The sequence below is a fragment of the Mastigoproctus giganteus genome, chromosome 6 (assembly GCF_048544385.1).
Source record: "Mastigoproctus giganteus isolate SK-2022 chromosome 6, ASM4854438v1, whole genome shotgun sequence".
NCBI classification, from domain to species: Eukaryota; Metazoa; Arthropoda; class Arachnida; order Uropygi; family Thelyphonidae; genus Mastigoproctus; species Mastigoproctus giganteus.
In genome coordinates this window covers 122,298,673-122,797,146 of record NC_143580.1, presented here as the reverse complement: position 1 = coordinate 122,797,146, position 498,474 = coordinate 122,298,673, and the positions used below count along the sequence as shown (strand labels likewise).

Sequence of the window (498,474 nt, the reverse complement as noted above, 5' to 3'; positions counted from 1 at the left end):
ATGTCCACGTAAAGGAATTTCAAACTATCCACAAAATTTAATGCAGTCTATTTTAGATAATACCTCACGATTCTTGATAACTTTTCTGTTATGTTTGCAGATCGAAAGTCTGTAGGCCTCACTAAACTGTTCTTTAATAATTACGCTTCCTAGAAGCGATAGTGAAATCACATTATCAATATATTCCTTCGAACGCTCATGTTTTAGAGTTTTTTCTTTCATTCTGTTTATGTTTGTAAAGACACTTTTTGTCCACGTTAAGTCACCTCCGAACAGTAAACATGGAAAACAAAACAATGCATTTTTAAATTCACAACCACAAAGCCAACTCTTCCTTTGGTACCATTCAGTTTTAAAACTGCGAATATATTTCTTATTATTACTTACTCCCCGCTGAGAAATTTGAATTTTTGTTGTGGGGCGGCCTTCTTTTTTAATCGCATTTTTTTCTTGGAGAGATTCTTGTGATAAACTAAGTTGCTGAAGTTTATTCACGAATCAAATTTCGCAAAATCGTGTGTCGTAGAAATAATGTTTTACTTACAGATCATCTCATAATATAACTTCAACTTACCAAGTTCAAGCTCAATTCGCAATTAAGCTGTAATCACATAATTACACTGTTGAATGTTGAGTATTGACTTAACACTGATATTATTTAGTTACTTAGCGATAATTCGGGCGAATAACAAAAAGACACCGACATTGTGGCTACACACCCATCATGGTCAACGATGAAATCTGAACTGCGCACTTTACAGTGACTTCGATTTGTTTTATCTATAAAAAATGTATATCGGCACATGCCAATATGCAGGTTGCCAATGGCAACCAACTACCAGATATTCACTGGAATTCAAAATGTGTCACTGCGCGGCGCACAGTGAGGACTACGGTTAATTAAACTTCAAGTTTGGAAACGATTTCGTGTTTTTATTCGTTTATTATTGAAATGATTACTGGAAATAGAAGATGCGCATATTATATGCGGGTCCTGTTAATAAAAATATTCATTGCCTTGCATTGTTCTTCACAAATTTTCATATAACTCCATTCACTGTATATTTAGATTTAAATAGCTGGGGGTGCTATGGACGAGCCTCCCCTGGTTATATATTTGATTTACTTTTATTTTTATATCAAAATATATTATGTATAATTAATTTCACGTCTATTGTGAAAGCATTTGCTTTTTATAGGGTGGTTATAAGTCCTTTCCCATCTTTAAAAACTAATAACTCGAAAACGTGTAAGTCGTATCAAAACTCTATAAGTCGTATCAAAAAACAATTTTTTTTTCTTTTTGCATTTTTGAAACCGTGAAAAATTAGTTTCGAATTTTGGCCACCAGGGAGGCTAAGGAATTTATTCACTGCAATAGACAAATTAGATTTTGCGTTCTTATAAAAAGGAATGACTCTGAGAGGAGGCCCTGTGCTGGGAGTGTGGAAGTGAGGCATTTTCCACAGGGGCGGTTTAAAATAAGTGCCGCACCGTTAAAATAAAATATGTTTTACATTTAACATTCAATATCAAATTTCTACTTTAGGAAAAATATGAGACATTCAGAGCAATGTTTTTGACAGTTTGCTCTTTGCAGTTGACATCGTGCTTAGTGGCGGATCGCGAGAGAGAGAGTAAAGGAGAAACTAGAGATATGGGTAACAGTTCTAGAGCGGTAAGGTATAAAAGTCAATAGGAACAAGATAGAATACGTGGAGTGTTTTGGCAACCGAGACGGCTCTTTCAGCATTGGCAACTTACAGTTTTTAATAGGGTTAATAATTACAATTACCTTGGGTCAGTGCTAGACACAAATGGCAGCTGTGAACAGGACGTCCGAAGTCGAATAAAATCTGGATGAGCCAAGTGGCGGGAAATGTCTGGTGTTTTGAAGACAAGGAGATGCCAACTAAACTGAAATCAAAAATTTACAAACAGGTGGTAAGGCCATATATGTTATATGGCTCGGAGTCAGGAGAAAAGCTGAACGAGCTTTAATATCAGCAGAAATGAGAATGCTAAGGTGGAGTTTGGGAATAACCCTGAGAGATAGAAGGGGGAATGAAAGTGTGAGACAGGAGATGAAATTTGCACCCATCAACTTGGAGATTAGGGAGAACAGACTTAGATAGTGGGGGCAGGTCCAGTGCCGCGAGTTTACCCACATTACCAAGCATGTGCTTAGCTGCCAAGTTCTAAGTCGAATTAGAAGAGGCAGGCCAAAGATGACAATAGAGAGCAGAGTGCGGCAAGGTATGCAGGAACTAGGGCACTCCAGCAGTCTCTGCCAACCGTACTAACCGGAAGCGTTCCATCCATGTCGCTGACCCCTAACCAGGACAAACGGCGCTGATAAAGTAGAGTAAAGTAAGTATCAAATTTCTACTTTATCTCTACCCTAAAATTTTCTCTCTACCCATTTTACAATTGAAAATTTTGAAATACGTCTAAATTTAGGAATTATTAAGAAGCGCTTTCTTTTAATGGTTCTGCAGAGTGCAGACACTTTTCTGTGTGGGGCGCTGGTAAATTTACTAGGGCTTTTTTAAGTCATTAGTAATTTTCTCCGGGTTAACCCCGCAAACCGAAATGTTAGATTCGCTACTGTGGTATATGCATGCTGTTTAGATACGACATGAATTTGACGCCGTTACAAGGTTTTGCCTCAGGCGCCATAAATGCTAACATCGTTCCAATCTAGGAGTGAAGAATTCAAATGTTTTGCTCGTCATGGTCTTATTCTTTGTCGTCAAGATAAAACTCTGTTGCCCTATTTAAAAGTGAGAAAGTACTTTACGAACACCCTGCACTGTTTTTGATGGATATAGTTGGTAGGTGCACTTTTATATATAGTGTATAATGTAGGGGCTTCCTTTTCTTCTTTTTTAGTATGTTAACGTGTGCTAACTACAACAATAAAAAGGTATCCTCATTATGAGGCACTCACAAATAAATAATAAGTGAAGGGTACCCTCCATACCGTAGCCAAAAAGGATCCATACTATTGTTATTTTCATATCCGTTAAGTTTAATAAAAAAAATTTCTCTATTTTTAATTCATATATAGGGTCATCGAAAAAGGTGTCCGTGATTTCCCTTTTAATTGTCTTCGGAAATATTTGATCGTTTGCTGTGATCGCAACAGCGAGCAGTGTGGTAACTCACTACGTTTTATTTGACACCTCAATAATGACCTTGGGTGCGCCGTAAGTGTGCGCAGAATGACTCCTACGCGCACCGCCTCAATCAGTGTCAGGGAGATGGGCGTGCAACAGAAAGCGCAGTGTGTGTTGTCGTGCGCTGAATTTAAATCTGTCATAACAGTGCAATGTCACAACACACACTGCGCTTTCTGTTGCATGGCCATCTTAGGGCATAAACACACTATTATCACGTCACGTGAATCTCGTCATGTCCCTGTCACAGAGTAGAATTCTGTGGTCCCTGTAAACTGCGAAGTCAGTCGGAGAAGAAACGTCACTGTAACGTACGGTGTCCACATTAAAAATTTGATCTCGAGGTACTCACGCTTATGTTTGAGGTATTCATTCCTCGTTTAGGGGTACTCGCATTATATCTTAAAAGAAAACCAAACAATTTTCAATAACAACCATTTTATTTCTATATTTTGTTGAATTTTACAAGTTCGTGGAATGCAAAATTATTCAAATTTTAATAAAACTAACCGAAGCATAGCCTGTGCTTTAATTCGTTTCCTTTAGAGTTATAAACACTAAAGGAAACTTTTTATAAATATTAACATCAAATGTTTTTCATAATTGTTTATAATACATATTCAATACACCTGATTTATTTTATCGAAAAGAAAATATTCACCTTGCAATACTTTTCTTTTGAGCGAATTTTCTTTAACAGTTTTTCATTTTTTTAGTGCATTTGTGTAAGCATTTGAGGAAAAGCAAAAACAAAATATTTTTTTCGTACGCACTTAAAATTTTTATCCAACCATCTGTGGTATTTTTGAGGTCTTTTGTCGCGATATTTCTACGGAATGATTTCAACAGAACATATTCTTCATACAGCAAACCGATATTGATATAGGAAATTTTAAATAAAAAAAAAACGTTTGTTGCCTGAGCCTTAAAAGAAAACCAACGAAATAAAAAAAAGAAGTCAAATAGAAGCATAATATAAATATTCTGTAATCCCCTTTGTAAATAGGATAAAATGTTGTTTTCTGAGTCTTTAAGGAAAGATTACGTTGCAGTTATATTTCCTTACTTAAATAAAGTGTAAGAACTATAAAGTATTTAAGGGCAAAAGCCCCATGCTACGAGGTAGAATGACTAACGTGTAGGTTAGTGCAAATGCATCATTTTAACATAGCTATATACCAAAATAGTTAAATTAATTAATTAAATTGGCATCGTTTTGGTTATATCTCATATTGTGAATGCCTTCACAACGAGTTGCCATGGTATTATACTACTTCGAATAAATAACACTTCACCAGTGGAGAAGACTATTGTTATTTATTCTCAGCCACCATCATCTGCCACCACCCAGACGGCACCGTTTTGAAATATGGGATGGGATAAAGTTCTCGGTTATCCTCATACTATCCCTATTAGACTTAGAAAAGAGATAAATATGTAGGAAGGTGATAGTAGGAGAGATAGAGGGAGAAAATGCCGTAGAAGGAAGAAAGGGACAGTTGCTCCTTCAACTCACACTCAAAGTTCATATAATCCTCGAATAGACAACGCTTCCCCAGTACAGAAGACTGTTGTTACCTATTCGAGGAAACCCAGCTCCTTCGACTCATAGACAAAGCTCATATATTCCTCGAATAGGCAACGCTTCCCCAGTAGAGAAGATTGTTGCTACTTATTCCAGGAAACTCAGTGGCCATCAGGGCCCCCCAGACGGTACCGTTTCCAAGCTTGTTGGCTTCTCTTTGGTGGGTGGGCAGGTACCCTGGTATTGCAATAGTGACAACCTAGTTATGAAGTATAACTTCACAATATGAGAGATGCCTGATAGTGTGTAGTGATATAGACTATAAAGTATTTAAGGGCAAAGGTCACTACACACTATCAGGCATCTCTCATATTGTGAAGTTATCACACTACACACTATCAGGCATCTCTCATTTAGTGCAAATGCATTATTTTAACATAGCTAAATAATAATAGTCTTCTCCACTGATGAAGTGTTATTTATTCGAGGTAGTACAATACCATGGCAACTCGTTGTGAAGGCATTCACAATATGAGATATAACTAAAACGATGCCAATTTAATTAATTAATTTAACTACTTTGGTAGATAGCTATGTTAAAATGATGCATTTGCACTAACCTACATGTTAATGTGTAAAAACCCCTACTTAAAAAAAAAAAAAAAACCAACTTGAAAAGATAACTGTGTAAAAACAGAACACAAACTCCAATGAAATTTTAACTTTTAATGAACATTTCAAAAACTACAACTCCAAACGGGAATGAACCCAGAGTAACATTTCCAGTTCTATTGACATTTCAAAAGTTACACTAACAGCAGGACTAAAAGACCAGAATTATCGTTCAGTGAAATGAAAAGATTGGAGGGTAGTGAGTTGCATAGGAGGTTCTAAGTTCCCATTAATGCCTGTAAAATGTTATAAACATTAACTATGGTTCGTTCTGATTCAATTTGCATCTTGCCACGAAGTCTGTTATTATATTATGTGGAATGAGATTTCGGGCTAAATGTTCGTATGCTTCTTTGAAGGTGACACCACTGCTATAACCACCGAAGTAACTGAGTTCTTTCAGACTTTTGTGCATAGAATGTAGTTTGTCCATTATGGATTGATGCATTAAACGGAAACTTTTCGTAAGAATATCGATGAACTCATCATAGACTGACATTCGGCTAAATCTAATTGAAAATCTCCATCGAGCGCTGTTTCACCCATAATCAGAGTAGCACAGCCTCCCTCAGTTTGAACCTTCAAGTTGTGGGGGGTGGAATTATTAACTTGATGATATATATATTTTATATTTATTTTAATTATTATTTTGTTTTTATTTGTTCCCTTATAAGAGTTGTTGTCCACCTTATTTTAATTTCCCCACTTACACATCTGACTTTACTTTACAGGAGAATTCCAGATTTAAGGGAACTTCTCAATAATTTATAATTCCCTTCGGACAGGCTGAGTGTTCAAGAATGACAAACAACACACACATTAATATATAACATAACATTTTATTTACACTTATATACACAATATAAAAATTAACAACTCTCAAGCACATATTATTATTACTCAAATTTGCCTATGTATTATCAGTTATATATGGCAATTAAATACATTGGTTTTACACTAGAAAGGTTATTTCTTTATACACAACAAACTTAATATCTTTACAAAAACTGCTATAGCTTCTTCTTCACACATGAACAATAATTACTTAAGAGGATTAGGTACACCCTTTCTCCACTTTAAATCAAATTCTTACCTTATGTATTGATTTAGGAATTTCACTCTTAACTTCCGTTTTAATTAGTACCCCATTTTTGTCTTGGGGAATATAATTTCACAACTTTCTCTAATCAAGACAGATAGTACATTTGACATCAATTTCTGGACTAATGCTGGTCCCAAGTGTTAGCTACATTCATAAGGCTATTTCTTTCTCTGTATTCTCTACCCTTCCCTTCCAAAATATATTATACCTATATGTTAGACAATAACTAATAACAAATATCAAATTTCTCTCCTTTGCCTTTCTACATATGTCTAATTATACATTAATCAAAACCCAAAACTATCATCTGACTTATCTCTATATTTATGTATATATTTATATCTTTGTATATCCTTCCCTTAACATCTTTCTAAACATTATACTAATCTGATATTAGAGTTCCAACAGTCCTTTATTTGTGAGGGAGAATACTATATAACTAGTCACTTACTTAATTTTACGAATCGGATTTCTCCGTTTTGGGGCCTTCAGCTCCTTGTCTGGGAATGGCATCATCGTTTACCAACTGCATTCATCTCAGAACTTCAAGTTTCTCCATGGGCTGTAGTCTACGTCTGGATAGGGCATCATTGTATCTTTTAGGAATTTATGGGCTCGTCTTCGATACCGCTACTTAACCTTCGGTTCAGCTATTCTGGCGGACTAGGAATTACAACTTTATCTTCTCAGCTCACTTGTCTGCGCCTTGCCTTTATCACTGCCTTCAGGTGATCGACTAGGGTTATTTTTCTCCTTACTCTACTTATTTTCACCTGGCCACTTTCACTACCTTCCTATTACGGACAGGTTTATTTCTCCATACACTTCAGTCGTTTGCATACGGGCTACTACCCTTGCCTTTAGACGACGGACAGGCTTATTCTCCTTACACTTCATTCATCTGCATACGGGCCACTACCCTTGCCTTCCGACGACGGACTGACTTATTTGCATACGGGCCACTACCCTTGCCTTCCTATAACGGAGAGACTTATTTGCATACGGGCCACTACCCTTGCCTTCCTATAACGGACAGACTTATTTGCATACGGTCCACTACCCTTGCCTTCCTATAACGGACTAGACTTATTTGCATACGGGCCACTACCCTTGCCTTCCGATGACGGACTGACTCGACTGTTCTCTTCTATTATGAAACTCCACTAACTTTTCCTTAACTTACTGACTGCACTAAACTTATCTAACCCTTCACTACTCCATCTTAACTTTGTCAGATCTTTCCCAGCTGGCTGACAGGATAGGACAGGACTTATCTAACCCTACACAACTTATTACTCATTTTCCCACTAACATTGTCAAAAACTCAACTCTGTCTTTCCTAACTCATTTCCACACACCCCCACATACTCAACTCGGGGTTCTCACTGTTTCTAACTCATCTTCATAACCGCCCACATAAAGCTCAACTGAGGGATCTGAGTTTAACTCACATTTTCATAACCACCCACATAAAGCTCAACTGGGGGAACTGTGTTTAACTCATCATAACCACCCACATAAAGCTCAACTGAGGGATCTCTGTGTCTGTTTCCCCCTGCTCACTCACTTTTTGTTACTCTGAATTCAGCAACGCCCCTCATAATTCCTGCCCGCCTTTTTTCTGAGTTTACCCAATCATCTCATTTTGTCAACTTTCATCATTTCCTATTCGTCCTTTAAAATTTCTCAAGCTGTATATTCAGAGCTCATTTTAATAAATTTCCAAATTTTTCCCAGGCAATCGGCTGCTTTGAAGTTCGCCGTCACCTTCGCCCCCCCCTCGTTAACTTAGCAGATTTATTTTACATGATCTAACAACCATGCCATCGCCAACAGTCAGACGCCAATGTGATTGCTGACCGGCGCAATTTTACCCGTATTTACTACCAGACCGATTTCTGGGTGTCACCGGACAAAGGGATGTCCGACAATGTTCAGTCTACAGCCCTTTGTTCTTTCAGAGCCATAGTTATTCGCACCTGCACGCCAGTAGTCGCTGCCACCATTCCCGTTGTTATTGTTTGTTCTTTGCCATGGTGGGAACTGAAATGTACCCCTAATTGCTAATAGCTTACCGCTCCCTTCTCTAATTCAACCTTGTCTAATTTTTAATTCCTTGTGAGTGACCTAGAATAATATTAGTGACTGGTAATGTTTACTGTCCTATTTTGCTATTTCCTAAGCTTTATTTTAAATAAATCTCACTCATTTCTAAAATATTAAACGTGTAAGATTTTACATCTTATAAAGTCGTTGTCAAGTCTCGCAGTTTCGGTAGAGATTTGCACTTCTTGTCATTTCTTCTTCAGCTGGTCCAATAACAGTGCATCATATAGTTATAATGAAACAATTCAATCTCTGCAATCTGTGTGATCACCCGTTACCTATGAATTAGAAAAGTGCAATATTAGTAGACTTTTATTATTATCCCAAGGTAAGATGAACCATTAACGCTATTCAAAAACATGCGAACTGCCCAGACATATTTTTAGCGATTTCTTAGCTAACCAACCAACTTATGTGAGAAATTAGCCTGAAAGAATTAATTTTCAGAGAAACCAAATCATAGTTCCAGGGATTTAATCATACATTCCATGTCTGGGTAAGACCGATTAAAAGCATTCAAATCTATTTTCAAAGAAGAAACTCCTTTCTGTATTAATACCCAGGGGCTCACATCTGGTGAGTATGGGCTTGGCACACCCAGGGTCTTGAGCTGGATATCATCATTCTTCCCTTTCTTGGTGATTCCCTTCTCTCTCTCTCTCTCTCCCTCTCTCTCTCCCTCTCTCTCTCTCTCTCTCTCTCTCTCTCTCAGGGTAATTCAGAATTTTTTTTTTGGCTGGTGCAGCATAAGCCTCAGGCTTCCTTGTACCATATGGCTAATAATAATAATAATAATACTGACCAAGGGAAAGAATTTGCTTATGCTCCTCTTTGAACTTTATACTTTTCTCTTAATATTAATTTTTACTCAACGAGATCTGAAAAGAAAGTTGCTCTAGTAGAATGCTTCATTCGTTAGCCGAAAGAAAAGATTTTTAAGTGGATTTCTTATTCTTAAAGTCGGAAATATATTTTATATATTTCCGACTTTAAGTATACAGGGTGTTTCAGTTAAACGTTTCAGAACTTCTAAGAGGGGTAGGGTACATCCTGACAACTCGAAATCATATAGCAATGTGGGGTCGGAAATGCTTTCCTGAAGCGGTATTGTACACAGAAGTCGTCGTGCGACGTCGTGCAGCACAGATTCGATTTTCGGTCAATGTACGGGCCGGTATTATGGGAGATCACCTCATCGGACCTTATCTGTTACCGTGTCGTCTAACCGGACCTATCTACTTGATCTTTCTGCAGCAAGTATTGCCACAACTTTTGAGAGATGAACAGATTTCTGCATCGACGCAACAGACAATGTGGTTCCAACACGATGGAGCCCCTGCCCATTATAGCGGAGATGTTCGTAACTACCTGGATGTCACATTTGGTCAACAGTGGATCGGACGTGGTGGTCCCGTGCGTTGGCCTGTTCGGTCACCCGACCTATCATGTCTTGATTTTTATTTCTGGGGTCATATGAAATCGCTAGTTTATGACACCCCTGTTGACAATGCTGAGCAGCTGGTTGCAAGAATCGCAGTAGCTGCCGAAGAAATTCGAAATTCGCCTGGAGTATTCCAGAATTTTCGGATGTCCATGCGTCGGAGATGTGAGGCGTGCATTGTAGCCCGTGGAAGAAACTTCGAACACTTACTTTAATCCATGTACCTTTTGCTTCTTTTCATGTATTATGAAAACGATTTCTCACTTACGGTCTCTTTTCTTTATGGTGCTTCTGTGTACAACACCGCTTCAGGAAAGCATTTCCGACCCCACATTGCTATATGATTTCGAGTTGTCAGGATGTACCCTACCCCTCTTAGAAGTTCTGAAACGTTTAACTGAAACACCCTGTATATTACATATTTGCCCATTTTCATCTATACGTATAACAGATCTTTGGATCTGCTTTTTTTTTTTTTTTTTCTTATCAAACGCACAAAATAAAACTCAACAAGTTCTGCTTAAAGTTGCACTTAAAAAAAATAAATATATATAGTTACTCACATGTCCACCAATTCATGCCATAACCGCCTATTAAATTATAGGAATTGAACATAACTGCACCCGAGCGCTCGATGGCTATAAATACAATTTTCCCTGCAATGGAATATCTGACCCCTTAATACATCTAATGATGTCCACATTATTTATATTTATTTTTAACCGAGCTGAAAACAAATCTGCATTTTTTGTGCCCTTTAGCAAACTCTATTTCTCCATAAATACATTCCTTGAATAAAGCGTCGACATCAGATGGTTCTGGAGGTAAGAGGGGGGGGGAATGGTTCTCTAAGAAGATGTCCATCTCTCTTATTTTTGGTGGCAACAATCGCAAGCCGTTCGGAGGAACAAGATGTAGTATACTCTCGGTCTCTTCTCAACACTAGCAATAGCGACTCCTTTGAACAAAAACAGCTTCTCCATTCAGTACCTCTATTGAATGTGAATGACGACAGCAGGAGGCGTATAGGCACTTCTTAGAAAAAAATCAAACTATCGACAAAAAAAAAAGCATCAAGTTCAACATATGGAAAGAACGAGTCCTTTTTAATCAAAACATTTTTGAAGATAAATGTCAGACTAAACAGATGTAGACGACATCGTTACACCCACCGATAACTATACACACTAATTCGTTCTTACGAATCTAGAGCAACACCAGAAAACCAGTCACCCAAACTTGTGAATTATTAATGTCTCCTGTTAATTTGTTCATTTACTTTTACTGACTGAGGATAACGTCCCCATTAATTAAATCAATTGTGTTGTCCATAAACTTGCTGTTAAATTTAGCCCTCCATTTGGTCTTCATAGTCTGACTCTGCCTAAAACTTAGATTTTTATATGTTTCCCTAATTACTTCCTCTTAAACTAGGCATGGATGTCATCTGACAACTAGGAGCCTGCTTACACTTCTTGGGGTCCGAGACGCTAATCTCTTGCAGGGCCCCTTTAAAGATACCGGTGTCCAAAAAAAAAAAAAAAAAACAACTTAATTTATAAAGAAACTCTTAATTTTAGGCCACACGAATAATTAAATTTATCTGCGGTGCGCTGTGCGTGTTAGGTCCGTTAATTGCGTCTGTTTTATGGCCGATTTGTCTGTTTTGCTGGAAGAAAAAAACCCAAGTTTCTGGGGGGATGTTCGAAACCTTACTATCTACGCTTGAGACCGACTAACTCAACTACGAAGTGAAAAAAGTCCATTAAAGTTCCTCGCGTCATTTACGGGATTCGAACCCGAGCCTTTTCCACCCGATGTGGGGAGAATTGTGACGCTACCACTGTGCTACCCGTACAGACTCCATATATAAATATAATCAGAAAAAAACAATTATTTTTACCGATCTGTTTAAACACATACGTTGTCGTTAAACAGATCAGCGAATCGACTTCTATCACCGTGTTTCTGGCTTTCATGACCAGCGTCCGTTGCCGTGTTTCTGGCTTTCATGACCAGCGTCCGTTGCCCATTCACATCACAAGTAGCTCCTCATTTAACATCACGATTCTGGGTGAACAGAATAAAATTTGACCCCACTGGAATCGAAATCGGGCCGCCTGCACCGAAGGTATGAGCGTCAGCACTGAGCTACGGGGAAGTCCAACAACAATAAAGTTTATTACACAAATAAGTATGACAAATTAGTGTAATTACTAATTTTGCCTTACAAATTTATTTGAGATTACAGAGGCCTTGCGAGGGCTCCCTTCTATGGTGAAGCCCGAGGCTACCTTTTCATGCGCCTGTTCATAAGTACGGCCCTGCTGACAACTTCCTTTAAGAGTGATAAACGCCCCAAACATCTGGGATTTCTGTCAGTGGCATAATCCTCTGCCATCCTTGAGGTCAGATCCCACACTAATCCTCAAATACAACCAGTTGAAACTGTGTAGTCGGTTCCTACCTGCCCAGGCACTCCACAAAATTCAGGCGCTGCTCCGTCTTGGAGTCAACCTACAGAAAATGGCTACCGACTGCAAATACCACATGCTCCTCGAGTGGATTGCAACTGTTGAACTGGGATAAATCCCTCCAAACTGTGTTACGACGTTCAGCTCCTCTTTATATTTTCCTATAATTATAATTTCATTTTTACATGTTTTATTTTGTGTAACTCAATTTCCCATCTAACTGTAATTTTTACCAATTTACATGTTTAATTAATCACATATATAATGTAAAACTCCTGGCCATGTCGCCGTGATGAGAATTATTGTTCCTAGTACATGTACCATACTTAGCAGCAATAAAGAAGTTTATTTTTTCCTCTTCCCAGGAATTTAAGCCTGCAAGTGGTCTTTTATTATTGTCTAACGTCGATCTGTATTAGTAATTAACAAGTTCGGTAAAAAATCTTTCCTCACCATTTGCAATAACTTTGCGCAATAGCTCATGTTCACATTTTCTCAAGAAATGGCCATAATTAACCTTTCATTTATACAGGCGAGACTGGCTTAGTAAAAATTTCTAAGTGACATTGGGTGGAGGATGTAGGCTACAAGAAATACATGAAAATTGAATAATAAGACGCAGTCTCGTGAAAAAAAACAAAAAAAAACAAAAAAGACAGTCGTATGATTTTATGAGACAGTAGAGCGCTTTTCACAGAAGTACAAGACCAATCGTAGACCAATCTGTATTAGTGATTATAAGATTGGGTAAAAAACTTTACTCATCATTCAGCAATAAATGTGCATTATTGAATAAAATAGCCCAATTTTACCATATATAAAGAAATAACCAGAATTAAAATTTAATCTATTCACATAAGTACAAGATCAATTACATCGTAGCTATGAGAACTAACTGAGTGAATACGACAGATTACTGTTAAAACTTGGCTAAGTAAAAATTTTTAAGTGACAGTGGGTAAAGGAGGTTGGGGCTACAAGGAAGAGATAGTCCACGAGACCGAACCTATTGGTAACTCTCTAGGAGGCTTCAGGACCGGCTAGTATATAATCTTGCTACTTGTACTCTGCCAGATAGTTACTGGAGGGAATCTGAATAATGAGTATGCGACGGCTTTGTCGAGGCCACGTTATGTCAAGGAGGGTAATTTCTTGCCATGTGTACCCCATATCCAAGAATTTCATTATTTCGTACAACGTGCCCCCACTTTTTCTTTGTGAAAAACTAAGACAAATTTCTTTTCTTTTCTGAAATAGAATAAACTAACAGAACGAACTTATTGTGAAATTAATAGAACAAAGTTATCTGAGAAATTATCTGAACCTCCCGAACACTTGCAAATTAATTTCACAGATATATGTGGTCTTAGTTCCAATCTGAATTATGTTCATGTTCACTTACATTCTGCCAACCCCTATGTACTCTTTCTGACTGAATCCTAATTATCATTTAATTCAACCACTGCCTATCTCCATTGTCTAAATTATTTGCTGCATGATTCTTTTCACCTCAAAGGCGGTATTCGTGGGTAGGTCCACACTGATGGCCCCTGACTTAGTAATTTGGAATCTCCTCTTTTCGACCTTTTTTGGCTAAAAATCGCTTTTCCGCACCCTGTCAATTTCACCTGTTGCCTCTATCATTCTCCCAACTCCACTAAATACTTGAAATTCTTTGAAACATGACTTTCTCCAGTCCAACTTCCCTAACAGTGAGAAATTTTCCTTGGTGATTTAGCATTAGTAGAGGCATTTGATGCAAGAAAGCAAGCTTATGCAGCATCAGCCACAAAAATAAAAAAATAAAACATAACCACTTCCACTTCACCCCTTTGTTCTTTCGAAATACCTGTCCAGATGAGCCTTAAACTTATTTAGGCTCTCAACTTCCACGACAAGGGATGGAAGTCTGTTCCACCAACCAACCACCTGCTGGCTAAAGGCAAATTCCCGCACATCTATTTTATGTCAATTTATGCCCTCTCAGGTGATTATTCTGAGCAAGAGGAAGAATCCCATCAGCATTGAGCATGCTCAAACCATTCAAGGCTTTATACACCTCTATCAGATCACCTCGCCGGTGCCTAGTCTCCAGACACTGTAATTTGCAAAACATAAGCCTTTCTTCTTAAGAGCACCCCTTTGTTCCATTCACTATTCGTGTTGCCCTTCTCTGTACTCGTTCCAGCATCTCTACCTCCTTCTTGAAATGAGGCCTCTAGACCTGTATACAGTACTCTAGGTGCGGTCTGACCATTGCCTTATACAAGGGAATAATCACCTCCTTATCCCTTCTAGAAAAATTCATATATATCATTGACAATACACCGTGAGCTACTCTTGCAGCCCGTCTGCACTGCTCAGAGAACTTCGTATCTACCTGCACAACCACCCCCAGGTCCCTTTCATTCTCTACCACTGTCAGTGTAGTACCACAGAGTTGATACGTTGCTCTGGGGTTGCTGTTTCCCATATGTAGTACTTTACATTTGTCAATGTTAAACTTCATTTGCCACCTCTCAGCCCATCTGCTCAACCTTTCCAGATCCTGTTGCAGCAGCATAGTGCCAGTAGTGTCCTTGACAACCCTGCCAACCTTCGTATCGTCTGCAAACTTGGACATTAAGCTTGATATACCATCATCAATATCATTTATAAATACAGAGAACAATAAAGGACCCAATACTGAACCCTGAGGGACTCCACTAATAACATTAGTCCACGATGAGCGGTGTCTATTGATACCCCTCTCTGTCTTCTCCCCCTCAACCACCTCTTTATCTATAGCAGCAATTTGCATCCAATGCCACACTGCTCAAATTCGTGCAGCAGTCTTCCATGTACAACAGTATCAAAAGCCTTTCTAAGATCCAAGTATATAATATCAAAGTTATTCCCTGCATCCAGTTCTTTTGTGACTGCATCATAGTATCCAATCAAATTGGTCAGGCAAGACTTCACCTTAACAAAACCATGCTGTGTCCGAGCTATAACTGAAGTCTTGTATAGATGAACCTACAATGCTTCTTTAACCAGTGCCTCCATTAATTTTCCGGGAACAGAAGTTAAACTCACAGGTCTATAATTACTTGTGTCAGCCTTTGATCCTCCTTTGTGAATTGGGGTCACATTTGCACATCTCCAGTCCATGGGTACCTCCCCTGAGTCCAAGGAAGCTCTCATAATTATGGCTAAGGGTTTACTTACTTCCTTTGCTGCCTCCTTTAATATAACTGGATAGATCCCATCCACCCCAGGTGCCTTTGTTGTGTTTATCTTCAACAATTTCTCCTACACTTTACTCTCAGTTATTACAAGATTCTCTAGCTTACTGCCAGAGTTGAATACACCTCTGGCATTTCCCTCGCTGAATAACTCCTCATGTGTGAATGTCGATGCAAAATATTCATTTAGTTTGTTAGCTAACCGAGCAGGATCATCAACAGTTGACCCATCGATATCAAGTGGACCAATCTGATTCATCCCCTTCCTTCTAGAGTTTACATAAGTAAAGAACTCTTTGCTGTTTTTCTTTGCATCCCTTGCCAAGGATTTCTCGTAATCTGCCTTCGCCTGCCTAACCTCCTTTGTAACTTGGTTACAGATCAACTTGTATCTGTCATAGGCTTCTGTGTCACATGTTAATTTGTATGTATCCCATGCATTTTTCTTCTTTGCCATATGTCTCATTAGTTCATCTGACATCCATTTAGGCCTAAATCTTGAACAATATTTCTAGTTTGTATATAAAGCCTAGTAGCTTGCAAGATAAGTTCTTTGAATGCTTCCCATTTTGAATTTGCTGTTGGTAACATCATGAGTTGGTCCCACTATATAGAATTTAAATACTGTCTCAGTCCATCGTAGTCGCCTTTACGAAAGCAATAACCCTTCCCTTTACCCCTGATGGTAGTTACCTCTTTGAGTAAATCCGACTTCAGCACACTGTGATCACTACCACCTAGTAGTTCCTTTATCTGCAGATTCTTAATGCATGAAGAATCACTACTGATAATCAGATAAAGAGTATTACTCCCTCTAGTTGCCTCCCAAACATGCTGATGTAGAAAAAAATCATCCAATAAATCCACAAAAGCCTTGCTAGTGTGTCAGTGACCAACTCACAAATTCCAGTCAATATCTGAGAAATTAAAATTACCCATTATAAAACTCTCTGATTTACTGGCCCACTCTATTTCCCTGTAAAGTTTCTTATTATACTCATCAGAGTCATTAGGCCTATAGCACACTCCTACTCTCAATTTTGATCTCCCAATGCTAATGTCACACCAAAATACACTGCACTGTCCAGCGATGTCGACAGGCTTCACTTCCTTGGATTTTATGTGTTTCTTAACTAATAGCATAACCCCTCCTCCCTTCCTTTTCCTGTCTATCCTTTCTGTAGACGTTGTACTCCCCAAATTCCAGTACTGCATTCCTTATATCTGTGCGACACCACGTCTCTGATACCCAACAATATTCGCCTTTGATGCTTGGAGCAATACCTCAAAATCATCAAATTTATTTACCAAACTCCTAGCGTTGGTATACACGCAAGTATACATGCACCTGTTCTTTTTCTTAGCTACCCTAACACAACCCATATGTTTACTTGTACCGCAATGACTCCCAGCAGTCCCTGAAATATCCTGCATCTTGTTTTCCAGGCTTCTGCTCCTTCCAATAGAAGAAGTGGAAGAATCACTTCCACCTCTGCCAGTGGCTACTGTTAATCTATTAATCCTTGTATCCCCCCAATCTAGCAGTTTTCCGACGCACCTAACACTGCTTCGATAGCATCAGCAAATATTCTTGCACCCTTTCTATTTAAGTGTATCCCATCCCTGTAGAAGCAGTCCCTTCTGTTAACAAGTACAGACCAGGCTGAAAAAAATTCTACCCCTTGAGCCTTGCACAATCTTTCCAGGGCCGAATTGATCACAACGCTCTCGTCATATACTCCCTCCTATCGTGTCTGGGCAGAATTGCAGACAATTTCAAATTCGACCCTAATTCACTGCTTTTTTTAACAGTGACCTGTACTTGTTAAATAATTCCGCCGGTCTCCTACTCTTAATATCATTAGTGCCAACGTGAACAACTATATCACCCTTTGTACCCTTAAAAGATGATATCTGCTCTACAACGTCATCAACCTTTGCCCCTGGCAGACATTTTAATGTTCACAAATTCAGCTGTCTCCGTTTTCTAGCCACACGGACCCAACCAGTCAAGACGTTTTTTTTTTTTTTTTTTTTTTATGAAAACCCCAAACACGAAAGGTATCAAAACCTATAGTACTTAGTACCGTGCATGGGTTGAAGGAGAAGTGTGTGTGTGGGGGGGGGGGGGTGTGCCGGAAACTTTGCTCTAGAGACTAAACATGGGTCTTATCGCTTCAAGCCTCCAATAAGCAAAGTGGTGGTATTTCACCGGTTGATGAAAGTGAAGCTTTTGCAAATACTAAGGACATCGCACAGATTGTTCATTCACCAACCAGAATGCAAGACAATCCAAACTACGCGGCCAACACGCTTGATCTTTTTCTCACAAACGACCCCTCGAAGTAAACGGTGGAGGTGTGTGGTCCTCTATGCACCCCAAATCACAACTTGCTGATGGTCACTTCCCCAGTGGAGCCTTCTTCTCGTGGCCATTCTCAACCCCGAGTTGTTTGGCATTCCAAGAATCCAAAATAGGATGATCTAGAAGATTGCTTTTCTCCTCTCCTTTGTCAGATTACTATTTCAAATCTTCTGATATCAACATTTGCTCAGGTCTCAGGTCGTGTTAGTGAAATTATTCTTGAAGGGATGAAATCCTTTATTCTACAGTCTATTTTAATTTCTCGATCTTTATTCAAACATTGGTTTTCCAGTAAATGTTCTAAGTCTGTTCAAGATAAGAATGTTGCATATCACAATTGCCTTGTATCCAAATCTTCAGGTTCATTTTCTGACTACACAAAGCTCGCAACAATTGTGAAGCAGTTAGTAATCAGTCCAAACTAGATTTCGAACAGGCTAAGAGTAGAAAATTTGCTCCTTGTTCAATTGTTAGTCGAGCATTCTAATCTCTTACCAAAGCTTTTGGCCGCAAGTTTTTCCCGCCTCTACTCACATCTCTGTGAAAACCAAATGGTTCTGTTACCCCTTCAGCCAAAGACAAAGCTGACCTGAAAGCATGCTACTTTTCTTCTAACTCATGTATTGATGATGTTGGTAAATTACCTCTTACCATTCACAATACAGTACACTCCACAATGCCTTCTCTGGTCTTCTGTCAAAAGAATGTCAGAAAGACTTTGAACGTTTTTTATGCTAAGAAAACTTTCGGGCCTGATGGTATTTCTCCACTTGTTCTCAAAACCTGGACTCCTGCGGGTACTCGAAATCTGTTTTGCCTTTTTTCACTTTCTTGTTCCAAAGGTTTTTCCCTTCTGCTTGGAAATTTGCTCACATCCAGCCAGTTTCTAAAAAGGGCGACAAATCCCTCCCATGGAATTATCGTCCCAGTGCCCTTCTTTCTACTCTTTCTAAAGCAATGGAAAAATGAGTTAACCATAAACTCTTAAACTATCTAGAAAGGTCCATCTGTTCAATGATCACAATTATGGATTTGGTCAGTGTTGATCGAATGGTGATATTCTGGTTTATGTTACTCATTTGTCGACAAAATCAATGGAAAATTTTGGTGAAACTTAAGCAGCAACTCTTGATATTTCAAAGGCATTTAGTGTTTGCCATAAAGGTGTTCTAAATAAGCTTCCATCTTATGGTTTGCCAGCTGTTTTTTGTAACAGGGTATCCAGTTTTCTCTCTGAACAATTACTGCATGTAATGGTAGACTGCTCCCTGTCTTCTAACTTCTCGACTAATGCTGATCTTCCCGAAGGTTCGGTTCTTTCGCTCCCTATTTTCCTCTTGTATATTAATGATCTTTTTATATTAACTAAAAATCCTATTCATAGTTTTGCTAATGAAAGCACATTACATTCCATTCCACCTTCCAGTTTGAGAAAGCTTGCCCTGCACAAACAGTGTCAATTCTCCTATACCCACTACCAATTGCTTAAATGCTGATTTCGAATGAGGCAAAGATAACTTAATTGATTTAAATCCTTCTAAAACTGAGTTCTGTCTTATATTTTGCAAAAAAAAAGGATTCTTCTGTTCCTATGCTTGTCTTCGATGATACCCTGATTTCTAGGCAAGATCATATATCTCTCCTGGGAATTACCCTGACTTCTAATCTCTCTTGGCATAAGCATCTTACAAATATTGCTTCCTCTCCATCTAAAAAACTGGGATTTCTCTTTCGCTCTTGTTGTTATTTTTTCTTTACGGCTGTTCACTTTGTACAAATCGCAAATCCGCCCTACCATGAAATATTGTTCTCAAATATTTCTTGGTGCCCCCAAACCTCTTGCAGGCTTCTAGATTCTATTCAAAACAGGACAGTTAGTTAAATTAATGATTCATCTCTAACAGAATCTCTCCACTTTCTGTCTCATAGACGGTCTGTTTTTGCCGCATTATTTTTCTACCGATACTTTCACGGGTACTGTTCTTCTGAATTGGCTTCTATAAATCGCTCTCTCGCTTCCAAACTAATCCGAATACGTCACGCAACTAGTCAACATCCTTTTACTGTCCAACTTCAAACTCACAGGTTCATTTATTCATTCAACTTCCGTTTTCTGGAACAATCTCCCGTATGGATTTCCTGAAAATTACAATCTACAAAAATTCAAGTCTAATGTCAACAAGTATCTTCTATCATTTTTTCAGCCTTCAACCCATGCACAGTACGTACTGTACTAAGTACTATAATTTCTAATACGCCTCGTGCTTGGGATTTTCATGAAAAAAAAAAAAAAAAAAAAAAAAAAGCCCACTGTGTCATAGCGCATGATGTCGCCACTAGGAGTTCTGCTTTATTTGGTGTGCTGTATTGTATCTGAATTTGTCGTATGGTATGGTGTTAAAATATATCATACGAAATATTGTTAATTTTTTATATATCATGATTCACGAGTATTCAGATACAGATAAGAAAACATTCGGATGCTGTGAGAGTGAACGTCATTTATTGTTTAGCTCAGAAAGTGATATTGAATTTTGATTTCTGTCGTCTTGTTTCAGAGATGATGAGAAATGACATTAACTAACATGCTTCGGTGCTATGGTTAGCTAATAGTTGGAAGTCGAGAAACAGTTATCGTTTCTGCTTTTGTTTGAAGCTGATTTTTAGATCGGTGCTAACGGCAGTATATAACTAAAATCGAAACCTACGAACCAAATCTTTGCCAAATTAGGATGGCAGTCTTCAATAAACAAACAACCTTTGTACCTAAAGCAGGTAAATTCACTGTGTGCCATTTAACTTTCGTCATTAGCATTAGTAGAGGCATATGATACAAGAAAGAAAGCTTGTAAATCATCAGGCAAGAAAAAAAAAAAAAACCATTTCACCCATATTCTACAATGGTCTTTCCTCAATTTGAATTTATGTCCCCTCAGGTGTGTAATCTGAGCAAGAGGAAGAACCCCCATTATTATTGAGCTTGCTCAAACCATTCAAGGCCTTATACACTTCAACCAGATCACCTTGCTGGTGCCTAGTCTCCAGATGCTGCAATTTGCAGAACTTAATCAGCATTAGCATTCATAAAGGCATATGTAGCAAGAAAGCAAACTTATACAGCATCAGCTAAATTGGGGGGGAAAAAAAAACTTCTCATTTCATCCATCCATTTGTTCCAAATGTTTGTCTAGTTCTGCCTTGTATCTATTTAAGCTATCAACTTCTAGAAGGCTTTCTTGGTAAGGGGGACCCTTTGTTCCACTCACCAATCTCGTTGCCCTTCTCTGCACTCGTTGCAACAGCTCTGCATCCTTCCTACAATGAGGCCTTTAGACCTGTATGCGGTACTCAAGGTGTGACCTGACCATTTGCTTATACAAGAGGATAATCACCTCCTTATCCTTGCTAGCAAAATTCCTATGTATCATTCTCAAGACCCCACAAGCTGCTCTTGCAGCCTCTCTGCAGTACTCAGAAAACTTCATATCTGACTGCACAATTACCCCAAGGTCTTTTTCATTCTCCACTACCCTGAGTGTAGGTAGTACTACACAGTTGGGAAATTACCATGAGGTTACTGTTACCCATATGTAGTATTTTGCATTTGTCAATGTTAAACTTCAGTTTCCACCTCAGCTCACCTACCCAACTTTTCTAGATCCTTTAGCAGTAGTGTACTATCATTAATGTCATCCACAACCTTGCCAACCTTCGTATCGTCTACTGACTTGGACTTTAAGCCTGATATACTTTCATCAATATCATTGATAAATATAGAAAACAACAATGGTCCCAACAATGAGCCCCGGGTCTCCACTAATAACATTAGTCCACAAAGAGCAGTTTCCATTGATTACCACTCTCTGTCTTCTCCCACTCAACCATCCTTTTATCCATTGTAGCAACTTGCTCTTAATGCCATACTGCTCCAATTTGTACAGTAGTGTTCCATGTCGAGACTACTGTACAAAATCCAAGTATATGATATCAAAATTATTTTTTGCCTCCAGTTCCTCTGTGATCACATCATAGTATCCAATGAAATTGGTCAGACAAGACTTCCCCTTAAACTCATGCTGTCTGAACTATAACTGCAGTCTTGACTAGATGATCCTGCAATGCTTCTTTAACCAGTGACTCCATTATTTTTCCCGGAACAGAAGTTAAACCAACAGGTCTGTAATTACTCGTGTCACCCTTTGATCCACTTTGTGAATTGGAGTTACATTTTTACATCTCCAGCCCATGGGGACCTTCCCTTGGCCAAAGGATGCTCTCATAATTATGGCTAAGGGTTTGCTTACTTCCTTTGCTATCTCCTTTAATATAACTGGATAGATCCCATCAACCCCAGGTGACTTTCCTCTGTTTAACTTCAACAATTTCTCCTCCACTGCTCTCAGTTTTTACAAAATCATTAAGCTCCCTTTTAGAGTTTAATAAGCTTTTGTTCTCTACTTCCCTACAGAATTCCTCATGTTTGAATGTAGATGCAAAATACTTATTCAGTTTGTCAGCTACCTGAGCAGGATCATCGACAGTTGATGATCCTGCTCAGGTATCGATATTATTATTATTATTATTAACCATATGGTACAAGGAAGCCTGAGGCTTATGCTGCACCAGCCAAAAAAAATTCACAAGTTACCTGAGAGAGAGAGAAAGAAAACAAGAAGTAGAAGGGAATCAACAAGAAACAGAAGAATGATGATATCCAGCTCAAGACCCTGAGTGTGCCAAGCCCATACTCATCAGATGTTGAGCCCCTGGATTCAAGTTGACCAATCTGATTCATCCCCTTCCTTCTAGAGTTTACATAAGTAAAGAAGTCTTTGCAAATTTTCATTAATGAAACCCAGTTTTTTGTTGGAAGGAATGGCTAGATACTAAACTATGAACTTATCATAGGGTGAAAAACTCAGGCAGCTAATAATATTATTATTAGCCATATGGTACAAGGAAGCCTGAGGCTTATGCTGCACGAGCCAAAAAAATTTTTCTGAGTTACCCTGGGAGAGAGAGAGAGAGAGAGAAGTAGAAGAAAATCACCAAGAAAGAGAAGAATGATGATATCCAGCTCAGAACCCTGGGGGTGTGCCAAGCCTATACTCACCAGATGTGAGCCCCTGGGGTTAATAGGAATAGAAATTATGAGGCAATTATTGAATTGAAAATGAGTAACCCCCCTCCCCCCTAAGTACCTAATGGAAGGGAGCAGGAGGGCAAGGGTTGTATTAACTTCACAAAAATGTTCCAGAAACATTTTGTGGGTGTGTGTCTGGAATAATCTTAGCAGGTAATAACCCCCCCCACACACTAAACTTCAAATCTGGATCTGACTCGGAGAAAAGTCTTTGGCTTTCCTGCTGATTCCAAATGTATTTTCCCCGACTGTATCATTCCCCCCCAGCTACTAAAAATCTAAATTCCTCATCTGTGATTGAAAGTGTAATTCAATAAATCTGTTTCAGTATGAGTGCATTTCTGTAAATCAGTGCGTTTATGAATGACAGTATTAACAAATGCTATGTAATATATTTAAAACATGGGAAGTGCATGTCTAATTCTGTTGTTCCTTTCCCTGTCACAATTATAATGAGGGATTGCATTATATTCATCTCACAGTCACTTTTATAACTGTTAGGTGTTTTAGTGTTAGGTTCAGTGAATAGTTCATAATAGAAAATTTCTAAGAAATGCACTGCTGAGAATGATAATGCTGACTTCTCTGATTGTTGTCAGTATATATTGTTCAATCTGATTGAAACTATTCATATTCAGTTACAGTAAACTCCCAATATACTCCAGCTTATAGCACTATCTCACCTTTAATGCCCTTTTCTTCGGCCTAATGATCAATTGTGTGAAGTACCATGCTTATTTCTAAGATCCCAAGAAGGAATACAGTTGAATATACCCCCCCCCTCCCCTTGATTATTGGCTTTGTGGAAGGGGTGAAATCATGTAGTTTATTTAAAATAAACACTGTATGAATAATGATTTCTAGAGTTCAGTCTTTTTGATCTGTATCTGAGCAGTTTCTTCAGTATAAGTGCATTTCTGTAAATCATTTAGTACATTTATGAATAATAGTATTAATAAATGCTATGTAATGTATTGAAAACATGGGAAGTGCATTGATATTATCCTGTCATAGTTATAATGAGGGACTATTATTTTCACTGCACTGACATGCAAGAAAAAAAAAGAAAACCTTCCCATTTCACCTATCCATTCCCTCCAATAGTTTGTTTAGTTCTTCCTTGAATTTGTTCAAACTAACCACTTCCACAACAACAGATGAGAGCTTGTTCCAGTAATCATTCACCCATTTATTGAAGGCAGACTTTGTCACAACTATTCTGCACCTATCCTTGAATTTTGCCCCCTCAATGTGAAAAGTCTGAGCAAGAGGAAGATTCCCATCAACGTTGAGTTTGCTCAATCTATTCAAAGCCTTAAACACCTCATTCAGATCACCTTGCATGTGCCTAGTCTCCAGATGCTGCAGTTTGCAAAACTGAAGCCGCCTTGGTTACCCTTTTGTTCCCCTCACCAATGTTGTTGCCCTTCTCTGTACCTGTTCCAGCAACTTACATCCTACCTGAAATGGTGCACTATGGCCACAGATGCCGATACACCTAATAAATCCCCAAACAAGCAAACAAACAAATCCTTCCTGAAATGTGAGGCCTCCAGACCTTAATCAAGACGTGGCCATTGACCATTCCGTTTTACAATGGGATAATCATCTCATTATCATGCTAGCAAAATTCCTGTATATATTTGAAAAAATCTCATGGGCTGCCCTGGTAGCCTTTCTGTACCATGCAGAAAACTTCATATCAGACTTCACAATTATCGCCAAGTCCTTTTCATATTCCACTAACTTGAGTGTAGTACCTCACATTTGTTATCTTACTCTAGGATTACTACTACCCATATGTACCTTGCATTTGTCAATGTTAAACTTCAGTTGCCATTTCTCAGCCCATCTGTCTAATTTTTCTAGATCTTGTTGCTCCAGCGTACCTTCATTAGGGTCATTAATCATCCTACCAACCTCTATATCATCTGCAAACTTAGATATTAAGCTGTATACATTCATCAATATCATTAATAAATACTGAAAACAACTATGGGCCTAGCACTGAGCCTTGTTGAACTCCACTAATAACATCAGTCCACGAAGGGCAGTGTCCAATTATAGCCACTCTGTCTTCTTCCATTCAACCATCCCTTTATCCATAGCAATAACTTGTGCTTAATGCCACAGCTCCAATTTGTACAGCAGTGTTTTATGTGCAACAGTATCAAAAGCTTTGCTGAAATACAAGTATATGATATTAAAATTATTTTTTCCTTCCCATTTTTTTTCAATCAAATAATTTGATGCAAAAAAATTTGCCACTCCATCATAGTATCCATTCAGAGTGGTCAGACAAGATCTACCCTTAACAAATCTACATTGTGACTGAAGTATAACTGCACTGGTGTCTAGATGGTTCTATATCACTTCTTTAACCAGTGACTCCATTACTTTCCCTGAACAGATCTGTAGTTACTTATGTCACCCTTTGATCTTCACCTTTGTGAATTGAAGATACATTTATGTATCTGCTGTTTTTGGAGACCTCCCTTGAATCTAAAAATGCCCTCATAATTATGGATATGGGTTTTCTTACCTCCTTTGCTGCCTCCCTTAATATAATCAGATAGAGCCTATCTACCCCAGTTTCTTTTCTTATGTTTAACTTCTACAATTTCTCTTTCACTTTCTTCAGTTATTACCAAATAATTTAGCTCTCTGTTAAAGTTTGATAAATTTCTAGCATCAACTTTCCTGAAGAATTCCTCATGTGTGAATTTATGTAAAATACTCATTTAGTTTGTCAGTAACCCGAGCAAGGTCATCAACAATTAAACCATTGATTTCATGTGGCCCAATGTGATTCAGCCTCTTCCTTCTACTGGTAATATAAGCATAGAAGTCTTTGCTAGAGACTTCTCATAATCTACTTTAGCTTGCCTAACCTCCTCTGTGACTTGATTACAGACTAATTTATATCTACCATAGGCATGTTTCACCCAATAATTCACTTACATCCCTTGCATTTTTCTTTTCTGTGACAAGTCTCATTTGTTCATCTGGCATCCATTTAGGGCTAAGCCTTGAACAGTATTACTTAGTTGGTATGAAAAGCCTAGTAGCTTTTTTGACTATTTCCCTGAGTGTTTCCCATTTAAAATTTGCTGTTGGTAACCTCATCAGTTGGTCTCATTATATCGAATTTAAAAAGTGTCTGGGACTGGTGTAGTCACCCTTATGAAAGCAAAGCTCTTTACTCTTGACAGCAGTTATGTCTAATTAAATTCCACATCTGTACACTTTAAGCATTGCCACCCAGCATTGCTTTACCCAGTACACTTTAAGCATTGCCACCCAGCATTGCTTTACCCAGTACACTTTAAGCATTGCCACCCTGCAAGTAAAAAACCCAGTGGGTTTTTTACTTGCAGATTGTTAAGGCAAGTAAAAAACCCACTGCTGAATCACTGCTAATAATTAGATCAAGATTATTACTCTCTCGTTGCTCCTCTTTGCTTCTGTAGAAAACACTCATCCAATGCGTTGCTAGTGTGTGAACGACCCACAAATTACAGTCAATATCTGGAAAGTTAAAATCCCCATTATAAGACATTCTGATTTCCTGGCTCACTCTATTTTCCTGTATAGTTGTTTGGTGTATACTCATCACAATCATTAGGCCTATAGCACACTCCTACTCTCATTTTTGTTTTCCTAGTACTTATGTCATGCCAGACTGAGTAATACACCAAATCATGCACTGGCCATCCATGTCAACTAGATGCATTGCCTTAGATTTAATATGCTTCATAACTAAGAGCATAAAACCTCCCCTACCTACCTGTCCTGTCTATCCTTTCTGTATACATTATACTCTCCCAATTCAAATTCTGCATCCCTTATGTCTGAGTTGCACCATGTCTCCAGTGGCCCTACAATGTCTGCATTTGATGACTTAATCAGTACTTCAGATTAATCAAATATATTTATAGTGCTCCTAGCACTAGTGTATTTGCAAGTATATATGCACCTGTTCTTATCTTAGTTATTGTAATACATCTTGTTTAGTTACTTGTTCCATGATGACCCACAGCAGGGCTCAAAATCTCTGACACCTTATTTTCCAAGCTGCTGAATGTTCCAAAAGAAACAGTGCAAAAATCACTTTCACATCTGCCTGTGTCCACAATTAATTATTTATTAGTCTGTGTATCCTCCCAAGCTAGCAGTTTTCCAACATGCCTATCACTGCCTCAATAACATCAACAAATATCTTGCTTCCCTTCTATTCAAGTGTATCCTATCCCTGTAAAAAACAGTTGCTCCTGTTAACAAGCACAGACCTTGCTGTGAAAAACTGTACCTTAGGAGCCTTGTGCATTCTCTCCGGGGCTAAATTGATACCCCTTTGTGAATTGGGGATACATTTCACATATCAAGTGCATAGGAACCTCCCATGAACCTAAGGATACACTCATAATTATAGTTTCATCATCATCATCAGCCATTTTCAATCCACTGCAAGATGAAGGCTTCTCCAGCAACTTTCCAGTTCCTTCTGTTTTGTGCAATGGCCATCCATTTACTACCCACAAACTCATGAATTTCATCTATCCATCTCTGCTGTTGTCTTCCAGGTTTTCTTCTAGCTCCTCTTGGGTACCATTCTGTTATTTTCTTAGTCCATCTGTCATCATGTCTTCGAGCTATGTTTCCTGCCCAAGACCATTTTAGTTCTTTAGTTTTGATAAGAATGTCCTTTACTTGAGTCTTCTGCCTAATCCATGTGTTTCTTTTCTTATCAAACAGTCTGATTCCAAATATAATTCGTTCCATTATTCGCTGTGTAGTTCTCAGCTTTCTTTCATTCTTTTGGTGAGTGCCCAAGTTTCACTTCCATAAATAATGGTGGGGAGTGTATATTGGTTCATTATTTTACGTGGGGCGCCTCCATAGTCAGGTGGGCAGGAGCAGCAGTGCATAGCACACGCTTCTTGATTAGACCGGGGTTCGAGCCCGTGACCACCAAATATGGAGGATGCAGAAAGGTCAGGGAATGACCACCGCATATCCCAAGAGCAATATGGCCTTGGTTACTAATGCTCCTAAAAACCAAATAACAAGAACAACAACATTATTTTACGTTTCAGACAAACTGGGATATTGCTCTTCAGTATGTGACTATATTTCCTGAATGCTATCAGTCCAAAATTTATTCTTCTCTTGACTTCCAGCCATTTATCATTATTACAGCTAATAACTTGTCCCAGATAAGTATATGACTTTACCTTTTCAATTACTGTTCCTTCAATCATTATGTCCCTTTCTGTGGCATACTTGTTCATCATTACTTTTGTTTCAGCCATATTCATCTTTAGTCCAAAATCCTTACTAACTGTGCATAACTGATTAAGATTTTCCTCTAATTCTTTGTGATTGTGGCTTATGACCACAATGTCATCTGAAAATCGTAAATTGTTTAGGTACTCTCCATTCATATTGACTCCTTTCTGCAACCAGTCTAATCTTCTGAAAGCTTCCTCGTGGGCAGCAGTAAACAACTTTGGAGATATTGTATCTCCTTGTTGAACTCCTTTCTCAATTTTAAATTTGCTACTATCTTTGTCTAGTCTAATCAAGGAGGTAGCATTCTCATATATTTTCTTCAAAATCATAATATATAGGGTATCTATGTATTTAGATACCCTATATACTATGTATTTAGATACCCGAAACATTGCCTTATGCTGTATGGAGTCAAATGCCTTTTCATAATCCACAAATGCCAGGCATAATGGTGTTTTATATTCATTTTCTTTCTCTGTTAGTTGTGATATTACATGAAGGTGATCCATAGTTGAGAATCCTGTCCTAAAGACAGCTTGCTCTTTCGGTTGATTCTCATGAAGTATTCTTTCTAATCTGTTAGTAATGACTCTTGTGAACAACTTTTAGATGTGGGATAACAAGCTAATTGGTCTATAATTTCTGATTTATCTCCTTTCTTATGCAGCAAAACTATGATTGCATTATTCCACTGCTTAGGCATCACACCTTTTCTAATGCATTTTGTGAAGAGCCTTGCCAGTTTTTGTGTTATGTCTCTTCCTCCTAATTTTAACAACTCTACAGTAACTTCATCTTCCCCCGGAGCTTTCTGATTCTTCATTTTCTTCAACGCATGTTCTACCTCATCAGGAAGAATATCGGGTATGTCGTATGTGTTGCTAATTTGCGATCCATCTTCCCCACTGCTGGCATCATTCCCTCGCTCCTTGTATAATTCTGCTATTTGAATTATGCCTTCTCTGCTATTTATAAGTACACCATCGCTATTCTTCAGTTTCGGTATCATTTGTCTTTCTGTATTACTGCTCATTGCTGTTGATTTAAGTCCTTTGTTTTCCCTTAATGCTTGTTCTACTTTTCTTGTGTTAAATCTTCTTATGTCCTCTCTGAGCCTCTTTCTAATGGCTTTGCATAACTCAGTATACTCAATTTTCTCCTTGTCAGTGTTTATCTTGCCCTTCATTTGTTGCCTTTGGTTCATCATAACAAGTGTTTCTTGACTAATTTTTACTTCTTTGGATTTCTTTTTCCCTATTGGTTTCTTGGGTTTTATCACTTTCAGAAAGTTGTAATATTCCTTGTTGATATTTTGGTCCTGAACAGTCTGCAGAAGCTCAAACCTGTTCTAAGTTCCAGTACATACTGCTTTTTCTCCTCTTCTGTTATCTCAAAGACCTTTGTATTATTTACTCGAGTCAGTTTTTTCCTTTCCTTTCCTACATCTATATCAAGTGTACATTTTACCATTCTGTGATCACTTCCAACATTTACCTTATTCAGGACGGTAACATCATTCACGATATATCTTCTGTTAGTGAGGATGAAGTCGATTTCTTTAGTTGTTAATCCACTTGGACTCTTCCATGTCCACTTTCTGTTCACCCTCTTCTTGAAAAAAGTGTTCATTACTGACAATCCTTGAGATTCTGCAAATTCCACAAGTCTTTCATTTCTTTCACCAATTCCAAAATTTCCTATAGTTCCCCTTTCTGCGCTGTTTTGTCTTTTCTTGTGCTATCCTCTCTCTTGCTATCTCCCTTAATATAATTGAATAGATCCCACCCATCCCAGGTGTCTTTTTTATGTTTAATTTCAACAGTTTCTCTTTCACTTTCCTCTCAGTTATTCCAAAATTATTTAGCTCCCTGTTTGAGTTTGATAAACTTCTGGCATCCACTTCCTTAAAGAATTCCTAATCTGAATGTAGATGCAAAATACTTATTCAGTTTGTCAGCAAGTAACCTGACAGGATCATGATCATCAACAGTTGAATCATCGATATCAAGTGGACAGATGTGATTCATCCCCCCCTTCCTTCTAGTGTTTGCATAAGTAAAGAAGTCTTTGCTGCTTTTCTTTGTCTTTGTCATAGATCTTGTAATCTCCCTTATCTTGGCTGACTTACTTTGAGATTTGATCAAGTTTAGTTGTTATCCACTGTAGGTGTTGTTTTTATCACTTGATAATTTACATACATCCCATGCATTTTTTTTCTCTGCTATGAGTCTCATTAGTTCATCTGACGTCCATTTAGGTCTAACCTTTGAACTATATCTCTTAGTTAATATAAAAAGTTTTGTGGCTGCTATAGTCACTTCCCTTTTGTTTTGATTACTTCTGTTATCCTTGTTCACCTGGTTTATGACCTTGCCCACTGCTGCTGCTGTTAATTCCTATGTTGAAATATTAAATTTCATTACCTGTGCTAGTTTATTTTTTCTAATTCTATTCTTGTACAGGCTCTTTGGATATTATTAATGCTTTTATTTACTGAAATTTTCATATTTATACTCATTTTTTGCTGCGATTTGTTTAAAAGTATATAGCAATGTTTATAAGTCATCAGTACTACTTGCTTCTGTTTGTGCAAGAAGTACTGTGACATTGCATAATATATTGTTTTTCATTTTTTGTTTCCTATTTTAACACCATTCATTGATAAATTCACCGATAAATTTAGTTAGTTGGTAATTTTGCCCATACTGGTATTATGAGGGTTGGGTGCAATGAATTACTTTTCCTAATTGTTACTTCTTTAAATGATATGTTTTCAGGTTTAATTAGTGTTTTATTTTGTATATAATTTTTTTTTAGTGTGATTAGAATAATTAAGAAAAATGTATAAAAATATGTTTATATCAAATATGTATTTTAATCAGGAATACACATGTGCAGTTCTTAATTTTTATGCATTTATAATTTCATACACCTTAAAATGGAAGTGACTCTTATTTTCATGTTTTTCTTCTTTTTTCAGCGGAATTAATAAAAATTTTATTTTGTTGAAAATAGGTGTATAAAACATATTTAAAAATTTTTGAATTTTTATTTTTAACGAAAAATGTTTTTGAAATATTGCACTCTAGTATGGTCAAGTATTGGTATATACTCTGTGCAGAATTCAAAAAATAACCAAAAAACTTTTTCAGAAAAAAAAAAAAAGTAAGGTCTGTCAGACCCCGTACCACCACCATTGTTATAATTGGTGATGTCTCTGCTGCCAGGTTAAGAAATGTACTGAAAAGTTACAAGATACAGTCATTGGTGCCAAACATAGTGGAAGATCATCTGCATCTCTATTTACAGAAAATGTTCAGGCAGTTGAAAAGACATATAGAGGTCATCAAAAAAATTCATAAGGAAACTGGAAAGAAATATCATGCTGTGTAGAGTATTTAAAAAAAAGAATTAAAGTGCAGTGTGTCTGGAATGTCAGGTGGAATGTGATGGAAGGTTGGATGGAAAGTTCATTAAAAGAGCCAGAGTTATCCAAAAGTGCTGCCATGGTATGGTACAACTTCTTTAAAATGAATTTAATGAAGGGACCATTCATTAAATTATGCTTCAGTTATGCTTAGCTTGCTATAATGGTGGAGGATACATTGAACTGACACATATTAAATGGCATTAAATTACATACAAGATATGGATTGATTGCTGACTATGTTGTATACTAGTTGGATATCACAACTTGAAAAAAAAATAGGGAGGGACTCTTTTATAGCAACTCATTTAAGACATATTAACCTATGTAGGTTAATAGCAACTAATTTAAGACATATTAACCTATGTAGGTTAATAGCAACTAATTTAAGACATTAACCTATGTAGGTTAATAGCAACTTATTTAAGACATATTAACCTATGTAGGTTAATAGCAACTTATTTAAGACATATTAACCTATGTAGGTTAATAGCAACTAATTTAAGACAATCTATATAGATTCCAGTTATGTGTTTAAAGAAGAAGACCTGATGTGGCTGAGTGGTCAGGAGCGAGAGTGCAGTAGCATACACTTTTTTTAAGTGGACTGTGGTTGAAGCCCATGACTGCTAAATATAATTAATGATTTATTCATGATTGCGAATTCCTATGACCTGGTGGTCTTGCTGAAGAATAAACAATTTTTTTAAAAGTCAATTTCATAATTTTTTTACAAATTGCTGGTTAATATTTAAGATATTCGCAAGTAAGTAAAATAGAATTGCTCTACATTCTCACGTACAACTGCTATAATTCAACTTTTCATTTTCCAAAAATAACCTCTGAAACTATTGGGCAACTTACACTAGTTACAAAACTTAGACTTTAAATTGATATATACTTAATGAGATATTATATACTATATATTCCAGCATATAAGTTTTCAGATTCAAAAAAATCATCTAAAATTTTAAGGTTGAATCTTTCCTTGATCCAATCTTTTTGTGAAATGAACACAACCCCTGCCAGGAATTTTCTTTTCCAGCATACTCTTTCTTCAGAAAATAATCATCTCTTTTAAACAACAGTACCCTTGATTAAAAGTAAACATTTGAGATTGCAAATTTCTTATAGCAAATATGCTTTTATATTGTGACATTGTTTACAGAACTTTTATATTAACATCAGTTACAAAACTTTTATATTAGGGTTTTGTTAACATTTTTTTATACTCGGGCATTGTTGACCCCAAATTGTTTTCCAGTCAAGTACATTAGACAGTCAAGGAATGGGTTAGTTAGATAATCAACACCTCTTATCAGTGCTGGATTTAGTTTTCCAGAAGTCGATTAACAGGGGAGTTGCTAGGGAAAATGGCACCCAGGTGCCAATCGCAATTTGGCAACCATCTTTAAAATTTTCTTCATATGTGTATGTAAGTTTCAGGCGACCCCGAATGTTTCCGTCCGGGTTCAATGCACCTCTTGCACCCTCGGGATGAGCCGCCCTTGTCAATTAGAACTCACAGGTTGGCTGCTCACACTTGATTTGTTGGATGACTGCTTTCTACACCAACATGTTAGAGAGACCACAAGGGAGAGTGCTATTTTTTATTTGTTTATCAGCACTGATTCATCATGTGTTAAGGATCTTCAAGTAAAGGAACCTTTTGGCAGTGATCATTGCACATTAGCATTAGTAGTGGCATATGATGCAAGAAAGTAAGCTTATACAGCATCAGCCAAAAAAAAAAAAAAAAAAAAACACATTCCCAATTCACCTATCCATTCACTCCAAATGTTTGTCTAGTTCTGCCTTGAATTTATTTAAGCTATCAACTTCCAGAAACAGATGGAAGTTTGTTCCAGCAATCAACCACCTGCGGGATAAAGGCAAATTTCCACACATCTATTGTACAACTGTCTTTCCTCAATTTGAATTTATGCCCTCTCAGTTCTGTAATCTGAACAAGAGGAAGAATCCCATCAGCATTAAGCTTGCTCAAACCATTCGAGGCCTTATACACCTTAATCAGATCACTTCGCAGGTTCCTAGTCTCCAGACACTGCAATTTGCAGAACTTAAGTCTTTCTTCGTAAGAGCAAATCTTTGTTCCATTTACCATTCTCATTGCCATTCCCTGTACTCATTCCAGCAGTTCTACAATCTACCTAAAATGAGACCTCCAGGATTGTATACAGTACTCAAGGTGTAGCCTGACCATTGCCTTATACAAGGGGGGTAATCACCTCCTTAACCTTGCTAGAAAAATTCTTGTAAATCATTGACAAGACACAATGAGCTACTCTTGCAGACTGTCTGCACTGCTCAGAAATTTTCATATCTGACTTCAGATATGAAGTGACTTTAGATCCGAAGTGAAGAATGAAAAAGACCTCAGGACTTTTTCATTAGCCTACCCATATGCAGTACTTTGCATTTATCAGTGTTAAACTTCAGTTGCCATCTCTCAGCCCATCTGCCAACTTTTCTAGATCCTGTTGCAGTAGCATATTGTCATTACCAACCCTGCCAACCTTTGTATCGTCTCCAAAGTTGACATTAAGCCCGATATAACTTCATCAATATCATTGATAAATATACAAAACAACAATGGGCCCAACACCTAAACCTTGAGGACTCCACTAATAACATTAGTCCATGAAGAGCAGTGTCCATTGATTACCACTCTGTCTTCTTCCATGCAAATATCCTTTTATCCATTGCAGCAACTTGCCCTTAATGCTATACTGCTCCAATTTGTACAGTATCAAAAGCTTTCCTGAAATCCAAGTATGTGATATCAAAATTATTTTTTTGCATCCAGTTTCTTTGTGACCACATCATCGTATCCAATCAAATTGGTCAGACAAGACTTCTCCTTAGCAAACCCATGCCGTGTCTGAATTATTACTGTAGTCTTATCTAGATGATCCTGCAATGCTTCTTTAACCAGTGTCTCCATTAATTTCCCTGCAACAGAAGTTAGACTAACAGGTCTGTAATTACTCGTGTTGCCATTTGATCCTCCTTTGTGAATTGGGGGTCACATTTGCTCATTTCCAGTCCAAAGGGGATCTCTGAGTCCACAGAAGCTCTCATAATTATGGCTAAGGATTTGCTTGCTTCCTTTGCTGCCTCCTTTACAGTCCCGGACTTACACTTCACAGGGGCCTGAGGCGCTAAGCTCTTGCGCGGGCCCCCTTTAAAGATACCAGAGGCCAAAAAAAAAAAAAAAAAACATGTATATATAAATATGATCAGAAAAAAATCCAATTATTTTTACTGATTCATTTAAACACAAACGTTGCAATACTGCGAAATATAAAGTAGAGTACTCTGGGTCGCAACAGCCAGTGAGGGTATGATGACCAGCCACATGGCTTTAGCGGGTCATCACATGGTCAGCGAATCGACTTCCATCACCGTGTTTTGTGACCAGCATTCACTGCCCTTTTACAAGTAGCTCCTTATTTCACTTCACCATGCCTGATGAACACCATAAATTTGGGCCCCCAACGGAATAAAACCTAGGTCACCTCCACTGTCAAAACTGAGATACAGGAAACCCAACAACAATAAAGTATGATACACAGATAAGTACGACAAATCAGTGTAATTACTAATTTTATTACGAAAACAATATCAAAAATTGTGTTACAAAAATATAAAAACATTCACATCTTGTTTGTCATCAGTAAATAATAGCGGGTACATTATAAACTAGCAATGCAATAGCTAATTTATGAGTTCATTCAATTTATTTGCATAAATATTTTTTCCTTGGCTTTAGCTTTGGAAAAATATCTATTAAATCATCATAATTAATGCTATTTACTAGTTCAGATTCAATAAATAACAATGACAAATTTCTCATTTTATCTTGAATTAAACTATTCCTCAAATGATTTTTTACTCGTTTGAAAACAGAAAATGACCGTTGTCCACTTGCATTACTAACCGGCATTGTTAAAAATATTTTTAATATTGTTTTTATGTTGGGCAATGTAGATCCTAATCCATTATTAAAGATATTATACATTTCATTCATATTAATTTTTCCTTTAATAAACAGTAAAAATTGGATAACTTCATCTTTAAACTTTTCTGAGTCAATGTCATTTTTATATATACTTATTAAATTATTGATATTAGCGTTGAATTCAGTTTCGTCTAAATCAAGATTTATAAATATTTTAAAAGTACCTAAAATATTGGTGTATACTTATGTTTGTTTGTTTATTTCAGCAGTTTCACAAACAACATTGAATGTATTGATAATAAACATTTCTTTCCCGTCTAAAATTACTTCATTATCTCTCATTTCGTCGCACATAGTTTTTCTTTTTTTAATTTGATTTTTCTTATCTTTGTACTGTCATTCGCCAGTTAATAATTTTCCTTCTCTTTCAGTATATTAAAATTGTTTCAAATATGTAAAATACAGACAACACGGTTTGAGAATTGTGAGAATTTTGTGACATGTATCTTATAATAAACACTAATTGATCAATGTGGCTAATGTCAGGGGTTAAATTAAGAATAATGGAATAATCACCTTTTCAATTTTTTCTGCCATCAATTCTATAAATTAATCATATATTTTATGTGAAGGGTAATTAGTTTTGCTGGGTCCACAATTAGCATACATCTCTATGTGATTTATTAATAAAATTATCAGATTTACTCAAATTTTCTAGGCAATTTAAGTAATTACCATTACGTTTCCATATAAATGAGGCCTCCTTAGCCTAGTGGTCAGGAATGGGAGTGCAGTAGCACATGCTCCTTGAGTAGACCTGGGTTCAAGCAGTCAATCTGCCAACCCGCACTGGACCAGTGTGGCAGATTACGGTTCATTTCCCTCAACATGAATTGTTGAGGAGGCTTCCATCCTGCAGTGGGTTGATAATGGCTGCAGTTTACCTTTTTTTTTTTTTTCCCCTATAAATTTTGTCGTTACTACCCCTAAATCCTAAACCAGGTTTACTCAAAAGCTGAACAGTAGCAGTAATTCTTTTTAAAATATCTTGCCAATAATTTTCTTCAGACCTGAATTTGTTTCATTAGTTCCGTGTCAGTATGACCCAGAATTGAACGTCTCTTAAAAATAAACGCACATAGCATTAATGTGATCTGATAAAAAAGACCGTTCACCACCTGCATTTATTACAGGCACTGTGAGAAATATTTTCAGAATTGTTTTAACATTTGGAAATGTCAATCTAAGTCCATCATTAATAATATTGTACATATGCTCAATATTTGAAACATTTTCTTCTTTGGTATAGTTGCTGCTGTTATGATTAATGCCTTTTAAATATTAATATATCATTGTTTTAATTACTGCTTCATTTAATTTGTTGTTTATTGGCAATTTCAGATTTTTGATTCAAATAAGATTATAGTAACATAGCTTAAGAGTAATATTAGCATTAGCATTAGTAGAGGCATTTGATGCAAGAAAGCAAGCTTATGCAGCATCAGCCAAAAAAAAAAAAACAAACAAACAAATAAATAAATAAATAAAAAAATAACCACTTCCACTTCACCCCTCTGTTCGTTCGAAATACCTGTCCAGCCGAGCCTTAAACTTATTTAGTCTATCAACTTCTACGACAAGGGATGGAAGTCTATTCCAGCAACCAACCACCCGCTGGCTAAAGGCAAATTTCCTCACGTCTATCCTACATTTGTCTTTCCTCAATTTGAATTTATGCCCTCTCAGGTGATTATTCTGAGCAAGAGGAAGAATCCCATCAGCATTGAGCATGCTCAAACCATTCAAGGCTTTATACACCTCTATCAGATCACCTCGCCGGTGCCTAGTCTCCAGACACTGTAATTTGCAAAACATAAGCCTTTCTTCTTAAGAGCACCCCTTTGTTCCATTCACTATTCGTGTTGCCCTTCTCTGTACTCATTCCAGCATCTCTACCTCCTTGAAATGAGGCCTCTAGACCTGTATACAGTACTGTAGGTGCGGTCTGACCATTGCCTTATACAAGGGAATAATCACCTCCTTATCCCTTCTAGAAAAATTTCTATATATCATTGACAACACCGTGAGCTACTCTTGCAGCCCGTCTGCACTGCTCAGAGAACTTCGTATCTGCCTGCACAACCACCCCCAGGTCCCTTTCATTCTCTACCACTGTCAGTGTAGTACCACAGAGTTGATACGTTGCTCTGGGGTTGCTGTTTCCCATATGTAGTACTTTACATTTGTCAATGTTAAACTTCATTTGCCACCTCTCAGCCCATCTGCTCAACCTTTCCAGATCCTGTTGCAGCAGCATAGTGTCAGTAGTGTCCTTGACAACCCTGCCAACCTTCGTATCGTCTGCAAACTTGGACATTAAGCTTGATATACCATCATCAATATCATTTATAAATACAGAGAACAATAAAGGACCCAATACTGAACCCTGAGGGACTCCACTAATAACATTAGTCCACGATGAGCAGTTTCCATTGATTACCACTCTCTGTCTGATATAACATAATGATATTGATTCAATATAAAAAATTAACACCTATGAATCAATTCATATTTTAAGAGCGAGAAAAACAAAAAGCTTTCAATAAGGGAAACTTATGCCACAGTCACAATAGATAACGAAACATTACACAGATATGATATTTAAATTTTCTGTTACAACAGAATCAAAATTTATTAAATACCATTACTTTCAGAGAGATAGATACATACCTATATTTACTTCAGTGTGGGTGCACTCCTACATATCACACTTCAACTTGGCACATCAACAATCAAACTAAATGTTACAATTTTCAGGTCTCAGCTTATATAGATTCTCGAATCCATGGGTGGTCCAATTAAAATAGTTTCTGTAGAACAAATAAAATTTCCATATAACATATGGATTTTTAGAGACCCGGGTATGCATTGTTCGCACCTCTGGCCTTTAGGTAATAGAGCTGCTGCTATAGAAAAGGATTAATGTTCCACAATTTAGTGGTGTTTGTAACACATTTACAACTGCCTTTGGCGCCTCTGTAGCCAGGTGGGCAGGAGCAGCAGTGCGTAGCACACGCATCTTGATTAGACCGGGGTTCGAGCCCGTGACAACCAAATATGGAGGATGCGGAAAGGTCAGGGAATGACCACCGCATATCCCCAGAGCAATATGGCCTTAGTTGCTAATGCTCCTAAAAAAAAAAACCAAATAACAATAAATAACAACAACTGCCTTTCCCACATACTGTTCAGAGAAGGCGTGCTAGTTAACTGCTTTCTTGTGTTCATAGCCAGTGGGAAAGATTAAGGCATATTGCGGACATAGATAATATGCAGGGGTCAACCTGTTCTACTGTTACACCCTATTAGAGAATTAGGAAAGAGTGATTTTCTCTTTATTCTGGAAATTAATCTGTTCTTTTGGAGAAATGAGTCACCACACTTTCAGTAAATTTCACCTGTCTCTGTTTAAAATGTAAACATGGTAGGTACAAGTGGGCCCCAGTTTAGTTCAGAGGGTTAAAAAAAGAAATCCCTTAAAAAATTTGAGATTACAGAGGCCTCACAAGGACTCCCTCTATTGTGAGGCCTGACGTTAATGCCTCATTTGCCTATTTATAAGTACGGCCCTGCTCCTTTAATAAAACTGGATAGATCTCATACAGCCCCGGTGCCTTTCTTATATTTAACTTCAACAAAATCTCCTCCACTTTACTCTCAGTTGTTACAAAACCATTTAGATCCCTGCCAGAGTTTGATAAACTTCTGGCATTCCCCACCCTGAATAACTGCTCATGTGTGAATGTAGATGCAAAATACTCATTGTCTGTCAGCTACCTAAGTAAGATCATCGACAGTCGAACCATCAATATTTAATTGACCAATCTGATTCATCCTCTTCCTTCTAGAGTTTATGTAAGTAAAGAAATCTTTGCTGGTTTTCTTTTTATCTTTTGCCAAAGATTTCTTTAATCTGCCTTTACCTGCCTAACCTCTTGTGACTTAATTATAGACCACCTTATATCTACCATAGGCTTCTGTGTGTAACCTGATAATTTATATGCATTCCATGCATTTTTCTTCTCTGCCAAGAGTCTCATTAATTCATCTGACATTCATTTAGGCCTAAACCTTGAACTATACTTCTTAGTTGGTATGAAAAGCCTAGTAACTTCCAAGATTAATTCTTTGAATGCATCCCATTTAGAATTTGCTGTTGGTGACATCATCAATGGGACTCGCTGTATAGAATTAAAAAACTGTCTCAGACCACTGTAGTCACCTTTACGAAAGCAAAAACCCTTCCCTTTACCCCTGATGTTAGTTATATCTTTGAGTAAATCCCACATCACACTGTGATCACTGCCACCTAGTGGTTCCTTTAGCTGCAGATTCTTAATGCATGAAGAATCATTGCTCGTAATCAGATCAAGAGTATTACTCTCACTGGTTGCCTCTCAGACATGCTGCTGTAGAAAACAATCATCCAGTAAATCCACAAAGCTTTGCTAGTGTGCGAGTGACCAGCTCACAAGTTCCAGTCAATATCTGGGAAGTTGTTTAAGTGTTGTGCCTGTTTAAGTGTATCCCATCCCTGTAGAAGCAGTCTCTCCTGTTATCAGGCACAGACCACATTGAAAAAAATTCTACACCACGAGCCCTGCACAATTTCTCCAGGGCTGAATTGATTAAAAAGGCTCTCATCGTATACAGGTACTCCCTGACTTAAGTAAGGGTTGTGTTTGCCGAGTGGTCAGGAGCGGGGGTGCAGTAACACACGCTCTTTGAGTAGACCGGGGTTCAAGCCCCTGACTGCTGAATACGATCGATCTGCCAACCCGCACTGGACCAGCGTGGCAGATTATGGTCCATTTCCCTCAGCATGAATTGTTGAGGAGGCTTCCATCCTGCAGTGGGTTGATAATGGCTGCAATTTACCTTTTTTTTTTTCCATGGAACTCTGCGTAAGTCGAATTTTACGTAAGTTGGAATTCCCCTAAATGCTTATGCATCACTTTCAACTATGCTTGATAAATTTAATTGAATGAAGAAAAAAAGAAATGTTCAACGAACATGTGAATAGAATTATTTATTCAATTTTTTTTATCTCATACATAGGAAAAAGTTGCAAAAATTTCAAAATTATAAAATTACAAACAGAGAGAGGAGACGGGCATAACGTCAGCAAGTTTTACCTTTCGACATTGCCAGAATCAACATCTCCAACTGATAAGTACGCCACTGCAAGGTTGAGGGCCATGGAAATTTAGAAGGTTTTTTCCCAACACATCACAAAATTTCTCTGCTGCTGCAGAATCAGCACTGGCTACTTCACTGCATACTTTTGTGGAAACCAGTGCAATGATTGAACCTATTAAACCACCCTTTGCTTGCCACGAACTTGACTTGGGCTCGCCATACTTATCCTTAATGTCTTCATAAATACTTGTTGCTTTTGCTTGAATGGCCAGTAGATTCAGGGGCACTCGCTTCTGAATCTGATTTTCCATTCATGTTATTAATAGCTTTTCCAATTTCTGTATAGCACCAGAACACTGTTGATCTTAAATGTGTTGCTCCTTTAACATGTTCTTTTATATGTGCACTGTCCTTTGAAATAGCATTCACTGTTGAAGCAGCAAGACTTAATTTCCATGCAATAGATGAGAAACTTTGCCCTTCCTTTATACTTCTTAATCAGCTTATGAGCCATTAAACACACACACACACACCCTCTCTCTCTCTCTCTCTCTCTCTCTCTCTCTTAATCATTTTCATCTTCATTTCTAAATCAATTCTGTGTGGTTTCCTAGCACTGCCACCACTTGCACTTTCCATTGGTTGCTTTCCCTTCATCATTATAATAAGTAAATAGGAATGAAGAGAAGATTCTGAAAATTTATTTATGTTTCTTATATGATTGAAGATTTCAGTGAAGGGGAACACATTTCACCATAATAACCTAAAAACCCACACAATTCTAGTTATCGGGATCATTGCAAATGCAATATTTGCAATGATCAATATTTATAATTAGATGCACTAGCAGAAAAGCCCAATAAACTTGAAAGTGCAAATTGTTTTTATTGTTTTATGATTGTGAACTCCAGAAATGTTCTTTAGAAAAATATCAAAAGCCATTCAAAATTGATTCTTTTAACAGAACATATGATAATGATGAAAGGATAACACTCCATTATAAAAATGACCTTTTAGAGAGATAAATAGCTTACTTATATTGCGAAAATTTCAACTTCGAAGGTTTTGGAACGAATTACCAAAAAAACAATGTGTTATTGTGTTCACATTGCGGTGATGTTTTCGCAATACCTCCATTTTTTCCTGCGGGATGCAAAATATGTTTCCACGATTTTTTTAAGTTTGCACCGCCGGCAAAAACTTACGTAAAGTCGAATTTACAGAAATTGAGTATTACGTAAGTCAGGGAGTGCCTGTACTCCCTCCTGTCATGTCTTGGCAGAATTGCAGACACTTTCAAATTCAACCCTAACTCGTAGCTTTTTTTTCAACATTGACCTGACTTGTTAAGTAATTCCACAGTTCTCCTACTCTTAATGTCATTAGTGCCAATATGTACAACAATATCACCTTTTGTGCCCTTAAAAGGTGATATCTGCTGTATAACATCATAAACTTTCGCCCCTGGCAGACATACCCTGGTCCTGTTCCACCTATCCTTTTTGCACAATATATTCCCTTTTCACTGACAATAGAGCCGCCGACAACAACTGGTTCCTGTGGGACCAGTGCATTCTGCCTTGGGGAGGTTGATGGGCTTCCCAATTTAAATCCTTCGAGGGCATCACCCTGTTCTTCAAGCTCTCATAAAGGCCCATAACAAAAATTTGAGTTGGCACCTAACTTCCTCACACTTGTTTCATCGAGCACATGCAAAGACATCCTCCTTGGCAATATCATTGCCAAGGAGGATTGCTACTCTCACTGTAACTTTGGCAAATATGACTTATAATATTACAAACTACAGTAGACTTTCAGAATAACGGCCCCTTCGGCGATTCAAGATGTCGTTGTTTCAATTTTTCTGTTATCTAGAAAGTTTTATTTTTAATATATTTAATGGATAAGTAATGAGGCTAAATAAGAAATAGATGAAGAATCCAATTTTGTTAACTGCACATAAAGAATAGAAACATGTTGACAATCCAATGTTATATTCTGCCATTAATTCACTCCTGCTTACGCCCAGTTATATTTTCTTTATTAGGTGGAAAAGGCTTGGATTCAAATCCCATCGACGACCCTTTTATGGGGTTTTTTCACTCCGTTGCTGAGTTAGTTGGTTTCAGGTGTAGATAGCAAGATTTTTTCCTCCAGCAAAACAGGCAAATTGACCAGAGAACATATTCATACAGACACAATACATATGGGTATACAAATTAACTTTCTGGGTGACCCTGATGTAATAGTTTGGATTATATCAAGTTTGTCACTAAGCCCTAATGTTTTTCTTCTTTCCTTCTCTGTATGAGGTTTATTAACTTTAAGAGCTATAGTGTGAGGGGTTTTTAATTTAAAATAAATGTAAAACAGCAGTATAATCTGTGATATCAGTACAGAATTCACTTTCAAAATGGCGAACGTAAACATGTACATAATCACGTGACTTGCCGTTTTCTTTTTCGGCACTGCAAGACATCTGTGCTGTATGTAAACATCTGATTTCAATGTGTTGTTAGCTGGAATGTGCTGTTATTTTAACAGTCTACTGTAGTTTGTTAATCCCGACTGGTGTTTCAGTAACCATCTTGGAATATTGTTCAAAATTAAACCTCTGCAAAAATCTAATCATGATGATATACTTCCCGAGTTAACACATTTTTCTGTTCGCAGTATTAAATGGGATAGATTTGATTCTTCAATTCAAAAAAGACTTATCTGTAAATGCTATTGGTCATCTTGGAACAATTGGATGCTCAAGAAACTGTTACTTATGTTCAGAAATCGATATTGAAACCTTTGCTGTCTATCAACTAAAAAGAAAAAAAAAATTACCACAAAAATATGTGTATGGTGGCACAGACAATTCATAAACTTGAGAAAAGTATATCAAGCCAGGCATCGAAATCAATCTCATAGAAACTGGTCTCCAGCAGAAGTTGAGATTCGCGGAATACTGAAGACTAAAAACAAATTTTAATAAAGTTGTTCCAACCACCAAAAGGGAGTCCTGGCTAAACCTTGTAAATATTACAGGTAACTCTGATTCATGGGGATTATTGTATATACTTTCCAAAAATAAAATACATGTTCCTGATATTTTTAACACAGTAGTAAATAATAACACCAAAACTAAAAACTGGCCTAACACTATTAATACCATCCTAGATGGGCTTCCTTCCCGACGACTCTACCCTAGATGATGATCTTTATGCTCGAATTAGATTAGAAAATTCTGCATATAGTCCCAAGGGAACACCCCCCCCCCATTCTTACTGGAAGAATTACAAACAGCCATTAAAAGATCAATGTTTCTAAGTGTCCTGGAAGTGACCTTATTGAAAATATTTTCATCATCAGAGTTCTAGAAAGATTTCATAAAATTATTTTGCTAATGTTTAACAACTATCTCTTGGAGGAAATTTTCCCACTACCTTGGAAAATAGCTTTGCTGCATATAATCGCAAACCTGAAAAAACTGTTTTGTGATTTTCCCATGTTGGCAAGTAATGCCAACATGGAAAAATTGCTTAAACAATTAATAGCTCTCAGAATCCACAAACTATTTTACAACAAACAGCTATTATCAAATAAATAGTATAGATTTTCTCCAGGATTGGTTGTTTGGATTTTAATGGCACATCAGCTTTTCTCAAGGATATTTGTGTTAAGGTGCCTTAGTGGACTTAATACAACATATCAACTCTTCAACAGCCAAATATGAACAGCCAATTTCACCAACTCTGAGGGTGTGTTCGATTCCCTTTGATGGGAGAGCTCTCCTGAATGACTTAGAACAACTCCCAACTTTTCTCTTTAGTTCGTAACTATTTCTAGGACAGGCAAGTTTTAATAAAATCCAAACATCAATGTTGTTGTTATAGACTAGAGCTGTGTACAGAGAGTGCCCCAGGGTTCCATTCTGTGGCCTCTGATATAGAATCTGGTTTTAAACAGCTGGCTAATTAGCAATTTATCAAACACACATGTATTGTGTATGCAGACAATGTTACTATTATTATACAGGATCTTACAATTTGGACTAAACTGAATAAGTTAAATATTAATCCACTTAAAGTGCTGAAAGGTAAATTAGATCACAACAGACTCCACAGATAAAAATTAATAATTTACAACTTCCTTTAATAGCAGAAATGAAATACTTGGGTTTAATATTGGTTGAAAAATTAAATTTCAATGCCCATCTTTTTCATTTGGCGACTAAAGTTGAAAAATTTGTCCAGAGCTCTCATGCATATTACTCGACAAGACTGGGACCTCTCAAGGGAAACTCTAAGTCTATATTACTCTGCAGCATTCACCCCTATTGTAACTTTCAGCACTGGCACCTGGTTTCACAGGTTACAGAATAAAAAATTTCAAAATAAAGTAATTTCTGTGCAAAGAAGCATACTACTTGTCATGGTGTATATCTTCCATACAATCTCGTCAGCTTCTCTTCGAGTTATAGCAGGATCTATTCCACTAGATCTTCATGTAGCTTAGAGAGGGTTGTTGTTATAGACTGAAAAAAGGAATTCCAACATAGAATCAATTTTAACAATAATAATATCACAGGTGAGAAGAAAAACATCTGGAATGAACTTGTTAGCATATGGGAAACATGATGGAGCACATTGTGGACTGGGCAGTTTACTTACTTAATGGATAAAAGAAGAAGAAAATGGTTCTATATTCATGCAGACATTGTATCTTATCACCGGTCATGGATCTAAACGATAAATTATATAAATTACTTGTGCAAGTATTCCCTTAATTAATTTTAATGGAATACTTGTGAATTCCCTTAAAAAAATTGTTAGAAACTTTCACCCTAGCTTGGAATATTGTGGGAAACAAAGAAATTTACTCTAGCTTCCAGAACGTTGCTTCTCTTGCTTTTGAAAGATGCCGATCTATTGGACAAACACCAACTGCTTCCATCTGATTTTTTTTAAACTACATTGTATGTATTATATTCTGAGCATAAATATGTGTTATATACTGATGATGCAACCTTATTAGTTTAGTTTTAGTTTACCAAAATTTGTATTGAATGACTTAGGATTATTCGTCCACATGATTATAATGGACTGAGATGTTTTTTAAAATTCTTTTAATTGAGACCAACTGATGTAAAAAAAAAAAAAAATTCAAGTGCCAATTTCAATTGGCATTTGCAATTTTTAATAACATTGCCTCTCTGAACAGTTCCCAGTGGGAAGTGTTTAGAGAGATAATAATCTTAGAGATCACTGAGCATTTTATACCAATTAAAAGATATTGTTCAAGATTTAGACCAAAATGGATGTTGACGAACTGATAAACTTAGTAGAACACTAAAAAAAATGCATGGAATGATTATGAATTATTATTATTGTTATTATAGTGGCAAATGATGCAAGAAAGCAAGCTTATATAGCATCAGCAAAAAAAAAAAAAAGGTCAACACTTCCCATTTCACCTGTCCGTTTGCTGTAACAGGTTGGCATCAATCTATTAGAGCAAATGGACAGGTGAAATAAACCTATCATTTTATCCTTTCTTCTTTTTCAATTGTCAGGTGACAGCTGGACAAAGATCTCTCTCTCTCTCTCTCATTTTTCTCCATATATGTCTTGCTGCTGCAGTTCCCATCCATTATACTTAAGTTTTCTGGATTTAATCTCCATCATACTCTTTCCCCCTCTTCATTTACCATCCATCAGTCTCCAGTCCATGAATTTTCTGTTCCATCTTTTATCACTGCACCTTGCAGTGTTACCACTTTAAGCACAGCACTTAATATAACTAATAGAACAAATACAACACATTTAACACTACAACAAATAGAGCACTATATAACTAATAGAACAAACTTACCTGTGAAAAGATCTAAACCTCCCAAACACTTCCTTGTTCATTTCCCAAATATACTTGGTTCCAATTTCAATCTCAATAATGTCTGTTTTTGCTTAGTCTGCCAAGCTCCACCCAACACTTTGACCAAATTCCATCCCAATTATTGGTTGATTCAACCACTGTTCATCTCACTTGTCTCAATTATTCACTGTATGACTCCTTTTGCTTCAAAGGTGTTGCTTGTGCATATATCCACTCTGATATTCCTTGTCTCTGACAGAATATCAGAGTAGAATTTGGAATCTCCTCTTTTTTCAATCTTCTCCAACTTAAAATCTGTCTAACTCATTCTTTCAAATATTCATATTTTGCCTCTATCATTCTCCCAACTCCACTAATCACTTGGAACTCTTTAGCATTAGCAAAGGCACATGATGCAAGAAAGCAAGCTTATATAGCATCAGCCAAAAAAAAAAAAAAAAACACCCTTATTTCAGCCATCCACTTGCTCCAAATGTTTGTCAAGTTCTGCCTTGAATCTGTTTAATCTATCAACTTCTACAACGACAGATGGAAGTTTGTTCCAGCAATCAACCACCCGCTGGCTAAAGGCAAGCTTCCACACATCTATCCTACAACCGTCTTTCCTCAATTTGAATTTATGCCCTCTCAGGCAATTATTCTGAGCAAGAGGAAGAATCCCATCCGCATTGAGCATGCTCAAACCATTCAAGGCTTTATACACCTCAATCAGATCACCTCGCAGGTGCCTAGTCTCCAGACACTGTAATTTACAAAACTTAAGCCTTTCTTCATAAGAGCAACCTTTTATTCCATTCACTAATCTTGTTGCCCCTCTCTATACTCGTTCCAATAGCTCTACATTTTTCTTAAAATGAGGCCTCCAGACCTGTATACAGTACTCAAGGTGTGGCCTGACCATTGCCTTATACAAGGGGATAATCACCTCCTTATCCCTGCTAGAAAAATTCCTGCATATCATTGACAAGACACCATGAGCTACTTTTGCAGACTGTCTGCACTGTTCAGAAAACTTCATATCTGCCTGCATAATTACCCCCAGGTCCTTTTCATTCTCTACCACTGTCAGTGTGGTACCGCAGAGTTGATACGTTACTCTGGGATTACTGCTTCCCATATGTAGTACTGTTGCAGCAGTGAACTGTCATTAGTGTCATTAACAACCCTGCCAACCTTTGTATCATCTGCAAACTTGGACATTAAGCCTGATATACCATCATCAATAACATTTATAAATACAGAAAACAACAATGGACCCAACACTGAACCCTGAGGGACTCCACTAATAACATTAGTCCACGAAGAGCAGTGTCCCTTGATTACCACTCTCTGTCTTCTCCCACTCAACCATCCCTTTATCCATAGTAGCAATTTGCCTCCAATGCCACACTGCTCCTAACCCTTGAGAATTTGATTGGTGACAAGGCCAATATTTCTGAATTTTTCCGCTTTCTCAAGCAAACTGGAATATTTAATCTTTTCTGATTAAGGACTTTTCAGATGGTACAATACTTTCTCATTTCCTTTTTGTTATAAATGAATAGGCACATTATAGCCAAAGTCGCTTATGCACCATGAAACCCTCAGAAACAACAACAATAACAGCCACACTGCTCCAATTTCTGCAGCAGTCTTCCATGTGCAATAGTATCAAAGGCTTTTCTAAAATCCAAATATATGATATCAAAGTTATTCTTTGCATCCAGTTCCTTTGTGATTACATCATAGTATTCATTAAAATTAGTCAGACAAAACTTCCCCTTAACAAACCCATGCTGTGTCCGAGCTGTAACTGAAGTCTTGTCTAGATGATCCTGCAGTGCTTCTTTAACCAGTGCCTCCATTAATTTTCCTGGAACAGAATTAACAAGTCTGTAATTACCTGTGTCTCCCTTTGATCCTCCTTTGTGGATTGGGGTCACATTTACACATCTTCAGTCCATGGGTACATCCCCTGAGTCCAGGGAAGCTGTCATAATTATGGCTAAGGGTTTGCTTTGATTTCCTTACTTGGACTAGAGAATATCATTCTCCAGTCCAACTTGCTTAACAGTGATGCAAGTTTCCTTGGTGATTTTAATGTTCACCACTCCAGCTGGCTTCTGTTTTCTAGTCACACAGATATCCAGCTGGTCGAGATTTTGAGGATTTTGCAATTACTATTTATCTCACAGATTGTTCATTTACTTACCAGAATACCAGACAATCCTAACCATACAGCCAACACTCTTGCTCTTTTTTTTTACAAACAATCCTTCCAAGTGAACAGGCAAGTTAAGTGGTCCTGTAGACACCTTGGATCACAACTTGCTGATGGTCTTATCTGCAATGAGCCTTCTCTCATGGCCATTCACAGCCTTGTGTTGTTTGGCATTGCAAGAATGCAAAATGAGATGATCTGAGAGATTTCTATTCTTCTTTTCCTATTTAAGAGATTAATCCTAGGTTGGATTAATGTTTTAAATCTTCTGATGTCAATGTTTGCTTAGATCGTGTCAGTGAAATTATTCTTGTAGAGATGAAATCCTTTATTACACACTCATACTCCACATTACAATCTTATTCTTTATCAAAACCTTGGTTTTCCAAGCATAACTTTTATTTGTGTGGTGTATTTTTTCTGTAGAAGTGTGTACTCCTGGGCTGATTTGTATGTTGTGCAGGCAGAAAGACCAGAATAACTCACACAGGGAGCCCTACTCCCTCTGTCTGAAATCAGCTAATTACATCTTCAATTGAAGAGGACTTCAGAAATTCGTGCAGTCATTTACAGGAATTGAATCCAGTCTTTTCTAAATAAGTGACAAGTGGCTTCACTACTTGTCACTCATTTAGAAAAGATCACCGATAGTCACTTGCTACACATGTATTGTTTCTATTTCTTGATTTGGCATTTTAACAATTCTTATATATATGTGTATTGATCATTATCTTTGTCTTCATCATCATCATAATGAACTTGATCCAGCTTAGGTCTTTTAAGACCTAAAGCTGGATCAAGTTAAGATCCAGCTTGCTTGTAAATGCTAATTTTGGGATTCGGTTTAGGTTCATTCTTTCTATGTGACTGATCCATTTTTTCTGATACCCTTTTATGCCATTTGCTATATTGTCTACTTTTAATTTCTCATGAATATCTGAATTTATTTGATGGTCTAGCCTTGTGAAGCCTAATAATGGTTTTAAATATCTCATGTCTCATCTTTCTTGTTTATTACCCAAGTTTCACAGCTGTAGAAGAGGGCCGATTTTGAGGTGATGTGCAATCGTAATTTTGTTTCAGTTGTCATTTTTTTTTTTCTGAAGTTGCGTTTAATCGTTCTATTCATTTTATTATATTTTTGTAGTTTAGTGTGGATGTCTTACCCTTCATTTGATATTAAATTTCCCAAATAGGTGAAATTGGATATTTGTTCTATTATTTTTTCATTGTTAACAATTTTGACTCTTTGTTTGTTTTTTCCACATAATCCCACTGATTTTGTTTTTGAGGTGGAGACCTTCATCTCAAGTGGTGCCTCCGTAGCCAGGTGGGCAGGAGCAGCAGTGCGTAGCACACGCTTCTTGATTAGACCGGGGTTCGAGCCCGTGACCACCAAATACGGAGGATGCGGAAAGGTCAGGGAATGACCACCACATATCCCCAGAGCAGTATGGCCTTAGTTGCTAATGCTCCTAAAAACCAAATAACAACAACAACAACCTTCATCTCATACTTTTTGCCTATTTTATTCAGTTCATTAACTGCTATCTGTAGTTCATCTTCTGATTTTGCAATTATAACTTGATTATCAGCATCTAATATAGTTTAGATTTTATTCTTGTTGTTCAACTGTATTCCATTGTAAACTGTTTGTTTCCATTCTTTAATTATTTTATTGATGTAAATATTAAATAAATTTGGTGAATTTGTTTAATTCTTCTCTGCATAAATAAATTATGCAGAGAAGAATTATGCACATCCTTGTTTGACTCCTTTACTGGTGTTAATTTGGTTTGGTAGATGGCAATTAAAATATTTTATGCAAACTTTGGAGTTGTTATATAGGCTTTGTATCACTTTCCAGAGTTGGGTTGGGATATTTTCTTAAAGTAAAATCTGCTAAAGTTTATCCTGGTTTACACTGTCATATGCTTTTTCATAATCAGTAAGCAGCAGAAATGTTGATAGGTTAAATTCTCTTCTTTTCTCCAAAATTGTAATGAAAAAGAAAATGACATCTATTGTATTTTTTCCTTTTCTGAACCCATATTGTTCTTCTTCTAAAAATTGTTCACTATATTTATTAAGTTTATTTTTTAGTATATTTTTAATATAGCTTTGATGCAGTTCATAGCAGTGTTATCCCTCTGTACTTGTTACGGTTATTTCTTGGAGCCTTTTTTGTGTAAATTGATTACTATTCCTGTTTCCCAATCTTTGGGACTTTGGGGTGATGTGACAGAATTAAAGAAAAATAGCCTAGGAGAGATAAACAAGAGAGTAGGTCACAGGATTCAAGAAGTGATGTGCTGGGACCTTCTCCTAGTTTGGGCAGAACTCAAAATGAGATATTGTGCTCCAGTGTGGTAGGTGAACAAATCACAGACCTCAAGAGCATGTGGTGAAGAGGATGATACAGCTCAACACAGACTATGAAAGAAATTAGCATTAGTAGAGGCATATGATGCAAGAAAGCAAGCTTATATAACCCCAGGGGGGGGGGGGGGCTCACATCTGGTGAGTATGGGCTTAGTAAACCCAGGGCCCCGAGCTTGATATCATCATTCTTCTCTTTCTTGGTGATTCCTTTCTACTTCTCTCTCTCTCTCTCAGGGTAACTCGGGAATTTTTTTTTGGCTGGTGCAGATAAGCCTCAGGCTTCCTTGCACCATATGGTCAATAATAATAATATAACATCAGCCAGCCAAAAAAATCTCTTCCCATTTCACCCATCCATTCACTCCAAATGTTTGTCTTGTTCTGCCTTGAACTTATTTAATTTAGATGACTTGGTGAATTTAGGCAACTAATGTCTTTGGGTAGAGGAATCTTTATTAGATGTGGAGAAGTCAAATAATATGTTTTTTAGGAAAATAGAAAGTGTTGAATGTGATATGCTCGGTTCAGAGAATAGGTATGCTGATATGGAGAATTATGCAGAGAAGACACTCATTTCTGAATCACTGAGCCTGTTTCCACTTTGTCTTATTTTGATGTTGTTATAGAGCCAGTTAAATATTCCAGTGTGCATAACGAATAATGTAAACACTTTGCGTGGATCAGGTTTGGAAATTGAAAAGGTTCTTGTCTCAGGAATTAAGGCTAGCCTGCAGGATCTCAAAATTAAATCACTTTGTGAGCCTTGGTATGGTGGCTCAAGTGATAAAGATGTGCAGATGCTACAATTTGATGATTCAATTGGAATTCTGGACTGGTGATAAAAATAACTTTGGATCAAAAGCATAGACATAATTATCTGTAGACATAATTATCAGGCTCAATGTGGGGAAAGAAGTCAGTAATGGGTGAAACTTATGTACATAATCTTTTGACCTAGGTATTCAACAGAATGACATTGTGTGTGATTCATGGGTTAAGTTTTCGAGAGTTAATATTGAAATAATTGTGTTAACTTCATGGAGGATTAGACCAGTGTTAGAGATGTGAGAAAGGTTGTTCATTGGCTGGTATAGCTTTAACTTTAAGAATGGTGACTCTTGTTATAAGTGTTATCTAGTGATTTTTTGTTATAAGTGTTTATGGTTACACTGCAGACTGATGTTGGAGTAAAGAAGTCACTTGTAGGCACTATGCAGTGTCAAATGGGGTCACTTGCATGCATATTGTAGTGTTAACAAGAAAGAACAGTTTGTGAAAGCTGTTTAGCTAACAGTTATGATTATTCTCATTCTTTATAATCTAAAATGTGTCCCAGCTACTTGAGAACCCTGAACAGATGAGAGAATGAACTGAGGGATCAGCATAAAATGAGCATCTTGCCGGAAAATACCAGGATTTGTGAAGGCTGAGAAACATGACTATGAGTTGAGGTTTAGCTGTGAACATAAGGACTTCATATATGCTGGAAAGTGGATGACTCTTGGAAGTTTAATTAGGTATGTATATTATGTATTTTCTCAAGGAATTGGATTTGTATTTGCTCAGGAACTGGATGTGGTTAGAATAAGACTTTGGTCTTGCTTTGAATTCTTTCAAATTAAATTTATTTTTATTTATTTTCTATGAATTTTATTTTCTATGAACGGAGAGTACTTCAGTTGTAGGCAGACATATATGGTACTCTATTCATTAATCTTGGGAGGATATTTACCTGTGTTAGCACAGCACATGAATAATTATGAATTGAATACAGTTGTCATTAGTTTAGAAAGAACTTACTTATATTCATATGCCATGGATTTTGGATATTCAAGGATTGAACCATGTGTATCTTAATGATTGTGTTTAAGGAATGGATTTGGGGAATTCAAAAATTGCCCAATGTATATAGAAACATTATGTGACTTCTGATGGATGTTACATGCTCTGTAAGGATAGTAGCAGAATTGAGATACTATCCTTACAGGACATGTAAGGATAGTAGCAGAATTGAGATACTACATCATTGAACTGTGATTATGGGGTGGATTGTGATCAATACTGGAACTTCTCAACTATGGGCTTGGTTGACTGTGTATCCTTACTATTCTTAGAATATTTTTTTCTCTGGATTGTTACTTTAGACTTCCTTGCAGTTGTCTTTAGTTTAAAATCTGAATTTGTTTGGTTTTAACTAAAACAGGACTAAGATTGAATTAGTAGCAATGAAAGAAGCCTATAAAATAGCTAAGGAACTTAGTTTTTTTTTTTTTTTTTTTGTTGATCCCATTGATTTCAGACATAAGATGCGATCTTTTATCAGTTCTGAGCATTGGGAATGATGATAGTAGATGGCCTGCCTACCTGGGACAAGGCTGGAAACCAGCAAGTTATATATTCTGCTTCTCACAAGGCTAAGAAACCAATCACTCAATATTGGCAATATAATCCCCAACATCACACTGTGTGAACATACTCACCACAGCTCAGACCTGTTTTGCTGGATACAGTACCTCCATATATATATATATATATATATATATGCATGGCAGTGTTGTCATAGCCTGGTTCAGGACTGTCTTCACATAAAAAATAACAAAAAAATATATACCACACACACACACACACACACACACACACACACACACACACACACACACACACACACACACACACACTCTCTTCTTTATTTCTTCTTTGTTCCTTGTTTTTTTCCTTAAAGATAAGCTTCAGAATAGCATTATTCCAAATTAAATTGTGGGAATTTTTCTGAATTTAGACATTTTGTATAAAGATTAAGATTAGCTAGTTGAGCAACGACTGTCTTCTCAGTTTTAGAAGTTAGACCAGATTCCTTTTTCACCTGTAGCCTTTTCATGTTTCATTCATCTTAGAGAAATTTAGTTTCTTTAAAGACTGCACCTTGACCTTCCTCTTCCAACCGTTTCTTATCTCTTTGTCCTTTATTCAGCTCTGTGTAAAATTCTTGAATTCCTAATTCCTTTATTATCTGGGATCCTTGTATTTTGTTTTTGACTAATCTGGTTGCTCTTCTCTGCACCCATTCTGACAGATCCACATCCTTCCTAAAGATACGCATACTTCCAGACCTGCATACAGTATCAAGATGTGGCCTAACAGTGTTTGAAAATTTTTTCTACAAAACATTTGTCAAAAAAATTTTTCAAACACTGATTGTGTTGACATTAATTGCTAGCTACATAATTGCCCATGAGATTGCTGAGAAGAGTGAAGCTTTCACAGAGGGGGAATTTTTTAAAGCTTACCATGACTCAGATTGATGATATCAGTGAAGATATTCAGAAACAACTACATAAACTTTCAACTAATTTTGTTGTATGTTCACTTGCACTTGACATAAGTATGGGTATCAGTGACACAGCCGAACTTCTTATATTTATTCATGGTGTTACAAAAAATTTTGCAATTTTTGAAGAGTTACTGTCTCTTGAAAGTATAAAAGACAGAACTAGAGGACTTGAGATTTTAATGCGGTGTGCCTGCATTGGATTTTAATAATATAAATTTGAATAATTTCATTGGGATCACAACGGATGGAGCCTCAAGCGTGGTAGGAGAAAAATCTGGTTGGTGAGCCTCTTAAATGGAAAAGCTGGTGGTCACACCGGGATAAGTTTAATTCATTACCACTGTATAATTCACCAAGAAGCTCTTATTGGTCTTGTATTGAAGATGAACCACATCACGAATGTGGTTGTGAAGTCTCAATTTTATCAGAAATAGAGGCTTGGGAATCATTGCCAATTTAAGACTTTCCTGGAAGATTCTGAAGCAGAATTTGGAGATGTAATATATTTTTAAACTCTTAGATGGTTAAGTAAAGGTAGCACATTAAAATGATTTATCAACTTAAGGAAAGTTGAATGGTTGAATCAAAAGGACAAAACTGTTGATGAGTTATGTGACATCAACTGGTTATGTGATCTAGCATTCTTGGTTGACATCACTGGGGCTCTCATTGAGTTAAATGTGACACTTTAGGACAATAATAAGTTTGTTTCTAATTTTTTTGTTTGTGTGATGACTTCAAACTGAAAAATAAGGTTACTTAAAAAAAACAACTATTAGTTTGCTGTTTATTCTATTTTTCAGCATATAAGATTCTTTCAAATGAATCAGCTGAGGTTTTAAATATTCTGCAGTCAGAAAAGTACAAGATCATGAAAAAGATCTAATTATTTTTCAAGATCCATTTTCATATGATCTGGAGAATGCCACTGTAAATATTCAATTGGAATTGATTAATCTACAAGAGAGCACTGAGCAAAGACATCTTATCATGATAACAGTTTGCTGGATTTTTATAAAGAACTGTCACCAGAAAAATATCTAGAAATTCTAAAACATGGACATTTAATATTTAGAAGTACTTATATCTGTGAAAAAAACTTTCTCTACTATGAACATAACAAGGCTAAATTAAGGGCCAAATTAATGGATAGTAATCTCACATGTGTTTTACTTATCCACACAACATCTTTAGAACACAAGTGGATGAAAATAATCTAAAAAAAAAATCAATTCCATAAATCACATGCTACAAAACATTAAACTTAAATTTTATACTTTTTTCTTGTGACACTACAATTCATAAATACTTTGCATTATTTCAGTAATTTAAATTTATAATCAATATTACATTTAATTGTTTTTCATTTTATTATTATTAGCCATATGATGCAAGGAAGCCTGAGGCTTTTGCTGTACCAACCAAAAAAAATTTTGAATTACCCTGAGAGAGAGAAAGAGAGGAGGGGGAAGAACAAGAGTCAGAAGAAGGGAATCACCAAGAAAGAGAAAAATGATGCTATCCAGCTCAGGACCCTGGGTATGCTAAGCCCATACTCACCAGATGTGAGCCCCAGGGATTTTGCTTTACAATTAACGTAAAATTTTGTGTTGCTTGATTTAAAAAACACTTCAAGGTTTCATGTGAAAATTTGCCAATTCTATGTACATTTTTTGCCAATTATATAAGAATTTATTGAGAAGCATTGTTTTACAATATTTGTATTGTACAATGTATATATCACAGCATTAACTCAATATATGGCCCATTTGCAATTTCTATTGTTGTATTTTCATCAATATTGGCCGGCTGACAAAAAAAGTTTGAGATTCGCTGGCATAAGGCAATGGTTTGACCATATCTTGAGTACTACATGCAGGTCTGGTAGCCTGATTTTAGGAAGGACAGAAGTGCACAGAAGAGCAACAAGATTGATGACTGGAGCAAAAGGGTGCTGCTAACAGGAAAGGCTTCATTTAAATTGCAGTGTCTGAAGACTAGAAACCTGTGACAAGATCTGATTGAGGTATTTAGGGCCTCGAATAGATTGAGTAAGCTTATTGCTGATGGAATCATTCCTCTTGCTCAGACTACACAAGGAGTCATAAATTCAAATTGAGGAAGGATGATTGCAGGTTGGATGTGTGGATATTTGTCTTCGGCTTTAGGTTTTGTTTGCCATTACAAGAATGCAAAATGGAATGAGCTATGAGTACCTCACATTTTTCAGTGTTAAACTTCATTAGCCATTTCTCACACCACTGCCTAATTTTTCTAGATCTTGTTGCAAAGTACCAGTGCTTGAATAGTATAATGGTTCAAAGATGGAACATGAGGACATTCACGATGACCCAAGAACCCCCCCCCCCCCGAAATGAGGACAGGTTTCAAAATTTCAGGAAATTGTGGCAAGAGATCATTGTTTGACCCTCAAAATGATGGCTGATAAGTTGGATATGAATAAGGAGATGATTTGTCAAATTGTGTATGAAGATTTAGGGGAAAGGAAGGTTATTCAAAATTTGTGCCTCACAGATGAGCAGAAGCAGTGGAGGTGATCATCCAAAAAGTTCATCCAGATTTGTCAAGAAAATCCTACTTTCCTCAACTGTGTTGTCACTGGAGATGAGTATTGGGTGTTTCAGTACGACCCAGAGACAAAGTTTCAGAGCATGGAGTGGACTTCAAAATTTTCAAGGCCCAAAAAGTTTTGTTTACAGAAGTTCAGGATCAAGACTATGCTGATCATGTTTTTCAATAAACACTATGTGATTCACAAGTAATTTGTACCTGAAGGGGTGAGAAGGGTCAATGCTGCATTCTGCACACATGTGCTTCAAAGACTATTGAAGCACGTTTTCTTGGGGGAGGCTGCGATTTTGAGAGAAAGGAAACTAGTTCTTATTGCACAAAAATGTCCCCACCCATTCCACACTTGTTGTGAAGACATTTCTGATGAAATGTGGCATTGTACAAATCAGTCTTCCACCCTACACTCCCAATCTAGCACCAGTGGACTCCTTCCTCTTTCCCAAGGTGAAAATTGCCATCAAAGGAAAGAGATTTCAGGATGTGGAAGTAAAGAAAAATGTAACCATTGAACTAAATATCATTTCTTTGGATGCCTTTGCTGACTCTTTTCAGAAACTTTTAGAACGGTATAATCAGTGCATCCAGTCAGGATGATTGGATGCACTTGAATCAAAATAAAACCATTGTTGACCTCCTTCATTTTGTGTTCTTTTTATTACATCACAAATTTTATTGCCACATCTTGTATACTAATTAATACTAATTGCCTAAACATAAAACTAAGCAAGTATACCCTGTATCTTTTAATTGAAATCTCCTGTTTATAAACTGTAATTCAAAATATGATAATGATTAGTATGAAATGGTAAGAAACATTTTAGAGAAAAATTTTCATTACTTGGTTTTGGTATGAAATCTTTTAGCAGGAAACTGGGTAGGAAATAGTTTAACTGTAAAACTTATAATTTTTTTTTTTTTATTCTCTAAGATTTTCAGACAAATGGTTTTAAACATGGCAAGTTTTTCACCACCCCTCTATGAAACTTCTAAGAAAACCCCATTAACTCAACAGAAGAAAAGTAGCCAACTAGAAATGACAGATTTGCCAGCAACTGGAAATGTTCACTGTTCATCAGTTTCTAATTTGCCAGTGGGAATGTCTGTTAGCAATTCTGACACTTATGTTCCTGGTATGCAATTTGACCTTAGACCTGCATTTGACAGGTATGTATGAATATAAAGATTATTTCTTGTTATTATTGTAGGAAAACATTGAAATATGTTAGTGAAATTTTCTAAATGAAATTAGTATTATAAATATGCATACCAGGCAGTATATACTGACTACTAGAGCTCTAGCCAGTGCCTTTCATTGCATCTTCTATTACAGTATAGTGGGTTCCTCACTTCTCACTCATTTGAAGTGGTCTGGGTTTGAATTCCATTTGAGACTGGAAGAATTGTAAAAGCCTCTTCAATCAAGGCTGTAATTCAGCTAACTTCAAGGGAGGGAGTATTTTTATTTCCTGAAAGATATTTTTTGGATTTTTAATCCTCAAAACATGTGGATTGGCCCATGACCATACTTGTACAGATATTATCTACATTAAAGATTGCATTATTATCTAAGTAGTGGATCCACAAAATTCTGCAAAACAACTAATCTACCAACCTGTCATTGCACAGAGGCTGAACCATACACCTTGTAGCAGTGGCAGAAGATTACAAACATAATACACAAGAAAGATCACGTCTGATGCCATATAAAGCACAGTATGTCTAGAGTAGTTGATCCTCCAAAAATCCACAAAGCAGTTAATCACCCACAGAGCTGAACTAGTGGCCCTTGTAGCAGTAGCAAAGGATTATGTATAGTATTGAATTTCACAATAGAGTTCATACGTTTGGTGGAAATGTATGCTTGGGTGTAATGTATGCCCAAGGAATTGTTTCATATAGATTGCATTGTGCCTGTGATGAATTTTGGTGATGTGTAAATGTGTTTCTTGGAAACCTTGCATATCCCATGGTTATTGTACACAGGGCAGGAGCAGCAGTGCGTGGCACACGCTTCTTGATTAGACCAGGGTTTGAGCCTGTGACCAACAAATATGGAGGATGCGGAAAGGTCAGGGAATGACCACTACATATCCCCAGAGCAATATGGCCTTAGTTACTTATGCTCCTAAAAACCAAATAACAAACAATACATAGGACTAGAATACTGATGTCTACCCTGACATTCTGGACCAATATACCAAATTTGTATTTTTGAATTTTGTGGATAGGAGGTCTCCACCTGTATCAGCATGACAGTTCTGTCTGTCATACGGTTCACTCAGTAGTACAATGCTTTAAAACTGTTTTTATATAGTTGATTGAATGTGTTTTCTCAGTCTTGTCCTAAAGATTTGCCAAATTATATCCTAAGTTGCTACTATGCCACATATCTTTCACAAATCAAATCAAATCAGTTGGATTGTGTGTAAAATTAAAAACTAATGGTACTATTCCACATAAAGTTTAATTAATTTTTGCACAAAATTATACTTTAGATTTAGTTTTCATGTAAAATTCTAATGCTTTGTTTTATTAGATCACATAATCACAAAAATTTTCAAGTGGAAAACTGGAACAGTTCCATGCTGACTAAAAATTAACCATGTGTATTGTAAATATAATAGGACCAGGCAGGTATTGCATCTTTTAACATTTTGTTTGCACTTTCAATTCAGTTCTTCATAAACTGGTAGAGGAGGCAGGGTATGCATCATTCACCTGTTTCAGAATTCTTCAACATAAAGTGATTTGAATTAGGCATTGATATTATTACATAGTTACAATTACACTGTAGTATATGAACAAATTCATAGTAGACAGTACTTCATACTGTTCTCTATAGTATCAAGAAATTTAATATAAATTTGGTACTTCACAGGTTGGGAAACTATGACATCTTGTTCGGGGACATCTTAGGTAGAAAGTTATATTACTCATGTACAAACTTGCACATTCCAAATGGATATATAATGTTATGTGAATCAGTTTTCTATATATATTTCTCAAAATTTTAGGAAGATTTGGTATAGTTAAAAATCTCGGAACAAAAGAAAAACCTTAAAGTAATCTGATAAAATGCAGAAGACAAGAATTTACTCATACTTTTTACAAGTATAAAGTAAAATCATATAGAAATATGCTTTTCAAAATGTAGGAGCTGAAGACATTAAAAAAAAGAAAAAAAGATTTAAATTGAGAACATTTATCTGCAATAAGGCCTCTGAGGTTGGGATTATTCATACTACCAATTTTAAACACACACACCAACCGTTTATGACTGGTTGAATAATGAAATAAAATAAAATAAAATAATAGAAAAGACTGTAAAATAATATTTACAAAATAATATTTTAACTTATTTAACTTTTGTTATAGTTTAGTTTTTTGTAAATAATTAAAAGTTTTTTGTAAATATTATTTTACAGTCTTTTCTATTATTTTATTTTATTTTATTTCATTATTCAACCAGTCATAAACGGTTGGTGTGTGTGTTGAGAACATTTGGATGCTTTCTATCATTGAGATAGAAAAAGACACGAAATATCAAGTATGGAAAGGCAGAAAATATAGATAAAGTTAGACATGAAATGCTGAAAAGTGAAGAGAAAATAGTATGATGAAAGTTATATCATATTTTACAGAGGTTGTATTCCAAAGGACATGTTACGTAAGTCAAGCATTAATTTCCAGTATATAATAAAAGGGAAATAAAGCTGAACATAGAAATTTCACTTCTCAGTATACCAGGTAAAATTTTAAAATGTTAAAATATATATGTCTTAAAGCGTGGGGAAAAACAGGAAGGTTTATGCCAAACAGGGAATGCTGGGGTCAAGTATTTGCACTGAGAAAAACTATAGAAAAGTTTGGGAATATAACAAGAACATGTATTTATGGATTTGTTGATTTCATTTCTTAGTGTATCAGGTAAAATTTATGTCATAGAGCAGATTGTTTGGGGTATTGTTTAGTGTAACTTTTGGGAGAATAGTCAGGTTTTAGGCCAAACAGGGAATGTCAGGAATGAATATTACACTGACACAACTTATAGAAAGGTCATGAGAACATAACAAGAACCTCTATTTGCAATTTGTTTTGTTATTCTTGGAAAAGCATAAGACAGAGGGACTAGAAATCTACTCTTTCAAATATTAGAATATCAAAGATAATCTTTTAAGGAGAATAAAATGTCTAAATATCTATTTATTTATTGTAGCATTGCTCTAAATTTTATGGTTAGCAAAAGCATTATGATGTTACCAACAGCAAATTCTAAATGGAAAGGTATACAGGGAAGTAATCAAAAAAGCTACTAGGCTTTTCATACCAACAAAGAAATACTGTTCTATGCTTAGACCTAAATGGATGTCAGATGAACTACTAAGACACATGGCAGAGAAGAAAAATGCATGGATTGCATATAAATTATCAGGTGATACAGAAGCCTATGGTAATAAATTAGTCTGTAATCAAGTCACAGGAAGTTAGGCAAGCTAAGAAGGAAGTTAAGAAGTCTATGGCAAAGAATGCAAAGAAAAATAGCAAAGACTTCTATGCTTATATTAACAGTAGAAGGGTGGAATCACATTGGGCCACTTGATGTTTATGAGTTAACTGTTGATGACCCTGCTCAGGTTGCAAACAAATTGAATAGGTGTTTTGCATCTTCATTCACACATGAGGAATTCTTTAGGGTAGGGGATGCCAGAAGTGTATCAAACTCTAACAAACTTTAATTTAATGACCTTAATTTTAATAAATTTTAAAATATGTATAGCTATGTTTAGAGTAGACCCACTATAGTTTTGCAGCTCTAACCTTAGCTCTACACATTGTGATATCAGTTGCTGTAAGGCTAGCGAGTTTTTTTTTATGAAAACACTAAATACGAAAGGAATTAGTACTTAGTGCCATGCGTGAGTTGAAAATTGAGAAGATGAAAGAAGATACTTGTTGACATCAGACTTGAATTTCTGTAGATTGCAATTTTCAGGAAATACAAGTGAAGAGAGCTTGTTCCACAAAACAGAATTTGAAGGAATAAATGAAGAAGAAGAAAAGTTGGTTCTGTGAGTTTAAAGTTGGACAGTAAAAGGATGCTGACTAGTTGTGGAATATGTTGGGTCTGGTTTGGTAGAGATAGGGTGAATTAAAGAAGCCATTTCAGAGGAACAGTGCCCTTTGAAGTATCTATAGAAAAGGTATGCAACAGAAACAGAACTTGTTTGAGACAGAGAGTGGAGACTCTTTGTAAGAGGTGGGTCATTAATTAACTTAACTGCCCTCTTTTGAATGGAGTCTAGAAGCCTAAGCATGGTTATGGGGACACTACCCCCAGATGTGGGAACAATATTCCATGGTAGAGCAGATTTGAGATTTGTACAGCATGAATAGTTGTTTAGAAGGAAAGTAATGCAGAGAGTGAAAGAGAAAACCCCAGTTTTTTAGATGCAGAGGAAACAATATTTGTGATGTGCTTATGCCAAGAGAGATTAGAAGTCAGGGTAATCCCTAATAGAGATATGTGATCTTGTCTAGAAATCTGAGTGTTGTCAAATATAAGCATAGGAGCAGAGGAATCCCTTTTTGTGAGATATAAGACAGGACTGAGTTTTAGAAGGATTGAAATTAACTAAGTTATCTTGTCACACTGGAGACTTACCTGGAGATCAGCATTTAAGGAAATGGTAGTGGATCCAGATGCCTCCTAGAGAGTAACCAGGGTTTGGTCTGACGGACTATCTAGCTACCAGCCTACGAGCTGTACCATTGAAATGTAAGGAAGATTGGATCCCACCTTGATGCCCATCATAAGCTCAAAATATATCAATAATACTTCATGATGAAAGAGATGGGTGGGGTTTTTCTGGAGTTTGCTCTGGAGACTAAACATGGGTGTCACCACTTCAAGCCTCCAATAAGCAAAGTGGTGGTATTGCACTGGTTGATAAGAGTCATCTACCACCTAGTATTGCCTGGTAACACAGAGGGTGGCATTCATCCGTGTAGTGTGGACACTACACCTCAACCTCTGCTTATGTTGGTTCATACCTGGGTGGTCACTTTCAGTATACTAGGTACCATAATTTAGCACTTGCACTTTGGGTTACACCCAATGTTACTAACAGACCCACTGTCTTGAAGTTGCAAGCAGAGATTTGGTTGTCACAAAATGACTGGACTTCACTGAAAATGGTCCACTTGACTCAATGTCACCTAAATATCTGTTGTTCCCTCAGTGTTTTAGACTCTCTGGTAGCAAGCCCTGCTTTTCATACCCAAGAGATTATCTGTGAGAGCCTCAAGAATAGTGTGAGGTTCGAATCTGTTGTAAAGAAAGAATACATCCTCTGAAAGCTCTGGAATATTATTTATAGGTTATTTTATTTTAATTTCCTTTAACCAGTATGTTTTGATAGTGTTATATGTAAGTTTATGTTAATAATTGGGGGGTGTTGTTTGACCTTTAGTAGTATAGTTTTATTTTCTGTGTGGGCAGTTTACAAGGATTTAGGAGAAAGTTCTTTCTATTGCAGAAGACCCAATTGTATTTAACATGTTGACTGCCACCCAAGTCTGAGAGACACTGTTCAATGTGCCATAATATTTTGATTGTTGGAAAAAAATCAATATTCCAGCATCTGCAGCATTCTGAAAAATTGTATGTAAGGGTTAAAAATTAAAAGTTTGGAATTCATTGCTAAAAGTGAACACTTAACCTGCTGAGCTGTAAATCAGAACAAATCTTAAAATTTTAAAAGTACATAAACTGACACAAAGAACAAATCAAACTCTGCCAAGCAATAATATTCCAGAGCTTTTAAAGGATGTTCTCTTTCTTTACAACAACAGATCCCAACCTCACACTATCATTGAGGCTGTCACAGACATTCTCTCAGTATTGAAAGAAACAAAATATAAATAGAAGCCAAGCATTACTACAAAGCATTCAGTCAATGTTCCAATACTGAGTATTTGTTAATTTCATGTGCCTTTAAGTTTATGGCCCTTTTGTTGGTTGACTGCTTAAGAGTACTGCTCATATGTGTTACGGCACAGCACTTGGGTGCATCTTGAATTCAGATATCCATTTTAGCACATCACTCTTAGTGCCATTTTATGCTTGTGTGTGTAAAGGCATCAAATGTGTTAAGACACATCAGATTTTGAAGTTGTGATATTTAGGCTTAAGTATTGAATGATACATTCAGTAATAAGCATTATCAAATGATTTCGATAATAAGTTAGTCATAATTGATTATTTTAATATTCGAATGATTTCCATATTCCATAATTTTGATTATTAAAATAAACGATTATGAAAAAAAAAAAAAAAAAAAAAAGAAATGATAGCGAGCAAAATCAAACAAATTCTCTCTCTCTCTCTCTCTCTCTCTCTCTCTATATATATATATATATATATATATATATATATATATTTTTTTTTTTTTTTATTTTTTTTTTGTATTAGATTGAATTAAGTAAGTAAGTATAAATGGATGGGAAAGTTACAAGTTTCACTGATCTACTACTCTTCTTTTTCTACTTTACTCACCCTTATAGTTATTGGCACCTTGTGTAACTTTCACATCCATTTATACTTACTTAATTTAATTTAATATTAATATACTCTTGCATCCTTTAATGCTGCTTTGTGCTTTTAGGTGCATCTGTCATTCCTAATTTATTAATCTTGCTTTCACCGAAACCAATTCATTTCATCTATTGTTTACCTCTTTTCTGTGACTCTTTAAACTTTTCTTTTATATATATATATATATATATATAGAGAGAGAGAGAGAGAGAGAGAGAGAGCATCCATTTTGATAGGAGGAATATGACCAGGGTATATCTGCCAGGGGCAAAAGTTGACCTAGGGCAGATATCATCTTTTAAGGGCACAAAAGTTGATATTGTAGTACACGTTGGCATGAATGACCTTAAGATTAAGAGATCTGCAGATTTACTTAATAAGTACAGATCAGTGCAATGATTTGTACTTATTATGACCTGTTAGCAATGCAGACAGGCTGCCAGAGAAGGTAATAGAGTTTTGTCAATGATATATAGGAATTTTGTTAGCAGGGAAAAGGAAATGATTGTCCCTCTCTATAAGGCAATGGTCAGGCCATGCCTTGAGTACTGCTTACAGGTCTGGAAGCCTCATTTTAGGAAGGATGTAGATTTGCTTGAGCATGTACAGAGAAGGGCAACAAGATTGGTGAGGAGAATGAAGGGATCCTCTTACCAAGAGAGGCTTAAATTCTGCAAATTGCAGTGGCTGGAGACTAGGCACCTGCACACGGTGGTCTGATTGAGGTGTATAAGGCCTTGAATGGGTTGAGCACACTGAATTCTGATGGGATCTTTCCACTTGTTCAGATTACGAACCTAAGGGGGCATAAATTCAAATTAAGAAAAGACAGATGTAGAATAGATGTGTGGAAATTTGCCTTTAGCTAGCGGGTGGTTAATTGCTGGACCAAACTTCCATCTGTCGTTGTGGAAGTTGATAGGTTAAATAAATTTGAGGAGCAACTGGACAGGCATTTGGAGGGAATGGTGTGATTTTTTTTTTTTTTTTTTGGCTGATGCTGCATAAGCTCATACACTTGCTTTCTTGCATCATGTGCCACTACTACTACTGCTACTATTTTAACTTTCCAAATATTGACTGGAACTTGTGGTTTGTTCACTTGCACGCTAGCAAGACTTTTGTGGATTTATTGGAGGATTGCTATCTACAGCAGCATGTTCGAGGGGCAACCAGAGGGAGTTATACTCTTGATGTGATTATCAGCAGTGATTATTCATTATTAATAATTTGCATATAAAGGGCCCACTAGGTGACAGTGATCACCGTGTACTGATGTGGGATTTACTTAAAGATATAACTACCATTGAGTGTAAAGGGAAGGGTTGTTGTTTTCGTAAAGGTGACTACAGTAGTCTCAGACTGTTTTTAAATTCTGTACAGTGGTATCAACTGATGATGTTACCAATGGTGAATTTTAAATTAAAAGCCTTCAGGGACTTAATCTTTGAGGCTACTAATCTTTTCATACCAACTAAGAAATACTGTTCAAGGTTCAGGCCTAAATGGATGTCAGATGAATTAATGAGGCTTGTAGCAGAAAAGAAAAATGCATGGGATGCATATAAATTATCAGGCAACACAGAAGCCTATGGCTAGTCTCTAATCTAGTCACAAAGGAGGTTAGGTAGGCGAAGGCAGATTATGAGAAGTCTTTGGCAAAGGACGCAAAGAAAAACAGCAAAAAGTTCTTTACTTATGTAAACTCTAGAAGGAAGGAGATGAATCAGATAGGTCCACTTAACATAGCTAGTTCGGCTATTGATGATCGTGCTCAAGCAGCTGATAAACTGAATGAGTATTTTGCATCTACACTCACACACAAGGAGTTATTCAAGGAGGGGAATGTCAAAAGTTTATCAAACTCTAACAGGGAGATAAGTGATTTTGTAATAACTGAGAGCAATGTGGAGGAAAAATCGTTGAAGTTAAACATAAAATAGGCACCTGGGGGCAGATGGAATCTATCCAGTTATAATGAAGGAGGCAGCAAGGGTAGCAAGTAAACCCTTAGCCATAATTATGAGAGCATCCTTAGAGTCAGGGGAGGTCCCCATGGACTGGAGATGTGCAAATGTATCCCCAATTCACAAGTGAGTTCAAAGGTTGCCAGAAATAATTATAGACCTCTTAGTTTAACCTGTGTTCCGGAGAAAATAATGGAATCTCTGGTTAAAGAGGTAATATAGGATCACCTAGACAAGACAGCAATAATAGTTCAGACACAGCATGGATTTGTTAAGGGAAAGTCTTGTCTGACGAATTTGATTGGATACTACAATGTGGTCACAAAGGAACTGGATGCAAAAAATAATTTTGATATCGCATACTTGGATTTCAGGAAAGTTTTTGATACTGTTGCACATGGAAGACTGCTGTGCAAATTGGAGCGGTATGGCATTAAGGGCAAGTTACTGCAATGGATAAAGGAATGGTTGAGTGGGAGATGGCAGAGAGTGGTAATAAATGGACACTGCTCTGCGTGGATTAATGTTATTAGTGGAGTCCGCAGTGTTCGGTGTTGGGCCCATTGTTGTTTGGTGTATTTATCAATGATATTGATGAAGGTATATCAGGCCTAATGCCCAAGTTTGCAGATGATACAAAGGTTGGAAGGGTTGTTAATGGCAGTAAAGACAGTATGCTACTGCAACAGGATCTGGAAAAGTTAGGCAGATGGGCTGAGAAGTGGCAACTGAAGTTTAAATTTGACAATGCAAAGTACTCCATATGGATAACTGTAACCCAATAGAAACATACCTACAGGTATGGAGGCCTCATTTTAGGAAAGATGTAGAGTTGCTTGTATGAGTACAGAGAAGGGCAACAAGTTTGGCGAGAGGAACAAAGGGGTGCACTTACAAAGAAAGGCTTGAGTTCTGCAAATTGCAGCAGCTGGAGAGTAGGCACCTGCGAGGTGATCTGATTGAGGTGTATAAGGCCTTGAATGGGTTGAGCAAGCTGAATGCTGAGGGGATACTTCCGCTTGCTCAAATTAAGAACCTGAGGGGGCATAGATTCAAATTAAGGAAAGACAGTTTTAGAATAGATTTCCAGAAGTTTGCCTTTAGCCAGCGGGTAGTTTTGGTGGTACAGACTTCCATCTGTTGTTGTGGAAGTTGATAGCTTAAATAAATATAAGGCTGAACTAGACAAACATTTGGAGTGACCGGATGGGTTAAATGATAATGTTTTTTTTTTTTTTTTTTTGGCTGATGCTGTATAAGCTTGCTTTCTTGCATCATGTGCCTCAACTAATGCTAATGCTTATGTATAAATAAAAATAATATGATGTATTGATAAAACTGAACGTGTAAAAAAGAACGAAAAAGTTATTAATTCATTTAATTGGATTATTAAATTGGATTATTGAAATATAGACATGTATTTGATCAGTGTTTTGAGTAGGGTTGCTGCCCTTTCAAGTGTAATTACAATGGAATAAATTGAAATGCGTGAAAGGTAAAAGCAGATTACATGAAATTAAATGAAATTAAGATTAACTTTAAAATAAAAATGTTACCTAATGATTTAAGTCCTATTACTTTACTTACATCTTCAAAGGGTCGGCAGCCAAAACCATAGGAGCCACAGCAGTAGGCAAGGTCTCTGTTTCTGTTATGATATTTACGTACGAAACGTATACATCATAGTCGACCCGACAGAGACCAAAGAGGAAGGAATAAACAGAATATAATTCAAAAATAAATAAAAGTAAAATGCTGAAATAAAACTGATAAATTCTGTCAAAGAAAAAAGAGCAAAAGTATGAAATAAGGCAAAATGCCCAGTTTGAAACAGTTGAAAGAATAAAGTCAGGTTTTTTTGACAAATTACTGTAAGATCAGACCAGAGATGATGAAATTAGCAGTGTGTAGCGAATGTAGGGCTGTATGGGAGACCGAAGAAATGAACTGATAGTTCTATGTATATTTATATCGGTTGAAGTAACCTGAAGTGTGGTGGTGGTGGTGGGGAAGGTATGAAATTGTCAAAGTGAACCGCCGTGTGATGTGGAAGTAAGCAATTAAACAAATGAGCAGATGTGTCAGCAAAGGGAGAATAAATTACTATCAAAGTAGTGTTTAAAACACACTCAACTTTTGCTTAAGATGAAAAAAGAAGTGATAGTGGAAGGATAGCATCTCGATATTGCTTTCGTCCAGCCTAATCGTGCATGAAAAATAAATTGTAGTGTTAAAGGACAGAAGAAAGCAATTGGAATAAGGGGAATATAGTTGTGCTCGGACTGTCCAGGGTTGTGAAACCCATACTAAATTGTCCCCTGGATGGAGGACTGGACATATGCCTCATGTGTTTAAGATTTTCAATAACAATACTGACTTAAACACGAGGCATTTGTCCAGTCCTCCTTCCAGGGGCCAACTTTGGTATGGGTTTTGCAACCCCTGACAGCCCGAGCACAACTATATTCCCCTTATTCCACTTACTTTCTTCTGTCCTTTAACACTACAATTTATTTTTCATGTGCGATTAGGCTGGCCGAAAGCAATATGAAGATGCTATCCTTCTGTTATTGCTTCTTTTTTAGTCTTAAGCAAAGTGGAGTGTCTTTTCAACTACTACTTTGATAGTCATTTATGCTCCCTTTGCTTGCACATTTGCCTCATTTGTTTAATTGCTTACTTCCCCATCACATGGGCACAGTTCACTTTGACCATTTCACCTTCCCCCCACCACACTTGGGGTTACTTCAATCGATAATAAATATACATAGAACTATCGGCTCATTTTTTTGGTCTCCCATACAGCCCTACGTTTGCTACTCTGCTAATTTCACCATCTCTGGTCTCATCTTACAGGAAATGGTAAAAAAACACATGAATTTATTCTTTCATTTTAAGTTTACTTTGTTTAAATTTCAAATTAGCATTAGCATTAGTAGAGGCATTTGATGCAAGAAAGCAAGCTTATGCAGCATCAGCCAAAAAAAAAATAAAGTAAAATAAATAAATAAAAAATAACCACTTCCACTTCACCCCTCTGTTCGTTCGAAATACCTGTCCAGCTGAGCCTTAAACTTATTTGGGCTATCAACTTCCACGACAAGGGATGGAAGTCTGTTCCAACTACCAACCACCCGCTGGCTAAAGGCAAATTTCCGCACATCTGTGCTACATTTGTCTTTCCTCAATTTGAACTTATGCCCTCTTGTACACCTCTATCAGATCACCTCGCTGGTGCCTAGTCTCCAGACACTGTAATTCGCAAAACTTAAGCCTTTCTTCGTAAGAGCACCCCTTTGTTCCATTCACTAATCTTGTTGCTCTTCTCTGTACTCGTTCCAGCAGCTCTACATCCTTCTTGAAATGAGGCCTCCAGGCCTGTATACAGTATTCTAGGTGTGGCCTGACTGTTGCCTTATACAAGGGAATAATCACCTCCTTATCCCTGCTAGAAAAATTCCTATATATCATTGACAATACACCATGAGCTACTCTTGCAGCCGTCTGCACTGCTCAGAGAACTTCATATCTGCCTGCACAACCACCCCCAGGTCCCTTTCATTCTCTACCACTGTCAGTGTAGTACCACAGAGTTGATACGTTGCTCTGGGGTTGCTGTTTCCCATATGTAGTACTTTACATTTGTCAATGTTAAACTTCATTTGCCACCTCTCAGCCCATCTGCTCAACCTTTCCAGATCCTGTTGCAGCAGCATAGTGTCAGTAGTGTCCTTGACAACCCTGCCAACCTTCGTATCGTCTACAAACTTGGACATTAAGCTTGATATACCATCATCAATATCATTTATAAATACAGAGAATAATAAAGGACCCAATACTGAACCCTGAGGGACTCCACTAATAACATTAGTCCACGAAGAGCAGTGTCCCTTGATTACCACTCTCTGTCTTCTCCCACTCAACCATCCCTTTATCCATAGTAGCAATTTGCCTCCAATGCCACACTGCTCCTAACCCTTGAGAATTTGATTGGTGACAAGGCCAATATTTCTGAATTTTTCCGCTTTCTCAAGCAAACTGGAATATTTAATCTTTTCTGATTAAGGACTTTTCAGATGGTACAATACTTTCTCATTTCCTTTTTGTTATAAATGAATAGGCACATTATAGCCAAAGTCGCTTATGCACCATGAAACCCTCAGAAACAACAACAATAACAGCCACACTGCTCCAATTTCTGCAGCAATCTTCCATGTGCAATAGTATCAAAGGCTTTTCTAAGATCCAAATATATGATATCAAAGTTATTCTTTGCATCCAGTTCCTTTGTGATTACATCATAGTATTCATTAAAATTAGTCAGACAAAACTTCCCCTTAACAAACCCATGCTGTGTCCGAGCTGTAACTGAAGTCTTGTCTAGATGATCCTGCAGTGCTTCTTTAACCAGTGCCTCCATTAATTTTCCTGGAACAGAATTAACAGGTCTATAATTACTTGTGTCAGCCTTTGATCCTCCCTTGTGAATTGGGGTCACATTTGCACATCTCCAGTCCATGGGTACCTCCCCCGAGTCCAAGGAAGCTCTCATAATTATGGCTAACGGATTGCTTACTTCCTTTGCTGCCTCCTTTAATATAACTGGATAGTTCCCATCCACCCCAGGTGCCTTTCTTGTGTTTATCTTCAACAATTTCTCCTCCACTTTACTCTCAGTTATTACAAGATTCTCTAGCTTACTGCTAGAGATGAATACACCTCTGGCATTCCCCTCGCTGAATAACTCCTCATGTGTGAATGTCGATGCAAAATATTCATTTAGTTTGTTAGCTACCTGAGCAAGGTCATCAACAGTTGACCCATCGATATCAAGTGGACCAATCTGATTCATCCCCTTCCTTCTAGAGTTTACATAAGTAAAGAACTCTTTGCTGTTTTTCTTCGCATCCCTTGCCAAGGATCTCTCGTAATCTGCCTTCGCCTGCCTAACCTCCTTTGTAACTTGGTTACAGATCAACTTGTATCTATCATAGGCTTCTGTGTCACGTGTTAATTTGTATGTATCCCATGCATTTTTCTTCTCTGCCATATGCCTCATTAGTTCATCTGACATCCATTTAGGCCTAAACCTTGAACAATATTTCTTAGTTGGTATGTAAAGCCTAGTAGCTTGCAAGATAAGTTCTTTGAATGCTTCCCATTTTGAATTTGCTGTTGGTAACATCATCAGTTGATCCCACTGTATAGAATTTAAATACTGTCTCAGTCCATCGTAGTCACCTTTACGAAAGCAATACCCCTTCCCTTTACCCCTAATGGTAGTTACCTCTTTGTGTAGCTCCCACTTCAGAACACTGTGATCACTACCACCTAGTGGTTCATTTATCTGCAGATTCTTAATGCATGAAGAATCACTACTGATAATCAAATCAAGAGTATTACTCCCTCTAGTTGCCTCCCGAACATGATGATGTAGAAAACAATCATCCAATAAATCCACAAAAGCCTTGCTAGTGTGTGAGTGACCAACCCCCAAATTCCAGTCAATATCTGGGAAATTAAAATCCCCCATTATAAGACTCTCTGATTTACTGGCCCACTCTATTTCTCTGTACAGTTTCTTATTATACTCATCAGAGTCATTAGGTCTATAGCACACTGCTACTCTCAATTTTGATCTCCCAATGCTTATATCTGTGTGACACCACGTCTCTGAAATCCCAACAATATCTGCCTTTGATGTTTTCAGCAATAACTCAAATTCATCAAATTTATTTATTAAACTCCTAGCATTGGTGTACACGCAAGTATACATGCACCTGCTCTTCCTCTTAGCCACCCTAACACAACCCATGTGTTTACTTGTACCCCCATGATTCCCAGCAGTCTCTGTAATATCCTGCATCTTATTTTCCAGGCTGCTGCTCATTCTAATAGAAGCAGTGCAAGAATCACTTTCTCCTCTGCCAGTGGCTACTGTTAATCTATTAGTCCTTGTATCCCCCCCCCAATCTAGCAGTTTTCCGACCCACCTAACACTGCCGCGATATCATCAGCGAACATTCTTGCACCCTTTCTATTTAATTTAAATTTCTATTTAAAATTGGTCATTTTGCCTTTTTTCATACTTTCACTCTTTTTTCCTTTGACAGAATTTATCAGTTTTATTTTAGCATTTTACTTTTATTTATTTATTTATTTTTGAATTATATTCTTTTTATTCCATTGTAATTACACTTGATAGGTCAGCAACCCTACTCAATATACTGATCAAATACATTTGTCTATATATATATATATATATATATATATATATATACTGTGTATATATTAAATGCAGTTTAAAGTCAGAGTTACAGTTGATGAAAAAAAAAAATGAACCAGAACATGCAAAGCAGCAGTAAAGGATGCAAAAGTATATAAGCAAAGATAAGTCTGATAAAGTTTGCATAGATGCAGGTGAGAATTGTAAAGCCAATTTGGAGGTGAAGGAATCTGTAAAGTAAAATTATTAATATCAAATGATTAAACAGAATAAAATAAAATCAATTAAAATTAAAGGTGGTAGAGCTGTTATCAGATAAGAGTGGACGAATTTAGTTATAAGTTGAATATAGGGAAGGCAAAAATGCAACGTCTGATGTCAGCAGAAGTAAAAATTGATACATGGTTACGTAATTCTCTCATGAATATGAGGGGACTAGACCCAACCATATATCAGGAACTGCATTTCTGTACTTGCCCCTAACAGTAGAAGAAATATGAAATAAAGCCAAAAAGAAAAAGTAAAGGTAGTCCCAACGCAGTCAATGATATAAAAATTATTAAAGTAAAAAAATAAAGATAGGGCTAAAATATATAATTAAGTGTTTTCAGAGTGGGAAAGAGGTTTTGAAATAAATGTAGATTTTTGATTAAATTTGGAAAAATATTTTAGATTAGAAGAATTAAAATAATTTAGTGTTGGAATTTTGTGGGGATTAGAAGAATTTAAATAAATAGTAACAATCACATGATATAGGGAGAGGTAGTAGTAGCAGTAGTGGCATGTGTGATGCAAGAAAGCAAGTGTATGAGCTTATGCAGCATCAGCCAAAAAAAAAAAAAAAAATCACACCATTCCCTCCAAATGCTTGTCCAGTTCCTCCTTAAATTTATTTAACCTGTCAACTTCCACAACGACAAATGGAAGTTTGTTCCAGCAATTAACCACCCGCTGGCTAAAGGCAAATTTCCGCACATCTATTCTACAACTGTCTTCTCTTAATTTGAATTTATGCCCCCTTAGGTTCGTAATCTGAACAAGTGGAAGGATCCCATCAGAATTCAGCGTGCTCAACCCATTCAAGGCCTTATATACCTCAATCAGATCACCGCACAGGTGCCTAGTCTCCAGCCACTGCAATTTGCAGAACTTAAGAATCTCTTAGTAAGAGGATCCCTTCATTCCCCTCACCAATCTTGTTGCCCTTCTCTGTACACGCTCAAATAAATCTACATCCTTCTGAGGCCTCCAGACCTGTACGCAGTACTCAAGGCGTGGCCTGACCATTGCCTTATACAGAGGGACAATCACCTCCTTCTCCCTGCTAGCAAAATTCCTATATATCATTGACAAAACCCCATGACCTGCCCTGGCAGCCTGTCTGCATTGCTCAGAAAACTTCATATCTGACTGCACAATTACTCCCAGGTCTTTTTCATTTTCTACCACCTTAAGTGTAGTACCACACGGTTGGTACGTTTCTCTGGGGTTACTTCTACCCATATGCAGTACTTTGCATTTGTCAAGGTTAAACTTCAGTTGCCACTTCTTAGCCCATCTGCCCAAATTATCTAGATCCTGTTGCAGTAGCACACTGCCATTACTGTCATTAACAACCCTGCCAACCTTTGTATCATCTGCAAACTTCAACATTAAGCGTGATATACCTTCATCAATATCATTGATAAATATACAAAACAATAGTGGACCTAACACCGAACCCTGTGGGACTTCACTAATAACATTAGTCCACGAAGAGCAGCACCCATTGATTACCACCCTCTGTCTTCTCCCACTTAACCATCCTTTTATCTATTGTAGCAACTTACCCTTAATACCATTCTGCTCCAATTTGTACAATAGTCTTCCATGCGCAACAGTGTCAAAAGCTTTCCTGAAATCCAAATATATGATATCAAAATTATTTTTTGCATCCAGTTCCTTTGTAACCACATCATAATATCCTATCAAATTTGTCAGACAAGGCTTTCCCTTAACAAACCCATGCTGTGTCTGAATTATTGCTGCAGTCTTGTCTAGATGATCCTGCAATGCATCTTTAACCAGTGACTCCATTATTTTACCCTGAACAGAAGTTAAACTAACTGGTCTGTAATTACTCATGTCACCCTTCGATCCCCCTTTGTGAATTGGGGATACATTTGCACATCTCCAGTCCTTGGGGACCTCCACTGAATCCAGGGATGTTCTCATAATTATGGCTAAGGGTTTGCTTAGTTGCTTTGCCGCCTCCTTTAATATAACTGGATAGATCCCATCCACCCCAGGTGCTTTTCTTATGTTTAACTTCAACAATTTCTCCTCCACTTTGCTTTCAGTTATTAAATTAAGGTTGGGGAATGGATAAAGGCGAAAATAGCGATAGAATGAGGATAGTTGGAATGTTCATATCATCCTCGTATTGCACTAATAGCTTTACAAACAGGAAGAAAGCAAGAAATAGAAAGTAGAAAGGTAAAAAAGTATTGAAAAAGTGGCTAAGGTAAAGAAAGCCAACACGAGAACGACGAGAAACGTCGGATAACTTACGCGGAAAATTAGTTTCTCTACACCGGACTCTAGCACTGCTCGCTCGGTAAACAGACAGTAGGTGTTTTCGGACTGGAGCCAAAATCGAGAAGGATATATTGATTACAGGTAGGCGTGGCAAACGATGAAATGATTGGTGGTGGGCGTGACAGACGACAAGCTACTGTGTAGTCATTGGTTGGCATTATAATGTTTATTTATGAGTAAAGAACAGTGCATAATAGTTTTGTGATGAACAGTAAATAGGTAATAGTAGGGATGAATCTTTTAAAGATGGAAGAAATTTGTAAGGAAAATAAAACGTTGGTTGATTTTTTGATGAAAACTAAATTAATAAAAGTTTTGTTCTGTTAATTTTTATGTTATTTATTATGTTTTTTTCTCATTATTAAAAGCACATTTTTGGAGTTCATGAGTGTTTTTACTATACTGTTGTTTAGGCTTGGTTACGAAAAAAGGAAAATGTTTCTTTATTTTTCATTATCTTTCGTAACCTGACCTTAAAAATAAAAGTACAGTAATAAAAAAAATTTATTTTTTGTTAATAAACAATTTATGCGCTAGTCCACCCATGATTCTAAAGAAAAAAGGTTAGGTTATCCCTTCCACTTCGGGAGGGGTTCAAGCTCCAATGGGATTCAAGTGGAGGTAACCTGACCTTTTTTCACCATTAGAGCATATTATTGAACAAGAAAACAAAAATACAGTCATAAAAAAATTAATTTTTTTATGAATGTATTTCTAAATATAACTGTTATTCTAAAGAAAAGAGGTTAGGTTACCCCCTCCACTTTGGGAGGGGGGTCAAGCTCCAATGGGATTCAAGTGGAGGTAACCTGACCTTTTTTCACCATTAGAGCATATTATTGAACAAGAAAATAAAAATACAGTCATAAAAAAAATAATTTTTTTATGACTGTATTTATAAATATAATTCTATTTATAAATAGAATCAGTTATATTTAGAAATATAACTGATTCTAAAGAAAAGAGGTTAGGTTACCCCCCTCCACTTTGGGAGGGGGTCAAGCTCCCATGGGATTCAAGTGGAGGTAACCTGACCTTTTTTCACCATTATGGAAAGCATTCATTAGGGCAAGTTACCATTAGTGCTTCTGAGTGCTACTAGAGTGCCGTATCGGGAAACTAATTTTCTGCATGAGTTATCTGATGTTTCTCTTTGTTCTCTTGTTGGCTTTCTTTACCTTTGCTAATGAAGTTTTTAAAAATTACTGAGCTAGCTGGGGTTGTAAAGCCCAACCTTTTAGTAAGGGCTCTTGCTTTAGCATTAGTAGAAGCATACGATGCAAGAAAGCAAGCTTATGCAGCATTAGCCAACCACCCCTCCCATTTCACCCCTCCATTCATTCAAAATGCCCATCCAGCTCTGCCTTAAATTTATTTATTTAGGCTATCAACTTCCACAACAAAAGATGGAAGTCTGTTCCATTAATCAACTACATGCTGGCTAAAGGCAAATTTCCGCACATCTATTCTACAACTGTCTTTTCTCAATTTGAATCTGAGCCCCCTCAGGTTCTTAATCTTAGCAAGAGGAAGAATCCCATCAGCATTCAGCTTGTTCAAGCCATTCAAAGCCTTATACACCTCAATCAAGCAGTCTTCCATGTGCAACAGTATCAAAAGCTTTCCTGAAATCCAAGTATATGATATCAAAAATATTTTTGGCATTCAATTCCTTTGTGACCTCATCATAGTATCCAATTAAATTGGTCAGAAAAGACCTCCCTTTAACAAACCCATTAACTATTACTGCAGTCTTGTCTAGATGATCCTGCAATGCTTCTTTAACCAGTGATTCCATTATTTTCCCCGGAACACAATTTAAACTAACAGGTCTATAGTTACTTGTGTCACCTTTTGAACCCCTTTTCTGAATTGGTGATACATTTGCACACCTCTTGTCCGTGGGGACCTCCCCTGAGTCCAAGGAAGCTCTCATAATTATGGCTAAGGGTTTGCTTACCTCCTTTGCTGCCTCCTTTAATATAACTGATTAGATCCCATCCACCCCAGGTGCCTTCCGTATGTTTAACTTCAACAATTTCTCCTCCACTTTGCTCTCAGTTATTACAAAATCACTTAGCTCCCTGTTAGAGTTTGATAAATGTCTGGCACTCCCCTCATTAATTAACTCAACCTCCTGTGTGAATATAGATTTAAAATACTCATTCAGGTTATCAGCTACCTGAGAATGTTCATTAACCGTCAACTGAGCTATGTTAAGTTGTCCAATATGATTCAACCCTTTCCTTCTAGAGTTTACATAAGTAAAGAACGCTTTGCTGTTTTTCTTTGCATCCTTTGCCAAGGATTTCTCGTAATCTGCCTTCACCTGCCTAACCTCCTTTGTGACTTGATTACAGACTAGTTTATATCTGCCATAAGCTTCTGCGTCACCTGGTACTTTATATGCATCCCATACATCCCATACATTTTTATTCTCTGCCACGCTTTGTAAGAGTTAGTATAAAAAGATGAGTACCAAATGCTTGTACTGCAGGGAAAAACCTGACAAAAAATATGAAAGTCAAAACAGGCTTAGAGACGAACCAAAATCAAAAGTATAATATGAAAGGGAATGATACCTGGAGTTTTCAAGAATTACGTAGTGGAAGGAAGACAGTGGGAAAATAAAGCACACATATTACATAGAGTAGATGAATGTATCTAAATTAAAGCTATATAAGTGACTTAGCTACAGGATAAAGCAATTTATAGCAGCATAATGGACTTGATAGAGAGGTCACTGTAGAAGTCACCATCAGAAGTTCGGGCTTCCGATTTGTTCGGATTTTTGAACTTATCAAAAATACTGTTCTGGAGACCAAAAAAAAAAAAAAAAAGGTTTAGTAAATTTAGAAATAAAAACTAATTTGTACTCACGTATTTTCATTCACAGGTACGAATGGAACTTTTCAGCAATAATAACACATATGCATAGGCCTTTGACAAAAATAATTACTTATTTTTTGCTGCACAATTTTTGAACTTGTTTCTTTGCTGCCAGATCTCATCTCTCACTCTTTTCAGCAAGAGTAGTTGAGTTGGATAGCATTCAGTTTATTGATGATTTGTTGATTCAGCATTCTGAATGTTTGTTGATTTTCATGTGTCATTTAATTTTTGTTAATTGGTAAGGTAATAAAAGTGTAAATTTGTGCTTTTATATTTTTTATTTTCATTTTTATAGGCTGTGGATAGTACTCCTCCAATTTTCGCTAATTAGAATTACCGTTTAATAGAATCAAAGTTCAATTCATGCAACCGTGATCAAAATGATCACTTACTGTAATTATTTTATGGCACCAGCATAAAAAAAATAAATAAATTGAAACTTTTCTGCTCATCACATGAATTTCTTTTCAAACTCTTGTGATTATTTCAAACTTATTTGTAATGGTCTAAATATTAGCATATTATGGTAGAGTTTGGAAAATTAAAGGTAAACAGGGTGACAACCAACTCAGATTTTATGAAATCAATGAAATAAGTGATTGATGCTGTATGAGCTTGCTTTCTTAAATCATTTGCTACTACTAATACTGATACTATGTGTTAAAGTTGCCCCACCTCTTAGGCAGAAATAACAAGATGACAATATATGAAAGTATTATTTTTATTTTTCAACATACCAGCAAAGTTAGAGTTGAATGTGAAAGTGTCTGCAATTCTGCCCAGACATGATAGGAAGGAGTATATGATGAGGGCCTTGTCGATCAATTCAGCCATGGAGAGATTGTGCAAGGCTCAAGGGGTAGAATTTTTTTCAGCCCGGTCTGTGCTTGTTGACAGGAGAGATTGCTTCTACAGGAATGGGGTACACTTAAATAGAAAGGGTGCAAGAATATTTGCTGATACTATCGAGGCAGTGCTAGGGGGGTCGGAAATCTGCTAGCTTGGCGGGTATATACACAGACTAAAAAGTTAACAGTGGCCACAGGCAGAGGCAAAAGTGATTCTTGCGCTCCTATTAGAATGAGCAGCAGCCTGGAAAGCAAGGTAATGGAGATTTCCAGGATTCCTGGGAGTCATAGTGGAACAACAAAATACATGGGCTATGTTAGGGTAACTAACAGTAGGAACAGGTGCATGTATACTTGCACGTACACCAATGCTAGGAGCATAGTTAATAAAGTTGATGAGCTTGAAGTGCTAGTCAAGACGTCAAAGGCAGATATTGTTGGGATATCAGAGATGTGGTGTCGCACAGATATAAGCAGTGCACAATTGGAATTTGGGGAGTATAATGTGTACAGAAAGGATAGACAGGAAAGGAAGGGAATATGCAGAGGTGATATGCTGTTAGTTAAGAAACACATAAAATCTAAGGAAGTGCATCCAACTGATGTTGGCAGACAATTATTATTATTAGCTATGTGGTGCAAGGAAGCCTGAGGCTTATACTACACCAGCCAAAAAAAAAATTATTGTTCTACCCTGAGAGAGAGAGAGAAAGAGAGAGAGAGAGAGAGAGAAAAGGGAATCACCAAGAAAGAGAAAAATGATGATATCCAGCTCAGGACTCTGGGTGTGCCATGGCCATACTCACCAGATGTGAGCCCCTGGGGTGAAATGCAATGTTGAGTCTGTTTAGTAAGCACTGGGAAAGGAAAAATGAGAGTAGATATGTGATATAGGCCTAACGAATCTGATGAGTTATATCAGATGTCTTATAACGAGTGACCAACCCACAAGTTCCAGTCAATATCTGGAAAGGTATTGACTGGAACTTGTGGATTGGTCACTCGCACTCTAGCAAGATATTTTTGGATTTATTGATTTATTGGATGACTTTTTTCTACAGCAGCATGTTCGAGGGGCAACCAGAGGGAGTAATACTCTTGATTTGATTATCAGCAGTGATTATTCATGCATTAAAAATTTGCAGATAAAGTAAACACTGGGTGACAGTGATCACAATGTACTGATATGGGAATTACTTAAAGATGAAACTACCATCACGTCTAAGGGAAAGGGATTTTTGCTTTCGTAAAGGTGACTACAGGGGTCTCAGACAGTTTTTAAATTCTGTACAGTGGGATTAATTGATGTTACCAACATTGAATTCTAAATGGGAAGCCTTCAGGGACTTAATATTGGAGGCTAGTTGGATTTTCATTCCAACTAAGAAATACTGTTCAAGCCTAAATGGATGTCAAATGAATTAATGGGGCTCGTGGCAGAGAAGAAAAATGTATGGGATGCATATAAATTATCAGGTGACGCAGAAGCCTATGGCAGATATAAGCTTGTGTGTAATCAAGTCACAAAGGAGGTTAGACAGACGAAGGCAGATTACGAGAAATATTTGGCAAAGAATGCAAAGAAAAAGAGCAAAGAGTCTTTACTTATGTAAACTCTAGAAGGAAAAGGATGAATCAGATTGGACCACTTAACATAGTTGGGTTGACTATTGGTGATCCTGCTCAGGTAGCTGATAAACTGAATGAGTATTTTGCATTTACATTCACACATGAGGAGTTATTCAGGGAGGGGAATGCCAGAAGTTTATCAAACTCTAACAGGGAGCTAAGTGATTTTGTAATAACCGAGAGCAAAGTGGAGGAGAAATTGTTGAAGTTAAACATAAGGAAGGCACCTGGGGTGGACTGGATCTATCCAGTTATATTAAAGGAGGCAGCAAAGAAGTTAAGCAAACCGTTAGCCATAATTATGAGAGCTTCCTTGGACTCAGGGAGGTCCCCATTGACTGGAGGTGTGCGTATATGACCAATTCACAGGAGGTTCAAAAGATGGCACAAGTGACTATAGACCTGTTAGTTTAACTTTTGTTCCAGGGAAAATGATGGAGTCACTGGTTAAAGAAGCATTGCAGGGTCATCTAGATAAGACTGTAGTAATAGTTAAGACACAGCATGGGTTTGTTAAAGTTTGTTTGATTGGATACTCTGATGTGGTTACAAAGGAACTGAATGTCGAAAATAATTTTGATACCATATACAGTAAACCCCCGTGAATAGCGGGGGTTATGTTCCTGAGAAATGCCGCATATACCGAAAACGTGAATACCAAGTTATGGCTCCCATAGTAATAAAGGGATTCCGTTCCAAAGTACGAAATATATAAGAAAAACTAGTCTGAAATTTTGTCTATGTATGTATTTTACGTACCTTCATAATATGACTATGTACATAGACAGTACATAGTGAAATGTTGGCGCCTTGTAGCCAGGTGGAAAGGAGCAGCAGTGCGTAACACATGCTTCTTGATTAGACCAGGGTTCGAGCCCGTGACCACCAAATACTGAGGATGCGGAAAGGTCAGGGAATGACTACCGCATATTCCCAGAACAATATGGCCTTAGTTGCTAATGCTCCTAAAAACCAAATAACAACATAGTGAAATGCAAGCATATGGCATCGAAATGAAAATGAGAAATAATTTAATATTAAATGTAATATTTATTAGAAATTTCAAACAAATGTTTCAAACCAGCGCCTTTGCTAGCTAAAAAACTTATCCCGCCAGTGCTATCACCAGTTTCGCTAAAGTGTTGATAAAGGAGTTTGCCTTTTCACGAATGATGAGTGAACTTAACGGAATTTTATTTTTAGTTCGGCCTTCTATCCACAGATCTAAAGCCTTTTCCGTTTTTTATAATTTAACATCACGAGTTACAGAGCAAATGTTTGAAGCAATTAGCGCGTTTTCACGGACAGTACGGCGGATTTTTTCTTCCGATTTTTTGATTAATCGTACTGTTGTCTCATCGATTTTATAATGTTTTGCCACTGAGGAGGCACTTTCACCATTAGAAATTTTGTCTAATAATTCAGTTTTATTCGCTAATGTCATCACCTTCTTTGATCTTTTCACATTTCCCTTGTTATTCGTAGCCATATTTTTGTACGTGTTAGAAAGAACTTGTCCACAATAAAGTCACTTTCTTCCGTTAACACACTCAAAAAAAGTCTGTTTTACACTGCAAAACGGTAGATTTATCACTTTTGTAAGCATATCAATTTATAAATTGATAAATTCATTCAATTTATAAGCATATAAATTAAAAGCAAACAACGAAACCTTCCATGACAAGCGCATAACACATACTGAACAAGGATTAGCCAGAAACATCCACGCTCGCGATTTTGTCACCTCTCTCCCCCGACCCACTGAGCCCTGTTTTGACCGTGAAAGATAATTTTAGCCACGCCTATGTTTTTTTATGGCGGAAAATGTTCAAGGCGCTTTAAAATTCACAATTTTTTAGGTTTCATTTTATATTAAATCAGCAACCGCGAATACAGATACCGCGAATAGCGGGGGTTTACTGTACTTGGATTTTAGGAAAGCTTTTGATACTGTTGCACATGGAAGACTGCTGTACAAATTGGGAGGTATGGTATTAAGGTTAAGTTGCTACAATGGATAAAGGGATGGTTGAATGGTAGACGACAGAGAGTGGTTATTAATGGACACTGCTCTTCGTGGACAAATGTTATTAGTGGAGTTCCCCAGGGTTCGGTGCTTGGCCCATTGTTACTCCAACTGGTATGTTACTCCAACTGGATCTAGATAATGGGCTAACGGGCTGAGAACTGGCAACTGAAGTTTAACATTGACAAATTGGCAATGAAAAAAGTATTATTATGAGGGACTCTAATTTTATGTATATTCATCAGAAACATGCAGGTACATAATACATATTTCAAAAGAACTCAAAACCAATTATTTAAATATTAGGGATAAAGTAAATTCATCAGCCTCACATTTTGTAATTTCATTTATTAAAATTAATATGGGTAGTATATGGGTAGCAGTAAATGAAGAGAAATGTACCAACTGTATGGCACTGCACTCAGGGAAGTGGAAAGTGAAAAAGACCAGGGGTAATTGTGCAGTGAAATATGAAGTTTGCTGAGCAGTGCAGACAGGCTGCCAGGGCAGGTCATGGAGTCTTGTCAATGATATATAGGAATTTTGCCAGCTGGGACAGGGAGGTGATTATCCCATTGTACAAGGCAATGGTCAGGTCACACCTAGAGTACTGTATACAGGTCTGGAGGCCTCATGTCAGGAAGGATGTAGAGTTGCTAGAACGAGTATAAAGAAGGGCAACAAAAGTAGTGAGGTTAACAAAGGGTTCCCTTACCAAGAAAGGCTTAAGTTTTGCAAATTGCAGTGCCTGGAGAGTAGGCATCTGTGAAGTGATCTGATTGAGGTGTATAAGGCCTTGAATGGGTTTAGCAAGCTGAATGCTGATGGGATTGTTCCTATTGCTCAGATTAAGAACTTGACAGGGCATAGATTCAAATTGAGGGAAGACAGTTGTAGAATAGATGTGGGAAATTTGCCTTTAGCCAGTGGGGTGGTTGATTGGTGGAACAGACTTCCATCATTTGTTGTGGAAGTTGATAGCCTAAATAAATTTGAGGCTTTGCTGGACAGGAAATTGAATCGAATGGAGGGGTGAAATGGGACCGTTTTTTTTTTTTTTTTTGGCTGATGCTGCATAAGTTTGCTGGCTTGCATCGTATGCCTCTTCTAATACTAATGTTCTAAGGCTTTAATTTCTGCTAAACAAAATTCTTGTTTTCTATCCAAACAAGCCTTCACAGTATTCATCACAGCAGAATCAAATACTCCATTCCCTCCATGCTTTGTTTTCTTAACTCAAGGTCAAAGTGATAGAGCTATGTTTCATCCATTGATATGTATCTGTCACAAAAGTCGTGAGGCCTGCATGCGAGGCTGGTCGGTTGTCAGCACTCAAGATGTCCTTTTTGCTGCTTCACATTTATTCCTGCCCAGAATATCAATCAATATGGCCTGTACTATACCATATGAAACCCACTGATGTCTGCAACATGCAGAATGGTGATACACGGTCCTGTAGTACAATGTCGTGGACTCGGACATTTTTTGGAATGGTACCCAGATTTTGGAATTCCTTTGGCATGTTACATAAGCACTGGGAAAGGAAAAATGAGAGTAGGTGTGTGTTATAGGCCTAATGAATCTGATGAGTATAATGAGGAATTGTGCAGAGAAATAGAGTGGGCCAGTAAATCAGAGTGTCTTATAATGGTGGATTTTAATTTCACGTATATTGACTGGAATTTGTGGGTTGGTCACTAACACACTAGCAAGGCTTTTGTGGATTTATTGGATGAATGTTTTCTACAGCAGCATGTTCGGGAGGCAACTAGAGGGAGTAATACTCTTGATCTGATTTTTTTTTTTTTTTTCGTAAACCCCAAACACGAGAGGTATTAGAACCTATAATACTTAGTACCGTGCTTGGGTTGGAGGTTGAGAAGATGAAAGGAGATATTTGTTGACATTGGATTTAAACTTCTGTAGACTGTAATTTTCAGGAAATACGTATGAAGGAAGGTTGTTCCAGAAAACGGCAGTTGAATGAATAAACGAGGAAGATAAAAAGTTGGTTCTGTGAGTTTGGAATTGGACAGTAAATGGATGTTGGCTGGTGGCGGCACGTGTCCGGACTGTTTTGAAAGAGAGAGAGCGGGAATTATAGAAGCCAATTCAGAAGAATAGTGCCCATGGAAATATCTGTACAAGAGGCATGCAGCAGAGACAGCGAGTGGAGAGACTGTTAGAGATGAATCATTAATTAATCTAACTGCCCTCTTCGGAACGGAATCAAGAAGCCTGAGAGAGGTTTTGGGAGCACCACCCCAGATGTGGGAACAATATTCCATGGTAGGGCAGATTTGCGATTTGTACAGAGTGAACAGCTGTTTGGAAGAAAAGTAATTTCAAGAGTGAAAGAGAAAACCAAGTTTTTTAGATGCAATATTTGTAATGTGCTTGTGCCAAGAGATATTAGAAGTCATCCCCAAAAGAGATATATCATTTTGCCTATAAATCGGAGTGTCACCAAAGATAAGCATAGGAGCAGAAGAATCCTTTTTGCAAGATATAAGACAAGAGTGAGTTTTAGAAGGATTGAAATCAACTAAGTTGTCTTTGCCCCACTGGAGAATTAACTGGAGATCGGCATTTAAGGAATTGGTAGCAGATTTTCGAGAAGTTGAAGCTGATTGAGCAGGGCAAGGTTTCTCAAAGTGGAAAGTGGAATGCAATGTGCTATCATCGGCAAAACTATGGATTGGATTTCCAGTCGATGGAAGAAGGTCATTAATATACAAGAGGAAAAGAGTGGGGGAAAGAACTGAAACTTGGGGGACACCGGCATTAGTGGAGAAGTTAGATGACAGAGAGCCATCTACCATCACCCTCAGTGAGCGATCAGAGAGAAAACTGGATAACCAATTACAAAAAACAGTTGGCAAACCCTAAGATGGAAGCTTGTTTAGAAGACCTTTATGCCAAACACAATAAAAAGCCTTAGTGATGTCAAGAGCAACTGCTTATGTTTCACTGAACTTTTCCATTGAATTAGTCCATAAATGGGTAAATAGTCCATAACCCAGATTATCACCAGTGGATCGACACTGACGGAATCCATACTGGCGATCGTTGATCAGACGGAAGGTTTCAAGGTAGTTTAAAAGTTTTGATTTTTTCCATAGTTTGATTTCTCCATTACTTTAGAAAGAGTAGAAGTAAATGCAATGGGACGATAATTGGATGGGAGGGATTTGTCACCCTTTTTAGGAACTGGCTGGATATGAGCAAATTTCCAAGCAGAAGGGAAAAACCTTTGGAATAAGAAAGTGAAAAAAGGCGGCAAAGAACAGGAGTAAGTTCAGGAGCACAGATTTTGAGAACAAGTGGAGAAATACCATCGGGACCTGGAGCTTTCTTGGCATCAAGATTCGTCAAAATCCTTCTGACATCCCTTTGACGGAAGACCACAGGAGGCATTGAATGGAAGGTGTTGGGAATGGTGGGAGGTGTTTTACGAAGATCATTAATACAGGAGTTGGAGGGAAAATGGGATGCTAGCAAGTCAGCTTTATCCTTGGCTGAAGTGACAACAGAACTATCTAGTTTGTACAGAGGTGGGAGCTTTTGTTATGTTGTTATTTAGGAGCATTAGCAACTAAGGCCATATTGCTCTGGGGATATACGTTGGTCATTCCCTGACCTTTACGCATCCTCCATATTTGGTGGTCACGTGCTCGAACCCCGCTTTAATCAAGAAGCGTGTGCTACGCACTGCCGCTCCTGCCCACCTGGCTATGGAGGCATCAGAGGTGGGAGCAGAGATGGGCAAAAGTTGCGGCCATAGCTTTGGCAAGAGACCAGAATGCTTGTCTGCCATTAGTGCAAAAAGCAAGTTTTTTACTCTTAGCCTGTTCAAACTCTAGTTTGGACTGATTAATAACTGCTTTACAATTGTTGCGAGCTTTGGTGTAGGCAGAAAATGAAACTGGAGAATTAGAAACAAGCCAATTACGATATGCAACATTCTTCTCTTGAACAGCCTTAGCACATTTATTGGAAAACCAAGGTTTAGATAAGGGACGAGATGTTAAAGTGGAGTGTGGGATAAAGGATTCCATTCCTGCAACCATAATTTCACTGACACGATCTGAACAGACGTTGACATCAGAAGTTTTGAAACAGTGATATGACCAAGGAAAAGAAGAAAAGAAATCTCACATGTCATCCCATTTTGCATTCTTGTAATGCCAAACAATTATGAGGTTGGGAAAAGCCATGAGATAAAGGCTTCATTGGAAAAGAGACAGTCACCTAGTTGTGATCTGAGGTGCCTAAAGGACCTCTCACTTCGACCGTTTACTTAGAAGGGTTGTTTGTGAGAAAAAGATCAAGCGTGTTGGCTGTATGGTTAGGATTGTCCGGTATTCTTGTAGATAAATGAACAATCTGTGCATGCAAAAGCCTCAGCATCTTGACCAGCTGGGTCAGTGTGACTAGAAAATGGAAACCAGCTGGAGCTTTGAACATTAAAATCACCAAGGAAAATTACCTCACAGTTAGTAAAGTTGGACTGGAGAAAGTCAAGTTGCAAAGAGAGAAAGTCAAGTTGCAAAGAGAGGAAGTCAGAGAGCTCCAAGTGATTAGCATTAGCATTAGTAGAGGCATTTGATGCAAGAAAGCAAGCTTATGCAGCATCAGCCAAAAAAAAAAAAAACCACTTCCACTTCACCCCTCTGTTCGTTCAAAAAGGCAAATTTCCGCACGTCTAAAGGCAAATTTCCGCACGTCTATCCTACATCTGTCTTTCCTCAATTTGAATTTATGCCCTCTCAGGTGATTTTTCTGAGCTAGAGGAAGAATCCCATCAGCATTGAGCATGCTTAAACCATTCAAGGCTTTATACACCTCTATCAGATCACCTCGCTGGTGCCTAGTCTCCAGACACTGTAATTTGCAAAACTTAAGCCTTTCTTCGTAACAGCACCCCTTTGTTCCATTCACTAATCTTGTTGCCCTTCTCTGTACTCGTTCCAGCAGCTCTACATCCTTCTTGAAATGAGGCCTCCAGACCTGTATACAGTACTCTAGGTGTGGCCTGACCATCGCCTTATACAATGGAATAATCACCTCCTTATCCCTGCTGGAAAAATTCCTGTATATCATTGACAATACTCCATGAGCTACTCTTGCAGCCCGTCTGCACTGCTCAGAGAACTTCATATCTACCTGCACAACCACCCCCAAGTCCCTTTCATTCTCTACCACTGTCAGTGTTGTACCACAGAGTTGATACGTTGCTTTGGGGTTGCTGTTTCCCATGTGTAGTACTTTACATTTGTCAATGTTAAACTTCATTTGCCACCTCTCAGCCCATCTGCTCAACCTTTCCAGATCCTGTTGCAGCAGCAGCATAGTGTCAGTAGTGTCCTTGACAACCCTGCCAACCTTTGTATCGTCTGCAAACTTGGACATTAAGCCCGATATACCATCATCAATATCATTTATAAATACAGAAAACAATAATGGACCCAACACTGAGCCCTGAGGGATTCCACTAATAACATCAGTCCACGATGAGCAGTGTCCATTGATTACCACTCTCTGTCTTCTCCCCCTCAACCACCCCTTTATCCATAGCAGCAATTTGCCTCCAATGTCACACTGCTCCAATTTGTGTAGCAGTCTTCCATGTGCAACAGTATCAAAAGCCTTTCTAAGATCCAAGTATATAATATCAAAGTTATTCCCTGCATCCAGTTCTTTTGTGACTGCATCATAGTATCCAATCAAGTTGGTCAGGCAAGACTTCCCCTTAACAAAACCATGCTGTGTCTGAGCTATAACTGAAGTCTTGTCTAAATGATCCTGCAGTGCTTCTTTAACCAGTGCCTCCATTAATTTTCCTGGAACAGAAGTTAAGCTCACAGGTCTATAATTACTTGTGTCAGCCTTTGATCCTCCTTTGTGAATTGGGGTCACATTTGCACATTTCCAGTCTATGGGTACCTCCCCTGAGTCCAAGGAAGCTCTCATAATTATGGCTAAGGGTTTGCTTACTTCCTTTGCTGCCTCCTTTAATATAACTGGATAGATCCCATCCACCCCGGGTGCCTTTCTTGTGTTTATCTTCAACAGTTTCTCCTCCACTTTACTCCCAGTTATTTCAAGATTCTGTAGCTTACTGCTAGAGTTGAATACACCTCTGGCATTCCCCTCGCTGAATAACTCCTCATGTGTGAATGTCGATGCAAAATATTCATTTAGTTTGTTAGCTACCTGAGCAGGATCATCAACACTTGACCCATCAATATCAAGTGGACCAATCTGATTCATCCCCTTCCTTCTAGAGTTTACATAAGTAAAGAACTCTTTGCTGTTTTTCTTTGCATCCCTTGCCAAGGATTTCTCGTAATCTGCCTTCGCCTGCCTAACCTCCTTTGTAACTTGGTTACAGATCAACTTGTATCTATCATAGGCTTCTGTGTCATGTGTTAATTTGTATGTATCCCATGCATTTTTCTTCTCTGCCATATGCCTCATTAGTTCATCTGACATCCATTTTGGCCTAAACCTTGAACAATATTTCTTAGTTGGTATGTAAAGCCTAGTAGCTTCCAAGATAAGTTCTTTGAATGCTTCCCATTTTGAATTTGCTGTTGGTAACATCATCAGTTGGTCCCACTGTATAGAATTTAAATACTGTCTCAGTCCATCGTAGTCGCCTTTACGGAAGCAATAACCCTTCCCTTTACCCCTAATGGTAGTTACCTCTTTGAGTAAATCCCACTTCAGCACACTGTGATCACTGCCACCTAGTGGTTCATTTATCTGCAGATTCTTAATGCATGAAGAATCACTGCTGATAATCAAATCAAGAGTATTACTCCCTCTAGTTGCCTCCCGAACATGCTGATGTAGAAAACAATCATCCAATAAATCCACAAAAGCCCTGCTAGTGTGTGAGTAACCAGCCCCCAAAATCCAGTCAATATCTGGGAAATTAAAATCTCCCATTATAAGACACTCTGATTTACTGGCCCACTCTATTTCCCTGTACAGTTCCTTATTATACTCATCAGAGTCATTAGGCCTATAGCACACTCCTACTCTCAATTTTGATCTCCCAATGTTTATGTCACACCAAACTGACTCCACACTGCACTGTCCAGCGATGTCGACTGGCTTCACTTCCTTGGTTTTTATGTGTTTCTTAACTAATAGCATAACACCTCCCCCCTTCCTATCCTGTCTATCCTTTCTGTAGACGTTGTACTCCCCAAATTGCAGTTCCGCATCCCTTATATCTGTGTGACACCACGTCTCTGATATCCCAACAATATCTGCCTTCGATGTTTTGAGCAATACCTCAAATTCATCAAATTTATTTACTAAACTCCTAGCATTGGTGTACACGCAAGTATACCTGCACCTGTTTCTATTCTTAGCTACCCTAACACAACCCATGTGTTTACTTGTGCCGCAATGGCTCCCAGCAGTCTCTGAAATACCATGCATCTTGTTTTTCAGGCTTCTGCTCATTCTAATAGAAGCAGTGCAAGAATCTCTTTCACCTCTGCCAGTGGCTACTGTCAATCTATTGGTCTTTGTCTCCCCCCAAGCTAGCAGTTTTCCGACCCACCTAACACTGCCTCGATAGCATCAGCAAATATTCTTGCACCCTTTCTATTTAAGTGTATCCCATTAGTGGATTAGTGGAGTTGGGAGAATGGTAGAGACAACAGATGAATTTGACACAATGAGGTAGAGAGATTTTAAGCCAGAGAAGATCAAAAAGAGGAAATTCCAAATTACCAAGTCTCTGGCAGGGAATATTGGAACGGACATATGCACAAGTATCACCTTTGAGGTGAAAGGAATCGTACAGCGAATAATTTGGACAGCTGAGATGAGCAGTAGTTGAATCAACTGATAACTGAGATTCTTTCAGAAAAAGTACATGGGGTTTGGCAGACTGCAAATGGAAATGGACATCGTTGAGATTAGAATTCAGACCACGTATATTTGTGAAATGAATTAGGAAGAAGGAAGAATTTAGAAAGAATCTGCAGATAAAGGAACCACTAGGTGGCAGTGAACACAGTGTGCTGAAGTGGGATTTACTCAAAGAGGTAACTACCATCAAGGACAAAGAGAAGGGTTTTTGCTTTCGTAAAGGTCACTACGGTGGTCTCAGACAGTATTTAAATTCTATACGGTGGAACCAACTGATGATGTTACCAACAGCAAATTCAAAATGGGAAGCATTCAAAGAATTAATCTTGGAAGCTACTGGCTTTTCATACCAACAAAGAAATATTGTTCAAGATTTAGGCCTAAATGGATGTCAGATGAACTAATTAGACATGTGACAGAGAAGAAAAATTCATGGAATACATATAAATTAACATGTGACACAGAAGCCTATGATAGATATAAGCTGGTCTGTAACCAAGTTACAAAGGATGTTAGGCAGGCAAAGGTAGATTACGAGAAATCTTTGGCAAAGGATGCAAAGAAAAACAGCAAAGAGTTCTTTACTTATGTAAACTCTAGAAGGAAAGGGATGAATCAGATTGGTCCACTTGATATCTATGGTTCAACTGTTGATTATCCTGCTCAGGTAGCTAAAAAACTAAATGAATATTTTGCATCGCCATTCACACGTGAGGAGTTATTCAGGGAGGAGAATGCTAGAGGTGTATTCACCTCTGGCAGTAAGCTAGATAATCTTGTAAAAACTGAGAGTAAAGTGGAGGAGAAATTGTTGAAGATAAGCACAAGAAAGGCACCTGGGGTGGATGGAATATATCCAGTTATATTAAAGGAGGCGGCAAAGGAAGTAAGCAAATCCTTAGCCATAATTATGAGAGCTTCCTTGGACTCAGGGGCGGTACCCATGGACTGGAGATGTGCAAATGTGACCCCAATCCACAAAGGAAGATCAAAGGGAGACATAGGTAATTACACACCTGTTAGTTTAACTTCTGTTCCAGGGAAAGTAATGGAGGCACTGGTTAAAGAAGCATTGCAGGATCATCTAGACAAGACTTCAGTTATAGCTTGGACACAGCATGGGTTTGTTAGAGGGAAGTCTTGTCTGACTAATTTGATTGGATACTATGATGTATTCACAAAGGGACTGGATGCAAAGAATAACTTTGATATCATATATTTGGATCTTAGAAAGGCTTTTGATACTATTGCATATGGAAGACTGCTGCACAAATTGGAGCAGTGTTGCACTGCAGGCAAATAGCTGCTATGGATAAAGGGAATACAGAGAGCGGTAATCAATGGACACTGCTCTTCATGGACTAATGTTATTAGTGGAGTCCCTCAGGGTTTAGTGTTGGGTCCATTGTTGTTGTCTGTATTTATAAATGATATTGCTGATGGTATATCAGGCTTAATGTCCAAGTTTGCAGATGATACGAAGGTTGTTAATGACACTAATGACAATACGCTGCTGCAACGGGATCTAGAAAAGTTAAGCAGATGGGGTGAGAGGTGACAAATGAAGTTTAAAATTGAGAAATGTAAAGTACTACATATGGGAAGCAGTAATCCCAGAGTAACATATCAACTCTGTGGTACCACACTGACAGTGGTATAGAATGAAAAGGACCTGGGGGTAATTGTGCAGGCAGATATGAAGTTTTCCTAGCAGTGCAAACGGTCTGCAAGAGTAACTCATGGTGTCTTGTCAATGATATACAGGAATTTTTCTAGCAGGGATAAGGAGGTGATTATCCGCTTGTATAAGGCAATGGTCAGGCCACATTTCGAGTACTGTATACAGGTCTGGAGGCCTCATTTTAAGAAGGGTGTAGAGCTGTTGGAACGAGTACAGAGAAGGGCAACAAGTTAGTGAATGGAATAAAGGGTTGCTCTTATGAAGAAAGGCTTAAGTTTTGCAAATTACAGGGTCTGGAGACTAGGCACTTGCGAAGTGATCTGATTGTGGTGTATAAAACCTCGAATGGTTTGAGTTGAGGAAATATGGTTGTAGGATAGATGTGCGGAAGTTTTACTTTAGCCAGCGGGTGGTTGATTGGCGGAATAAACTTCCATCTGTCGTTGTAGAAGTTGATGGCTTAAATAGATTCAAGGCAGAACTTGACAAACCTTGAATGGTTTGAGTTGAGGAAATACGGTGTAGGATAGATGTGCGAAAGTTTTACTTTAGCCAGCGGGTGGTTGATTGGCGGAATAAACTTCCATCTGTCGTAGAAGTTGATAGCTTAAATAGATTCATGGCAGAACTTGACAAACATTTGGAGTGGGTGGATGGGTGAAATAAGGGTTGTTTTTTTGTTTTTTTTTTTGGCTGATGCTATATAAGCTTGCTTTCTTACATCATGTTCCTTTGTTAATGCTAATGTTCATCTTCACATGATTTCCTGCTATATGTCTTCGTACCCCTTTTAACTATCTCATGATGGATAAGAGTCACCTCTGCTTCATTAGGCGCCTCCGTAGCCAGGTGGGAAGGAGCAGCAGTGCGTAGCACACACTTCTTGATTAGACCGGGGTTCGAGCCCGTCACCACCAAATACGGAGGATACGGAAAGGTCAGGGAATGACCACCGCATATTACCGGAGCAATATGTCCTTAGTTGCTAATGCTCCTAAAAACCAAACAACAACAACAACAACTGCTTCATTATATGGTATATTTAAAAGGTGTGTGCCCACCAAGTCTTTATGAATATCAGTTGGGGACCAGTTGTTTTTCACAAAATATTTTATAATAGCCATAACCTCAGTTTTCTTCATTTTTTAAAGAAAGTACTCCTTCAGTCAGTTGCTCACGTGCAATGAAAAAAGTATTATTATGAGTGACTTTAATTTCATGTATATGCATCAGAAACATGCAGGTACATAATATATATTTCAAAAGAACTTGAAACCAATTATTTCAATATTAGGGGTATAGTAAATTCATCACCCTCACATTTTGTAATTTGATTTATTAAAATTAATAAAAACCTTAAACTGATGCTAGAAATGATGATAAAAGTGTGTGTGATTTATGATAAATATGCAAAATGTTTACTTGTATTTTACCTCTACAGCAAGTTATATAAATAAAAGTCAATATTTAAATGGAATTTGGGTTATTAATACTCTACTCTATTTCAAAAAGTGCTTTGGCAAAAATGATTTGTCAAATTTTTCTTATTTTTAGGTCAGCATGGAAGACTTGCTATGTATTTAGGGAAGGAAGGAAAAGTGTGAAGATGACATTTCAGGGCAAAGTATATAACTTTTTGGAAAGACCTACAGGATGGAAATGTTTCATTTATCACTTTACAGTGTCAGTGTATAATTTTCTTTTTTTTTATTTTTAACTTAGCTTGTTTTTTGATAACATTAATTTATTATTTTCTTTATGATTCAATATAAATGCTGAATTAAAAATATGTGTTCTCTTATAACATGTGTTTAGGAATCTGAGTTGGTATACTTTATGTGGTGGAATTTTATGCCATATTCACAGTAAAGTTTAAGACCAAGTTTCCCAGATCACAGCCAGCTGCTTTAATCTTCTTTGTTGTTTTATTTTGGTTATACTTCTCTTTTCTACAAGCCAGATGCCTGATTATTCACTAACTTCACTAACTAGGATGTTAGAGTGACAACAAGAGGGGTTAATGAGGGCCGCATTAACACTACGGCCAAATCAGCCATGGCCGGGAGCCTCACCTGAAGAGAGAGACCTAATTTTCCGTGTAAATATTTTCTAAAGTAGTTATAAAAATTTCTAATAATAATGATAGTTTTTACGGATGATGGAAAAATATGTATCAATGTTTGGATGAATAAAACTAAAAACAAGTTTTAAAAATCTATGTAGTATTTATATTTATGTGTGTAATGTATATATTAAAGGGGCCTCACATTTAAGTATGGCTGGGGCCTATTTCATCCTTAATCCGCCTCTGGGATTAATACTCTTGACTGATTATCAGCAGTGATTATTCGTGCATTAAGAATCTGAAAATAAAAGAACTACATTGTATTGTTTTGGAATTTACTTAAATATTTAACTACCACCAAGGGTAAAGGGAGGGGTTTTTGCTTTTGTAAAGGTGACTACAGTGGTTTCAGACAGTTTTTAAATTCTACACAGTGGGACCAACTGGTGATGTTACCATTAGCAAATTCTAAATTGGAAGCATTAAAGGAATTAATCATAGCAGCTATTAGGCTCTTCATACCAGCTAAGAAATACTCTTCAAGGTATAGGACTAAATGGATGTCAGATGAACTGATGAAACACATTGCAGAGAAGGAAAGTGATGCATATAAATTATCGGATGACACAGAAGCCTATTGTATACACTGTAATGAAGTCATGAGGAGATCAGGCAAGCAAAGACAGGTTACAAGAAATCTTTGGTGAAGGATGCAAAGAAAAACAGCAAAGACTTCTTTACTTATCTAAACACTAGAAGGAAGTCATGAATCAAATTGGTCCACTATTTGATTGATAGTTTGATGATCTTGCTCAAGTTGCTGACAAACTGAATGAGTATTTTACATCTACATTCACTATTAGACCGGGGTTCGAGCCCGTGACCACCAAATACGGAGGATGCAGAAAAGTCAGGGAATGACCACCGCATATCCCCGGAGCAATATGGCCTTAGTTGCTAATGCTCCTAAAAAACCAAATAACAACAATAACATCTACATTCACTCATGAGGAATTCTTTAGGGAAGGGGATGTGAGAAATTTATCAAGCTCTAACATGATTTGGTAATAACTGAGAGGAGCTGAATGATTTTGTAATAACTGAGAGGAAAATGGAAGGAAATTGTTGAAGTGAACATAAGCAAAGAATTCTTTGCTACTTTTTTTGCACTCTTAGTCAAAAATTTCTCATAATTTGCCTTAGCTTGCTTTGACCTCCTTAGTGATGCAAAATACTTGCTGTAGTATTCCATGTTCCCTGCTAATTTATAATTATCCATGGATTTTTCTTCTATCCACTAGTCTCATTAGTTTATCTGACATCCATTTAAGTCTAAACTGTGAACAATATCTTTTAGTTGGTATAAAAAACTTGGTAGCTTCTCTGAACTTATTGAACAAACAATAAACAGAAAAGTTGAGTTTTTTTTTTTTGTTTTTTGCATTTCACATTTTGCATCAAGTTTATTTTAATAACTTGATGTGAACACTTGAAAAAACATTGTACTGCCTTTCTCACACTAAAATCTTTTTCAAGGTTATTTAGGTTTTGATGCTTTGTGGCACTGTAGTAGGTTTTCCACCTGTCACTCCTGTTTGGAGAGTTTTGGAATTGAGTTATCAGCTTGCTATTGACCAACGTAGTAAACATGCCAAGAAACCCTTGATAAACCAACTCAATTTTTGGCTAATTTGTACTTATAAAGAGTTATTTTTTAGTGCTTTCTGAGAAACTGGTATAGTTCCTATATGCATTTCAAACTATGGTGATATATAGAAATTTACTTTTCCTTGTGTTTTATTAATTTGCTTTCTTGATATGATTTATAGTTTCTTCTGTTCACTCATTCAGACCTAGTTACATCTTTCAGATTACACAACATGGGCTATTAATTAGGTACTTTTGTAGCTAATTAAGTAATACAGTTTTGTGAAAGAATAGTCATAATTTTAAATTTGATAATTTCTTTGCATTTAAATGGCACTTTGAGCAGCCTTATCAGTAAATACTTTTCATTCTTTTTGTAATACTATTTTGAAAACTAAAAAAACAAAAAAAGGTTGTTTGCCCCAGCTTCATATTTTATTTTATATATACAGGGAGGTTTTTTGAGGACTGTACTCAGATACAATGATACATGGCATGTAGCTGGCCAGTAGTGAATCAGTAGCATGATACAGGAATGGCAAACTGAAATCTTTTGACATGTGATAGTTTCATGAGCACATTATCTTCTCTTAACTGCAAATTGGAAATAAAAATTTTATTAACTTTATTTTCATGGAGTAAACAGATAACACAGTTTCATTAAGAAGAATTAGGTTAGGAAAAGTAAGAAACAAGGGCTCATAAGCAACATCAGTAGTGGCAGTATGTGGACTGTGTTAGGAGCAAGCTTTTTCAGAAATTTGGAATTCCAGATCCTTACTTTGATGTAGGATATTTCAGCTTTATTTTTGTTTCATATTAATATGTATCACCAAAAATGTATTATCATATTTACTATCAAATTTTTCATTATCACATTCAATATCACATTATTCCTTATCACATTCAGTATCAAATTATATTGTTATTGAATTATCAAAAATTGCAAAAAATGTTTCACATTGCTATTTTTCTCCTTAAAATTCTGGAATGAGTTTGAGTGTAGCATTTTTTTGATTTATAATTTTCACTCAGTGAATTTTTTCCCCCTTGCATATCTCAGCAAAGGTTAACTTCACTTTACCTAAAATGGGAGACTTCCACTTGTCAGTTGCAATTAGTGAAAGCTAACATCAGCTACATCACATGACCAGGCATGCCAAATCTAATGGCAAACATTTGTGGCAGTTAATCCATCGGCAAAGTTTCTGCTGGTGAAAAGGTCACTTTCAATAGTTCATGCCCTTGTTTCTTACTTTCCATAACCTATTTTAATGAACCTGTTGTCTAGTTAGGTTAGGAAAATGGATATAAGGTTATAAAATTGTATTTGTAATTTGGAGTTAAAATAAGATAGTATGCTTGTGTGAAATCAACTGGCATTGAGTATAGTTCATTATGTATGCATTTTGCTATTGGTGGAGCTGACAATGAAAAAATGATGCTAGTGATGTTGCTGCATGTTATTGTATCTCAGTGTTATCCTAAATAAATCTCTCTCTGTCTTAACTTCTAGGTATGGGTGGGATTCCTAAATAAATCTCTCTCTGTCTTAACTTCTAGGTATGGGGGGGATTCCTTGTTAGCATTTGGCATTAGCAAAGGCACATGATGCAAGAAAGCAAGCTTATATGGTATCAGTCAAAAAAAAAAAAACCCCTTATTTCACCCATCCACTCACTCCAAAAGTTTGTCAAGTTCTGCCTTGAATCTATATAAGCTATCAACTTCTACAACAACAGATGGAAGTTTGTTCCAGCAATCAACCACCCGCTGGCTAAAGGCAAACTTCCACACATCTATCCTACAACCGTCTTTCCTCAATTTGAATTTATGCCCTCTCAGGCAATTATTCTGAGCAAGAGGAAGAATCCCATCCGCATTGAGCATGCTCAAACCATTCAAGGCTTTATACACCTCAATCAGATCACCTCGCAGGTGCCTAGTCTCCAGACACTGTAATTTACAAAACTTAAGCCTTTCTTCATAAGAACAACCCTTTATTCCATTCACTAATCTTGTTGCCCTTCTCTGTACTCGTTCCAACAGCTCTACATCCTTCTTAAAATGAGGCCTCCAGACCTGTATACAGTACTCAAGATGTGGCCTGACCATTGCCTTATACAAGCGGATAATCACCTCCTTATCCTTGCTAGAAAAATTCCTGTATATCATTGACAAGACACCATGAGCTACTCTTGCAGACCGTTTGCACCGCTCAAAAAACTTCATATCTGCCTGCACAATTACCCCCAGGTCCTTTTCATTCTCTACCATTGTCAGTGTGGTACCACAGATTTGATACGTTACTCTGTGATTACTGCTTCCCATATGTAGTACTTTACATATGTCAATGTTAAATGTAATTACCTTCATTTGCCACCTCTCAGCCCATCTGCTCAACTTTTTTAGATCGTGTTCAGTAGTGTACTGTCATTAGTGTCATTAACAACCCTGCCAACCTTCGTATCATCTGCAAACTTGAACATTAAGCCTGATATACCATCAGCAATATCATTTATAAATACAGAAAACAACAATGGACCCAACACTGAACCCTGAGGGACTCCATAATAACATTAGTCCACGAAGAGCAGTGTCCATTGATTACCACTCTCAGTCTTCTCTCACTCAACCATCCCTTTATCCATAGCAGCTATTTGCCTCCAATGCCACACTGCTCCAATTTGTCCAGCAGTCTTCCATGTGCAACAGTATTAAAGGCTTTTCTAAGATCCAAATATATGATATCAAAGTTATTCTTTGCATCCAGTTCCTTTGTGACTACATCATAGTATCCAATCAAATTAGTCAGACAAGACTTCCCCTTAACAAACCCATGCTGTGTCCAAGCTATAACTGAAGTCTTGTCTAGATGATCCTGGCTTCTTTATGCTTCTTTAATGGCTTCTAAATGCTTCTTTAACCAGTGCTTCCATTAATTTCCCTGGAACAGAAGTTAAACTAACAGGTCTGTAATTACCTGTCTCCCCCTTTGATCCTCCTTTGTGGATTGGGGTCACATTTGTACATATCAGTCCAGGGAAGCTCTCATAATTATGGATAAGGGTTTGTTACTTCCTTTGCCACCTCCTTTAATATAACTGGATAGATTCCATCCACCCCAGGTGCCTTTCTTGTGTTTATCTTCAACAATTTCTCCTCCACTTTACTGTCAGTTATTACAAGATTATCTAGCTTACTGCCAGAGTTGAATACACCTCTGGCATTCCCCTCTGTGAATAACTCCTCATGTGTGAATGTCGATGCAAAATATTCATTTAGTTTGTTAACTACCCGAGCAGGATCATCAACAGTTGAACCATCGATATCAAGTGGACCAATCTGATTCATCTCCTTCCTTCTAGAGTTTACATAAGTAAAGAACTCTTTGCTGTTTTTCTTTGCATCCTTTGCCAAAGATTTCTCATAATCTGCCTAACCTCCTTTGTAACTTGGTAACTTGGTTACAAAGGAGGTTAGGCAGGCGAACAAGGATAAAGGCCACTTAAAGTGGGAACCAAAATTTCTTTAAAAAAGACAGAATGAAAATGCGTTCTAATTGGTGCCTTAACACAATAAATGGTACTGAAAATAATGCTAAAATGTTTATGAAGTACATGCTGTTTTTAACAAGATTTTAGTATGTTACCTAAAAAAGTATTTGAATATGAATGCAGATGGATGGTGTAACACCATTAGGTGGAGGAAGAGGCAGGGTTACTAGGGGCTACTCATTCTAGAAGAACCTGTTTGAAGAATGAATAGAGTGTTGTTTATTTTCTTTGTCATAATTTTTCAGATAAAATTGTATAATACAAGGCATTTTTAACTTCGTGTTTAACCTTGGCAGCATGAGAGGATCATTATTACAAAAATACTTGATGCCTCAACTTTTCTGAACACTTCTCACAATCTCAATTGTTTTTCTCTGGGGAATTCTATTACATCATCATCCCTGTCAGTTTTCTATCATCTTCAATGGTTAACTGGTTTAACTCTGCCAGATCTTAATTTGTTAATAACATTACATGTAATTCAAGCAGTTCTCTGACATTGTTATTTTCACGGAATCCTAAATCTTTTGCAAGATCTGCAGTTTTAGTTTGTATCTGATTACCATTGAATAATTCTACATTGGTTGTGTCAGCTTTGGCAGTTGCTTTTCTTAAGGGGAATTGTGAATAATATCCCTCAAAACACTTATAACTCCCTGTTTCATGGGTTTCATTATGGATGTCATATGTGGTTGTAAAAAGAACTATCTTAACATTAGATTACAAGCTAGCAGAGTCAAGAACATGAGTAGTGGCACTGTCTAAAATAGGAAGAATCTTGAAATCCACATTTAAATCTTCACAATATTTCTTTACTTAGGTAAAGAAAAAAAAAAAAAATCAATAAACTAGTTACAAAAGATTTATTTCACATCCATGCTCTACACTTGATTTCCCTATTACTAGTAGCAAAGCTTTAGGTGTGTTGAAAAACAAAATTAATGGTTTCTCGTAATTGTGGGAACTTAGATAATGAATACTTGGATAAAAATGATCCCCCATTTAACCCCTATTTAAATGTTCATAAGTTCTCTGACTCCACAACACTTGGTGCAGTTTGTTCCAGTAGCTGATTATCCTTTGACAAAAGGAAAATTTTCTTACATCAAGTCTAAAAATTCTTTCCCTGTTTTTAATTTTTCCCCTGGTTTGCATAATTAAGTTTGGCCAGCCTTTTAAGGCCTTAAACGCTTCAATCAGATCCTAACAGATGCCCAATTTCCAAAAATTGTGTAGCTTGCAGAATTGCTGTCTCTTCTTGTAAGAACTTTCCTTTGGCATCCATAACTAGTCTTTTACCATCCTTTTAGCATTAGTAGAGGCCTATGATGCAAGGAAGCAAGCTTATATAGCATCAGCCAAAAAAAAAAAAAACCTTCCCATTTCATCCATCCATTCACTACAAATGTTTGTCTTCTGCATTGAACTTAACTTGTTGACCTCCACTACAACAGATGGAAATTTGTTTCTATACACCTCAATTAGATCAATTCTGCATAGTCTCCAGATGTTACAGTTTGCAGAACTTAAGTTGGTAACAGCTTGCTATTGATCCTTTATTCCACTCACCAATCTCATTGCCCTTCTCTGTGAGGCTTCCAAACCTGTATGCAGTAGTCAAGGTGTGACCTGACCATTGCGTTATACACAGGGACAATCACCCCCTTATTCCTGCTAGCAAAATTCCTATTTATCATTGACAAGACACCGTGAGATACTCTTGCAGCCGGTCTGCACTGCTCAGAAAACTTTATATCTGACTGCACATTTACCCCAGGTCTTTTTCATTCTCCGCTATCCTGAGTGTATAACCAGTTGGTATGTTACTTTGGGGTTACTGCCACCCATATGCAGTACTTTACATTTCTTAATGTTAAATTTCAGTTTCCACCTCTCAGCCCATCTGCTTAACTTTTCCAGATCCTGTTGCAGTAGTGTACTATCATTACTGTCATTAACAACCCTGCCAACCTTCGTATTGTCTGCAAACTTAGACATTAACCCTGATATACCTTTATCAATATCATTGATAAATACAGAAAACAACAATGAGCCCAACACTGAACCCTGGGGGAACTCCACTAATAATTTTAGTCCACGAAGAGCAGTGTTCATTGATTACCACTCTCTGTCTTCTTCCACTCACACACCCTTTTATCCATTGTAACAACTTGCTCTTAATGCTATACTGCTCCAATTTGTAGAGTAGTCTTCCACGTGCAACAGTATCAAAAACCTTCCTAAAATCCAAGTACAGACACTCCCCGACTTACATAAGGGTTCCGTTCCACGGAATTCTATGTGTTGGAATTTTACGTAAGTCAGAATTTCTCTAAATGCTCATGCAGCACTCGCAAATTTGATTGAAGCAAAAAAGAAATGTTTAACGAACATGTAAATAGAATTATTTATTCAATTTTTTTTATTTCATGCGCAGGAAAAATTTCAAAAGTGTACAAATTTACAAAAATTTCAAAATTATAAAATTACAAAAAGAGAGAGAAGACAGGCATAATGTCAGCAGGTTTTATCTTTCAAGCATCGTTGCGAGAATTAACTCTCTAGCTGATAAGCATGCTGCTGCGGAAGTCGAGGGCTGTGGAGATTTAGAAGAGGTTTTTTCCAAAACATCACAAAATTTCTCTGCAGCTGCAGAATCGGCACTGGCGACTTCACTGCATACTTTAATGTTTTGGAAACTAGTGCGATGCTTGAACCTATTAAATGACCCGTTGCTTGCCACGAACTTGGCTTGTAGTTCACTGTACCTATCCTTAATATCTTCATAAATACTTCTTGCTTTTGATTGAATAGCCATTAGACTCAGGGGCACTTGCTTCTGAATCTGATTTTCCATCCATATTATTAATAGCTTTTCCATTTTCAATATAGCGCCTGAATGCTGTTTTGTGATCACTGTTGATCTTAAATGCGTTGATCCTTTAACATGTTTTTTTATACAGGGTGGCCACTGAAAGACTGAATGATATAAAACAAAAATAACTTTTACAAACACATGTTTTTTTAATTTTTTATTATTTTATTTGGAAATATAATTAATGGATTTTTTTTAGTATTATGTGTGAAAAACAACATCCCTCAAATGACCACCATTTTCCTGCTCACAAATACAGGCTCTTTCCACAGCATTTTCCATGACCGTACGCAAGGTTTCAGGTCGTAAATGTTGGATTTTGGATTTCGAATAGTCTCCTTAAGTTCTTGAATTGTTCAAGGTTTACTTACGTAAACCCATTCTTTCAAGTAGTCCCACAAAAAGAAGTCTGGAGCCGTCAAATCAGATGAACGCGGAGGCGAAACAAATTCAGCATTTTTTTAAAATTATTTGTTCACCGAAAATTTCTCACAGGAGGTCCATCGTCGCCCTGGCAGTGTGTGCAGTAGCTCCATCCTGTTGGAACCATACTTCCTGATTATCTTCGACTGCTGGGCGTAAAAAAATTTCAAGCATTGTCCTATACAGGGGCCCCGTTGATTCTTTCTGGCTGACCTTCCTCATTTTCAAAGAAATAGAGGCTGATTACTCTTTCAGCCATAACACCGCACTAAACAGTGCATTTTTGGGATGCAATTGATGTTGATGTAATTCCCTGGGATTCTCAGTACCCCAAATTCTGCAGTTTTTCTTTGTTGATGTACCTGTTTAAATGAAAATGGGCCTCATCACTCATTATCAAGTTGTTCAAAAAGTTGTTGTTTCTGGCTAGGTGTTGAAATCGAATGGCATACTGCAGGCGCTGCTGAGTATCTTGGGGTAAGAAAGCTCGGACCATTTGGATCTTGTATGGAAACAATTTTAAATCCAGTTTCAGAATCTTCTGAAGCGATGTTCTGGCGATGCCTAGTTGAGCAGAGCGACGACGGGTAGAGGCAGATAGATCCTCAAGGATACTCTGCCGTACAGCTTCCACCGCTGCATCAATGCATACAGTAAGCTTAGGACCTCTTCCCGGAAGATCGCCGACTGATCCAGTTCTTTCAAACTGGGCGATTAGGTTCCGAATCATGTTATCGCTAGGAGATACTCTTACTTTAAAATGTTGCTGGTATTTTCTGAGTTTCAATAATTGATCTTTCACTGGAATAGAAAAACCCAATGAGTTTTACTCGTTGCTGGACATCATACATAGCCATTTTAATCTCCAAGGGATCCTCTATAACCTGTAAAAAAAGAAAATACAAAAGATTGAAAATTAACAAGTTATGACTTTTTCAAACCCTTCAGTCTTTCAGTGGCCACACTGTATAAGCACTGTCCCTTAAAGTAGTATTCACTGTTGGAGCAGCGAGACCTAATTCCGTGCAATAGATGACAAACTTTGTCCTGCTTCGCACTTCTTAATTAATCATCTTCATTTCTAAATCAGTTTTGTTTAGTTTCCTAGCGCTGCCAGCATTTTCACTTTTTGTTGGTCTCTTTCCCTTCACCATTGTAATAAGTAAATAGGAATGAAGAGAAGATTCTGAAAATTTATTTATGTTTTTATATGATTGAATATTTAAAAGTGAAGGGGAACTAATTTTCCATATTACTGTAATGAAAAAACCCACAGAATTCCAGTTATTGGTATTATCGCAAATGCAATAAGATTGAGTTTACTACCTGTTTATAATAGATTGTGCTAACAGAAAAGTCCAATAAACTGAAAAGTGCAAAATGTTTTTATTGTTTTATGGTAGTGACCTCCAGATATGTGTTTTAAAAAATATCACAAAGGCATTCAAAATTGATTCTTATAATGGAACGTATGATAACGATTAAAGTGTAGTGCACTTTCAATTATGAAAATGACCTTGTAAATCAATTATAAAAATGATATGTTAACTCAATTTTTTTAAAGTTTTCACCAGCCGGAAAAAACTTACGTAAAGTCAATTTCCGTTAGTCGAGTATTACGTAAGTTGGGGAGTGGCTGTATATGATATCAAAATTATTTTTTTCCATCCAGTTCCTTTGTGACCACATCATAGTATCCAATCAAATTTGTCAGACAAGACATTACCTTAACAAACCTATGCTGTGTCTGAACTATAACTGCAGTTTTTTCTAGATGTATCCTGCATTGCTTCTCTAACCAGTGACTCCATTATTTTCCCAATTCACAAAAGGCAATCAAAGGGTGAAACTAACTTGTCACCCTTTGATTGCCTTTTGTGAATTGGGGACACATTTGCACATCTCGAGTCCACGGGGGACTGGAGATGTGCAAATGTGTCTCCATGGACTGGAGATGTGCAAATGCCTCCCATGAGTCCAAGCAAACTTTCATAATTATGGCTAAGGGTTTGCTTACTTCCTTTGCTGCTTCCTTTAATATAACTGGATAGATCCCATCCACCCCCAGGTGCCTTTCTTATGTTCAATTTCCACAATTTCTCCACCACTTTGCTCTCAGTTATTACAAAATCATTTGGCACACCCTGCCAGCGTTTGATAAGCTTCTGGCCTCCACTTCCCTACAGACATTCCTCATGTGTGAATGTAGATGAAAATACTCATTCAGTTTGTCAGCTACCTCAGCAGATTCACCAACAATCGAACCATTGATGTCAGGTGGACCAATCTGATTCATCTCCTTCCTTCTAGAGTTTACATAAGTAAAGAAGTCTTTACTGTTTTTCTTTGTGTCCTTTGTCAAAGATTTTATACCCTTTCATGCAAGTCTGCTGTTGTGAAGTTCTAGACATTCATAAAATATTTGAGTTGTAGTCTGATCATTGATTTGTACAGTGAGTTAATTCTCTGAATGTGCTAGAAAAATTCCCATATGTTGATAGACATTCATTGCCATTGACAGAACCTCATATACTCTCCAAACAACCTCACTATGCTTGCTGAGAGAAATTCATATCGGCCTTGTGAATCATAGATGGTTTCAATATCAGTATATTGAGTGTGTTACCCTATTCCCTGTCAAGTTGATAATTTAACTCAATATTACTGTGACTTAACTATAGAACGTTGTATTTATTAGCAGCAAAGCTTGATTGTCATATTGTAGACCAGGTGCATAATTTGTGACTCATTGTAGCAATTTTTCCTGATTCTTGTTATAAAAACCCTGCTCGTCTTAATATCTTCAGCAAATTTTGACATGATACTTGTAATTCCATTACAAGTATCATGTCAAATGATCTTTATTAATGATCTTAATTTTCATTAAGATCATTAATGAAAATTATAAACAACAATGGGTCATAGCACAGAACTCCAAGGAACCCCATTCATAATAGTGTTCCTAGTATTAGCATTAGTAGAGGCATATGATGCAAGAAAGCAAGCTTATGCAGCATCAGCAAAAAAAAAAAAAAAAAAAACCACATCGATTTCACCCCTCCGTTCATTCGAAATACCTGTCCAGCTGAGCCTTAAATTTATTTTGGCTATTTATTTAACCTCCACAACAAGCGATGGAAGTCTGTTCCACCAACCAACTACCCGCTGGCTAAAGGCAAATTTCCGCACGTCTATCCTACATCTGGCTTTCCTCAATCTGAATTTATGCCCTCTCAGGTGTTTATTCTGAGCAAGAGGAAGAATCCCATCGGCATTGAGCATGCTAAAACCATTCAAGGCTTTATACACCTCTATCAGATCACCTTGCCGGTGCCTAGTCTCCAGACACTGTAATTTGGAAAACTTAAACCTTTCTTCATAAGAGCAACCCTTTGTTCTATTCACTAATCTTGTTGCCCTTCTCTTCTCTTGTTGCCCTCCTTTTGGAGTGTATCAAACCACCGAGTGGTTATATATAATCATTCTAACTTCTGCCAGTTAACCGATCCTTTACCTACTATAGTAAACTATCCCCAATACCATACTTCTTCAACCTGGCCCAAAACATTAAGGACTATGTTAGAAGCCATGCTAAAAGCCAAGTAAATTATATTACAGTTATTCCATGCATCCAGTTCCTCTGTGACTACTTCATAATAGCTTACCAAGTTAGTCAGATGAGATCTTTTAATGGAACTATTCATGACTTTTATAATATTATTACTATTGAGGTGGGCTTGCGCCACATCTTTAACCCCTTCACAAGTTAGTGTTCTGAACGTGTGTCAGTTTTGGATAGTGAATTCCTTTGCGGAATTTAAGTTTGTTAAAATGAAAAAACTGCATAAACACTTTTAAATGTTCTTATTTTTACATGATTGCCCAACACTAGATTGAAATTATTGTCAAAAATCAAATCTGGGGATATAAAAAAAAAAAAAAAAAAAATTTACTTTTATTTGATTCAGTGACATCATTTACATATGTTTATATATCATTTGATTCAATTTCGTGAACTTTTGGATCTGAATTATAGACAATGTAATCAATTTTGCCTTTTGTAAGCCCAGAATTAGACAAACAAGGCTAACAGGGGTTGATCATTTCTTATGATTTTCAAATCTATTTTCATGTTACCTTTTATTATAAACTGTGTCTATAATTGTGGCAATACAAATACAAGATGGCAACACCTGTTGGACGATTTCAAAACAAGTTACACACACATGAAAAATGTATATATAATGCAACCTTGATATACATACCATGTTATACAGTGGTCTCAGATGCCACATGAGTGTGATATTGTGTCCCCATGTGTCAAGGATCGGTAATCTGCAGCTCTAACTTTTAGCCTACATGTACTACAAGCGACGTATTTCTTTGAGCAAATATTTTCGAACATGAACTATATTAAAAATAAATCAAGAGACCATCTGAAGAATGCAAGTTTCCCAGATGAAAATTATGGCATACTTGCCTGATTTTGAGAGACTCACTCAAGAAGTTCAGCAGCAAAAGTCACATTAATTCGTACCTAATTGGATGTTTTGTTTTTTCAGTATTAATAAGTAATATTTCAAAAAATATATTTTTATAATAAAACACCTTCCCGCTCTATTCCTTTTCTTAAAAAACTCCCCCCTACCCCTTCATTCCAGCTTGAACTGAGGTGCGGCTCTTCGGATTCTTTTTTTTTTTTTTTAATTAGATCAAAAATGGCTCTTCACTCAAAAAAGGTTACTGACTCCTGCCATATGTATTATAAAAAATGCAGTTTATGGCAAAACACAGATTTCACATTTCACAATAGATACTGGCAGAAGCTAACTTTATAAACTCACAGAGGGGAACCAGTTATTGTATTCTGTACAATTAAATTTTATGAGCAACAGGATTTATCAGTTGTTTATAAAACTGAACATCTGCAGTAATTATATGTTGTTTATAAATTAAACAAGAGGTAATTACTGTGGATATTCAGTTTTCCTTATCTTACTTCGTGGAGATGCAATAAAAAATACATCAATGAAATGATAACTGCACAATGGGAAACTCATATAAGTAACATTTCAGATAAGTACACATTTTACTCTGTGATGTGTAATCAGCTACCATATTTGTCATTTGAAACATTAAATTATAAATGTTTGTAAACAACAGCACACCATCCTTTTCAGTGCTAGAATGGCTACAACTGCTAAAGGCATAAATGCAAGTATGAATGAATTGATGAACAACTTGCAGATTTTTATAGTTTGCTACTGGCTGAAGTTAACATTCTCCATAATTATGCTATAGTACTCTAAAATTCACTTGCATTATTTATAGCTCAAAAAAGTATATCCTTAAAAAAAAATATCCCATAGTCTGCTCCAGAGTGTAACCCAGCTGCATTGTGCCATTTTCTCTGGAAAATGATTTCCAAGGTGTTGGTTTTCTCCTATGATTTCCAAGAATGCATTAATTACTTACTTCAAGGGGTGAATACCTGTTAGAAAAAAAACCAGCTTTTTTTTTTTTTTTTTTTTCTGTAATGGCATGGGAAAGTATCCTTCTTTCTTTTAAAGTTAGATTAAAAGTTACATTGTGATTGTTGATAAAATTTTACACAACTCTGGTTTCCTGAGTTTTAAAGTGGATTTCAGAAGGCACCACCCACCATTCAACTCTGCTTAGCATTAATCTACTTGTACACATGTTTATACCATACAATTTGTTTGTTGAAAGAAACTTATGACAGTTATGTATTTCTATTTAGACTATACTATTGAATGTTGGTAAATTTTATTCTAATTAAGCTTTATTACTTTGGCATCAGATGGAAATCAGAAGGGAGATTATTTATTTTGTTTATTCTATATTTCTGTTTTGCTTTGTGTATTTTCAGCAATGTTGTATAGAAGTGGATATATATATTTACAATAAAACCCTCACTAATTCAGACAGCTTTCTTTTTTTATGAATTTGTTTTTTTTTTTGTGCAGAATGGAGATCTTTCCTAAAGAAGAATTAAATGATACAGTTCTAAACGTTCTTTCAGAATGGTTTTAATTATATACAGTCATTTTGTAAATGAAGTAACATTATTTGAAAAGGAAAAATTAAATACAGATGAAAGCATTAAGGCATGAAGAACAAAATGGCAACACAATATAAGACCTTTATTCAACTGAAATTTTTGAATTTTTTCAAAATATGACTCTACAGTTCAGGAGGGACCATGTAGAACTTATTAAATTTATAGTTATTTAAGGCATTATCAAAATTTATTGTTTAAAAAATCATGTTGTTTGTCTTCTGTGAACTCTTTGTATTCTGCTTTGTTTTGGAAAGAAAAATCATTTTCATAAAATTTTAATTTTCTTTTCATCATATTTGTGTCTTAAAACCATGTAAATGAATATTTGTTAACTGGATTTAGCTAAATTTGCTTGTTTTTATTAAATAATACTTTAAAATATTTATATATAATAATATTCTGTATATCAGGGGTGGCCAACTTAATTTGTGATGCGATCTACTCTTTCTTCAAAAAGGGGCCGCAATCTACCATCTCAAGAATTTCATTGCACGTGGTTAAAAATATTAATCAACACATATTGAAAAATGTTTATAAATTTTAAAATTAAATACAATTCAGAATTCTTATTTTAAATTCATGCATATTTAAAATTTTAATTTATGCAAAGTTTGTGTCTTTATGTCATCTGCCAAGCTGTCAAAATCAGGGATATACTGTGATAAGGCCAACCATAAAGAATCTTCTGTATGCGAGTCCGTAAGAGTAGAGCGATTTTTCGTCTTTGTTTGTTTCAAATAGGAAAAGGCCGACTTTTCTCGGCAAGCATATTTCCAAAGGTCTTCTTCTGATGATCTGGCTTTTAAGAAGATATCGTTTCGCAATGTAATAATTTCATTTTCAAGTAATATTTTCTCCATGAGAAAAATCTCAGCGATTTCTTTTGCAATTTGTTTCATATCTAAGTTGACATTAAATGGATAAGAAATATATTGAATGATGTCTTCAATTGTTTCAAAATCATCCACAACTTTCTCAATTTCAGAAACATATTTCTCACTATTAAATTCAAAAACAGGATATTTTTGCAAATGATCTTGCATATTTGTAAAATGATCGGATTTTTTTTTTTTTTTTCTTTGATATCCTTAGCCATTGCCAAAAATTGATATTTATATGCAGAAATACTACTAATCAGTGCGTTAAAGTGCCTTTCTAAATTTCCTTTTTTTGGTTATAGCCATGGAAGTATTGCAAATCAAACAACAACGTTTTTGTTTTATCATTAAAAAAAATATTCTAGTTCCACTCGATGAAAATGATACGTTTTTGCTCTTTTTTGTAGTATTAATTTTAAATCAAAGGTTATTAAATTAATGTATAAGTTCTGTCCAGTTGTTAATATTAAGTAAGCTAAAGGGAAATCAGGCGAAAGCCAGCTGTAATCAGCCTTTCTGCTGTAGTCAACTTTCTCTTCCCGAGCATCTTGTGAGATGCACGATGACTCTTCCTATGATTAAAGCTGGCCCCTTTCAAAATCAGCCATGTGGTAGGCAATGGCATACCACCACCTTATCTGATGCCACAGAAACCGCAACAAAAACAACTCCAAAAACTGCTGTTAACCAGATCCTGGATGCCACTATGTGCCCTGCAAAATTAAATTTAAGAAAGACGAGGGTAAAAATCGCCACATGGAATGTAAAAAGTTTAAAAGAAGGCAAGATGGATATGGTCATCAATGAAATGGATAGGTATAAAATTTACATTTTAGGAGCAGCCGGAGTCATGTGGACAGGACAAGGAATGTTCCACCAAACTTGTAGTAGTAGTGGCATGTGATGCAAGAAAGCAAATGTATGAGCTTATGCAGCATCAGCCAACAAAAAAAAAAAAAATCACACCATTCTCTCCAAATGCCTGTCCACTTCCTCCTTAAATTTATTCAACCTATCAACTTCCACAATGACAGATGGAAGTTTGTTCCAGCAATTAACCACCCGCTGACTAAAGGCAAATTTCCGCACATCTATTCTACATCTGTCTTTTCTTAATTTGAATTTATGCCCCCTTAGGTTTGTAATCTGAACAAGTGGAAGGATCCCATCAGAATTCAGCGTGCTCAACCCATTCAAGGCCTTATATACCTTAATCAGATCAATGCGCAGGTGCCTAGTCTCCAGCCACTGCAATTTGCAGAACTTAAGCCTCTCTTGGTAAGAGGATCCCTTCATTCCCCTCACCAATCTTGTTGCCCTTCTCTGTACACGCTCAAGTAAATCTACATCCTTCCTGAAATGAGGCCTCCAGACCTGTACACAGTACTCAAGGCGTGGCCTGACCATTGCCTTATACAGAGGAATAATCACCTCCTTTTCCCTGCTAGCAAAATTCCTATATATCATTGACAAAACCCGATGACCTGCCCTGGCAGCCTGTCTGCATTGCTCAGAAAACTTCATATCTGCCTGCACAATTACTCCCAGGTCTTTTTCATTTTCTACCACCTTAAGTGTAGTACCACACAGTTGGTACGTTTCTCTGGGGTTACTTCTACCCATATACAGTACTTTGCATTTGTCAAGGTTAAACTTCAGTTGCCACTTCTTAGCCCATCTGCCCAAATTATCTAGATCGTGTTACAGTAGCACACTGCCATTACTGTCATTAACAACCCTGCCAACCTTTGTATCATCTGCAAACTTCGACATCAAGCCTGATATACCTTCATCAATATCATTGATAAATATACAAAACAACAGTGGACCTAACACCGAACGCTGTGGGACACTAATAACACTAATAACATTAGTCCGAGAAGAGCAGCACCCATTGATTACCACCCTCTGTCTTCTCCCACTTAACCATCCTTTTATCCATTGTAGCAACTTACCCTTAATACCATTCTGCTCCAATTTGTACAATAGTCTTCCATGCGCAACAGTGTCAAAAGCTTTCCTGAAATCCAAATATATGATATCAAAATTATATTTTGCATCCAGTTCCTTTGTAACCACATCATAATATCCTATCAGATTTGTCAGACAAGACTTTCCCTTAACAAACCCATGCTGTGTCTGAATTATTGCTGCAGTCTTGTCTAGATGATCCTGCAATGCATCTTTAACCAGTGACTCCATTATTTTACCCGGAACAGAAGTTAAACTAACTGGTCTGTAATTACTTGTGTCACCCTTCGATTCCCCTTTGTGAATTGGGGATACATTTGCACATCTCCAGTCCGTGGGAACCTCCCCTGAGTCCAAGGATGCTCTCATAATTATGGCTAAGGGTTTGCTTAGTTGCTTTGCCACCTCCTTTAATATAACTGGATAGATCCCATCCACCCCAGGTGCTTTTCTTACATTTAATTTCAACAATTTCTCTTCCACTTTGCTCTCAGTTATTACAAAATCATTAAGTACCTTGCTACAATTTGATAACCTTCTGTCATTTTCAAACCTTAATAATTCCTCACGTGTGAATGTAGATGCAAAATACTCATTCAGTTTGTTTGCTATCTGAGCAGGATCATCAACAGTCGAACCATCTATGTGAAGTGGACCAATCAGATTCATCCCCTTCCTTTTAGAGTTTATATAAGTAAAGAAATCCTTGCTGTTTTTCTTAGCATCTTTTGCCAAGGATTTCTCGTAATCTGCCTTTGCCTGCCGAACCTCCTTTTTCACCTGATTACAGATTAACTTATATCTACTATAGGCTTCTGAGTCGCTTGATAATTTATATGCATCCCATGCATTTTTCTTCTCTCTTACGAGTCTCATTAGTTCATTTGACAACCATTTAGGCCTAAACCTTGAACAATATTTCTTAATAGGTATGAAACTTTTAGTAGCGTCCACGATTAATTCCTTGAATGCTTCCCACTTAGAATTTACTGTTGGTAACATCGTCAGTTGCTCAAGTTGTTGCTCTTCTCTGTACATGCTCAAGCAACTCTACATCCTTTCTAAAATTAGACCTCCAGACTTGTAGGCAGTACTCAAGACGTGGCTTGACCATTGCCTTATACAAAGGGATAATCACCTCCTTTTCCTAACAGCAAAATCCCTGTATATCATTGACAATACCCTTTGACCTGATTGGGAAGCCTGTCTTGCATTGCTCAGAAAACTTCATATCTGACTGCACAATTACTCCCAGGTCTGTTTCATTTTCTACCACCCTAATTGTAGTACCACACAGTTGTACATTTCTCTGGGGTTACATCTACATGTATGCAGTATTTTGCATTTGTCAATGTTAAACTTCAGTTGCCACTTCTCAGCCCATCTGTCCAACTTTTCTATATCCTGTTGCAGTAGCACACTGCTATTACTGTCATTAACAACCCTTCCAACCTTTATATCATCTGCATACTTGGACATTAAGCGTGATATACCTTCATCAATCTCATTGATAAATATACAAAACAACTGCGGGCCCAACACTGGTGCGAATCCACTAATAACATTAGTCCACAAAGAGCAGCTTCCATTGATTACCACTCTCTGTCGTTTCCCACTCAATCACCCTTTTATCCATTCTAGCAACTTCCCCTTAATATCATACTTCTCCAATTTCTAGGGAAGTCCTCCTTGTGCAACGGCATGAAATGCTTTCCTGAAATTCAATCACTGATGATGATTATTATTACTATTATTACCACCACCACACTGGCTCTTGACGATGAAGAATATCAGTGTTATTCTGATGTTCCTCTATATATTTGGATATATATATATATACTCTTATTGAATCTTTGCTTTCTTGTCAGAAGCATGATCCTTTCTTAAATTACTGATTAAAAGTTTGTTATGCCTGCACTGCTTAAAACCTTATACAGCTGAACTCAGTTATATTTAAGTGCCATGTGTCTAGGTAGTTTTATTAATTGTAGCCATTATTCCTAATACTGAATGTAAAAACATGCATATATAATATAATAAATGTGTTGATGCAATAATTAAAAGTGAATAAATAAATATTATTTATTTTTAAGATATGAGAACAGCATAAAAAATACATATAAATAAAAAAAAAATAAAGCAGATAAAAAAAAAATTACTTACAGATGTATAATTAATCGCCCCTACCCTTTTTTACAAAGATAATTTATACATGTGGTCTCTTTCATGGATTTCAATTTGAGATGATCTTTTAGGTTTCCTTTTATTAAAAGTACATTAAGATCACCATTGAAAGTGTTAGTGCATGAAGAATACCATTGAAAGTGTTAGTGCATTAAAACACATTGTGAAAGTGTTAGTGCATTAAAACACATTGGAAGTGGCAGTGCTTTCAAAAAAATTCAGTTAAAGTTGCTGAGGCATCCTGAGCTTGAGTTTATGTTGGTATGGAGTTTTTAGCTATTGTGTCTTCAATAAATTCAGTGTTTTTTTCATTGTTGCCTTTTTTTTTTTTTTTTTTGTTTTAGTAGAATCTTTGCTATATCACTCTCTGTAGGAATTCCAGAGGTTATCAAATCATCATCCACATAACGAAATTGTCAATTTTGTTTCAGCCATTGTGATAAAGGCAATAGATCACCTTCATTAACATTCTGGTTACTAACAAAATTCTCCCAATGATAAACCAGATTTCTGGAAACAGTTAATCACCAGTGTAGGCATAATGTTATCCCTACATCTTTCATCAAATGAATCGAGTCCAGTACAGAAATACTGTTGTGTAATTATTTTTTTCTTTAGTCGGGTCATTTCAATCACTTCAGTCAGTTGGAAAACCAAGAATCACCTGAAATAGCCCTTGAAGCTTTTAATAATGCCCATGTCCATTGGCTGCAGAACAGAGGTTACATTTGGAGACAAAAACAAGTTTTAGTCATCTACCAGAAGTAAAATTTTTCTATTTTTTTATTTTTCACTTGTTCCAATTGCTTATGTATTGTTGAAAATATTGAAAGCCATCATGCTTTCTTATTGGTTGCATATTTAACAGGAAGTTTCTTTACACCTTTGCAAGAGCATGATTTTTAATCTTCCAATATGTCACTTCCATCTATTGTTATATGTGTTATTTTTATACCCTCATTTTTTTGTAGATTTTTCTGTCTGTACTTTTAAAATGGGGCCATGATGAGGAGATCACCATTCTCTATGCCTTATAAACAATTCCAACAATGTTCAATCAACATAACTCATGTCACATTTCACGTTTTCTTGTGCAGATAAAATCGCTGCTTTGTTTTTCTATTACGTTGAAAACACAGATAATGATATTAATTTTTTTGCACATTTCAGCTTTTTTTTTTTTTTTTGTGACATCCTAACTTCAGTGATCTCAACTTTTTTTGTGAATGGTTTTTGTGAAAAGACACTTTCTTTTATTTAAGGACATGCTACTTTGTGATGGGTAAAATCTCCACAGGTTTTGTCACAAAGTATGTACTGTTTTGCGAACAGTGCCACCTATTTTTGGTGAATTTGATATATAGATGCCACTAAATGCAGGCGCCTCCGTAGCCAGGTGGGAAGGAGCAGCAGTGCGTAGCACACGCTTCTTGATTAGACCGGGGTTAGAGCCCGTCACTACCAAATACGGAGGATGCGGAAAGGTCAGGGAATGACCACCGCATATCCCGCAGCAATATGGCCTTAGTTGCTAATGCTCCAAATAACTAACTAACTAACCACTAAATGCTGTGGCAAGCTTGATTCACACAAAGCACTCATTGGATTCACAGTCGAAAAGGATGATGTCACATGCTATTAATAAAAATTTAAACTGAATTGCAGCTGACAAATATAACTGGTTCTTGTAGACAAATGTTTACTTTTATGAGGTTTCCATGTGCAGTTAACTTCATTGAAGTACTTTTTATTGCATCTCTGAACAAGGGAGGTGGAAGAAACTGAACATCTAAAGTAATTGCTCTCAGTCCAAATTGTCCATTGTCCAAATTGTTGGAATGTATTGCAAAAAAAAAAAAAAGAACAGTAGCTCTATACATTGGAAATAAGTAGACCAAGTTTTCTCAATATATCTTTGAGGCATTTCATCTAGACACATTTTTGTATATAAATGCTAGTAAACTTAACTTAGAGATAGCATTTTCTCACTACAGTTTACTTTGTTATAACCAGATTTGACTGTATTTATTAGGCGCCTCCATAGCCAGGTGGGAAGGAGCAGTAATGCGTAGCGCACACTTTCTTGATTAGACCAGGGTTCAAGCCCGTCACCACCAAATACGGATGGAAAGGTCAGGGAATGACCACCGCATATTCCCGGAGCAATATGGCCTTAGTTGCTAATGCTCGTAAAAACCAAATAACAACAACTGTATTTATTAGGTTATTGAAATTTATATTTACTTATATGATAGTTATTATTAATCCTTAATGAAATTCCTTTTATCCTCTCATTATATAAAACTATCATTGTAGTAAGACAAATGAATTATTTCTTATATAAAACTCTGATACGAGTTTTTTTGCATTTGTTAAAAGTTTATTTTTTTTTATCTGCAGTTTTTTGGTGGTGCTCATCTGCCTTATTTTTAGCGTCTTATCAACAATTGATCAGTATACTAATTTTGCCATAGAAACTCTGTTTTGGATGGTAAGTAAAGAAAAATATTTAAGACTTCCTTTCTTTGAGGAATTTAAATGTTTATCTTAAATTGTGCTTAGAATGGGTGCAGTAATTTTCAGTTGAATTATCTTTAACCATGTTGCACTGAGTTGGCTTTTAGCATTAGCATTAGTAGAGGCATTTGATGCAAGAAAGCAAGCTTATGCAGCATCAGCCAAAAAAAAAAAAAAAAAAAACCCACTTCCACTTCACCCCTCTGTTCGTTCAAAATACCTGTCCAGCTGAGCCTTAAACTTATTTAGGCTATCAACCTCCACCACAAGGGATGGAAGTCTGTTCCACCAACCAACCACCCGCTGGCTAAAGGCAAATTTCCGCAGTCTATCCTATATCTGTCTTTCCTCAATTTGAATTTATGCCCTCTCAGGTGATTTTTCTGAGCTAGAGGAAGAATCCCATCAGCATTGAGCATGCTTAAACCATTCAAGGCTTTATACACCTCTATCAGATCACCTCGCTGGTGCCTAGTCTCCAGACACTGTAATTTGCAAAACTTAAGCCTTTCTTCGTAAGAGCACCCCTTTGTTCCATTCACTAATCTTGTTGCCCTTCTCTGTACTCGTTCCAGCAGCTCTACATCCTTCTTGAAATGAGGCCTCCAGACCTGTATACAGTACTCTAGGTGTGGCCTGACCATTGCCTTATACAATGGAATAATCACCTCCTTATCCCTGCTGGAAAAATTCCTGTATATCATTGACAATACTCCATGAGCTACTCTTGCAGCCCGTCTGCACTGCTCAGAGAACTTCATATCTGCCTGCACAACCACCCCCAAGTCCCTTTCATTCTCTACCACTGTCAGTGTAGTACCACAGAGTTGATACGTTGCTCTGGGGTTGCTGTTATCCATGTGTAGTACTTTACATTTGTCAATGTTAAACTTCATTTGCCACCTCTCAGCCCATCTGCTCAATTCCATTTCCTTTGTTTTAGCAACTCTTACCTAATACCTCATGGGGCAACCTTTGCCTGTACACATCTTGGCATGAACTCCACAAGATGTTGCAGGATGTCCTTGGTGGTGCTAACCACATATTGCACAATATGTCCAGTAATGCCCAAACATTGTCAGGTGGATGATTCTAGCATTGAATCACCTTTTCCAGTGATCCCAAACATTGAGGGAATATGCAGTTTTATTTGGGTTAAGATCGGGTGAGTTGGGTTTGTCATTGGAAGAGAGAGAATTTATTTTCCTGAAACTAGTTAATAACCTGCCAGGCCTTGCTGGCATGGAGTGTTGTCTTGTTGATAGTTGCAGGAGTTGTCTAGATATACTGTCATCATGAAGGGCGTGTACTTTGTCACCGATGGTCGAAAGGTAGGTGTTGTCATCGAGCCATTGGTTAAAAGTGATAAGAGGACCCAGGTCATTTCACAAAAACAGTCCCCAAACCTTAAAACTACCTCTGCCAGCCTACCAAACACTAACATTGTATCCGGATGCTATGCCCTCATGTTGCTTTCTCCAAATGCAGTTAGCATTAGTAGAGGCATACGATGCAAGAAAGCAAGCTTATGCGGCATCAACCAAAAAAAAAAAAAAAAAAACCTCTCCCATTTCACCCCTCCGTTTGTTCCAAATACCTGTCCAGCTCAGCCTTAAATTTATTTAGGCTATCAACTTCCACAACAAAGGATGGAAGTATGTTCCACAAACCAGCTACCCACTGACTAAAGGGAAACTTCTGCACATCTATCCTACATCTTTCTTTCTTCAATTTGAATTTATGCCCTCTCAGGTGATTATTCTGAGCAAGAGGAAGAATCCCATCAGCATTGAGCATGCTCAAACCATTCAAGGCTTTATACACCTCAATCAGATCATCTCGCAGGCGCATAGTCTCCAGACACTGCAATTTGCAAAACTTAAGCCTTTCATCATAAGAGCAAGCCTTTGTTCCATTCACTAATCTTGTTGCCCTTCTCTGTACTTGTTCCAACAGCTCTATATCCTTCTTACAATGAGGCCTCCAGACCTGTATACAGTACTCAAGATGTGGCCTGACCATTGCCTTATACAAGAGGATAATCACCTCCTTATCCCTGCTAGAAAAACTCCTGTATGTCATTGACAAGACACTACGAGCTACTCTTGTACACTGTCTATACTGCTCAGAAAACTTCATATCTACCTGCACAATTACCCCCAGGTCCTTTTCGTTCTCTACCGCTGTCAGAGTAGTACCACAGAGTTGATACGTCACTCTGGGGTTATTGCTTCCCATATGTAGTACTTTATTGTCAATGTTAAACTTCATTTGCCACCTCTCAGCCCATCTGCTCAACTTTTCTAGATCCTGTTGCAGCAGCGTACTGTCATTAATGTCCTTAATAACCCTGCCAACCTTCATATCGTCTGCAAACTTGGACATTAAGCTTGATACACCATCATCAATATCATTTATAAATACAGAAAACAACAATGGACCCAACACTGAACCCTGAGGGACTTCACTAATAACATTAGTGCATGAAGAGCAGTGTCCATTGATTACCACTCTGTCTTCTCCCACTCAACCATCCCTTTATCCATAGCAGCAATTTGCCTCCAGTGCCACACTGCTCCAATTTGTTCAGCAGTCTTCCATGTGCAACAGTATCAAAAGCCTTTCTAAGATCTAAATATGTGATATCAAAGTTATTCCCTGCATTCAGTTCCTTTGTGACCACATCATAGTACCCAATCAAATTGGTCAGGCAAGACTGTCCCTTAACAAAACCATGCTGTGTCAGAGCTATAACTGAAGTCTTGTCTAGATGATACTACAGTGGTTCTTTAACCAGTGCCTTTTTTAAGTTTCCTGGAACAGAAGTTAAACTAACAGGTCTATAATTACTTGAGTCGTCCTTTGATCCTCCTTTGTGAATTGGGGTCACATTTGCACATCTCCAGTCCATGGGTACCGCCCTTGAGTCCAAGGAAGCTCTCATGATTATGGCTAAGGGTTTGCTTACTCCCTTTGCTGCCTCCTTTAATATAACTGGACAAATCCCATCCACCCCAGGCGCCTCCGTAGCCAGGTGGGAAGGAGCAGCAGTGCGTTGCACACGCTTCTTGATTAGACCGGGGTTTGAGCCTGTCACCACCAAATACGGAAGATGCGGAAAGGTCAGGGAATGACCACCGCATATCCCGGAGCAATATGGCCTTAGTTGCTAATGCTCCTAAAAACCAAATAACAAACAAACAACCCATCCACCCCGGGTGCCTTTTTTATGTTTATCTTCAACAATTTCTCCTCCGCTTTCCTCTCAGTTATTACAAAATCATCTAGCTCACTGCCAGAATTTAACTCACCTCTGGCATTCCCCTCCCTGAATAGCTCCTCATGGGTGAATGTAGATGCAAAATACTCATTTAGTTTGTTAGCCACCTGAGCAGGATCATCAAAAGTTGAATCATCAACTGCTGATTTGGACCAATCTGATTCATCCCTTTCCTTCTAGATTTACATAGATAAAGAACTCTTTGTTTTTCTTTGCATCCTTTGCCAAAAATTTCTCATCTGCCTTTGTCTGCCTAATCTCCTTTGTGACTTGGTTACAGACCAGCTTATATCTATCATAGGCTTCCATGTCACCCATTAATTTATATGTATCCCATGCATTTTTCTTCTCTGCCATATGTCTCATTAGTTCATCTGACGTCCGTTTAGGCCTAAACCTTGAACAATATTTCTTAGTTGGTATGTAAAGCCTAGTAGCTTCCAAGATAAATTCTTTGAATGCTTCCCATTTTGAATTTGCAGTTGGTAACATCATCAGATGGTCCCACATATAGAATTTAAATACTGTCTCAGACCACCGTAGTTGCCTTTATGAAAGCAAAAACCCTTCCCTTTACCTCTGATGGTAGTTACCTCTTTGAGTAAATCCCACTACAGCACACTGTGATCACTGCCACCTAGTAGTTACTTTATCTGCAGATTCTTAATGCATGAAGAATCACTACTGATAATCAGATCAGTAGAGTATTACTCCCTCTAGTTGCCTCCCGAACATGCTGATGTAGAAAATAATCATCCAATAAATCCACAAAAGTCTTGCTAGTGTGTGAGTGACCAACCCATAAATTCCAGTCAATATCTGGGAAATTTAATTCCCCCATTATAAGACTCTCTGATTATTGGCCCACTCTATGTCCCTGTACAGTTACTTATTATACTCATCAGATTCATTAGGCCTATAACACACTCCTACTCTCAATTTTGATCTCCCAATGCTTATGTCACACCAAACTGACTCGACACTGCACTGTCCAGCGATGTCGACTGGCTTCACTTCCTTGGATTTTGTGTTTCTTAACTAATAGCATAACCCCTTCTCCCTTCCTATCCTGTATATCCTTCCTGTACACATTGTACTCCCCAAATTCCAGTTCTGCATTCCTTATATCTGTGTGACACCATGTTTCTGATATCCCAACAATATCTGCCTGTGATGTTTTGAGCAATACCTGAAATTCATCAAATTTATTTACCAAACTTGAGTGGAATGTGTAAACCTGTCGCCTTGTCTGATTCATCAGACCAGCCGACAAGTTTACACATGTCAGCGGTCCAGTGTTGATGCTGTATATGTCCATGGCAGGTGCAGTTTCTTGTGTTCGTAGTGAGTATGGGTACCTCTACCAATTGACAGTATTGAACTGCCATAGCTTATATAAGCTAATGTTCAGTTCATAGTCCGTGTAGATATTGGTCTTGCTATTCGTATGTTGTACTGGTTGGTTAGTTGGGCCACTGCTGCATCACTGCTGTTTTATAAGACAAGGCACTCACAGTGCTCATCACAGGTGTTGACCACATGTAACCATTATCTGGTTGTTCAACCATTGTTAAGTCAGTCATGGTAGACTTGTGACACCACAGAATAAGAGCACTGAACCATGCTGACTGTTGTCAAGACACTGGCACCTGCATATCTTGCCCCCACAATCAATCTACATTTAAAGCTGACCCATTCTTCCTTGTAGATACTCAAAATCTGGTTGGCACATGGGAAAACTCATGTGCACATGTCAACTGTCCTATCAGTTGTTCCCAACTTTGAGCCTTCACCAGCATCACAGACCAGTCCGTTCCTACACACGAAGCGTGTTGCTAATGCAAAACCAACTCAGTGTATGTAAGTATATATATATATATAATTTTAAAGGATCCACTTGCTTCCTTTCAAGTGCTATATTATTGTTTGCCATCTTTAACGAAAGTGTATTCATTCATTCATTTTTTTTTTTTTCAGGTTTTATTTAATATCTAAATTCATCACCATTTTGCATTTATGCAATAAATGTGAAATGGTTCTGTAGTCCACATCTGGTCCTGTAAACAGCATTAGTTTGCTTTGGCTAGTTGGTTGTTTTTGAGGATTTATTTCATCCATGGCATGCTTATTTGTGTGGTTTATATGGTTATTATCATATATCATGTTTGTACAAGTGTGCATGTGAAATAACTCATGGAAAGAGTTTTCTGAGCTCCCCCCCATCTGACATCGGCTAATAACAGCTTTAGTAGATGCCTTTATGAATTCTTTTAGTCTACATTGAGATTTGAACCATTGGTTTAACAGGGAATCGGAGAAAGTTTTTGTAATTTTCTTGTAATAAATGTTGAATTAAAGCCTCTACTACAGAATTGTTTCAGAAGTTTTAAATGTTCCATATTCACTCTTAAACTGAAGGCATTCATTTCTAAATGAGTTTTAGTTATCTACATATCTTTAGTTTCTAAGTTATAAAGGGTAAGTTTTAAACTGATTTTCATTTTGCAGGAAACTGTGCTGGTTGTATTTTTTGGAGTAGAATATTCTGTCCGTCTCTGGTCAGCAGGATGTCGTAGCAAGTATATGGGTTTTTGGGGCAGGCTCAGGTTTGCAAGAAAACCTATATCTATAATCGGTATGTATTGATATTCTTAATGGTGTTTTTTGAAAATTAAGCTTGTCAGATGCAGTGGATTCAATTTATCATTATCAGGTTATTGTTATGATGCTTAATTTTAAACCATCATAACAGTGTAACCTGAATTGAGAGTGGTGTATATTTCCCCTTAAGTAAAAATTGCATTTCACTTAAATGGAAAGTCTCTCTCTCTCTCTCCATGTGTGCACTCACAGAAGGTAAATTTAATATAATCTTACTGACAAAATAATTTTATATTATATTAAAGAAAATGTTTGAACTGTATAGCCTTCCTTGTTGCATAATAAAAAAAATGTGCTGGGAAAGAGTAGGCTCTTTTTCTTTTCTTTTTTCAACTTTTTCTTGTATTGTATCACTATTTATTCCTACAGTAGATGTTATGGAGAGCTCTTGAGTTCAAAACTCTCCTTAACTTATCACGAGAACCAGTTTTTGATCATTGCAGCTGTTCACTCTTTACTGATTTTATCATCCTATATTAGAGACTATACCTAAACATGTTAATAATGTGGTTTTCAGCTCTAAACATTTTCATTTTTACTATTTAGAAAACTATTTTATATCTATAAGGAAACTAATCCTTATGGATCAGCATGTCGGTGACTCTGTTGTCAGGAAATGAGTAATATGCTGTGCAAAAAAGGATAGGTAGAATAGGACTAGGTTATGTCTGCCATGAGCAAAAGTAGATCAGGTTTACAGCAGATAACTTTAAAGGGCACAAAAGGTGATATTGTTGTGCATGTGAGCACTCATAATATTAAGAGTAAATCTGAGGATTTAATTAACAAGTATGGGGCAATTTTGGGAAAAAGTTGCAAATTAGGATTACATTTGAAAGTGTCTGCAATCATGCCCAGACATGATCGGAGAGAGTACATGTTGAGAGCCTTTCTCAATCAGGGATGTTTGGGCAAGGCTCATGGGGTAGAATTTTTAACAGTATGGTCTGTGCTTGTTAACAGAGAGACTGTTTTTACAGGGATGTTAAACTTAAATAGAAGGGGAGCAAAAATATTCACTGATGTTATCAAGGCAGTGCTAGGTGGGTAAGAAAACTAGTAGCTTGGTGGCTACATAGACTAATACATTAATTAGAGCTGCAGGGAAGAGGTGAAAGTGATTCTTGCATTGTTTCTTTTGGAACATGCAGCAACCTGGAAAGTAAGGTGTCAGGGATTTTGAGCCCTGCTGTAGGTCATCATGGAACAAGTAAATACTTGGGCTGTGTTAGGGTAACTAAGAGTGAGAACATGTGCATGTACACTTGCAAGTACATTAATGTTAGGAGCATTTTAGTGTACTTGCAAGTAAATAAATTTGGCAAATTTTAAGTACTGATTAAGTCATCAAATGCAGACATTATGGGGATATCAGAGACGTGGTGTCACTAAGACATAAGGGATGCAGAATTTAAAATTGGGGAATACAAGCAGTTCCCGCTTGGCGAGTTTTTGCTTTACAAGTTCCAGGGTTTAAGAGTTATTTTTTTTTAAGTATCAACAAAATCAAAAATATGAACATTAATTGCAATAAATAAATGCTAAACATTCATAAATACAGCATTTAAAACCATGCATGTAGCTATACAATACAATACTACTGTGTACTGTAGTTAATCCTTTTAGCTGTTAATTTATGCTTTCTACAGCATCAGCTGTATTGCTTAAATGCCAGAGGTGCAAACAATGTGTATAGAGGTCTCTCGAAATCAGTTCGTTGTACGGAAATTTTCTTCGTTATACGGAAACTATTTTCAATGTAATGACCAAAGGGAAACCAAAAAAAATTCTCTACATAGAAAAATTCGCTAATGAAAGTTTGTTAAAGAGAGGTCAGACTGTATATATATATATATATATATATATATATATATATATATATATATATATATATATATGACGCAGAAGACAACGATTGGCAGAGTTGTTAATGATCAGTGCAAGCAGTGCTCCTTCAGGATGACTTGGAGTTCAGAGAAGTGGCAACTGTGTTTTAATGTTGCTAAATGCAAGGTCTTGCACTTGGTGAATAGCAACCCACAAATAAATTATACACTTAGTGGGATTGAATTAAAAATAGTGGAGGAGGAAAGGGATCTGGGAGTTACAATACAAGCAGATATGAAGTTTTCTGAACAATGTAAACAGGCAGCCAAGAAAGCCCGTAGTGTCCTATCAATGATTTATCGAACACTATCCTGTAGTGTTCGATATCCAGTAGTGGGGGTCATAATCCCACTGTTTAAGGCAATTGTAAGACCACATTTGGAATACTGTGTTCATGTATGAAGACCTCATCTGAAAAAGACATCGAGCTTCATGAAAGGGTCCAAAAAACAGGAATCTCAAATGGTGAGGTTGGCAGAAGGATGACTGTATGAGGAAAGGCTAATTATGTGGGCCACAGGGCTTGGCAACCAGGCACCTCAGAGGATGACCTAATTAAGTTTATAAGGCTCTGAGAGGGATTAATAAAATGAATGAAGATGGAATTCTCACTGTTCTAAACAATTCCAGAACTAGGTGTTGTAAATTCAAATTACAGGGCTTGAGGTTTAGATTAGATTGTAGGAAGTTTTCTTTTAGCCAGCGAGTCATTGATAGCTGGAACAACTTGCCCCTCACAGGGGGGGGAAGCTATCTGCCTCGCAATTGAGGCTGATAGTTTGAATAAATTCACAGGTCTACTGGATACTTATCTGTGTGAGGAGGGAAGCATGTAATTTGTCTTTTCTTCTCTACTTGGGTTTTTTTTTTTTTTTTTGCCAGTGCAGGAAACGCCTGTGGCTTCCTTGCACTATATGGCGAATACTATTACCATTACTATATATAATATATTTTTTTGGCATAATAACTGCTATGAGGTGTAGCATGATTTCATGTAATTTCGGGTATTTTCATATAATTATCCTGCAATAACCACAAAACTTCTTTAGTAAAACTGTCTGTATTTAGGAAGCTAGAGAAAGTTTTAGTTGCTAGCCTTTTTGTGCTGCACTTGAGAGGTACAGCATAAGTACTACCAGGTTAATATCATTCAGGATAATACACTATAGGCATATTTATTAATTTTCAGAGAACATTTGACTGTGTATGGTGGCCAATAGCAGTTGGGAGGCTATTTATTCCTAAGGCTATTTACTACTGTACACAAAGCTAAAGCTAATATGTTTTTATGTAAAGATTTATATAAAATATATAAAGCTAATAATACACCAGTAGGTGGATCATCATAAGAACAATATTTCATGAATTAAATATAGCAGGTCATGAAAGGCAATCCTGAGGGGCCCATTTTGTTGAATGTAGTATTAAATGAATTGCTTAACAAAGAAAGAACCCAGCATCTGGTGTACAAGCAATCTTCATTTGAACCATTGCACAGTGAACCATCACAACAACCAATATGGACATCTGATTATGTCTGATTCATTATATATGAATGTGAGGGCAGAAAGGAGGAAGTTTTGGGTGGAACTTACTGATCAATGGCAATGAAGATGGGATACTAGCACAGTAGAAAGATGTCACCAAGAAGTGTATAAGGATACTTTCCCAAGGAAAACCAGGCAATGGTATTGCCTGGTTTTCCTCCAGTTTATTTATCACCTACTTTAGGTTGCCAGATATTGCAATTTTCCAGAATTTATCCTGGTTTTCAATGTTTCATCCAGTGTCCGAAATTTATGGGATATATATATATATATATGTCATGAAAGTTTCTTTTTGGGATGCATAAATATCACAGTTTTCCTATATTTTAAACATACCATCTCCATTTGCAGGAATTCATTTTCACTCCCAAACTAGAACTAATAAATATGACTTGATAAAAAGCATCCACATTTCTAGCTGGAAAAGGAACTTCAGCATTAGCATTAGCATTAGTAGAGGCATTTGATGCAAGAAAGCAAGCTTATGCAGCATCAGCCAAAAAAAAAAAAAAAAAAAAAAAAACCCACTTCCACTTCACCCCTCTGTTCGTTCAAAATACCTGTCCAGCTGAGCCTTAAACTTATTTAGGCTATCAACCTCCACCACAAGGGATGGGAGTCTGTTCCACCAACCAACCACCAGCTGGCTAAAGGCAAATTTCCCGCACGTCTATCCTACATCTGTCTTTCCTCAATTTGAATTTATGCCCTCTCAGGTGATTTTTCTGAGCTAGAGGAAGAATCCCATCAGCATTGAGCATGCTTAAACCATTCAGGGCTTTATACACCTCTATCAGATCACCTCGCTGGTGCCTAGTCTCCAGACACTGTAATTTGCAAAACTTAAGCCTTTCTTCGTAAGAGCACCCCTTTGTTCCATTCACTAATCTTGTTGCCCTTCTCTGTACTCGTTCCAGCAGCTCTACATCCTTCTTGAAATGAGGCCTCCAGACCTGTATACAGTACTCTAGGTGTGGCCTGACCATTGCCTTATACAATGGAATAATCACCTCCTTATCCCTGCTGGAAAAATTCCTGTATATCATTGACAATACTCCATGAGCTACTCTTGCAGCCCGTCTGCACTGCTCAGAGAACTTCATATCTGCCTGCACAACCACCCCCAAGTCCCTTTCATTCTCTACCACTGTCAGTGTAGTACCACAGAGTTGATACGTTGCTCTGGGGTTGCTGTTTCCCATGTGTAGTACTTTACATTTGTCAATGTTAAACTTCATTTGCCACCTCTCAGCCCATCTGCTCAACCTTTCCAGATCCTGTTGCAGCAGCATAGTGTCAGTAGTGTCCTTGACAACCCTGCCAACCTTTGTATCATCTGCAAACTTGGACATTAAGCTTGATATACCATCATCAATATCATTTATGAATACAGAAAACAATAATGGACCCAACACTGAGCCCTGAGGGACTCCACTAATAACATTAGTCCACGATGAGCAGTGTCCATTGATTACCACTCTCTGTCTTCTCCCGCTCAACCACCCCTTTATCCATAGCAGCAATTTGCCTCCAATGTCACACTGCTCCAATTTGTGTAGCAGTCTTCCATGTGCAACAGTATCAAAAGCCTTTCTAAGATCCAAGTATATAATATCAAAGTTATTCCCTGCATCCAGTTCTTTTGTGACTGCATCATAGTATCCAATCAAGTTGGTCAGGCAAGACTTCCCCTTAACAAAACCATGCTGTGTCTGAGCTATAACTGAAGTCTTGTCTAAATGATACTGCAGTGCTTCTTTAACCAGTGCCTCCATTAATTTTCCTGGAACAGAAGTTAAGCTCACAGGTCTATAATTAATTGTGTCAGCCTTTGATCCTCCTTTGTGAATTGGGGTCACATTTGCACATTTCCAGTCTATGGGTACCTCCCCTGAGTCCAAGGAAGCTCTCAGAATTATAGCTAAGGGTTTGCTTACTTCCTTTGCTGCCTCCTTTAATATAACTGGATAGATCCCATCCACCCCGGGTGCCTTTCTTGTGTTTATCTTCAACAGTTTCTGCTCCACTTTACTCCCAGTTATTTCAAGATTCTGTAGCTTACTGCTAGAGTTGAATACACCTCTGGCTTTCCCCTCGCTAAATAACTCCTCATGTGTGAATGTCGATGCAAAATATTCATTTAGTTTGTTAGCTACCTGAGCAGGATCATCAACAGTTGACCCATCGATATCAAGTGGACCAATCTGATTCATCCCCTTCCTTCTAGAATTTACATAAGTAAAGAACTCTTTGCTGTTTTTCTTTGCATCCCTTGCCAAAGATTTCTTGTAATCTGCCTTCGCCTGCCTAACCTCCTTTGTAACTTGGTTGCATATCAACTTATATCTATCATAGGCTTCTGTGTCATGTGTTAATTTGTAAGTATCTCATGCATTTTTCTTCTCTGCCATATGCCTCATTAGTTCATCTGACATCCATTTTGGCCTAAACCTTGAACAATATTTCTTAGTTGGTATGTACAGCCTAGTAGCTTCCAAGATAAGTTCTTTGAATGCTTCCCATTTTGAATTTGCTGTTGGTAACATCATCAGTTGGTCCCACTGTATAGAATTTAAATACTGTCTCAGTCCATCGTAGTCACCTTTACGGAAGCAATAACCCTTCCCTTTACCCCTAATGGTAGTTACCTCTTTGAGTAAATCCCACTTCAGCACACTGTGATCACTGCCACCTAGTGGTTCATTTATCTGCAGATTCTTAATGCATGAAGAATCACTGCTGATAATCAAATCAAGAGTATTACTCCCTCTAGTTGCCTCCCGAACATGCTGATGTAGAAAACAATCATCCAATAAATCCAATAGGCTTATAGTACACTCCTCTACATCCAATAGACCTATAGCACACTCCTACTCTCAATTTTGATCTCCCAATGCTTATGTCACACCAAACTGACTGAACACTGCACTGTCCAGCGATGTCGACTGGCTTCACTTCCTTGGTTTTTATGTGTTTCTTAACTAATAGCATAACCCCTCCCCCTTCCTATCCTGTCTATCCTTTCTGTAGACTGTACTCCCCAAATTGCAGTTCTGCATCCCTTATATCTGTGTGACACCACGTCTCTGATATCCCAACAATATCTGCCTTTGATGTTTTGAGTAATACCTCAAATTCATCAAATTTATTTACTAAACTCCTAGCATTGGTGTACACGCAAGTATACCTGCACCTGTTTCTATTCTTAGCTACCCTAACACAACCCATGTGTTTACTTGTACCGCAATGGCTCCCAGCAGTCTCTGAAATACCATGCATCTTGTTTTTCAGGTTTCTGCTCATTCTAATAGAAGCAGTGCAAGAATCTCTTTCTCCTCTGCCAGTGACTACTGTCAATCTTTTGGTCTTTGTCTCCCCCCACGCTAGCAGTTTTCCCACCCACCTTTTATGCAAGTTCACTGAGATTTGATTTTAAGAATATAAGTGTGAAAGCTGGACACACCTTTCCTTTCTTCTGTTCAAAATTATTATAATTAAACATACATCTAAGCTCTGCCACACCATTATTGAGTTCTCAAAGTCTATTTGAAAAATCTAAATCATTCATAATTCATTGCTTGCTAACTGTTAATCAATGAGTAAAAAAAAATTTTCTACCTTCCTAAATATAGTCAGGTTTTTACTGCAATAGTTTAAATAGGTTCTGAAATTATTGTTTTGATTTTTGTAATGAAATTTCATGAGTGAACCTGCATTGAGCCCTGCCATGATCTTTGTATATATTTGACTTTTCTTGAAGAGTGGCATGGTACCAGACAAGCACTAATACTGTGTTTGTTTATAGTTTTGAGTTACTTGTTTTCCTCTTCCACTAGTTCAATAAACAACTTTATCAGCTAACTATGCTTAATTGTTTCTGAAAGATATATAATTGTTTTCACACATTTACACAAAATCTGATTTTAGTAAGATGAAAATTATGCAAGGAAGTGAACTTTTTTGGCATCAGCCAAAAATAAATAAACTGATAATAATAATGTAAATTAAAATAAGCAGAATAATTATACTATTCATGTTCCCCCAAAATAATTGTCCATCTTTGCTTTAAACTTAGCCAGGCTCATTGGCTCCATCACATTCTGAGGGAATTTATTCAGATGTTTAGCAACTTGTTGTCTGTAGGTGAATTCATAAGATCCACTCTTCTTTCATTCCCTGAGATTTTATATTTGTATCCCATTTATCTCACTCGTGAGGGAGAACAGACCTTCCTCATTCATTTTATTCAATCCTTCAGTGCCTTATATACTTCATTTAGATTTCCCCTTAGATGTATTGTAATTAAACTTTGCACACCTCCTATGCCATTCTTCTTATGTTCATCTCTTCCCACTTATCTTCAATCTGGCCAGCATTTGTGTCTTCTTTGTGGTCTCTAGGCCTGAATAAAATGTTCCAAATGCAGTCTAACCATTGCATTTTAAAGGGAGATAATGATGTTCTCCTTACTATCAAAGGCTCTATAAATCATAGACAGGACACAGTGCCTTCTTAGCTGCTTGTTTGCACTGCATGGAAAATATCAGATTAGATTGAATCATAACACTTAAGTTTTTTTTTTTGTTTTGAATCATTTTAACTCCTCATCTTCTAGCTTATGTGATTCCAGGATTTCTGGTTCCCAGATACGTAACCTTACATTTAGAAACATTAACTTTAGGTGCCGTTTTTTGGATCATATATGCAACCAATCTAAGTCTTTTTGAAGCAACATTGTCTGACTTGGAATGTTAATCACCTTTTCTACCTTCAAATCAATAGCAAACCTTGGCAGCTTAACTTGTATACTCTCATCAATATCACTGAAAATTAGAAGTGGAGGACCCAGTGCCAATCCCCAAGGGATCCCACTTGTTAAGCTGGTACACCTTGAAGACTGGCCATTTATGATAACCCTTTTTCTCTTATCTTTTAGTTAGCCCGCAATCCAGCCTAACATCTTACTAGTAACTCCAAATTCTTCTAGTTTATATACCAGCCTTCCATGACGAAGATTATCAAAAGCTTTACTGAAGTTTAGATATATAATGTCAAAATTGTTACATTCATCCAACTGCTTAATGACTACATCATAGTTACCAGATGAGACAAGCATGATCTCCCCTTAATGAAAATCCAAGCTGGGATCTATTGAAGATATTATTCTTGTCAAGATAGTCCTGAATGGCATCCTTAACCATAGTTCATGATTGTCCTTACACAGAAGTTAAACTCATTGGCTTGTAGCTGCCATTCCTCTCTAGCACCACTTTTGTGGATTAGGATGATATCAGTACTTCTCCAGTCCAAGGGAATCTTCTCCAAGTCCAGTGATGTTCTCATTAATATTCCCAATGGTTTGATACACCTTGTGCAGCTTTTTTAATTACAACTGAATATATAATTTCCCTGGAGCCTCTCCCTCCTTCAATTTCAGTATCTTTTCTACAAATTCTTCTTCGAGATCACTATATCACTTATTTTATAAAAGTCTGGAATGTTAATATTCTCCAGACTTTTTAGCTTGCTTTTGACTATAAATATCAATGAGAAGTAGCTGTTCAACTCATCTGCCATTGCTGCTGGGCTTTCCGTGGACCTTCCACAGAAACTAGTTAAGGGACTTATTGGATTTACTCTGTTCTTTCTCATATTCACATATGAGAAGAACTTCTTATCCCATTCTTAACTCTCGTTTGATAGTGCTTTATCGAAATCAGCTTTTGCCCATCTTATCTTGTCACTGGCTTTGTTACACATTCCCTTATATGCTTAACAAATTGGAATCATATGACTATAATTGTTCCATGCTTGTTTCTTTTGCTCATTCAAACTCTTAACCTCACCTGGCATCTCACATTGATAGAATTCAACCACTGTTATGAGCATAATTGTGGTTTCAATGAAAAATCCCTTGAACATTTCCCACAGTTGTTTATTTGGAGCTGACACCATACAGTAGTTCCTCCAGTTAATCAAGCCAAAGAAATATCTCATTCCATTATAGGTCCCCCCACTCTTGAAATTGAATCTCTGGCCTTTACCTTTGCCTGGATACAAGACATTTTATGTTTGATGGCCACTACCTGCTATTGGTTCTGCCCACTGTAAAGTTTTCGATATAGTAGGTTCATTAGTGAGTACTAGGTCTGGGATATTAGAGCCCTGTGTGCATTCCAGTCATGCTAGGATGAGTAGCAGTCATCCAGTTTGTTCAAAAACCTGTTAATATATAGTGTATTTTTAGTCTATATATTCCATTCCATTCTATAAGAGGTAGGTTGAATTTGCCCATAATGAGACAGTTTTACTTGCTAGCCCATTCAAATTGCCTAAAGTATTTTGTTTGTTATACTTTCTCAGAATCATTTGGCCTATAGCATACCCCTACTATCATCTTTCCTTTATTACTGGTTGTTTCACACCAATGACTTAACATCTGTGTTATGTGTATCTGATTCAGGGAAGATACTTGTTACCTTCAGGCAGTTTTTGATCAGAAGCATTGCTCCTCAACCCCCTGTTATCTTAGTATTAGTAGATGGAAGGAAGCAAGTTTATACAGCATCAGATGTTTTATTTTATGTGAAAATATCCTTGGCTTGGACAGGGTTAAAGGGTTTTAGGAATGAAAAGAATCCAAATACATTTAACATTTTAAAGGGTTTTTTTTTTTTTTTTTTTTTTGACAGTTTCATCAATTTGAGGTTGCAATACATGTTCAATAAGTAATTTATTTACAATGGGTTTGTAATAGCTAAAATATGATATGTACACTTGAGATTGTAAAGAGTGGAGATTGGAGTTTGATATTAACAGAGGTTTTTGTAGTAGAAACGGACATGAGCTGATTTATTATAGCTGTTGTTGCATTCATACCATTTCCCATAGGTTCTTTAGGAGCATTATTAAGCCACAAAAGAATGTTATCATGTGGACTGCCACAATGTTGAAATTCGATCCATTTAAAATAGTTGATGACATAATATTGTCAAAATGGACTGAAATGCTTAGTCTGAAGTAAAGTTAAAATACAATCCACAAGTTTATTAAAATGAATTACACACATTACAGTATCTTCATTAATTAATGTCGCTTTTTCCATAAAATGAAGAGTTTCTGCTTGCTTGTCAGGGATATCCTAACCATCATGTTTTAATTTGTATAAAATTTTTAGCAATTTAGGCCAACCGATTTCATTTGCACTCAAAGTTAAGAAGAACGCAGGTTTACTCAATTGTCTGATCATCGCAAACAGGCAGTTTGCGATGTGTCCAGTAATAAGTTGAATTAGGAATCGATTTCAAAAAACTAAATTCGTTTCAATGCAGTTATTGACGTATTCTCGAGATTGGATTTGTTTTTAAATGAGTTTAGTGTATTTTCCGACGTATTTAAAAGCAACTGTTAACGAATCTCGAGTTCTTAGTCTTATTAATTTCATGGGCATATAAAGATGATAAGTTATCACTCCACTCCGATCTGAATGACTAAGTTCACTTGATGCCATTATAAATGGTGTAGCTTTCAAATTATCTGTAAACTCTTGAGATTGACCAAGGTAAATGCTAGGAAAGGACAATTCTTTGGCATGTTCATCAAAAAGTAAACTTTTTGGAACATTTTGTTCACCAGGAGCTATATGTAAATATTTGTAATCACTCCATAAAAGAATTTGTCGTTGAGCCACTAAACTTACTTCAATAGGTACAGCTTCACTCATTTCATCACATGTAGGAGCATCATCATGTTCCATGTCTTTATCAAAGAATGCTTCATCCATCTCGATATCATACAGATGATATAAAGGAGTTGTAAATAGATACTTTAACCAAATCCTTCTATCTCATTTATGAACGAAGCCCATTAAATAACTCAATTTGTGAATTTTCTTACTTTTAATGCGAACGTTAAGGCAATAATTGTCATCTACTCCAAGGAAAATGATTTACCATCAAATTAACATTTACAGGAACATTTATTATTTGGCTCAAAATTCTGTATTGATCAAAACCATGTCTTAGTCCAGTGCTACTCAAATTGCGGGCACCGGTTCACAACGAACTGGAAATTGGTCGCAGACGTTAACGGTCCCTGACAATTTGTCCGTTACCGGTACGCGAGATTTGTATTTTACAAAAGTACCGGTCCATGATGGATTGTAAATAAAAGAAACTGGTCCTTAACTACAAATAGTTTGAGAAGCACTGTCTTAGTCTTCTAATTTGCATGAATGGTATACAAGGAGAAATGAGCCAGTCAGTTACTAAATCCAATCGAGGCAGATGAGGTGGAATAGCAGGATAAATGAAACCGTTGCTCTTTGAAAATGTTGGAATGGAATCATTTTGAGAGATGCTCAACAAGTGTTACGAGCCTTCATATTCATTACATCTACAGTTGGAAATTCTTACATCTCTTGGAATCTTACTTATGATTCCAACACATCCCAGCTTATACAGTAACTTCTCATGAGGAACTGAATCAAACACTTTCTAAAATCCAAATAAACAATGACAAAATTATTTCCTACATCCAGGTCACAAGTAGCTGGGTCAAAGTAGCAAAACAGCAAAATAGTTAAACATGATTTTCCTTTAACAAAACCATGTTATATATCCTTCAGAATTACATTTCTATCTAAATGTTCCTGTATTGCACTCTTTGTCATTGCTGCCATGATTTTCCCAACCACTGAAGTCAGACTGACCAGTCTGTAGTTACCCACTTTATTCTGAGAAATACTTTTATGTACATTGGTTCAGTTCACCCTCACTGCCTTTTTCAAGATTACTGGGTATGTGCCATCAACTCTTTAGGCTCAAAAGTTTTTCAAGTAAACAGTCATCTGTAATTTCAGCATTAGTAATTTCATGCTGTGCTGCCTCACTCACACAGTCTCCTGACTGTGAAGGGTCTTTTGTCTGTAAAGAACGATGCAAAGTGTCTGTTTAGTTCATCAGCTGCATTAACTGGGTTATCTAAATCTTTTCCACACCCATTACTCAATTATCATATCATATTTTTTTAAATCTTTAATTTATGGGTTGTTAGTAATTAATATAAGGATTGGTAAAGCATGGGTAACTTGGAATTGTGTGTGGTTCATTCACCTCAAGGAAGGAACTTTCTGGCCACATTAATGTACGTACAGCAAATGACACTGTGGCATTGCTGAAAGAAATATACTAAATATTTTCACATTGCATTTTGCACATAAACATACAAATTTCTGACTAGCAACACTTGTGAAGATTCATGTAATTTATGAATTTATTGAGATTTTTATTAAATTTATTAAATTTCCTTTAAGTATCATCATTTATCACTATTTTCATATAAGTATTCAGATGAAATAAGTTTTCTTGGTCTGTCAGAGATCATTGGCAATCTCTTTGGTGTACCACAGATACTTTATTTATGGAATGAAGATTTTTGAAATAATACAGGACAGTAAGTAAAATATAGTATTCTAATAGTTCTCAGTAAAATGTTAATGTGTGTAAAATTGTGCAAACTTTTACTCTACATTAACACTCAATGGAAAGTATGGTATTTACCATTGCTATTTTTATTCTAATAATGATAAAATATGGCAACTGATTGCAAGATTGTGATACCTAAAGTAATTGGAAATGTAAGTTGTTTGAAATTAGAAACGTGCATAAAAATTAGAAATCTTAAAATGAAGTTTCACTATATTGTATTAATGTATTTTAATTAAATTGAAGTTCTAATTATTCATATATCCTTTTATTAGATCTCATTGTTGTTGTTGCTTCAGTTGTGGTGCTTGCAGTTGGATCAAATGGTCAAGTCTTTGCTACATCAGCAATTAGGTAATTTTGATCTGTTATTAGAATGACTTTTTAACCCATTAGTAAGTTTTTGTGTGCCTTTGACCATTTTTGGCCATTTTCCACACAAAAATCATTCTACAAACAGTAACAAACAACTTACACAGAGCCACTTACTTGTGCTTGATGTGAGCCAAAAACTCATGTTAGTGACTGTGTATGTATAACCACAAAACTAACTACAAATTGCACTATGAATACCCAGCATTCTTCTGAAAATGGCTACAGTGGAACTTTAAAAAGAGCAGTAATAAAAAACAGAACATTATATTTTGTGTTATGAATATAAAAAGCCTGCATTGTAAGTAACAGTTTTTCAATAGGAATGCAAACATATATGACTATGCCACTGCAGTGTCGACATTTTCTCTTCATTTCACCCTTCTTGTGACATTGCAATGTGCAATTCGTTATGGAAAAGCAAGCAGCAGATATCTTTTTGATGGACTTCTCTGCCAAAATGAGATTGTAAAGGAAAGAAGTTAACTTCTCCACCAGATAGCTTTAAACAAATGGTTATTAACATTAGTAGAGGCATACGATGCAAGAAAGCAAGCTTATGCAGCATCAGCCAGGGGAAAAAAAAAAAAAAACCCCTCCCATTTCACCCTTCCGGGCACAACATATCACACTGCACAGACACGACCCACACACTTTCAAGTCTCTGGCTTGACAGTGTACTGTCCTCGATACAGCGAAACACACGCGGAGATGGGAGAAATCCCAGGTGCCGTCTGACACGAACATACCTTATACCTTCACCCCTCCATTCATTCCAAATGCCTGTCCAGCTCAACCTTAAATTTATTTAGACTATTAGCTTCCATAACAGAAGATGTAACCAATCAACTACCTGCTGGCTAAAGGCAAATTTCCTCACATCTATTCTACAACTACCTTTTCTCAATTTGAAACTGTGCCCCCCCTTCAGGTTCTTAGTCTGAGCAAGAGGAAGAATCCCATCAGCATTCAGCTTGCTCACCCCATTCAAGGCCTTATACACCTCAGTTAGATCATCTCGCCGGTGCCTACTCTCCAGGCGCTGCAATTTGCAGAACTTCAGCCTTTCTTGGTAAGAGCACCCCCCATTGTTCCCCTCACCAATCTTATTGCCCTTTTTTGAACTCGTTCTAGCAACGCTACATCCTTCCTAAAATGAGGCCTCCAGACCTGTACACAGTACTCTAGGTGTGGCCTGACCATTGCCTTGTGATGCGATCTACCACCTTAATTTGTGATGCGATCTACGTTTTTTTCTTCAAAATGTGCCGCAATCTACCATCTCAAGAATTTAAATCAACACATATTGAAAAATGTTGTTTATAAATTTAAAATTAAATACAATTCAGAATTCTTATTTAAATTTTTAATTTATGTGAAATTTGTGTCTTCATGTCATATGCCAAGCTTTCGAAATTGGGGATATACTGTGATAAGGATAACCGTAAAGAATCTTCTGTATGCAAGTCCGTAAGAGTACAGTGATTCTTTGTTTGTTTCAAACACGAAAAGGCCTATTCTCATAGATATGTGGAACAAAACAGCAATTTAAAAGTTCACTGCATTTTTTTACATTTGGGTAATTTTCTCGGCAAACATATTTCTAAAAGTCTTTTTCTGATGATCTTGCTTTTAGGAATATATCGTTTCGCAATGTAATAATTTCATTTTCAAGTAATATTTTCTCCATGTGAAAAATCTCAGCAGATTTTTTTCTGCAATTTATTTCGTATCTAAGTCGATATTAAATTGATAAGAAATATATTGAACAATGTCTTCAGTTGTTTCAAAATCATCCACAACTTTCTCAATTTCAGAAACATTTTTATCACTATTAAATTCAAAAACAGGATTTTTTGCAAATGAACTTGCATATTTGCAAAATGATAGAATTTTTTTCTTTGATATCCTTAGCCATTGCCAAAAATTGATATTTATACAGTCAGTCCTCGTATAACGTGTTTACACTACACGAATTCGATCATACACGATTTATAAATAGGTGAATGATATCGTATATAACATGAACCGAATTCGCTTGTGCATCATTCACCTTTGTGTTTACAAGAAGTGGCAGTCGAATGCGGAATCACCCCAACTGAACGCAACACGATAGCAATGAAGAGAAGATTCTGAGAATGTATTTATATTTTTTATATCAGTGAAGCGGATACACATTTCACCATAATAACGTAAAAACCCACACAACTGCAGCTATCGGTATTATCGCAAATGCAATTAGATCGAGTTTACTACCAGTTTATAACAGATTCCACTAGCAAAAACGTAACCGGAAATTGTTTTTATTGTTTTATGGTAGTAACCCCCAGAAATGTGCTTTAGTAAAATGTGAGCTAGTGAGATGTTAATAGTGTGTGTCTGCCTTTATGGCAGAGACACACTATTAACACCTCACTATTGTGTTGACTAGACACACTGTTGTGTTGTTTCAGTTGCTACACATACACAGCTTTGTTTATGTGTATCAAGCATGCCTCCTCATTTTGTAATTGTGCTTTATTTCCTAAAAATGAGTAAAATACTTAAAAGGTGTGAAAAGGAAGCATCCTGATGAAGGCACTACAGGTTCAGAGAGAAAAAGGAAAGCAATATTGATAGACAGAGGTGGACTGAGTCAAAAATTCTTACCCGGGAAAATTTGTAGCGGCCTCATACTAGCGTTTATAACCAAAATCACACTTCTGGCCTCTGGCCCACCGGGGTTTCCCCAGTAACGCTTATGACCAGTCCACATCTGTTAGAGAAAAAATATGAAATTGTGAAACACTTTGAGTGAAATGAAAGAACATGTGATATTGCATGTGCTACAGGCCTAAATGACACAACGCCGAGAATTAGAAAGAATGCAGAGAAAATAAAAACAACTTTCATAGCAGGAACAACTCAAAGTGTAACAAAATCCATTAGATCAAGACAAGAATTGGAAGAGGTGGAATGGCTGTCATCTGTTTGGTTAGAAAATCAAAGAAAGAACAAGTTTGCTTACAATAGAACCAAAAACCTTAGCAATATTTTATTACGATTATTTATTGTTTGGTAATGATTTGGTTACAAATGTGTGTGTTCAATCTTGGTGGTCGGCACCTAACTCTATTTTTCCTATAGGGCCTGTTATTTATATTGCATGATTTTGCATTGCACGAGGGTTTCTAGGAACACAACTATTGTGCTATACGAGGACTGACTGTATGCAGAAATATTACTAATCGTACCATCCACATTTTTATTTTTTCCTTGTAATTCCAAATTCCGATCACTTAATTTACTGGTAAAATCTGCCAAAAAAAGCCAGACTATACAACCACTCTGTAGCTGGTAGCTACTGATAATCAGCTCCCCTTTGATCAACAAATTTTTTAATTTCATTCAGCAAATTTCGAAATCTCTGTAGAAACTTACTCCAACTCAGCCACCTCACATCTGTGTGTAATATCATATCTGGTTAATTTTCATCTAGTTGCATTTTGAAGTCTCCTTTTGAAGAGATTGTCCTCTGATGGTATTCACGATTTCGAAAGCGATGCCCATAACACTTTTAGTATTTAATCTTTTGCTGGCTAACACTTGTTGGTGGATGATACAGTGGTAACTCAAAAAATCTGAGAATTCATCATCCTTTTGGCACAATGTGATGAATCCGTTAAGATGTTCTGTCATTGCTCTGGCTCCATCTGTTGTTATTGATACAAGCTTAAATAGTGGTAAATAAAATTTTTGAATGCGTTAAATATATCAAGAAAGACCTCTAGTTCTTTCTTTTAACGAAACCATAACCAGCATTTCTCTTCTAGTGGCAGAATCATTGAATAAAAATTACGAATTTTATAAGAATAAAATTTATTCGTATAAAACCATACGAATAAAAACGAGCAATTGAGCTGTATCACTTTTGTCTGTAGATTCATCCAGTTGTAAAGAAAAGGACACACAATTAGCAATATGAGCACACACTTGTTCGCTCATATTTTTACTCATTTTTTCGATGCCGTCGCATCACAGTATTTTGAGATAATTACAGATCTTGAGGAGCACTTTTAATTTCATTTTTGTTCTTAAAATTTTCAAAAGGAGAATCTGTTATTTCTAAAAATGCGTCTTTGATAAATTGACCATCAGAAAATGGTTTGCATTTTTTGCGAGAAGATGAATCACTTTAAATGATGCTACAGTTACTGCTTTATATTGTAAATTAGGTGTCATGAAGAAATTTTGTTGCGCGAATAATCTGGATTTAATTTATTTTTTCTGAGGTCACTATTAGATGAAAAATCCGATTGGTATTTACCATGGAGTGCGTTGAAGTACCTTTCTAAATTTCTTTTTTTGGGTCTAGCCACGGAAGCATTGCAAATCAAACAACAACATTTTTCTTTTATCATTACAAAAAAATATTCTACTTCCCACTATTGATGAAAATGATAAGTTTTTCTCTTTTTTGTAGTATTCATTTTAAATCAAAGGGTATTAAATTAACAGTATAAGTACTGTCCAGTTATTAATATTAAGTAAGCTAAATAAGAATTCGACACATACACTATGCTCTCCACACCATAACTGCGTGAGTTTTAGCTAGACAGGTCAAGCTGCTCACGGCAACAAGAGTAGTCACATGGTTTAATGGATTTGTAATAAGCGTATGCAGTGGGGCGTATAATAATAATATTTAGGTTTGGACTAATCTATTTTTTATATATGTTTAAAATTCTTCATGATCGACTGAAATTAAAGCAGCAATCAACTTGTTGGCCACCCCTGCTATATATCATTGACAAGACTCCATGACCTGCCCTGGCAGCAGTACTTTCTACAGACTCCAGGTCATGGAGTCTGTAGAAAGTAGTCAACCCATCTATGCACTGCTCAGTAAACTTCATATTTGACTGCACAATTACCCCAGGTCTTTTTCACTTTGCACTTCCCTGAGTGTAGTACCACACAGTTGGTACATTTCTCTTCGGTTATTGCTATCCATATGCAGTACTTTACATTTCTCAATTTTAAAAAACTTTAGTTGCCACTTGTCAGCCCATTTTCCCAACTTATCTAAATCCAGTTCAAATAGCATACTCTCTTTACTATCATTAACAACCCTGCCAACCTTGTATCATCTGCAAACTTGGACATTAAATCTGATATACCTTCATCAATATCATTGATAAATATACAAAACAACACCGAACCCTGGGGAACTTCACTAATGCAATGTCTTCAGCAATGTCTTTGTCCACAAAGACATTGCTTTTTGTGGACAAATGTCCACAAAGAGCAATGTCTATTGATTATCACTCTCTGTCATCTCCCACTCAACCATCCCTTTATCCATTATAGCAACTTACCCTTAATGCCATACCTCTACAATTTGTATAGCAGTCTTCCATGTGCAACAGTATCAAAAGCTTTTTTGAAATCCAAGTATATGATATCAAAATTATTTTTGGCATCCAGTTCCTTCATGACCACATCATAAAAGGTAAAGTGCAGCCAATATCAACCCACTGCAGGATGGAAGCCTCCTCAACAATTCATGCTGAGGGAAATGGACCATAATCTGCCACGCTGGTCCAGTGCGGGTTGGCAGATCGACCGTATTCAGCAGTCAGGGGCTTGAACCCTGGTCTACTCAAAGAGCGTGTGCGACTGCACTCCTGCTCCTGATCACTCGGCTACGGAGGCCTCCTCGTAGTATCCAATAAAATTGGTCAGACAAGACCTCCCTTTAACAAAACCATGTTGTGTCTTAACTATTACTGCAGTCTTGTCTAGATGATCCTGCAACTTCTTTAACCAGTGATTCCATTATTTTCCCCGGAACACAAGTTAAACTAACAGGTCTGTAGTTACTTGTGTCACCTTTTGAACCCCCCTTTGTGAATTGGTGATATACTTGCACACCTCCAGTTCATGGGGACCTCCCCTGAGTCCAAGGAAGCTCTCATAATTATGGCTAAGGGTTTGCTTATTTACTTTGCTGCCTCCTTTAAGATAACTAGATCCTTTAATCTACCTCCTTTAATATAACTAGATAGATCCTGTCCACCCCAGGTGCCTTCCTTATGTTTAACTTTAACAATTTCTCCTGCACTTTGCTCTCAGTTATGACAAAATCACTTAGCTTCCTGTTAGCATTTGATAAACTTCTGGCACTCCCCTCATTGAATAACTCCTCGTGTGTGAATGTAGATGCAAAATACTCATTCAGTTTATCACTACCTGAGCATGATCATCAGTAGTCAACCCATCTATGTTAAGTGGTTCAATATGATTCATTCCTTTCCTTTTAGAGTTTACATAAGTAAAACAACTCTTTGCTGTTTTTCTTTGCATCCTTTTCCAAAGATTTCTCGTAATCTGCCTTCGCCTGCCTAACCTCCTTTGTGACTCTTCTTCTCTGCCACGAGCCTCATTAATTCATCTGACATCCATTTAGGTCTAACCATTGAACATTATTTCTTAGTTGGAATGAAAAGCCTAGTACCCTCCAAAATTAAGTCCCTGAAGGTCTCCCATTTAGAAATCAACGTTGGTAACATCATCAGTTGATCCCACTGTACAGAATTTAAAAACTGTCTGAGACCTCTGTAGTCACCTTTACGAAAGCAAAAGCCCTTCCCTTTAGCCTTAATGGTAGTTACATCTTTAAGTAATTCCCACATCAGTACATTGATCACTGTCCACCAGTGGTTCCATTATCTACAAATTATTAATGCATGAATAATCACTGCTGATAATCAGATGAAGAGTATTACTCCCTCTGGTTGCATCTCGAACATATTGCTGTAGAAAACAGTCATCCAATAAATCCACAAAAGTCTTGCTAGTGTGCAAGTGACCAATCCACAAGTTCCAGTCAATATCTGGAAAGTTAAAATCCCCCATTATAAGACATTCTGATTTACTGGCCCTCTCTATTTTTTTACACAATTGCTCATTATACTCATCATAATTCATTAGGCCTATAACACACACCTACTCTCATTTTTCCTTTCTCAGTGCTTATTTCACACCAAACAGACTCAACACTGCATTGTCCACCAACATTAATTGGATGCACTTCCTTAGATTTTATGTGTTTCTTAACTAACGGCCTAACCCCTCCTTCCTTCCTGTACACATTGTACTCCCCAAATTCCAATTCTGCACTGCTTATATCTGTGTGACACCACATCTCTGATATCCCAACAATATCTGCCTTTGACTTCTTGACTAGCACTTCAAGCTCATCAAATTTATTAACTATACTCCTAGCATTGGTGTACAGTACATGCAAGTATACATGCACCTGTTCCTACTGTTAGTTACCCTAACACAGCCCATGTATTTCCTGGTTCCACTATGACTCCCAGGAGTCCTGGAAATCTCCATTACCTTGCTTTCCAGGATGCTGCTCATTCTAATAGGAGCACAAGAATCACTTTTGCTTCTGCCTGCAGCTGCTGTTAACCTTTGTCTGTGTATCCCTCCCGAAGCTAGCAGTTTTCCGACCCACCTAACACTGCCTCAATAGCATCAGCAAATATTTTTGCACCCTTTCTATTTAAGTGTACCCCATCCCTGTAGAAGCAGTCTCTCCTGTCAACAAGCACAGACCGGGCTGAAAAAATTCTACCCCTTGAGTCTTGCACAATCTCTCCATGGCCGAATTGATCGACAAGGCTCTCATCATATACTTCCTTCTATTGTGTCTGAGCAGAATTGCAGACACTTTCACATTCAACCCTAACTCACATCTTTTTTTCAACATTGACCTGTACTTGTTGAGTAAATCTGCAGATCTCTCACTCTTAATGTCATTAGTTTCAACATAACATCACCTTTTGTGCCCTTAAGAATATCTGCTCTACAACGTCATGAACTTTTGCCCCCGGCAGACATACCCTGGTCCTGTTCCACCTATTCTTCTTGCATAGTATATTCCCCATCTCCCTGACAATAGAGTCACCAACAATAACTAGTTCCTTTGGGACTAGTGCATTCTGCCTTGGAGATTGCCTTTGATTTGCCTGATGCACAGGAGTGAGCTCTGTCGTTGTGCTGTGCAGCTGAGAGCTTGATGGGCCCTCATATTAATTTCTTCGAGACATTTACCCTACACCTCAAGCTCTCATAGAGACGCCCATCAGAGCATTATAGAGGAAAAAAAGAAATAAAGGAATCAGTTTTTCAGAAATTTTTGTGGATGAGTACTAATATAGGTAGACGATAATTTAAAAAAAAAAAACCAAAAAAAAAAAAACCCCAGAGCATATGAACTGCCATATCGGCTGTTTAAGCTCTGTTTGATCTGTGGAGGAATATCTTCACTCAGTTCTGGCAATAAAGAATTTTCTTTACCTCTGTAGTTGTCACGATGAACCTGCTCTTTTTCCTCCTCTCCATTGTCATGTTCAATTGTACATGCACAACTGCTACAGTTCTTCAGCAGAGAGCTCTCTTTAATGAGACTTAGCTTGGTCTTCAACATCCTTATCATTCACTTCAAATCCCATAGATTTACAAAGAGAAAGAATTGCTTGATCAGTAATTGCCTGATCTTCGAAGCCCGCAAAGTTTTGCTGGATCGCTGGTCAAAGAGGTTTCCAGGTAGCAAATTGACACTTCTTGCCTTGCTGCGATAATGTTTCTTACAGCCTCCAGGATGTTCAATTTTGCCTTCCAAAATTCTTTCAGTGTCATACCATATTGTTTGATGTTGCTTCATGGCATTTCCTAAACATCTTTTTCTGAAGTCTTTTTAAGTTGGCTATCACTTGTTAATCAATGAGCTGAATCAAAGAAATGTTATTGGCTGGTAGGAATATCTCTTAGATTAAATCAGATTTGCATTTCAAAGAAGCATCATGTTCCAGATTGTGTTGTGTATTATCCAAAAGCAGCAGAGCCTTAATTGCCAGCTTGTTAGTGATCAGGTACTTCTTCACAACAGGACCAGCCGACCGGGCTAGCCAGGTGGGTAAAGTGCCTGCCTGGCAACCCAAAGGTCGCGGGTTCGATTCCCCCCTCGGGCTTGGATCAAAGTACTGCAAAAACCTTGGGAGGTGCACTATGGCCACAGAAGCCGATGCGCCAACAACTACCAAACCAAAAAAAAAAAAAAAAAAAAAAAACAACAGGACCAAAAATTTCAATTACTCATTCAATAAATAACTGCCTTTATTTTGGACTTCCAGTAGATCCCCACTTCACCTTTGATAAACTTTTCTTGTTGTTCTTGACTACCCTGGATTGTTAGAGTGATACATAGTCACTGGTGGTTTAAAGGTCACCAGAAGCATTAGCAACAAGGTTAATCTGTCTTTGGCTTATTCCCTAGTAATGCAGCTTCATCCTTAGTTATATATGTCCTTTTTGGTATCTTCTTCAAAAGAAGCCAGTGTCATCCACTTGCTGAGGAAGATAGCCTTCTTCTTCCATCAACGTACAAAACTCATCTTTAAATTTGCCTGCAGCCTCTTTATCTGCCTGCCTAGCGACACTTTTAACTTCAGATCTCTTTATGAATTCTTAAACCCTCACTTGTTCTCAGCTCTTCAAAATGGAAATCAGATGATTGAGAAGAGTTGTAAAAGTCTTTAGCCCTGTCACAAATAAATTGGGAACTCACAGATTTTCTTTTTTTTTTCCCCTCGATTTTTTGATTTTTTTTTTTTCATGAATCCATAGCATTAATAGTTTTCTACATTTAATTCCCTTCCTTATAAATATCCATCACTTTTGCTGTTTTAAATGCATATTTTCATTTAATGATTGTCAAAATTGTGAATTGTGTGGCCATGTTCTTGCTTACAAGTGCACTTATTTTAATGCTGTTTTCTGTTTTAGTAGTAGTAGTGGCATGTGATGCAAGAAAGCAAGTGTATGAGCTTATGCAACATCAGCCAAAAAAAAAAAAAAAAAAATCACACCATTCCCTCAAAATGCCTGTCCAGTTCCTCCTTAAATTTATTTAACCTGTCAACTTCCACAACGACAGATGGAAGTTTGTTCCAGCAATTAACCACCCGCTGGCTAAAGGCAAATTTCCGCACATCGATTCTACATCTGTCTTTTCTTAATTTGAATTTGTGCCCCCTTAGGTTCGTAATCTGAACAAGTGGAAGGATCCCATCAGAATTCAGTTTGTCCAACCCATTCAAGGCCTTATATACCTCAGTCAGATCACCGCGCAGGTGCCTAGTCTCCAGCCACTACAATTTGCAGAACTTAAGCCTCTCTTGGTAAGAGGAACCCTTCATTCCCCTCACCAATCTTGTTGCCCTTCTCTACACGCTCAAGTGGCATCCAGACCTGTACGCAGAACTCAAGGCGTGGCCTGACCATTGGCTTATACAGAGGGACAATCACCTCCTTCTCCCTGCTAGCAAAATTCCTATATATCATTGACAAAATCCCATGACCTGCCCTGGCAGCCTGTCTGCATTGCTCAGAAAACTTCATATCTGACTGCACAATTACTCCCAGGTCTTTTTCATTTTCTACCACCTTAAGTGTAGTACCACACAGTTGGTACGTTTCTCTGGAGTTACTTCTACCCATATGCAGTACTTTGCATTTGTCAAGGTTAAACTTCAGTTGCCACTTCTTAGCCCATCTGCCCAAATTATCTAGATCCTGTTGCAGTAGCACACTGCCATTACTGTCATTAACAACTCTGCCAACCTTTGTATCATCTGCAAACTTCAACATTAAGCCTGATATACCTTCATCAATATCATTGATAAATATACAAAACAACAGTGGACCTAACACCGAACCCTGTGGGACTCCACTAATAACATTAGTCCATGAAGAGCAGTATCCATTGATTACCACCCTCGGTCTTCTCCCACTTAACCATCCTTTTATCCATTGTAGCAACTTATCCTTAATACCATTCTGCTCCAATTTGTACAATAGTCTTCCATGCGCAACAGTGTCAAAAGCTTTCCTGAAATCCAAATATACGATATCAAAATTATTTTTTGCATCCAGTTCCTTTGTAACCACATCATAATATCCTATCAAATTTGTCAGAGAAGACTTTCCCTTAACAAACCCATGCTGTGTCTGAATTATTGCGACAGTCTTGTCTAGATGATCCTGCAATGCATCTTTAACCAGTGACTCCATTATTTTACCAGGAACAAAAGTTAAACTAACTGGTCTGTAATTACTTGTGTCACCCTTTGATCCCCTTTGTGAATTGGGAAACATTTGCACATCTCCAGTCCGTGGGGACTTCCCCTGAATCCAAGGATGCTCTCATAATTATGGCTAAGGGTTTGCTTAGTTGCTTTGCTGCCTCCTTTAATATAACTGGATAGATCCCATCCACCCCAAGTGCTTTTCTTTTGTTTAATTTCAACAATTTCTCCTCCACTTTGCTTTCAGTTATTACAAAATCATTAAGTATCCTGCTACAATTTGATAACCTTCTGCCACTTTCAAACCTTAATAATTCCTCAAGTGTGAATGTAGATGCAAAATACTCATTCAGTTTGTTTGCTATCTGAGCAGGATCATCAACAGTCGAACCATCGATGTCAAGTGGACCAATCAGATTCATCCCCTTCCTTTTAGAGTTTATATAAGTAAAGAAATTCTTGCTGTTTTTCTGAGCATCTTTTCCCAAGGATTTCTCGTAATCTGCCTTCGCCTGCCTAACCTCCTTTGTGACCTGATTACAAACTAGCTTATATCTGCCATAGGCTTCTGAGTCGCTTGATAATTTATATGCATCCCATGCATTTTTATTCTCTGTTACAAGTCTCTTAGTTCATTAGATAACCATTTAGGCCTAAACCTTGAACAATATTTCTTAATAGGTATGAAACTTTTAGTAGCATCCACGATTAATTCCTTGAATGCTTCCCACTTAGAATTTACTGTTGGTAACATTGTCAGTTGATCCCACTGTACAGAATTTAAAAACTGTCGGAGACCACTGTATTCACCTTTATGGAAACAGAAACCGTTTCCTTTACTCCTGATGGTAATTAAATCTTTAAAAAAGTAAATCCCACATCAGTACACTGTGATCACTGCCACCTAGTGGTTCCTTTATCTGCAAATTCTTAATACACGAATGATCACTGCTGATAACCAGATCAAGAGTATTACTTTCTCTGGTTGCCTCTCGGACATGCTGCTGCAGAAAGTGTTTTGAAATAATTTCTCTCTTTCTTCTTTTGCACAGAAATCGATTTCCTTCGCCCCTCTCCATTTTTTTATAAACTCACTCTCTGGGGCAATGACTGTTGATTTAATTCAGTAAAATCAACAGTCATTGCCCTGCAAATTAATGAAAATCAGAGAGAGAGAGAGAGAGAGAGATGTTAATCAACAAAAATCACAGAGCTAGACTCTAAGCACCGATAAATGCAACTATATGACTTGAGAAAATTTTTGTGTATTCGCTACATTCTGTAATGCAGCTGAAAATGCTGCACATGGGTCCCAGCTTGCTAGGAACTCATTTTCATGAAGGTTTCCATGTTTCTGGAATATAAATTATGCTTTAACATTTAGGAACCATAAGTGCAGGAAATATTCAAAGGACCACAGCATAAAAATAATTCAATAAATTATTTTTCAGAGAAAAATGTACCTCCTAACCCTTTTGAATGAGAGATCGCATTGTCTTATCTTACTGAAAAAAAATCTAAATCAGGATAGTACTGTAATTAAGTCAAATAGTACTGTAATTAAAAATAAACGATTCTTTCATATATGTAGTTTTGTGTATGGTTTTTAAATATTTTCATTTGCAAATAATATAAATTAATTCTCTTTGTTAATTTTGTCAATAAAAAAGTCACAGATTGGAAATGTTCTTTTATGTATAGTGACTTTTCTGTATATAATTTGATTTCATAATTATATACTACTACCAAAGACAAGATTTTTAATAGTTAAGAATTAAATAGTTACTTTGTTATTAAAATTCTTATTTTAAAGATATTATCTCTTTTGAAATTGTTATACAGTTGTGAATCTGTATGTCCAGAAACTGGGCTTATAGATTCATGCCCAATTTCTGGGCATATATGAGGGTATTTTGATTTTTATTTATTTCAGAGGAATTCGGTTCCTGCAGATTTTAAGAATGCTCCACGTAGATAGGCAGGGTGGTACATGGCGTCTTCTGGGTTCTGTTGTTTTTGTACACAGACAGGTAACATGTTTTCCCAATTACTATTGTATTAATTTAAGATAAAAAGAAAAAAATTTGAAAAAAAAAAAAAAAAAAAGAAAGAAAGAAATTGCTGAATGCAATTTTGGAAAGTTGCCACTGACTTCATCTTCAAAGGATAATTTTTTGTTCTTTTTTTGGATTATTTTTTAACTCTCATTTTCTTACATGATGCAAACAAATTTTGTTATAGAAAAATGCTGTCCTGATTCGACAAATCAAAGACAGACATGTGATAACTTCTTGTACAAATAAGACTTCATTTTCACTACTACTGAATATGGTTTATTTTTTTTTTATTATTATTTTTTTATGAACACCCCAAACATTATTATATTAGAATGTATAGTAGCACTTAGTAGTACCATATGTAGGTTGAAAGTTGAGAAGATGAAAGAAGATATTTATTTATATTAAACTTGAATTTCTGTAGATTGTAATTTTTAGCAAATATGTGTGAAGGGAGATTGTTCCAGAAAATGAAAATTGAAGGAATAAATTAAGAAGAAAAGTTGGTTCTGTGAGTTTGAAGTTGGGCAGTAAATGGACTTTGACTGGTTGTGGCATGCATTCAGATTGGTTTGGAAGAGAAAGCAGGAATTATAGAAGCCAATTCAGAAGAACAGTGTACATGGAAGTATCATTGAAAAACAGTGCTTCAGAAACAGAACTTCTATGAGACAGAGAGTGGGGAGGTTTTGTTAGAGATGGAACATTAATTAACATAATTGCCCTCTTTTGAATGGAGTCGAGAAGCCTGACAAAGGATTTGGGGGCACTGCACCAGATATTGGAACAATATTCCATGGTAGGGCAGATTTTGTAATTGTACAGAATGAGTAGTGTTTGGAAGCAAAGAAATGCTGAGAGCAAAAGAGAAAACCCAATTTTTTAGATGCAGAGGTTGAAATATTTATGATATGTTTATGCCAAGAGAGATTAGAAGTGAATAAAGCAACTGAATAAACAACACCGTAAAGGCAGAGATACACTATTAACACCTCACATTTTACTAAATCACATTTCTAGGGGTTACGGCGCCTCCGTAGCCAGGTGGGAAGGAGCAGCAGTGTGCAGCACACACTTCTTGATTAGACCGGGGTTTGAGCCCGTCACCACCAAATACGGAGGATGCGGAAAGGTCAGGGACTGACCACCGCATATCCCGGAGCAATATGGCCTTAGTTGCTAATGCTCCTAAAAACCAAACAAAAAAAAAAAAAAAAAAATTTCTAGGGGTTACTACCATAAAACAATAAAAACAATTTCTGCTAGTGGAATCTGTTATAAACTGGCAGTAAACTCGATCTAATTGCATTTGTGATTATACCGATAGCTGGAATTGTGTTGGTTTTTACGTTATTATGGTGAAATGTGTTTCCCGCTTCACACATAAATACATTTTCAGAATCTTCTCTTCATTCCTCTCATGTTGCGTTCAGTTGGGGTGATTCCGCGTTCGACTGCCATTTCTTGTAAACACAAAGGTGAATCATGCATAAGCGAATTCGGTTCGTGTTATATAAGATATCGTTCCCTATTTATAAATCGTGTATAATCGAATTCGTGTAGTGTAAACACGTGTTATACGAGGACTGACTGTATTTACTTTTGATTCTAAAATTTCTAAAATTTCCTAACTATTTTTAATTACTATATTTGGTTTAGATTTAAATTATTTAGCATATATTGATCACTACAGAAACAGAGAACTTCTTGTCGTTTTTTGCCTTCAGTTTGGGTGGTTGGCCCCAGTTGAAGTCATCTGGATTGTGGGTGAAAAGCAATAATAATTTTTTTTTTTCTTTTAAATCCTTAGCATTTTCCTAAATCCATGAATGGTATTGTTTGATTGATTTACCTTTTCTATTATTTTCTATTATTATCCTCAATATTTTATATACGTATATATATATATATATATACACACGTATTTATATACATATGTATACAACAGAAACGGGTAGGTATGAGACATTACATCAGATGGGCTGTCAATCCACTCAAAGCCCCCAAAGTAGTAAGGGATTGATGGCCACATGATGGCAGTCAATCCCCTACTTCTATTTGATTGGATACTATGATGCAGTCACAAAAGAACTGGATGCAGGGTATAACTTTGATATTATATATTTGGATCCTAGAAAGGCTTTTGATACTGTTGCACATGGAAGACTGCTGCACAAATTGGAGCAGTGTGGCATTGGAGGCAAATTGCTGCTATGGATAAAGGGATGGTTGAGTGGGAGAAGACAGAGAGTGGTAATCAATGGACACTGCTCATCGTGGACTAATGTTATTAGTGGAGTCCCTCAGGATTCAGTGTTGGGTCCATTATTGTTTTCTGTATTTATAAATGATATCGATGATGGTATATCAAGCTTAATGTCCAAGTTTGCAGAAGATACAAAGGTTGGCACGGTTGTTAAGGACACTACTAACGCTATGCTGCTGCAACAGGATCTGGAAGGGTTGAGCAGATGGACTGAGAGGTGGCAAATGAAGTTTAACATTGACAAATGTAAAGTACTACATATGGGAAACAGCAACCCCAATACAAACGTATCAACTTTGTGGTACTACACTGACAGTGGTAGAGAATGAAAAGGACCTGGGGGTTATTGTGCAGGCAGATATGAAGTTCTCTGAGCAGTGCAGATGGGTTGCAAGAGTAGCTCATTGTGTCTTGTCAATGATATACAGGAATTTTTCTAGCAGGGATAAGGAGGTGATTATTCCCTTGTATAAGGCAATGGTCAGGCCACACCTAGAATACTGTATACAGGTCTGGAGGCCTCATTTCAAGAATGATGTAGAGCTGCTGGAACGAGTACAGAGAAGGACAACAAGATTAGTGAATGGAACAAAGGGTTGCTCTTACAAAGAAAGGCTTAAGTTTTGCAAATTACAGTGTCTGGAGACTAGGCACCGGCGAAGTGATCTTGAGAGAGGTGTATAAAGCCTTGAATGGTTTAAGCATGCTCAATGCCGATAGGATTCTTCCTCTTGCTCAGAATAATCACCTGAGAGGGCATAAATTCAGATTGAGGAAAGACAGATGTAGGATAGATGTGCGGAAATTTGCCTTTAGCCAGTGGGTAGTTGGTTGGTGGAACAGACTTCCATCCCTTGTTGTGGAAGTTGATAGCCTAAATAAATTTAAGGCTCAGCTGGCCAGGTATTTCGAATAAAAGGAGGGGTGAAATGGAAGTGTGTTGTGCTTTTTTTTTTTTTTTTTTTGGCTGATGCTGCATAAGCTTGCTTTCTTGCATCATATGCCTCTACTAATGCTAATAATGCTAAAGTAATTCCTAATAGGGATAGGTGATCTTGTCTAGAAATCTGAGTGTCATTGAAGATAAGCATAGGAGCAGAGGAATTCTTTTCGCAAGATATGGCAGGGCTGAGTTTTAGAAAGATTGAAGTTAGCTAAATTATCTTTTCCACGTTGAATCAATATTTAAGGAATTAGTAGTGGATATTTGAGATGTTAAAGCTGTTTCTGCAAGGAAAAGTTTCTCAAACTAGAATGTGGAATGCACTATGCTATAATCGGCAAAACTATGGACAGATTTTCAGCCAATGGAAGAAGGTCATTAATATACAAGATAAAAAGAGTAGGAGAAAGAACTGAACCTTAGGGGACACTAACATTAGTGGTAAAGGTAGAAGGCAGAGAAGAAACTGGATACCCAATTACAGATAAAGAGTTTGCAATCCATAAAATGGAAGCTTATTTAGAAGACCTCTATAAAAAAAACATGACCCAAAGCCACAATGTCAAGAGTAACTTCTTGAGTTTCACCAAACTGTTCCATTCAATTTGTCCAATATGTATGGATAACATAAGCCACTGTATATCGGCCAACTATCATACTAGGCTGAATTCACCAGTTCTCGTCTCCACTGTATATCACCAGTGAATTGCCTTTAGCCAGTGGGTAGTTGGTTGGTGGAACAGACTTCCATCCCTTGTTGTGGAAGTTGATAGCCTAAATAAATTTAAGGCTCAGCTGGCATTGGAATCCTTACTGGTGCTCATTGTCAAACAAAAGGTTTCAGTATAGTTTAGAATTTAGTGATTAATATTTCTCCATTATTATTGAAAGGTAAGTGCAATGGCATGATAGTTGAATCAGAGAGAGATTTGTTAACCTTTTTAGGAACTGACTGGATGTGAGTGACTTTCCAAGCTGTAGGAAAAACACCAGTGTAATAAGAAATTGTAGAAAGATGACACAGAGTGGGAATGAGATTAGGAGCACAGGTTTTGAGAACAAGTGGAGATATACAATCAGTATCCATATCTTTCTTGGCATTAAGCTTATTCAAAATTATTCTGACATCCTTTTGATGGAAGATCACAGGAGGTATTGACCGCAGTGTACTAGGAGGTGTTTACCAAGATCATTAATACAAGAGTTAGAAGAAAAGTAGGACGCTAGTAGTTGGCTTTATTTTTAGCTGAGGTGGCATTAGAACCGTCAGGTTTATCAGAGGTGGGAGTAGAGATGGTCAAAAGTTGCAAACACTAACTTTTACTTTTTAAGGTACTTAAGTAGTAAAGTAATAATTTTGATGTCATATACTTGGATCTTAGGAAGGCTTTTGATACTGTTGCACATGAAAGACTGCTGTAAAAATTGGAGCAGTGTGGCATTAATGGCAAGTTACTGCTATGGATAAAGGGATGGTTGAGTGGGAGAAGACTAATGGTGATAATCAATGTACTCTGCTCTTTGTGGACTAATGTAATTAGTGGAATCTCCCATGGTTCAATGTTGGGTCCATTGTTGTTTTCGGTATTTATTAATAATTGTATTGATTAATTATACTGATGAAGGTAAATTAAGCTTAATGTCTAAGTTTGCAGATGATATAGCGGTTGGCAGGGTTATTAATGACACTAATGACAGTATGCTGCTGTAACATTATCTAGAAAAGTTGAGCAGATAGGCCTAGAGGTAGCAACTGAAGTTTAACATTGACAAATGTAAAGTACTGCATATGGATAGCAGTAACCACTAAGTAATGTATCAACTGTGTGGTACTACACTCAGGGTAGTAGAGAATGGAAAGGAACTGAGGTAATTGTGCAGTCAGATATGAAGTTTTCTGAGCAGTGCAGATGGTCTGCAAGAGTAGCTCATGGTGTCTTGTCAGTGAAAGACATGAATTTTTCTAGCAGGGATAAGGAGGTGATTATCCCCTTGTATAAGGCAATGGTCAGGCAACACCTTGAGTACTGTATACACATCTGGAGGCCTCATTTTAGGAAGGATGTATAGCTGCTGGAATGTGTACAGAGAAGGGCAACAAGATTAGTGAATGGAACAAAGGGTTGTTCTTACGAAGAAAGGCTTTAGTTTCACAAATTTCAGTGTCTGGAGACCTGTGAGGTCATCTGATTGAGGTGTATAAGGCCTTGAATGGTTTGAGCAAGCTCTGTTGATGGGATTCTTCCTCTTGCCCAGATTAATTGCCTGAGAAGGCATAAATTCAAATTGAAGAAAGACAGCTGTAGAATAGATGTGCAGAAATTTGCCTTTAGCCAGTGGGCAGTTGAATGCTGGAACAAACTTTCATCTGTCATATTAGAAGTTAGCGGCTTAAATAAATTCAAGGCAGAACTATACAAACATTTGGAGCAAATGGATGGGTGAAATGGGGAGGTGTTTTTTTTTTTTTTTTGGATGATGCTGTATAAGCTTTACTTTCCTTTCTTACATCATATGCCTATACTAATAGTAATGTTAATGACGTTATCATACCCCTTGACGTGGGCACCTGTACGTGGTGAGGGGACCTCCCAGTGATGCTGCTGGACTTCCAGACTAGCATCACTGGGATCCAATGCCCACAGCCCAGGTTCCAGGCTTACATCAATGGAATCCGGCGTGTTTGCCGTGCGCTGCGACCCATGGAAATTCGGAAAGGGGGATCCTGGTGGTTGAGGGGCCCAGCTTCAATACACCACTTTGGCCCCTGCTTCGACAAGACGGGTGGTCCTGGAAGGCCCGGCTAGTAGGCTCGTCTGCGAGGGTCAACCGTGTCAATGCCACGCCCCTACCCTCATGGTCCGAGGGACAGGATTCAGGCTGGCGTCGGTGCGGGTATAGTGTCTGGGTAGCCCTGGCGTTCCACTCCTGAGCACATTTATTGCATGCCGGGTAGTGGGCGTCCCTTTGGGCTCCGTGGTGGGTGGGGAGCCCGGGCACTGAACAATTTAAAAAACTCCATGAATCCTGATAAACTTATTTCTTCAGGGGCCCCAACCTGGTCCCTATCTGAAAATATAGACACTGACAGCACTATTGCTTCAAAGAGGCAGCGGACTGAACTACCATCAGGGCCTATCCCGCGGTTTTTAATCATGCACTCCACCAATGAAAAACCGATTGGTAAAATGTCACCTTTCTTTATACAGAAAGGGTTAGATGGGTTAGCTGGTTCACCCAAATCAGTTAAGAGGCTCTGTTCTGGGGATCTCTTGATTGAAACTAAAAATGACAGGCAATCTGAACATCTACTCTGAGTAACATCAATCTGAGGAATCCCTGTAACCGTGACACCACACAGAACACTAAATTCATCGAGAGGTGTAATTTCAGAGTGGGACCTTCTTGACGTTACCGAGGAGGAAATCTGCTCGGAATTGAAGTCCCAGGGAGTTATTGCCATCAAAAGAATTAGTGCGCGTAGGGATGGGAAACTGGTTAAAACCAGAAACATTATCCTGACATTCAATTCACCTGAATCTCCTGATGAGATTAAAGCTGGATACATAAACTGCCCCGTGCGTCCATATGTTCCGAACCCTTTACGGTGTTTCAAATGCCAGAAATATGGACACTCGCAAATGGCCTGCCGTGGTTCCCTTGCATGCGCTCGATGTGGTGCAAAGGACCACGAAATAACTGGATGTTCAGCTACAAAAGCTGCATGTATTAACTGCAATGGAGAACACCCTGCATATTCAAGAGCTTGCCAGCGGTGGAAGGAAGAAAAGGAAATACAACGACTAAAGGTAGAACTTAACATCTCTTACCAAGAGGCCAGGAAAGCAGTTAAACCAGTAAGTAGCGGCAAAGCAACATACGCCGAAAAGGTATCCAATAAATGCTCGATTGGCACCCAAACGGATATGACTGTGCCACCAAAAGAGTCATTCACGCCCATCGCCCGCTATCTATTAAGTTCAGTAAAACCAGCACAGAAATCTCAGTCAGCTGCCACTCCAATATCGGTACCTCCCAGTGCTCAAGCACTATCAAAAGCGAGCACTAAAGTAACAGTACAAAAAAATCAAGAGCCCATGCCAGGACAAGAAAAAATGGATGTCGAAACCAAGGAGGTACATGACGATTCAGTCTTGGAACTCTTTACGGAGGAAGAGATAGACACAGGACAGCGCCCTTTCTTCCCCAAAAAAGACAAATCCAAGACTGATAAAAGTAAGCCCTCAGCACCTCGGAAGCCGCCTGATGGACCCACCAAGCCAAAATAATGGCTAAAATCCTACAGTGGAACTGTCGTGGATTCCGACGAAACATTAATGACATCAAGGCACTTCTGCAAGAGTACAAGCCATCGTGCTTTTGTGTACAGGAAACCTATTTAAAGGTGAATAATGACCCCACCATACGTAACATTACGATCATTCGTAAAGACAGAATTGGGGACAGTCCTGCTCATGGAGGAGTTGCAATCCTCGTGTGCAACCAGATTCCCTTTCAGCCTTTGCAACTTACAACCAACGTAGAGGCTGTAGCAATTCGCCTTAAAGTGGGGTTCTTATTAACTGTTTGCTCTCATTATTTACCACCTGGTATTGACATCCTCCAGGAAGACCTTGATGATCTCGTCATGCAATTGCCTCCCCCTTTATTATTTCTTGGGGACTTTAATGGACATAACACTCTGTGGGGTAGTACTAACATTAACGGAAGGGGACGAGTCATAGAGCGTATGCTCACTGACAATGACCTCTCCCTTCTCAGTGTGGGAACACACACTTTCTTCCACATGCCTACCCGTACTTTTTCTGCCATTGATCTTTCTATCTGCTCCCCTTCCCTCCTTCCTTCAGCTATATGGGAGGTGGAAGAAAACCCATATGGAAGTGATCACTTCCCCGTGATAACCACCTTAACTAGTGGTAGACCGTGTCAGCCATTTAGTTTACCGCGGTGGAAGATTGATCAGGCTGACTGGAATGCCTTTCGACATCTGGCAAATCTTGACATCGCTACAGTCAGTCGGGAACATATCAATGATGCAGTCGCATACGTTACAGAAAGTATTGTCCAATCAGCTACATTTGCAATCCCAAAAACATCCAGCCAGTTTCCTCAATTTCCTAAACCTTGGTGGAATTCAGAGTGCACAACAGAAAAAAAAGGCACAAAACAAAGCCTGGGGGATATTTCGTCGATATCCCATGACCGATAATCTAATATCATTTAAACGTGCACGTGCAAAAGCACGTTATATCCAATGTCAGAGCCAACGGAAATCTTGGATCCGTTTTACATCATCCATAACCCAGACTGCCAGCTCAAAAGTAGTCTGGGACAAGATCCGGAAAATGAAGGGAAAATACCCACCGTGCCCTTCGGTGATTCTCGAGCACAATGGATGTCTAATTGCAGACCGAACTGCAGTTGTAAACACTCTAGGGGAAACATTTGCCAAAATATCTGCGATAACGTCATTCCCTCCAGAGTTTTTGGTCTTGAAAAAGAAATGTGAGAAACAGCCATTAAACTTCTCTTCAAAAGGGCTTGAACCATATAACAAGCCCTTTACACAGGAAGAGTTAAATGCAGCACTCTTTCTTACGCATGCAAGTGCTGTCGGGCCCGATGACATCCACTACGAAATGATAAAACATCTGCCACCACATTCTAAAAATCACCTATTAATTTTTCTTAATAAAATTTTTCTTAATAAACAATTTCCGGATTCCTGGTGGAAAGCAATCGTTCTTGCTTTCCCAAAACCAGGAAAGGATCCTAGATATCCAAATAACTATCGCCCTATTGCTCTGACAAGCTGTTTGTGCAAGGTCCTGGAAAGAATGGTTAATGCCTGCCTTGTGTGGTATTTGGAATCAAATGATCTGCTTTCCAGGACACAATGCGGCTTCCGAAGAGACAGAACCACTTTGGATCATTTAATCCGACTTGAAACATACATTCGTGACTCTTTTATTAAATCCGAGCATCTGGTAGCAGTTTTCTTTGATATTGAAAAAGCGTACGACACAGCCTGGCGATTTGGAATATTAAAAGACCTCTACAACTTTGGTCTTAGGGGTAACCTTCCTCTTTTTATCAAAAACTTCCTTTCGAATCGTCATTTTCAAGTGCGCTTAGGATCCACTCTCGAGAGAGAGTTCTGTCAGGAAGAGGGAGTCCCAAAAGGGTCCGTTCTAAGTGTCACGCTTTTTGCAATCAAAATAAACTCTATCACGGAACAACTTCCGCCCACGATAAACAATGCCCTCTATGTTGACGACTTTACTATATTTTGTCATTCATGCAATATGAGGGTCATTGAAAGGCAACTGCAGAAAGCCATTGATCACCTTACATCTTAGTCATTGGCTAATGGGTTCAGATTTTCATCACAGAAGACCGTTTGTGTACACTTCTGTCGCAAATGTAATCTTCATCCTGAACCAGATTTAAGGCTTGGACAAAATAACATCCCAGTCGTAGCAGAAGTCAAATTCCTTGGACTTATTTTCGACAAAAAGTTGACATTTCTTCAACATATTCGTCAGCTCAGGACAAGGTGTGTTAAAGGGCTTAACATCCTTCGTGCCCTTTCGTCAACTTCATGGGGCGCAGATCGCTCTACCCTTCTTCGTCTCTACCGAGCCCTTGTCCGTTCTAAACTCGATTATGGGTCCCAGGTATATGGATCTGTTAGAGAGAGTGTACTTCAGTGGTTAGATCAAGTTCACCATCAGGCCATTCGGACAGCCACAGGAGCATTTCGCACATCTCCAGTCCAAAGCCTCTACGTTGAAGCAAATGAACCATCCCTATCTTTTCGACGTAAGCAGTTGTCTTTACATTACGCCTTTAAATTGAAAGCCCTGCCTGATCATCCCACGTGGGCATCAGTTTTTGAGCCACGTTGGGAAAATCTCTATAACACCCGTTGGACTGCCAACAGACCTTTTGGTATTCGGATTCAAGGGCTATTAAATGAACTAAACATGACGGTAGACAACGTTGCCCAGTCACCAAGGCAACTCCTTCCACCCTGGTATGCGCATTTGCCAAAGTGTGACTTCTCCCTCAAGATCAGGGAGAAGGCTAATACACCGGTAGCCGTCTATCAACAACTCTTCACATCACATAGAGAGCAGTACTCTGACTTTCTGCCAGTCTATACAGATGGCTCAAAGTCAGAATCTTATGTGGGATCTGCTGTCATATTTCCTCAAAAGATGTTATCATTCAAGATCCTGCAAGAAGCTAGCATTTATACTGCAGAGTTGCATGCAATTGAAATAGCCCTTGAGTTCATTATAAATAGTGATTACCAAAGGTATATGATTTACTGTGATTCATTGAGCGTGTTACAGGCTCTTGTATCGATGAGGTATAACTCTCATCCGGTCCTATCCCGGATCCAGCAGATGCTCTGTTCTGCCTTTGAAACAGAATTTGACATTCGCTTCTGCTGGATCCCAAGCCACATTGGGATTCGGGGAAATGAATTAGCTGATACTGCTGCCAAATCAGCCATTTCCTTGGATAGTCATTGCCTGTCAGTCCCCTATACAGACTACAGGCAAATAATACGGTCTAAATTATATTCCCAATGGCAAGACTCTTGGCACGGACAGACCGCGAATAAACTACACCACATTAAGCCTGTAATCATGCAATGCAGTCCAGTCTACGCAGGGTCCAAAGAGAGGAAGTTGTTCTTGCTCGGCTCCGCATAGGTCATAGCCATCTAACACACTCCTTTTTGCTGAGGGCGGATGGCCCACCTATGTGTGAGACTTGTAACATTATTAATAAATTTTAAATAAATAAATTTTCTGTTTATACTCCGGGACGACCAAACGGTCAGAGGAGTTCACAAGATATACGGAATACAAGAAACAGCACCGTATTCAGCAGTCACGGGCTTGAACCCCGGTCACTCAAGGCACGTGTACTTATGCACCCGCGCGCCTGACCACTAGGCTACGGCGGCCTTTTTAACTGTTTCTCACGTTTTTATTGAATGTCCTGTTTTTAGACAATCTTTTTCTAGAACTTTTAATAATCTGGCTGAACCCTTTACACTCGGTCAGATTTTAGGTGACAGAGACATGTCTGACGTTTTTAATTTTTTACACTCGATTAATTTATACACAAAGATTTAAGTTTATATTTTTTACCTTTTTGACACGGTAGCCTGTTCTAAGGCTGACCAATATTTTTGTGTTAGTTTTATTTTTGATTTGGCGCATTATGGCCACAGCTGCCAATGCGCCATTAAAAACCAAACAAACAGACGTTATCATAAAGCTAAGTCTACATGGCTTGATATTAAATTCAATTGCAAAATGATCTCCTCAAATGTGACTGGTATTTCTTTAAATGTAATGAGAGCATACATTACTGAGATATAATTCAGTTAGCAATTGTGGGGAAAAGGACATTTAGCAATTTTAAAGCAAAAGAGTCTCTTGAAATTATTATTCTTTTTTCTTGAAATCATTCAAAACAATGACCAGAGGGAAGAATATATTTAATACTTCTAACCTGGCAGTGGCATGTCTTCAGTCATAACAGAAATGGTTATATTGGGACCCATCATGCCCAAATTTATTTTTCTATTTCTGTATCAAGTTTTTGGTTTTTAAAATTCTGCTTCAGACATATCAAAGCTGGACCTTTTACTAATGGATTGCAAAACTTATTAAATGATTTTTTAATGAAAAATAAATTTTTTTTGCTCTTGTTATTTTCAGTGAACCAAAACTTTTATTAATTCTGTTGATAAAAAAATTGTGTTAAAAATATAAAAAAATAGACATGAAACTATTAGTTACTTTCATACGAAGATGTTTTATATGAAAACATCTTTGATGAAAATCAGAACCGTTTTAAAGTTGAACAGCTAGAACCGAAATCATGAATGCTGTAATGTCTTATTCTTGTGCCCACTACTTACTCTAGTGAAATGTCGTTAGCGACATTAACGTCATACTTCTGTTCGAAATATTTAGTATGAGTGAGTGATGTAATGTTTTATGCACTCACCCGCTACTACCGAATCAACGTTTGGAAGAGGTTAGCGAGATCCAATCCAATAGCCTAATTACCCATTTGATTGCAGCTATTTATTGAATAGTATGATTGCAACTTAGAGGGGAACAGGCATTCTGTGTGTTATCAGACACTCAGTCTAAAACACTGATGGATCCAATATCTTTCTATTTCAGAAGATTTAGGAGAAGTCCGGTTGGCCTGCCTCCCTAAAATCCATTCATGCACACCTCGATGGTAAGCCGTTACATCACTTGGGTAGCTGGAGGGTTTGGTCTTTTCCTCTTCACGCTGACAAGGCATCTTGAAGAGAACCACTCTACATGTTTGTTGCTGGAAATGGTCCTCAGTCCCCAGCAGCTTTCACTCCCCCACTTACGGCAGCTAGAGGATCAGAGTGGAAGCAGAGGGTGCTAAGAATCTCTGGGTACGACCAGGCTGCCATGCACGGAAACTGAACTTGGCCTGTTACAACGTAAGATCGTTCATCAGTGAAGACAGGATATTAGAGCTGGAAAAGGAATTAGAAAATGTGAATTGGAATATCATCGGTTTGGCTGAAAGAAGAAGAAGAAATGAATCACTTATAAGTTTATCAAGTGGAAATCTGCTGTACACCAATGGAAACAGTGAAAGGAGTGAAGGTGGAGTTGGCTTTCTGGTCCATAAAGATATAAAAAACATTTTGGATTTCAAAAATACATCACCAAGGGTGTCAAGACTACTACTCAGGATTTCTAAGAGGTATAAGCTAAAGGTTATAATTACATGATTTATGCACCAACATCGAGCCATTATGATGAAGAGGTCGATGAAATGTACACCGAAATTGAGTCTTCTAGATGAACATGAAACTCACTACACTATGATTATGGGGGACTTCAATGGTAAGGTTGGAAAGAGACAAAACAGCGCAGAAAGGGGAACTATAGGAAATTTTGGAATTGGTGAAAGGAATGAAAGAGGTGAAAGACTTGTGGAATTTGCAGAATATCGAGCAATATCAGTAATGAACACTTTTTTCAAGAAAAGGGTGAACAGAAAGTGGACATGGAAGAGCCCAAATACATTAACAACTATTGAAATCGACTTCATCCTCACTAACAGAATATATATCGTGAATGACATTACTGTCCTGAACAAGGTAAATATTGAAAGTGATTACAGAATGGTAAGATGCACACTTTATACAGAAAAGAAAGGAAAAACTAACTCAAGTAAATAATTCAAAAGTCTTTGAGATAACAGAAGAGGAGAAAAAGCAGTATGTACTGGAACCTAAGAACAAGTTTGAGTTTCTGCAGACTGCTCAGTACCAAGATATCAATGAGGAATATTACAACTTTCTGAAAGTGATAAAGCCCAAGAAACGTATAAGTAAAAAGAAATCCAAAGAAGAAAAAATTAGTCATGATGTACCCAAGACGACAAATGAAGAGCAAGAAAAACACTGACAAGGTGAAAATTGAGTATACTGAGTTATGCAAAGCCATTAGAAAGAGTCTCAGAGAGGACATAAGAAAATTTAACACATGAAAAGTAGAACAAGCATTAAGGGAAAACAAAGGATTTAAATCAGCAGCCATGAGCAGTAAACAGAAACACAAATGATACTGAAACTGAAGAATAGCGATGGTGTACTTATAAATTGCGGAGAAGGCCTAATTCAAATAGCAGAAGACTACTATAGAGAATTATACAAGGAGCGAGGGAATGATGCCAGCAGTGGGGAAGATGGATCGTAAATTAGTAACACATGATATCCTTCCTGATGAGGTAGAACATGCAATGAAGAAAATGATTAATCAGAAAGCTCCGGGGGAAGATGAAGTTACTGTAGAATTGATAAAATTTGGAAGAAGAGACATGACACAAAAACTGGCAAGATTCTTCACAAAATGCATTAGAAAAGGTGTGATGCCTAAGGAGTGGAATAATGCAATCATAGTTTTGCAGCATAAGAAAGGAGATAAATCAGAAATTGGAAATTATAGACCAATTAGCTTGTTATCCCACATCTACAAGTTGTTCACAAGAGTCATTACTAAGAGATTAGAAAGAATACTTGATGAGAATCAACCCGAAAGAGCAAGCTGGCTTTAGGACAGGATTCTCAACTATGGATCACCTTCACATAATGTCACAGCTAATGGAGAAAGCAAATGAATATAAAACAACATTATGCCTGGCATTTGTGGATTATGAAAAGGCATTTGATTCCATACAGCATATAAGGCAATGTTTTGGGCACTGGAAAGACAAGGCATAGATACCCCATATATTATGATTTTGAAAAAAATATATGAGAATGCTACCTCATTTATTAGACTAGACAAAATACAGTAGCAAATTTAAAATTGAGAAAGGAGTTCGACAAGGAGACAATATAGTAGTAGTAGTAGTGGCATGTGATGCAAGAAAGCAAGTGTATGAGCTTATGCAACATCAGCCAAAAAAAAAAAAAAAAAAATCACACCATTCCCTCCAAATGCCTGTCCAGTTCCTCCTTAAATTTATTTAACCTGTCAACTTCCACAATGACAGATGGAAGTTTGTTCCAGCAATTAACCACCTGCTGGCTAAAGGCAAATTTCCGCACATCTATTCTACATCTGTCTTTTCTTAATTTGAATTTACGCCCCCTTAGGTTCGTAATCTGAACAAGTGGAAGAATCCCATCAGAATTCAGTTTGTCCAACCCATTCAAGGCCTTATATACCTCAGTCAGATCACCACACAGGTGACTAGTCTCCAGCCACTGTAATTTGCAGAACTTAAGCCTCACTTGGTAAGAGGATCCCTTCATTCCCCTCACCAATCTTGTTGCCCTTCTCTGTACACGTTCAAGCAAATCTACATCCTGCTTAAAATGAGGCCTCCAGACTTGTACGCAGTATTCAACCAGTACGCAGTAGGCAACGTGGCCTGACCATTGCCTTATACAGAGGGACAATCACCTCCTTTTCCCTGTTAGAAAAATTCCTATATATCATTGACAAAATCCCATGACCTGCCCTGGCAGCCTGTCTGCATTGCTCAGAAAACTTCATATCTGACTGCACAATTATTCCCAGGTCTTTATCATTTTCTACCACCTTAAGTGTAGCACCACACAGTTGGTACGTTTCTCTGGGGTTACTTCTACCCATATGCAGTACTTTGCATTTGTTAAGGTTAAACTTCAGTTGCCTCTTCTTAGCCCATCTGCCCAAATTATCTAGATCCTGTTGCAGTAGCACACTGCCATTACTGCATTAACAACCCTGCCAACCTTTGTATCATCTGCAAACTTCAACACTAAGCCTGATATACTTTCATCAATATCATTGATAAATATACAAAACAACAGAGGACCCAACACCGAACCCCGTGGGACTCCACTAATAACATTAGTCCACGAAGAACAGCACCCATTAATTACCACCCTCTGTCTTCTCTCACTCAACCATCCTTTTATCCATTGTAGCAACTTACCCTTAATACCATTCTGCTCCAATTTGTACAGTAGTCTTCCATGTGCAACAGTGTCAAAAGCTTTCCAGAAATCCAAATATATGATATCAAAATTATTTTTTGCATCCAGTTCCTTTGTAACCACATCATAATATCCTATCAAATTTGTCAGACAAGACCTTTCCTTAACAAACCCATGCTGTGTCTGAATTATTGCTGCAGTCTTGTCTAGATGATCCTGCAGTGCATCTTTAACCAGTGACTCCATTATTTTACCAGGAACAGAAGTTAAACTAACTGGTCTATAATTACTTGTGTCACCCTTCGATCCCCCTTTGTGAATTGGGGATACATTTGCACATCTCCCGTCCGTGGGGACCTCCCCTGAGTCCAAGGATGCTCTCATAATTATGGCTAAAGGTTTGCTTAGTTGCTTTGCTGCCTCCTTTAAAATAACTGTAACTGGATAGAGCCCATCCACCCCAGGTGCCTTTCTTATGTTTAACTTCAACAATTTCTCCTCCACTTTGCTCTCAGTTATTACAAAATCATTAATCACCCTGCTACAATTTGATAACCTTCTGGCATTTTCAAACCTTAATAACTCCTCATGTGTGAATGTAGATGCAAAATACTCATTCAGTTTGTTTGCTATCTGAGCAGGATCATCAACAGTCGCACCATCGATATCAAGTGGACCAATCAGATTCATCTCCTTCCTTTTAGAGTTTATATAATTAAAGAAATCCTTGCAGTTTTTCCTTAGCATCTTTTGCCAAAGATTTCTCGTAATCAGCCTTCGCCTGCCTAACCTCCTTTGTGACCTGATTGCAGACTAGCTTGTATCTGCCCTAGGCTTCTGAGTCGCTTGATAATTTATATGCATCCCATGCATTTTTCTTCTCTGTCACGAGTCTCATTAGTTCATTTGATAACCATTTAGGCCTAAACCTTGAACAATATTTCTTAATAGGTATGAAACTTTTAGTAGCATCCACGATTAATTTCTTGAATGCTTCCCACTCCAAAGTTGTGTACTGCTGCCCTTGAGGAAGCTTTCAGAAGATTAGACTGGTTGCAGAAATGAGGGAATATGAATGCAGAGTACCTAAACCATTTATGATTTGCAGATGACATTGTGGTCATAAGCCACAATCACAAAGAATTAGAGGAAAATCTAATCAGTTATGCACAGTTAGTAAGGATTTTGGACTAAATATGAATATGGCTAAAACAAAAGTAATGATGAACAAATATGCCACAGAAAGGGATATAAATATTGAAGGATCAGTAATTGAAAAGCTGGAGTCATATACTTATTTGGGACAAGTCATTAGCTGTAATAATGATAAATGGCTGGAACTCAAGAGAAGAATAAATTTTGGATGGATCTCATTCAGGAAATATAGTCACATGCTGAGGGGCAATATCACAATTTGTCTGAAATGTAAAATTATTAACCAGTGTATACTCCCGACCATGACTTATGGAAGTGAAACTTGGGCACTCACCAAAAGAATGGAAGAGAAGCTGAGAACTACACAGCGAATAATGGAACAAATTATATTGGGAATCAGACTGTTAGATAAGAAGAGAAACACGTGGATTAGGCAGAAAACTCAAGTAAAGGACATTCTTATCAAAACTAAAGAACTAAAATGGTCTTGAGCAGGAAACATAGCTTGAAGACATGATGACAGATGGACTAAGAAAATAACAGAATGGTACCCAAGAGGAGCTAGAAGAAAACCTGGAAGACAACTACAGAACTGGACAGATGAAATTCATAAGTTTGCGGGTAGTAAATGGATGGCCATTGCACAAAACAGAAAGAACTGGAAAGTTGCTGGAGAGGCCTTCATCCTGCAGTGGATTGAAAATGGCTGATGATGTTTGCAACAATACAAGTATTTGTATTGGTGCAATCTGCATTTTTGTTACATTCCATTGATAGGTGCCAATATAGATGTTTTCACATCAATAATATTCTGATTAGTGAAAAGAACTGAATGCCACATTGCTATAGCCTTCATGTTCAGTGATGCCAAAGTAAAATGCAGAGCATTGTTGAGAGTATCGAGCAGGCCAACCTAACAAAATAAAAATGCAGATAGCAATGAGTGTGCGAGAACAACAGAGACTATTGAGATTTCGTAAAAAACAAACAGAAAATCAAGCGTTGATTTAGCAGTGCCTTCAGCCACCAGTGCTGCTCCATCTAACAATGATGTACCCAAAGTGAGTTTTAATTATGTACAATAGATCATTTCTCCAATTGCGGAGCGGATGAGTTTAAATGATTATTCTCCTTTTCTTTACACTGACTACTATTGACGTAAGAACATACATCGAGAGTTTGAAAGGATATTTATGTGAAAAATTATTTCTGTTCTGTATGTTACATTTGTGATTGTCTATGGTTCAAAAATGATACAAAAAAAAAAAAATTGCTAAAGATACACCATTGATAGGCACTGCATTTCCTAATATCAACATCGACGGTATCCTTGGGTGTAATAGCTGCAGAGGATCACTTAAGAACAACACCATTCCAGCACTGTTTAAGTTGAATGGCTTTGTCTACCTGGAAATTCCATCTCATTTACCAAAGTTGGATTTAATGACAGAGAGGCTTATTTTTCCTTGCTTACCATTCATGCAAATAAGGCACCTGAGACACACATAGACAATATGGCATTCTGGGCCAAGTGATCAATGTGTGTGTGTTTCAGTAAACATCGTGGTCCATTATATAGATAATGTTACTAAACTGACCCACGATCAAGTTCAATCCAGTTAACAGCTCCATTGAGAACAATTTTGCCTTCCTAAGGACAATTCCAAACTCGACCTACTACTGGGCTCACTGTAAGCACAATCTATTCGCTATGATTTGACAGCTCAGTAAACCTACAATGTTCTTGAGTCTGAGTGCCAATGAAATTGATTGGCTATGTTTGCTTCAGCTATTGTACAAGTTACAAAATAAGGACGCAATATTAGTGAGGACGATGCTAGCACCATTAACTTCATGTAGAAGGCAACGCTAGTGAATGAAGATGCTGTAACTTGTGTGATATAATTCAAAAAGATTGTGGATGTAATTATGACATATTATAGTTGAAATGGTATAGCCCGTTTGGTCAATTTTACGTGGTCAACTTTTTCAAGCGCATAGAGTTTCAACATCACAGTAGTCCACGTGCACACATTTTGCTGTGGCTAAATAATGCTCCCAAAGATCCTTTCGGCAAGAACAAAGAAGATGGCATTGCAATGGTTGACAAGTTAGTGTCAGTCTCTGCTAGCGAGGCTTCGGGGAGCATCAAGCTTCAAACTGACAAATGTAATTCACATTTTACAAGAAAATAATGCCAGATAAATGACAGATGTGTCGATTTGAAGCACCATTCATGCCTTGTCACATGAATGGTTGCTTCAAATCAACAAAATCGTGTCGAAACATGATTTTGTGACATGGAAATGTCGAGTCACAAAATCATCATTTCCATGCGAAATTGTGATTTCCAGTTTGTTGATCAAATTGTCAAACCGGAAATGAAAGAAAATGACATCATTTCTGCCATTGACACCTCTCTTGGCCCCTTGGAATTCACTATTTTGTTACAATTTTGTAGTACGCCATCTTAGTGTCACAAAATTGTAATTTCTGGTTTGTCTTCAAATGACGTCATTTCTGTGTTGCAAAATCATGACAAATTGGTTTTACTTCAGTCCAAAGTTTAGTAGGCCCTGCCAAAGGTGTTTTCACATCAGAAATTCTTTAGAGGTGCGAAATTTCAAAATTATGTATGTGCACATATTTCTGCTTTTTTTTTTTTCTTTTTTTTAACGAAAACCCCAAACATGAGAGGTATTAGAACCTTTGGTACTTAGTACTGTGCATGGGTTGAAGATTTGAAGACAGAAGATACTTGTTGACATTGGACTTTGAACTTCTGTAGATTATAATTTTCAAGAAACACATGTGAAGATAGGTTATTCCAGAAAACAGAAGTTGAAAGGATAAATGAGAAGAAGAAAAGTTGGTTTTATGAGTTCGAAGTTGGATAGTAAATAGATGTTGACTGGTTGCGGCATGTGTTCAATTGGTTTATAAGAGAGAGGGGTGGAATTATAGATGCTAATCTATAATTCCCCCTACCAATGTCTATGGAAGTATTGGTAGAAAGGGCATGCTGCAGAGTCAGAGCATCTATCAGACAGAGTGGTGGAGAGACTTTGTAAGAGGTAAGTTATTAATTAACCTAACTGCTCTCTTTTGAATAAAAGCATGAGAGAGAGGTTTTGGGTGCACTATCCCAGATGTGGGAACAATATTCCACAATAGACAGATCTGAGATTTGCACAGAGTGAAAAGTTTTTTAAAGAAAAGTTAAATACTAAGAGAAGAAAAGAGAAAAACCCAGTTTTTAAGATGCAGAGGAAGCAATATTGATGATGTTTTTATGCCAAGTGAGATTAGAAGTAAGGGTAATCCCAAATAGTAATGTGTGATTTTGTCTAGAGATGCAAGTGTCATTGAAGATAAGCACAGGAACAGCAGATTCCTTTTGGTGAGATATGGCAGGACTGAGTCTTAGAAAGATTGAAGTTAACTGTAATGTTTGCCCCATTAGAAAATTACCTGGATATCAGCATTTAAAGAATTGGTAGTGGATATTTGAAGAGTTAAAGGCAAGGTTTCAAAAACTGGAATGTGGATCGCAACATACTATCATCTGCAAAACTATGGATAAGATTTCTAGCAGTGGAAGGGGGGTCATCAATATACAAGAGAAAGAGGGTGGGAGAAAGAACTAAACTTTGGGGAAGATTAGCATTAGTAGAAGACGGAGCCATCTGCCATCACCTGCATATAAGTAGTCATGCATATATATTGTGCGTAGCACACCCTTCTTGATTAGACCTGGGTTCAAGCCCGTAACCACCAAATACAAAGGATGCGGAGAGGTCAGGGAATGACCACCGCATATTCCCAGAGCAATATGGCCTTAGTTGCTAATGCTCCTAAAAACCAAATAACAAACAAATAACAAAGCATATATATTATATTAATCTAAAATTAGTAAATTAATAAGAGGAGTTTACCTCAATATAGTACGTGGAACACTTCCGTATGATACCCTCCAGAAATTTCTGGAGGGTATCATACGGAAGTGTTCCACGTACTATATTGAGGTAAACTCCTCTTATTAATTTACTAATATTATTATCAACGTAGAACATATTGAGTATTACAGCTCTGATTCATACTATCTAATTAATCTAAAATATATATATATATATATTTATATATAATTACGAATAATAAAAATAAAAATAAAAAATAAATAGAGAAGCTGTATGGTATGTGTGGCGGAAGAAAATTAAGATTTAGATGGATTAGAATTGCGATAATATGAATTATGGATCAGGGACACTGCAAGCGCAAAGGTACCCTACAACCATAATGTATACATAAAATTATTTTTATGTGTAGAATATAGTAAGTATAGATATAAGTATTGAATTTAACTAATGCTATTAATGAAAATACGGTGTACCCTGGGAGCGATATATGTGTTGCACAAAGGGTGGAAGAAAGGAAAAGAAAATAAGTGTAACGATATAAAATGAAAAGAACCAAAAAGCAAATTTTGAAAAAACAACGACCAAGGTAGAAATAGCATTGCAGTATCTTTCATAATTTTTGTGTCTTCTTCAGAGGTCATCCACCAAAATTATGAAAAGGACAGCAATACTCTTATTTCTGTTTCTGACATGTTCTGTATGTCAAAGAACACGTGTAAGAAACCACGTGGTAAAATCTAAAAAGAATTTTGAATACAAATTTTGAATAAATAATTAAAATCAAGTTATGCAAAACTATTATGTGTTACTAAAGTATTACATACAGAACATGGATGACCTTACAGAAGTAAGTAGACCTCTATGAAAGTGAAATAGGCGAAGACAAAGGAAAGGAGTGACCGAATGACAAGGACTTACCGCTACTGGTGGTGTTGACAGAAAAGACTGTGCTGGAGGCTAACCCGTACTTTAGTAACACATAATAGTTTCTTAAACGTGTTCTTTGACATACAGAACATGTCAGAAACAGAAGTAAGAGTATTGCTGTCCTTTTCATAATTTTGGTGGATGACCTCTGAAGAAGACACAAAAATTATGAAAGATACTGCAATGCTATTTCTACCTTGGTCGTTGTTTTTTCAAAATTTGCTTTTTGGTTCTTTTCATTTTATATCGTTACACTTATTTTCTTTTCCTTTCTTCCACCCTTTGTTCAACACATATATCGCTCCCAGGGTACACCGTATTTTCATTAATAGCATTAGTTAAATTCGATACTTATATGTATACTTACTATATTCTACACATAAAAATAATTTTATATATTTATATGTGTGTGTGTGTGTGTGTGTGTGTGCGTGCGCGCGCGCGCACACACACATATAAGGATGGAAGTTATAAATTAAATATTAGGGAAAATGAAAGAAAATGTTATACTTAAAATGTTGAGGATAGTAAAATAATGAAAAATAATAATGATTTAATGACAAATCATAGGAAATATTGCTATATTACGGCATAAGAAATGTAGGAATTAAGGAGTACTACTCCCACCTATCCTGTACGTTGAACCAAAGAAACGGCAAAAGCCGTGACATAGTACATGACTCTGAGAAGGATGAAGGGACTGCCGACCGGGCTAGCCGGGTGGGTAAAGTGCCTGCTTGGCAACCCAAAGGTCGCAGGTTCGAATCCCGCCTCGGGCTTGGATCAAAGTACTGCAAAAACCTTGGGAGGTGCATTATGGCCACAGAAGCCGATGCGCCAACAACTACCCAAAAAAAAAAAAAAAAAAAAAAAAATGAAGGGGCTGCAAGGGCTATAAAAACTAGGAATGAGCAAAATAAATTTATATATAAAGTAAAGTAAAAAAAAATACATAGTACTTTCCTTACCCTTGAGTAATCTAATAGTTTGGAAATGGAATAATAAGAAATAGAAAGTCAAAATAAATATAGGTTTAGAAAGGAAGTACAAATAGATTCAATTTTTAATTGGATAAACTAGGTTCATCCCTTTAGTAGGGTTTTGAATGAAGGGGGGGTTAAGTCAAGCAATAGGCACATATATGTAAGGTGGTGGAAGAGGTGAGGTGGGTTCTAGAAATTTCTTAAAAATACATAAAAATAAAATAAAAAATACAAATTAATAAAAATAATATAAAGATAAAAAATACAAATTAATAAAAATAATATAAAGATAAAAAATGACTAAAATCATCAAGGCAATATACCATTATAATTCTAAACCCACGTTACTCAGTATAACACTAAAGATATAACTACTGATATACTGAATATGACACGGTCAGGTTGCCATGTCATCCCTATGGTTTGACCAGTAGCATTTTAGTTATCTGTTTATTCTTGATAGAATTTGTGCACAAATGCATCATGTATAAAGCAATTATTATTATTTAAGGCCAAATTTGGAAAATGAAATTAAGATATAGGCTATGAGTGTGATATAGTTCATCTACACTATTATCCCATTGTATTAAAGAAAAAAGATGATGTTCGCACATCATCCACATATTTAAAACAGTAGCATTTCAGTTATTTGCATATTATTGGCAGAATTTGTAAGCAGATATAGGTATAAAACAGTTGTTGTTAAGTTCAAATCTGGAAAATGAATTAAAATATAGCGTGAATGAGATATAGTGGCAACTGTGCTATATGTTACCCATGTATTAATAGAGTAGAAAAAGATGGCATGAGAAATTTATTAGTGCAATGAAAAGTATTTTCATTCCAATGCATCACACCCTAAAAAAATACGCAACTTGTGAAATGTTTGCAGACATTTCTGGAACAGGACATGATACAGCCAAGATGGAATTCTTTGTGTGTGTGTTAGGTGCAGGGAGTATGAAGAAATTAGGTGTCAACTCAGCATTCTGATGGGCATTTATGAGAGTGTGAAGAGTAGGGTAGATGTCCTCGAAGGATTTATTAAAATATATTATAATTTTAATATTTTTAATATTAATATTTTAATATATTAAAATATTAAATCTAAGGCAGTGCATCCAATGACTTGGGTGACTGATACAATGTTCAGTCAGTTTGGTGTAATATAAGCACTGGGAAAACTAAATTAAGAGTAGGAGTGTGTTATAGGTCTAATGACTGTAATGACTATACCAAACAGCTATACAGGGAAATAGAGTGGGCCAATAGACCAGAATGTCACGTAATGGAGGATTTTAACTTTCCAGATGTTGACTGGAATTTGTGGGTTGGTCACTCACACACTAGTAAGACATTTGTGGATTTCTTAGATAACTGTTTTCTACAGCAGCATGTTAGAGAGGTAACAAGAGGAAGCAATATTCTTGATCTCGTTATCAGCAGTGATTCTTCATGCATTAAGAATCTGCGGATTAAAGACCTATTGGATGGTGAAAGGTAAAGGGGAAGGCTTTTGCTTTCTTAAGGTGACTACAGAGGTCTTAGACAGATTTTAAATTGTGTGCAGTGGGACCAATTGATGATGTTACCATCAGCAATTTCTAAATGGGAAGTATTCCGGGAAGTAATCAAAGAAGCTACTAGGCTTTTCATACCAACAAAGAAATACTTTTCAAGGATTAGACCCAAATAGATGTCAGATGAACTGTTGAGACATGTGGCAGAGAAGAAAAGTGTATGGGATGCATATAAATTATTAAGTGATACAGAAGTCTGTGGTAGATAAAAACTACTCTGTAATGAAGTGGCACAGGAGGCTAGGCAAGCGAAGGCAGATTATGAGAAGTCTATGGCAAAGAATGCAAAGAAAAATAGCAATGACATCTATGCTTATATTAATTGTAGAAGGAAGGGGTTGAATCACATTGGGCCACTTGATGTTTATGGGTTGACTGACGAGGACCCTGCTCAGGTTGTGGACAAATTGAGCAGGTATTTTGCATCTCTGTTCTCAGATGAGAAATTCTTTAGTGAAGGGGATGCCAGAAGTTTATCAAACTCAAATTAGGAGCTAAATGACTTTGTGATAACTGAAAGTAATGTGTGGGGGAGAAATTGTTGAGTATGGACATATAAAAGTCACTTGAGACAGATAGAATCTATCCAATTATATTAAGGGAGGCAGCAAAGGAGCTAAGCAAACCCATAGCAGTAATTATGAGAGCATCCTTGGATTCAGTAGAGGTCCCCCTATGAACTGAAGATGTGCAAATATAACCCCAATTCATAAAGGGGGATAAAAAGGTGACATGAGTAATTACAGACCTGTTAGCTTAACATGTGTTCCCGGAAAAATAATGCAATCACTGCTTAAAGAAGTAATGCAAGATCATTTGGACAGGCATGCAATTATACTGCAATTACAGGGTGGATTTGTTAAGGAGTGGTCTTGTCTAACCAATATGATAAGTTACTATGACATAGTAACCAAAAAACTGGATGCAAGAAATAATTTTGAGATCATCATAGATTTGGATTTCAGGAATTCTTTTGATACTGTTGCACATAAAAGACTGCTGTACTACCTGATGTAATGTTGCATTAAAGGCAAGTTACTGCCATGTATAAAGAGATAGTTAAGTGGAAGAAGATAGAGAGTGGTTATCAGTGGTCACTGTTCTTCATGAACTTTATTAGCAGAATTGCTCAGGGTTCAGTGCTGGGTCCATTGTTGTTTTCAATATTTATCAATGATATTGATGAAGGTATATCAGGCTGAATGTCTAAGTTTGCTGACGATATAAAGGCTGGCAGGGCAGGCTGAAATAGCAGTTGAAGTTTAACATTCCAATGTTCCGACAAATGCAAGATACTGCACATGGGTAACACTAACCCCAGAGTATCTTATCAACTGTGTGGGCATTGGAAAATGAAAAAGACCTGGGAGTAACTGTACAGTCAGATATGAGTTCTCTGAACAGTTCAGACATGCTGCCTGGAGAACTCATGAGGTTTTTGTCAATGATATGCAGAAACAGAAACTTTGGTAGCAGGGATAAGGACATGATTATCCCTTTGTATAAAGCCATGGTTAAGTCTCAACTTGAGTACTGTATGCAGGTCTGGAGGCCTTTTCTGGAGAAGGAATCAAACCGGGTATGAAGTTATCCACGAGCTGGACAAGATTTTGCAGCTTCAGCAAATGCTAAGTTTTTATTTATATTTAGCTGTTGTATTGACTTAATTGTAAATTTAAATTATTTTCTAAAATTAGTTTTATAGTCCTAGTCAAGCTCCTTGGTTTATTTTGAATTTAGATAGCAATTTTGAAAGTTAATACTTAAGTGTCCATGGATTTTACCGTCCGTACCTTCCAGCCATTGTTATACGATAGGGAATAGTGTAACATATCCCGAACTTGATAGCGTAAAGTTTAACGTAAAACTAGATAGCGAAATACGTAGCACTGTATTAGAAATCTGTTAGCTTAGTTTAGTATTATCACTTAATCAATTAAAAATTTATTAATCTTATTGAATTTCACTGTTAATTAAATTGTACTTAACCGGAATCATGACCAGACTAGAGCAACAAAGCAATGAGTACAAAGTAACTGTAGTGCTGTGACTCGGGGTGGGGAGAAAGTGATTCTCCATCACATCACAGTCTAAAAAAATGTGCAAAATGTGAAATGTTTGCCGACCTGTCTAGAACAGGACATGATCTAGCCAAGCAGGATGTCTGTGTGTGTGCTAGGTGCAAGAGACTGAAGAAATTAGGTGCCAACTCAGCATTATGATGGGCGTCTATGAGAGTATGAGGTGTAGGGTCGATGCCCTCGAAGAAATTAATATGAGGGGCCCATCAAGCTCTCAACGCCAGAGCTCACTCCTATGCATCAAGTAACACAGCAGCAATCTCCAAGGCAGAATGTGCTGGTCCCTCAGGAGCTAGTTATTGTCAGTGTAAGAGCATAAAAGATGATATTGTTGTACACGTTGGCACTAATGACCTTAAGAGTAAGAGATCTGCAGATTTACTTAACAAGTACAGGTCAGTGTTAAAAAAAGCCGCAAGTTAGGGTTAAATTTGAAAATGTATGCAATTCTGCCCAGACACGAAAAAGGGAGTATACGAGAGCCTTCTCAATCAATTCAGCCCTGGAGAGATTGTGCAAGGCTTAGTGGGTAGAATTTTTTTAAGTGTGGTCTGTGCTTGCTAACAGGAGAGACTGCTTCTACAAGAATGGGATACACTTAAATAGAAAGGGTACAAGAATATTTGGTGATGCAATCGAGGCAGTGTTAGGTGGGTCGGAAAACTGCTAGATTTGGGGGGGGAGGGATTCACAGAGTAAAAAATTAACGGTAGCCGTAGGCAGAGGCAAAACAGCCTGCAGCTACCATCCACTGCTTCTGTTGTAATGAGCAGCAGCCTAGAGAGCAAGTTGCTGGGGACTTCAAGAACTGCTGGGAGTTATCATGAAACAAGTAAATGCATGGGGTATGTTGGGGTAAATAAGAATAAGAACAGGTACATGTACATCAGTGCTAGGAGAATAATAAATAAATTTGATCAATTTGAGGTGCTGGTGAAGACATCAAAAGGCAGACATTGTTGGGATATCAGAGACATGGTGTCACACAGATATAAGCAGTGCAGAATTGGAATTTGGGGAGTACAATATATACAGAAAGGATATACAGGGTAGGAAGGGAAGGGAAGAGGGGTTATGCTGTTAGTTAAGAAACACACAGAATCTAAGTAAGTGCATCCAGTTGATATGGGTGGACAGTGCAATGTGAGTCAGTTTGGAGTGACATAACCACCGGTAAAGGGAAAATGAGAGTAGGGGTGTGTTATAGGCCTAATGACTCTGATGAGCACAATGAACAGTTGTACAGAGAAATAGAGTGGGCCAATACAGTAATACCCCGACTTACGCAAACTTGGAGTTACACGGTTCTTGATTTTTTCGTTTGGAAACACTGCCGCCCACTATCTTCAAGGTCGTTTTTCATATGCTATCGATATACAGTGCGACGGCGGAGAGTGAGAGCGAAAGATGAACAAAATTCAACTTTGCTGCCGCATGAGCTGCACACATATACAAGAATTTGCATTCCAACTGTCATATTTATAAGTGTGCGTTCAAATTCGTGCTCAACTTTTGTCAGAAATTACATCGTTTTCACGAATAAAAAAAACTTTCCAGGCTTTAAGGTTTCCAAAGATCGATTGACAATGTTGGTCGGCGGGAATGCAGCTGGTGACTGCAAGTTAAAACCTCTCTTAATTTATCGCTCCGAAAACCCAAGAGTTTAAAAAAATATATCTAAAATTAGCTTACCAGTGATTTGGAAGTCAAATCGTAAAGCTTGGGTGATAGCTTCCGTTTTTGAGGACTGGTTTGGTCACCACTTCATACCTGAAGTCGAACGTTATTGCAAGTCTAAACAGATTCCATTTAAATTGATCCTTCTTATTAACAATGCACCCGGTCACCCTCCTGCCACCCTAATTAATTTCGACCGACTGGTGAAAGTTGTGTTTTTGCCTCCAAACACAACCAGCTTGCTTCAACCGATGGATCAGGGAGTCATCAAAACATTCAAGGCCTACTACATGAGGCGTTCGTTTGCACGTCTGAATGAAGCTATGAGACAAAATAGTGAGATATCTGTTAAAGACTTTTGGAAACAATTCAATGTTTTAGATACCGTAAGAATCATTGAAGAATCTTGGGATGAAATTCACAAAAAAAATTGAATGGTGTCTGGAAGAAACATTGTCCGTTTTTTTTTTTCAAAAACGAGACGAAAACAACAGCAGAAACTGATCATGTCGCTCATATGATAGAAGTTGTTAATCTTTCCAGCCGACCGGGCTAGCCAGGTGGGTAGAGTGCCTGCCTGGCAACCCAAAGGTCGCGGGTTCGATTCCCGCCTCGGGCTTGGATCAAAGTACTGCAAAAACCTTGGGAGGTGCACTATGGCCACAGAAGCCGATGCGCCAACAACTACCAAACAAAAAAAAAAAAAAAAAAAAAAAAAAAATTGTTAATCTTTCCAGGCAATTAGATTTGGAAGTCAATGGTGATGATGTCAATGAGCTGTTGGATTCACAATAGTGAATCCAACTGCAATTGTATAACCAACTGTATAAATAACTGCAATTTTATTAAATATTTTTCTTTTAAACAATGAATGAGCTCATAGAAATGCGTGAGCAAAACGTCACTGAATTATCCAACACTTCAGACCCAGTTCCACCAGAAAAGCACATAACAATTGCAAGCTTGACAGAAGGTCTCAGCTCAATTGAAAAGGGCTTAAACATTTTAGAAAACATAGACTCCAACGAAGAACACGTTATAGCTACAAAGCAAGGAATAAAAAATTATTAGCTTGCTACGAAGAAATTCTGCGTGAAAAAAAGAAGGCGCTGTGTCGTCAGACGAATTTGTTAGATTTTATGAAGCCATCGATATCGAAATAACTTTTTTACGTAACTCATTTATTTTTTTAATACATAATTTGTATTAATATGTATAAATAACTGCAATTTTATTAAATATTTTTCTTTTAAACTAGTGTTTTTGTTAGTCCTTGGTTCCAATTAAACAAAATTTATATGTATTTATATGCAAAGTTGTACCCCGACTTACGCGAATTCGACTTAAGCGATTTTCGTCAGACCCACCTATCGCGTAACTTCGGGGTATTACTGTAAATCATAGGCGCCTCTGTAGCCAGGTGGGAAGGAGCAGCAGTGCGTAGCACACGCTTCATGATTAGACCGGGGTTCGAGCCCGTCACCACCAAATACGGAGGATACGGAAAGGTCAGGGAATGACCACCGCATATTCCTGGAGCAATATGGCTTTAGTTGCTAATGCTCCTAAAAAAAAAAAAACTAAATCAGAATGTCTTGTAATGTGGGAGATCTTAACTTTCCAGATATTGAATGGAACTTGTGGATTGGTCACTCACACGCTAGCAAGATTTTTGCAGATTTATTGGATGACTGTTTTCTACAGCAACATGTTGAAATGACAACCAGAGTGAGTAATACTCTTGATCTGATAATCAGCAGTGATTATTCATGGATTAAGGATTTGCAGATAAAGGAACTACTATGTGACAAGTGATCACATTGTATTGATGTGGGATTTTCTTAAAGATGTAACTACCATCAAGGATAAAGGGAAGGGTTTTTGTTTTCGTATATGTGACTACAGTGGTCTCGCACAGTTTTTAAATTCTATATAGTGGGATCAACTGATATTGTTTAAAACAGCGAATTCTAAATGAGAAGCCTTCAACGAATTACGCTTGGAAGCTACTAGGCTTTTCATACCAACTAAGAAATACTGTTGAAGATTTAGACCTAAATGGATGTCAAATGAACTAATAAGGCTCGTGACAGAGAAGAAAAATGTGTGTGATGCATATAAATTATCAAGTGACACAGAAGACTATGGCAGATATAAGCTAGTGTGTAATCAAGTCACAAAGGAGGTTAGGCAAGTGAAGGCTGATTATGAGAAATCCTTGGCAAAGGAATGCAAAGAAAAACAACAGTCTTCTTTACTTATTTACTTCTTTACTTAAACTCTAGAAGAAAGGGGATGAATCAGATTGGTCCACTTGATGTTGGTGATTTGACTGTTGATGATCCTGCTCAGATAGCTGACAAACTCAGTGAGTATTTTGCATCTACATTCACACATGAGGAATTCTGTAAGTAAGAGGAGGACAGAAATTTACTAAACTCTAACAAGGAGCTAAATGATTTTGTAATAATGGAGAGCAAAGTGGAGGAGAAATTGTTGATGTTAAACATAAAAAAGGCACCTGGGGTGGATGGAATCTATCAAGTTATATTGAATGAGGTATCAAGGGAAGTAAGCAAACCCTTAGCCATAATTATGAGAGCATCCTTAGGGTCAGGGGATGTCCCCATGGACTGGAGATGTGCAAATGTATCCCGAATTCACAAAGGGGGTTCAAAGGGTGACACAAATAATTACAGACATGTTAGTTTAACTTCTGTTCTGGGGAAAATAATGGAGTCACTGGTTAAAGAAGCATTGTTGGATCATCTAGACAAGACTACAGTAATAATTCAGACAGAGCATGAGTATGTTAAGGGGAAGTCTTGTTTGACCAATTTGATTGGATACTACGATGTGGTCACAAAGGAACTGGATGCAAAAAATAATTTTAATATCATATACAGTACTTGGATTTCAGAAAAGCTTGTGATACTGTTGCACATGGAAGATTGCTTTACGAATTGAAGCAGTATGGCATTAAGGGCAAGTTGCTGCAATAGATAAAGGGATGGCTGAATGGGAGATGGCAGAGAGTGTGAATAAATGGACACTGCTCTATGTGGACTAATATTATTAATGGAGCACCCAGGGTTCAGTGCTTGTCCCATTTTTGTTTTGTGTATTTATCAATGATATTAATGAAGGAATATCAGGCTTAATGTGAAAGTTTGCAGATGATACAAAGGTTGGCAGGGTTTTTCATCACAGTAAAGACAGTATGTCACTGCAATAGGATCTAGAAAAGTTCGGCAAATGAGCTGAGAAGAGTGGCAACTAAAGTTTAATGTTGACAAATGCAAAGTACTGCATATGGATAGCAGTAACCCAAGAGAAACATACCAATTGTGTGGTACTACACTCAGGGAGGTGGAGAATTAAAAAGACCTGAGGGTAATTGTGCAGTCAGGTATGAAGTTCTCTGAGCAGTGCACATGGGCTGCCAGAGCAGGTCATGGAGTTTTCTCAATGATATATAGGTATTTTGCTAGATGCTATAAGGAGGTGATTATCCCCTTGTATAATGTAATGGTCAGGCCACACCTTGGGTACTGCGTACAGATCTGGAGGCCTCATTTTACGAAGGATCTAGATTTGCTAGAACGAGTACAGAGAAGGACAACAAAGTTGGTGAGAGCAACAAAGGGGTGCTCTTACCAAGAGAGGCTAGTTGCAGCATCTGGAGACTAGGCAACTGCGAGGTGATCTGATTAAGGTGTATAAGGCCTTGAATGGTTTGAGCAGGCTGAATGTTGATGGGATAGTTCTGCTTACTCAGATTAAGAACCTGCACATCTATTCTAGAACTGTCTTTCTTCAAATTGAAGAAAGACAGTTCTAGAATAGATGTGCAGAAGTTTGCCTTTAGCCAGCGGGTATTTGATTGCTGGAACAGACCTCTATCTGTTGTTGTGGAAGTTGAGCTCAAATAAATTCAAGGAAGAACTTGATAAACTTTTAGAATGAATGGATGGGTAAAATAGATTTAAAAAAATTAAAAAAAAAAAAAAAAAAAAATTTTTTTTTTTTTTGCCTGATGCTATATAATATTGCTTTCTTGCATCATATGCCTCAACTAATGCTAAATAGTGGCGCCTCCGTAGCCAGGTGGGCAGGAGCAGCAGTGCTTAGGACACACTTCTTGATTAGACCGGGGTTTGAGCCCGTGAGCCACCAAATACGGAGGATGCCAAAAGGTCAGGGAATGACCACCGCATATCCCCGGAGCAATATGGCCTTAGTTTCTAATGCTCCTAAAAAAAACCAAATAACAAAATAACAGCTAATGCTAAAAGCGTACTCTTTCTTAGAAAGGCTTCAGTTCTGCAAATTTGATTTAAGCAATTGGTGTGTGATAGTCTTTTTTAATGCCATTTTGCAGGAATGTAATATTAAATTTATAGATGTCATCCTTCATACAGATATCAGATGCCTCAGTATAAGGTAAATTTTAGCTTGATTTATAAATCTGATACTAGAATCTAAAGAGTTCCTAAAATAAAGAAATCAACATATTAAAGAAGTTTATGATTACAGTTGGATATTAGACTGCTTTTCTGGCTGACTTGACTGGAAAACTGAATGAATTTTATCTGGATCTCCAAAGAAGAGAAAAGAATATAGCTAAAATGATGATAAGTTTAATCAATCCTTTGAAGTTAAAGCTGTGGAAAAAAACCTAAAATTGAACAACTTCAGCATTTTCCTCACATTAAGGAACACGGTGAAAATGATAATAATGCTACTTGCTTTAGTGATACTACAAATTCTTCTAAACAAATTCAACAAAAGATTTATTTAATTTTCAGATATTGAACGAGAAGTTTGTTGCAGGGTCCATTTTAAAAATTATTAGTCATTAAAGATCTCAAACTATAGATAATAACTCTAGAGAATAAAGCAAGTTTAAATCCCAGGCAAAAGAAAGTGAATTTTGAATTTGAGATCTTTTTGGTATGAGAATTTGGGTAATTTAATTAAAAACCTCATTAAATTCCCCAGTAAATTCTCTAACCAGAGTTCTCTGTGAATCTCTCTTCTTGTCAGTGGAAATTATTAAATCAAAACACAAGATTAATGGACAGCAGTTTTTCATTATCAAAATAAAACACTTTCAGGTTTAAGTATTTTTTCTTTTCTCAGAATTTTATTTATAAAAATATTCAATTTTATGTATTTTTATCATTGTGTCTGGCTCCTCTTTCCAGAATGTGCCGCATGCCCGATGAAGATAAAAGTTTAAGAACAATTTTTCTATTATGACACAATCAATTATACTTTTGTTATCGTTAGGCTCCTTTTATGTAAACTTGTAGCTGGCTATCTTTATGCTGAAATACTGTAGTTAAGCTTTCACATTCTAATAGACTTTTACCATTATTAATAATGGTAAAAGTCTATTGATTTTTGATTGATCTTCTGATTTTTGAATTTCTGATTTTTGAATTTGATTGATCTTCTGATTTTTGATTGATCTTATTGATCTTCTGATTTTTAAAATCAGAAGCCATGTAGATATAATTTTTATTTCCTACCCTGCTATTTAAATCTATAACCCTTATATTTTGTCTTTTTTATTCCATGCACAGATAAATTTCATCACTCAATTTTCCATCTTAAACTCTGTCTGTTTTCCTTTTGGATAGTGCTTCTCAGCCAATTAAGCTTCTTGTGAAGTAGTTATGAAAGTTATTTCTACATCTTTCTTGCTGAATCGTTCTTGCACAGTAAATTAATTTATAATTATTGTTAGTAGAAGCTTCTCCTGTAGTCATCCTCTTGGCTTCAATGATACTTAATGAATATACTAATTCCATTCTTTGCTGTTTATGTTGATGTTGCCTATCTTAATGGTTGTTATTGCTTATCAGATATGTTCAGTCAGTTGTGTTGTGGATGAGAACTGTAGAGGACACTTCTCATCCTCAACACACTAAAATTGAACCTTATCTTTGAAAGGTCTTGCTTTTCAGTTCGTAATAGAGATTGAGTGGTTTATGGGAATAATAGAAACAGCCAAATCTTAGCCGTTGAAGTTCTCCAGTGTGATTTGATTGTATAAAGGTTTATCATACTCTAGTAAATATTAATTGGGTAGTGTTACCGTGCATCTGTTCTACGTGTCAATTCAACCATAACAACATCTCTTTGAGTCTTTCTCTTCTACAGCAATGAATGCCTGCCAACATTGTTCCTTCTAGATATGGAATTATGTCATTTAATCACATAATAGCTTCTTTCAATGGTTGTCTTGGATAATCTAATCTGCCAATTTGCACTACAGTGCTATTGTGGAAGGAATATTGGTTCTGAGTTGTGTTGATTGGTTCCTTGTTTGTATCACATTATAATTTTAGCATTTTGTTTTTAAATTAGAAATTATAGTTTATTAATGGGATTTATTAAGTTTATTATTGTAGTTTATTAATGGGATAAATTTTCAAAATTTGCCCCTTTTTATTTTATTATATCTTAACTTTCGATCTTTCTGTCCTACAAATTTTGCAAGGTTAAAAGTTGGATGAAACAGTGCAGAAAAATACACAAGACTGTAATGAGTCCAATTATAGAGTCTTATGAATAGGGATCACCCATTCTCTTTATCTTATCTATCTCTCCATCCAGTAGAAAACTTCTAAATACAGGTAACCCTTGTATAACATGGTAATTTGGTTCCTACAAAATCTCACGAAACCGTGTTATACAGGACTAAGAACCAGTATAAAAAGGGATTATGTTCCAACAGCTAGCAAAAATACGGCTTTTTTTTTTTTTTTTTTTTTTATTTCTATCAGAGATTTAATTTTCATAGAAGTAATAACTTAATATTTTAACTTCATTTTTATAATAGTAGTAACTTAAATAGTAATAACTGAACCCTACCTAACAAACTGTGATACTTATATGTGATTCTTAAATATACGTTCATTTAATTTTCTTCCTCCTAGCATTAGCAAGGGCACATGATGCAAGAAAGCAAGCTTATATAGCATCAGCCAAAAAAGCCCTTATTTCACCCATCCCCTCACTCCAAATGTTTGTCAAGTTCTGCCTTGAATCTATTTAAGCTATCAACTTCTACGACAGATGGAAGTTTATTCCATTTGTCGTAGAAGTTGGAACAACCAATAGCCCTACATCCTTCTTAAAATGAGGCCACCAGACCAGTATACAGTACTCAAGGTGTGGCTTGACCATTGCTTTATACAAGGGGATAATCACCGCCTTATTCCTGCTAGAAAAATTCCTGTATATCATTGACAAGACACCATGAACTACTCTTGTAGACCATCTGCACTGCTCAGAAAACTTCATATCTGCCTGCACAATTACCCCCAGGTCCTTTGGTCCTTTTCATTCTCTACCATTGTCAGTGTGCTATCACACAGTTGATACGTTACTTTGGGATTACTGCTTCCCATATGTAGTACTTTACATTTGTCACTGTTAAACTTCATTTGCCACCTCTCAGCCCATCTGCTCAACTTTTCTAAATCCTGTTGCAGCAGCGTACTGTCATTAGTGTCATTAACAACCCTGCCAACCTTCGTATCGTCTGCAAACTTGGACATTAAGTCTGATATACCATCATCAATATCATTTATAAATACAGAAAACAACAATGGACCCAACACTGAACCCTGAGAGACTCCACTAATAACATTAGTCCACGAAGAGCAGTGTCCATTGATTACCACTCTCTGTCTTCTCCCACTCAACCATCTCTTTATCCATAGCAGCAATTTGCCTCCAATGCCACACTGCTCCAATTTGTGCAGCAGTCTTCCATGTGCAACAGTATCAAAGGCCTTTCTAAGATCTAAATATACGATATCAAAGTTATTCTTTGAATCCAGTTCCTTTGTGACTACATCATAGTATCCAATCAAATTAGTCAGACAAGACATCGGCGCCTCCGTAGCCAGGTGGGAAGGAGCAGCAGTGCGTACCACACGCTTCTTGATTAGATCGGGGTTCGAGCCTGTCACCACCAAATATGGAGGATGCGGAAAGGTCGGGGAATGACCAACCCATATCCCGGAGCAATATGGCCTTAGTTGCTAATGTTCCTAAAAACCAAAACAACAGACAAGACATCACCTTAACAAACCCATGCTGTGACCGAGCTATAACTGAAGTCTTGTGTAGATGATCCTACAATGCTGCTTTAACCAGTGCCTCCATTAATTTTCCTGGAACAGAAGTTAAACTCAGAGGTCTATAAATACTTGTGTCAGCCTTTGATCCTCCTTTGTGGATTGGGGTCACATTTGCACATCTCCAGTCCATGGGTACCTCCCCTGAGTCCAGCGAAGCTCTCATAATTATGGCTAAGGGTTTGCTTACTTCCTTTGCCACCTCCTTTAATATAACTGGATAGATTCCATCCACCCCAGGTGCCTTTCTTATGTTTATCTTCAACAATTTTTCCACCACTTTGCTCTCAGTTATTCCAAGATTATCTAGCTTACTGCCAGAGTTGAATACACCTCTGGCATTCCTCTCCCTGAATAACTCCCCATGTGTGAATGTAGATGCAAAATATTCATTTAGTTTGTTAGCTACCTGAGCAGGATTATCAACAGTTGAACCATCAATATCAAGTGGACCAATCTGATTCATCCCTTTCCTTCTAGAGTTTACGTAAGTAAAGAACTCTTTGTTTTTCTTTGCATCCTTTCCCAAAGATTTCTCGTAATCTGCCTTCGCCTGCCTAACCTCCTTTGTAACTTGGTTACAGACCAGCTTATATCTATCATAGGCTTCTGTGACACATGTTAATTTATACTTATCCCATGCATTTTTCTTTTCTGTCACATGTCTAATTAGTTCATCTGACATCCATTTAGGCCTAAATCTTGAAAACATTTCTTTGTTGGTATGAAAAGCCTAGTAGCTTCCAAGATTAATTCTTTGAATGCTTTCCATTTTGAATTTGCTGTTGGTAACATCATCAGTTGGTCCCACCGTATAGAATTTAAATACCGTCTCAGACCACCGTAGTCACCTTTACGAAAGCAAAAACTCTTCTCTTTACCCTTGATGGTAGTTACCTCTTTGAGTAAATCCCACTTCAGCACACTGTGATCACTGCCACCTAGTGGTTCCTTTATCTGCAGATTCTTGAACCATGAAGAATCACTACTGATAATCAGATCAAGAGTATTACTCCCTCTAGTTGCTTCCCGAACATGCTGCTGTAGAAAACAATCATCCAATAAATCCACAAAAGCCTTGCTAGTGTGTGAGTGACCAACCCAAAAATTCCAGTCAATCTCTGGGAAATTAAAGTCCACCATTATAAGACACACTGATTTACTGGCCCACTCTATTTCCCTGCACAATTGCTTATTATACTCATCAGACTCATTTGGCCTATAACACACACCTACTCTCATTTTTTCTTTCCCAGTGCTTATGTCACACACACCAAACAGACTCAAAATTGTTTTGTCCACCAACATCAGTTGGATGCACTACCTTAGATTTTATGCATTTCTTAACTAACAGCATAACCCCTCCTCCCTTTCTGTCCTGTTTATCCTTTCTGTACACATTGTACTCCCCCAATTCCAGTTCTGCACTGCTTATGTCTGTGACACCATGTCTCTGATATCCCAACAATATCTGCCTTTGATGTCTTGACTAGCACTTCAAGCTCATCGAATTTATTAACTATACTCCTAGCATTGGTGTACATGCAAGTATACATGCACCTGTTTCTACTCTTAATTACCCTAACACAGCCCGTGTATTTACTTATTCCACTATGACTCCCAGCAGTCCTGGAAATCCGTATTGCTTTGCTTTCCAGGCTGCCTTTTACTCTGCCAGCGACTACTGTTAATCTGTTATTCCGTGTATCCCCTCAAGCTAGCAGATTTCTAACCCAGCTAACTCTGCTTCGACATCATCAGCAAATATTCTTGCACCCTTTCTATTTAAGTGTATCCTATCCCTGCAGAAGCAGTCTCTCCTCCTAACAAGCACAGACCAGGCTGAGAAAAATTCAACCTCTTGAGCCTTGCACAATCTCTCCATGGCCGAATTGATCGACAAGGCTCTCATCATATACTCCTTCCTATCATGTCTGGGCAGAATTGCAGACACTTTCAAATTCAACCCTAACTCATGGCTTTTTTTTCAGCATTGACTTGTACTTGTTAAGTAATTCTGCCGGTCTCCTACTCTTAATAGCATTAGTGCCAACATGTACAACAATATCACCCTTTGTGCCCCAAAAAGATGATATCTACTCTTCATTGCTGCTAAGCACAATCTCTTCTGCAGCATCTAGATTTTGTGTACCTTGTGCTCTCTTAAAAAGTCATGAACCGCACTATTTTTTATGGTCTCAAACAAGCACAAGTTCAATAGCACAGAACCTAACCCAAGAATCAATGAAATACAGTGGACCCCCCGCACTTTAAATAATACGTAAAAATCGGAAGAATATTTTCCAGTTATCAAAATAAAAAAAAATTTACGCTTACATACATAGCTTAATATATACTGTAATATGTACATACTAATTGATATTTCTGTTCACTGACTTTTTTTTGGTTATAAAATTTAAGACAGTAAAAATGATAAACAATTAAAAAAAAAGAACATGGCACACACAAGTTCAACAAACATGATACAGTGTAATGAGTTTATGTTTTTTATATGATTGAACATTTCACCATAATAATGTGAAAACCCATAGAATTCCAGCTATCAGTGCAATCGCGCATTAGCATTAGTAGAGGCATATGTTGCAAGAAAGCAAGCTTATGCAGCATCAGCCAAAAAAAAAAAACCACTCCTATTTCACCCCTCCGTTCATTCCGAATACTTGTCCAGCTCAGCCTTAAATTTATTTAGGCTATTAACTTCCACAACAAAGGGTGGAAGTCTGTTCCACCAACCAACTACCTGCTGGCCAAAGGCAAACTTCCACATATCTATCCTACATCTGTCTTTCCTCAATTTGAATTTATGCCCTCTCAGGTGATTATTCTGAGCAAGAGGAAGAATCCTATCAGCATTGAGCATGCTCAAACCATTCAAGGCTTTATACACCTCAATCAGATTACCTCGCAGGTGCCTAGTCTCCAGACACTGTAATTTGCAAAATTTAAGCCTTTTTTCGTAAGAGCAACCCTTTGTTCCATTAACTAATCTTGTTGCCTTTCTCTGTACTCATTCCAGCAGCTCTACATCCTTCTTAAAATGAGGCCTCCAGACCTGTATACGGTACTCAAGGTGTGGCCTGGCCATTGCCTTATACAAAGTGATAATCACCTCCTTATCTCTGCTAGAAAAATTCCTGTTTATCATTGACAAGACATTATGAGCTACTCTTGCAGACCATCTGCACTGCTCAGAAAACTTCATATCTTCCTGCACAATTACCCCCAGGTCCTTTTCGTTCTCTACCACTGTCAGTGTAGTTCCACAGAGTTGAAAAGTCACTCTGGAGTTACTGCTTCCCATATGTAGTACTTTACATTTACAAAATACTACATTTACTTTACATTTACTTTACAAATGCAAGAAAATCGAGTTTACTATCCGTTTATAATTGATTACACTAACAGAAAAGCCCAGTAAACTGGAAAGTGCAAATTGTTTTTATTTTTTTATGGTAGTGACCTCTAGAAATGTGCTTTAGAAAAATATCACGAAGGTGATAACAACTAGCGAGTCAACAGCAGGGATTCACAAAAAGGAATGGAAACATTTAAAATTACATCTAACATAGCAGGGTTTTTCCAGCACAAACGCTCAAAAATACCATGTTATGCGAGATATCCAGCAATTCTCTAACTGTGTTAGAGCGAAACCTTGTTGTAGAAGTACAGTGTTGTGCGAGGATTGCCACAATTTATCAATCGTGTTAGAGCGAAACCATGTTGTAGAAGTACCGTGTTATACGGAGGTTGCTTGTATTGCTAAAAAATCTCTCACAATTAGAAAACCAAAAGCAGTAATAGGTACAGGGAGATTAAGTTCTACCTCCCAAAGTCAGAGTTTGTAATATTTACTTGATTTCTTAATGCTTCTTATTCTTAATTCTTTTTTTTTTTTTTTTTTTTCTAACAGGAATTGATAACAACCTTGTATATTGGCTTTCTTGGACTTATATTTTCATCATATTTCATGTACCTTGCTGAAAAAGATGAAGGTGGAGTTACTGCAAAGTCAGATTTTACTAGCTATGCAGATGCCTTGTGGTGGGGTGTGGTAAGGTGTACATTTAAGAAAACTCTGAGATCTCTAAATTGCAATGATTTTTTTATTTTTTGTTTGCTACTACTTTTTATTTTTAGTTGCTGTAATATGTGTTGTTTTATTCACTATTCAGTTGTTTTTTGTTTATTTTGTTATTGCCTTTCTGTTATTTTGTTCCACAGTATTCTATCATATTGATTATTTTATAGACATCAGTGACATGAGTCTTTGGCATCAGTCACCATGTTGCATCTTGACTCCTCTTAGTTTTCAGCAACATCATCAGCAACAGTTCCTATTTTAACTCCTGTAAGTGGAGAAATTTTTATGCATGCATTTTTTTGGCAATTTTGCTTATTATGTTAAATGTCCAGTGGTATATTTTCATTTTACATGTATTTATTTGTGTATGTGCGTGTGAGATCATTTATATTTATAGATTTTACATTTAGTATATATTTATTAAGCCTTGCTAATATGCTTACAGAAGTACCTTTTATGACTGGTGGGAATTATGAATTTGCTTTATTGTAGTCATTAATTCTTTTGATTGTGCTATGCAACTTAATTGAAATAGAATGTGTAGAGAAGTTTATATTTACAAAACAAAGACAAATTCAGACCTTAAATAGAAAAATATTCATCTTATGATTAGAAAATAAACATGCTGGGGTGGATAGATATATAAACTAAGAGTTCAGGAAAATATCTTTAGAACAGTTGGTGATATGGTTATAACTGGAATTAGATACAGTCATACCATAAAAGACATACCATAGATATCAATTGGGCCAATCTGATTCATTCCCTTTCCTTATAGAGATTACCCAAGTAAAGAAGTGTTTGTTGTTTTTTTTTTTTTCATCCTTTGGCAAAGATTTCTTGTAATCCGCCTTCACTTGCCTAACCTCCTTTGTGACATGATTACAGACAATTTTATATCTACCATAGGCTTCTGTGTCGCCTGATAATTTGTATGCATCCCATGCATTTTTCTTCTCTGCCACGAGTCTCTTTCAGTTCATCTGACATCCATTTAGGCCTAAATATTGAACAGTATTTCTTAGTTGGTATGAAAAGCCTAACAGCCTCCTTTGGCGCCTCTGTAGCCAGGTGGGCAGGAGCAGCAGTGCGTAGCACACGCTTCTTGATTAGACCGGGGTTTGAGCCCGTGACCACCAAATACGGAGGATGCGGAAAGGTCAGGAAATGACCACCACATATTCCCGGAGCAATATGGCCTTAGTTGCTAATGCTCCTAAAAACTAAATAACAACAACTAACAGCCTCCAAGATTAAGTCCCTGGAGGCTTCTTTCCATTTAGCATTCTCCATTGGTAACATCAGCAGTTGATTCCACTATATAGAATTTAAAAACTGTGTGAGACCACTGTAGTCCCCTTTATGAAAGCAAAAACCCTTCCCTTAACCCTTATCACCTCTTTAACCACTGGTTAAAGAGGTGATAGAGGATCACTTACACAAGACAGCAGTAACAGTTCAGACACACCATGGGTTTGTAAAGTGGAAGTCTTGTCTGACCAATTTGATTGGCTACTACAATGTGGTCACAAAGGAACTGGATGTAAAAAATAATTTTGATATCATATACTTGGTTTTCAGGAAAGCTTTTGATACTGTTGTACGTGGAAGAGTGCTGTACAAATTGGAGTGGTATAGCATTAAGGGCAAGTTACTGCAATGGATAAAGGGATGGTTGAGTGGGAGACAGCTGAGAGTGGGAATAAATGGACACTGCTCTATGTGGACTAATGTTATTAGCGGAGTCCCTCAAAGTTCTGTGCTGGGCCCATTGTTGTTTTGTGTGTTTATCAGTAATATCGATGAAGGTATATCAGGCTTAATGTCCAAGTTTTCAGATGATACAAAGGTTGGCAGGGTTGTTAATGTCAGTAAAGAGTGTATGCTGCTGCAACATGATCTAGAAAAGTTAGGCAGATGGGCTGAGAAGTGGCAACTGAAGTTTAACATTGATAAAAGCAAAGTACTCCATATGGGTAGCAGTAACCCAAGATAAATGTACCAACTGTGTGGTACTACACACTCAGGGAGGTGGAGAATGAAAACGATCTTGGGGGCTTATTGTGCATTCAGATATGAAGTTCTGTGAGCAGTGCAGACAGGCTGCACTGCTGATCATGGGGTTTTGTCAATGTTAAAATAAGGAATTTTGCTAGCAGAGACAAGGACCTGATTATCCCTTTGTATAAGGCAATGGTCAGGGCACACCTTGAGTACTGTATACAGATCTGCAGGCCTCATTTTAGGAAGGATGTATAGTTGTTAGAATGAGTACATAGAAAGGCAACAAGATTGGTGAGAGGAACAAATGGGTGTGGTTTCGAAGAAAGGCTTAAGTTCTGCAAGTTGCAGCATTTGGACTCTAATCACCTGCGAGGTGAACTGATCAGGTGTATAAAGCTTTGATTGGTTTGAGCAGGCTCAATGTTAACAGGATGCTTCTGCTTGCTCTGATTAAGAACCTGAGAGGGCATAGATTTAAATTCAGGAAAAAAAATAGTTGTTGAATAGATATGCGAAAGTTTGCCTTTAGCCTGCGGGAAGCTGCTTGCTGGAACAGACTTCCATCTATTGTTGTAGAAGTTGATAGTTTAAATAAATTTAAGGCTGAACTAGACAAACATTTCGAGTAACCGCATGGGTGAAATGGGAAGGTTTTTTTTTTTTTTTTTTGGCTGATACTGTATATGATTGCTTTCTTCCATCATATGCCTCAACTAATGCTAATGCAAACAAAGAAATATAGATATTTTAGAAATCAGCTGTGGACCCCTTGCTCATAAAAAAATGAGTTTTATTAGCCTAGTTCAGTAATGCTTTCAAGTATTCATCTATAGAGGTTGAGTGTAAACAGGAAATTGAATCACTTAAGAACAGATTCTCCAACTGCAGTTACAATGAAATGGCTCATACGCAATGCTTTAAATACTTCTGAAAGAAATAGTAAAGAAAAAAGAAATGAGAGGTGATGAAAAAAGAATGGATAGGCCTCCCGTATGTTGAAACATACCAACAACCTTTAAAAAAAAAATTTAAAAGATTGAGTAAACAGCCTTTGGCAGCTCCAAGAAACTATGATCATACCTTAAAAATTCAACAAACAATAATAAAACAATAGATTTTAAACAACAAACAAATATAGGTTATGCAATTCCAGACTGCAATTATGTATATGTATAGGCAGCATGAGAATATTATTACATATGAGAATCCAAAAGCAGTTTAAGAGTAACTTCAAACAATAAAGGAAAAAAAAAAAAAAACTAGACAGAAAAAATTTGTCTGAGTTTGTAGCTCATTACTTAGATACAGGACATTACCTGTACTTGGAAAAAAACCTTAATATTAGACAAACAAGACAAAATTTAAGTTAGAAACCAGTGAGATTCTAACAGTAAGATCAATGAACAAGTCAATAAGCATTCAATAATAATTTCTGTGGAGTGGAATTTAAAACAAATATCCTATAAGTTCAAATTTAATAACAAAACATAACACCCCCTCACCCCATCCAGGACCTCTGCTGAAAGGGACAGGTAGTCATGCACACAGATTTCCAAGTGGCAACTTTCATATCCTTCCTTCCAAAAAAATCTCTAAGCTGTTCAAATCACTAAATTTTCAAAATCCCAAACTATTAGTGAAATACTGAGGGGCAGGAATTTTCTATCTATCCACCCTTCTCTTCTTTTTGCTTATTTAAACACTCTCAACCCATGTGCTTTTGAAATACTGCAATGGAATGTGCCGGGGCTATAAATATGGCCTTCAACACGTGTTCGCTTCCCCCTTTGAAGATGGCATCAACGAAAAGTACCCATCAAACTTCGTTATTCTCCATGCATGGATTTAGAGTCAAAGTTTTCTTTCATTCCTTTGTCCTGTTACAAGGTTCATCTATCTTTAGGCAAATCTTTCAGTACTATTTCCAACTATTCTAATTCCACCCAACCTGGAGGGTTATTTCTGAAAAAATCTCAGCTAAGAGAATTCCTGACTTAAAATTTCTAAAATATCTATAATATTTCAAAAATATAATATTCTATAATTTTTCTTAATATCCAGTATATTCTATTTTTATTTGATTTTTAAATTTTACGAATATTAGCGGGTCTCGATTACACAAGTTGTTTGTCCAACATGTCTAGTATCAAGTTTCAAGACAATAAGATTCCCATAATGTTTTCTATATAATGTCACTACAATATATGATAGCAATTACATATAGTTTTGTTGATTAAAACTAATTAATAAAGAGCATTCTTCATCAGCCATTATCAATCCACTATAGGATGCAGGCCTCTCCAACAACTTTCCAGTTCTTTCTGTTTTGTGCAATGGCCATCCATTTACTACCCACAAACTCATGAATTTCATCTATCCATCTCCGTCGTTGTCTTCCAGGTTTTATTCTAGCTCCTCTTGGGTACCATTCTGTTATTCTCTTAGTCCATCTGTCATCATATCTTCGAGCTATGTGTTCTGCCCAAGACCATTTTAGTTCTTTAGTTTTGATAAGAATGTCCTTTACTTGAGTTTGCTGCCTAATCTATGTGTTTCTCTTCTTATCTAACAGTCTGATTCCCAATATAATTCATTCCATTCTTCACTGTGTCGTTATCAGATTCTCTTCCATTCTTTTGGTGAGTGCCCAAGTTTCACTTCCATGAGTCATGCTGGGTAGTATACATTGGTTCATTTTTTTATGTTTTAGACAAATTCAGATATTGCTCCTCAGTATGTGACTATATTTCCTGAATGCTATCCATCCAAAATTTATTCTTCTCTTGAGTTCCAGCCATTTATCATTATTACAGCTAATGATTTGTCCCAGATAAGTATATGATTCCGCTTTTTCAATTACTGCTCCTTCAATCATTATATTTCTTTCTATGGCATACTTGTTCATCATTACCTTTGTTTTAGCCATATTCATCTTTAGTCCAAAATCCTTACTAACTCTGCATAACTGATTAAGATTTTCGTCTAATTCTTTGGGATTGTGGCTTATGACCACAATGTCATCTGCAAATCGTAAATGGTTTAGGTACTCTCCATTCATATTGACTCCTTTCTGCAACCAGTCTAATCTTCTGAAAGCTTCCTCATGGGCAGCAGTAAACAACTTTGGAGATATTGTGTCTCCTTGTTGAACTCCTTTCTCAATTTTAAATTTGCTACTGTCTTTGTCTAGTCTAATCAAGGAGGTAGCATTCTCATATATTTTCTTCAAAATCATAATATGTGGGGTATCTATGCCTAGTCTTTCCAGTGCCCAAAACATTGCCTTATGCTGTATGGAGTCAAATGCCTTTTCATAATCCACAAATGCCAGGCATAATGGTGTTTTATGTTCATTTGCTTTCTCCATTAGCTGTGACATTATGTGAAGGTGATCCATAGTTGAGAATCCTGTCCCAAAGCCAGCTTGCTCTTTCGGTTGATTTAAATCAAGTATTCTTTCTAATCTGTTAGTAATGACCCTTGTGAACATTTTGTAGATGTGGGATAACAAGCTAATTGGTCTATAATTTCCAATTTCTGATTTTTCTCCTTTCCTATGCAGCAAAACTATGATTGCATTATTCCACTCCTTAGGCATCACACCTTTTCTAATACATTTTTGAAGAGTCTTGCCAGTTTTTGTGCCATGTCTTTTCCTCCCAATTTTAACAACTCTACAGTAACTTCATCTTCCCCCGGGGCTTTCTGATTCTTCATTTTCTTCAACTCAAGTTCTACCTCATCAGGAAGGATATTGGGTATTTTGTATTTGTTATTAATTTGCGATCCATCTTCCCCACTGCTGGCATCATTCTCTCTCTCCTTGTATGATTCTCTATAGTAGTCTTCTGATATTTGAATTAGGCCTTCTCTGCTATTTATAAGTACACCATTGCTATTCTTCAGTTTCAGTATTATTGCTCATGGCTGCTGATTGAAGTTCTTTGTTTTCCCTCAGTGCTTGTTCTACTTTTCTTGTGTTAAATCTTCTTATGTCCTCTTTCTAATGCATAACGCAGTATAATCAGTTTTCTCCTTGTCAGTGTTTACCTTGCTCTTCATTTGTTGCTTTCGGTTCATCATGACAAGTGTTTCTTAACTGATTTTTTCTTCTTTGGTTTTCTTTTTACCTATAAGTTTCTTGGGCTTTATCAGTTTCAGAAAGTTGTAATATTCATTGTCGATATCTTGGTCCTGAGCTGTCTGCAGAAGTTCAAACTTGTTCTTAAGTTCCAGTACATACTTCTTTTTCTCCTCTTCTGTTATCTCAAAGACCTTCGTATTATTTACTCAAGACAGTTTTTTCCTTTCTCTTCTTACATCTATATCAAGTGTGTATCTTACCATTCTGTGATCACTTCCAACATTTACCTTGTTCAGGATGGTAACATTATTCACGATATATATTCTGTTAGTGAGGATGAAGACAATTTCATTAGTTGTTAATCCATTTGGGCTCTTCCATGTCCACTTTCTGTTCACCCTTTTCTTGAAAAAATGTTCATTACTGACAATCCTCGAGATTCTGCAAATTCCACAAGCGTTTCATTTCTTTCAACAATTCAGAAATTTCCTATTGTTCCCCTTTCTGCGCTGTTTTGCCTCTTTCCAACCTTAGCATTGAAGTCCTCCATAATGATAGTGTAGTGGGTTTTCTGCTCATCTAGAAAACTCAATTTCGGTGTACATTTCTTCAACCTCTTCATCATCATGGCTCAGTTTTGGTGCATAAATCATTATAACCTTTAGCTTGTACCTCTTAGAAATCCTGAGTAGTAGTCTTGACACCCTTGGTGATGTACTTTTGAATTCCAAAATGTTGTTTTTTATATCTTTATGGACCAGAAAGCCAACTCCACCTTGGTTCTTTCTACTGTTTCCATTGGTGTACAGCAGATTTCCAATTGACAAACTTATAAGTGAGCGCCTCCGTAGCCTGGTGGGCAGCAGCAGTGTGTAGCACACGCTTCTTGATTAGACCGGGGTTCGAGCCCACAGGTATTCCAATGATATTCCAATATCATTGGAATAACCGATGATATTCCAATTCACATATTCTAATGCCTTTTCCAGCTCTAATATCCTGTCTTCATTGATGAGTGTTACATTACAGCATTAAGCTTCATTAATGTTCAAAACTTTCTGCCTTTTATTGTAAATTTTTCGGCTTTTTCAGCCACAAACAAGAACTGTTGAGATGTGTCCAAATTTTACTTTGACCCATATCATAAGACAAACTTGTGTCTATTTGCTGCAGTTGTGATATGCTTTTGAAAAGTGAGGATACTGTTCGTATGGATTGGCCTGCCCGTTCAACTGATCTAAATCCCATCAAACACATATGGAATGCTCTGGGGAGATGCCCAGAAGCACATCCACACATACACCAGAAAATGTTCACCAGCTGAAGATGGCGCTGACAGAGGAATGGACGATGTTACCGCAAGAACTTAACAACATTGTTCTAAGTATGGACTGGTGGTGCAAAGCCTGCATTGGCATTAGGGGTGGCCATATCTCCTACTGAGGACCACCTCTTCCCTTTGTTCCATCTTTGGCAGTGATGCAGCTGTATCATTGCAGCCAGTGCTATGTTGCCATTTTTGAATAAAGGCCCTTTGTACCGTTTTGTTTCCGTTGTTGTGTCGGTGTTGTTGCACTGCTTTGAATAAGTAATACTTCACCAGTGGAGAAGACTAACGTTACTTATTTTCAATGGATACCACCACCCAGACGGCACCATTTTGAAGCTGATTGGCTTGTCATCGGTGGGTGGGCAGGTACCAACCATTTTGAAGGTATTCACAATGTGAGATACAATTAAAATGATGCCAATTATCGACTTTGACAGTTCATTATGAAAAAAACATGGTGAAAAAGCATTAGCTCATTCAATAGTGAATCTTAAGCATAGTCCCATGCTTCATGCAAAATAATTATGTATTAGTGAAACTCATTTTCACCCTATCACATTTCCTCAAGTTCACTCATTTTATTGACAATATTACTGTTGACTTAGTTAAGATTAACTGCATTTGCACCTTAAGGTTAGTAAACTATATATATATTCTTTTATAGTTTGTTACCCCAACTCACCCTTTCAAATTATCTAAGCTTGTTTCCTATTTGTTTGAAGCATCACTACCCTTGGCATGTCCTGCTAATATTGGCTTTTTCAGCCACAAACAAGAACTGTTGAGATGTGTCCAATTGTTACTTTGACCCATATCATAAGACAAACTTGTGTCTATTTGCTGATGCTATTGAGGCAGTGTTAGGTGGGTCGGAAAACTGCTACCTTGGGGGGATACAAGGACTAATAGATTAACAGTAGCCACTGGCAGAGGTGAAAGTGATTCTTGCACTGCTTCTATTGGAATGAGCAGCAGCCTGTAAAACAAGATGCAGGGTATTTCAGAGACTGCTGGGAGTCATTGTGGTACAAGTAAACACATGGATTGTGTTAGGGTGACTAAGAATAGGAACAAGTGCATGTATACTTGCATGTACACCAATGTTAGGAGTTTGGTAAATAAATTTGATGAATTTGAGATATTGCTCAAAACATCAAAGGCAGATATTGTTGGGATATCAGAGATGTAGTGTCACAGAGATATATGGAATGCAGAACTGGAATTTGGGGAGTAAGGATAGGAAGGGAGGAGGGGTTATGCTATTAGTTAAGAAACACATAAAATCCAAGGAAGTGAAACCAGTTGACATCACTGGATAGTACAGTGTTGAGTCAGTTTGGTGTGATATAAGCATTGGGAGATCAAAATTGAGAGTTGGAGTGTGTTATAGGCCTAATGACTCTGATGAGTATAATAAGAAACTCTACAGGGAAATAGAGTGGGCCAGTAAATCAGAGAGTCTTATAATGGAGGATTTTAATTTCCCAGATATTGACTGGAATTTGTGGGTTGGTCACTCACACACTAGCAAGGCTTTTGTGGATTTATTGGATGATTTTTTTCTACATCAGCATGTTCGGGAGGCAACTAGAGGGAGTAATACTCTTTATCTGATTATCAGTAGTGATTCATCATGCATTAAGAATCTGCAGATAAAGGAACTACTAGGTGGCAGTGATCACTGTGCTGAAGTCGGATTTACTCAAAGAGGTAACTACCATCAGGGGTAAAGGGAAGGATTTTTGCTTTCGTAAAGGTGACTATGGTGGTCTGAGACACTATTTAAATTCTATACGGTGGGACCAACTGATGATGTTACCAACCGCAAATTCAAAATGGAAAGCATTCGAGGAATTAATCTTGGAAGCTACTAGGCTTTAAATACCAACTAAGAAATATTGTTAGATATTTCTTAGTTGGTATTTAAAGATGTCAGATGAACAAATGAGACATATAGCAGAGAAGAAAATTGAATGGGATACATATAAATTAATGGGTGACATGGAAGCCTATGATAGATATAGGTTGATCTATAACCAAGTTACAAAGGAGATTAGTCAGGCAAAGGCAGATTATGAGAAATCCTTGGCAAAGGATGCAAAGAAAAACAACAAAGTGTTCTTTACCTATGTGAACTTTAGAAGGAAAGGGATGAATCCGATTGGTCCACTGGATATTGATGATTTAACTGTTGATGTTCCTGCTCAGGTGGCTAACAAACTAAATGAGTATTTTGCATCTACATTCACCCATGAGGAGCTATTCAGGGAGGGGAATGCCAGAGGTGAGTTAAAATCTGGCAGAGAACTAGATGATTTTGTAATAACTGAGAGGAAAGTGGAGGAGAAATTGTTGAAGATAAACATAAGAAAGGCACTTGGGGTGGTTGGGATCTATCCGGTTGTATTAAAGGAGGCAGCAAAAGAAGTAAGCAAACCCTTAGCCATAACTATGAGAGCTTCCTTGTACTCAGGGGAGGTACCCATGGACTGGAGATGTGCAAATGTGACCCCAATTCACAAAGGAGGATCAAAGGCTGACACAAGTAATTATAGACCTGTGAGTTTAACTTCTTTTCCAGAAAAATTAATGGAGGCACTGGTTAAAGAAGCACTGCAGGATCATCTAGACAAGACTTCAGTTATAGCTCGGACACAGCATGGTTTTGTTAAGGGAACGTCTTGCTGACCAATTTGATTGGATATTATGATGTGGTCACAAAGGAACTGGGGGCTCATCTGCTGACGAGGCTAGTGGGAGTCAGACGTGTTCAAAGCCGCTGTGGATTTTCTTATTTATTGATTTGAGGAATTAATCTTGGAAGCTAATAGGCAAATTATTGTTTTTCTAAAAACTTTTGATTTAAATTTAGTAGTATAGCATTATTTTGTGATTTTCTGATTAATCTGGTGTATTTATTCTTTACTTGGCCATGTAATTACATAAAAATATCAGTAAGGGTATCAAATCCACGTGTTGCAGGGTATCAAATCCATGTTTATTGACTAATTGTTACATCAAATTATTTTCTATAAGTAGCTAATAGACCTAGTCAGGATCTTTAGTTTATTCTGAATTGAGACAGCGAGATTTGGAAGTTAATTAATACTTAAGTGTCCGTAGATTTACCGTTCGTAACTTGCCGCCATTGTTATACTACACAACGTTATATCTCGAGGACTAACTAGATAGCTTAAGCTTAGCTTAGTATAGTACAGTATATAATATAATATTGTCAATTAATGAGTAAAATCTATTAATTTTGTTAAACTTCGTTATCAATTAAATTGTACTTTTAACTAAATACATATAACGACTTAGATTACAAACGTAACATAATTAATGGCACCTCTGTAGCCAGGTGGGAAGGAGCAGCAGTGCATAACACATGCATCTTGATTAGACCGGGGTTCAAGCCCATCACCACCAAATACGGAGGATGCGGAAAGGTCAGGGAATGACTACCGCATATCCCGGAGCAATATGGCTTTAGTTGCTAATGCTCCTAAAAACCAAATAACAACATAATTAATTAATACATAACTTGATATGGAAGTTATATAAACGGAACTCGTAGATAATACTTGATACTGAAAAATATATATAGCGTTATAACTGTGTTGGGATACAAGTTTAGGGTTATAATTTTGTACCGAAATTGAAATTTTATTGAAATTAAATCGAAATCATGACTCAGACCAGAGCAGCAAAGCAAAAGGCTCAAGCTAATGGGAGTGTTGTGACTCAGAGGAGAACTGAGGGGAGCAGTTGCCCTCTGAATCACAGCCTCTTAAAATGCACTGCTTGCATGATGTTTATGGAGCAATCGAGTACGGGACATGATATTCCCATGGGGGAAATCTTTGGTGTGCGCGATGCAAGGAGTGTATTGAAATCAGGCGACAACTCAGCGTTGTTATGGGCCTATATGAGAGCTTGAAGGACAGGGTGGATGCCCTCGAAGGATCTAAATTGAGGGGCCTGTCAAGCGCTCAGCTGCCCACATCAACGCCAGAGCTTGCACTTGGTCGTCACACAACACAGCGGCAACCCCCTAAGGCAGAATGCACTGCTCCCACAGGAACTAGTAGTTGTTAGTGACTCTGTTGTCAGGGAAATGGGGAACATGCTTTGTAAAAAGGATAAGGGGAACAGGACCAGGGTATGTCTGTCAGGGGCAAAGGTTGATGAAGTTATAGAGCAGATATCATCTTTTAAAGGCACAAAAGGTGATATAGTTGTACACGTTGGCACAAATGATATTAAGAGTAGGAGACCAGCAGAATTACTTAACAAGTACATGTCACTGTTGAAAAAAAGCCGTGAATTAGGGTTAAATTTGAAAGTGTCTGCAATTCTGCCCGGACACGATAGGAGGGAGTACATGATGAGAGCCTTGTCGATCAATTCGGCCCTGGAAAGATTGTGCAAGACTCAAGGGGTAGAATTTTTTTCAGCCTGGTCTGTACTTGTTAACAGAAGAGACTGCTTTTACAGGGATGGGATACACTTAAATAGAAAGGGTGCAAAAATATTTGTTGATGCTCTCGAGGCAGTGTTAGGTGGGTCGGAAAACTGCTAGCTTGGGGGGATACAAGGACTAATAGATTAACAGTAGCCACTGGCAGAGGTGAAAGTGATTCTTGTACTGCTTCTATTGGAATGAGCAGAAGCCTGGAAAACAAGATGCAGGATAGTTCAGAGACTGCTGGGAGTCATTGTGGTACAAGTAAACACATGGGTTGTGTTAGGGTAGCCAAGAATAGGAACAGGTGCATGTATACTTGCTTGTACACCAATGCTAAGAGTTTGGTAAATAAATTTGATGAATTTGAGGTATTGCTCAAAACATCATAGGCAGATATTGTTGGGATATCAGAGAAGTGGCATCACACAGATATAAGGAATGCAGAATTGGAATTTGGGGAGTACAATGTGTACAGAAAGGATAGACAGGATAGGAAGGGAGCAGGGGTTATGTTATTAGTTAAGAAACACATAAAATCCAAGGAAGTGAAGCCAGTCGACATTCCTGGACAGTGCAGCGATGTTGACTGGCTTCACTCGACATAGCTGGACAGTGCAGTGTCGAGTTATTTTGGAGTGACATAAGCATTGGGAGGTCAAAATTGAGAGTAGGAGTGTGCTATAGGCCTAATGACTCTGATGAGTATAATAAGAAACTGTACAGGAAAATAGAGTGGGCCAGCAAATCAGAGAGTCTTATAATGGGGGATTTTAATTTCCCAGATATTGACTGGAATTTGTGGGTTGGTCACTCACACACTAGCAAAGCTTTTGGGGATTTATTGGATGATTGTTTCTACATCAGCATGTAGAATTATTGGATGATTGTTTCTACATCAGCATGTTCGGGAGGCAACTAGAGGGAGTAATACTCTTAATTTGATTATCAGTAGTGATTCTTCATGCATTAAGAATCCGCAGATAAAGTAACCACTAGGTGGTTATGATCACAGTGTGCTGAAGTGGGATTTACTCAAAGAGGTAACTACCATCAGGGGTAAAGGGAAGGTTTTTTTCTTTCGTAAAGGCAACTACGGTGGTCTGAGACAGTATTTAAATTCTGTACAGTGGGACCAACTGATGATGTTACCAACAGGAAATTCAAAATGGGAAGCATTGAAAGAACTTAACTTGGAAGCTACTAGGCTTTACATACCAACTAAGAAATATTGTTCAAGGTTTAGGCATAAATGGATGTCAGATGAACTAATGAGACATAAGGCAGAGAAGAAAAATGCATGGGATACATATAAATTAACATGTGACACAGAAGCCCATGATAGATATAAGTTGATCTGTAACCAACTTACAAAGGAGGTTAGGCAGGCAAAGGCAGATTATGAGAAATCATTGGCAAATGATGCAAAGAAAAACAGCAAAGAGTTCTTTACTTATGTAAACTCTAGAAGGAAGGGGATGAATCCGATTGGTCCACTTGATATCGATGGTTCAACTGTTGATGTTCTTGCTCAGGTAGCTAACAAACTAAATGAATATTTTGCATCAATATTCACACTTGAGGAGTTATTCAGCAAGGGGAATGCTAGAGGTGTATTCAACTCTGGCAGTAAGCTAAATAATCTTGTAATAACTGAGAGTAAAATGGAGGAGAAATTGTTGAAGATAAACACTAGAAAGGCACCTGGGGTGGATGGGATCTATCCAGTTCTTTTAAAGGAGGCAGCAAAGGAAGTAAGCAAACCCTTAGCCATAATTATGAGAGCTTTCTTGGACTCAGGGGAGGTACCCATAGACTGGAGATGTGCAATGGCGACCGCAATTCACAAAGGAGGATCAAAGGCTGATACAAGGAATTATAGACCTCTGAGTTTAATTTCTGTTCCAGGAAAATTAATGGAGGCACTGGTTAAAGAAGCACTGCAGGATCATCTAGACAAGACTTCAGTTATAGCTCGGACACAGCATGGTTTTGTTAAGGGAATGTCTTGGCTGACCAATTTGATTGGATACTATGATGCAGTCACACAAAGAACTGGATGCAGGGAATAACTTCGATATTATATATTTGGATCTTAGAAAGGCTTTTGATACTGTTGCACATGGAAGACTGCTGCACAAATTGAAGCAGTGTGGCATTGGAGGGAAATTGCTGCTATGGATAAAAGGGTGGTTGAGGGGGAGAAGACAGATAGTGGTAATCAATGGACACTGCTCATTGTGGATAATGTTATTAGTGGAGTCCCTCCGGGTTCAGTGTTGGGTCCATTATTGTTTTCTGTATTTATAAATAATATTGATGATGGTATATCACGCTTAATGTCCAAGTTTGCAGATGATACAAAGGTTGGCATTGTTTTTAAGGACACTACTAATGCTATGCTGCTGCAACAGGATCTGGAAAGGTTGAGCAGATGGGCTGAGAGGTGGCAAATGAAGTTTAACATTCACAAATGTAAAGTACTGCATATGGGAAACAGCAACCCCAATACAAACGTATCAACTTTGTGGTACTACACTGACAGTGGTAGAAAATGAAAAGGACCTGAGGGTAATTGTTCAAGCAGATATGAAGTTCTCTGAGCAGTGCAGATGGGCTGCAAGAATAGCTCATGGTGTCTTGTCAATGATATACAGGAATTTTTCTAGCAGGGATAAGGAGGTGATTATTCTCTTGTATAAGGCAATGGTCAGGCCATACCTTGAGTACTGTACACAGGTTTGGAGGCTTCATTTCAAGAAGGATGTAGAGCTGCTGGAACGAGTACAGAGAAGGGCAACAAGATTAGTGAATGGAACAAAGGGTTGCTCTTAAGAATAAAGGCTTAAGTTTTTCAAATTTCAGTGTCTGGAGACTAGGCAACTGCGAGGTAATCTGATTGAGGTGTATAAAGCCTTGAATGGTTTGAGCATGCTAAGTGCTGATGGGATTCTTCCTCTTGCTCAGAATAATCACCTGAGAGGGCATAAATTCAAATTGAGGAAAGACAGATGTAGGATAGATGTGCAGAAATTTGCCTTTAGCCAGCAGGTAGTTGGTTGGTGGAACAGACTTCCATCCCTTGTTGTGGAAGTTGATAGCCTAAATAAATTTAAGGCTCAGCTGGACATGTATATTGAATGAACGGAGGGGTGAAGTGGAAGTGGTTTTTTTTTTTTTTTTTTTGGCTGATGCTGCATGAGCTTGCTTTCTTACATCATATGCCTCTACTAATGCTAATGCAGGGAATAAATTTGATATCATATATTTCGATCTTAGAAAGGCTTTTGATACTGTTGCACATGGAAGACTGCTGAACAAATTGGAGCAGTGTGGTATTGGAGGGAAATTGCTGCTGTGGATAAAGGGATGGTTGAGTGGGAGAAGACAGTGAATGGTAATCAATGGACACTGCTCATCGTGGACTAATGTTATTAGTGGAGTCCCTCAGAGTTCAGTGTTGGGTCAATTGTTGTTTTCTGTTTTTATAAATGATATCGATGATGGTATCTCAAGCTTAATGTCCAAGTTTGCAGACAATACGAAGGTTGGCAGGGTTGTTAAGGGCACTAATGACAGTATGCTGCTGCAACAGGATCTAGAAAAGTTGAGCAGATGGGCTGAGAGGTGGCAAATGGAGTTTAACATTAACAAATGTAAAGTAGTACATATGGGAAGCAGTAACCCCAAAGTGATGTATCAACTCTGTGGTACTACACTGATAGTGGTAGAAAACAAAAAGGACCTGGGGGTAATTGTGCAGGCAGATATGAAGTTTTCTGAGCAGTGCAGACAGTCTGCAAGAGTAGCTCATAGTGTCTTCTGGATGATATACAGGAATTTTTCTAGCAGGGAATGTGATTATAGGGAGGTGATTATCATGTTGTATAAAGCAATGGTCAGGCCACACCTAGAGTACAGTATACAGGTTGGAGGCATCATTTTAAGAAGGGTGTCGAGCTCTTGGAACAAGTACAGAGGAGGGCAACAAGATTAATGAATGGAACAAAGGGTTGCTCTTACGAAGGAAGACTTTAATTTTGCAAATTACAGTGTCTGGAGACTAGGCACCTGCGAGGTGATCTGATTGAGGTGTATAAAGTCTTGAATGGTTTGAGCATGCTCAATGCTGATGGGATTCTTCCTCTTGCTCAGAATAATCACCTGAGAGGGCATAAATTCAAATTGAGGAAACACAGATGTAGGATAGATGTGCGGAAGTTTGCCTTTAGCCAGCGGGTGGTTGGTTGGTGGAACAGAATTCTATCCTTTGTTGTGGAAGTTGATAGCCTAAATAAATTTAAGGCTGAGCTGGACAGGTATTTGGAATGAATGGAGGTGTGAAATGGTAGCCGTTTTTTTTTTTTTTTTTTTTTTTTTTGGGTGATGCTGCATAAACCTGCTTTCTTGCGTCATATGCCTCTACTAATGCTAATGCTATATTATTTGACTCCTTTCTACATCTCTTTATTTTTGCAAAAAATTAGTAAAACTACATTAAAATTGGATTTTTTTTTTTTTTTTTTAATTCTGTGAATTTCTTCCTGTTTTTATTATAAATCTGCCATAAGAAACACCTGAGAATAGTTTGCTATAATTGTTCATTTAGCAATAAAAAAAAAAAAAAAAAAGATTTTATTCTGCCAGTTTTGCATTTCCAATGTAACATATAGATGGCCACAATTCTTACAGTACATGTTTTGCTGATATGAGACAGAACACTGCCCACCCCTGCCAATAAGTTAATGAAGACTGCCTTCCTCATCAGTCACAGTTATAAAACAACAGTGAGAGATGAGTATAAAGACAGTACCTGAACATCAAAATAGCTTGATGGATGGTGAACTGATCAGTAGTACATCACAATTCAGAAATTGTTGTGCAAAAAAAGGATGCAAAAAAAAAAAGAATGAGCAGAAGCCCTAATATAGCATTAGCATTAGTACTGTTGTGCAGTTGAGTGATTTGTGTGCCAATACAATCCAATGAAGTGTCACAAGTTCTTATTTCATACATGCATAGCAGAAGCTGGATGACTTAATGAACAAATTTCATATATTATGGACTCGTTTTTACAGCCAGTTTCCTTACTGCCATCAAAAGTGCCTGTTCCCAAACAGTCATAAATGGTCAGTTTCCAGGTTTGTTTTTTGAAAGATTTATATTAAATATTATTTTTAAGTTTAACTTAAAATCAAATATGGAGAACCAATTCATCATCCAATAGTGCTATTCAGAGAACAGAGTTTTTGAACCAAATTGAAATAAATCAATTTTGTGTGTGTGTTGGGGGGGGGGGTTACCTGAAGTGTTTACTGCTTTTTGATATCATCGAAGATAATATCGAAATAACATAATATAATAACATCTGGTGGGTTCTCATAGTTTTCACTGTGAGAGCCCACCAGATGTTATTATAAACAAAGAATGAATGTAGAATGGTCCTAGTGGTCCTTGGTTAGCAAACCAAAAAGTGCAAAGGAAGCTTGAAATATAACGGATTATCATTCTTTGCATTTTAACAATTCCTAATTGTATAATGCTCGGTTTGAAAAAACATTTGGCCAGGTTTTAAAAAATTGTATTCAGGTCTTCTCTTTTTGGAAATACCCTTGACAGCCAAGCCTAAACAGCTGTAACATTAATATAAACAAAACTTTGATGAAGAGGGCAATGTTTTCAACAGCATTTTCCTTGAAACAACTATAATCAGCTGGTAGTGTTCAACAGACAATCTAAACAGAAATCCACTTGCAGGAAAATTCTTGATAAGTTAATGTTTGAAAGTATAACTTACTGACAAACAGTTCTATCACTGTATTTCAATATAATGTTATTTGAAATTTAATTTCTAGAGCAATGAAGACTTAAAAAACTTCCTGTTTTTCTCCTTTCCCCCCCCCCAAAATACCCATTTTTTCTCTTATTTTGGCCAAAATCCATTTTCCTCCTGCTTACAGTTATCATTCGTGTTGTCCACTAGTTTTTCAAGAGTCAAAAGTTGGTAGCTACTATGTAAAATACATCACAGTAATTTTTTTTCCTTTCCTCATCAAATGGAGAAAAATGATAAATAATATATGAACAATAACATTAAATTTTCTGAGGCATCTGTGTAATTAGTTCTTTTTGCATCTGTGCTTTTTTTTAGTGTATTTTGAATTTATGTACTATTAGCAGCTGCCTGCCTATTTTACCAATTAGTGTGTATTCCTGTTTATTTTTATTACTAATGTGACATTGGTGTTGTAAAATAGGGAAGAGAAGATACTGGCCATACTGAAGATGAACAAAATGATGAGGAATGTGAAGAAAGCCAGAAATAAGATCACTTTACGACCAATGGATACCTCTGCACTACACTCTAGAATTGAATTTTATTATTTCAATTATAGAGATAATTCCAAAAATCCCTTGAAAGATTGATAGTAGTGGCACTGCAGTTTTGACCCTTGACACTGCCCACAGACTTCTTATGATCATTCTATTAATTCAAATCTTGTTGCTGTCTGAATTATTTGTTTGAATATTGGCTTTAGTTTCTACCCTCTCAACATAGCAGCATTTGAAAATTTGGCATGTACTTGTGTTCATCTTCCATCTTCAAAGGACTCTTTGGTCCCTCCAGTGATGTCTGCCAGCCAAAGATTGGGTTCACATCACATTGGAGATGATACTGTTTTTCGTGGGTTGAACTATATTGCTAATATCTTTTAAACCATCATTCTTCTCTTTCTTGGTGATTCCCTTCTACTTCTCTCTCTCAGGGTAATTCAGAAATTTTGTTTTGGCTGGTGCAGCATAAGCCTCAGGCTTCCTTGCACCACTTCTATTAAAATGAGCAGAAGCCTGGAAAACAAGATGCATGGTATTTCAGAGACTGCTGGGAGCCATTGCGGTACAAGTAAACACATGGGTTGTGTTAGGGTAGCTAAGAATAGAAACAGGTGCAGGTATACTTGCGTGTACACCAATGCTAGGAGTTTAGTAAATAAATTTGATGAATTTGAGGTATTGCTCAAAACATCAAAGGCAGATATTGTTGGGATATCAGAGACGTGGTGTCACACAGATATAAGGGATGCAGAACTGCAATTTGGGGAGTACAACGTCTACAGAAAGGATAGGAAGGGGGAGGGGTTATGCTATTAGTTAAGAAACACATAAAAACCAAGGAAGTGAAGCCAGTCGACATCGCCGGACAGTGCAGTATTGAGTCAGTTTGGTGTGACATAAGCATTGGGAGATCAAAATTGAGAGTAGGAGTGTGCTATAGGCCTAATGACTCTGATGAGTATAATAAGGAACTGTACAGGGAAATAGAGTGGGCCAGTAAATCAGAGAGTCTTATAATGGGAGATTTTAATTTCCCAGATATTGACTGGAATTTGGGGGCTGGTTACTCACACACTAGCAGGGCTTTTGTGGATTTATTGGATGATTGTTTTCTACATCAGCATGTTCGGGAGGCAACTAGAGGGAGTAATACTCTTGATTTGATTATCAGCAGTGATTCTTCATGCATTAAGAATCTGCAGATAAAGGAACCACTAGGTGGCAGTGATCACAGTGTGCTGAAGTGGGATTTACTCAAAGAGGTAACTACCATTAGGGGTAAAGGGAAGGGTTATTGCTTCCATAAAGGCGACTACGATGGACTGAGACAGTATTTAAATTCAATACAGTGGGACCAACTGATGATGTTACCAACAGCAAATTCAAAATGGGAAGCATTCAAAGAACTTATCTTGGAAGCTACTAGGCTTTACATACCAACTAAGAAATATTGTTCAAGGTTTAGGCCAAAATGGATGTCAGATGAACTAATGAGGCATATGGCAGAGAAGAAAAATGCATGGGATACTTACAAATTAACACATGACACAGAAGCCTATGATAGATACAAGTTGATATGCAACCAAGTTACAAAGGAGGTTAGGCAGGCAAAGGCAGATTACGAGAAATCCTTGGCAAGGGATGCAAAGAAAAACAGCAAAGAGTTCTTTACTTATGGGGGATGAATCAGATTGGTCCACTTGATATTGATGGGTCAACTGTTGATGATCCTGCTCAGGTAGCTAACAAACTAAATGAATATTTTGCATCGACATTCACACATGAGGAGTTATTCAGCAAGGGGAATGCCAGAGGTGTATTCAACTCTAGCAGTAAGCTACAGAATCTTGAAATAACTGGGAGTAAAGTGGAGGAGAAACTGTTGAAGATAAACACAAGAAAGGCACCCGGGGTGAATGGGATCTATCCAGTTATATTAAAGGAGAGCAAAGGAAGTAAGCAAACCCTTAGCCATAATTATGAGAGCTTCCTTGGACTCAGGGGAGGTACCCATAGACGGGAAATGTGCAAATGTGACCCCAATTCACAAAGGAGGATCAAAGGCTGACACAAGTAATTATAGACCTGTGAGCTTAACTTCTGTTCCCGGAAAATTAATGGAGGCACTGGTTGAAGAAGCACTGCAGGATCATTTAGACAAGACTTCAGTTATAGCTCAGACACAGCATGGTTTTGTTAAGGGGAAGTCTTGCCTGACCAACTTGATTGGATATTATGATGCAGTCACAAAAGAACTGGATGCAGGGAATAACTTTGATATTATATACTTGGATCTTAGAAAGGCTTTTGATACTGTTGCACATGGAAGACTGCTACACAAATTGGAGCAGTGTGACATTGGAGGCAAATTGCTGCTATGGATAAAGGGATGGTTGAGGGGGAGAAGACAGAGAGTGGTAATCAATGGACACTGCTCATCGTGGACTAATGTTATTAGTGGAGTCCCTCAGGGCTCAGTGTTGGGTCCATTATTGTTTTCTGTATTTATAAATGATATTGATGATGGTATATCAAGCTTAATGTCCAAGTTTGCTGATGATACAAAGGTTGGCAGGGTTGTCAAGGACACTACTGACACTATGCTGCTGCTGCAACAGGATCTGGAAAGGTTGAGCAGATCGGCTGAGAGGTGGCAAATGAAGTTTAACATTGACAAATGTAAAGTACTACACATGGGAAACAGCAACCCCAGAGCAACGTATCAACTCTGTGGTACAACACTGACAGTGGTAGAGAATGAAAAGGGACTTGGGGTTGGTTGTGTGCAGGCAGATATGAAGTTCTCTGAGCAGTGCAGACGGGCTGCAAGAGTAGCTCATGGAGTATTGTCAATGATATACAGGAATTTTTCCAGCAGGGATAAGGAGGTGATTATTCCATTGTATAAGGCAATGGTCAGGCCACACCTAGAGTACTGTATACAGGTGTGGAGGCCTCATTTCAAGAAGGATGTAGAGCTGCTGGAACGAGTACAGAGAAGGGCAACAAGATTAGTGAATGGAACAAAGGGGTGCTCTTACGAAGAAAGGCTTAAGTTTTGCAAATTACAGTGTCTGGAGACTAGGCACCAGCGAGGTGATCTGATAGAGGTGTATAAAGCCTTGAATGGTTTAAGCATGCTCAATGCTGATGGGATTCTTCCTCTAGCTCAGAAAAATCACCTGAGAGGGTATAAATTCAAATTGAGGAAAGACAGATGTAGGATAGATGTGAGGAAATTTGCCTTTAGCCAGCTGGTGGTTGGTTGGTGGAACAGACTTCCATCCCTTGTGGTGGAGGTTGATAGCCTAAATAAGTTTAAGGCTCAGCTGGACAGGTATTTGGAACGAACAGAGGGGTGAAGTGGAAGTGGGTTTTTTTTTTTTTTTTTTGTTCGGCTGATGCTGCATAAGCTTGCTTTCTTGCATGAAATGCCTCTACTAATGCTAATGCTAATATGGCTAATGATAATAATAAACAGATGGCATCACAAAAGGCTAAGCTTTTCATTTGAAATCTGAGACAGCATTGTAACAGTTGCTTAAAGGGCTAACTACTGGACTCTGCAATTGTGGAACATTTGCAATCAAACCTTGATTCAAAATGTATGCTGACTTTTGAAAAATGTATTGAGTCTAAGTGAACAGCCAAGAAATGTAGAAAAGCAAATCTTCTAATTAAACATATAGAAAATATTATGTATTGGGCAACATGTTGAGCTATGTAGGCAAACACCCCTTTAATACTGATGTGTTTGTCTTGCACATCTTAATAGTAAAAGTTGCAGTTATATTTCAATTAAGGCATTGAAATAATTCAAAATCACATGCATCTTTAAATTAAATTTGCACCTTTAAGGATGCTGTGGCCCCTCCGAGGACTAGAGCCAAAAATAAACCATACAGTTTTCAAATTATTTCATCACCTTCATTGAAATATAATCTTTATTATTATTTAAAAAAAAAATCCAGTATTTTTAAATAATTTTTTATCTTTATTATTTCAAAATACAAATTCAAAAATAAAGAACTTAAACAATACATAGTACTGACATTTAAAGTATTTTGATTTTATGTAAAGTATCTTCAATTTAAGGTGAACTGAAAATTAACTACATATTTCATAAATACATTTTAACTTTAGAAAATATAAAAAATTTGAAATCTGGATATTTTTCATATTCAGATAATTGTTTTATATTCAAAGGATAGTATAATTATCAAAAACACTCTTATTCCTCAGATAACAGTCACTACAATTGGCTATGGAGATACTGTGCCTAAAACGTGGATGGGAAAAATTGTAGCATCCTGTTTTTCAGTATTTGCCATATCTTTTTTTGCATTGCCTGCAGTAAGTATCTTTTCATGTTTTAATTATTTATTGCATGTATTTAAATATAAAAATTCTTAAAAATAACATATGTATGAGTGTGCATATTTATATATACAGTGGATTCCGGTTATTTGGGTTAATTGGAGCAGCCGTTTATTTGGGGAAAATCTTAAAAAACAATACCCAATCGAGAAAATAGCCAGGGTTTACTTCACTTATTTGGGACAACATGCCGTTTAATCAGGGCAGGAAACCACAGCACTGGAGATTACCTTACAATTGTCTTCGACCATAGCACGTGGTTCTGTCGGATTTCTGGAGGTCACAACCATAAAACAATAAAAACAATTAGCAGTCACCTGTTTATTGGGCTTTTCTGTTAGTGCAATCTATCATAAACAGATAGTAAACTCGATCTTATTGAATTTGCGATAATACTGGCAGCTGGAATTCTGTGGGTTATTACGATGAAATGTGTTTACACTTCCATGGAATCTTCATTCATATAAAAAAATTAATTTTCAGAATCTTCTCTTCATTCCTATTTTTAAAGCTTTGTAACTTGTTACTCCATTCTCACTTGCATGTATTGTGTTACTTGCAATTTGTATGTGCCGAGTTCTTTGTTATTGATTGCTTATCTTTTTACTGTTTTAAATTTTAATCCCTACCCACAAATGTCAGTGAACAGAAATATCAACTAGTTAGTATGTACATATTACAGTACGTATTAATTATTCCGATTTTCACGTATCATTTAATTTTTTAATTGATAAGATAATAAAGGGTAAATTTGTGCTTAATATATCTTTACTTTTATAGCCTGTGGATAATATTCCTCCTATTTTCGCTAATTAGAATCGCTATTTAATAGAATTAAAATTCAATTCACAAACGTGATCACAATGACTAGCGCTTACTACACATCGTATAGTGAACGGTACTTTACTATGGTGACTCCATCATAACATGATTTGATTGTACAGTGAACCAATTGTAAAGTGGGGGTCCATTGTATTTTTAACTTTTTTTATGTGAAACTTCGGATAAATGGGGCAGCCGCTTAATCGGGCCAAAATGTACTAGTCCTGATGTGTCCCAAATAATGGGAATTGACTGTATATGTACATACCACAGAAAAGACTTATCTTGACATAAACAAGTATATGTGATTTACAAAAACTCTCATTGCTAAGTTGCCCAAGTACCACTATTCTTTTAAGCAACTAAACAATGAGCGGTTGCATTAATCACATGTGTATTTAATAATACTCTTTTACCAATTGTATTACCTGCTAAATACAGCTGGCAGGCTACAAACAATCCAAGGTTCACTAGTTATATTTACTGCAGTCTGAAATGATATTTGTGCACTCTGCTATTCTGACATGTGCTGAGAAAATAAAATAGTAGGAATTTTGCAACACTGGAACTTCTACTGGCACCGACAAAGCCAGTACTATGACATTGATACCTGATGGATACGTGACCAACTAGACTGTGGCCATTGCGACTACTTTGCTTCCACTGCCCATACTACCACATTTCATTAGACAATACATCCACTCTATTCTCTCTCAATTATCCTAACATTACATTTGCTTGATTACTACATGGATTGCAGCTGGTGCCAAATGATTTGACTTTCACAGATAAATCACCGTGAAAGGCCATAAAGAGAAAAGAACAAATTAAGTAGGTAAGTATAAATTAATTTTATAATATTAAATGCATTTTTTTTAACTGTTATGTTTTAGTTAACTGAAATAATGAATACAGTTTCCCCTCCTTTTCGTAAGAACATCAAAGCCAAATCAGAATATTTGAGGGGGAGGGATTAGTGTCACAAATGAGTTTTGACTAAATGAAGCATCAGCTGTAAGACAAATCAGTTCAATGACAGTAGACTCCTCATAGGAGCTGAATGCTGATTGCTTTGGGAGCGTGCAACTCAATTCTCATAATTTTATCTGAGAGGACAGAAAGTGCTTTTGCATAAGATATAATTAGAGGTGAAATATTCAGAAGACTGTTCCAAATTAGGACTGAGATATAAGACAAATGCAGACAAATACAATCTTTTGTTTAAAATGTTTTTAAAATCAATTTCTAAATCTTTCTCAAGTTGAGGATTGATATCAGTAAGGTTGTTTTTTCCATCAATAAATTAGATTAAATTAGTATTTGGTAATGATAGATTTGTGTGCGTGTGTGCGCGTGCGTGCGCACTGTAAAACAGAATCTATAACTCTTTTTTTTTTTTTTCTTTCTTTTTTTTTTCTTTTTTCTTTTTTTTTTTCTTTCTTTTTTTTTTTCTTTTTTCTTTTTTTTTTTCTTGTAATAATAGCACTAGACAAATTCTTAAAGTTATTCAAATTCATAAAGTGCACTCCATAAGGTGGAGTGCCATCCTGCTGATGTAGTATATTAGTTATCTTTCAATATGTATTTAATTATTAATTCCTGCTAAAAAAAGACTCACTAATAATGAGAATATGAAAAATATTAGTGTTTTTAACTGCTAGCATCACAACTTTTTTATGCAGTTATAATTGTTTCATAAAAGGCAAGTTTACTGCTGGCTTAGTATACACTATAATATATTGGTGCCCCCTCTACAAATATTGTATACTGTGCCAGAAGTCTTCCCCCATGGATGCATATTGGCTCAGACATACCAGTATAAATTTCATAAATCCATAACCTATACTGGTTTCTAATATGGCCAAAACAGCCTTCTTTCAGAAGAAATGGAGGTAAATTCCAGTTGATACCTTTCAGAAGTTGGTAGAATGCATACCCATTAGTGTTAACTGTCATACTAGACAAAAATAGTCCTATTGTGAATGTTAGGTGTTACAGACTTTCAGTGTGTAATTTGGATACCACATCAGTATCCTTCCTGTGCATGCAGTTGCAACACATCTCAATCACCTTGAATCCACTGTAGTAAATACTATTAGGAATTTTTCTAGCAGGGATAAGGAGGTGATTACTCCCTTGTATAAGGCAATGGTCAGGCCACACCTAGAGTACTGTATACAGGTCTGGAGGCCTCATTTCAAGAAGGATGTAGAGCTGCTGGAACGAGTACAGAGAAGGGCAACAAGATTAGTGAATGGAACAAAGGGGTGCTCTTACAAAAAAGGCTTAAGTTTTGCAAATTACAGTGTATGGAGACTAGGCACCAGCGAGGTGATCTGATAGAGATGTAGAAAGCCTTGAATGGTTTGAGCATGCTCAATGCTGATGGGATTCTTCCTCTTGCTCAGAATAATCACCTGAGAGGGCATAAATTCAAATTGAGGAAAGACAGATGTAGGATAGATGTGCGGAAGTTTGCCTTTAGCCAGCGGGTGGTTGGTTGGTGGAACAGACTTCCACCCCTTGTCGTGGAAGTTGATAGCCTGAATAAGTTTAAAGCTCAGCTGGACAGGTATTTCGAACGAACAGAGGGGTGAAATGGAAGTGGGTTTTTTTTTTTTTTTTTGGCTGATGCTGCATAAGCTTGCTTTCTTGCATCAAATGCCTCTACTAATGCTAATGCTATTCAAAGGTGAACGACTGCAGGTGATACATTAATGGGGGCAAAAAAAAAGGTCTGGATGGCCTGACAAACTCTCAACAAACCATAAACTGGCAGTTTTGTGTGTCATTTGTGGAAACACAGATGACATATGAGGAGCAGGTCAAAAAAGCCACAGGAACATCCCTCAGTTTGTCAGGCCATCCAACTATCCAAAATAGAGCTGCATAGCCTTATGTTCAGTGGTAGGGTAGGTAACTGCACATAAGCTAATTATCACAAACACCAATGCACAATGGTATCATCCCAATGTTCATGGACTTCTGTCAGATAAATTAGATTAGGGTATGCGACCAAAACAGCCTTCTTGCAAAAGGAATGGAGGAAAATTCCAGTTGACACCTTCCAAAAGCTGATAGAATGCATACCCATTAGTGTTAACTGTCATACAGGCCAAAATAGTCTTGTTGTGAATGTTAGGCATTTGAATTAAAAGCTGCTTCTGCTGCATACTTTTTGTCATATAGTGTGCAGGATAAGTCAAAAGTAGTTTCACAGTATTCTAAGTCTCTAACTGTGTAATGTATTTTGAACTTGGAATGTTTTATTTACTTTTTTTATTTTGAATTTGTTAAAACTTACCAAGCACTGAATAAAAGCTGTGGTCTTCAGGCTTTTATTGGAGTTTAGTTGTTGTTATTGCAGTAGTTGGAATACACATAACGTAAAAAACAAAATGGCAACTTTCATTGGATGGGATGAGGTGGTCTGATTCCATGGCCAGCATGGTCCCTGGCCCTCACACTATTTCTAGAAAATTTAACACATTATAGAACAGGATCGGAGTTGCTACTGATTATGTAACTTAGACCAAGTTTGGCAGGAAATTGGCTTCCTTTGAATAAATGATGCATGTGGTAGTCATGGTCACATTGTGATTGTGATGTTACTGTTATCAATAAAAACTTGAAGACCATGCATTTCATCCAGCTTGATATATTTTGTAAGTTCAAAATACAGTAGGCCCTCGATTTAATGGACTTTGGATTTAACGGACAAAAATTTTTGTCCTAAAGGAAAAATTTAGAACCTATTTATATCTGATAGCATCGCACATAAGACAGTACAATGTGTGATGCTATCAGCAGATGTGCTGAAAATTCCTTCTAATGAAATAAAGGCTGTTTTACTGCTAGATAATGCACCTGCTCACCCTTAATGCTGAGAAGTCAGTTAGCAGGGATGGGAGAATTAAATGTGTTTTTCTGCCTCCTAACACTACTTCACTGATACAGCCCATGGATCAAGGTAATCATGGCATGTAAAAGGTTGTATAAGAAGAAGTTTTTGGAAGAGGTGATGGTTATTTTGGAAGAAACAGAAGATGCAGAAGAAGATACAAGAGGCACCACGACACTGCAAAATTTACATGCATACAACATCAGATCTGCTATCTTCAACTTAGCAGCTATGTGGAAAGATATGAAGATTACTACCTTGGCCAATGCTTCGAAGAAGTTGTATGACGTAGAATCTGAAATGGACTTTGAGGGAGTTGAGGCATCTAATTTTCAGGACACTCTTCTGAGGGCCAGCAACAAAAATGCAACTGAGAACGATGTGGAACAGTGGCTCGAAAATGATGAAGCTGTTCCGGGCTATCAAATTTTTTCTGAGGGAGAGATTGCGGAAAATGTTCTTCATGGAGAACAAGAGGATGATGATGACAAAGAATCAGTTGCACCTCATCCTAAATTGTCTGTTATAAGACAGCATATGGATGACATCATACATTATATTGAATCATCATCAGACCTTGATGTGCTTCCTTATTATGAACATTTTAAAGAATTTCAATCTACAATAATAAGGAAGCTTTGAAAGAAGAGACAAATTGATGAATTCAAGGACGAGAACTTCTGAATTGCAAGCTACTGGTAGAAACATCCTAAACAGATGAAACCAGTTAATAATGCAAGGCACGTTATCTCCACTCGTGCATACACGGAGTGAAAGTCTGTTTATGGACCTATCTCTCTCTCTCTCCCCTCCCCCCCCTCTCTGCTTGCTTGAATAATAATTTTTTTGAATTTTTCTTTTAAATGTTTCACCAACATTTGAAAATTCAAGCATAGCTTTTCAATCCATTTATAACATTCTCCAATGCAATGCATCCATTTGACATGGGAGGCATGGCCATGCCAACTGGATTCACTTTGCAGTGTTCAGTTACTTTGGTATGATATTAGCATTGTAAAAACAAAAATGAGTCTAGGAGTTAGTTATAGGTCCAATGACTGTAATGTAATGGGCAATTGTACATACAAATAAAGTGGGCCAGTAAATTATATTGTCTTATATGGGAGATTTTAACATTCCAGATTATTAATTGGAACTTATAGGTTAGTCATTTGCACAGTAGCAAGGCTTTTGTGGATTTATTGGATGACTGGTTTAATTGTTAATTACCAACCAAATTTAATGGTTGCTAACCAACCAAATTGGCATTTGTCATTTACACTCTTACATACGAATTTTTTAAAAGTGGGGTTTGCCAGAAGTTTATCATATTCTAAATCTAGAAATCATATTCTAGAAAGCTAAATCATTTTGCAATAACCAAGAGAAAAGTGGAAGAGAAATTGTTGAAGCTAAACGCAAAAAAAAAATCCACCCCAGATGGATGGGATCTATCCAATTATATTAAGAGAGAGACAGGGCAGAAAAGGAGATAAGCTTACCTTTAGCCTTTAATATGAGAGTATCCTTGGATTCAGGGGAGGTCCCTATGAATTGGAGATGTGTGAATGTATGTCCAATTTGCGAAGAGAGATCAAAGTGTGATATAAGTATAATTACAGACCTGTGAGCTTGACTTCTTTATCAGAAAAAATAATGGAGTTGCCCATTAAAGAAGTAATGGAGAACCACCTAGACAGGATTGAAAGTTATACTGCAGTCACAGCATGGATTTGTTAAGGATGAATATTGTCTGACCAATGTGATAGGCATAGTAACAATGGAACTGGATGCAAAAACAAATTTGATATCATATACTTTAATTTCAGAAAAGCTTTTCTCAATGTTCCACATAAAAGGCTGCTGTCCATATTGGAGCAATGTGGCGTTAATGGTAAGTTACTGCTATGAATACAGGTATGGTTGATGGGAGAAGAGAGCATGTTTAGTAATCGGCACTGCTCTTCTTGGAGAAATGCTGTTAGCAGAATCCAACAGATGCTGGGCCCATTGTTCTATATTTATTAATGATATTGATGAAGGCATATCAGGCTTAATGTCTAAGTTTGCAGATAATGTGAAGGAAGGGTAATTAATGATAGTAACAAAGGTATACTACTGCTACAATTTTTTTCAGTATGGTCTATGCTTGTTAACAGGAGAGATAATTTCTACAGGGATAGGATACACTTAAATAGAAAGAGTGCAAGAATATTTGACGATGCTATCGAGACAGTGTTAGGTGGGTCAGAAAACTGCTAGCTTGGAGGGGGTTCACAGACTAACAGATTAATAGTAGCTGCAGGCAGAAGTGAAAGTGATTCTTGCACTGCTTCTATTGGAATGAGTAGCAGCCTGGAAAACAAGGTGCTGGGGATTTCAAAGACTGCTGGGAGTCATGAAGTAAATACATGGGCTTTGTTAGGGTAACTCAGAGTAAGCACAGGTGCATGTATACTTGCATGTACACCAATGCTGAGAGTATAGTAAAAAAAATTATGAATTTGAGGTGCTGGTCAAGACATCAAAGGCAGATATTGTTGGGTTATCAGAGAAGTAGTGTCACAGATATAAGGAATGCAGAATTAGAATTTGGGGAGTAAAATGTGTACAGAAAGGATAGAAAAGGAGGAGGAGTCATGCTGTGTTAGTTAAGAAATCTAAGGAAGGGCATCCAGTTGACATGGGTGGACAGTGCAATGTTGAGTTAGTTTGGTGTGACATAAGCACTGGGAAAAGGAAAATGAGAGTAGGAGTGTGTTATAGGCCTAATGACTCTGATGGGTACAATGAACATTTGTGCAGAGAAATAGTGGGCCAGTAAATCAGAATGTCTTATAATGGGGGATTTTAACTTTCCAGATATTGACTGGAACTTGTGGATTGGTCACTTGCACGCTAGAAAGACTTTTGTGGATTATTGGAGGATTGTTTTCTACAGCAACATATTCAAATGACAACCAGAGTGGGTAATACTCTTGATCTGATTACAGCAGTGATTATTCATGCATTAAGAAGCTGCAGATAAAGGAACCACTATGTGACAGTGATCACGGTGTACTGATGTGGATTTACTCGAAGATGTAACTACCATCAGGGGTAAAGGGAAGGGTTTTTTCTTTCGTGAAGATGATTATAGTGGTCTCACACAGCTTTTAAATTCTGTACAGTGGGACATGATGTTACCAACAGCAAATTCTAAATGAGAAGAATTTAAGGAATTAATCTTGGAAGTTACTAGGCTTTCTGTTCCAACTAAGAAATACTGTTCGAGGTTTAGGCCAAAATGGATGTCAGATGAACTAATGAGACTCGTGGCAGAGAAGAAAAATGCATGGGATGCATATAAAGGCTATAGTGGGCTCAGACAGTTTCAGGAGACACAGATGCCTATGGTAGATATAAAATAGTCTGTAATGAAGTCACAAAGGAGGTTAGGCAAGCAAAGGCAGATTACGAGAAATATTTGGCAAAGGATGCAAAGAAAAACAGTAAAGATTTCTTTACTTATGTAACCTCTATGAAATCAAGTTGGTCCACTTGATATCAAGGGTTCAATTGTTGATTATTCTGCCTCAGGGAGCTGACAAACTGAATGAGTGTTTTGCATCTACATTCACATATGAGGAATTCTGCAGGGGAGTGGAAGCATGAGCTTATCAAACTCTAACAGGGAATTAAATGATTTTGTAATAACTGAGAGCAAAATGGAGGAGAAATTGTTTAAGTTAAACATAAGGCAGGCACCAGGGGTAGATGGGTTCTCATGGCTAAGGGCCATGATTATGAAGACATCTTGGACTAAGTAGAGGTCCCCATGGACTAATGATGTGCAAATCTATTCCCAATTCACAAAGCGAGATCGAAAGGTGACACGACTAATTACAGACCTGTCAGTTTAACTTCTGTTCTGGGGAAAATAATTGAGTCACTGGTTAAAGAAGCACTGCAAGATCATGTAGACAAGATTGCAATTATAGTTCAAACACAGCATGGGTTTGTTAGGTGGAAGTCTTGTCTGCGCAATTTGATCGGATAATATGATGTGGTCACAAAGGAACTGGATGCAAAAAATAATTTTGATATCATATACTTGGATTTGCTTTTGATACTGTTGCATGGAAGACTACTGTACAAGTTGGAGCAGTATGGCATTAAAGGCAAGTTGCTGCAATGGATAAAAGGATGGTTGAGTGGGAGAAGATAGAGTGGTAATCAATGGACGCTGCTCTTCGTGGACTTATGTTATTAGTGGAGTCCCCCAAGGGTCTGTGTTGGAACCATTGTTGTTTACTGTATTTATCATTGATATTGATGAAGGTGTATCAGGCTTAATGTCCAAGTTTGCAAACGATACTAAGATTGGCAGTGTTGTTAATGACAATAAGGATGGTATGCTACTGCAACAGGATCTAGAAAAATTGAGCATATGGACTTGAGAAGTGGGAACTGAAGTTTAATATTGACAAATGCCAAGTACTGCATATGGGTAGCAGTAACCCTAGAGTAACATACTAACTATGCGGTACTATATTCAGGGTAGTGGAGAATGAAAAATACCTGGGAATAATTGTGCAGTCAGGTATGAAGTTTTCTGAGTAGTGCAGACAGACTGCAAGAGTAGTTCATGGTATCTTGTCAATGATATATAAGAACTTTTGCTAGCAGGGATAAGTAGGTGATTATCCCCTTGTATAAGGCAATGGTCTGGCTGCACCTTGAGTACTGCTTACAGGTCTGGAGGCCTCATTTTAGGAAAGATGTAGAGCTGCTAGAATGAGTACAGAGAAGGGCAACAAGATTATTGAGTGAAACAAAGGTTTACTGTTTCCAAGAAAGGCTTAAGTTCTGCAAATTTCAGCATCTGGAGACTAGGCATCTGCAAAGTGATCTGATTGAGGTGTATAAGACTTTGTATGGTTTGACAAGCTCAGTGCTGACGGAATTCTTCCTCTTGCTGAGATTCTGCACCTAAGGGGACATAAATTCAAATTGAGGAAAGAGAGTTGTAGAATGGATGTGCAGAAATTTGCCTTTAGCCAAGGGATGGTGGATTGCTGGAACAATCTTCCATCTGCCATTGTGGAAGTTGACAGCTTAAATAAATTCAAAACTGAGCTGGACAAACTTTGAGTGAATGGATGGGTGAAATTAGGTAGGTTTTTTTTTTAATTTTTGGCTGATGCTGTATAAGCTTGCTCTTTTTGCATCGTATGCCTCTGCCAACGCTAATGTTAAGATCTAGAAAAATTAAGCAGATAGCTGAGAAATGACAATTGAAGTTTAACACTGACAAATGTAAAGTACTGCCATGGGTAGCAGCAATCCTAGATAAATGCACTAACTTTATGATACCACACTTATGATAGTATAAATTAAAAGGACTTGGTGGTAATTGTGCAGTCAGATATGAAGTTCTCTGAACAGTGCAGACAGGCTGCCAGCACATATCGTGGGTTTTTTTTAGGAATCTTTCCAATAGGGAATAAGGTAGTGATTATCCTGTTATATAAGGCAATGGTTGGACCACATCTGGACGTCTCATTTCTGGAAGGATGTGTAGAGAAGTGCAACAAGATTAGTGAGATGATCAAAAGGGTGCTCTTACCAGGAAAAGCTTCAGCTCTGCAAATTGCAGCATCTGAAGACTAGGCACCTGCATGGAAATCTGACTGACATGTTTATGGCTTTGAATGGATTGGTAAACTCAGTGCTGATGGAATTCTTCCCCTTTCTCAGACTACACACATAACGGGGCTTATATTCAAATTGTGGAAGAATGGTTGCAGGTTAGATATGCAGAAGTTTGCATTCAGCCAGTGGGTAGTTGATTGTCAGAAAAAAAAACTTCCATGTGGTGTTGTAGAAGTGAGTAGTTTTGAATAAATTGAAGTAAGGACTAGACAAACTGTTAAAGGGGATGGACAGATGATATTGTAAGTGTTTCTTTCTTTCTTTTTTTCTTTTTGGCTGATGCTATATAAGCTTAATCTCTACTAATACTAAGATTCCATTTTGTTTATTGAGGAAGCATTTTAGCATTACATGTGACTACATGGTGCATAAGTTCCCATTGTAAAGTAATGCCTCAATAAATGCCAAGGCACCATAAATTTCGGTAATTGGCAGAGTATCACGTGAAGATTTAAAATTTTTGTGGACAGGTTTCCAGTACTTGTCAGTATCAATAATGATTAAGCAGTAGGTGTTTGTTAATATCAGTTTTATCAAATTAAGTGTAACAAGCTGTCAGAAGCTAACATGAAAGAAGAAGAAAGAATTGATGTATATTGGTCCTTGGTTGGGGTACTAAATGCTGAAGAAAATTTTATTTGTAACCAATTATCTACGTCATGCTTGAAATTCTGACTATTCCTTATGATAATGCTTAGTATGAGAGGGTATTCAGCCAGGTAAAAAAAAAAAAAAAAGTTCAAATCTCTTTGTGATGATACTTTTGCAAATGCTCTTGACAGCCAAGTCTAGGTAGCAGGGTCATTGCTATAAACAAAACCTTGACTTAACATTTCCAAAGAGTCTGCAACTGTATATTTCTTGAAACAACCATAATCAGTTGGTGATGTATAATAGACAATCTAAGCAGAAATCTACATGCAGAAAAATTCTAAGTTAATATTTGAAAGAATAACTGTACTGATAAACAATCCAATTGCTGTGTTTTAATGTGTAAAATGTGTTTCCAGTTAAATTTAAGTTCAAAGTGTGGTTTTTAAAACAATCTATTACTTTCCTCCTGCTTACAGTGATGCATATATTAATTATTTAATTTGTAGTATGAAATTTTAATAGGTATTTACAATTTTTTTAATAATTTACACTTAATATCACCAAAAGGGAATCCTAGGTTCTGGGTTTGCATTGAAAGTGCAACAGAAACAAAGACAAAAACATTTTAATCGCCAGATTCCTGCTGCAGCAACCTTAATTCAGGTAAATTAGTTACATTTCTTATGGCTTTGAGTAATGTTTTATTAAAAACAAATGTGAATTGGAAAAATTTTTTTTTTTTCATTTATTCTTTGATTATTTATTATTCTTTGCTCTATGTTTCTCCTTACTAAAAGTATCTGAGCATGCTAACATCAGTTTTCTTGATGTTTCTCTTAGTTACTTTTTCAAATCACATTTTATATGCAGATTAATTGATTTAAGCTGGAAAAGAGTTAATACCTAAATCCTGTGAAGTGGGAGAGAGAGAGAGAACGAGAGAGAGAAAAAATAGAGTATCTTACCAGTGGTTGTATGTTATAAGTAGTCATAACAGTAGTCCGAGATATTTCCCTGTATTATGAAATTAAGTATGACAGATGATGCAAGGAAGCAAGCTTGTAATGCAGCATCGGTCAAAAAAAAAAAACTGCCTGCCCATCTGTCCATCCCCTCTAAATAATATGTCTAATTTTTCCTTAAATTTATTCAAACTACCCACTTGCACAGTACTAGATGCTTATTTATTCCAATAATCAATTACTCTCTGGCTGAAAGTAAGAGCCTAACTTAAAGTCAGTAACTTTAGGTTTTTGTTTGTGTTATCCAAGAAAGAATTAGAGTACAATCATTAAGTTTATTGAATCCATTTAAGGCCTTAAACACTTTGGTCAGGTCATCCTGCAGGTGCCAGGTTTCCAAGTGCTGCAGTTTGCACAACTGAATCCTTTTGTGATAAGACTATCTCTTTGTGTTTTTGACTAATCTGCTTGCTCTTCTCTGCATCCATTCCAAGATATCCACATATCTCTTAAAATGAGGCTTCAAGACTTGTATACAATATTCACTATGTGGCTTAACCATCGCCCTATACACTGGGATAATCACCTTCTTGTTCCTGTTAACAAAGTTCCTGCATATCATTTAACCCCATGAGCTCTTCTAGCAGCCTGTCTGCACACTGCTCAGATAATATGTCAGACTATAAAATTACCTCAGGTCTCTTTTGCTCTTCACCACCTCAAATGTATGATATTCTGGAATTACTGCTGCACATATGCCACTTGTATTGAAATCGAGATACAAATTACCATCAATAATCTCCTACAAAAATTTAACTCTTTACATGATAGGCTGAAATGCACTTTAGATTTGGTGTTGGGCCCGTTGTTCTCTTCTGATATACCTTCATCAATGATATTGATGAAGGTATATCAGGCTTAATGTCCAACTTTTCAGATGATGCAAAGGTTGTCAGGGTGGTTAATGGCAGTAATGATGGTAGGCTACTGAAACAGGATCTAGAAGTGTTAGACAGATAAGCTGAGAAATGCCTATTGAAGTTTAACTTGACAAATGCAAAGTACTGCATGTGGGTAGGAGTAATTCCAGGGTAACATGGCAACCGTGTGGTACTACACTCAGGGCAGTGAAAAATGAAAAAGACTTGGGGTAATTGTTCAGTCAAAAATGAAGTTCTCTGAGCAATGCAGACAGGTTGCCAGGACAGCTCATGGAGTTTTGTCTATGATATACAAGAACTCTGCGAGCAGGGACAAAGAACTGATTGTATAACCATTGTATAAAGCAATGGTTAGGCCACACCTTGAGTACTGTATACAGTCTGGCAGCCTTATTTTAGGAAGGAGGTAGAGCTGCTGGAATGAATGCCGAGAATTGCAACAAGATTGTTGAAGGGAAGGGAAGGAAAGATGCCAAGAAAGTGACAGCTTATTAGGAGGAACACAGTCATCTGAAGCTTGAGAGCACTGAAAACAAATGAATCTCGATTAAATAAGAACTTTACAGATATGCCAACGTGGGAAAATCGTGGAAAAACCTAAACAAAAGGATTATCTTAATATCAGAACATAATTACCCCTCCACCAGTAGATAACAGGGGGATAAAAATTACAAAACATCAAGTTTTTTACTGTGCAAAATTCTTTCTTCTTCTTTGGTCCTTAGCTGGCGGTTGGCCACGCAACCAGTATGCTGCTGTAGGTGCCGCAGGGTTTCGGACTTGCTCTGTGGTGTTCTTCCATGCTTTACAATCCATGGCATCAGTCCTGGCCTGATTAAGGTCGAGACGTCGGCTCTTCAGGTCATTTTCCACTTGCTTGGCCCACGTTTTCCTAGGCGCGGTCCGTTGAATGCTCCATTGGGTGGGTCGTTGTCTCCAAAGGAGTGTGGATGGTATTCTATTTGCGCCCATTCTACATACATGGCCGAACCATCTAAGCCTTTGCTTCTGGATTTGGTCGGCGATGGTTGGTTGCTGTTGGCATCTGGCGCGGATGGTATCATTAGTGATGTGGTCGCGAAGTGAGATGCCCAGGATCTGCCGCAGGCATCGCATTTGGAATACCACAAGTTTGTTTAAATCTAGCTTGAGACAAATCATGTTTCCGATCCGTAAAGGAGAATGGGCAGGATCAAAGTCCGGAAGAGTCTGATTTTAGTCTTTGAGGAAATGTTGATCCTCTTCCACAGACACCATTTGAGCGAGGCGAATGCAGTGGCCGCCTGTCCAATTCTGCTGTGGATCTCCACGGTGGGTGCAACTTTCTTCTCCTGGACCAGCGACCCAAGGTATTTAAAAGTCCTGCACTTGCTCGATCTGGACACCTTCGAGATAGATGATGGCTTGCGACCCATCTGTTGTCAGGGCCTTTGTCTTATCAGCATTGATCTTCAACCCGTATGGCTGGGCAATGTCGTAGAGGATATCCATGGCTTCAGCGTCGTTTCCAGCAAAGATAGCACTATCGTCGGCAAACATCAAGTCAGTCACATAGTGATCCTTGCCATATTGTATACCCCATCTGTTGCTGAATGCTTGCCTCATAATGGCGTCGATCACGATGTTAAAAAGCAACAGGGAGGCCACGTCCCCTTGGCGGACTCCAGTTTGGATGGTAAATTCCTCAGATAAATCGTTCTGGATGTGCACCTGGCTGGTTAAACCATTGTATGCAGTTTGGAGGAGTGTGATGACTTTTCGAGGTACATGTTCGACTTCTAGCAATTTCCATAAGGCGGGCCGGTGGACACAGTCGAAAGCAGACTTAAAGTCAATAAAAACAATGACGGTTCGCTGTCCCCCACCGGATCCTCTCCTCCATCAGTTGACGGATGGTGAAGATTTGATCACAGCATCCTCGCCCGGGTCTAAATCCCGCCTGTTCTTCTCGACTGGTTTGCTCGCGATGTTTTTGCAGCCTTGACTGAATGATCTTCATAAGGACCTTTCCGATGATGGAAAGGAGACTGATGCCACGGTAGTTCTTGCAATCCCAATTATCACCTTTCTTGTGGATTGGCACGATAATGGCTTTCCTCCATGTTAGCGGAATTTGTTCAGTGCGCCAGATGGTTTTGAGGAGTGAGTGTAGTCGGCGAAGCAGTACATCTCCCCCGGCTTTGATCGCTTCTGTGGTGACTTGGTCCACTCCTGATGCCCTGCCATTCTTTAGGGATTGTGTGGCTGCTTTCACTTCTTCTACTGTAGGCTCGACATCGACCATGGAGACCTCAGGGGGATCGATCGGTGGTGCGGCTGCTGGTGGTCCCTGAGGTGGGTCGTGATTATACAATGCTTTAAAGAATTCACTCCACCGCTGCAGGCATTCGGACGGTGATCGCACGAAGGTCCCATCAGCATTCTTGATGTTGTCACTAGTCAATTTGGTCTTTCCACTCAGGCATCTGAGGGTGCGGTAGAGAGTGCGGTACTCATGCTTGGATGCCGCCTCTTCAAGATCGTCTGCCACTTGGTTCCAGTATGCCTCTCTCTCCGCTTTCATCCTCTGTCGGACTTCTCGGTTTAACTGCCGGTACCGTTCAAAGTTGACCAATTTTGCCTGTTTCTGTTTGTCCATGAGGTCAAGGCACTCATCTGATATCCATGGTTGTGTTCGGCGTCGGGCAGGTGGGCATAGGGGCTTGGCACATTCCAGGATGGCATCAGAGATCTGCTTTTCTTCTTCATTTATATCCTCGGACACAGCCAGTGTCTCAAAGCAGTTGGATAGGGCGATCTGATATGCCTGTTTGTTGGCAGCATTCATTAGTTGCCTCCAGTCCAGCTTGGCTGACTGAGATGACCTTCGCCTGGATGAGGTAGTGATCAGATCTGCAATCAGGTCCCCTCATGGCACGGACGTCCATGAGTGATGAGCGAAATCGGGCATTGATCAAAATGTAGTCCAGGATTGCTGAGTCCTTGCCAGATGGATTTCGCTATGTAAGTTGATGTTTTTGAGGGTGCTGGAAATGGCTGGTTCCGATGATCAGGTTGTTAGATGCGGCAAAGGACAACAGGCGTAGTCTGTTGTCGTTGATCTTCCCATGACCAAACTTGCCCATTGTTGTTTCCCAACCAGATCTGTCCACGCCAATGTGGGCATTAAAGTCATCTGCGAGGATGATCACTTCTGTCTGTGGAATTGAATCCAGCATATGTTGGAGCTGGTTGTAAAAATCATTCTTGGTCGGGTCCAGGCTGGTCTCAGTTGGTGCATAGGCGGAGATGATATGTGTCTTGATGGTGCCCTTGACAGTAAGGACTGCCAGGCGGTCCGATATTGGTTGGAAAGCGACCACACTACTGGTGGCCTGAACATCGACCATAAAGCCCACTCCTGCTTCTCTTTTCTCACCACCAGAGTAGAATAGCGTAATCGCTTTGCTAGGTGCTGGTGGTTGGATGATCATCGTTCCAGACCCGGTGAGCCTTAGTTCGGATAATGCCGCGATTGATATCTTGCACCCAAGTAGTTCTTGGGCGATGATTTCCTTTTGTCCAACATGGTGCCCAGTTCGAACATTCCATTCGCCAATATTAATTGCCCTTTTCGGCGTAGTTGTGCAAAATTAATGAAGAACAAAAAATCTTCAGGCTGTGCAAACATAGTGATGGAACTAATTAAATATGAACCACCAAGTCTTTTTGATCTGATAGCACAGCTGATTAGCAGATGTATACAGATAAGGAAAACTCCAAATGAATGGAAAGTAAGTTATATTTCATCTATATATATAAAAAAGGAAATATGCTGGATCTGGGAACTATAGAGGCTTAAGTGTTAATTGCAATATGTCCAGACTAATACTCTAAACTACTTCAGTTAAAATTACTGGAGGAAGTAAAAGATAAGTGAAGAACAAAATGGGTTTAGGTCAGGTCACTCTTGTGTGAGCAATTTGTTTGTTCTACAACAGCTAGTGGAGAAAAGAAAAGCAAAGAATATAGATACCTTCTTTGCCTTTAGAAAAAGCTTATGACTCCATTCCAAGAAAGGAATTATGGAAGCCCTTCAAAATATGTCAGTTGATTTGGAGCTTGTGAAATTGTTTAGGGAAGAATTGTATGATAACAACATGGTATATATTAAAGTTTGAAAACCTTAAACATTTATTGTTTAATGTTTTCTTGGAATGTGCTTTACAAGAATGGAAAAGAAGCTGTTAAAGAATGGGAGTACCAATTAACCACAGATATCTTTGGAATATAAATTTTGTTAACAATCAGGTTATCATTGCACAAGAAAGCTTATGATTTAGAATACATGTTGAGAAAATTGCATCTTACATATGACCAATTGTGCCTCAATATCAATTTTAGCATTTTAGCATTAGCATTAGCATTAGCATATGATGCAAGAAAGCAAGCTTATTCAGCATCAGCCAAAAAAAAAAAAAAAAAAAAAACACACCACTCCCATTTCACCCCTCCGTTCGTTCGAAATACCTGTCCAGTTGAGCTTTAAATTTGTTTAGGCTATCAACTTCAACAACAAGTGATGGAAGTCGGTTCCACCAACCAACCACCCGCTGGCCAAAGGCAAATTTCCGCACATCTATCCGACATCCGTCCTTCCTCAATTTGAATTTATGCCCTCTGAGGTGATTATTCTGAGAAAGATGAAGAATCCCATTGGCATTGAGCATGCTCAAACCATTCAAAGCCTTATACACCTCTATCAGATCACCTCGCCGGTGCCTAGTCTCCAGACTCTGTAATTTGCAAAACTTAAGCCTTTCTTCGTAAGAGCAACCCTTTGTTCCATTTACTAATCTTGTTGCCCTTCTCTGTACCCGTTCCAGCAGCTCTACATCCTTCTTGAAATGAGGCCTCCAGACCTGTATACAGTACTCAAGATGTGGCCTTACCATTGCCTTATACAAGGGAATAATCACCTCCTTATCCCTGCTAGAAAAATTCCTGTATATCATTGACAAGACACCATGCGCTACTCTTGCAGCTCGTCTGCACTGCTCAGAGAACTTCATATCTGCCTGCACAATTACCCCCAGGTCCTTTTCATTCTCCACCACTGTCAGTGTAGTACCGCAGAGTTGATACGTTGCTCTGGGGTTACTGTTTCCCATATGCAGCACTTTACATTTGTCGATGTTAAACCTCATTTGCCACCTCTCAGCCCATCTGTTCAACCTTTCCAGATCCTGTTGCAGCAGCATAGCGTCAGTATTGTCCTTAACGACCCTGCCAACCTTTGTATCATCTGCAAACTTGGACATTAAACTTGATATCCCATCATCAATATCATTCATAAACACCGAAAACAACAACGGACCCAACACTGAACCTTGAGGAACTCCACTAATAACATTAGTCCACGTTGAGCAGTGTCCATTGATTACCACTCTCTGTCTTCTGCCACTCAACCATCCCCTTATCCATAGCAGCAATTTGCCTCCAATGCCACACTGCTCCAATTTGTGCAGCAGTCTTCCATGTGCAACAGTATCAAAAGCCTTTCTAAGATCCAAATATATAATATCAAAGTTATTCCCTGCATCCAGTTCTTTTGTGACTACATCATAGTATCCAATCAAATTGGTCAGGCAAGACCTGCCCTTAACAAAACCATGCTGCGTCTGAGCTATAACTGAATTCTTGTCTAGATGATCCTGCAGTGCTTCTTTAACCAGTGCCTCCATTAATTTACCTGGAACAGAAGTTAAACTAACAGGTCTATAATTACTTGTGTCAGCCTTTGATCCTCCTTTGTGAATTGGGGTTACATTTGCACATCTCCAGTCTATGGGCACCTCCCCTGAGTCCAAAGAAGCTCTCATAATTATGGCTAGGGGTTTGCATACTTCCTTTGCTGCCTCCTTTAATATAACTGGATAGATCCCATCCACCCCAGGTGCCTTTTTTATGTTTATCCTCAACAATCTCTCCTCCACTTTCCTCTCAGTTATTACAAAATCATCCAGCTCACTGCCAATGTTTACTTTACCTACATCATTCTCCTTCCTGAATAACTTCTCATGCGTGAATGTAGATGCAAAATACTCGTTTAGATTGTTAGCCACCTGAGCAGGATCCTCAACTGTTGAACCATCAATATCCAGTGGACCAATCTGATTCATCCCTTTCCTTTTCGAGTTCAAGTATGTAAAAAACTCTTTTCTGTTTTTCTTTGCATCCTTTGCCAAGGATTTTTCATAGTCTGCCTTTGCCTGCCTAATCTCCTTTGTGACTTGGTTACAGACCAACTTATATCTATCATAGGCTTCCATGTCACCCATTAATTTGTATGTATCCCATGCATTTTTCTTCTCTGCCACATGTCTCATTAGTTCATCTGACAACCATTTAGGCCTAAACCTTGAACAATATTTCTTAGTTGGTATGTAAAGCCTGGTAGCCTCCAAGATTAGTTCCTTGAATGCTTCCCATTTTGAGTTTGCTGTTGGTAACATCATCAGTTGGTCCCACTGTATAGAATTTAAATACTGTCTCAGACCATCATAGTCGCCTTTACGAAAACAAAAACCCTTCCCTTTACCTCTGATGGTAGTTATCTCCTTGAGTAAATCCCACTTCAACACACTGTGATCACTGCCACCTAGTGGTTCATTTATCTGCAGGTTCTTAATGCATGAAGAATCACTACTGATAATCAGATCAAGAGTATTGCTCCCTCTTGTTGCCTCACGAACATGCTGATGTAGAAAACAATCATCCAATAAATCCACAAAAGCCTTGCTAGTGTGCGAGTGACCAACCCACAAATTCCAGTCAATATCTGGGAAATTAAAGTCCCCCATTATAAGACTCTCAGATTTACTGGCCCACTCTATTTCCCTGTACAATATCTTATTATACTCATCAGAGTCTTTAGGCCTATAGCACACTCCTACTCTCAATTTTGATTTCCCTATGCTTATGTCGCACCAAACTGACTCGACACTGCCCTGTCCATCGATGTCGACTGGCTTCACTTCCTTGGACTTTATGTGTTTCTTAATTAATAGCATAACCCCTCCTCCCCTCCTGTCCTGTCTATCCTTTCTATACACATTGTATTCCCCAAATTCCAGTTCCGCATTACTTATATCTGTGTGACACCACGTCTCTGATATCCCAACAATATCTGCCTTTGATGTTTTGAGCAATACCTCAAATTCATCAAATTTATTTACCAAACTCCTAGCATTGGTGTACACGCAGGTATACATGCACCTGTTTCTATTCTTAGCTACCCTAACACAACCCATGTGTTTACTTGTACCGCAATGACTACCAGCAGTCTCTGAAATATCCTGCATCTTGTTTTTCAGACTTCTGCTCATTTCAATAGAAGCAGTGCAAGAATCACTTCCACCTCTGCCAGTGGCTACTGTTAATCTATTAGTCCTTGTATCCCCCCCAACTAGCAGTTTTCCGACCCACCTAACACTGCCTCGACAGCATCAGCAAAAATTCTTGCACCCTTTCTATTTAAGTGTATCCCATCCCTGTAGAAGCAATCTCTCCTGTTAACAAGTACAGTCCAGTTTGTAAAGTACAGTTTACAAAGACAGAGTACCTAAGCACAGCGGAACATTCTGATGAATTGGAAGTTACACAGACTATGCATTTAAAACCTGTTGAATTTTTCCAGTAATTTGGATATAGATTATTATTATTACTATTATTATTATTAGCCATATAGTGCAAGGAAGCCGGAGGCTTATGTTGTACCAGCCAAAAAAAATTTCTGAGTCACCTGAGAGAGAGAGAGAGAGAGAGAGAGAAAATAGAAGGGAATTGCCAAGAAAGAGAAGAATGATGATATCCAGCTCAGAATTCTGAGTGAGCCAAGCCCATACCAGATTAACTAAACAAGGATTGAGGAAAGAGGAAGTTTACACATGAATTCATCACAGAAGATTCTTAGTGCCCTCAACTCTATATGATGAGACAACAATATCTCCTATAGAACTAAAAAACATATGGGACAACCGTTAGTGGAATCAGTACTTTGCTATGGCTGTGAGGTGTGCACACTGAAAGAGGGTGACAAAAAGAAGCTTAGGGCCATAGAGATGGACTACCTATGTCAGAGTTCTAGGGTTTCAAGGCTAGAGAGGATAACGAGTGAGGAAATAAGATGTATGTACGCAGATAAAGATATTATAGAATGAATAGAAAATAGGCGGTTGAGATGGTTTGGACATCTACTGCGTATGACTGAAGAGAGATGACCTAAAATTATATGTCCTCACCTTCTCTTCCCTTGGAAGAGAAGGTGAGGATGCCCAGAAAAACATGGAAAGAAGTTGCACTATCAGCCATGAGAAAGAGAAATTTGAAAGCTGAAGATGCCATGTCCAGCAAGTTTGGAAATTTGGAAATGACAAGCGGTGGGCGGGCGGGTACGCTGGTGTTGCATGATGACAACCCAGTTGCAAAGGGTTGTCATCATTGTTATTCTTTGCAATTGGGTTGTTGTCATTGCATCAGTGGGTGGGTACCTGCCCACCCGCTGATGAGGAGCCAATAAGCTCCGAAACGGTGCCGTATAGGTGATTGTATCTGCTGAGAATAAATAACAATAGTCTTCTTCTCTGGTGAAGCTTTACTTATTTGAGGTAGTGCAATACCATGGCAACTCATTGTGAAGGTATTTACAATATGAGATACACTTAATGATGCCAATTTACAACTACCTTATGTAGTTGGCTATGTACAGAAATGATGCAAATGTACCAACTTGTACATTAGTTAAATACATTTAATAACACATCAGTACATAACTATGTCGCTCTAATAATACAATTATTTTCAATTTCATCCAACCCTGGGGTCTTATTTATATTTAACTTGGAGCGCACAACCGTTAACCCACTTAAATTAAACAAGTCGGTGTCATTAGAACCCTGATAAGCTCTGTTTCCTTCTCCCCATAACCATAGCGTGATATGCAGTATCCTGTGCTTCACAGTCAGTTAAAAATAACTGATCAGTAATAGACTTGATAGTTGTATACCAATCACAGAAGTCTGAGTATGGCTGAGGCCCTGGTTAGTAGGAAACTTTTTAGAATTAAAAGGAAACAGTATCATAAGGCAATCTATTCTCATAAACTTAAGGCATGGCAAGATTTAGTGTTGTCTATTGGGAATAATGACCCATGGGGCTTATTATTTAAAATATGTAGAAATAAGTTAATATTTATAAATATGTTAATATTTAACTTATTTCTACATATTTTAAATAATAAGCCCCATGGGTCATTATTCCCAATAGCAACACTAAATCTTGCCATGTCTTGAGAATAGATTGCCTTATGGTACTGTTTCCTTTTAATTCTAAAAAGTTTCCTACTAACCAGGGCCTCAGCCATACTCCGACTTCTCAATCTCTGATACATTTTCCTCAGATTAACCATCTCCGATTTTAATTTAGATAACTCATCAGACCACCATGGTACATTGTATGCCCTATCTCTTCTTCTTGCAGCAAAGCTCAATGCATTATGCATAACTGATTTAAAAAAAAAAAAAAAAAAAAAAAATCAAAGTGCATTAAACGTATAGAAACTAAGTTTTGTAACTTCATTTGTATATTACTCCTCATTAAACTATCAAATCTATCCCAATTAATTATCCTGAAATTAAACCTTGAGCACTCCTGCAAATGTGTCTCAAATAACTGTCCATCCATCAAATTAATATAAAACACAATTGACCTATGATCACTACTAGTAAAATTAGTAGTTACATCCCAATGAAATAAAATAATATCCTACTTAATTGATAAGAAACCAAGGTTATATCAATATTACAGCTCCCATGAACATTATCAAAGTATAACTGGCGTACTATGGCCATAGTTGCCGATGCTCCTAATAAATCCCTAAACCAATAACAAATAAAAGTATAAGGTTTGTCAGGTAAATTAAATATATTCAAATTCTGACTCAGAATTTGTCATGAAAATTCTGATTTTTAGGAAGGTGATCTGCACAGAGTTCCTTTAAGCAGTATCCTTTTAGTTTTATCTGGGACTATTTTGAGTTTATGAACATTGGTCCACTGCTGAAGATTCTGTAGGGCCAAATTTGCTTGAGTTAATGTTCTGAATGGGAGTTCACCTTCACAATCAGAACCAGGTCATTTGCAAAGGCGGTGGCCTCTGTGTGTGTGTGTGAGGGGGAGAGAGAAAGAGAGATTGATCAGTATTTAGTACAACTATCCTTCCTCAACTTAAATTTATGCTCCCACATGTGTAATTTCAGCAAGAGGAAGAATACCATTCACATTCAGCTTACTCAATTCATTCAATGCCTTAAACACCTCAATCAGATTACCTCACAGGTGCCTAGTCTCCTGACATTGCAATTTGCAGAACTGAAGCCTTTCTAGGTAAGAGCACCCTTTTGTTCCCAATATGAACTGATGGGACTACAAGTCTCATCAGTTTATATGACATCCATTTAGGTCTAAGCCTTGAACAGTATTTTTTAGTTTTTATGAAATGCATAAAAGCTTCTGTGATTACTTCCCTGAATACTTCCCATTTAGAATTTGCTTTGAACATCATCAGTTGGTCCCACTGCATTGAATTTAAAAACAACTGTCTGAGACTGCTGTAGTCACCCTTACAAGAGAGCCTTTACCCTTGACAGTAGTTAATGTGTTTAATTAAATTCCACATTAGTACACTCTGATCACTGCCACTCAGTGGGGTATTTTATATCTAGATTTTTAATGCATGAAGAATCGCTGTTGATAACCAGATAAAGAGTATTGCTACCTCTCGTTGACTCTCTGACATGCTACTGTAGAAAATAGTTAACCAATAAATCTAAAAATCTCTTGCTAGTGTGTGAGTGACCAATCCACAAATTCCAGTCAACATCTGGAAAGTTAAAATCTCCCATTATAAGATATTCTGATTTACTGACCCGCTCTATTTCTGTGTATAGTTGTTTGGTATACTCGCCACAGTTATTAGGCCTATAGAACACACCAACTCTCATTTTGATTTCCCAATGCTTAAAAAAAAGAAATAAGGGTAAACTGCAGCCATGATCAACCCACTGCAGGATGGAAGCCTCCTCAACAATTCATGCTGAGGGAAATGGACCATAAGCTGCCACGCTGGTCCAGTGCGGGTTGGCAGATCGACCATATTTAGCAGTCAGGAGCTTGAACCCCGGTCTACTCAAAGAGTGTGTGCTGCTGCACTCCCACTCCTGACCACTTGGCTACAGATTTAACACTAAAAACAAGCAGTACTGCACTGGTCATCCATGTCAACTGTATGTTACATACAGGTGACATATCAACTTGGTTGCATATCAACATTAGTTGATATGCAACCAAGTTACAAAGGAGATTAGGCAGGCGAAGGCAGATTACGAGAAATCCTTGGCAAGGGATGCAAAGAAAAACAGCAAAGAGTTCTTTACTTATGTAAACTCTAGAAGGAAGAGGATGAATCAGATTGGTCCACTTGATATTGATGGGTCAAGTGTTGATGATCCTGCTCAGGTAGCTAACAAACTAAATGAATATTTTGCATCGACATTCACACATGAGGAGTTATTCAGCGAGGGGAATGCCAGAGGTGTATTCAACTCTAGCAGTAAGCTACAGAATCTTGAAATAACTGGGAGTAAAGTGGAGGAGAAACTGTTGAAGATAAACACAAGAAAGGCACCCGGGGTGGATGGGATCTATCCAGTTATATTAAAGGAGGCAGCAAAGGAAGTAAGCAAACCCTTAGCCATAATTATGAGAGCTTCCTTGGACTCAGGGGAGGTACCCATAGACTGGAAATGTGCAAATGTGACCCCAATTCACAAAGGAGGATCAAAGGCTGACACAAGTAATTATAGACCTGTGAGCTTAACTTCTGTTCCAGGAAAATTAATGGAGGCACTTATACTTGTGAAAGTGCTTTTTCATTAATGAACAATATCAAAAAAAAAAAAAAAAAAAAGACGATCGTTGAGGTCACATTTGGAAGAAAATTTGCGATTATCTTCATAATGGAGAAAGTAATTTCAAAGGTTTGCGGTCATCTCTTCAAAGTCAAGGTTCACACTTATAAGGTAATAAATATTAGCACCCAAAAATTTTAATGGAGAAATATAATTCTTGTATGCTTAATACGGCTAAAAAATTTATTTAAAAAATGCATTTTTAATCTTTAAGCAGAAAAATTTATATTTTCATATATGGTGCATGCATGTATTATAAGCTGCAAATTCTTGCTTTCTTAAAGCAAAAGGTTAAGAACCCCTGGTGTACATGCACATTGTAAGCTTACTTTAAAAAAAAAAAAAAAAAAAAAAAAAAACGCCTATACACGCAGTAAGAGTAGTTATAAGTTACTATGGAAATTTACGGGCGAGTCCATGATACGCGAAATTACGGTGAACATTTCAACTTTACAGAGGGGAGGTCAGTCAAAATTTCAGGGTATGCGGGGAAACATAGCGGATATATAAGGACGGGTTTCAATAGCGTTAAGTGAGTCGGGAAGAGTGATACAGGTGGTGTTAAAGGAAGAGGTAGTTCTAGAGAGGTAGTCTTGTCTTAGTAAGCATGGTCGTGGAATTATTGAAGATAGAAGTTAGTCGGGAAGCGGCGAGTTTTTGCTGGATATCGGAAAGGAGAATTTACCAACCAAAGGATAAGGCTTATCCGTAGTCAACTACGTTAAAAGCAGCCAAGAGGAGTCAAAGGGAAGTTCAGAATTAAAAGCCGGATATTAGATGTGGAAGTCGTCAAAGAAAGTGCGGGAAGGTCAAGGAGCTGATCCTAAAACACTGAGAAGTAAAACTTATTGTAAGTACTGTTTTGTATTATTGTTTCTAGTCATCCTAAATGGAAAGGAAAGGCATTCTGAAATCCTAAGTACGATTAATTTGTCTAGCCTAAGAAAAAGCTGGAATAACAAGTTGAAGATTGTAAAGGAACTATTAGTTAGATTAGAAAAGAGATATACTGTATGGATTTATTGTAATTGTTTTTCCCAGAGGGAAACTTCTGTAAAGGAGCTCTTATTCCGTTTAGTAAAGAGATATAGTGAATGGATTTGTTGTAATTGTTTTTCCCAGAGCTATTTTTTGTCTATTATTTTAACAAAACTTTTCATATTACTTCCATAATATGAAAAGTTTTGTTAATAAATCTTTGTATGTATCTAAGTCAGTTTCTATAATTAAACATGTTAAATTTATCCTGTGTGTTGTTCATTACCTCACTCAGATTCTAGCTAAGAATAATAGTAATACTAAAATTTTCTGAAGCAGTCAGTGGCCCAAAAGGATAACAAGAGTTACCTATTAAAATTAAAGTAGGCATTCTCCCTAAAATTAACGTAAGAAAGGAACTAAATAAGAAAAGCGGTCGCATACAATTGGCATGCCGGAACAAGGGAGAAGAGCGGACTTTACAACATGTTCTTACCCTTAATTAAGACACAGCCCATGTATTTACTTGTTCCACGATGACCCACAGCATGGCTTTACATTCCTGATACTGTGTTTTCCATGCTGCTCCATGTTACAATAGAAGCAGTGCAAGAATCACTTTCACCTCTTCCTATGGCTCTAGTTAATCTATTAGTCTGTGTTTCTCCACACACTAGTATTTTATAATGCTTTTGGGGGGGGGGTATTACCTCTAAAAGCACTGTAAGAGGAGTTTACAGTAAATATAATAATGCATACATCTTTAACTTTTAAATTGTTGCATGAAATTTTTATATTGCTTCAAAAACCAAGCCTATAGGAATGGAAGTGTGAGTATTCGGCACAGATAAAACCCACTCCTCATTTTCTTTGTCAGAAAAGTGGTGAAGAGCGCTTGTTCCTTGAGAAAGACTATATATCCCCCCCCCACACACACACAATGACCATTGCAGGATGAATACATCACTATTATTCCTCCAGTTATATTCACAAATGATTTAACGCACATGATAGTGAGATATCAGGTATCTTCATTGCCTGAACAGTCACAGGATTTCAACTTTCAAGAGAATTTTTGTGGATTGTCTTTGGACATGATATTTCATCAGAGAATCCTTTACTTTTGACATCAGAAGTAGTAATAAGGGTAGAATCACATTCCTACCTTCCAGATGTTGGTGAATTCATACCATGATATACAAGTACAGTGGTATGAATTTCACCAACATCTGGAATATACTCACTCTGAGTTTGGTCCTACACACATAGAACAAATATGATTAAAAGGACATAATAAGTGGTTTCTTTATGGTACATTAGAAATTCATTAATCTTTCTGTGTTAAAAATTATATAAATAATTTTTATGTTTTGTAAATATCTTAAATTAAATATATTTATTTTTCAGTGTTTATGGAGATGCTATGCTGCAGATAAGAGTTTTAGCTCTATTGCTACTTGGAAAATTCACCTAAAAGAGACACAGCAACAAATTACAAATAGTTCTTTTATTCCTCTCAGTAAGGTATGCCAAAAAAGTTTGAATTTAAAATAATGGATATACCGTATATATATATAGATTACAATAAACTAAATCATTTGAAATTAGCCTTATATATATATATCAAATTATGATACTGTGTATAAATTATGTAATTTATATAATGTGTAATTATTTAAGATATTATATGTTTATTCATATAGTAAAATGAATGAAGAAAGACTTAAAGAATAGACAAAAACGATGCAAGAAAGCAAGTTTATACAGCCCAACAAATAAAATTAAAAAACGCCTGGCATCATATCACATCACCTGATTACTGTCATCCACATTTATAATTTGACCAGACCTTCCTTAAATTTATTCACACTACCCAGTTCCACAACACCAGATGGAAGTTTGTTCTAACAACCAACTACCTGCTGACTGAAGACAAACTTCTGTACATCTAACCTACAACCATCCATCCATCCTCAGTTTGAATTTACAAATTCCAGTGTGTAGTTTCAGCAAGAGAAAGCATTCCATCAGCATTAAGCTTACTCAAGCTGTTCAAAGTCTTAAACACCTCACTCAGATTTCCTCACAAGTACCTAGTCTCCAGATGCTGTAATTTGCAGAAATTAATACCTTTTTTTGTTCTTTTACTAACTTGTTGCTCTTCTATGCACTCATTGTAGGTGGTAGATGACTTTCAGTAGGTGGGAGATGACTTTCATCAACCGGTGAAATACCACCACTTTGCTTATTGGAGGCTTGAAGTGGTGAAACCCATGTTTAGTCTCTAGAGCAAAGTTTCCGGCATCCCCCTCCCCCCATACTTCTCCTTCAACCCATGCACGGTACTAAGTACTATAGGTTTTGATACCTTTCGTGTTTGGGGTTTTCATAAAAAAAAAAAAAAAAAAATTCCAACAAAACTACATCCATCCTAAAATGAGCCTTATGGACAGACTTGTATGCAGTACTCGAATTGTGGCCTAGCCATTGCCTTATATAATGGGATAATCACTTCCTTATACCTGCTAGCAAAATTCCTGTATATCATTGATGAAACCCTGTGAAGAAAATGGTACATTAATCTGGAATTACTGCTACCCATGTGCAGTACCTTACATTGGTCAAGATTGAACTTCAATTGCCAAACCTTCTCAGTCCATCTGCCTAATTTTTTAGATCTTGTTGCAGTAATGTACTCTGATTACTGTCATCTATCACCCTGCCAAACTTCATATCATCTGAAAAATTAAGAATGATGAAGGCATATTAGGATATCAGGATATTAAGCCTGATATTCCTTCCTCAGTATCATCAATAAATATTGAAAACAACAACAAACCATGCACTGAATCCTAAGAACTGCACTAATCACATCTTTCCAAGAAAAGCAATGTCCATTGATAACCACTCTCTGTCTTCTCCCTCACCCATCCCTCTATTCCTAGCAGTAGCTTGTCCTTATGTCTCGCTGCTCCAGTTTGCACAGCAAGATCTTATGTGCAACAGTATTAAATGATTTTCTGAAATCAAAGTGTATGATATCAGAATTATTTTTTGCATCCAGTTCTTTTGTTACTGCATCATAGTATCCAATCAGTTTGGTCAGACAAGACTGCTCCTCAAGAAATCCATGCTGTAACTGCAGTATAAATACATTCCTGTCTAGATGGTCCTACATTACTTTTTTAACCAATGAATCCATTTATTTTTCCTGAAATGGAAGTCAAGCTAACAGGTCTGTAATGGCTCATGTTACCCTTTGATCTCCCTTTGTGAACTGGGAACATCTCCTTGTTTGTGACATATCCAGTCCATAGGGAACGTTCCTGAATCCAAGATGCTCTCGTAATTATGGCTAAAGGTTTTTTTATCTCATTTTGCTGCCTCCTCAACATCATTGGATAGATTCCATCAGCACCAGGTGCCTTTTTTTACTTTTAGCTTCAACGATTTCTCCTCCACTTTCCTCACAGTTATCACAAAATCATTTAATTTTTTTTTTACAATATGGTACACCTGGAATCCCAACCCCCTAATATGTCATGTGAGAATGTAGATGCATAATACCTATTCAGTTTGTCAAAAACTTGAGTAAGATAATCAGAAATTAAATCATTCACATTTAGTGGACCAATGTGATTCATCCCCATTTCTTCTACTGTTCATATAAATAAAGAAATCTTTGATGCTTTTCATTACATTCCTTTCCAGAGACTTCTGCCTTAGCTTGCCTAACTTCCTTTGTAACTTGATTGCCAACTAGTTTATATTTCCTGTAGACTTTTATATTGCTTGATAATTTCTATGCATCCCATGCATTTTTGTTCTCTGCCATGAGTCTCATTAATTCATCTGACATCCATTTGGGTCTATTCCTTGAATAGTATCTCTTAGTTAGCATAAAAACTATCACTTCTATGATTACTGTCCTGAATGCTTTCCATTTCGAATTTAACATCATCAGTTAATCCTACTGAAAGGAATTTAAAAATTGTCCATGACTACCCCGTATTCTTGGGCAATTTTTATGAAAGCAGAAGCCTTCCCCTTTGCCCTTGACAGTAGTTAAATCTTTAACTAAATTCCACATCAGTACACTGATCACTGCAACCTCGTGGGTCTTTTATATGCAGATTCTTAATGCATGGAAAGTCTCTGATAATTATCAGATCAGGAGTGTTGCATTATCTTGTTGCTTCTCTAACATGCTAGTGTAGAACTGTCATCGAGTAAATCTGCAGAAGTGCCTTATTAATGTGTGAATAACCAACCCATAATAGTTCAGTCAATATCTTGAAAGTTAAAATCCCCCATTATAAGATTTACTGGCACTGTCTGTCTGTCTTTCAGTGCAAATGTTTGTTATACTGATCCGTGTCATTATGCATAGGCATAATAACTCATTGCTGTCCTCATTTTTGTTTTCCCATTGCTTATGTCACACCAAACTGACTCGACATTTTATTGGTTGCTCACCAATGGCTTGATGTGCTGCCTAATTTTGTGCTTCTCAACCAATACCATGATCCTTCCCCCACCTGTTCTGTCTTTCTTTTCTGTAGTGATTCTATTCCTCATTTTCAAATTCTGCACCCTTATGTCTGAGTGACACCATGTACCCAATATCTCTACAATGTTTGCATTCGATGAAAACTAGCACTTCAAATTCATCAATTTATTTACTGTGTTCTTAGTGTAAGTGCAAGTATGTATGCAACTGTTTTTACACTTAATAACCCTGACACACTAACTTGATAACTTAATATCCTAGCTGGGATATTTGCTTGTTCCATAGGCTCCTTCAGCAGGTTTTGAAATCTCCTACACCATGTTTTACAGGTTGCTGCATCTTCCAGTAGCAGTGCAAGTCTCCCTCTCTCTCTTCCTCCGCCCCCAGCTAACAGTTTTTTAACCTGCCTAACACTGCTTTGATAGCATCAGCAAATATTCTTGCACCCCTTTTATTTTAGTGAATCTCATCTTTGTAAAAAAAAAAGTCTCTCCTATTAACGAGCCCAGCCACACAGAAAAATTCTACCTCATGAGCCTTGCACAGTCTCCAGGGCCTAACTGATTGATAAGGCCCTCAATTTAGTTTTTGTTTCTGATCAGAATTACACACATTCAATTTCAATCCAAACTTGCAGTTTTTTCTTAACATTGTCCTGTACCTGTTAATTAAATCCTCAGATCTCCAATTGTCAATATCATTAGTACCAACATATACAACAATATTACCTTTTGTGCCCTTAAATCATGATAGCTGCTCTATAGCATTAGCAAAGGCACATTATGCAAGAAACCAAGGTTATATAGCATCAGCCAAAAAAAAAAAAAAAAAAAAACATTCTCATTTCACCCATCCACTTGTGTAAAACGTTTGTCTAGTTCTGCCTTGAATCTATTTAAGCTATCAACTTCTACATGACAGATGAAAGTTTGTTCCAGCAATCAACCACCTGCTGCTTAAGGCAAACTTCTGCACATCTATCCTACAACTATCTTTCCTCAATTTGAATTTATGCCTTCTCAGGCGATTATTCTGAACAGAAGAAAGAATCCCATCAGCATTGAGCATGCTTAACCAAATACACCTCAATCAGATCACCTAGCAGGTGCCTAGTCTCCAAACACTGTAATTTGCAAAACTTAAGCCTTTCTTCATAAGTACAACCCTTTGTTCTATTCACTAATCCTGTTGCCCTTCTCTGTACTCCTTCCAGCAGCTCTACATCCTTCTTAAAATGAGGCCACTAGACCTGTATACAATACTCAAGGTGTGGCCTGACATATACAATGGAATAATCACCTTCTTATCCCTACTAGAAACATTCCTGTATATCATTGACAAGACATCATGAGCTACTCTTGCAGACAGTCTGCACTGCTCAGAAAACTTCATATCTGCCTGCACAATTACCCCAAGTCCTTTTCATTCTCTACCACTGTCAGTGTAGTACCACACAGTTGATACGTTACTCTGGGGTTACTGCTTCCCATATGCAGTACTTTACCTTTGTCAATGTTAAACTTCAGTTGCCACCTCTCAGCCCATCTGCTCAACTTTTCTAGATCCTGTTGCAGCAGTGTACTGTCATTAACAACCTTGCCGACCTTCATGTTGTCTGCAAACTTGGACTTTAAGCCTGGTATACCATCATCAATATCATTGATAAATACAGAAAACAACAATGGACCCAACACTGAACCCTGGGGGACTCCACTAATAACAGTCCACGAAGAACAGTGTCCATCGATTACCACTCTCTGTCTTCTCCCACTCAACGAACCCTTTATCCATAGCAGCAATTTGCCTCCAATGCCACACTGTTCCAATTTTTGCTGCAGTCTTCCAATGTGCAACAGTATCAAAAGCCTTTCTAAGATCCAAATATATAATATAAAAATTATTCTTTGCATCCATTTGCTTTGTGACCACATCATAGTATCCAATCAAATTGGTCAGACATTACTTCCCCTTAACAAATCCATGCTGTGTCCAAGCTATAACTGAAGTCTTCTCTAGATGATTTTGCAGTACTTCTTTAACCAGTGCCTCCATTAATTTCCCTTCAATAGAATCTAAACTAACATGTCAGTAATTACTTGTCATCCTTTTACCCTCCTTTGTGAATTGGGGTTACATTTGTACATTTCCAGTCCATGGGTACCTCCCCCTGAATCCAAGGAAGCTCTCATAATTATGGTTAAGGGTTTGCTTACTTCCTTTGCTGCCTCCTTTAACATAACTGGATAGATCCCATCCACCCCAGGTGCCTTTCTTATGTTAATCTTCAACAATTTCTCCTCCACTTTTCTCTCAGTTATTACAAAATCTTTAGCATTAAGCATTAGCATTAGTAGAGGCATTTGATGCAAGAAAGCAAGCTTATGCAGCATCAGCCAAAAAAAAAAAAAAAAAAAAAAAACCCACTTCCACTTCACCCCTCTGTTCGTTCAAAATACCTGTCCAGCTGAGCCTTAAACTTATTTAGGCTATCACCCTCCACCACAAGGGATGGAAGTCTGTTCCACCAACCAACCACCCGCTGGCTAAAGGCAAATTTCCGCATGTCTATCCTACCTCTGTCTTTCCTCAATTTGAATTTATGCCCTCTCAGGTGATTTTTCTGAGCTAGAGGAAGAATCCCATCAGCATTGAGCATGCTTAAACCATTCAAGGCTTTATACACCTCTATCAGATCACCTCGCTGGTGCCTAGTCTCCAGACACTGTAATTTGCAAAACTTAAGCCTTTCTTCATAAGAGCAACCCTTCGTTCTGTTCACTAACCTTGTTGCCCTTCTCTGTACTCGTTCCAGCAGCTCTACATCCTTCTTGAAATGAGGCCTCCACACCTGTATACAGTACTCTAGGTGTGGCCTGACCATTGCCTTATACAATGGAATAATCACCTCCTTATCCCTGCTGGAAAAATTCCTGTATATCATTGACAATACTCCATGAGCTACTCTTGCAGCCCGTCTGCACTGCTCAGAGAACTTCATATCTGCCTGCACAACAACCCCCACGTCCCTTTCATTCTCTACCACTGTCAGTGTAGTACCACAGAGCTGATACGTTGCTCTGGGGTTGCTGTTTCCCATGTGTAGTACTTTACATTTGTCAATGTTAAACTTCATTTGCCACCTCTCAGCCCATCTGCTCAACCTTTCCAGATCCTGTTGCAGCAGCATAGTGTCAGTAGTGTCCTTGACAACCCTGCCAACCTTTGTATCATCTGCAAACTTGGAAATTAAGCTTGATATACCATCATCAATATCATTTATAAATACAGAAAACAATAATGGACCCAACACTGAGCCCTGAGGGACTCCACTAATAACATTAGTCCACGATGAGCAGTGTCCATTTATTACCACTCTCTGTCTTCTCCCCCTCAACTACCCCTTTATCCATAGCAGCAATTTGCCTCCAATGTCACACTGCTCCAATTTGTGTAGCAGTCTTCCATGTGCAACAGTATCAAAAGCCTTTCTAAGATCCAAGTATATAATATCAAAGTTATTCCCTGCATCCAGTTCTTTTGTGACTGCATCATAGTATCCAATCAAGTTGGTCAGGCAAGACTTCCCCTTAACAAAACCATGCTGTGTCTGAGCTATAACTGAAGTCTTGTCTAAATGATCCTGCAGTGCTTCTTTAACCAGTGCCTCCATTAATTTTCCTGGAACAGAAGTTAAGCTCACAGGTCTATAATTACTTGTGTCAGCCTTTGATCCTCCTTTGTGAATTGGGGTCACATTTGCACATTTCCAGTCTATGGGTACCTCCCCTGAGTCCAAGGAAGCTCTCATAATTATGGCTAAGGGTTTGCTTACTTCCTTTGCTGCCTCCTTTAATATAACTGGATAGATCCCATCCACCCCGGGTGCCTTTCTTGTGTTTATCTTCAACAGTTTCTCCTTCACTTTACTCCATGTGGAGTCTAGCTCACTGACAGAGTTTAATTCACCTCTAGCATTGTTTAATTCACCTCTAAAATACTCATTTAGTTTTAGCTACCAGAGCAGGATCATCAATAGTTGAACCATTTATATCCAGTGGGCCAATCTGATTCATCCCCTTCCTTCGAGCGTTTACATAAGTAAAGAACTCTTTGCTGTTTTTCTTTGTATCATTTGCCAAAGATTTCTCGTAATCTGCCTTTGCCTGCCTAACCTCCTTTGTGACTTAGTTACAGATCAACTTATATCTATCATAGGCATCCGTGTCACCCATTAATTTATATGTATTCCACGCATTTTTCTTCTCTACCACATGTCTAATTAGTTCATCTGACATCCATTTAGGCCTAAATCTTGAACAATATTTCTTAGTTGGTATGAAAAGCCTAGTAGCTTCCAAGATTAAATCTTTGAATGCCTCCCATTTTGAATTTGCTGTTGGTAACATCATCAGTTGGTCCCACTGTATAGAATTTATATACTGTCTCAGTCCACTGTAGTCGCCTTCATAAAAGCAAAAACCCTTCCCTTTACCCCTGTTGGCAGTTACCTCTTTGAGTAAATCCCACTTTAGCACATTGTGATCACTGCCACCTAGTGGTTCCTTTATCTGCAGATTCTTAATGCAGGAAGAATCACTACTGATAATGAGATCAAGAGTATTTCTCCCTCTGGTTGCCTCCCAAAACATGATCAACATTAGCACCCCTTGCAGACATACCCTGGTTCTCTTTGCATACCTGTCCTTTTTTACACAGTATATGTCCCATTTTCCTGACACCTGCATCACCAAATATATATATATATCTACTTCCTGTGGGACCAAGGATCTCTGCCAAGGAGGATCTCGTTGTGTCTTTTGCTGCCCGAGTGTAGTTTTCAGCTAGACATCTGATTGCTTGAAGGGTCCCTCTTTTTAATTTTTTTGAGGATATCCACCCCCTGAATTCCTCATATAATTCCATCTGAACATTGACTTATAGCCTAAGGTCCTCATGCTCTCTACAACAAAAACAAGAGAGATGTCATTCAACTGCATCATGTCCCACTACAGATAACTTTGCAATTAGGTCACCGCAAGTAGCACAATGAATGTAGGTATAATTTGCAAGAGAACCACCATCAGCAGTTCTCCCCTAAGTGAAAGCATTCCCGCTACTTTGATCTTTTTTGGTTTGGAACTTGTTGCGCAGGTCTTTTCTCCGTTGTAGTATAAACTTGCTAGGGTTCCAACAATTCTCAGTTATGGTGTGATGTGTCAGTTAGGAATAAATGTTCTTTGCAAGAGTTACACTAATATTTGCATCCGGAGAAACCTGGCTTTCATGTAATCGTCTAGCAGTTAGTTAGGACAAATCCCGTGTTCTGAAAACTAACCCAGATGGACGTTGAGCTAGTCTGCAACATCAAAGATTGCGTTGTGTGATTTTCACCTTTGACTCCTTTCTATTTGATTAGAATCAAAAGCGCCGCCTTAACAGTTCTTTATCAGTAATCCATTCAAAGAAATCATGTGTCATCAGAGAGTAATCAATAGGCAAAAATTAGCAAACAAAACATGGTTTATTAAACATACTAAATTGTTACAAAATACAGTTAGACAAAACAGTGTATAAGGCTTTAGTAAAATAGCCTTGAGCTTTTATACCTTTACATATTTAGGTAACCAACGGATTAATTAATAATGGTATGGGTTTGCAAATTGTTATGTTCTTCATGAACAATCGACAGCCAAAGTGCGTTCATACATCGCGTAGCTGACGAATATTACACCACATTGGTGGAACATGTAAGATTGTAGGCCATGATTAATATTCAGTCTTAATATTTAATTATAATATTCAGCTATAATATTTAATTATAATATTCAGTTTTAATGTTAATTATGATTATTCAGTTTTAATATTTAATTATAATTAATTCTAATTAAATATCGTCCGGTATTTAATAGATACTGTAACTTGTACATGAATACCGGACGATATTTAATTAGAATTAATTATAATTAAATATTAAAACTGAATAATCATAATTAACATTAAAACTGAATATTATAATTAAATATTATAGCTGAATATTATATAAGTAAAGTATGAGTGTGCGTGAGGATCGATGTCTTTAAGCACATAAAAATATATAAAAGGGGGGATGGAAGTATGTTCGACTTAGCGCAATTAAGTTCTGTTTATAATTAAATAACGAGGGTTAACTTACCCGAATAATTCAGCAACGTCTCAGGAACTGTAGTTACAGGACAGTAGTTCATCTCGATTCCTTCCTATATCTCATTAACGAGTTTTTAGCCTTCTTCTTCCGACTTTTCGTTTCCCCTTCTTAAGAATATTTTCTTCACATTCTAAAAAAAGATTATCATTGCGACGGCTCTCTATCTTAACAAAATCCTAACTCAAATTCCGCTAACTCCCTTACAAGTCAACAGCTCATTCACCGACCAACGACACTCCCCAAGGCTCAGCTCCAACTGCTTAGAACCCCGACTTCAACTGTCCCCACACCCTCACTGCTAACCGAACTGCCTCCCCCCTATTTCCCTTCTAGTTAGTTTCGTCAAGCAGAAAAACATCTGGGGAACTGTCGCTTTACAATGTTCTGACTCAACCGAAAGTCAGATTTATGAAAGTCGTTGAAAGAATTACATGTTTGTATGAGGTTCGCACAAAGGCCAAAATGGACATAAAATTCGTCTACTCCGACACAAGAATCTATGAAATAATAAACACTCTGCTGATGCCTGATTCCGATAAAAATACTAGTAGTATTCTCCGAAAATGTAACTCCCCTGTTTTTATGACTAGCGCCGCGACTTTTCTGTTTTCGGTCAACAATACACTCGGACGCTTGCCCGCTCCAACGAATAAATAACGTACGGCAGGCGTCGGACGGTGGTTAGGAATTTCGTGGGTGCGGCTCTGCTCCCATGCGAAAAACGAAAGTAATTCTGCCTTCTCCGGTGAAGTAAATATTGTATGACAGATACAGCGCAGTGAAAGTATGAGGCCCTTGTGCTCTCTAAGAACGTACTAATACGGTTAAAAATAAATGCATTTTTAACAAACTATTGTTTGAGGCATGATTCTTGGATAAATTTAATTAAAAATTAGAATTGCTGCACGAACTAAGAAGTAATAATAGGACAACACATGTTATTACCAGATTGTGTTATGTATTACATGCTATGCTATTTTGCTACCAAATTTCAGTACCGAACTATGTTATGTTTTACTTTGTACATTTATATGCATAATGTTGTTAATTTAGTTTATAGCTTTAGTAAAAACATTTTTAATAGCAATTATACTCGTGTGGAACTATAAAAAAGGTATACAGAATAGTAATATGAAAATGAATGCAAATATTGATGTGATTAACAGTGGCAGCTGAATTCACCTAACTTCAACTCCTGCTTTTTAAGTAAATGTACCAAGTTAGAAACAATTTCACCTCTTTATAAAATATATACAAAAAAATACTAATTGCACTGCTAATTTTTTAAATAAAAAGATAACAAAAAAATACAATAATTTTTAAGTAATAAAATTTCTACTTAGCAGAGCTGAAATAATGCCTATTCCATTAGTACTCACGAAACAACAGGGGTGGGGGAGACCACGCCAGATGCAAGAACAGCATTCCACACCAGGTCGATTTTGGCTTTGTATGAAGCTAACAGTTGTCCATGTAGTAAAATTTTTTTAGTTTGTATTAATTTTGCAATTTATTGTTTTATGAAAACAGTAGACATAGAAATTCTATGAGAAATTAAATAGGATCAGGTTTTCTGGCATTAAAAATAACAGGGTTGCCTTTTGTATGAGAATACTTGGATATAAAAACTTTTAATTAGATATGTAATAATCAGCCATGCTTCTTTTCCACTCCAGAGTAGCTAATGAATTTTTGTTGAATTTTTATGGATTTTCATTGATTTTGATAAATTTTATTTCACCTTATATTTTTTCTCACTGATCACATAGTTGAGTTTATTATTTAAATCGAGCAAGTAAATTGCCAGCTTTTATTGCTATCAGTGATTTTTGGTGCCAAAACCCAGAGTCATCTATGACTCTGGGTTTTGGCACCAAAAATCACTGATAGCAATAACAAAAGGTTCAAAAGGTGACACATGTAACTATAGACCTGTTAGTTTAACTTGTGTTCCAGGAAAAATAATGGAATCACCAGTTAAAGAAGCATTGCAGGCTAGACAAGACTGCAGTAACAGCTAAGTCTGACCAATTTGATTGGATACTATGATGTGGTCACAAAGGAACTGAATATCAAAAATAATTTTGATATCATATACTTAATTTCAGGAAAGCTTTTGATATTGTTGCACATGGAAGACTGCTGTACATATTGGGAGGTATGGCATTAAGGGTAAGTTGCTGTAATGGATAAAGGGATGGTTGAGTAGGAGACTACATAGAGTGGTAATTAGTGGTCACTGCTCTTTGTGGACAAATGTTATTAATGGAGTTCCCCAGATTTTGGTGTTGGGCCCATTGTTATTTTGTATATTTATCAATAATATTGATGAAAGTATTTGAAAGGTGATACAAAGGTTGGCATGGTTGTTAACGACAGTAAAGACAGTATGCTACTCCAACTGGATCTATATAAGTTGGGCAGATGGGCGCTGAGAAGTGGAAACTGAAGTTTAATATTGACAAATGCAAAGTACTGCATATGGGTAAAGTGTGAAGTGTGTTTAGGGTCTAACGGCACCAGGGGTTACCCCCATCTCCGTGTAGTCTACATTGTCGCGTGTTACAGAACACTGTAAAGGCCAGAGATTTAAAAGTGTATGGATATTGTTGGATGTAGTGTCGTGTACCGTTGTTCATCTGGCTATTTAGCCGCTGGACCCCTACTGAGGCCCAACGTTGCCCACACTTAGCCCCGTGGAGGCAAGCCAGGTACACCAGTATTTTTAAATAAGTACTCTGGCAGGTCCTGCCACCTAATTTCCTGGGATTTCAGTGGCTAGGACCAAAAAAAAAAATGGGGGGTGCGCTAGAGGTTGGGTCAGGCCAAGGAGTTTTAAGTTATACAGTGTGGAATTAAGAATTTTGGGTGTAGGGCTAGGATAATTTTGACATGGGATGAACGCTAGTTGGAAAGCTAGAGGGGGGAGGGGAGACTAAAGGCTGGGGGGTGAGAGACAGAAGTATAGGGTCGATAGAGTAGATGACCCCAAAATCAGTGAGGCAGGCCCATGCCACACCAGAAGGAAAGGGGGGGGTGGCGGGGAGGAGACAAGGGGACCTTCACCTCCTCCCCGCCAGGACAGGGGAGAAACAGGGCCGCGCAAGGGAGCACGGGTTCAGGATCGCCACGTGGCATTGGCAGCAATGCTGCGTGAAGTCATAGTTGGCAGAGTCCACTCCGAGAAGGTAAGATTCGAGTAGTGCAGTCCTGGGACAGACAGGTCCCGGCCGGGTGGTGAAGTCATTTCAGTAGTGAGCTGCATGAAGATGTATTTGGTAGAGTCAATCAGAGAGGATCAAATCCGAGTAGTGTCAATCCTGGGACAAAGAAGTCCCGTCCAGATAGTAGAGTCATTTCAGTGGTGAGTCAACTTGGTGGGAGGCGAAGCCGGAGCGGCAGTCATGGTAGATGAAGGTGATGTTGAGACTACATTGTAAAGGCACAATTATTGTGCAGGTTGAAAGTCTTCACGGGGATTGCAGTGTGCTGAAGCAAGTAGTGGTCTTAACACATGGCTGTTTAGGCCGTTTCATTGTCTGGTTGGGTCTGATTCTGTGGTTGTGGTAGGGTTTTCCGCCTCGTGAAGAGGCCCTGAGCAAAGTTCGAAAAGGCTGTATAGGTATGGTGGTCTTCCAGGAGATGTTGCTCCTGATCTCTCGGGATGAAATGAATTTGTGTGATGAGAGAAGATCTGAGGTCATCATGTAGTAGGCAGTCATGCATCAAGTGGTCCCAGGTTTCCTGGGCACCACAGGTGCAAAGGGGGCTGTCGGAAAGTCCAAGAAGGTTCAGTTTGCTGCGAAAGGCACCATGCCCTGTTAGGAGGTACGTGGTTAGAAGGCCTGGGGAGAACCAGGATGGTGATTTGGGATATACTTTGCATATGTCTGGTATAAATTTGCGGGTGATGGCCCCTTTGGTGGATTCAGACCATCTGGCTTGCCAGGTCTGTTGTAAGTAGGTTAGGAGTCTGCTTTTTTCGCTGGAATAGGTGTTAGCAGGATCCATGGTAAAATCAATAAAGGTGGTAGACTTTCCTCTGCTGAGTTGATACATCATCCCCACATGGGCCACCTCAAGGTCTAGGGGCAGTACACTGGCGAGGACTTGTAGGGCGTGCGTGCTGGAGGTGCAACATGCTCTGGTTATCGTAAGGAGAATTGGCCGTTGAATGATGTTCAGCTTTCTTCGTCCTACCACAGTGGAGGCTTTGGTGAACCATATGCCAGAACCGTAGGTGATAGCTGGTATGAATATGGCTTTATACAGTAAGGCTAGAGTGCGTTTTTTGAGCCCCCAATCTCGGCGGGTAACCCTGGCAACCAGTGCAATGTAATTTCTAATTTTCTTTTGTAGATAGTTGAGATGTGGGAGAAATGTTAGTTTGCTGTCGATGATAATGCCAAGGAGTTTCAGCTGAGTAACAAGCTTGATGGTTGTGCCATGTATCTTGATTTGAGGCGGCCTCTGCGGATCAAGATAGCCCTTCAGGAGAATGGATTGAGTTTTTGTGGATGAGATGGTCAGATGGTTTTTCCGGACCCACGCTTGAAGGGTGGTAAGAGCTCTGTTGGCAGATACTTCAAGCTGAGCCCTGGAGTCCCCTGCCAGGATCAGGGAGAGATCATCAGCATATGCCAAGGTCTGGACATCGCCTAAGTCAGTACTGAGAAGCTCGTCGAGTACAGAGTTCCAGAAAAGGGGGCCCAGGACAGAGCCCTGAGGGCAACCTCGGTGGACACGACGTTCCACGCTGGAGAAGGGAGCCTGAACCACAATGCTCCTGTTACTGAGATAGTTGGCAATGCAGTTGTAGAGATTTCCTGGGAGCTCAGTGCGTCTCAGCCGTCCGAGGACGCTAGGCCACCATAAGGTGTCGAACGCCCCAGCAAAGTCGATCGAGATGACAAGGAGGTACTTCTGGGTGCAGTTCCTGGCAGCATTTGTAATAGCCTCCAGCGCATCGACCGTAGACATGCCCGGTTTGAATCCAAATTGATTTCGTGCTGGTAGCTGTGCAGTATTGTAATGGTTTTCCAGTCTCGGTCTAAGGAGCTGCTCAAAAACCTTACTCAGCACAGGAAGGAGAGCAATAGGCCTGTACGAGTCAGGGCGATCATACGGTTTAGTTGGATTTTTGAGTATGAGCCGAATGGACGCAGTTTTCCAATCAGTTGGGAACCATCCCTTTAGCAGGCAATGGTTGAAGAGGTTTAGCAGGGTTTCTGGAGCGAATTCAGCAACTTTTTTAATTATTTCGGGCTCGAGCATGTCCAGGCCTGGTGACTTGTTATTTCTCAGTCTCCCAATGGCCATAGAGAGATCCTCGACGGTGAAAGGCTCTTCCACGAGTGTTGAGTTATAGTTGTTATTGTTGAGGCAAATTTGCTGTTGTTCTGGTGAGTTGTCATCTGGTGGCTGTTTGAAAGAGTAATCAAGTATGTTTGAAATTGAATGCTGCCAGGTGGAGGTCATGTGGCCTTGTGGGGTGATTGTGGAGCGAATAACTTCTCCCCTTGGCAGTTTGTTTGTTGTTACCTTGAACACGACACCCCAGGGGTCAGAGTTACCAACTGTTGATACCAGGTGCTCCCAGGACAGTCTTTTACGCTGCCTGATCATCGCGTTGTAGGCGTTTTGAGTTTCTCTGTACTCCTGCCGGAGGTATTCAATTTCTGCAGGGGGCCAGGATTGCCTGGCTCGTTGTAATGCACGCCTCTTTTGGTTTACTTCACGTCTGAGGGCCTGAAGCTCTCCTGACCACCAGGGGACTGCTCCAGGGATGGGATTTTTCCGTTTTATTGCTGTGTTTGCAGCGTTCGTAATTATGTCCGTGACCTTGCGCTGATGGGAGTCTGGATGCTGAACTTGCACATTCTCGGTTTGTAAGTGCAATATCCCATTGATGAGTGTTTCTTTAAACAGGTTCCAGTCAGCTTTGTTCAAAGCGTATCTGTGTTGCTTCTGTCTGATAATTGCGGACTGAGTAATCGATCTGTACATGTTGAAAGTTATGGCCCGATGGTCTGAGGTGGACCAGCCCTCCCGTACGGTCCAATCCGACAGAAATCTAGCAAAGGACCTAGTGGAGAGAGTCACGTCAATCGTAGATTCCCAAAGTGAGCTGGAAAACGTCGGCAGGCTGTTGGGCCTATTTATGACTTCCAGACCACTATTGGCCAGGAACTCCTCCAACCGCTGTCCATTTGCAGCACTTCTACGCCCTGGGGTCTCACTGTGCCAGAGGGCAGAGCGGCAATTTACGTCAGCACAAATGACAATCTTTGCACCCGCCAGTTCTGTTAAGACATGTTGTAGGTACTGGACTGCAGGTAGAATGTCCTCTCCCGGCCTGCAGTACAGAGAAACGGCATAGAAGTCGCCCAGAGAGGAGATGATGTGGGCACAGGCGGCCCATGGAGAACAGAGATGAGATATCTGCATCACAGTCAAGTGAGGATTCCTCACAGCGATCGCCGCCCAGGGTGTCACACCAGGAGCCTGGACAATTTTGTAGGACAAAGGGTATCCCCTTATTTTGTTTGAATGAGTGTAGGGTTCTTGTATTAAGAGAATATCGATGTTTTCCTCATCTGCCTTCTGTCGGAGTTGCGCCACAACGGCCTTTGCCCGCTGCGCGTTTATTTGCAGGAATTTTATCTTGTTGCTGTTATACTGTTTATGCAGTGTCCCCATAATTTATTCATTGTTGGAGCGTGCTCTTGGCCTTGATGTAGACAGGGCATTTATTATCCCGAAGTGAGTGGGCATGAGGTAGTTTCTGGCTTTTACAGTTAGCACAGATTGGTTCATTGGCCTTGTTCGGGCAGGTTTCATAGCTGTGGCCTTTATCAGCACAGTGACCACAGGTCTGTTCTGTCTGGGTGCACGTGTGGGTCGTGTGACCGAAACGACAGCATCTGAAGCATTTTGGGACAGCTACATGCTCCTTGTAGCGGTGAGAGCCCCAATTTATGTACACTCGATTGTGGTGGGTCAGTATGTGCCAGGCTGTTGGTGCCAGTTCTACAACCCAGTTGAAGGAAGTGCCACTTCTAGACTTTGTTTGGTACTTTGGCTTTATTAGGTTAGCTGGGTTCTCTTTTGGGAGTGCATGTTGGAGGTTGCGCCTGTACAATTCATCTCGTATGTTGTTGGGGTCCAAGCCCTTGTCGATGTCATAAATTACTATTGAGGGTGCCTTTTTCCTTGGGGGCTCAGCTAGAAGGCCCAGGGTAGGTATCTTAGCATTTGTTAATATCATATCAGCGTCGTCCTTCGAGTCAGTTTCTATGATGATGCCAGTATTTCGGGTCTTTCGAATGGATTTTATTTTAGTGTTTCTCAGGTCATCAGTAAGGGAAGCGATTACAGTCTTCTTAATCTCCTCGCTTGTTTTTGGTGCATTGGCTGTGGCCGGCTTGAGAACTACCAGGTGTGGTGTTGGTAGTAATGTCTTTCTTTTTGGTGGCGGGTCCGTTCTCGTATTTGGCTTTGTGTTCCTCAGCGCATCAGCAAAAGTTGGGGCGCGCTGTAGCATTTGTGTGCCCCTACATTCGAGGTATGCCTCGAGTTTGGCCTCACTCCTCTCAGAAGCAAGGTGAACGTTGCGCAGGATGGTTTCAAGCTTTGCCCAGATACCAACAATCTCGCCCCGAAGGGTTGAGGTAATGCGGCTGGAAGACTCTTTTAGTTTATTTTCTAGTTCAACTCGCAGGGCCAATACCTGCTCATTAACGGTGCCCTCTGGAAGAGTTGGGTCGATGTTAGTCGACTCTTGCTGTTTTGTCGTCTTTTCGCGGTTGTCTTGTATGGGGCCCTGGGATCCCTGGGGCTCTTGAGGCTCACTTTGCGAGCGGGTTTCCCTGTCCGATTGGGGAACTACCCGTTTTCTATGTTTCTTTTTGGATACCGGTGTCAGCCGGACATCCTCAAAATTATCCGTGATTTCAATGTCAGGTTGGTCACTTTTTGTATTATCAGTGGTTTGTTGAGCGCTCGATGAACAAATCAATTCAGTGGGATTTGTACTGGGTGTATCCATATTCTCAGATTAGTTGGAAATATCGGTTTATCGGGAATATTCGGATAACAGATTATTGCTGCACAGTTTGATAGAGATTGAGGAATGACGAAGTTTGGTGCCAACCACAGGTTTGTGGCTAAATTTGAAGCCAGATAGTGCACGGATGTCGATTTGGGCTATCCCCCACTGTAACGTGAGGGGGGGGGGACGCACAGCCGTAAGATAGCCTTGGAGAACCTGTGCTACTTTCTTCTAGCGTTTTCGCAGCCGCAGAAGCTTATGGTAAAGTCTGTTTTTCCACTATACAAGCAGGAACGAAAGTAAAAGCTGTCCATGGTAAGTCTATTGCAGCGGGGGGGGGGGGTCACTGAAATCATGATTTCACCGAAAATTGTTCCCTAACATAGTTTGAAGATATTGGACGTTATCACAGTTCAAGGTTTCACAGGTGGAATTGCCGTCCCCAATCAAGGTCACAGCTGAAGGGGTAGATAATTCACTAATCCCTGTGCCGGAGGGGAGTGCTACACATTCCTCCCAAGTCTAGTGCAGGGTATTTGCGTGGCAACCACAGTATAATTGGTGCCTCTCTATAGCCCTGCTGTCAGCCGCATGGTGACCAGTACGGTCTGGCAACAAAGGATATAGATAAAAAACGCAAATAATCTGCAAAGTTCCCGTTAAATAATCAAAAGTTTCTCACCCTGAGATCCACTGTAGTAGTTATACTAAGGAGTAAACTTTTCAAAAACTAGTAGACACTGTTACCACATATTAGTGAACAAGATCCAGGAGCGCGGAGAACGTGCGTCCACACTAGACGGCGGCCATACTAACTGAAGAGAAACCTACCAATTGTGTGGTACTACACTCTGGGAAGTGGAAAGTTGTTATTTGGAGCATTAGCAACTAAGGCCATATTGCTCTGGGGATATGTGGTGGTCATTCACTGACCTTTCCGCATCCTCCGTATTTGGTGGTCATGGGCTCGAACCCTGGTCTAATCAAGAATCGTGTGCTGCGCACTGCTGCTCCTGCCTACCTGGTTACAGAGTCGCCGTAAGTGGAAAGTGAAAAAGACCTGGGGGTAATTGTGCAGTCAAATATGAAGTTCACTGAGCAGTGCAAATGGGCTGCCAGGGCACGTAATGGAGTCTTGTCAATGATATATAGGAATTTTGCTAGCACGGACAGGGATGTGATTATCCCATTATATAAGGTAATAGTCAGGCCACACCTAGAGTACTGTGTACAGGTCTGGAGGCCTCATTTTAGGAAGGATGTAGAGTTGCTAGAATGAGTACAAAGAAGGGAAACAAGATTGGTGAAGGGAACAAAGGGGTGCTCTTATGAAGAAAGGCTTATGTTCTGCAAATTGCAGTGCCTGAAGAGTAGGCACCAGCGAGGTGATCTGATTGAGGTGTATAAGGTCTTGAATGGGTTGAGCAAGCTGAATGCTGATGGGATTCTTCCTCTTGCTCAGATTAAGAACCTGAGGGGAATTCCTGTATATCATTGGCAAAACCTCATGAGCTGTCCTAGCAGAGTCTGTCTACACTGCTCAAAGAACTTCATGTCTGACTGCATAATTATCTGAAGGTGAAGGTCTTTTTCATTCTTTACTATCCTGAGTGTGGTTCCACACAATTGGTATGTTAATCTGAGATTACTGCTACTCATGTACACTTCTCAACCCATCTGCCTAATTTTTCTAGATCTTGTTGCAGTAGAATACCAATTTTTACTGTCATTAATTACCCTGCCAGCCTTTATATCATCTGCAGACTTTGACAATAAGCTTGATATGCCTTCATCATTATCATTAATGATGAAGGCATATCAAGGTTTACAATATTAATAAATATTAATAAATAAATATTAATAAATATTTACAATATTAATAAATAAATACCAGGACCCAAAACCTGGTAAATTCATTTGTAAAAAATTAAGTTTTGCTGCTCAGTTTATTTGATACGCACTGTTTAAATGAAGCTCATTTATTTTATATAGGATGGTGCACAAGAATATTTCAAATTCAGGTTTTATTTTTATATATATATATATATATATATTTATCTTCAAAGTTAAATGTTATTTACAAAGGTAAATGTGAATCTTATGTTTCATGAGAACCAATTCTGTGTTTATTTTTAATTTTTTTCTTTTTTTTTTTTTCAAAATTTGTGAACGTAAAGGGTTCCAGCACTGTGAACCCTGAGGACTTTGCTAATAATATTGGTCCAAGAAGGGAAGTGCCCACTGATAACCACTCTTCTTCTTCTCCCACTCAACCATCCCTTTAAACAAAGTGCTTGAATTTGTACAGCAGTCTTTTATGTGGAATAGTATTAAAAGCTTTTCTAAAATCTGAGTATATAATCTCAGAATTATATATCATAGTAGATAATCAGTTTAGTGTGACAAGATTGCCCCTTAACAAATCTGTGCTGACTGCAGCATAGCTGCATTTTCTACTTCTTTAACCAGTGATTCCATTGTTTTCCCTGGAACAGAAGTCAAGCTAACAGAGCTGTAATTATTCACTTCACCCTTTGATCTCACCCTTGTAAATAGAAGAAACGTTTGCACATCTCCAGTCTACAGGGATTTCTCCTGAATCCTGTGATGCTTTCATTGACCAAAGGCCTGCTTACCTCATTTACTGCTTTTCGCTAATATAATTGAATAGATCCTATCAGCTTCCAGTGCCTTGTTTACATTTTGTTTCAGCAGTTTATTTTCCACTTTCTCCTCAATTATTACAAAATTATTTTGCTTTTAGTTAGAATTTGATACCCTCTGGTATCCCCGTCCCTGAAAAATTCCTCATGTATGAGGAATTTTTCAGGGATTTAAAACTCAAATGTGAATTTAAAATCATTACATATCCCTAAAAAATTCTGAATTTCAGTGTTAAGCTGAATATAGAATTCTTTTTATGTATTGAATAGTTTAAGCAATCTTTTATCACAGTGGTAATTTTTATTTGTTTAGGTTGCAAAGAAAGCGAGTGTATTAAAGCGACGAAAGTCTAAAACAAAAATAGATGTCGGAGGAGGAGGAGAAAATGTTACACAAAAAGATAATGATGGTGATAATACTTACGCAGAGGACCCAAAACCTGGTAAATTCATTTGTAAAAAATTAAGTTTTGCTGCTCAGTTTATTTGATACGCACTGTTTAAATGAAGCTCATTTATTTTATATAGGATGGTGCACAAGAATATTTCAAATTCAGGTTTTATTTTTATATATATATATATATATATATATATATATATTTATCTTCAAAGTTAAATGTTATTTACAAAGGTAAATGTGAATCTTATGTTTCATGAGAACCAATTCTGTGTTTATTTTTAATTTTTTTCTTTTTTTTTTTTTCAAAATTTGGATTCATAAGTTTAGCTAACAATAATATTACAAAGTGTAATCAAAAATATGTTAACATTCATGAAGGAAATGCAATATATTTACAACTTCATCTCTTTTTAAAGCAATAGAGAAATTCATTAACAGCTCCTGAGTTCAATTTGAGGCATTCTTTTAAGGAGTTATTGCTACAGTACATAGCTGGCTACTATTTAGAAGTCTACTGATGTAATATATTCTTTTTTTTTTTTTGTTAAAATAGATAACTTAGCGATAATATCTGCACACTTGCAAGTGAAGGTAATTTTTGCAACATGGTTTCTTGAAACATGACAAATTTAACTTTAAATTACACATATTACAGTTTTAAATAATTACATTGGCTGTTCAGAACATAAAATAGTCTTTCAAGATGGCAACTAATATGATATGTGCTATGCATTCATTAACAAATTATGTCAAACATGAAACTTGAATAAGTTTCCAAATTATCTTAGAGATGAGAAGAATATGGGTATTCTTCCACAATAACATATTTTCAGCATTAATTGAAGTTGGAAGACAAGATCCATCAACCATTATATGTAGAGAGGGATTAGAGGCAAAAATTGGTCAACCAGTTGCAAAACTCTAATGACAGACCATAGGATGAAAACTTATTTAAAAGCCCTTTTATGCAGATTTTGGATAAAATTCATATCTAGAGATAGTTTAGATTTCTCCATACTTTCAATGAAATTTGTCCAAAGATGAGTGACATATGCCAAGATATCCTCCATTCTGTTAATAATGGATACTATGTTCCAGCTCATCAATCATCTGGAAGGTTTTGAAATAGTGCAAGCTGACAATTATAATTTTTCCATTACTTTAGAAATTATTAAAGTAAGAGCAGTAGGAAAATATTGGGTGGCAGAGATTTTTGTCTGAATATGAACAAATTTTCTTACAGAAGAATAAACACCTGTAGAATAAAAGTAAATTTTGCTGTTGCAGGATAACATCTTTATCAAAATCCTACACTCACACAAGTCATATGTGTGACTTGATAACATAATTATCAGCACTATATTAGCATTATAAACTTTGCCTTGTTAGATATTATAGACCTGGATAAATACTGCCATGTTCAAACCTCTTCAAAATAATGCTTCAGTCAACCTCAGGAACTATTAATGGCTTTCTCCATTACTTTAGAAAAGTGTGAAGTTATAAAGATATGTAATCATAAGTTGTTTGGGTACTCTTAATGGCTTTCTCCATTACTTTAGAAAAGTGTGAAGTTATAAAGATATGTAATCATAAGTTGTTTGGGTACTCTTTTCTATAGCTTTGTTAATTTAACATCTTACTTTTTTTAGTATGAAGTCAGAAAGAAAAAAATAAATGTAGACTGATAAAAAATGATTGTTTATAAAAGAAACTTATACTTTGAGATAAAAGTTTTCTTATTGAAAGTAATCTGAAAGCTATCAGTTATGCAGTGTTAAATTCCAAAATGTTTATTTTCTAGATATGTCAGCATTATTTAAAGCAGATATGCATTACTCATTGTCATCGTTTAGTACTGGTTAAATTTAAATGCTCTGAGTTGATCAAAAACCAAATGTTTCAGAATTGCTAGGAAATGCTCGAAAGAAGGTGGGGTTGTGATTGAGAAGAGAAGGGATCATGTCATTAAGAGTAGGAGACCGGCGGAATTACTTGACAAGTACAGGTCACTGATGAAAAAAAGCCGTGAATTAGGGTTGAAATTGAAAGTGTCTGCAATTCTGCACAGACACGATAGGAGGGAGTATATGATGAGAGCCCTGTCAATCAATTCGGCCCTGGAAAGATTGTGCAGGGCTCAAGGGGTAGAATTTTTTTCAGCCTGGTCTGTACTTGTTAACAGGAGAGACTGCTTCTACAGGGATGGGATACACTTAAATAGAAAGGGTGCAAGAATGTTTGCTGATGCTATCGAGGCAATGTTAGGTGGGTCGGAAAACTGCTAGATTGGGGGGATACAAGGACTAATAGATTAACAGTAGCCACTGGCAGAGGTGAAAGTGATTCTTGCACTGCTTCTATTGGAATGAGCCGCAGCCTGGAAAATAAGATGCAGGATATTTCAGAGACTGCTGGGAATCATTGGGGTACAAGTAAACACATGGGTTGTGTTAGGGTAGCTAAGAAAAAGAACAGGTGCATGTATACTTGTGTGTACACCAATGCTAGGAGTTTAGTAAATAAATTTGATGAATTTGAGGTGTTGCTCAAAACATCAAAGGCAGATATTGTGGGGATTTCAGAGACGTGGTGTCACACAGATATAAGAAATGCAGAACTGGAATTTGGGGAGTACAATGTCTACAGAAAGGATAGACAGGATAGGAAGGGAGGAGGGGTTATGCTATTAGTTAAAAAACACATAAAATCCAAGGAAGTGAAGCCAGTCGACATCGCTGGACAGTGCAGTGTCGAGTCAGTTTGGTGTGACATAAGCATTGGGAGATCAAAATTGAGAGTAGGAGTGTGCTATAGGCCTAATGACTCTGATGAGTATAATAAGAAACTGTTCGGAGAAATAGAGTGGGCCAGTAAATCAGACAGTCTTATAATGGGGGATTTTAATTTCCCAGATATTGACTGGAATTTGGGGGCTGGTCACTCACACAGTAGCAAGGCTTTTGTGGATTTATTGGATGATTGTTTTCTACATCAGCATGTTCGGGAGGCAACTAGAGGGAGTAATAATCTTGATTTGATTATCAGTAGTGATTCTTCATGCATTAAGAATCTGCAGATAAATGAACCACTTGGTGGCAGTGATCACAGTGTGCTGAAGTGGGAGTTACTCAAAGAGGTAACTACCATTAGGGGTAAAGGGAAGGGGTATTGCTTTCGTAAAGGCGACTACAATGGACTGAGACAGTATTTAAATTCTATACAGTGGGATCAGCTGATGATATTGCCAACAGCAAATTCAAAATGGGAAGCATTCAAAGAACTTATCGTGGAAGCTACTAGGCTTTACATACCAACTAAGAAATATTGTTCAAGGTTTAGGCCTAAATGGTTGTCAGATGAACTAATGAGGCATATGGCAGAGAAGAAAAATGCATGGGATACATACAAATTAACACGTGACACGGACGCCTATGATAGATACAAGTTGATCTGTAACCAAGTTACAAAGGAGGTTAGGCAGGCGAAGGCAGATTACGAGAGATCCTTGGCAAGGGATGCGAAGAAAAACAGCAAAGAGTTCTTTACTTATGTAAACTCTAGAAGGAAGGGGATGAATCAGATTGGTCCACTTGAGATCGATGGGTCAACTGTTGATGACCCTGCTCGGGTAGCTAACAAACTAAATGAATATTTTGCATCGACATTCACACATGAGGAGTTATTCAGCGAGGGGAATGCCAGAGGTGTATTCAACTCTAGCAGTAAGCTAGAGAATCTTGTAATAACTGAGAGCAAAGTGGAGGAGAAATTGTTGAAGATAAACACAAGAAAGGCACCTGGGGTGGATGGGATCTATCCAGTTATATTAAAGGAGGCAGCAAAGGAGGTAAGCAAACCCTTAGCCATAATTATGAGAGCTTCCTTGGACTCAGGGGAGGTACCCATTGACTGGAGATGTGCAAATGTGACCCCAATTCACAAAGGGGGATCAAAGGCTGACACAAGTAATTATAGACCTGTGAGTTTAACTTCTGTTCCCGGAAAATTAATGGAGGCACTGGTGAAAGAAGCACTGCAGGATCATCTAGACAAGACTTCAGTTATAGCTAGGACACAGCATGGTTTTGTTAAGGGGAAGTCTTGCCTGACCAATTTGATTGGATACTATGATGCAGTCACAAAAGAACTGGATGCAGGGAATAACTTTGATATTATATACTTGGATCTTAGAAAGGCTTTTGATACTGTTGCACATGGAAGACTGCTGCACAAATTGGAGCAGTGTGGCATTGGAGGCAAGTTGCTGCTATGGATAAAGGGGTGGTTGAGGGGGGAGAAGACAGCGAGTGGTAATCAATGGACACTGCTCATCGTGGACTAATGTTATTAGTGGAGTCCCTCAGGGTTCAGTATTGGGGCCTTTATTGTTTTCTGTATTTATAAATGATATTGATGATGGTATATCAGGCTTAATGTCCAAGTTTGCAGACGATACGAAGGTTGGCAGGGTTGTCAAGGACACTACTGACACTATGCTGCTGCAACAGGATTTGGAAAGGTTGAGCAGATGGGCTTCGAGGTGGCAAATGAAGTTTAACATTGACAAATGTAAAGTACTACATATGGGAAACAGCAACCCCAGAGCAACGTATCAACTCTGTGGTACTACACTGACAGTGGTAGAGAATGAAAGGGACCTGGGGGTGGTGGTGCAGGCAGATATGAAGTTCTCTGAGCAGTGCAGACGAGCTGCAAGAGTAGCTCATGGTGTATTGTCAATGATATATAGGAATTTTTCTAGCAGGGATAAGGAGGTGATTATTCCCTTGTATAAGGCAATGGTCAGGCCACACCTAGAGTACTGTATACAGGCCTGGAGGCCTCATTTCAGGAAGGATGTAGAGCTGCTGGAACGAGTACAGAGAAGGGCAACTAGATTGGTGAATGGGACAAAGGGGTTCTCTTACGAAGAAAGGCTTAAGTTTTGCAAATTACAGTGTCTGGAAACTAGGCACCAGCGGGGTGATCTGATAGAGGTGTACAAAGCCTTGAATGGTTTGAGCATGCTCAATGCTGATGGGATTCTTCCTCTAGCTCAGAAAAATCACCTGAGAGGGCATAAATTCAAATTGAGGAAAGACAGATGTAGGATAGATGTGCGGAAATTTGCCTTTAGCCAGCGGGTGGTTGGTGGGTGGAACAGACTTCCATCCCTTGTCGTGGAAGTTGATAGCCTAAATAAGTTTAAGGCTCAGCTGGACAGGTATTTCGAACGAACAGAGGGGTGAAGTGGAAGTGGTTATTTTTATTTATTTATGTTACTTTTTTTTTTTTTTTTTTGGCTGATGCTGCATAAGCTTGCTTTCTTGCATCAAATGCCTCTACTAATGCTAATGCTAAAAATGTAATAGTGATTTTACTAAAGTAACTAATTTTACTAAGTGTTTTTTTATTTATTTATTTATTTATTTATTTTAAAATAGCTGTGCCTGACAAGATATACTATTTCATAAATAAATGAATATTGCCTACACAAGTTTATCAAGAAAAGATGCAATATCTGGATTCCTGATTTCATCTTGTGTAGACAAATGTCTATTTTTTGATGTATTCGGCTGGTATTGATGACTTTGGGGCCATTAAACATGACACGGGGTCTTTTTATTTGGTTAATCATGCAACATAGTAGAAAGGTCCTGTAAGCAAGATGGAGTACACTACTGAGCAACATTTTGCTTTTGTTTCCTTTTATTTTGTTAAAAGGTTTATCAAACTGGTAGTTTGTTGTAGTGCAGCATGAGTTTACAGTTGATTCAGTTGCAGAAAAGCAAGAATTTCAGGATTAATAAATTAAAAAAGTTTAAACATTCTGATTCTGTGATGGACAATAAGAAATTGCTTGTTAGTGAAAGAAGTCTGTGATAATGCCTAAAATATTACATGTGCAGAAATTATTAGTTGTAGCCCAAGAAATCTATGAAATTATTGTTACAACAACTAGTTTAAAGCAGACATCTACTTAAAACTAATAGGCTTAAAGCCATTTCATTAAAAATGTAGCAATCCCTGGCTGATGTTGACAAAGAAAGGCGATTCATTTCATTTATATTTGGAAACCAATGCAAGTTATTCACTGTGGTTCACTGATGAAGTACAATTGGTTCATTCATATGGTTCACTGATGAAATACAATTCCATCTTAGCAACTATGTCCATAAACGGATTATACATATATGGAGTGGTAAGATACCACTGTCATGAAGACACTCTGAATCCTTAAAAATAGTTTCATGTACAGCTTCATCATTGGGAATCATGAAACCAGTTTTAATGGATGGCACAGCTAATGCAGAATGTTACCTGAAATTCTTTCAAGACACTTTGCTCCAATTCTTTAAGGCATGGCAGAAATATTTTTCCAACAAGTCAGGGCAAGACCACATAACAAATATGGTACTTCATTTCCTGAAGGAACATTTTGATAATAAGAGTTATCCCTAATTGATAACCTGTACAGTGCGGGATTGGTTCATCTTGGCCACTACACTCACCAGATCTGAATTCCTGATTTCATCTTGTGTAGACATTATCCACCAGATTCCTGATGGGTAATGTCTACAGGAATAATAGGCTACCATTGAAAAATTGATAGGTGAAGTCACAGCTGCTGAGGAGAGAAATATTGACTGCAGTTATGATAAACTTCAGTTGACGTGCAAATGGTTGTGGATGCATACTGGTATGAATGTGTTTCTCCTTGAATAATATGTTCACATGCCTTATGTGGTTAATGACACCACTCACTAATACCAGTGCAGTACATCAAAAAATATAGTAATTCAAAAAGTGTTTTTCTTCATTGTACAAGACTACAAAGAAGTATTGTAATCATAAAATTAAAATGATATAAATACTCATACTTCATAATTTTTTCTCCACATTGTAGTAAACAGTGTCAGTGGTCTGTTAGACAGGAAATCCTCAGTTGGCTTATAGTATTCTATATAAAATGGTGTGTGTGGGCTGTCTGAATTCCTTACTATATTAGAATCCCTCCCCCACTCCATCATGACAGTATAATGGCTTTATCATTTATTTAAAAAAAAGTTTGATGTGCAATTCCCATTTTAGACTTGGAGAAATAGATTGCTTTAGATGGGGTTGAGTTTTTTCACCTTCTCAGGCACATACATTCACACTGTCCTAGAATATGCAGTTCACAGGCACAATATCGTGTTATCTTCTGGCCTTAACTATTTTACTTCCTTTTTGTTTAATGGTGGCCTCAAAAATGAAAGGTTATCCGGAACCTGTAGTATTGTTGTACCATAAGCAGGGGTGTTCCTAGGGTGCCAATTGAAATCTGGCACTGCCTTTAAAATTTTATTCATATGTATATGTAAGTTTTAGGTTTTCAGGCACCCCTTGAATGTTGACACCCAGGTGAAGTACACCCCTTGCACCCTCAGGATGGCCCACCCCTGGCCATAAATAATCAAGAATCAGAAAGCCAGAAGAAATTCATGGCCATTGGACTTGAATTTATACAGGTTATACAAGTATATTGAATTTATACACTTTCAGGAAATATGTAGATGAAAACTATCCCAGAGAACAGAAGTAGGGAGAATAAGTGAAGAATATCAAGTTCAGAGTTGAATTGAGTGGATGTTGGCTAAGAATAGTGCCCATGAAAATATCTGTAAAAAAAGGTATGTAGATAAAATTCTGTGCAATGGGAAGTGGTGTAATTTTGTGAGAAAGGGATTGTTTGTTAACATGCCTACTTTCTTTTAGATATACAGCTGAAACTTTCTGTAATAGGAAGTGATGTGACTTTGTAAGAAAGGGATTATCTATTAACTTGACTACTCTCTTTTGGATTGATTTTATTTGTTCAGAACTAATCTGCTTGGGGAAAAAGAAAATAACCCAATACTCCTTACTTGCTTTTTGTTATATTGAGTTTCTGTATTAATTGCACCATTATAATGCTGTAAATAAATTACGATACTCAAATAATATGTGCAATTCTGGGGTTTTTTTGTTTTTTTTTTTGTAATAAAGAGTATGCTTAGAAACTGTGTTGGGGTGCTGAAAATTGGTATTGTTGGAGCATATTCTATTTCTTTTCTTAAGAAAAATCCTTTCTAGCACATAACCTGTGTTAATACAGGAATTACATACCAGAAAAATTACTGAATGTAGTCTGTTTACTATGTGTGTGTGTGTGGTATGGTTGTTTATTGGCGCATTAGCTGCTATGGCTATAGTGCGCCTATTCGTAGGAATATTAGAAAATAATTAATAATGAAGCCAGTTTAAATTAATTTCAGTTCTGTAACCTATTCATAAACGATGATACACACCAATTTGTTTTAAAAAACAGAAAAGTTCATTAACATTTGCATCCTCTCCAGTGATATGATGTAATGTCAATGGTTCTCGATGATTAGCCAGGTTTTGAAGTATTGCAGCTCGATGTTGTTGATACTGTGGACAGTCAATCAGAATGTGTTTGACTGTTAGATGTTCTAAGCAGTGTGGACACTGAGGAGGATCATCGCCCCATTAGTAGATGGAGGTGAGTCAGATGGGTGTGTCCTATTCTCATTCGTGTGAGTACCACTTCTTCCCGCCGCACTGTCTGATTGCTCGAGTGCCAGAACTTTGGGTCTTGTTTCAGCTGGAAAAGTTTGTTATTCGTTTGGTTATGCCATAACTCTGTGCATGGCATGCTGCTTGAATTAAGATATTATAATCGGGCACTGGAATAGGGACAGAGGTTAGGTCTAAACTTGGACTTTTGGCAGATATATCAGCCACTTCATTCCCTTTTATGCCTGAATGTGCTGGAATTCAGCAAAACTTCACTAGTTATTGACGATGATAAATCTGCAATAACAAACTCCTGATTTTCATTAAAATATGGTGATTCTTTTGAGAGGTATTCTGCATTGCTCTAATTGAGCTGAGAGAGTCAGTGTAAACTATATATTTTGCAGATGGATGTAGAGTCAAATTTTCTAGAGCTAATTGTATTGCATACAGTTCTACTGAAAAGTTGCTATACTCAGGTGGAAGAGAAGCTGATATGATAGCAGAGGGAAACCTGCTGCTGCTCCAACAGTTGAAAGTGATTTGGAACCATCCGTATATATCGGCAAGAAGTCAGCACAGGTTTGAATATGGCTAGCATGGAGTTGTTGCACAGTCAATGCTGGTAGATGATTCTTTCCTCATTGAAGAAAATAGGTATCACAGGTCAGTTGAGGAAAGGTGGATGGGAGTAATTCTTTATCTGTTGCCTATTGTGGAGAGGAACATTCCAATTCTGTGATATTTCAAGGAGCTATAGGCCAGCTGGTCGTATTTTATTTGGTTTATTTCTGTAGAGATTGAATAGTGGTTGAATAAAAAGGTATGGCTGAATAGGATGCGAAGAGCAAGTCTGTATTTTGGCTGCATATTTAAGTAATAACATTTTTCTATGAAGATGCAAAAGGGGCTCAAGAGCTTCAATGTATAGACTCTGAGTTGGAGATGTACTGTATGCACCAATTGCAATCCGCAGTGCATTATGTTGAATAGGATCCAGCCAGCGTAGCACACTCCTTCGGGCAGAATCATAAACTGGAGCACCATAATCTAAACAGGATCTAATCAGTGCTTTATATAAAGCACTGATTAGATCCCGTTGTATGATCTGCTCCCCAAGAGAGGGCAGATAAAGCTCTTAGCATGTTGATCTTTTTAAGACAAGCGGTACGTATTAATTTAACATGCTCAAAGAAGTTGAGCTTACTGTCCAGGATTAGTCCCAAGAATTTTATATTGCTGGCAATCGGAATGGTGAAATTTGAAATCCGAAGTTCAGGATCTGTATGCAATTTGCATTGACTGCAAAAGTGGATCGCAACTGTTTTCTGTTGGGAAAGACGATATTCATTGAGCTCAGCCCACTTTTGTACTTTATTGAGGGACATCTGCAATTGCCTTTCAATAGATCTCATGTTCTGAGAATGGCAAGAAATAGAGAGATCGTCAGCGTAAAGGTAAGCCTCTACACGATTTGGGAGTTCTTTTGTAATGGAATCAATTCTAAGGGCAAACAGGGTTGCACTCAAAACTGATTCTTGCGGTACTCCTTCTTCCTGCGAGAATGTAGCAGAAAGTAAATTTTGATATCTGACCTGGAAAGATCGGCTCTTGAGGAAGTTCCTAATAAATATGGGCAGGTTGCTTTGTAGACCAAGATTATATAGGTCACCGAGAATGCCATACCGCCAGGTAGTATCAAATGCCTTCTCTATATCAATGGAGACCATGACAAGGTGTTCGTTTTTCACAAAGGCATTGCGAATTTCAGATTCCGCCTGGATCATCAGATCTAGGGAGGACCTGTTTTTGCGAAAGCCATGTTGACAATTACTCAGTAGATGTTGAGTTTCAATGATCCAGGTGAGTCGACTGTGGATCATTTTTTCAAGAATTTTACCAAGGCAACTTAACAGAGATATTGGTCTGTAACTATTAGGACTGGAGGGATCTTTTCCAGGTTTCAAAAAATGCCAAAACATGGTTCCAAGAGGTTGGATAAATATTTTCCAGGAAGATCCGATTAAAAAAGACTAGAAGCAGTTGTAAGTTTTTGTCATCGAGATGCTGCAGCATGATATAATATATTAATATATGCCATCTGGCCCAAAGGCACTGTTTCATGTTGTTCTGATGGCCTGTAAAAGTTCACAATATTGCAGAGGCTGATTATATGGAAGTGATAGTGAGGTTTGAAAGTTGATAGGTCTCTGTTCGGTGGCGGCCTTAATTTTCTGGAATTTTGGAGTGTAGTTTGATGCAGCCAATATTTGAGCAAAGGTTTTGCCCAAGGCATTGGCTATATCTAGAGGAGCAGAGAGTTCTTGCCCATTGCAGGAGAGAATTGGGAAAGGAACAGTTGGAAACTTCCCAGAAAGCTACCTAATTTTTTTCCATATTAGTCTGGAGTCAGTGTTTCTATTGATAGTTGATGCGAACCTAGTCCAAGAATCTTTCTTGGCCTGCTTTTGAATGTAACGTGCCTTTGCCCTTAGCTTTTTGTAGCTAATTAGATTAGCTGTGGTTGGAGATCGACGGAATAAATTCAATGCTTTATTTTTTTCCTTCTTTGCTTTTGTGCACTCTTCATTCCACCAGTAGTTGAAATGCCGTTGGGACGGGGGATTTGTTAATGGAGTTGAGTACTTAGCTGCAACTAAAAGATGGGATGTAATATAATCAGTAACTTCATCTATGGGCTGTAGTTGAATAGTTTTTTTGTCAAGAGTGATTGCTGACTGAAATTTGGCCCAATTGGCTTTAGAGAATTTCCATTTCCTGCAGGGCTGTTGTAATGGTGGTTGTGTAGTCAACAGATTACAAACAATTGGAAAATGATCACTGCCCATGGGATCATCCAGAGCAGACCATTGCATGACTGAAAACAGTATCGGGGAGCAAATCGATAGGTCAATTGCGGAAGTCTGTCCAGTAGGTAACTGTATATGGGTGTGCGAGCCACTATTAAGAAGAGTGAGGTTTTGTTTTTCTAGTAAAGTTTCAATCATTCGGCCGCATCTGTCTACTTTAGAAGATCCCCATAGAGGATGGTGGCCATTGAAATCCCCTAGCAAGCAGACAGGGGAGGGTAGGTGTCTTAAAAGTTCTTCAAGGTCATTATAAGCGAAAGTATGATTTGGTGTGAGATAAACTGAGACAATTGTTAAAGCGATCTGAGTAATCAGACGCACAGCAACGGCTTTGATTTGGGTTTGAAGAGCGATTTGTCTAGCCGGAATCTTTGAGCTAATCAAAATGGCTACACCACCACCACGAGCAGAATTGGATGTATTCCGATCCCTTCTATAGATTGAATAGTTTTTTTATGGAAATGGAGATTTGAGGAGTTAAATAGGTTTCTTGCAGGCAGAAACCAACTGGAGAGAAGTAGAATTAAGTATTGAATGTCATCAACGTTGCAACGAAAGCCTCTGCAATTCCACTGCAAAATGTAAGGCATTACTTGAATTTAGAAGAAGAAGCTGTACCTGACATGGCTGTCTTATGGCTTCGGTTTATCTCTTTTTGGAAAGGAAGGGCGGCTGGTGTCCATCTCTTCTTCTGCAAATATTTCTTGTTTGGATGGGTACTCTGCATCCATCGATGTGTCCTGAATAATCTTTTTTGAAGTCAAACTAGCATTATTTGTAATAGTGGCATTCACTGGCGGAGATTGAGATTTTGCTGGTATTGTGAGAGGCGTATTATTTGCTTGGTCTGAGTGCTTAACGGCACTGGACTGTTGCTGAGAGAGGACAGCCCGAGCCCAGTCAGAGATTGAAGTGTTTGAAGGAACGGTAACATCGGTTTGTGTGGCAATGGTTTGATATTTTTTTGCAATATTGGCATAGGTACGGTTAGGTATACTGGGTGCAATTAATTTTCTTCCCTCCTGATAACTAACTCTGTTTTCAACTTTATATTTAACAATTTTTTTCTACATTTTCCACCTCTCACATGTCTTAGAGTAGGCAGGATGGTTGCCTTTGCAGTTGGGACATATCATTTCTTTCGCCAAACAATCACTTTGAATGTGATTGGAGGATCCACAGTTGGGACAAACTGGGTTCCCTCTGCATGTAAAACGACATGCAGAGGGAGATGAGGACATGCATGAGAGTGGCCATACTTTTGGCATTTATAACATCTCAACGGATTTGGTATGAAAGGACGAGTGTGGCAAAGTAGATATCCAGCTTTTACTGATGAGGGCAGTCTTGGACTGTTAAAGGTGAGAATGATATTTCTGGTAGGTGTGAGAATATTGTCTCTTTTTATAATAATTCTTTTTACAGCAATTACATTTTGTTCATGAAGCTCTTCTTTAATTTCTTACTCTGTCACATTCATCAGGTCCCAACTAGATATTACACCCTTTGATGTATTTAGGGTTGCATGTTACTTTCACTGGAATACCAGCAAAAGTTGTCTTTTTTAGTAATTTTTTAGAGTGCCTGCAATTTAGAGTTTCAATAAGTAAGTCCCCTGATTGCAGTCTCTTAACCGTCTTGGTGGGAGACCAAGTGGGAGACAATACTTTCCAGGTGTTTTTGAATTAGAAAGGGGGATAGCTTACTGAGAGGCTGTTCAGATAGTGAGTGCATTATTAAGGATGCAGATAAGTCTGTCACCGAGGGATTGGTTTTCAACCTCTTTGCTTGCGACGAATCATGGTCATTTTCTGTGTTTGGCCGACAGCTTAACGGCTCTAAAGTTGGAAACATATTTTGTTCCATGTTGGCTCCTTTTAGCCCCTGGCAGATGAACTTTTCTGTCAAGGTTACCGGCCCTGCCACGGGGAGGCAGGAGCAGTGCCTGGTGTGACCAAGCGAAATTAGTAGGAGTTATTCTATTAAATATGGAAAAAGAAAGGTTACTTTCCTTCCTCGCTCTTGATCAGTACTTTTGAAAAAAAAAGAGCTGCTATTAAATAAAAGGATTTATTAAGAAGAAGAACGTAAAAGAGAACTAGAATTCACCTTTTGAAAATCGCAGTGAAAGCACAGAGAAATCGCTTGGTACCCGGGGCCGTCTGTTTACTATATTTCATTTCATTATATTCTTATGATATGTACTAAGCAAAAAATATGTTAACATAGCACACTTCTGTTTTACATACATCATTTTCAGATCTCTGATCTTTATTTCTTTAATTTTATATCTATATTTCATCTCAGAAAATATTGAAATAAATTTTTATGAGCACAATTATTTCCATAATTTTTTTTTTAACATCTTTCATATTTGAAGCCATGCAAGTTCGCTCACGCAAAGAAGGAAGAGTCCAATCTTTTATGACTCCTACTACTCCACTGTGTACAGATGTTGTATCAGATGAAATTGAGATTGATATTGATGATCCTCCAAGGCTTACTAGGTATGTTTTTATGCATCTTTGATTATTTCATTGTAATACATATAAGAAGGGGGGAAAAAATAACAGGAGCAGAATTATTTTATTTTGTATCATAATCCAGACCCAGATTTATTAAAAAGTTAGAAATTTCTTTCCATGCCCAGGAGAGAAAACTTTTCCCTTATCAGATAAGGAAGTAAGAAACTTCTTCTAATACATATACGTCGAACTTCAATTATTCATCAGGGTATGGGACCGAGACCATGATGGATAATCAAATAGACGGATAGTAGAATTTGTACATTAAAAACATTATACGTACACTAGACCGGGTCATCTAACTTGTTTATTTTATTACATAATACATAACCTAATGAAATTTAATTAAACTTTAATTTTTATTTTTTTTTTAACCGTATCATCAAAAAATCATAGTACAGACATACATACCTATTTTTTATATTTAGACTTAAATTGGTCTAGTAATGTCATAAAAAATTTAAAAGAAATCAATATTACATACAGTACATACAACATTGTTCTAATGTCAATAAAGAAATTTAAAAGAAAACAATATTACATAATTAAATTTCTTTTCTAAAAAAGTCAGTCAGTTTCAATATCCTTCGAGCCTTTTGGGAGGCAACGTTATCGATTTTACGCAAAAGTAACACTTGCATAGCATCTGCTTCTTCTTGTACCTCGAACCACTCAATGCACTTTGACAAAATAGTTTCAGCTTCACAGAGGCTAATTATGTTTGTTGTTCCATCAGCAGCAGCTTTTTCTTCTTCTTCAGTTTCAGAATCATACGAAATTGTCATCACTCTTTGCACAATTTCATCATTGTCTAAAATTTCACATCCGACGTCCATTTTGTTCATATACAGCCAATCATTTACTTCCTCCATGAAATATTTTTAAAATCAGGAACATTCGAACATAACTGCAAAATTTCAATTTCTTTTGGAATGGTTTCTGTATCAGTTGAATATATTTCTGGCTACAACTTATTCCAGCTTCTTTGTATTGTTTGAACTGGAACATCATTTCGGGCATCAGCAACATTGAAAATTGCATCTTTTATAGTGTAGCTCAGCAACTATACCACCTGTTCATGAGCTATTTCAGTAATTGTCATGTTTTAGTGAAGTCTAAATTTCAGGAGGTGTCTAGAGAAGTTTCACAGGGTGTCCCCAGGGGTCTATCTTGGGGGCCTCTTATATGGAATACAGTGTTACAGGATTGGATTTCCCATTGTTTCAGTAGTACTAAAATCATCGCTTATGCTGACGATCTTACTATCTTAATTCATGGTTCATCTAGATCTGCTATCAAAAATAATGCTAATGATGTTTTACAAAATTTATTGCAATGGACAATGGATAATAAATTGACAATAAGTTTGTCAAAGACTAAAATTTAAACCCTCAACAACCCCCTTTGGTGAAGATTAATAATAACAGGATTCCACTTGTCTCTGAAACTAAATTACTTGGGATTACAATAGACTCAAAGCTTAATTTTGTCTCTCATTTAAATAATGTAACAACAAAGATCAGAAGATTCACTGGTGCTATTATAAAAATTTCTTGTTCAGACTGGGGACTTTCTATATGTACCACAAGAATCTATTATAACACATATTCCTTCCTATGGCCACTTACGCTGCAGGTGTATGGTTTCACAGGGTTAGAACTGTTAAATTTCACTTGAAGTTGGCTACTATGCAATGTACAATATTATTATGTATGTTAAGAGCTTGTACTGTTTCAACTTCTGCACTACAGGTTCTTGTAGGTGTATTGCCATTGGACCTTCATGTAGCTTACAGAGGCCTTTGTTATAGGTTAAAAATACAAATATCAACTGAATTTATGGGTTTGGTTCTGAATATTCATTCAGATGTTAAGCAAGAACGTAATCGTTTGTGGAATGAAATGATAAATCTGTGGTAGACCCGCTGGGATACGTCATCTGTCGGATCTGTTACTAGGAATTTCTTCCCTGAGGTGACCTGTTGTGTAAAGCAGAAACCTGTTTGGTTCTCTTTAGACTTATATGCATCCCTCCTCATAATGGGACATGGATCTCTTAATGAAAAACTATGTCGTTTTGGTCTTTCTGGGATGGAAGCTTGTCAATGTGGAGAAAATGAAAATTGGAGCCATATTTTATTTGATTGTCCACTATATAATGACTTTAGAGATGTTCTTCATTCATCAGTTTCTACACTCTCTCATGGGCATGAAACTTTGCTGGTGGGAGACAAGAATCCTTATGTTGCTCTTCAGCAGTTTGCATCTGATGCTACTTCTTTGGCTCATGGAGTTAATTAATAGGGAGCAACATTCCTTAGTTGGAGGTTGTGCACATTTGGTATTAGGGACCAGTAGATGTCTTGGGATGCTATTTACATTAATGTTTTGACTTTGAACTTGAACTGAACTGCATTTGTTTGGATTGACTTTGATCTGGCTTATGATATAGAACATTATATTTTACAAGCTCAGGATACTTGTATGGTGCAGTACAACTTAAGCCATCTGTTTATTTGTACAAAGCCTGGTTTGATGATAAGGTATTGTCTACTGTAAAGGATGGTAGCTGTTATAGGAGCTACGAATATGAAGTATGTTTTATTTATTATTATTTATTTTATTATTTATTTATTTTATTATTTTTTTAATTTAATTTATTTATTTAGTATTACTATTTTTTAATTAATTTTTATTTGTTTTATTATTATATATATATTTTTTATCATTTTATTTTATTTATTTGATTATTTATTTATTATTTTTTATTTTATACACACAAACACACACACACACACACACACACACACACACACACACACACACACACACACACACACATACTGAGTGATCACTGAATTATGACCACCCCTATGAAAACTGAATGCAACCCATTGTCCATGTGAGGTATGAGAATGTGGAGTTAGTCGACCTACGTAGCCTAGATAAGGTATCTGTGGTTCAGTAGGTAGTAAAATTCCAAGTGTGATGGGTAAAAGGAAGAATTTATCGGACTTTGATAAAGGAGAGATTGTGGGTTCTCGAAGAGCTGGCGCCTCAATTTCCCAAATGGCTGAACTGGTGCAGTGTTTGAGAGTTGCCATAGTTAAAGTGTACCAGGACTGGCGTCAAAATGAACAAACAACTACCCAACGGCAAAACTGCAAAGGTCAGCGAGAGGTCGTTAGTGGTGAGCACCGGGTCCGACGACTCGTACAGGAGCAGCACTGTTGAAGAGTTGACTACCCAATACAACATGGGCTAACATGGAACAGTATCTGGAATAACCATGCGTTGCACTCTCCCACGTATGGGCTATACCCGCAGATGACCCCTATGACATCCTCTCCTAACCAAGGTTCATCAGCATAAAAGACTCGCCTGGTGCAAAGAGCATGCAAGTTGGATGTTAGAAGACTGGAAGAAGGTGTGCTGGTCGGATGAGTCACGTTATTCACTCCACACCGTGGATGGTCATGTACGGATTTGGCATCAACAACATGGGGCTCTTCATCCATCATGCATGGTATCAAAAGTGCAGGCCTGTGGAGGTGGTTGTATGGTGTAGGGCATGTTTCATTGGCAGGAACTTGGACCCCTGGTGCATGTGGAACAATGTATTAATAAGTAAAGAAAAATAGTGAGCATCAAATTGAGGGTGGGAAGATAATGAAATAACTATGTGAAAGAAAAAGTTTGATGCAAACTAAAGAAGGCTGGTACATAACCCCAGGGGCTCACATCTGGTGAGTATGGGCTTGGCACACCCAGGGTCCTGAGATGGATATCATCAATTTTCTCTTTCTTGATGATTCCCTTCTACTTTTGATTTCTCTCTCTCTCTCTCTCTCTCTCTCTCTCTCTCTCTCTCTCTCTCTCTCTCTCTCTCTCTCTCAGGGTAATTCAGAAATTTTTTTTTTGGCTGGTGCAGCATAAGCCTCAGGCTTCCTTGCACCATATAGCTAATAATAATAATAAAATTATATCAGGTATTTCATCAGGGGACTACACCTGACCATGTACTATACAAACTTATGGTATACTGTATATATATCAATATATACATTAAAAAGGGAGGGAGAAAAAGATAGGTCCTCCAAAAACATAAGTAGGGTAGCCCCAGTGCAGTGTATATAAGTTAAGGAAATTAAATTAAAGTATAAATGAATTAAAAATAAAATAAAAAAATATAAAAAAATGACAGTCGATACCTTTAATTCATGTATATACCTTGAGTATACATGTGGTAAAAGAATAGTGTTAATTTTGCATGTCAAATGTAGGGAGAGGTAAATTTTGAATGAGAAATTTAGTGAAAACTTAAATTTAATGTAACAGGCAAAGATACAGAAATGGGAAATAAAACAGGGCGTGGGAAGGAAAAAAGTAGTAAAAACAAAAGAGAAGACGGAAAGTAAGAATGTTCAAGTCACCCTTGTATTTCACTAATAACTCAGTGGATGGAAAAAACAAAGAGTAAAAAGATAAAAAGCAAAGAAAAAATACCCAACCTCTTAGAGAGGGCCTTGGCTGAGAGAGCATTAGTAGAAGGCGAAACTAATAACAAAGAGCTTGTGATATGTTTTGAAAAGTATTAAAAAAAAAAATACAGAGAGCCAAAATAGGTGAAGACATAAATTTGGAAATCAAAAATATATTAAGTGTAACAGGCAGTGGTATGGAAATGGGAAATAAAACAGGTAGGGGAAGGAAAAAAGTGGTAAAAACAAAAGAGGTGAAAATAACAAAGAAGAAGGAAAGTAAGAATGTCCGAATAGTCCTTGTATTTCACTAATAGCTCAATGGACAGAAGAATAGAAAGTAGAAAGGTAAAAAGCAAAGAAAAGCGTTTAAAAGATACTAAGCAAGCTAGGTGTGTAAATACCCAACCTCTTAGAGAGGGCCTTGGCTGAGGGAGCGTTAGTAAGAGAAACTAATACCACATCCCTGTGATATGTTTTGGAATATTGAAAAAATACATATACAGCCAAAATTAAAAATATAAAAATAAATATGAATGAATTCAATGAAGTGTAAATGATGAATATAATAAAGCAAATAAATACTTGAAATTCATTAAATTAATTCATGTGTCATCACGGTAGCTGTAAATGAGATATAAGCAGAAGCAAAGAACTATGACAACTATGGAGTTGCTCAAAGAAGCAAAGAGTATATAAAGTATAATGTGGACTGAATAGAGAGCTATGTAAAAGAAAGAAGAACTAGTGCCCTCTATAGCTGTTATTAGTATAATATGGAAATGAACTAAACATTCAAATAATGAGCCAGTTAAGACTGGAATATATTTTTGAAAAATGAATGCGAAAGGCTGTTATGGCGAAAAAACAATCTGGAGAAAAGAGAAAGAGCAGCATGCCATAGACGAAAAGAATACATAATACCATTTCAATTGTAAATGATTATTAAATAATGTAAAAATAAAAAATGAAAATAGACTTATGGAGTAAAAAGCATTGACATCGTTCAAATAAAAATCATATATTGTGATTACTTTCAAAGTAGTGGAACTACCACCATTGAAATTTACATCTGTACATCTATACAGGTATCAAGTTAGAACTAAGCAAAATGAAATATATTAAATCCAAATTTATATTTGATAAATGGTGACAACTTTTTGATGTTATAATTAATAAAGTTAATGGAAAGTTGTTATTGACCAATTTAATACAAAGGCTGTTTAAGGCATTAGTAAAAAGTGCTTGATTACTGCTTAGGTGCCGACCAGGATATCCGGGTGGGTAAAGTGCCTGCCTGGCAACCCAAAGGTCGCGGGTTCGATTCCCGCCTCGGGCTTGGATCAAAGTACTGCAAAAACCTTGGGAGGTGCATTATGGCCACAGAAGCCTATGCGCCAAAAACTACCAAAAAAAAAAAAAAAAAAAACCTGCTTAGGTGTACAAATAATGTTTTTATGTACTTTAATGGCAATATTAGAATTCCAGTTAAGTAAATAATGTTAAAGTTGAATTTACTTCTTTTGTCAAATAATTCTAAATTATGATGAAGGGGAGGACTATTTAATGTAATACTTAAATTGAGAAAATTAGCATATCAATTACCAGTGTTTTCTTTGTTCAAAGTAAGTTTGCTTGGGTATACAGTCTTAGCTTTCTGCTCAAATTGAACATTCAAAACAAGGATGTCGTCTATGTAGCGAAAAGCATAGAATTATGGTTTGGTGTTTTTGTAAGTATATAATTCTTCATAATAATGCAAAAATAGATTAGAAACCATGCTAGAATTTTGTGAACCCATGGGCACTCCCACAGTTTGTCTATATATATACTTGCCATCAAAAATGCAATTATTAAGAATACAGAGGTTAATATAGGTTAATAACTATATTATTCCATATAACTTCATCTACATGTAATAAGTTCTTATATTTGCAGTAAAGCTGATTGAGCACAAAAATAAGCAGATAATTTGGCAAAGAAGTGAATAGGTTTGAAAAATCATGTTTCAATGCTAAAAATGTCAATATTAGATTCAAAGGTTTTGATAACATTTTGATTTTTGTTAATGATCGAGTTTGATGGAAGATTATTGAAAATAATGTTAAGAAATTTAAAAAATTGCTTACCTGGGAGATACAGCCACTATTTTTAATAAATCTGAAGCCGACAGGTTGCTTATGGAACATGGCTATCACATACAAAAAAGCGTAGAGTTATGAATTTTAGCATGCACCTTTTTATGAAGGGCCAAAAGTTTTTTTAATGGTTGTATTAATGCCAAGATTGCAACGCGAAAAAGTAGTGCTATTTTCAACTTCATTTTTAAGAGTGGTGTAGTAGAAGTATTTACAGAAAATAGCAAAATTATTTAAAGCCTTATCCATTGAGGTGATAATAAAATTCTGTTGCAATTCCAGAATAGGTTTCTTAAGATTAAAATATTGCATATGTGGATTGTTATAAAGATTATAAGCCTCAGAAACTGTTTTTATAATGTCTTGCTATACAATGTTTTTCCAATTTTGAAATGCTTCATGAGGTATCATATATTTGTAAGCTAACTTATTGCAAAAATGCAAGAGACTAAGATACAGATCTCTATAGATGTTTTTTAGATAGGCTTTATGGATAGGTCTAAATTTTAAGCCTTTTTCCATATAAGTCTTAAAGTGAGACTATGTATATCTTAATGCACTTACATCATTTATGCACAGCCAATTATAGATTTGCAAATTTGCAATAACGGCATTGTTTTAAGTTACATCTCATATTGTGAATACCTTCACGACAAGTTGCCATGACATTGCACTACTTCGAATAAGTAACGCTTCACCCAAAGGAAAAGACTGTTACTTATTCTCAGTGTTCACGTCTTCACGACAAGTTGCCATGACATTGCACTACTTCGAATAAGTAACGCTTCACCCGAAGGAAAAGACTGTTACTTATTCTCAGTGGATACCACCACCCAGATGGCACCATTTCAATTAGAGCCTTAAAGTGTTATTATTGACAATATCAAGATTGCCTGTGATAATGTGTCCATAATAATGATCCACATAAGGCACAGGTGCCTCCGTAGCCAGGTGGGAAGGAGCAGCAGTGCGTAGCACACGCTTCTTGATTAGACCAGGGTTATAATGTATGCTTCTACATTATAACACCAATCACCCATTCACCTACAAAAGGGCTATTATCTTTAATCAGTTTCTCAATGCCCATAAATATTCAATGATGGAATCTGCTTAAAACTCAGAAATACAGATATTAACCAGCAGATTCTTAAACAGGGGTTACCCCCTTGCTACAATAAACCGAATTGCGGTTCAAGCTAAGGGTAGTATACAAAACACTACATTGTGCAACAATAGTAACATCAAAAAATACTTTATTTCTGTCCCATAAGTTTAACAGTGGCACAAGCAGCTAAACAGATTCTTTAAAGATATTGAATTTAAGATTGTGGCCTGACCAATACAGAAATTATACACTTTCCTCTTTTGTGACACAAATAAATGACTTGGTATACAACATTCCTTGCAGTGATCGCGACGTGTCTTACCAAGGATCAATGATATTTCCTCTCATTGTTGGTGTAAAACAGCATGCTTCCTCAATTCATACTTCCCATTCAGGAGCATCAGAATTGGCCTTTCATGCCATTAACAAAAAACATACATTTTTATTTAATAAGGCCAAAATACTTAGTATCCAACGTAATTATTCGAGACTATTAATTGCAGAAACTGTCGAAATTAAATTACATGAGAATTCTATTAACGTTCATCATCCATATCTAATCTCTGATTCCTGGTCTTTTGCACGCATGCATGAAGACAAATAATCATGGTGTTTCACGTGCATGGGTGAGGACAAATAATCTCTCTATTTAAGATTCAAGCTCACACAATCCGTAATTTCGATTCCTGTGATTGCAACACACTGTTGAAAAGCATTGTGTGCTTCAGGAAGGAAAATCGTTTTTCAAATTTACATTTAACTTTAATTAATTTTTTTAAATTTTTTTTTTGAATTTTAGTTAATTTTTGAATTGTGTTCAATTGATGTTTCATGGTAATCATTTTGTGTTAATTTTTTATTTGTTTTAATTTCTGGAGAGTATCATACAGAAGTATTCTATGTATCATATTGAGGTAAATTCTTCTACAAATATTGATATCAATGTAGAATGATATCAAACCTTCTACAAATATTGATATCAATGTAGAATGTATTGAGCACCATAGCTCAATTATATACTGTTAACATAATTATATACACTGCATTGGGGCTACCTTACTTATGTTTTTGGGGGACCTATCTTTTTCTCCCTCCCTTTTTTAATGTGTGTATATGTATATATATATATTTTTTTTTTTTTTTTTTTCTCCATAACTTTTAATCTTTCCTCCATTATCATAAGTTTGTATAGAAATGCAGTAGTTTGGTACATGGTCAGGTGTAGTCCCCTGATGAAATACCTGATCTATGTACCAGCCTTATTTAGTTTGCATCAAACATTTTCTTTCCCTTAGTTATTTTATTATCTTCCCACCCTCAATTTGATGCTCACTATTTTTCTTTGCTTATTAATCATATATTTTACTTTGCCTTTCAGCTTCTCTACTTTTAATTGGCTCTCTGATTCAGCCTTTAATTTCAGATAATTTTTTAATTCTTTTAAGTTCTTAAAATTCTTTTCCTTTTTATTTCTCATTATTTTCTTTTTTTTTTTACCTTTCTTCTATTAACCTTGACATCTTGTGTTCTATATTGCTCCACCTTCATTTATTTTTCGATTAATTTATTCTGATTTCAATCTTTATCTAAACACACGCACACACACACCTATATGTGGCATATGTTTGCATTCATGTGCTTCAGTGGGAAATATATAAGATTGACACACATTGCATGACAAAGACCACCTTTCTAAATTGTAAAGATGATTGTTTAAGGTTTTTCAAATTGAAATCCCTTATTGTGCACATATACTCATTGACAATATATTGTTCCACATTGCCTGCAGAGGAATCCACATAGCTGTTAGACAAGATGCATACCAAAGGTGAACAAATGGCACTGTGGTAGGAAATGAGTTGGCTGTATTACAGTCAGTAAATCACTAGCTTTTTTTTCTGCATATCATAAATGTGGGCATTTTTTTTTATTGATGGAAGAGATTGAGAGATATTTCTTCAAAGCATTTGACTCAGTCCCACATGAGAGGTTACTGTAATAAGCTTGCAGTCCATCCTTAGATGGACTGCAAGCTTATTACAGTCCATCCATTCTCTACCTGGAGTCCATCTAAGGATGGACTCCAGGTAGAGAATGGAACAGAGGGTTATGATTAAGAGTTATTTTCCAGGGCTAATGTAAGAAGTGGGATTTCTCATGAATTTCCACTGGGACCTCTTGTATTTGATTTTCTTAAATTACATTGATGAAGGGATGTCAATTGCGGATGATATCAAGATTGATAGAGTGGTTAATGATCAGTACCAACTACTGCTTCTTCAGGACAACCTAGACTTTGTAGATGATCAGAAAAGTAGCTTCTGTCTTTTCATGCAGCAAAATGCAAGGTCTTATGCACTTAGGGAATAGCAACCAAAATAACCAAATACGGAGGATGCGGAAAGGTCAGGGAATGACCACCACATATCCCCGGAGCAATATGGCCTTAGTTGCTGGGAAACAAATTTGCCCGGTAAAGTTTCCAGTGGTTCTTCATGTTGGCTTTCTTTACCTTAGCCAGATATTGTTGATGATCTACACCAAAATGGATGTCAGATGAATTAGTGAGCTTAGAGGCAGAGAATAAAAATTCATAGTTTGGTTACTGATTGTGAGGTTACAGAAACCTACGATAAGCATAAAGCTAGTCTGTAGTCAAGTTACTCTCTGGTTTCATTTTCTACTTTCCTTTGCATTCTTAGCCAATGACTTCTCATAATTCCCCTTAGTAACTTGACTGAAAATTAGTTTATACTTATTGTAGGTTTCTGTCCCTTGATTATTTATAATCATCCTATGTATTTTTATTTTCTGCCACTAGTCACATCAGTTCATACGATGTTATGACATCAATTTAGGTTGAAACCCTGAATAATATCTCTTAGTTGGTGTAAAAAGGGATTTTAACATCAACTGAATAGCTTCTATGATTATCAGCAGCAATTACTTCCCTGAATGCTTCTAATTCGGATTTGTAACATCATCAGTTGGTCCCATTGAACAGATTTTTAAAACCTTTACAAAAGCCTTTTTCTTCACCTTGACAGTGATTATATCTTTTAAGTAAATCCCACATTAGTACACTGTGATCACTGTAGCCTAGTGGTCTGATTATCAGTAGTGATTCTTAATGCATGAAGAATCACTACTGATAATCAGACCACAGGTATTGCTTTTTCTTGTTGCCTATCATGCTGGTATAGAAAACAATCATTCAATAAATCCAGGAAGTTCTGCTACTTTTTGTTCTCTTAGTGCTTCTTATGTCACACCAAACTGACTCAACGTTACACTGGCCATCATGTCAGCTGAATGGTACTGCCTTAGATTCTTTCTGCTTCTTAACCCCTTCTTAACCCTTCTGCATCTCCCCGACCTTAGTCACCTTTGCGCCATAAAAACTGAGATTAAATCAAATCGAATCTCCCTCCCATCAGAGTGGCACCATATTTCTGATACCCCTACAATGTCTGCACTTGAAGAATTAACTAATACTTTATTTACTGTACCCATGGTGTTAGTATGTATGCGCAAATAGATGTATGCCTGTTTTTGCTTGTAGTAACCCTAATACATCCCAAATATTTGTTTGTGCCATAAGGACTATCACAGTTTATTACTGTAAATAATATTGATCATTGTTTATTTATTACTGTAAACAAACAGTGACATCAGTGACAAGGTAACAAAAAGATCTAAAAAAAAAAGTTAACAAGTATGCTTCCGCTATATCATTTTAACTATGGGAAAATACATCAGGACATTAATGTACTTATGTATGTTGGAAATGAGCAGCAGAATTTATTTGACAAATAATGATTCCTGTAAAATAATTTTGAGCAATTTTCAGTAATGAACTTTCAGCCTTATTTCTGCTTCTCAGAGTAAAATCTCATAAATGAGATTTTACTATAGTTTTAATTAAAAAAAAAAAATATATATATATATCTTGACTGACATTATAATACCATTTTACATGTAATAGCATTAGAAGTATTTTGAATGATACTTACTCCATTCTTTGACATATTACACAGCAAGCTACTTAGCTGCTTAGCTTAGCCTGGATACATTCAAAAATATGAAAAAACAAATATAAAAATTTTGAACCTTTGTCTGCCAAAGATAATATTTTTGCAAAATCAGTTTTAAGAAAAGGATGAAAAAAAAAAAAATCTTTTTATTCTTTGATTTATATGACACGTATTATTATTTTTATTATTTTTTTTTTATTTTTATTGGTATGGTCTACTGCAACTTAAAGAAATTTTTAAGAGCCCAGATATAAATCATTTGTAGATATTTTATTTTAGCCATTAAAATGTATATTAATAAAAAATTTGTAACTTATCCTAAAACTTTTTGTTTGGTTTGATTTCCTTCATGGCCCACCATTTCAGAAGCATTACCTGCATAGGATTGACAGCACATTTTTATAATGTTCATTCATTCAGGCCTAAATGGATGTCAGATGAACTAATGAGACATATGGCAGAGAAGAAAAATGCATGGGATACATATAAATTAACATGTGACACAGAAGCCTATGATAGATATAAGTTTATCTGTAACCAAGTTACAAAGGAGGTTAGGCAGGCGAAGGCAGATTACGAGAAACTCTAGAAGGAAGGGGATGAATCAGATTGGTCCACTTGATATCGATGGTTCAACTGTTGATGATCCTGCTCAGGTAGCTAACAAACTAAATGAATATTTTGCATCGACATTCACACATGAGGAGTTATTCAGGAAGGGGAATGCCATAGATGATGTAAACACTGTCAGTGAGCTAGATGATCTTGTAATAATTGAGAGTAAAGTGGAGGAGAAATTGTTGAAGATAAATACAAGAAAGGCACCTGGGGTGGATGGGATTTATCCAGTTATATTAAAGGAGGCAGCAAAGGAAGTAAGCAATCCATTAGCCATAATTATGAGATTCCTTGGACTCAGGGCAGGTACCCACAGACTGGAGATGTGCATAGGCAAATTGTAATTCCCCAATTCACAAAGGAGGATCAAAGGCTGACACAAGTAATTATAGACCTGTGAGTTTAACTTCTGTTCCAGGAAAATTAATGGAAGCACTGGTGAAAGAAGCACTGCAGGATCATCTTGACAAGAATTAAGTTATAGCTCAGACACAGCATGGTTTTGTTAAGGGAAGGTCTTGCCTGACCAATTTGATTGGATACTATGATGTAGTCACAAAAGAATTGGATGCAGGGAATAACTTTGATATTATATATTTGGATCTTAGAAAGGCTTTTGATACTGTTGCACATGGAAGACTGCTGCACAAATTGGAGCAGTGTGGCATTGGTAGCAAATTATTGCTATGGATAAAGGGATGGTTGAGTGGCAGAAGACAGAGAGTGGTAATTAATGGACACTGCTCATTGTGAACTAATGTTATTAGTGGAGTCCCTCAGGGTTCAGTGTTGGGTCCATTGTTGTTTTCTGTATTTATAAATAATATTGATGATGGTATATCAAGCTTAATGTCCAAGTTTGCAGACGATACAAAAGTTGGCAGGGTTGTTAAGGATGCTACTGACGCTATGCTGCTGCAACAGGATCTGGAAAGGTTGAGCAGACGGGCTGAGAGATGGCAAATGAAGTTTAACATTGACAAATGTAAAGTACTACATATGGGAAACAGTAATCCCAGAGCAATGTATCAACTCTGTCGTACTACACTGACAGTGGTAGAGAATGAAAAGGACCTGGGGGTAAATTGTGCAGGTAGATATGAAGTTCTCTGAGCAGTGCAGATGGGCTGCAAGAGTAGCTCATGGTGTTTTATCAATGATATACAGGAATTTTTCTAGCAGGGATAGGGAGGTGATTATTCCCGTGTATAAGGCAATGGTCAGGCCGCACCTTGAGTACTGTATACAGGTCTGGAGGCCTCATTTCAAGAAGGATGTAGAGCTTCTGGAACGAGTACAGAGAAGGGCAACAAGGTTAGTGAACAGAACGAAGGGTTGCTCTTATGAAGAAAGGCTTAAGTTTTGCAAATTACAGTGTCTGGAGACTAGGCACCGGCGAGGTGATCTGATAGAGGTGTACAAAGCCTTGAATGGTTTGAGCATGCTCAATGCTGATGGGATACTGCCTCTTGCTCAGAATAATCACCTGAGAGGGCATAAATTCTAATTGAGGAAAGACAGATGTAGGATAGATGTGCGGAAATATGCCTTTAGCCAGCGGGTAGTTGGTTGGTGGAACAGACTTCCATCCCTTGTTGTGGAAGTTGATAGCCTAAATAAATTTAAAGCTCAGCTGGACAGGTATTTCAAAAGAATGGAGGGGTGAAGTGGAAGGGTTTTTTTTTTTTTTATTGGCTGATGCTGCATAAGCTTGCTTTCTTGGCATCATATGCCTCTACTAATGCTAATCTGCCATACCACCATTTCATAGAAATTTTTGAGTAAGAGGACATACCGGTATTATGCAGTTTAGGCCATGTGAAGGATGTGATGGGCACATTTACTTTTCTAAGTAAATGAAATCACTTATTTACCTATAAAAGTAAATCACCAGTTCACTTTCTGTAATTTATAAGATTCACTTTATATATAGCGCATTAGTGTATAGTGCTGTTACAGTATAAGCTATAGGCTTCCTTGCACATGGTGCAAGGAAGCCTATAGCTTATACTGTAACAGCCAAAAACTAAAAAAATAAATAAATAATAATAAAATAAAATAACAAAAAATACATAAAATAAAATAATAAGAATAAAAACAAATTAATAATAAGAAGAAAATTAAAAAAAATAATAATAATAAAAATTAATAAGAGAAAAGAAAATGGACAACCTGTGCATTTCCCTGCTCCCTTAGATAATTATCCAGCTGACCTTTGAATTTCCCCAAACTGTCAGCCTCTATCACCCATGTAGATAATTTATTCCAGTAATTTATAACTCAGCTGGCTAAAATAAAACTTCCTGCAATCCACTTTAAATAAAATTGTCCCCTAGTTCTAGAATCATTTATAACTGTGAAAATTTCATCCTTATTCATGTTGCTTATGCCTATCCTACCAGAGTCTTAAACACCTCAATCAAGTCTCCTCTAAGGTGCCTAGTTTCCAAGCTCTGCAACCCACATATTTGAAGTCTTTCCTCATATAGACGCCCTTTTGCTAATCTCATCAGGCGAGTTACCTATCTTTGGACCCTTGAGGTGCAGTCTCCATACCTGAACACAGTATTCCAAGTGTGGTCTAACAATAGCCTTATATAATGGGATTATGACATTCTTATCTCTACTAGTGATTGTTTGATAAATCATCGATAGGACACCATGGGCCCTCCTTGCAACCAATCTACAATGCTCGGAGAACTTCATATCTGACTGTATCATAATACCCCTTACCTCCACTACTGGCTTTTGTTCAACTCCGCCAAGTGTCCTTACACTTTGCTGGATTTAAGCATAGCTGCCATTTTTCTGACCATCTCTGAAGTCTATCTAGGTCATTCTGAAGAAGCTCTGCTTGGCAGCAATCATTAACTACTCTACCAATATTTACATCATCTGCAAATTTAGACATCACACACTCTATCCCTTCGTCGATGTCATTTATGAAAATCAAAAACAACAATGGTCCTAATACTGATCCTTGAGGAACCCCACATCTTACATCAACCCAATCTGAGAAATAACCATTTATCACAACCCTCTGCCTCCTGCCCTGAAGCCACTCTGCTATCCATCTAAGGATTTTCCCTGTGATTCCAACCTGTTCCAGCTTATAAAGATTCCAACTTGTTCCAGCTCATGTGGGACTGAGTCAAATACTTTGCTGAAATCCAAATAAACAATGTTTAAATTATTCCCTAAGTCCAGCTCTTGAGTGACCCTGTCAAAATAGCTAACCAGATTAGTTAAACATGATTTTCCCTTTACAAAACTATGCTGAGTATCCTTCAGAATTCCATTTCTATCTAAGTGATCCTGAATTCCATCCTTGATCATAGTTTCCATTATTTTCCCTACTACTGAAGTTAGACTAACCGGCCGGTAATTTCCCACTTCACTCTTAGAACTACCCTTATGCATTGGCACTTTTCCAATCCAACGGAATCACTCCCAAGTCCAGTGATGCTCTCATAATTAGCCTCAATGGTTCAATGCACTCACTTGCTGCCTTCCTTAAGATTATAGGGTAAATGCTATCAACCCCAGGAGCCTTACTGGCCTGTAGGCTCAAAAGTTTTTTCATTAAATAAACATGTGAAATTTCAACATCATTAATTACATATTTTTTCAACTTGACTCCCAGAATTTCTCATTGACTTGAAGAGATTTTTCTTTTCTAAATATTAATGCAAAGTAACTGGTGAGTTCATCTGCAACTTTAGCTGAGGTATCTAATATTACCCCACATCCATTACATAAGGGTTCAATCTGGTTTGTCCTTTTTTTTGCTTTTATATATGTGAAGAATTCCTTATCTCCCCCCTCTTTGCTAGCGATTTCTCATAATCTGCCTTTCTCAGCCTAACCTTTTCTGTGGCATTATTATAGATCAATTTGTAGCTGTTATAGGTTTCAGTACTTTTTATTGCTCTGTAACTCTTCCATGCCATCCATCTTTTTCTGCTCAAGTAATTTTGGCAACTTCATTATTCATCCAACTTTTCATCCTTAGTACTTTCCCCTGACATGTTGATACAAATAACAATTGTCTAGTTGATTTAAAAATTTTCTCCCCCATGTGGAGTTTCCTTCCCATTTGCTCCAATCAATTAGAGGCAAATTGAAATCACCCATAATAAAGACATTCACGCTTACTTGCCCATTCCATTTGCATGTAGAGGCTCTCATCATAATCTTCACAATCACCTGGCCTGTAGATTACTCCTGCTCTCATTATACCTTTGCTTCCAACTATTTCACACCATACAGATTCTATACTAGCATGCAAAAAGTCTGGATCCAGGAAAGCTTTAGTCATGCTCAGTCTACTTTTGATAAGAAGCATGATCCCACTGGCTCTTCTATCTTCCCTGTCCTTCCTAAATATATTATACATACTGTACTGAAACTCATCATCCCTTATCTGCGGGTGGTGCAACGTTTCTGCAAGCCCTATTATGCCAGCGTAACTTGTCCTAACCAGCAGTTTGAATTCACTCATTTTATTGACGACACTTTTGACATTACTGTATAAACAATTAAGACTTAGTGTTCTTGTATAGTTAACTACCCTGACACATCCCCCACACTCCTTAAAGTTATTTAAGCTCGCTTCCGTGGCATTTGCTACCCACTCATTTGAAATGTTTTTGCCCTCAGAACATCTTCCTACTATGTTCTGCTGCGGTAACAAACAAATACTCTTGAGGTATGTGCAAGAGTTAATACTGTGAATAGAATTAATACCAACACTGAGGAAATCAGGCAACAACTCAGCGTTGTTATGGGCCTATATAAGAGCTTGAAGGACAGCATGGATGCCCTTGAAGAATATAAATTGAGGGGCCCATCAAGCTCTCAGCTGCCCACATCAACGCCAAAGCTTGCACTTGAACATCACACAACACAGCAGCAACCCCCAAGGCAGAATGCACTGGTCCCACAGGAATTAGTAGTTGTTTGTGACTCTATTTTCAGAGAAACAGGGAACATATTATGCAAAAAGGATAGGTGGAACAGGACCAGGATATGTCTGCCAGGGGCAAAGGTTTATGACATTGTAGAGATATCTTTTAAGGGCACAAAAGGTGATAGCATTGTACACATTGGCACTAATGATATTAAGAGAAGGATTACTTAACAAGTACAGGTCATTTTTGAAAAAAAGCTGTGAATTAGGGTTGAATTTGAATTCTGCCCAGACACGATAGGGGTAAGTATATGATGAGAACCTTGTCGATCAATTCGGCCCTGGAGAGATTGTGCAAGGCCCAAGGGGTAGAATTTTTCTCAGCCTGGTCTGTGCTTGTTAAAAGGAGAGACTGCTTCTACAGGGATGGGATATACTTAAATAGAAAGGGTGCAAGAATATTTGCTGATGCTATCAAGGCAGTGTTAGATTGGTCAGAAAAATTCTAGCTTGGGCGGAGATACACAGAATAATAGATTAACAGTAGCCGCTGGCAGAGGCAAAAGTGATTCTTGCACTGCTTCTATTGGAATGAGCAGCAGTGTGGAAAACAAGATAAAGGGGATTTCAGAGACTGCTGGGAGTCATTGCAGTACAAGTAAACACATGGGCTGTGTTAGGATAGCTAAGAATAGGAACAGGTGCACGTATACTTGCATGTACACCAATTCTAGGAGTTTGGTAAATAAATTTGATGTTGTTGTTATTTGTTTTTTTTTTTAGGAGCATTAGCAACTAAGGCCACATTGCTACGGTAATATGCGGTGGTCATTCGCTGACCTTTCCGCATCCTCCGTATTTGGTGGTCATGGGCTCGAACCCCGGTCTAATCAAGAAGCGTGTGCTACACACTGCTGCTGCTCCTGCCCACCTGGCTACAGAGGCACCATATAAATTTGATGAATTTGAGGTGTTGGTCAAAACATCAAAGGCAGATATTGTTGGGATATCAGAGACGTGGTATCACACAGATATAAAGAATTTAGAAATGGATGGGGAGCCCAATGTGTACAGGAAGGGAGGAGGGATTATGTTATTAGTTAAGAAACACATACAATCCCAGGAAGTACAGCCAGTCGACATGGCTGGACAGTGCAGTGTCGAGGCAGTTTGGTGTGACATAAGCATTGGGAGATCAAAATTGAGAGTAGGAGTGTGTTATAGGCCTGATGAATCTGATGAGTATAATAAGTAACTGTACAGGGACATAGAGTGGGCCAATAATCAGAGAGTCTTATAATGGGGAATTTAAATTTCCCAGATATTGACTGGAATTTGTGGGTTGATCACTCACAAACTAGCAAGGCTTTTGTGAATTTATTGGGTGATTGTTTTCTATAGCATGTTCAGGAGGCAACTAGAGGGAGTAATACCCTTGACCTGATTATCAGTAATTATTCTTCATGCATTAAGAATCTGCAGATAAAGGAACCACTAGGTGGCAGTGATCACAGCGTGGTGAAGTGGGATTTTCTCAAAGAGGTAACTACCATCAGGGGTAAAGGGAAGAGCTTTTGCTTTCGTAAAGGCGACTACGGAGGTCTGAAACAGTATTTAAATTCTATACGATGCGACCAACTGATGATATTACCAACAGGAAATTCAAAATGGGAGGCATTCAAAGAATTAATATTGGAAGCTACTAGACTTTACATACCAACTAAGAAATATTGTTCAAGGTTTAGGCCTAAATGAATGTCAGATGAACTAATGAGACATGTGACAGAGAAGAAAAATGCATGGGATACATATAAATTAATGGGTAACATGGAAGCCTATCATAGATATAAGCTGGTCTGTAATCAAATCACAAAGGAGATTAGTCAGGCAAAGGCAGATTATGAGAAATCTTTGACAACGGATGCAAAGAAAAACAACAGAGTTCTTTACCTATGTAAACTCTAGAAAGAAAGGGATGAATCCGATTGGTCCACTGGATATTGATGGTTCAACTGTTGATGATCTTGCACAGGTGGCTAACAAACTAAATGATATTTTGCCTCTACATTCACACATGAGTTATTCAGGGAGGGCAATACTAGAGATGAATTAAACTGGCAGTGAGCTAGATGATTTTTTAATAATTGAGAGCAAAGTGGAGGAGAATTTGTTGAAGATTAACATAAGAAAGGCACCAGGGGTGGATGGGATCTATCTAGTTATATTAAAGGAGGCAGCAAAGGAAGTAAGCAAACCCTTAGCCGTAATTATGAGAGCTTCCTTGGACTCAGGGGAGGTACTCATGGACTGGACATATGCAAATGTGACCCCAATTCCCAAAGGAGGGTCAAAGGGTGGCAAGTAATTACAGACATGTTAGTTTAACTTCTTTTCAGTGGAAATTAATGGAGGCACTAGTTAAAGAAGCACTGTAGGAACATCTGGGCAAGACTTCAGTTATAGCTCGGACACAGCATGGTTTTGTTAAGGGGAAGTCTTGTCTGACCAATTTGATTGGATACTATGATGTGGTCACAAAGCAAATGGATGCAGGTAATAATTTTGATATCATATATTTGGATCTTAGAAAGGCTTTTGATACTGTTGCACATGGAAGACTGCTGCACAAATTGGAGCAGTGTGGCATTGGAGGCAAATTGCTGCTATGGATAAAGGGATGGTTGAGTGGGAGAAGACAGAGTGGTAATCAATGGATGCTGCTCTTTTTTTGGACTAATGTTATTAGTGGAGTCCCTCAGAGTTCAGTGTTGGGTCCACTGTTGTTTTCTGTATTTATAAATGATATTGATGATAGTATATCAGGCTTAATGTCCAAGTTTGCAGACGATATGAAGGTCAGCAGGGTTGTTAATGACACTAATGACAGTATGCTGCTGCACCAGGATCTAGAAAAGTTGAGAAATGGGCTGAGAGGTGGCAACTGAAGTTTAACATTGACAAATATAAAGTACTGCATGTGAGAAGCATTAACCTAGAGTAACGTATTAATTCTGTGGTACTACACTGTCAGTGGTAGAGAATGAAAGGGACCTGGGGGTAATTGTGCAGGCAGATATGAAATGTTCTGAGCAGTGCAGATGGTCTTCAAGAGTATCTCATGGTGTGTTGTCAGTGATACACAGGAATTTTTCTAGCAGGGATAAGGAGGTGATTATCCCCTTGTATAAGGCAATGGTCAGGCCATACCTTGAGCTGTATACAGGTCTGGAAGCCTCATTTCAGGAAGGATGTAGAGCTGCTGGAGTGAGTGCAGAGAAGGGCAATAAAATTAGTGAATGGAACAAAGGGTTTCTCTTACGAATAAAGGCTTAAGTTTTGCAAATTAGCGTCTGGAGACTAGGCATCTGCGAGGTGATCTGATTGAGGTGTATAAAGCCCTGGATGGTTTTGAGCATGCTCAATGTTGATGGGATTCATCCTCTTGCTCATAATAATTGCGTGAGACGGCATAAATTCAAATTGAGGAAAAACAGTTGTAGGATGGATGTGCAGAAGTTTGCCTTTAGCCAGCGTGTGGTTAATTGTTGGAACAAACTTCTATCTGTCGTTGTAGAAGTTGATAGCTTAAATAGATTCAAGGCAGAACTAGACAAACAATTGGAGCAAGTGGATGGGTGAAATTAGAAGGTTTGTGGTTTTTTTTTTTTTTTTTTTTTTTTTGATTGATACTATATAAGCTTGCTTTCTTGCCTCATGTGCCTTTGCTAATAAACATGTATCTATATTACCCTTGTTTCCCCAAACTAGCAGTTTCCATGAACCTTTAAGTTATCTGCAATAATTCTGGCAAAAACATTTGCACCACCTTTGTTTAAATGTATCCCATCTCTACAAAACAGATTCCTTCTACCTAAAAGCACAGGCCAAGCTGATAGAAATTTCCCTCCAATAGCCTTGCAGATTCCTTCAAGTCTTGAGTTAATTCACCAGGCTTTCTGCATATAATCCTTCCTATTGTGCCTGAGCAAAATTGCAGACACATAGACATTGCGATCTAACTTGCGACATTTCTTCAGCATGGTCCTATATTTGTCTAACAAATCTTTAGATCACAGAATTTAATACCATAAAATTATTTATATCATGCTTGTTTCTCATAAGCATTGAAAATCTGTGGGTCTGCTGTTCCAATTTCATTTGTGCATGTTTTTTTTGTTTTATTTTTTGTTGCTGTTGCTGAGTAATAATAGTATCTAGAACTTTGAATATAGTATAATTGCTTTTATTCTAAATGAAACTTGTAGTATAATTAAAATATGTGTTCGTTACTAACAACTGCACTTCTTAGTTTGACAGATGCTCATAAAAATGCTGTTCGGGGAATTAGGAAAATAAAATATTTTGTAGCAAGGAGAAAATTTCAGGTAAGTGTTCTTTATAATTACAGTAAACTTATGTTCATCCAGATCTTGTGGAACTTAGCTTGTCTAGATAATTAAAAATTCTAGATGCATGAGTTTCTCCTGCTGTTTTACTACAATGGCCAGGGTCAGGTAAATACTTACATTTCTTGTTTACATCTGGGTGCAAACAGGAAATGCCCTTCCCTACCATGTGAAAACTCTCCTGTAATATTTCTATTTATTTTTCTACCCGTGATAACATTACTACAGTGCAGTTCAGTATAATAACCATCAAAAAAAAATTAACAACCAGAGCCCTAAAATCCAGTAACTTAAAAACTAAGTGAAAAATCATGAGTACCGAATATTGTTTTCTCAATTTATAGTTGTTCAGAATTGGAGGTATTTTGGAATGATTTAGAGTGAGTCAATCATATGAGCTGGAACTATTCTAAAATCAATAAACATATCAGTGCACATTGAGCAAAGTCATTGCCTGCTCTCATCAAATTTTTCATCATGTCTTCTTGGAGGGATTTATCTTCCAAGATAAATAATTATAACAGTATGAGTTTCATCTTAACCCCTTTGTGGATTATCCTGAGATATCTCGTTTTTATCTTTAAAAGTTATTTGGAACTACATAAAATATCTCGGGATACAATAATACCCGAAGCAAACAATAATACCTCCAAATTTAGGACTGAAACGTATTTTCTCTGGCATTTATCTGGCTAATTTTGCATTAGGCAGGTAAATCCTGAGTTTTCTGAGGATTTTCTTACACCTGGCAGCAAACGACTGGCTTTCATTTTACTTATATTGTACAGCAATGTCAGAACAGTAGCGTGCGTTCCTGTGCCAAATATAAGCAAAATATAATTTTCTGTCCTAAATGCAGAATACTCAACCCACGAAAATAATTCACAAAAACAATATCGAAAAATATTTCTATGCCCTCTTGAACTGCTGCCCATAAGCAACACCTATCTCACCTGTCCCCTTGTGGCGGCTGTGTGTCAGAATGTAGTTAGTTCGCGATTACTGCTTGTGGCGGGAGGTTATTGCTTGTGCATTCCACTTGATTTTTTAAATTTGTTTATATAATTGAGTAATGAAGACTTTTTCTGTGCCTTTCTTTTAGCTCAAGTGCTAATTTATTAAAAATATCTGTATAATTTGCACACTTTTTGGCATACACAAGATAACTCGGGATAGCCCAAATGGGTTAATTACTCCCATGTATTTTCTACAAAAAAATTAATAAAAAAACACAAAATAACTATACAATGACATGTATTCGCATGATGCATACTTTTAATCTGTAAAATAAAAAAAGTCGATCCGTTAAGGCACATTTTCCGGAAAAAAATGTTCCGGGAAGGGGTTAAAATACAGGTGTACAATTAATTAAATATCATTAACATTTGAAATTATAATTCTGAAATAAAAAATGCCATTTTAAACTATTGCCAATTTTAAAAAATATTGAGTGGCATAAAAAAGGTGCTATGTGCCCATGCATTCCTGGGAGTCTAAAACGCTGATGGAACTGATATTCGGGTGACACTCAAGTCAAGTGGACCCAATTTCGGCGAAGTCCGGACGGTCTGTGACAACCAAATCCTCTGCTTGCACCTTCACGATGGTGGGACTGTTAGTAATCCTGGGTATAACCTCCATGCACAAGCACATGGTGGGTGACCACCCAGGTGTGAACCAACGTAAGCAGGGGTCGAGGTGTGGCGCCCACACCACATGGAGGAATGCCGCCCCTCTATGTTACCAGGCAGTACTAGGTGGTAGATGACTCTCATCAACCGGTGAAATACCACCACTTTGCTTATTGGAGGCTTGAAGTGGTGGAACCCATGTTTAGTCTCTAGAGCTAAGTTCCGGTCAACCCTTCCCTATCTCTTCCATCATGCAGTATGATTGATGACTTTTGAGGTTATGATGAACGTTGTGGCGAGATCCAATATTCCTTACATTTCGAGGGTACAGCTCTAAAACGGTTTTCGCAGGCCGGCCGCTAGTTAGTACACCGGACCGAACCTATTGGTAACTCTCTAGGAGGCTTCCGGATCAGCTAGTGTATAATCTTGCTACCTCTACTCTGCCAGATAGTGACTGGAGGGAGTCCGAGTAGTGTGTATGCGGGGAGCATTGTCGAGGCCACGTTATGTCAAGGATCTGGGTATATTCTTCCCACATGTACGCCATATCCAAAAATTTCATTACTTCATACAGCATGTCCCACCCACTTTTTCTTACTATTGAATACACCATGAATTGTCAAACTAATAGAACAAGCTTATCTGCGAAAAGATCTAAACCTCCCAAGGATTTCCTAATTCATTTCACAAATATACGTGGCTTCAATTCTAATCTCAACGATGTCCATTTCCACTTGCAGTCTGCCAAACCCCATGTACTTTTTCTGACAGAATCTCAGTTAGCGGTTGATTCAACTACTGTTCATCTCAGATGCCCAAATTATTCGCTGTATGATTCCTTTCGCCTCAAAGGTGGTACTTGTGCATATGTCCGTTCTGATATTCCCTGTCAGAGACTTGGCAATTTGGAATCTCCTCTCTTTGATCTTCTCTGGCTTAAAATCTCTCTACCTCATTGTGTCAAATTCATCTGTTGTCTCTACCGTTCTCCCAACTCCACTAATCACTTGGAGCTCTTTGACTTCCTCTCGTTGCAACTTGACTTTCTCCAGTCCAACTTTCCTAACAGTGAGGTAATTTTCCTTGGTGATTTTAATGTTCACAACTCCAGCTGGCTTCCGTTTTCTAGTCACACCGACCCAGCAGGTCGAGATGCTGAGGCTTTTGCAATTACTAATGACCTAGCACAGATTGTTCATTTACCTACAAGAATACCGGACAATCCTAATCATACAGCCAATACGCTTGATCTTTTTCTCACAAACAACCCTTCTAAGTACACGGAAGAAGTGAGAGGTCCTTTAGGCACTTCAGATCACAACTTGGTGATTGTCTCTTCTCCAATGGAACCTTTATCTCATGGCTATTCCCAACCTCGTGTTGTTTGGCATTACAAGAATGCAAAATGGGATGACCTGCGAGACTTCTTTTCTTCTTTTCCTTGGTCGGATTACTGTTTCAAAACTCCTGATGTCAACGTTTGCTCAGATCGTGTCAGTGAAATTATTCTTGCAGGAATGGAATCCCTTATCCCACACTCCACTTTAAAATCTCGTCCTTTATCTAAACCTTGGTTTTCCAATAAATGTGCTAAGGCTGTTCAAGAGAAGAATGTTGCATATCGTAATTGGCTTGTTTCTAATTCTTCAGTTTCATTTTCTGCCTACACCAAAGCTCGCAACAATTGTAAAGCAGTTATTAATCAGTCCAAACTAGAGTTTGAACAGGCTAAGAGTAGAAAACTTGCTTCTTGCCCTAATGGTAGCCGAGCATTCTGGTCTCTTGCCAAAGCTATTGGCAGCAACTTTTGCCCATCTCTGCTTCCACCTCTGTCCAAACCAGATGGTTCTGTTGTCACTTCAGCCAAGGATAAAGCTGACCTGCTAGCATCCCATTTTTCTTCCAGCTCATGTATTAATGAACTTGGTAAAACACCTCCCACCATTCCCAACACGGTCCATTCAATGCCTCCTGTGGTCTTCCGTCAAAAGGATATCAGAAGGATTTTGATGAATCTTGATGCTAAGAAAGCTCCAGGTCCTGATGGTATTTCTCCACTTGTTCTCAAAATCTGTGCTCCTGAACTTACTCCTATTCTTTGCCGCCTTTTTTCACTTTCTTATTCCAAAGGTGTTTTTCCTTCTGCTTGGAAATTTGCTCATATCCAGCCAGTTCCTAAAAAGGGTGACAAATCCCTCCCATCCAATTATCGTCCCATTGCAATTACTTCTACTCTTTCTAAAGTAATGGAGAAATCAATTAACCGCCAACTCTTAAACTACCTAGAAACCTTCCGTCTGATCAACGATCGCCAGTATGGATTCCGTCAGTGTCGATCCACTGGTGATATTCTGGCTTATGTTACCCATTTATGGACTACTTCAATGGAAAGGTTCGGTGAAACACAAGCAGTTGCTCTTGACATCTCAAAGGCTTTCGATCGTGTTTGGCATAAAGGTCTTCTAAACAAGCTTCCATCTTATGGTTTGCCAACTGTTTTTAGTAATTGGTTATCCAGTTTTCTCTCTGATCGCTCACTGAGGGTGATGGTAGATGGCTCTCTGTCTTCTAACTTCTCCACTAATGCCGGTGTCCCCCAAGGTTCAGTTCTTTCCCCCACTCTTTTCCTCTTGTATATCAATGACCTTCTTCCATTGACTGGAAATCCTATCCATAGTTTTGCCGATGATAGCACATTGCATTCAACTTTCCATTTTGAGAAACCTTGCCCTGCTCAATCAGCTTCAACTTCTCGAAAATCTGCTACCAATTCCTTAAATGCCGATCTTCAGGTAATTCTCCAGTGGGGCAAAGACAACTTAGTTGATTTCAACCCTTCTAAAACTCAGTCTTGTCTTATATCTCGCAAAAAGGATTCTTCTGCTCCTATGCTTATCTTTAGTGACACTCCAATTTCTAGGCAAAAGGATATATCTCTTTTGGGGATTACCCTGACTTCTAATCTCTCTTGGCACAAGCACATTACAAATATTGCTTCCCCTGCATCTAAAAAACTTGGTTTTCTCTTTCGCTCTCGGCGTTACTTTTCTTCCAAACAGCTGCTCACTCTGTATAAATCGCAAATCCGCCCTGCCATGGAATATTGTTCCCACATTTGGGGCGGTGCCCCCAAAACCTCTCTCAGGCTTCTTGATTCCATTCAGAAGAGGGCAGTTAGGTTAATTAATGATTCATCTCTAACAGAGTCTCTCCACTCGCTTTCTCATAGACGTACTGTTTCTGCTGCATGCCTCTTCTACAGATATTTCCATGGGCACTGTTCTTCTGAATTGGCTTCTATAATTCCCGCTCTCTCTTTCAAAACAGTCCGAACACGTGCCGCCACCAGCCAACATCCATTTACTGTCCAACTTCAAACCCACAGAACCAACTTTTCATCTTCCTCATTTATTCATTCAACTGCCGTTTTCTGGAACAACCTTCCTTCATACGTATTTCCTGAAAATTACAATCTACAGAAGTTCAAGTCCAATGTCAACAAATATCTTCTTTCGTCTTCTCAACCTCCAACCCAAGCACGGTACTAAGTACTATAGGTTCTAATACCTCTCGTGTTTGGGGTTCACATAAAAAAAAAAAAAAACATAAAAAAAAATTCAAAATTTTTTGACACACAGCATCTTCTCTGAAAGTGCTTTTAACGTTCTGTGGGATTCTGTTGCACTTTTTCCTAATTTAAAACAAAATTGATGTATATTTGCTGCTCAGTAAAATCACCCATTTCAAAATTCAAAGAACACATAAAATGACTTCTATTCATAAAAAAGAAAAAAATATTATGGCAGATATATGGGCTATTCATACATTGCTACCTTTAGATAAGGCGCCTCCGTAGCCAGGTGGGAAGGAGCAGCAGTGCGTAGCACACGCTTCTTGATTAGACTGGGGTTCGAGCCCGTCACCACCAAATACGGAGGATACGGAAAGGTCAGGGAATGACCACCGCATATCCCGGAGCAATATGGCCTTAGTTGCTAATGCTCCAAATAACTAACTAACAACTAACTAACTAACCTTTAGATAATCACCAAACATGTTGAAACTTACTACACACTGCAATTTTAAGATAAAAATTCAAACTTTTTGATCATACCTTGTATATTGCTCAATTTAATTTAGGAATATATAAGGACAATTAAAATATTAGCCAAAATATATGGAAAATCGAGATGATAAAATGTAAAGTAAATGGTTTACCATAATGTGTGTATATGGGGTTGACATCATAATGCTCTGATATTCCTAATAATGAAGGCGCCTCCGTAGCCAGGTGGGAAGGAGCAGCAGTGCGTAGCGCACGCTTCTTGATTAGACCGGAGTTCAAGCCCGTCACCACCGAATACGGAGGATGCGGAAAGGTCAGGGAATGACCACCGCATATCCCGGAGCAATATGGCTTTAGTTGCTAATGCTCCTAAAAACCAAACAAACAACAACCTAATAATGAATGAATTTGTGAATTCTAATTCTTTAGCAAGCTCCAATTTTGAATGTGTTCTTTAAATTGGATTTTAAATGAGGTTTAATATCAGTTTGTTTAGATCGGGCACTCTCTTAAACTGAGTTCTTTTGATTTTCACATAAATGGTCAAGACATACTTCATTGGGAAATATTTCCTGTTTTTTTTTTTTTTTTATTCATTTTTTTATTAATTTTTTTCTTATGTAGCTGATTAATAAATCATTAATGTGATTAAATTTTAAACACAAATATGGTTTATCACAGCTTTTGTGTTATATACTAAACCCAAGTTAAAAGAATATAAAAAAAAATAGATGTTGACTGAGACATGTTAAAACCTAATTGCCAATAATCTAAAGGGAAATTAAAAATTTATGCAACCCAAAATGAAAGAGCTGATTTTTCTCATTTTGGTATGTTTACACAATTCTTACAAAACTGCATCAGTGGTAATACTGTATATGTATTATTTCTTTTCATTATAGTTAATTATTTGATTGCATAATATGATACTAAAATTAATAAATTTTAATTGCTGATATTTGGGTTGCATTAATTTTGAATTACTCTGAACAATCTTAATATTAACCGATATAACTTGATCATTTGATTATACCAAAACAATAGTAAGGTTAGGTGATGAGCTAATGGTATGGTGTGTATTTTTATGACGTTGTTCTCATTTAAACATTCATCCCTGTTGAATTTATATCTCTAAATCTCATGGAATTTATATCTCTAAAATTCTTTTAATATGCATTTATCATTGCATATTAAAAATTGGCCTTCTAGAGGTTTGTTTGACTAATTTAATGAAATGCTCAGGTAATATAGTTTGATTCTGTGTGATATGAAATCTAACTCCCAAATCTACTGTGTTGTTTACCCAAGATAATTATGTTAATTATATGATCATATTTTATCAGTGAAGCTTGTGATAATCAGAGAAGTCAATAACAATATGTTAGTATTAGTAGTGGCAATGATCAAGGAAGCAAGGTCCAATCTTTACAAGTGAGGAGCCAGATTCAGAAATTTTCAACTCTCTTTGGGCCAGCGAGAAAAATTTACAAAGATATATCACAATTATCCAGCTATTTTCTCATATGTACACCATATCAAAATGCCTACATATATGTAGAAATGCATGTATGTAAATGGCTTTTTACGAAGGCTTTTATCGTTAAAATTACAAATGCAAACAAAAATTTTTAATGAGTTGTTTAATGTTTAAATAGGCAAATTACGTTTTTAGTGAGATATTTTAAATGCATTATTCGCTGATACACTTGACAGCAGTATGAAATACATTGCCTAAATGTTGATCTGTCAGCAATGACCATGAGTTTGACTTTATATTTTTCATAAATGAAAAAAAAAGGCTTTCACAACAATATGCACTATCAAATAGTACAATAAACTGAATAGCTCAAATTACTGGGAAAGGATCCTTCGTTGATCTATTTTCTATAAAAAGTGAGAATATCATTCTCAACAAAAGCTCTCCTTAAATGACTTTGAATGATTTCAGTTGCTTGAACTTCAATTAATTCTAGCTGAAAGATATTTTATACTTCATCAACATTTATGCTAAATGGATCAGAAAAAATTTAAGCTCGAGACTACAATTCCTGATATCTGAAAATTTCTGATCAAATTCATCATATAAAGCAACTAATTAATGCTGAGTATTTTACAAACTTAATCATCTCAGTACATCTTGCTGAAAGTGTTATGAAGTGGTTAGTTTTTTTAAAGAAGTAAATGTTTACGAAACAGCATTAATTTCTCATAAAGGCTGTAACATGCTCATATAATACATTTACTAATTGGTCCTTTCCTTGTAGCTTTATGTTTAATTCAGCAGATATTGGTTGTACCTGCTGAGAAGGCAAGATCATTCAGCCATCTCACATCTTTTCCCTTGTTTCTCATAAACACCTTTATTTCTTCTGTCAGGTAGAAATTCTTCTTTCAAAAAGAAGTATAGATATACCTATACTTCTTTTTGGCACATGTATATTCCGCAGGACCACAAGGTGCAGTACAACCAATACAGAACGTCTTTAATGACTTATATTAGTTGTATCTATGGATAAAAGTTTTTGTACTCTAAATTTATCTTTACCACACTTAAGAATGATTGATGGGCCGCATTCTGGCCTGCAGGACATATATTGGGCAACCCTGTTATAAAGCATCAGCCAAAAAAAAAAAAAAAAACCTTCGCATATCACCTGTTCATCCCCTGTGGTTTGTCTGGTTCTTCCTTGAATTTATTCAGACTACCCATTCCTCAGCAACAGATGGATGTTTGTTTCAACAATCACTTACCTGCTAGCCGAAGGCAAAATTTTGCACATCAATTCTGCAACCATCTTTCCTAAGTTTGAATTTTTTACTAAATTCATTTAACACCTCAGTCACATCTAGTTGCAGATCACTAGTCTCCAGGTGCCACAATTTGCAGGATTGAACCCTTTTCCAGTAACAGCACCATCCATTCCAACTGATCCACATCCTTCTTAAAATGAGGCTTACAGGTCTATATGCAGCACTCAAAATGTGGCCTTACCATTGCCTTATATAACAGAATAATCAACTCCTTATCCCTGCTGGAAAAATTCCTGTATATCAAAAACAAAACCCCCCGGAGCTGTACTGGCAGCCTGTCTGCACTGCTGAGAGAACTTCATATCTCACTGCACAATTATCCCCAGGTCTTTTTTTCATTCTCCACTACCTTTAGTGGATACAACACTGTTAGTTTGTTAATCTGGAATTGCTGTTAACCATATGCATTTGTTAATGTTAAACTGCAATTGCAAACTCTCAGCCCATCTGCTTTATTTGTCTAAGTCTTGTTGCAGTAGCATATTCTGATTACTGTTGTTAACCATCTTGCTAACCTGATATGCCTTTATTCTCTAGTTTGTGCTGCAGTCTTTTATTTCAAAAACTATTCTGAAATCTAAGTATATGATTTAAAAATTATAATGAAGTGTAGCCAGTCGACATCACTGGACAGTGTATTGTCGAGTCAGTTTGGCATGACATAAGCACTGGGAGATCAAAATTGAGAGTAGGAGTGTGTTATAGGCCTAATTACTCTGATGAGTATAATAAAAAACTGTACAGGGAAATAGAGTGAGCCAGTAAATCAGAGAATCTTATAATGGGGGATTTTAATTTCCCGAATATTAACTGGAATTTGTTGGTTGGTCACGCAAGCTAGGCGGCTTTTGTGTTCTAACAAGGCTTTTGTGGATTTATTGGATGATTGTTTTCTACATCAGCATGTTCGGGAGGCAACTAGAGGGAGTAATATTCTTGATCTGATTATCAGTAGTGATTCTTCATGCATTAAGAATCTGCAGATAAAGAAACCACTAGGTGGCAGTGATCACAATGTGCTAAAGTGGGATTTACTCAAAGAGGTAACTGCCAACAGGGGTAAAGGGAAGGGTTTTTGCTTTCGTGAAGGCGACTACAGTGGACTGAGACAGTATATAAATTCTATACAGTGGGACCAACTTATGATGTTACCAACAGCAAATTCAAAATGGGAGGCATTCAAAGAATTAATCTTGGAAGCTACTAGTCTTTACGTCCTGCCAGGGGTAGGAGTTTTTTCTGAGGTGGTAGATGACTCTCATCGACTGGTGCAATACCACCACTTTGTTTATTGGAGGCTTGAAGTGGTGAAACCCATGTTTAGTCTCTAGAGCAAAGTTTCCGGCATCCCCCACCCATACTTTACTTTAAACCCATGCACAGTACTAAGTACTATAGGTTTTGATGCCTTTCGTGTTTGGGGTTTCCATAAAAAAAAAAAATTAAAAAATACCAACTAAGAAATATTGTTCAAGGTTTAGGCCTAAATGAATGTCAGATGAACTAATTAGACATGTGACAGAGAAGAAAAATGCACGGGATACATATAAATTAACATGAGACATAGAAGCCTATGATAGATATAAGCTGGTCTGTAACCAAGTCACAAAGGAGATTAGACAGGCAAAGGCAGATTATGAGAAACCTTTGGCAACGGATGCAAAGAAAAGCAACAAAGAGTTCTTTATCTATGTAAACTCTAGAAAGAAAGGGATGAATCCAATTGGCCCACTGGATATTGATGGTTCAACTGTTGATGATCCTGCTCAGGTGGCTAACAAACTAAATGAGTATTTTGCATCTACATTCACCCATGAGGAGTTATTCAGGGAGGGGAATGCCAGAGGTGAGTTAAACTCTGGCAGTGAGCTGGATGATTTTGTTATAATTGAGAGCAAAGTGGAGGAGAATTTGTGGAAGATAAACATAAAAAAGGCATCTGGGATGGATGGAATCTATCCAGTTATATTAAAGGAGGCAGCAAAGGAAGTAAGCAAACACTTAGCCATAATTATGAGAGCTTCCTTGGACTCAGGGGAGGTACCCATGGACTGGAAATGTGCAAATGTGAACCCAGTTCACAAAGGAAGATCGAAGGGTGACACAAGTAATTATAGACCTGTTAGCTTAACTTCTATTCCAGGGAAATTAATGGAGGCACTGGTTAAAGAAGCACTGCAGGATCATCTAGACAAGACCTCAGTTATAGCTCGGACACAGCATGGTTTTTTTAAGGGGAAGAGGTTTTGTTAAGGGGTCTTGTCTGACCAATTTGATGGGATACTATGATGTGGTCGCAAAGGAACTGGATGCAGGGAATAACTTTGATATCATATATTTGGATCTTAGAAAGGCTTTTGATACTGTTGCACATGGAAGACTGCTGCACAAATTGGAGCAGTGTGGCATTGGAGGCAAATTGCTGCTATGGATAAAGGGATGGTTGAGTGGGAGAAGACAGAGTGGTAATCAATGGACGCTGCTCTTTTTTGGACTAATGTTATTAGTGGAGTCCCTCAGAGTTCAGTGTTGGGTCCATTGTTGTTTTCTGTATTTATAAATGATATTGAAGATGGTATATCAGGCTTAATGTCCAAGTTTGCAGACGATATGAAAGTCAGCAGGGTTATTAATGACACTAATGACAGTACGCTGCTGCAACAGATCTAGAAAAGTTGAGCAGATGGGCTGAGAGGTGGCAAATGAAGTTTAACATTGACAAATGTAAAGTACTACATATAGGAAGCAGTAACCCCAGAGTAACGTATCAACTCTGTGGTACTACACTGACAGTGGTAGAGAATGTAAAGGACTTGGGGATAGTTGTGCAGACAGATATGAAGTTTTCTCAGCAGTGCAGATGGAATGCAAGAGTAGCTCATGGTGTCTTGTCAATGATGTACAGGAATTTTTCTAGCAGGGATAAGGAGGTGATTATCCCCTTATATAAGGCAATTGTCAGGCCACACTTTGAGTGTGTATACAGGTCTGGAAGCCTCATTTTAAGAAGGATATAGAGCTGTTGGAATGAGTACAGAGAAGGGCAACAAGATTAGTGAATGGAACAAAGGGTTGCTCTTACAGAGAAAGGCTTAAGTTTTGCAGATTACAGTGTCTGGAGACTAGGCACCTGCGAGGTGATCTGATTGAGGTGTATAAAGCCTTGAATGGTTTGAGTAAGCTCAGTGCTGATGGGATTCTTCTTCTTGCTCAGAATAATCACCTGAGAGGGCATAAATTCAAATTGAGGAAAGACAATTGTAGGGTAGATGTGTGGAAGTTTGCCTTAAGCCAGTGAGTAATTGATTGGTGGAACAAATTTCCATCTTTTGTTGTGGAAGTTGTTAGGCTAAATAAATTTGTGGCTCAGCTGGACAGGTATTTGTAACGAACAAAGGGGTGAAATGGGAGCGGTTTTTTTTTTTTTTTTTGGCTGATGCTGCATAAGCTTGCTTTTTTGCATCATATGCCTCTACTAATTCTAATGCTAATACTATGTCATAGTATCAATCAGATTGGTGAGATAAGATTTCCCCTTAACAAATCCATGCTGCATCTGAAGTGTAACTGCATTCCTATCTCGGTGGTCCTTCATTATCCCTGTCTACATGGTCCTTTGTTATTCTTGTCTTGTTGGTACTTCTTTAACCAATGGCTTCATTATTTTCTGTGGAACAGAAGTCAAGCTAACAGGTCTGTGAATTGGGCATTGCACATATCTAGTCCACAACTTAAACTGAATCCAAAGATGCTCTCACAAAGAAATCTTAGAGATCATTAATTAAGGAATTAAGGTGATGGATATTCAAGAAGTTGAGGCTGTTTGTGCAGGACAAGGTTTCTCCATCTGGAAGGTGGAATGCAGTGTGCTCTCAGCAGAACTGTAGATAAGATTTTTAGTTAGTAGAATAAGGTTATTAATATACAAGAAGAAAAGGGTAGTTGAAAGAATTGTACCTTAGGGAACACCAGCATTAGTATCATCACCTGCCATGAGCATGTGGAAAACTGCTTAAAGGGAAAACTGAAAACCTAAATGCAAAAAACAGTTGGCAGACTATAAAATGGGAGCTTGTTTAGAAGACCTTTTTTTTGTTTGGGGTTTTCATAAAAAAAAAAAAAAAAAAAAAAATGATCAAATGAGGCCAAAACTTACCAGCAGAGATAAGTTTTGGTCTCATGGGCTTTTGCCAATATAAATACTTGTCTAAGTTTTTGTCTAACTCTAAAACTTGCAGCTTGAAAGTTTAAAAGTTGCCAGTTGATGGATTTCTCCTTTACTTTGAAAGGGAACAGAGTACATACAGTAAAGTGCAGTGGAGAAATAAGTGGATGGGAGGGATTTGTCATCCTCTTTTGGAACTGGCTGGAAATTTCTAGGCAGAAGTTAAAACACCAGTAGAATAAGCAAGTGTATAAAGGTGACGCAAACAGGATCAAGCTCAGGAGCACAGTTTTGAGAACAAGTGGAGAAATTCTATCATGATCTGAAGCATTCTTGGCATCAAGATTGTCCCAGATTCTAGCATCCTTTTGTTGGAAGGCCCAAGGAGTATAGAATTAAGTGTATTGTGTATGATGGGAGAATAATGCAAAATTGTCAAAGGAAAATTGGATACTAATAAGGCAGCTTTGTCTTTAGCTGAAGATGTAATAGAACCATCAGAGTGTGACATAGGTGGGAGTATCGATGCTGCCTATAACTCTATCAAGAGACCAGAATTCTGGACTGCCATTTTGGCAAGATGTAGGTTTTTAGCTCTTATACTGCTCAAATCAAGTTTGGATTGATTGATAACTGTTTTAGAATTGTTTCAAGGTTTTGTTGAAAAAACAGAAAATAAAAGTGAAAGTTTGGATAAAGCAGAAATTGTAATATCCACACTCTTAATATTTAATTTTGATAATATGAAAAAAAAAATGGTATTATTTCCCAATTTCCACTAATCTCTCTCTCTCTCTCTCATTAATAGTAGTAGTAGTGGCATGCAATGCAAGAAAGCAAGTGTATGAGCTTATGCTGCATCAGCCAAAAAAAAAAAAAAAAATCACACCATTCCCTCCAGATGCCTGTCCAGTTCCTCCTTAAATTTATTTAACCTATTAACTTCAATAATACATAGCCAAATCTGAATTAACAGAATGTTAACAAAACGGCATCGTTTTAAGTTATATCTCATATTGTGAATACCTTCACAACAAGTTGCCATGATATTGCACTACTTCAAATAAGTAACGCTTCACCTGAGGAGAAGACTAATGTTACTTATTCTCAGATGGATACCACCCAGACGGCACCGTTTCAGGGCTATTTTGTATTTGTGTGGGATAATAACTCGACTATCCAGTTGTTCCTATTAGACTTAGAAAAGCAAAAAGTTAGAGGGAAAGTAATAGTAGGAGTGGAAGAGGAAAAGAAACGGTGTAGAAGAATGAAAGGGATAGTAACTCCTTCAACTCACACCACTCAAAAACTCAAAACTCCTCGAATAGGCAACACTTCCCCAGTGGAGAAGGCTGTTGTTACCTATTCTTGGAAACTCTGGACATCATTAGGCTCCCCCTGGTGCCGTTTCAGGGGAAGGGCATCAATTATTGATGCAATTATTTTGCACTATACCTATACATAGTCTAGACTTTTCCATAGCTTGAGGCTTCAGCTCTAAACGCTTTATAGCCTATCAACTTCCACAACGACAGATGGAAGTTTGTTCCAGCAATTAACCACCCGCTCGCTAAAGGCAAATTTCCGCAGATCTATTCTACATCTGTCTTTTCTTAATTTGAATTTATGCCCCCTTAGGTTCACAATCTGAACAAGTGGAAGGATCCCATCAGAATTCAGCGTGCTCAACCCATTCAAGGCCTTATACACCTCAATCAGATCACCACGCAGGTGCCTAGTCTCCAGCCACTGCAATTTGCAGAACTTAAACCTCTCTTGGTAAGAGGATCCCTTCATTCCCCTCACCAGTCTTGTTGCCCTTCTCTGTACACGCTCAAGCAAATCTACATCATTCCTAAAATGAGGCCTCCAGACCTGTATGCAGTACTGAAGGCATGGCCTGCCCATTGCCTTATGCAGAGGGACAATCACCTCCTTTTCCCTGCTAGCAAAATTCCTATACAGGGTGATTCACTACCAGTGCGACAAACTTGCGGGAGGTGTAGGGGGCACAAAGACGAATCGGAATCACATAGCATTGCAGGGTCCGAAATGCCTTTGTCATGTGATAGAGGATGTTGAATGGGAGGTCTCGTGAACAGCGATCCTGCTGGAAGTCTGCATTTGCGAACCGGTTCCCGAGGCAGTAGGATGGACAAGTATTCAAACGTTGAACTGGCTGACATGCACCTCACGTATGGAGATGCGGACTGTAATGGGCACGCCGCTCTGCGCTTATACCAGGAACATTTCCCACACAGGCGTGCTCCTCATCATACGATTTTCATCTTATGATGAGAAGGTTATATGAGACTGGTTGTTTCACGAGAGGTACCATGAATCGAGAGCGAATGACGAGGATGCCAGACAATGAGGAGAATGTCCTACATCTTGCAGAAGGCAATCCGAGTACGAGTACTCGAGCGATAGGCCAACGATTGGGTATTTTCCAATCCACTGTATGGAGAATACTGTCAACAAACCAAATGAGTTCATACCATCTGCAACGCGTCCAATCATTGGAGCCTGCGGATTATCCACTCTGGAGGACTTTTGCTACTTGGTGAAACGGTTCCCAAATGCTGACTTCCAGCGGGATCACTGTTCACGCAACCTCCCATTCAATGTCCTCTACCGCATGATGAAGGCATTTCGGACCCTGCAATGCTATGTGATTCCGATTCGTCTTTGTGCTCCTTACACCTCCTGCAAGTTTGTCACACTGGTAGTGAATCATCCTGTGTATCATTGACAAAACCCCATGACCTGCCCTGGCAGCCTGTCTCCATTGCTCAGAAAACTTTATATCTGACTGAACAATTACTCCCAGGTCTTTTTCATTTTCTACCACCTTAAGTATAGTACCACACAGTTGGTACGTTTCTCTGGGGTTACGTCTACCCATATGCAGTACTTTGCATTTGTCAAGGTTAAACTTCAGTTGCCACTTCTTAGCCCATCTGTCCAAATTTTCTAGATCCTGTTGCAGTAGCACACTGCAATTACTGTCATTAACAACCCTGCCAACCTTTGTATCATCTGCAAACTTCCACACTAAGCCTGATATACCTTCATTAATATCATTGATAAATATACAAAACAGTGGACCCAACACCGAACCCTGTGGGACTCCACTAATAACATTAGTCCATGAATCGCTCTCGATTCATGGACTAATAGTCTTCCATGCGCAACAGTGTCAAAAGCTTTCCTGAAATCCAAATATATGATATCAAAATTATTTTTTGCATCCAGTTCCTTTGTAACCACATCATAATATCCTATCAAATTTGTCAGACAAGACTTTCCCTTAACAAACCCATGCTGTGTCTGGATTATTGCTGCGGTCTTGTCTAGATGATCCTGCAATGCATCTTTAACCATTGACTCCATTATTTTACCCAGAACAGAAGTTAAACTAACTGGTCTGTAATTACTCGTGTCACCCTTAGATCCCCCCTTAGTGAATTGGGGATACATTTGCACATCTCCAGTCCGTGGAGACCTCCGCTGAGTCCAAGGATGCTCTCATAATTATGGCTAAGGGTTTGCTTAGTTTCTTTGCCACCTCCTTTAATATAACTAGATAGATCCCATCCATCCTAGGTGCCTTTCTTATGTTTAACTTCAACAATTTCTCCTCCACTTTGCTCTCAGTTGCAAAATCATTAAGCACCCTGCTACAATTTGATAAACTCCTGTTATTTTCAAACCTTAATAACTCCTCATGTGCGAATGTAGATGCAAAATACTCATTCAGTTTGTTTGCTATCTGAGCAGGATCATCAACAGTCAAAACATCGATATCAAGTGGACCAATCAGATTCATTCTTTTCCTTTTAGAGTTTATATATGTAAAGAAATCCTTGCTGTTTTTCTTAGCATCCTTTGCCAAATATTTCTCGTAATCTGCCTTACCTCCTTTGTGACCTGATTACAGACTAGCTTATATCTGCCCTAGGCTTCTGAGTCGCTTGATAATTTATATGCATCACATGCATTTTTCTTCTCTATCACGAGTCTCATTAGTTCATTTGATAACCATTTAGGCTTAAACCTTGAACAATATTTCTTAATAGGTATCAAACTTTTAGTAGCTTCCACAATTAATTCCTTGGATGCTGGCCACTTAGAATTTACTGTTGGTAACATCGGCAGTTGATCCCACTGTACTCACCTTTACGGAAGCAAAAACCCTTTCCTTTACCTCTGATGGTAATTATATCTTTAAATAAATCTCACATCAGTACACTGTGATCACTGCCACCTAGTGGTTCCTTTATCCTCAAATTCTTAATACACTAATTCTTAATACACAAATTCTTAAATTCTTAATACACAAATTCTTAATATTAATTCTTAATATTCTTATTCTTAATTCTTAATACGCTGACATTAATAAACTGAATTTATGGCCTATTGCACTTGTTGTGGCATGGATGCGCTACGTCCGTAATGTGTTGTTTATCGTATTTTTATAATATTATGAGGAAGATTATAGTAAGATAATCATATTAAGATATATACCTAGTTAGATCTATAGAAAACACATAATATACAAAACTTATCGTTGCTTACCCACAATCTAGGTTACTTCATCTGCGGGTCAACCACTCAAATTGAAAGTTAAACAGTGATAAGTGGTTCTCTGTTTCTGTGATAATTAATGTGCACTAAGGTGAAATCAATTAATATAACATATAATAGAATTTAGAGGTTAAATAAATTGAATTATCTAAACTATAATACATTAAGAAGAATTTTTAAAATAGGTCATAGTGCTCATTGATCATTTGTTGACCCGACAGGAATGATGGATATGATTTTAGAAATTAAAGTAGGAATAAGGCATATTTACATAGGAATAAGCCATATTTACCATGTCAAAGCCAACAAACCATGTGTGGCCTATACTGTAGTCAAAAAGGAAATGGTATTGTGTGTGATGTATGGCCCTCTACTGAAAATTACCATCTGGTGACCCCTGTGTGTTGGAGCAGGTAAAAGGTATGTAGAAGTGCCAATAAATAGCCAGTTAGTTGTCAAGTTAATGCAAAAGAAACAAGGTGATAGCAATGTGGGATAAATGGCTAATGGAGTAGGTGTAGCAGTATACCTGAACTCCATGAAGGTGAAACTATAGTAGTATGTTTAGAAGTATGTTCCTGTTTCTCTAACATCCTTGGATTGTCCTAATGATTTTGGAGAAATAAGAAAGAAGGGTATGGAATAGCTTAAAGTCTGATGCAAGATATAAGATGAGGCTCAGGTAGGCCCAGGATTGCAAGCCTGTTCCTGTAGTAGGATCTTGGGCTGGATTTTCATGTCCCTTTTGCATAAACATAAGTGGTGTTAGTTATATATGCAGTGTTAAAATAAAAATAAATAAATAGACAATAAGTAATACACTGTAAGTTGCTAGCTGGTGGGTACAGGTTTTTCAGGCCATAATACAATAAGAAAGCAAAGTATATCCTGTATACATAGCTCTAGAACCTGTGAATCTGAAACCATAATTTTTGTTTTATAGTTGTTAAATTGGTGCAATAGGTTCTGGTAGGAGTTTGTTGAAATTTATTATATTTATAGACTTCGTAAAGTGGTATTTCAGGTAAGTGGTAGGGAAATTATTTTAGACCAGTTTATTGTACAATGCTTTAATATTAGTTTCACAAGTTGAACCCATTGCAAATGGAAGCAGTCCTGAGGCATTGGGATAGAATAATATTTGCATGTACTGATTTGGGAAATATTGGATTCCCAGTTTGTAAGGCAGACCACATTGAAATTAAATGCGTCTCTTTTGTTATATACACTTATATCTGTAGTATTGTGGAATATTTCTATTTTGAGATCCAATTAACGACCTCCATAGCCAAGTTGTTAGGAGCGGGAGTGCAGTAGCACACGCTCTTTGAGTAGACCGGGGTTCAAGCCCCTGACTGCTGAATATGGTTGATCTGCCAACCCACACTGGACCAACGTGGCAGATTATGGTCCATTTTCCTCAGCATGAATTGTTCAGGAGGCTTCCATCCTGCAGTGGGTTGATAATGGCTGCACTTTATTTTTTAATTTGCCATGGTATCTGAGGTGTTAGTTTTTTCCAGGGTGACCTCTTCTGGATATAGTCTGCTGTAATCCTGAATGAAAAGTTAAATACACATAAATCATACACATATCTGAACATTAATAGGTTATCTGGAAATGTTTTTTCTGCTGAACATAGATAAAAGTTAGTAATTATACAGGATTTCCTGTATAGGTGGACTTCCCATAGGCCATAGGAGTGTGTTTCACTTGTAGGTATAATGAGGTTCTGTTGTATACATAATTATTAAAATTACATAAGTTGATTAGCTTATAAACTTATGTATTTTTATGGTTTATGGCTTTTTTGTGTTCTACCTATAGTTTGTTGAGAACTTCTTTTAAATTTTTAATATTAATACTGGTGAATAAGTTCTTAAAGTCAAATGTTTGTATTTGTGTTATATTGTTATTTTTATAGCATTTATAATAGGTGCATTGTTATTTATGATAATACTTTTATTTATGCCAATTTAGTATTATTTTCAGTGATTTTTCTAGGGTGTTACCTGGAGCTTTAGCATAACTGTCTGAACATGCAGTTATGAATTTGAATGCAATAGGTGATTTATGAAATTTAGGTATACATTATATAAATGGAAATTATTGGTTATTGTAGTTTAATTTTAATTTGTTATGCAAAGCTATTAGTTTTTTGCCTATTACATTAGGGAGGATGCTATGTATTTGTATGTATTGCTAGATTGTAGTTCATTCTTAATAATTTCTATATAATATGCTTTACAAATAATTGCTTAATTACATGACACTTTGTCAACTGGTATAATAACAAAATTATTATGTATTTCTTTGAGTTAATTATTTATTAATATTGCATATGCTGTTTGTCACAACTGATTTGCAGATAGTCATATTTGCTACTTATTATATTTAGTATTGTAAACAGCCACATATGCTATGCCTCTACGGGAATATTGTGTTTGTATGAGGATTATATGCAGTATTTTAATAAATCATGGTATAACTGTTTTAAATGTTGATTTATTTATTGGTAAGTTGGGTCAAAATTTAAGCTCTCTAAGCTCGGGGTATGGGATTATATTTAAGTCACCAGTTATAATGTGGTTATGATTGGGGTCTGTGCATCTGTACAAAGAATGCCTGCAGCAAACATATATATATTGTACTACTACTACTGTTATTTTGTAATTGGCATTAGCATTAGTTGAGGCATATGATGCAAGAAAGCAAACTTCTACAAAAAAAAAGCAAACATCAGCCAAAAAAAAAAAAAAAAACCTTCCCGTTTCACCCATCCAGTCACTCCAAATGTTTATCTAGTTCAGTCTTAAATTTATTTAAGCTATCAACTTCCACAACAACAGATGGAAGTGTGTTCCAACAATTAACTAACCACTGGCTAAAGGCAAACTTCCGCACATCTGTTCTACAACTCTTTTTCCTCAGTTTGAAGCTATGCCTCCTCAGGTTCTTAATCTGAGCAAATAGAAGTATCCCGTCAGCATTGAGCCTGCTCAAATCATTCAAGGCCTTTTATACTTCAATCAGATCACCTCACAGGTGCCTAGTCTCCAGATGCTGCAACTTGCAGAACTTAAGCCTTTCTTTATAAGCACCCCCCCTTGTCCCCCCCTCACCAATCTTGTTGCCCTTCTGTGTTACTGGTTCTAGCAACTCTACATCCTTCCTAAAATGAGGCCTCCAGACCTGTATGTAGTACTCAAGGTGTGGCCTGACCATTGCCTTATACAAAGGGATAATCACTTCCTTGTGTCTGCTAGCAAAATTCCTATACATCATTGACAAAACTCCATGACCTCCTCTGGCAGCCTGTCTGCACTGCTCAGAGAACTTCATATCTGAATGCACAATTAAACCCAGGTCTTTTTCATTCTCCACCTCCCTGAGTGTAGTACCACACAGTTGGTATGTTTCTCTTGGGTTACTGTTACCCATATGCAGTACTTTGCATTTGTCAATGTTAAACTTCAGTTGCCACTTCTCAGCCCATTTGCCTAACTTTTCTAGATCCTGTTGCAGTAGCATACTGTCTTTACTGTCATTAACAACCCTGCCAACCTTTGTATCATCTGCAAACTTGGACATTAAGCTTGATATACCTTCATCAATATCATTGATAAATACACAAAACAACAATGGGCCCAACACCGAACCCTGGGAAACTCCACTAATAACATTAGTCCACATAGAGCAGTGTCCATTTATTACCACTTTTTGCCGTCTCCCATTCAACCATCCCTTTATCCGTTGCAGCAACTTGCCCTTACTGCCATACTGCTCAAATTTGTATAGCAGTCTTCTATGTGCAACAGAATCAAAAGCTTTCCTGAAATCCAAGTATATGATATCAAAATTACTTGCTTTTAAGCCGAATGGTCTAGCATGTTTAAATCTGATATTAATATTTATGTTATTAATAGATAGAAAATAATTACTTAGGTTAATTGTTTTATGTATATCTAAATTATCCATCATTTTGTTTTGAAAATATAGGATGAGTATTGAACTTTATGGTTGCTTGTTGTTATGTAAAACTTTGATTCCGAATTTGCTAATGTCTTCTTGTGTGATGTGCATAAGGTGACTAGATCTAATGTCATAATTATTGGCTTTTCTGCTTTCTGCTTTTCGGCTTTGAGTGCACTAAGTTTAATACTGAAAAGTGTATTTTGTATTGAATTGATGTTTATAGGATCGATGTCCCATATTTTAAATAAATCTATGAAGTCTCCTAACTGTTCTCAGTTCTTGATTTAGCATATTTTCTTTTTTTTTTTTTTTTTTTGTGTAGTTTGGCTATTTGGAACATATTATAAACACAAATATCATTCATATTATTAGTCATGTATTTTTGGTTGAATATGTTATTCAGTCCATATGGGTATAGGGTATTGTTATATGAGTATTGTTATTATTATTCTAATAGTACATTTATCATGTATGTGGTGTGTGGGACACATTTAATAAACTCATTTATTTTATGCAAAAAAAGAATGGTATAGGTTCTAAACAGCAAGCATGGTCCATTAAGTGTGCAGGTTTTCAACTTACATATATACCATTGATTGATTCATAAATACTGCTGCAAAAAAGATCAAAAAATACAAAGAACAGTCCCAGAAATGGGATCTCACTTATAGCACTCTTGAGGTGACTACCTCATAAACTATAAGAGGAGTTTACTTAATTATAATGCTATAATAAGAATTTACCGTAATTATATCTTAGAATTTATGCACATTTCATAGTACTTATTAGTATGGTATATGTGGCCATTACATCAATTTTTAGAGGCAAATCTTGCTTTATTATTTAATTAATTGCAGTATTTAATTATACATGTCATAGAACACATGAGAAATTATCAGCTGTACTCTGAATCAGTTGTATTATGTTTCTTGTAAATAGCATAATCCATTACACATTAAATTGGTCTGATGAGAAGTGGGAAGTACCCAGGCCAACAATTCAAGGGTCCTGGCAAGAGCTTAATATTAAAATTTAAGTAATTAAATTAATTTTTAATAATCAACAAAAAATCTACAAACTTAAAATAAAATTTATTAATATTTTATCTTACTGATTTATTGGTTTTGTTAGAATTGACTTGTTGCTTTTTGATCTTCATCTATATGTGAACACGCATATACACACAAACAAAAATACAAAGACAAGGGAGGGCTGATCATGCATTTTGCAGTGGGACCCACATTAGCTCTCATCTTTCGTGATAAATGGGCAGTGCTCTGAATTGACCACTTTTCCATTTTTACAAGTGGATTCCTCAAGATTGTGTGCAAGGATGTGCTATTTTTAAATTTCAATAATGGTATTGATAATGGTTTGGACCTCTGGATTTTTGCATAACAGATGTCAACAGGCTGTTATGCAAAACTGTCCTAAGGTTAGTACAGCAGTTTCCAGCATTTTTGAGAATGCAACCCATTTTGACAGTTCAGTAAAGCTTCACCATCCAAGTCATTTGAAACCTAGAAAGGGGTGAGGGCAGTTCCTCCTCCTCTGGGAAAGTCGTTTGAAAATTATATTGTTTAATGCACCAAATGCACCAATTCAGCACAAAAAAAAATGTACACAACTTAAGAAATTTATCATATTTGGTATTTAAATAACATTGGAATTATTTGATTTCAAAGTAATATTTGTCAACATACCTTCTCTTTGTTGAAGTAATTCTTCAAATAAATGGCAAATAAAATACTGGTGTACTAATAAAAAAAAAATATATGCATAAGCAAGCTGTGCAAAACAAACATCAGATCACTGCTTTACTACCGAAAAATGAAGGTACATGTTATGATTGTGTGACATAAACTGATTATAAAGCAAAAAAAGTGACGCTGGTCGTGTTGCAACAGGTAGCACAAGTTTGGCACATTATATATTAATTGTAGTTTATGCAATGATATAGTTAAAATTAATATTTTATTAAATATTATTTATTACTTTTTAAACAATATTCCATTTCAAATTAGAATGAAATATTGCTTAAAAAGTAAAATAAAACCTTTTGTGGAAAATGCCTTAATGTTGAGTATTTTTTAATGAACTTGGTTTTTCATTTCAGTTTCCCAGATAAAGCTATAAAAAAAAAATTCATGAAAATTAAATTGATTACATTTAAAAGAAACTAAATTTAGAATTTAAATTTAAAATTTAGAAACTAAAAGAAACTAAATTTAGAAGAAACTAAAGTTTCTTTTATTATAGTGTTAACTATGAGCTGTTTTCTCTCCGGAATGTATACCTAAGCTGTTTTATGTTATTTTCAATATGTTTAGCAAGTTTACATTAGTTTCAATATGTTGCAGCAAGCCAGAAAGCCTTATGATGTTCGTGATGTGATTGAACAGTATTCCCAGGGACACTTAAATATGATGGTACGAATTAAGGAGCTTCAACGAAGGTATATTATTAGAAATTCAGTATGCTTAAAGATTATATTATTAAACATTCAGTATATTACTTACAAAAATTACACCTATGAGGCAAAACATTGACCAGCGAGTTGTTATGCTAATTGAAGCAACTGCAGGTGAACTACGGCACGTGCACAGGTCGGGACACAGTATAAAAAACACCTGATACTGAGCTCTGTTAATCAGTGTTACTTTTGTTCTTCAGATGGGAAAGGCAGTGGACTTAAGCGAGTTTGACAAAGGACAAATTGTAATGGCTAGATGACTGGGTCAGAACATAACCAAAACGGCACGACTAGTGGGATGTTCATGGTCAGGCGTTGTTAGTACCTACCGAAAGTGGTCCAAGGAGGGGAACCCACGAACTGTCGGTGAGGTGTTGGATGACCACGGCTCATCTATGCTCAAGATGAGCGAAGCCTCTCTCGGATGATACATTGCAACAGAAGGGCAACTGTGGCACAACTCGCCAGTAATTGGAATGCTGGTGATGGGAGTAATGTGTCACAACACACAGTACATCGAACCCTGCTGAAAATAGGGCTGCATAGCCGCAGGCCACTCTGAGTGCCCATGCTACACAGTTCACCGGCAAAATGCCTACAATGGGCATGCGAGCATCGAAACTGGACCTTGAGTGATTGGAAGAAGGTCATCTGGTCCGCTGAATCGTGTTTCCTGTTGCACCATGTGGATGACCAGGTACGTGTGCGTCATTTACCTGGAGAAGTGATGGCACTTGGATGCACTATGGGACGAAAACAAGCCAGTGGCAGTGGTGTCATGCTTTGGGTGATGTTCTGCTGGAATACCCTGGGTCCAGTCATCCATGTGCTGGGAACTCTGTTGTTGTTGTTGTTGTTATTTTGGTTTTTAGGGGCATTAGCAACTAAGGCCATATTGCTCCTGGGACATGCGGTGGTCATTCCCTGACCTTTCCACATCCTCCATATTTGGTGGCTCATGGGCTCGAACCCCGGTCTAATCAAGAAACGTGTGCTACGCACTGCTGCTCCTGCCCACCTGGCTACGGAGGCGCCCGGGAACTCTGATATCTACCACCTACCTAAACATCATTGCTGACCAGGTACACCCTTTCATGGCAACGATCTTCCCCTCTGGTGGTGCCATCTTTCAGCAGGATAATGCACCATGCCACACTGCCCAGATTGTTCTAGACAGGTTCACGGAACATGAGGAAGCCTTCCAGGTATTGCCCTAGCCTCCAAATTCCCTAGACTCAATCCCATCGAGCATCTGTGGCTTGTGTTTGAATAGCAACTCCGATCTGCGGCATCTCAACCACAGACATTACAGAAGTTAAAGGATCTGCTGGTTACATGTTGGTATCAGATACCACAAAACACATTTAGAAATATTGTAGTGTCCATGCCTCACCAGTACGAGCTGTTTTGGCTGCACATGGAGGACCAACATCATATTAGGTAGGTGGTCATAATGTTTTGGCTCATCAGTGTATATGTTTTTGACTGTTACAGATTTCAACAATCGGAATGAATTTTGAGTTGAATTATTTTCTGTTTTTATGCGAGAATTTATTTTTATGAATTTCTTTAAAAAAGAAAAGCATACCAGTTATTACATCTTCTTATGCAAGGTGTAATCATATGCAATATTTGATAGAGAAGTATACAATTTGTATCTTTTAGCTATACTAAAAGTTGGTTCTATTTTTTTTTTTATTTGGTGGTGTCATTTTACTTTTAGTGGCATCCACTCTATCTAAGAGTTGAATTTTTTTTCCCCTTTGGTTGTTGAAAGTTGTTGCATCTTTGGTTGTTGACCCAAATTTCTTGATAATCTTCTTATGTTAGTATAAGAAAGTTATCAACAAATTTGAATAACTCAATAACCAAAAGAAAAATAATGAACTAGTAGTCACCTAATGTTAATCAACTGTATGAGCACATCTCTTACATGAGAAAACAGCTGCTGATGTGAGCTCTTGTTCATTAAATTTTGTGCACATTGATGTGCCCTGTCTATCTTGTGAACTCCTCTGACCGTTTGGTTGTCCCAGAGTATAAACAGAAAATTTATTTATTTATTTATAACTAAGCAGTAAAGCTACTCTAAACATATGCTAAGGTAAAGTGTTCTGCAGCCAGTGTAGAAATATTTCATCATAGCAGAACTAACTTCTTGCTGAAATTTCCAAGTTTTGGGACTTAGTCTCCAAGTATAGAGAGAGTTTCTGCTTAAGTCACCCTACTAAAATTTTATCTCACCTGTCTCTTAGAACACAGCTTTTCAAACTGATTTTTGGCCCTGGAACCATTTTGCAAATCTAAATGTTTTCTGCAGAATTTTAATATCTTTAAAAACAGTAATAATTAGTATTATAATGGCTAAATGATGCAAGGAAGTAAACATTTTCTGTATTTTCCAAAAAAAAAAAAGCAAAAAGTTCTGTAACACATCTCTGTTGCCAAAAAAGTAGCTATCCAGTTCTGCTCTGAACTTTACCAAACTCTTTTCCTCGACCACTGTGACAAGCAATTTATTCCAATGATATATACCCCTATCAGGTACCTCCTTAAGATGTCTAGTTGCCAAGCTTTTCACTCTGCATTTTCTAAGCCATTCTTTGTATCAATAGTGATTAGCTTTCCTCACCAATCTGGTTGTCCTTCTTTGTACCTAAGTGTGATCTCCAGACCTGTACACAATATTTTAAATGTGGTTTTACCATCATCTTATATAAAGAGACAATGACATCTATTACCCTACCTGCAAAGGTCCAATACTTCACACCATGTGCTTTCCTATGCTGCATGATAAATTTCATATCTGATTGTACTATAACCCTTAAGTCGCTTTTTTTTTTTTTTTTTGTGGTGGACCATTTTTATCTTTGTTTCCCCCACCCAGCTTATTATAAATAACAGTATTAGTGTAGCATTATTATATTTATAATTCTTAGTTTCATATGTTGTTTTGAAATTAAATTTATAAATTTAGACCAAAACCATGCCTCAGACTATCATCCTCAGAGCATAGGAGAACTGCTGACAGCAGTTCTCCTATGCTCATCATCATCAGCCATTTTCAGTCCACTGCAGGATGAAGGCCTCTCCAGCAACCTATGCTGCTTAGTGCCAACTTTGCCTCTTGTACAACTTGTGCATTACTTTGCCTTTTAACAAAGCTACCTTAAACCAAATGTGATACGGTCAAAGTGTTACCTCTGTGTGTTCACTGTAAAAAGCATAAAGAGGTTAAGTGCAAATTGATTCTAATAAGCTTATATTAGAATTGGGGTCTTGAAGAACGGGGCTAATGTACTTGAAGGAACTGAATTGACATTCCCATCAAACACACAGTTGCCCAGCTCAATCATGGGTGGCAACCTATTTCTACTTGCACCCCCTAAATTTATATGATAATGACACACAACCCCCATCTATTTTCCTAAGGAACAATATGAAAAACACATCATTTATAGCTTTTGAATAGTATTTATTATATTTATACAGTGAAGACAGTACAGTATAAAGAATAGAAGAACAGAAAAACTCTGTTTCTCACACTTCATTGTCCATGCATTTAACCAAGAATATCACATCCATGAAACAGTCTTTCAAGTTTTAGAAACTTATCCTCCATCTACAATAACAGTCATTGTAGATGGAGGATAAGATCAGAAGGCTTACCCTGATTGTTCAACTACATTTTATTTATGCAAGCAGTGGTTCTCAATCTTTTTGGGTGAGGTACCCCGAAAGTTTGGCAAGGTCCACAAGTACCCCCTAAGATTATTGTAGGTATAGAATGCTAAGAAAGGGACATTTTTTGGTCTTTTGCATATGTTTATTGCATTATAGTGGAACCAAAAAAAATAATCACTACTTCTAAAATTTTAAACTAAAAAAAAAAAAAAAAAAAAAAACATAAGTATTATTAAGACTACAAATTAAAAAATAAAAAATACTTACTCAGTGAATCTAATGAGAGACCAGCTGATAATTGACAGCAAATGCCTGCTGAAGCATAAAGTATGTTCTCTTTTTTTGATTTTGTTTCACAATATTTGGCAAACCAATGTTCACATATATAAGTTGTCAAAAATGATAAAAGGTTACATACTGCTTTGTCTGCTATATTAGGGAAGGAGTCCAACAAACTAGCCCGAAACGAAGACAGTGGAACACTAAAAAACTTTTCTTGATGTGTTGTGTCACAAGAGATATTAATCAGTCCTTCTTTTGTGGATAGGATAGAGGAGTTTCGGTTTTTCAAGAAAGGATTAGCTATCCACCTGTAATTTTCAATGTCTGTATTGAAAAAAAAATATTCATCAAAAGAGTTTGATAGCTGTGTGAGGTGGTCAATTTTTGCTTTCTGTAAGTCTGACTCTGCGGAAATATTTTTTTCAACAAGACGTGGTAAAAGTATCAAAGGTACGTTATCCTACTTCAGCTCTCTTTCTCCAGGGAATAATTTTATCTTTGAATGCAGAGATTTTATCATTAGTCATGAAAAATGTGTTTTTACCTTGAAGTGATAGATTCAGTGCATTCAGTTTGTCAAATATGTCAGCAGGGTATACAGCCCCTTGTGAACTATAATCACTAGACAGAAAGCTGATGAATCTCTGCAGTTTATCTTGATCTGATTTTCTTGTGGCTTCAGCTTTATGATTAGTAAGAAGAATCACAATTTCAGAGCATAATTCAGAGAATCTCATCTGCACTTTACTTTAACTCAACCAATGTGCTTCGGTGTAAAAAAGTAAGCAGTCGTAGTTGCCACCTTGTATTTAAGCCACCAGATTTCACATAATTGACAATTTCTATTAATGTCTTAAAAATATCATTCAGTTTTGCATATTTTTCTTAGCTAAATTTTCCCTGTGGAGTACACAGTGATACTGCCTTGATTCTTGTAACAACACCTGAAATGGGACCCTGCACAGCCTTAACACCATCAGTACAAATGTCAGTACACTTCTTCCAGTCGAGTTCATGAGCACAAAGAAGCTGTCAATTTTTTCAAAAAAATCAGCTCCTGTTGTAGTGGTTTTTAAATCATCACAGATAAGAATGTCTTTGCACAGCTCACCACTATACAGGTATCAAACAAATATACTAACAGCACATTTAGGCTACTAACATCAGCTCTTTCATCAAGTTGCAAGGTAAATTAAGGTGACATCTAAAGTGTACGAATGAGTTCACTGAGAAGGTCAGCTAAGCAAAGTAAAATTATTTTTACAGTGTAATTAGAGAGCAGCACCTGTTTTATTTTTGCTTATTTGTTGAGTCCAAATGTTGTCTCACACAGGTCAATAGTACACAGCCTTACCAAATTTTCACCAATAGTGTGGGCCCTCTCCTTCACAAGCAATGTGATAGCTCACTCTGAGTGAAGCTTCTAATAATTCTTTTTTTATGACTCACAAATATAGAGTTCACCAACAAAGTCTTTTATGTGATACTTCTTTTACTCTTTGAAATAAGCAGTCTGTTTACCATTCAAGTCTCAATGATTTTTTTCAAAATGTGTCATCAGCTGTGAAGGTTTACACTTGTGAGTTATGTGAGTTTCTGTTCACGTATTAAATACAGAGGGATTTTATTCTTCTCGTCACTACAATAATATAAGCCATATTTTAAATATTCATTTGGATAATGTAGCATTTTTTTTTTCCTTTTGTTTCATATCTGGAGCTGATTTGCTTATAGATAGACTTGGTGGGGGGGTCATGATTATACATGCACCTTAGTCTGTCATATCGAGGTGTTCTTGACTCATCTTGACATCTTTTCTCAGGATGTTCTGTTCTCTCCGTAGAATCTAACTTTCTCTTTTTTCCTTTTACTAAAAATTTATTGATAATTGGATGGTGTGAAATGAAGATAAATTTTTTTTATTTTATTTTATTTTTTTTATTTCTACTACAACTGATGGGCTTGACCACCCAGGAAGGAAGCAGAAGCCAACACATAATGGTTCTGGTGTAGTGGACAAATGAATATGTTCATCTTGCAAACATACTATGAAGTAATGAAGCTAGAGACAGACATGACAACATATGGAACGAAACTACACACCAAGTAGTTGGAACAATTCCTGACTGTTCAGATCATCATCATCAGCCATTTTCAATCCACTGCAGGATGAAGGCCTCTCCAGCAACTTTCCAGTTCCTTCTGTTTTGAGCACTGGCCATCCATTTACTACCCACAAACTCATGAATTTCATCTATCCATCTCCGCCTTTGTCTTTCAGGTTTTCTTCTAGCTCCTCTTGGATACCATTCTGTTATTTTCTTAGTCCATCTGTCATCATGTCTTCAAGCTATGTGTCCTGCCCAAGACCATTTTAGTTCTTTAGTTTTGATAAGAATGTCCTTTACTTGAGTTTGCTGCCTAATCCATGTGTTTCTCTTCTTATCTAACAGTCTGATTCCCAATATGATTCATTCCATTCTTTGCTGTGTAGTTCTCAGCTTCTCTTCCATTCTTTTGGTGAGTGCCCAAGTTTCACTTCCATAAGTCATGGTGGGGAGTATACATTGGTTCATTATTTCACATTTCAGACAAACTGGGATATTGCTCTTCAGTGTGTGACTATATTTCCTGAATGCTATCCATCCAAAATTTATTCTTCTCTTGACTTCCGGCCATTTATCATTATTACAGCTAATAACTTGTCGCAGATAAGTATATGACTCCACCTTTTCAATTACTGCTTCTTCAATCATCATTTCCCTTTCTGTGGCATACTTGTTCATCATTACTTTTGTTTTAGCCATATTCTTTAGTCCAAAATCCTTACTAGCTGTGCATAACTGATTAAGATTTTCCTCTAATTCTTTGGGATCGTGGCTTATGACCACAATGTCATCTGCAAATCGTAAATGGTTTAGGTACTCTCCGTTCACATTGACTTCTTTCTGCGACCAGTCTAATCTTCTGAAAGCTTCCTCAAGGGCAGCAGTAAACAGCTTTGGAGATATTGTCTCCTTGTCGAACTCCTTTCTCAATTTTAAATTTCCTACTGTCTTTGTCTAGTCTAATAAAGGAGGTAGCACTCTCATATATTTTCTTCAAAATCATGATATATGGGGTATCAATGCTTTGTCTTTCCAGTGCCCGAAACATTGCCTTGTGCTGTATGGAGTCAAATGCCTTTTCATAATCCACAAATGCCAGGCATAATGGTGTTTTATATTCATTTGCTTTCTCCATTAGCTGTCATATTACATGAAGGTGATCCATAGTTGAGAATCCTGTCCTAAAGCCAGCTTGCTCTTTCAGTTGATTCTCATCAAGTATTCTTTCTAATCTGTTAGTAATGACCCTTGTGAACAACTTGTAGATGTGGGATAACAAGCTAATTGGTCTATAATTTCCAATTTCTGATTTATCTCCTTTCTTATACAGCAAAACTATGATTGCATTATTCCACTGCTTAGGCGTCACACCTTTTCTAATGCACTTTGTGAAGGGTCTTGCCACTTTTTGTGTTATGTCTCTTCCTTCCAATTTTAACAACTCTAAAGTAACTTCATCTTCCCCCGGGGCTTTCTGATTCTTCATTTTCTTCAATGCAGGTTTTACCTCATCAGGAAGAATATCGGATATTGTCGTATGTGTTGCTACTTTGCAATCCATCTTCCCCACTGCTGGCATCATTCTCTGCTCCTTGTATAATTCTTTATAGTAGTCTTCTGCTATTTGAATTATGCCTTCTCTGCTGTTTATAAGTACACCATCGCTATTCTTCAGTTTCAGTATCATTTGTCTTTCTGTATTACTGCTCATGGCTGCTGATTTAAATACTTTGTTTTCCCTTAATGCTTGTTCTACTTTTCTTGTGTTAAATCTTCTTATGTCCTCTTTGAGTCTCTTTCTAATGGCTTTGCATAACTCAGTATACTCAATTTTCTCCCTGTCAGTGTTTTTCTTGCTTTTCATTTGTCGTCTTCGGTTCATCATGACAAGTGTTTCTTGACTAATTTTTTCTTCTTTGGATTTCTTTTTGCCTATAGGTTTCTTGGACTTTATCACTTTCAAAAAGTTGTAATATTCCTCGTCGATATCTTGGTCCTGAGCAGTCTGCAGAAGCTCAAACTTGTTCTTAAGTTCCAGTACATACTGCTTTTTCTCCTCCTCTGTTATCTCAAAGACCTTTGTATTATTTACTTGAGTCAGTTTTTTCCTTTCCTTTCTTACATCTATATCAAGTGTACATCTTACCATTCTGTGATCACTTCCAACATTTACCTTATTCCGGACGGTAACATCATTCATGATATATCTTCTGTTAGTGAGGATGAAGTCAATTTCATTAGTTGTTAATCCATTTGGACTCTTCCATGTCCACTTTCTGTTCACCCTTTTCTTGAAAAAAGTGTTCATTACTGACAGTCCTTGAGGTTCTGCAAATTCCACAAGTCTTTCACTTCTTTCATTTCTTTCACCAATTCCAAAATATCCTATAGTTCCCATTTCTGCGCTGTTTTGTCTTTTTCCAACCTTACCATTGAAGTCTCTCATAATAATAGTGTAATGGATTTTCTGCTCATCTAGAAGACTCAATTTCGGTGCATTTCTTCAACCTCTTCATCATCATGGCTCGATGTTGGTGCATAAATCATTATAATCTGTAGCTTGTACCTCTTAGAACCAGAGATGGACCATCATCACTAAGAACCTGATAGCTCCTGCAATTTTGGAAAAAATCAAGGAGGATGTCTTCACAGATAACCTACAAACCAACTACAAAGAACAATGAATATTGATACAACCAAACCAGAACTGGAGGAGGAACAAAATGTACGAGAGCTGCAACCCAGAGCAGCCAAAATGGAAACAGACGAGATCGCAATATCCAGAATTTAAGAAGAGTAGAAGAATGCCCTAGCAGAATTCGAGTGATGGACCCAACAAAGACCAACACCATACCGAAGCAGAGTCCCAACAGATTCTTCTGGCAAGTCACAGACTACCTTAATCAGTGAATAAACAGGGTTACCTCAACAACAGTAACATATGGGACAAAACTACACACCAAATGGTTGGAACAGTTGCTGACTGTTCAGGTCACCAAACAGCAAATAGTAGACCAGAGATGGACCATCATCATCATTAAGAACCTGATAGCTCCTGCAATCTTGGAAAAAATCAAGGAGGTTTGTAGGAGGTTTGACCACCTACAAAGAATAATGAATATTGACACAACCAAACCAGAAACTGGAGGAGGAACAAAATGTACAAGAGCTGCAACCTGTAGCAGCCAAAATGGAAACAGACGAGATCGCAATATCCAAAATTTAAGAAGGGTGGAAGAATGCCCTATCAGAATTTGTGTGATGGACCCAACAAAGACCCACACCATATCAAAGCAGAGTTCCAGCAGATTCTTGTGGCAAGTCACGGACTACCTTAATCAGTTTTTTATAGGTCTTTCCACTTAAATCCTTGGAAATTAGGTGGTGGAGCCTGCCAGAGTACTTAAATAATCTGCTGGGTGCTTGACCTGCCTCCTCGTGGCAAAGTGTGGGTAACAGTGGATCCCAATAGGGGCCCAATGGCTAAATGGTCAGAAAAATAACAGAACATACACCACACAACAAGCCACTCCCCACACACTTTTTAAATCTCTGGCCTCCACGGAGTTCTGTGTCACTTACAAAGAATAAAACGCGGAGATGGGGGGGAATCCCCGGTGCCGTCAGACAACTAACATACTTTACACTTTACTACCTTAATCAGTGAATAAACAGGATTACCTCAACAACAACAAAGTTACACTAAACACATCCGCACAGCCATTTTCTGTGCCAGTGTAGCAGCCACCAAGATGAATGGAAGAGAAACCAGAGACCAACAGAAAATAGAAAAGTAGGTTGCAAAGCTTGGAAACTAGGCACCTTTGAGGAGACTTGATTAAGGTGCTTAAGGCTCTGAGAGGCAGAAGTAAAATGAATGAGGATGAAATTTTCATGGTTTTAAATGATTCTAGACCTAGGGGCCATAAATTCAAGTTACGGGGAAGGGAAGATGTTTAGACTGGATTGCAGAAAGTTTTATTTTAGCCAGCAAGTTATAAATTACTGGGATAAGTTACCTACATAGATGGTAGAGGCTGACAGTTTGAGGAAATTCAAAGGTCAGCTGGATAGTTTCCTATGGAAGGAGGGAAATGCATAGGTTGTCTATTTCCTTTTCTTTTATTGTTTATTTTTTCTTTTCTTTTATTGTTTATTTTTTATTTTCTTTTATTGTTTATTTTTTATTTTCTTTTATTGTTTATTGTTTATAAAGAAAAGCCAACTGACCCAGTACCAAAGGGGATAACAGAAGTAAGAAGCTGATCAGAAAAAGTGAAGATCATCCTCAAAAAAGATAACATCCACAGCACACACACACAAGACCTATAATCAGAGGATCAAAGAATACCCTGACACCCTCAAGCAGAAACTCCTGGTACTCAGCAAGAGACTTTACCAATATAGGCAGAATCCCCAGAGGAAAACAGACAACTGGATATTTGATGAAAACCAGACAGCCTTCTACAGCAATGTTGGACAAGAAGAGGAGGAGAGCAACAGACTCCGTGACCAGAAGACACTTGGAGTTCTGGGGCAACCTGTGGAGTAGCGAAGTTAGCCATAACAGTAGCCGCCCCATATAGATCTAGAATGGAAGAAAACTAGGAAGGTAGAAAAGATGACAGAATGAGAAATTCAGGAGGAAGAAATATAAGTAAATTAGAAAGTCCCTCAGCTGGCAAACCCCAGGAATAGATATAACATCCACAGCTACTGATGTAAGAAGTTCAGCTGCACACACCTTCACATTGCAGAGCAGTTCACCCAGACAATCTGACACAATCCCGGTCTCTAACTCAAGGAATTACCTATTTGAAGGCTAAGTACAGACCAATCACCTGTTTTGCAACAATGTACAAGGTCCTGACCAGCTGCATAACTAAGATGTTAGACCACTTAGAGAACCTGAATATCATAGCCGAAGAGCAAAAGAGATGTAAGCACATGAGCAAAGGGTGTAAGAAGCAATTGACCATTGATGCTGCAGTTATGGAGTCATTCGACTCTGTGCCCCAGCTGGCTTGTGTTAGCCTTCGTTCAAAATTCCACATTTATTTTTTGGTCTATTGTATGATTGTACTAATAAATTTATTTTAGCCAGCAACATATGCTTAACATATCAATAGTTTGTAGGTTTGCGTTGTATTTTTGCATACAACTCCTTTGATACTGCGTGAGGTGCGGGTTTTGAAGAGTTACTTTGAAAAGTGGAGTAAAAGGCAGCCCTTTTACTCCCCTTCAGAGGAAAAGAGAACAACAATGGGATGTTCCATCTTGAAATTTCTTATAAGAGAAAAGAAAGAAGAAGTTGAAGAATAGGCTTCAAAAAAGGTGGCTGAAGAAAAGACTGCTGATGTGGATGAACTTCCATCAAAGAAGGGCAAGAAGTCCAGGAGTAGGAAAAATGCAGCAGCTGGGACTCTAACGCAAGAAGAATGACTAGCATTAATAGAGGCATATGATGCAAGAAAGCAAGCTTATGCAGAATCGGCAGGAAAAAAAAAAAAAAAAAGGCTATCAACTTCCACAACAAAAGATGGAAGTCTGTTCTACCAATCAACCACACACTGGCTAAAGGCAAACTTCCACACATCCATTCTACAACTGTCTTTCCTCAATTTGAATCTGTGCCCTCCTGCTCCTTAATCTGAGCAAGAGGAAGAATTCCATCAGCATTCAGCTTGCTCAACCCATTCAAGGCCTTACACACCTCAGTCAGATCACCTCACAGGTGTGTACTCTCCAGGTACTGCAATTTACAGAACTTAAGCCTTTCTTGGTAAGAGCACCCCTTTGTTCCCCCTCACCAATCTAGTTGCCCTTCTTTGTACTCATTCTAGCAACTCTACATCCTTCCTAAAATGAGGCCTCCAGACCTGTATACAGTACTCTAGGTGTGGCCTGACTATTACCTTATATAATGGGATAATCACCTTCCTGTCCCTGCTAGCCAAATTCCTATATATCATTGACAAGACTCCATGACCTGCCCTGGCAACCCGTCTGCACTGCTGAGCAAACTTCATATCTGACTGCACAATTACCCCCCCCAGATCTTTTTAACTTTCCACTTCCCTGAGTGTAGTACAACACAGTTGGTATGTTTCTCTTGGGTTCTTGCTACCCATATGCAGTACTTTGCATTTGTTGATGTTAAACTTTAGTTGCCATTTCTCAGCCCTTTTTGCCCAACTTGTCTAGATCCAGTTGGAGTAGCATATTGTCTTTACTGTCATAAACAACCCTGCCAACCTTTGTATCATCTGCAAACTTGGACATTAATCCTGATATACCTTCATCAATATCATTGATAAATACACAAAACAACAACGGGCCCAGCACCGAACCCTGGGGAACTCCACTAATAACATTTGTCCATGAAGAGCAGTGTCCATTGATTACCACTCTCTGTTGTCTCCCGCTCAAATCCCTTTATCCATTGTAGCAACTTACCCTTGATGCCATACCTCTCCAATTTGTAAAGCATTCTTCCATGTGTAACTGTATCAAAAGCTTTCCTGAAATCCAAGTATATGATATCAAACTTATTTTTCACATTCAATTCCTTTGTGACCACATTATAGAATCCAATCAAATTGGTCAGACAAGACCTCCTTTAACAAACCTATGCTTTGTCTTAACTATTACTGCAGTTTTGTCTAGATGATCCTACAATACTTCTTTAACCAGTGACTCCATTATTTTCCCTGGAACACAAGGTGACACAAGAAACTATAGACCTGTTAAACTAATGGGTCTATAGTTACTTGTGCCACCTTTTGAACCCCCCCCTTTGTGAATTGGTGATACATTTGCACACTTCCAGTCCATGAGGACCTCTCCTGAGTCCAAGGAAGCCCTCATAATTATGGCTAAGGGTTTGCTAACTTCCTTTGTTGCCTCCTTTAATATAACTGGATAGATCCCATCCACCCCAGGTGCCTTCCTTATGTTTAACTTCAACAATATCACCTCCACTTTGCTCTCAGTTATTACAAAATCACTTACCTCCCTGTTAGAGTTTGATAAACATTAAATAACTCCTCATGTGTGAATGTAGACACAAAATACTGATTCATTTTATCAGCTACCTGAGCAGTGTCCTCAACAGTTGAACCAACAATATCAAGTGGACCAATCTGATTCATCCCCTTCCTTCAAGAGTTTACTTGGGTAAAGATCTCTTTGCTGTTTTTCTTTGCGTTCTTTGCCAAAGATGTCTCATAATCTACCTTTGCCTGCCTAAACTCCTTTGTTACTTGATTGCAGACAAGCTTATATCTACCATAGGCTTCTGTGTCACCTGATAATTTATATGAATCCCATACATTTTTTTCTCTGCCACGAACCTCATTAATTCATCTGACATCCATTTAGGCCTGAACCTTGAACAGTATTTCTTTGTTGGAATGAAAAGCCTAGTAGCCTCCAAGATTAAGTCCCTGAAGGCTTTCCATTTAGAATTCACCATTGGTAACATCATCAGTTGATCCCTCTCTATAGAATTCAAAAATTGTCTAAGACCCCTGTAGTCACCTTTATGAAAGCAAAAGCCCTTCCCCTTAGCCTTGATAATAGTTACATCGTTAAGTAATTCCCATATCAGTACATTGTGATCACTGTCACCCAGTGGTTCCTTTATCTGCAAATTCTTAATGCATGAATAATCACTGCTGATAATCAGATCAAGAGTATTACTCCCTCTGGTTGCCTCTCGAACATACTGCTGTAGAAAACAGTCATCCAATAAATCCAAGAAAGTCTTGCTAGTGTGCGAGTGATCAACTCACAAGTTCCAGTAAATATCTAGAAAGTTAAAATCCCCCCATTATAAGACATTCTGATTTACTCAGCAGATTCATTAGTCCTATAACACGCACCTACTCTCATTTTTCCTTTCCCAGTGCTTATGTCACACCAAACAGACTCAACATTACACTGTCCACCCATATTTAACCCCAGGGGCTCACATCTAGTGAGTATGGGCTTGGCACACCCAGGGTCCTGAGCTGGATGTCATCATTCTTCTCCTTCTTGATGATTCCCTTCTGACTCTCTCTCTCTCGCTCTCTCTCTCTCTCTCTCAGTTATATCCTTCTACATTGTCTTGATTCAGATGTTTTTTTTTTCTGCTGGTGTAGCATAAGCTCCAGGCTTCCTTGCACCCATATGGCTAATAATAATAATAAATAATATCAACTGGATGCACTTACTTAGATTTTGTGTGTTTCTTAACTAACAGCATAACTCCTCTTCCCTTCCCACCCTGTCTATCCTTTCTGTACACATTGTACTCCCGAAATTCCAATTCTGCACTGCTTATATCTGTGTGACCACTACGTCTCTGATATCCCAACAATATCTACCTTTGATGTCTTGACTAGCACTTCAAGCTCATCAAATTTATTAACTATTGTCCTAGCATTGCTTTACATGCAAGTATACATGCACCTGTTTCTACTCTTAGTTACCCTAACACAGCCCATGTAGTTATATGTTCCACTATGACTCCCAACAGTCCTGGAAATCTCCATTGCCTTGCTTTCCATGCTGCTGCTAATTCTGATAGAAGCAGTGCAAGAATCACTTTTGCCTCTGCCTGCAGCCACTGTTAACCTTTTAGTCTGTATATCACCCCCCAAGCTAGCAGACTACAAGGAGTACTGTCCGAAAAGAGACCACAGCTGTGGAATCTGAGACGTCGGACTAAGACTCAGAAATAGGATCACTTTCAGGAACTGTGGTTGACAATCCTGGTTCTGATGTAGTGGAAACAGCACATAAAACTGAAGCTTTGGAAGCTGATGGAGGCAAGGCTGAAGCTCCATAAAATCTTGTTTGGTGAGGGGCTGGAGCTCTCTAATGGTGCTATAGTTGGCATATTAACACTACAGGATGAATTAGAAGCAGTGGTGACTGAGATGGAAAATAACAGACTTGCTGCTAGACTGACTCAAGATGCCAGAAACCAGAGAAGCTCAAGACAGTGATTATTAAGACTACTTTGAACAGAAACCAAACCAGTGGTATTCTCAAAAGCTTCTTCTATTGAGGATGTAAAGAAGATATCTGCATATTCCAAGGCCAAAGAACTGCAAATGGAAGTTGATATAGTCCTTCCAAATTGCTACCAAAGCTTGTGATCTTTGATTTGAACCAACAAGTGACTAAGGAGCACCTGTTGGAACAATTATGGCATTGAAATGTGAAAGGTACAGCCATAACAGAGCAACAATCCTAGGTATCTTCAGGTCCTTGTGAAGAACAAAGTCAAAAACAAGCAGTTGTATAACTTTGTAATCCAGTGTTCTGGCTCAGCACCCAAGATCTTGCTGAGTAGAGCTAATTTTTTTGTTGACTTGTCCTTGCATAGGGTATGGGATATTTCTGTTTGGTTCCCATGCTGTGCTGTCTCTGCATCACCCTTGTCCAAGTGGCACAGCACTGCTGTAATGATGCATTTTGTGGGCACTCTGCAGCCAAAGATCACTCCTATGGAGAGTGTCCAAATAACACTTGTCCACCCAGATGCATAAACTGTTGGAGGAGGAAGCTCCTCCAGCAGTTTATGCATCAGATCATGCCACTGCAGAATGAATTTGTCCAGAATATGTATGATCATTGGATGTAGTCTGAAAGTGAATGGACTATGAGTAGTGTTACTCGTATGCAATGCTCTCGGATGAGCGGACGCAGTAGTTCCACCTCAGGGGGGGGGGAATTTTATGCTGATTGGTCATGGATGGTGGCCTCTTGGTGCTCCCAAGTATATTGATTTGTTCCTAAGGTCCCGAGGAAGATTGTTATGAGTTTGGGGCTGGGAGCCCCAAATGCACAACATGTGGTGATTCAGTAGACTTAATATCATAAGTCATAATATCATGACTTAATATCTGTGGTAGTAGTTTGATGGCCCACTGCTGTACTGACATTAATGTGTAGACCATGGCAGTGCTTCTTGCTTGAGAACTTCAGGCAGCGAATGAATATTACTGTTATTTTCTACTTGTGATTGTCCAGTAGGAATGACCTGTGAGTATTAGACAGTAGTGACATACCTCCTCGTGTAGAGTGGAATGTAGAGTGTGTTTAGTGTCAAATGGCACCAGGGGCTTCCCTCATCTCCGCATAGTATACATTGTGGGTGTGAAACAGAACACTGTTAATGCCACAGGTTTAAAAGTTTATGGATTTTGTATATGTGTAGTGTCACGTACCATTGTTCCTCTGGTCATTTAGCCATTGGGCCCCTAATGGGACCCAACGTTGTCCACACTCTGCCCATGGAGGCAGACCAGGTACATCAGTATTATAGTTATTTACTCTGGCAGGTCCTGCCACCTAATTTCCTGAGATTTCAGTGGCAATAACCTAAAAAAAAAAGTGGAGGGGGGAGAGAAGAAATAGGGTTAGCCGAGTTAATTAAATTTTTGAGTGTGGGATATAATTACTAGGGGTTGGTTTGAATGCTAGTCATTAGAATTTTTGAGAGAGAGAGAGAGAGAGAGAGAGCAGGGGGGAGAAGGCTGGGGGAAACAGACAGGAATATGGGGTCAGTAGAGAAGGTGACCATAGGGTGTCAATGGGGCAGGCCTATGCCCCACCAGAGGGAAGAAGGGATCAGTGGCGCCTTCGTAGCCAGGTGGGAAGGAGCAGCAGTGCGTAGCATACGCTTCTTGATTAGACCGGGGTTCGAGCCCGTCACCACCAAATACGGAGGATGCGATAAGCTCAGGGAATGACCACCGCATATCCCGGAGCAATATGGCCTTAGTTGCTAATGCTCCTAAAAACCAAAAACAACAAGGGATCAGTGGGGGGGAGAGACAAAGAGACCATCAGCTCCCCCCCACTAGGAGGAAAGGGGAAGGAAGGACCATGCAAGGGAGCATGGATTTGAGAGCCAAGATGGTCTTGAACATCTAAGCTGTGACAAGTCTTCTCAGGAGTTCCCGTTCGGTGAGTCCAGTCCGGTCTAAGAAATGTCACTCATGAGAACAGTGTCCCATCTTCCAGTTTGTCCTAGTTATGGTCTGAATCTGGTTGCACTTGGGATGCATGTCCTGTCCAATTGTCACTTAAAATCTAGAGGGTCCATTAGTGAGTCTGGTCTGGTTTTGGTGGTCACTCTTGGGACTGATGTCCTGTTCTTTGTGGTGACGATGATGTAGTGATTGGTTGATTTGCATTTTGTTGTTACAGCCTGGTTCTTCCAGGGTGTGTGATTTCTTTGCGGCTGGTTGACCAGCGCTTGAAGTTATATCTAAAGTGGATCCAGTAGGTTAGGATCGGCAGGTGGCAGAAGTGTCTGGAATGTGGCAAACATCTTCTGGGCAAAGTCAGAAAAGGCTCTGTGGGTGATTTCATCCTCCAGTAGGTAATGCTCCTGATTTGTAGGTATAAAATGAAGTTGGGTGACAAGTAGACCACGAAGACCTTCATAAAATCCTGGCACATAAGATGGTGCCAGGATTCTAGGGAGCCACAGGTACACCTTGGGTTATCAATAATTCCCAGTAGATTTAGTTTGCAGCAGATTGCTCCATGCCCTGTGAGGAGGTAGGTCATATATAAGCCTGGGGAGAACCAGGACGGATACTGTGGATATGTAATTTGTACACTTGGCGGGGACTTTCGTGTAATTTCTTCCTTTGTGGAGTCTGTCCAGTGTTGTTGCCAGATGGTCATCAGATGGGTTTGTAGTCTCCTTTCTCCATGGATTGGTTATTGGCAGGATCTGTTGTAAAGTTGATGAATGTAGTGCTGGTTCCACAGTTCAGATGGTAGAGCATACCCACACGGGCAACTTCTAGGTCTAGGGGTAGGGCCCCCGCAATCACCTGAAGCACATGAGTCCTTCCCACCTGGCTCCGTAGCCAGGTGAGAAGGAGCAGCAGTGCATAGCACATGCCTCTTGATTAGACCGGGGTTCCGAGCCCGTCACCACCAAATAAGGAGGATGCAGAAAGGTCAAGGGAATGACCACCGCATATTCCCTGAACAATATGGCCTTAGTTGCTTAATGCTCCTAAAAACCAAATAACAAACAAATAAACATTTGAAACGGTGCCGTCTGGGTGGTGGTATCCACTGAGAATAAATAACAGTGGTCTTCACCACTGGTGAAGTGTTATTTATTCGAGGTAGTATAATACCATGGCAACTCGTTGTGAAGGCATTTGCAATATGAGATATAACCAAAACAATGCCAATTTAATTAATTTAACTACTCTGGTAGATAGCTATGTTAAAATGATGCATTTGCACTAATCTACATGTTAGATATTCTTTGAATTTAAGTACCATATTTGTCGGCTTATAAGATGCTGCAGCGTGGAAGACCCCCCCCCCCCATAATTTTGAAACAGTAAATTTAAGAAAAAAACTTTTGAAAAAAATTTATTGTCAATACAATGGAAATTTAAAATTCAATTTCATATTCATTACAGACTTGATCATCATTATTCTCAACATTATCATTATCATCATCACTAGTATCACTGTCACTCTCATACAATAAATGATCTTCAGTGCCATCCATTGCATTACTTATACCACATTTTTTAAAGGAAATTTACCACAATTTCAGTATTAACACATGTCATGACTTTAGCATCCATTCACACACTTGTGCCATTGATGGACATTTCATCCTTCCCGTAGGTGCCATACCATGGTTCCCCTCTATCATCCATTTATTCCGTTGCTCCTGCATGCTATTCTCGAATGGCTTATTGATGCCAGAGGCGTAGCTAGGTTTTCGGCACCCTTGGCAAATTCGTCGCATTTTTTCAATAATTGGTAAAATCATAATACATAATAAATACAGTCGGGCCTTTGTTTAACAAACTTCTTTATAGTGAATTTTTCTATTTAGAGATAAATGGGTTTTTTTTACTGAATTTTTTTAGAATTCACTAAATAGAATTTTATTCTTTACCAAATTTTTTTAGAATTTATTTCTTCATTTTATGGAAACGAAAATTTTCCATATAATGACTGCATTATGATCATTCACATTGTTCGCACCCATGGCCTTCAAGCAAGCAATAGTGCTGTTGTTACGCCCGAATTAAAAGATAAAGAGATTACCATCTGCAACTCAGTGGGACCCGTAAAACCTATCCGACTACTTGTCCCACATACTGGGAAGTCGAGCTGGTCAACTACTTTCTGTGTATCCATAGCCAGTGGGCAGACCAAGGCTCTGATTAACCTTCTATTGTAAGCACTCTGTTAGAGAGAGAGAGTGGTTTCCTTTATCTTGAAAAGTGGTTATCTGTTGTTTCATGAAAGCTATTTAAGTTTAAAAGCCGTTTAAAAGCTATTGGCCTATCATCGAGCACAATATGAGGTACAGAGGAAATGATGCCTCCCACACTATTATCGTAGTTTTTTCTTAAGAGTTATCTATGGTGTGTCCACACTGATATTATGTAGATATAAAACTCTTACTCTTAATATATTATGCCTTGTTGTATTTAGTTATTTTAAATATTACTATACAAACCTTTTGGCATCTCTCATATTGTGTGATTATCTTCACAAATGAGTCATCCTGTCTGCAATACCAGAGTACCTGCGCAGCCATCGATGAAAGGCCAGCAAGCCTTGAAATGGTCAACAGGGGAGCCTGATATTCACAGAGTTTCCGAGAATAGGTAAAAACAGTCTTCTCTACTAGGGAAGCGTTGCCTATTCGAGGAGTTTTTGAGTGGTGTGAGTAGAAGGAGTTACTGTCCCTTTCATTCTTCTACACCGTTTCTTTTCTTCTTCTACACCGTTTCTTTTCTTCTTCCACTCCTACTATAACTTTCCCTCTGCTTTTTGCTTTTCTAAGTCTAATAGGAACAAGTGAATAGTAGAGTTATTATCCCCCACATATACAAACAAGCTTTGAAACAGTAGTGTTCACCGAGAATAAGTAACAATAGTCTTCTCTATTAGTGAAGCATTACTTATTCGAAGTAGTGCAATACCATGGCAACTCATTGTGAAGGATGAGCACAATATGAGATACAGAGGAAATGATGCCTCCCACGCTACTATCATAGTTTTTTCTTAAGAGTTATCTATGATGTATCCACACTGATATTATTTGCATTTAGTTATTTTAAATTATTTCACTTCATACTTTGGTTGCTAACAAATTAATAAATTCATTCTGAATTTCTGGAGATAAATAATTAGTGTGGTGTTTTTAATATGCGATTCCATAGCATTTTTCATACCAAAGTCAAATTGGCTGACAAATTTTATCAAGTTTAAAAATACTCTACAATTTTTTTCTTCAGTATCGATATTATTAGCATGTCTACGAGATACCAAATTATTTTCAGCACAGAACAATATACATTTCAATATTATTTTCAATATATGATGCCATTTCGAAATTTCACTTCTTAGTGCTGCTTGTGCAGCGTGGTCAATTAGTCGATCCTTTTTGAAGATCCTTTTCTAATAATTTCCATTTTGTGAATTGTTTGTGTTATAATGAATTCTCATGAAAAAGAACATTTGGATTTAGATGTTTCCAATCCTTAAAACCATCTGCGCTGCAAAATGGAACATTATTTGAGCCAGTTACAAATAAGAGGCACGGAAAACAATGTATTGCATCTTTGTTTTTGCAATAAAATAACCATTTCCTCTCTTTTTTTTTCAATACCTTCATTTTTGTATTTCCACGAATTATTGAAACATCCGCTATTAGTGATAGGATATGTATTTAAGACTATATGTTCGGGACCATGTTGCACCATAAAAGATCTGTTTTTGTGGGCATTAAAAGTTCCATGTGGTTGGATTATTAAAATTCAGACTTACATGATCCATGTTAATATTATTAACGTGTGGACAATACCAACGTATTGTCCATGTTAATATATAACGTGTGGACAATACCAACAACAGTTGGCAGAAGAAAATCTTCTGCCAACTGTTGTTGGTATTATCCACACTTTCTAATTTTTTTAAAATAACTTCAACGGGTTGAGCTTTTTCTTGGACTTCCATTTCAGTGGCATCATCATTCGTTTCATCTTCAATCGAATCATGTTCATTTTCTTTGTCACTTTCAGGTTTGGAGTGGCTTATTATAAGCCAGTTTTGTAAACTAGCGGAATGTTTTTTTCTAATTTCCTCTTTATGCAGTCTTTCTATGCGGTACTGATGTCCGCTTTTTTTTTTTTTTGTGGCATGTCTAAAATTAATTTAGCCTTTATTGTTTTATTTAAATTATAAATCACAATATTCACGATTACCTATTTATATAGCAATCACAAAAACACTGACTTATAGCTTATTTAGTTTATACACAATGCATGAATTGAGAATTATCGTGCATTCGAGCATGCACCGATGAAGCGATCGCCTGATTGGTCCCTTCAAAGTTACATTCTGGACAGAAAATAGATCTATGATGCTATGTAGTATGTACTCAGATGTAAGTATCATGCAGGCTTGAATTGCCATGTGAAAATTAATTTTCACCCTCCTTATGCTGTCATCTTGATTCGACGTCATCGAGGAGTGCCATTTCATCATCTAGTCTCAGGTGTCGAAATAGCTTGACACCGTACTGATGTAGTGTGTCAGTGGCGCCCTTCTTCTGTCGGCACCCTTGGCACCTGCCCCAATGCCAAGGCGTTCCTACGCCACTGATTGATGCTGACATCTAACAGCTGTGACTGGGAAGTTAAGCCACCCAGAATTACTGCCAATTCTGTGTTCATCGTTTCAGCCAGTTGTTTGATGTTTTCAGTCCTATGTGCTCTAAACTGATCCCATACTGGTAGCGCATTTTTATGCAGTAGTCCGCTAGGATTCTTGGACCAAACTCTTACAAACCAGTCCTCGATACATTCTTCATCCATCCATCCCTTCACTTCGGTTGTACATGAATTCCATTTGGCAGTTTTTCTTTTAAAAATTAACATTGGAGGAAGTTTGGTCCCACCAGCACAACAAGTTAAAGCTGCAGCATAGTGTGTCTTTTCATGTCCAGTAGTTTTAATAGTTATAGATTTTGCCCTCTCAGATTTATGGTTTTATTGGATGGCACATCAAAAATCAACGGAATTTCATCCATATTCCCGATTTGGCTAAGTTTGTAGTTGCTTCGTTTTCTAGCAGTAAGGACAAATTTATGGAAATCTAATATTTACTGATATTTTCTGTTCATACTCAGCAGACATTCTCTTGGCTATTCTAGTTCTTGTCCGTGAATGTAACCCATTTCTTTTCATGAAGCGATAACACCAAGATTCAGTTCCTTTAAAGTTGTGATCCCAATAAGCTGCTCTTTTCCATGCTTTTATTATTTTCATTTTAGTAATCACTGCAATATCCATGTCTCTAAGTTCCATTATCCAATTACTCAAGTTTTCTTCCAAATTTGGCCATTTAGGTGGAATTTTATGCAGATTGTGCTTCGTAAAAATAGAACCAGGTTTAACTTAAAAGATAAAATAACGTATAAAATACAGGTTTCCTGCAGCACAGAGACCTTTGAGGGGACAACTATTTGGCAGGGTTGTTTAAGGCATTCCTAAGTTATGACTTAATATTCGTACTGCTATTGTATCGGTGTTTTGGTGCGAATATCGTAGATGTAACGAGTAGGGCAGAGGAAGAATAGGGTTGTAATTGTGATAAATAAGTTTTTGTTTTAAAACTAGATAGCATGATACGTATCACTGCATTTAAGAATCTGTTAGCTTAGTGTGGTATTGTCAATTAATCAATTTAAATTTATTAATCTTATTAATAAATTTAAATTTAAATTTTTAATTTTCATTATCAATCAATTAAATTGTATTTAAATGGATATCATGCCAGAGACTAGAGCAGCAAAGCAATGGGCAGCAAAGCAGCCCATTGCTTTGCTGGCTAGAAGCAAAGCAGCAAATCAATTGGGGAAGAATAGTAGGAGACAATTCTACAATGCATCACAGCCTAAAAAAATGTGCAACATGTGAAATGTTTGCAGGCCTTTCTGGAGCAGAACATTATCCTGCCAAGGAGGATGTCTTTGCGTGTGCTAGGTGCAGAGAATGGGAAAAAATAAGGGTGCCAACTCAGCATTCTGATGGGCATTTATGAGAATTTGTACAGTAGGGTAGATGCCCTCAAAGGAATTAAAATGGGGGCCATCAAGCTCTCAGCTGCCCAAGTCAATGCTGAGCTCACTCTTGTGTGTCAGACAACACAGCAGCAGCAATCATTAGGGCAGAATGTGCTGGTCCCAAAGGAACTAGTTATTGTTGGTGACTATTGTCAGGGAAATGCTGGAAGAAGAAAATGTAAAAAGGTAACACAGTAACAAGAGCAAGTTCAGGAACACAGATTTCTAGAACAAGTGAAGAAATATCATTGAGATATGGAGCTTTCTTGGCATCAAGATTGCTTCTTCTGACATCCTTCTGTCAGAAGACCCAAGAGGCATTGGGTGAAGTGTACTGACTATTATAAGAGAAAGTTTAACAAGAGCATCAATACAAGAGTTAGAAGTAAAGTAGGTTGCTAGTAAGCTGCTTGATCTTTAGCTGAGAATGCAGTAGAACTATCAGGTGGGAGACTTTTTTTTTCCATATATACAATACTAACAAGAAGATATATATACAATTTTATATACATTAACATTCTTGTTACACATATATAAGATGCTGTATTATATTTGACCTCCTGGTGCATTGCGTACATGAATCCCAGAATCAAGAGTGACTCCTAGGCAAAAGTCCATCTCCACGAGAAAAGCAGATTATGATTATTACTGTATTCAATACCACTCTTACATCACATGAAATTAATAATATAGTTTATTAAGCTATTTGCCTAAACTACTATACATTAAGGTGTTGTTTCAGGTATCTTACCGATACCCATCATCAGACCAAGCTGTTGGGGGGGACAAAAAATAGAAAGGGTTACAAATTTGAATATATTAAAATATAATTACCAATATTACAATTACCATTTTCAGTTACCAATATTTTGGTTACAATTACAATTTTGCTAATAAACAATTCTAAGTTTGAATTATTGTCACAATAGAAACCAGATGTTAAATTAAGTAAATCATAGGTAAATACAGAGAGATTAATTTCTTACCATATTTCTAGCCATATTTGTAACTAGTCCAAATGATTCCAATCATTAAGACCATCCTTCCAACTTTCAGATAATCACCACGCTCTCACACTCTCTCCTTACCCTCTTACCAGTGTCTTTATGGAAGGTTAGAAATAAGATGGATCCCACTAGTCCAATGAAGAATGTTAATTTATGATTACCTTCTGTCTCTTGCCTTTCAGCCAGCTTCTGATCCACCTAAGGAGTTTTTCCCGTAATCCACATTCAGAGGTTTTCATTTTAAAAGTAAACTCAAAAACAGTCAAAGGAAAATACAATTTATTATCAAAATAATTAAAAAATAATAGTTTATAAACTTGTTAGAAGTATTAGTGATAATACATAAATTCACTCTTTTGATGATCATATTGAGAGCAATGCAACCAAAAATTTGTCAATACACTCCTAACTGAATTATGAATGCTCGCTTTAGGCTGAAAAATGCTTTGTGAATTGCTCTTGTTAGCTTCCTGCTTTAACACCCACATAAAAAGAGACCTGGGGATGTTAAATGAGACCTAAGTGGCCAAAGTCCTTGTGATATGATTCAATTCTCAAAAAAAGTCTTGCCACATTTCAGTGGTTGAGTGTGCAGTATGGAAGGTTTCACTGTCCTGTTGGATCCAGATGTCTCTTTAATTTTTCTCTAGTAATGCAATAAACTGCATTATGATGCCTCAGTAAACATCAGAGGTGACAGTTTTTCCTAAAAAATGTGCCTACCATCCTTTGAGATATGCCATGCCAAACACTATTTTTTGTACATGTAAAGAGGTTGTTGCCATAGTTACTTATGAAACTAACATGAATTTTAAAAATATACCACTAAGTGGTATCAATAAGTAAAATAAGTGCAGTACCTTAACAGTTTTTAAATTAGTAAATCGTATTGTATAGTTTGTAAATCGTAGAACACAATGGTCCTTGAGGCTGTCACAGACATTCTCTCAGGTATGACAAGCTGGGCTTGCTACCTGGGAGTCTAAAATGTTGATGGAACTGATATTCAGGTGACACTTGACTCAAGTAGACTAAATTCTGACAAAGTTTTGCTGTTCTGCGACAGCCAAATCTTTACTTGCACCTACACAATAGTAGGACTGTTGGTAACCCTGGGTATAATCACCATGGGAAAGTCCTGAAATATGGCATCTAGTTTCTCCTAGTTTACTGGAGGTGATCACCAGGTATGAACCAACATAAACAGGGTGCAAGGTATAGCATCCACACCACACCACATGGAGGAATACTGCCCCTCTGTATTACCAGGCATTGCTGGGTGTAGCTGATTCTCATAAACTGGTGCGCCACCACTTTGCTTATTAAAGGCTTGAAGTGGTGGATCCCATGTTTAGTCTCCAAATTGGATCCCGTGATCAGCATCATGAGATCCAGTCTTCATTACATTTTGAGGGTACAACTCTAAAACAGTGTTCGCAAGCTGACCCCTAGATAGTCCACCAGGATGAACCTATTGATAACTCTCTGTATGGGGCTTCCAGATCAGCTAGTTTATGATTGCTACCTCTACTCTGCCTGACAGTGACTGGAGGGAGTCCGAGTAGTGTGTATGTGGGGGGGGGGATTCTTGAGGCTACGTTATGTCATGGAGTTTGATTGTATTCTTTCCGTATGTATGCCATATCCAAAAATTTCATTACTTCGTACATGTTCTCCCCCCCACTCTTTTCTTACTACTGAATACATCATGAATAGTCAAACTAAGAGAACAAACTTGTCTGTGAAAGATCTAAATCTCCCAAACACTTCCTCGTTCATTGCATAAATATACATGTTCAATGAATGAGGAAGACATATTAACAATATGTCTTCCTCATGAAATCAGATCACAACTTAGTCATGTATTCTTCCCCAATGAAGTCTTTCTTTCATGGTCATTCTCAGCCTCGTTCAAAATGGGATGATCTGCACAATTTCTATTCTTCTTTTCCTTGATTGGATTACTGTTTGAAATCTTCTGACACAACCTGGGCAAACATTGTCATTGGAAGATTTAAAATAGTAATCTAACCAAGGAAAAGAAGAATAGAAATTGTGAAATTATTCTTCTAGGGGTGAAATCCTTTATTCCACACTCCACCTTAAAATCCTGTCTTTTACTTTGGTTTTCCAATAAATGTGTGTTAAGGCTGTTTATGATAAGAATGTTGAAACTGGCTTGCACACACATCTTCAGCTTCAGTTTGTGTCTACATCAAGCTTGCAACAATTGAAAAGCAGATATTAATCAGTCCAAATTAGATTTTGAGGCTAAGAGTAGAAAGCTTTGCTCTTGTCCAAATGGTAGTCGAGCACTCTGGTCTCTTGCCAAAGCTATTAGCTGCAACTTTTGTCCATCTCTATTCCCACCTCTGTCAAAATCATATGATACTGTTGCCACTTCAGCCAAAGATATACAGCTGACCTGCTACCATCCTACTTTTCTTCTAATTTATGTATTGATGATCTTGGTAAACCATATCTTACTATTCCCAGTATACTCTGTTCAAAGCCTCCTGTGGTATTATGGGCGCCTCCGTAGCCAGGTGGGAAGGAGCAGCAGTGCGTAGCACACGCTTCTTGATTAGACCGGGGTTCGAGCCCGTCACCACCAAATATGGAGGATGTCAGGGAATGACCACCGCATATCCCGGAGCAATATGGCCTTAGTTGCTAATGCTCCTAAAAAAAAAAACGAAACAAACAAACAACCTGTGGTATTATGATACTGTTGCCACTTCAGCCAAAGATATACAGCTGACCTGCTACCATACTACTTTTCTTCTAATTCATGTATTGATGATCTTGGTAAACCATATCTTACTATTCCCAGTACTCTCTCTTCAAAGCCTCCTGTGGTATTTCTCCACTTGTTCTCAAAACCTGTGCTCTGAGCTTACTCCTGTTCTGTTTCACTGTTTTACCCTTTCTTATTCCACCAATGTTTTCCTTTATGCTAGGAAATTTTCTCATATCCCGCCAGTTCCTGAGAAGGGTGACAGATCCCTTCCATCCAATTATCTTCCCATTGTATTTAATTCTACTCTTTCTAAAGCAGAAGAAAAATTCATTAATTGCCAACTTGTGAACTATCTAGACACCTTCCAACTGATCAGTGATCGCCAGTTGTAGAATAGATGTGCAGAAATTTGCCATTAGCCAGCGGGTCGTTGATTGCTGAAACAAACTTCCATCGGTCGTTGTGGAAGTTGATAGCTTAACTAAATTCAAGGAAGAACTGGACAAACTTTTGGAGCCAATGGATGGTTGAAATGGGAAGGTTTTTTTTTTTTTTTGATTGATGCTGTATATGTTTGTTTTCTTGCATCATCTGCCTCTACTAATGCTAATAATCAGTTTTTCAACCATTATTGATTCAAATGACAGTAGTGTCTGAGCAATGTACAGTTCTAGCCAGAAATGTGAAATCTTTGACAGACATCAAGCATGGAAATGTCATTACCTTAAAAAGAAGTGGCCTAGGCAGTACTAAACGGATGTTTGTTGGAAATAATATTCCTCTAAAATTGTTAGCAGAGACAATCCCTACAGAGGCTGTCACAAAGGGTGACAAAATAAGTGCACCACAGCTGGATTTTCCATGACACCATATACAAGCTTATCGCCCAAATGCCACTAGCTACTGTGGATTGAAGTGCATGCCGCTCTACAGTTTGTTGTTGTAGTAGGGTTTTAGGAGCATCAACCCCGGGGGGCTCACATCTGGTGAGTATGGGCTTGGCACATACTCACCAGATGTACCAGACTGGATATCATCATTCTTCTCTTTCTTGGTGATCCCCTTCTACTTTTGTGTCTCTCTCTCTCTCTCTCTCTCTCTCTCTCTCTCTCTCTCTCTCTCTCTCTCTCTCTCTCTCTCTCAGGGTAACTCTGGAACTTTTTTTTTTTCCTGGTGCAGCATAAGCCTCAGGCTTCCTTGCATCATATGGCTATTAATAATAATAATAATAAGGCCGTATTGCTCCATGTAATACCGTTTGTAAATTGCATGTGTTCTGTGGTCGATTTTCTGTTTGCTAGATGAAAAACCCCAGTTGCCGGAGACAAAACCATGCTACCATCACCTGACACTGACTAACTCAACTACCTTGTGAAAAAGGGCCATAAAAATTCCTCATGTCATCAACAAGTCTTGAACTCAGGTCTTTTCAACCCAGTGAGGTGAAGGATGGGGATTCTATCAACTGTGCTACCCACCAGGGCTACTCTAAAGTTTATAGCCATTGCTGGTTTAACAACTGGCTCACTAAATTCTTGAAAATTTAACAATCGGTTCACATGCGCTGGCTCCAGCACATCACTGCAGAGGAAGCAAGACTTATATTGTGCTTATGCCAAGAGAGATTAGAAATCAGGTTAATCCCCAATAGAGATATATCATCTTACCTACAAATCAGAGTGCCGTCGAAGGTAAGCATAGGAATGGAAGAACAAGAATCCTTTTTGCTAGAGATAAGAGAGGACAGTTTTACAAGTACCAAAATCAACTAATTATCTTTGCCCTGCTGGAGATCAGCATTTAAGGAATTAGTAGCAAATATTCAAGAAGTTGAAGCGTCTATATAGGGGAAGGTTTCTCAAGCTGGAAGGTTCAATGCAATGTGCTATCATCAGCAAAACTAGATATTCTGGACAATGGAAGAAGGCATTAATATAAAAGAGTGAAGGAGAGAACTGAACCTTGGGGAACACCAGCATTAGTGGAGAAGTTAGAAGACAGAGAGCCATCTACCATCACTTACAGTGAGCGGTCAGAGAGAAACCTGAATAGTCAATTACAAAAAACAGTCACCACCAAATACGGAGGATGTGGAAAGGTCAGGGAATGACCACCGCATATTCCTGGAGCAATATGGCCTTAGTTGTTAATGCTCCTAAAAACCAAATAACAACTACAAAAAGCAGTTAGCAAACCATAAAATGGAAGCTTATTTAGAAGACCTTTATACTAAACACAACCAAAAGCTTTTGAAATGTCAATGAGTTTCACCATTTTCCACTAAATTTGTCCATAAATGGGTAACGTAAGCGAGAATATCACCAGTGGATCAACACTGACAGAATTCATACTGGTGATCAATGACAAGATGGAAGATTTCTAGATAGTTTAAGAGTTGGAAATTAGCATTGACATTAGTAAAAGCATATGATGCAAGAAAGCAAGCTTATATAGCATCAGCAAAAAAACTCCTTCCCATTTCACCTATCCATTCAATATTCACTCCAAATATTAGTCTAGTTCTATTTTGAACTTATTTAAGTTGCTGACCTCCACTACAACAGATAGAGTTTGTTCCAACTATCAACCGCATTCTGGCTAATGGCAAATTTCCACACATCTATTCGACAATTGTCTTTCAATAACATACACGTATAAGTTATAAATCCAGTTTAATGTAAGAATACAAATATATACTAACAGTATCTTTCGAGGCTGTCATGTCTCTTCATCAACTGACATTCAAATACAAAATACAACGGATAAGTGCAATGAGCTGAGTGAGGCACGTTAATCATGCGTCATTGTTGTTGCACGGACGTGCGCTGCTTTCTACTCCACTGATCATCTAGCATTAAAACAGTTGTCTCTAGGATGGGGTGTAGACGTATGCCTTTTTGGCGATTTATTGCCTTTGGATTGTTTACTATGTTGAGTGACTCTAGCCATAGGCGGTGGCGAAAGTGTTGTGAGTGGTCTACTATTTCAAAGTCACGTTTTGGGGTCAAGATCGTGGTTGGTGGCCCAAAAATGGTGTAGATACGTTGACGATATTTTTACTGTAATACCACGTGGCTCTGAAACAGCACTACTGGAATACCTCAACTCCCTATCTAATTTCATCAAGTTTACTATATAGAGTCAGAGGTGAACGGTACACTCCCGTTCCTGGATGTCCTGGTGCATCGCGTAGGCCCACATCTAGAGACTTCAGTATACCGCAAACCTATGTGGTGCGGTCAATTCACTAACTACAGATCCGGCCACGCACCAAGCCATCTCAGTAGCACTGCTCGCACCCTATTCTCCAGGGCTTGGAGCCATTCCAGCACTGATACAATTAGGCGTAACGAGATCTCCCGTGTGAAGGCGGACCTAACCAAATGTGGTTATCCACCATGTGCTAAGCAGATGCCTATTACAGGCAGAAGAACTCACATCCAACCCAAGACCACCGAACCAAGTCGGTATATCGTCCGCCTACATTCCCTATTATCCAGGCGTGTCAGGACGGATCTCAAAGGTCCTTAGAAATTACAACATCAAATGCGTGCAGTTACCCTGCAGGAACCTACGTTCACTTGTCTCCAGTGTGAAGACCCCTGTTACACCTGTCTTACGCAGCAATGTAGTATATCGCATCACTTGTAGAGACTGTAACAGTTGCTACATAGGAGAAACATTAAGGCGTCTCCAAGATCACCTTACGGAACACGACAGAGCTCTCCGGCTTGCCGAAACTGACCAGTCCGCCATCGCGGAACATTTTTGGGCCACCAACCACAATCTTCACCCCAAACGTGACTTTGAAATAGTAGACCACTCACGACACTTTTGCCACCGCCTATGGCTAGAGTCACTCAACATAGTAAACAATCCAAAGGCAATAAATCGCCAAAAAGGCATACGTCTACACCCCATCCTAGAGACAACCGTTTTAATGCTAGATGATCAGTGGAGTAGAAAGCAGTGCACGTCCGTTCAACAACAATGACGCATGATTAATGTGCCTCACTCAGCTCATTGCGCCAGGTGGGAAGGAGCAGCAGTGCGTAGCACACGCTCCTTGATTAGACCCGGGTTCGAGCCCGTCACCACCAAATATGGAGGATGCGGAAAGGTCAGGGAATGACCACCGCATATCCCCAAGCAATATGGCCTTAGTTGCTAATGCTCCTACAAACAATAACAAACAATCAGCTCATTGCACTTATCCGTTGTATTTTGTATTTGAATGTCAGTTGATGAAGGGACACGACAGTCTCGAAAGATACTGTTAGTATATAATTCCATTCTTACATTAAACTGGATTTATAACTTATACGTGTATGTTATTAAAAAAAAAACCATGGGCCCCAGTACACCAGGCCCATTCGTTACTATTGTCTTTCCTCAATTTGAATTTATGCCCCTTGAGTAAGAGGAAGAATTCCATTAGCACTGAACTTGCACAATCCATTCAAGGCCTTATACACCTCAATTATATCACCTTGCAGGTGCCTAGTCTCCAGAAGCTGCAATTTGCAGAACTTGGGCCTTTCTTGGTAACACCAACCTTTTGTTCCCCTCACCAATCTCGTTGCCATTTTCTGTACTCGTACCAGCAGCTCTACATCTTTCCTAAAATGAGTTCTCCAAAACTGTATACAGTATTCAAGATGTGGCCTCACCATTGCCTTATACAAGGGGGCAATTACTCCTTTATCCCTGATAGCAAAATTCCTATACATCATTCACAAGGCACCGTGAAGTACTCTTGCAGCCTTTTTGCACTGCTCAGAAAACTTCATATCTGACCGCACAATAGAGCGGCAACTCAGTGTTCTGATGGGAATCTATGAGAGCTTGAGGTTTAGGGTAAATGCCCTCGAAGGAATTAAAATGAGGGCCCATCAACTTCTCAGCTGCCCAGCTCAACACCAGAGCACACTCCTGCACATCAGGCAAATCAGAGGCAACCTCCAAAGCATAATGTACTGGTCCCAAAGGAATTAGTTATTGTTGGTGACTCTATTGTCAGGAAGATGGGAATATACTATGAAATAAGGATAAGTGCAACAGGACCAGGGTATATCTGCCAGGGGCAAAAGTTGATGATGTTATAGAGCAGATATCATCTCTTAAGGGCACAAAAGGTGATCTTGTTGTTGTTGTTGTACACATTGGAACTAATGACATTAAGAGTAAGACTTTTGCAGATTTACTGAACAAGTACAGGTCAATGTTGAAAAAAAGTTGGGAGTTAGGGTAGAATGTGAAAATGTCGGCATTCTGCCCAGACAAGATAGGAGGGAGTGTATGATGAGAGCCTTGTCAATCAGTTCGGCCCTGGAGAGATTGTGCAAGGCTCGGGTAGAATTTTTCTCAGCCTGGTCTGTGCTTGTTAACAGGAGAGACTGGTTCTACAAGGATGGGATACACTTAAATAGAAAGGGTGCAAGAATATTTGCTGATGCTATCAAGGCAATGTTAGTTGGGTCGGAAAACTGCAAGCTTGGGGAGATTCACAGACTAATAGATTAACAGTAACCAAACGCAGAGGTCGAAATGATTCTTGCAATGCTTCTATTGGAATGAGCATTAGCCTGGAAAGTCAGTTGCTGGGGATTTCAGGAAAATCCCCAGTTACAAAAAACAGTTGGCAAACCATAAGATGGAAGCTTGTTTAGAAGACCTTTATGCCAAACATGATCAAAAGCCTTTGAGATGTCAAGAGCAACCGCTTGTGTTTCACCAAACTTTTCCATTGAATTTGTCCATAAATTTGTAATATAAGCCAGAATATCACCAGTGGATCGACAATGACAGAATCCATACTGGCAATCGTTGATCAGACAGAAGGTTTCTAGGTAATTTAAGAGTTGGCGGTTAATTGATTTCTCCATTGCTTTAGAAAGAGTAGAAGTAATTGCAATAGGACGATAATTGGATGGGAGGGATTTGTCACCCTTTTTAGGAACTGGCTGGATATGAGCAAATTTCCAAGCAGAAGGAAAAACACCTTTGGAATAAGAAAGTGAAAAAAGGAGGCAGAGAACAGGAGTCAGTTCAGGAGCACAGGTTCCGAGAACAAGTGGAGAAATATCATCAGGAGCTGGAGCTTTCTTTGCATCAAGATTCGTCAAAATCCTTCTGACATCCTTTTGAGAGAAGGCACAGGAGACATTGAATGGAGCATGTTGGAATGGTGGGAGGTGTTTTACCAAGATCATTAATACATGAGCTGAAAGAAAAATGGGATGATAGCAGGTCAGCTTTATCCTTGGCTGAAGTGACAACAGAACCATCTGGTTTGGACAGAGGTGGGAACAGAGATGGGCAAAAGTTGCGGCCAATAGCTTTGGCAAGAGACCAGAATGCTCGGCTACCATTAGGGCAAGAAGCAAGTTTTCTACTCTTAGTCTGTTCAAAATCTAGTTTGGACTGATTAATAACTGGTTTACCATTGTTGCGAGCTTTGGTGTAGGCAGAAAATGAAACTGAAAAATTGGAAACAAGCCAATTACAATATGCAATGCTCTTCTCGTGAACAGCCTTAGCACATTTATTGGAAAACTAAGGTTTAGATAAAGAACAAGATTTTAAAGTGGAGTGTGGAATAAAGGATTCCATTCCTACAAGAATAATTTCACTGACACGATCTGAGCAAATGTTGACATCAGAAGTTTTGAAACAATAATCTGACCAAGGAAAAGAAGAAAAGAAATCTCGCAGGTCACACCATTTTGCATTCTTGTAATGCCAAACAATATGAGGTTGGGAATAGCCGTGAGATAATGGCTCCATTGAGAAGAGACAATCACCAAGTTGTGATCTGAGGTGCCTAAAGGACCACTCACTTCGATCGTGTACTTAGAAGGGTTGTTTGTGAGAAAAAGATCAAGCGTGTTGGCTGTATGGTTAGGATTGTCCAGAATCCTTGTAGGTAAATTAACAATCTGTGCAAGGTCAATTGTAATTGCAAAAGCTTCAGCATCTCGACCAACTGGGTCAGTGTGACTTGAAAATGGAAGCCAGCTGGAGTTGTGAACATTAAAATCACCAAGGAAAATTACCTCACAGTTAGAAAAGTTGGACTGGAGAAAGTCAAGTTGCAAAGACAGGAAGTCAAAGTGCTCCAAATGATTAGTAGAGTTGGGAGAACAGTAGAGACAACAGATGAATTTGACACAATGAGGTAGAGAGATTTTAAGCCAGAGAAGTTCGAAAAGAGGAGATTCCAAATTACCAAGTCTCTGACAGGGAATATAGGAATGGACATATGCACAAGTACCACCTTTGAGGCGAAAGGAATCATACAGCGAATAATTTGGGCAACTGGGATGAGCAGTAGTTGAATCAACCAATAACTGAGATTCTGTCAGAAAAAGTACATGGGTTTGGCATACTGCAAGTGGAAATGGAAGCCCTTGAGATTAGAATTGAGACCACGTATACTTGTGAAATGAATTAGCATTAGTAGAGGCATATAATGCAAGAAAGCAAGCTTATTCAGCATCAGCCAAAAAAAAAAAAACACACACACCACTCCCATGTCACCCCTCCGTTCGTTCGAAATACCTGTGCAGTTGAGCCTTAAATTTGTTTAGGCTATCAACTTCAACAACAAGTGACGGAAGTCGGTTCCACCAACCAACCACCCGCTGGCCAAAGGCATAATTCCGCACATCTATCCGACATCCGTCCTTCCCCAATTTGAATTTATGCCCTCTGAGGTGATTATTTTGAGCAAGATGAAGAATCCCATTGGCATTGAGCATGCTCAAACCATTCAAAGCCTTATACACCTCTATCAGATCACCTCGCCGGTGCCTAGTCTCCAGACACTAATTTTCAAAACTTAAGCCTTTCTTCGTAAGAGCAACCCTTTGTTCCATTCACTAATCTTGTTGCCCTTCTCTGTACCCGTTCCAGCAGCTCTACATCCTTCTTGAAATGAGGCCTCCAGACCTGTATACAGTACTCAAGATGTGGCCTAACCATTGCCTTATACAAGGGAATAATCACCTCCTTATCCCTGCTAGAAAAATTCCTGTATATCATTGACAAGACACCATGAGCTACTCTTGCAGCTCGTCTGCACTGCTCAGAGAACTTCATATCTGCTTCGTGAATTCATGAATTCAGAACTTCATGAATTAGGAAGTGTTTAGTTTAGATCTTTTTGCAGATAAGCTTATTCTATTAGTTTGACAATTCATGGTGTATTCAATAGTAAGAAAAAGTTGGGGGGACATTCTGTATGAAGTAATGAAATTTTTGTCTATAGCGTACACATGGTAAGAATATACCCAGATCCTTGACATAACATGGCCTCGACAATGCCCCCCCACATACACACTAGTCGGACTCCTTCCAGTCACTGTCTGGGAGAGTAGTGGTAGCAAGATTATACACTAGCTGATCTGGAAGCCTCCTAAATAGTTACAAATATTCTGTTAAAAAAAAAGCTCTGAATTAGGGTTGAATTTGAAAGTGTCTTCAATTCTGCCCAGACATGATAGGAGGGAGTATATGATGAGAGCGTTGTCTATCAATTCGGCCCTGGAAAAGATTGTGCAAGGGGTAGAATTTTTTTCAGCCTGATTCGGCCCTGGAAAAGATTGTGCAAGGGGTAGAATTTTTTTCAGCCTGGTCTGTGCTTGTTAACAGAAGGGACTGCTTCTACAGGGATGGGATACACTTAAATAGAAAGGGGGCAAGAATATTTGCTGATGCTATCGAGGCCGTGTTAGGTGGGTCGGAAAACTGCTAACTTGGGGGGATACAAGGACTAATAGATTAACAGTAGCCACTGGCAGAGGTGGAAGTGATTCTTGCACTGCTTCTATTGGAATGAGCAGAAGCCTGAAAACAAGATGCAGAATATTTCAGAGACTGCTGGGAGTCATTGCAGTACAAGTAAACATATGGGTTGTGTTAGGGTAGCTAAGAAAAAGAACAGGTGCATGTATACTTTCGTGTATACCAATGCTAGGAGTTTGGTAAATAAATTTGATGATGAATTTGAGGTATTGCTCCAAGCATCAAAGGCAGATATTGTTGGGATATCAGAGACGTGGTGTCGCACAGATATAAGGAATGCAGAACTGGAATTTGGGGAGTACAATGTCTACAGAAAAGATAGACAGGAAAAGGAAGGGAGGAGGAGTTATGCTATTAGTTAAGAAACACATAAAATCCAAGGAAGTGGACCCTGTCGACATCGCTGGACAGTGCAGTGTCGAGTAATTTTTGTGTGACATTAGCACTGGGAGATCAAAATTGAGAATAGGAGTGTGCTATAGGCCTAATGACTCTGATGAGTATAATAAGAAACTTTACAGGGAAATAGAGTGGGCCAGTAATTCAGAGAGTTTTATAATGGGGAATTTTAATTTCCCAGATATTGACTGGAATTTGTGGGTTGGTCACTCACACACTAGCAAGGCTTTTGTGGATTTATTGGATGATTTTTTTTCTACATCAGCATGTTTGGGAGGCAACTAGAGGGAGTAATACGCTTTATCTGATTATCAGTAGTGATTCTTCATGCATTAAGAATCTGCAGGTACTAGGTGGCAGTGATCACAGTGTGCTGAAGTCGGATTTACTCAAAGAGGTCACTACCATCAGGGGTAAAGGGAAGGATTTTTGCTTTCGTAAAGGTGACTATGGTGGTCTGAGACAGTATTTAAATTCTATACGGTGGGACCAACTGATGATGTTACCAACTGCAAATTCAAAATGGAAAGCATTCGAGGAATTAATCTTGGAAGCTACTAGGCTTTAAATACCAACTAAGAAATATTGTTAGATATTTCTTAGTTGGTATTTAAAGAGGTCAGATGAACTAATGAGACATATAGCAGAGAAGAAAAATGCATGGGATACATATAAATTAATGGGTGACATGGAATCCTATGATAGATATAGGTTACGAAAACTTTTTTATTTTTGTTGCTCAGAGCAAAACTGTAAATACAACTAATGAGCTTTCGGCTGGGAGGCAGCCTTCTTCAGATTGAATACATGAATGGCAGTTGGAATAGAGATGTGCACTGCCAGGATGGTGCGTGAGGTGCGTGGTTAATTGTTTGATGCTTGTGGCTGTGACATATCGTGGTGACGTGGCCAGCGTTTGTCTATGGATAGAATTACTGCCTCTGTGATGGGGTTAACTTGGCAACCACTGTTCCTGTTTAAGGAGGCATCCGAGCATTTTATATTTAACGATTCCAACCAGGTGCGCTTTAGGTAATGGTGGGACCTGTCCACAACCACGACATCGCGGTGTGGGTCGATGTCGTGGCGGGTTGTCCAGACATGCTCGGCGATAGCTGAGTGTTCTATATCTGCCAAGCGGATCGCCCTTTTTATGTTCTGAGAGACGTTTCTCGAGTCGACGTCCAGTCTCTCCAAAGTAGCAGCTGGTGCAGTCACGGCAAGAGATGCGGTAGACCAAACCGCTCTGTAGAAGAGTGGGGATGGGTATTTTTACGTTGGAGATAAGAGAACGCAGTTTCTTGCCTGAGAGTTGGATGCACTTTATCCCATATGATTTTAGAATTCTACCGATCTGTTGTGACAGGTTGGGGTAGTATGGGATAAATGCCCTCGTGGATGATTCGTCCCTGTTGGTCGTCACGTTGTCGCGTGCCTGTAGATCACACCTGTCAAGGACGTCGATGGGATAGCCACACCTCGTAAGGTCTACTTTGACTCTGGTGATCTCTTTGCGTCTTTCATCTGCGGAGCTGGAGTGTGTCCAGGCGCGAGTTAGCAAGGTTCGGGCAGTGGGGGGCCACACATGCGGGGCCACCTCCTCTCCACTGCCCGAACCTTGCTAACTCGCGCCTGGACACACTCCAGCTCCGCAGATGAAAGACGCAAAGAGATCACCAGAGTCAAAGTAGACCTTACGAGGTATGGCTATCCCATCGACGTCCTTGACAGGTGTGATCTACAGGCACGCGACAACGTGACGACCAACAACAACGCCAACAGGGACGAATCATCCACGAGGGCATTTATCCCATACTACCCCAACCTGTCACAACAGATCGGTAGAATTCTAAAATCATATGGGATAAAGTGCATCCAACTCCCAGGCAAGAAACTGCGTTCTCTTATCTCCAACGTAAAAACACCCATCCCCACTCTTCTACAGAGCGGTTTGGTCTACCGCATCTCTTGCCGTGACTGCACCAGCTGCTACTTTGGAGAGACTGGACGTCGAATCAAGAAACGTCTCTCAGAACATAAAAAGGGCGATCCGCTTGGCAGATATAGAACACTCAGCTATCGCCGAGCATGTCTGGACAACCCGCCACGACATCGACCCACACCGCGATGTCGTGGTTGTGGACAGGTCCCACCATTACCTAAAGCGCACCTGGTTGGAATCGTTAAATATAAAATGCTCGGATGCCTCCTTAAACAGGAACAGTGGTTGCCAAGTTAACCCCATCACAGAGGCAGTAATTCTATCCATAGACAAATGCTGGCCACGTCACCACGATATGTCACAGCCACAAGCATCAAACAATTAACCACGCGCCTCACGCACCATCCTGGCAGTGCACATCTCTATTCCAACTGCCATTCATGTATTCAATCTGAAGAAGGCTGCCTCCCAGCCGAAAGCTCATTAGTTGTATTTACAGTTTTGCTCTGAGCAACAAAAATAAAAAAGTTTTCGTAATGAATCCAGAGCACGTAGGCCTTTTTTACTAGATATAGGTTGATCTATAAACAAGTTACAAAGGAGATTAGTCAGGCAAAGGCAGATTATGAGAAATCCTTGGCAAAGGATGCAAAGAAAAACAACAAAGAGTTCCTTACCTATGTAAACTCTAGAAGGGAAGGGATGAATCCGATTGGTCCACTGGATATTGATGATTCAACTGTTGATGTTCCTGCTCAGGTGGCTAACAAACTAAATGAATATTTTGCATCAACATTCACACATGAGGAGTTATTCAGCAGGGGGAATGACTTAGGTGTATTCAACTCTGGCAGTAAGCTAGATAATCTTGTAATAACTGAGAGGAAAGTGGAGGAGAAATTGTTGAAAATAAACACAAGAAAGGCACCTGGGATGGATGGGATCTATCCAGTTATATTAAAGGAGGGCAAAGGAAGTAAGCAAACCCTTAGCCATAATTATGAGAGCTTCCTTGGACTCAGGGGACCTATCCGTAGACTGGAGATTTGCAAATGTGACCCCAATTCACGAAGGAGGATCAAAGGCTGACACAAGTAATTATAGACCTGTGAGTTTCCTGGAACTTTTGTTCCAGGAAAATTAATGGAAGCACTGGTTAAAGAAGCACTGCAGGATCATCTAGACAAGACTTCAGTTATAGCCTGGAAACAGTATGGTTTTGTTAAGGGCCTTGCCTGACCACTTTGATTGGATACTATGATGCAGTCACAAAAGAACTGGATGCAGGGAATAACTTTGATATTATATACTTGGATCTTAGAAAGGCTTTTGATACTGTTGCACATGGAAGACTGCTGCACAAATTGGAGCAGTGTGGTATTGGAGGCGAATTGCTGCTAGGGATAAAGGGGTTGTTGAAGGGGAGAAGACAGAGAATGGTAATCAATGGACACTGCTCATTGTGGACTAATGTTATTAGTGGTGTCCCTCAGGGTTCAGTGTTGGGTCCATTATTGTTTTCTGTATTTATAAATAATATTGATGATGATATATCAAGCTTAATGTCCAAGTTTCCCGACGATACAAAGTTTAGCAGAGTTGTTAAGGACACTACTGACGCTATGCTGCTGCAACAGGATCTGGAAAGGTTGAGCAGGTGGGCTGAGAGGTGGCAAATGAAGTTTAACATTTACAAATGTAAAGTACTACATTTGGGAAACAGCAACCCCTGACAACATATCAACTCTGTGGTACTACACTGACAGTGGTAGAGAATGAAAAGGACCCGGGGGTAATTGTGCAGGCAGATATAAAGTTCTCTAAGCAGTGCAGATGGGCTGCAAGAGTAACTCACGGTGTCTTATCAATGAAATAGAGGAATTTTTCTAGCAGGTATAAGGAGGTGATTATTCCCTTGTATAAGGCAATGGTCAGATCACACCTTGAGTACTGTATACAGGTCTGGAGGCCTCATTTCAAGAAGGATTTAGAGCTGCTGGAACGAGTACAGAGACGGGCAACAAGATTAGTGAATGGAACAAAAGGTTGCTCTTACGAAGAATGCTTAAATTTTGCAAATTACAGTGTCTGGAGACTAGGTACCGGCGAGGTGATCTGATAGAGGTGTATAAAGCCTTGAATGGCTTGAGCATGCTCAATGCTGATGGTATTCTGCTTCTTGCTCAGAATAATCACCTGAAAGGTCATAAATTCAAATTGAGGAAAGATGTAGGATAGATGTGTAGAAATTTGCCTTTAGCCAGCGGGTGGTTGGTTGGCGGAACAGACTTCCATTCCTTGTTGTGGAAGTTGATAGCCTAAATGAATTTAAGGCTCAGATGGACAGGTATTTCGAACGAACGGAGGGGTGAAGTGGAAGTTTTTTTTTTTTGGCTGATGCTGCATAAACTTGCTTTCTTGCATCATATGCCTCTACTAATGCTAATTGGTTTGGCTCAGTGTACTAACTAGCTTAGAGGGGAACAGGTATCCTCTGTGTTATCAGACACTCAGCCTAAAACACTGATGGATCCAATATCTCTCTATTACAGAAGATTTAGGAGAAGTCCAGTTGGCCTGCCTCCCTAAAATCCACTCGTGCACATCTCGATGGTAAGCCCTGTTATGTCACTTAGGTGGCAACGAACGTGTAGAGTGGTTCCCTTCAAGACGCCTGGTCAGCGTGAAGAGGAAAAGACCAAACCGTCCAGCATATGACAGCACGAGAAAACAAATGGTCCTCAGTCCCCAGCAGCTTTCACTCTCCCTCTTACGGCAGCGACAGGATCAGAGTGGAAGCAGAGGGTGCTAAGAATCTCTCGGTACGACCAGGCTGCCATGCACGGAAACTGAACTTGGCCTGTTATAACATAAGATCACTCATCGGGGAAGACAGGATATTAGAGCTGGAAAAGGAATTAGAAAATGTGAATTGGAATATCATCGGTTTGGCTGAAACAAGAAGAAGAAATGAATCACTTATAAGTTTTTCAAGTGGAAATCTGCTGTACACCAATGGAAACAGTGAAAGGAGTGAAGGTGGAGTTGGGTTTCTGTTCCATAAAATTTTAAAAACAACATTTTGGAAATCAAAAGTACAATACCAAGGGTGTCAAGACTAATTAATACTCAACATTTCTAAGAGGTACAAGCTAAAGATTATAATGATATATGCACGAACATCGAGCCATGATGATGAAGAGGTTGAAGAAATGTACACCGAAATTGAGAGTCTTCTAGATGAGCAGAAAACCCACTACACTATTATTATGGGGGACTTCAATGCTAAGGTTGGAAAAAGACAAAACAGCGCAGAAAGGGGAACTATAGGAAATTTTGGAATTGGTGAAAGAAATGAAAGAGGTGAAAGGCTGAAAGGCTTGTGGAATTTGCAGAATCTCAAGTGCTGTCATTAATGAACACTTTTTTCAAGAAAAGGGTGAACAGAAAGTGGACATGGAAGAGTCCAAATGGATTAACTACTAATGAAATCGACTTCATCCTCACTAACAGAAGGTAAGATGTACACTTGATATAGATGTAGGAAAGGAAAGGAAAAAACTGACTTGAGTAAATAATACAAAGGTCTTTGAGATAACAGAAGAGGAGAAAAAGCAGTATGTACTGGAACTTAAGAACAAGTTTGAGCTTCTGCGGACTGCTCAGGACCAAGATATCGACGAGGAATATTACAACTTTCTGAAAGTGATAAAGCCCAAAAAACCTATAGGGAAAAAGAAATCCAGTGAAGAAAAAATTAGTCAAGAAACACGTCATGATGAACCAAAGCCGACAAATGAAGAACAAGAAAAACACTGGCAGGGAGAAAATTGAGTATACTGAGTTATGCAAAGCCATTAGAAAGTGACTCAGAGAGGACATAAGAAGATTTAACACAAGAAAAGTAGAACAAGCATTAAGGGAAAACAAAGGATTTAAATCAGCAGCCGTGAGCAGTAATACAGAAAGACAAATGATACTGAAACTGAAGAATAGTGATGGTGTACTTATAAATAGCAGAGAAGGCATAATTCAAATAGCAGAAGACTACTATAGAGAATTATACAAGGAGTGAGGAAATGATGCCAGCATTGGGGAAGATGGATTGCAAATTAGCAACACATACGACATACCCGATATTCTTCCTGATGAGGTACGACATGCATTGAATAAAATGAAGAATCAGAAAGCCCCTGTAGAGTTGTTAAAATTGGGAGGAGGAGACATAACACAAAAACTGGCAAGGCTCTTCACAAAGTGCATTAGAAAAGGTGTGATGCCTAAGCAGTGGAATAATGCAATTATAGTTTTGCTGCATAAGGAAGGAGATAAATCAGAAATTGGAAATTATAGACCAATTAGCTTGTTATCCCACATGTACAAGTTGTTCACAAGGGTCATTACTAACAGATTAGAAAGAATACTTGATGAGAATCAACCGAAAGAGCAAGCTGGCTTTAGGACAGGATTCTGAACTATGGGGTTCACTTTCACGTAATATCACAGTAATGGAGAAAGCAAATGAATATAAAACACCATTATGCCTGGCATTTGTGGATTATGAAAAGGCATTTGACTCCATACAGCATAAAGCAATGTTTCGGGCACTGGAAAGACAAGGCATAGATACCCCATATATTATGATTTTGAAGAAAATGTATGAGAGTGCTACCTCCTTTATTAGACTAGCCAAAGACAGTAGGCAATTTAAAATTGAGAAAGGAGTTCGACAAGGAGACACAATATCTCCGAAGCTGTTTACTGCTGCCCTTGAGCAAGCTTTCAGAAGATTAGACTGGTCGCAGAAAGGAGTCAATGTGAACGGAGAGTACCTAAGCCATTTACGATTTGCAGATGACATTGTGGTCATAAGCCACGATCCCAAAGAATTAGAGGAAAATCTTAATCAGTTATGCACAGTTAGTAAGGATTTTGGACTAAAGATGAATATGACTAAAACAAAAGTAATGATGAACAAGTATGCCACAGAAAGGGAAATAATGATTGAAGGAGCAGTAATTGAAAAGGTGGAGTCATATACTTATCTGGGACAAGTTATTAGCTGTAATAATGATAAATGGCTGGAAGTCAAGAGAAGAATAAGTTTTGGATGGATAGCATTCAGGAAATATAGTCACATACTGAAAAGCAATATTCCAGTTTGTCTGAAACGTAAAAGAATGAACCAATGTATACTCCCCACCATGACTTATGGAAGTGAAACTTGGGCACTCACCAAAAGAATGGAAGAGGAGCTGAGAACTACACAGCGAAGAATGGAATGAATCATATTGGGAATCAGACTGTTAGATAAGAAGAGAAACACATGGATTAGGCAGCAAACTCAAGTAAAGGGCATTCTTATCAATTATCAAAACTAAAGAACTAAAATTGTCTTGGGCAGGACACATAGCTCGAAAACATGATGACAGATGGACTAAGAAAATAGCAGAATGGTATCCAAGAGGAGCTAGAAGAAAACCTGAAAGACAAAGGCGGAGATGGATAGATGAAATTCATGAATTTGTGGGTAGTAAATGGATGGCCAGTGTCAAAACAGAAGGAACTGGAAAGTTGCTGGAGAGGCCTTCATCCTGCAGTTAATTGAAAATGGCTGATGATGACTAACTAGCATCCGGCCTGCAAACACCCTTTCAGAGCTGTACCCTCGAAATTTAAGGAAGGTTGGATCTCGACATGATGTTCATCATAACCTCATAAGTCATACTGCATGATGAAAGAGGTGGGGAAGGGTTGACCGGAACTTAGCTCTGGAGACTAAACATGGGTTCCACCACTTCAAGCCTCCAATAAGCAAAGTGGTGGTATTGCACCAGTTGATGAGAGTCAACTATGGTAACACAGAGGGATGGCATTCCTTCATTTGGTGTGGGTGCCACACCTTGACCCCTCCTTACGTTGGTTCACACCTCAGTGGTCACTCACAGTGTGCTTGTGGATGGTGGTTATACCCAGAATTGCTAACAGTCCCACCATCGTGAAAGTCCAAGCAGAGGATTTGGCTGTCACAGACCGTCCGGACTTCACCGAAATTGTATCCACTTGACTTGAATGTCACCCAAATATCAGTTTTATCAGCGTTTTAGACTCCCAGGTAGCAAGTACAGCTTGTCTGGCATATCTGACAGAATGTCTGTGACAACCTCAAGGAACTCAAGATATAGACTGTAATTTGTGTGTTGGATCGCTCGCGCACTAGCAAGGCTTTTGTGGATTTATTGGATGATTGTTTTCTACAGCAGCATGTTAGAGAGGCAACAAGAGGGAGTAACACTCTTGATCTGATTATCAGCAATGATTATTTATGCATTAAGAATGTACAGATAAAGGAACCACTAAAGGGCAGTGATCACAGTGTACTGATGTGCCATTTACTTAAAGATGTAACTACCATCAGGGGTAAAGGAAGAGTTTTTGCTTTTGTAAAGGCAACTACAGTTGTGTTAGAGATTTTTTAGGTTCTATACAGTGGACCAACTGATGATGATGTTACAGTCAGCAAATTCTAAATGGAAAGCATTCAAAGAATTATAGATGGATGTCAGATAAACTAATGAGACTCGTGGCAGAGAAGAAAAACACATGGGATGCACATAAACTGTCAGTCAACACAGAAGCCTACAGTAGATATAAGTTGGTCTAATGAAGTCAAAAAGGAGGTTAGGCAAGCAAAGGCAGCTTATGAAAAAAACTTTTCTATAATCCAAGTATATGATATCAAAATTATTCTTCGCATCCAGTTCCTTTGTGACTACATCATATTATCCAACAAATTTGTCAGACAAGATTTCTGCTTAATAAACCCATGCTGTGTCTGAACTATAACTGCAGTCTTGTCCAAATTATCCTGCATTGCTTCCTTATCCGGTGACTCCATTATTTTCCCTGGAACAGAAGTTAGACTAACAGGTCTATAATTACCTGTGTCACCCTTTGATCCCCCTCTGTGAATTGGGAACACATTTGCACATCTCCAGTCCATGGGGTCCAAGAATCTTTCATAATTATGGCTAAGGGTTTGCTTACTTCCTTTGCTGCCTCCTTTAATATGGCTGGATAGATGCCATCCACCCCAGTTGCCCTCCTTATGTTTAACTTCAACAATTTCTCCTCCGTTTTTGTCTCAGTTATTACAAAATCTCTTGGCTCGATGTTAGAGTTTGATAAACTGCTGGTACTGCTATTACTTCCCTCCTTGAATAACTTCTCACTTGTGAATGTAGATGCAAAATACTCATTCATTTTATGAGCTACCTCAGCATGATCATCAATTGTCAAACCATCTATGTTAATTGGACCAATGTGATTCATTCCTTTCCATCTACAGTTTACATAAATAAATAAATCTTTGCTGTTTTTCTTTGTATCCTTTGCCAAAGATTTCTCGTAACCTGCCTTCGCCTGCTGAACCTTCTTTGTGACTTGATTAAAGACTAGCTTATATCTGCTGTGGGCTTCTGTGTCACCTAATAATTTACATGCATCCCACGCTTTTTTCTTCTCTGCCACGAGCTTCATTATTTCATCTGACATCCATTTAGGCCTAAACCTTGAACAGTATTTCTTAGTTGGTATGAAAAGTCTAGTACCCTCCAAGATTAAGTCCCTAAAAGCTTCCCAATTAGAATTCACCATTGGTTAACACCATCAGTTGATCCCACTGTATAGAATTTAAAAATTCTCTCAGACCACTGTAGTCACCTTTACAAAAGCAAAAACCCTTCTCCTTACCCCTGATGGTAGTTACATCTTTAAGTAAATACCACATGAGTACACAGTGATCACTGCCACCTAGTGGTTCCTTTACCTGTAGATTCTTAATGCATGCGGAATCACTGCTGATAATCAGATCAAGAGTATTCTCCCTCTGGTTGCCTCTCAAACATGTTGCTATAGAAAACAGTCATCCAATAAATCCACAAAACTCTTGCTAGTGTGCGAAAATCCCCCATTATTTACTTTAGATAGAGTAGAAATAAGCGCAGTAGGACAATAATTGGATGGAAGGGTTTTGTCGCACTTGTTTTTTTAGGAACTGACTGGATATGAGCAAATATCCAAGCAGAAAGAAAAACACCTTTGAAATAAAAAAGTAAAAAAAAAGGCAGCACCAAACAGGAGTAAGGTCAGGAGTACAGGTTTTAAGAATAATTAGAAGAAATACCATCAGGACTTGGAGCTTTCTTAGCATCAAGATTGTTCAAAATTCTTCTAACATCCTTTTGACAGAAGACCACAGGGGCATTGAATAGAGTGTATTGGGAATGGTAAGATGTGGTTTATCAAGATGATTAATAAACAAGTTGGACAAAAAATAGGATGCTAGCAGGTCAGCTTTATCTTTGACTCAAGTGGCAATAGAACCATCTGCTTTTGACAGAGATGGGCAAATGTTGTGGCAAGTAGCTTTGGCAAGAGACCAGAATGCTTACCTGTAAGATGTGGTTTACCAAGATGATTAATAAACAAGTTGGACAAAAAATAGGATGCTAGCAGGTCAGCTTTATCTTTGACTGAAGTGACGGAGATGGGCAAATGTTGTGGCAAGTAGCTTTGGCAAGAGACCAGAATGCTTAACTACCTTTTTGACAAGAAGCAAATTTTCTATTCTTAGCCTGTTCAAAATCTAGTTTGGGCTAATTGATAACTGCTTTACAATTGTTGCAGGCTTTGGTGTAGGTACAAAATGAAGCTGGAGATTTGTATGCAAGCCAACTATGATATGCAATATTCTTCTCTTGAACAGCCTTAGCACATTTATTGGAAAACAAAGGTTTAGATAAAGGTCAAGATTTTAAGGTGGAGTGTGGAATAAAGGATTTCATACCTACAAGAATAATTTCACTGACACAATCTTAGCAAACATTGACATCAGAGGATTTGAAACTAATCTGACCGAGGAAAAGAAATCTTACAGATCATCCCATTTTACATTCTTTGATGCCAAACAACACGAGCTTGAGAAAGACTCCATTGGCAAAGAGACCATCAACAAGTTGTGATCTGCAGTGTCTAGAGAACCACTATCCTTGACTGTGTACTTAGATGGGTTGTTTGTGAGAAAAAGGTCACGTGCCTTGGCTGCGTGGTTAGGATTGTCTAGTATTCTGGTAGGTAAATGAACAATCTGTGTTAGGTCATTGCAAAAGCCTCAGCACCTCGACCAGCTGGGTATGTGTGAATAGGAAACAGAAGCCAGCTGGAGTAGTGAACATTAAAATCGCCAAGGAAAATTACCTCACTGTTAGGAAAAGCTGGACTGGAGAAAGTCAAGGTATTTCGAACGAACAGAAGGGTGAAGTGGAAGTGGTTATTTTTTATTTATTTATTTTATTTATTTATTTTTTTTTTTTTTTTGGCTGATGCTGCATAATCTTGCTTTCTTGCATCAAATGCCTCTACTAATGCTAAAGTTTCAAAGAGTTCCAAGTGATTAGAGGTGTTGGGAGAATGACAGAGGCAACAGATGGATTTAAGAGTATGTGGTAGAGAGAGATTTTAAACCAGAGAAGATCAAAAAGAGGAGGTTCCAAATTACTAAGTCTCTTACAGGGAATTTCAGAATGGACATGTGCACACATTGAAGCAGAAGGAATCATATAGCAAATGATTCGGACAACTGAGATGAGCAGTGGTTGAATCAACCAAATAACTGGGATTCTGTCAGAAAATGTACATGGAGTTTGCCCAACTGTAAGTGGAGTTGAACATCATTGAGATTAAAACTGAGACCATATACATTTGTGAAATGTACAAAGAAGTGTTTGGGAAGTTTAGATATTTACGCAGATAAGTTTGTTCTATTATTTTGACAATTTATCGTGTATTCTAAAGTATGGAAAGATGGCGAGGACATGCTGTGTGAAGTTATGAAATTTTAGGATATGTAATACACATATACCTAGCTCGTTGACATAACGTGGCCTTGACAATGTCTCCTGTATACACACTACTCAGATTTCATTCAGTCACTATCTGTTAGAGTAGAGGCAGCAAGATTATATACTAGCTGATCCAGAAGTCAACCTATAGAGCATCGTTTGATCTGGTGGCCTATCTATCTAGCAGCTGGCCTGCAAACACCATTTTAGAGCTATACTCTCGAAATGTAAGGATGATTGGATCTTGCCATGATGTCCCTCATAACCTCAAAAGATATCAATCATACTGCATGATAGAGAGATGGAAGGTTTGCAGATATTTGCTCTGGAGAGTAAATGGGTTCCACCACTTCAAGCCTCCAGCTAGCAAAGTGGTGGTATTGCACCGCTTGATGAAGGTCATCTACTACCTAGGATTACCTGGTAATACAGAGGGGGCAACATTCCTCCGTGTGATGTGAACGCAACGCCACACCACACCAGACATTTGCCTGTCACAAACTGACCAGACTTTGTCGAAATTAGGTCCACTTGAATATCATCCGAATATCAGTTCCATCAGCATTTTAGTCTCCCGGGTAGCAAGCACAGCTTGGCACACCTGAAAGAATGTCTGCAACAGCCCCTCAAGGACTTTACTTGTTTTATAAGTTTTCCAAAAAGTTGTTTTCTCATTTCAGTAGATAAATGTTTTGCAACAAACGGGACCATAAATCTAGATTGCAATGTCGATATTATTCTCTTTTTTTGAAGTTCTTTTAAATATTTCATATCTGAAAATGCTTGACTCTTTTTAATTATACAATAGATAGTGTTAAAAATTCTGACGGTACTTTCTAAATGTTTTTCATGAGCTTTATCAACACTCTTTGACTAAATATTTTTTTCATAAATTTTTATTATTTTGAATGTGTTTTTATGTTATAAACTGATTCATGAGGTTCTTTTAATTTTTTTGATGATTGCAAATTGTCTTTATTTGAACTGAGCTTTAACAGAACATGGTTGCCATTCGGATGAAATATGTAAGTGTTTAGTACTTTAAACATTTAAAGATGCAACTTTTGAGAGCCATTTGCATCCAACATTTACCTTACTAACAATGATAAGCCCCTCATATTTTTTTGCTGAAATAATTAAGTTGTTTTTCATTCCAGAAATATAAATTATTTGTTTTATTTTGTTCTGATTCTTCCATAGTATCAAAAGATGTTCCAGGCTGTAGTTCATTATTAATATTGTTTCTCGTTTATTCTCCTGCAGATTTAGAAGGTTCATGTTTATGATACTTAGAAAGGAACATTAAAAACTTTTCCAAACTTTGTTGTCTTTTCATTGTGAATATTCTTTTTTTTAATATTTTTACTAGGGGGTTTTGCTTGCCAACCCCCACGCACATTTTTCTACGTAAAATGTAGAGGTATAATGAAATAAATAAAATCTTTTCTACATAAAAGACACACCTGTCAAAATGCACTGATCGATATCTAATGAAGAAATGACCTATGTAATTATTTACTGTGCATTTGTGGTGATGTAATTGCCCTGCCCACTTGTACCATGTGATCCACACCCCTCTTCTCCCATTGGCTACCCCACCACGTGGCATTCTTGTGGAATAATGTAATTATTTACCTGCATTTCCATAGGTCACTTAGGAAAAGGTCTTTTACTTCGGGTTCCATAATGCATGAGAAATATTGTTGCATCTGAAAGAGCAGGACTAAATATTGTAAATTTTTACAATATTTACAAACTTTTGTGCAAACTGCACAAAACTTTTTTAATGTATAGAGGAAAGTTTAATGTAAGGAGGAAAACTTTTTTAATGTATAGAGAGATTATAAATTCTTTAATTTATAAATATCAAACCACTGCACAAAAATTAACTCACGCTAGCCATATTTATTACTTGCAAGATTTAAAACATACTAACAATGAAACCAAAGTAAAAACTAAAGTATTTAGAAGCAGAAGCAACTATGTAATTCGAGGTTAATGATAACCTTGTATTTCCCCTAAAAAATGTGCAGTGCAGCTGTACTGCCAACCGTAAGTACAGAGATAGCGACATTACAGCTTAATTGCGAGTACAGTACTATGAGTATATATTAGAATTTATATTATCAATTAATTTTGCTGCTTATCATATTTATTATTATACTATTTAACAAACAGTACAGATTTATGTAAATATTTTAACAACTGGAATGGCCGTACCGTGCATACCGGCTGAATATCAGCCCTGGTTGTTGTTGTTTCAGTAGGAGTTATTAAAATAAATGGAAATTATTTTATCAGCATATACCACATATTTGTTATACCATTTGTTATACTATAGTTAATAATATATGCTTTTAAATAGGCTGGATCATACTCTTGGCAAACCAGGCTCCTATCTTACGGAAAAAGGAATGAAACCAATGACTATTGGAGCTAGACTCTATCGAATGGAGCAACAGGTGAGTCATATACAAAATTATATATGATACCTATATATATATATATACTTACTTGTTCATGTATGCATGCCTGTGTTTCCATGCACATTCATATGTATTACATGTGTACACATATCAGTCAATATTAATATTGGCCAAGTTGTGTGAGGGGGGCATGCTTATACAGCATCAGCTGGGGAAACAAGTTAAATTTGAAAAAACTTTTTTTATAAAAAGATTTTTTTTAAAGAGTTTAAAAATATTTAATGGAGGGTTTAAAAATCCTTTAAATTTATTAAACCTCCGCAACACTGAGTGGAAATTTATTCCAACAGTCTCTTCAAACTTCCAATAATCTCTTCCAACAAACTCTTTGGCTAGAATTAGTTGACAACATCATCAAGTAGAAGTTGGTAACATCATCAATTGGTACCACTGTATAGAATTTAAATACTGTCTCAGACCACCGTAGTCACCTTTACGAAAGCAAAAACTATTTTTCAATTCATGCTGTCATGTGTATCATCTGAGAAAGAGTAAAAATGCCATTAGCATTTAGTTTGCTTAACCCTTTTAAAACCTTAAACACCTCATTCAGATCTTCACAGAGATACCTACTTGTCAGACAATACAATTTGCAGAACTCAAGCCTTTCTTGGGAAGAATACCCCTCTGTGTCCCTAACTAATTTTATTGTCCTTCTCTGCATCCTTTCCCACACATCTATGTCCTTGAAATGAGGTGAATCATATACAAAATTAGAAACTTGAGAACAATAAAACAAATTTTATTTTATTTTTGCATCCAGAAAGATGGACACTGTAGTGTACTCCTCCATCTTCTAGAATTATCACTGTGTTGTCTTGATAAGTTTTTGTGATGACTCAGTGAATCCCAAATGTTACTTTGGATTATCTTAGTTACCATACATAATATTAATTCGTGTCTCTATTTATTTATTGTGTGTGCGTGTGTGCGTGTGTGTGTGTGTGTGCGCGTGTGTGTGTGTAAAATTGCTATATTGCCCAAAACAAAATACATAATACTAGGCTACTTGTATTATTAATATAGAGGATTTAAATATATTTAATGAAGGGTTTACAGTTGAGAAAGTGAAAGTTGAAGACATTTAGCTCAGCTGGCCTAGAAAAACATGGATAGAAAGATTACATGAAATAATGTCCAGTAATTGCATTTTAATAAGAACAGCACTGAATTACACCTACAGTCATTAGACAAGGCTAACCATGAGAATTTATAGTTCCACACCTTTATACTTTCATCAACACCAAACAAAAGATTGAGCATGGAAGTCGCAATTAGAAAGTTTCAAGCATCCCAGGAAATCCAAAATTCTTCATAAGGACCATCCTGAAAGTCACAACTAGCAACTTGAGTTGACTGGACAGCCATTTCAGGATGCAAGGATAGTTCTTAGATTGGATTGTGCTATCACCGACGACGCCTCCGTAGCCAGGTGGGAAGGAGCAGCAGTGCATAGCACACGCTTCTTGATTAGACCGGGGTTCGAGCCCGCCACCACCAAATACGGAGGATGCGGAAAGGTCAGGGAATGACCACCGCCCGGAGCAATATGGCCTTAGTTGCTAATGCTCCTAAAAACCAAAAATAACAAATAACAATAAGCTATCACGGACCGAATAGTTGAACTGTACATTATCACCACACACACACACACACAGCACAAAATACTATAATACCAAATTACAGTCTGAAATTTTGCAACTGTTCATTTTAAAAGTTTCAATAGTCCCTCATGGAGATCTTATTATCTCTAAGATCAAGAACAATGGCTATAAACTTTCTGGGGAAGATTGCCCCAGTTCTTATCTCCTAATTAACTACAGAGGCACTGGATAAGCTGAAGATCATGTACAATGGGAATTTTTTAATAAAAATGTGTATAGGAATAACACACTTTCAATTGAAGAATGGAAAATTGTAATCACAGTTGCCATGGAGGGGTACTTCTGAAAAATCACTAACAGCAGTTTCAATAGACCCTGAGTTCTAATCTCTCTTGGCACATGCTGAGAAAGAGAGAGATTCGAAGTCAGGTAAAGATGTGTGACCTTTGGAAATGTGAGTGTTGTTCAGGATGAGCATGGGAATAACACTTTTTTTTTTTTTTTTTTTTTTTCTTGCAAGGAATAAAATGGGCTGAGTTTTAGAAGGAGCGAAGGTAATGATTAGCATTAGCAAAGGCACATGATGCGAGAAAGCAAGCTTATATAGCATCAGCCAAAAAAACACGTATTTCACCCATCCACTCTCTCCAAATATTTGTCAAGTTCTGCCTTGAATCTATTTAAGCTACCCCTCAACGTAGGCACCTGTACGTGGTGAGGGGACCTCCCAGTGATGCTGCTGGTTTTCCAGATTAGCATCACTGGGATCCAACACCCATACCTTGGTTCCAGGGTTACACCATTGGAATCCAGCGTGTGCAGCCGTGCGCCGCGACCCGTGGAAGCGGAAAGGGGGATCCTGGTGGTTGAGGGGCCCAGCCTTAATACACCACTTTGGCCCCTGCTTCGACGAGACGGGTGGTCCCGGACCGGCTCGACTGGGATCAATTGGTGGGTGGTCTTATACTGCTAGGGTCAACTGCGTTCCAATAAGTCTCCCTCCCTTTGGTCCTGGGACGGGATAAAGACGTATTGGTAATGTGGGTATGGTGTTCTAAGCGAACTCGGCGTCCCATTCGTGTACGCAGTACCTGCTAGTTCACGAGTGGGCGCCCCCTCGTAGGGCTCCGTGGTGGGTGAGGTACTTAGGCATCAGACATTTTCTCTTTACTCCTATGAGTAATTTAAATCCCCTTTCTTCTGGGGCCCCAACAAGGCCCCCTACCTAATCGAGACGATGAGAAAGAAAACACCTCTGCAAAAAGAGGCAGGACTGAGGATACACCACCACCATCAGTGACACCGCTTTTCCTCATTCTCCATTCCATCGGAGAACAGTCAATTGGAAAGATGTCACCCTTCTTTATCCAGAAAGGATTAGAAGGGTTGGCAGGTTCACCAAAATCCGTTAAACGACTGCGTTCTGGCGATCTTTTGGTTGAAGCTTCCAGCACAAAACAAGCTGAAAAATTCTTGAACTCTACATCCATAGGGGGAATACCCATCACCGTAACCCCCCACAAAACTCTGAATTCTTCACGTGGTGTTATATCAGAGTGGGACCTTCTTCATGTTTCTGAAGAAGAGATCTGCTCTGAATTGAAAGACCAAGGAGTGACAGCTGTGAAAAGAATATCGATACAAAAGGATGGGAATCTCGTCCCTACCCGAGTTCTTATCCTCACGTTCAATACCCCACGGCCTCTAAGTTCCATCAAGGCAGGCTATCTAAACTGCCCAGTGAGGATTTATATCCCAAACCCACTGAGGTGTTTTAGATGCCAAAAATACGGCCACTCACAAACATCTTGTCGTGGTAACCCTGCCTGTGCTCGATGTGGTGTTAAAGACCACGAGAGCAAGGAGTGTTCAGCTTCAAAACCGATCTGTATTAATTGCCAAGGAGAGCACCCCGCCTATTCTCGAGCATGCCAGCGGTGGAAGGATGAAAAAGAAATCCAAAAACTGAAAACAGAGCTGAATATTTCCTACCCAGAGACCAGAAAATGTATCCAACCAATAAATAGCGGGAAACCTTCATATGCTCAGAAGGTTTCTGCAAAGTGCACTATCGGTACTCAAACTGAGATGACTATAACACCGAAAGAGTCATTCACTCCGATTGCACGCTATTTATTGAATTCACAAAAGCCCACCAAAAAAACACAATCAGTTGCCACTCCTATATCCGTACCTCCTAGTGCTCCACCACTACCAAAACCAAGTGGTAAAAAAGAGCAAAAACGTTCGGAAGAGTCACCCGTAATACCAGAAACAATGGATGTAGAGAACAAGGAGGTACAGGATGAATCAGTCAATCAGTCTTGGAACTCTTTGCGGAGGAAGAAATGGACACGGGACAGCGTCCATTCTTCCCCAAAAAAGATAAAGCCAAGACTGATAAAAGTAAGCCCTCAGCACCTCAGAAGCCGCCTGATGGACCCACCAAGCCAAAATAATGGCTAAATTCCTACAATGGAATTGTCGTGGATTCTGGCGAAATACTGACGACATCAAGGCCCTCCTGCAAAAGCACGGGCCAGTTTGCTTTTGCTTGCAGGAGACTTATCTAAAGGCAAATGATGATCCCACCATGCATAACATCACAATCTTTCTTAAGGATAGAATTGCGGATGGTCCTGCTCATGGAGGAGTGGCTATCCTTGTAGGTAATCAGACCCCAGTTCAGCCCTTGCTAATTACAACCAGCACAGAGGCTGTTGCAATTTGCCTTACAGTGGGATTTTTATTAACGGTCTGCTCTATTTATTTGCCACCTGGGACTGACATCTCCCAGGAAGACCTTGATGATCTTTTAACGCAGTTGCCTTCCCCTTTCTTACTTCTCGGGGATTTTAATGGACATAACACCCTGTGGAGTAGTGCTAACGTTAATGGAAGGGGACGAGTCATAGAGCGTATGCTCAATGACAACGACCTTTCCCTTCTAAATATTGGAACAAACACCTTCTTCCACATGCCTACCAGTACCTTTTCTGCCATTGATCTTTCTATCTGCTCTCCTTCTCTACTCCCTTCACTCACTTGGGAAGTGGAGGAGAATCCATACGGAAGTGATCACTTCCCTGTGATAACCTTGTTACACAGTGGGAGACCTTGTCTTCCCTTCAGGTTACCACGTTGGAAGATTGATCAGGCTGACTGGTCTGCCTTCCAACATCAGGCAAATTTTGATCTCAGCACCGTCAGTCAGGAGCCGATCAATGATGCAGTAAAGTACATCACAGAAATCATCGTCCAAGCAGCTGCGAACGCTGTTCCAAAAACATCTGCCCGGTTTCCACCATTTCCCAAACCTTGGTGGAATTCACAATGCACAGCAACAAAAAAGGCTCAAAACAAAGCGTGGGGGATATTCCGCCGATATCCTACCACTGTTAATCTAATAGCCTTCAAGCGTTCACGAGCCAAAGCACGCTACATTCGCCGTCAGAGTCAAAAGGAATCATGGATCTGTTTTACATCATCTATTAACCAGGCTACCAATTCTAAGGTAGTCTGGGATAAAATCCGGAAAATATACATCCCACCCTTCTTCAATCCTAGATTATAATGGATGCGCTATTGCAGATCCAACTGCAATAGCCAACTCTCTTGGGGAAACAGTCTCTAACATCTGTGCAACATCTTATTCCCCAGAGTTCCTGGTCCTGAAACATAAAATAGAAAAACAGGCACTTAATTTTAAGCGTAAGAGTGACTGTCCCTACAACGGGGAATTCACTATACATGAACTGAAAAGAGCCCTCACTCTTTCCAAAACAAGTGCTGTTGGACCAGATGGCATCCATTATGAAATGATTAAACATCTTTCACCAAAATCTATGGATTATCTGCTCATTCTGTATAACAGAATCTTTATCAAAGGACAGTTTCCGGATTCCTGGCGCAGGGCAACCGTTCTTGCCTTTGCTAAGCCAGGAAAGGATCCAAAAGTCACTAGAAATTATCGTCCCATTGCTCTGACTAGCTGTTTGTGCAAAATCCTGGAGAGAATGGTTAATTCTCGTTTAATCTGGTATTTAGAATCAAATGACCTTCTCTCCAACATCCAGTGCGGCTTCCGAAGGAACCGGTCCACCTTGGACCATCTTATTAGACTGGAAACATCCATCCGGGATGCTTTCCTAAAACGCGAACACTTGGTGTTGGTGTTTGACATGGAGAAAGCGTATGACACAACTTGGAGATTTGGCATCTTAAAAAATTTGCACAGCCTAGGCCTTAGAGGGCATCTCCCCGTGTTTATTCAAAACTTTTTAGCCAATCGATCTTTCCAAGTTCGTGTGGGATCCTCACTCTCTCTCGTTCCTTCAGCCAAGAGGAGGGAGTACCACAAGGATCAGTATTAAGTGTCACGCTTTTCGCCATTAAAATAAATTCCATCACAGAACAACTTCCTCCAACTGTAAACAGTGCCCTCTATGTTGATGACTTTAGCATTTTTTGTCAGTCATGCAACATGAGGGTTATTGAAAGACAACTGCAGAAAGCCATTGATCGACTCATTTCCTGGGCACTTGCGAATGGCTTCAGGTTCTCGCCGGAGAAGACCGTTTGCGTACATTTTTGTCGTAAGCGTAATCTTCATCCTGAACCTGAATTAATGCTTGGACAAAATGCTATTCCAGTAGTGTCAAGCACAAAATTCTTGGGACTTGTGTTTGACAAAAAGTTCACATTTCTTGAACATATTCGTCAGCTTCGTACAAAGCGCACGAAGGGACTAAATATTCTTCGCTTTCTCTCCTCTACGCGTTGGGGAGCAGATAGGTGCACCCTACTACGTATTTATCGTGCACTTGTACGATCCAAATTAGACTACGGGGCCCAGGTATACTCCTCAGCTAGAGACAGCGTCCTTCGATGGTTGGATCCTGTCCACCATCAGGCTATCCGTATCGCTACTGGAGCATTTCGAACATCTCCTGTCCAGAGCTTATACGTCGAAGCAAACGAACCACCGTTATCCCTTCGACGTAAGCAGTTGTCTTTAAGCTATGCTTTAAAGTTGAAATCCCTGCCAGACCATCCTACATGGACATCTGTCTTTGAGCCACGTTGGGAAAACTTGTACAATACCCGTCAGACTGCCAACCGACCTTTTGGTATTCGTGTCCAAGAGCTACTAAGAGAGTTTAACATCATGGTAGACAAGGTTGCACAAACACCAAAAGAGATTCTTCCACCCTGGCATGCTCATACTCCATCGTGTGACTTCTCCCTTAAGAAATGGGTAAAATCTAAGACCTCGTCATCTGTCTACCATCAGCTCTATTCCGCACACCGAGCTGAGTATTCCGACTTCCTGCCCGTGTACACAGACGGCTCGAAGTCTGAATCGTGCGTAGGATCTGCTGCTGTCTTTCGGGACACTATAATATCTCAGCAGATTTTTCCTGAATCTAGCATATACACTGCAGAGCTGCATGCTATAGAGTTAGCCTTGGATCACATTCAAACTTCTCAATGCCAAAGGTCAATAATATATTCTGATTCTTTGAGTGTATTACAGGCTTTATTATCTTTGAGACACAACTGTCATCCAGTTCTCTCTCGGGTTCAGCAGAAGATACATTCTCTTCATAAATACAAATTTGATATCCGCTTTTGCTGGATTCCTAGCCACATTGGGATAAAGGGAAATGATTTGGCTCACACTGCAGCCAAATCAGCAGCTCCCACTAACAATCGTTGCCTGTCAGTCCCCTATACAGACTACAGGCAAATAATACACCAAAAGATATATTCCCAATGGCAAGAACTATGGCATAGAGAGAGAACAAATAAATTATACCAAATAAAGCCTCTAATACAAACATGGCAGTCCAGTCTGCGCAGGAATCGGAGCGAGGAAGTTGTTCTTGCCCGACTCCGCATAGGACACAGTCATCTGACACATTCGTTTCTGCTGAGGGCGGATGATCCTCCTATGTGCGAGCAATGCGACACCATATTATCTGTTAAACATATTTTATGTGACTGTTCCAGTTTTAGTAATGCTCGTTTTATCGCTTTTAACCATCTGACTGAGCCTTATACACTCAGTCAGATTTTATCCGACAATGACCATGTGTCTGGTATTTTTAGTTTCCTGAAATCAGTAAACCTTTTTAATCATATTTAAAAAATCTTATTATTTTAAGATTTATCATTTTTACCTTGTTTACTGATATTCGTCTTTTACAGTTTATACGTGGCTTTTATACCCTGACTTAGTGACCTAATTCGTTAGGCCACTGAAAGATTTTTACCATTTTTTTATGACAAGGTTTTGGCGCATTATAGCCTTAGTTGCTGATGCGCCAATAAAACTAAACCAACAACAACATCTATTTAAGCTATCAACTTCTACAACAACAGATGGAAGTTTGTTCCAGCAATCAACCACCCGTTGGCTAAAGGCAAACTTCCACACACCTATCCTACAACCATCTTTCCTCAATTTGAATTTATGCCCTCTCAGGCAATTATTCTGAGCAAGAGGAAGAATCCCATCCGCATTGAGCATGTTCAAACCATTCAAGGCTTTGTACACCTCAATAAGATCACCTCGCAGGTGCCTAGTCTCCAGATACTGTAATTTGCAAAACTTAATCCTTTCTTCATAAGAGCAACCCTTTGTTCCATTCACTAATCTTGTTGCTCTTCTCTGTACTCATTCCAACAGCTCTACATCCTTCTTAAAATGAGGCCTCCAGACCTGTATACAGTATTCAAGGTGTGGCCTGACCATTGCCTTATACAACAGGACAATCACCTCCTTATCCCTGCTAGAAAAATTCCTGTATATCATTGACAAAACACCATGAGCTACTCTTGCAGACCATCTGCACTGCTCAGAAAACTTCATATCTGCCTGCACAATTACTCCCAGGTCCTTTTCATTCTCTACCACTGTCAGTGTGGTACCACAGAGTTGATACGTTACTCTGGTATTACTGCTTCCCGTATTTAGTACTTTACATTTTTCAATGTTAAGCTTCATTTGCCACCTCTCAGCCCATCTGCTCAAAACTTTTCTAGATCCTGTTGCAGCAGTGTACTGTCATTAGTGTCATTAACAACCCAACCCTGCCAACCTTCGTATCGTTCGCAAACTTGGACAATAAGCCTGATATACCATCATCAATATCATTTATAAATACAGAAAACAACAATGTACCCATCACTGAACACTGAGGGACTCCACTAATAACATTAGTCCACGAAGAGCAGTGTCCATTGATTACCACTTTCTGTCTTCTCCCACTCAACCATACCTTTATCCATAGCAGCAATTTTCCTCCAAAGCCACACTGCTCCAGTTTGTGCAGCAGTATCAAAAGCTTTTCTAAGATCCAAATATATGATATCAAAGTTATTCTTTGCATCCAGTTCCTTTGTGACTGCATCATACTATCCAATCGAATTAGTCAGACAAGACTTCCCCTTAACAAATCCATGCTGTGATGCTTCTTTAACCAGTGCCTCCATTAATTTCCCTGGAACAGAAATTAAACTAACAGGTCTGTAATTACCTGTCTCTCCCTTTGATCCTCCTTTGTGGATTGGGGTTACATTTGCACATCTCCAGTCCATGGGTACCTCTCATGAGTGCAGGGAAGCTCTCATAATTATGGCTAAGAGTTTGTTTACTTCCTTAGTTTTTTACTCTCAGTTATTACAAGATTATCTAGCTTACTGCCAGAGTTGAATACACCTCTGGCATTCCCCTCCCTGAATAACTCCTCATGTGAGAATGTTGATGCAAAATATTCATTTAGTTTGTTAGCTACCTGAGTAGGATCATCAATAGTTGAACCATCGATATCAAGTGGACCAATCTGATTCATCCCCTTCCTTCTAGAGTTTACATAAATAAAGAACTCTTTGCTGTTTTTCTTTGCATCCTTTGCCAAAGATTTCTCATAATCTGCCTTCGCCTGCCTAACCTCCTTTGTAACTTGGTTACAGAACAGCTTATATCTATCATAGGCTTCTGTGTCACATGTTAATTTAATGTATTGCATGCATTTTTCTTCTGTGTCACATCTAATTAATTCATGTGACATCCATTTAGGCCTAAATCTTGAACAATATTTCTTTGTTGGTATGAAAAGCCTAGTAGCTTCCAAGATTAATTCTTTGAATGGTTCCCTTTTTGAATTTGCTGTTGGTAACATCATCAGTTGGTACCACCGTATAGAATTTAAATACTGTCTCAGACCACCGTAGTCACCTTTACGAAAGCAAAAACCCTTCCCTTTACATTTGATGGTAGTTACCTCTTTCAGTAAATCCCACTTCAGCACACTGTGATCACTGCCAACTAGCGTTTCCTTTATCTGCAGATTCTTAATGCATGAAGAATCACTACTGATAATCAGATCAAGAGTATTACTCCCTCTAGTTACCTCCCAAACATGCTGCTATAGAAAACAATCATCCAATAAATACACAAAAGCCTTGCTAATGTGTGAGTGACCAACCCACAAATTCCAGTCAATATGCAGGAAATTAAAACCCTCCATTATAAGACACTCTAATTTACTGGCCCACTCTATTTCTCTGCACAATCGTTCTTATACTCATCAGATTCATTAGGCCTATAACACACACCTACTCTCATTTTTCATTTCCCAGTGCTTATGTCACACCAAACAGACTCAACATTGCATTGTCCACCCACTTCAATTGGATGCACTTAGATTTTATGTGTTTCTGAACTAACAGCATAACTCCTCCTCCCTTCCTGTCCATCCTTTCTGTACACATTGTACTCCCCAAATGCCAGTTCTGCACTGCTAATGTCTGTGTGACACCATGTCTCTGATATACCAACAATATCTGCCTTTGATGCCATGACTAGCACTTCAACCTCATCGAATTTATTAACTATACTCCTAGCATTGGTGTACATGCAAGTATACATGCACCTGTTTCTACTCTTAGTTACCCTAACACAGTCCATGTATTTACTTCTTCCACTATGACTCCCAGCAGTCCTGATAATTCCCATTGCCTTGCTTTCCAGGCTGCTGCTCAATTGCATTTCAATAGAAGTAGTGCAAGAATCACTTTTACCTCTGCCAGCGGCTACTGTTAATCTATTAGTCCGTGTATCCCCCCCCCAAGCTAGCAGTTTTCCAACCCACCTAACTCTGCCTCGATAGCATCAGCAAATATTCTTGCACCCTTTCTATTTAAGTGTATGCCATCCCTGTAGAAGCAGTCTCTCCTGTTAACAAGCACAGACCAGGCTGAGAAAAATTCTACCCCTTGAGCCGTGTGTGTGTGTGTGTGTGTGTGTGTGTGTGTGTGTGTGTGTGTGTGTGTGTGTGTGTGTGTGTGTGTGTGTGTGTGTGTGTGTGTGTGTGTCAGAGAAAGAGGAGTAAAGATTACACTGGCACTTAGTTTATTTAACCCTTTTCAAGCCTTTATATACTTCATTTAAGTCACCATATAAATGTTTAGTTACTAGAGATTGCATAAAGAACTCCAATTTTTCTTGAAGCAATTCTTGGTAAGAATATATCGTTGCTCTTCTCCACACCCTTTCTCACAGATCTAATTTTTTCTAAAATGAGGTTTCCAAACCTGTGTATATAGTATTCCCACATGAGGCCTAATCATTGTCCTATACAATGGGATTGTCACCTCTTTGCCTGGCTGGCTAATCTCGTATATCACTGAAAGACCCTCTCCCCCATCAAGCTGCTCCAACAGCCTGTTAGCATTGCTTAGAGAATTTTTATTTTGAATTGTGCAATTAGCCCTTGATCTGTTTTTTCCTTACCAGCTGCCTTGAGTTTGGTATTATCTAAATTCAGGAATTATTGCTAGTGCAATACAGTACTTTGGATTTATCGATGTTAAACCTTAATTGCAACTTTTCAGTTTATCCACATCTTCAAGTAGCATACTTTAATGACTGTCATTAACCAGTGTACTCACATTTGTATCATCAGCAAACTTAAATATCAAACTTTAAATACTTACTCCCCCCTCTCTCTCTCTCTCTCTCTCTCTTCTTAGGATTTATTCCGTTATTACAACGGTTCTCCGTAACCCAACATTGAAAAGTCATTCCTTTATTCTTTTTTTTTTTTTTTTAATTTTCTTCTATCTTCCCAATCTCCATCCACCAGTCCTCTTCTATTCCTTCTTTGTCTTCCTCTCTTTTTTCTTCTCCATGTCATCCATTCCATTGCTCTTCTGGGCAATCTGTCATCCTCCATTCTCTTCACATGGCCAAACCATTCCAATCTTTTCTCCTCTGTTTTATCAGTGGTGGATTTTTGGACGTTTACTGTATTCCTTATCCCGTCATTTCTAACTTTTTCACTGGAAGACAAAATACAGTATCTTAAACACTGAGAAGGAATATTTTCTGCATCCTCCCATGCTCTGATCTGATAGATTGGAAAGCTTTAAAAATGAAATTAGGTTAGAGAAAAGTGCCACATGCTGGCTAACCCACTCCATGCCAATTTCTACTGATCTTCACCAGAAATCCATCTCAACAGCCAATAGTTTATTTTTTTGTCTTTCAATTAAGTTCAAAGTCTCACATCCATATAATAAAACACTTTGTAATATTACATTATATATTTGATGTTTAGTTTTGTTAATAATATTTTTATTCCATAGAACAGAACTGAGCATTCCTATGACCTTTCTACCTTCACCCACTCTTCTCTCAATTTCCTGTGCAGATGATCCATCAGCCTGAATAACTGTACCCAAGTATTTAAATTGCTGTACAGTTTTCACCTGTATTCCATCCAAATCCAGAACATCGTCACTTTGATTCATGTATTCTGTCTTATTAAAATTTACTGTCAGTCCCCATGTTTTACATTCTTCTAGTAACTTTCTGCCCATGTAATTTGCAACATCATCGTCCTGTGCTACCAAAACTTGGTCGTCTGCAAACAGTAGATTGTAAATCGTCTGCAAACAGTAGATTGTAAAGGTACTTATTTTGAACAAGGGGAATACCCATTGAACTGCACTTATGTGACCACAGTCTTGGAACGGTTTCCAGGTATAGCTTAAACAAAGTAGGCAACAAACAGCATCCTTGAAGTAGTCCTTTTGAAGTCTTAAATTTTCTTGATAATTTTGAACTAATTTTAATACAGCTTATATTGTTCTTGTAGATTCTTCTAATTATATCAAATAATGGCTGGCTTATTGACATTTTTTGCATAGCCTTCCACAGATTTCTTGGCACATTGTCATACGCTTTCTCTAAGTCTATGAACTAAGTCTATGAACCTACATCTTGATTTGTAGCCTGACATTTTTCCAGAATTTGCTTAACGGTAGATAAATGGTCTATACTTGAGCATCCAGTCAAAAAGTCCACTGTTCCTCAAAAATTATAATCTCTTGTTCCAGTTTTGATTTTATCACTCTCCCAAATAGTTTAGCAATTGAGCTCATAACGCAAATTCCTCTATAGTTGAGCATCTTCTTCTGTCACCTTTCTTAAAAATTGATGTAATGATCCGATTGTCTTCTCATCTGGTATTTCGTCACTATCACATAATTTGTTGAACAGTCAAGTTAGCAGCTCCATCACTTTTTTGACCTCCATATTTAAGCAGCTCCATGTTAATTCCACCTGGACATGGTGCTTTTCCGTTTTTATTTCCATTTCCACTTCCTTAATTTGGATGTTCAATCCTCTTTTCATATCAACTGTCTCTGTTTCAGTTTCTCTAAATTCCTCTCTTCCTTCATTCAATAGCTGTCCATAATAATTGACCCATTCCTCCAGATCTATCATTTCCAGTCTAGCATTTTGCTTATGAGGTTTCCTTAAATTCTTCAATACTCTCCGTGCCTCGACAGATATTGTACATCACCTTGACCACTGTAGTTAAGGTAACTACAGTGGTCTCAGACAGTTTTTAAATTCTGTACAGTGAGACCAACATGATGTTACCAACAACAAATTCTAAGTGGGAAGCATTCAAGGACTTAATCGTGGAAGCTACTAGGCTTTTCATACTGATTAAGAAATATTGTTCAAGGTTTAGGCCTAAATGGATGTCAGATGAACTAATGAGACTCGTGGCAGAGAAGAAAAAGAAAAATGCATGGGATGTGTATAAATTATCAGGCAACACAGAAGCCTATAGCAGATATAAGCTAGTCTGTAATCAAGTCACAAATGAGGCAAGCGAAAGCAGATTACGAGAAATCTTTGGCAAAGGATGCTAAGAAAAACAGCAAGGAGATGAATCAGATTGGTCAATTTGATATCGATAGTTCAACTGTTATGATCCTGCTCAGATAGCTGAAAAACTGAATGAGTATTTTGCATCTACATTCACACATGAAGGTTATTAAGGGAGAAAAATGCCAGAAGTTTATCAAATTGTAACAAATTGTAACTTAATGATTTGTAATAACTGAGAGCAGAGTGGAGGAGAAATTGTTGGAGTTAAACATAAGAAATGCGCCTGGGGTTGATGGGATCTATCCAGTTATATTAAAGGAGGCAGCAAAGGAACTAAGCAAACTCTTAGCCATAATTATGAGAGCATCCTTGGACTCAGAGGAAGTCCCCACAGACTGGAGATGTGCAAATGTATCCCCAATTCACTAAGGGGGGATCTAAGGGTGACACAAGTAATTACGGACCAGTTAGTTTAACTTCTGTTCTGAATAAAATAATGGAGTCACTGGTTAAAGATGCATTGCAGGATCATCTAGACAAGGCCACAGCAATAATTCAGACACAGCATTGGTTTATTAAGGGAAAGTCTTGTCTGACAAATTTGATTGGATACTATAATGTGGTTACAAAGGAACCAGATGCAAAAAATAATTTTGATATCATATACTTGGATTTCAGGAAAGCTTTTGACACTGTTGTGCATGGATGATTACTGTACAAATTGGAGCAGTATGGTATTAAGGGTAAGTTGCTACAATGGATAAAAGGGTGGTTGAGTGAGAGAAGACAGAGAGTAGTAATCAATGGACGCTATTCTTCAGGACTAATGTTATTAGTGGAGACCCACAGGGTTCAGTTTTGGGCCCACTGTTGTTTTGTATATTTATCAATGATATTGATGAAGGTATATCAGGCTTAGTAAAAAGGCTGACAGGTTTGTTAATGACAGTAATGGTAGTGTGCTACTGCAACAGAATCTAGAAAATTTGGGCAGATGGACTGAGAAGTGGCAAGTTTAACATTGACAAATGCAAAGTACTGCATATGAGTAGAAGTAACCCCAGAGAAACGTACCAACTTTCTGGTAGAAAACACTTAGGGTGGTAGAAAATAAAAAAGACCTGGGATTGATTCTGCAGTCAGATATGAAGTTTTCTGAGCAATGCAGACAGGTTGCCAGAGCAGGTCATGGGGATTGTCAATGATATACAGGAATTTTGCTAGCAGAGAAAAGGAGGTGACTACAGTACTCAAGGCAATAGTCAGGCCATGCCTTGAGTACTGCATACAGGTCTTGAGGCCTCATTATAGGAAGGATATAAAATTGCTTGAGTGTATACAGAGAAGGGCAACAAGATTTCTGAGGGGAATGAAGGGGTCCTCTTACCAAGAAAGGCTTAAGTTCTGGAAATTTCATTGACTGGAGGCTAAGTACCTGTGAGGTGTATAAGGCCATGAATGGGTTGAACACAATGAATTCTGGTGGAATTCTTCCACTTGCTCAGGTTACGAACCTGAGGAGGCATAAATTCAAATTGAGGAAAGACAGTTGTAGAATAGATGTGTGGAAATTTGCCTTTAGCCAGCGGGTGTTTAATTGCTGGAACAAACTTCCATCTGTTGATGTAGAAGTTGATAGCGTAAATAAATTAAAGGAGGAACTGGACAAATGTTTAGAGGGAATGGTTGTGTGATTTTTTTTTTTGGCTGATGCTACATAAAATTTTTGTAGCATTTTTGGCTAATGCTACATAAAATTTTTGTAGCATTTTTGGCTGATGCTACATATGCTTGCTTTCTTGCATCACATGCCACTATTACTATCCTAGTTTGTTGTTCACTTTGGTCCCAGTACTCATTCTTTACCTTGATTCTTCCTTATTTTTTTTTCTTTATATATTTTTCTGTGAACTTCACTTTTTGAGCTCAGCCATCTTTGGTATGCTTCCTTTTTTTACTTTATTAATTTCTTAATTTTCATGTTCAGCCAATCATTTTATTACATCTTTTGAGATTTTCCTATTGCCTCTCCGGCGATTTTCTTCACTGTTTCCTCTAGGTATTCATATATATGTTTTGCATTCTCCCTGCAGGCTACGTCTATGCCGTGCACTTGTACGCTCAAAATTAGATTATGGGCCTCAGGTATATGCATCTGCCAGAAATAGCACTGTTCGTTGGCTTGACCCCATCCATCATCAAGCCATTCGTATTGCTACTGGTGCATTCAGAACATCACCTGTCCAAAGTCTGTATGTTGAAGCAAATGAACCATCCTTGTCGCTTTGACAAATGCAGTTGTCTCTACAATATGCCGTCAAGCTGAAGTCCCTGCCAGACCATCCCACATGGACATCCGTTTTCGAGCCACAATGGGAAAATCTTTATAACACACGACAGACCACCAATCGCCCATTCAGCATTCATGTTCAAGAGCTACTCAATGAGCTTAACATCTCGGTAGACAAGGTTGCTCGATCACCAAAGGAGCCCCTTCCACCCTGGCATGCACAAACACCAGCATGTGACTTCTCGCTCAAGATTGCGACGAAGTCTAATATTCCGTCTTCTGTCTACCTGCAGCTCTATTCACAACACCGTGCAGAACATTTTGACTTCTTGCCAGTTTACACAGACGGCTCGAAGTCAAAATCGTATGTAGGATTTGCTGCTGTTTTTCCAGATAACACCATATCAGAACAGATACCCCTTGATTGCGGCATTTACACTGCAGAGCTGCATGCTATTGAGTTAGCTCTAGATCACATAAGAAAACACCGATACCAATGGTGTATTATATATGCCGATTCAGTGAGTGCACTACAGGCTTTATCAGCGGTGTCACGCACTAAACATCCGACCCCATCCCGAATTCAGCAGATAATATACTGCCTCTATTTAGGTGAATTCGATATCCGCTTCTGCTGGATCCCCAGTCACAACGGAATTAGAGGAAATGATTTGGCTGACATTGCAGCCAAATCGGCACCACTGACAGATAATCTTGACCTGTTAGTCCCCTATACAGACTACAGGCAAGTGATCCATAGTAACCTACAATCTCAGTGGCAAGATTCGTGGCATCGCCTGGGTACTACAAACAAACTATGTTGAATTAAGCCTGTGATCCATCCTTGGCGGTCCAGCTTACGCAGGGATCGCAAAGAGGAAGTTGTTCTTGCTCGGCTTTGCATAGGACACTGTCATGTGACACACTCCTTTTTGCTGAGGGCTGATGACCCTCCTATGTGCGAGCAATGCGACACCATTTTATCCGTTGAGCATATTTTATGTGATTGTACCAGTTTTAGAAATGCTCGTTTTACCGCTTTTAACCATCTGACTGAGCCATATACACTCAGTCAGATTTTATCTGACAATGACCATGTGTCTGCTATTTTTAACTTTCTAAAATCAGTAAACCTTTTTACTCACATTTAAAAAAATCTGCCTTATTATTGTTACTTGTTTACTGATATTTGTCTTTTACAGTTTATACTTGTTTTTATACCCTGACTTAGTGACCTAATTCATTAGGTCACTGAAAGTTTTACTTTTTTATGACAAGGTTTTGGTGCATTATAGCCTTAGTTGCTAATGCGCCAATAAAACCCAACCAACCAACCAACCATCTTCCCGTAGGTTTCATCTAATCCTTGGTCTAATCTTCGTTGATACAAATCCCTAGTGCTCTCATCTTTTAGTGAGTCCACATTGAATCTTTCAGTCTCAAGTTGTTCATTCCTCTTTTCTCCTTCCTTTTTTTCACCAATGTATTCTTCATCAAAAAGTGATTAGAACCACAATTTTCTGTTCTCTGGGCCCTAACATCTCAGACAAAAATTGTGCTTTGTTGATTAGTGATCACATAATCAATTATTGATTTTAGTCCCTTTGTTCCTTAGAACCATATGAACTTTTGAATATTTCTATGTTAGAAGAAGGTGTTGCTAATCCTCAGCTGATATTGATAGAAAAGTTTTATCCATCTCTCTCTGTTATCATTCTTTATATTTTCTCCATGTCTTCCCACCACTTCATTGTCCGCAGCTTGTCCCACTCTGGAGTTCAAATCTCCCATTATGATTCTCTTTGCAACATGGAATTCCTTCTATTACTTCTGTCAGTTTTTCCCAGAAATTTTCTTTAATATCTGTAGGAGACTCATTATTAGAATCTTATACCCCAATAATAGTAATTTCTCTTCCATATTTTTTAATTTCAAGTGTCATGATTCGTTCATCAACAAAGCTCCATTTTTCAATAAACTTTCTGAGATTCTTGTGAATAAGAACAGCCACCCCTGCCTTAGCTCTGACATGTTGGTCGACACCGGACCAAAGGAAACTATATTCTCCAGTCATTTCTTCACCTCTCCCTTTCTTCTTTGTTTCGGTTAAGACTGCCACATCCAATTTATATTTTCCCAATTTCATCTTGTTTTGTACTAAGTCCTTGTACATTCCAGCAGCCAAAATTCATAAACTTTTTCCATTTGCCAGTTCGATTCCTATTTGTCTGTCCGATTTTTTTCTCTGTTATGTCTTTTAGCATTGAAAGGATGTTTTATGATGAATGTGGAGCTGGCCCACTGCATCAACCCCCAACCTGCAGGACCATGGTATCTTTTTTTGTCTGTTCTCTAGCTACAAACTTTTCTGACTTGGGAAGCCCTACTGGTAGCATGCTACCACCAGCATAGCTCTGTAGATCATTGAGATATGCAAGCTCCACCACCACAAAAAGTAAAAATACCATCGGTGGGGCTGTACCTACTCCAATATCATTAATAAATGTGAACAACAAGTAAGGTGCTCATCAGTGATCCACTTATCACATTAACCTATGAAAGGGAGTAGCCATTTATAGCCACTCCTTGTCTCCTCCACTTAACCATAATAGTAACTTGCTTCCATATTACTCCAGGTTATAAAACAATCATTCATGTAGTACAGTAACAAATGCCTTACTGAAATCTAAGTATATGATGTCAAAATTATTCTTTTCATCCAGTTCATTTGTAATGACTTCAGAATATTTAGTATTCATAATAGCAAATGATGCAAGGAAGCAAGATTATACAGCATCAGCCAAAAAAAGAAAAATCCCAGCTCATCTCTCCGTCCCCTCTGATAATTTCTCTTAATTCTTCCTTAAATTTATTAAAACTACCATTACTTCCATGACACCAGATAGTAGTCAGTTTCAACAATCAGTTATTCTCTGGCTGAAAGCAAATTTTCATACCTCTGTCCTGCAATCATTCTGTTTCAGTTTAAGTCGTGACCCCTTAGAAGTGTTGATCTAGAAAGAGTAAGGAATGCTGTCAGTATTTAGTGTACTCAATCCATTAATCACATTTGCTGCCACCTAAATGTGAAGGACCTGTTCAACGTGGTGTAATTTTATAATGTTCAAAGGAAAAAAAATCTTTAACATTCCAATATCTGCAGCATTCCAAATATTCATATATAATGGCTGAAAATTAAAAGTTTGGAATTCATTGCTAAAAACCCACACTTACTTTTGTAACAACTATAATATACTATTATCCTCACACTTATATTTGTTCTGTGCTGTAAATCAGAACAAATCTTAAAATGTTGTATAAAGCTTATTCATGTACATAAACTAACATCAGCACAAGCAAAGAACAAATAAAACTGTGTGCCAATTCTACAAACAAAAGCTGTACTGGTAGTATTACTGTAGTGTTCAATCAGCATGCCAATTAGTTGTTAATTTCTTATGCCTTTAAGTTTACAGGACTTGTTGGTTGACTTCTTAAGAATGACCACTCTTAGGCATTACAGCATAGTGCTTAGGAGCATTTTGAACTCAGATATGCATTGCAGCATATCAAACTCAGAACTCAAGTATGCATTGTGGCACTATTTGCTATCTTTATGCATACAAGCGTTCTGAGTTTTTACGCTTGTATGCATAAAGATAGCAAATATGTTTAAACCCTTGAACATTTCATTTAAGTTTCCTTACAGGTGCATAGTTGCCAAGCATTGCAATTTGCAGAACTGAAATTTTTGTGGCAAGAATACCCTTTTGTGTTTTTGAATAATCTGGTTGTTCTTCTCTGCACCAGTTTCAAGAGATCCACATCCTTTTTAAAATGAAGCATCCAGATCTGTGTGTAGTACTCAACATGCGGTCTAATCATTGCTTTATACAATGAGATAACCACTTACTTGTACCTACTGTCAAAATTCATGCATATTATTGATAAAACCCATGAGTTGGACTGTACAATTATCCTAGATCTGTTTTTGACCTACTGCCTTTGAGATATTACATACCAATTAAGTGTTATCACCTAATTGGTATGTTATTCTGAAATTACTGCTACCCATGTACTGTACCTTGCATTTATCAATGTTAAACCTCAATTGCCACTTCTCAGTCCATGTGCCTAATTTTTCTAGGTCTTGTTGCAGTAGTATGTCTTGAATTTTGTAATTAACCACCCTGCCAACCTTTGTATCATCAAAATGCTATTTTGATGATGACTTAATAAAAATGCTTCTAATATTAATTATACTCCTACACAATTAAATAGAAAAATACTAAGTAGTGCTTATATATTGTTCTTATTAGCATTAGTAGAGGCATATGATGCAAGAAAGCAAGCTTATTCAGCATCAGCCAAAAAAAAAAAAAAACCCTCTCCCATTTCACCCCTCCGTTCGTTCGAAATACCTGTCCAGTTGAGCTTTAAATTTGTTTAGGCTATCAACTTCAACAACAAGTGATGGAAGTCGGTTCCACCAACCAACCACCCGCTGGCCAAAGGCAATTTTCCGCTCATCTATCCGACATCCGTCCTTCCTCAATTTGAATTTATGCCCTCTGAGGTGAATATTCTGAGAAAGATGAAGAATCCCATTGGCATTGAGCATGCTCAAACCATTCAAAGCCTTATACACCTCTATCAGATCACCTCGCCGGTGCCTAGTCTCCAGACTCTGTAATTTGCAAAACTTAAGCCTTTCTTCGTAAGAGCAACCCTTTGTTCCATTTACTAATCTTGTTGCCCTTCTCTGTACCCGTTCCAGCAGCTCTACATCCTTCTTGAAATGAGGCCTCCAGACCTGTATACAGTACTCAAGATGTGGCCTAACCATTGCCTTATACAAGGGAATAATCACCTCCTTATCCCTGCTAGAAAAATTCCTGTATATCATTGACAAGACACCATGAGCTACTCTTGCAGCTCGTCTGCACTGCTCAGAGAACTTCATATCTGCCTGCATAATTACCCCCAGGTCCTTTTCATTCTCCACCACTGTCAGTGTAGTACCGCAGAGTTGATACATTGCTCTGGGGTTACTGTTACCCATATGTAGTACTTTACATTTGTCAATGTTAAACTTCATTTGCCACCTCTCAGCCCATCTGTTCAACCTTTCCAGATCCTGTTGCAGCAGCATAGCGTCAGTAGTGTCCTTAACGACCCTGCCAACCTTTGTATCATCTGCAAACTTAGACATTAAACTTGATATCCCATCATCAATATCATTCATAAACACCCGAAAACAACAATGGACCCAACACTGAACCTTGAGGAACTCCACTAATAACATTAGTCCACGTTGAGCAGTGTCCATTGATTACCACTCTCTGTCTTCTGCCACTCAACCATCCCCTTATCCATAGCAGCAATTTGCCTCCAATGCCACACTGCTCCAATTTGTGCAGCAGTCTTCCATGTGCAACAGTATCAAAAGCCTTTCTAAGATCCAAATATATAATATCAAAGTTATTCCCTGCATCCAGTTCTATTGTGACTACATCATAGTATCCAATCAAATTGGTCAGGCAAGACCTGCCCTTAACAAAACCATGCTGCGTCTGAGCTATAACTGAATTCTTGTCTAGATGATCCTGCAGTGCTTCTTTAACCAGTGCCTCCATTAATTTACCTGGAACAGAAGTTAAACTAACAGGTCTATAATTACTTGTGTCAGCCTTTGATCCTCCTTTGTGAATTGGGGTTACATTTGCACATCTCCAGTCTATGGGTACCTCCCCTGAGTCCAAAGAAGCTCTCATAATTATGGCTAGGGGTTAACATACTTCCTTTGCTGCCTCCTTTAATATAACTGGATAGATCCCATCCACCCCAGGTGCCTTTTTTATGTTTATCCTCAACAATCTCTCCTCCACTTTCCTCTCAGTTATTACAAAATCATCCAGCTCACTGCCAATGTTTACTTTACCTACATCATTCTCCTTCCTGAATAACTCCTCATGCGTGAATGTAGATGCAAAATACTCGTTTAGATTGTTAGCCACCTGAGCAGGATCCTCAACTGTTGAACCATCAATATCCAGTGGACCAATCTGATTCATCCCTTTCCTTCTCGAGTTCAAGTATGTAAAGAACTCCTTTCTGTTTTTCTTTGCATCCTTTGCCAAGGATTTTTCGTAGTCTGCCTTTGCCTGCCTAATCTCCTTTGTGACTTGGTTACAGACCAACTTATATCTATCATAGGCTTCCATGTCACCCATTAATTTGTATGTATCCCATGCATTTTTCTTCTCTGCCATATGCCTCATTAGTTCATCTGACAACCATTTAGGCCTAAACCTTGAACAATATTTCTTAGTTGGTATGTAAAGCCTGGTAGCCACCAAGATTAGTTCCTTGAATGCTTCCCATTTTGAGTTTGCTGTTGGTAACATCATCAGTTGGTCCCACTGTATAGAATTTAAATACTGTCTCAGACCATCATAGTCGCCTTTACGAAAACAAAAACCCTTCCCTTTACCTCTGATGGTAGTTACCTCCTTGAGTAAATCCCACTTCAACACACTGTGATCACTGCCACCTAGTGGTTCATTTATCTGCAGGTTCTTAATGCATGAAGAATCACTACTGATAATCAGATCAAGAGTATTGCTCCCTCTTGTTGCCTCACGAACATGCTGATGTAGAAAACAATCATCCAATAAATCCACAAAAGCCTTGCTAGTGTGCGAGTGACCAACCCACAAATTCCAGTCAATATCTGGGAAATTAAAATCCCCCATTATAAGACTCTCTGATTTACTGGCCCACACTATTTCCCTGTACAATATATTATTATACTCATCAGAGTCATTAGGCCTATAGCACACTCCTACTCTCAATTTTGATTTCCCTATGCTTATGTCACACCAAACTGACTCGACACTGCCCTGTCCATCGATGTCAACTGGCTTCACTTCCTTTGACTTTATGTGTTTCTTAATTAATAGCATAACCCCTCCTCCCCTCCTGTCCTGTCTATCCTTTCTATATACATTGTATTCCCCAAATTCCAGTTCCGCATTACTTATATCTGTGTGACACCAAGTCTCTGATATCCCAACAATATCTGCCTTTGATGTTTTGAGCAATACCTCAAATTCATCAAATTTATTTACCAAACTCCTAGCATTGGTGTACACGCAGGTATACATGCACCTGTTTCTATTCTTAGCTACCCTAACACAACCCATGTGTTTACTTGTAACGCAATGACTACCAGCAGTCTCTGAAATATCCTGCATCTTGTTTTTCAGACTTCTGCTCATTTGAATAGAAGCAGTGCAAGAATCACTTCCACCTCTGCCAGTGGCTACTGTTAATCTATTAGTCCTTGTATCCCCCCCAACTATCAGTTTTCCGACCCACCTAACACTGCCTCGACAGCATCAGCAAAAATTCTTGCACCCTTTCTATTTAAGTATATCCCATCCCTGTAGAAGCAGTCTCTCCTTTTAACAAGCACAGACCAGGCTGAGAAAAATTCTACCCCTTGAGCCTTGCACAATCCCTCCAGGGCCGAATTGATCGACAAGGCTCTCATCATATACTCCCTCCTATCGTGTCTGGGCAGAATTGCAGACACTTTCAAGTTCAACCCTAATTCACGGCTTTTTTTCAACAGTGACCTGTACTTGCTAAGTAATTCCGCCGGTCTCCTACTCTTAATATCATTAGTGCCAACGTGTACAACTATATCACCTTTTGTGCCCTTAAAAGATGATATCCGCTCTACAACGTCATCAACCTTTGCCCCTGGCAGACATACCCTGGTCCTATTCCACCTATCCTTTTTACAAAGCATGTTCCCCGTTTCCCTGACAATAGAGTCACCAACAACTACTAGTTCCTGTGGGACCAGCGCATTCTGCCTAGGGGGCTGTCCCTGTGTTGCCTGATGACCAAGTGCAAGCTCTGGCGTTGATGTGGGCAGCTGAGAGCTTGATGGGCCCCTCAATTTATTTCCTTCGAGGGCATCCACCCTGTCCTTCAAGGTCTCATAAAGGCCCATAACAACGCTGAGTTGTCGCCTGATTTCCTTGCACTCCTTACATCGTGCACACACAAAGACATCCCCCTTGGCAGTATCATGTCCCGTACCCGACTGCTCCGCAAACATCAAGCAAACAGTGCATTTTAATAGACTGTGATTCAGAGGGCAACTGCCCCCCTCAGTTCTCCCCTGAACCACAGCACTCCCATTAGCTTGAGCCTTTTGCTTTGCTGCTCTGGTCAGAGTCATGATTCCAATTTAATTCAATAAAATTTAAAACAAAAATTAAATCCTTAAGTTATATCCCAAAACAGTTATGTTATACTGTATATATATATATATATTTTTTTTTTTTTTCGGTACCTAGTGTTCCCTTTATACAACTTCCGTATCACGTGTACCACTATAGTTATGTATTACTTATTTGTTACGATTAAGTCGTTATATATATATAGAGTTAAAAATACAATTTAATTGACAATAAAGTTTATCAAGATTAATAGATTTACTGATTAATTGACAATATTATATTATGCAGTATACTACACTAAGCTTATGCTATCATGTAAAAATGGCGGGAATTCACGAACAGTATTTCTACGGACTCGTAAGTATTGATTAGCTTTGAAATCTCGCTATCTCAATTTAGAATAAACTAAGGATCCTGACTAGGTCTATAATCTACTTATAGAAGATAATTTGATATAACAATTGGTTAATAAATCGACTAAATTTGGTTAAAAGACCTCTCGTTCAATTTGTGACACGTGGATTTGATACCGTTACCGATAGTAAGTAATATCTACGAAATCTCTGTCTAAGTTAAACTTTAAACTAAGTATCGTAACTAGGAATATAAAGTTACTCTAGAAAATAAGTTAATATGACAATTTAAACTAATAAAGCAGAAAATAAATCAGGAAAAACTTCTCTGTTTGAAGAGCTTTAAGGAGCAATGTCTGCACAGGCTAACCTCGCACCCTGTACTGTGTGCAACTTCCGGGTCGGAGGTTGCACACAGTGATATCCCAAGTTAAAGATCCCGTAGCCCAGGACCATACTAGCAATGTGGTCTACGAGATTAAGTGCCCGGATTGTGAGGAGTGTTATGTGGGGGAAACGGGCCGACGTTTAAAGGACCGTCTGGGGGAACACACGACCGCTATCAAGACTGCTAACTATGCGAGGTCTGCTGTGGCAGAGCATTTCTGGGAAAAGCAGCATCGGATCTCCCCTGAAGACGCGGTCATTACCGACCGCGCCCATGGATTTTGGGAACGCAAGTGGCTCGAGAGCTTGCGAATCGGTTCATCCAGTCACAATACTATTAATAGGGACAGGGGGATCCGTTTACACCCCCTGTTTGAGGCAGTTGTCCTCAGAAGGGATGACCGTTTCTGTTTGACACGCTCCCGAGCCACTTCCATTTCCGATACGCGCATGGAGAATGTAGATCATGTGTCTGATGATCACGTGCATGAGTGCCATGGACCGGCTACTTAAGGATGTGTTTTAGCACTGGTAGTATGCTGTTGAAGAAGGAGACGGCAGTTCTCCGAAAGCTCCAGATTGTATTGTTTTATCGCTTTTAACCTAGTTTATTTTAATTAATTTTATTGTTTTTAACTATATTTTAACTATAATTTAATCAGTGTTTTATTTTATTTGCATCATATTTCATTGTATATTATTTCATTGTATAGTAAATTTTTAGTTTAATTCCTGGCTGGTGTCTATCATTAATTATTATAGTATAGTTTTACCATATTCTTCGTTAATTAACATACTACATTGTGTTTTTCAAAAATATTAAATAGGTTTAGTAGCGTTCATTAGCTTCTTATTTTGAATTTCACTTGTGATTTTTGGAAGTTACGACTCCTGGTTGGCGCCAGTATTGTTCAACTAGCAATCGTATTGTAATCGATAAGAAATAACGTAACATATGTATCTCAGACTGATAGTGTAAGGTATAGTGTACAACTAGATAACGTAATATGAAGCATTGCATTAGGAATCTGTTAGCTTAGTATATTATCATCAATTAATCAAAAATGTGTATTAATCTTATTAAATTTCATTGTTAATTAAACTGTATTTAAACAGAAATCAGGACTCAGACTAGAACTGCGAAGCAAAGTTCACAGACTAGTGAGAGTGCTGTGACTCGAGGGAGAAACGAAGGGGGCGATTCTCCAATAATCACAGTCTTAAAAAATTTGCGAAATGTGAAATGTTTGCTGAACTTTCTAAAACAGGAGATGATCTAGCCAAGGAGGATGTCTTTGTGTGTGTGTGTGCTAGATACCTAGAGTGTCAAGAAATTAAGTGCCAACTCAGCGTTCTGATGGGCGTCTATGAGAGCTTGAGGTGTAGGGTAAATGCCCTCGAAGAAATTAATATGAGGGCCCCATCAAGCTCTCAGCTGCCCAGCTCAATGGCAGAGCTCACTCCTGTGCATCAGGCAACACAGAGGAAATCTCCAAGGCAGAATGCACTGGTCCCACAGGAACTAGTTATTGTTGGTGACTATTGTCAGGGAGACGGGGAATATACTATGCAAGAAGGATAGGTGGAACAGGACCAGGGTATATCTGCCATGAGCAAAAGGTGATATTGTTGTACACGTTGGCACTAATGATATTAAGAGTAGGAGACCGGCGGAATTACTTAGCAAGTACAGGTCACTGTTGAAAAAAAGCCGTGAATTAGGGTTGAACTTGAAAGTGTCTGCAATTCTGCCCAGACACGATAGGAGGGAGTATATAATGAGAGCCTTGTCGATCAATTTGGCCCTGGAGAGATTGTGCAAGGCTCAAGTGGTTGAATTTTTTTCAGCCTAATCTGTGCTTATTGACAGGAGAGACTGCTTCTACAGGGATGAGATACACTTAAATAGAGAATGCAAGAATATTTGCTGATGCTGTTGAGGCATTGTTAGATGGGAAACTGCTAGCTTAGGGGGGAATACACAGACTAAAAGCTTAACAGTGGCCTCAGGCAAAGGCAAAAGTGATTCTTGCACTGCTTCTATTAGAATGAGCAGCAGCATGAAAAGCAAAACAATGGAGATTTCCAGGACTGTTGGAAGTCATAGTGGAACAAATAAATACATGGGCTGTGTTAGGGTAATTAAGAGTAGAAACAGGTGCATGTATACTTGCATATACACCAATGCTAGGAGAATAGTTAATACATTTGATGAGCTTGAAGTGCTAGTCAAGACATCAAAGGCAGATATTGTTGAGATATCAGAGATACAGTGTCACATAGATATAAGCAGTGCAGAATTGGAATTTGAGGAGTACAATGTGTACAGAAAGGATATACAGGACAGGAAGGAAAGAGGGGTTGTGCTGTTAGTTAAGAAACACACAAAATCTAAGGAAGCGCATCCAAATGACATTGGTGGACAATGCAATGTTGAGTCAGTTTGGTGTGACATAATTAAAAAATAAATAAATAAATTTTGCATAGTTGTAGTGTACACCAGAAAAGTGGTGTACGCTACAAGTACACCACTTTTGTGTCATTATAATTTTTAATGTTATTTTTTTTCTGTTATTAAAATACTGGCATAGACTAATAATCAAATCAACTGTGGAACACTATTTTGGCGGGCTTTTGCATAGAGAAGTATGTGTAGAAGTAATGACATCTATGAAAAAGTAGGAATGTAGTGATCTAATATGCCATTCATATGCAATTGAGCCTGGAATACACAGGTTGAAGGAGAGGGAGAAGCGAACCAATATCATAACTAACCTTGGCTAAAATGCATTATTTTGGTACCATTTATCTCCAAGCAGTCAGAGTTGTCGTAGAACGAAGTGATTGGGTGATTATTGTGAAGACATTTTCTTTCTGATTGTTTTGTGTCATTGAGGAGGGGGTGCTTAGCTTAAGTAGGGTGTTTATCTTTCCCATCCCACTGTTTTAAAATAAAAAAAAAACAAGTTTCCTATTTAAAAACAGTGGCAAGTGGTGGGGGGGGAAACAGCCTAGTCATATCAACTTAGGAGGACATTGGGTGGGGAAAGCAGTGAGTGGCACCTACCAATCGCTGCTTTGTTATTGTCCTTTTGTTGAAATATGGACTAGAACCCAAGACTGGAGTTTTACCCTAAATTCACTTCCTTGTATAAATATTTTTGATAATTATAAGTATTTCAAAATATTATCATTAAAATAAATGACCATTTGTGGTTTAAAAAAGGAACTTTAAAATGAGAAGTAAGTATTCTCGTATTACACCTGTGTTCGATGAAAACTAACACAATATTGTCACACTTCAAAGTGAGTATGAATAATCGCAGCCTTTTGTTCCCCAAAAATCTGAAGTGAAAAAAACAGGAACCAACTAATAAAAGACCGAAACGAAAGTATGATGACAGTTATTTGAATTTCAGTTTTACATGTGTTGGAAATAAAGATGCCCTTGATGCACAGTGCATCATATGTAATAAAATATTAGCAAACAGTTCTTTGGCTCCCACTAAACTTGTGTTTCATAAGTGTCCCGTAAATATATTGTGAGATGAAAAGTGTTCCATGACTAAAAAAAGTTTGGGAAATGCTAGTCTAGATGATCCTGCAATGCTTCTTTAACCAGTGACATTATTTTCCTCAGAACAGAAACTAAACTAACAGGTCTATAATTATTTGTGTCACCCTTTGAACCTCCTTTGCAAATTGGGGATACATTTGCACATCTCTCTCAGGCTTGTCGATTCCATTCAAAAGAGGGCAGTTAGGTTATTTAATGACTCATGTCTAACAGTCTCTCCACTCCCTGTCTCAGAGATGTTCTGTTTCTGCTTCATGCCTTTTCTATAGATACTTCCATGGACACTGTTCTTCTGAATTGGCTTCTATAATTTCCGCTCTCTTTCAAAGCAGTCTGAACATGTGTTGCAACCAGTCAACATCCTTTTACTGTCCAACTTCAAACTCACAGAACCAACTTTTTTGATTTCTCATTTATTCATTCAACTTCTGTTTTCTGGAACAACCTTCCTTCTTACGTATTTCTTGAAAATTGCAATCTACGGAAGTTCAAGTCTAATATCAACAAATATCTTTTCTCGTCCTCAACCTCTAACCCATGCACAGTATTAAGTACTATAGGTTCTAATACCTCTTGTGTTTGTGGTTTTTATTAAAAAAAAATAATAATTGTTTTACTACTGAGTGAGCTGGCAACCCATGAGGTAATATCAATATCTGGAATTTTAGAATCCCATCATTTGGCCTATAACAGAGTTCTGTTCTAATCATAGTTTTTCCAGTGTTTGTGCCGTACCAGACTGATCCAGTGTTACACTGGCCTGTGTCTAATAGTTGTACTGTTTTAGAACAGGAGCTTCTTAACTAAATGCATAACTCTTTCCCTCCCTCCCGCCCTCCTGTCATGTCTGTACTTATTATAATTGCCATATTTAAATCTTTCCCCTTGTTTTCTGTTATTGTAAAATCATTTGAATCCTAATTAGTATTAGATAGATAGACTTCTCCTAGTGCAATCTATAAAATGGGGGGTGGGGATAATAATAAAAATTATTCCAAAAGTTGTGATGATCAAGATAATGGCATGACAATATGCAGAGGCCAAAAGCAGTGTGCAAAAATCCACATGACGTTCCTTATATGTGGTACCATCTTACATAAACCACTGGGTATCTAGGGGAAGCTGAATTGCCATGAGCTGCAGAAAGAAGCAGTTCTGAAGCATATGCTGTGAGTTAGCAGTTTCATTGAAGAAGGTACCATTAAACTGTGGTTTTACAGGGTTATGGACATGCTCATTTTTTCTCTGTGGCTACTTTTCTAATGAAGCTAGCAAGAAGCTTTTGGGCAACAGAATCTTTAGCCTTTATTGGCTAAAGCCTTTAAATTAGCCTTTAAACAACTTAAGCCTTTTGTTCAGTTTTCAGGCACAACTTCTCTGCCATTTTGTTTACTAATGGCAGTACATGGGATTCACAAGCATAATTGAGTGCCATAACTTATTGCTGTTCTCTAGTGAATTTTCAGAAACTACTGCAGACTAAGATGTAGCCCAGTGGTCAGGAGCGAGAGTGCATAGCATGCGTTCCTTGAGTGGACAGGGTTTCAAGCCTGTGACTACTAAATACGATAAATATTTGTATTAACGATTTATTGTAAACTCTACTGACATGGTTGTCGTGCCAGAGTATAAACAAAAATTTTTAAAACCAACTTTAAAACAAAATTCAGTTAATACTTCAGTTTTAATTGATGATGCAAATGTGTTAACATTTCATGCACTACCTTGTAATTAGTAAAGCAGTTTTATGTGTGTCTAAAAAAGTGACTTTTTTTCAAAGCCTTAAATGTGTTTTAATTGAACAGGCATCAATACATAACTATACAAATGGAACCATAGCAAAGCTAATGAGAAATGAAATAGTACAAGGGGTTTTTTTTTTGGGTTTTTTTTTCACAAAATGCTACAATGGTTTTATAACTTCTAGCAACTGGAAACATTTTCCTCGCAGCCCCTCCTCTAACATTAGAAATAAAAAAAAGAGATAGGAGGGTGCAAGGTCATGGCTGTTGGGCAGATGAGAAACATGTTTGACATTAATGCTGGCTATGTACGCAACAGTATGAGCAATGTGAGGTCTTGCATTGTCGTGATGCAGCATCCACCCACCTGTGTAGTTGTGGTCCCACAAAGTATGTAGTAAGGTCCTGTAACAGTCATATGATGTTGCACAACATGCTGGTAAGCCATTCTTTGAATGACAGAAAAATAATAATAATAAGAGAGACTGCAGCAGTGATGTAGACTTCCAGACACAGAGCTTTGTTACTCTCTGTTTCAAAATGAAGAAGCCACATCTCAACCAACATTATCACCTTGTGCAGAACCTCACCATCTTAAGTAACCATCTGTTGTAGCTCCTGGCAAACCTCCATGCAAACTTTCTCATGCTCAGGTGTGAGCCCAGTCTTGGAACCCAGCATGCACAAACACGGGTCATTTGCAAATGATCATGGAGAATACCATGTGTGCTTCCTACCGATATTCTCAGCATATTTGCCAGTTGCTTACTGTTATACAATGATTAGGGAAGCAGTGTTTCTGGTTTCTGTGTGACAGCACTGGTTGGAGCTCCAGGACTGCCGATTTTTGTAATTGAATCAGATCCATCTTTAACATTCTAAATCACCTGCGAGCTATGCTATATGGAAGCATAGATTCACCATAAGCGTCTTTTAACATTACATACGCTGCGCTGATGTTTTCTTGAGATGGAAACAAAATTTGAGAGCAGCATACTGTTACTCACATCACATCCATTGTTATTTAAGCAAAACTGAATGGGCATAACTTGACGAACTACCATGGTCACATTGTGCAGACTAGTCGACTGTGCAGTTGCTATGTGATGCAGCTTGGTCTTAAATTTGCATCTCAACTAGAAATAGCAAGCAGTTCAGTTTTCATGAAAAATTATGATCACTCTTTATTGAAATTCAGGTGGTAGATGACTTTCATCAACCGGTGAAATACCATCACTTTGCTTATTGGAGGCTTGAAGTGGTGAACCCCGTGTTTAGTCTCTAGAGAAAGTTTCCGGCATCCCCCTCCCCCCATACTTCTCCTTCAACCCATGCACGGTACTAAGTACTATAGGTTTTTGATGCCTTTCGTGTTTGGGGTTTTCATAAAAAAAAAAAAAAAGAACAGCCTTCATATATTTCTCTCAGCAGTTATACAGTAAATTCTCCTGATTATCCATGGTGGGTGGTGAAATAAATTTGCCTGGATAACTGAAACCATTTTTTATTGTAAATGTGGCAAAATGTATATTAATTTACATAATGCACTTATAAAAATATACTACAGCATGACACTATTCAACATTTAATTTAATAAGAACATATTTTTTGAAAAGGAAAAGAACAAAATCCTTTTTTTTTTTCTTGGTTTGCCTTCCAAAAATGTATTTTAAACATTATCTTGTCAACAGGAGAACCATGTCCTTGTTATTCCATGTAATCAAGTAGAAACTCTCATAAGTTGACATTAGGCACCTTTTCATGTTTGTTGGTGATATGAAGTGTTTGTTCTATAGAAAAAATCCTTTTTTTTTTAAGATGGATAAACACACTCTAAAAATAAATAAAAACTCAAAGAAGAATGTTAAAATTAACTGCACAGTAGTAAAACTGAAGTACTAAAATTTGTTTAGAGTAGACTAGACTAGTAGGCATAAAGCAATTTATGAGAAATCCAAAAAGGAAAATCTTGTCAAAGATTTTTGTTATCTAGCTTAAAGCCCAGAGACTGCAGCTAATATGCCTCTGGACAACCAAGATCTATTGTAATTGGGGTAATAAATAACATTATTAATCACAATCACATAGCTGTCATTCATAAATAATCATTGGAGTAAACTAAAAGTTTATTTATGAAATATTCTGCTGAGCAGCTGAAGAAACTTGTTACCAGTTTTTATGGCTGCTTACCATTTATTAATTTTGAGTATTTCATTTGTGTAAGGAAAACTTTGGGGGGGGGTGGATTAATATCAATTATAATGCATGGGACCCTTGACAACTGCCCCTACTTTTGCATTCTAAGCTGGCTCCAATTAGGGCATTTTTTTCCAGAAATGGAAAAAAATCACTATTTCTTTAGGGTATTTTATTTATTTATTTATTATTATTATTATTTTTTTTTTTTTGTGAGACACTATACCTCAGATATCACGATGCCCATTTTTCATGAGTTTTCATTGAGCTCTCTAGACTACTAGATACAATGCACGGCAACAATTTGAAGTAATTTTCTCAGAGTGCAAACTGAAAAAGAAAAACAGTACATGAAATTTTTTGTTTAATAGACATGTAATTTCAGCATAGACATAATTTGAGCATTTAATTGTAGTATAAATATTTTTATATAAATTTTTAGAATTTTTTTATTACATGGGATTGTTTCTTATAATTTTGAAATACTTTATTATATTTTCATTCCTTTTTTTAAAACTCTCATATAGTTCCCCCTCTAGATTAAAATAAAGGTAGCATAAAAAAAGATCATTTAATAGAGCAGCTTAATTATCTATTAGATAACTAGCTCCATGTAACTGCAGGGCAAATCCATATTTGGGTTCCCCAGGCCTTATGGATGCATGCATCTGATGTATCACAGAGTTCAAAGGAATTAAACAGTGTGTGACATGACTATTGTGCCTCATGGTGATTAATGCATGAAATTTAGAAAAAATTCCACTAATATAAATTTTTATATCATGTATTTAATACAGGGTGTCTCAAAAATATTGGTACAAACGTTTAGGGGAGGTAGAAACATCTAAAGGAATGTGAATCGCATAGGAACCCATAACCGGAAACGTCATGGGAAAGTAGTAGCAGAGGCACAAGAAGCAGAAATTACACAAGACAGTAATTAGTGGTAAACATTTATTTCACATAATATTAGCAATGGAGTACGAGATGGATGCATTTCACAATGTTACAACAGATGCTCAAAGGTTCCACCATGAGACGCGATGCATGTGCGACACAGCATGGATTGGCAGACACGGTCGAACACACCTGGAGTTTCTTTGACAGTATCAGCTGTTGTGGTCTTTTTTTTTTTTTTTTTTTTTTTAGGATCATTAGCAACTATTTTAAAAGGTCACAGTACAATAGGTCTTTCATCTTTGACTTGGGATTCAAATTAGCCTGTATTGCTGCTAATCGAATATTAAGTAGCAGCAATGGCAAATCAACTTGAAGTCACATTTTGTTACACAATGTTGTACAGGTTATTTTGAGCAGCTGAAATAACTGCTTTTTCATGGAAATAAAAATAATAGCTTTTTCATGGAACTGCAATGATTAGTTATGAATGACAGCTACATATATATTGCAATTGCTTTTGGATATCTGAAACCCAGAAATCAATTTTTCTGCAAAATATCAGTGGTGATTTAATAATAAATGAAGTACAGCTACTTGTTATAGATGAAAATGAAGTTTTAAAACTATTTTAATAAATCCACCCAAAGTTTCTCACAGGTGTTTTTTTTTTTTTTTATTAATGTGCTACAGAAGGTTGTTGTTGTTATTTGGTTTTTAGGAGCATTAGCAACTAAGGCCATATTTCTCCGGGGATATGCGGTGGTCATTTCCTGACCTTTCCGCATCCTCCGTATTTGGTGGTCACGGACTCAAACCCCGGTCTGATCAAGAAGCGTGTGCTACGCACTTCTGCTCCTGCCAACCTGGCTACGGAGGTGCCGCTACATTTGGTGTATTTGCCTATTTTACTCAAGTATATTTTAACAAACATGTTTTAATAGTAGTGTTGTTGTTATATATTGTTTTGAATTTTTTAATCACAACCTGTATGTTTAAAAAGAGGAAACTGACAAAATAAATGGAGCTCATTCTTAACATAATTCATTGCAATTCATTCATATTATTTGTATTACTTTTACATTTTTTTTTTTTTTTTTTGGTATAATAATGTGTTAACAATGAAAAACAAGAAAAAATTATTGAACATGTATATTTTCTTTCGGTGTATCATTTCTCCTAAATTAAGGCTGATATTTATCATGCTAATGTTGCTTACTCTATATAAATTGATCTAAGTATACTATTTTGCAATGTTTCTCACTGGATGGTCCAGAACATATGTCCCAGGGCTATGCTATCTGGATGAAGAAACTGTTTATGTTCTGGAACCAAAGCCGAAGAAAGATAAATTCTCTTTGGTTTTTTTCTGTTAGAAAAATCATTAACATCAGAAATTTGTATTGCGAATAAGTTAGTGCTGGAATAACTTGTGGAAATAACTTCAAAACCAAATTTTATAAAAACACTTAGCTGCTAGTCTTAATTCATCTTATACACCATCGGGCATCTCTCATATTGTGGAGTTATACTTCATAACCATTTTGCCATCATTACATCACTAGCGTACCTACCCACCCACCGAAGAAGGACCAAATAGCCCTGAAACGGTGCCGTCTGGGTGGTGTTATCCACTGAGAATAAGTAACAACAGTCTTCTCCTTTGGTGAAGCGTTACTTATTCGAAGTAGTGCAATATCATGGCAACTCGTTGTGAAGGTATTCACAATATGAGATATAACTTAAAGGATGCTGCCTTTGCAAAAATTTTCTAATTCAGAGTTTAGCTGTGTACTAATATGATGCATTTGCACAAACTTGTACGTAGAAACACTTATGAATTTCTTTAAAAACAAAAAATTAAGATTTAACACAAATGATTAATATTCTGATATAATACCTAGGGCATAAGAACCAAAAACAGCCCTGTTCTATCCCCCCTCCATAGTTTTGTCTGATATAGCAGCGTCCACTGCATGACCACAGTGCAAATATGGAGGGTAGATTCAGCCTTTTGATAACAATGTTGACATTAACCCTGCTTGTGATGTACGGCAGCAATGTAGATTTTTTTTTCGTGCAGGTTCAGTCCTAAACCTTATCAACAGGTGCATCAGTTGTTAATGTCGACATGCCTTGGAAATTGGACCCATGATTGGAAGGTTGCATAACCGCACTTTCCGAAGAAGGGTACAGTTATGCGAAAATTATTGATAGGTACAAGTCGAAAAAATTTAGTGTATCGAACTTTGGTATCCATAAGGTTTTGAATGGCAAAGGAAAATTCTGCGAAGCTGCTGCAAATGGGCAGAAAACACCGAAGAAACTGCAGCCTGCTCCAAGTCGAACGAGGGAGGTAGTACAAAAAGTGCAGTTGCTCATTGTCGGTGAAAATCCAAAAACCCAAAGAGCTATAGAGTCACATGTGGGAACCTTCCAGTCAACTGTTTGTCGCATAATCAATGAAAATTTGCAACTGGAGAAGCACAAGGCCCGCATACACTACCTAGGAGCAAGGCACATTGCAGAGCGGCGGGGCAATGCTCAAAAACTCTACGAAAAATATCTGGCAGCTGAAAGGTGAAATTCGTAGCAACATTGGATGAAGCGTGGGTATACCTCTCCAATTACAACAAAATTTGGGCAATTTATTACCATCCACAGGGTGACAAGGCCTTTCCAACCATGGGAGCGTCAGCGCAAGGAAAGTTTTGGCCGAGATTTTATGGTTGTAGCCGGTTTTTGTTGTAGCGGCAAATTTGAGTTGCATGAAGTCGCTAACATGAAATACCCACATTGTACGGTTCTGACGCTGAAAAGGTCTGGGTGCTCCAGGATAAGGCATCCAGCCAAACGTCACGTTCCACCCATGCTTTTTTGTGAAGAATGAAAGCGGCGATAGGTATTCGTTTGATCCCGTTTGAAGATATACCTGTTAAATCACCTGACGTCGCATCCATGGATTTTTGCACATTTGGACTTTTGAAAAGTGCTCTCGGAAGCCGCCACCACCCCAGAACTGTTGAAGGTTTGTGGAAAGTCTGCCAGCAGGAATGGGACAAGATCGACTTGGCAGTTTTGCAGCGTGCTTTACTTCAATGGAAATTGCGATGCCGTGCGATAGTCCACTAGCAGGAAAAACAAATAGAACACAACCGGTGGCAACGGCACGGAATTTTGTAGTTTTAAAGGACTGTCAAAATCATTATCAAAAAGGCTAAATCAACCCTCCATATTGTAGTTTTAAAATTGCTGTATTTAACTACTACCATATCTCTTTTATAAATTTAAATCATTTTAAATAATTAATTTTTCTGTAGCAGAAAAAAAACAAACAGTTGTAATAAAACTGATTATGAAATGCTATCAGGTAGCCAAGCATTTGCCCTATCCTAACAGAAGCTGGATATGATTTTCTGGGGACTGTTATTCTTTGTCATGTTCTCTCAACCAATAAAATTTCTTCTGTAACATAATGCTGTTAATAGGTTAGCCATAATACTATAACTTTGTAAAAAGTCATATGATACAGATCACAGCATCAGTATCTTCGACATCAACTTCACAGCTGCTAGAATTGCCTCTAAAATACTAGTGGCTGGATTTCTTAATTGCCATGGTGACCTGGCAGCCAAATTTGTCAGGCCCTGATTTTGAGGACCAAAAATGTTCCCCCCACTTTTCAAATCATAAGATCTTTTATTTTGTTCTTACAGTTAGTATTGACTTAAAAAACTTTGATTACTTTCTTTCCTGTTGAATACTTGATTAATTATATATATAAATTATCACTGATTTGTTTAAATATTTTTTCTGTTTTGTTTTATCCAGTTAATGGCAATGGAAAAGAAAATTGACACTGTCCTCTGCACATTAAATAGCCTTGTTGACAAATTTCATGGGCATTCACAAGCAGTTGAAGAAACTGTATGACTGTAATTTTTTCTTGCTTGATCCATTATATTTGAAAGAATAGCAAAGTTTTTAAGTAATACTTTGAATTTCAGAACAAAATTTATACTAAATTGCTTTCAAATATTTTGTTTCAGAGAAAAATGAAAAAAAAAAAAAATTCAATTATTTTATCATGGAAATGCTAGATTTTGTTAGAAAAGCAGATAAATGGCAAATATGACACATTTTAAAGAAAGAAATACAAACATGTGAATATTACTAACACCTGTGTTAACAGATGATCCAAACGTTCTGTACATAATTGTTGAAATACTCAGAGCAGTGTATAATTGGCTAAAGAATTATGTCATGACATTAAATAGGCCTCGGAATCCAGTATTCATGATAAGATTTAAATTACTGTTTTAACCAGACAAATGGAAAACAGATTAGTACAGAAGCTTTCAATTCAAGGAGATTCTTCTTCTTCAGCTGATTATACTTTATTACCAAAAAAAAAAAAAGCCCAGTCATGGTCATGTGAGGTAAAGCGTGGCACGAGTGTAAACAACAATTACTGGTCGGAGTTAGACATTTGTGGCTGTGATTGCAAGTATGTACGTGGGGTGCATGCCAACATTCATCACACTGGAGGATAACAGCCTCCATAATAGGATGAATATGTTCTTTATTGTAGTTTAAAGCACCATGGCAACATGATATGTGGAGCGATTCTAGCCACAATCGTTGGTGGTAATTTTGCGAGTAGTCAGTGACTTCGACGTCTCAGCATGGATCAAGATTGTGCTGAAATGAGAAATGATGCTCTGCGACCGCCAAGTGCTCTGAATCAGCAGACCGGATTGCCCTCTCATGCTCTGAAATCCGGTCTCGAAGTCTTCTGTTAGATTCTCCAAAGTAACATCCACTGCAGTCACGGCAGGAAATGTGATACACCAAGCCGCTCCGTAACAGGAAGGGGATTGGCATTTTCACTCTCGAGTGGCAGGATTGCAGTTTTCTACCAGGTAGTTGTAAACATTTTAACCGGTGGGCACATTGGATTTTAGAGTGGCATTGCGATACACCAGGGTAATAGGGGATAAAGGCGGTCAAGATCATGTTATCATTGTGAGAGGCCCTAGGGCCTCCCACAATGAACTATCGAAGTTTGTCACCGGACTGCTGTCACCTCTTGTAGGCAACACCGACTGCACAGTCACGAACAGTGGTAAGTTCTTATGCCTGATTTCAAACCTTACCATCTCTGAAGATCAAGTCATGGCCTCGTTTGATGTAATGTCTCTGTTCACTTCAGTCCCAGTTCAACAAACCATCACATGTGCCAGGCAGTGTGGTCATGTTCGGTGAGTCCCTGTTTAGGCAGGTCCATGGCACAGCCATGGGTGTCCCCATCAGCTTTGTCGTGATGACTATTGCCATTGAAGAGCTGGAGGGGCACGCATTCTTGAACTCAGCAGATCCAATCACCTTCTGGTGCTGCTGCTGCATCCATGATGTGTTTGTAATCATTGCCTGGGGCTCTGAAAACCGACGTCTGCAATGCCTCGACTCTCTGTTGCCCTTTATGCAGTTCACCATTGAGCTGGATTTGGACAATGCCCTCTCCTTTCTGGATGTTCTAATCTGGCACGAGGGCAATTATTTAAGAACCATTGTCTACCATAAACCAATGTGTGCTGGCCAATTCACCAACTATAGATCAGCACATGCCCACAGCCAGCTACTCAGGTATCGCACTTGCCCTTTTCGCCCATGCCTAGACCCATTCCAGTTCCACAGACGAAAGACGTTATGAGAATAAAGATGGATCTGTCCAAGTGCGGCTACCCTATCTGTGCCCTAGACAAGTGTGATCTGCTGGTCTGTGAGCTCGCAGCACACCCTAGGGCCTCCCACAACAATAACACAATCTCTACCACCTTTATCCCCTATTACCCTGGCATATCGCAACGCCACTCTAAAATCCTACGTGCCCACTGAGTAAAATGTTTAAAACTACCTGGCAGAAAATTGCGATCCCTCCTCTCAAGAGTGAAAAAGCCAATCCCATCCTTGTTACAGAGCGGCTCAGTGTATCACATTTCCTGCCGTGACTGCAGTGGTTGTTACATTGGAGAATCTAACAGAAGACTCAGAGACTGGATCTCAGAGCATTATTGGTCATCTCAGCATGATCTTGACCCACGCTGAGATGTCGAAGTCATCGACCACTCGCAAAATTGCCACCAACAATTGTGGCTTGAATCGCTCCACATATCACATTGCCATGGTGCTTTAAACTGCAGTAAAGGAGAACATATTCTTCCTGTTATGGAGGCTGTTATCCTCCGGTGTGATGAACATTGGCATGCACCCCGTGTACACACTTGCAATCACAACTACAAATGTCTAACTCCAACCAGTAATTGTTGCTTGCACTTGTGCCACACTTTACCTCACATGACCATGACCGGGCATTCTTTCGTAATAACATATTAGCAGCTGAAGAAGAATCTCCTTGATTTCAAAGCTTCTGTACTAATTAGTTTTCTTACTTTAGTTTATTAAAGTGTTCCACTACAATATTTGTTTCCTGTTTGTCTGGTTAAAACAGTAATTTAAATCTGAATTGTGTTATGTTTTTAGACTATTTTTAAAATTCTGCTGCTTTTCCATTTTTGTGTTCAGTCTTCCCATCGTTAAATAATGCTGTAGTTCTAATTTTTCTTTTGACTGTGTTTGTTGCACCTTCATGCTTTGTCATTTTTATTTTTACTAAATCCTCTGTAACTTCTTTCCCTTCCTTCTTTGTGGCTGTTATATCAATTTAAGGTGTTACATTCATATGACCTTTTGAAGACTGCCAAATGCTGTACAACAGATTTTCTCCATAATGTAAAGTTAGATGATTTTGGTGTACTTTTATGCCTTATTATGAAAATCATACTGAAAGTGTTGTATCAACCACCTTTTTATTTTTTTTATTTTTTTTTTTTTGAAAGTGCATTTTTGATTTCTCTGGGGAGTGGGAGAAAAAATTTTATATGAGTTAGAGGGTTGGAGAGCATTGAACATGTAGTTCTTCATTAATATAATGGCAAATATTGGTATTAGTAGTAGCGAATGATGCAAGGAAGCAGTCTTATACATCAAAAAAAAAATTTCCCCACATGTCCATCATCTATAATAATTTTTCTAGTTCTTCCTTAATTTATTCCTATTACCTACTTCCATAATGCCAAATTGAATTTTTTTTTTTCCAACAATCAGCTACCTGCTGGCCGAAAGCAAATTTACACATATCTATCCTACAACCATCTTTTCTCCATTTAAATTTATATCCCTTCTCGTATGTTGTCTCAACAAGAGTAGGGATGCCATCAGCATTTAGCTTACTCAATCTGTTAAAAGCATTGAACATCTCAATTAGATCTCCTTACAGGTGCTAGTTTACACATGGTGCAATTTGTAAAACTGAAGCCTTCCTTGATAGGAATCTAGTTCAAAGATATAAACTGTGCAGTTGAAAAATTTTGAGTTCTTGGAAACTGATATGTTTTTTGAAAAATTTTTATATTTTTTCCCTAATTGACATATGAAATTGGGTTCGATAAATAGTTTTAATAGTCCGTTAATAATAGTTAGCTTATTTTTAAATTTAGCTAGAGATAAAGTAAAGTAAAGTGCAGCCATTATCAACCCACTGCAGGATGGAAGCCTCCTCAACAATTCATGCTGAGGGAAATGGACCATAATCTGCCACGATGGGCCAGTGCGGGTTGGCAGATCGACCGTATTCAGCAGTCGGGCTTGAACCCTGGTCTACTCAAAGAGCGTGTGCTACTGCACTCCAGCTCCTGACCACTTGGCTACGGAGGCCGTCTAGCTATTATAAATTTACTTAATATTCTTAGAACTTCTGTATCAATGATTTGGCACAAATATTATATCTCATAAGTGTAGTGCATGGTAGTGGAATTGTAGTGTTTTTAGAGTGGTAAATAGGTAGCTTGCAAGTTCTAATCACATAGGTTGGCATTACCAAATAATTTTATTTCTATTATAACTAATTTATAACTTTATGAATGTAACGGTATAGCATAATATATAATAATGTAAACTTTCTAATATAATATGGATTTAGTGTAGTATTCTCAATTAAATTGAATTTAAATGGAAATCAAGCCTCAGACTAGAGTAGCAAAGCAGAGCGCTCAAAGTAGCAGAAGTGGCTCAGGGAAGAACGGGAAGTACTCTGGCTCAGGGAAAAACGGAAGCAGGCAATTCTCCTATGAAGCATGACCTTAAAAAATGTGCTACCTGTTTGATGTTTGTGGAGCTCTCTGAAATGGAACATGATGTAGCCAAGGAGGATCTCTCTCTCTCTCTCTCTCTCTCTCTCTCTCTCTCTCTCTCTCTCTCTCTCTCTCTCTCTGTGTTCATTTGGTGCAAAGAGTGTGAGGAAATTAGACATTTATGAGAGCTTGAAGAACAGAGTGGATGCCTTTAAAGGAATTAAGCTGAGTGCTCATCATGCTGTCACTACCCACCTTAACACCAGAGCTTACACTAATGTATCAGGCAACACATTAGCCATCCCCAAGGCAAAATGCACTGTCCCACAGGAGATAATTATTGATGGTGACTCTACTGTCAGGCAATTGGGAAGTATATTGTCAAAAAAAAAAAAAAAATAGGTGAAATAGGACCAAGGTATGTCTGTCAGGGGTAAAAGGTGATGCTGTTGTACATATTGGCGTTAATGATATTAAGAGTAGGATATTGGAGGACTTAACAATACAAGGCAATATTGAGAAAAAGTTGAAAGTTGGGGTTAAACTGAAAGTGTCTGCAATTCTGCCCAGACATGATAGGAGGTATGTGATGTGGGCCTCGTCAATCAATTTGGCCTGGAAGAGACTATCCAAGGCTCATGGAGTAGAATTTTTTGCAGCATGGTCTGTGGGTCTGTGCTTGATAAACAGGAGAGACTGTTGTTTTTTTTTTACAGGGCATGGAATGCACTTAAATAGAAAGGGTGCAAGAATATTTGGTGATGCTATCGAGGCAGTGTTAGGTGGGACAGAAACTGCTATCTTTGGGAGTGATGTGCAGACTAATAGATTAACATGGGCAGAAGTGAAAGTAATTCTTGCACTCACTGCTCTTATTGGAAAACAAGTTGTCAGGGATTTCAAGGCCTGTGGGAGGGGGGAATTCTCGTGGAACAAGTAAATACATCAGCTGTGTTAGGGTAACTAAGAGTAAGAACAGATGCATGTATATGTGCATGTACACCAAACACCAATTTTAAAAGCATAGTAAATAAATTTGTGAATTTGAAGTGTTGGTTACGACATCAAATGCAGACATTGTGGGGATATCAGAGATATGGCATCACTGAGATATATATGGGATGCAGAATTTCAATATGGAGAGTACAACGTGTATAGAAAGGATAGTAGAGCACATCGTTGCACTGGCCACCCATGTCAACTAGATGTACTGCCTTAGATTTTATGCAATTCTTAGTTAAGAAGCACATAAAATCTAAGGCAGTGCATGCAGCTGACATGTGTGGCCAGTGCAATGATGAATCCGTTTGATGTGATATTAGCAAACAAAAATGAGAGTAGGCATGTGTTAGAGGCATAATGATTGTAGTGCATATAACAAATAACTGTTCAAAGAAATAGAGTAGACCAGTAAATCAGAGAATATCTTATAATGGGGATTTTAACTTTCCAGATATTGATTGGAACTTGTGGGTTGGTTATATACACATACTAGTGATTATTCTCTTCGAAGAGAATAATCACTCCATATTCGTTAAGCATTTTAGACCTTTAAATTTTAATTTTAATGTCAATCTACATAATGTTTTCCTTGCTGGCAGAGGTATGGTGTTTGTAGATAGAAGTTGGATTGAGGGCTCAATATTGAGACCGAGAGGTCTGGAACACTACTATTCTGACAGTGGGAAAGATGTTTCACATATTTTATAAAATGCCTTCAAAAGAATTGTTAGCACGTTGGACTAGGAGAGTTGGGTGGAAAAGAAGCATCCTATATCAAAAATAAAGGTAATCCCTGTTGATTTCATAATATAATAGAATATAGGAACTATCGAGCACTTAATAGCTCTCTATTATCAAATCTATTAAGAATATGCAGATAAAAGAACCACTAGGTGGCAGTGATCAAAGTGTATTGAGGTGGGATTTACTTAAAGATATCACTACCATCAAGGGTAAGAGAAAAGGCTTTTACTTTCATAAAGGTGACTGCAGTGGCCTCAGACAGTTTTTAAATTCTATACAGTGGGTCCAACTGGTGATGTTACCAACAGCAAATTCTAAATGGGAATCATTCAGGGGAAATAGTCATAGAAGCTGTTAAGGTTTCATACCAACTGAAAAAATACTGTTCAAGACTTAGAAATAAATGGATTCAGATGAACTAGTGATATTGGTGGAAGAGAAGAAAAATGCATAGGATGCATATAAATTATCAGGTGATAGATACCGAAGCCTAAGACAATAAACTTGTCTGCAATCAAGTCACAAAGGAGGTTAGGCAAGCCAAGGCAGATTATAGGAAGTCTTTAGGAAAGGATTCAAAAAAAAAAAAAAAAAAAAAAAAAAACAACGACTTCTTTACTAATGTAAACACTAGAAGGAAGGCAATGAATCAAATCACATTGATGCACATGATATTGATGGTTAAACCGTTGATGATCATGCTCAGATTGCTGACAAACTGACTAGGTATTTTGCATTTACATTCAAGCATGAAGAATTATTTAAGGAAGAGAATGCCAGAAGTTTATCAAACCCTAACAGGAAGCTAATTGATTTTGTGATAACTGAGAGGAATGTGGATGAGAAATTGTTCAAGTTAAACACAAGAAAGGCACTGGGATGGATGGCTTGCAATACAATTATATTAAGGGAGGTAAGCAAACTCTTTGCCATAATTATGAGATTTGGATTAGGTCCATGTAAGCTGGAAATGTGCAAATGTATTCCCATTTCACAAAAGGAGACAAAGGTTGACATGAGTAATTACTGATTTGTTAGGTTAACTTTTGTTTAATGGTGTCACTGGTTAACTGGTTAAAGAAGTAACGCAGGACTATCTAGACAGGAGCATGGTTATACTTCAGTTGCAGCATGTATTTTTTATGGGGGAATCTTGTCTGACCAATTTATAGGGTACTATGATGCAGTAACAAAGAAACTGGATGCCAAAAATGATTCTGATATCATGTACTTGGATTTCAGGAAAGATATTGATTCTGTTGCATATTAAAGACTGCTGTACAAATTGCACCAATGTTGCATTAAGGTGAATTTAATGTTATGGATAAAAGGATTGTTGAGTGGGAGAAGACAGAGAGTGGTAATAAGGGAGACACTGGTCTTTGAGGCCTAATGTTATTAGGACTGAGTTTTAGAAGGATTGAAATCAACTACATTATCTTTGCTCTACTGGAGAATTATCTGGAGATCAGCATTTAAGGAATTGGTAGTGGATATTCGAGAAGTTGAACTGTTTGTGCAGGGAAAGGTTTCTCTGCAAAACTATGGATAGAATTTGCAGTCAATGAAAGAAGGTGATTAATATACAAGAGGAAAAGAGTGGGCGAAAAAAACGGAACCTTCGGGATCACCAGCATTAGTGGAGAAATCAGGTCAGAGAACCATCTATCATCGTTTGCAGTGAACGGTCAGAGAGAAAACTGGATACACAATTACAAACAAAAAGTTGGCAAACAAAAGCAATTGAAATGTCAAGAGCAACTGCTTGAGTTTCACTAAACATTTTCATTGAATTTGTCAGTAGATGGATAACATAAGCCAGAATATCACCAGTTGAATGATACTGACAGAAGCCATACTTGCGATCATTGATCAGATGGAAGGTTTCTAGATAGTTTGTGCCATTGGTTAATTGATATCCCTGTTACTTTAAAAAAATTATAAGTGCAGTGGGATGATAACTAGATTGAAGGGATTTGTCACCCTTTTTAGGAATTGGCTGGATATGAGCAAATTTCCAAGCAGAAGGGAAAACACCTTTGGAATAAGAAAGTGAAAAAGGCAACACAGAACAGGAGTAAGCTCGGAAGCACAGGTTTTGACAAGTTGAAAAATACCATCAGGACCTGGAGCTTTCTTAGAATCAAGGATTGTTCAGAATCCTTCTGACATCCTTTTGACAGAAGACCACAGGAGGAGTGAATGGAGTGTACTGGGAATGGTAGGAGGTGTATTACCAAGATCATCAATACACGAGTTGGAAAAAAAATAGGATGGTAGCAGGTCAGCTGTATCTTTGGCTAAAGTGGGAATAGTATCATCTGGTTTTGACAGAGATGGGAACAAAGATGTGCAAAAGTTGCGGTCAATAGTTCTGGCAAGAGACCAGAATGCTCAACTGCCATTTGGACAAGAAGTAAGTTTTCTACCCTTAGTCTGATTGAAATCTAGTTTGAACTGATTAATAACTGCATTACAATTGTTGCAATGAATCTGGAGATTTGGATATACACACCAATTGCAATATGCAACGTTCTTATCGTGAACAGCCTTAGCACATTTATCAGAAAACCAAGGTTTAGATAAAGGACTAGATTTTAAGGTGTTGTGTTGGTATAAAGGATTTATTTACAAGAATAATTTCACTGACACAATCTGAGCAAACATTGACATCAGAAGATTTGAAACAGCAATCTGACCAAAGAAAAGAAATATCACAGATCATCCCATTTTGCATTCTTGTAATGCCAAACAACACGAGGTTGAAAAATGGCCTTGAGAGAAAGGCTCCATCGGAAAAGAGACCATCACCAAATTGTGATCTGAGGAACCTAGAGGACCACTCACCTTTACCGTGTACTTAGAATGGTCGTTTGTGAAAAAAAGATCAAGCGTATTAGCTGTGTGGTTAGGATTGTCTGGCATTCTGGTAGGTAAATGAACAATCTGTGTGAGGCCATTAGTAATAGCAAAAGCTTCAGCATCTCAACTAGGTGGGTCTGTGTAACTCGAAAATGGAAGCCAGCTGGAGTTGTGAACGTTAAAATCACCAAGGAAAACCTCACTATTAAGAAAATTGGACTATAGAAAGTCAAGTTTCGAAGCAAAAAAGTGCTAAAAAGTTCCAAGTGATTACTGGAGTTGGGAGAATGACAAAGGCAGCAGATGAATTTGATAGAATGTGGTAGAGAGAGAGATTTTAAGCCAAAGAAGATAAAAAAGAGGAGATTCCAAATTTCTAAGTGTCTGGTGGGAATATCAGAGTGGACATATGCCCAAGTACCATCTTTGAAACAAAATGAATCATACAGCAAATAAGTTGGATAACTGAGATGAACAGTCATTGAATTAACCAACAATTGGGATTCTGTCAGAATAAGTACATGGGTCTGGCAGACTGTAAGTAGAAATGGACATCATTGAGATTGGAACTGAGATCACATATATTTGTGAAATGACCAAGGAAGCATTTGGGAGGTTTAGATCTTTTCGCAGATAAGTTTGTTCTATTAGTTTGAAAATTCATGAGGTAGTGAGAAAAGGTGGGGGGAGACATACTGTATGAAGTAATGAAATTCTTGGTTATGCCATACATGTGGCAAGGAGCTGAGTATACATTCTTGCCATGTGTATGCCACACACACAAGGCAAGAATGTATACTCAGCTCCTTGACATAATGTGGCCTAGACAATCCCTCTCCTGCATTCACACTACTCAGACTCCCTCCAGTGAGATTATACACTAGCTCATCCAGAAGCCTCCTAAAGAGTTACCAATAGGTTCAGTCCTGTGGACTATCTAGTAGCCAGCCTAGGAACACCATTTTAGAGCTGTATCCTCACCTCAAAAAATAAGTAATATTGGATCTCACCAGGATATCCATCATAACCTCAAAGACATCAGTCATACTGCATGATGGAAGAGATGGGGTGGGCTGCAATGTACAAATCTAACATGACCTTTGCCATGTTAGATTTGTACATGTACCCATTTCTTTTGACAACCTAAAAGACTTTGTAGTGAGGACTCAGTTAATGCTGTATATATATATTCCTAGAAAATATAACATTTAACATGCTGGATTTAGATATAAACATAAATTAAGATAGCATTCTTAATCAGAAACTTATTTTTATAAACAGAAGTCTTTCTAAATTGAAGAATGACTTAACAAGGCAGTTAATATAAACATCAAAAATAGAGAGCGCAGGAAACAAAGCTCTAAAAATTTGTCACAGCCCACATTAAAGCAATAAATTACTAATCACATTACACTGTTACTACCATTACACTTTACATTTCTCGAATTAAAATAATGACTTCTTTAATATGATTTTAATGAAATATTTGGGTATAGGTATCAGTACAAACACTGAAAATATTTTAACTTGTGTTAGCAATAAGCCTGGGCTTGCTTTCGTTTAACAAGCATAGCTAGCAATATCAAGTGGTTAACAAATATTGATATAACCTATTGGGGATACAGTTTACTTTTATGCCAAGTATAAAATAAGTTTGAATAACTTTTAAACCCAAGAACTTGTTCATCTTCTTTATCACATGAAAACAGTTTGTCAAGTGTTAATAAGTTTTTAAGTTTATGATTAGTATTAATGGTGGAAAATGATGCAAGGAAGCAAGGTTAAACAGAATTAGCCAAAAAAAAAAAAAAAATCCCATTTCACCTATCCATCCCCTCAAATAGTTTGTGTAGTTCTTCCTTGAATTAATAAAAGCTGTCCACTTCCACAACATCAGATGGAAGTTTGTTCCAACAATCAACAACCCATTGGCTAAAGACAAACTTCATACATCTATTCTGCAACCATCCTTCCTCAATTTAAATTGATGGGCCTCATGACTGTAGTCCGAGCAAGAGAAAGAATTGAGCAAGCTCAGCATTGAGCTTGCTCAATCCATTCAAAGCCTTAAACACCTCAATCAGATTGCCTTGTAGGTGACTAGTCTCTGGATGCCACAATTTGCAGAATTGAAGCCTTTCTTTTTAAGAGCACTTCCTTTGTTCCTCTCACCAATCTAGTTGCCCTTCTTTGTACCCTCTCCAGCAGTTCTATATCCTACCTAAAATGAGGCCTCCAAACCTATATGCAGTACTCAAGATGTGACCTGACCATTGCCTTGTACAATATGGAATAATCACCTCCTTATATCTGCTAGCAAAATTTCTGTATATCATTGACAAAACCCCATGTGCTGTGTCCTGTCACCATTTCTGCACTTCAGAGAATTTCATATTTGACTGCACAATAAACAGAAATTTTACCCTCAGGTATTTTTTATTTTCACTACTCTAGGTTTAGTACCACATAGTTGGTACATTTGTGTTGGATTACTGCTATCCATATGCAGTACTTTCCACTTGTCAATATTAAACCTCAATTGCCATTTCAAAGCCCAAACTGCCTAATTTTTCTAGATCTTGTTTCAGTAGCATACCGTCATTAGCCACCCTTCATACCATCTGCAAACTTAGAAATTAAGACTGATATAACTTCGTCAATATCATTAATAAATACAGAAAACAGAAATGGGCCCAGCACCTAACCCTAGGAGACCACTAATAACAACTCTCTGTCTTCTCATACTCAGCCATCCCTTTATCCTTAGTAGTAACTTGCTGTTAATGCTACATCGCATTAATTTGTACAGCAGTCTATTATGTGAAACAGTATCAAGAGCTTTCCTGAAATCAAGGTATATGATATGAAAATTTTTGCATCCAGTTCCTTTGTTACTGCATCATAGTATCCAATCAAACTAGTCAGTCAAAATCTCCCCTTAACAAACCCATGCTGTGACTGAAGTAAAGTTGTACTACTGTCTTGATGGTCCTACATTATTTCTTTAACCAGTGACACCATTAAGTTTCCTGAAACAGAAGTTAAGCTAACAGTTCTGTAATTATTTATATCACATTTGATCCCCTTTGTGAATTGGGGATACATTCACACATCTCCCATCTGCAGGGACTGCCTCCTGAATTCAAAGATGTTTTCATAATTATAGCTAAGGGTTTGCTTACCTACTTTGCCACCTTCCCAGGTGCCTTTCTTATGTTTAACTTCAACAATTTATTTTCCATATTCCTTTCAGTAATTACAAAATCATTTAGCTCTCTCTTACAGTTTGATAAACTTCTGGCATACCCTTCCCTAAAGAATTCCTCATGTGTAAAGTAGATGAAAAATACCTGTTCGGCATGTTAGCAGCTGAGCAGGTTCATCAACCATTAAATCATCGACATCTAGTGAACCAATGTGATTCCAACCCATCCTTCTACTGTTAATATAAATAAAAATGTTTGCTGCTTTCCTTGGCTTTCTTTGCTAGAGACCTCTCATAATCTGCCTTGGCTTGCCTAACCTCCTTTGTGACTTGATTGCAGACTAATTTTTATCTACCATAGGCTTCTATATCATCTCATTTATATGCATCCCATGCATTTTTTTCTTTTCTGCCATATGTCTCAGCAATTCATCTGACATCCATTCAGGTTTAAGTCTTGAACTATATTTCTTAGTTGGTATGAAAAGCGTAATAGCTTCGATGATTATTTGCTTGAATGCTTCCCATTTAGACTTTGTTGTTAGTAACATTATTAGTTAAGCCCACTACAGAATTTAAAAACTCTCTGAGATCACTGTAGTCTCCTTTACAAAATCAAAAATCCTTCCATATTGCTCCCTCTTATTGGCTCTCTAACAAGCTGCTGTAAAAAACAGTCATCCAATACTTGTGTGAGTGTATGTGACAAATCTCCAAGTTCCAGTCAATACCTGGAAAGTTAAAATATCCCATTGTAAGACATTGGATGCTATGATGTGGTTACAAAAGAACTGGATGCAAAAAATAATTTTGATATCATATACCATATTTCTTCGATTCTAAGCCACCATCGATTGTAAGACGCAACTTAATTTCAGTACCTTAATTTCAGAAAAAACGCTTTGATTCTAAGAAAAAATAAATAAATAAAATAAAACACTAAAATAAATCTAACAAATATTTTTATTATAATAGAATTCAATTTACTAACAACAATAGTACCAGTATTTATCAGTAGGTATGTTATTCATCACTTCCTTCTGAATCTTCTCAGGTCAATATCTGCATCTGAATCAATATCAGCCGACCGGACTAGCCAGGTGGGTAAAGTGCCGACCTGGCTGGCAACCCAAAGGTCGCGGGTTCGAATCCCGCCTCGGGCTTGGATCAAAGTACTGAAAAAACCTTGGGAGGTGCATTATGGCCACAGAAGCCGATGCGCCAACAACTACCAAAAAAAAAAAAAAAGAAAGAATCAATATCAGAGTCTACTTCACATTCAGAGTCAGATTCTTCTGAGCCATCATTATCGTCATTATCCCATAATATATCATCTTCTGAGCCATCGAGAGCGTTGGTGATGCAACATTTTTTAAATGAGTGCTTTACTATTCTTTCTGGGATCAGCTTCCAAGCTGTTGATACCCATTCCGCCAATTTTGATGCTGGCACTTTCTTAATTTTTCTGGAAGGTGTCAGCGGAAGGTTGTCGGTCAACAGCCAGATTCATATTCCTTTCTCAAATAATCCTTAAATGGTTTGTTGACTGAAACGTCGAGTGGCTGCAGTTAGCTAGTCATGCCACCAGGAATCACAACCAAGTCACCACGTTTTTGCACGATTTTATTTTTGACACGTTCGGACAAATGTCCACGAAATGCATCACGTACTATCATGCTAGGTGGGTTATGAAGGCTTCTAGGACGTCTATTCCACACAACATTTAGCCAGTCTTCCATAAGCTCTGCCGACATCCATTCATTTTTTTGTGCACACACAATGACATCTTTGGGGAAAATTTCATTCTTTGGTATGGTTTATTCTATTTAGAACAAAATATGATGGCAACTTTCAATCATCAGTGGTGATATGCTGTTTTTCGTAGCCCGTACTTATAACCTTGATTTCTTTAGCACCTTTAGCGTTGACTGTAATTTCTAGGCATATCGAAGAAGACTGGGGTTTCATCAGCATTTCCAATTTGACTAAACTGTTTCTTTTTTCCCTTAATTTCATCACCTGTCGCTGAAAGTTAATCAGCTTCTGTTGAAGCTGATTAACTTTCACTTTTTATTTTGTGCATTATTAGGCATTATTTTGTGCCTCGTTTGTGCACAAACAAGGCACAAAATAATGCACAGAACAAAACAAATATGCCACTCAAACATAATGTGACTGGCGGACACAGGCACACAGCTAAAGTTTGAATTACTTTGAAGTAAATATTATGCACGACCAAACTGCGTGATGCCTTGAGCTAGAATGGTGAAAGCATCAATGCAGAAATAGATAAAATCCTATATTAACAATGAAGAAAAAAAATTTTTTGTAGCTAAAAGGAATTTAAGCGATTGGTGTATATTCTCCAAAAAACGACAGGAGGACATGTGCCCTACCCTGATTGGTAGGTCACGCTGGTAATCTGATTGGTTTTAACCAATCAGATTACCAGCGTGACTTCTGGGTACTTGGGACAGGCGGTTGGATAGGTTTTAAGAGTAACACTAAGTTGAAGAATGGCAATCCTTTTGGCTCTTAATTCGTGCTTAAGACAGCCATGCTATGCCACCTTGCAAAGGGAGTTCCCGTTACCTTTGCTTGATACACCATAGATCCCACAAATAATCAGAAGACGGAGAAAGCCAACCTAATCCAACACCTGAAGCGTGCATGGCAGAACAGATGGGTGCATTCGCTGAAAGGAGAAGTGACAAGGAAATTTCTACCAGATATTGACAGGGTGTACCCCCTGGTTTCATCCAGAACTGAATCTAACCTTTTAAATCACAGGACATAGCCCATACAATGCCAGATCGGCAGCTTTCAGCTTGGTTGATAGCCAACTATGTATTTGCGGGCAGGGAGAGACATGGTACCATCTAATGCACCGATGTTAGCATTAGCATTAGTAGAGGCATATGATGCAAGAAAGCAAGCTTATGCAGCATCAGCCAAAAAAAAACACTTCCATTTCACCCCTCCGTTTGTTCGAAATACCTGTCCAACTGAGCCTTAAATTTATTTAGGCTATCAACTTCCACAACAAGGGATGAAAGTCTGTTCCACCAACCAACTACCCACTGGCAAATTTCCGCACATCTATCCTACATCTGTCTTTCCTCAATCTGAATTTATGCCCTCTCAGGTGATTATTCTGAGCAAGAGGAAGAATCCCATTGAATCCCATGTGAACACTATGAGGACCTGTGATGCCTCCTAATAGCAAGGACAAGATACACGCTGCTGAATCAAGAGTCTCACTTACTCAAAATGGAGGACGACTAAAGAACGCTCTCATGCTTTGCCCAGGACTTATTCTCCAGGAGAAGAATGTTGATTGCTATTCACAGTACCAACTAAAAACAACTCGAACTAGATGAAGAAGTGACAACACACACACACACAGGAAATTCGAAATTTTGGACATTCCACTCCCTGGTTGAACAACGTATAACCCAGCCAGTCACGCAAATTGGACCTCGAGTGGACCAAAAACTACCAACATCAAGACAACCTCACTGGACAGGGCTTTCCCCATGAATGACTCACAGTGGACCTTCGACAACTGATATGGACTATAACACTGACTGTGAAAACTCCCAGCTATGCTGGTGCCATTGGCAATCTGTACTTCACTCTCTTGTGAGGTGCCCCTAGCTTTCCCCTTCCTAGGAGGGGGGAGACAGCATGCTGTTCCCTCCCCACCACCCCACTCTTCGCCTGGTGAGGCATGGGCCTGCCTCACTGATACTCTGGAGCTGTCTTCCCTATTGTCCCCCATACTTCTGTCTCTCACCCCCAGTCTTCAGTCTCCCTTCCCTCTCTAGCTATCTCACTACTAGCATTGGACCCTTGTCAAAATAACACAAGCCCCACAACTCAAAATTTTTAACTCTACCCAACATAACTTACATCTTTCAGCCTGACCTAATTTCTAGCATTTTCCCCCCCTCCCTTTTTTTATATATATATTTTTTTTTTAGTCACTGAAGTCTCGGGAAATTAGGTGGCAGAACCTGCCAGAGTAAATATCTAAAATACTGGTGTACCTGGTCTGCCTCCACGGGGCTTAGTGTGGGCAACGGAGAGTCTCACTGTGCCTGACCTAATTTCTAGCATTTTCCCCCCTCCCTTTTTTTATATATATATTTTTTTTTTAGTCACTGAAGTCTCAGGAAATTAGGTGGCAGAACCTGCCAGAGTAAATATCTAAAATACTGGTGTACCTGGTCTGCCTCCACGGGGCTTAGTGTGGGCAACGGAGAGTCTCACTGTGGGCCCAACGACTAAAAGGGCAAATGAACAATGGTACAAAACATTACACAGCACAATATCAATACACTTTTAAACCTCTGGCCTCTACAGTGTTCTGTATCACACCACAATGTATACTACGTAGAGATGGAGGAAACCCCTGGTGCCGTTAGACTCTAAACACACTAAACTAAGAAATTTGTGCTTAGCAGCAGCAAACTAATTGACTCAATTGCTTTGAAGGCCAGAGGTGCGAACAATGTGTTCCCAGTAAAGTCTCTCGTAATCCATTCATCGTATGGAAGTAGTCTTCATTTTACTGAAACTATTTTAAATGTAATTACCAAGGGGAATTTAAAAAAATCGCTAAATAGAAAAAATTTCTATAAAGCAGTTTGTTAAACAGAGGTCCGACTCGTACATGCAAAAAATATTTTTGGCGCCCTCCATTGAACTGCCGCCCGTAAGCGATGCTTACCTCGCCTACCCACTTGCGGCGGCCCTGAGCACGGTCCCAGTATAGTTTGTTAGTAGGGATCTCTCATATGGCCTGAGGTTCATAGACTTTCTTTGATCGACTGGTATTTTTACACCAGCTTCTGATCTATTATCCTGATGACCTAGTCATGTCTGAGAGTGTACTCCATCTGGGTGATTACCCTGTATTACATGTTAATGCGCTAGATTGTCTGGGGCCAGGTGGCATCACCGACATGTGTCATCTACCACTCCGCAGTCTTTGGTGATGTATTTCCTGTAGCTCCTGTCATTGATTACCTGGCCTTGGATGCCGAGCATGAATCCTCCCATCTTTCTGTCACTTTTTTTTCTGTTGTAAGTGGGATCTCCTTGTTATGGTTGAGTGTTATGTGCTGTTTTTCTATCTTATGGCTTAGTAGATTGGTTCTGTATTTTCCTGGATATAATCCCGCAGGTTCTCAGTTGCCTTCTTCTCTTCTTCATTGAGGTCACTCAATCCTCTCCCTCCTTTTCAGGCTGTTTTCCATCTCTTCATGGCCCACTTCAGGTGGTTTTGGTGGCTCTTGGTCATCATTATCCCGATCGATCTCATAATCTTCTTCAGCTCGATGTTAGTGGTCCAATCTATGATCCCCAAATAGTACATCAGTACTGGGACTGCATAAGTGTTTAAGGCTACAACCATGTTGCGACCATTCTGCTTTGATTTTAGCAGGCTTCCCAGTCTCTGATGGTATTTCTCAGTTAGGCAGGCCTTCATTTCCTTGTGTTTGAGCTGATGAACTTGCATCATCCCCAGATATTTGTAGGTCTCTTCCTCAGTCATGACTTCAGTCTCTTCACCAGTCTTCAGTTGGTAGTCAAATCAAAGACTGATGATGTCTTTGATGCTATCTATGAGTCTTGCATTTGTCTAGGCTAAATTGCATCCTGACATTAGTGCTTACCTCTTCAGTAATGCAGAGTAGCTGATGGAGTTTATTTTTGGTTGCAGCATAGAGTTTGATTTCATGCATGTACATGAGGTGGGAGAGGGTGTACAGGTTCTTCCTCCCTTCTTTTAGGATATATCCTTACTTGCTGTTATTGAGCATGGTGGACAGTGGGCTGAGTGCTAAACAGAACTATAGTGGGCTCAGTGCATCTCCCTGGAAGAGGCCTCTTCTGATGGGATCGGTCTGGTTGTGGTGTTCTCGACCTTGATGGTTGTCCTCTATTTCAACATGGTATCTTCTGGGGTGTGTCAGTGTCGGATTGACTTTGTAGATCTTCAGTGTCTATCAGCCAGCTATGGGGGCCACAGAGTTGAAAGCTTTGTGGTAAGTGATGTGGACCCTGTACAGGTTGTGGTACTTCTTGTAGGCTGCTTAGTCCATAACTGCAGCACCAGTGGTCAGTTGCTCTTTGCATCCTTTGCTCATCTGCTTACATCCCTTTTGCTGCTTGCCAGGATTGTGGCTTTCTGGAGTTCCATGTAAGTGTTCTCTGTGAGGCCTATTGCTTCTATGTTCTTATTGAGACTCTTTGGCACCATGCACTGGTTGACACTTTGATCAGGATGGTCATTACTTGTTCCATACGCCACATTTCTTTGACATCCTGTCTTAGGTCTGTGTATATCCTGATCTTTTCCTTGTATATTTTCTGAAGGTTGCTGGTGTTTTGCACTATGGAAGTAATCCCACAGGTTCCTAATCACCTCCTGTTCAATGAGTCAATCAGTCCCCTCCCTCCTCTTTATGAGATATGGTAAGTCTCTCGATGGCCGACTTCTGATGGTGTTGCCTACTCTTGGTCATCATTATCCTGGTCGATCTCATAATCTCCTCCAGCTTGGTGTACAATTCCGAAAGAATACATTAATACTGGGACTGCATAAGTTTTTATGGCAGCGACCATGTTCCCGGCATTCAGCTTTAATTTTAGCAGGCTTTTCAGTCTCTAATGGCATTATTATTATTATTACAGGTCGACCATCACTAATCCAGCAGCGTTGGGACCTGTGGGGTGCCGAATTAGTGAGTTTGCCAGATCACCAGTGGTTATTTTAGCACATACAGTTTACCCAACAGCTAACCACCTTCTCCTACCTTTAACACGTTGACTGCCAAGAAAAAAATTCCCCAGGGGCCAAAAAATATTTAGCAAATAATTTGATTAGTAATTCTAAAATAAATATTGTAATGTGAGTGTTGTCATTTTTTTCGCATAAAATATGTAAAAAAAAAGTCTTTTTTTTTATGTCTCATTTATGTGGCCGACTGGCCCCAGTAGGTTACTTTATTTCTTGAGAAGCCGTGTTGGCCACATACGTGTGACGGTATTACAGCATACACACGAAGGTCATTTGTGATTAGTTTATTGCAGGCATGGCGAACGCTGCAATAAAACTAATTGTGATAAAATAAACTCTCAAACGTCCCAATAAGTTTTCCACTGTATTATCCATCATATTGTGTTGTAAAAAAAAAAAAAAAAAAAAAAAGGAATAGCTAAAAGAAAATTACTAAAATAAGAAGAACTGAGAAAAATTGATGGAATGACAATTAAGCAGAGTTAAACTTCTCACAGACACACTGCTGTCGAGTTTTTTCAGAAGTTGAACTTTATCTGTTATGGACAATGTATTTGCACTTTACACCACGAGAGGCACTTTCTTTATGCATTGTAACCATGTCTGGGGCTAAATGTGAGTAGGTTATAATAATAAATGCAGAAAAACAAGTGGGAATGGCTTGCCAATGTTTACAGGTTTGCGCCAACAGCTGATGCTGCAACCAACACCACCAAAATAGTAGCAGCAGGTCGGTGCATCGACCTGAGAAATTTGAAATTACGTTCACAGAAATTATGTCCGAATTAGTGATGGAACCGGATTAGTGATGGTCAACCTGTATTATTACTGCAGTAAGACATCATAAATAAAGTGTTTAAAAATCTGACTCATTTTGAAAATTTGACATGCAGTCTCTGTTTCTGTCTTAAAGTCACTGAAGATGCTTATTGGATTTGTTGCCTGAGAAACATTTATCAGGTTATCTAAACTATCCTTTAGAATTTGCTTTCTGTTAGTTATGGGCCAAGTTATGATGTCCCAAATTCATCTCCTAAGTTTGGTAACATTGAGTATCTAGTTTAGCCATCTCATATATATCCAATATTTATGATCTTAGAAGTTTTTTTCCATTAGACTATAATACAAATGAATGTTCAGCATAGATACACAATATTTTGTTGGTAACGAACTCGAAAGAAGTTGAAATGGCATTGATTTAATTGTATCTCTTATTGTGACTATCTTCACGAGTTGCCATGATATTGCACTACTTCAAATAAGTAATGCTTCACTAATGGAGAAGACTATTGTTACTTATTCTCAGCAGATACCACCGCCCCAGACAGCACCGTTTCAAGGCTCGTTGGCCTTTCATCGGTGGGCAGGTAGCACATATCTACTTAAGTAGCACGTATCTACTTAAGTATATACTTAAGTAGATACGTGCTTAAAGCATAGGACTACAAATTAGAAATTCACTAATGAATGTTCAGTGTAGATGCACAGTATTTTGGTCGAAGTGAACTCGAAAGCAGTCCTATGCTTTACACACATATCTATTTAAGTATATACTTATGCACACCATTAGGCATCTCTCATATTGTGGAAATGTACTTCACAACTGAATTGCCATGATTGCAACACCAGGGTACCTATTTGCCCACAGATGTAGGCCAACAAGCCTTGAAATGGTACCATCTAAGTGGTGGTAGCCACTGAGAATAACTAATAATAGTCTTCTCTATTAGTGAAGCATTACTTATTCAAGGTGGTGCAATATTATAGCAACTTGTTGTGAAGGTAGTCACAATATGAGATACAATTAAATCGATGCCATTTCAACTACTTTCGAGTTCACTATGAACAAAATATTGTGTATCTACACTGAACATTAATTAGTGAATTTCGAATTCATAGTCCTGTGCTTTATGCACATATCCACTTAAGTATTAGACTAATAGAATCTCAGTTAACAGGGGTTAATCCGTTTCTGGATTTTACGGCCACAGAAGACTAAATAAGATAATAAAAAGAAATACATGGAATTTGTTACTGGTGTTGCTTGTTTGCATTTTGTAAAGTTACTGTAGAAAATACCCTTGAATTTCTTAGAAACCTCATCCCTATCTTTGCTTTCCACCTACAAGCTCACTCTAGTCATATTTTCATAGCCTTCAGTTTTAGTACTGTATAGTTTTATCATTCTTCTTTCTCTTGCCTTTATTTCTTTTATAATTTCCATCCATTTGTGCATCAAATGGAAAAGGATTGTTTTTCCTTTCTGTTGAATGAAAATTTCAGCTCATCAATAAATGTGAAAAAGGTGCTAAAGTATCAGCTTTGAGTCTCCACTCAACTACATGAAATAAAAGAGACATTTCTTACTGACAAAGTATTGCTTTAAAATGTACATGGTACCATTATCAAGAAGGCAAACCAAGATAAAAAGTGAACTTCATTGTTTCCCATTTTCAGAAAATAAAATGTATATATTAAATTTTATGTCACATTGTCTCACTCTGTGGTTTACTTTTAAAAATAGAGTGAGTATATATGTAAATAAATTTACACTTTTGTCACATTAGTTTTTCTTTCAGTTTGCAAATCATCCAAGGTTTAAATTATTGAGGAAAATTAATTTCCCAACCACTCTGGGTAATGAGGAGGATCTGCTGTATATCTCTGGGATGTGCATATATATTGGGAAGACATTTCACTACATGCCTAGTAAATACATTAAAGTTCCTGATCCCAACCAGCTCTTGTCTGATGTTCCATATGGCTTCTTAAGTCTTTGCCTTTATAGAGTGCATTCCTGAAATAAGTGCAGTAAATTGAATGAGCAAAATTATGAAAAAATTATATAAATGGGATTGTTTGATTAACCTGGCAGCTGTGGAACCTTGTCCAACAGACCCCTCAGTGAAATGTCTGTTTCACATTAATCACTGGTTTGAGTGGTTCACACTCTGTGAGCATTCCAAATTATGCATACAGACTTGCCTGAGCAGTTTTGGAGGCAATATATCATTGTTTTTCTCAAAATTAAATGTGAACTGGGTCTAACAGATCAGGAGACACCAGTTGAGTTACAATTTTGTGAAACACAAATGTCTAGACATTTTTAGGCCATTTTCTCTTTTGACTTTATTTTTCTCAATGGCCATGTTAGTAGAACAAGGTTTCTGATTTTCAGTAAACAATGAACAAACAATAGTAAATTTCTGAGTTCAAAAGAAAAAGGTAGTTTGAAGCTGAATCTTTGCAGAAATATTTAATTTAAAATTATTTAAAATTTTAATTTAATTGAAATTATAATTAAAAATTTAATTTTAATTAAAGGAAATTTGGAGTGCCACTTAGCAGCAGCTATGTATCTAATTTTATCATGTTGAGTGGGAATCCTCCTTTGTGTTGGCTGCCTGTAAACTTTGGAAAGGTTAAAATTCTTGCTGTAGATTGTAATTTTTTGCGTTTGTGATGGGAAGTGGAGTGAGTTTGTAAGAGAAAGAGAGCAATATGAGATATGCGTGTCTATAAATCTGTTTTGTATGGGCGAGGCAGATCCATTTTTGTATGAAATTAGAATTACACAGTATTTAGTAGCATTGAAGTTAATTATTCCCCCACCAACCAAGTAAATGCAGAAGTAGTGTTAGTAATAGTATTTGTCACATGACCCTAGGAAGCAAAGAAGCTTATACAGAACTAGCCAAAACACACACACACACTTCATTTTCCCATTCCTTCAAATAATTTGTCCAAAACTGCTTAACTTTATTTAAATTAACCACTTCCACAATTTTAGGTGATAGTTTATTCCAACAATTGATTACTCTTTGGATGAAGGTAAATTTCCATGTGTCTGTTCTATCCATCCTTTTCCAGTTTAAAGTTATGGCCCCTTGTGCATTTCATCTCAGAAAGGTTTCTAAAATTAATAGAAAGGTTTAAAAAATTTCTAAAGAATGTAATTTACAGAACCCCAGTCTTTCTTGGTAAGAATTTGTACCATCAGCTATCATGAGATCTACTCTGCATCCTTTCTAGCAGACCTGTATCCGTCATAAAGTGAAGTTTCCAAACCTGTATGCTGTATTTCAGATGTAGCCTAACCATTGCATTATACAATAAGATACCTCTTTGTTCCTGTTGGCAAAGTTTCCTGATTATCATTGACAGAAACCCTTTGGGCTCTTCTAGCATTTGCACTGCCCAGAGAATTTCATGTCAGCCTGTACAATTATTCTTAGATTTTTTTCATGCTCCTACCTTCAGTTTGGTAACCTAGTGGTATGTTATTCTGTGATTACTGCTACCCAAATGTAGTACTTTGCATTTATCACTATTTGCATTTATCACTAACTGCAATTGTCATTTTCCAGCCCATTTGCTGAGTTTATCTATATCCTCTTGAAGTACCATACCACGATTAATGGCATTAACCACTGTGCCTATTTTGGTACCATCAGCACACTTAAACATCAAACCTGTTCTAGTTCTAAGATGTATTTTAATCTTGGGTGTACTGAATTAAAACTGGTAAACAGATCATTGATGGTGCTTTGGTCTCCGATTATTAGAACGTCGTCTGCATACCAGTTGTAAAGTTTAATATTTGCCGGAAAAGGTTTGAAGGGTCTGATGTTCGACCTTGGCAAGGTATATTTCAGATAAGGGTGCTAAGATACCTAGAAACAAATAACGCAATCAGTTTTCTTAATTTAACCATATATAAACAAAATAACAGGCTTAAGATGAAAATCTACAGGAAAAAAACCAACACAGGCCAATATCTACATTTTCTCTCACATCACCCCCTTAGTGTAAAGAAATCAGTTCTTTACAACCAAGTTTTTAATGCCTTCAAGTACTGCCAATCACAAGATGATCTATCTTTCGAGCTAAAATATCTCACTGAAAAATTTACAACTATAAAATATCCCATCAAACTGATCCAACAAATTATTTCAACTGTTAAAAGTAAGATTAGTAGTTTAAGTGTTTCTAAACCCCAGTTATAAAAAATCCAACCTGTCCAATGTTTGCATTATTCTCCCTTACTACTGCCAAATTGCTAGAAGATTACATCTTATCTTCACATACACTGATATCTCTATAATTTTTTCTGCCTATAATAAGTTAGGAGCCCCTTTTAATAAATATAAAGAAACCCACATTTGTGACACTAAAGACATCAACAACATAGTTTATTTAATCAAATGTCAACCCGACTGTAATGCATGCTGCATCAGGAGCACTACTAATAAATTTAAATAATCCACCATCGCAAACACACGTGCCTACTACCACATCCATAGTTTTCGGACACAGCAAGGAAATACTGAACTGTCTCAACATGTACACACACTCATAACCACAACCCCTCATTTGATACTGCAACAACCATCATCAAATTAAATTCAAATTATAAACTCCTTCTATACAAAACCCTCATAATAGAATGGTATCGTCTCAACACTGATCTTGACATCTTAAACACAAAACTTCTGGTTACCTTGTCTACCATTTGGAATCTCACGCGAATTAAATTACCACATGTCCAGCATAACATTTTGGGTACTTAAAGTCTACAGCAACCCTTTTGCTCTTCTTTTTATCACCAACTGAAGATGAACCTATTGAAAGTCTGTCGTTCTCAACTATTGGCCTTAATACTTTCTTAATTTTAATTTCAGACAACTAGAGGACAATATGGTGCATCCCTCCTCCTCTAGGCTAAGTTTCTCAATTACTACTCTTTTTAAACCATGCTTTCCTTATCGCGATTTTTAAACACCGTTTTTAGTTTAACCGATGATTTCTCACACCACTGTTTTATGAATCATATAACCACAACGTTATTAAGCTTTGACTAATGCTAAATGCATATTTCTTGTCATGAACTTCGGCATCTTAAGCTTTTGCTAACTCTTTTATGATAAATAATAATAATAATTTTTCCATCTTTTGTTGTGGAAGCTGTGGAAGCCTAAATAAATTTAAGGCTGAGCTGGACAGGCATTTGGAACGAATGGAGGGATGAAATGGGAGGGTTGTTTTTTTTTTTTTTGGTTGATGCTGCATAAAGCTTGCTTTCTTGCATCGCATGCCTCTGCTAATGCTAAATGCATATTTCTTGTCATGTTCGGCATCTTAAGCTTTTGCTAACTCCTTTATGATAAATAATAATAATAATTTTTCCATTGCTAAAAAATACAGCAATTATCCAATTTGGCCTAGAACATTGTCATATGCTCTACCTCAAACATCATGGGAAACAAGCAGTAATCAACATGTTCCCCATCCATGTTCTGGTTTCACCAGCCAGTGAAAAACTGTCTTCCCTGTTCATTTTGGTTATTCCTTTAAGGGCTTTAAACACCTTGGTGTAGGGCTTAAAGGCTTTTTAAGGGCTTTAAACACCTTCCAAGTTGGTCCAACCTGAATAATGACCACTTATTCCCAACCAGCCTCTGAACCAATTAAGGATCTGAGTAATCCCAGCATGCTTGTTTCTACAGTAGCATCCCATGGAGTACTCAGTTTCAAGGCAAAAAGCAAAAGAACATAGTTTTTTGATTCAAAAATCAATTTTTAAATGATTAAATATTTATTACTATGACAGTGACTATGTAATACCATTGACAAAGTAACAGCTGTGTCATTTTTCCTAATGTAACAATATTTACTTTGAAATGGTGAATATTTCTGTAGCTTTTATGTATCAGAACTTTTGGATCAACCTTTTTGAATTAATTTCTATATTCCTTTTTTGAAATTAGCAAAAAAAAGTGGTATTTTTCACTGTTTTATGTGCATGTGTGTGTGGGCATGCATACACACTTGTTAAATATATATGATGCTGTATTTGTTCCTGATGTAATTTACAATATATATATATATACAAAATATATATCTGCATGTGTATACATATATTTATGTATATACATATATCTGTATGTATATATGTATCCTTGTAGGGACCAAGAATTGACAAGAAGATTTCATTTATTAGTGCCTTGCCTTGTATAAACGGGAGCAAAATAGTACATATCTCAAATGAATAACTTGGTCACTTATTGTATTTTGAAAGGATGTTTTTTTTAGTAAAATCTGTGAACATATACAGTTTCTATACATTCTATTAAAAGCTTGATTTTAGGGTTCATACATGTATCCATTTACAGCATATTTTAGACTTTGAAATTGATCTTATTTTTGAGAAGCATACTTCTATTTCAATAATAAAGATTTCTTCATAACAATTCTAGTTTGATTTGGTTTTACATGGGCTGCCAACAAAGATTTTTAAAAACAAATTTTGAATGAGGAATTATATTTCAATTTCCCAATATGTAAGTTGCAGTCTGAAACTATATGTGGTAAACTCAGGTATAACTATTAGATATAAAATAACAGTTCAAGAAAACTGGAGGGGACAAGTGATAAACTTACATGATCAGCCAAATGTTACCATGAATGAAAGATTTCTCTTTTGAGAGATGAATATCATTATTTAAGAATTGCAAGTAGATATTTAAAGATAACAATAACTTGATATTTGATATAAGAGCTTTTGAAATTGTAGGGTTAAATTATCAAACTAAACTCTCAATCTAACCAAAAAAGTAAAAACCATTTGATCTCTATAGCTGTAAAAACTGTGGCTAAGATTTAATTATTTTTATCATTCTTACTGTCATTTTTAAATCAGATTAATGACAGTAGACAATACTAAAAATTTAAGAAATTATTCTAAATTGCAGTACATTTTGAGTGTTTCATTATATATATATATTATTAACCTTTCACTTAAATATGAAGTTAGTGTTATCTTTATTTATTATTGCTTCTTTCTCTGTATGTGCATTAGCTGCTTAGAAAATGTGACCAGTATAGCAAAATGTAGGTTATAGATATTAAATCCATTGTAGCTACACCTAGTAATTAGTATTATTCCAAAACATTAATCATAATTAGACATACTATATACACACACACAAGAATTTTAATCCATATGTTTATTAAGTGGATTTTGATACCTCTGAGTATTTTATTCCAAGTGTACAGTTATCTGTAAATTTCCAATTTTTTTTAACCCTAACTGTGGTTATTTACAAATAACCTGATCTATTAACATCCATTTCCACAAATCAGGAACTTTTAGAACCATTTTATATAAATAAGTATAGATATCAAAAATGATAGTTTTTTTAATGACAAAAAATACAGTGGTGTCAGTGTTTGACATTGTGGCATTCATTTTATGAGAGAATATAAGTAAAATTTCATTTTATAAGTGAAATCGGTAAAAATTTCATTTTACTTATTTCTAGAGCACTTGTAAAGTACTCTGGAAATAAGACCTGCACTTATAATGATGTAGATATAATAAAAAAAAAAAAAAAAAAAATTAACAAGCTATTCATTCTCAGTATATAAAAGATTAACAATACTCTTAGTAATGACAGTTGTTGCAATAAATTTGTCTAGTGCATATTATGATAGTATGATAATTCTAATGTCCACACTGTTCAACACTTAATCAAATATAGGACTGATGCTTCCATGTTAAAAGTTCAAAGTAATAATGCATCTGTACTTCAGATTACTGTGAATTTATTGACTACAAAAATATTTTTTGTGAGAGTTGATTTATTTATTGCAATTTGAAATTTTGTCCTTTATCATTAAACTTGTTAAATTATATACAGCTGTTTTTCACAATATATATATATTTGTCTGAGGCACCTTTGCTACTATTCCCTCCTTACTGTTTGTTCTGGACCCAATTTAATATTTATACATACGCATTTTACAGTGTTTTTGCTGTGTATATATATATATATATTGATGAAATTAATTTTAAAAAATACAATCAAATCTAAACCGAAATGTTATTTAACTATGCATGTTTAATAGTATTTGTGTTTTTGCTGACTTAGTTTTGCTTCTGAAAAAAAAAAATTGTATATATTATTCTGCAATTATTATTTACTAAAGAAATTACTGATCCTTTGAAGTGTTCATTTTATCTTTTTCCATTATAGTTTTAATTAATATGGAATAAAAAAAAATTTACTCACATCTCATTGGCCTTTTTCATTCAAAGAATATTTCTGAAATTTCATTTAGACAAAGAATACATATATTAATAATCAAATCAATATATAATATAATCTTTTTTGGCAAACATTATAGCTAAATAAATATTCAAATAATTTTGTTAAAATATTTTTATTGTATATTGTGCTTGTACCCTTAGAAGAGTTTATCTTAAAGTGAAATAATTTTGCCTTGCCTCTAACAGAAATTGCACTATGTTGAATGTAGCATATTTAACTAGTTGCAAGGGTGACTAAAAAAAAAATAGCATTTTAAAAATAAAAAAATACTCTTCAGAACTCTTGCTGAATCCTATCTTCTGACCAAAAAAGATAGGTGGATTCAGCAAGATAGGCTGAAAAGCAAGGGAGGGAAGCACCTGGCTTACCTAAAGGTTTTTCGAAGTGCGTTGTACCATAATTAAATTGAATAACCTATAGTCTATTTCCATAAAAAATTGAGCATCTTTGGGGTCTCTACTTTTTTTCTGTTTTTATGAACAATATTGATACACTTAATAAAGCATTCTGAAACCAAAATATTAACTTTGCAGATGACATCAAGATTTACAGTATCATGCACACTATTAAGGATTGTTTCCTACTTAACAAATATTTATAGTTATTAAAAACCTGGACACATAATAATGATTTAATGCACAATTGAGCTAAATGTGCATTATTTTCTGTTATAATATTCACAAACATAACATTCTTATTTATGATTATGAATTAGGAACCATCTTAATACCCAGGAAAAAATCCATATTCAACCTTGCAGTAACATTATATTATCCTGGTAGTTTAAAAAATCACATTCATTGCTATTTGTACAAAAGCTAGACGATAACTCAATTTAATCAAATGAATTGTTGGAACTTCATTAATTTCAAACTTTTTAGTAAAAATTTATGAAATGATTGTGTTGCTAATTGTTGAATGTAATTCACCCATTTCAAATCCTGATGAACTGGGCAGCATATCTTTTATCAAATAAATCCAGCACGAATTTTCACAATATCTTTGTTATAAATTAAAATTAGACTTTACGGTTTATTATTTATCAAGAGATTTCTGCAATTGGCACTGAGGAATCTAGCAATTTGTAGAAAATTTGTAGATCTTTGTATTGTTGTTTAAATAGTTAATTTTTTTTAGATAATAATTTACTATTGCTATCTATTAACTTTAACTATCCACAAAGAATAATTTGTAAAACTGAACTCTTTAAATTGAACCCATCTAAAACAAATTTGCTCTATCACCAATTTTTAAGAGCCATGAGATTATCGAATCAGCTCAACTTGGAGTTTTATGTTAATTTTAATAATTTCAGTAAGTATCTATTAAATGTTTTAAGGAAATTATTTAATATTTTAGCTTTGTTCGGATAAAATTAATAGTAAACTTTCTATATTTCACACACACACACACACACACACACACGAAAAAAAAAATTTTTTGAATTACATTTAATTATTTTTTTAGTTTAATTATTCAAAAATGTATCCTTGTATTTGTTTTTGTAATTATTGTTTTAATCATATGTATTTTTATGCTTACTGTTCTTATTCTTTTTCAACCTTACAAAAAGAATTGTTACACCTGCTACCTTAAAAGTTTTACAGTAATCATGGCCACTGGTAACAATACATCATATCTCAGCTGATACATTTTGCACTATCTGTATTTGAATTCTGTCCCTTACATTTGAAAAAAGAAAAATTTTTAAAGAAAAATTTAATGTTTTATAAATTTTTTGTTTGAAAACTGAAGACTTTATATCTTATTATTCATCATATGTATTCTTTTTTGGTATCTCTCATAAAATAAGTGAAACTTAGTATTTCTAACCTGTTTAAGAATTTGGGAGATTCATACAGCCATATGTGAACAGTTGTTAAATTTATTGAGTATGAAAAGGGGGAACATAATAAATTTTATCTCTCTTTTAAAGTGTGCAATCAGAAGTAGTGTAAGTTATTGTTCAAGTGTTCACTGCAGTGAAATTGTCTATATTCTCTATAATTAATTGATCTTGTTTATTGCAAGTTGAACCAATACTGTAGCTAGAACTTTTGCCACCTGGGGCAGGCCCTGAATTTGCCACCCCACTCAATACACACCAAAAATACTACAAAAAGTCAAAACAACGTATAAGGAAATAAATTAAAACACTATGTTTATTTTTGAAGTAAAACTTTAATTCCAACATTTTAAAATGTTATTTTTCTTGCTTTTCTGTTAGCAAAATCGTCGAAGACATTGTCGAAGTCTATTTCGTCACTCAGTTGCTGTTCTGTAGACAGTATGACAAGATTTTTCTTAAACGCAAGGTACTCATTGTAGATCTTAGGTAATTCTTAATTTTAATTTAGAAAAACTCCTCTCACAACTAAGTAATAAAATATTTTAAAAATTAAAAAAATTAAGTAATAAAAATTACTAAGTTAGCATAAATAAAAGAATCGTCGAAAAATAAAATTGTGTCTCACGTGAAAAGTGATGTCTAGAGCGGACTGCCCCCCCCCCCCAGCTATGCCACTGAGTTGAAGAAACAGCAATTTTTCTTTTTGTGTGTATATATTGGTACCTGGAAGTAAGTGCTTCAACCTAGCTTGTAGTGTAGTTTATGTTTACTTTCTAGTATTTTATTATTAGAAAATCTTTGCACACTTTAATTTAGGCAATCACCTTCGATTATTTAGAGGGACAGAAAAATACACCTGTATACTATACATATCACATTCAAAGATTACAAAGCCTTACTGAATCTGATTTTCCACCATGAGATGTTTTTACTACTTGTTCCTAGAACAATGTACTCATGTTCTCCTTCTTCAATCTGCTATGTTGTTTTCTGATGAGGCTAGCTTTACAAGAAATGGCATAATCAATTTTCACAATGCTCATGTACCAAGCAGAAGAGAATTCACATGCCATAATCCAGTGAAGGGACCAAGAAACAATTTAGTATTAATATATAGAGGTAATTATTGCCAACTGCTTAAATCAGCCTTTTTGTTTGCCCAGAAGATTAACTGGGAAATCCTCTTTTGATTTTTTTTTTTTTTTTTGGAACAATTTAAGCAGTATATACTCTTGCTCTCCCACAACACATTGGTTTATGCATCCACTGCCTGATTTTAGTTGAGCAGCCAGAAACTGTTTGGATGAGCATTTCTGTGATAAATGACGACTGGCTGTGAAGGCCTCAATGCCTGCCTGCTCCCTAAACCCAAATCTGCTTGATATTTATCTGTGGGGTCATCTAAAATCCATTGACAGCATTGAAATGCATCACAAAAGTGTAGAACAAAAATTCTAGCAAAGCCAAATACCAGGAAATTTTGAATGCATCAGGTAGTCTAATGAAGAGGTAGGTTCAAGCAAGCATTTCAAGAACAAGGCAGTCATTTTGACTGCATTTTTGACTGTTGGGACACAAAATAGGCCGAAACCCTGAAACAAAGCAAATACAACAACAAAAAAAACCTTCCCATTTCATTGATCCATTCATTCCAAATGTTTGTCTGGTTTTGCCTTGAATTTATTTAAGCTATCAACTTCCACAACATCAGATGGAAGTTTTTTCCAGCAGTCAACTACCCGCTGGCTAAAGGCAAACTTCCGCACATCTATTCTACAACTGTCTTTAATCAGTTTGAATCTATGCCCTCTCAGGTTTGTAATCTTAGGATGAGGAAGAATCCCATCAGCATTGAGCCTGCTTAATCCATTCAAGGCCTTATACACCTCAATCAGATCACCTTGCAGGTGCCAGAGCAATATGGCCTTAGTTGCTAATGCTCCTAAAAACCAAATAACAAACAAACAAACCTTGCAGGTGCCTAGTCTCCAGAAGCTGTAATTTGCAGAACTTAAGCCTTTTTTCATTCTAACTCATTCTATCAACTCTACATCCTTCCTAAAATCAGGCTTCCAGATTTTATCAGGATGCAGTACTCAAGGTGTGGCCTGACCATTGCCTTATATAAGGGGATAATCACCTCCTTATCCATGCTCACAAAATTCCTGTATATCATTGACAAGACTCCATGACCTATTCTGATAGCCTGTCTGCACTGCTCAGAAAACTTCATATCTGGCTGCACAATTACCCCCAGGTCTCTTTCATTCTCCACTACCCTGAGTGTAACATCACCCAGTTAGTACATTTCTCTGGGGTTACTGCTACCCATATGCAGCACTTTGCATTTGTCAATTTTAAACTTCAGTTGCCACTTCTCAGCCCATTTGCCCAAATTTTCTAGATCCTATTGCAGTAGCACACTGCCATTACTGTTGTTAACAACCCTGCTAACCTTAGTATTATCTGCATACAAAGACCGATATATCTTTATCAATATCGGGACATTAAGCCCGATATACCTTCACCAATATCATTGATAAATATACAAAACAACTGTGGGCCTAACACCAAACCCTGGGGGACTATACTAATAACGTTAGTCCATGAAGAACAGTGTCCATTCATAACCACTCTCTGTCTTCTCCCACTCAACCATCCTTTTATCCATTGTATCATCATCATCAGCCATTTTCAATCCACTGCAGGATGAAGGCCTCTCCAGCAACGTTCCACTTCCTTCTGTTTTGAGCACTGGCCATCCATTTACTACTCAAAAACTCATGAATTTCATCTATCCATCTCCGCCTTTGTCTTCCAGGTTTTCTTCTAGCTCCTCTTGGGTACCATTCTGTTATTTTCTTAGTCCATCTGTCATCATGTCTTCGAGCTATGTGTCCTGCCCAAGACCATTTTAGTTCTTTAGTTTTGATAAGAATGTCCTTTACTTGAGTTTGCTGCCTAATCCATGTGTTTCTCTTCTTATCTAACAGTCTGATTCCCAATATAATACGTTCCATTCTTCGCTGTGTAGTTCTTAGCTTCTCTTCCATTCTTTTGGTGAGTGCCCAAGTTTCACTTCCATAAGTCATGGTGGGGAGTATACATTGATTCATTATTTTACGTTTCAGACAAACTGGGATATTGCTCTTCAGTATGTGACTATATTTCCTGAATGCTATCCATCCAAAATTTATTCTTCTCTTGACTTCCAGCCATTTATCATTATTACAGCTAATAACTTGTCCCAGATAAGTATATGACTCCACCTTTTCAATTACTGCTCCTTCAATCATTATTTCCCTTTCCGTGGCATACTTGTTCATCATTACTTTTGTTTTAGCCATATTCATCTTTAGTCCAAAATCCTTACTAACTGTGCATAACTGATTAAGATTTTCCTCTAATTCTTTGGGATCGTGGCTTATGACCACAATGTCATCTGCAAATCGTAAATGGTTTAGGTGCTCTCCGTTCACATTGACTCCTTTCTGCGACCAGTCTAATCTTCTGAATGCTTCCTCAAGGGCAGCAGTAAACAGCTTCGGAGATATTGTGTCTCCTTGTCGAACTCCTTTCTCGATTTTAAATTTGCTACTGTCTTTGTCTAGTCTAATAAAGGATGTAGCACTCTCATATATTTTCTTCAAAATCATAATATATGGAGTATCTATGCCTTGTCTTTCCAGTGCCCGAAACATTGCCTTATGCTGTATGGAGTCAAATGCCTTTTCATAATGCCAGGCATAATGGTGTTTTATATTCATTTGCTTTCTCCATTAGCTGTCATATTACGTGAAGGTGATCCATAGTTGAGAATCCTGTCCTAAAGCCAGCTTGCTCTTTCGGTTGATTCTCATCAAGTATTCTTTCTAATTTGTTAGTAATGACCCTTGTGAACAACTTGTAGATATGGGATAACAAGCTAATTGGTCTGTAATTTCCAATTTCTGATTTATCTCCTTTCTTATGCAGCAAAACTATGATTACATTATTCCACTGCTTAGGCATCACACCTTTTCTAATGCACTTTGTGAAGAGCCTTGCCAGTTTTTGTGTTATGTCTCTTCCTCCCAATTTTAACAACTCTACAGTAACTTCATCTTCCCCCGGGCTTTCCGATTCTTCATTTTCTTCAATGCATGTTCTACCTCTTCAGGAAGAATATCGGGTATGTCGTATGTGTTGCTACTTTGCAATCCATGTTCCCCACTGCTGGTATCATTCCCTCGCTCCTTGTATAATTCTCTATAGTAGTCTTCTGCTATTTGAATTATGCCTTCTCTGCTGTTTATATGTACACCATCGCTATTCTTCAGTTTCAGTATCATTTGTCTTTCTGTATTACTGCTCATGGTTGCTGATTTAAATCCTTTGTTTTTCCTTAATGCTTGTTCTACTTTTCTTGTGTTAAATCTTCTTATGTCCTCTCTGAGTCTCTTTCTAATGGCTTTGCATAACTCAGTATACTCAATTTTCTCCCTGTCAGTGTTTTTCTTGCTCTTCATTTGTCGTCTTTGGTTCATCATGACAAGTGTTTCTTGACTAATTTTTTATTCTTTGGATTTCTGTTTCCCTATAGGTTTCTTGGGCTTTATCACTTTCAGAAAGTTGTAATATTCCTCGTCGATATCTTGGTCCTGAGCAGTCTGCGGAAGCTCAAACTTGTTCTTAAGTTCCAGTACATGCTGCTTTTCTCCTCCTCTGTTATTTCAAAGACCTTTGTATTATTTACTCGAGTCAGTTTTTTCCTTTCCTACATCTATATCAAGTGTACATCTTACCATTCTGTGATCACTTCCAACATTTACCTTATTCAGGACGGTAACATCATTCACAATATATCTTCTGTTAGTGAGGATGAAGTCAATTTCATTAGTTGTTAATCCATTTGGACTCTTCCATGTCCACTTTCTGTTCACCCTTTTCTTGAAAAAAGTGTTCATTACTTACATTCCTTGAGATTCTGCAAATTCCACAAGTCTTTCACCTCTTTTATTTCTTTCACCAATTCCAAAATTTCCTATAGTTCCTCTTTCTGTGCTGTTTTGCCTTTTTCCAACCTTAGCATTGAAGTCCCCCATAATAATAGTGTAGTGGGTTTTCTGCTCATCTAGAAGACTCTCAATTTCAGTGTACATTTCTTCAACCTCTTCATCATCATGGCTCGATGTTGGTGCATAAATCATTATAATCTTTAGCTTGTACCTCTTAGAAATCTTGAGTATTAGTCTTGACACCCTTGGTGATGTACTTTTGAATTCCAAAATGTTGTTTTTAAAATCTTTATGGACCAGAAACCCAACTCCACCTTCACTCCTTTCACTGTTTCCATTGGTGTACAGCAGATTTCCACTTGATAAACTTATAAGTGATTCATTTCTTCTTCTTGTTTCAGCCAAACCGATGATATTCCAATTCACATTTTCTAATTCCTTTTCCAGCCCTAATATCCTGTCTTCACCGATGAGTGATCGTACGTTATAACAGGCCAAGTTCAATTTCCGTGCATGGCAGCCTGGTCGTACCCAGAGATTCTTAGCACCCTCTGCTTCCACTCTGATCCTCTCGCTGCCTTAAGAGGGAGAGTGAAAGCTGCTGGGGACTGAGGGCCATTTGTATTGTTGTGCTCTCATTGCTGGAGGGTTTGGTCTTTTCCTCTTCACGCTGACCAGGCGTCTTGAAGAGAACCACTCTACATGTTCGTTGCCACCTAAGTAACGTAACAGGGCTTACCATCGAGAAGGTGTGCATGAGTGGATTTTAGGGAGGCAGGCCAACCGGACTTCTCCTAAATCTTCTGTAATAGAGAGATATTGGATCCATCAGTGTTTTAGGCTGAGTGTCTGATAACACACAGGATACCTGTTTCCCTCTAAGCCCCTCATTGTATCAACTTGCGTTTAATGCCATACTGCTCCAATTTGTACAGTAGTTTTCCATGTGCAACAGTATCAAAAGCTTTCCTGAAATCCAAGTATATGATATCAAAGTTATTTCTTGCATCCAGTTCTTTTGTGACCACATCATAGTATCCAATCAAATTGGTCAGACAAGACTTCTCCTTGACAAACCCATGCTGTGTCAGAATTATTACTGCTGTCTTATTATTATTATTATATTATTTTCTCCCTGATTGGGGATTCCACCTCGTGGTGGGTATTGCTACCAAGTACACAGGGTGGTTATTGTTATGTCCGGTGTTACTGTTGGCCGAGGAACTTCTGACTATCCTACAGGTGTTCAGGAATGCAAATTTCTGGAGTTCCTTGTAGGTGTTCGCTGGGAGACCTATTGCTGCTAGGCTGTTATGTAGGGTCTTTGGCACCATACCTGTGGTTGACATGATGATCGTTACTTGTTAAACATGCCACATCTCTTTGATCTCCTGTCTTAGGTCCTTGTACTTCCTGATTTTTCCCCATGGGTTTTCTGCAGGTTGCCAGTGTTGGGCACCGCTATGTCAATCAGATAGGTAGCCTTTTCCTTCTTGTCCACAAAGGTTATGTCCAGTCTGCTGTGCGGGATTGTCTTGTACGTTATTATGATGCGGTCTCAGTACAGTTTGTGGGTTGGAGTCTCCCGTACTGTAGTATGGTACACTTTCTTTGATCAACTGGTATTTCCTTGCTAGCTTCTGATGTATTATCCTGGCTACCTCCGTCGTGTCTACGAGTGTACTCAATCTGGGTGATCACCTTGCATCCCGCAGCGATGTGTTGGATTGTTTCTGAGGCCAGGTGGCATCGTCAACATGTGTCGTCAGACGCTCCGGGCTCCTTAACGATGTATATTCTATAGTTCTTGGTGTTGATTATCTGGTCTTGGATGGCAAGCATGAATCCTCCAGTCTCAGGGAAGAGCACCCCACTCGTGAGCCATGCATTGAAAGCAGTTTTATCTATGTGATCATGAAGATCATTGTAGTGTCTGCCCATCTTTCTATCTTCGTTTGTGCCTCCTGGTTGGGAGGGGACTCCTCGCTTTGGTTCTGTGGGGGTATACTGCTTGTCTATCATTCATATGGCCTGGTGGAGTGCTGCTGTGTGTTTCTGGAAGTAATCCTTCAGGTTAGTAATTGCTGTTTTCTGTTGCTTGACGAGGTCTATTAGGCCCTTTCCTCCTCCTTTCGGAGCAATTGTCAGTCTCTCCACGGCTGACTTCAGGTGGTGTTGGTGGCTCTTGGTCATCATTGTCCTTGCCTTTCTCACGATATCCTCCAGCTTGGTGTTAGTCCAATCTATGACCCCAAAGGAGTGTTAGCACTGGGACTGCATAGATGTTAATGGTTTTAACTGTTTTCCCTCCATTCAGCTTTGCTTTCAGCAGGCTTCTGAGTCTCTGATGGTATTTTTCTGTGCTGTAACTGCTGAGCCTGCATCATTCCCAAGTATTTATAGGCATCTCTCTCTCTCTCTCTCTCTCTCTCTCTCTCTCTCTCTCTCTCTCTCTCTCTCTCTCTCTGCCATGGCTTCGATCTCTTTACCAGTCTGCAGCTGGTAGTTTCAGTTGACTAATTTTCCCTGGTGCAGTCTGCAGGTCTTTCATTTATCTAGACCAAATTCCATCCTAATATCATTGCTGAATTCTTCGGTGATCCTGAGCAGTTGCTGGAGTTGCTTCTCAGTTCCCTCGTAGAGCTTGATGTTATCCATGTACATCAAGTGGGTGAGGGTGTACAGGTTCTTCCTTTCTTTTTTGAGGTTATATCTGTACTTGCTGCTGTTGAGCATGGTGGATAGCGGGTTAAGTGCTAGACAGAACCACAGTGAGCACAGGGCATCTCCCTGAAAGATTTGTATCCTGATGGGGATTGGTCTGGTTGTGATGTTCTCGACCTTAATGGTGGTACTCCATTTCACCATAGTTTCTCCTTGGAAGTTTGTCACTATCGGATTGGCTTTGTAGATGTTCAGCACCTCTATTAGTCAGCTATGAGGCACGGAGTCGAAGGCCTTGCGGTAATCGATGTAGGTTGTGTACATGTTGCGGCGCTTCTTGTAGGTTTGCTCCATAACCATGGCAGCTGTGGTTAATTGCTCCTTGCATCCTTTGCTCAGCCGCTTGCATCCTTTCTGCTGTTCAGCCATTATGCTCTCCAAGTGGTCTGGTATCTTCCTTGTTATGAAGCTGGTCAAGACCTTGTACATTGTTGGGAGGCAGGTGATTGGCCTATATTTTGCTGGGTTTCTTGTATCTTCATCTTTAGGCTTCAGATATGTGTTTTCTTGAGTGAGAAACTTCCGGATTGTCTCTGGGTGCCTTATCATTCGGGTGAACTGCTCTGCCAGGTGCTTGTGTATAGTGAGCTTCTTGTACCAGTAGTTGTGTATGTTATCTATTCCTGGAGTTTGCCAGTTGTGGGAGTTCTTGATCATCTGTTTTACTTCTTCCCGAACCTCCCACCCTCTCATTTCTTGTGCGTCCTTGGTTTTCTTGCGTTTTCTTGCGTTCTATCCACGGAGCTCGGCTGTTATGTCTTACTTCCCTGCTCCATATGTTTCCCCAGAACTCCTCAATCGTCTTCTGCTCAGGTGGTCTGTTCCCTTTTTTCCCCATCTTCTCCAAAACTCCTGTAGAAGCCTCTTTGGTCCTCATCGAAGATTTGGTCATTTATCCTCTGGGGAGCTCTCTTTGTATCGGCGTAGTCTCTTCCTGAGTGCAAGGAAGTTCTGCTTCAATGTGTCCAAGTACTCTCCTATTCTCTGACTTTTTGTCTCATGTTTGCTGTCTCTCTTAAGGATGCTCTTCACTTTTCCAATTAATTTCTTACTCCTATTGCCCTGTTGGTACTGGGTCAATTGGCCTATCTTGACTCTTAATTCTTCTATCTTCTGCTGCAGTCTTCTTTCCCAAGCTGGTGGTTCCTTCTGTTTTCGGTTCTCCTGCTGCTGATCTCTCGTTTCTCTTTCATTAATCCTCGTGGCTGCTACCGCAGCACAATACATAACTGTGTGGATGGCCTCCAGTGTTGCGGTATTATATGCCAATTGAGGTGGTCTGTGACTCTTCACAATGTTCTGTTCGGCTTCTGCTTCGATATCACGTGAGTCTTTGTAGGGTCCATTCCTTTGAATTCTGTTATGGCTTTCTTCCACTCATCTATTCTGGATATCATGATCTCGTATCTTTCCACTTCAGCAGCTGTGGGTTGTATTTCTTCTTGCTCTTCCTCCTTTGGTTCGGTGGTATGTTCTTACTCCTCTGGTTCCGTATTCTTTATCCTTTGTAGTTGATCGCTCACATCCTGCTTGATTTTTTCCAAGATTGCAGGAACTATCAGGTTCTTCGTGATGATGGTCCTTCTCCGGTCCGTTATTCGCTGTTCAGTGACCTGAATATCCGGGAATCATTCCAGCCACTTGGTATGTAGTCTAGCCCTGTAAGTTGGCGTATTGTTCTCCAGCTTCGTTATTGTTATTGTGCAAGGAAGCCTGAGGCTTATGCAGCACCAGCCAAAAAAAAAATTTCTGAATTGGAAAGAGATGAATGACGATGTCCAGCTCAGGACCCTGGGTGTGCCAAGCCCATACTCACCAGATGTGAGCCACTAGATGATCCTGCAATGCTTCTTTAACCAGTGACTCCATTATTTTCCCTGGAACAGAGATCAAACTAACAGGTCTGTAATTACTTGTATCACACTTTTATTCCCCCCTCTGTGAATTGGAGATACATTTGCACATCTCCAGTCCATGGGGACTTCCCCTGAGTCCAAGGATGTTCTCATAATTATGACTAACCTTAGTCATAATTAGGTGGCAAAGGAAGTAAGCAAACTTCCTTTGCCACCTCCTTTAATATAACTAGAGAGATACCATCTACCCCAGGTGCCTTTCTTATGTTTAACTTCCACAATTTTTCCACCACTTTGCTCTCAGTTATTACAAAATCATTTAACTCCCTGATAGAATTTGATCAACATCTGGCCCTCTCCTCCTTGAATAACTCTTCATGTGTGAATGTAGATGCAAAATACTCATTTAGTTCGGCAGCTATCTGAGAATGATCATCTACAGTCAAACCATTGATATCAAGTGGACCATTCTGATTCATTCCGCTTCCTTTTAGAGTTTATATAAGTAAAGAAGTGTCTGCTGTTTTTCTTTGCATCCTTTGCCAAAGATTTTTCAAAATCTGCCTTCGCTTGCCTAACCTCCTTTGTGACTTGATTACAGACTAGCTTGTATCTACCACAGGCTTCTGTGTTACCTGACAGTTTATGTGCATCCCATGCATTTTTCTTCTCTGCCACAAGTCTCATTAGTTCATCTGACATCCATTTGGGCCTAAACCTAGAGCAGTATTTCTTAGTTGGAACAAAAAGCCTAGTAGCTTCCAAAATTACTTCCTTGAATGCTTCCTATTTAGAATTTGCTGACTGCAATATCATCAGTTGGTCCCACTGTATAGAACTCAAAAAATCTCTGAGACCACCATAGTTGCCTTTACGAAAGCAAAAACCCTTCCCTTTACTCCTGATGGCAGTTACATCTTTAAGTAAATCCCACATCAGTACACCGTAATCACTGCCCCCTAGTGGTTCCTTTATCTGTAAATTCTTAATGCATGAATAATCACTGCTGATAATCAGATCAAGGGTGTTGTTCCCTCTTGTTGCCTCTCTAACATGCTGCTGTAGAAAACAATCATCCAATAAATCCACAAAAGCCTTGCTAGTATGCAAATGACCAACCCACAAATTCCAGTCTATATCTGGGAAGTTAAAATCCCCCATTATAAGACACTGATTTACTGCTCCACTCTATTTCTCTGTATAATTGTTCATTGTACTCATCAGAGTCATTAGGCCTATAACAAACTCCTATGCTCATTTTTGCTTTCCCAGTGCTTATGTCACACCAGACTAACTCAACATTGCACTGTCCATCTATGTCAACTAAATGCACTTACTTAGATTTTTATGTGTTTCTTAACTAACAGCATAACCCCTGTCCCTTTCTATCCTGTCTATCCTTTCTGTACACATTGTACTCCCCAAATTTCAATTCTGTATCTCTTATATCTGAATATCACCACATCTCTGATATCCCAACAATATCCACCTTGGATGTTTTTACCAGCTCTTCAAATTCATCATATTTATTTACTATACTCCTAGCATTGGTGTACATTCAAGTATACATGCACCTGTTCTTACTCTTAATTACTCTAACACAGCCCATGTATTTACTTGTTTCATGACTCCCATAGAAGCAGTGCAAGAATCATTTCCACCTCTGCATTCAGCTACTATTAAACTATTAGTCTGTTAATCCCCCCAAGCTAGCAGTTTTCTGACCCACCTAACATTGCCTCGACATCCAAAACTAAGATAGATTTATATGGAAAGATAAGGCTTTTGAATTGGAATTAATCATAAATCCTTCCCAGAACTAACAGAACATATTTCCACACACACACACACACACATATATATATATATATATATATATATATATAAAATATAAATAAAAAAATTATTAATTTATTAAATCGGATTATGGATCTGGAACACTACTAGTTATAGCAGAAATACCCAGCAACTATAATGATATATAGACAAATGTATCTGATCAGTATATTAAGTAGGGTTGCTGACCTGTCAAGTGTAATTACAATGAAATAAATTAAGAACACCTGTAAAGTTATTCCATTGTAATTACACTTGACAGGTCAGCAACCCTACTCAATACACTGTTCAAATACATTTGCCTATATATATATATATAAGCATGGAATAAATTTGAAATTCTGCATAAAAAAAGGGAGGGGGGAAAAAGCTAAAATTCTATCAGTTCAATGAAATTTCTGATGATAGCATATCTTATATTTGCTACCATCAGAAATTTAATCTAAGCAAAAGTTGATGACATTGTAAAGCAGATATCACCTCTTAAGGAACAAAAGGTAATATTATTGTACATGTTGGCACTAATGACATTGAATGTAAGAGGTCTGCAGACTTACTTAACAAGTACAAGCCAATGTTGAAAAAAAGTCACTAGTTAGGGTTAAATTTGAGTGTCTGCAATTCTGCACAGATACAATACGAGGGAATATATGGTGAGAGCCTTGTCACTCAATTTGGCCCTGTAGAAATTGTGCAAGGCCCAAGGGCTAGAATTTTTCTCAGCGTGGTCTGTGCTTCTTAACTGCTTCTGCAGAGGTGGTATACACTTAAATAGAAATGGTGCAAAGATATTTGCTGATGCTGTAGAGGCAGTGTTAAGTAGATCAGAAAACTGCTAGCTTGGGGAGGATCTACCAATAGATTAACAATAGTTGCAGCAGAAATTAAATTGATTCTTGCACTACTTCTGTTGGAATGAGCAGCAGTCTGAAAGACTGCTGTGTCTGTATGTCTTTGATATATCTCGTTTTCTTTACGAATCTGCCTTTGAGCCGGAGAGTCATTAAACTCCAAGTCTGGTCTGGTGGAAACAGTTGCTTAACTATAGATTCCACTGAGGAAGTCCAGGTTGTAGATTCAGTATTATCAATTACTACTGTGTTATAAATGTCACCCCCAAAGTAGCTTGTTTCTAACTATTTTATATATTAAGCCCTAGGGCTTGGTGTTTCCAGTTTGGTTCACCAAATTTTGTCAAAATTTTACTTTGTTTTCAGTCAAAGCTTTATGAAAGATTTTCCTATTATTTTTAAGATCATTTCTTAAAACAGAAATTTAAAAGAGAATTAGAACAGCCTGCTCTGCAAAGTGCCTTCCATTCTGAAAAGCCCTTCTGGCCTGCTGGACTTGTTGTCTCAAGTTTTCTAGGTCCGTATTCCACCAAGGAACAGAAGTTCTTTTATTCTGTTTTTAGCATGTGGAATAATACATCGCTAAGAATATATGTATTTGCACATAATGCAAATATTCAACAGCAAAAGAGTGTTCAACTCAGTTATATTTTCTTGATCAAAGAATGCAGTTTGGTGGGGCATAAGCACTTCAATGCTAAGGTTGGAAAGAGACAAAACAGTGCAGAAAGGGGAACTATAGGAAATTTTGGAATTGGTGAAAGAAATGAGAGAGGTGAAAGACTTGTGGAATTTGCAGAATCTAGAGGAATGTCAGTAATAAACACTTTTTTTCAAGAAAAGGGTGAACAGAAAGTGGACATGGAAGAGCCCAAATGGATTAACAACTAATAAAATTGTCTTCATCCTCACTAACAGAATATATATCATGAATAATGTTACCATCCTGAACAAGGTAAATGTTGGAAGTGATCACAGAATTGTAAGATACACACTTTATATAGACGTAAGAAAAGAAAGGAAAAAACTGTCTCGAGTAAATAATACGAAGGTCTTTGAGATAACAGAAGAGGAGAAAAAGCAGTATGTACTGGAACTTCTGATGCGATTCTTCTGCTTGCTAAGATTACGAACCTGAAGGGCATAAATTAAAATTGGGGAAAGACAGTTGTAGAAAGATATGCGAAAATTTGCCTTTAGCCAGCAGGTAGTTGATTGCTGGAACAAACTTCCATCTGTCATTGTTGATAGCTTAAATAAATTCCAGGAGGAACTTTTAGAAGGAATGGATATGTGAATTTTTTTTTTTTTTTTTTTATTTATTCCTTTAAATTTATTCACACTGCACACTTCCAAGAATACTAGATAGAAATTTGTTTCAACCATTAGTTACTCTATGGCTGAAAGCAGATTTTCTCACATATATCCTGCAATCAGCCTTATCAATTTTAAATTTACTCAATCCGCTTAAAGCTTTAAACACTTCAGTTAGATTCCATTGTAGGTGCCTATTTTCTAAACACTAAACAAAGAACTCAAGTCTCTCTCTCTCTATCTCTATATCTCGATAACTTCAAAATTTGACTGACATCATGTTTTAATATGAAAAAGGCTATTTTGTTGAATCAATTTTTACAAAAAAAAAAAAAAACCAAACTTTTTTAAACTTATAAACAGATCTCAACAAATATGTACAAAACTAGTCGCCACTGCCAAAGGGGAAGATGAGAAACAGCATACTAAATAATTTTTCTGGAATAGCAATTACATACAAAAACTTTTCACGTAGAAAAACTTAATTTAATGTTAAATTCACATAAGGGGAACTTCCCAATGCAGCCAGTATCAGTTGCCCTTGTGGGTAGCACAGTTGGTAGAATTGCTGTCCTCCCCATGCCAGGTGAAAAAGATCAGGGTTCAAGTCCCATTGATGTGAGGAATTTTTATGCACCTTTTTCGCAATGTGGCTGATCTAGTCAGTCTCAGCCGACAGTAGCATGGTTTTTCATCCCGGAAAAACCATGTGTGTGTGTGTGTGTGTGTGTGTGTGTGTGTGTGTGTGTGTGTGTGTGTGTGTGTGTGTGTCATGGTAGCTCCAAGGCAGTAGCCCATCTCCACCTTTGTTCTCTTTCTGTTGGTGTAGAAACTCTAGGCCACTTTGCCACTATGGAGCAGCGAACACCTGGGCAGCTGCTGCCTGGTGCCCATCCCCAGGCACAATGACACTGGCCTGAGTCTACTGTCCTCTCTGCACTTATGTGCACAAAATCCCACACCAAATGTCGAGGCTTTTGCAATTACTAATTACCTTGCCCAGATTGTTCATTTACTTTTGAGAATACCAGATAATCCTAATCACACAGTCAACACTCAGTGTTTTTCTCGCAAACTGCCCTTCTACGTACACGGTTGAGGTGAGTGGTCCTTTAGGCACCTCGGATCACAACCAACTTGGTGATGGTCTCTTCTCCAATGGAGCCTTCCTCTTGTGGCCATTTCCAACCTCATGTTGTTTGGCATTACAAGGATGCAGAATGGGAGATTTCTTTTCCTTGGTCGGATTACTGTTTCAAAACTTCTGATGTCAAAATTTCCTCAGATCGTGTCTAAAATTATTCTTGTAGGGGTGGAATCCTTTATTCCACACTCCACCTTAAAATCTGGTCCATTATCCAAACCTTGGTCTTCCAACAAATGTGCCAGGGCTGTTCAAGAGAATAATGTTGCATATTGTAATTGGCTTGTTTACGAATCTGTAATTTGTAAATACGAATTTGTAATGTGCTTGTGCCAAGAGAGATTAGAGTCAGGGTAATCCCCAAAAGAGATATATCATTTTGCCTAGAAATCAAAGTGTCACCAAATATAAGCATAGGTGCAGAAGAATGCTTTTTGCGAGATATAAGACAAGAGTGAGTTTTAGAAGGGTTTCAATCAACTAAGTTGTCTTTGCCCCACCAGAAATACCAGCAGATCGGCATTTAAGGAATTGGTAGCAGATTTTCGAGAAATTGAAGCTGATTGAGCAGGGCAAGGTTTCTCAAAATGGAAAGTGGAATGCAATGTGCTATCATCGACAAAACTATGGATAGGATTTGCAGTCAATCGAAGAAGGTCATTAATATACAAGGGGAAAAGAGTGCGGGAAAGAATTGAACCTTGGGGGACACCGGCATTAATGGAGAAGTTAGAAGGTAGGGAGCCATCTACCATCATCCTCAGTGAGCGATCAAAGAGAAAACTGGATAACCAATTACAAAAATCAGTTGGCAAACCATAAAATGGAAGCTTGTTTAGAAACCCTTTATGCAGACGCGATCGAAAGCCTTTGAGATATCAAGAGCAACTACTTGTGTTTCACCGAACCTTTCCATTGAATTAGTCCATAAATGGGTAACATAAGCCAGAATACCACCAGTGGATCGACACTGACGTAATCCATACTGGCGATCGTTGATCAGACGGAAGATTTCTAGGTAGTTTAAGAGTTGGCGGTTAATTGATTTCCCCATTACTTCAGAAAGAGAAGTAATTGCGATGGGAGCGATTTGTCGCCCTTTTTAGGAACTGGCTGGATATGAGCAAATTTCCAAGCAGAAGGAAAAACACCTTTGGAATAAGAAAGTGAAAAAAGGCGGCAAAGAACAGAAGTAAGTTCAGGAGCACAGATTTTGAGAACAAGTGGATAAATAGCATCGGGACCTGGAGCTTTCTTAGCATCAAGATTCGTCAAAATCCTTCTGACATCCTTTTGACAGAAGACCACAGGAGGCATTGAATGAAGAGTGGTGGGAAGTGTTTTACCAAGATCATTAATACATGAGTTGGAAGAAAAATGGGATGCTAGCAGGTCAGCTCTATCCTTGGCTGAAGTGACAGCAGAGCCATCTGGTTTGGACAGAGGTGGGAGTAGAGATGGGTAAAAGTTGTGGCCAATAGCTTTGGCAAGAGACCAGAATACTTGGCTACCATTTAGGGCAAGAAGCAAGTTTTCTACTCTTAGCCTGTTCAAAATCTAGTTTGGACTGATTGATAACTGCTTTGCAATTGTTGCGAGCTTTGGTGTAGGCAGAAAATGGAACTGAAGAATTAGAAACAAGCCAATTACAATAGGCAACATTCTTCTGAACGGCCTTAGCACATTTATTGAAAAACCAAGGTTTAGATAAAGGACGAGATTTTAAAGTGGAATGTGGGATAATGGATTTCATTCCTGCCAGAATAATTTCACTCACACGATCTGAGCAAACGTTGACATCAAAAGTTTTGAAACAGTAATCCGACCAAAGAAAAGAAATCTCGCAGGTCATCCCATTTGGCATTCTTGTAATGCCAAACAACACGATGTTGGGAATAGCCATGAGATAGAGGCCCCATTGGAGAAGAGACCATCACCAAGTTGTGATCTGAAGTGCCTAAAGGACCTCTCACTTCGACCGTGTACTTAGAAGGGTTGTTTGTGAGAAAAAGATCAAACGTGTTGGCAGTATGATTAATATTGTCCGGTATTCATGTAGGTAAATGAACAATCTGTGCAACGTCATTTGCAAAAGCCTCAGCATCTCGACCAGCTGGGTCGGTGTGACTAGAAAACGGAAGCCAGCTGGAGTTGTGTACATTACAATCACCAAGGAAAATTACCTCACTGTTAGGAAAGTTGGACTGGAGAAAGTCAAGTTGCAAAGAGAGGAAATCAAAGAGCTCCAAGTGATTAGTGGAGTTGGGAGAACGGTAGAGACAACAGATGAATTTGACACAATGAGGTAGAGAGATTTTATGCCAGAGAAGATCAAAGAGAGGAGATTCCAAATTGCCAAGTCTCTGACGGAATATCAGAACAGTCATATGCACAAGTACCACCTTTGAGGCAAAAGGAATCATACAGCGAATAATTTGTGCATCTGAGATGAGCAGTAGTTGAATCAACCAATAACTGAGATTCTGTCGGAAAAAGTACATGGGGTTTGGCAGACTGGAAATGGATATCGTTGAGATTAGAATTGAGATCACGTATATTTGTGAAATGAATTAGGAAGTGTTTCTAGGTAGTTTCTCCCCTAAATACATCCAAAGGTGTTATATCCAGCTGGGATCTATTGAATGTCACGGAAGAGGAGATAATGCAAGAGCTTCAAGATCAAAATTTCATTGCAGTGAAAAGGATTATGACTAAAAAAGACAATACACTTGCACCTACAAGGAATATTATTCTCACTTTCAGTACGCCAAATCTGCAATCATCGATAAAAGCAGGCTATCTACTTGACGCATTAGGCCCTATATTCCTAATCCATTGAGATGTTTTAAGTGCCAAAAGTGTGGCCACTCTCAAACGGCATGCAGAGCAAACCAAGTTTGCCCCAACTGTGGGTCCTCTGATCACACTCAAAGTGATTGTTCAACAAAAGAAATGGCCTGCCCCAACTGTAAAGGGAACCATCCTGCTTATTCAAGGACATGCAACAAATGGAAAACTGAAAAGAAAATTGTCAAATATAAGATTGAAAATAAAGTTTTCAAGAAGCAAGGAAAGTAATTGCTCCCGGTATGACTAAGCGTACATACGCCAGTATTGTGCAAAAATATTAATCATTGGCCACCCAAACTGACGTTACAGTCCCTTCAAGCACTTCAATCTCTGACTGGGCTCGGGCTGTTCTCTCTCAGCAACAGTCCAATATTCCTAAACAGTTGAACCAGGCAAGTAATACTGCACTAACAGTACCAGCTACATCTTCTTCCCCAGTGATTGCTTCTACATTGAATAATCGAACCTCAAAATTGAACCTCAGTTTTCCTTCCGTATAACCAGCCTCTTCAATATCATGAACTTCTACATGCCATTAAAACAACACGCAACAGTGCCGCTGGGCCATATAGAATATCTTATATTATGTTACAAAACGTTGGGGACAAAACGTTACAAATACTGCTGGTCTACTATAACCGAATATTTATGGAAAACATTTATCCCAGCTCTTGGCATCATGCCACAGTTCTTGCCCTTTTTTTTTAATTTGGAAAAGACCCCACCAGTTTGTACAATTACCGACCAGTTTCCCTCTCCAGTTGCCTCGGTAAATTATTTGAAAAAATTATCCATTATCGACTTGTTTGGATCATCGGAACACAACACCTAATGAGTAATAATCAGCATGGCTTTCGTAAGAACAGGTCCTTAGATCTCATGATCAAGGCCGAGTCTGCAATTCGCAATGCTTCGTAAAAAATGAACATCTTGTTTTGGTTTCCACAGACATAGAGAAGGCCTTTGACACTACCTGGCACCATGGCATTCTCACTGACCTCCATGCTCTTGGTCTACCAGGCAACCTTCCTATATTCATCAGGAACTTTCTCCAGAATCATTCTTTCCAAGTTCGATACCACAACTCGCTTTCTATGACATTTTTACAGGAAGGAGTGCCACAAGGTTCTGTAGTGAGTGCAACCCTCTTTGCCCTTAAAATGGATTCCATCACAAAGAACTTCCAAATGCTACTGTTGAGACCTATCTTTATGCAGATGATCTCTCCATTTCTTGCCACTCTCAGAATATGAGATCCATTGAACAGCAATTGCAGGTATCCTTGAATAAAGTCCAAAGGTGGGCAGAACTCAATGGCTATCATCTATCTCAGCAGAAAACTGTTGCAGTCCACTTTTGTAATCAACGAAAAATGCACACATATCCTGAACTTCAGATGTCAAACTTTACCATTCCAGTGACTAACGATATCAGATTCTTGGGATTAATCCTTGACAGAAAATTAAATTTTTTTGAGCACATTAAATCTGTGCATACTTCCTGCCTCAAAAAACTAAACATACTTAGAGCTTTATATACCCTGTCTTGGGGAGAAGACCATACATCTTTGCTGCTCTTATATAGAGCATTGATCAGATCTCGTTTGGATTATGGTGCTCCAATCTACGATTTTGCCCGAAAGAGTACACTATGCTGGCTGGATCCTGTAGTGCATTGCAGATTGCCTTTGGTGCATTCAGGACATCTCCTACCCATAGTTCATATATTGAAGCACATGAGCCCCCTCTTTGCCTCTGCAGGAAAACAAATACCACCTTTGTTTGCTGCATACTTAAGAAGTATGCAGCCCGAATACAAAGTTGTTGTCAGCATCCGATTGAGCCATACCGCTTTAATCCACCACTGTAAAACCTCTATAGAAATAAACCAGTCAACTAAGATCGGCAGGATTATGTCTAATTGAAATAACACAGAGTTCTAATGTCAACAGGCTACAAGTAATGAAATGCTCTCATCCACCTTGGATACCTCCTCAATTAACTTTCGATACTTATCTTCACAAGTGGGGAAAGAATCACCTACCATCACTCAACGTGAAACTACTCCATGCAAGTAATATTCAGAAATATGCTAATTTCTGCAAATATATACTGATGACTCCAAAATCACATTCAGCCATTGGAGTAGCAGCAGTATTTCCCACTACAGTCATTTCTGTTGCCCTTCCACCTGCAGAACTTCATGCAATAAAATTAGCTTTAGAAAACTTGAATCTGTACCCATTTTTAAAATACATAGTATACACTGACTCTCTAAGCTCAATTGCTGCAATACAAAACTATTATTATAAGGTTCATCGTATGTTAAATTAAATCAGAAGCTTCTTATTAAAAATTGAGGAACATCATCAATCAGTGACCTTTTGCTGGATCCCAGCATATTCAGGGATAAAGGGAAACGAACTTGCTGCCAAAAATCCATCAACTTATGATTTCACCTTCCCTCCCATTCCAATCTCTGATTATAATCATATCATACAAACAACATGCCTTGCACAGTGGAAAGAGTTATGGCACACCCAAACCAATATACTTTATCAGTTGAAAAATGATAAAAACAATCCACAGCTTTGGCGCTCTAGCACCAAAACAGTACGAAGAGAAGAAGTAGTGTTTGCACGAGCAAGGATAGGACATACATACCTGACTCACCTTCATCTACATACAGGAGAGGATCCTCCTCAATGTCCACACTGTTCGTCACATTTAACAGTCAAACACATTCTCGTTGACTGCCTTCACTATCATCAGGACAGAACATCTATCCTCCTTTCCCTAGCAAATCTTCGAGAACCGAAGAAATTAAAACATATTATTGGTGACGATGCAAACATCAATGAATTTTTCTCTTTTTTGAAAAAAATTGGAATCTATCATAAATTCTAAAAGACCTCTTTAATAAAAAATGAAGTGATTATATCTGAAATTTGTTTTTATCGTTTTTCTATGAATAGATGCACTATAGCCCCAGCAGCTCGTGCTCCATTAAACCCCCATAACATACACTCCTATGCTTATCTTCGATGACAGTCCGATTTGTAGGCAAGATCATATCTCTCTCTCTCTCTCTATATATATATATATATTGGATGTTACCCTGACTTCTAATCTCTCTTGTCATAAGCACATTACTAATATTGTTTCCTCTGCATCTAAAAAACTGGGGTTTCTCTTTCGCTCTCGGCATTACTTTTCTTCCAAACAGCTGTTCACTCTGTTCAAATCGCAATTCTGCCCTACCATGGAATGTTGTTCACACATCTGGAATGGTGCCCCCCAAGAACGCTCTCAAACTTTTAGGTTCCATTCAAAAGAGAGCAGTTAAATTAATTGACTCATCTTTAACGGAGTCTCTCCACTCTCTGTCTCATGCACGTTCTGTTTCTTCTTCATGCAGTTTCTAGATACTTCCATGGGCACTGTTCTTCTGAATTGGCTTCTATAATTCCCGCATTTTTTCTTCTAAAGGAGTCCGAACACGTGCCGCAACCAGTCAACATCCTTTTACTGTTCAACTTCCGTTTTCTGGAACAACCTTCGTTCATACGTATTTCCTGAAAATTACAATCTACAGACGTTCAAGTCTAATGTCAACAAATATCTCTTTCATCTTCTCAACCCCCAACACATGCACGGCACTTAGCACTGTATGTTCTAATACTTCTCATGTTTGGGGATTTTCATGAAAAAAAAAAAAAAAAAACTACATCACGCGCCCGATCGAATAAGGTGGAAATATACTATTATGACCACACATGAGCTCACATGAAAACATGTCAAATGTCTAATTTGTGAGAGCCATATTTCCCATTTAGTTGTATAGGTAGGGGAGAGACTGTTGTCACCCCCTGTATTCAAAAGATATCACGTGATATTGTAGGCCGACTCACGTTTTCAGGAGCTCACATTTTCTGTTCGAACAAAAATTTTGTGAGGGTGATAGCGTGAGCAGAGGAAAATCCTTCCTTTCAGCCAATAGCAGCGTTTGTAAACGTGTTACACGCGACATAGCCGAGTGGTCAGGGGCACAAGTGCAGTAGCAGATGCTCTTTGAGTGGACCAGGTTTCAAGCCTGTGACTGCTAAATACGATTAACATTTGTATTGATTGATTTATTGTAAATTTCACTGACCTGCATGGTCGTGCCGGAGTATAAACAAGAACATTTTTAGTTCTGACGTAGTCGAGTGGTCAGGAGTCCGAGTGCACACGCTCTTTGGGTGTACTGGGGTTCAAGCCCGTAACTGCTAAATACGATTAACGTTTGTATTGATTGATTTGTTGTCAACTCCACTGACCGCGTGCCGGAGTATAAACAACTTTTTTTATTTTTTTATTTGTATCCTCTAGTTGAGGATTTTTTGTGTTGTGCTTATTTCATAAATTTATATAAAACTAATACAGTTTTCATTATAAAAATGACCTTTTAGAGCATATATATATGTACAAATTTTTTTGTACAATCTTGTCGTCGGTGGCACTCAGGCTTACGCATATCTCCACCTTTAAAATATTTAAAAGTTTCTGTAGAATTAAGAAAATTTCCGTATAACGAACGGATTAAAAGAGACTTAACTTTGTATGCTTAGTTTCCGTCTCTGGCCTTTAGGCAATTTAGGCAATTAGAAAACGTAAATTAAGGGTTAAAGGGATTACCATTCCACAATGTAAGTGAAACTTACATGATGCTAAGCACTTTATATACATAGTGTAAGTGGAACTTAAAACATATGCAGCCACCTATCCCACATACCGAGAAGTAATGCTAGTCAACTGCTTTCTATAGCCAGTCAAAAGATTAAGGCGTATTCCCGACACGGATAATAGCTTCTGGTCAACTTGTGTTCTTTGTTTAAAATAAAAAAATTATTAAAAGAAATATTGCATTATCTTTGTACGTGCTACTTATGATTCCAGAAATTTTTGTGGGAGTAAAAAAATTATAAATTCGAGATTTATAATCACTTACAAATTGTCGTATTTTCATCCACAATCATACTGCTCCCACCAGTGAAGTGCAAGACTAGTGTATGACCTTTTAGAGCATTTCATTCATTTATTAATTACACACAATATATAGTCTCAAGATTATGTACATCAAAGCCGCTGGTTAAAGGCAAATTTCTGCACATCTATTCTACATCTGTCTTTCCTCGATTTGAATTTATGCCCCCTTACGTTCGTAATCTGAACAAGTGGAAGAATCCCATCAGAATTCAGCGTGCTCAACCCATTCAAGGCCTTGTACACCACAATCAGATCACCTCGCAGGTGCCTCGTCTCCAGCTGCTGCAATTTGCAGAAGGTGTATATGACCTTTTAAAGCAGGAGCTCTTAACCTGGTGCTCGGGAGCACCACTGTGCTCTTTAAAAAATAAATTTTACTTGCGACCGATCCTAAAACGGTTGCTCGCGAGCACTTCGCTTCAACTAAAAAACTTATATATAAATCTTTGTATTTAAAAAAGGCGCTTTCTATTTTCAACTTTTTTGCGATATTCTACAAAAATCCAGGTCAGTCTTCGCTAGAAAAGCCTTTCTTTTGTTAGTGATTGGAGGAAAATTATATATTTCGCGACGTTTTAATCTCAAAAACGATCATCAAAGTTTAACACTTTGACGGTATTCTTAATTTTTTTTTCTTATTAATTATTGTTAATTTGACTTTTATTTAGTAAGAAAAATTTTTACAAAATACTTTGTTGAGAGTACAGTCATTGTTGCCGTAGTGTAGCTACAGTACAGACCTAAGATACTGCCTCATTTGATTCTCCATTTCTGGTTTGAGCAGGTTTCGCTCAGTTGCGCTGCTCCAGTAGGTACCGTATATGTATAGTGCTGACTATAGGTGATAAAAGTGTTATAGTAAGAAATCTTTTGATTTTGTGTGCAAATGCATAAATGTATTTTCTTTTAACAGATTTAATTAAATTTACTAAATTTACGTAGCTACAGTACAGACCTAAGATACTGCCTCATTTGATTCTCCATTTCTGGTTTGAGCAGGTTTCGCTCAGTTGCGCTGCTCCAGTAGGTACCGTATATGTATAGTGCTGACTATAGGTGATAAAAGTGTTATAGTAAGAAATCTTTTGATTTTGTGTGCAAATGCATAAATGTATTTTCTTTTAACAGATTTAATTAAATTTACTAAATTTAGACCTACACGTTTCAAATGCAAAGAAACAAAAAATTGAAAAGTATGCATTTCAGTCCTCTTGGGAATATGATTATTATTTGTTAATATATAATAGTAGTGGAACTAGTGTAATTTGCTTATTATGTCAGGCGTGTTTGGCTGCCTATCGGAAGTCGAATTGTGAAAGGCATTACCAAACATGCCATAGGAATTTTCATGAAGATTTTCCCAAATTTAGTGATATTAAAATAGCTAAACTTCAAGGGAAGGGGGGGGGGGAAGAAACTTGAAAGACAGAAAAATATTTTAAATTTAGGTCAAGCTAATAGTAGTAATGTGTTAGCAAATGAATTTGTAAAGGATTCATTGCCGTACAGTAGGGGTGAAATAATAATAAAAATTGTGTAGTGTCAGCATTAGAAGTGCTTGCTAGCGTCTTATCAGAAAAACAGAAGGTTACCTTAATTAGCTCCGCCAAAAAATATTCCTTTGAGTAATGATACAGTTTCAAATCGAGTTCATAAAATGGCACATTCAATGAATTATTAGGTAGAATCGAAAGTTGTGTATTTTTTTCACTGGCACTTGATGAGTCGAATGATGTTTCGGGCATATCACAACTAATGTGCTTTGTTCGTTTGATTCAACATGATGGCAGCTGTGAAGATTTTTTGTCTTTTTATTTTATTTATTTATTTATTATTTATTTTTGTTGCTGACTGGTCATACAACTGGAAAAGTTGTATATTACGCACTTATGAAATTCCTCACAGTGCACAAAATTGATCTGAGTAAACTTGTATCAATTGTTACCGATGATAAGTAAAAACAAAGGCCTTATTGCTTATCTTAATAATAGAGATGTAAGGATACCTAATTTTGCATATTATCACTGTTTGGTTCATATTGAGGTCTTGTATTCACGAATGAAAGATGAAAAAGAAATTATAGGATGTCTTGAAGTCAGAGCCGGCCGCAAACTTTGCGGGGCCCTGTACAAGTTAAGACAAACAGTATAGAAGTTCGGACTAAAAAGGGGGGGGGGATTAACCAGTGTTTCAAATTTTCATATTTATTTCATGTAGGAAGAATATAAGAAAATAACGCGATATTATGATCAATATTTAATATACTGATAAATAATAAACAATTGACTAGAAATATCAAATGCATTTCCATTACAAAAATAAAAGAAAGAAAAACAATCAGTAATGATTGAAACAAACAGTTATCCAAAAATATCAATAAATTAGTTTTTTCTACACCCGAGATAAACAGTACCTTTTTCATTCACATGCGTGTTTAAAGTAGTGGCTTTTCTAACAGTTAAAAAAAAAAGTAAGGAAGAGTGCGATAAAAGTCCATTACGTGGCATTATTTCACTCTTACGCACTGATTAATATGGTTATGAGTCATTTAAACCAATAATCTTCAAATTTGGGAAATAGTCAAGTCAAATAGTAGAATTCAAATTATACAGTTTTCGTTAGGTTATTACCATACCATTACAAATGTCAAATATTTCTTTCAAACTGTTTTAATTACGGGCGTAGAAAATATATTATATGCAACCCAGGGTCCTGAGCTGGACATCATCATTCTTATCTTTCTTGCCTTCTTGGTGATTCCCTTCTACTCCTCTCCAGCGTTGCCAACTCTTAATAATATTTCCCGCTAGCCGCATACTCAAAATCCGCTATTTTTAGCACTTGACCCGCCAAATTTTTTAAATTTTCATTTGTTTGTACTTTGTAGTGAATAAAAACAAACAAACAAATAGTATATATAAATAGTTATTTATTTTTCTGTTTTTAATATAAAATCAATATCTAAAAATCTAAATTAATTTCGAAATTCAATACCTCCTCATCATATGCTTCTTGTGTACCTATTTTGCGAAGCACTTCTTCAGGTAAAACATAATTTCTACAACACTTTCCAACTATTTTGAGCCCGTACCTACTGATAAGATTGCATTAACCATGCCAACACTCATTCTGTTGCGTGTTTTGTTTTTTACTAGATTTAAGTTGCTGAATATTCTTTCCACATCTGCATTGGATAATGGCAAAATTAAAATACCCAATGCAAATTCGCTAATTTCTTTAAATGGATTTTCACCGCTTGCATCTCGATATTTCGAAACTTCTGACCAAAACTTCATTGTATTGTTGATGTTTTCCCATTTAACGAGAGTAATGTTTATATACAGTTGCTCAATTTTTTTATTTTTCTACTTCAGACAATTTTAAATTTTGTAATAAATTTATCAGTGGTTCTTTTTGTTGCTTTAGTAAATCTATAATGCTTTAATATATTGTTAACTGAGATTAATGACATTTTTTCTAATTCTTTTATGTTGTCCGGAAGGCGTTGTTTTAATTGCTGATACAAATCAATCAAGAAATTACGGCATCTCTCTCTTATTGCCATTTCATCTGTTGTTGTGATAAGTTTATTCATTATTAATTCATTTATTTTTATTTCAAATTGGTAACCTAAATATGGCTTAGGGTCTAAATAATTATTAATGTCCTCTTCTATCCTTTCAATATCTGTATTTGGTAAAAACATTTTATTGGCAATCATCGACAATAGCATGTTTAAATCATGTAGTAATAATGTAGGATCGGCAGTATTTGATTCAAAAGATTTGTTTACTCTTTGTACTTCAGATAAGATAGGTTTTAAAATAAAAGATATACTAAATTACTTTCATCTTTGAACATTGAATAAAGAAGTTCTGCAGTATAACATTTGTCAGTCAAACGAGTTATTTCAAAATGGGCTTTTAATTCAATATACTGTTCTAAAATTCTTGTTATAGCAACTTCAATGGATAACCACCTTGTTTGACACGAATGAACTATCTTTTTCGGATCTGCACCATCGTTTATGGCACTGTATAAATATTTGAATTGATTTTGTCGGCTGGTGGATTTACTAAACCAATTAAAAGTTTCAGCTATCATGAATTCTAGACTTCTAGGGAATGTTTCGCGGGTTGCATGACATACTGCTAATTGCAAAGAATGACAAACGCATTTAATTAATGCGTATGTCATTCTTTACAATTGTGGAAAAGCTAACCATTCCTTCCGAAAATTTTGGGTATATTTCGTTTTGTTTTTGTCCGCCATCCCGTAAGGTAAGGCTTATGGCCAGTCCACCTCTATCGAGAGAGAAAAAAAATATGAAATCGTGAAACGCTTTGAGCGAAATGAAAGCCCATGTGATATTGCACGTGCTACAGACCTAAATGAGGCAACGCCGAGAATTACAAAGAATGCGGAGAAAATAAAAACAACTTTCATAGCGGGAACAACTCAAAGTGTAATTAAAATCCATTAGATTAAGACACAAGAATTGGAAGAGATGGAACGGCTGTCATCTCTTTGGATAGAAAATCAAACAAAAAACAAGTTTGCTTACGATAGAAGCAAAAGCATTAGCAATATTTTATTACGACCTTTACGTAATAAAAAAATACGTAATAATCGTAATGAAATACGTAAGTATTTTATTACGATTATTTATTGTGTTTGTAATGTTTTGGTTACAAATGTGTGTTCAATCTTGGGTGGTCGGCACCTAACCCAATTTTTCCCATAGGGCCTGTTGTTTATATTGCACGAGGGTTTCTAGGAATACAACTATCGTGCTATACGAGGACTGACTATACTAAGATATTATTACACTGTGGTTATTAGAAATAATTATTACTTACTCTTATTACTTATTGCTCTGTGGTTATTAGAAACGTTGAAAGAGATGTCGGTAATTCGGATCGCATTTCTTTGAAGCCAAACAAATACGACGAAGAAAAATTATCCAATGCCATTCCTTCGCGGTTTCAAAAAAAGGCGTCATTAGAATTTTTTCCACATTTTTAGATTTGATCCAACAATTTAAAGCTATGACCCAATGATCAGGTCGTTTGACCGCGAGCGTAACTACGTAAAATTGTTGGGGTTCTCCTCAGGGAAATCCAGAATAATATAAAACCGATTCGTCGCTTTATAAAAAAATAACTATGAAATATGATATCCCTACTATTTCAATTATGAATTATTTTTATTATTAATTAAATAATTAATTGAACAATTAATTTAATATTTCTTAAATGAATATTTCTTAATTTAAATGTTACATTGCCAAAATACATAAAATGCTAAACATTTATACTCTTCCCGCTAAAAAATCCGCTATCCGCTATATCATATTTTTATCCGCTAAACCTGAAGCAATTCCGCTAAATCTAGCGGGAAAACCGCTAAAATGGCAACACTGCTCCTCTCTCTCTCAGGGTAACATGGGATTGTTTTTTTTTTTTTTTTTTTTTTTTGGCTGGTGCAGCATAAGCCTCAGGCTTCCTTGCACCATATCCATATGGCTAACAATAATAATAACTCAAGTAAACAGTGTTTCATTAACTCATACGAATTCGTGAAATAATACACCACTTTTTACTCTTGTTCGTAAATAACTACAGGGTTATCAAAAATTATTGAAGTGTGCCGCTTCATAGAAATATGACATGTGCCGCTAACTTGATATAAATCCATTATTAATTCAGAATTATAGTCATAAAATGACTGATAATCGTTACAGAAACAAATAAAAGAACCCTTCTAAATATACTCAGTAACCAAAATTGTAAACGATGTAACGTACGGCCAAAGTTGAATGATAAAATTAATTAATTTTTGACATTACTTTGATAATGCTGTCATTTACGGAAAGTAGTTTTGATCAACTTTAGGAAAACAGAATATAGTTTTAATGACATTGTGGATAATTTGTTGTCACCTGACTATCATTCATTTATGATCACCCTGTATTTATTTATCACATTATTGCACAAAAAAAGGGAATAAATAAAATCACATATACATTTTCCTGGCCATTTTTGCCGCAAAATCACTCATAATTTCATCGTAATTTATTTTATCTGCCAACTCATGCTCAATTGATATTAATGATAATGAAGTAACCCTTTCTTGACAGATCGACGATCTCGGGTAGTTCTTTATTAGTTTTAATTTTGAAAACGATCTTTCACTTGAAGCTACTGTCATGGGACTCGTTAATTTCCTTAAAGCTATTGTAATATTAGGGTACAACTCCGTTAAATTCTTGGAGTATATGTACTGCAGTACTTCAAGACATGTGAAATTGATGGTTACAATGGTTCTAAACATTTTAATTTCCTCATAAAAAGCAATTTTGTCGACATCTGTATGGAACATTGAACAAAAATTTTCTAGTTTTTGTTTTAGGTCAGCTTCAGGCACGACATTTACTGAGATCGTACAAAAAACAAAGATATCTTCTTGTTCTTTATACAATTTGAAATATTTTTCAAACGATACTACGGCAGCATCAACAATTAATGAAAAGAAATTGATTTTGTAAATTTCTCCTCGGTTCAATATGGGATCATCTCTACCTTTATAAAAAAAAATCTTATTTTTCGATCAACACGCCGCCCCTTGAAGGAGATATCAAGTTAGTTTGTTCCTCACATAACCGTTTAGCTCTTGCTAAACAAGAGACGTATCCATTTTCCTTATACTTTTGAAAGAAATTAACTCTTCCAAATGCCTCGCTGCTATATCTACTGTATATGCATTGTTGAACTTTGCAACAATTTACTAAGGAAATTAACTTTTGTGAGTAATTCATACCAAATTACAAGACTTAAAATAAATTCAAATTCGTGCATATGTTTCTCAATGCACCTGATTTCTACTTTTAGATCATCGTCGGAAACATTTTCTTGAATTTAATTCGATGCTGAAAAAAATTCTACCAGTTGAAGCCGTATAGCTTTAACCTATTCCTACGACACTCCCATCTAGTGTCTGACCAAGGTATTAGTGTATACTGTGTAATGTTTTTTTCAGTAGATCCCAACGAGATGTCGATGATGAAAATAAAATATATATTCGTTGTATTGTCTTGAAAAATTTTACTCCAAGTTCGAAAGATTTGGCAATTTTACCCAGAACTAGGTTTATATTGTGACATGCACAGGGAGTATATATCGCTTTAGGGTTTTCCTTCAAAAACCGCGCCTGAACTCCTTTATTGATACCTTTTCATGTTTGACCCATTATAGTATCCTTGTCCTCGACAATTTTCAATTGTATGCATAATTCTTTTAATAATGCCTTCAATCTGTCGAATAAACCCTTTCCAGTCGTATCGTTAACAGTTAAAAATGTGACAAAATTTTCACGAAGCTGCTCAACTTTAACATCTTTGATATACACAAACCTGAATACAACCGATAACTGTTCTTGTTGACTTACGTCTGGAGTAAGACGTAAGTCAACAAGAAGAGTAAAACAGAATAGTACTGTATTTAGATGAGTTTATCATGTCTACAATAGTTTGCTTTATTTTTGCATATAATTTATAATAATTACTTCATTAACCATTGTGTATTGTGCGAGCGCGGGGCCCTGGGCGATTGTCCCGGTCGCCCATGCCTCAGGCCGGCTCTGCTTGAAGTCATTGTTTAAGTCATCAATCATTTTATTGCTAAATCCGTAAATAAGCTACTTCTATAAATATTTTTGGAAGACCTTCAAGCACCGCATTCTGATCTTATTACCCATACAGAAGTTCGTTGGCTCAGTCTTGGAAAGGTGCTCTCCAGAATTTGGGAAGTGTTTGAAGAAGTAAAAGCTTTTCTAATAGAAAGCAATAAAGAAAACCTTCTTAATGAAATTTTTACTGAAGATTTCAAGATTACACTGTCGTTTATGGTTGACATGTGACAGGATAAATTTGTGGTAGTTTTATACGAGGAGATTATTGCATTTGAAAAAAAAAGAAACCAAGTATTTCGGAATCAAGTTTTAAAAGGAAATTTGCTTCATTTTTCTACCCTTAAAAAATGTTCGAAGGAAACTGCTGGGGAGTGCCCATCGTTAGTAATGAATGTAATCAAAGACCTTAGTGACCATTCCAAGAAAGATTTGAAAGAGTTCCTCCCAAAATTTGAATTCACGATAGGTAAATTACAGAAATTTTGAAATCAGTAACTTGGAACAAATTTTCAATCAAAATGAAGTATGCTACTTCATTTCGTACTTAATTAGAACTTGTTAATATTTAGTCGTCTTTATCTCTGAAATGTATTTTCCAGCACAAAACTGTTTAAAAATTCTGGGGTTCTTCCTACTGCAGAAAATTTCCTTTATTACAAAAAAATAGAAATTACAAATTAGAAAAAAATACTTAAAAAATTTTCCTTTATTACAAAGTACAAAGAGAAGCATTCAAAGTACTTCAATGTTTGGATTAACATACACATGTGAAAGTGCTTTTTCATTAATGAACGATATCAAAAAAAAAAAAAGGACAAGGTTGTTGACATCACATTTGGAAGATAATTTGCGATTATCTCTTCATAATGGAGAAATTAATATCAAAGGTTTGGCATCATCTTTTGAAAGTCAAGGTTCACGCCTGATAAGGTATTAAATATTGGCGTAAAAATTTTTAATTGAGAAATATAATTCTTGTATGCGTAATATGACTAAAAAAGTAATTTAAAAATGCATTTTTAATCTTTAAGCAAAAAAATTTATATTTTAATATATGGTGTTCGCACGTATTGTAAGTTGCAAAATCTTGCTCGCCTAAAGCAAAAGTTAAGAACCTCTGTTTTAGAGAGAGAGAGATAAATAAATAAATAAATAAATAATAGCTTAGTTATATAGCGAAAATTTCTACTTCCGAGGTCTTGGAACGAATTACCAAAAAACAATGTGTTATTGGGTTATAAATATGATGGTGTGTCTCTGGAACGGTGAATATCGTAAAGCCGGGAGGGGGGGGGTAATTGCAATCATTACACATATAGTTTTTGGGGCCTCTTTCTACTTTTTTTTTTTACAGACAATTAAGAAAATCTGTTAAAATAACTGATTTTTCTTAATTATATCCTTCGCATTGTTAAAATTATGGATGGCATTGCAAAGCGCACAATTTTAAAAACATTTTCTAACTTCTATTTCAAGTTCCAACAAAACTGAATGACGTGCACAATGAAACACCAGGTTCTTATTCGTGAGGTTTTTTAGTGCGCCCGCTTGAGTTGTAACACAAATTTTATAACAACCGTTATTTACTATTTTCTACCTCAATTTCCTACGTGTTAAGGGATATACATGTATAGCCGTATTTATTTTAGGAAGGCTAACTGCCTTTCAGTTCCACTTCACTGGTTTCCCCATTAAAACCTGTGCGTTATTGCCACTCTTGTGTACGTTGTATTTCTCACAAATGAATGCATAACTTTCAAGGAAATGTCTCTGTGCCTGCTTCCTGGGAAAATTTCTTTTCTATTTTACCTTGGATTTCTTGTATTCAGTTGGTATCTTCTGGTCACACGAACCCCTTTAGCGATGTCCTTCAGCGAAAGCATGTGGCTGAAAGAACAGGAAATGAATCACTGCAAAGTTGCCTAATTGTTATATTTGCACATTATTTATCTCGACCACAGTACTCACAAAAGTTTTTTTACTTGGTATCCGCATTTTATGAGTATACTGGTTGCACCCGTGGTGCTTATTCGCTGCCAGTCGAAAAAACAAAATATGAAGTAATTTATCATATACTGTACAGTGTTATTACAAATGATGGTAACAATTTAAAACATTGCTGTAAGTACACACAATAATAAAAGGTGTAATATAAAACATGTCAAGCTCTTGTGTTTTTGTTTTTTTTTTTTCCTTTGGAAATTTCAGAAGTTACTTGAAATTGCTTTATCTCAGAATTTTTTTTTTAAATAAAAACAAAAATGAAAATATTTATGGAGGTGGTTCTGGTTTATTTTGTATTTTTACAGATTTTACAAATAGGTTATTTTATATCAAATTACGTAAAAACAGAAATATCGAAGGCTACGTCCTCCTATGTCCTAGCAATTACGCGTCAGAGAATGTAATGTGAGACCCATAAACTTCAGTTTATGGGTCTCACATTACAAAGGGCCTCCGAGTCAGTATAGAAAAAATAAATAATTTATAAATAATGAACATCACTACAAAATATGAAAATTGTTTTGTTTATACACTTTTACTTGTCGTTAAATATAATTCATTGCAATATACCTTTTGGTTGTTTTTACAATGCGAGCCTTTATTTTTTTTTAAACAAAAATGAATGAAAATAGTGTCTTTTGTTTTATTATATTATTAATTTAATTCATACTATTGTTATTATTAATAGTGTGAAAAATATGTTATTTTTTTAACAATTAATAAAAACGCATGTATTACTATGTAACATTTCATTTCATATGCACCTTTTGATGATCATGAAACCTTATTAAACCTAAAATTTACTCAGTGAGGGGGGGGGGGGAACTCTTAAAAAGTTATAGCTTAGGGACCACAACAACCCTAAATCCGGCCATGGTTAAACCTGCACCTTTTTTGGTATCTTCAAGTAGCTAGTTTCAGTGGTTGTTCCCTCTTTTTAACATCCAGCAGCGGTAGTCGGCTATCATATTGACATTCCATCCCCCCCCTTAGTAGCTTTACCATTTCTTTTATATGCTGATGGAATCTCCCCTATGCCTTTTGCTTAAAGTACCTAAATTTTCTGGGAAATAACAGTGCACGCCGCTTATTGTGATCACGGATAATGTTATAATTTGTTCAAAGTTATCCATTTTGTGAAGTCCTAATCAGACGTATAATAATATATAGAAAATGTGATGTTTATTGTAATCAGCGCTTCGGGTTTCCCCCCCCCCCTATCATGATTTACGCATGTTCAATGGAAGTGATTACAAAACATCGTGATTTGTTTTCAACCCTGACAGGTTGCGTGTCTTGTTACTGTTGTTGCGTCTACAGTTCGTATGGTTGTCGGTATCGTTGTTCCAAGGAAGAAAGTACTGTTTCAGTACTCGTAAAAATGTGATTGTTCTACTGTAGGGCATTAACCCTTTTCTAATTCTTGATTGTAATAGTTTCTTTATTATTTTTTAATGGCTTTTAATGTTTTTTTAATTTCTAGGAACATTTTTACTGATGACTTTCTCGAAGAAATAGTGGACAATCAAATTATAGTATTTTGTATTGCTTGATTTTAATGTTTTCTTTCTGTTCACTTCCACCTTTTTAATATTAGTATTAATAGTGGCAAATGATACAAGAAAACCCGTCTAACAGTTTGTCTAGTCCTTCCTTGAATTTTTTTTCAAACTGCCCCACCTCTACGACATCTTTTTTGAGGTCCAATGAAAAGTCCTGCTTTGATTTTTTTTACTATGCAAGCGAAGGAAATTAAGTGAAAATATACACTGTGTCATTAAACCATTTTTTGTGCAGAGGAGTTTACAGTACTTTGTTTCAATCTGCTAGTGGTTCGTCTTTGAACCTAGTGTCAGAGACCGTCTTGGTAATAACATTTTCATTTCACAGTGTTCACTTCATGCTCGTCTATCTCACTGGCACAGGAAGCAAGGCAGTTTTGTGTAACCAAGTTGTTAGCCAAGTAGCAGACCAATAATTTTAAAAATCTCCGCACACTAGCCAACCATTATCCTTATACTGAAACAATTTTTTTCCAAAATAAGGTTAGCATTTTCGTAGTTTTAGGGGTACTGAATGAGATGCATACTTGTTTTCATTATGAAGGAGATCTTTCAAGCTTTGCCTTGATGAGTCAATAAATAGCCTCCCTGTCAGTTGGTAGAATGATCCAGTACAGCCCATAACTACTGGAACGTCGAAAAATATCATTGCGCCTTTTTCGGAAAAGTGGGGAACCAATATTTTTTCACGATAGCTATACCGTGAAAAGATTGTTCCTGGGGCCAGCAGATTCTTGAGTTTCAGTCTTGTTCCCACTGCACAAGAATGCCGCCTTAATCGGTAATGATCGATGAGCACGTACCAAAATACATTTTATAATAAAAAAAAAACCATAAATAAAAAAACACCACATTTATGTTCTAGCTGAACAACAAAAATCTCTTATCAAATTATATGTCATTCTGTTTCTTATAATTTAAAGTTTAAAATAAATTTTAGATGATAATATAATGGGTTGGTAACTTTTTAATAATACTGTATTTACAATAAAATGCAAACAAAAACGAGAATAATCATTCGCGTTTTTAATTTTTAAAATTTGTAAACTGTTAAAACTCCTGATTACGCCCCCCCCCCTCCACCACCTTCATTAGGCCCTTTTGTGCGGTGCACACCTGCGCACGGCAACCCTGGTTCTGTAGACCCGTTGGGTAGATTTAATTCTCTCAAGAGATTGTTAAGTCCACCTTGTGTAAACAGCTGCAGCCCAGAGGTGTAAATTGCTTCGTCATAATTGTAGTAGTAGTGGCATGTGATGCAAGTGTATGAGCTTATGCAGCATCAGCCAAAAAAAAAAAAAAAAAAACACACCATTCCCTCCAAATGCCTGTCCAGTTCCTCCTTAAATTTATTCAACCTATCAACTTCCACAACGACAGATGGAAATACATAAATTTTCTGTTTATACTCCGGCACGACAACCAAGTCAGTAGAGTTTACACTAAATCTTCAATACAAATATTTATCGTATTTAGTAGTCACGGGCTTGAACCCCGGTCCACTCAAGGAACGTGCTATGCATTCTCGCTCCTGACCACTGGGGCTACGTCCGGCCTAAAAATCTTCTGTTTATACTCCAGCACGACAACCAAGTCTGTAGAGTTTACAATAAATGGTCGATACAAATATTTATCGTATTTAGTAGTCACGGGCTTGAACCCCTGTCCACTCAAGGAATGCATGCTATGCACTCTCGCTGCTAACCACTGGGCTACGTCAGGCCTAAAAATTTCTGTTTATACTAGGCACGACAACCAAGTCAGTGGAGTTTACAATAAATCGTCAATACATATATTTATCGTATTTAGTAGTCAGGGGTTTGAACCCCGGTCTACTCAAGTAACGCATACTATGCACTCTTGCTCCTAACCACTGGCTACGTCAGGCCTATTTGTTCCAGCAATAAACCACCCGCTGGCTAAAGGTAAATTTCCGCACATCTAATCTACATCTGTCTTTTCTTAATTTGAATTTATGCCCCTTAGGTTCGTAATCTGAACAAGTGGAAGGATCCCATCAGAATTCAGGGTGCTCAACCCATTCAGGGCCTTATACACCTCAATCAGATCACTGCGCAGGTGTCTAGTCTCAGCCACTGCAATTTACAGAACTTGAGCCTCCTCTCTTGGTAAGAGGATCCTTTAATTCCCCTCATCAATCTTGTTGCCCTTCTCTGTACACGCTTTCATCTGGTGAGTATGGGCTTGGCAAACCCAGGGTCCTGAGCTGGATATCATCATTCTTCTCTTTCTTGGTGATACCTCTACTTCTCTCTCTCTCTCTCTCTCTTTCTCACACACACAGGGGGGGGGGGGTGACTCGGGAATTTTTTTATTTTTTTTATTTTTTGGCTGGTGCAACATAAGCCTCAGGCTTCCTTGTTACCATATGGCTAATAATAATAATACAAAATCGACATCCTTCCTAAAATGAGACCTCCAGACCTGTACGCAGTACTCAAGGCATGGCCTGACCATTGCCTTATACAGAGGGACAATCACCTCCTTCTCCCTGCTAGCAAAATTCTTATATATCATTGAGAAAACCCCATGACCTGCTCTGGCAGCCTGTCTGCATTGCTCAGAAATTGTCAGAAAACTTCATATCTGACTGCACAATTACTCCCAGGTTTTTTTCATTTTCTACCACCTTAAGTGTAATACCACACAGTTGGTACTTTTCTCTCGGGTTACTTCTACCCATATGCAGTACTTTGCATTTGTCAAGGTTAAACTTCAGTTGCCACTTCTTAGCCCATCTGCCCAAATTATCTAGATCCTGTTGCAGTAGCACACTGCCATTAACAACCCTGCCAACCTTTGTATCATCTGCAAACTTCGACACTAAGCCTGACATACCTTCATCAGTATCATTGCTAAATATACAAAACAACAGTGGACCCAACACCGAACCCTGTGGAACTCCACTAATAACATTAGTCCACGAAGAGCAGCACCCATTGATTACTATCCTCTGTCTTCTCCCACTTAACCATCCTTTTATCCATTGTAGCAACTTACCCTTAATACCATTCTGCTCCAATTTGTACAATAGTCTTCCATGCGCGACAGTGTCAAAAGCTTTCCTGAAATCCAAATATATGATATCAAAATTATTTTTTGCATCCAGTTCCTTTGTAACCACATCATAATAACCAATCAAATTTGTCAGACAAGACTTTCAAACCCATGCTATGTCTGAATTATTGCTGCAGTCTTGTCTAGATGATCCTGCAATGCATCTTTAACCAGTGACTCCATTATTTTACCCGGAACATAAGTTAAACTAACTGGTCTGTAATTACTCGTGTCACCCTTCGATCCCCCTTTGTGAATTGGGGATACATTTGCACATCTTCAGTCCGTGGGAACTTCCCGTGGGTCCAAGGATGCTCTCATAATTATGGCTAAGGGTTTGCTTAGTTGCTTTGCCGCCTCCTTTAATATAAATGGATAGATCCCATCCGCCCCAGGTGCTCTTCTTATGTTTAACTTCAACAATTTCTCCTCCACTTTGCTCTCAGTTATTACAAAATCATTAAGTACCCTGCGACAATTTGATAACCTTTTGCCATTTTCAAACCTTAATAATTCCTCATGTGTGAATGTAGATGCAAAATACTCATTCAGTTTGTTTGCTATCTGAGCAGGATCATCAACAGTCGAACCATCGATATCAAATGGACCAATCACATTCATCCGCTTCCTTTTAGAGTTTATATAAGTAAAGAAATCCTTGTTGTTTTTCTTAGCATCCTTTGCCAAGGATTTCTCGTAATCTGCCTTCGCCTGCCTAACCTCCTTTGTGACCTGATTACAGACTAGCTTATATCTGCCATAGGCTTCTGAGTCGCTTGATAATTTATATGCATCCCATTCATTTTTCTTCTCTGTTACGTGTCTCATTAGTTCATTTGATAACCATTTAGGCCTAAACCTTGAACAATATTTCTTAATAGTTATGAAACTTTTAGTAACATCCACGATTAATTCCTTGAATTCTTCCCACTTAGAATTTACTGTTGGTAACATCGTCAGTTGATCCCACTGTACAGAATTTAAAAACTGTCTGAGACCACTGTACTCACCTTTACGGAAGCAAAAACCCTTTCCTTTACCCCTGATGGTAATTAAATCTTTAAGTAAATTCCACATCAGTACACTGTGATCACTGCCACCTAGTGGTTCCTTTATCTGCAAATTTTTAATATACGAATGATCACTGCTGATAACCAGATCAAGAGTATTACTTTCTCTGGTTGCCTCTCGAACATGCTGCTGCAGATAACAATCATCCAATAAATCCACAAAAGTCTGAGTAGTGTGTGAGTGACCAAACCACAAGTTTCGGTCAATATCTAGGAAGTTAAAATCTCCCATTATAAGACATTCTGTTTTACTAGCCCACTCTATTTCTCTGTACAATTGTTCATTGTACTCATTCGAGTCATTAGACTTATAACACACTCCTACTCTTATTTTTGCTTTTGCAGTGCTTATGTCACACCAAACTGACTCAACAGTGCACTGTTCATCTATATCAACTGGATGCACTTCTTCTGATTTTATGTTTTTCTTAATTAACAGCATAACACCTCCTCCCTTTCTGTACACATTGTACTCCCCAAATTCCAGTTCGGCATTCCTTATATCTGGGTGACACCACGTCTCTGCTGTCCCAACAATATCCGCCTTTGATGTCTTGACCAACACTTTAAATTTATCAAATTTATTTACTATACTTCTAGCATTGGTATACATGCACCTATTCCTATTCACCCTAACACATCCCCTATACCCACCTATTTCACGATGACTGCCACCGTCCCTGAAACCCCCAACACCTCTCGCTCCAGGTCGCTACTTATTCTAATAGAAGTTGTGCAAGAATCACCTTCACCTCTGCCTACTGTTAAACTATTAGTCCTTGTATTCCCCCCCCAAGCTAGCAGTTTTCCGACCCACCTAACACTGCCTCGATAGCATCAGCAAATATTCTTGCAACCTTATTTTAAGTGTATCCCATCCCTGTAGAAGCAGTCTCTCCTGTTAACAAGTACAGACCAGGTTGAAAAAAAATTCTACCCGTTGAGCCTTGCACATTTTTCCAGTCCCGAATTGATCGACAGACTCATCATATACTCCCTCTTATCGTGTCTGGGCAGAATTACAGACACTTTCAAATTCAGCCCTAATTCACGGATTTTGTTCAACAGTGACCTGTACGTGGTAAGTAATTCTGCCAGTCTCCTACTCTTAACATCATTAGTGCCAACGTGTACAACTGTATCACCTTTTGTGCCCTTAAAAGATGATATCCGCTCTACAACGTCATCAACTTTTGCTCCTGGCAGACGTACTCTGGTCCTGTTCCACCTATCCTTTTTACAAAGCATGTTCCCCGTTTTCCTGACAATAGTCACCAACAACTACTAGTTCCTGTGGGACCAGCGCATTCTGCTTTGGGGGGTTGCCGCTGTGTCGCGCGATGACCAATTGCAAGCTCTGGTGTTGATGTGGGCAGCTGAGAGCTTAATGGGCCCCTCAATTTAGATCCTTCGGGGGCATCCACCCCGTCCTTCAAGCTCTCATATAGGCCCATAACAACGCTGAGTTGTTTCCTGATTTCCTTACATGGCGCACACGCAAAGACATCCCCCATGGCAATATCATGTTCTGTTCCAGAGAGTTCATCCCGCCTCGGGCTTGGATCAAAGTGCTGCAAAAACCTTGGGAGGTGCAATATGGCCACAGAAGCCAATGCGCCAACAACTGCCAAATCAATCAAATCCAGAGAGTTCGACAAACATTTCACAAGTTGCACATTTTTTTAGGCTGTGATGCGTTGGAGAATCGCCCCCCTCAATTCTCCTCCGAGTCACAGCACTCCTGCCACTTTGTGCCCGTTGCTTTGCTGCTCTAGTCTGGGGAATGATATTTTAAATTAATCAATCAATAAATTTAATTAATTAAATGTCAATACTACGCTATATAATAGAAACAGTGATGCGTATTACGCTATATAGTACACTGTGATACGTTATTTATATACGTTATTATACGTTAGAGCTACCTAGTTAACACAATTAAAAATTTGAATTCCCTACCACTCTATAGAAAAACAATGGCTGCAAGATTCGAACGAAATAACGGTTTTACGTATATTAAGTAGTAATCTACAAAAACTCTTTATCTAAATTAAAAATAAAAATAACCAACATAACTATAAGACTACGTATAAAGTACAATATAAAATAACAATTAGGTAAATAAAAAGGCAAACACATCGCTTTTTCAGGGCTTGTAATTCACAACTGTAATTTTTAAAGAGAATCAGCGCCCTCTCGATATGTGATTGTTTAAATGATTCTCTCGATACCACGGTACCACCAACAAGTCAAAGGAGTTTACGATCTACAACGAATACAATCGTTAATCGAATTTAGCTGGCTTCAACCACGATTCAATCAGAGCATGTACTACTGCAAATCTTCACTCCCGCTCTGATCGCTCGGCTTCATGCACACTCATGTGATTGTTTGAAATTGTCTTTTCCTTGTTTGTATCATGCTTGGAATTTTATACAAACGAGAAGTAAATACGAGGGGTGATCATTTAATTCGCGGATGGTGCAAGCTTTTATGTTTACCCAGCGAATTTCCATAAACTTATTCTGTGTGCGAATGCCAGTACTTGTCGAGCTAGTGTTGCGTGAAGGGTTTTTTTTAGTCTCGTGTCACTGACGATCGTTTTGAAGCAAGTATCATGTCGCACATACAGATTGAACAGCGATATGTGATTCATTATTGTGTGACGGGGCTTAAATGCATCGGAAACAGTTAAAGAAATGAATGAAGCTTATGGTAATGAGTATCTTGGTATAGCGGCCATATTCCGGTGTGACGGAACTTTTCGGTGTGAAATGGTTTTTCCATCAAGACAATGACATGCTCCATACCAGTGGTGTATTCAGGCCGGAATGATGTTCCTGTACTTTTTTCTAAATGTTTCTTGTAATTAAACTACACGGTCCACCATTAGAATTATGAAATCCAAATTTTTATGTCCGAACTTGCTTGCAGTTTCATCGCTCTGCTGTTGACCAAGAAATAAAAAGGGCAGTCACTCAAGAATACGTAATCGATCCTGTATGGGAATTTCTATGATTCTTCTGAACAGTATTTTTTATATTATTTTGGAGTTTTTGTTTTCGTTTTTCCTTTTCTGATTTTTTTAATTTTTTGTCTTTGTTGTTTACTTTTGAAATTTTTATTTAATAGTTATAAATAAATTCTGAACAAATATTCTAATCTTTGACTTATTTATTTTCGCAAATGAAAAAGCGTAGGTAACTATTTGTAGTTAATCGACGAGCGTTCAGGTACTATTTTTTTTAGCAATACACCTCTGCTCCATACAGCTAATATTGTGTAGGCGGTGATCACTGCCATACGTGCCGAGGTTCTGCCTCATCCCCCTTATTTGTCGAACTTAGTCCCGCGTGATTTCTTCCTGTTTTCACGTCTGAAGAAGGCTCTGAAAGGCAAGCGGTTCGCGTCCGATACAACGATGTTCGCAGGAACATACATGCTTATTACATGGACTGAGGTATTTCGGAAAATAGCTTGCAAGAAGCATTTAATGCATGGGTACGACGGTGGCGAAAGTGTGTAAAGTTCAAGGGAAAGTATTTCGAGAAGAAGATTCAGATGATGACAATTAACATAAGATTTTGCACCAGTCCGCAAATTTAAATGATCACCACTCGTATAATTGAAAATTAGAAACTATTAATGTTTCTTTCCTGTGTTGATTGGTCTTTTTTTCTTTTCTTTTTTTTCGCTATGTACAGAAAGAAAACATGAACGAATGAGGAATACGAAAGAGGACGAAAACTGGCATAGTGACAAATAATGACTTATAATTAATATCTAAAGTGATATTAATTGGTATGTGTGTTTGTTGTCGTCGGACTCACGTTAAGACTATCGTTGAGGCGAAGTTCAAAGCGGAATTGCATAGCCACTTGTTGATGGAGAAAGTGTGTGAGTGAGATTTTTTTTTCTTTTTTAGGGGAAATACAGAAAAATTTCACTTCCTTGCATTATTTAATCATTATAATACTAATACAGTGCACGCCGCTTATTTTTATTTATTGTATTAGGCTGTCCCTGACGAAGTTCAGCGAAATCGCGGTCTAATATACACATAATTTACATAACTATAATACATTCCCCTCCCTTATTTTTGTCAAATTACAGGATGGGAGAGCTTCTAAGCCGTAAATAGATTCATAAATATATATTAGATTCATACAGAAAATAGTTCAATGTTCAGCTTAAAGCGTCCAGTCTTAAGTTATAAATAATTGTCAGCCCATTTCAAAGTCCACAGGGTCATCAATTAAGATGGTCACAGCAAATCATACCAACTAACAAATCAAAAGCAAACTACAATAAAAAACAGAATCTTCCATCTTCCAATGTGGCATATGGGTCAATCTTCACCATTTTATCTCAGCAATATGAGGAATTGCTTTCCACAGAAGCTGAATAAGGAAGTCCTCACGATATCAAGGGATTCTTCAAGAATCTACCGCTAAGAATCTGTAGGAACCAGTATTCCGCCGAGAAAAGCTTATATACCACGAGGAGCTGCCTGTTCTAGGCAGCTACTTGTGGTATACAGGCGTGATACTACAGAGCTCTAGCTCCTTGCGCTAGAGCTCTGTAGTATAAAGAACCAGCACAAAGAACTGCAGAATTGTTGTGACAATCACAACAATGCTGTCACACCATGAACTGCCAGAGGATGTCAAGTGGAAACTAAAGACGTCTTTCATGTGGATTGTAATCACGGATAATGTTATCATTTTTATGAAGTACGGATTATACATATATGAATACATAGAAAAAACGCTGTTTATTGTAACCAGGCTTTAGTTTATTTTATTATTTTTATTTCTATCATGGGCAAAAAAATTGCTGAGTTTAAATTTATGCATCAGCATTGAGCTTGCTTAATGCATTCAAAGCCTTGAACAGCTCAATCAGATCACGTCGCAGGTATCTGGTCTCCAGACGCTCCAACTTACAGAACTGGAGCCTTGCTTGGTAAAAGTCCTTTTGTGCCCCTTACCAATCTCGTTGCCCTTATCTGTACGTACCAGTTCTAGCAGATTTACACCCTTCCTAAAATGAAGAATCCCTGTATGCAGTAATCAAGATGCAGCCTATCAGCTGCCTTGTATAATGGGGCAGTGACCTCCTTATCTGTGCCAGCAAAATTTCTGTATATCACTGACAAAACCTTATGAGCTATCCTGGCAGCTTGTCTGCACTGCTCAGAGAACTTCACGTCTGACTGCACAGTTATCCCTATTTCATTTTTCATTATGATGAGTGTAGTACCACACTGTTCGTTAGTTTTGGATGCTATCCATATGCAATACCTTGCATTTGGCAATGTTAAACTTCAATTGTCATTTCTCAACCTATCTGCCTAATTTATCTAGATCTGGTTGCAGTAACTTACCTTAATTACTATCATTAACCTCCTTGACAACCTTTGTATCATCTGCAAACTTAGATATTGAGCCTGGAATACCTTCATAAATATCTTTAATAAATATAGAAAGAACAATGGGCCCAGCACTGAACCCTGGTGGATTCCACTAATAATATTGCTCCAAGAAGAGTAGTGTCCATTAATCACGACTCTCTGTCTTGTAGCAATTGGTCATTGATAGCAGTAACTTGCCCTTAATGCCACACTGCTCTAATTTAAACGGCAATCTTTCATGTGCAACAGTATTAAAAGCTTACCTGAAATCCAAGTATGTGATAAGAAAATTATTTTTTGCATCTAGTTCTTCCTTTGTTACCCAATCAGATGGATCAAACAAGATTGCCCCTTAACAAATTCATGCCATGACTGCAATATAATTGCATTTCTGTCTAGATGGAACTGCATTACTTCTTTAACCAGCGACTCCATTATTTTCCATGGAATAGAAGTTAAGCTGACTGGTCTATAATTACTCGTGTCACTTTTTTATCTCCCTTGTCAATTGGGGATACGTTGGCATTCCTCCAGTCCATATGGGCCTACCTTGAATCCAAAGATGCTCTCATAATAATGGCTAAGGGTTGGCTTATCTCCTTTAATATTAGCATTAGTAAAGGTGCATGATGCAAGAAAGCAAGCTTATATAGCATCAGCCAAAAAAAAACCAAACTTATTTTTAGGCCACCCGAATAATGAAATTCATCTGCCGTGCTCTGTACTTATGTCTGTTAATTGCGTGTGTTCTATGGTCGATTTGTCTGTTTTGTTGGACGAAAAACCCCAGTTTCTGGGGGGGAAACACCTTGCTATCTGCGCCTGAGACCGACTAACTCAGCCACGGAGTGAAAATAGCCCATTAAAATTCTTCGAGTCATCGACGGGATTCGAACCCGGGCCTGGTATAAAAAGCCTGTTGGCTTCTATAATTATTGCTCTAAATGCCTTCCATGTAGATTTTACTGTTGGTCACATCATCAATTTGTCCCACTGCATAGAATTATAAAACTGTCTCAAACCACTGTAGTAGCACTTACGAAAGCACAGTCCTTATCCTTTACCGTTGACAGTAGTTATGTCTTTAAGTAAATTCGAAATCAGTACCTTGTGATCACAGTCACCCAGCTGGTCTTTTAACGGCAAATTCTCAATGGGTGAAAAGTCATTGTTAATAATCATATCAAGATATTACATTCTCTCGTTGCAGTATAATGGTTGCACATACTGGTGTAGAAAACAGTCATCCAATAAATCCACAAAAGTCTTGCTAGTGTGTGAGGGACCAACCTACATGTTCCAATCAATATCTGGAAAGTGAAACTCCCCATTATAAGACCTTCTGATTTACTAATTCACTGTATAGTTATTTGTTATACTTATCGTAGTCATTGGGTCTATAACACACTCCTACGCTAATTTTCGTTTTTGCAGTGCTTAAATCATACTAAACATTGCCGGAGGCGGACTGGGTCAAAAATTCTTACCGGGAAAAACAAACAGAATGAATCGGAAGTCAAGTGCGATATACTGAAAATCACAGCGACCTCCGGCCCACCAGGGTTTCCCCGGTAAGTCTTATGGCCAGTCTGCCTCTGAACATTGCACTAGTCATCCATGCACTGCCTTATATTTAATATGCTTCCTAACTAAGAGCGTAACTTTCCCCTCCCTACACCGGGTGGAAAATACCTTGGTTCTAACCCTGTAAATAACGTGATTAACCTTTATGGACATTTTTTTCACAGCGTAGCTGAATTAGTCGGTCTCAGGGGTGGCCAGCAAGGTACCTCTTCCATAAATTTGAGTTTTTCTTCCACAAAAACAGATAGCTCGACTCGATAACACATGCAATTTACAGACAATCAATCGGCAGATGAATTTGTTTTGGGGTTTTATTTACTATGCTCCCAGCATTAGTGTACATGCAAATATACATGAAACTGTTCTTAATCTTAGTTACTCTAACACAGCCCATGTATTTACTTGCTCCAGGAAGATTCACAGCAGAGCTTGAAATCTATGAAAACTTGCTTTCCAGGCTGCTGCATGTTACAACAGAAGGTAGTGCAATAATCACTTTCACCTCTGCCCGCTGCTGTAGTTAATTGACATTTTATAGGCCTTTTAAGCGTTCTCTGTAATAGACGGCATGTACTATTAGAGTTGGAGCAGCACTTGTGAAGGTATTATGGCACATCCACTTAACAACTGTACCACTGCGGAAATGGAGATTAGTGACTTCAGAATAGCAACGCATCTAGTTGTATTATAGTCTTGGCTGTCTAAGGGCATATGGACTAAATATTTGACCTCATATCGTGTTCTTGCGGTAGCACAGTGGTATCGTCACCGTCCTCCCACACACCGGGTGGAAAAGGCCAGTGTTCAAATCCTGCCGATGACGTGAGAAACTTTAATGGATTTTTTTCACTCGTAGTTGAGTTAGTCGGTCTCAGGGGTATATAGAAAGGTTTCCCGCCCAGAAATTGGGTTTTTTCCGACCAGAGAACGCACACAATTTGCAGACACAAAAAAAAAAAACCGGTTTATGGAATGAATTATGGGTGATCCTAATATAGTAATTGAATATTAAATATCTCAGTCTTCCTTGTTGCATCTCCTTGTGGTGCATTGGAATGTCGATCTTTATATCTGAAATTGTACATATTGTAAATAGGTGGTGGGGTGGCCGGAAAAGCTGACTGGAACCGCCTGCTTTAATAAATAAAAATAAGCAGTTATCCTATTACTCTGTGTATCCCCTCCTCCAAGCTATCAGTTTTCCGACCTACATAACACTGTCTTGATACCATGAGCAAATTTTCTTGCACCCCTTGAATTTAAGAGTACCACATCCCTGTAAAAATTCTCCAAAGACTGGATAAACTCCCATAATTCAAATCTCAATAGACAAAAGTAAGCCATCTCAACGTCCATTGCCTCCGGCATTTCGGCTCAAGCAATAGTCGCTCAGAAATCAGCGTTCCGCTTAGTTTCTTTGCATCATGCCTCAGCTATCCTTTTTGTCATATCTTAAAATAGTCAGAGAGAAAATGAAACACTTCTAGCCGTGCTGCACTTGGGTATTGAAAGGCAGGTGGGCTGACCTAATGTACAAAGCAGTATTCATCCCGATTGTTACATATGGTGTAACTGGTGTAGCCTATCCCTGTAAAGTCTCTCAGGAAATCTCCTGAATGTTTTAGAAAAAAATCAATAAATTGATAAAATAGGTGGAAAAGATGAATAAACCAAATAGGTCTTGGTTTTCGGTCTAAGCAGACATATCTGCGTTTTTGAACATATTTCCTATGTTCATCAGTGAGAAGCTGTCGAAATTATTTCAGGCAAGAAATTGATTCTGACCAGTGTAATTTATTTAGCCCTTTCTTGAATTTATTCAATTACGCTGCTCAACAGAACTGGTAGAAAAAGTGGCGTAACTTGTGCAGCTTGCAATGATGCGGAACAAAATCACTAAATTTTGTTCCGCATAATGATGAAATGAGAAGAAAGCGAGGAACTTCGGACAGGTATAAGGAACATTTGTAGGGGTTGCAAAAGAATTACCAAAAACCTCACATTACAGAAGTCGATACAACATGCTCGAACATATGGTCATATGACATAAGTACAGCATACGATCACTCCAACGGCCTGACAGTGGCGAACGATACTCGATATAAGGGTGCCTATAAGATTCTGTGGCAACAAATCCCATTTTTCCACCAGCGCCCCACACATGTTCGATCCGATTTAAGTCTGGTGATCGTGCTGGAAACACCAGTCATTGGATATCTTTAGTTTCGATATATTCTTCCACCACTTAAGCTCTATGTGCAGTGGCGTTGTCGTACTTGTAAAAGAAAAGCTGGGCCAACTGCACCTTTAAAAAGTCACACATAGGGTGCGAGGATCTGTTCCCGCACCTTGTGTTAATTTTACATGAAATGGGAAACCGCAGTTACAGTACCCCTATTAAAAATATGAAGACGGTTAGCCGTTGATCATGGTGTGCCCCACACGACAACACTGCCTCTAACAAGTGTCTCTTTTTTGATGTTGGATGGATGGTACCACATTCCTCATTGTTTCCAGATGAAATAGTGTCTAGAATCTGTAGACCAAAACGGAACTTATCAGAGAACAGAACTGTACCCTATTTGTCAGGACTCCAAGTCGCATGTTCATGGCACCAGTTTCGGTGAGCTCTGCGGTGGTTAATGGGATACAAACCACTGGCTTCCTTGCGTAGAGGCCACTTGAATTGAGCCTTCTTAACACAGTCCGGTTGGATATATATATATAGGAAATTATGGGTGACCCTAATATAATAGTTGAGTCCGGTTGGAAATGTTTTCACCTATGGCCGCTACAGCCTCAAGAGACAGTTGATGACAGGATACCATACGGTTCCATCTTGCTGTTAGAGAACCAGATAGCGGTCTGTTCTGGTTGATGTAACCCCCGGGCAACTTTGGCCAGCTCTTCTTGTAATGGTTCCTGTCTCCTGAAACTGCTTCCATAGTGTATAGTGTGTTTAGGGTCTAATGGCACCAGGGGTTTCCCCCATCTCCACGTAGTATACATTGTGGTGTGATACAGAACACTATAGAGGCCAGAGGTTTAAAAATGTATGGATATTGTGGTGTGTAATGTTTTGTAAAGTTGTTCATCTGGTCTTTTAGCCGTTGGGTCTTTTTTTTTCGTGTCAGACGGCACCTGGGATTTCTCCCATCTCCGCGTGTGTTTCGCTGTATCGAGGACAGTACACTGTCAAGCCAGAGACTTGAAAGTGTGTGGGCCGTGTCTGTGCAGTGTGATATGTTGTGCCCATTGTTTATCCGGCTTATTGGCCGCTAGGTCCCTAGTGGGGTCCGACGTTGCCCATACCCTGCCACGTGGAAGCCAGCCGGTTGTATCCAGTATCACAACAAATTGCTCTGGCAGGTCCTGCCGCCTAGTTTCCTGGGATTTCAGTGGCTAGGACCTATTAGAAAAAAAATTATGCGTTTGACATTAATGCTTAATGGGATTGCTGTTAGGAAATCGCTGGTTGGGGTTGAACGCTAAAGAGATGTGTTAAAGGCCAAATAGGTAGGGCAAAATTTTGATGTTATTAAATTTAGACATGCGAGGCTATACGCTAGATAAAAGCTAATAGTGTTAGTTATCTTAGAGATTTACACAATACCAGTAGAATTTAGACGTTGAATATAATTTGGCGGCATTGTTAAGGAGTGCACTCGGTCGATTTAGTGAGAGAGGGGGGAGACTGAAGACTGGGGGAAAACAGATAGAAGAATAGGGATGATAGAGTAGGCATCCCCAAAGAGGTCAATGGAGCAAGCGAAGTATGAGGGGTAGACAGGGAGGAGAGGAGACAGGGATCCGTCTCCTCCCCCCCCCTGCCTGGGGATGGGGTTTTAAAGGGAACCAGAGTACCCAGTTCAGATCGCCAATGGCTTGTTGGCAGCAAAGCAGCAGAATGTCTTCGTCGGTGTCATGTCCAAGCAGTGTCGAATCTGGTATGAAGGTCAAGCTGCCCATCCCGCTCCGGCGGTGGGTTTTGTTAGCTGGCAGTGGGGAACCCACCAGGCGAGGGGGTGGGAGACACACACATTTACTTCATTCATAATCCGCATTCTCACTACATGCATTCATTTTTTTTCTTTTTTATTAATACTTTTTTCTTATTTTATAATTTTTTTCCAAGTTTTTTTATATACAGTATATATATATATATATTTATATATATATTTTATTTTATTTTTTTATTATTATTTTTTTTTCACTCAACTCATTCATCTTTTTCTCACACACCAGGAGGGGATGCAATGATGTGTAGTGTAAATTTAAATACTAATTAAAACTAGGGTTAGTGTGTACTTAACTGTAGCATTTATGGTTTGTGTTCTTTTTCTCACATGCTTACACTTTATTCATTCTTCTAGCTCTCATCTCAGTTATTCGACTCTTACTTTCTGCACTGCATTCTCTGGGAAACTCAACTTATTGTTATTCTTCAGTTGTGGTGCAGGCCTAGCCGCAAGTTTTTTTCGTTTTTTTTTTTTTTGCAGGCCAGGGGAGAATGCAGTGATAGTGTTTATGTGGTTAATAAATGTTTGTTGGTACAATATATATAAAGTAATGTAATTTATTTTTAGCTTTGTATTCTTTCGGCCAATTACATTTGTTCTTCCACTCATTCCCATTCACTGTCTCCCTCATGCTAGGTCACTCTTTCTTTTACCAAAACTGCCATTTTTCTGCAGTTTTCACCAAAACTGCTTCCATAGTGCTGAAACAGCACTGCTTGACGCATTAAGCCTACGTGCCACCTCCACTTGCTACTGCCCGGCGTCAAGTCGTCCAACGGTTCGCCATCACAAAGAATCATCTAAACGACGATGACTTGCTATCCTGAGTGCTGGAGAAGTGCTATCCCATTGAACAAGCCAAAAAATGGGAATTAAATTATGTGCTTTCAGCCTGTTTTACAGGCATGAATATTTGCATAAGTTGCGGCTCTGTAAGGTGGTAGATCGATTTCTGTTGGATGCTCGGTATTTACATGCAAGCATGCCTATTATATCAAATATTCGCCTTCGGCGACGCTGTTACCAATAAAAAATTCATGAAAAACATTTTGTTCGGTTAATTTTGTTGAGCAGGATATTTGCTTTAACAACACCAGATGAAAGTTAGTTCCAGCAATTAACTACTCTCTGGCTGAAAGCAAAATTCTGGACATCTATCGAGCAACCATTCTTTTTCACATTAAATTTATGCCTCCATATGTGTACGATGTCTGAGCAAGATTTAGGAAAACATCATGATTTAATTTACGCAATCCATTTAAAGCTTTAAACACATCAATCAGGTCTCACCTCTGGTGCCTAGTTTCCAGATGCTGCAATTTGCAGACAAGTCTTTCTTGGTAAGGGTACTCTTTTATTTCCGTGACTAATCTTGTTGCTCTTCTTTGCACCGTTCCAACAGATCAATCTTTCCTAAAATGGAGCTTCCAGACCGGTACACAAGATTCGGCCTAACCATTTCCTTATATGATAGGGTAACCCAGAGGCGTAACTAGGGTTGATGTTGTCTGATGGCACACCTTGAAAATTCTAGCCGAATTGTTATATTTTTTAAACATAAAAATGACGCCCCCCAAATTTAGCGCCCAGGGCACGTGTCCCACCTCCCTTACCCTAGTATTGCCACTGGCGTAACCACCATCTTATTTTTTTGTTTATGAAAATATTTTATTATTATTTTTTTTCCAGTTCGTAACATTATGCCTATGTGGAAATGATATTTTCTTTGAATATACATTGTTGGATTAAAGAGCGAAATCGAATGTAAATCACTATAACGGAAGCGATCCTGGAAGTGGCAACTGACTAAAAGTAGACTTTTTTGAAATTTTTAATTTCGTTATAAAACAACATTTTATGAATAAAATAGGATCTAGTGAATAACACAAATTGTGTTAGTTGTGTTTTTTAACGTATGATCTATTTTGAGTTCCTACAGATAATGTTTTCTTATATGTATAAAATATGACAATTATTATTATTATTATTAGCCCTATGATGCAAGGAAGCCTGAGGATTATACTGCATCAGTCAAAAAAAATTCCCGAGTTACCCTGAGAGAGAGAGAGAGAGATGTACCTGAAATAAGATTTTTTTATGTTCCTACAGTTAACTGATTGATAATTTAATTTGAACCAAAAATAACATTACAGATTGTTTTTTCAGTCTATAATTTTATTTTCAATCTGTTTCATGAAATTATATCACCGTTAATAATATTTGGGTGTCTCAATTTTTATATCACCCTGGCTTTTTTATATGGGTTCCGAAAATATCCTGATTTAGCATTAGCATTAGCATTAGCATTAGTAGAGGCATTTGATGCAAGAAATCAAGCTTATGCAGCATCAGCCAAAAAAAAAAACCACTTCCACTTCACCCCTCTGTTCGTTCAAAATACCTGTCCAGCTGAGCCTTAAACTTATTTAGGCTATCAACTTCCACGACAAGGGATGGAAGTCTGTTCCACCAACCAACCACTCGCTGGCTAAAGGCAAATTTCCGCACTTCTATCCTACATCTGTCTTTCCTCAATTTGAATTGATGCCCTCTCAGGTGATTATTCTGAGCGAGAGGAAGAATCCCATCAGCATTGAGCATGCTCAAACCATTCAATGCTTTATACACCTCTATCAGATCACCTCGCTGGTGCCTAGTCTCCAGACACTGTAATTTGCAAAACTTAAACCTTTCTTCGTAAGAGCACCCCTTTGTTCCATTCACTAATCTTGTTGCCCTTCTCTGTACTCGTTCCAGCAGCTCTACATCCCTCTTGAAATGAGGCCTCCAGACCTGTATACAGTACTCTAGGTGTGGCCTGACCATTGCCTTATACAAGGGAATAATCACCTCCTTATCCCTGCTAGAAAAATTCCTATATATCATTGACAATACACCATGAGCTACTCTTGCAGCCCGTCTGCACTGCTCAGAGAACTTCATATCTGCCTGCACAACCACCCCCAGGTCCCTTTCATTCTCTACCACTTTCAGTGTAGTACCACAGAGTTGATACGTTGCTATGGGGTTGCTGTTTCCCATGTGTAGTACTTTACATTTGTCAATGTTAAACTTCATTTGCCACCTCTCAGCCCATCTGCTCAACCTTTCCAGATCCTGTTGCAGCAGCATAGTGTCAGTAGTGTCCTTGACAACCCTGCCTACCTTTGTATCGTCTGCAAACTTCGACATTAAGCTTGATATACCATCATCAATATCATTTATGAATGCAGAAAACAATAATGGACCCAACACTGAGCCCTGAGGGACTCCACTAATAACATTAGTCCACGACGAGCAGTGTCCATTGATTACCACTCTCTGTCTTCTCCCCCTCAGCCACCCCTTTATCCACAGCAGCAATTTGCCTCCAATGTCACACTGCTCCAATTTGTGCAGCAGTCTTCCATGTGCAACAGTATCAAAAGCCTTTCTAAGATCCAAGTATATAATATCAAAGTTATTCTCTGCATCCAGTTCCTTTGTGACTGCATCATAGTATCCAATCAAACCAATCCAATCAAAATTTCTTTTATTCTGAGTGCGTTTTGTCCCGATATTTTCTCTTCCAAATTCTTTTATCCCGATTTTCGTTTCTGAAAATCTGGTCACCTTGCGCAAGAAGATATTCGCTGTCCAATCAAAACATTATGACCACCCAGTGTTTTAACAATCAACCGTTCCTTCCCACCTAGTGATACACAGAGCAGTGAGAACCTGTAACTGTGATACTGAAGGTTCTTCGTGGAATACGGTACGAAGTATTTGATCGACATGGGCAAGGAATGTGATATGATAAAAATTCAACAAGGGGTGATTGTCAAGTACCAGTTGAAAGATGACAAAAAAAAAATTTATTCTTATTTTTAGGCCACCTGAATAATTAAATTCATCTGCCGTGCATTGTGTATTATGTCTGTAAATTGCGTGTGTGTCCTATGGTCGATTTTCCTGTTTTGCTGGACGAAAAGCCCGAGTTGCCGGGGAGGTGAAAACCTTGCTATCTATGCCTGAGACCAACTAACTCAGCCACAAGTGAAAAAAGCCCATTAAAGTTTCTCGCGTCATCAACGGGATTCGAACCTGGGCCTTTTCCACCCAGTGACAATACCATTGTGCTACTGCGCAGACCGTTGAAAGGTGAGGAAAAAAACCCAAGATATTAGGGTCCCCCGTAAATGATGATATATTTATTTTGTCTGTAAATTGCGTGTGTTCTCTGGTCGATTTGTCTGTTTTGCTGGATGAAAAACCGCAGTTCTGGGGAACAAAAGTTTGCTATCTACGCCTGGTCTGTTTGTCTATCTGTTTCGCGGCAGTCCTGGCTATAAGAGGAGGAAAGACCCACGATTAAGTAGGTGGTCGTTAGCATTAGCATTAGCATTAGTAGAGGCATTTGATGCAAGAAAGCAAGCTTATGCAGCATCAGCCAAAAAAAAAAAAAAAAAAAAAAAAAAGTAACATAAATAAATAAAAATAACCACTTCCACTTCACCCCTCTGTTCGTTCGAAATACCTGTCCAGCTGAGCCTTAAACTTATTTAGGCTATCAACTTCCACGACAGGGGATGGAAGTCTGTTCCACCCACCAACCACCCGCTGGCTAAAGGCAAATTTCCGCACATCTATCCTACATCTGTCTTTCCTCAATTTGAATTTATGCCCTCTCAGGTGATTTTTCTGAGCTAGAGGAAGAATCCCATCAGCATTGAGCATGCTCAAACCATTCAAGGCTTTGTACACCTCTATCAGATCACCCCGCTGGTGCCTAGTTTCCAGACACTGTAATTTGCAAAACTTAAGCCTTTCTTCGTAAGAGAACCCCTTTGTCCCATTCACCAATCTAGTTGCCCTTCTCTGTACTCGTTCCAGCAGCTCTACATCCTTCCTGAAATGAGGCCTCCAGGCCTGTATACAGTACTCTAGGTGTGGCCTGACCATTGCCTTATACAAGGGAATAATCACCTCCTTATCCCTGCTAGAAAAATTCCTATATATCATTGACAATACACCATGAGCTACTCTCGCAGCTCGTCTGCACTGCTCAGAGAACTTCATATCTGCCTGCACCACCACCCCCAGGTCCCTTTCATTCTCTACCACTGTCAGTGTAGTACCACAGAGTTGATACGTTGCTCTGGGGTTGCTGTTTCCCATATGTAGTACTTTACATTTGTCAATGTTAAACTTCATTTGCCACCTCGAAGCCCATCTGCTCAACCTTTCCAAATCCTGTTGCAGCAGCATAGTGTCAGTAGTGTCCTTGACAACCCTGCCAACCTTCGTATCGTCTGCAAACTTGGACATTAAGCCTGATATACCATCATCAATATCATTTATAAATACAGAAAACAATAAAGGCCCCAATACTGAACCCTGAGGGACTCCACTAATAACATTAGTCCACGATGAGCAGTGTCCATTGATTACCACTCTCTGTCTTCTCCCCCTCAACCACCCCTTTATCCATAGCAGCAACTTGCCTCCAATGCCACACTGCTCCAATTTGTGCAGCAGTCTTCCATGTGCAACAGTATCAAAAGCCTTTCTAAGATCCAAGTATATAATATCAAAGTTATTCCCTGCATACAGTTCTTGTGTGACTGCATCATAGTATCCAATCAAATTGGTCAGGCAAGACTTCCCCTTAACAAAACCATGCTGTGTCCTAGCTATAACTGAAGTCTTGTCTAGATGATCCTGCAGTGCTTCTTTCACCAGTGCCTCCATTAATTTTCCGGGAACAGAAGTTAAACTCACAGGTCTATAATTACTTGTGTCAGCCTTTGATCCCCCTTTGTGAATTGGGGTCACATTTGCACATCTCCAGTCAATGGGTACCTCCCCTGAGTCCAAGGAAGCTCTCATAATTATGGCTAAGGGTTTGCTTACCTCCTTTGCTGCCTCCTTTAATATAACTGGATAGATCCCATCCACCCCAGGTGCCTTTCTTGTGTTTATCTTCAACAATTTCTCCTCCACTTTGCTCTCAGTTATTACAAGATTCTCTAGCTTACTGCTAGAGTTGAATACACCTCTGGCATTCCCCTCGCTGAATAACTCCTCGTGTGTGAATGTCGATGCAAAATATTCATTTAGTTTGAACTGGACACTGTGCATATTGAGAAATGTTTGAACTGGACACTGTGCATATTGAGAAAAAATAAAAAATTAGGCTGCATTGATTCTTTCTTACCAAGGTAGATAACTTTTTGATTCACTTCTCACCGCTTTAGTTGACATTGCACAAAAAATAAAAAGGGACAAACAGCAAAAAGAAAAGCCAATATGTAAACCACCCCCAGTGGCAAAACTACCATTCTACCAGGTTGGACATAGCGGGGATTTGGGAAGGAGGGACGACAGATGGTATAGTAAGGTTGTTAAAAAGAACGGAGATTTCAAAAAAAAAAAAATTTGGTGTTACCATAGCGTGCCGTAGACCGCACGTTATAGTAGCACCAAAGATATATATTGTTTGTTATTTGGTTTTGAGGAGCATTAGCAACTAAGGCCATATTGCTCCGGGGATATGCGGTGGTCTTTCCCTGACCGTTCTGCATTCTCCGTATTTGGTGGTCACGGGCTCGAACCCCGATCTACAAGGTAATTCCCTACCAGTGCGACAAACTTGCAGGAGGTGTAGGGGGCACAAAGACGAATCGGAATCACATAGCATTGCAGGGTCCGAAATGCCTTCGTCATGCAGGAGGTCGCGTGAGCAAGGAAAAAGAACAGAAACAGCAACTCGTTAGTGTAACAGAAATCATTTTAATGACAAGTTTTACATTGGCAAAAAGGCATGCTACAGAAGGTGTTCGAAAGTTCGACCAGAAGCAGTCACGCAAGCTTCACAGCGCCGCCCCATTGGAATCCCTAGTGTTCTGGAAGATTCCTGGCATGTCTCGAATCTCCCCGGCAGCTACAGAGATGCGAGCGACGAGGTCTTCAACTGAATCAACGGGGGTCTTGTACACCCATGTCTTCATTTGACTCCAGCAGAAGAAGTCCAGGCATGATAGGTCCGGCGATCTAGCAGGCCAATGAACCGAGCCACCACGACCTATCCAATGCTGTCCAAATGTAACATTTAGGTGTTGGCGGACATCATTGGTGTAATGTGGGGGAACCCCATCATGCTGGAACCACATTGAGCGGCACAACGACTGAGGAACATGTGCTTCTTCAATAAGTTCGGGCAATTTTTTTTTTTTTTTTTTTTTGTGATGGTGAGTCTATCCATGTCTTTTTTACGGCAAACTTCTAAGACGTCGCCGATTTCTGAGCGTTTTTAATTTTTGCTTTGTCTTGCTCTACTAACGAACGTTCACAATGGCTACGCCATATAGGTCTGACGGTTGATTATTGTCTATTGGTTTTCGAATTGTAATCTTAATTGTCTCCCCGCCATTATAGTTGTAATTTAGTGTCATAGAATGGCCTGCATTATTTTATTTTAGAAGAAGTTAAATTCTGATAGTTTTGCTGCAGTATTATAAAGAATTGTGTGGGTTTTTATTTTTGCATCGTTAAAATATTTCTGTTGTGGCAGTCTTTGCTTCTTCTCCGACCTGCTGAATACAAGCCTTCGTTTACTACGTCAGGTCACGTGGTACTCGTTGCCACTCCGCTATTGGCCTTTGCCTTCGAAAGGCGGACACAGCTGCTCACATTTCGATTAATGGCATTTCTAATTCAACAATCTTTATTATTATTTTATTAATCTCGTTATTAATCATTGCTTATGACGTCACAGTATTTATTAATGATTTTATTGATATGCAAGTTTAATTCTTGATCACGTGGTCCTTATAGCTATATATTCTGCTGAACTTGAAAGTGTGATTTCGTATCCTGTTAATTGACTATGACGTCACCAGTGTCATGTGCCACTGTGGAACATCCTATGCAAATTCCTCCCCTGCCTGTATTGCTCCCTGGTGGCAATAGTTGGAATTACAATTCTCGGTCGATTGTGATTTTCTTCAGTAGACCGTTTCGGGAGATTGCCTATTATATCAGTAGACTGTTCTCAGCACACTGATACATCCCGAACGACAGATAACGCGTATCTGACATGAGTTCCCGCGAGGAATCTAGTTCTGCCGCTGGTGAGGACTCGGATAAAACTAACCTCCTGCCCCCCTTAAGGCAAACAACCGATCTCGGAAAAAGAAAAGTGAAAAGAGATCCAGGGTCCGTCCACTTTGCTCCACTAACAATCCTTCCCCAGTTGATAATGGCACATCACCCTCTGTTGATCCTGAACAATCGATTGCAGCTAAACTCGACTTCAGCATCTCTACTCCAGTTGCTGCCGCCATCTTGGAATCGCTTGCCCATGCTTCTCCTGCTCCCCCTTCTGCACAACTAGTTCTACCTTCATCCATCCAACCAGCTGTCCCTGTTTCTCCTACTCCAGCTCATCCTGCAGCCTCTTCGAATCTGGCTACCTCAACTCCATCATGCACATCAGTTTGAAAAACTACTCCATCACTCTCTGCCCTTGAGCGGACTGTTGCATCAGGGCTCCCATCCTCGAACAGGCTTGCTATTCCTGTCTCCTCTGCCCCTGCTGTCGCTGCTTCTGCTGACTCCTCATCCCTTCATCAAGTAATATCTACGCTGCATAAAAATCTAGTGGCATTCCTAAACCACAACAATAACAGATTTACTAGGTCGGCTGCAAATACTGTGCAGGAGCTGTGGGCTAGACTGGAAACCATCTCCACAGCTCTCCTGATTGATAATGAAAAGCTCCGGGCAGTTAATGAAGAGCTCAGGTCCCAGACAAGCATCCTTGAAAGAGTGCTTGATACCTTATCCAAACTCCCTCCAACCGCAACTCATCCTGCACTGGAAGCCCCCTCACAGAATAAAAAACTACTACTCAGATCCTATTCCTCGGCAGCCAAGACGGCATCTGCTACACCATCTCAAGGACCGTCCCACCTCCCACAACTAGCCAAAGCTGACACCCAAAAACCTCAGCATCTTCTGCTGGTCCGTGCATCTGAACAGTCAGAACTGAAGACTAGTGGAGAGGTGAAAGAAATAGTACAAAATACGCTAAAGAACGACTTCAAGACAGTTAAGATCAAGTCATTGAGAGCAATTAGGAACCTGGGAGTTCTTCTTGAAACCACAACCAAGGAGGATCTGGACAACATCGCAGCTGCCGGCCCATTTCACTCTGCTGGAGTCACTGTGAATCCCCCCAAGCGCACCAATCCATCTATACTGGTGTATGATCTTCCCACAAGTGTTACCAAAGGTGAGATCCTTGAGGACTTGTTCTACAAAAATCTTGCTGACCATGGCGTCACCCTTGAGGAAATAAAACAGGATACCAACCTCAGGTTCACAATCAAAGCTAATTCCAGTTGTGCAGCTCACCATGTCATCACACTATTACCTAGAATCTTCAGAATAATCATGTCACTTGACAGGATCTTTCTTGGGTATAGTTCTCACAAGTTCCACCCGTTCACCGTGGTGACTAAATGCTTTTTGTGTCTTGGATATGGACATACATCACAGCACTGTACGCACTCATCCCCTACGTGTGGACACTGTGCCCGTAGTGGCCATGTCCATGCAGAATATCCAAACAAGGATGAGAATCCTAGCTGCGTGAACTGCAAGAGAAGACGTCGTGAACATGGGCACTCAGTGCGGGATGTAGCCTGTCCTGAGTACCAGCAAGCATTAGAACAAGTAAGACTAAGGACCGCCAATGAATAACCCCAAACTCTTCAACCACAGCCCCCTAGCTGTACAGGGCAGTTCCTCTCATTCCAATCCACAAATCCACAGTCTCACCAGCAATAGCCATAGTGTCAAACTTAAAGTCATGCAGATCAATGGTCACAGATCCCGCACTGTCGCTGATGAAATCCGACGTGCAGCGGAGGAGCACTCTATAGATATAATATTAATCCAGGAACCCTATGCCTCCAAGATGAAATTTGGTAACTCATTTAAAGTCACGGGATTCTCCATCCACACTCGGGTAATTCAGCCTACCCTCAATGACCCAAAGACCTGTATTGTGATCCTCAACAGCCAGTTGGATGTCCTAGTCATCCACGGCCTTTGCAATAAGTATGCAACCTGTGTTCAAATCACCCATGTCTCATCTAATTTCACTCTACTGTCCACCTTCCAAAGACATAGAAGAATCTCTGAACTACCTTGAGTTTGCTTTGGACTTATTGGGTTCTAAATCAATACTTATAACCTCGGACGTCAATGCAAAATCCCAATTCTGGTACAGCTCTTCCTCACATCCTCGTGGGCTTCTCCTGGAGGACCTCATTCTCACCTGCAATCTGGCAGTCCACAATCAACGCAACCAACTCTCCACATACTGCAGTTCTACTGGAAAATCTAACATAGATATTTCTATCACCACCAATGATCTGAGGTCCCAGATCACTGACTGGACCACTATCCCTGAGTGGATGCTGAGTGATCATAGGGGCATCCTATTTCATGTTGCTCCTGCCAGTTCCATCCGTCCCTGTCTTTCCAGAATGCCTGACTTCGTCCGTTTCTGCACAAAATCAATTGACTGGGCAGCCTTCGATGGATCAGTTGAGCATGACTTCCCACTTTCCATGCTGGACCAACTTGACACTGCTTTGGCCACCGAACTATGTGACCTCGTTCAGCAATCCATAACTAAAGCCTCATACATAGCCAAGAAGACATTCACTCCCAGGATCTGCTCTTGGTGGACAGTGGAACTCAGTAAACTTCGTAAAGATGTACATCACACCCGTAAACAGTAGCAGCAGCTTCATGGATGGCCTCCTCCAGATGTTGCCCGACTCTATAATGACTACATCACTAAAAAAGAATCAGTACACAAAAGCAATAGCAAACAGGAAAAAAGAAATGTGGACCAACTTTGTTAAGGACTCTGGCAATGCAAATCCCTGGGGCTCTTCTACAAAATTACAAGGGGGAAGACTTTCACCTCAGACATCTTAAGGTCTGTGGTCGTAGGAACGAATGAATCAACTAATTGGCACGACTTGGTCAATCTCATTCTGGACAATCTTTTCCCAACTAATGACCCCCTGGAAGATCTTCCCGAACATGCTGATCTTAGAGCACAAAATGCTAATTACTGTTCTCAGTCCTTAGCTGAACCCTTTACCATGCTGGAGCTGGATGCAATACTGAAAAAAATCAGTCCCAGGAAATGTCCGGGCATGGACCTTATTGAATATGTCTTCATCCTCAGGTTCTACAAATTAAGACCATCACACCTTTTTGCTGCTGTTTAACAAGTGTCTACGAGACAGCCAGTTCCCTAAGTGTTGGAAAGAGGCATTGCTCCGGCTCATTAAAAAACCAAATAAGCCTTCAACTGAACCACGGTCCTTCAGGCCTATTGCACTACTGGCTAACCTTGGAAAAATATTAGAGCGGCTAATGGCCCACAGAGTTACCACTTTGTTCCTTTCACAGGATTTAATCTCCCCATCCCAGTATGGCTTCACACCAGGTCGCTCCTGCGAAGAGGCCCTATTTGATCTGGTCCTGCACAACCTCCAAATATGAATTAGCTATTTTTGTCGACTTCGAAGGAGCCTTTGACACTGTATGGTGGGAAAGTGCACTTGAACGTCTCCGTGCCGCCAGATGCCCTTCCAATTTGTACAAGCTGTTCCAGAACTACTTTTCAGAGCGCTCTATAGTAGTAAAATCAAAATTTCTTCAGATCACAAGGCCTGTCTACCGGGGTTGTCCTCAGGGCTCTGTCCTGGGGCCCCTGATCTGGAACATGGTTCTCCAAAATTGGCTTGGTAACTCTTTTGACAACACAAAAATTGTAGCATTTGTGGACGATCTCACCATCATCGTGTCTTGAAACTCATGCTATGCTCTGGAAGCTAATGCTCAGCATGTTTTGTCCAATCTCTCCATCTGGACCAGGTTAAACAAGCTCCATATAAATCCAGCTAAATCCAAAATGATGATCTTCAAGAACAAACTTGACCTGCGGAGACCCCCGCAAATCAAGATCTCTGGTGTGCAACTGCCTTTAGTTACGCAAGCAAGGGTCTTAGGGGTCTCTATAGACCACAAACTCTGCTTCTTCCCGCACCTCCAACACCTCAGCACCAAAGTTAAAGGTTTTTCTGCCTCCATCCTCAGAGTCTCTCAAAGTGATTGGGGTTTGTCTAAGAGAACGTTATTGCTATATTACAAAGCAGTATTTCTACCC

General features: G+C 37.9%; 1 protein-coding gene across 1 annotated transcript; it reads left to right on the top strand.

The window, feature by feature from the left end:
- Positions 1-20,766: 20,766 nt before the first annotated feature.
- On the top strand, positions 20,767-495,980 carry LOC150084551 (potassium voltage-gated channel subfamily KQT member 1-like). The gene is made up of 18 exons (XM_090376281.1): positions 20,767-20,863; positions 58,448-58,683; positions 94,407-94,535; positions 116,935-117,025; positions 122,840-122,966; positions 136,187-136,265; positions 149,358-149,454; positions 189,639-189,779; positions 212,271-212,381; positions 223,984-224,079; positions 239,712-239,828; positions 260,025-260,154; positions 273,924-274,050; positions 295,662-295,737; positions 319,357-319,451; positions 369,832-369,928; positions 407,278-407,373; positions 494,937-495,980. The coding sequence occupies exons 2-18, from the start codon at positions 58,460-58,462 to the stop codon at positions 495,978-495,980; spliced, it is 2,877 nt and encodes a 958-aa protein (XP_090232407.1). The 5' UTR covers positions 20,767-20,863; positions 58,448-58,459.
- The last annotated feature ends 2,494 nt before the right edge of the window (positions 495,981-498,474 follow it).

Coding starts and splice junctions, on each gene's coding strand:
- LOC150084551 (XM_090376281.1), top strand. CDS start 58,460: ATGGTTTTAAACATGGCAAGTTTTTCACCACCCCTCTATGAAACTTCT. Junction 212,382..223,983: donor CTTTTTTTGCATTGCCTGCA/GTAAGTATCTTT, acceptor TATCACCAAAAG/GGAATCCTAGGTTCTGGGTT. Junction 224,080..239,711: donor CTGCAGCAACCTTAATTCAG/GTAAATTAGTTA, acceptor TTTATTTTTCAG/TGTTTATGGAGATGCTATGC.